General features: G+C 44.2%; 13 protein-coding genes and 3 long non-coding RNA genes across 41 annotated transcripts in view; 9 read left to right on the forward strand and 7 right to left on the reverse strand.

Annotated features, from left to right (window-relative positions):
- The window catches only part of SYNPO2L (synaptopodin 2 like), a 40,912-nt gene extending 2,332 nt beyond the window's left edge, over nucleotides 1-38,580 (forward strand). For both annotated transcript variants that reach the window (XM_081191580.1, XM_081191579.1), the window contains 3 exons: nucleotides 11,314-11,465; nucleotides 15,416-16,083; nucleotides 31,993-38,580. In XM_081191580.1, coding sequence (XP_081047706.1) covers nucleotides 11,314-11,465; nucleotides 15,416-16,083; nucleotides 31,993-34,328 — 3,156 coding nt within the window. In that variant the 3' untranslated portion in view covers nucleotides 34,329-38,580. The remainder of the gene's footprint in view (nucleotides 1-11,313; nucleotides 11,466-15,415; nucleotides 16,084-31,992) is intronic.
- A 10,020-nt stretch (nucleotides 38,581-48,600) lies between these two features.
- On the forward strand, nucleotides 48,601-77,823 carry MYOZ1 (myozenin 1). Its single transcript, XM_081191875.1, has 6 exons — nucleotides 48,601-48,740; nucleotides 56,212-56,294; nucleotides 61,990-62,171; nucleotides 72,197-72,467; nucleotides 73,509-73,674; nucleotides 77,214-77,823. The coding sequence occupies exons 2-6, from the start codon at nucleotides 56,219-56,221 to the stop codon at nucleotides 77,443-77,445; spliced, it is 927 nt and encodes a 308-aa protein (XP_081048001.1). The 5' UTR covers nucleotides 48,601-48,740; nucleotides 56,212-56,218; the 3' UTR covers nucleotides 77,446-77,823.
- Nucleotides 77,824-86,923: 9,100 nt separating this feature from the next.
- Nucleotides 86,924-180,274, forward strand: USP54 (ubiquitin specific peptidase 54). Of its 4 annotated transcripts, none has more exons than XM_081191528.1 (23): nucleotides 86,924-87,069; nucleotides 129,096-129,923; nucleotides 134,702-134,794; nucleotides 141,079-141,213; nucleotides 142,844-142,957; nucleotides 143,076-143,158; nucleotides 145,360-145,465; nucleotides 145,934-146,080; nucleotides 146,341-146,490; nucleotides 148,689-148,857; nucleotides 150,718-150,888; nucleotides 154,877-155,002; nucleotides 155,159-155,533; nucleotides 157,726-157,951; nucleotides 159,276-159,415; nucleotides 160,945-161,118; nucleotides 162,400-162,519; nucleotides 163,653-163,839; nucleotides 166,918-168,356; nucleotides 170,396-170,514; nucleotides 171,682-171,819; nucleotides 177,549-177,738; nucleotides 178,901-180,274. In XM_081191528.1, the coding sequence occupies exons 2-23, from the start codon at nucleotides 129,777-129,779 to the stop codon at nucleotides 179,545-179,547; spliced, it is 5,196 nt and encodes a 1,731-aa protein (XP_081047654.1). In that variant the 5' UTR covers nucleotides 86,924-87,069; nucleotides 129,096-129,776; the 3' UTR covers nucleotides 179,548-180,274. The 4 variants fall into 4 exon arrangements, with proteins under 4 accessions (XP_081047654.1, XP_081047651.1, XP_081047652.1 ...); XM_081191525.1 differs by having other exon boundaries at nucleotides 86,925-87,069; nucleotides 154,877-155,008; nucleotides 155,165-155,533; XM_081191526.1 differs by having other exon boundaries at nucleotides 86,953-87,069; nucleotides 129,100-129,923; nucleotides 154,877-155,008; nucleotides 155,165-155,533.
- A 1,843-nt stretch (nucleotides 180,275-182,117) lies between these two features.
- Nucleotides 182,118-224,098, forward strand: PPP3CB (protein phosphatase 3 catalytic subunit beta). Of its 10 annotated transcripts, none has more exons than XM_081191716.1 (15): nucleotides 182,118-182,248; nucleotides 190,688-190,888; nucleotides 195,868-195,992; nucleotides 198,428-198,539; nucleotides 199,583-199,728; nucleotides 200,148-200,287; nucleotides 200,366-200,443; nucleotides 200,543-200,637; nucleotides 209,106-209,231; nucleotides 210,190-210,267; nucleotides 211,344-211,370; nucleotides 214,899-214,983; nucleotides 216,048-216,145; nucleotides 220,800-220,829; nucleotides 222,545-224,098. In XM_081191716.1, the coding sequence occupies exons 2-15, from the start codon at nucleotides 190,861-190,863 to the stop codon at nucleotides 222,721-222,723; spliced, it is 1,347 nt and encodes a 448-aa protein (XP_081047842.1). In that variant the 5' UTR covers nucleotides 182,118-182,248; nucleotides 190,688-190,860; the 3' UTR covers nucleotides 222,724-224,098. The 10 variants fall into 10 exon arrangements, with proteins under 10 accessions (XP_081047842.1, XP_081047838.1, XP_081047840.1 ...); XM_081191712.1 differs by lacking the exon at nucleotides 182,118-182,248 and adding an exon at nucleotides 184,562-184,833; XM_081191707.1 differs by lacking the exon at nucleotides 182,118-182,248 and adding an exon at nucleotides 185,043-185,062.
- On the reverse strand, nucleotides 188,426-202,140 carry LOC308586126 (uncharacterized protein; the record flags this gene model as incomplete). Its single annotated transcript, XM_081192401.1, has 3 exons — nucleotides 201,994-202,140; nucleotides 189,034-189,596; nucleotides 188,426-188,470 (listed from the first exon to the last, which is right to left on the reverse strand). The coding sequence occupies exons 2-3, from the start codon at nucleotides 189,538-189,540 to the stop codon at nucleotides 188,426-188,428; spliced, it is 552 nt and encodes a 183-aa protein (XP_081048527.1). The 5' UTR covers nucleotides 189,541-189,596; nucleotides 201,994-202,140.
- Nucleotides 224,099-224,554: 456 nt separating the features above from the next.
- LOC308585842 lies at nucleotides 224,555-226,107 on the reverse strand. Its single transcript, XR_014007618.1, has 2 exons — nucleotides 225,795-226,107; nucleotides 224,555-225,760 (listed from the first exon to the last, which is right to left on the reverse strand). It is a non-coding gene; the product is annotated as an uncharacterized lncRNA (long non-coding RNA).
- Nucleotides 226,108-229,271: 3,164 nt separating this feature from the next.
- Nucleotides 229,272-255,781, reverse strand: ANXA7 (annexin A7). The gene is made up of 13 exons (XM_081191779.1): nucleotides 255,623-255,781; nucleotides 249,786-249,840; nucleotides 243,550-243,772; nucleotides 242,244-242,339; nucleotides 240,380-240,417; nucleotides 238,612-238,714; nucleotides 237,701-237,795; nucleotides 236,938-237,051; nucleotides 235,245-235,415; nucleotides 233,482-233,652; nucleotides 233,298-233,373; nucleotides 232,370-232,482; nucleotides 229,272-229,880 (listed from the first exon to the last, which is right to left on the reverse strand). Exons 2-13 carry the CDS (start codon nucleotides 249,837-249,839, stop codon nucleotides 229,758-229,760), a joined length of 1,377 nt encoding a protein of 458 aa, XP_081047905.1. The 5' UTR covers nucleotide 249,840; nucleotides 255,623-255,781; the 3' UTR covers nucleotides 229,272-229,757.
- Nucleotides 255,782-259,986: 4,205 nt separating this feature from the next.
- Nucleotides 259,987-262,845, forward strand: LOC308585941. Its single transcript, XR_014007687.1, has 2 exons — nucleotides 259,987-261,093; nucleotides 261,586-262,845. It is a non-coding gene; the product is annotated as an uncharacterized lncRNA (long non-coding RNA).
- On the reverse strand, nucleotides 262,640-272,496 carry EIF3F (eukaryotic translation initiation factor 3 subunit F). Its single transcript, XM_081192057.1, is given in 9 exon segments — nucleotides 262,640-262,939; nucleotides 264,179-264,292; nucleotides 264,394-264,530; nucleotides 266,471-266,562; nucleotides 267,560-267,697; nucleotides 268,907-268,986; nucleotides 269,367-269,437; nucleotides 271,913-272,402; nucleotides 272,404-272,496. Coding segments are annotated over 9 exon segments (1,278 nt in total). The 5' UTR covers nucleotides 272,482-272,496; the 3' UTR covers nucleotides 262,640-262,861.
- Nucleotides 272,497-276,916: 4,420 nt separating this feature from the next.
- On the reverse strand, nucleotides 276,917-301,661 carry TM9SF3 (transmembrane 9 superfamily member 3). The gene is made up of 15 exons (XM_081191662.1): nucleotides 301,500-301,661; nucleotides 294,361-294,556; nucleotides 293,212-293,334; nucleotides 290,584-290,744; nucleotides 289,807-289,884; nucleotides 289,015-289,146; nucleotides 287,038-287,204; nucleotides 285,165-285,259; nucleotides 283,411-283,541; nucleotides 282,242-282,381; nucleotides 280,817-280,885; nucleotides 280,581-280,727; nucleotides 279,905-279,988; nucleotides 279,432-279,508; nucleotides 276,917-278,816 (listed from the first exon to the last, which is right to left on the reverse strand). Exons 1-15 carry the CDS (start codon nucleotides 301,575-301,577, stop codon nucleotides 278,749-278,751), a joined length of 1,746 nt encoding a protein of 581 aa, XP_081047788.1. The 5' UTR covers nucleotides 301,578-301,661; the 3' UTR covers nucleotides 276,917-278,748.
- Nucleotides 301,662-307,034: 5,373 nt separating this feature from the next.
- Nucleotides 307,035-361,158, reverse strand: PIK3AP1 (phosphoinositide-3-kinase adaptor protein 1). Of its 2 annotated transcripts, none has more exons than XM_081191620.1 (17): nucleotides 360,737-361,158; nucleotides 351,138-351,545; nucleotides 344,575-344,726; nucleotides 339,723-339,867; nucleotides 338,165-338,307; nucleotides 335,899-336,028; nucleotides 334,287-334,483; nucleotides 332,556-332,748; nucleotides 328,165-328,245; nucleotides 327,049-327,231; nucleotides 324,222-324,287; nucleotides 316,631-316,836; nucleotides 314,974-315,046; nucleotides 312,993-313,148; nucleotides 312,191-312,261; nucleotides 310,173-310,276; nucleotides 307,035-307,970 (listed from the first exon to the last, which is right to left on the reverse strand). In XM_081191620.1, the coding sequence occupies exons 1-17, from the start codon at nucleotides 360,828-360,830 to the stop codon at nucleotides 307,901-307,903; spliced, it is 2,472 nt and encodes an 823-aa protein (XP_081047746.1). In that variant the 5' UTR covers nucleotides 360,831-361,158; the 3' UTR covers nucleotides 307,035-307,900. The 2 variants fall into 2 exon arrangements, with proteins under 2 accessions (XP_081047746.1, XP_081047747.1); XM_081191621.1 differs by lacking the exon at nucleotides 360,737-361,158 and adding an exon at nucleotides 357,688-357,860.
- Nucleotides 361,159-361,640: 482 nt separating this feature from the next.
- NOLC1 (nucleolar and coiled-body phosphoprotein 1) lies at nucleotides 361,641-386,126 on the forward strand. 3 transcript variants are annotated; one of them, XM_081191659.1, is made up of 14 exons: nucleotides 361,641-361,796; nucleotides 363,051-363,106; nucleotides 365,978-366,105; nucleotides 367,651-367,763; nucleotides 370,246-370,411; nucleotides 371,730-371,845; nucleotides 374,280-374,415; nucleotides 376,106-376,243; nucleotides 376,884-376,973; nucleotides 378,871-378,978; nucleotides 381,286-381,873; nucleotides 383,139-383,248; nucleotides 384,216-384,296; nucleotides 384,461-386,126. In XM_081191659.1, exons 1-14 carry the CDS (start codon nucleotides 361,686-361,688, stop codon nucleotides 384,617-384,619), a joined length of 2,100 nt encoding a protein of 699 aa, XP_081047785.1. In that variant the 5' UTR covers nucleotides 361,641-361,685; the 3' UTR covers nucleotides 384,620-386,126. The 3 variants fall into 3 exon arrangements, with proteins under 3 accessions (XP_081047785.1, XP_081047783.1, XP_081047784.1); XM_081191657.1 differs by having other exon boundaries at nucleotides 361,642-361,796; nucleotides 371,727-371,845; XM_081191658.1 differs by having other exon boundaries at nucleotides 361,642-361,796; nucleotides 367,654-367,763; nucleotides 371,727-371,845.
- Nucleotides 386,127-392,386: 6,260 nt separating this feature from the next.
- Nucleotides 392,387-418,751, forward strand: LOC308585718 (2-hydroxyacylsphingosine 1-beta-galactosyltransferase-like). The gene is made up of 6 exons (XM_081191736.1): nucleotides 392,387-392,521; nucleotides 407,607-408,451; nucleotides 411,962-412,101; nucleotides 413,878-413,954; nucleotides 416,176-416,395; nucleotides 418,045-418,751. The coding sequence occupies exons 2-6, from the start codon at nucleotides 407,615-407,617 to the stop codon at nucleotides 418,358-418,360; spliced, it is 1,590 nt and encodes a 529-aa protein (XP_081047862.1). The 5' UTR covers nucleotides 392,387-392,521; nucleotides 407,607-407,614; the 3' UTR covers nucleotides 418,361-418,751.
- A 16,160-nt stretch (nucleotides 418,752-434,911) lies between these two features.
- On the reverse strand, nucleotides 434,912-459,754 carry PITX3 (paired like homeodomain 3; the record flags this gene model as incomplete). Of its 3 annotated transcripts, XM_081191823.1 has the most annotated exons (5): nucleotides 434,912-436,507; nucleotides 437,581-437,786; nucleotides 438,422-438,557; nucleotides 439,311-439,387; nucleotides 459,486-459,523. In XM_081191823.1, 4 exons carry the CDS (start codon nucleotides 439,347-439,349, stop codon nucleotides 435,959-435,961), a joined length of 930 nt encoding a protein of 309 aa, XP_081047949.1. In that variant the 3' UTR covers nucleotides 434,912-435,958. The 3 variants fall into 3 exon arrangements, with proteins under 3 accessions (XP_081047949.1, XP_081047948.1, XP_081047950.1); XM_081191822.1 differs by lacking the exon at nucleotides 439,311-439,387 and having other exon boundaries at nucleotides 438,422-438,534; nucleotides 459,486-459,754; XM_081191824.1 differs by lacking the exons at nucleotides 439,311-439,387; nucleotides 459,486-459,523 and adding an exon at nucleotides 459,301-459,392.
- On the forward strand, nucleotides 437,858-440,451 carry LOC308585829. The gene is made up of 4 exons (XR_014007601.1): nucleotides 437,858-438,137; nucleotides 438,445-438,604; nucleotides 439,605-439,719; nucleotides 440,121-440,451. It is a non-coding gene; the product is annotated as an uncharacterized lncRNA (long non-coding RNA).
- A 4,023-nt stretch (nucleotides 459,755-463,777) lies between the features above and the next one.
- Nucleotides 463,778-555,302, forward strand: GBF1 (golgi brefeldin A resistant guanine nucleotide exchange factor 1). Of its 8 annotated transcripts, XM_081191513.1 has the most exons (42): nucleotides 463,778-464,014; nucleotides 470,844-470,949; nucleotides 472,893-472,959; nucleotides 501,142-501,273; nucleotides 501,908-502,026; nucleotides 502,487-502,595; nucleotides 502,997-503,057; nucleotides 507,552-507,606; nucleotides 508,896-508,994; nucleotides 515,290-515,416; nucleotides 516,242-516,459; nucleotides 516,833-517,001; nucleotides 517,200-517,411; nucleotides 517,589-517,687; nucleotides 518,507-518,701; nucleotides 519,525-519,711; nucleotides 520,081-520,206; nucleotides 521,400-521,488; nucleotides 524,622-524,824; nucleotides 526,517-526,640; nucleotides 527,399-527,524; nucleotides 530,237-530,319; nucleotides 531,221-531,457; nucleotides 532,207-532,300; nucleotides 533,471-533,647; nucleotides 534,774-534,838; nucleotides 536,973-537,096; nucleotides 538,057-538,128; nucleotides 539,135-539,229; nucleotides 539,555-539,708; nucleotides 540,145-540,367; nucleotides 540,820-540,974; nucleotides 541,448-541,694; nucleotides 542,202-542,404; nucleotides 544,624-544,774; nucleotides 547,067-547,197; nucleotides 548,582-548,683; nucleotides 550,279-550,392; nucleotides 550,623-550,800; nucleotides 551,755-551,892; nucleotides 553,909-554,069; nucleotides 555,179-555,302. In XM_081191513.1, the coding sequence occupies exons 1-42, from the start codon at nucleotides 463,941-463,943 to the stop codon at nucleotides 555,194-555,196; spliced, it is 5,619 nt and encodes a 1,872-aa protein (XP_081047639.1). In that variant the 5' UTR covers nucleotides 463,778-463,940; the 3' UTR covers nucleotides 555,197-555,302. The 8 variants fall into 8 exon arrangements, with proteins under 8 accessions (XP_081047639.1, XP_081047636.1, XP_081047634.1 ...); XM_081191510.1 differs by having other exon boundaries at nucleotides 521,403-521,488; nucleotides 553,909-555,302; XM_081191508.1 differs by having other exon boundaries at nucleotides 463,779-464,014; nucleotides 553,909-555,302.
- The last annotated feature ends 2,261 nt before the right edge of the window (nucleotides 555,303-557,563 follow it).

Below are 557,563 nucleotides of genomic sequence, written 5' to 3' on the forward strand. Positions count from 1 at the left end.
GCCCAGCAAAGAGGGGAGGGTTCCTAAACGCAGGCTGCTGAAGTAAAGGCTTATAGTCTTTCTTGTGTGCAAGCTATCAATTTCTACCTATCTAATCTGTGTGCATATGCTGCAATACTGCTAAAGGTAGCAGTGATTCATGTTGAAACTAATAGAATATATTAATCTTGTTTTATGTAAGTTGCATAACAATCATGCCTAGTCATGATTGTTAGCTGGACACTGGGTACCTTGCTATCTCCCACTGAGCAGCAAAATGTAATAGCCAATGTAGTAGTAGCAGCAGCAATATTAGCATAGTTTATTTTTTTATATGCTACTGTTCTACCAAATTGAGTTGTTTTAATTTTTTGATATTTGTTGCTCTGGGCTCCTTTGGGAGGAAGATAGGGATAGAAAATTATCAAAATAAACAAATGTACTCATATACAGCATAACCAAAAAAGCCATTCAATAAAATAATTAAAAATACAGTTTACAATATCTAAAAGCAAATACAAACAACACTAAAATAAAAGTAACAAGGCTGAACAGTTTTGCACCTTAAAACTGGCAGTAATAAAACTAGGTGTTGTATTTTAAAAGGCTCTTGAAATAAATGCATTTTCGGTTTCTATCAAAACAGACACACAAAGCAGAAGCCTGTGCAATTTCGATAGGGAGAGCATTCTAGAGTTGCACCCTGCCACAGAAAAAGCCTCATCTATTTTACACACTTGATGAATGTCCCAAGATAGCACCCCTAGAACAGGACCTCTAGAGTTAATATTCAGACCCAGGTGGGCCTATATGGGAGCAAGCAAGAGAGGAACAATAGAACATTAATTCATCTTTGTTGATTGTTCAAAACTTCCTGCCCTGTACAAACTTTAAGAAATTAACAAAGCAAACCAATCCTCATATTATCACAGGACTGGAATTAGGTTACTGCTGTGCTGTTCAGATGGCCACAACATTGAATGGGTGCTAAGCTTGCAGTGCAGGGCAATGGGGGAGGGGGCATACAGCCAGATAGTACAAAAAGCAGTGTAAAAATGACAGACACGCACCAAGCATCCCTGGACAGTTTACCAGTGCTCACAGTTGGGGGCTGTGACAGCACCCATGTGCCACTGACTCATGAAGGAAGCCAGTGAAGTCACGATGAGGGCATTTCCATAGCACGCACCCGTTCATCACTACAAAAAACATGTAAGATGACACCATTCTCCCTCCAGTGACCGCACTGACACAGCCAGTGGTAACTCCCACCCCTGTCAGTTTCCATACAGGGGTCCAAACCCCTTTATGCTCTTTGCAGCCACTGTTTTTGAGGACAGTACACAACTGAAAGGAAGACTTGCAACACAGCACTCACATACCTTAATGGGCACATATCGTCTCTGGAATATGGGTTCAAGAGCTGCTTGGGGATGGGAAAGAACCTTTCCCCAAGCACCCAAGGGAAGGGGGTGACGGGACACGCAAGAAGGGCAGCCACAGCTGCATACTGGCAGCAGCCTCCAGTGGTTCACACTACCAGTGGGCATAGTATTGAGAAGCAGCGGGTGGCAGTTTAAGCTCCATTAGGGAGAAGGGAGGAACATTTTCATCTTTCTCATGCACGGGGAAAAAGTTGAGGGCAAAATAGTAAGAGTCCCCAGGACTCAAGCGCTACAGAGCAGATGCCTAACCACTCAACCACAGCAGCAGATAGTATTCAGATGCCAGGAGCAATGGGAGGGAAAGTCAGTAGTGAAGTCCAGGGAGGGAAAGTGAACTGGTGTAAGGTTGTGCTGTTGATGGCTGTGTGAATTAATGGGAAAAAGAACACAGCAGGGTGCTACTCCCTCATGCTGCCAACGTCTCTACCCTATTTCAGCCAACACATCTTTTGCTAGTGCAGCAGCTCAGCTGGAGAAGGGTTCAGCCAACACTAGCTGCCACTGCATCCAAGATGATCCGCTGCTTTATCCGGAGTTCCACCGGGGTAGTAGGGCTTCTGCCATATGCTACAGCCCTTCATCTGCCAGATCTTCAGGAAAGGGTTGTCACCCCCAAATCAGTAATCAGAAATTCAACATTCTTGGATGAATCGTTTAGCTCCTGCAATCATGCTATTGCAAATGTATCCTCTATGCAGCTTCCAGAAATACCTGTGTCACTGGAAAATGAGATTAGGTTCCAGACCTAAATGCTTTGGTAGAAGTAAGATGTTAAAGGGAATGAGACCTTTGTCAGTCTTTGAAGCTTTGGTGACTAGTGATGGGATACTACATGCAGGCTGAAGAGCATATGTGCACCGCAAACTTAAACAGGTCTTTCTGTATTGCCCTTGGGATTCTCCCTAGACCACATGCTGCACACAAAAACCCCTTGAGTCTTTTTGCCAGGACATAATGTATCCTTGAACACTCTTGCTTGCCTTGGACAAGAGAGAGGAGTGTGTGAGTATGTAGAAACTCATCTGCACTGTATAGTTGTACAACTTTAACAGTCATGGCTTCCCCCAAATAATTGTTGGAACTACAGCTTGAGAAAGCTTGTGAAGTAGCAGCGTCAATTCTTTTTTCTTAATGATCTAGCCAGCTGCAGCATCACAGTTTTATGTGGTTGAGAAAATAGATGTGGGGTTACTTCCTCCCTAGAAGCATAGCCATGTGGGGAGAGGTGCCCATGTCTTCTCAAAGAGTGCAACTCTGTGGAATTGGGGGAAATGGAAAAGTCTGCACACAAGTTGGGCTGCTACTTACATCAAGTCCTTTTGTCAATATCTAATGTTTTGTATTTTATGTTGGGGGTGATGTTGAACCCTGTGTAACTGAAGACTAGGGCTGGTCTCTTGTGTTAGGCCTCAGGCAGTGGATATGGAATGTCACTGAAAGGCAGCAAACATTAGTTATTTAATTTATTGTCTTTTACTCACAGGGAGACTCAGAGGTATTTGCTGTATTGGTGTGCATATTTGGGAGGCAGGGTAGCATATGTTGTTTTGCCCAAGGCAGCAAAATGCTTCAAGCAGTGGAGAAATTGAGCAGTTTATATACTAATACTGAAACCATGCCTGATTGCATTCGGTCCAAATAATCCATATCATCAAAGAGCATATGGAGTCACTGTGGTCTACCCAAATTTGAGCATTATTTAGCTGTTAATCCACTCTGCCCGCCTGCCTTCAAAGTGGACCAAAGCAGTCAACACCCACACATATTTGAATTTGTTTATAAGAAGCAACTTCAGTTTCCCCCATTCATACCAAGAGACTTTCCCTTTTTCTAATTTGTTGGTTCTGTTATGCCAGTTAAGTACCAAACAGGGCATTTATACAGATTTGTGCCACAAACAAATTTATAAGGGCACAATCCACTATGAATTGCTATGTAAGCCCCATTGTGATGTATGTATGTATAAATCATCTTTTATATGTGAACGAGTAGAAATTCTAGTGTTGGTGGGACACAGTTGTTGAATACCATCCTGTGAACTTTGTTCAGTAACAGATTGGCAGCCAGTGTAAATTCTACAAACAAGGTGCTATATGCTGGCAGTAGTTTGTCCCCATAAACAATCGAGTAGTTTTGCACTTCTGCAACTTATTGACCAACATGAAAGGTAGCCCCATATAGACTGCTTTGCACTACTCCAACTTTGAGAATACCAATGCATGGACCACTGCATTGGTCAAGCTATCCCAGCCCAGGAACGGCCACATCTGTTTTACCAGCCCGAGCTGCTAATAGGCACTCCTAGCCACTGAAGACACCTGTGCCTCTAATGACAGAGCAGGATCCACAAGCACTCCCAAACTACGCAGCTGCCTTTTCAAAAAGAGTGTGACCAAAAGCAGGCAACTTGCTGACTTCCTGGTTTGGGGAACCACTCACCCACAGAGCCTCTGCCTTGCCAGGAGTCAGACTCAATTTATTAGTCCTCATTCAGTTCACCACTGCATCCAGACACTGGTCTAGACCCTTCTCAGCCATTCCGAATTCAGACACTACGGAGAAATAATTGGATATCATCAGCATACTGTTGACACCTCGGTCCAAATCTCCAGATAACCACTCCCAGCAGCTTCATATGGATGTTAAATGGCTCTGGGCTTAACCTCAGATAACATGCTAATCAACAGGGCACTTCAACTCTATAAACCAGCAAGCTGCCTTTACATGCTCTCTGTTCAAAAACATATGGCTGTTAACCAGAAGGTTAGACCAAGCTATTAGGAGGGTCCCAGCCTGTGAACACCTATTTCTCCTGGGAGATTTTGATGCCAGAGTTGGGGAACATTGGGATGGCAGGCTCCCCAAGGCTATGGGGAGCTGGCTTCAGGCACCAACTCTGCGTTACAAAGATGCCTGCAAACAGGACATGAAGATTGGCAACATTAACCCCGTCATGGAGGAGTACCTTGCAGACGACCGCAGTGCCTGGAAACAGTCAGGTTGTGTATCCACAGCAGTGATCATAGAAGGAATGACCACTGGGAGGAGCACAGAAAGAAGAAACTATGGTGCATCTACAGCAGCAGAACCAGATGCCTTCATCTTCCCCAGCTGAGGAAAATGTTTCTGCCATAAGAAGTCTTTACAGCCACAGCAGGCACTATAACTCTCCAATGCTTTGACTTGACCTCTGAAGGCACACTCTTCCATTGTCTCCTGAGACAGACGGATGCCAACTAACCAAGTGGTGGTTTGAGCCCACCTAAGGACAGCTGTAGGCAGGATTCCTGCATTGTAGGAACATAATTGTCTCTGTGAATCAGTCCGGTGAGGTAGTATCTATAACTCACATCTTACGTACTGCATGTCTTATCATGATATACATAAGATTTTTATGGATCTCTTTTATCAGAAATTTCTAGGATGATTGGATCGTTAAATAATACTAGATTGCTTTTCTGCTTAAAATTGGACACTTAATGTGATCGTACCTACAAGACTGTGATCTGTTTTGTGAAACTAACAGAAACTCCAGTTGGAAATGGGACATAGGAACTTGCCGTGAGTGAATGGATTTTTAAACTCCACTCATTGTGGCAGCTGCTGGTTCTGCTGAATTAGCCCTTTGGAGGAGTCGGGTTATGATACTTGACATATCCTTTCCATTCCAGTGGAACAGCTGTTGCTTAATACCTTTTCTCCTCATCAGTGCATTACGGACACAAGTATTCATCCTTCCCTGTTTAATTATGTTGCTCCTCTCCGGTCTTCCTGTAGGAAGAATTAGGATGTTTTTATATATCAGGATTTCTGGCAATAAATAGTATTTCTTTCTTATTTGTAATGCCCAGTCCATACACTGGTTGAGCATCTGTTGTGAAGATAGTGGTATCACCCCCATCCCAGACCTTCCATGTGTCCCTATTTTCCAGGGACGTCCCTGATTTAGAGAAGCCATCCCAGTTTCTGATTTGATCCCAGAATGTCCCACTTTTCCTTAGGATGTCCCTATTTTCATTGGAGAAATGTTGGAGGGTATGGAGTTATCTAACCCCCGAGCCAATCCTGTATAGGGAAGTTTTTTTACTGTTTACTGTTTTATTGTGTTTTTATATATGTTGGAAGCTGCCCAGAGTGGCTGGGGCAACCCAGTAAGATGTGTGGGTTATAAATAGTAAAATTGTCATTTTGGAATGGGACGTCCCTACTTTCATTGGAGAAATGTTGGAGGGTATGCCAGCCCTGCAATTTGCATCCCCCCTCCCCTGGGGAAATCCAATTATTCTCTCACATAGTATATTTGTATCTATTAGGATGACTTATTTTCCACTGCTTGTGATGTTTAGGGAAGTTTTTAATGTTTGGTGTTTTTAATATTCTGTTGAGAGCCACCCAGAGTGGCGGAGTGAACCCTGCCAGATGAGCGGGGTATAAATTTATTATTATTATTATTATTATTATTATTATTATTATTATTATTATTATTTAGATGGGACAATGAGAAGAGGCTGGTTCACTCTTCTGAATTACAAACAGCAGCAGCTGAACTTTTCAAACAGCACGCAGCAAATAGTAGAGGGGATAGTAGAAGGCATTTTGGATCAGTTCAGTTTCTTGTGTGTGATTACACAGTATGTGATTACGAAGTCACATACAAAGTCAGCCACAAGGTTTATTGCAGCACACTTTGAAAAGTACTTTATAGTGCTGCACTTAGTGAGTTTAAGTGGGTCCTTACTGTTTGTTTCATGGTTTATATCTAGGAAGATGTTTTTTGCATTACTTGGAATGGCCATGCTGACTGTAATTGATTGGAGTTGTAGCCAAAAACACCTGGCGGTGTAATATGTGCAAAGCCCAGACGTACAGAGTATGGGTTGCTTTGAAAGTTTAAGGTACACATTATACTTTTAAATATAGTGTGCACTTTCGCCCTCTCTTCCCAGATCATCTTTTTCACTGATACCAGCCCAGGCTATAGTTGCAAAGAAACTGAGAACTAGTCAGTCAAGTTGTGTTGGCAATGTTATGTTCCAAGGGATTTATGAGTTTTTGAAAAGCTGCCTCTGGGAACAAGAACAGTTGGGAAGTCTTTCATCCTATTTTTAGAGTTTCTCCCTCTGTGTGGGGAGCTGGCTGTGAAGACCGAGAGTGGACTTTGTTGATTTTAGATGCCCAGGACACACAACGTAGTTGGAGACTGCTTGGTAAATGAAGAGCTTTGCTGCAGAGTTTTTTCCTTGCTCAGTTCCGTACAAACTGGAGTTCCCGAATAACCATAAATCCTGGCATGGACCAAGCTGTGGTTAGGCCAGAGTACTCTGATCTGGCTCCAAGCTCCAGATTTCATAGCCATGGAGGCTGAGAGTTGCTAGGAGTACACTCCAGGAGTGCAAGGTTCTTAAGAGACAAATTGTATGCGATGGTTGCCATTGCCCCTTCAGCAAAATTGGGTTTGCCATTGAATTCCTGTCAAGTGGCGTTAAGGCTTAAAACACAACATGGGTAGGTTAGAGGCAGGAGCTGAATCCACTCGCTTCATTTTTCCTGACCCTCTGAAACAGCCTTTCAATATCATCTTTCCGCTGGTGAGATGCCATGAGTTGAAGAATTTCTAGGAGGAAACATCTTTAAACTATGTTTTTTGGGGTGGAATAATTATTCAGAGAGAAAAGGTTCAGACACTTTCAATGGCTTTGCGATTTTAGGCTGCTTTTACTCTTGGGAGGGCCTTGCAATAGGGTTGTTTAGATCCAATTTGTCAATGTGTGTGATTGGCACATGAGGATCCACACACTTCTATTTTCTCACTCACCATTTCATTGCTTTGCTGCTTGTTGTCATCCATACCACTGGGTGGAGTTTGGTAGAAATATCCTTGGTATGTTTGGGATTTTTCTGTCCTCTCAATCATTCCTCCCCTAGTTATCATACAAAATTTAAAAGCAGTTTGCTTGGTCTATTTTTAAAATTAAAAATATATTTGTTTTTGCAGAATTGTAATTTAACAGAATTGAGGCTAAGAATGGCTTTTGCCCTTTTGCGGTAAGGTTTTTAGAAATGGACTGACAGTGTAATCCTATGCAATGTTTACTCAGAAGTAAGCCCTGCTAGGTTCTTACTCCCAGCTTCCAGAATCCAGACTGTTGCTATTTTGTGAGTCTGATACAGCTGTATACCAACAAATTTAGGTTGCACAATTAAAGTGTATTTGGTGCTTTTGCACACGCACAAAAACCCCACATCCCCCAAAATTCACAGAATGTATGTGGTAAGAAAAGTGATGGGAATGTGCACTGGAAAATGTGGAATAAGGGCAATGATGGGCAATAGCATACAACGTCTGTGCAAACAAATTGGAATGAAAACTCAACAAACAAGAATGTCATATAATCTCCACACAGATTTTGTGCAAACAAAGCAGGATGACTGATTAATAAATAGGTTGTCTGGAGAAGCACTTGGAACTCTACAGCTAGTGAAGGCTGGTCCTTCCCTACCATGATGGGATAGAGAGTTGTTAGCATGATCTTTAGTTCCAAATGAAACCCGCCTCCCATTTATTTTTATTAATTTTCAAATTATTATGGAACCACGAAAACATGTAAACAATAACAAAAAAAATCAATAATATCGCCAACTAAAGGCAGGGTATACAAAACCCAAACATATAAAATGATAACAGTGATCTTTTCTGATAGTGGAGCGAGAGGTCAAGATAAATGATCAATTCCTCTTTCTACTCTATAGCTTAAAAAACTTTATTAGTGTGGTGGAGTACTCCACTTCTCAGGTTCAGGACTGAGTGGGTAGAAAATGATAAAGGTAAAGGGGCCCCTGACCATTAGGTCCAGTCACAGACGACTCTGGGGTTGCGGCGCTCATCTCGCTTTACTGGCCAAGGGAGCCGGCGTACAGCTTCCGGGTCATGTGGCCAGCATGACTAAGCCGCTTCTGATGAACCAGAGCAGCGCACGGAAATGCCGTTTACCTTCCTGCCGGAGCGGTACCTATTTATCTACTTGCACTTTGACGTGCTTTCGAACTGCTAGGTTGGCAGGAGCTGGGACCAAACAACGGGAGCTCACCCCATCGCAGGAATTTGAGCCGCCAAACTTCCAATTGGCAAGCCCTAGGCTCTGCAGTGGAAAACTCATTGCCAAATCCCCAAATCTGACAATTACCAGATTGCATGAGAGTGTTGGGGGGAAACGGGTTTTGGAGAATTTTAATTTTAGCAAGGTGCTAAGAATTCCCCCTTAGAACTCATTGGCATGCTTATGCACACACCTATTAGAATGCTTCCATTTTCAGGGGGTGACATCTAGATGTGTCCATCTACTTGCACAGCAGAATTTCCCCTTCCACCTGCACCCTTAAATTGTGTGGGACCTTCCAGAGTAAATGGGGGTTTGAAGGTTGGAGGGGAGAGAAGAGGAAGGAGAAGTACTATAGTGTAAGTGGAATCCCATTCATGTAACATTGGGTATCATCCAGAGAAGTCTGTTCTCCCCCTTTTTGGGCAGGACATGGGCCTCCCTGGTAAACTGGCCTATCGCGGGCCGGATCGTATTCCTGCCGCCAAATGGGCGGCAGGAGTGTTCCCGTGAGTGTGGGACCAACCAACCAATTGCAGCCCTTGGTGCCACGCCCAGGGGAAGTTTAAATGTCTGGCCGGCAAGGCCTTACTGCCTTTCTCTCACTGCACCCGTTCTCCCACCCACCCACCCACCCTCCCTCGGATTAGGGTTTTTCATGGATGGTTTGACCTTGCTATGGACAATGCCAGCCACCTAAATTTTCAGGGGCGAGGCAGGATTTCCCCCCCACTTGATTAATTGGCACCACCACTTGGGATTTCGCCTACCTCGTAGCAATCGTCACAACTTTGTAAGGCGGACAGGCATTGGGTAAACCTAGTCTTGGTTGGAGGTGAGGTGGTAGCCTCCGCCTGCCCCTCCATGGGTAAGGGTATCCTGTTAAAAGAATCCAGGAGGAGTGGCTCCTGTCTGATACCCAGACGCGGGCTAGGGCCATACTACTCCTCCAACGGGGACCACTTGAAGGATGCCCCGATTTGACGTAGGGTGTCCCCCCCCCCCCGCCGCTGCCATCTTCATCCTTGGAAACACTCCCAGCAGATGGGCAGGAGTGACACGTGCAGTTGCTTACCACACTGCCTATGTCCAAACCTCACATCTGTAACCAATAAAGTTGTGGCCTTATTTGATTCTAAATCAATATCCTGTGTGGTGTCTAGTTATTTGCACCTTAAGGAACAGTGTGGTCATGGGGCCTCAATATGCAAATGAAAAGTCTATGGCTGTGTACATCCTCCATACATTTAAAGGACATCATTTCCCCCCAAATAATCCTTCCGTAGTTCATTAAGAATGCTGGAAATTGTAGCTCTGTGAAGCTGTGGTTCCTAGGATGATTTGGTGTTTGTGCTTTAAATGTATGGTGCATGCAGCATTCTTTGTGGAGAAATGTCTCCATGAAAGAGGTGTTCCTCTCCAAATATTGGGCTTGAGGCACCTTTTCCCCAGCCAATTACATTCTTCAAATACAAGCAGATACCCTCACTCCAGCTTCTCCCAACGATAGCATCTCACATGAGTGTACATAGTTCTTTATTTTGTTATTTGCCTACAAAGTGTACCCCAGAAAACTTGGTGAAATGAGGGAAGGAAGCCAGATGGAAACTGCTCAGTTTGATAGGAGCTGGAGAGCCTGTTTGCTCTGTTGCTCTATTACTAGGTTTCATGTTCTCATTCCAGATTTTTTTTTCTTTTCCAAATGTTAGAGGCAGAGGAAGGGCAAAGTCTCTGGAAGGCCAGGATGATGGCATTTGTGCTGATGAATGTGGCAGATGGAATGAGCAATTTCTATTTTAAGATTGCAGGAAAAGCTTGGAGCTGATCCCCAGAGGCTGATAAAGGTCCAACAAGTGTCTAGACAGCTCATACCTCCCAAAAAAAGATAGGCATTTCTTCCTTTTCCCTGCTCCTCCACTTTGCAGGGGAGACACAGAGAACCAGGATGTTATGCTAGGCTCATCATTAGCAACTGTGCAGTTTTTAAAAAGTAGGGGTACACTGGGGGAAGGGGTTTGTTTTCATTGGGACTACAGCACACTGAGAGGGAAAGGTTAACCCTATCCTCCCCATGTCACCTAGGTCCTGATGAAAGGACACCAGTTGTTGCTATTAACTGCCAGCTGGCAGGAAGTGGAGTGCCTGGTTTCGGCCAATGGGAGATGAGTATTTCCCATGCATTGAGAACACTGCCCCCCACTGTTGTGGTTGGGGAATTGCTGGAGCCATACAGTTCGGCAAAGGAAGACTGTTCTCATGTACGGCAATGTGGGGGGAGAAAAAGACTTGGGGTATTTGCAGCAGGTCCTTTGGATATATCAGCCCCACACTCACTCCAGTTATTTGAGTGGAGGCTGTTGTTACCTATCCCAATTTGACGTACCCATTTAGGGTTGTAAGGAGAGAAGTCTTGGTACTGTGCTCAAGCTTAGGCCGTTCTTTGCAGAGTAGTCCCTTTGTGTGCAACATGTCCTTTCTACGTCGTTTCACGTTACTGAAGTTGCCCCTTGTGAGGGCTAGGTGTGAGTGCCATGGGACGAGAGAGAGGACACACACCAAGCAGCTGTCATCTGAGTTATGGTCTCCCTATGTGGGGTTCGCATCAACAATGGGGTTGTGGCCATGGGCTGAAGGGATATAGGATGTGGCATAAGTGTGCCCCTTTCGTGTGATGACCAAACCCCTTTTTCAGCTTTTCCATGGTGGTAACTGTCATGCTGTTGGTATCCCTGTTGATAGCCCAGGAGGGAACTTTCTCCTTCACACTCTCTTCTCTGCTTTTCCCTTTTTAGATCCGTAAAAGAAGCAAAGCATGCCGTGGGGGCTTATGGGAAAATGATGAACTGGTAACCATCAATGGGAAATCATGTGCTGGCCTCTCACATGCCAGCGCCATGCAGATCATCGACTCCTCAAATGGCATCCTCAACATTGTTGTTAAAAGGTAAATGATAATAGCTGTTGGCTCGTGGTGTCAGCTGAGCACGGTGAAAAATGCAGCACCCTGTTAAGGTAGCACAAACTGATTTTGATTAAATGTTCAATGTAATTATATGTGTGACTTCATATACCTTCCCAGCTATGCCTATTCTGTGCTCCTACTTCAATCCCAGAATGCATGTGAGTGTCATACGAAAATGACTCCCCCCACTAACAGTTACAGGGACTCTCTTTCATTATATGTAGTCTGTTTTTTAAAAAACCTCAGAATGACTCATTTTAGGCTTCTGGACATGTTGGACATTCAGAGTGTGACCAGGCTGGCCCGTTTAAAAGAAGATGTCAGACGTGTAAGAAAAGCTTTCCTGCACCGTATTCCAAGTGCCTGATGTCTCTTTTAAGCCACAGCTGTCTTGCCTTCTAATACAGCATTAGGACACTAGTGATCCTTGTGGCCTGAGCGGGTGTTGCATTGACATGCTATTATTGCACATTCAGTAGCTGAGAGCCTGGTTTAAATTTGAAGCCAGCTACATGGAATGCTGCATGGGTAAATTCTTGCTTGCTCAGCACTTAGTCTAAATAGGATCAGTGTAATAGCATCATGTATCCGAGTTCTCATTCTGAAGGCTTATGGTTACTTTACTTTTATATTTTTTATAATTGCATTGGAGGGTAGATATCAAGAATATGTGAGCCAGGTAGGTAGGTAGGTAGGTAGGTAGATAAATAAATAAATAAATACATTGCTCAACACCACACCAAAGACTTATATGAAAATGTGGGAAAATAAGGTAGAAGCTCTTGTGGAGATTGTTAAGCAGTTAAAAAAACAGAAAGAAAAGGGTTAGGTTAAACAGTTTTCATATTTCAGGAAAGTTAGCAATGCTATACCCATATAACCTGTACCAAGACTGTTGCTATTTAACTTATATATCAGGAGTAAGACGTGGACAGTGAGTGGGGAGAGAACCCCTGTGGGCTTGAGTCTTCTTCTTTTGAATGCAGCTCCTTTGCTGATAAACAGGCCACCATGGCTGCCCTCTGGAAGCATGGAGATAAGCTGTTCAACAAAAAAAAAAGAAAAAATTCCGCTGAGCTAATTCAAACTCTTGAGTGAACCAGAGCAGTCAGCCCCACTGGAAAAACTCATGGCTGTCAACTGAGCCTTAGTTTAAAGTTGTGTTCCTGGCAACAGTGCTTGCATCATCACTAGCAGTGCTAATGGAGCCTGTATGGCCTTTTGGCAGCCTTCTCTGGGCTGGAGTATGCTTGTGGGCCCTCTATTAAGAAAGATGTCCAACGTGTAAATAATTTTATTCTGACAGAAGGTCAACATTAATTAAAGGATAAGTTGGACCCATGGGACACTGCCATGCATGCTCATTTGTATAAAAATTAGTTAACAATTTTCTCATTTATCAATTGTATGCAGTTAGCCGCTTCTTTTAGTGTGCCACAACAACGATAAAGCATAACACTGTAGGCTTAGGCAATTTCGACCATTTTCACATAAGGTGGCACTATTTATTTTTAAAATGCATCGATCTGATCCTAGATCATCTGGTACTTGCCCCTCCTGTTACTTGCATGTCTCTCAGGGGTGAATGTCAGATTTTGCACACACAAGAGGCCACGTTCAGTCCCATGGCTCTCCAGTGAAAAGGACTGTGGATAGCAAGGCTGGGAAAGACCTCTGGTTGTTTGCCAAAACAGATGTGACCCAGGATCAGATTTCCTGATTACCAGTACTTTTTTAAAGCAGCAGTAGGGAAGGAGGGTGCTCTCATTTGGATTGGAATCACAGTGCTCAGAAAGTTGACACATTTTCCTGGGTGCTGTCAGTGCCGCTTCTTAGGTCAAAACTGGAGGCCCTGGTTGCTGCTTTAAAGAAAGAGAAAATGTTGGGAAATCCAATTCTTCTCTCCCACGTCATACGTATTTCAGCCTTGAGACATTGGAGAGTACTGCAAATCAAAGGAAACTATTAGCTAGAGTTACCAGTGGCCTGACTCAGTATTATCTACCAGACCCCAAACTTGCATCCTAATTCCTTGAGAAATTTCTTTTCAAGTTGGACTTCTAACTTTAAAAGAATTTTCTCAAGAAATTAGGATTCACTATACAAACTTGATACTTTATCAAGCTGAGATGCGCTTTTAACCGGTTTTTCTGCCAGAGTATGTATATTGTGTGTTTACTGTTTGTATGGTGTTTCATTAATTGAAGTATTCTATAAATTAGGGATGTCCAACACGTCGATTACGATCTACTGGTTGATCCCTGCAAGGTTTTGGTAGATCGCAGTCAATCGCTGGCCCCCTTCCGGCACCGGCCCCTCTCCCTGCACCGAAGTCTATTGTTGCAGAAGGGAAGCTGGAGTTTAGAAACTGAGGCTGAGCGTAAGATTAGTGGCTGCTTCTGTTGCTCCCTCCCTCAGAAGAGCTGCAAAAAAGTCCCTGCCCCCCTAAAAAACGGGGCATTTCCCCTCCCCCCCAAAAGGTGAACAATTTTGAGCTAAACCCCTAAAAAATGGGGGTAGATCACTGCCAGATTTTAATTTTGAAAGTAGATCGCAGTCTCTCAGGAGTTGGCCACCCCTGCTATAAATGTTGTGTAGCTGTAATTTTTTGTTTTGTTTTGTTTCTTTTTTGTGTGGGAACACTTATTATGCACTGTATCTAACCCAGTATAAGGCAGCTTCGTATTTCTCTTTCATTAAGCACTAGCTATTCTCCCAGCATCCAAGGGCATCGTGCATTTTCTCTGTTTCCCATTCAACACCATTCTTGCCGGGTTTATTTTTCTAAAAAACCATTTTATAGAAGATCGATAAATATCAAAATCAACAAACAAATACATTTATATCTCACTTTTCTGATGACTGAAGCTAACAAATGATGGATGATAGATATGCTGAGACCACACTCTAAATAATATGCGCAGTTGTAATTGCTTAACCTAAAAAAAGAGCTGGAAAAGATTCAGAAGAGGGCAACCAAAATGATCAAGGGGTTAGAGCAACTCCCCTGTGAGGAAAGGTTACATCATTTGGGGTGTTTTAGTTTGGGGAGAAAGTGAGCAAGTGGGGAGATGATAGAGGGGTATAAAATTATGAATGGGGTAGTGAAAGTGGATAGAGAGATTTTCCCCCCACCCACCCTTTCTCACCTTACTAGAACCAAATCCTATGACAAATTAATATGTGTGCATATAAATACACATTTTTTGGTATACTGTTTTGAGGGCTTTTGGGGGGGGGGGCTTTTTGGACAATCAAACTGTCAAAATTTTATGAAATATAGTAAAAATAAGATACAAAAATGCATTATATTATTGAAAAATGCCATGCAAAAATGTGCAATTAGGGAAAATTATTTACATGTGTATATTAAGTGTTGTTCCAGGTGGTGAATTTTTAGGAGGACTTTATTTAGCGTACTTTTCCGTGTATAAGACTAGATTTTTTTCTTTAAAAATTATGCTTAAAAGTGGGGGTCATCTTATACATGGATAGTGCATAGGGTGGGTGTTTGATTGGTTGCTGCCTCGGCTGTCAGCGGCTATTTGGCGTGTTATTGGTTTCTGCGTCAAGGGCTTGTGTTGATTGGCTGATGCTGCAGCAGTTGGGCAGGCGATTGGCAGCTTCTGCCGGTAAGGGGACAGATGAGAGGTGGAGCCATCTCCCCCCATTTTCTAAAAATTGAGTCCCCCCAAATAGGGGGCACCTTATACATGGGAGCGTCTTATACACGGAAAAATACAGTATTTTTATTCTTTTGCAAACCAATGTAGAAAATTGAATTTAAGATTAGAAAAAGGAGAAACAGAGAGAAATGTGAAACTAACAGATTCACCCAATACTATCCACATAACTGCATGAAATATTCATCTGTTGCTTTGTGTGTAACTGACCCAGAATCTCTTATTTTATTTTCTTCTTCTTTCCCACAGGGTGCTTAGTGGGAACCCATCTGTTGAGGGGCTCCTGCGTTCCCCTTCCCCCAGGCAGCTGCAAGTGCCCTCGCCAACTTCACCGCTCAGCCGGACCTCCCAGTTGCGCAGTCCTGAACCGGCCGTTCCCCCTGCTGCCCTGGAACCTGAGCAGCAGCCCCGACGGCAGCAGCCCCTGGAGAACATAACCTCACCCCCTGATAGCGAAGCGTACTATGCCGAGACCGACAGCGACGCTGACAACATTGCCCAGGAAAAGCACCGGAGAGCTCGCAAGAAGAGCCCCCGTTCTCCCCCAGGGGGACCAAACAATAAAGCGGGCGAGCCACAGGACGAAGTGTCCCTTTCCGAGCTGAGCGGGTACGACAGCACCCCCGAGGCAACAGCGCAAGCTGCAGAACGTGGAGAAAACCTCAGCGGCGTGGCCAAGAGGGAGATAGTGTGCCAGCCAGGAAGCCGCACCGACACCCCCTTCTCAGAGAGTGAAGCTATGCTACTGCAGCCACCCTTACCTGAAGACAGAGAGCCTTCCCCAGAAGCTATGCTCCTCCCACATGCAACTAAGAACATTCGGGCAGAGAGGCACCTCATCCCCATGATAGGGCCTGTGGAGCACCCCGTCGATGAAGACCTGACCACCACCTATGCAGAGAAAGCCAAACAAGCCAGTAAGTGTTCCTGGCAGACCTGCTTCCCTTTCCCTTCTCCCCTCTTCCCTCCCCGCCCCTCTCCTTTTTGCAGATTTCAGCTTTTCTTCATGCATAATTTGGATTTCCTTAGTGCAGAATCTTAAGGAGTACACACAGCTCTAGTTATAATTCCACATTGGTCATTATTACCTTAATATTATCTTCTTTTGAAAATTGTATTGGCTCAAGTTACAACTCAGGAAACCCGAGAGCTCCATTAAGGTGCTTCTCCACCTGAAGTGCAACAGACCCAGATCCTTGCTTTACAACATTTCTGTCCACTCGACTTCTTCAGTCTGTGGGACTGGCATTGTTACAGCTGCCACATAATACCGTATTGGCCCAAATATAAGCTGCACCTGAATATAAGCCGCTTCCTTAAAATTCCGCAGGCACTCGCACCCATTCTGTTTTACCATATGTCTGTTTCAGCAGTGATCTCATAAAAGTTGATTTTTGTAAGGTTGCGAATTTAAGCCGCACTTTAACTTTTCACGGTCGGAATTTGGGGGGAAAGTGAGGCTTATATTCAGGCCAGTACGGTACTTGTTCCACACCTGTAAGAAATCCATCTTTTATTGTGGTGGCACCTATACTTGGGAACTCCTTGCTTATTGACATCAGGTTGGTGCTGATGTCAGTTGTCTGGGCTATCCTATCCAGACATGCAGAATTTACATGCCATATTTCATTTTAGCCATTGTTGATCTTAATCATATTTTGACTATTCCAATACTTGTTTATAACTGATTTATAGCAATATTTTTTAATGTTTTACTTGATATTGTTCTAACCACTTAGAGGTGTGTTTTATACATTTTGCTAAATATATAAATGTTTGTTTATTCCTGCACATGGAAAGGGACAACAGTATGAGAACTAGCTTTCAAAACTACCTTTGTCAGGCACAAACAATGGGCAACCACATGTCCAAAAAAGCCTCGCCCAAAATCTAGTTTACTGTTGAAAATTTAGATCTCTGAGTCTTCTTCAGAGTCTTCCTGGGGGCTGCTGCTTTTGCTGCCAAATGATGTTATGACCCTCTTCTGGGATGACCTCCAAGTTGCGAGTGGTGCTCCTCGTGGATTGCAGCTGGCCTGACTCATTTAGCTTGCTGCTCAATGATACAATGCCTTGGACTGGGTAAATGATGTCAGCATAGGGGCTCTGGATCAGTGGTGATTTCTGCTCAGTAAGTGAGCCCAAGCAGTGACTCAGCAAGATGACAGCATTGACTTCTTCTGTTTGGGTGGGGCACAATGAACTTAATGCAGTTCCCCCGATAAAACAATAAAAATCAAAGAAAATGTGACGATATGCATGCTTTACAATACAAATTTATATCAGGTTTAGATCATATCTAGTCCAGAATCCACTTTGCTCAGATATAACACTAAACGATGGCTTGGCATTATGTGAATGATCCTCATGCTCACATGCTCCCCTTTCACTCCTCCTGTGGTGCAGCTGTGAGGTGGTGACCAGAAGCTTTCACTTCCAGTTTTTTAAAATTCTATGTGGTTACCATTGTGTCCAAATCTAGGCAAACTGTGGTTAGTCTTAACTATGGCTTGGTACATGGGTAGGCAAACTACGGCCCGGAGGCCGGATCCAACCCAATCACCTTCTAAATTCAGCCCACGTACGGTCCAGGAATCAGCGTGTTTTTACATGAGTAGAATGTGTGCTTTTATTTAAAATGCATCTCTGGGTTATTTGCGGTGCACAGGAATTCATTCATTCCCCCCCCCCAAAAAAAATATAGTCAGGCCCCCCACAAGGTCTGAGGGACAGTGGACCGGCCCCCTGCTGAAAAAGTTTGCTGACCTCTGGTTTAGTAGAACAATCCACCCCCCCAAAAAACCCCTCAGTGGTTTATGAATTTGACTTGTTTCTCTAAACAAGAGATAACCCTCAGTTATTAAAAAATGGAAGTAAAACCTTCTGATATTTTAATCACTGTGCCAGAGAAGGAGAAAATGAGAAGGAACCCAAGGTTCACCCATGTAACACTAGACCATAGTTTAGTGTTATGTCCGAATCCAGTCAATGAGTTATATCAGTTAAATTGTCATCTGAGTGATCTGTGCACATGCACTGTTGATCATTGGTGCTAGATTTCAGAAATCATACTGTTGTTTACCATATTTTCCCATGTATAAGACTAGGTTTCCCCCCTAAAAAATAGTCCAAAATTAGGGGGCGTCTTGTACATGGATAGTACTGAGTGTGGACTGGTGATTGGTTGTTGCCACAAAAATAGGGGGCGTGTTATAGATGGGGAAACAGTTGGTTTTGAACTGTTACGGTTACATGCAATTCACAGCAGCCTTTCTTGCGTTTTTCAATGTTTGATTTACTGGTATACACAGCCTGCAATTCTAGTGTTGATTTATTCACCTTTCCCCCTTATTTTGTGCACGAACTTTTATACAGCAGTAGCAGTAGCTCCTTCACCTTTTAAGTATTTGCAGCTTGGGAGGGCTCATTGCTAGCCCCTTACCTGCCACCCTTGCTTTACACAGTTGCCACCCCAAGCCTTTAAAAACAGTGTGGAGGCCTACCAAGTCTCCCTATTTGCAAGGCCATTTCTCCTAAACAATGCCCACCAGCCCACACCTGACATCAGGTGTACAGCAGGTAGAGATGTAGCTGCAGGCAGCAGGACTGGACCTCCCCCAAGCACACCAGCTGATTCACAAGCAGTTCAGTTCTGTTTGGTTTGGATGTTTTGGAAGGGAAACTAACCGGTACTACCAAACCTTGTAGAAAGTAGGATTGAACCCTGTGTGCATCAGTTGAGTGGGGCAGCCCAGCTGCCAATCACCTGACTTCACTTAAACGCTTGTCAAAGTGGGGGAGATTTTATTTTATTTTATTAAGAATCAAATTTCAGAGTCAAGAGCTGAGTGATCTACACTGCAATCCTATATATGTTTAGTCAGAAGTAAGTTCTGCGGGACCTACTAATAGGTAAGTCAGGCAAACCTAAATTGCCAGCCCAGGACCTTTAGCCACCTTAGATGGAGGATTTTTCTCTTTTGAATAATGCACAGCCATGAGGCCAATGCTGAGCAAGGCACAGCATGCCCAGCTGTTCTCTGCTATTTGATAGTCCTAGCAGTGGGTGAGCAATGTCTTGCATCATGGCTTATTTTCATAGGCAGAGTCAGAAGGGTCCTAGGAAGGCCAGATTATTTCCTATGGAGCATTTCTTATTTTTTTAAGAATATTTTTTTATTAACCGACCAATCACATCAAATCAAACCAAATTACATAAATTCCAAATTACACAGCCGAATTTTAAATTTCGGAAATTTCAAGTTCCGAAGGGGATCCAATCAACTTCTTGCTTCTTACTGCTGTTTTAATGTCCACAAATCTAACCTTATGATGTTCACAGTACTATCCAGTCCTTTCTTATTATTTTTCCACATCTCTTGTTATTTTCATATATTTTTCCTTTCTCTTTGTGACCTCTGATAATCTCTGCAAGCTGGTTAGAACAGTTTGTAATCCTGCGTGGATATTATTTTTTTTATCCAGCAGCCATATCCAGACTTTTTCCATATAACATCACTTCCATACATCAAAACAGTCTTAGCGTCATTAATCTTCACCAATCTGCCTCCTTTCTCAAAACCTCTGAGGAGATTCACTAGGAATGCAGTCTGAAAACAAATCCGTTCTTCCTCCCGGCTATAAATCCTTTGGCAAGATGGCGACTCCGAATTAATTGCTGTGCCATTCCCAAAAGCTCTTATTGCTTCTCGATCTCCATAAAGCATACTTTTGGTTAAAGTTTATCTCCACACAGACCTTAATCATCCTGCTTGGGTCAGTTCAACCGACGGTTCTAATGAGGAGGGGTTCTTGTAAATCACATAGAAGGAAAGTAAAAAAGGTCCGTCCCCCCATTCAGCCCCGTTGTCAACATACCCCGCCTTTGGTGTATCTTCATCGTAAAATATTCCTGTTTCTCCAGCCCGTCGTCTTCTTTCGCAGAGGTCACTTAAATTAGCAGACTTCACTCCCCTTCTTCACTTGAAATATGTGCATTTGCTTCTTTTGTAATTAATTATTCCAAATTGCTGCAGCTAGTGCACGATCAGAGACAGCGTCCAGGAGAGCCGAGGTCCACACGGGGGCATTCTGCCTAGGGCCCTCACCCCCTTCTTTCGAATTAGGGGGTGATTTATGGGCACAGCAGGCAAGGACAGTGTTCCCCATTTCCTTGGGGCAACAAGGGAGGCTGCCTACTCCCATAACAGCCTCTTAATTACCCCGTGTGGGTCGGAGAGATGGTATTGCCGGCCATCTTCCAATGTGCCCCCTAGTGGCCCCACCTGGAGAAGCATTTCTGAGGGTGCTATAACTAAAGTATTCTGTGCTGTGGGGCAATCCCAAGGCAGGTGGTGCTATGACTTTTAAAAAATTATTTTTGGTTGCCACAGTGAGGGAGGGATGCGGGTGGCGCTGTGGGTTAAACCACAGAGCCTAGGACTTGCCGATCAGAAGGTCGGTGGTTCGAATCCACGTGATGGGGTGAACTCCTATTGCTTGGTCCTTGCTCCTGCCAACCTAGCAGTTCAAAAGCATGTCAAAGTGCAAGTAGATAAATAGGTACCGCTCCGGCGGGAAGGTAAACGGCGTTTCCATGCGCTGCTTTGATTTGCCAGAAGCGGCTTAGTCATGCTGGCCACATGTCCCGGAAGCTGTACGCCGGCTCCCTCGACCAATAAAGCGAGATTAGCGCTGCAACCCCAGAGTCGGTCACGACTGGACCTAATGGTCAGGGATCCCTTTACCTTTACAGTGAGGTCAGCTCCCAATGTGACACACTTCCTCCTCCTAAACAATTAGCATTTGCATATAGGAACAAGAATCTGAAATCAGTTACTTTTTTTCTTAAAAAAAATGTGTACACACACATTTTCACACACACCTTTACTTCCCTATGTGTACAACTCTGAGGAAGCCTCAGCCAATCTAGCCTTCTTAGGCTGTCTGTAAAGAAGAGGACCAGTGAACAGTTGAAGTGTGCCTGCATGGTTTTGGCACATGGGTTACACATATAATACTTATCTGTAGTTATACTTTGAAGAGCGCACCATTCATTCCCTACCCCTCCAATCCTGAGCTGTAATGCAGAAATAATCCCTCAGCAGGAATAGGGAGAAGAACAAACACCCAGCTGCTCTTGATTCATTTCGGACTGAGGTTGAATCCTGAAAAAAAAGAACTGTTTCTGGGGGGGCAGGGTGTGGGCGGGTGTGGGGGACTCCTTGGTTGTGAACAGGGTAACTCTGCCCCTGAAGGACCAGGTATGAAGGCTAGGAGTAATACTGGACTCACAGCTGACCATGGAGGCACAGGTCCAGGGTAGCTGTTGTATCAGCTGCATCTGGTATGCCGGCTGAGACCCTACCTGTCTACACACTGTCTCACCAGAGTGGCACATGCCCTGGTTATCTCCTGTTTAGACTACAGCAACATGCACTAGGTGGGGCTACCTTTGAAGATGGCTCAGAAACTACAACTAATCCAGCTAGACTGGTGACTGGGAGCCTATAACACTGGTCCTAAAACATCTACATTGGCTCCCAGTATGTTTCCAAGCATCAGTCAAAGTGTTGGTGCTGACCTTTAAATCCCTAAACAGCTCAGCCCTGTATACCTGAAGGAGCGTCTCCATCCCCATTTTTCAGCCCAGACATAGAGATCCAGCTCTGAGGGCCTTCTGGTGGCTCCCTCATGGCAATATGGTTACAGGGAACCAGGCAGATTCTTCACGGTAGTGGGACCTTCCCTGTGGAATGCCCTCCTGTCAGATGTCAAGGAGATAAAGAACTACACAACTTTTAGAAGACATCTGAAGGCAGCTCTGTTCAGGGAAGTTTTTAGTGTCTGATCCTGTTTTAGTGTGTGATACTTCTTTGTTGGGAGTATACAATTATTATTATTATTATTATTATTATTATTATTATTATTATTATTATTATTATTTCTTATAGTAGGGACACAACTTAGGTGGGCACACACTGTTTTCGCTGTATTGTTCACACAGTACATTTGTTACTGTGGCTGATACTTCATGCATTTTTTTTCTTTCGTGGCAGTCTGAATCATGAGAGCTATATACAGTGGGAGGGTTGTTTCCCTCTTTGAAACATGAAGTACACTCTGAGTACAGTGGTACCTCAGGTTACATAAGCTTCAGGTTACATGCGCTTCAGGTTACAGATTCCGCTAACCCAGAAATAGTTCTTCGGGTTAAGAACTTTGCTTCAGGATGAGAACAGAAATCGTGCTCCAGCGGCACGGCGGCAGCGGGAAGCCCCATTAGCTAAAGTAGTGCTTCAGGTTAAGAACAGTTTCAGGTTAAGAACGGACCTCCGGAACGAATTAAGTACTTAACCTGAGGTACCACTGTATTTGCTTTTCTTTCATGTTTGATGCCGTTAAATTGAATTGGGGGGTGAAGGTTATAGGGTCATATCTTCAGGGGGTTGGATTAGATGACCTTTGGGGGTCCCTTCCAACTCTACAATTCTATGGCTCTATGATATTTGGGCAGGGGGAGCTAATCTTGATGTTTATTTTGCTCAAGGAGGCTTAGTTTGGTCAGAATCTAGTTTAAGCCTCCAGAGTTAATGAAAAATACATTACTTTTGTTAAATGGGCCACCACAACCACTAGAGGGCCATGAAAATAGGCTTATTAGACTCATCTACCTATGTACTATCTGGAACCAAAGTGGCACATTGGTTGCCAGATATGATTCCCCCCCCCCCCAGCTCTTCCACCCCACTAGAATATCAAGCAACCCCATCCAGCCTTGTGGACAGCAGGATCTAGAAACAATCTAGATTAAAAGCAATATGCTGAGGATGAGCATGAATAATTCTGGATTGGGGAAAACTCAGTTTTTGTTCTACAGACTAGTCAGTGTATACATAGTCTGTGTTTTATATCCAGAGACCTATGGTACTTGTAGCCAGAGGAGACACTAAAGGAGCTTTATTGAAAATCAGCTATTGGCCTGCCCTCCTTCTGCATCTATCTTTTTCTCTCATCATTCTCTTTAAATCTTCTACAGTTCCTTCTTCCCAAGCATGAAACTTTGGAGTCCTATTTCATTGCTCTCTTTCTTTTTAAAAAATTATTGTATACGAGTTACTGCCATTTTTGACTTTTTAAATATTGCTAACATTCTCTTTTTGTTCCCTCTTTTTGAATACTACTTAATGGTTTATTTGCTGGCTTGCCTACATTTCATCTTTGTTTAACTCTTTCTTCATTGACTACTTTTTTCTTTACTGGATTCAATTTAAGCTACAATACTACTTTTTGCTTTTAAATCCCTTCACTCTTCCCCCAGCTTTCTCTTTTGCCCTACATCCTTCTGCCAATATGTTCCTCTTTGCTAAACGTTGAGTACTTCCTCTGCCTCCAAACACTCAGCCATCTCTCCCCCTTGAAACAGGGCTTAGACCACATTCCCAAAGAATCTCACTCTTCTCCCTTCATTCTGCCTTCTGTGCCCCTTCCCCTTTCCTTATAGCGGTATCTTTTTTGATCTGTTCTTTTTCATATACGCACTGAATAGCAGGGGTGGCTAACCATTTTCAGGCAAGGGCCACATGGTAAATTGAGTGTGACCAAAGCAAAAATGTAGGTATGGCTGAAGTAGAAAATTAAAGCCCTTTTAATAACTTCCCCAGAATTCCCATTGCATATTTATTTTATTTCTTTGTTGTTTATTTAACTCCCTGCTTCTGGCCAAATCCTTCCCTTCATTTAATTGTCCCCCCCCCCCAAAAAAAACCATTTATCTCTATCTCTTCTTTCCATCAACAAACTCTTCACTTTATGAAACCTCAAATCATTTTATCTTCTTTCCATCCAAAGTGAATCCATCCCCTTCCTTAACCCCCCTCTCCAGTTAATTCTATTTGTACAACGTGCAGTGACTAGCTATTCAGGCATAATGATAAACAAGTAATAATAAGGAGTCTGTTTACAGGGTTGCCAGCTTTTGATTTCAAAAATTCCGGGACAGGTTTGGGTCCAAGCAGTAGAGCTTAGAAGATTTGCTGGGTCCAAGAGAATAACAATAGCTTCCTATTTATTTATTTTTTGTAACATAGTTTATGTTCATTTTCATCTTTAAACTGTTTAAATGGTTGCATCAAGATAGATCATTGTCTACATTAGACATATGACATGCAACAATTACGTAAAAATAAAACAACAAATAAACACTCAAATAAACATTTCTGAATATATAAACAAAGTTGAATTGCAGTTTATATACCAAAATCATTAGAATTATTACAGATATGAAACGATGTGTAGTAATGTTTATTGGTTAGATTGGTGACCATAAGTAAAAGTATTTTGTATCAATAACAATTTGAATTTGGGGGGGGGGGGAATAAAATAAAATATGTATTTCCTACACTCGACTGTGCTGTAAACTCTGGGTCTTGTTCCACCATATACTTCATTATTTGTGTAATCAATAAAGTCACACCGGTCTGCATTCTTCTGCAGTTTTTAGCATGGCATTGAGGAGCTGATCAGGGAAAGTGGGTGTGAGGGCAGTCTAGACTGCTGCTGTAGCTACTTCCTCTTTCTTCTGATCTTTCTTCAGCTGCCATGCCTTCCTGAGCTCTGCGGAACTTGTGGAGAGCAGCTATGGTGAAGCTGCACACACAGTACATGCATGCGTCAGCAAATTTTTCCAGCAGGGGGCCAGTCCACTGCCCCTCAGACCTTGTGGGAGGCCGGACTGTCTTTTTTAAAAAAGAAAATGAACAAATTCCTATGCCCCACAAATAACCCAGAGATGCATTTTAAATAAAAGCACACATTCTACTCATGTAAAAACACGCTGATTCCCGGACCGTCCGTGGGCTGGATTTAGAAGGCGATTGGGCTGGATCCGGCCCCCGGGCCTTAGTTTGCCTAACCATGCAGTACAGCATGTCTCACGTGTCACAGAGTGTGAAATGGTGTTCTCTGGTTCATCTCCCATTTACTTAGAAGACATCTGAAGGCAGCCCTGTTTAGGGAAGTTTTTAATGTTTGAAGTTTAGTGTTCTGTTGGGAGTTGCCCAGAGTGGCTGGGGAAACCCAGCCAGATGGGTGGGGTATAAATAATAAAATTATTATTATTAGTAGTAGTAGTATACTTGGTGCCTCAGGACTAGAAATGGGCAAATCTGTTGATTTCGGTTTCTCGTCTTTCCCCTCTTAAGTTCAGTTCGCCACATCCATTTGAACCTCTGCTTATTTAAAGGAGCGTGTTCAAGCTGGCTTTTCCCTGAGAAGCTACGTCCTGAAGCAGTTGGGGGCACGGGAGGCCTTCCCCTTGCTGGATGGCACACCTGCGCCTTTTATGGGCAGGACATAGAATGTGCCCCGTAACACATCTGCTGTTTTTGAACAGGCTGGGTGATGCTTTGGGGTCCAAAGGACCTTTGTGGTAGCTTCATGTTGTTGTTTTTAAACACACACACACACACACTCTACCTTGCACATATAAAGGACATGCAGCTGCTCTTATTCTCTAACCTCTTATATTTGGCTCTCTGTGTTCACTGTGACAACTGCCGTGGAAAAATTGTTTTGCCTGCCAAAGTTCACTCAACTTTGGCTATATTGAGAATGTGTTCTTGCTATACTGCATCAGTTACTCTTTATGGATCACATGTAAGGATATGAACAGGGTCAAAATGAATAGGGCATGATCTAGCCAACTTTAAGCACATTTAAATCCAGTAGATTTTGATTGAAATGATGTAAGTGCATGTGATTAACTCTGCAGCTGAAACGCATGAGACAACCAAGTTCTTAGCTTTACTGGATCACGCGCCTAGTGTTTTGTAGGAGTTAAAAATTCAGCAAAGCACAGGACATCATCTGTTCTGTAAAACATTTCAATCTTTTCCACTTCAAATTCAAATATCTCACCAATAGAAATCTACTGACTGGGTTAAAACTTGGTAACGCTCATCATATTCTACAGGCTCAATATGTTTTTCACTCCTGTGTCTATATACACTGATTCACACACTGCTATATATACTTCATGAAAACATACAGATCACTCTCTTTCAGCCTTTATCAGAGAACCTTTGCCTTTATCAAATACCTGTCGATCTGCTGTTGCAGCGAATTTCCATTGGTATGGACAGACTTTCACAATTCGTCCTGTACTATAAATAGTCCAGCCTTTGGAGTTGTTTGCTTTGAGGTTGTACTGCAATGTTGCTTAATCTCTGGCTGATGTAAAAAGTGGTTCATATGACTATGTCATTCTGTAAAGGTTATTTGTTCTTTATTTTCAATGGGGAGTGAGATTGAGCTGCAGAGAACTTAGTTAAATGGTTAAATAAACTGCTGCTTGCATGGACCTCCCCTTCTCAGGCATTGGCATGGTCTAGATCTTATACTAGGACAAGGGGGTTCTGTGAACTCCAGTAACATGCTGGAAAGTATTGGAGATATTAGGCAGTCCAAAACCATCCCACAGTACTGCTCCACTTGCTTTCATATGAAACTGGAAGGGAAATGAGGCCATGATGTGCTCCTGATTCACATTGCAGTAATTTCAGGTGTGCTTTATAAAATCAAAGCTGCTTGTTTAGAGTAGCTGTGTTGAATGGAGGCCCTGATGTATATGACAGCATGTGTCACTTTGACAGTAGTCAGAAATACATAAGAAGAATTTGGTGCTTTTGGGAGGCAGTGTTTGTCCAGCCAATATCACACAGTAATGCATGCAGACATTTTTGTGACAAACAGCGCAGTAGACACCCTTCCACCTTCTCCCCTACAAAGTTCATGATGGGAAATAGTGGAGAAACTACCTGGTCCAGAGAGAGGAAAACACCTATTACACCCTTTCTTTATCCTGATCTCACAATGGATCCTTGCATTGTTCCGGCAGTACATTGAGCAGGAAGAGCTGGGGCTATATATATTTTACCTTTGCTGATAAATTTCAGTCTTATAATTGTCCCATCGGGAGGGTTCTTCCTTGGTGATTCCACGTTACTTTGCCGATTCAAATTTATCCCTCCTTAAAAATCTCATACTCAGCTACAGCTGTTAGAACAGGGAGCATGTTGATAATTGTGTAACATCTGGAAAGTGAGGCACCACTAAGGGCTCATCCATGCTTACTTTTTTGCCACTTATCTAGGCACAGATCCGGGCTTTCCATGTCCAGGTCCAAGCAGGTGTGTGTGTGTGTGGTTTATATTTCTTCTTCCCCTGGCATGCTTTCCCTGGGGAAAGCCATGTTTTACCACTGATCAGAGCAAGTTGCAACTGGGTTTTCCATGGATTGTCATTTGCTCCAATTCAGAAGCAGATTGTGGGTTTTCCTGGGGCAGACTGGGACATTCTTCTTAGCGGTTTAGGAATAGCCTGGGATCCCACATTCCGTTGTGGCCACCTCCTGATGTTTTAAAACAAAGGAAACATAACCCCAAGGTGGGAAACAATCCTCTTTTAACTCCAGTAGGTCAGTTGCCCAGGGTCCAACTAGGATATGAAGGCAGTCATGTTTGTTTGTTTTATTCACGTGTCTGCTCCATTTATGACTAATTATTTAGACATGGTTTCAGGCCAGAGTCAGTCTTGGTTGCTCTGAGGGGATGTTACCTATTGTGAGAGGGGCAAGCAGACTGTGATCTTGCTTCTCCTGCTTGATCTCCTCATGGCTTTTTGTACCATTGACCATGGCATCCTTCTGATCTGTAGAATGGGCATTGGGAAAACTGACTTCAGTTTTCTGTTCCTACCTGGATGGAATTGCATTCTACAGAAAAGAGCAGGTTCACAGCTTGCGGATGCTGCTGGATTCAACAGTGCCAGTGGAGGCTCAGGTGGCCTCAGTGGCTCGGAGTGCCTTTTTCCAGCTCTGGCTGGTTTGCATAGCTACAATTTAGGTCCAAGGTACCCCAGGGATCACCTGAACCCTTATATCCCAGCTCAGTCACTGAGATCAGCATCTCTGGTTGTTCCCCGAGTTGACGAGGCTCATTTGGAAACAACAAGAAACCAAATCTTTAGTGATCAGCCCAGTCTTTTGCCAAAAGAGATTCAACAGGGTTCAGCCGTTTCAACTTTTGAACGCCTGCTGAAAACGTTTCTGTTCTGCTGGGCCTATGCAGGCATCCTTCCACCATTTGGAGAAATCTACACCGAAGTTGGGACGCGGGTGGCGCTGTGGGTAAAACCTCAGCGCCTAGGACTTGCCGATCGCATGGTCGGCGGTTCGAATCCCTGCGGCGGGGTGAGCTCCCGTCGTTCGGTCTCAGCTCCTGCCCACCTAGCAGTTCGAAAGCACCTTTAAGTGCAAGTAGATAAATAGGTACCGCTTTATAGCGGGAAGGTAAACGGCGTTCCGTGTGCTGCTCTGGTGCCGGTTCGCCAGAGCAGCTTCGTCACGCTGGCCACGTGACCCAGAAGTGTCTGCGGACAGCGCTGGCTCCCGGCCTCTAGAGTGAGATGAGCGCACAACCCTAGAGTCTGTCAAGACTGGCCCGTACGGGCAGGGGTACCTTTACCTTTACTTTTACACCGATGTTATCCTTTGTAAATGACTGTATCAGAAAAATGCCATTTGTGAAACATGCCTGAGTATCAGGAAAGATGACAGTGTTTTTGGATTTAGTGCCTTCATGCTCAGTGACTCAAAGAGTCCCCTCTCCTGAGCGCAAGTGTGGAAACATTTGTGGCAAGGGACATGTCCTATTTTAAACCCCATCTATGGGAGGAGGATGGGAAGTGCAGCAAGTGTTTGACAGTTGACAATGTCCATCACACTGTTTAGTGATGATGCCTGGGGGGTAAAAATAGAGAGAGTTACCTCATGGCTTTCAGCAGCAATGTCGAGGAGACAAAAGAGAGGCTTTAAAAGGCTAGTGGAGCCGCAGGCAAAGGGCCTGGGCTCTTTTAAGGTTTTGGTTCTGCTCCAGAAGGGAGCTGTTCCACTTCTCCCTCTGTTTATGGAGAGCTGTGAGTTAAGGGTGTGTGACATGCCCTTCTCTCCGGGACTAGATGTTACTTTCAAGAGCTTGGACCAACCATATGCAGGTACCAGTTTGTTTTGCATGCCAAACTTTTGCAAGCCTCCTCACAGACAGAGGCTCCACTTAGCAGAAGGGGCTTTGCTTTCAGATGGTTTGTACTGCTGTGGAAGGAATCTGTAGATGAAAGGTAGCTGAATTTTTGGACAGTAGGAAGTGGAACGAGGAGAACCAGCTGGAAGGGGCTTTAAACCTCCTGTCAGTTGGGCAGTGACTACTTGCCTGATGTGATCACTAAATTATAATGGCCGTAAAGAAGGTAGAACAGTGCCGATGAAAAGAATTGGGGGTTGATTCAGGACAAGGAAAAGGAAGCATGCCTTCAAAAAAGATGCACAGTGATTTTATGGAATTTGCTCCCACAAAATGTAGGGGTGACCCCTTGGGGAGGCTTGCTCTGGAGGGTGACTAGAGAGGGTGACTCACGAGGGAGAGAGAACTCATTGGCTATTAGTCATGATGGCTACTGGGGATCGCCACATGCAGAGGTGAGGAGGGCAGACAATGCTGCCTCCATCCCTGAGCTTCTTGGAAACAGCTACCTTTGGAAAAAGGATGCTGAACTAGATCGATCCTTGGTCTGATCTTACATGATTATTAAACACAGAAGACTTCAGGTTTATTGGAATTTCAGCTATTGTTTCCATTGTACTTTGTACATTCCGTGATTTTTTTATGAGGTGTATAGAGCCCTGCGGTATCTTCAGCACCTTCTGTTCCCACAGATTTGTCTGTCACTCGTCTTGACCTTCAGTGTGCCCAGCAGTGGCATGGATAACATTCCAGAACAGCCCGTATCTCAGTGGTTGTGCCTCTAGAATGGATGGAGCAGCAAAGGGAGGAGAAGGAGGGGAAAAATGAGAGGAGGCTGAAGCAGGAAGTGCTGCCTTTTCTCTTAGGGCATTTTAAACATGGCATTAAAAATGTGTTTGAGACTCCTTCCTATTTATTTGTTTTAATGTCTCCTATGAACACTGTTCATGCATGATGAGGGAGAGACAAGAAACGGAATGTACACCCCGACTACACTGGAGTTAATTTTCGTTAAGAATCGTTTTACAGTCAATTTAAGTCTCGCATGTGAAAATGTTTCACCATGGTTATCTTGGACCATTGATTAAACGTAAAAAAAAAATCCATCGGAAAAATATTTTCCCCCGTTTTTATTTTAAATGTTTTCCATCAAGTTACCCCCTCAGATTCCAGAAACTCTTCAGCAGAGAAATGGAGATGGATGATAGCCTTGACTGCAATTGACAAGGCATCATTTTCTTCTTTAAGGTGATGAAATGTGTTTGGAATCGTATATCCGCTTGTGGCTCCCATCATGTGCTCTCTCCTTGCAGCACGCCCTTGGGCCCCCCCCCATCCCCACTTAAATTCTCTCTGTTACAAACACACATACTATGCTTCTCTGTGCTGGAGTAGAGGACACTTGGGCTTGAGCAGCACATGCAACAAAACGAGGTGGCAGAAAAATACCATTTCAGATATCTGCAAATGGAAGATCATATTTTTACATGCTGCTTTACATTTATTTATTTATACATATCGCTTGATTGTAGGGGGGAAAAGACTCAAAGTGGTTTACATTCTAATAGAAAACGAACACAGCACAGGAAGGGGGCTACTTGAAGAATAATAGAATTGTAGAGTTGGAAGGAACCTTTCACTTTGGTCTGCCAGGGGAGGAGGTGTTTCCTCTTCCTGGAAGCTATTTGTGGGGGATCATCTCAAAAGTTGCCCAGCTGGAGCCTGACATGGTACACCCTACTCAACTCTGCATGTGTAGACCCAGCCTCAGTCCTATGAAACCTGTCTTGGACTACCACAGGCAGTGGGAAATTGTTACCTTGATTTTTGTCCAAACCTCAGATCCAAACTGGAAGAGCCAATGTCAGAAGTTTTTTATTTTCCCCTATCCAGCCAGCTCTGATATCCCCACATTACCTGAATGCCTGGCACAGTACAGTTGTGCCCCGCAAGACGAATGCCTCGCAAGACGGAAAACTCGCTAGACGAAAGAGTTTGCCGTTTTGGAGGTGCTTCGCAAAACGAATCTCCTATGGGCTTGCTTCGCAAGATGAAAATGTCTTGCGAGTTCCTGCGGGTTTTTTTCCTCCCCCCCTTTTTCTAAGCCGCTAAGCCGCTTATCAGCTAATCCGATAAGCCGCTAAAAGCCGCTAATAGTGCTAATCCGCTAATCTGTCAATGGGCTTGCTTCGCAAGACGAAAAAACCGCTAGACGAAGAGAATCACAGAACGGATTCTTTTTGTCTTGCGAGGCACCACTGTACTGGTAATAGTTAGCAGGAGAGGCAAGAACATTCCTCATGTTGATAGGTAACTCTTAAGAACATAAGAAGAGGTTGCTGAATTAGGCCAGTGGGCCATCTTGGTCTGCATCCCGCTCTCACAGTGGCCAGCTAGATGCCTGTGAGAAGTCCACAAGCAGGACCTGAGTATAAGAGCACTTTCCCCTCCTGCAGTTTCCAGCAACTGATATTCAAAAGGATACGGTCTCCAGCTGCGGAGGCAAAGCACAACCATCATGGTAGTAGCTGCTGATAACCTTCTCTACAAATTTGTCAAATCCTCTTCTAAAGCCACCCAGGTTGGTAGACACCACTGCCTCCTATGGGAGAGAGTTCCATAGTTTACGACGCACAGTGTGAATCAGTACTGTATTTTACACATATGAACATAAGGCAGGCTTGGCTTTCCAGCCAGATTCCCCGCAGTATCCTGACTGTGCCTCTCTTTTTGTCCCTGTTCCTTGCAGAGCTTCATCGCAGTGAGAGTATGCAGGAAAAGAACGTGAAAGAAGCCAAAACCAAATGCCGAACCATTGCATCCCTGCTGACAGATGCGCCCAACCCCCATTCCAAGGGTGTCCTGATGTTCAAAAAGCGCCGCCAGAGGGCAAAGAAGTACACCCTGGTCAGCTTCGGAAGCGTTGATGAAGACCGCTGCTATGACGAAGAGGACGGCGTCTTCCCAACCAGCGAATCCGAGTTTGACGAGGAAGGCTTCTCTGACGCTCGGAGCCTAACCAACCACTCGGACTGGGACAATACTTACCTTGACATGGAGAAGCCCAAGGGGCCTCCTGCCCACGAGCAGGACCAGGCTCAACAAGGCCTCAGCGGGGTCTCAGGCAGGGGGGCGCAGTTGTTTGAGCAGCAGAGGCAGAAGGCTGGTGAACATACTGCGGAGAGAGTCCCTACTCATGAGCCAGAAGAACAGCCCCCACCTCCACCTGTCCTTCAAGTGCATAACGTATTACACAATGAAGCCCCCACTCCACAGAAGGCAGAAAGGGCCCCTCTGAGTGTCCACTTAGAAGCTGTACAGGTCTCTAGCCAGCTGCCGTCACCCAGCCCTGCTCAGCTCCAGTCTCCATCAGGCATCTTCGGAGGAGGCGGCGTGGGCTCCCCGAACTCGCCAAGTGCCACCAGCATCTTCAACAGATCCGCCCGACCTTTCACTCCCGGTTTTCCCGGGCAACGTCCTATGACTTCCTCTGTCGTGTTCAGACCATCTGCGCCAAGGAAAAGCAGTGAGAGTTTTGGTGGACAGAGAACAGCGGCGCCTCCTTTCTCCTCTGTCACTCCCGGGACCACTCAGCTTCCTGCCGCTCCCATGGCAGTGCAGCCTAGTGGCCCAGCAAGTGCCTCTGTGTCTCTGTATATCCCAACCCCTCCATCGTTGGTGCAGCTCTCAGGGGCTGGAAATTCTGCAGAGGCCAAGCCACCTTCCAACACAGCCCGAACCTCCACAGCTTCCATATACCTATCGGCACCTTCTAAGCCAGCTGCAGAGGCTGTCGCTGCCACACCCCTGCCATTGCTGCCTTCTCAAGGCCAAGAAACGGCTTCTTCGACTTTGTACATCAGCCCAGCCCAACAGCAGCCCCTCTCCCAGCCCTTCACTGCTGTAGCGCCAGCCATCTCACGGCCTGCTTCTGAGCCCTTTGCCTCCAGGGAACAGAGAGTTGCAGTTCCGGCTCCCAGAACGGGTATCTTGCAGGAAGCTCGCCGGCGGAGCAGCAAGAAGCCCATGTTCAAGACTGCGGAGGAGAAGAAGAAGAATTCCCCCAACCCCGAGTTGCTGTCTCTAGTGCAGAACCTGGACGAAAAGCCCAAAGGAGACCACCACGGGGCAGGCTTTGAGTCTGGGCCCGAGGAGGACTTCCTCAGCCTGGGGGCCGAAGCCTGCAACTTCATGCAAGCCTCAGGCCGGAAATTCAAGACCCCGCCCCCAGTAGCTCCTAAGCCCCAGCCGTCAAAGGCCTCTGGCGGACTGGTGAACGGCTCCTCCTCTGCCAACGACATATCCCATTTGAAGGGGAAAGGGGCAGAGCTCTTTGCCAAGCGACAGAGCCGCATGGACAAGTTTGTCGTGGAGTCTGCTCTCACACCAGCCCCAAAGGCCAGAACCCCATCCCCGACCCCTTCCCTGCCTTCCTCCTGGAAGTACTCCCCCAACATCCGGGCCCCACCCCCCATCGGTTACAACCCACTTCTCTCTCCGTTTTATCCCCTGGCAGCCAGCAGGTCGCAGGCCAGCAAGGCAGAGAGCAAAGTGAAAAAGGGGCCCAGCCAGAAATCGGGGATCAAGGCCATCGACTTCATGCGGCACCAGCCGTACCAGCTGAAGTCCGCCATGTTCTGCTTCGGGGATGTGCCAGGCTCTGACATCCAGGCCTCCTCCGCAAGCCAAGCAGCCCAGCAGTCCAGCCTGTCTTTCACCCCGGCCAAGCAAGTGCCCGTGAAAACAGCCCGGACCTATGAGATCCGCCGCTTCTCCACACCTGCTCCAGCGCCGGCTTCCAGCAGCCTGGCCCCTACAGTGCTGGCCCCCCGCTCTGCCACCACGTTGGATGAGCCTGTGTGGAGGACAGAAATGACCTCCATCTCTGCCCCCGCTTCCCCAGGGCCCTTCCAGGTGGCTCCCCCACAGTATCTAAGCTCCCCTGACCTCAGCCAGCCAGGCAGGGGGCCTTCCCCAAGCCGACCCTCCTCATCCTCCAGTTTCCAGGTAGCGAGACCCAGGTTCTCAGCTGCGCAAACTGGGATGCAGGCACACATCTGGAGACCAGGTTCTGGTCACCAGTGAAAGAGAAATAGCGCTTCCCCATCCCCATCAGTGGGCTTCTTCACACGTTGTGGTTTTTTAGGTGTACACCTAAGGGTTGGGGGGGCGTACATCTTCAAATTTAAAGTGTAAATGCAGCAGTTTATCCTAAAAGTGCACCCACCAGAGAGCTACGATTGGCTGCAGCTCACTGCTGAGTTCCCACTTTGTGGCAAACCCAGGTTTGCTGCCGTGTAGTAATGTGTTGAGATGGCCCACACACACAAGGCAGGCGTTTGAACAGAATAGTTACCTTCCGCTCCTCCCCTCCCTTTTCTGTTTAAGTAGAGTTCCTGTAAATTAGGACAATGAAGCCAAATGGGAGGCAACCAGCCTCCTTTTCCGAATCACTGAACTATCCACTTTTTGGAGTTGCAACGTTTCCAAGGGATTTAACTGTGTGTGGCCGGAGCAGGAGAAAAGTAGCAACGATAGAAGGGTTTGCCATTCACGTAGCGGCAAGATTCATAACCGCCCTAGGAAAAGCAGTGCTGTGCAGCTGTAAGCAAGTGCATTTTTATCTCTGAGAACAGCTCCTCGCCTCATCATCTGGAAGCCCCGTGTAGCGTGAGCGTGGTGGTAAGGTGGAAAAGAAGCAGTCGCAGAGGCATGGATGGACCCTCCTAATTGTCTCTCAACACCTGCCTGCTAAAGCCCACAAATTCAAAGTTTTCATCACTCTCTTCCAAACAGGATTGTCTTGGAAGCTTGTTGTGTGTTCCTTGGGGAGGCAGCCAGTGATGTATTGCAAGTTTCTGCTCATGCTAGGTGTAAGATACCCGGTCTTTGCCCTGTCTTAACTGAGAGCACAGCCAAAGTTTTCCAAGGAAATGCAAATTGTTGTTATTATTTCTTAAATTTGTATGCGGCCATTCATCTAAAGATCCCAAAGTGGCTCACAACAGAAAATCACTTTCTCTTTTGCATTTACAGGAAAGGCTTGGCAGGCATTTCCTCAGTATCCCTGTGTTATGTCTCTGTCTCCGCATTAGCATTACGAAGCAAATACGGCGACTGCCAGGCATGGCATTTGCCTTGTAACATGCTGTTCTCTCTTGAAATGCCCCAAGACTGTGCCCCAGAATCATCTGCTTCTTCAACAGATAAGTCAGATAGAAAGTTTGAAAGCAACTAGTTGACACAGATGTGTGTGCCATTTCCTACGTAATTAAATGAGACAGGAGACATAAATTCCTCAAAGTTTCCTGGTCCTCTTCTGAACAGCTGAACGAGAGGCTGTGCAGGACTGCAAGGGCTGAAAAGCAGCATGAGATGAGAATTCAAGGTGGAAGAGGCACAGAGGCAGCAAGGCAGTCAAATGACTACTTCTTTATGGCAGTAGTGGGGTGAAGGTGTGTGAAAATGCAGGGAAGATCTTCTCTCCATCTCTCTCTGCTTAGTAGCCAATTTGCGTTGGTCAGAAACCGGACAATGTTGTGTGTCGAAGCACCAGAGAAGGAGAACCCTTTCAGAAAAATGAAAGGAAGACCAAGTGTGGAATTTTGGAGTGCAAGGTTTGACATTAATCTCTTGCTAGAATAGGACACTGTAAGTGGGAGGGAGGAATATGTGAGCAAGTGTGGGAGTGGTTTTCAGAGTCCACAGGACAGAGTTTTAAGGCGTTCCTGTACCTCAGATGCTTGGTCCAATGTCTGACAAGCTAGCAACTGGAAATGCAAGTCCAGGGCCAGTTTTTGTAGACTCTCCCAGGTCAATGAAAGCTAGCAGGGGGGAAAGGGATGGCTAGGAGTCGTATATCTATTCAAAGCCAGAAAGGGATAGAACAGGCAGCTTGCTGGAAGAACTGCCCTGGATGTGCTTGGGGTGTTTTTTGCATCCTCAGAAGCAGGCAGTGGCCATACTAAAACCAAGAAAGTGGCGGGGGGGGGGAGGGAGGAGAGATGGCGTTAATCAATGTAATACCTTTAATTTCTGTCAACACAACTTGAAGCTTCTGAGTTCGGCCTCTTTACCCATTTGCATGAGAAAATAACTATGTAAGGTATGAAGCAAACCCAGCCCCCGCCCCCCAAATATTTAATATGATGGTGGGGAGATCCGTTTTAACAAAATGCTGCACAGTGTATACCTGATTCCCACACAAACTTGACCTTGCCTGGCTTATCTTGGCCACAGTCCTGGCCAGTTCACAATGTATTGTTTGTATGGAGGCCCAGGTAAAACACCAAAGTACAAGGGCAGGCCACTGTTCCTGCAGAAACAGGGGCCTAATTAATTGTTTGTACTCTTGGGGCATTCAGTCTCTACTCAGAGAAAAGCGAGGGCAGGGCTTTTTTCCCAGCTCACTGAAACTCCGTTCCAGCACCTCTCAGATGGGTGCCATGCTCATTATAAGAGAGCAAGGGAGGTGAGTTCCAGCACCTCTTTTTCTAGAAGAATAGCACTGAGCAAGGGTGAATTGACTAGGCCCACGGCCTCCTGTGGTGCATCATTGCTGCACAGTTTAGAGCCATTCGTGAGTTTGGGGGGGTGAAGTTCTGAAGTGGAGAGGCTCCCCATGTGATTTAGAGCCCTATGTGTTTGCACATGAGGAGACTGAGCGGCTGAATAAGGCTTGTAGCATGGAGAAAAGCATGTCTGCCATTTGAAATCAATGCATCACGTATATGTTTTGGCCAGTTATCATGAGGCTCAAAAAGCAGCTGAGATGCTAGTTCCTTACTCCCTGCTGGTTGGAGAAGATACACACACAAAAATACATATATACTGTATATATGAGAATACTCCTGATCCTGTGAGTCAGGTGACCCCAAAGAGCCAATCCCCTGTCACTGCCTGTTACCGTAACCGTTTGCTGCACTCTTGTCTTATTGTAGATGGAGTCTAGATATTGTTGGACTACAAACTCCCACTATTCCCAGCCACCTTAGCCAACTGTAAGAGATGATGGGTGTTGTAGAACAACATCATCTTGAGACGCAATGTTGAAGAACACAGGCCTGAATTCAGCTCTCTGTTGCAAGAAGTTATCCTTTCAGCAGGCGATGGTGGTTGAGGTGGGGCTCCAAGTGCAAGAGGGTGGATAGGTTCAAGGAAGAGTAGATATGAAATGCTGGTTAACATTGTCTGAAGAATACGAAGTCTGAAGAATGCAAACCTGTCATTCAAGAGGGAGACAGATGGAGCACAAGGGTGGTTTGTAATGTGCGGTTTCCACATCCAGATATGTACTTAGGCCCAAGGTCAAATAAGTTTGGGAGGCCTCAGCCTCCGTGTAGTCCTGCTGACCTTATGCAGCCAAGTTTGAGTGTTGAGACCTAGCAAAATCGGGCCTGGGGAGGTAGGGTTGATCACTGGGACATACTTCTCGAAGTTGCTGTGCTGTGAAATGCAGATTGCCAGTTTCTGACTCTTTTGAGCCTCCTGTGTGTTTTACAGCTGCTTGACTGTCTGCGAGAAGCACTGTAGTGATGATAGCAGAACCTCCCTGGCCTGGCTTGCTCTGCAGCAACCAAAGGCGAAAAAGCTCTCTTGGTGCCCTTTCACCAAGAGCCCTCCTGGAAAGGCTTAGGACAGGCAGGAAGTATGGATTAGGGTAGTGATAGGCTTACCTTTGAAAACGGGTGCTGGGCACCATGAGAATGAAGAAGATAGGCTCTTCCCATTCCTTCTTCCTGACACAGGTTTTCATAGTTTAAGAAGAGATGTGAAATGGTGGAGGGAGGCAGCCTCTTTGCATGTAGCACGAGAAGAGAGCGCCCTAGAGGAAGGGATCCAGAGGCTCTGTTCTGCATGACAGCCCCTATGCTCTAGAAAGGTTCCAAGTCCTATCTTACAGCTTAGGAAGTGAAACCAGGAGCTAGAATTCAGAACAGCTTAGGAAGCAATACTGGGAGCTAGAATACAGAACAAGAGTTGGGAGCAAGGCATTTGGAGGAGCTCTTGATGAGGCCTCTGTCATTTTCACGGTCACACACAACCCAGCTGGAAACCACATCAGTGAAATTTTCACGTTACCCTTTGTCAGATACCTTGTCATTGTTTGCTATTTAGACCGGCATCTCTCTTGCTTCTCCGGGAGGGTGTTCAAATTTCACATCCAAGAAACGAACCTGCCAGCAACATCCTGAAATACACAGGGCTGTACATCTCAAAGAGTAAGAAAACTTTGTTCTGTTCTTTCGGAAATATTTTTATTTCATTTTATTTTTGAAGTTAAAAGTCACTTTACAACTGCGTGTGCTGAGGAATAAATTTCTGATACGCACTTTAACCGTTGCCTTCATTTGCCTCTTTCATTTTCAGTTTCTTTCACAGTGTGATCCCAAAACATCTTCACACTTGAACCAATGCTGTTACATTCAGTCAAAGTGACTCTGCATTGCGCTAAGCTGCCGTTCTAAGATAATGAGAGAAGGCGGCATTTAAGTAGCATTGATGCTGCTCATGTAATAAGCTGCTTTATCAGGCATAGGGAACCGCTGGTCGGGGATGATGAGCATTTTAGTCCACCAATGACTGGACAGCTACAGTTTCAGTATATCCGTGTGATGCAAAATCTTCAAGGCAAGTGAATGAAACATAGTGTATCCTGAGATGGGGAGGGAACTCTAATGAAGGACTTCAACCTCTCACCTGTTGGATTCTGAGAAATGTATTGCTCCCCCTCCTCACATCTTGACTGCCTTATATTTCCCACACTCCTGCAATCCTGCCCTTTCTCCTGGTACATATCCTGTTAGTGGCAAACAGATTCAGTGGGAAACAAAAACACAGAAAACACTGGAGAGTCAGAACCAAACCTGAAACTCCCTAACAGCCAAGAAAAAAATCAGGATTCCATACTCTACATCCTTGCTCTCATCTGTGAAAGTTGTGGGATTCTCCAGCACCATTTGCCCCTCCCCCCTTGAAAAAGTGGCTCTCTGTTCCTCTAAACCCATTAAGACTCTTCTATCTTCTTCCCTCACAATCAGAGGAAATGATGGATGCCTCTCAAATCCCCAAATCTCCCCCTGGAGAGTTGTGAGTGGTCTATGCCCTTTTGAGGCTGCCCTTTGTGGTTTCAGCGTGAGTTTTAAGGCAGGGAATGAGGAAAAGCTCTTACAGTCACCTCCATTGTGCTCCTAAACAAGGTCCCTTCTGCAAGTTGTTTACAGTATAGCAGGTTCTTAAAAACCAGTGCAAACATGTGCCTTTTCTGCTATCATGTATTAGGCCCACTGTGCATCTTGCAAATGTCTTCACTGAAAGGTCAAATCCACACAATTCATGGCTTTCCCCAAAGAATCCTGGGAATTGTAGTTTACCCCCACAAAGCTATAATTCCCAGCACCCTCAACAAACTAAAGTCCCCATGATTCTTTGGGAGAAATCATGTGCTTTGAATGTATGGTGTGGATGTGACCAGATTCTAATTCCTTCCTCCTTTACAAAGAGGATATAAGGCAGGCACACATGGCCACTAGATGGTGCTCTTGTGCTTCCATAGCTTAGCAGGGTTCTGCATTCACCTGCTGTAGTGATAAGTTGGGAGGATTTAAAATCTTATGGCAGACTTACAAATCCTCTCCACTTAATCTTTTGCCCTTTGGACTTCACAGAGAATCACATCTGGCAATTACTCTGTGCCACATATTTGCAGGGTTGCAAACCGATCGCACGTTCTTGGCTCTGCAAACGGATGGCTTGCAAAAAAATCTGTTTTGCTCCACCTGCGCTGTTAGGATCACAGGCCGCGTCACAATTCTTCCACTTCGCCCAGCAGGCAGCTGTGGTCTAATGATGCTAACCTTTTGTTGCTTGTGCAGGTTACAACTAGTAAGGGCTTGCTGTTTGCTGCTGCCTTAGGCTCTCTGCAAGGGTGAGATGCGTCACACCACTGAACTACAAGAAAAACAAAGGTCTGCGGAAAACAGAAATATAACAACTCAGCATGGAAGCATCATGTATGAGGTCTTATTTAGTGGTATGATTTTGCATTTAGTGGTAGAAAAATATGGTCACATCATCAACACCATATATTTAATGCACATGGCTTCCCTCAAAGAATCCTGGGAACTAGTTTGCTCCCCACAGAGCCACAAATTCCTACACCCTTCACAGACTTCAGTTCAGGATTATTTGGGGGGAAGTCATGTGCTTTACATGTGTGTTGTGCATGTGGCCACATAGCTGGGTTTGTAAAAGCCTAGAGGTTTTGCATTCCCTACGTCAGATGCAACAACATCATCAGTGGTTTAAAACCAAATACACGGAATAGAAATACAACAGAGCATAATTTTCTAAACCAGTTCACCCAACAACAGAATAAAAGGGTGAATCTAACCCTAGCCCACAATATTCAATCTATAATACTAAATAATAATAATAATAATAATAATAATAATAATAATAATAATAATAATAATAATAATTTATTTATACCCTGCCCATCTGGCTGGGTTTCCCCAACCACTCTGGGCGGTTTTCAACAAAACACTAAAACACAATAACCTATTAAACATTAAAAGCTTCCCTAAACAGGGCTGCCTTCAGATGTCTTTTAAAAGTTTGGTAGTTATTTTTCTCTTTGACATCTGGTGGGAGGGCGTTCCACAGGGCAGGTGCCACTGCCGAGAAGGCCCTCTGCCTGGTTCCCTGTAACTTGGCTTCTCACAGCAAGGGAACCACCAGAAGGCCCTCGGTGCTGGACCTCAGTGTCCGGGTAGAACGGTGGAGGTGGAGATGCTCCTTCAGGTATACTGAAACAAAGAAGATAAACAGAAAGAAAAAATGGGGGGTGTCAATTACTTAGGTTAAAATATGAATAAAGGTAAAAGGTAAAGAACCCTTGGACGGTTAAGTCCAGTCAAAGGCGACTGGGGTTGCGCCGCTCATCTCCCTTTTGGGCCGAGGGAGCTGGCATTTGTCCACAGACAGCTTTCTGGGTCATGTGGCCAGGATGACTAAACCGCTTCTGGCGCACGGAACACCGTGACGAAAGCCAGAGCGCACGGAAACGCCGCTTACCTTTTAGAATATGAATAATATGAGAAGACAAGTGTAATCACAAAGAGGAAGAGGAGGGTTTGTTGTGTGCTTTTGAAGCAAAGCACATGAACCAAAGCTCCGCATTCTGTTTTAAAGACAAAAATCAAAAGTACTTCATAAGACAGCACCTTCCAAAAATGGGACGAAAGGGAACCAACCCTCCAAGCAGAGAACCAGCTCCAGAAAAGAGAGCATCTGCCTTACTTCGGCTCAGTACAGTGACCACTCTAAAGTTATCTTGCCCTTTTTACAATGTTCCAGTTTCTGCTTCGGTATTCCATTGTGCTAAAGTTTAGCACCTGGCTGCAAACAGCAGAAGAGCTATTAGGACTCTGTTGTGAAATTTAAGGACTTGTTGAGGCAGCTTACAATGATTGGATTGGGATAAATGACATACACTACAAAGCACACATTTAAACCAGAAGCATTCGGTATTCAGGCAATTCTACTACAGGGATGCGGGTGGCACTGTGGTCTAAACCACAGAGCCTAGGGCTTGCCGATCAGAAGGTCGGCGGTTCGAATCCCTGCGCTGGGGTGAGCTCCCGTTGCTTGGTCCCTGCTCCTGCCAACCTAGCAGTTCGAAAGCACGTCAAAGTGCAAGTAGATAAATAGGTACCGCTCCGGCGGGAAGGTAAACGGTGTTTCCGTGTGCTGGTTTGCCAGAAGCAGCTTAGTCATGCTGGCCACATGACCCGGAAGCTGTACACCAGCTCCCTTGGTCAATAAAGCGAGATGAGTGCTGCAATCCCAGAGTCGTCAGCGACTGGACCTAATGGTCAGGGGTCCCTTTACCTTTACCTTACTACAGGGTAACAAAGGCCTACTAAGTGACCTCAAGCCTCCTTTCAGCTTAATCTACCTCACAGGGTTGTTGTGAATGAAATGTGGAGTGGGGATCATATACAGTACATTGGACCCCTTGGAGGAAAGCCTGAATATAAAGATAGCAAATGAAATAAAGTTCACCTTGTAGTCACATTTCTTCTGGCTGTGTTCATAGCTTTAACAGCAAGAAGACCCAAACACCTGACCAGGTCCCTGAAGAAAACTGTGTTAATTTGCATGCCAATACGCTGCTTACTTGAGTTTGTTGGCTGCTTTGATAGAATCTCCTTTTTAAACACGTTGAGCCTGTAGCCTTACGAGCTGACCACATGACAACTGGCAACAGCAATGAAATGGACAAGATGCACCAGCAACCGCAGCTTGTTATCCGTGACCTTAATTCAATCTTGCAAGAATGTAAGATGACACAAATGTCTAGGGTTGGGAGTGTCGATAGCTATATGTGTGTACACATGGGGCAGAGCCAAGAATTTTGCCTGCTATACCTTTCAGTAGAGCTGCACATGCCATTGGCTTTGAATATTTAGGGAAGTTCTGTCTTCTGAAGCTCTCTCTCTCACACACACACAATTCTAAGTGCTGTGGACTTACAAGAGGAGTGACACACACTGCCAACAACGTGTGTTCCTTTGACTTTTGTATATATAGACAAGGAGGGTCAAAATAGCTTCTGCTGGACTGGAGAGTACATAGATTTGTATGCAGAGCAACAGAGTTGCCATATCACCTTTCATAATGAGGGGCACTGCAAGCCAAACTCCGAAAATGATGTTCGGGACCTGAATGTGACACTTCTGCAATGTGTGGTGACACAAACCAGGACAGGCTCCCACAGAGAAACTGGGGTGAGAAACATGAGTCTCATGCTCTCCACTGCATTATATCAAATTAGAACTTGGTAGGAATGACACAGGTGGCACTGTGGTCTAAACCACAGAGCCTAGGGCTTGCTGATCAGAAGTTTGGTGGTTCAAATCCCCGTAACGGGGTGAGCTCCCTTTGCTCGGTCCCAGCTCCTACCAACCTAGCAGTTCAAAAGCATGTCAAGTGCAAGTAGATAAATAGGTACCGCTCTGGTGGGAAGGTAAACAGTGTTTCCATGCGCTGCTCTGGTTCATCAGAAGCTTAGTCATGCTGGCCACATGACCCGGATGCTGTCTGCAGACAAACGCCAGCTCCCTCGGCCTATAGAGCGACATGAGCACCGCAACCCCAGAGTTGGCCGCGACTGGACCTAACGGTCAGGGGTACCTTTACCTTTAGGAATGACAAGAGACCCTTTTGCCAAAGCAGTGCCCCTCACTGCTCAGCAGGGATTTGCTTATTCCTGGACCCTAATTTCAGAGCACCAAAGAATCTCAGGTTTCCCCAATTCTTTCTTCAGTTTTGTCAGAGCATCCTTACAATGCTACCACTCTAAGGAAATGAAACAAAACATCAAACATCCTTCCTTTCTTTCTTTCTTTCTTTCTTTCTTTCTTTCTTTCTTTCTTCAGTCAGTAGATTAAAAAAAACATATTTAAATATAATAAACTGCATGTAACCTTTCATGTAGGTTTTATATAATGTGATAGTGAGAAGCATGGACAGAACGTGGTCCGTATGTTTAAAATTATCCCACTGTCACTATTGGCCATGCAAAGCAAAGAACTAAGAGTCAGGATGAAGACCTTTCAGTCAAGCAGGCATAGTGGAAAGTACTTTCACTTAGGCATAGTCCCAGCCTGCCATGATCCTACAACATGAGGACTCCACAGAAGCAGAGTCCACTGGGAATGATGGCTGGTCCATAGACACCCCAGTGGATCAAGGTGAGAGAACCTTGAAGAGAGATCCCCACAGCTGGGAACCTTGATTGCAGCAGGAGAGTCTGGCCCTTTAACTACAGGAGACAGAACTTAGTGGGTGGGGCTTCCAGTCAATAACTACTATGTAGACCTGCTATAAAATTCAGCCAGTTGCTCTAAGCTCTTGCTGGAACAACTTGGATGTGTTGCTTTAGCAGCTTTATCTATGATGCTGAACTCACAACTTGGGTGCTTTTGCCTGTACAGCCAGGAACCTCTGACCTCCAGTTTTGTGGACTATCACCCCTATTTGTGGTGGACATCCCTGCGGATCACAATACAGCCTGACCTGGAACTTCATATAGTTCTTCAACATGGAGGAGAGGCCAATGGACTGCCTGGGTGGGTAAAGTTATCTTAAATATAGAGCCTAAAGGGACACCATAGCTCAGCGAGCCATTCAACCTGGAACCTCAACAGCATACCATCTGGGGGTAAGGTGTGCAATAACATAACTTTTCAATTTGTAGCCCTAACAACTCCTGGCACCCACATGGAGAGGCCCCCATGAGATAGTCCATGTGGGAGAAGGGTGCTCTGCCTGATAGCTGATTGCAAGAGACTCAGCCCCTGCTTGGGAAGGGTTTCTCTTTCAAAAAAGAAAGGGAATCCAGAGAGTGGATGCTCTGCAAGATCAGGCGCTGACGTGAAACGGCTCTTACGTTCTTGCACAAGGCTATGGGAATGAGGTTACTTGCAGGGGAGAATGCTGAATGTATGGACCAAGCCATAGAGAGCCTGCTTACAAGCAGCTGGTAAGAGCCCAGCAGCACAGGATCCAAGGAAACTTTCAAAGAATTGAGATCCATCAATAGCCAGCCAAATCCCAAGTCTTGATGACTCCCAGAGCACGGTCCCACAATTGACAGTAGTTATGTGAAAGAGGAAAATTCAGCAGGTGTAGTTTGCACAACAAGCTGTCATTCCCTCTTCCGCACGATTATTAACAGCGCAAGAGCCCAGCTGTCTTTTGCAACTGACCACAGTGGTTCAGAGTGTGAGTTCAGCATCCTTTTCTTCGGAAAGGCCTGTAGAGAGTTTTCTTTCAAATTCTATTTCTGATGGATTCAGGGACTCTGATATTGTGTTAGGGGGTTTCAATAACTGAGGGGTCAGAGGCTGGGTCACAACAGTGCTGAGTGTAAGCATAAAAGCTCCTGGTGTCACATAACCCAAGCTGGAATTGCAGCAGTTACCAATGCTGAATCTGACAGCACTTGGTGTTTGGGAAGAAACACCTTGAATATGACCACCTTACTTGACTGCATCTTGCTGTCAGCAATTCCTCTACACTGCACCCTACACTGCACCCAGTTCAATAAATAATAATAATAATCATCATCATCATCATCATCATCTAACATTGTGTATGCCATCAAATGCCAACAGTGTCCTTCAGCTCTCTATATTGGACAAACAGGCCAAAGAATAAACGGACATAAATCTGACATCAAGAATCACAAAACAGAGAAACCAGTAGGAGAACACTTCAATCTCCCAGGACATTCTATACAAGATCTCAAAGTAGCTGTTTTACTACAAAGGAATTTCAGAAATAGACTGGAAAGAGAAGCTGCTGAATTGCAACTCATTACCAAACTCAAAACCATGGAGAGACCTGGTCTGAACAAAGACATTGGATTCTTATCTCATTATACATGACTAAGCCATTTCTCACCTTCTCACCCCTTGCCTTTTCCTGTAAGACCTATTACAGTCGTTAAGAGTCGTCAACAGGCTCATCTCAGCTATCTGCCAATCTCCCATTCCCACCACCCTTCTGAGTAATACCCCTCCCCACCTTCTCACTATATAGAAGGATCTGGCAACTTCTGTTTCAGTGTATCTGAAGAAGTGTGCATGCACACGAAAGCTCATACCAAGAAATAACTTAGTTGGTCTTTAAGGTGCTACTGGAAGGAATTTTTTTATTTTGACTATGGCACACCAACACGGCTACCTATCTGTAACTGGAATAATAATAATAATAATAATAATAATAATAATAATAATAATAATAATAATTATTATTATTATTATTATTATTATTAAACACACACCGCCCATCTGGCTGGGTTTCCCCAGCCACTCTGGGTGACTTCCAACAAAACATTAAAAATACAATAAAACATCATTAAAAACTGCCTTCAGATGTCTTCTAAAAGTCAGATAGTTGTTTATTTCCTTGACATCTGGTGGGAGGGCATTCCACAGGGCAGGCACCACTACCAAGAAGGCCCTCTGCCTTGTTCCCTATAACTTCACTCAGGGACGCGGACTTATAAAAAATATTGGGGGGGGGGGGGCCGGGAAAGCTCATGAATAATAAATAAGCTCATGAATATGCAAATAAAGTGGCTCCGGCCCTAAATAGGGCAAGCCACGCCCCCCCAGCCAGCCGATTGGCTGGCTGGGAGGTGTGGCCAGTCGGGATTCCCCTGTTCTCGCGGGATTTCCGGCAGTGCCTTGGCAGTGGCGGTGGTGCTGCGAAGCAGCGAGGCAGGAGCCCCCGCCCCCGGGGATTCCCTAATCTCGCGGGGGACGGCCGGGGCTCTCCGATTAGGGCGCGCGGCTGGCTGGCTGGCGAAGGAGCAGGTGGGGAGGAGGCGGGGGACGGCGACGGCGCTCTGCTGGAAGGGCGCCCGAGATTATTGGGGGGGCTGAGCCCCCCCAAAAAAATTTTTGAGGGGGCTCGAGCCCCCTCAGGCCCCATGGAGTCGGCGCCTATGACTTCACTTCTCGCAGTGAGGGAACTGCCAGAAGGCCCTCGGCGCTGGACCTCAGTGTCCGGGCTGAACGGTGGTGGTGGAGATGCTCCTTAAGGTATACTGGGCCAAGGCTGTTTAGGGCTTTAAAGGTCAGCATCAACACTTTGAATTGTGCTTGGAAATGTACTGGGAGACAATGTAGGTCTTTCAGGACTGGTGTTATGTAGTCCCGGCGGCCACTCCCAGTCACCAGTCTAGCTGCCACATTCTGGATTAGTTGTAGTTTCTGGGTCACCTTCAAGGGTAGCCCCATGTAGAGTGCATTGCAGTAGTCCAAGCGGGAGATAACTAGAGCATGCACCACTCTGGCGAGACAGTCCACAGGCAGGTAGGGTCTCAGCCTGTGTACCAGATGGAGCTGGTAGACAGTTGCCCAGGACACAGAGTTGACCTGCACCTCCATGGATAGCTGTGAGTCCAAAATGACTCCCAGGCTGCGCACCTGGTCCTTCAGGGGCACATTCAAGACCAGGGAGCCTTCCACACCTGCCCGCCCCCTGTCCCCGCCCCCAAACAGTACTTCCATCTTGTCAGGATTCAACCCCAATCTGTTAGCCACCATCCATCCTCCAACCACCTTCAGGCACTCACACAGGACCTTCACCACCTTCACCATGGCTTTGACATTTGCAGCTCTTGCTTGGCATGCCTTGTGCTTCCAGTCCCTTGCTTCCCTGTGTTTCTCTTAGGGCGCCTCCAGACTGCTTAATATTTTGTGAGGCATTTAGGTTGCAAAAATTGAAGCAGTCTACCCTCTAGCACAACAAATCCAATTTGAAAAAGAAATGGACTGTGGAAAGTGATGGGGAAACACTTTGAAAAGAACAAGATAAATGCATGATGAGCAGGACAGGACATAAATGCTCGTTGTTCTTGCATAACCCATGCAAGCAAATCAGAATGAATGCTCAATAAACACCGGATATAAACTAACTTCTGTGTATGCTTTGTGCAAGCAAACCAGGATGCATGTTAAATAAATAGGTCATCCAGGGGGAGCCCTCTATTCCCACAGTCCTGCTTTTCTCCAGATTTCTTGACACACATTCCTCTTAAGGAGTCAGGACTGCTTCATGCCTTACTTCCTTGCTCTGAGGCTTTCTAAATGGAGAGGCAACTTATAAATGTTAAAAGTAAATTTAGAAGGTAAATAATTTCCCCGTCTGCTGCAAGTACTCATACTTCTGTTGGTAAAAGTATGTGAACTGAAATGCAAAGTGTCTATTTTCTTCCTGCTTTGCACACTGGAGAGTTGAAACAAGTACACTGAGTCACCACCATGCCAACAGCAGCAGAAGTGACACGTGGCACGACATAGAGGGGCTGTGATCATATTGCTCGTCTGTGTTCCCCTCCGAGCCCCAGAACCTTTCCACGCCCATTCATCTCACAGAGCTGCCGGCCAAGTTCTGCAGAACTGCATGCCCCAACCGACCCATCTCTTATCAGCTTACAGCCGATTGCCCTTAAATGCGCGATTTCAAGCATATAATCCATATAGCTTTTTATGCAGGTAGCAGCAGTGCTTACAACCCAGAGGAAGGAGAGGGATGTGCAGAGCTGGTCCCCTGCTTGGTATCTGGCCCCAGGTTGAGGTAGCTGTCGTGGGAGTGCTGAGGTGCACTTTTCTCTCTTCCCAGCCTTGCCTGGGCTGGTGCTATCTGAGACTCTTGGACTCCGAGATCCCGTTGACTATTAATAACCCCAGGATGTCTGTGTGAGCAGTGTCTCCAAGAGTCAAATTCGCAGCACTCCACATCAGCACTTTGTGCCGTGCAGATCCTGAGCAGGGAGCGTGTGGGCCCCCGGATACCCAAGGGGGTCAAGAAGAGCTACTAAGCCTCCTGCAAGACCAAGCAAGCGAAGAACGCCAGACACACCAAGGTCTGCTCTTGCTGCTGGAGGCTCTGCGGAGTGGCCTTGCATGCGTGCCTGAGGTGAGTGCCTCCACAAGGTGATGGGGAGCCGGGAAAGGTAGCTAGGAGGGACGGGCAGTGGCGTAGCATGGGGGGTGCAGGGGGGACCGGCCGCACCGGGCGCAACATCTGGGGGTTAGGGTTAGGGGGCGCAAACCCACGGGTTAGGGGGTGCAAATCACTTGCCTTGCCCCGGGTGCTGACAACCCACGCTACACCACTGGGGACGGGACATTAAGAGAGGGGGCAGAACAAATGGTGGAAAGTCTGCATTGCATAGCAGTGCGCTGCCCGGCAGTGGGGAAGGGGGTTAACAGGCAAAGCAGGCAGAAAGAAGTACTTGCACCTGTGAGCCTAAGACCCCTTTCCTCCCTAAACGCTCCCGGAACCACTAAATCCAGCGGACCCTCTTTCCTACACTAGAAAAGCAAAGTCCTGCTGAAGTCCCGCTCTTGGGGACAATGACCATTACAGAGATCCCTTTTTCTTGAAGCCATCCACTCATAATTGTCACCGCCGGCACTGGCAGCTTCAGCAGTCTTAAGTTACCATCCAGGACATTTGGGAAGGCTGCCAACTCTCCCGTTCCTTTCGTGGCCTTACTAAATGTCAAAATAGATCAGCTCTTTCTCTTGGATGTATCTCAGTATACTGCACATAAGGGTGTTTCCTCCCATGTTTCCCCACTTACTAACTTATCTCACTAAGTAATACTACAGCAGAAGTTCTTTCCCCTTCCCCATGAGGTCAGGTAGTAGCACCAATGCCTTGCCAGCTAGTTTCTGCTTGTTTTCTCTATCACCGGAGCAGCTGTCCAGGGTCTTGCCGAAGTATTCATACGGGGCATTTAATTGGCACATCTGCTGCCCTTGATTTGGAGACATATACATTTGGCAACTACATGGCATGGAGTTCACACTTGTTGGATGGATCCCAGTTAGAAAGAAAAGTGTGGAAATCAGTAAATAACTCCATTCCAGAAGACATTTTGTTGACCTGTAGGGTTCTCATTTGCTCTCGCCAAGGTGCTACACAGCAACAATCAGCCTATACCTCTCACCTCAAACTGTTCAAAATGGAATTTAAAAACAGTTTTAAGATGAAGGAGCTCTAGCCCAGCCTGAGCTCTTGGGCTCAAATGAGGAATTACAGGGTGAAATGTGTTTTGTCTTTTGAGACAAGAGTAATGCTGTCCTTTGCCCTTGAAATCTAAGAATAATGAATGAAAAACCTTGCTTGCAATGGATACATTTCACAAATCCTCTCAGTTTAATGCCTGCAATTCTGTACTTTTAATCAGAGACTGGAGAACAGATGGCAGAAACAGCAGAATTTAGATGTCCAGCTAGCTGATTTCTTCTTCTGCTTTAAATAGAAGGTGCAATCAGCTCCCTGGACAGCTAGATTCTACCAGTTATGCCATCTGTCAAAGAAGTCCTACCTATTTTGTCATGGCTGAGAGTTTGGGGTGCAATTGCCAGAACTCTCCCACATAATTGTAGAAGCAAAACTGGAAGTTCAAAGGTGGTCTTGTTTTATTTTTAACCACTTCCACAGCCTTAATTTTAATGATTGATAGCAAATGAACGCAACAAATTCATCTGTTGAATTCCCTGTCTCAGACAGTCTCATCTCGCCAAGGGAAAAACTGGAAGACAAAGGGGTGAACTAGGATTGTGTGGTGAAATAATATCCCTGTGGTTTTGTTCCTACTGGTGTAAATAACTTCTGCATTAGCAAAAACAAAAGTAATGGAAGGTGTTTTCCTATGCAATTGGTTTTTTGAGAAAATAACTTTCTAAGTTTCAAGAGATTGTCCTATATCTATATTCAACCTTCAAAGTGTACAACAAAATACAACAGCAGATTAATTATCATTTTATTGCATTGATTATGACTAGGAATGGGTGAATAATTCCATTTTGGTTTATGTCAGTTTCTCATTTTTCCAATCTGAGCACAGTTCTTGAAATTTCCACATCAGTTTCTATTTTTTTTAAAAATCTCATGAACATTCATCAGCATTTTAGTGCAAATTTCGCCTCGTATACACATTTTTGCATGCAATTTTTGCCTAACGCATTTTTGCAAAGCATTTTATTTTCCCTGATAGTTCTATTTCCCAAAAAATAATGCATTTTTTTAAATGTTATTTTCACTGATATATCCATTTTCATGCATATTTTATCTCAGTATGTGCACTTTTGTACACATTGCTTGGCTGGCGAACTGCTCAGCAAAATCCGGAGAAGTGAGAATTTTGAACAGTTGCATTTCCGTTCACATATTGTTTCGTAAAATGTGAATTAGGCAGATTCGCCTTTGTTTGTGAACTGAATTGAACCTATGCCTACCTTGTAGGAATGTGGCACATAGGTAAATAGATCCATTTCTACACAGTCTTTAAAAAATGTTGAGGTTCTCAAAGGCAAAATGCAGTATACGGAGACCAGAGCGGCTGCTAAGGAAACCAGAGAACACTGATTGGTGAGATTCTGGGAAACATATAAGAAAATTTAAATTTCTAGCGAACGCTTGTGATGCTCATGATTTGGGGGCAATGATTTTGCTTAATGATTTAATGGAGAAACCCCTGCACAAAACCTTTGGCTAATATGGTGGATCCTTGCTTCATGGGAGATGAGACACAATTTCTGAAAGGATGTGAAAAATATAGGAAGGAGTGTGATGGCTGGGAGGATCACAAGAAGAGTTGTTTGCCCAGGTATGAAGTTGGCCAGTCTCTTTAGGCAGCCATATAGGGAGCAGCAGGAATAGGCCTGTAGAAGTGTGGGTACCGTTGGCATAGGGAAATGTCAGAGGGATGACCTGGGTGCTAAATTTAGGCTGTTCGGTAAGAAATTTGGGACCTCCATGGTGGCTTTCTCTAAATAGACCTCCTGTTCCCAAATAGGAGCAGTAGGGCAAGCAGAGGTTCTGATGATCAACGATTAACAAGAAACCAGTAGTTGTAACAAGTACATTTTTTTCTGCTATTAACAAAGGAATATTCTGTGCAGGAAAGAGATTACAAGCCAGCAATGAATTTAGAACTAAAACAGAATGGAACTGGGCATTATGATACAGAAACACTTGAAGAAGTAGTTGCAAATTAGAGAGTGGTATGGACATGAACAAATTTTGCGGGGGGGGGGGGCTCCCGACGAAATTGCTAAAATCTAAGAAGGCCCTGGAGGTCACACAAAAATTCCCACAGTGCCATTTCCTTGAATAAATTGGCAGCCCCCTATAGCTGCCTTGAAGTTGGGGGAGGGGGAGGGGGGTAGATCTAAATTATGGTTCTGCTGAGTCAAACCTAATTTGGCTCTTGGACAAGGAGAGAGAGATTAAAAATGTCTCTTAACAATTAAACTCACTGGGGACTCCTGGTCAAATCACCACCTTCTCTGTCTAATCTATGAGGCCACCACTTTCCTGAAGTTAAGCAGATCTAACCTCCTGGGAACCACATGTATGACACTTCAGGTTCCAATACAGAAGAATGGGTAAAATGCGAGTGTAAGAAAATGGCCGCTTACTCAGTCTCTGGGTAGGCAGCAGTTGCAGAATTCCCCCGGCCAGCTACAAAGGATGGTGGGATAATCCACCACCGCTAGATTTCAAATTGGCCATCAGGTAGCGAGAGGGCCCAGCTATAAAGGTCAGCTGCATCCAAGTTTCGGACCATATTCAGATCCGAGAAGGAATTTCCTGCAAACAAGATTGACTCTGTTTGGAGGTTTTGCCTTCCTGATAACAAATAGTCACAACTTTTGGCAGATAAGGCATTGAGTGGAATCCTTTAGTCTAATATTGGGTCGGTGAGAAGTGGTGCATCACCTCTAATGCAAACTGGAGCGATCGCAGGGTACTCCATTAGAGGGGTCTAGTGAGAACTCTGTCCAGAAGCCAAGCATGGGCCACCTATGTAGACCCATGTTTTGAGGAAGTCCCATAATCTCAGGCATGACCCCACTCAAACATCTGCCACCCACCTGGAGGCTGAAATTGGATTTGCACCCAATGGCTGAGCCAAAGCCTACCTACAACTATAATCAATAAAAGTTGGGGCCAATTTTAAAATCCCAGAATATTTTCTTGTTCGGTTTGTTACACATAAACATTGCCTAGGCCCTTGCTGCCTGGGTTGGGGGTCACTGTGAGTGGGTCCGCTATAGCGATGCAGGCAAAGAGCATTTCAATGGAAAACAAGCAGAATTACATTTGAGTAGAAAATATAGGATTGTGATGCCAACGCAGAAGTTTGAGAACTGTCAAAAACTGAGGCGTAACTAATATAGTCTTAATAGGGTACCCAAATGTGAGTGAGGTGATTATGAGGAATAGGCCTAGCCAAAAGAAGCTCTGTGTGCTGTTGTTTTTTAAATCAATGTAACAGAAAGGAAAGTGGACATATGCTGGACCTTTGCTATTGGGCTACTAAATGTGGAAGTTTATTGGTGCATTTTTTTTCTGGTGGGTGGCTTGTCATGTGTGCGGTGATGTTTCAGTGGGTGGTCCCTTTTGCCAAATCCTTGCTTCCATTTGCTTTCCCCTAAGCACAACCTAATGGGACGTGGGTAGCGCTGTGGTGTAAACTACTGAGCCTAGGGCTTGCTGATCAGAAGGTCGGCAGTTCGAATCCCCACGATGGAGTGAGCTCCTGTTGTTCGGTCCCCGCTCCTGCCAACCTAGCAGTTCGAAAGCATGTCAAAGTGCAAGTAGATAAATAGGTACTGCTCCGGCAGGAAGGTAAACGGCATTTCCGTGAGCTGCTCTGGTTCGCCAGAAGCGGCTTAGTCATGCTGGCCACATGATCCGGAAGCTGTCTGCGGACAAATGCCAGCTCCCTCAGCCTATAGAGCGAGATGAGTGCCGCAACCCCCGAGTCGTCCATAACTGGACCTAACGGTCAGGGGTACTTTACCTTTACCTTTCTAAGCACAACCTAATCATAAATTAACATGTTAGACATATACACACACCCATGCACTTTGCCACCCCAATATATATTTTCCCCTGGTAGCTCCACTTGTAAGGAGCAGATTTCACTCATTTCCCTCTTGTGTAACCTACATATATGGCTACGCATAGGCAGTCCAATGGAAGAATGGAAATCACTTAACTGTTGCAGAAGGGGCTAATCCTGTCCCATGTTCATCTTTATTTGTCTTGGCTAAGGGTATTTTGAGGGTAGGGAGGGCATATGTCTTACCAGCTGCCAACTGTACCTTTGACTGGGTATGTGGACAAAGTCTGCACTTTTTGTAATCGCTTACAAAATGTCACGCAATTCGCTGTTTTGTGCCCCCAAGCACAGTGAGCGAGATTCCTCGAGCGATCGCAGGATTACAGTGCTCTGCGTGGTGGTGGTGCTTTTTAAAATGAAAAATCTTTTTTTCCATAATGAATTCTGCTATTCTAGCTTCCCGTTATACAAGTAATCTCCTGGACATATGGCAAGTAGGGTGATTATTATTATTGTTATTGTTATTATTAAAGAAAACCTGTTAAAATTCCCAGAAAAGCTCCCCCCCTTTTTTGGGGGGGTGTTCCCAAAGAAAGCTAAACAACTTTGACCCCCAACTTTGTCTAGATTTCCACTTTGGGGGATATGGCAGCCCTAAAAATATGGTATGTAAACCAAAACCATGCTAGAATTTGTGGCTGGGATTCATGTTGAGAAACATACAGTCTGTCAAAGTTTTTGAAAACAATTATGAATTTTGTACATTTTTTTTTTACTATTTTTACAACAGACGTATCACATTTATGAAAGAGAACAAGGTGTAAAGTGGGATGGGTTCAATAACTTGAGAAAAATGAATGAAATAAGACAAGATCACAAATCACATCGTTATTGATAACTGAAACCAGAAATAAAAAAATTCCTTCCAGTAGCACCTTAAAGACCAACTAAGTTAGTTCTTGGTATGAGCTTTCGTGTGCATGCACACTTCTTCAGATACACAAAAATGCACGTGTATCTGAAGAAGTGTGCATGCACACGAAAGCTCATACCAAGAACTAACTTAGTTGGTCTTTAAGGTGCTACTGGAAGGAATTTTTTTATTTTGACTATGGCAGACCAACACGGCTACCTATCTGTAACTGAAACCAGAAAGAATAGAACATGGATAACTCAAGCAAGAAACACGCGGGGATACATATTGCAGACTAACCTGCATATCTGGAATACCTGAAACAGGCAGCAATTGTTAGTGGCAGAACTAATTTTTTTGCTCAAGCCAAATCTGCTCATTTACCAACATACATTTTCATGAGCACAATATAGATACTCTGATTGTTAAAAACAAAACAAAACACCTCAGAGAAAAGCACTATCAATAACAAACCTTATTCTGTTGCAACGTAGATGTGACCTTTAAAACAAAAAAGCAGCTATACTTTTAAGTAACAGATTTAAGAAATAAATCTGATAACATGTAAACTAATTATCAGATTATGTTTCTGCCATACAACATGTTGTATCTACATCTATTAAACATTGCTGAACAGAATACTAACAATATATCTGGAACATTTATATGGTCCAGTGTTAGCAGAGAATCTTCCTTAGCTTCTTCAGCCTAGAAATTAATAAGGAGGCTTCCTGGTCCTTTCTGTCCTCCTCAGGGACATGCCACATTATCAAATTATTTGTTTTGGTTTACTTTCCAAATCTGCAGCCTACACAGTTATCTTACTGAATAAAATCTCCTGCATAGCTTATTCATCACTCAATTTCATTTGTTGTTTTGCTACATCCTTCTGTATATTATCATAATTAACAAATATAGTTCTCTGTACTGAGGTGACTCGTCTGTAGACCAGAGATCTCAGGTGAACCTCAACGAACCTCAAACATACCCAGCAGCTGGGTACCAGGTCATGAAATTCCTGTTGGTGCTCATTATTATTATTATTATTATTATTATTATTATTATTATTAGCAGTAGTAGTAGTAGTCACCCATCTGACTGGGTTGTCCCAGCCACTCTGGGTGGCTCCTAACAAAATATTAAAAACACAATAATACACTAACCATTAAAAACTTCCCTGTGCAGAGCTGCCTTCAGATGTCTTCCAAAAGTATAGCTATTTATCTGTTTGATATCTGATGGGCGGGTGTCACTACTGGGAAAGCTCTCTGCCTGGTTCCCTGAAACTTCACTTCTCGCAGTTGGGGAACTGCCAGAAGTGATTGCTGAAATTGGCCAAAACTGCAAAATATGCAGCCAGAATGAAAAACAGGTCATGTGGCATCATTGTTCCTTAGGGTTTGCTGGGGCTAGGAAAGATTCCAGAAGCATCTGTGTGGACTGGCCCCTTTTGTCTTGAGAGAGGAAGTTGGTAGACACCTTTTCTATATATGCCAGAAGGGGGAAGGGATTAGCAAACGAAAGAAAACTCCATCGCGAAAGAGGCAACAGCTCTGTATTTAACCTAACACGAATGAGAAGTTCATTTACACTATTCTATTCTCGTACAGAAACAGCATGCCTCTTGCAGGAACCCCGGCTCCCAATAAGAAGAGAAAACCTACTAAACTCATTTTAGAACTAACCCAAGAAGGTAAGATATATGTGCACCTGAACGCAGACATAAAATCCTCTCTGAGCACTTCCTCCCTAGAGTATCTGTGGAGTGCCAAACAGAGAACAAGCATAGAAGCTTCTATGAAAATGAAGAGTCATGAGTGGTTAAGTTACGGCTTATGTAGAAGGACCACAACAGTCTCCTGCTTTCTAGAATATTTATAGAGCCAAAGGGCTCACCCCAAAGAGCCAAACTGTATGTGATGATGTTTAGTCACATGCAGTTGGTTTCAAGTTTTTTCTTTTTCTTTTACAAGATGGAACCCACAAGCAGAAGAATGGCACAGTGAGGGACACAATGACTACCCATATTTTCCCAGCTGAGGAGAAAATATGGATATTTATTGCGGTCTCTCACTATCACCGGTGTTAAGTCCTTAGATTTCAAGTAGCACTGCAGTGGCAAAGGTTATTTAGATATACACTGACCAGTGCCGGATTTACGTATAAGCTAAGCAAGCTATAGCTTAGGGCCCCACTTTCTTGGGCCCCCCAAAAAAGTTCACTATTAATATACGTCTTCTTAATTGTATTTCAGTTCAACAATAACTTTGATAAAATACATCTTTTGTTATGTGCAAATGGCTTTAGATACCTATTAGGTCCATAAATTACCATATAGCATATATTCAACACAAAAAACAGTGACAATTTGTTGTTGACAAAGGACATCTGGGCATATAAAGGGCCCCATTACCTTCAGTGGTTTAGGGCCTCATTAAACCTAAATCCAGCCCTGACACTGACATATGTGCCTCTCCTGCGCTACACATTGAAAACAGTATTATGCCATTTTAAACAGTCGTGTCTCACCACAAAGAATCCTGGGAACTGTAGTTGGTTAAGGGTTTTGAGAGTTGAAAGGAGACTCCTTATTTACCTCACAGAACCACAATTCCCAGAGTTCACTGGGAAGAGGGATTGAGTGTTAAGCCACTCTCGGGATTGCAACTCAGAGAACTCTAAAAAACTATAGCTCTGTAAGGGGAATAGTGGTCTCCTCACAACTCTCAGCATTGTTAACAAACTACAGTCCCCAGGATCCTTTGATGGCATCCATGACTGTTTAAAGTCATAATAGGTACAGTGGTACCTCGGGTTAAGAACTTAATTCATTTTGGAGATCCGTTCTTAACCTGAAACTGTTCTTAACCTGAAGCATCACTTTAGCTAATGGGGCCTCCCGCTGCCGCCACGCCGCTGCTGCGTGATTTATGTTCTCATCCTGAAGCAAAGTTCTTAACCTGAGGTACTATTTCTGGGTTAGCGGAGTCTGCAACCTGAAGCGTCTGTAACCCGAGGTACTACTGTACTGCGTTAGAGGTACAGTACAGACAGGGTGGTTAAGAGTCGGGAAAGAAGTTAATTGTTTAATTATCTTGCTTTGACTGGAAAACAGGCATGGCTTGATTCTGAATCTCTAGTTCTTTGACTTGTTGATGGGGGGTGCATAAATATACTTGCACAAGCAAGCCACACGAAGCTCTGATTCAGTATAGTAAATGAGTGGCAGCGCCTTGGCCGAAATGCTTCAGTATTGCTTGAAACCTTGTCGCATGGCCTCCAGCATGCTGTGCGCATAGTTTATCAGCACAGCAGCCATAGCAAGTGACTGCTGGGGTTGGGATATGAACAGCTGTGACCTAAGAACCATGAGGGATTGTTATGTACTGAGTTGAATAGGATCCAAACTGCAGCAGTCTGATTGGTCCTAGAACAATAGGATCCAAAATGCAGCCGTCTGATTGGTCCTAGAACAATAGGATTCAGAATGCAGCAGTCTGATTGGTCCTAGAACAATGCAGCAGTATGATTGGTTGGCAGGAACCACCCAATCCTGCTCCAGATAGAAGTGAATCCACAACCTGATTGGCTTACAGTAGAATTCTGGAATTAGTCAATCATGTGCAGCCCATTGTGCAAATAATGTATATAAAGCAGATACTGTGAGGGGACTTTCATTCATTCCTCCTCACCACTATGAGCTGAATAAAGAGCATGAAATCACTTTGCGACTCTGAGTATATTTCAGGGATGTTAACGGTGGCACAAGTTTTAGGACCAGGTGGCCCTCAAGTTTAGGGCCTCAAACATATGCAGAGCTCAGACCCTGCAACGTGAGCAAAATGGTGTTGCTCCGATTGTGTGGCGTATAACTGGGCTCATCCCAGCTCTGTACTGCGGAGACATCAACAAAACCACAGAGGTTCTGTTGTTACAGTTCTCATGGTGGATTCCTGCTGAGGAAGCAACAACTGAATCCATGAGAGGCGACCGGGTTTTCTGCCTTAGAAATGAAATGTTAACAGCCTCTTTTGTTTGTTTATGTTTGTATGTGGTTGGGAAAATTAAATAAAAATATTTCCTTTTAAAAAATGGCGAAGACCAAAAATTGGCTTCTGCTGGCTTCCTTGGTGTCAGGGCTAGTGCACATTCTAATGAGCATAATCTGCCAATTTCTGTTTGGATTAGGATGGAAATCATCAAAAGTAAAAAAAAAAACCCAGAGATACAGAGACTAAGAATTCTGCTGTCAGGTGTGCAAATGCCATGCCCATTTTCACTTGCCTGAGTCAAACATCTGTTCTGACAATGACCCATAGAGATCAGTCCTTTTGCTCTGTCTTTTGACACCCGATATCTGCTGTAAACTGTGGAAGTGGACATGGCGAGAGAGTTCAGATCTCCACTTCATAGAATAAGCAACTGAGGACAACAGGTTGGCATGAAGTAATTTTAGTTTGTAGGCTAGTGTTATTGCTTCTCAAAGGTACCGCCAACCCTGCTTGATGCCACCTGAGTGATATTGCCATTAACTGAGAAAGAACCATTTGTCTGCGGTAGCTAGTAGTGTGTAAAGATGGATAAAGTTGCAGGGTGAATGGAACAAAAAACCAAACGTGTTCAAAACTTAGTGGTGCTTGCTAAGCAGGACAGATAGAAGTAAACATGGTTAAGACTCTAAATGTCACTTCCGGGATAGCCAGAGGAAATGTCACATTGTATAGATACCTTCTTCCATTGTGGGGCCATCTCTGCTCTGCACATAATACCACCCATGACACAGCCCCTTCCCACCACCTCAAACTTATTGCTTAAGCTTGGCTGGTGATGGCTTCTTTGCTGCTGCTATTCCTCCTCCTCTCTAGCTCTCAGGTAAACTCACTCCCTTTCTACTTCTTTCTCCTGCAAAATTTTCTCAGCCTCATCCCCTTTATGACCTCCTTTGTCCCTTCCACACCCATTAATTCTGATAGCCTGGATCCAGAGGTCCCACCCTTGCTCTCTCTCATTCAACTGTTTGGTATTCCTGTCACTCCAGCTGTTCTGTGCCTGCCAGGGTCGCTCATCCCCTTGGCTCTGGGCTTCCCTGCTCTCTCCTGGCTTGGTCTATCCCTCGTCTTGACTCCTTGTGGTCCTCCACTTGCGCCCCAACCCCACTGCTTATGGAACACAGCCATGGTCACCATCCCCTGGTCTTCCACAGGGGGAAAACAACACACAGTTGCTGAGGAAATAGCAAATACAGTGGTGCCCCGCAAGACGAATGCCTCGCAAGACGAAAAACTCGCTAGACGAAAGGGTTTTCCGTTTTTGCGTTGCTTCGCTAGACGAATTTCCCTATGGGCTTGCTTCGCAAGACGAAAACGTCTTGCGCTTTTTTTAAAAAGCCGCTTGAAGAGGCGCAGTTGCGACGGACCGTGCTTCGCAAGATGAAAACATCGCAAGACGAAAAGACTCACGGAACGAATTCTTTTCGTCTTGCGAGGCACCACTGTAACAAAACTTTGACTGTTATTTCTTATTTCCCCCTTTGTTGGAAGATCATAACAACTGATATGATATGGCAACATGTGGCTTTTCTGGTCATACTTCTTACATGAAAGAAACATGACTAGAAAAGGTACCATTGTGTGCATTACATGTACTGTAACAAACTGTTTGCAAGAACACACAATTTGACGTCAATAATGTAGGGATTTTTACAGGGCAAGATTGAGGCTTTTTGTGTGTGTCTGTTTGGTGATTAGTAACAAGATGGTGGCCATTCAAGACCACTATTGGTTTCTCCATTTATTTACTTATTTCACTAATTTCCTTTAGCAATAATACTTGCAAGGTAGTCTACAAACCAAAATAACAATTCTACCAATAAAATAACAACAAAACTATAATTGAAGTCAAATTAATCAAAAGAAACATTCCCGCATAGTAATATATGCTTGAGTCAGGAGAAAACATGCACAAAAGTATTGTAAAATAGATGACATTGGTGTTATTTTTCTAGAAAAAGAGGTGTTGAAACTCACAATGAACACTTCCCTCATTCTCTCAGAATGGCAATGGTGCCCACCTGACAGATGCCAGAACTGAGTTCTGGAGAGTTCCAGCTAAAAAAAGTCATTAATAACGTATTCAGAATCTATTTAAAAGCAACGAGAGTTCCCACAGAAGGGGATTCAACCATAGCAGAGCTGCTCCTGAAAAATCCTTGCCCCTGTGTCCATTCATCTAATCTTTGCTAATAATGGGTCAGAGAGCAAGGCCTCAGCAGCTGATTTTAATGGCTGAAGTAAGTTTGTGTTTGCAGAGGAGACACAAATAATCTTTGAAAGGTTAAAACCAGCACTGAAATGACTCGTTGTTAACCAGCATAGTTGTGGTACAGAGTCAATAACTGCCTTGTTCATCTCAGCAAGTTGGAGGGCCAGAGTTTGAACCAACTGCGCTCTCCGAACTGTCTTTAAAAGCAGCTCCACTTGGAAAGCATAATTGTAGCCCAGTCTAGATGTGACCTGTGCACTGTGGAGACTGGTCCATTTGGGTGAATGGGGGCACTGCTCCATCAGTCTTGCCCTCAGCCAACTGTTACCTGTTTCTTCCAACCACTCCAAGGGATAGCACTGCCTGTCTGCTTCCTGCTCCTCCTCAGTCTCAGTACTACCTTTATGTAACTCAACAAGGAGGAATAAGGTGACTAAATCTTGACTGTCATTGGCTCTGGTTCCACCTACTGCAGATTTATTTAAAAGGCTGTGGGGATCATACCCTGTTAGAAACAACACAGGTTAGGGCAACAACGCAGTTGGTAGGCCGCAAACCTTCAAGCAGTCTCCTCAGGAAGTGAACGCTTGAAACCTAACTGGGCAGTATACCATATACACTCATGATACAGGTGAAATCAAAGTCAGAGTGGACTCGAATGATTTTTATCTGCAAAAAGTATCGAAAACCTGTCACAACAGGCCACTGATAGCTCCATCAGCTGCTCCCTTGGGCTTGGCTGTGATAAAACCTTCACCACTCTGAAAAAGGTCAGCTGTTTGGCACTGTGCAAATGTATGTTCCCAAGCCTACATTTTGCCAATATAATGGGAATGGAATCAATTACACAATATTTACAGAAAGTAAAGAAGGGGGCTTACCCCCCACCAGCACATGTAGATTCTCTCTTACAATCCTACCACCAAGGTCATTTAAGTTCTTCTTACCTATTATTAAATTATCAAGGGCCCATAATTTCCCTTCAGAGAAGGCCAGTTCCACCAGTCATACTTTATAGGCTTTTTGTTTTTTAACTGCTCTGGTTGCACTGGTTTGGAGGAATGAAGAAAGAGGTCAAAATGTAGGTTTCTTGTAGTTGTAACATTGTCCTTGTTGTACACCTTCAGTCATGCCACAAGAAGGGTCCAAGCTGAACCTGGGGAAGAAGATCAGCATCCCCAGGGATGTGATGCTAGAAGAACTCTCTCTCCTCACCAACAAGGGATCCAAGATGTTCAAACTTCGTCAACTAAGGGTAGAGAAATTCATATATGAGAACAACCCAGATGTGTTCACCGACAATTCTGTGGTAAGTATAGAAAAGTATAGAAATGTGTGGTCAATTGCATTTGTCCATGGTGATCATAGACGAAAAAGGATACCTAGATGGTTGCATGCTGTCAAAAGTGCCCAGAGGCAGGACCGGCTGTGGTTCTTGGTGAAATTTGTTTTTGTGCCTATATAAAAGCTGGCCCTAATACAAGTACTGATCTTCAAATTAGGTGTATACCTCCATACAAATGCATGGTAGTTAATAATAACTCTTTTATTTTGGCAGCACTGCTGCTGAATGGTTGGATATATTTGGGAGGGGGCATTTGAAATCAATTGGGAAGCCAGATCAGGCCCACAGCTCACCAGAGTGGTTTTGGGTTAGTAGGTTGGGTTGAGATATAAGACATCCAAATTCAAATTCCTGCCGTCAAGCTCATTTGAACAGACTCAAGCTGGTCAGTCCCTTTCATCCGAGCCTATTGTACCTGATCTTTTGAGGATAAAATGGAACAAGGACCCCTTGTCTAGAGGATGAGGCAGAAAAGCAGGTCACCTTACTATCTCCCTCGTATATTAATGTTCCAATAATATTGTTTCACCTACTTCTACAAATTGTTTGAAGTTCCAGCGGCAGTCGCTACAGGAGCTATTTCCTTGTGAGGAGAAAGTTCTGGAGAGGTGTGGCATTTTTTTGGTGATATATGTTTGTTTATAAATATACAAATTGTGCAGAGAGATCTGACAACTCTGTTCCCACATGGGAGTCTAAAACAGAGCAAGGGACCCAAAAGCAAATATAATCTACCTGCTGTCCTGCCCCTGCTAAGAACAGACCCAGATTGCTGCCTGTAGCTGAACTACAAATGATTCCCCTTGCTCTCAGGCAAGATGCATAGAGCCTAAGGCTAGGCAAGTTATTTTAGCACCTGAGGCAGAAAATCCTTCTCCTTGGGAGTAGAAATACAACAAAAGGATCAACTGACTCTCAAAATTAGTTGCCCCACTCTGCCAAATGTTAGGGCTGGCACTGCAACTGCAGAGGATGATTATCGTCCAGAAGCAAGAAAGCCACATCAGTTAAGAACAACAAGAGGGAAAATTTACATCATACATATATATTTTATTAGACATTGTTAATATACGTGATGCTATAAAATATTGCTTTTATTCTTGAATTTGACTCACTTGTTTGAAGTTGCTTTTCGAAGCGTACAAAGAGAAGCACATAGGTTATAATTAAGCAAATGACCCTTCCTACTATTTTAAATATAGTCGAAATAGTTTAATAGACCAGGGGTCTGTTTTTCAACCCAAAGGGCTGTAATTCCTCGTGGGGAGCCTTCCAGGGGCTGCATGCCAGGGGGAAATCCAAAGCATGTCCTGGATTCACATGTTGCCCTATTCTTCATAGTGTGATATCTCATTATATTTCCGAGACCCTCCCTAAGTTTTGCAGTCAAACTAAGGAAGCAAGAGATAGTGGCAGGCAGAGGCAGAGCTTCGCTGCTGCTTCTCAGGCCACTGAATTCCATGTGGCAAGCAAAGAAGGTCCTAGTCTTTCCTCCATATCTAAGTGCTGGGCCTTGGACAAGGGCAGCTTTTCCAAGCCACGTGCCGACCAATAATTGCTGGCCTGCCCACAAGCCAGTGGTGTAGTGTGCAGGGGCTCAGGGGCAATTGCCTTGTGTGCAACATTGTTAGGGGCGCAAAATGTCAACACGCGGTGCTGCCTCAAAACAGCTGTGCGCTTCCGTTGCTGGACTCTGTTGTAAACAGCTTCTCCATGCGAACCAGGAAGTGGCCTTTCCAGACAACAGAACGACTCTCCTCTGCGGCTGCAATCTCCTGGGTGACACAGATGCTGTTAGGCAGTTGAATGCACATGCAAGCCCTGTCCATTTCCTTCCCTCCCATCCCCCCTCCGCACCTGCAAGGCCCCGGATGCTGGCAACCCACACTATGCTACAGACTGCCCTGGGACTCCCACAGGGCTTATGGGTCCAGGACAGTGCCAGAGGCTGGGGTTCCTAATTCAGGATCCCCAGCACCATGCAGACACCATTAGCGGTGCATGTAGGTCGTAGACATGATCACTGATTGGCTTTATTTTCAATGGCTTTTTTAAAAGCAATATTGGGGTGCATACCCTCCAACATTTCCCCAATAAAAATAGGTACATTCTATTTAATAGTAATAATAGTAATAATAATAATACCCCCGTCCATACAACTGGGTTGCCCCAGCTTCTCTGGGTGGCTTCCAATATATATAAAAACATAATAAAACATCAGACATTAAAAAACTTCACAATACAGGGCTGCCTTCAGATGTCTTCTAAAGGCTGAATAGTTACTTATCTCCTTGGCTCGGGGGTCACATAACTCCATACCCTCCCACATTTCTCCAATGAAAATAGAGATGTCCTACCATAGCTTTCCAATATTTCTCCAATGAAAATAGGAACATTCTAAGGAAAAGCAGGACTTTCTGGGATCAAATCAGAAACCGGGGCAGCTTCTGTAAAGACTGTCCTTGGAAAATAGGGACACTTGGAGGGTGTGGGGAAGGGTTCAGGGTTCAGGGTTCAGAATCTTAGGTGGCCTCTCACTTCTGACATAGGAGATGTAGGTAGCAATTCTGTCCCAATGAGCATAGGGAGATTTACTTCTAAATAAACATGTGCAGAATTGCAACAAAACACCTCACAGGTATTATTTTAACTTTTTATAGAAATATTACCTGCACAGGTAAGCGCAGGGTTGCTTACCATCAGCAGTATCACAGATTCCAGCCGTTAGCGACCCGTGACATGCAAAAAAACCCCAGATCCTTGCAGCATTCAGTGCTTGTCATGGATACATTGGAGTTTTCATTACATTGCCAGCAACTGTGAATAGTGGTTTGAGTACTGGAGAAATGTAGTTCCCAAACAATCTGGCAGGCTATTTGAGGAAAGGCGTTTGACTCCCTTATAACAACTGACTAATTACAGAGGATTTCAGCTTCCACGTACAACACAACATGGATTTGGAGAGGTCTTAACTTCCCCCGTTTCAAACTAAAGGCTCCTTTCTACGCGGGCTGAGGACAGTGACTGAAGGCGAGTGACTGTAACTCCAGACGTGTTGTTAATAACATAGACTGTAAGCATTTTGGGAAGCTCTTCATCAGGGAGGTGGAAATAGAAACACACATGGTGGTCTCAATCATTCCCTTTAGGGCACGCTGAAAAGAGCTTCATGGCATCTCCCCATCTCAGCAGGCCTCCTCCCCCAGTGACGTCAGGACCTTGAGATGCCTAGCAGTTCCATCTCCCTGAGGTGGATCGTTTTTCATTGCCTAGTTCTCCTGAAGCACATATAGAAACGCTGGAACTAAAGACAGCCCAAGTGCCGTGCGGCATCAGGAAAGTTGCCGCTATTGGGACTTCCATGTGAGGCAGCTGAAGGGCACACAAGTGGAGTTCTCTCTCGTTGAAACAGAAGGCTTGGCCTGCACCAAACTTGAAGGTGCCCTCTGGGTAGCCAGGCTATTTGGTGACTAACTCAAGCCACTTTGGGCAAATGTCCAAAGGTCATCATGCCAGTCTTTAGTGTGCAGTAGACATGCAGCTCCAGTGGCTTGGGGTCATTTTGATCCTATATTAAACTGGCATTGAAAGTAACAACAAAAACAAAAGTGAAATGTATGAAAATGCCATTTCCTGATGTCTGAAGCAGCTGCTTTTTACATGAGCTGCACCACACTTGATCCTGTGTCCCACTGCAATGAGCACTGTACTCATGGGGTGATTAATACCTCACAGAACAGGAATGAGCCATACCACATTGTCACTTTGCCAGGACAAACATTTTTCTAATGCCCCCGCCAAACCGTTGCCCTCCCCATCTCTTCTACCTTTGTGTATGTGTGTGTGTGTGTGTGTGTGTAAATAGAATGTGCACACATCTACCTTCTCACTTGTCTTCTTCACTAGCTATCTCATATCTCATCTCTACCATTCCATCATTCACCAGCCTCCCAAGCTTGCAGAAATATAGTTGTTTTGCACATATATTGTTTTGTGTGTGTATTGCATACATTTCTCCCCTTGGTTTCATGTTCTGTGGATGGAAGTACTCATTTGCTCATTTCCATACCATTTGCCTGTATTCAAGATATTATGAAGGGGGGAAACCTTTCAAGATTCATCAGTACCTCTTATTACTATACCCAGATATTTATTAATGGGGTCACCAATTGCACTGCCACTATTAACCCCAAGAACTGACTTTTTGGCTTTCAAAGAAAGAACACTTTAAATGGGGTTTCTGTTCACCTGTCTGTTCAAGAATTAGAACCAGGTATATTGTTGGATTGTTGGGGGAATGAGAACTCTGTGTAAGATGATGAACGGTGTGGAAAGAAGAAATAGGTAACATTTCCCCTTGCTAGAACTCAAGAGCCCCTTTCAGCCACTTCATATTGTTGTTGTTGTTTAGTCGTGTCCGACTCTTCATGACCCCATGGACCAAAGCACGCCAGGCACTCCTGTCTTCCACTGCCTCCCGCAGTTTGGTCAAACTCATGCTAGTAGCTTCGAGAACACTGTCCAACCATCTCATCCTCTGTCGTCCCCTTCTCCTTGTGCCCTCCATCTTTCCCAACATCAGGGTCTTTTCCAGGGAGTCTTCTCTTCTCATGAGGTGGCCAAAGTATTGGAGCCTCAGCTTCAGGATCTGTCCTTCCAGTGAGCACTCAGGGCTGATTTTCTTCAGAATGGAGAGGTTTGATCTTCTTGCAGTCCATGGGACTCTCAAGAGTCTCCTCTAGCTCCATAATTCAAAAGCATCAATTCTTCGCCGACCAGCCTTCTTTATGTTCCAGCTTTCACTTCCGTAGATCACTACTGGGAAAACCATAGCTCTAAGTATACGGACCTTTGTTAGGGTTAAATAAACATGCAAGGGGCAGCCTTGGGGACCAGCACATTGTCTGCACCTGCATCACTCTCCCCTTAACTCTCTTTGAGTGGGAGGGCAAACCTGTGAACTCAGGAACCTAGGGAACTCTAGGTTCCAAAATGTGGTGGGAGCCCTGACACGATGGCTAGGAGTATTAGTCGGCAGGGTGTAAATTCAGGCAAGACAAAAATAAGGACTTATTTGCACAATCAATGTATGCGATCCATTGTCCCAAGATGTAGCGAATAGCCACTAGTTTGGATGACTTTAATTATTATTATATAAATTTGTGCAAGATAGGTCTCGCAACAGCTGTTGTATCCATGATCAATTGGTCCTTCAGTGAATATCTTAGTGAACAGCCCATCAATTTATCCCTTTTCTGTTGCCTCAGAACAAAACATACCTATAGCTATTGCAGACAACACACATCCATATGTCTCACCCCATTATGTCTTCATAATGCCAACATAGGTCATAATCCTGCTGGTGTCCCCAGTCTCTCCCAATCATTTTTCATAATAAATGCATTTTTCTATGTACAAACATCTAAAACAACATGATGCATCAATACCCCTTCTTCCCTTTGGCTATTTTCTGATTGGCATCGTTCGCTCATGATTTTGCAGACTTTGCCTAAAGCACAGAGAAGACTCCTCTTTGGACTTTTGTCTCTCCCTTCCACCAAGCCTGGTGTTTGGTTTTGTTAACCCTTCTTCGCTCGGCCTTCTCGAGTCACCATCCGAAGATTCCCTTCCTAATTGTACTCAGGTGGAGCTCATCTGTCCCCAGAACTCTTGGTTTCTTCCTGAACAGCAGCTCTTGGGTCACAGCCACAATAGCTATTTAAAGCACAACACGTTGCTTAACAAACTACAGTTCCCAGGATTCTTTCTGGGGCATGCTTCAAATGTATGGGTGTGTGTGTGTGTGTGTGTGTGTGTGTGTGTGTGTGCAGCTGTAGAAAGGCCCCAGTGGAAGGGAATGTTCCAGTTTAGTGTACCAGATAAGCGTGTCAGATTTCAAGCAGGAAGACCCACGTTTAAATCCCTGCTCAATTATGAAGCTCTGGGGCAGTAACCAGCTCTCAGACTATCCTACTAACATAGTAGTGGTAGACCCCCCAAGTGTCCCTATTTTCCAGGGGCAGTCCTGGATTTACAGAAGCCAGTTTCTTATATGATCCCGGAATGTCCCGCTTTCCCTTAGGATGTCCCTATTTTAATCAGAGAAATGTTGGAGGGTATGAAGACATCTGAAGGCAACCCTGTATAAGGAAGTGGGGTTTTTAAATGTTTAATTGCTGTATTATGTTTTTATATCTGTTGGAAGTCCCCCAGAGTGGCTGGGGCAGCCCGATGGGCGGCGGGGGTAATAATAATAATAATAATAATAATAATAATAATAATAATAATAATAATAATATACTATTATTGAATCAACCATCCCTATTTTCATTGGAGAAATGCTGGAGGGTGTGCAAGCAAAGAATATGTTCTTTTAAATATCCCCAGGCCAGAAACTAAACAATTGTTTCAAGGACAGGTGAACAGGACTGCATCCGTACAAAGATGCAGAGAACAAAATTAAGGAAGTTGTTTACCAAGCCATATACAGTATATCTCACTGAATGAGACCTCCAACTACCATATGATATCCCCAATGACTTAGGAGCACAATTATGTGGGCATCTCCATTTGTTTGATCACCTCCATCCTTCCCTATATTTTGATCTTCTTGTGACAAGGCTGGTAAACTTGTCACCCTTCAAATAGACTTCACCTTCCATCCTCCTTGACCATTGGCCATGCTGACTGATGCTGCTCTGTGCCCTCTTTTGGTAGGAATATGTGGTCAAAAGAGTTTATTTACTATGTACCTAGGAATTAGGATTGTGGTGTATGGGATGTTTTGTGATTGGGCTAGACAGAGGCTACAGTATTGATGTTATTGTGCAGCTAAGTTAGATCAGTGCCCAGGGATTTCCTCTTCTTCACTCTTATCTACCCACATCCCCTGCTCAGTCTGGCTTTCCATTCTCCTTGTTGAAGGCAACCACCAAACTTTTGAGCTGTCTGTAGAAAATCCAGGTGGTGCATGACTGGATCTCAGTAACTGAAATGCACTGGATGCATCTTGCTGCATGCCCACTTTCTATTTTGTACTGCCAGCACCACTAAATACCACCAGTTTACGTGCATGTGATTGTTTCAAATTGTGGGCCTAGCCATTCTTAGAACAGCTCGGCATTTCAGAGGATCAATTGTGGCTTTGTTAAGAGTGGATGCTTTTTGCTAGCTCCTTTTGCTAGATAATGGGACACGGGTGGCGCTGTGGGTTAAACCACAGAGCCTAGGGCTTGCCGATCAGAAGGTTGGAGATTCGAATCCCCACAACAGGGTGAGCTCCTGTTGCTCGGTCCCTACTCCTGCCAACCTAGCAGTTCAAAAGCACATTAAAGTGCAAGTAGATAAATAGGTACCACTCCTGCAGGAAGGTAAACGGTGTTTCTGTGCGCTGCTCTGGTTCGCCAGAAGCGGCTCAGTCATGCTGGCCACATGACCCAGAAGCTGTACGCCGGCTCCCTCGGCCACTAAAGCGAGATGAGCGCCGCAACCCCAGAGTCGGTAACGACTGAACCTAATGGTCAGGGGTCCCTTTACCTTTATCTTTGCTAGATAAACACAAGGCTGGGGTGCCCCACAATTTTGGTAAGCGCTCACAGGGACTTTAGCCTGGCAGAAGAGGAAGCAGATGCGAGGGAGGGAAGCAGCCCCAGATGGTTGTTGGCGGCTGGAGTTTAGTGAGAAGCTGTGCTGAGGAATTGCCCACCTGCAGACGTAGGCATCATCGTCACATGTTCACCCTTCAAGCAGTCTGGCCTCCTGAACTCAGAAACCAGTTGCGGATTTCAGTTTGCATTTGTGCCGCTCAATGCTTCCCTGTTTAGTACGGGAACAGACAGCCCTACCAGCCACAGCTTCCAGCTCCAGGCAGCATCAGAGATGAAACCTTCCATGACTCAGATTCTCTTCCTCTCTTCCCCTCAACCCCCAATCCCATATTTCCTAACGTTCTGAGGGAATTCATTCTCCTTGTTCTTAAAATGGGAAATTTATATAGGCAAGGGAGGGAGATTCCCCAGAGCTCTGTCAGTTTAGTTTGCTTGATGGCTCTGTGCCCAGACTGCAGATTGGATGACCTGCCGTGAAGCCCTGGCGACTGCAGCTGAATACATGGAGTGGAGTGTTAGATAATTCTACACTCAGCCTTGTGGGGTTTTCACTTCTTCTATCCTATATTTAGCTGACCGAACAGCTGGCCTTGGAAGCCTGTTTACAGCCTGGAAAGCTTCTCATCGCCAAACAGTGCTGCATGTAACAGGCAAGCAAAGTGCTTGACCCTTTAAAAAAAACCAATGTGGGGTTTTGCTAGGATCCCTCAGAGGTGATTTTGCAGGTGGATCCAGCGGGCCTTGCAATTCTGCAATCATGTGCCTTTGCTCAACAGAACCTGAGTAGTTGCTGTTATCTCTCTGTTTCATGACTTTGCAAATCATTCCTAATTTTTTTCCTGCAAAATGTATTTAGTGAAGGCAAATAGCTGGATAATATGAACATCATCTAGTTAGTGCACAGATTGCCTGTTGTTGGCAAAAGTCAAAATGACTTGCTGGGATTAGCTACATGGAGAAGGAAAAAACCTGCAGGAAAAAAACGCCCAACAAATCTGCACACAGATGGCATAGCAGAGGTGTTTGTTTTTAATCATGGGGTGAAAGGGGCACCCTGCTGATCAACGTCTCTCAGTGCTATTTCTACAATTTTCAGAATTGGTGGAGGAGGTTCCCTTAGATATCAGTTAAGCTGCCAACCAATCAATGTCATACACTTGTATGGATTTTCTTCCCACACCCAACTCTAAGTTTGTAGGTAAACTTGACTATGTCAAGTTTAAAATTGCAGGTAGGCTTGGTAATTTTTGTTCCTTTTCTAGCAGGTCTCCTCCTGCTGCTATTATGCATGTTTGTGTCTTAGTTGTGCCTTTTACCGCCCGTTACATCTTGAGTGCTGCCCTAGTATTGCAACAAGGGGCACTTTGTCCTAACAATCTAGTTCTCAGAACCTAAATTATTATTATTTCTTAATTATCATTATTATTATCAATTAAATTTGTATCATCTGAATATCACAGGGCGGTTCACAATGTAAGTAAACCTAGCAAAGATACAGAGACTCTTGCCAGCAGCAATTCTCACTGTCGCTCCTTTCTAATATTTTATTTTATCTAAAGAATTTATATGCTGCTTAACTACAACGCTCTCTAAGCGGTTTACAAAGATAACCTTGAGGCCACCCAACCAGCCCTGCCAATGCATTTACACCTATGGCATAACTGCTCACAGGGTGAATTTGATTTAAATCAAATCAATTTAAATCACGATTTAAATCACTAGCTAGTAAGACTTGATTTAAATATATTTTTACAGAAAGACTCATTCTTTCTGGTATAATCTTGATATTTACAAGCAGATTAAGGTTTGATTTTTGGAATAATAAATTTTCAGAGTAGTTTTTACAGTTATATAAAAATTACTGATTTGGTTATACTATTAGAAATACATAGACTGATAGCTATGAAATTATTGGGAGGGTTAATAAGTTAACTGTATATCATTGAACAATTTTTCTGCTGTACTTCATTGGAAGGAGAAAAACAATCATTTCCTTAATAACAATTTAAACAATTTATTTAACTAAAACAATAACATTATAGCATATGTATCCATATTTGTTAACTGATGTGGTTAAGCAATTTAAAAAAACACACAAAAAACCTGGACTGAGTTTTAGCACATATGAAAAACTTGAACAAATCCTTATTTCCTGATGAATAGTATTTGGACTATAATGTAACTTAAATAGAAAACTTTCTTTAGAAAGATTTTTCCTCCAAAAGCATTTTATTTTGAAAATCCAATTTACATTAAAAAAATTTGGATTGATTTTTGTTAGCTGGAAATAGGTGTAATGAATTGTCACCTTGACATTCACACTTCTCTCTCTCTCTCTCTCTCTCTCTCTCTCTCTCTCTCTCTCCCCCTCCTCCCTTCCAGGATCATTTTCAGAGATTCATCCCACCTGGGGGACACTACGGAGTTGATTCTCACGGTTATTCACACAGCGGTGGGAGGATGGTGGGTGGTGTAACTGTAGGGCAGTATGGATCCAGTAAACTGCAATACCCTCCTGCTCCTCCTCCAAAACCTGGGAGCAAAGGTGGAGCTGGAGGAACAGGAGGAACAGGAGGAGGCCACACCGAGGGATCTGCCGGCACAGGAGGAGGTGTGGATGGTAGCGGAGGAAGTGACACCACTGGCGGGAAAGGCAAGTATCTGTGAGCACATACACACATACAAGTTTAAGCGAGGAAAGATGCCAGGGTTTGGGGGCTATTGCTCCAGAGATCGAAATAACATGTTTCAGTTGCGCAAGAAGCAATCCACATCCTGCCTTTTGCATTATCTTTCCCAAAATCTGGATACCCCTGACAGTCATAAAACATTCAATTGTTTATGCTTCCTGGTCCATTTCAGCACCATGGAAAGATGGGTTGGGTATAAAAAATAAAATTATTATTATTATTATTATTATTATTATTATTATTATTATTATTATTATTATTATTATTTCAGTGGTGCCCCGCAAGACGAATGCCTCGCAAGACGGAAAACTCGCTAGACGAAAGAGTTTTCCGTTTTGGAGGTGCTTCGCAAAACGAATCTCCTATGGGCTTGCTTCGCAAGACGACAATGTCTTGCGAGTTCCTGCTGGTTTCCCCCCCTCTTCCCCCCCTTTTTCTAAGCCACTAAGCCGCTTATCAGCTGATCCGATCAGCAGATAAGCCGCTAAAAGCAGCTAAAAGCCGCTAATAGCGCTAATCCGCTTATCAGCTGATCCGATCAGCAGATAAGCCGCTAAAAGCCTCTAAAAGCCTCTAATAGCGCTAATCCGCTAATCCTTCAAAGGGCTTGCTTCGCAAGACGAAAAAAACCGCTAGACGAAGAGAATTACAGAACGGATTCTTTTCATCTTGCGAGGCACCACTGTATTATTATTACAGTATTATTATTCCTACTACTAACTTATTCCAGCTGCATCCAAATAAATGACAATGTGGCACTCTGGTAAATTCATGCAGAATGGCACAACTTGCGTAATTTATTCTGAATGGAGGCTTCCTGATTCTTTGGTACAGAATTTGGATTTTGTTTGAAGCAACCTACTGTCACCTTTTGACTTTATAATTCATAACATTTATCTGCCCCACTGGCATTCTTTTATGTGTTCCTCTGTTTTGCCTTTAAAAAATGACCTAAATAATCTGTTGTTGTTGTTATTGTTGTTGTTGTTGTTGTTATATTTCAGGTGACAGCAAAGGTGGAAGTGGGAAACATGTCTCCATTTTTAAGACCTACATCTCTCCATGGGAAAGAGCTCTAGGCATGACCCCACAAGAGAAAAGCGAATTCACAATTGACCTCCTTTCTTATGGCTCCAAAGCAGACCTCTGCCATTATAAATCTTTCAACAGGTAAGGGGAAACTTTTGATATATTGGTGGAGGCTGACAGTGGATGGTAAGTAAGATTATTGTGAGTTAAACGGAAAATGGATTTGATCTGGAGCTTCAACAAAAGGAAGTAAGACCCTCGTATTAGGAAAAAGACCCTTTCCCCTTAAATGCAAGGGAGATGAGCTCTTTGGTTATTAGGGAAGCTGTGAGTACAAGACAAAATAGCCAAGGTCTGTCGATACTGGAAGTCCCTGTTTCCTGCTAAGACTGAAACAGGCTCTGGTTCCACCCATTGTGAGAAGCCAAGGGTTAGACCTGAACCCCATGCAAAATGGCATTTTGGTTTCTTCCAAATCGATGATCCTATAAACTGTGAAGGGCTGAGCAGAGAAGATGCAGAGAGTACACACACGAAGAAAGATGGAAACTGACAGATAGTTGTTACGAGGAAAACTGCGTGACAAAGTGGCAGGGGAGGGGAGGGTACGTTGAATGTGGACAGTACAACAGCGGGGAAAGATATTTGATTGTTTGTTTATTCAGTTTCTATACTGCCTTTCATCTGGGGATCACAGGGCTGATTACAGAGGCGTACTTGGGGGGGGGCACACGAAACTGGCCTCCACTGGGGGCGTAGGCCCAGGCCCCCCTCCAAGGAGTCACCTATCAGACTGTGGAGAGTGTGACGCATATGTGTGTGTGCTGTTGTGGCAAGATCAAACACAAGATAAGGTTCCCGTTTGTCTCACACTGTGGCACAAAGGCGTGTGGTAAAGTGATTTTTTTAAGGGAGAGAGTGCCGATACAGCCCCTTGCCAAGGTTGCAAAAGACCCTAGGTACACCTCTGGTGGTTAACAGTATAAAAACACAAAAATACGTAACATAAAGGTAAAGGTAAAGGGACCCCTGACCATTAGGTCCAGTTGTGGCCGACTCTGGGGTTGCAGCGCTCATCTCACTTTATTGGCCGGTGTACAGCTTCCGGGTCATGTGACCAGCATGACAAAGCCGCTTCTGGCGAACCAGAGCAGCGCACGGAAACGCCGTTTACCTTCCTGCCAGAGGAAGGTATTTATCTACTTGCACTTTGATGTGCTTTCAAACTGCTAGGTTGGCAGGAGCAGGGACCGAGCAATGGGAGCTCACCCCTTCGCAGGGATTCAAACCGCTGACCTTCTGATCAGCAAGCCCTAGGCTCTGTGGTTTAACCCACAGCGCCACCTGTGTCCCAACATAAAGGTAAAGGGACCCCTGACCATTAGGTCCAGTCGTGACCGACTCTGGGGTTGCTGCGCTCAACCACCACAGTTTAATTAGACAAAGGGGAAGATGAAGTCCCCCCCCCAAAAAAAAACAAAGGGGCCAAGCGACTTTCCCTTGGGAGAGCATTGTGAGGCGTTGCTTTTCCTCAATTAACCGGAAGCAGAATTAAAACAATGATTCCCCAGGGCACGATACTATGTTATATTATCTGGCAAGGCTTGTCCCCTTGACCAAGATCCTTCTATCATGTGTAAAAAGGTAAACGTACCCCTGCCCGTACGGGCCAGTCGTGTCTGACTCTAGGGTTGCGTGCTCATCTCGCTCAAGAGGCCAGGAGCCAGCGCTGTCCGCAGACACTTCCGGGTCACGTGGCCAGAGTGACGAAGCTGCATCTGGCGAACCAGCGCAGCACACGGAAACGCCGTTTACCTTCCCGCTATAAAGCGGCCCCTATTTGTCTACTTGCACTTAGGGGTGCTTTCGAACTGCTAGGTGGGCAGGAGCTGGGACCGAACGACGGGAGCTCACCCCGCCACGGGGGTTCCAACCGCCGACCTTACGATCAGCAAGTCCTAGGCACTGAGGTTTTAACCACAGCGCCACCCGTGTCCCACTCTATCATGTGTACTCAGAAGTAATTCCCATTCAGAAGAAGTCCTCTGCTTCTCCCTTGCAGTTTCAACCTCTAGTTGCTTTCTGTTCAGCACCATACAACAGTAGTAATTAATTGCCCACAAAGCATTTGTTTCCGTTTTTCATGGGGCAGGGGAGGCTTTCATTTCTATGTAATTAAGGGGAAGCTCATCACTGCACACATCTTGAGCGACCTAGAAAGCAATGAGAGAGAGAGGAACTCAATGAGGACACTTCTAATGAAAGGTACAGTAGCCCTGAAAGGCCTCAACAGCACCTTGCCAATTTCTTTCAAGACCGGTCTTGAAAGACCTACATTGGCTCCCAGTACGTTTCCGAGCACAATTCAAAGTGCTGGTGTTGACCTTTAAAGCCCTAAACGGCCTCGGCCCAGTATACCTGAAGGAGCGTCTCCACCCCCATCGTTCTGCCCGGACGCTGAGGTCCAGCGCCGAGGGCCTTCTGGCAGTTCCCTCACTGCGAGAAGCAAAGCTACAGGGAACCAGGCAGAGGGCCTTCTTGGTAGTGGCACCCACCCTGTGGAACGCCCTCCCATCAGATGTCAAACCAATAAACAACTACCTGACATTCAGAAGACATCTTAAGGCAGCCCTGTTCAGGGAAGTTTTTAATGTGTGATATTTTAGTGTATTTTTGGTTTCTATGGAAGCCGCCCAGAGTGGCTGGGGAAACCCAGCCAGATGGGTGGGGTACAAATAATAAATTTTTATAATATTATTATTATCAGACTAGACCAGCTGGTGCCACAACTGCATTTTAAGTTGGGGGAAGTTTGCCACGAATTGGGTCTGTAAAAAGATAGCAGGACCACACAGAGAGAGAGACACAAAAAGACTGGAATGCTAAGGGTTGACAATAGCATCATCAGACTTCTCTGTAAAAGGTGAGTGAATGAAGGGGCAAATCAGTTTATATTTGTTACAAAGCTCTGGTCTTCTAGGATGCAGTCATGTAGAAGATATGGGGTAAGCCAAACTGGTGTTCTACTGGGCACAACCACCTTCCCTTTTAAATAAAATTCTGATTGTTTGACATTATGATCAAACACAATCTGTATTGTGACGTTATTATTTTCTGATTATTGTTTTCTTCAACACTTTGAGATGAAGCCTGCAAACCTGGTCTCAATACATTTATGAACAAAGATTTTGTCTCCATGTTGATTTGTTCATACTTCCCTGTTTTGGAATGTCTTTTTTGTCTTCTTTTTTTGGTAGTGTGGAACAGAGAAGGGGTTTTTCTGCCCACCGTGTCTCCATTCCAAATCACCCTATTATGCGTAGCTGTTTCTCATTCCCCTGCCCTTCCTTTCCTTTCCAGGGTTCAGACGTGTTTTGCTTTGGATAGCTGGAAAATAAAGCTAAGCATCTTCATTATCAAAGTAGTGGCTGGGTTGGCTTTGTCCCCGGGTCACATATAGCTAGGGCAGGCATAGGCAAACTCCAGCCCTCCAGTTGTTTGGGACTATAATTCCCATCATCCCTGACCACTGGTCCTGTTAGCTAGGGATGATGGGAATTGTAGTCCCAAACATCTGGAGGGCCAGAGTTTACCTATGCCTGAGCTACGGCTTCCCTATGCACTGAACTGTCCCTGGCGCTGAGGCCAAAACCTTGATTGCCAATTCTACTTCTCCCTAGGACTGCAATGCCGTATGGGGGATATGAGAAGGCAGCCAAGCTGATGACCTTCCAAATGCCCGAATTTGATGCTGGCCCTTTGGTACCCGAACCTATCATTGTGTGCAGCCAAGAAGTCACCAATAGACCGTCTTTCAACAGAACCCCGGTACCCTGGCTGGGGTCTGGAGAGCCTACTGAATACACCATTGAAGTGAACGTGCCAGTTGCAGGTGAAACAGAAGAATTATAGAACCTTCCTTTCCCGCCCCATCCTTTCTGCATCTGCCCACATGCAAGTCTGTTACAAGGAGCTGAAAAATGCACTTCCAGTCCCAGAGATTCCTAATCTTTGTCCTTAGAACAGCCAAGTTCCCACTAGGTTCTCAAACGTATCTTTGCTGTGGTATTTATCCATATCAGAGGTAGAAGAAGGAAAGCACTAAAGTAGGAAAGAAGAAAGAGAGATGGTGTGGGGAGGGGGAGATAAATGACTTATATATCTGCCCTCCAAAACAAAACAAAGGGACAGTCTTGGAATGTTTAAGCTGCCTGCCTGCTCTGTACCGGGTTTGATCCTGTTTTGTCATTTGGCAAAAACAAATAAAGCATCTAGAAAGAAAGAAGACAAGACTCTCTAATCTTTGTTTCATGTTCACAGTTTATTTAAAGCATCCACATCCTATTTTACATTGCGGGGGTGGGGGGGAATCTAACAGGGCACAAAGAACTACCATTCAGCTTTGCCATGTTCCAAGGTTGCCAAATATATTTGTGGCTCTGGCATGTAAGGATGCACCAATCGGACTGGCACCAACAACCGGTTCAGTTGCGCATCAACTGCCAATAGGTAGCTTTTGAAGTTGCGCAGCTCTTGTGGAATTATGCTGCTCATCTGCTTAGCAGTCCAAGAAGAAATTTAAACCTTTTACTCATCAACTTCCTGTTTGACCAGCCACAGTCTAAAGGCTCTTCCACGCAATGGCTGGATCCACACTGCAGCCCCTTACAGTTTCAAGGTATTGCTATACTAGGTTGTTGTTGTTGTTGTTGTTGTTGTTGTTGTTGTTGTTGTTGTTGTTTACAAATGCAATCACTGCTCATTTAAAAAAATATATATAGCCATTTGGTTATTGAGAATAAAATGAAGTATAAAACTTTATTCCTAGAACCATCCAGCTAGCTGAGATTAAAGGTTAAAAGTCAATTTCAAGCTGCCTATTTTGCAAAAAGGAAATTGGTTGAATACAGTGGTACCCCGGGTTACATACACTTCAGGTTACAGACTCCACTAACCCAGAAATAATACCTCGGGTTAAGAACTTTGCTTCAGGATGAGAACAGAAATCGCGCGGCAGCGGCGGGAGGCCCCATTAGCTAAAGAGCTAAAGTGGTGCTTCAAGTTAAGAACAGTTTCAGGTTAAGAACGGACCTCCGGAACGAATTAAGTACGTAACCAGAGGTACCACTGCACTGGGGATTTATCCCCCCCCCCAAACTAAAGTAGTTGACACAAGAAATCTACTTTAAATAGCTCCAAACTTTTTGGTGTTAGGAAAGTGATGGATAATACACTAACTACTGATTAATGGGAAGATGTATAACCACTTATGAAAGGAAATCGGGATGAATGTTCATTGTCATATAGTCAACCTGCAAACAAATCAGAAGGAACATGGGGGGGGGGAAATCCTGACATCACCAACTGCCACGTAAGCTGTGTGCAAGCACACCAGGAAGCATGCCCAAGAAACAGGCGCCCAAATATGGTGTGGGGGCAGAAGGTGAGGAAAAAGGGTACTTAGCTGGTTTTCCAGGACTGACACCACTCCTATCAGTAACTGTATTAATGTCATTCAGGTGGTTGACATGACCTGAACTGCAGAAGGAAAAAGCAACAACTCAACAAAGTCACCATAAAAGTAGGCTGCAGAATCCTGAAATAAAGGGTCAGTAGTTGCAGTATTACTTCAAGATGGGGTAATGTACTTGTGTCGTGTACTTCATAAGCAAGCCAGAAACACAATACAGTTCCAAGGCAGAGTGCAAATATGGATCTGACCAAGAGTCATAGTATCCTAGCTGGGATTTCAGACTTTACTCAATACACCTCTCAGTTCCTGTTCAATGGTAATAGCATGCAACCACTTGCCTTGGAGCCTCACTTCCTGTGAATAATAGAAAAGTCACACTGAGATGGGAGACTGGAAATTCCCCAGGTATGCTGGCTGCACTTCAAAACGTTACAAATTAATTGGCCTTTTTCATGGAATCCCCTGCTTAGTGCAGTCAGATTTAAGTGAATATTAAGCAGCATTTGTGTAGCCATCACTACCCCACATTTGGCCAACCCTCACCATGATCAACTCCTGCCCAGAAACCTATATCCCCATTGTGGAAGGATGTGCAGATCCAGAACTGGCCTCCACAGTCACCTACGAACACCTTTACCTTTTTACGTTTTACTTCTTATTAATGTGTAGGAAGGCAAAGGTAGGCAAAAAGAGTGTTTATTTTGGTAGACCTGTGGAGTACGGAACATCCCCAACTCTGGAAGGATTTTAGCAGAACAAGTCGGACTGCTCACAGTTGCCACACAAATTCAGTTACACAGCACCTCAGCCAAATTCCACAGTGCATATTGGATGAGTAATTACTTCCACATTCTACTGGAAGCACACAAGCATCTTCCAGTAGCCCTGAAGCAAGTGCAGACTTGGGGCTTTATTCTATTTCTTCTTGTTAAGTGTTTGCCTTAATTATTTTGGGTCCCGCAGAGAATCTCAAGGCATCGCCTCCACGGCACCTTCAGTTTCTGAACGGGTCAGTACACAGACACGATGACTTAGAGAAATGAGTGACTCTTGTGGTGAAGAGGCAAATCTTTTGAAAAATATGTGCATCTCCTTGTAGTTTTCAGATAAACATATATACTTAAAAAAAAAAAAGAACTTGGTGTTGCAGTTAAAACATATTGCGAATACTAAAAATCCCAGCTCTATCAAAGACAATAAGCAAAAGATAGCTGAATGAGGCTTGGACTGCCCCCTATAGGCTTCACTGATTATTTATTACCCTAACTAATAAACGCAATACAAAACAGAATACATTGCAGCACTACCCATATCAATCCAAACCATGCCCAGCAAGTCAAGCAGCCACAATAGAAATATTCTAGAATTTAGAGAATTTAATTCTCGTTTTCCTGATAGTATTTCATAAACAGCTGAAACAGAAGAAAAATCAATAAAATGTCATTCTTCAGGGTGATCTACATCTGGCCATTCTTGAGATCTGCATATCCTTCTAATTTAAGCATTGCATGCATATGCAGAACTTTTGGCAAATTATCCTTCAATCGAACTTCATCTGCAGCAACGTTCTTGTACATTTGTGTACAGGGGAAGCTCAAAAGCTGAAGTGATCCGCGATTGCACTCTGATCTGGGTTCACCTGCGAGGCAGGCGAGGAATCCTTCCTTGGGGAAGTAACATACCAGTCCTAAGGTGTTGAAAGATCTGCCTAGGCCAGCAGAACAGAGGCAGCTTGTGCTGGAGAAGACTCCTATGGCAATCTCACAAGCGCCACTGAGCCTCTTTAGTCTTGTATGCAAGGTTGAAAGTAGACGGTAGCTACATTTAAATCATCTATTTGAGATTATATATTCTAATTGCGTATGAGGATCAATGCAAAACCCATTTAATCATTACTTCTGAAAACAACCATTGCTGCTCTGCATTGAGAGGCTCTGCCATGGGCAACCTTCCTGAAACTGGTGGCCTTCACATGGACTTCTGTGAATATGTGTCAATCTGAACTTTTTCTATAGTTTATTACTCTAGATCAGTGCTTTTTTCTTAAAAAAATGTTTATCAGTACTCTCATTTTCCCACTCATATTGAAATATTGCCCCTCAATGAGGCCAGACTTAGATTCACAAAATGTTTAGGGGTATGCTTACCCTTGTGTCCCCCCCAGAAAAAAGCACCGCTGTAGGTAATTGCATAAGTAAAAAGGTTGACATAGCTTAGTATGACAGGAGAACCTTCCTGACTCAGGCAACCAGCCTGATCTCAAAAACATGTCCTGGAAGAATAAAAAAATTCCTTCCAGTAGCACCTTAAAGACCAACTAAGTTAGTTCTTGGTATAAGCTTTCGTGTGCATGCACACTTCTTCAGATACACTGAAACAGAAGTTGCCAGATCCTTCTATATAGTGAGAAGGTGGGGAGGGGTATTACTCAGAAGAGTGGTGGGAATGGGAGATTGGCAGATAGCTGAGATGAGCCTGTTGACGACTCTTAACGACTGCAATAGGTCTTACAGGAAAAGGCAAGGGGTGAGAAGGTGAAAAATGGCTTAGTCATGTATAATGAGATAAGAATCCAATGTCTTTGTTCAGACCAGGTCTCTCCATGGTTTTAAGTTTGGTAATGAGTTGCAATGTCCTGGAAGGCATTTAGAAACACCCTGAGCTTCTAATACTTTGCATAAAGGTCAGCACATGTAAATCTAGCTACCATTAAATTTTACTTACCACTTGAATGGATACCTATCAAGATCATAGTGGGATAATTTTGAGACAGGAGGCGGACAGGAATGGCCAGTTTTGTCAATCCATCGCTAGAACCCTGTCCTTTCAACTGTTAATTAAGCAAGATGGGCAAAGTTGGGAAGGAAGCAGGAAACTCTGGGATAAGTTTCAATAGCAATGTAAAGCTGTGGAAATTATAGGACTTGCTAATCTCAAAGCCCACTGCATTCTCTTTTGGAATGCACCAACTAAAAACAGTACAAAAAACGCTAGATTTTGAATGTTTAGTTAGCTCTCCTAGTGTAGCACCCTGCTTGTGGTTAACGCTTAGCTGGAATGAAATATTCAACGCAGCAATAGAGAAATTAAAATAATAATTTATTTGTCAGACAAATAAATGAGAGACACAGTGGTATATGGTTACCAAAGCTCTGCCCACTCCAGCCCTGATGGCCAGCACTTATATTCCCTCAGCCCACCCCCCCTTGCTCCTCCTTTGGCTGCCTCTGTCCAATCAGCCTGGTTGAAATTCCTATTGGCTGTTTGCTAGAACCAATCACAAAAGATACACCCATTTCCTATTACCTTTTATGGGAGACAAAGAGCTATATTTCCTTCTATCCATAAATGGCAGACAAGTAGCCATATATCTTACATTTGCCTCGACCAGGCACCTTAATTACCAGATCACCTTTTGCCCTATTGCCCTATTCACTCCAAAACATGGCTAATTAAATTTTATCTTAAACAGAAATCTTGGGTTCACCTTCTCACACACCATCAATGAAATAAGAATCTAACATAAGAATCTAACATTTCTTACTTTCTAAATCCTATAGCCATCACTTTCACTAGTACTGACCTTGGGCAGAATGTACTGATGGCATGCTAGGCAAAATGGCCTCAGCTGTGAACAGGAGGGGGAACTCTGCATGCTCAAAACTCTGCGGTTTCCCAAAATACAAAAAAAGAAAGTGAGAAAGCCACATGCCCCTAACAGAAACAAACAGCCCACCCAGACTGCACATGAAACGGCCACTAGATGGATCTAAGACAGGCATAGGCAAACTCCGGCCCTCCAGATGTTTGGAACTACAATCCCCATCATCCCTATCTAGCAGGACCAGTGGTCAGGGATGATGGGAATCGTAGACCCAAACATCTGGAGGCAGGAGTTTGCCTATTGTTAAGTTGTGGGCGAGCATATCAGACGACACAGTGATTCTTCCAAAGCAGCTCTTTATTTGTAAGCTGGAACAGAACTGAACTGAGAAGCTCAATCAGCCTGCTTATATAGAGCTCCACTAGAATGCAACAGTAACCATTTTCTGTAACTAGCCAATCACTGAACGTCACTTTCGATCCTTCATTTGCATAACTATCTACAGTATCCCCCTGCTGGCCCAGGGTGAGAACTTCAGTACATAACACCTATGCCTGGTCTAGGACGGTGCATAAAAGGGGAGCTTGGAACAAATGCAGAAGTGAGAGGGGCAGTCAGCTAAGCTGCCCACACATAGCACAAGCCACCTTTTAATCACAGTGGAAGAGAAAGCAATTGTGCTGGATCTTGGAGGTAGGAGAAATTAGGGCAAGGAAGTGGTGGGGTGAGTGAGGATCCAGGAAGAAGGGAGGGAGAGGGAAGGGTAACAAGTGCAGCAGCGGCACCCAAGAGACATGGTGCAACAGCAGAGAGAAATAAAGGGTGCAGGAGAGATAGCTGGTAGAGAAGAATCTGGAGGCAGCATGTCTTCCGCACAAACACACAAGGCCTCACTTGTCATAACTAATAGTCGTTGATAGATCAGTCCTCTAATACAGGGCTCCACTGGGCTCCAGGCTGTATCTGGCTCCTCTCCCAGCTCACATGCTGCTTCCGGTCCATCATCCTGTCTAAACATTGCCTAGGAGAAGGCAGAGGAGGAAGAGATATTAGCTGCCCTTCATTCCCCAGACGATCAAGAGCGAGAACAGGGACCGATGGAGCGACTGCTGCACAGATTCACACATGAAGGACTGATTGTGTGTGTGATTTATTTCTGAGTAAAATATACCCAAGAGGAACAAATTTATTGAAGGGATCTAGGCGAATATATTTGAGGTGGGAAAAATTGACTCGGGGCAATCTCCAGGTAGGAAATTAATTTGGGATGAACTTATTGATTGCCGTCAGGATCTGGTGGCGGTATGTGTGGGAGAGAGGGAGAGAGAATGAATGAATGAATGAATGAATGAATGAATGAGGTGCATGCCGGTATGAATGAATAAGTGAGAGGTTGCTCATGTGTGTGATGGTGATGAAATAAAAATATGATCCACCTAGATAATATCCCACTAGCCAAGTTACACCAGCAGAACAGGTGAAAGCAGGATGGGGATGTGGCAGAGCTACAATTTTATCCTAAGCTCCTTCATTTTTACTGACAACGATGACACAACTTCAGGCCAGATCAAAGGCGGGTGTAAATATTTTCCCTCCCTTTGAAGTCAACAAAGCAAAGAAAAATTAAAATTAAAAAGCTGTCTTCCTGCTTCTTGCCATGCCAATGTGGAAATGAAAGAGAACAGGATAATGTGTGGACCCACACCCAGCCACGTGACACCTCATGCGGTATACAAACTGCACACTGGGAGGCCACAAGTGAGATGAAAGGTGCCATGGCCCTTTCTAGAAGCTATTTAATTTGTTTCTTAACCAGTGTGGTGTAGTGGTTAAGAGCGGTAGTCTCGTAATTTGGGGAACCGGGTTCGCGTCTCCGCTCCTCCACATGCAGCTGCTGGGTGACCTTGGGATAGTCACACTTCTCTGAAGTATCTCAGCCCCACTCACCTCACAGAGTGTTTGTTGTGGGGGAGGAAGGGAAAGGAGAATGTTAGCCGCTATGAGACTCCTGAAGGGGAGTGAAAGGCGGGATATCAAATCCAAACTCTTCTTCTTCTTCTTCTTGTTCTTCTGATACTGTGTGGGCCTAGCTGCCACAGAGATGCATTAAAGTACCCAAGCCAAAGAAAAGCCCACAATCCTGAGGTAACACTACTTGGTGATGAAAGGATGTTAAAACTGCTTCACTCGGTAAAAACATTCGGATAAGTGCTCCTGAAAATTTTTAAAATTGAAATGTATTCAACATAGTGCATTTTGTAAATAAATTATGAGTACCACCAGGTACTTGAAGCTATATGCTTTTTCACCTTCTGGTGCTTTATTTCCTTCCATTTTAAATTTCTCAATCTCAACCTGAGGAATAATCCACAATTCAAAAAATATGGACGGGAAATACATGAAGAACAGGGGAGACTCATCAAGAGAACAAAACAAATCTGCAATATAGACACGTTGCTAAAGACATACCATTTTAGGAGAAAAAGAAAAAGTGAGCAAATGAGATTTTCATCAAATTTCCCACTGTATGTATAACATTTTTGTTTCCTCTCCAGATTTAAGGTTATCAGCCTCATAACTACAGCAATCCTCTTCAGAGGTCGACAAGAGAACACACCTGGCATTCTTCTAGCAAACGTGTCTTTCAGCCTGAGGCATGTTGATGCACTCAGTTGTGGGAAGCATAATGCACCGTTTGTTTGTTTATTTAGATGAGTTATATGCCGCCCTTTGCACACATCACAGGGCAGTTTACAACAAGGCAGGTTATGACTGGGGAGTGGGCCCAATTCTCCTGGCTTATTAGATCAGGGGCAGGAAAGCAGGTTGGGTGGCCTGTCTGTCCATGGTGGCAGTGCTGAGCAGAGCTCCAGCCTACACACCTAAAACCCATGGCTTTTTTTCATCTGGAACTCACCAAAACTCAGTTCCGGCACCTCTCAGGGTGGGCATCATGAAATGGTGAGTTCTGGCACCTTTTTTCCTAGAAAAATAGCACTGTTAAAGCCTCACCCGTCTTAATAATACAGAACTTGCCCCTGATTCATACATTCTGGGAAGAGATGGCATGGTGGATGCTGCCAAGTTCAGATGTGCAAGCCATTACTGTGGCCAGACTGCCCTTCCTAGTCTGAATCATGGTCAGTCTGTGTGTGCTGCTGCTGAATGAAGCTCTATGCCCACGTCTGAATTTCCCAGCCTGACCATCTATCTACTTGTTCTCCCCGACGTACACACATTTGGTGTAGGGGCTGATGCAAGTAAAATGGCAGTGCCAGAGCATTTTGGGTTTGCAGGTGCAAAGTTCTGCTGCAGCATCATCATCCGCGATCCCTGCTGTTTGCCCCTCAGCCCTGGGCACCAGGCCTGCTGGAGACAGATGTTGCCAGTATACATTTCTGAGATAGAATCCTAAGACATACGCAGAATTTAAAAACAATGCAATCTCAAGGACCACCCGCACATTAGAGAGCAAGCTTTTGCCACCAGCCTGAAGAAAGCAGAGGCGGAAATGATGTTTGTTGCAGTTATTCAGTCTTTTATTCATTAATTATACGTATACCTTTAGGCGCCAGGCAAACATGTTCCTTTTTAACCAAGCCTTTGGTTGACCTGATTGACATATTATATACCCTTTTAAAATATGGCTCTTTTGGGGCGGATGCTATTTTGTTATTGTTATTTTGATTTTATATACAGTGTTGTGATCTTTTCTGTGAACCGCCCTGAGACTGCCCCGTATAGGGCGGTATATAAATTCAATAATAAATGAAAACAATAGCTAAGGAGAGAAGCTCTTTGCTGGCTAACTGCATCAGGCGGATGCAATCAGATCGCCCCCCACAAGAAAAGGAAAAGAATATTGTTAGCTTATTCTTTGCTGAGAAAAGACCCCCTTACAATAGAAGGCTAGTATCCTCCCAGGACTACTTAAAAACATCAAGAAAATTACAGGGCGCTCGCGAGCAGCCCAACCAGAAACACCCCGCCCCCAGGGGCGTAATGGGCCGGCGCATCTGGCTATTAACCAGCTGTTTAATAGCCCTTCCAACTCAACAATTCTATATTATTTCTGTACGCTCTGCAGTAGCGGCGGTGGGCCTCGTTCGCTCTCGCGATACTTGGGTTCCTTTATTCCCGCCGCCACATTCCGTCCCCCCCCCCCCACGCCCCGTCCGCGAGCCGAGGCAGCAGTCTCTCTCTCTCTCTCTCTCTCTCTCTCTCTCTCTCTCTCTCTCTCTCTCTCTCTCTCTCTCTCTCTCTCTCGGGCCGCGTCCCCTCGCGCCTGAGCTATCGCGAGAAGCGGTTGCCTTGGCTCCCCGTAGCTATAGCAGTAGTGACACAGCGGCCCGAAGGGCGAGGGGGGCGGGGAAGGAGGCGAAGCCGCCGAGGAGGCGAGGCGAGGCGATGCTCTTCGCGAGAGACGCTCCTGAGGGGGAACGGGCAGGGTTGGCCGGCGGTGAGTAGGCATAAGTTGGTAGACCCCGTTGAAACTCCTCGGAGCGGGTGAGGGCCTCGCTTCAAGCTGCGCCGGGTCCTGAGCCCGCCTCGAAGCTGGGGAGCCCAGAGACCTCGGGGGGGGGCTGGGAGTAAGGCGGCGGGCGACCCTGACTTTGAGGAGGGTTTTTTTTGGGGGGCGGGATAAGCTCCCCCCTCCAATTCCCTCGAAATATGGGCCCCTCCATTTTCATTCACATTTTTGGGGGGCATTGTTCCCACCCCCGTCGTTTCAGGGCACACGCCCCCCGTCTCCCCCCAATATCGTGTAAATGCTCAGCTAGACTCTTAATCCCATCCCCCCCCAATCCCGGTGTGGGCGCCTTTTTGTTGTTGCTTTGTCACGCTACAGGTGTTAAATGGGCACAGCATAGCTGGAGAATGCAGTTGTCACACACAGACACATACCCGCACCCCGAAACTGCAACAAAACACATCCTGTTGAATAATCTTAAGGACTCGGATTCATCAGATGCAGAAAAGTGTTATCCTCATTTTGTCAGGCAGGTTCATATGGGTTCCGGCAAAACATTGGCTCTGTTGGTATGGGCTATTTCGTTATCCTTGTTGGTATAAATTTGGGCTTTAGCAGGCCAGCTACTGCTACTCAACATTTTAAGGCCTCCTGCTGCCTGGACTTAACTTTTTAAAATACCTCCCACAATTGTATATGAGTGTGTGTGTGTGTGTTATCTGGCAAGAAAAGATATTTGTGGCATCTGAAAGCCTACTGCGGTCCACAATGCTTATGCGACAATAAACCTGTTTTTAAGATTCCATAGATCTCTTTTGCTCCATTCTGAAGGATCATGCTTCTTTCATTGTTCCCTGCTTCACGTTATGCATTACTAGAAATTCCTGGTAACCTTTAGGAATCTTATACTTTGAAAACCGTGGATTAAGGCTGAAATTCACTTCACTTTCTGCATCTTTCTAATAACAGAAGGCAGGGGTATTTTGAAATAAAGGCTGTTCATCATACTGTATGGCATTGGCTTTCAAACTATTGTGCAGATTGTTGAGTTATTTACAAGTTTATCAGGGTTTTCTCAATGGGAAAATGAGTAATGGCAACCAGGGTTCCTTAAGTTTCTGCAAAGCAGGCTCCAGTCTTTTCCTGCAAGTAGATCCACTGCCAGTGGGCTACAGAAGGTGGGAAGGTTTTGCTCTTCCATGCAATGAAATCTTACCTCCCTCATGATTTGCAGCTGCAAGAGAGTATCATGTACAGTATTCTCTATTCAGAAAGAGCAATGATGAACACCTTGTTTCTGTGTGTGTGCACTCTGAAATGTGTTGTGCAACTCCAGGATCTTTTGGATGAGTTTGATCTCAGGTCTGATTTAAGTTATAAAATTTCATTCCCCTGACAAGGGGACCCAGTTTATTTCCCCAGACCTCTCAGTGAGTTTTCATACCATCAACTGTGGTATCTTTTTGATTCATTGTCTGGGTTAGGGACACTGTTTTACAGCGGTTCCTTTCACACTTAAAAAACTGTAGTTTAAATACATATATAGCATATATATATATATAGCATATTGCATATAGCATATACATATATAGCATATTGTCTTACAATATGCTATATAAACAGCTCAAAGAAAGCCACCCTAGCATATAAAATAGCTGCATTTCTTGTTACTGTGTAGTCACATCTACATACACGTGCAAAGAAACACGATGCCTCTAGTATCCCTTTTCGAGATTAAACTTGCAGAAATTCTCTCACTGTAGTCCTAGGCACACTTATCTGGAAACAAGTCCAACTGAACATAGTGACATAGTGGGGCTGACTACTGCTTTTTATTAGTACAGTGGTACCTCAGGTTACATATGCTTCAGGTTACAGACTGCTAACCCAGAAATATTACCTTGGGTTAAGAACTTTGCTTCAGGGTGAGAACAGAAATCGTGCAACGGTGGCACAGCGGCAGCAGGAGGCCCCATTAGCCAAAGTGGTGCTTCAGGTTAAGAACAGTTTCAGGTTAAGAACAGACCTCCAGAATGAATTAAGTTCTTAACCCGAAGTACCACTGTACTGGTTTTGTGGTTTTTGAAGGGACGCTGGAGAAACATTTTTTTTGAAGGGTTGTGGGAAATCAGGTACTGTATTTATCAGGGTGTAATTCATTTCAAATCCATCTTAAACTATAACTAGTATTTCAAGTTGAGCATTTTCTGAAGGCATTATTGACAAATTACAGTATCTTGAATTCAGAATTTAAAAATTAAAGAAGTCTACCTGTATTTATTATTACAGTACCAACTAGCTGCCTCTGTCCTCATCTGACATGTTGCTTAGCACACCCATGCAAACTAGCTACAGTATAGGCATGAATGGAATCTCGTATTCAATAATATCCTTGACACATAGGGAAAAAATTCCATAAATCAGTATATCTTCTCTGTAATGTAAGTAATATATAATATCACATCTAAAATACTGTAAATATTTATGCAGTGCAATTTGATGTGGTTCATTACAGGCCCATGAAGAGCAGGGGGCAGCTGGGTGCACTTGTCTTGGGCCTTGGTGGGCTAAGCTGGCCAGGGGTCCTCACCAAGGGCCTACTGGACTTGTGCTATCATGCAAAGAACATCCTGAGCCTCCCATCTGACTGGGGACTCTTGCTTCAGTCAAGCTCTGCATGGGCCTGGTTCATAATGCCTGTCCATGGACTGAAGCATAGTTTGAATGTTTAGAGATCTTTGCCATTGTAATTTAGGAGTAGATTCTATTTTGCCAGTTTCCATCAAACATTATACACCTTGTATAAAAAGTCTTTTTGGTCAGGAGAGGTCCCCATGAAAACTTCAGAAAGTTAGATTCCTTCTATGTATAAAAACAACAGCCATCTTCCATTGAATGCAGCTTCAAATTTCATGAATTTAAACAGGGGAAATGGTACATTAGACAACTTTTGTATTATTTAGCCAAAGTGAAAATGTTCCCCTGAGCTGTATTTTATTCTTAGTTAAAATGTACTGATTGCCTTTATACAATAAAAAGCATGCAGAGGGTGAGCAATTTAGTCTCATCTGTTCCAACTATCTACAGAAACCTATCCTCTTTTTAAAAAAATACTTGCTAGGATAGCAGCTCAATCGTATCTCTTAATATTCAATAAGGACAGGACTTCTGCCAGGCTTGAGAGAGGTCTGGGGTAAAGAGTCCTCTGCTCCCTGGAAAATGAAGATGATGGTAGATGATGAGTTTTGCCAAGTTCTTGGCTTCTCTTAGTGCTGGGCTGAGCACCATCATCCACTGCTGCTGTGAGCCACCACTGTCCAGTGCTGCCTGCCTCACTGTCTGTCTCCCATAGGGTTGCCAGGACTGTGATGGAGCAGACTGTGATGATGGGAAGAGAAACTTCACAGCAACTTCTACCTTGGTTTTCCCAGAATGCCCGTGGGCACATGTGGGAGAGTATCTTTGTAACAGAGTTAAAAGGAAAGAGAAATCTGGGGCACACATAAAATGGCATGTAAGAGACAAGTGACAAATAAGATCAAGATACAGAATTTAGAAGGAAGTTAAATGACTCGCGTGTGAAGAGTTTTGATTTACCAGTGTCAAAACATTTTCATAAAGCTGCTGAATAAACTGTTAGACAGTAAAACGTCATTCTTCAGTACAGTACAGTCCTAGAATGAAAGGAGCTCTGATGTAGGCTGATTCAGCTCTGCCTGAGATTATGTCTGCTCCCTCCCACAGGTTCAACAAAGGAAGAGGTGTTGTGGCACCCTGTTGTATTACAAGTTATGTTGCTTTCACACCAGCTTTTTTCCTGGAATGTTTCCTAATACCAGCTGGAGTTGCTGAATCAGGTTCCTCTTTTGAGTTTGGCTGCAGGAAAGCGAGTTGCTTTTCCTCAGCAATGTTTCCCAAGACCCTGTTTTCTGAGGAAGGACAGCAGAACAGCTTCAACTGCTGTATCACAAAGTGGGCTCCACTCTTCTTGCAAGTCAGACCATTGCCATGGGGCTGGAGAAGGTGGGAGGGTTTTGCTCTTCCTTACAATGAAGCCGCCTCCTTTGTGACAGATTCCCCATCAGCTTGCTGTGAGATGGAGCATGTTAGAACCCTTTCTTATCAGCCCATTTGCTAGTTAATTCCTGTGCTCTGTTTGCAGGTGTGAAATCCGTGCATGCATGCAACCAACAGGACAGGAAGTCATAAGGATAAGCAGGGGCAATCTTGAGAAAGATTGTTGCTTCCCCATCCTTCTTGGAAGTTAACCAGTGGGCACACACAAGTAGGAACAGTGTACTAATGACAGCACTATCATATCATCCAACCCTGTACAGTTTTTCTGGTATACAGGAGAAATCATGTAGGTGAATTATTAATTACTGTGCTCCACTGAACAGCCAACTGCTGTCTTGGAACCTGACTTTGCCATTTACTATGTGTAAGCATGCACCTGACATAAAAAGCTACATCAATCTGTATTGGCACAAAAGTGGCCTAATTCGTGTAATCAGAGGTTATACACATCAGGGATGTAAAGAGCTTTTTAAATGGACAAGAGTAGTTGTTTTTCTTTCAGTCTTCATGGATACTAGGGACTCAAATCCGTTAACACAGTGGGACTTTTTTCTGAACAAATATGCATAGGATTGTGCTGCATGACTGACAATGGATCACAAATAACTAGGTATGGTTGAGCAGGCAGGCTTATTCTTTTTTGAAAGCCTGTTTTATCCGTTTAAAAGGAGGAAAATCAACATGTTCTTACATACTTGAAATCCAGGATGTGATTAATGAGGGAATAAGAAGACTGCTTGTTAGGGGGGGAAACTGTGGCTTCTGTGTTAGCAGCTGAGGATGCTTTCTGCTGGAATATAATTTTGAATAGCTACATTAAAGCTTGTTTCTTAGTTATTTCAGTGCAGCAGGATTAATTACTAAAACTAAAGTCTGAATACTATTTTGGAAGACTTTAGGTTTGCAACTAAAAATGTTATTCAGGAGATGCAGTGATGATAGCTCTGTAGTACTGTATTCTTGCTGGGCTGATAATGAGTTCTTTAACAGGGCTACACATTCTGCCTGCCCAAGACAGTCTGTTTTGCTAGTAGATAAAGTATTCTTCACTGTAGCAGAATTACATGAACATAAAATCTGGATGCTGGTTTTAATTGGCCTAATCATATGGAGTATGTTGTTGTATTAGGGAAGAACATGTGTCTGATGCCCACCTATGCAGCCCTAGTTTTGGGAAGTTTTGAAAATGTCATCAATATTCAAACTATTCAGTAACAGGAAAAATACTCATAAGTACTGTAATATCATACTGATAATGAATACTCTTGGATCACTTATGTAACTGTAATAGAAACTAAACATTATTTCCCCTTTACAGCATAATTCCCTGCAAACGCACAAAAGGGAGGGCACTTTCTCTTTTAGAATACAGCTACATGGTTCTTTTGTTAAAGGTTTTAGTCTCCTGTTCTGAAGAATGATTATGGCTGCTGTTCTGTAACCAAGGATTAGAGTCCTAAAAATAAACCAAAACAAAGCTCTTAAAATTTTGCAGGTACTACACTCCTTTTGTTGGATCAGTAAATCAGTGAAAAGAGAATTGCTATGGGCATCATGGGTATAATAAAGTGATTGCTTTCAGTATTGTTAGTACAGAAAATGTATGCATAATTTAATTTTTAGATTTTAATTTTTTTACTTTATATGTCCTCAAAAGATCAGATAGGCAGGGCTTTTTTTTTAGCAGGAACTCGGGGGGAAACTCAGTTCCGGCACTTCTCAGGTGGATGCCATTCTAAGAGAACGAGGGAGACATTCATGGTGAGTTCCGGCACCACTTTTTATAGAAAAATAGCACTGGAGATAGGTAATAACAGTTTGTCTCCAGAATCTTCTGATTATCCCCTAAAATTAAACGCTCATGCAAATAAGATTTCTCGCCTTGTTTCTGAAACACTATAATATGATCCCTAGCATAAACCCTTGTAGCCAAGTCAAAACTGAATTAGGCAAACATACATTGTAGTATCAGAGTGGGAAGGGAGCTCAGAAGTCATGTGGTCTATTTCCTACCCTGACAATGTAGTAAATGTGCTCCTGCAGCATCCTTGAAAGGTGGCCATCCAGCCTTTGCTTAAAAATGTCTAACAAAGGAAAGTCCACCATATTCCAATACACTACAGCATATTTCCTTTCTGATCAAACAACAAGGGTGCCAACTTGAATAAAAAGTTCAAGGAGGGGCAGGTAAGCCCCACCCTCATAATCGATCACATGATGTGCATGCACACCGTTTGAAGGGCAATGACCATCAACTTTGGGGGCCCCCTCAAATATTTTAGGGGGGCAAAGGGATCTTGGCCCCTAGGAGTTGGCTCCTATGTCAAACGGCTTGTACAATAAGGAAGTTCTTCTTAATGTTTAGTCTAAATAACTTTCTTTCTTGTATCAGGAGCCATTTCTGTTATTCATCAGGAAAGCTTGTGCAGATGAAAGGGATAAAATGAACAAATTGATTTGCTTTTAAACAGATAGATAGATAGATAGATAGATAGATAGATAGATAGTACAGTTAGTTTAAGCAAGAAGTATGCCACTTATTGGTGCCTGAATTATTTAGTTTAGATGGAAAACAGTTTGACAGAAACAGTAATTCAATAAGCCGATTCATGAAGCCAGTGTGTAACCCCCCCTTCATTACTTCCATCAAAGTTCAAGTAAGGCAGAGGTCAGACCAGTTAATACAGTTGAAACCGAGAATTCTAATGCTCACTCAGAAACAAGATCAGCACACTCAAATGAGAGTGAAAAGTGTAGAGTTGTTCAGGTACATACTTCAGGTTCTCCTTTTAGCTGTTGGTACAATCTTATCCATTAAGATAAGCTCTTCGGACTGTCAAGCAATGCTTCATAGAAAGCCAGGAATCTGAGTCAATATTGTTGTGCTGTGCTTCCTTTTGTGATGTCCTAAGTGCATGTGCTGATAACCATGCTTGGTGTGATTGCTGAGATGCTACCATAGCTAAGATTGAGGTTTTTGTCTAGGAAAACTAGGAAACTCCTCCTTCTGTGAGTACCTTGTTAAGGAGCTATGGTGTTACTTAGACCTGCGTATGGTTGGTGAAGACAACCAAAAGAGCATACTTCTCCCTCTGCATTCGCCATGTCCTCAAGTCAGTTTCTGAACACCTCTATTGTCCTTACTCTAGAAGTGAAGTGGTGTACATCTTTTCAGTTGTGGCACTGCAACTCTGAGAGAGGTCCAACTGGTCTCCTCTAGGTGAGCAGTGAAATCTTGATTATTTAGCAAGGCTTGTGTGATGAGTTGATACTGCTTGACTGGTCGATTTAGATGTAGTTTTAAGCGTAGATTTCTGTGTAGCGATCTCTCTCTTGCTTCTCCCTGACTTTGTAGATTATTATGGCTTATTGTTGTTTTAATCTTGTATAAACCTTGTTGGTAGTGGAGGTCCTTGAATCCTAAATTTGTTGTATTAAATGGTCAAATAACTAAATAATGAACTGCTGTTGGTTGTGTTAGGATATTTCCGTTCCACCTTAAAAGGGAGCAGGATGTTTGTGTCACAGCCTGCGTATTTCCTGTTCACAGGATGTTTATGTTTGCTATTGCTTTCGTTTCTCTCTCTCTGTCGGAGACACTGACGCAGACAGTCATGTCTTTCTCTGTTATGATCAACGCTGAATAAAGCTTGTAAATAATGCTCTCCTGAGTGCGACTTCTGCTGTCAATTATCTGCTGATAAGAGTGTGCATGAGCTCTGGAATGTGGCAAGATATTTTCTAGAAACTCATGTCGCTAATCGATGATACTGCGTGCCTACGAGAGGTCGATGGATCGTCCGGCACACGGCTTGTGCCATGATGGACTTTATCTCCCTGGCAGTATCCCAACAGGTTGATCATGTATGTGGGGCTGTCTCATCTTGGTTATGGCCTGGGTGACCAAAGTATATATAAGGAAATAGTCTCAATGCATATGGTGCATTAATTTTGCTAAAACTAACATTGCTAGGTTTCATCATGTGGACGGTAGCCTCAAATGTTCTATGTGCTGCTTTTAATTTCCATGAAAGAAATATGGGAAATAAATGTAATAGTTATGAAAACAAATTCCCATTCCTTCCTCTGTTCCCATTACATTTTTGTATTACTTGAGAATGATAGCATACCTCACACAATCCATTGGATCTTTGATTATATTTTGTCGGGGGGGGGGGAGAGTTCTGTCGAACTTGAAAGTACCCAATTTCCCCAGCAAAAGTAATGGCTATGATGACACCATTAGCAATGAAAATCTTGATAGTCTCCATAGCTTCTGTTGAGACTACCAATTAATTTCTCACAGCTGTTGAACAATCTTTTTTTTGAACTATGAGCTATCTTAAGTTAAACCAGTGCCTTGCCGTTGAAAAGTAGTGTATCCTGTTACCAATCCCTTGAGCCACCCAGATGCCTCTTTATCCCAAATCTTACTTGATCTCTGCTCCAGACTCTACCATGTCCATTTAACAACACATTAAGACTGCCTGCTCTGGATGTGAGTAAACGGTTGGTTAAATATAGAAACAGTTTCTTATTTAGTGAAGATTTCCATGACAAATCCTTGTGGATCACCATATAAACACAACCATATGGCCAAGTCCAGTATTATCTTAAAACGATTAGCTTGGAGCTTAATACTGTCATTAACTGAAAAATACACACATCATTTTATTTGTATTCCACCTTTCCATAGTTCTAACCCTGCTCAAGGCAGCTTACAACATGAAGACAATTGCATAATTACAAACATAACCAAAAGGAGCCTTAAATAATAAATAAAACATCAAAAAGTACATAACGAAATGGAACAATTTCGACATAAATCATAAGAACTAAAATAAAGATACAAATGATTAATATCAATACCAGCATCAACCCTCAAGCGAGCCCCCTAAACAGTATTCCAGGCCAAGATTGAATTCACAGCTTTTGCGACTGGCTTGTGTAAAGCTATTGATAATTATATGTAAAAAAAAGTTGCCGTAAGCATAAATAAAAGAACATTATCACACATTCATTAATTTCTTGATCTCATGAGATCTTATTGATTGTTGTTTTATTTAGTGTTCATTGATGATGTTTAATGGAACCTAACTGGAGCTTTTTTGTTTTTGTTTTTTTTAAAAAAGCGCTATGAAATGCTCCATGTTTCTGTTGCTGTCAGCTGACTAGAGCCAAGGCCCTTTGTTTTTCCATTGTTTTTTCTACCAAGTGGGATGTTGATGGAATTGATTGAAATGTATTGAAGTGTTTAGTGCTGATTGTGGTTGGGAAGTCAGCTCTGAAAGGAAACTCATTGTTCTGAATGATGTGTCCTGCGGTTTAATACTTAGCTGTCAAAATAAAGATTTCTCTCCAGGGCCAAGCTAAAAAAAAATAAAAAGTAGAATGGCTAATTTAGCCTATGCTTACAGGGCATATTAATAAAGAGGAACAACAATGATTTATTTTGTCCTCTTTCGATGTATTTTAGAATAAATATTTGATTTTGTAAAATTGCCCGGGGGGGGGGGAAGGAAAGCCCCCAACAATGCTACAATTCTCTCACAAATTAATTTCCACCCTTCGCAGAGGCGCTAGCCACAATACCAGTATTTGGTACTGGTGGTGAGGTCTGAAAGTATCCCAGATACATGGTTTCCCTTGTACCAAAACCATTATTTGTGTTTTTACCTCATTGCCTTGATATTATTTCCCCATCCATGTTTAGAGAGAGCTTATAAAAATAATGGACGTGGGTGGCGCTGTGGGTTAAACCACAGAGCCTAGGACTTGCCGATCAGAAGGCCAGAGGTTCGAATCCCCGCGACGGGGTGAGCTCCCGTTGCTCGGTCCCAGCTCCTGCCAACCTAGCAGTTCAAAAGCACGTCAAAGTGCAAGTAGATAAATAGGTACTGCTCCGGCGGGAAGGTAAACGGTGTTTCCGTGCACTGCTCTGGTTTGCCAGAAGCGGCTTAGTCATGCTGGCCACATGACCCAGAAGCTGTACGCCGGCTCCCTCAGCCAATAAAGCGAGATGAGTGCTGCAACCCCACAGTCGGTCACGACTGGACCTAACAGTCAGGGGTCCCCCTATAAAAATAAATCTGATGACATTCAGATAGAAGCAGCCTTACAATTGTGTGTGTCTGGTTTTGGGATGTCAAACTGGAAGCTATTGCTGAGAGGTAGGTTGTAGAATTTTCCTTATCATGGAAATGTTTGTGAAGGTCAGATTACACAAGGTTCTTGCGTGTGGGTGCTTTGGGGAGGTGGGTACCTAGATCAGTATTACCTCAGTTTTGTCTGCTCACAAGTTCTTACAGGTTCCTTATCTTGAAGCAGCAGGTCAGCACCTGCTGGGAGATCTTTTGTTGAATAGTCTTGACTGTCTTTTTCCCTCCCAAAGAGCTAAAGTCTTTTACTATTATTGGGAAATTTATTTCTAGGTAAGTGTCAGTCAAGAAATTCTGCTGGAAGGGTGGGGGGACTCCTTTGCTTAGTGTAAGATTGGGTTTAGCAAAACTTGATGGATTTGGCTGCCAAGAAATCGGCAGCTATTTAACTGAGTCTTGCTATGCAACTTTAAAGATTTGCTGTGGCTGTGCTGAATCAAGTTCAATAGCTCAATGTGCAAAATAATGGCAATATTGTTCCATTCATATCAGTAAAACAAGAGCTGAGAACTTGTGTACTACCAAATTGCTGTTTATTTCAACACCTGACTTGTGTAGTCAAAACAAAATTTCAGAATAGAACATTATGCTGGTAAAGAAAGTCAATTGATAGATGAAGTTTTAAGGATTAAGATGAAAGTCTGTGTTCAGAATCAAAGTTATGACAAAATAGTTTTGCTTAACTGGTTTAGTGATCTCAGCCCAAAGCATCCAGTCAGTTCAGAATTTAATGTCTGCATATCTGTCAGCATATGGATAACTTGCTCCAATAACAAATTGGCTCAATTCTCCTAATCTAACATCTGCAATGCTCTGACTTACTAAATTCATTTTGACATGGGGGGGGGGCAGGGAAGACTATTGGAAAACTGTGACAAGGACCTCAAGTGTATTTGAGAGAATGGAACTAATCAAATTTTCTTTTTCATGTTTGTTTTTCACTTGCTTTATTATTGTGCTCAAGAGAAAATGGCATAACATTAAACTGTTGTACGTTATGAGTGTTTGAGAAAAAGTTGGCCATGTCTAAGTGTATTGCTCCTTATATTATGTAGATGTCCATTGTGTACATCCTGGAGGCCTAAGTGGGAGGAGATACAAATTAGGAAAATACAGTGGTACCTCGGGTTAAGTACTTAATTCGTTCCGGAGGTCCGTACTTAACCTGAAACTGTTCTTAACGTGAAGCACCACTTTAGATAATGGGGCCTCCTGCTGCCGCATTGCCGCCACACAATTTCTGTTCTCATCCTGAAGCAAAGTTCTTAACCCGAGGTACTATTTCTGGGTTAGCGGAGTCTGTAACCTGAAGTATATGTAACCTGAAGCGTATGTAACCCAAGGTAACACTGTACGTGGATCGAAGAGGCTTCCTACCCTTGCAGAAAACAAACAAACAGAAGGTTGGCATAACAGAAGAAACAGAAGAAAACCCTATACAGTGGTGCCCCGCAAGACGAATGCCTCGCAAGACGGAAAACTCGCTAGACGAAAGAGTTTTCCGTTTTGGAGGTGCTTCGCAAAACGAATTTCCTATGGGCTTGCTTCGCAAGATGACAATGTCTTGCGAGTTCCTGCTGGTTTTTTTTCCTCCCCCCCTTTTTCTAAGCCGCTTATCAGCTGATCCGATCAGCAGATAAGCCGCTAATAGCGCTAATCCGCTAATCCTTCAATGGGCTTGCTTCGCAAGACGAAAAAACCGCTAGACGAAGAGAATCACAGAACGGATTCTTTTCGTCTTGCGAGGCACCACTGTAAATGTCCCAGCTGAGTGGGAATTTGAACTTGGGTTTCCCTCCTCTTAGTCTAGCCCTCTAACCACAAGTTTCCATTGCCTCCTTTTAAATGATTTTATGTAGGAATGTGTGTGTTAGAGTTGAACAATAAAGCAGATAGTGTATAGGAGAACTACCAACTACCCAGGGCAAATGTTTTCTTTCATCTGGAGAAAGCTCACTGCCATCATCCAATAACTTTTTTATCCAAAACTTTCATCCAAATCTTTACAAAAAATCCTGTGTGTATTCTTCAGTGGCAAAAATTGAAGTGAAATCACTGGGACCTGCTTTTTAAGAGATGCATTTTGATGACAATCATGAAAATACAGCCACCTTCTAATTTTGTGTGTGTCATGATGTGACAGAGAATTCTTGTCACTTCTCAGTAGTGCATATTTGTAGAGTCAAATCTTATGATTAGCTACTGTTTGAAGAGATACAAAAGAAGCAAAACTTGTAACATTTTAGATGTAAAAGGAATTAGCCTGTTATTGCTGTGTTGTGTTTGGAGTATTTAACATGCAGGTTGAAGATACCTGCTTCCTTCCTGCTGCCATAGAGTATATCAGCAGCAGAGCACGTGGGTAACCTTTGCTATCTGGGTAAGGGAAGCCATGTGCATTCCCTCAGCTTAACAAGGCCCCCAGTGAATGTTTTAAAGGACAATGTTTGCTCTGTCATTTTGGTGAAAAGAGTGGGGCTTTACCTTCACTGCCAAAAGTAATCTGGTGGGGAGGGGTGGAATTGTGATTTAAAAAGAAAAAGGGCCTCTTTCTGCCTGAGACCAGTTCATCTCTCTGCTCAGCAACAATTGTTCCTAGGACAAAAGGGTACTAAGATCACTCTTGGCTACTGAAATGGAGCCAGCCTCTAAGGGTGGATACATTGCAGAGGGGAAGGAAAGGAGGGATACCACAATTTTTAAAAAAATCAATTTACAATGACCCCATAGTTTGGACAATAAATACTATGAGAACCAAAACTCCCTTTTTCTTTCCTTCTCCTGACAATTCCTTGCTGGTGTGTGTATAGTATGCTTGCCACTTTTTTATGCAAAACCTGTTGGGATATTGTCTGTAACAGTTTAACTTGGACAGCAGATCTTCCCACAGATTTCCTTAGCATATTCTAAAACTTTTAATGAGGAAGACTAGGCCTTCAGGCACAGAGGAACAAGCATGGTTTGGATTTCAAATTGCTTTGTCAACTAAATAGTAGAGCAAGGATAACTAACACGAGGAGCCATTGTTAGGGATAATGGGGTTTCAGTCCTGCCCTCTTTTCTTCCCAACCCTATACTGCATATAACACCAGTGTCTCACAACAAATTTAACTGAAGAACCTGAAGAAAGAGACAATGGATGTGTTTTTGAAAATGAGGGGAAATTATTGTTTTATTTTAAACAAGAAAAGGAGTGTGCAGCAGCCCCCAGTATTAAAGAGCCCCAACCCCATTACATCATTAAAACCAGAACATAAACTGGAAAAGAGGAAAAATTTCAATGTTTGGTCCAGATCCTAGGTGCTGCACCCTCACTAAAGGAGACTGTATGGATGATTCACGAAATGATTGTAGGATGACGTGTGTACCTGAGCTTATGACCTCAAATTCACTTTATCTTATATGCTGCCTTATTGCAAAAATGACGACTGGACTACTAATCCTAAACGGAATAGTTGCCCAACCACCCCCTCCAGAACCCACCGCTCTCAACTGACTGTCAACTGCCTCGCATTCAAACTTCCTTTCAAATCCTCATCTAATTGTCACTCACCACCAGAATTCCACAATCTCTCTCTCCCTCTCCCTCCTTAACATTGCCATAATAATTCTGATACAATTACCTTAATAACCTTATCACATTCAATATTTTATACACGCTGCTCCCTATAACCATACTGTTCGAAGCACTTGAGCTTCCCATTCCTGATTCCTAGGAAATGGGTGGTGAGCAAACTGCAGGTTCTCCATCCCTGTTCTAAAAACCAGATGCCTCCCCCCAAATGATCCTGGGAATTGTAGTTTGTTAGGGGTTTGGGGGATTGTAGGTCTGTGAGAGGGAAGCCACAATGGCACGAATCATTTCGGGGGAAGTTATGTGCTTTAAAGGCGCATTGGATGCAATGAAGGAATCTCAGCTAGGTGATCCATGGCTGATCGCCATCCAAGCACTGCTTAAAAACCTCCAAGGAAGGAGAGTCACTGCTTCAGGCCCTAAACGCCTCTGGAGCAGGAGAAAGCAAGCTTGCTCCATCCTCCATGTGACAGCCCTTTATATTTAGTTATTGAAAAGGCTGCATGGTGTGGATCTCATATCAATGTTATGAGAGTGTAAGCAACACATTTCTCTCTCCCCTTTCTCCACACCATGCAGAATTGCAATGGTAACCAGAAGGCTGGAGTTTGGAGCCCAGCCAGGGCTGGCTGTGGGCAGGATCCTTGTTTTGCCGGGGGTTTGACTAGATGACCCTTGAGATCCCTTCCACCTCTGCCATGCTATGATTATATCAAGCAGCTAAAGGAACAAAAAGATGCTTCTGAAACATTTGGGAATCATAGGCACATTCTCCCCACCAGTGGCTTCCAGCAAGAGCTTGCATCTTCCTTAGGAGAGAGGCAGTCCAGAACAAGGAGGGAAAGGCTCAGAGTTCAGGTAGGTGGAAATGCCAATTGAATGCTCTATACTATAGGAATGCTTCCTTCCCATGTCCCCCACCCTCATGTGCCAGACTGGTGCTAGCATGGCTGGGAGCCAGGCACCTGCTGATTCCTCCATTTTCTTTGCAGGGGGGAGTCTTCCCCAACATATACTTTGTTCTGACCAAATCCCTGAAGAGACGTGATGACCCTCAGGCATTGGGGCAGAGGGAAGGAAGGGGTCCTTATGAAACACATTTGGGGAGTCTGTGGCTTCCAGCAAGTCCTTTTCAGAAGGATTGCACCCTCCAACAGGGGAGTCTGAGCATAGCCATCACAGCTAGTTGCCTTTGATAGGCCTCTCCTCCATGCAATTGTATAGTGCTCTTTGAAAGCCATCCCATCCAAGATGCTCTTGTGGTGCATCTGATTCTCCTGTGGTTCCTTGCTCCTGCAAGGAGATGACTATGGTGAGATCCTTTGGTTAACATCTGTCTGGGCTGGAAAATATTAAAGAATCAGAGGACTGGTGAGCTTCCCTTGAAGCACAACTGATCAAAGGCAGGCAGATCTGTTAGCATCTTGATAAAGATGCTCAAACAGCAAAGGATGCTATCATACCCCGCAAGCACCTCAGAAAAAGCTCCCAGGATGATGGAGAAGAGAGCAGTTAAGTGGTTAGTGGGGATCCAGGTTGCCATTTCCGGATCCCACCACAGCCCTTCCAAGTTGCCCAAGAAATCAATGTCACAACAGTTTTTTCCTCGCACCTCCTCTCCATGATCCCTCGTGGGGCCTTCTCAGACATATGCTGTGTCTGAACCAGCAGATCCCACCAAGTAATTTGAGGACCCAGTCAGAAAAGGAGTGTGCACAGTCATACCAGAAATAAGCAAAATAACTAAAACAGGTACTAGAAGTCACCCCAGAACTGGCCCTACTGAACATCTTCCAAGATAACAATGCCCACTCGCACTAGAAAGAGCTCATAACCCACCAACAGCATATGATTCAATATGGCTAACTTAACCCAACAACCTTCCTCACCCTCGCACAAACAAATCCCACTGCAGCCAGCCAAAGACAATCAGCCACACCCTAGACCACCCCAACCCCTCTCACCACCAAGGAAACATAACAAGCGAATAGAAAGAGAACTTCCCCAAGTGACACTGGCAGAAAAACCCCAAGCATACACTAAATAAAAGAACTTAAGCTTTGCCACCCCAGCCCCTCTCTCCTGTCCCCACATCTGGAGGGCCACAAGTTAACTAACCCTGGATCAGAAGAATACTCCATTTCCCCCCTCCATTTTGCCACCTCCGGTTTTTTTGGGGTGGGGGAAGGGTAGAAACGTGTCCAATCCCATATATATTAAAATCTTACTCTGGGTGCCTGCACATCTGCACAGCCATAGTTGCTAAGCCATAGTGTGGCAAACCAGCCCAATGAATACTGTGTTTTATTAAGCAAAAGTTCTGGTGGATATTATTAGTGAGCATTTAGGAGTATTAAACAGGGATGCAGGTGGCGCTGTGGTCTAAACCACTGAGCCTCTTGGGCTTGCTGATCAGAAGGTTGGCGGTTTGAATCCCTGTGGCGGGGTGAGCTCCCATTGCTCGAAAGTTCGAAAGCACGTCAAAAAGTGCAAGTAGATAAATAGGTACCGCTCTGGCAGGAAGGTAAACGGCGTTTCTGTGTGCTGCTCTGGTTTTGGTGTTCCGTTGCGCCAGAAATGGCTCAGTCATGCTGGCCACATGGCCTGGAAAAACTGCAGATGAACGCCGGCTCCCTCGGCCTGTAAAGCCAGATGAGCACTGCAACCCCAAAGTTGTCTGCGACTGGATTTAACTGTCAAGGGTCCTTTACCTTTACTTTTTTAGGAGTATTAAACACCTGTGTATGGTAGCTAGCATCTTTGAATGAAAGTAGCTTGTGTTCCTTATTACTAATCCATACCCTGCAACATTTCACAGATAAAGATTTGACACATGCATGTAACACCTCCCATATTGTTAAATATGGTGGTTTAATATATTTAATATTACCCCTCTTTTCTCTGCAATAGCTTGTCCTGCACTGGTTTAAAATCTGATAAGAGTCTGTTTGGTTTTTGGGCTAAAATTATACTTGAAAAACAGTGAGTTTTCTCTTGGGTTATTAAGAATCAAAAGGAGCTTCACCAACATATGCAGTTGCTGTCTGTGCACTGCATGGTGTTTTAGTGTTTCTACGCACATGTCTACATGCGTATAAAGAGACAAGATGCATCCGCCACCCCACTTCTTGTGAGCCTGGGAAGAGAGCTAAATATGGAAAACTGACAGCAGCTCTGGCAACTCCCACCAATTTTTTTTTATCAAGACTTCCCCCAAAGGCAAATATACAGTGATTGTACAGGAAATATAGATAATCAGAGCATATGCTGAATAAGCATGTGCTGTGCAAGAACAACACTCTTAGGCATTTATGGTGGGAACATAATTTCAAAAGTTACAGAATACAGAGCATCTTTAGGCATGGGGTCGAAATTAGGGATGTACCAAGCATGTCGATGGAATGTCTTTATACAATATAGTCACTTTTTTCAGATTCCTTCTCTTTAAAACAGGGATTAAAAATTCCTAACTCAATTACATGAACCCAGCCTTAGACCAACGAGTGTATTGATGGAGGTAACTCAAAACTCGTTTATAGTAGATTATTCTAAAACAGGCTTCCCCAACATGATGATTTCCAGATGTTGGACTACATCACTGCAATACCTCAAGAATGGCCTCTCTGCATATAAACCAACCTAGACTGTGTTCATAATCTGAGGCCCTTCTTTGTGTGCCTCCTCCATGTGAGGTCCAGAGAGTGGCAACATGAGAATGGGCCTTTGCTGCAGTGGCTCCCCGTTTGTGGAATTTTCTCCCCAGAAGGTTCATCTGGTGCCTTATATATCTTTAGGCACCAGGCAGAAATATTCCTCTTCAACCAGGCCTTTGGCTGATTAATATTCTAAAGCTTTTTCAATGTATTTGTAGGAGGGGGGGTTATTGTATTGTTGTTTCTGTTTCAGCTATTTATTTGTGCTTTTATCTCATGTTTTTATCTTATGAAATGCCCTGAGACCTTTTGATGAAGGGTGGTATATAAATCTAATAAAGAATATATCATCCCTAACCACTGCTGGCTGTGGCAGATGGGAGCTGAAATGGAACATTATCTGGAGGGCACTAGGGACTTGGTAGATTGGTAAAGAATAATAATAATAATAATAATAATAATAATAATAATAATAATAATTTATTATTTATACCCCGCCCATCTGGCTGGGTTTCCCCAGCCACTCTGGGCGGCTTCCAAACGAATATTAAAATACTATGATACATCAAACATTAAAAGCTTCCCTAAACAGGGCTGCCTTCAGATGTCTTCTAAAAGTCTGGTAGTTGTTGTTCTCTTTGACATCTGGTGGGAGGGCGTTCCACAGGGAGGGCGCCACTACCGAGAAGTGTTTTATATGTGTTGTATAGATGCTATAACACTGTGACACTAGATGGCACTGTGGAGTCCTGTCTTTCCAAAGCGGATATCCCGGTATGTGTTTAACTGAATTGCTTCTTTGACATGTCTAGATCCAGCCCAGCTTAGAGAAGACTGCTTTAGGAAGTGAGCAAACAGATTCTTCTTACTCATAAACTCATGCACACACACAATCCAACAATCTTTCTTTCTCGTGTTCTATTCACCTAAGCAGGTGGGCAGGGCTAAGGTTGCTGGTTTGACCACAACACAAGCCTTAAGCCTCATATACTAGGAAAAGATAGCCTAACATGAAGTGTAATGTGGATACGTTGCTGCTACTGTACCACACTACTCTGTATCTATGTCTCCCCTTGCAGGCCAATTGCCACCACTGTGTTCCTCCACCTCTTCTCTATCCAGGTCAGTTGTGTACACACAATTTAAAGAAGAAATAGGAGGGGTTGGAATGGTGTTAAAATCTGGCCTGGCAAGCTTACACTTATTCATCCTTTGTTGCCTGTGGAAAGCAAAAAACTGAGTGCTAGTCAGTCAATTCACAGCAGACAGGAAGAAAAAATCCTGGGTGTGTTTGTATTATTTGTTTGCTGAATTGTGACCATAGATCATATTTATATTATATATTGCAGTAGAGATAGTAGGATTAGGAAAAGGGACATTTTTGTAGTGACTAGAGGAGGAAATGGAGGTGAAATATTCAGAGCTAAAATGTTTTTGAAATCTTAGTCTCTGATATGAAAGAGAGATTTCTCTCGTCTACCTTTACGCATTTGGGGCAGAATTATGGGACTAAACTGCATTGTCTTTGGTTTATTGCTTGTTATAGAGGAATTGGAATTGTTACCTGCATTTCAGCTAAAAATGACATTTCTTTGCTGTGGGTTCCCTCCCCCCAAAAGGAGCAATTTACATCCAGGCTGAGCAGAGCAGAGCAGGAAAAATGCAGAAATTGAATGATTACGGGAGTATGTTCTGCAGTGCCGAGAACACACTGGCAAGGGCGGTCTCTGGCTGTCACTTTAAAAAAAAAATGACCTGCTTGTTGGAGGAGGGGCAGTTTCCTGAGAATCAGGTGCATGTCTGTAGAGATGATGTCATCTTTCTAAGTAGACCTGCTTGAGAAAGACGGATGCAGAGGAGGGAATGATTTCCTAATTGCAGATCTCCAGCTGGGAGGAGTAAGAAATGGATAGAGCACAGGCAGTTTGTAAGTATTAAAAATATTGCTGAAGTCATCCGCAGTCTTCAGGAATTAATTGCTGTGTGAAGGTGATACAAAGAGCATGCTTCTTAATTGAGGACTGTGGAAAGACACTGGTTTGAAAAGGTGTTTTTTAAAAATTACTAGTTGTCCCATGTTTAGAGGTAACATTTCTTAGGTTTCTTCCTAATGACAATAAGTGTTATATGCTTTCTTCCTAGGGAAAAAAGCATGCTGCATGGCTTATTGAGTAATTTTATCTGCCTTTCCATACTGCCTTCTTTATACTAAGAGGCAGTGCACTCACTTGTGGTAAAATGTAGTCCTGTATTGATGAGAAATGTCCTTGGTCCCCAGGCACTGCTTGCTTGTACCTTGGCTTTTAATTTTTGGCTTGCAAATGTAATTAACACATGCAAGATGGGCAAGAATAACAAAAGTTAGCTGCTCTCTTGTCTTTGCTATCAGCTGTCAGCCTGCTTCATGGTCTGTGATGTGATTGTTGGACTGCGCTGAAATAGTTCTGGCATTGCACCACATTATCTAGGTGAACAGAGGGTCTCTAAATAGTGGCTTCATGGTGACTTGTTAGCCATTCTTCTCAGTATTCTCTTTCAGAAATAACCAGGCCTCTACAGACTCCTTAGGTACCCACATACACAAGGAGAAGCAGTTAGTGCTAGTGGATAGGTATGGTAGGTATTGAACTGTAATAGTGGACCTAAATTAAGCTAGCACAGAACCTAGAAAGACTGCAGTTACAGCATGTGGCTGTAGTGGATTGTTGTTTGCTCTGACACGTGTAAATTTCAGGAGGAAGTGAAATGTTTACTTTTGATGAAAGCAGTACTTTAAGGGAAGGGAATCTGTAATTGGATTGAAGGACTAGCAGAACTTACTGGCTATTTCAGAAAAGGTTCTTTGTGTACACTATTTGCATCTTTAGTGTTTATAGTATCTACCAGGTATGAAGCAGTGGACATAAGTAAAATGTACCTGCTGTTGTGTCTTGTGAAGATGAAAGTTGAATTATGGTTTGGTGGAGAAAGTTGCTATAGGCAGTGGGGTACTGGCATGTAGATAGAAACAGGCAGTGTGGAATGGCACCCCTAGATGAGCTGAGTTTCGGTGTGAAGAGGCCCAGAGTTTATATACAAGGAAGGTAATTGGTTCATCCTGTTCACATGACTCCTTTGCCAGAAGAATTCTGCTTGAGGTTTCCATCTGATGACTTGAAAGGCCTGCAAGCTCCTATTCTGATGAACTCTCCTGCTAGCACAGCATGTTAAGGGAACAGGAACCTGACTCTCAGTGTTCTGATGTGAATGCTCCAGTCCCTGACAAGAATGCTGCACTTATGAGTTGGTGCTGCCTCAGTTTTTTCCTCCCATGGTCCCCTTGGATGCTTATCAGCACATGGCTTTCAGTAGGTTCTAGGGCGCACACATGCCCTGTTGTGGCTGTCTTACTGCCTGAGATTATTCCATCAGCTTCATAGGGTCACAGGAGAAGAAAGTACCTGATCTTTGGGTAGGCCCATTTCTACAGAGCTAACTATCCCTTACTGATTAGGTGTGTATTTATTATAGGTTGAAGATGTACATTTGGAAGTTGGATTCATGAATGGAGGGGAGCCATGGATTCAGAACTACTAGAGGCAAATGGGCTTGCTTTAGCCCAACATAAAACATGTTCTGAAAATGTACACTGTTCATTAGAAAGGGAGTTCATTAGCTGTGTTCTTAAAAGCTTTAATAATTACATGGTAACTGTTAGAGCTGCAAGTTTAGTCAAGAGCTAGGAATCCACCTCTTGTAGACCCCTAGGTGTACCATATGTGCCACTTAGAGCTGTGGAGGTGGGGTCACTGCTGTGGGATTTTACAGACCTGCAAATGCTGCTCTACCCCTTTCTTTCATGCTGAAGGTAAAGGACTGTTCTGTTCCAGGTAGTGGTCTCAGCCAGATGAGGTTATAGCTCAAGGTGTGTTTGTGACTTAATGTTAGGCACAAATTTGTGTTCCAGCAAGGAAACCAAGGCAAAGTCAAGGATAGCCAGGTTCTGGTCTAGCAAGGCAAGGTTCAGCTTCTACTAAAGCAAAGACCAGCAAAGTGGAAGCCAGGTTCCAAGGAGGTTGGGGTAGGGAACTTTTTCAACCTGGAGACCGCATGCTAGTGGTGGGTAGAGCCATAAGCAAAAATGAACAGAACGGTGAATATTAATGTTACCTATGTATAGTAGGCTTACTGTACTTACCCACACTCTTCTCCGTCCAGGCAAGCAATAAAGCATTATCAACGACATGCTCTAGCCAGGCAAAGTACTCAAGTCGAGTACACAACAGGGATGGTGAGAAGATGTGCCTGGGGAGAATTCTAAGAACCAGACAGAGAGGCACCAAGAGCTGCATTTGGTCCCTGGACCTGAGATTTCCCATTCCTCCAGTATGACAAAGTCTAACAAAGCAGAGATCAAATTCTGCTAAGGCAAGGCAAGCAAAGCAAGTAGCACTGTGGATAGCTCCATTTGCCACTCAGGCTGGAGAGTCAAATGTTGCTTCAGCAACAAGCAAGCCCAGACTGAGCCAGCAGTTAAAGGGTCTTAGTCTGCTTCAGTAGTAGTAGTAATTGTTGTTGTTGTTTGTACTCTGCCCATCTGACTAAGTTGCACCAGCCACTCTGGGCAGTTTCCAACAGAATATACAAAAATACAACAGAACATCACACATTAAAAGCTTTCTGATGCAGGGCTGCCTTAAGATGTCTACAGAAGGTCGTATAATTATTTTTCTCTTTGACATCTGCTGGGAGGGTGTTCCATACCATGGGCATCACTACCGAGAAGGCCCTCTGCCTGGTTCTCTGTAACCTGAGTTTTCATCATGAGGGAACTACCTGGACCTCAGTTTCCGGGCTGAACAATGGGGGGTGGAGACACTCCTTCAGGCATGCAGGGCCAAAGCCGTTTAGGGCATTAAAGGTCACCACCAACACTTGGAATTGTGCTTAGAAACGTACTGGGAGCCAATGTAGATATTTTAGGACCAGTGTTATATGGCCCTGGCGACCATTCCTAGACACTGGTCTAGCAGCCGCATTCTGGATTAATTGTAGTTTCTGAGTCACCTTCAAAGGTACCTGCCTGTAGGGGGCAATACAGTAGTCTAAGCAGGAGATAACCAGAGCATGTACCACTCTGGCAAGACAGTGGGCAGACAGGCAGGGTCTCACCTAGCATACCAGAAGGAGTCGCTAAACAGTCGCCCAGGACAGAGTTGACCTGCGCCTTTATGGACAGCTGTGGATCCAAAATAACCCCAAGGCTGCACAGCTGGTTCTTTAGGGGCACAGTTACCCCATTCAGGACCAGCAAGTCTCCCACACATGCCCGTCCCCTGTTCCCCAGAAACAGTACTTCTGTCTTGTTGGGATTCAGCCTCAATCCGTGGACTGCCATCTCTCCCAGCCACCTCTAGCCACTCACACAGAACATTCACCACCTTCACTGGTTCTGATTTAAGTGAGAGGTTAAAGGTAAAGGGACCCCTGACCATTAAGTCCAGTTGTGGCCGACTCTGGGGTTGCGGCGCTCATCTCACTTTATTGGCCGAGGGAGCCAGCGTACAGCTTCCAGGTCTAAGCCACTTCTGGCGAACCAGAGCAGTGCACGGAAACATGGTTTACCTTCCCGCCAGAGTGGTACCTATTTATCTACTTGCACTTTGACATGCTTTCGAACTGCTAGGTTGGCAGGAGCAGGGACCAAGCAACGGGAGCTTCACCCCGTTGCAGGGATTCGAACCGCCGACCTTCTGATCGGCAACTCCTAGGCTCTGTGGTTTAACCCACAGTGCCACCCGCGTCCCGCCAGTGAGAGGTTAGAGATGGCTATTATCTGCATACTAGTGGACACTCAGCCCAAACCCCCAGCCATTTTATATAGATGTGAAAAAGCATGGGGGAGTGGATGAAGCCCTGAGGCACCCCACAAGTGAACGCCAGGGGTCTTAACACTCACGCCCCAACACCACTTTCTGGACACAGCCCAGGAGGAAGGAGTAACCACTGACTGATGGCACAGAAGTGACTGTAGTTTTCTGGAGTCCTCAGAATTTGAGGATGTCAGTGTAACTTTCTCAGGCTGGAGTGATGGTGATAAAACAGTCCGCTCCTGTGCTACAGCTTTCTGGACAGTAAAGTTTGACTTATTCCAGGGGCAAATCCCTCTCTTACTTTGATACTTCCTCTGAATCTCTGGCCCCATACCCCAAAGATAGGGAGTCTGTCCATGGGTCTTGAAAAGGGGACAAGGTGCTTGTGCTAGTGTGTGTGTGTATACATACATGTGCACACACATATACACGAGGAATGAAGTACTGCATATGTGAGAAAGTAGGGTGTTGCTGCATATTTGAGGGTTGATGCAGCATTTATATTTCAAAAGATACCATGGGTTTTCAAGAAGAGATGCCTGTGGCAGCATATTAGCTCATGGACCAAATTGTAGTTCTGTCTGTGTGGTGGTAGGATTTTGCCGTCACCTCTGCTCACATCTTTTCCAGTGTGCTATCTTGCAAAGCCATTGCATACATTCCGCTTCAGTGCACTGAACCCTTGGAGCTAAATGATGCTGCGGAACTTGGATTTGTGGGTCATGCAGTTTGAGTTGGTGCTCCTCAACTGTAGGTTAATAGTTTCAATGTCCATGCCTATTCAGGGCTTTAGTGTTGTATGAATTTTTCATAGCAAAATGCCAGGTATGCTAGTAAATTCAAACTGTTCAGAGTAGTAAACTCCTGTGCAGGTACATTCTCTACCTGTTGGTGGAAGTGACTAGTAGATGTCTTCTTCAGACACTGTCTTTGCAATTAATTTCCTCCACTTAGCTTCCCAGTGTAAATTGAGTAAAAGTGTCATATTTGTATTGGAGCAGCTGCACTGAAGTATAGCACAGAAATATTTCCTATGCTTTGTTGTTATTAATGATAGTTCTTTGTGGTTTCTGTTCAGTCCAGCCTTTGCGATTAAATATGTGCAGGCCATAGTACTTGGGAATCCCAGAAAGTTCTGATAGTTGAAAAGGCCTTTGGCTCATGTTTTTCAGGGAAAGTGTGTGATCTTATACTTGTGTTTTTATAATATCTTTAAACAGGCATAATTACATCTGGGCAGTATTGTTTCACGCCATGCTGTTAATCGAATAAGTGGTAGCGTCTCACGATCTGTTTGAACTGAACAAATCTCAGTGCTGTTTGTTATGAAAATGCCCTCTATTAATAATTTTATGAGCTATAGATCCCAGAACAAATAGCAGAATTAAAGGATAATGCTGAAACTAGGGCTGTGCTAATATTTTGGCCAAGAGTTTTTTTTCAGCCGCTCACTGAGGTTGGGGAAGAAATTGCCCTCAAAGCCTGGGGCAAGATGGTGAAAATTAGGAGAAATTAGCAGGTGTGCTGTTGGAAACTCTGGGGGCGGGGCGGCAATGCAAAGCCCCCGCACTGACATATACTGACATGTACTAGGACACTTACCTTTTATTTAAATTACAAGATAACTGAGTATGTGTGCATGAATGTTTCTATGCTTGTGTCCATGCTTCCTTTAATTAATTTTTTTAAAAAACCACAATCCTTGTGCAGTTCTGCAGCTGGAGCACTTGAAAGCGATGCAAAAATATTTTGCCATTCCCAGTCTCTCCACAGGTAGCATCACCAGCTGCTCACAGGTCCTTCTGTTTCGAAACACCTTCCAGGAAGCACAGACAATAGTGAGACTGCAGAGCTGCAAAAGCATTGTTGGGGATTTTTGGTGATTGAAGGAAGTGCACACGTACACCCTCAGTCATCTCGTGATGTAAATAAAAAGTAAGTGTAATAGCATACCCTTGCTAATTTCTAGGGATTTCCCCAACAGTTGTTCTGCAGGTCAACAATGCTCAGTATGGTAGAGCTGCCAGGGAATGAGGTGGACAGATGGAATCAATTGCCTCTCCCCCATCCCCATGCTTGTACTGCCTGGTTTGACAGTCAATCAGTATCCTTTCCATCTTGTACTGTCAGTGCTTCATGTTTCAGCTGCTTGCTCTTGGCTGAGAGCTGTAGGATTAAAACCCTTGCTAGGCACAAGCCTTAAATATTACTGGGAGGGGAAATGTTATTGCACCTATTGCTGTGACAGATCTATGGTGTTTAAGGTTTCCTTTGGTTAAACTTCTCAAATATTGTTTATGGAAATATTTAAAACATTTTTATTTATTTTTTTGCAATAACAGACCATCTTGCTCCCTTCTTCCCAGTGATGTACTGTATTTGATTATACAGGACATATAAGATTGAGCTTCATTTTCCCATGTTGTTCACTTCTGTGTCCTAACAATGTATACTTAGAAATAAGTTCTACTGAATTCAGTGGGATTACTCCCAGGTAAGTGGGGTTAGGAATATACCCCTGCATATTAAACAATTTACCACTTTCATTTCTTCCAATTATTTATCTCATCTCTCTTTTTCTAATTCTCCCCTTTCCAATGAAGAAAAAATTAATATGTTGCTGGCACAGAAGGTAGGAGTGTAAAGGGGAAATTCTAAGAAATTCTGCCAAATACCTTGAAATTTATCTTACATCCATCTTTTTTATATAAAGTATTTGAGCTGCAAGATTTAAGAGCTCTTTCACCCATTAATCTACATCAGGAGAGCTTGTGGCTTTCCGTTTTTGAAGCATGATATGTTCGGTCCTGTAATAATCACATGCATTCAGTTCTGCAGTCCAGACAGCTGCAACAATAATCTATTTCTATGATTTTTCCAACTATGGTCCAAGATAAAGACCAATACTTTTAAGTTTAACAGGGCAGTGGGTCTGTGATCAAAGAACCACTGGCAGTCTATACTTCCAAGTGGTCTTGAAAGAAAAGAAATGCTGAATTGACAGTAATAAATGCCACAACTCCTTCTATACTCAGTGTAGCTGTACTGAGTATGTGGGGTGGAGAGAGAGATTGTCCTCCACGCCATAGAACTTTTTGTCAATTAACATCACAATCCTAACCATATCTTAAAAATCCTATTGAATTTGGACCCCGCTTATACAGAATTTTCAGGAGGTATACAAAGATTAAATATCTGTGGAGATTATTTGACTTAAGATAGAGAGGTTAAAAGAGAATCAGTTTTAAGAAGAAATCTTAATGCATCTAAATCTAAATAATCCCTACTTCTTCCTTCAGGGCAGTTTGACTTTGACTTGGTGAAATTCTGCACTTCCAGGACTACATCAGTCTAGTACTGGGTGTAGTACTAGATTATTTGATGTTTAGAAAACAAAACTTGCCATTGTAGCTGTAGAGATAGTGTTTGGAAACATAGGTAGTGACTGCAGAAGTTAATCATTTAGCTAATTGGTTTAAAACTTTTTTTCTACTCTGCCTGCCAATAAAATAGGGACGCAGGTGGCACTGTGGGTAAAATCTCAGCACCTAGGACTTGCTGATTGCATGGTTGGCGGTTCGAATCCCCGCGGCGGGGTGCGCTCCCGCTGCTCGGTCCCAGCGCCTGCCAACCTAGCAGTTCGAAAGCACCCCCAGGTGCAAGTAGATAAATAGGGACCGCTTACCAGCGGGAAGGTAAACGGCATTCCGTGTGCTGCGCTGGCTCGCCAGATGCAGCTTGTCACGCTGGCCACGTGACCCGGAAGTGTCTGCAGACAGCACTGGCTCCCGGCCTATAGAGTGAGATGAGCGCACAACCCTAGAGTCTGGCAAGACTGGCCCGTATGGGCAGGGGTACCTTTACCTTTTTTGCCAATAAAATGTTTTCAATGTGGTTTGCAATAAACATGCAAAACAGTGATTAAAAACAGTTAAATAAAAGATCAGCAAATTCCTTAATAGTCAACCATAGGCCAATCTGGAAAGAATTAAAAGACTAGGAAAACACAGTACTTTTAATCTTGTGCCAAAATGAATTGATATGGAGAAGGAGTTCACTCCATTGATAAAGCCTAATCCTGATAGCCAACCTCCTCATTTCTGGGTACTATGAGTCAGGCTTCTAAGAAATACTTCTCAACTCCGCTTTTAAAAGGCCTAACACTTCCTTCCTCATTAGCTAGATCAGACGGTCACATCCTCTCCAAGCAGTTTCATGTAATATTGAATGGCATGGGAGTTTTTGAATAGCACGGGAAACTTGCAGAACCTTACCACATAAATGTCATGGTCCAAAGCACCTGTGTCTCAGTTTTACCTTCTGGAACGATTCAGCCAAATTATCAAAACGTTATGCCTTCCATTCCCACCCCGACAAAACCAAGCATGATATGCACAGTTGTTGTCTCTTTCCTGATATGTGTCACCCAGTGGGGTGGTTTTATTTCTCAGAGCTTGCTGGAAGCAAGACTGAAGTGGGTCTAGATCAGGATGTGAAACCCTGTGGCCCTACAGATATATTCAGTTTCCAACTCCACCCAGTCATCAGTTGGATAGCTCAGTTGGTTAGAGCATGGTGCTGATAAGGTTGCAAGTTCGATCCCTGTTGAATTTTATTGTTTTATTTAACTTAAATATCAGATTTCCTGGCTTTGGAAGTTAGGCATTGTGAAACAATAATATCCTTTCTTTCACTAGCGTTTAGATTTGTAGCAAACCAAACTTGCTTTTTGCTTAGGGGCAGGTTGTGGGGGAAGGCTTGACTTCAGATATGTTTGAACACTGTCTCTTTTTCTATCAAGATAAAGAAGATAACTTTTGCTAGTATTATTCTGTTCACTGTAAACAGCTTCACTGTTAGCTGCCAGCATTGAAAGCAATTGAGGTTATATGTTTTATTGGATCAGGTACTATTGGTGTACATTATTAAGGAAGATTACAATGTGTTTGATGTAACTTAAAAACAAACAAACAAACCTAAATTTTGCTGTGGTGATCTTTCTGTGTGTCCCCCGCTTCTTTTTTCTGTTGAACATTTTGTTTCTGAAACAACTGTTATGGAATCCCTTTCCCCCTAAGCTATGACTTGGCAGAGAGAGCAAGCTGTGAAAACATTGTGCTCTGTTACTTTATTGGGAAGTTTGTATCATAAAAAGCTAAAGGTCGTGAAATGTTAGTGGATTTTCCCACGTTTAGGAAACAAAGATTTAGCAGGTGTCTGGGATTTGACTAAATCACAGTGGTTCTCAAAGGATAGGGCATGCTGCACTGGTATGGCAGGAGAGAATGGCAAGTGTGGCAGGCAGAGTCGAGGACAATCAAAGAAACATTTAAATGTTTCAGTGTAATATAGGCTAGGATAGTATCATTTATTAAATATATATATATGCAACCAGAAACAGTATTCATGCCTCTCTTCAAGAGCATTGGCTATTCCTCTACGGTTTTCTTTGTCAACAAAGAATTTTATCTCTGACAAATATGAAAGATCAGAAAAGAGAGAGGCTTATTCCATGAAAAGAGTGGTATCAGTAGGTTTCCAGAAATACAAAAAAAAAAAAAAAAAAATGAAGGGGAAAAACCTGAATGAGAAAAGTGCATTAAGAACTGAGCATGTGCAGTGGACATGGAATGCTGACTTCCTGTTCAGGGGAAGAGATGGAAAACTTGGGGAGAGAGTGATACTTCCAGGAATCCAGGATATTTTCCATATCCTGGGAAATGTTATGGTTAGCTAACTGGAACCCCGAACAGGAGCACTCCAAACAGCAGCATTTTGTTGCAGCTCCCACTTGTATCTATTTAATGCACATTACTTTGAGGCTGCTAATTTATATGATTGCTAAGTCATTTGATCATCCCCTGCAACCTTGGAAAAAACATTATGGCAACGGGAAGACCAGCTTGGTCCATCCATCACCCCAAGAATGAGCAGCTGAAGGGGATTTCTTTCCCTTCTCCCTGCCAGAGAGAACACTTGGCTGCAACTGTGGGTTGACCTCAGCAGCATCTACCTTAGGGCCAAATAACAGGGCGCAAGGCCAGGATCCTGCAGCTTAGCAGGGAGCCAAATAAATTACAGGGGCAGCTGCACCAATATATTTGTTCACCTTTAAAAGTCTTTTTTTGCAGAGGTGGGTGTATTGCAAAGTGAAGCTCCAACTGCACCTACCATCTTCATTTCCCCAGTGTGCCTGTGGTCCCACATGGAGCCCAGGCACTCTAGGGAAATGAAGTTGGTGGGCGTGACTGATTCTTTACCCTTGGTCATTGTAAGAGAGGAAGAAACTAAAGGGATCTCTTGGTGTGCAGCTGCAATGAACCCCTTCTGTCATGGCCACTATATTACATTTCTCTAGGGAAATGGGTGCAATTTGGAGCTTTGCTGCCCAATGCACATTACAAAAACCTCTGTCAAAAGACAAAGGGGTTAATTTTTCTGTGCCCCTGCCCCCAACTGGCACAGGTAGAAGGGATAAATGGATCAACCAGGCTGCATAGTGGGTGGTGGTAGGAAATGAGTCCCTTTTACTTTTAAGAACACTTTTTACAGAGTTTGTTGTTGGGCATGATGGACAGCAAACTTCCGGTTGTGCCCACCAGCAACCTCTGTATAAAGTTTAAAAGGGGGGGACAAGCAATTAAGGTTGCTTTGCTGGTGGGCGGAGAGAGGAAACAGGACACCAGAGTGACTTGGGGGGGCAGCAGTCATCTTGCACAGGGACCCTTCAAAGATTGAGAACAGAAGAGAAGTGTACCCTGGCACCGTCTGTCAGGCACGGGCGAAAAGGCTTCATGTGTGTACGTGTGCGCATGCTCATGTGCATGGAATTTTTCTCTTCCTGTTATCACAGCCTGTTGCTTGTAAGCCACTGTGAGAATAATTTGATTGAAAGTTGGGGCATAAATCTTCTAAATAAATAAATAAATGGAAAGTATTCAGCAACACTTCTGCCTCTTCAGTTCCTGCTGCACTATTAAATATTTATCCATTCTTATTTAGCTTTTTATAAAAAGCTTTGCAGTGTCAATAGTTGTGCTGCTTTTTTCCAGTCTTTCTCAATATTTACTCTAGTAAAAACACATCACGTTGCAAGCATTAGTGGATATGTGCCAGTAGACTACCTCTCCCTTCTGGTGTGTAAGGGACATACTCACATTTCTTTACAGTTTGTACATCGTATGGCGAGGTAGGGACTATTACAAGACCCTGCAGTGTGTGGCCTTTTCTTTCTTTGGGTTGTATTCAGCCATTAGCACAAAGACTTCCTTTTGTGCAATAGAACCTCCCCTCTCTCCCCCCTCCAATCTGTTATGGGGCTTTCCTCAACTCAGAACAGGTCTGTAGGTAGAAGAGAGAAGTTTCATTGCTCAAGAAGTCATCCTTCTGCTAACCGTAACCTCATTATTCTATATTTATATCCTGCCCTTTCCATAACAGGCAGCTTGCAGATAAAATAAGAACAACTAAAAGCAGGGATGATGGTGATGATGGTGATGATAAATTAATAGAAATCTATCTATCTGTCTGTCTGTCTGTCTGTCTGTCTGTCTGTCTGTCTATTTATCATCTATCATCTCTATTAAAATTATACAAATAATTACAATAAAACCAGCTAGGCACCCTTTCATTAAAAGCAGATTTCCCAAAAGCCTGTTGGAATAAGAAAGTTCTCACCTGCCAGCAGAAAAATGAGAAGGAGGGAGTCAGTCAAACTTCTCCAGAAAGGGAATGCCAAAGTCTGAAAGCAGCCTCTGAGAAGGCCCTCTGTTGCATCCCTACCAAGCATGCCTGGGAGAGTGGCAGGACCAAGAGAATGGCCTCCCCAGAAGAACCTTGATAGGTTTGGATGAGGTCCTTGCATGCTGCGGCATTACATGAAATACAGACATGTACCCGATACTTTCAAAACTTATGAACTGTCCCTAGATAATAAGGGATAGTTGGTCAGTTATGGAACTGTTTTAAGTAGCAGTTTCAAGAGAGAACCTTTGGTGCTTGATGCTTTGGGGTTTTCTATAGAATATTCGTCATACTTTTCTGACCTCTCCCCCTCTCCTTTTCTTCTTCCTTTCTTCCTTTCTCATAGCAGGGAAGAGGTAAAGTGGATAGCTTGTGTGAGAATGCTCCATGTTCTTGTAGTATTTCCAGGGCTTAAGCATAACTTGAGCTTCTGTTTGAATTAAAGAGACCATTCTCTTTTGCCTGGTTATTCAGTAGCAAATACGGTGCTTAACTTCTATACCAGGGGTGACCAACTCCCAAGAGACTGCGATCTACTCACAGAATTAAAAACTGGCAGTGATCTACCCCCTTTTGGGGGGTTTAGGTCAAATAGTTGTTAAGCTTTTATTAGGGAGGGGGAAAGCCTAACCTCAAGGGAGAAAGTGGAACAGCCACTCATCAACAGGTTGCTGAGTAAACTCCATCTTCTGTTCTGCAGATCGTGGAACAATGGAGGGTGGAGCGACAGGACAGGGTCGGATTCTATTTTACCTATGCTAAGGAAAGGGATCCAGCGATCTACCAAAACCTCCTAGGGATCTACCAGTACATCGCAATTGACCAGTTGGACATTCGAGTGCTCCTCGTGTATTAGAACAGATTCCCTATCAGGAGAATCAGATGTGTTCAGTGTAGTAATTTGAGGCTGTCCCAGAGTTTTCCTCAGATCTCTTTCCTAGGGAGGAAGTAGTCAGTCAGTCACTGCACTCTCCATGGCATCAGAGGAACAAATATTTTACAAGTAGGAGTAATTAGAGAAGAATTCATAGCTGCTTGTCAGGAAAACTGAAGCATGTTGAGGGCTTGTGATGCCCCTGCAGCTGCTTATGTGAGCTAAAGTGCCTTTTAAGCCCGTACTGTCTCTTCAAAATTGCCTGACTTTTGTTAGATGTTTGATTAAACTTCTACAAAGCAGAAAATTGCTCAAAAGGATTCACAGGAGTTCTGTGGTCTCTGTTGCCTTTATCCTACTTTGTCCATTTTGCCTGTATTAACCTGAATTTGAGTGTTATTTCTCACTGTATGACCATTTCACAGGTAGTGCCCATTTGCAATAGTGTGTTTCATGCCTTCCACATCTCCCAGTGTTGCATTAGACAAGATATAAAACAAACACCAACCCACAGACATTTACTAGATTTCAAGATGATGCAGCCTTTGAATTACTCTTAACAGCACACTCCCATTTTTATAAGCCTGCTTCTCATATATTCTAGGGGTGTGTGCACATACTCTTTTTACTGAGATTGGTGTGAAAAAAATAAGTTGACTGTCCCATGGGAAAGTGAGTACTGTTGACAGCTCTTGACATAAAACATTATGGCACCTGGATGGGGCCTTAGGGTTGAAACTTCTCATGCCTAGGGGCAGGGCTTGCAGAAAATGCTCTGCTCATCTGAGCAGTACACCTGTTGCATGTACATACAAGTTCTGTGCAACAAGCAGTGCTGTGAATGCAAGTTCCCCTAGATCACTGTGCAATCCAGACTACAACTTTTCAAGAAAGCAGGGAAGAATTTCTCTGCAGAACAGATAACACAACAAAATGAGCCAAGCTACTTGGTGTGCGTCAAGTCACATATATGGATTATAAGGCAAAGGGATTTGTTGGAAATCTATAAAACTCACTTAGCATAGTCCTTAACTGGCACAGTTCATTTTGGGTGGGTGAGCAAACTGTGGATGTAGCTCCTGGCCAGAGGACTGAGGGGGCATGACGGGGACTGCAGCCACAACTGGCTGTGCTAGGGGTGTGGGACCTATCACATGATTGATTGATTGATTGATTGATTGATTGATTGATTCATTCATTCATTCATTCATTCATTCAAATGAATCTCAAAGTGGCTTACAACCAATAAATAACCATAACAAAATAAAACATAATAGCATATTGCAAATACAGCATACATCATATAAAATAATTAACAAATTATCAATAAAACAGTTTCAATTTTTTAAAAAATTAACAAAACAGCAACTAAAAAATAAACTTCACAATTACGGCAAGTCGTGTAATTAACAAATCAATGCGGCATTTAGAATCTATAAAATGATATTAAAAACATTAACATAATAGCAACTAAAAATATAAGCTAAGCAGTAAGTTCATTCACACAATCTCTGCACCTCCATGACTCATACCCTTTCCCCTTTAAACAAAATAAAACTGTACAGCAAACCAACAAGACAATACTAATTGAAATAATGAGAGTTACATTTATACTAAAACTAAACTAATCCCCAGCCCCGACAAATGTCCATCCCACCCACAAAGCGCAAAAAACAACATTTAAAACACCATAAATTAACAAGTATTTTAAACATTTAAAAACTTTTAAAAACATTTTTGACATACTCAGAGTAAGTGTGGGTCCTGCACCCTAGGCCATGTGAAAATGGGCCTTGCAAGCAGGGAGCAGTCTTCCTTCCACACTCACAGCAGCAGCAATGTCCCGGTGGCCTCATAGGAGCCATTTAGCTGATCAGGGAGGGTAGGCTAACCAGCTAGAGAATAAGATCTAGCCAAATAGCATCTGTCCCTGCTTTTGGTCTTCCTTCTAGACCATGGAATCCTTGGTTCCTTGTTATCTACCCACTCTCTGTATGATTCATTCAATTCATTCAAGTTAATGTTGTGTCCTTTCTCTCCCATAAAACAGACATCTTGCAGGATTAGATCCTAAAGAAAGAAGCTAACCAGTCATATGATACTGAGACTTGGCTTGTATAGTGGCCGGAGTATCCAACTAGGACCCAGAGGACCCAGGTTCAAATTCCCATTCATCTATATTGCTCAAAATGTGACCTTGGGCCAGTCACCATCTCACAGCCTTACCTACCTCCCAAGGTTGTTGCAAGGATAAATTGGGCAGGGAAACCACACACTGAGCTCTCTGAAGGAAAAACAGTAATCTAGCGAAATAATGTACAGTATCAACATATGGAGGTTGGGCAGGGAGCTGGAACAGACATGGTCCACAAGGGTATCATCTCACTCATCAGACACTTAGTCTAGCAGAGCAGCTTTATTGTGTCTATGTATCTAGTGTTCTTGGGACAGAATAGAGATTTCTGTTTGTCTGTAATTGAGCTCACAGAAATGGTCCTGGACCCAGTGTTGGAAATGCCCTGAGTGTTAGTCCTGGATGCTTGTGGCTACTGTGACAACCATGGGATGTCCCACTGTGTTTCTGGCCCTATGCAAGTTGCTGGTAATATATCAATATGGAATTCTGTAGCAGTCAAGAAAAGGGACAGTTTGTGAGTGGAAGACACCAATCACAAACCTTTTGTGATGGATAGTTGTAACAGTGGGTTGGAATGGAACTCTTAGGAATGGAAAAAAACCTTTGCAAAGATAAGGGGCCAGCTAAAATTTCTCTCCCCCAGAGGCTTGCTGCATTCAGGAGGATTCCAAACTCCCACTGGAGTTTCCAGCTGACCTGGCAAGCTCTCTTGCTCAAGAAGTTTAAAGATGCTGAATTGACCTAGTCAAGTGGCACAAGTATTCTCTCTGGGACTGTGGTTTACTGCACAGCTGCTAGAAATTAAGCAAGCGAAACAATAGCTAGAGCACAGGAGGTAGAGAACCCAGAATGAACCTGGCAGTTTTAAAGCAATCTGGACAGAAAAGTGGTCCTGTTGCTGCATTGTGTCTAAAGCAGGCTTCCTCAACCTCGGCCCTCCAGATGTTTTGAGACTACAATTCCCATCATCCCTGACCAATGGCCCTGCTAGCTAGGGATCATGGGAGTTGTAGGCAAAAAACATCTGGAGGGCCAAGGTTGAGGAAGCCTGGTCTAAAGTATGCCGTGCAACATAACTTTTCATACTGGTTCATAGCCCCGGATGATTCCCTGCAGTCATCAATTAGTCCTCTGTGACTTATTTGCAAGGCATTTTGAGGATAAAGTTCCTTATCCCCCTCCAATAAGGGTTCCATATTAGCTGCATAACCTTTTGCTTTATTTTAATAAATTGTGCTCCCAATTTTATAATCACTTTTGTCTATATCAGTTACCTTAAAAACAAAGTTCATTTTTAATTGAAAGCCCTCACACTTCTTCTTTTATGACTGGATATTATCAGAAATCCTCATGCTTGGTAATTTATTATTACTGTTCTACCTTTCAGGATACAAATCCTTCCAGGGCGGTGTAAAAGTAACGTTAAAATACGTTAACAGCAGCAATATACAGTGGTGCCCCGCAAGACGAATGCCTCGCAAGACGGAAAACCCGCTAGACGAAAGGGTTTTCCGTTTCTGAGCTGCTTCGCAAGACGATTTTCCCTATGGGCTTGCTTTGCAAGACGAAAACGTCTTGCGAGTGTTCCGATTTTCCCCCGCTCCCCCCCTTTTTCTAAGCCGCTAATAGCCTTTTAGCTGCTAATCCGCTAAGCCTTTAATAGCCGCTAAGCCTTTAATAGCCACTAAACCACTAATAGCGCTAATCCGCTAAGCCGCTAATAGGGTTGCTTCGCAAGACGAAAAAACCGCTAGACGAAGAGACTCGCGGAACGGATTAATTTCGTCTTGCGAGGCACCACTGTATAAAAAATCATTGGGATTGTTACCACAGGGCAGTTGGTGGTACAGTGGTGCCTCGCAAGACGAAAAGAATCTGTTTTGTGATTCTCTTCGTCTAGCGGTTTTTTCGTCTTGCGAAGCAAGCCCATTGAAGGATTAGCGGATTAGTGCTATTAGCGCTATTTGCGGCTTTTAGCGGCTTATCTGCTGATCTGATCAGCTGATAAGCGGCTTAGCAGCTTAGAAAAGGGGGGGGGGGAACCAGCAGGAACTTGCAAGACATTGTCGTCTTGCGAAGCAAGCCCATAGGAAATTCATTTTGCGAAGCACCTCCAAAACGGAAAACTCTTTCGTCTAGCGAGTTTTCCGTCTTGCGAGGCATTCGTCTTGCGGGGCACCACTGTACATGGGTCCAATGGGGAGAGATCAGCTGGAACAGGCTCAGGTCTTCCTCCTTCTCTTGGGATCTTTCACATGGTGGCAAATGGCCCTGACTTCTGAATCTAAAGGGGGATGGATGGTGCTAAAGGGTCTATTGATAGCTTCTTGCCCAAGGGCCCAATAGATAGAAGACTTACAGATTTCTCAGAGAATGAATTTTAATGCAGTTGAATGAAAGACTAGCCCTTTCCTTAATGTCATTAAATATTAAGACCTCCTTAAGAGCTTTCAGCAAGGAAACAAATGGAACCTTAAAATTTAACTGATTGTTACTTTAATTTATATTATAGGTTTTAATCACATTGAGTCTTATTTTTTAAATTAACTGAAACTAGATGTTTTTTATTGATTGTCTACAAAAATTAAAATGAAGTGCTACATTTGTAGCTTCATCTAGCCTGAGAATACAAAACTGCACAGATTTGTTTATGTCATTATGTTGTTTGACATACATCTGTTCTGCTTCTTAACACACAAAATATTTTTCAAAACATGTTTTGTTTACTAGATAATTAACATTTTCCACATGATGCTGTGTCATGCTGGGGCATTAGATTCATTTATAATATTGCAAGAGAGAGAATTTGGGAAACATTAGTTCAAATTGTAAGTTGTGTGGGCACATTATTACAACCCCCCCAATTGCTTTTAGCAACATAGCAAGCATTTATTTCTTATACCAGTACATTGGATAATGCGACACCTGTTCATTGTAAGTATATGAAACTTTGGAACAATAGTTAAGTGTGTCCAATTTTCCACCTAAACTTCTGGGATGAATTGTCAATATCTTTGAGGACATAGATTCCATGGACATGATATTGACATGATAGATCTCCACAACGCACCCTGCAGTAAGAACAAGAACTGACTTTATTCTTTTTCATTATTTTTATGTCTATACAGTACTCGTACTTCTGTTGTATATTGTTATAATAATAAAAATGCACTTACTGGCATGAACTGGTGGGACCATTTGGAGACCCCTTGACTTGATGATGGTTGGGGAGCCTGTAACCTCCCGATGCTGAGTTCTTCTCCCATTATCCCTCACCATTTGCACTGTTGGCAGGGGCTGATGGAAGCTAGAGTCGAACAACCTCTAAAGGGAAACAGGTTCCTCATCTGTGTCTTAATATGCTTTCCAAAGGCTATAGTCCTAAAATTCTGCCTTCAAGCGCTCTCCCCAATTTTCCTCTTCCTTGTCATACCACTTGTCTATTGCTGTTCCAAACACAGCAGAAAATGGTTTGTTGTAGCAGCTGTCCAGTTAGGGTTGCTTTCTTTCACAGCAAACAGCTCTGCTTTGGCTGCCATGCCTCTGATCTTGAGTCTTGCCATATTCTCATCATTTTTTTTGGACAGGGTTCGCTATTGTTTCCCATAAGAGTGTGAATGAACCCTAATCAAGAGTGATTTTATCAAATTCAAATGTGGCTTTTAAAATACATTTATATTTGCAAGGGAAAATCTAACAGAAACAAGCCATAAGACAAATGCTCATCTGAGTTAGTCCATATCAGGCTTCCAAGCAATAAGGAATACTTTACTACATGACATAAAAATGGGCATTTGTACCCACATATATAACATTTAAATGAAAGGAGAGCTAGATTGCTTTGGAGTATCACATAGTTTCTTGGTGTGAGTTCCTACTTGTTTCTTTAGCCCCATTGAATTTAATAGGACTTCCTTTTGAGTTGTTAGTAATTAGGATTGCACTGTTAAGTATTGTCCCCCCCCCCACTATGTGCTATTGCTTGGTAGGTGCCCTTTTAAAGTACTCTTGCACCATGTTCTTGATTGAAAAGTACCGTATTTTTCGCTCTATAACACGCACCCAACCATAACACACACGTAGTTTTTAGAGGAGGAAAATCCGCAGGCATGCCACCCGTAGGCATTCCCTCCATAACACGCACAGACATTTCCCCTTACTTTCTAGGAGGAAAAAAGTGAGTGTTATGGTGCAAAAAATACGGTAATTCACTCTGGTTATGCACCACAACAGCAAAAGTGGCATCCTGTTATCATGTTACAAGCAAGTAGAATGCCAAACAAGCACATTATGAGAGATGGAGAACAAAACTGTCTAGCTTTTTCCATTTGCTATGTTGTCTCTAGGCAGCAGCACATAGTAGATGGGGTTTTAAAGGAGCATTAATGTTAATTTTCACAGTGAAAGATTAAATGCTTACATGCATCATCTGATAATTGGCTGGCTAAATCCTACCCTTGTTTCATAGACTTAACCTAGTACATATTAACTGGGTCACTTTGTTGTTTATGAAATAATTGTTAAATTATCTAACCCGGTTAGAAATATCCAAGAAAGCTTGGAGCACCTCAGCAACCTCTAGCTTCCCAGCCTGACTGCAGGTTTAGAAAAAGGGGGTAGGGTTTATCCCTCAATTGCACTGGGCTTTGAACAGGAGCTTGTTTGTGTTGTGCTAATAGGACAGAACAAGATATTTTAATTTCTGTTTCAATGGGTCTTCTGTACCACATAAGAAAGGAACTACTTGTTTATTATACCAGATAGGACAAGTTTAGAAACTTTAGGAGTTTGAAACAATTGTTTGCTGGTTGTTTTTTTCAGAAGACCTGTAACATTATATTCTTTGTGCTCTGATTAAGAAACATCCTTTTTTGTTGAAGTAATCTGATCTGGATAGAGTCTAAACCGTTATAGCTTGCCCCACATATTTCCTTGGCCTCTCTCAGCCATGCTATTGCAGAGGTGTGTAACTTCTAGGAAACTGAGTGGGAAGAGATTTGAGAAGCTGGCAGAAAGGTGACTCAGTACCCTTGTCAGAAGCTTGCTCCTCAAAATATTTTGAATCTTACTGCTCTGTTAATTCAGTAAGTGGCAGCAGTTAGCAATTCATTATTGTCCCAGTGGTAAATCTTGGATGCTTAAGGCACCATTTAATTTTTTTTTAAATTGACTTGCCTAGTGACCCTAGGGTACTAGGATAAGTACTCGCATATGCCCCAGATACAGACATCTTCCTTCCGAGAGATGTTATTTAAGAAACTTGTTTACTCTCATCTCTCATTTGTGGCTTCAGTTTAGATCAGTGTTGTTTAATTGGACTTTTAGTTGGCTGATTGACACTGTATTCAAGAGTCCTTTTTTACTAATGCCCCCAAACTTTGATTTACATGTGGAGTAGCTTCATATAGGTGAAGGTGAGAATGGATTTCTGTACACATACACCTTCAAAAAGATGTTCTTAAAGATTGAGAAGACCCTCTGAAATAGAATTGGATATGGCAGTAGACATTTTTGGGGGGTTGGGGTTGGGTGTTTTTATTTTTGCAAATTTAGGTACTCTGACTTGGCGTAAATATAAATATTTACCTGTAAGGCAAAGTCACCATTGGATATAATCTCTTTCATATTCTGCTGCTCTTATATATACTTTGCAATAAAGGAATTTGTTTTGCTTCTGTCAAACTGAAATAATGAGTTTGGAATCCACAGTGTAATCCTATTTTTCTTTTCTTTTGCCACAATAGAATTAATTCATATAGTTATAGATAATGTGGCTATATTTTAAGGCTATATAAATGAGTAGTTGTCACTGAATTCATTGCATTAAGTGCTTCTGGATTGGCTTTTGAGTTTGAGCAAAGCCTGGGACTGGCATTATTGGAATAGGTCTTGGATATTATTCAGTGTTTAGGAATGTTGGAGAACTGGTTTGTTCTTATTCTTTGCACTTGCATCCCCTAAAGGAGCATAGATGAATAGTTAGGGCACTAAAGGAATAATTCTTCTGGAAAATCTGAATTATGCTTTCTTACTTCATAGGGATGTGGAGACTTAATTAATATTTTGTAGAATCTGATCTTCAGATAGTGAAATGAAAGAGCAAAATACCCATTAGGATGACTGAAGCTTGCATTGGAACACACATTTGTATTTTTTTCTGGACTGTGTTCATTATATTCTAATAAGAAACATGGTATATAATTGGAAGACTCAAGATTTACCCACACTGGAAGAGTGGCAGACGCAATTGATGGATTATATGGAATTGGCCGAGATGACTGCCAGGATCCGAGATTTGGGAGAAGAAGCAATGGAGGAGGACTGGAAAAAATTTAAGGACTATTTGCAAAAATTTTATAAGTTATATGAATCATAAGAACTCGCATGATTTGGAGAAGTCAGCTCCAGCAATGAGAGTGGATGATATATGAAACTAAGTTACATTAATGAAAGGACTAATGTTTAAATGTTTAAATTAATATCATATTTGTTTTTAGAGTAAATTAATATTAAGTAATTTAAACTTAAAATGCAATTATCTGAAAGTACAAAAGAAACGCATGAAACAAGGTTATAATTTGCTGATATTTTTATTGTTAAGAATGCACGGTGAGGGAGATGTGGGGAAGTCCGGTAGAAAACTGAAAAAAGCTCTGAAATGATGTATTTTTCTTTCTTTCTTTTCTTTTCTTACTATTCTTGTTTCTTTGTATATCTGACTGTATATCTTTATCTGGAAAAAATACAATAAAAAATATTATTTAAAAAAAATATATATAATGGAGGTCCGGGAAGGTAAGTCAGTCTCCAAATGCTTTTCATTTGGTCTCCAACAATAGCCCCCATCTGAAAAACTAATGGACTACCAACACTCTTATCCTGTATCAACAGAAAGTAAGACACTGGGCAAAAGGCTTTTTAACATACACACACCCATGTGAACAGCAAGAGACTCTATAGTAGAACTCTCCTCTTAGTGTGTAGTTCAGGTGCTCACTCCCATGTGTAAGCCAAGACACGAGACAGTAGTGGTAAACAGCTGTAGGTTGTCCATAGCCTGTCCTCTCTGCTGCGGTATAACCCTATGCAAGCTGATATCCCAAGTGTTCTGACTGTTTATCCTGCTTGAATTAAGAATTCCCTAACAGGGAGGAAGTTTTCTCTCCTCTCTCTACCTCCACCGTTTAGTTCCGCAAACAGATTATTTTCTTCATGGGTTTTTCGCTTTTATTCGCTGATTTTTTGCACATCTGGAAGAATGTGCTGCCTGAATTAAAAACACCTAGGTAACAAGCGACACTGGGAAATAAAAAAACAAACCTTTGAAAGAATCTTAATCTTCATCATAATGAACTGAATTTTCTGTCTGCCATCTCTTCCATGTTCAACAGTGATTTAGGAACCATATCTAAAATACTGAATAGAAAACTGTCATTTGTAATTATTTATCCAGAATAGAGCTAGGTAAATAACTGGCTACTTTGAGATTTCTCTGCGCATGTGTGTAGCAAGAGATACTAAAGCCCAGCCATAGGCAAACTCCGGCCTTCCAGATGTTTTGGAACTACAATTCCCATCATCCCTAGCTAACAGGACCAGTGGTCAGGAATGATAGGAATTGTAGTCTCAAAACATCTGGAGGGCCGGAGTTTGCCTATGCCTGCTATAGTCTCATCGTAAAAAGCTATGTGTAATGTCTTAAAATATGCAAGTTTTCTGTTCTAGGAGTATCTCTAAACCTGACCATGGTAATGCTTCTTAGCTGCAATGGTTAGATTCTGGTTGGGATTTTGTTTTGCTTTGTTTTGACTCTGGTCCCGAGTTTCTGGTAGGAGGTGAGGCAATGCTAATCTTGGCAGAAGAGAACAAAACCAAGTGAGTAATTAAGTGATGCAAGCCTTTGATTATTTTTCTCTCTCTCCCCTCTCTCTCTCTCTCTGGCACAGCTAGGCATTCCATTTGCAAGAGAAGGAACACTAGAAGAAACTGCTCAAGTTCTACGCAGGACGTTAAAAGAACTTCAGGAAGACCTTTTTCTGCTCGGATTAAAGAACATTATTCTTGAATCTCTCCTTTGCTCAGCTTCTAAAGAGCCAGTTTGCCTGAATCAGTATTCCAGCAAGAAACTACTGACAAGAAGCAGTGAGGTGGTTGGCTTTTCTTTACTGGAACCTTTCTCTGTTGGATTTGGCTCATCAGTCTGAGAAGATTTCATAAGAAAGGGAAGTTGTTTTTGTTTTTGCTTGGTTTTGTATCCATTTTGAACACTTGCAATTTTATTATTTGCAAAGTGTTACCTGAATTGTTATTATTTTTATACTAAAGGATGGCACATAATCACAACGCTCCTTGAAAGACTATGACTTCTTTTAGTTTGCCTTCCATCTTTTCAGCTGTTATGACAGGTGTTTCTCTACATGGACTGTAGTTTTATATAGCAAAATTAGCAGCATTTGAAGAAAATTATGGTTTATTATACCTTGATGCAATACAAATGAGAAATCTGGAGACAGAATTTTGTTTTGGTGTTATGCAAGCTACTTCTGATTTTGAATCAAGGAAAGGACTTTGCGTACATAACATGCAGGTATAAAACCTTCCATATGATAAAGACTGAAGTGTGAAAGATGTCTTGGAAGAGGAATTATTTTTCAGTGGGACGGGGCACTGTGCAAGGAATGTTCACGCCACGTAATACAACATCTATAGCACCTAGTAAAGGTCTCAGCAATGAGCCTGGACAGAACAGCTGTTTCTTGAATAGTGCATTGCAGGTAAGAAATCTAAAAGAATGTGTGCCTATCTTTTATACGTAGTTTTTCTCTTATTTTTTTGTGCTATGTTGCTTCTGTGAGAACACCTAAACAGCAAAGCAACAACGTAAAAACTATCAAACCCTTCTATGAATTTATTTCCTCTTAATTCAGGTACCAGTCACTGGTACAATTATTGTTTCTTGTCTCGGATTTGTATAAATTCATTTAATTATTTTATGAGGTTAAAATGTATTTCAGAGTGGTAACAAATGTTACTTCGAAATCATATACAATTGCAAGGCTGTTAGCAGTGGTTTGGATTTGACACTGGGTTGAGGTGAGACTCTGTTGCACAATCTTTATGTAGGCTTTTCAAATTGGCTCCCATGTGAAAGTTGTGCTTGGGAATAAATGGCGTGGGCACACCCTGTTCTTGTAAATGTTGTATGTTTTCACTGCTTTTAATTCTGAATTTTGAAATTGTTGTAACCCACCGTAGGGCCTGCTGGTGTAGGGTGCATAATATATAAATTGTGTAATAGTAATAATATTTTTTTTTTTTTAGCAAGCATTAGTTGGAATGTAATAATGCCAGGAAATGCCCCATTAGCTTGTGACAATTATTTATAATAGTCCTTTGGATTAATTACACAGTATGTTTAGAATAAGTTTAAGTGGTACCTATTATTCTAATTTTATGAAAAGATTTGCTAAAGCATTTGATCTAATTGCTCAGGACTATGAAACTTTGGTAATAAAGCCAGGATCTGATTTTGTTCACACCAGAGATGGTTGGTACTAGTACACCAATAGAATTACTAAGTTTTATGAGAGCAAGACATATTCTTTTTGATTAGAGACAAAAATATGCAGAAATATTTTTGTGCAGGTGTGATTATTGTTATTGGCTGCTTTAGTTCTATGGATAGTGGCATATCACTTTTGATTTTCCCTTACTAAGAGAGGCATGGAAAACTGTTGAGCAAGTAGTTCCAGGCAGTGTTATAGATACACATGATTGTTCACTAAATGACGTGGATAGCAAAACCGCAGGGTTTTGGAGTATATCTGTGTCTAAGCTCTGTGTTAAATGGAGTTGCTCTGAAGCGGGACACGTATCTGCTTATTTTTATTGAGGCAGCCCATTCCTATTTTTTTTGCATGGTTGCCACTTTGAAACCGATGAAACTTTATTTAGTAGTGGACCTGAAATGGTTTCACCTGGAAAATATGATCACCCCTATTTAAAACTAGGTCCTTGACATGGGCATAGCCAGGATTTATGTTGGGGGTGGGGGGAGAACTGATCTATCTGCGACAGAAATGGTCAGTTGAGTATTTTTATTTATTTACTTGATGGGAGGGGGCAAGTGCCCCCCAGCCCACTGGCTATGCTCATGGTCCTTGATCAGTAGACCAGAGGAAAAGCTAGAAGAGGAAGTGTTGGTTTACTGTCTCATATTAAGAGGCACTCATTGTACTTCTGTTGCTTTATCTGCAAACATCCAGGACAACAAGCTACATTTTTAAATAGTTATATTTAGGTTTCCTATCTTTTAAATATGAAAATTACTTCTAACAGTAAGCTGGCTGTGAAGAGGAGATAAACTACACTTTAGTAGTTAGAACTTATACCAGACCTAGAATTTGGTCATATCCAAAATATAATATAATATAATATAATATAATATAATATAATATAATATAATATAATATAATATAATATAATAATGTTATAAACTGCAGAGAGAACTTTAATCTTTGGCTTAGTCAGTGAAATGATAAAAGCCTTTAATTCAGGGGTCAGTAAACTTTTTCAGCAGGGGGCCGGTCCACTGTCCCTCAGACCTTATGGGGGGCCGGATGTTTTTTTCGGGGGGGGGGGATGAACAAATTCCTATGCCCCACAAACAACCCAGAAATGCATTTTAAATAAAAGCACCCATTCTACCCATGTAAAAACACCAGGCAGGCCTCGCAAATAACCCAGAGATGCATTTTAAATAAAAGGACACATTCTACTCATGTAAAAATGCGCTGATTCCCGGAGCATCTGCGGGTCGGATTTAGAAGGTGATTGGGCCGGATCCAGCCCTCGGTTTGCCTACCTATGCCTTTATTGGTTAGATGCTATGAAGAGCTGTAGCTCAATGTTAGAGCATAACTGCCTTGCGTGATGAAGGTCCCATTTTTTTAACCTTATTTATCTCTATCCCAATGTTTGAGTTAGTATCACAGAATCGCAGAGGTGGAAGGGACCATGCGGGTCATCTAGTCCAACCCCTGCAATGCAGGGATATTTTGCCCAACATGGGCGTCTTTACTAGTCCTATCTAGAGATTCCAATCAGAAACCGTGGAGATCCATTGCCAAGCAGTGTAGACAATACCGAGCTAAATGGACCAGTATTGTGACTTGTTATAATGGAGCATCTTGTGCATGTTCATAAAATTAGTTTATTAAAGTTATTATTTTAAGAGCCATATTTTATTTTTTTAGGATTATCCCTTACTGCAGATAATGCAATATGACCACCCTAATTTGAACTGCTCCCCAGATCCAATATTATGGGATGCTTTAATATAAAAAATAATTTATTGAGCCATTAAACATTTGACTATCTTGGTAAAGAAATTCAGATCCAGACAATAACTAAAGCTTTTTAATTAAAAGAAGATGAAGAAGACATTGTCCAGGCTTTAATACCTTGCATTGTTATTAAACTTTCACACAATCAAATTAGCATTTAAATATATTAAAAATAAGATCATTTTGATAGTGAACATTCTATCAATTTTGAAACAAAACGGGGCCACTTTGGGACTCCCAGCAAGCAGAAGTATAAGTTGGTACACTAAAAGAAAAAAGAAAGAAAGAAAGAAACCTGAGCTTCCATGACCTATGGAATGTTGTGAGCATGAATATAAGAATATTCTACATAATCCATATAATTGTTTGGAGAAATGCTTCTGGGATTAACTTCTGCCTTTGCTGCTACTTTGTTCTGGGCTGGAGGTGGAGAAAGAACATGCCGCTGGCAATTACATCTCCTCTAAAATCCTGGATTTTTAATTATTTTCTATAGGCAACTCTCATTTCCATCTGGGGAGAGAAAAAAGCGGTAAAGGAAAAAAGTCAGGCAGACTAAGACTATGAGTCTAGCAATTAAGTTTGTGTTTTAGGACAGTTGAGCCATGGAAGTTGAAGGCATCAGTTAAAAACAGAGAATGAAGGAAGAGAGGGAAAGTTGACATACTTTAGCATTGGCGCTGTGGGGGTTATAAGCCAGAGTTAAACACACACACAAATAAATAATTAAATAAATATATACCCACACTGATAGCCGATATACAGGGAACTCCCCACTTGTGTGTGACCATGCATGCATGCATGTAGTGCTGGGAACCCAGAATTGGTTCGTGGGGAGACCCTCCCCAGAGCCTGAAGAGGACATCCTTTTCAGGCTTTGGAGAGCATCTCCACACAAGCCAGAGGCGCAGTGGGGTTTTGTTGAGGCTGTTCAGCCTCCCTACCTAACACCTGACATTCACTTTTCCCACGTGTCAGCTGAAGAGCCTTAACAAAGGCCCACTGTGTGTCCAGCTCACGAGAAGACCCGCCCCAAAGCTCAAAGAGGGCATCCTCTTTGGTCTCCAGGGGTGGTCTCCTTGTGAGCCACAAGGACTCAACAGAGTGCTGCCCACTTACATACATTTCACTTACGCACTCAGGGCCTGGAACGTAACCCTGTGTAAATGGGGAGCCACCTTTGTAGCACTGGGTGGAGGAAGAAGGTTTTAAGAGGGTGATGGGGGCGGGGGGAAGGTGCCAACTTTAAAAAGCTCTACAAGCTTCCTGTTGCATGCTGGCTGGAACCATGAAGAGGAACACTCCTAATAGTGGCTGGATATATAGTGTAGTATTTTGCTGCTGCTCCATTGCTGCCAAAACTAGTAGCCAGTGGTAGATCCATACTCTCTGAACTGGTCTAATTGCTTTTCCCACATCATGCATAATTTTATACAACTCTATTGTATCACACCTTAGTTTTCTTTACTAAAAAGAAACTAAAAGGCACTGATTCCTTCTCCTTTCCAAACTGGGAAACTGTGGTTACTAGGTTTGGAAGAAACCAGGATTTTACAGCAAATTCAAGCCGTGGTTTATGATCCTAGCTTGTTATGAATTTCATAACCATAGTTTCCTCGTTCTTATGAAATGGGAAACTATGGTTAATTAAAAACTCTGTAACTTACTGTGACCTGCTTAAAAGAGATTAGAAAAGGCTTGAGGACAGAACAAGTGGGCAAAAGGCTCATATAAATAAAGTGGCTGAATAATGTGAGGTATGTGTTTGAAATATATTAGGAATATTCATATCACCTAGTTTATTCTGATAAAGCATACCTCTTTCAATCCTGGATCTTAACCCCTTTTATCTTTTACTCTTTTAATTTTTATTCTCTGGGATAAATTGACTGGTAGAGCATGAGGCTCTCAATCTCAGGATTGTGGGTTTGAGCCCTATGTTGGGCAAAAGATTCCTGCATTCCAAGAGGGTTGGACTCGATGACTTTCCAACTCTACAATTCTATGATTCTATGATACTAACTCAAACATTGGGATAGAAATAGATAAGGTTAAAAAAAATGCTAATCTCCAGATTAGATTTATCCCAAAGGTACTTAGATGCTGTTGATGAATTTATTATCTGTCTAATTTTAGCAAGAGATTCTTATCTAAGACATTCTGAAATGGATAATTTAAAAATCACATTCTTCTTCTTTGCTTTACAGGTTCTCTGGCATCTGGATATATTTCGACGTAGTTTTCGACAACTTACAACACACAAGTGTATGGGAGATTCCTGTATATTTTGTGCTCTCAAAGTGAGTAATTTGTCAGTTCAGTTCAGTTCAGATTTAGATGATAAAGTAAGTGTACATTAGCTGCATCTTCATTCATTGAAGATTCTTATCCTGCCCTTCTTCCAGGCAGGAGCTCAGAGAAGCTCATGACTGATAGATAAACAAACAAACAAACAAACAAACAAACATACAAAATGAGATTTAAACAACAAAAGTCATAATAATGTTGTAGCAGTATTCCAAGGTATGTGCCTCGCTTTACTTTCAAGCTATACTGTGGTCACACTGAAGTGAGGCCATGAGATAGAACTTTGTGAAGTGCTTCAGTTTATGGACTATAACTCAGGTTTCTCCAGCAAGAAATTCCTCACTGTGATTTTTCCATTCATGTGAATATAAATTCACATTCTGCAAGAGTTAATTTGTGTCTTACTGCTCATATGCTTTATATGTAGACAATGTAGTTCGTCTACATTGAGTGTCGTCGTTCAGAACCTGTCATACCTGCTCATATCAAAATAAGACGTGCTCCTATTGTAGCTTTCATAATCTGAGCTGCAATCTTAAACCTCTGCCTTGGGAAAACAACTGTGAGTGGTAGTGATGCATGGATCAAGGCTCCTACTTGCTTTCAGGCCAGCTGTCTTAGTGACTGTAGGATGCAGAAGTGCTGCCTTGACACTAGAACAATTTTCTGATCTATTATTCATTTTGATGTCTGTTGTGCACAGTCCTTGCTTTCTTTATTCATCTAATGTATGACTTTGGTTTGGAGTTTGTTTATCTCTGCTCAGGGAAAGGGGGGGGGGATTGGTCTGTTGGTACTAAGCAAGCCACAAAGAGTTTGTTTGCCTTCCAGGGATTGTAGTGCCAGGATGTAGGACAGAGGGTGTTTTGTTGTTGGTGGAGAAGAATGCAGCATTGATTTGTACATTCTGCTAGAGCTTCTGTATTAGAAGTTTTTCATATGTAACAAAAGCAGGAAGAATTAACTTTCTGGGCAGAACGGGTGTTTTCTGAGGTGAAAGCTGAGACACACAGTGTTTGGACTGACATTAGGGACAAGAAATGTACTGTTCTAATTTTAGTAGGTAAGTCCATATTGAGCAAGCAAAATAAATTATGTACATCTGTACAGATCTACTTACATTGCTAAAGCTGTGTTCTGGTTTCTGAGACTCCTGGCGCCACTGGCAACTTGTTCTTTCAAAATGTCCTCTTGTTAGGCTAGACACTCCCTCTGGGTTCCAGGATTGGGGAACCTGTGGCCTTTCAGATGTTGTTAGACTCCCAACTCCCATCCAGAATGACCAGTGGCTAAAGATGGTTGGAGTTTTCATAGAATCATAGAGTTGGAAGGGACCACGGGGATGTGGGACTCTTTTGCCCCGTATGGGGCTCAAACCCACAGCCCTGAGAAGTTGTAGCCCAGGAGCGTCTGGAGAGCCACAAGTTTCCTGTTCTGTGTGTAATCATACATTCTTTCACTAAGATACATACACGGAAACACACATGTCATTAAGGCAGACTTACACACATTCTTCTCATTTATGGAGCAGGATAAACGCACACATTATTTTAAGGAACGAGATACATACCTGAATGTATGACTGGATTAGTAGGCATTCTCTCCTTCAGTCAAAGGGTGAATTGTTACAGGCCACCCAAATCTGTGTCAAGCGGTGCACATGATTCCAAGGGTCTTGGCGCTTAGCCAGGGTTTGTGGTTTGCAAAATTAGGCACAATAGAGGCTTTGGTGTCTTTATGATATATGGTTTAGTTGCACATATATGCAACCTGAAGCTTTCATTGGAGGGATTCACAGCGGCAGCACCCCAAAGCGTGCCAGCTTACTCCATAGTCGCAGCATCAGGATCTTTTCTCTGCAGCCTCTCTTGTTCTGCATGACACATCCCAGCTTAACTGTTCCTCTCTGCTTCCTGGTTACATCCTTTCCCTGAATTAAGCCCTCTTTGTCTATAGAGGGAGGGAAGACTCCATTCATTTGCACTCTAACACCTATTTCTTTTGAGGCTTTGAACTCCTAATGGTTAATTCCCCCCCCCCCTGACTATTTTTGCTTTACTTCATTAACACTTGTTGATTGACTAGTATTACAATGTCCTATACACAACCCAGGAAGTGTGCCTAGAATACACACTATGCTTCCTTAGGTTTCAACCCCTAGATAGTATGACTCAGTTTTTAACACAAGCTTAATTAAACACCTCAAGTCACCTCCTCACTTAATTGGCTTTTGATACTTAGCTTAATTGCACACTTAAATGCATGAGTCTAGCTATCACTTCACACCGGGAGACTACCATGTGCAAGACCATCTTTTTTTCTGAAATTGGGGGGTCGTCTTATACACAGGTTAATAAGTTAAGTAATTGAGGGCTGTAGCTGCTTGCAAAAAGCTGCTCAACAACTTCCTTAATTTTTAAATTTCTTAATTTTGGCCTCCCAAAATAGGGGTCATCTTATACACAGGGTCAGGTTATACCTGGAAAAATATGGTAGCTTTTGCCACCCCAAACTTAATTAAATCATTAGCACCCCTAAATTCTTAACATTATTAAGGCTTAACATTTCCCCCCCTCTGTCTCTCATTCACACCCCAGTTGCTATCATCTGCAGCAGTGTTAGTAGAAACATTTGTCTTGAGAAAAGGCAAGGAAAATGATTGTTGTGTATCATTACCTTTCTTATTTTTTATCATTAGCCATTAGTTATTAAGTAGTCTACTGTCACTCTGGGGCAATGTTGCTGGGTCCAAGAAAAAATTATTTCCTCCTATTTTGGTAGCAGATTTTTGTTGACAGCAGTTTAAATAGTTGTTAATCTATTGATTAAATTTGCACAAAGGTAAAAACAATATTTCTTTTAAGATGACGAATACCGTATTTTTCGCCCTATAGGACGCACTTTTTCTGCTCCAAAAATGAAGGGAAAATGTATGTGCGTCCTATGGGGCGAATGCAGGCTTTCGCTGAAGCCTGGAGAGTGAGAGGGGTCAGTGCGCACCGACCCCTCTTGCTCTCCAGGCTTCGTGCAGCTCTCCGCAAGCCATGGGAGCCCGGTGATGGGCTCCCATGGCTTGCGGAGAGTTGCTTGCATGCCGAAGCCTGGGCGCACTGAGCTCAGCATGCCCAGGCTTCGAGCTTCCCGCAGCTCTCAGCAAGCCGTGGGAGCCCGGCACTGGGCTCCCATGGCTTGCGGAGAGCTGCCTGTTCTGGGGTCGGGGGAAGCTCGGGCTGGGGGAAAAATAATTTTCCCCCTTTATTTCCCCCCCAAAAAACTAGGTGCGCCCTATAGGCCGGTGCGTCCTATGGGGCGAAAAATACGGTATGTCTTTTAAGATGATACTCTATGCTTTCCTTTAGTCTCTTGCCAAGGCTCCTTTTTCCTAATCTACACTTTAAGTATTTATTATTTATTATATTTCTTGTTGGAAAATGCCCTGGGGTGCCCCTGCAGCCCCCGAACTCACTGTTCTTCCTAAAGGAGCCCAGAGGTCATCTAGTGTGCAAATTCCCTGCCCTTCTAGAAGCTAGGCTTGCTCCATATTAGTAAACAGGCAGCCCTAAAGGTTAATAGGGAAATTTCATTGGACTGCAAATACAATGATCGTAGTATTGCTTTACTGTAGAATTTGATTTTTTAAATGAATGTTGAAAAGTGCCTTTTTAAGCTCCCTCCTCACCCATGAAAATTCTTTATTAAAAAAGACTGACTAAAGGTGGCATGACTCATGATTTGTATTCAGAAAAACTCTCATTACACATAAAAATGGAAATTAAAGGTCCTAACGGATTGTGCTTAATTTTGAAAATAGAATTAGGATTAGGAAAATGGAACCAGAAAATAACTCTTAGGATGTCTAATTCTAATAATGCTTACTGGTGGTTTTATTTCCGTTTGAAAAAAAATTAAAGATCGCTGGATGGAAGTTAATATTTTATTCAAGGAGCTTGAACAAAACGTTGGAGCCTTCTCCCTCGTATTGAATATATATATATAAATCTAAACAATATTGTATATATAAATCTACACGATATTGATTTGATGCGATCTGAGGAGAAGCCAGAGTATATTGTTTTGATAAGCACATGCTGATAGATTTTCACCCTTCACCCAAAAACTAAAGTTTTTACTCTTGAAGGCATAAAGCCTACTCCATTGTTTTAAAATGATTTAAAGGAAACCATGAAAATGAACCATTTCAATCAGTGCTAAACAATTTACAAAACTTAAATCAGGATCCAGGATTCTTACAAATAAACAATCTATTAATAAGCATCTTCCTTACAGATTCCAAGTTACCTTTTACTCCCAAATGAAAAGCTTCCCACTGAGCTTATTGCTTAGAATCCTGGCTTACGAAGCACCTTTCAGTTTCTTCCTGCCCTTTCCCTCGCCATTAAGAGCTTCTAATCCTGGTCCTTCTTGCAAAGGACTTCTAGCTGAGCCCTGTACCTTTTGTTCCAGTTTGCTCCCAGTCTCTCCTCATGCAGGCTCTCAGTCCCGTGTCTCACGTACTTCCTCCTCTCTCAAATTCTTGACCTTTCTTGCATTCAGGTGCCTGATTCCTCCGCTCTTGACACCACACCATCTGGAGCGTTCAAAGCTAACCCGGGCCCCATGGCTCTTCTCCTGCTAGCTTTAAGCCCCGGAGGGGTGTTGCAAGGGCCTTCTCCGCAGGTGAACTGCATCCCTCCAGCCCCCAGGCAGTAATGAGGCAAATTCAGGAGCTGCTGGGCTCCCACCTGCCTATCCATCAAAACTTTCTCCGCAACCACATTGGCTCATACTTTATGACTGAGATTTTAAGTTGAAATACTGATTGGGAATTTGAAATCTTATGGCAAAAATAGATCAAAGGAAGGTATGTGATTACATGATTTTTTTATTAATGCATTTTATTGTTTTTGTTCCCTGTCCTTTCTCCAAAGAGCTCAAAATACTCGGTTGCATGTTTTGGAATAGGTAAACAAAATGTTGAAACTGATTTTTGCCAGCTAGGAAGATTTTGTGATGCTTAGGAGACGGTCCTCCACAAGATTTCATTAGCGTTACGGTTAGAAGCCCGTTAGCATCATAGGAAGTTAATTGCTCATTTAGAAAGGTAGAAATTATTGCAGACTGGAAGAAGACAGTGTCCCTAAGGTCACTAACACTAAGAAGCTTTGAGTTAGTTGTAATGGAAAGTGGATTGGAATATTTCTAGCTGTAGATGAAAGCAAATGGGGTTGCTTTTAGTAGTAAAACGTTTTTAAAAGGACTATACCAGGGCTAAAATGGATAGAATAATTTAAACCATTTGAGACAAAAAATGTATCAAAGTACCAGCAATCAGCAAACAAGTGGGTCTAAGACTGTAAGTCATACATGTCTGGGGTGTAGTAGTTATAGTGCCAAACTAGGATTGGAGAAGCTCAGTCTCAAATCACTCCACCATGAAGCTTGTTCAACTAGACACAATCTGTCAGCCTAACTTGCCTCACAGGATTGTTTTTAGAATAAAAATGGATTTTCTACATATTTATTCTTAAGTCCAATTTTGCTAAAGCTATAATTGCAGATGTTTTCCCCATGACAATTTATTGATAATATGAATGTTTAGAATAGTTGCCATTGGGTACTAACTAAGGACTGCAATTTGCATTTTGACATTGGGGCTTTTTAAGTGCCTTTCCTGTTGCATCCCCTTGCACACCTGAAAATTTTCTCCTGGTTGTTGGAACCCTTTGCAGCAGAATGGAGTCTAGTGCAAGGAGGTGCAGTCAAACTAAAATAGTCAAATCCCCTACATGTGTTTCAGATGCTGATGTCTTTTGTTATGCCAGTCAGATGCCTACTATTACAGGCAAGTCAGGAACCTATAAACGACCACCTGTTTGCCGTATCTTAAGAACATTGAAGCCTGGTTGTTTATAGGGTTGTTAACAAAAATACATGCAAAATGTTTTCTGCAGTAACATCCCTGGCAGTTATCTCTGATGTCTGGATTTGGGGATGGTATGCTGGTGCACTCTAGTAAACACTAATTTAGCACGAGCATGTGAACCAAAAATAGGATAAAAGTAAAACATGTAGCTAAGATGCCAAAAGCAGGAAAAGAGTGAAAGTGTGAGTCTGCAGTTAGTATCAAGGTTTTCATATATGACATGATAACATGACAGATACTGGTAACCTGGATTCACTTTGTGTAAATGTACACTCATTTAAGACGTTGTGTCTGTCCCGAAGAAATAATGTGAGCTCATGTAAAAGTTGACCTTTAACTTTCCTCCTATCCTAGGGTATCTTTAACCAGTTTCAGTGCAGCAGTGAGAAAGTGTTGCCATCTGATGCACTTCGTAGTGCTCTTGCAAAGACTTTTCAAGATGAACAGCGTTTCCAGTTGGGCATCATGGATGATGCTGCCGAATGCTTTGTGAGTATGACTTCTGTGGAATAGCTGAAAATTCTTGTAGGAAAGAATGCCTTGCTAAGCACAAACTAGCAGATAAAATCCCCATATTCTCAAATGGGAAGTGGTTTTTTCATATTAATAATAAGTATTTTACAGCAGAGGTAGTAGTGAGGAACACTGAGCTGCTTCTAGTGAGACACTTAGGTAGGCTATACAGTGTAATAGTGAAGATAATACTGTTGCAAAAGCAGGCAAATTTAACAACTATTTTAACCCATCTAAACAGCTGCGTGTTTGTGAATAAGACTGTGAGAAAAGCCACAGTTTGGGGCTTAAATAACGATAGCATTAAATTCTACTAAGGATATAGTTTAGCCTTCACTCTCTTGCTCTCTCGCTGCTTAAGTAGAAGCATAATTTTAAAATTTCAGATCTTTGAATCTCTTACATAAATCCTTCAAACATCCATTGTTCTAGAAACAATCATGGCAGCTGTTAAGAGAGTGATCTTTCTTGAATTCAGAGACAGTACTGGCCAAGTCATTGTGTTAATTTTACCAGGAAGAGAAAGTGTTATATCTGGCATAATCTGATGTCTCTGCTTGGTGCCTAGTGGGTTGCATCTGCTCCCTTATTTTGTTATTTTAAATGATTATTGCCACTAACACCTGTCATATATTTACCCTTTTCTTTTAAAAAAAACCTATAATTAGTTAAGGTTTTGAAGTACAGTATTTGTTCTGTTTGGAATGCCAGTGTTTTGCGTATCCGTGTTTCCTCTGACTTTTGGTGCATAGTATCCAGACTTAATTGAACTTGGAAATCTTAGTTGATATGGCTCCTGTTTCCCTGTGATTTTGGCTAGGTTTGTGAAGCTGCCTTTCTATATCTGCTGGTTCAAAGGGGGAAGTAATATTAATTGGCAGTCACTTCCATATTGCGTACCCATACTCACAATAGTAAAAGGATATGTCATAACTGGTTATATAAAACCCACTTGTAATGTTTTGTAGCTAAAACTGGAAAAGGATAGGAACTCAAGACTTGCCAAGCCAGCTTATAAATGCTAACAAATACAGTATACAGTTTGTGTCATCACAAAATGTGATCTTTGCTAGCATTGCAAGCTGGTAGGCTGGCATAAAGGTTGTGGATGGCTAATGCAAATAGGTTCCCAATTAAACCTTATAACAACTTCATTACTTCACTTTCTTTCCTAAAAAGGTATGTCAATAGTACTTAAGCCAATACAGTATTATATGTACTTGAGAAATCACTGAACAAAAGATAATAACGTTATACCAGGTCAGTAAGCAGATAGCTAGGCTCTGCCTGTCACCCTTTGTCAACCCACTATTTAGATGCTGCTTTGTACTTCAGCCAAACCACTGACATTTGAATATTTGTCAAAATTAATAATGGCAAAACCTGAAGATTTGGTGTAACATCCAATATGGATGGAATACAGGATAGCTTTCTGAGTTACATTAACTCATTCTTGACATTAGCTGTCAAGCTCCTAAATTCTTAAATAAATTTAGAATACTTAGAAGGTACATCCCACCTGACCCTAAAATGTCACCATTCATTATTTCTCTTTCTGAAATTGTTTAATAATTCTTATTTTTATTTCCTCTCTCCCTGGCTGCAGGAAAACCTCTTAATGCGGATTCACTTTCACATTGCAGATGAATCTAAAGAAGACATCTGTACTGCCCCACACTGCATTTCACATCAAAAGTTTGCAATGACCCTATTTGAGCAGGTATGGAACAACATATCTATCCCAAACCAATTCAGTCCTGTGATATAGAAATGTGGAAATGTGCATGAGAAACTGTTTTCAGTTTTGACTACTGACGGTTTTTATTTCTCTGATTTAGTGTGTTTGTACCAGTTGTGGTGCCACCTCTGACCCACTGCCCTTTATCCAGATGGTACATTATATCTCGACCACTTCACTCTGGTGAGTCTCAGTTCTTTGCAATGGAAAAGAAAAGAAAAAAATTCCCTTTGTGTCAGGAGTCTTATCTACGTAACATACCATATATGTTATGTATATTATTGATAATTGGCCCCAGTTCATGATATAATAATACTTTTCAGATATTTTTATTTATATTATATTATATTATATTATTCTATTCTATTCTATTATATTATATTCTATTCTATTATATTATATTATATTATATTATATTATATTATATTATATTATATTAGCATTTGTATACAGTCATACCTCGGGTTGAAGTAGCTTCGGGATGAATATTTTCGGGTTGCGCTCCGCAGCAACCCGGAAGTAACGGAGCGTGTTACTTCCGGGTTTCGCCGCTCATGCATGTGCAGATGCTCAAAATGGCGTCACGCGCATGCGTGGAAGCAGCGAAACGCGACCCATGCATGCGCAGGCGCACAGTCGCGTGTTACGTTTACTTCCGGAAGCGAACGGGGCTCTGGAACAGATTCCGTTCGTATCCAGAGGTACCACTGTACCTCCTTTTGGCTCTCAAGAGGACGCCCCTCCCTGTGTTTTACAGCACTAAAATTATAAGAGGTGCTTGCTGGATCAGGCCCATCTCATCCAGCATCCTGTTCTCACAGTGACTGACTTGCAAGGAAACTTGCAAGCAGGATTTAAGCACTCTCCCCTCTTGTGGTTTCCAGCAGCTGGTATTCAGAAGCATTGCTGCCTTAAACTGTGGAGGCAGAGCTAATAGCCATAGATAGCTCTCTCCTCCCAGGAATTTGTCTAATCCTTTTTAAAAGCCACCTTGGTTGGTGGCCATCACTGCCTCCTGTGCATAGCTGACAACGTTTCCCTTTTTTAAAGGGGAAATTCCCTTATTCCGAATAGGATTCCTCGCAAGAAAAGGGAAAAGGTGACAGCTATGCTCCTGTGGGAGGGAGTTCCATAGTTTAACTGTGCATTGCGTGAAGAAGTGCTTTAGCCAATTAGAATTAAAATTTTAAGATATGAAAACCAGAGGGAAAATGAGATAATTTTTACACTGCATGGTGTGACTTGATTAAATATACAAATTAAACAACATGTGGACAAGAAATACCTACAACTTATATTGCAATATGGTGTAGACAAGCGGGCACTGCTCATTAGCTCACTGCTATTATTCTGTGTTTTCCAAGTTGATTCGTTGAACAATTCATTGGACTGGTTTATTGTAATCGCTTCATTATTATGTTCCGTAAAATAATATGTTTAGTATTTTACACCCCCCCCCGTGGCCCTTTTTTTGTCAGTCGTCTCATGTTTTATGATTTATGTGTGTGCAATTTTGTAACAGTAAAATGATAAATAAAATATAACAAACAGAGAGCATTAAATCAAGCAACAAAAACAAAGCTGCAAGCAGGTAGGAATTAAAATAAATCAAAGGCATGGCAAATTAAGAAGACTAATCACTTGCCTAAAAATCATTATTGAGGAGGCTTGTCTCTTGGGAGGGAGTTCCATAGCTGAGGGGCTGCAGTAGAGAATCTGATCTTTTTTGCATTTTAATTGGCATGGCACAAATGTGGCTTTGAGTATTTTAGAAAAGGCAGCATAATATAGGAAAGAAAATGATTAAAACAATGTGTTATAAGTATTCACCCTTGAGGAACTTGTTACTGTATGTTTACATGACTAACAAGTTCCTTTCTGATCAAATTAGTAACTAATCTCTTCCCTTTCTCTGTTACTGTAGTCTTCCTCCCAATCGACATTAAATGTAAGCTCTTTGGGGGAAAGGATCTGTCCTCCTTGCTTAACTTGTTTTCTAAAGCAGTGTGTATTCTGAAGCTTTTATCCAAATATTATATTGCAAGAAATGCACACAAAAATTGGCTATAAAATCTTAAGCGATTTCAATTAGTTTTCAACATTTGTAGGATGTGGAGGAGCAGGATAGTGTGTCCAATACAGGGCAGTGAGCCGGCCATTAAATCCTTCATTGCTAAAAGCATCGCTCAGCTGCACATTAGATTCTGAATCATATGTTGCCCATGCACATGTTTCTGTTCAGCTTGTGAGTTTGATTTTTAAGCTGAGACTCTGTACTTCTACACCAGATCTTAGGATAAATACGCTTTATTAAAGTATTGATCACAGACCAAAGTCTAATGTTTTTAATTCTTGCTCTATACATTTTCCCCCTCAACTTAAAGCAATCAGGCAATTTGCATGCTGGAAAGACGGGAGAAACCCACTCCAGATATGTTTGGAGAGCTGCTACAAAATGCCAGCACCATGGGGGACTTGAGAAACTGTCCGGTGTGTATATGCTGTTTTCCTTTAATAGAAGCAGTAGACTGAATGGTATCTACTGAAATCTGTGTCTACCTGTATCTAATTGTAGAATCCGCCATGTCTTAATTCATCAGCCTACTAGAAATAGTAGAAAATATTGCTGGTTTCATAATGGAAATTGTACAAGTTTGTGTATGACTGTCAATTGTCAATATTGTCAATGTTCTAACTGGGTGAGGTTTTCTGACTCCCTCCTTGTTTCATATTGTTAGTTTACTTAAACTCACAGTGGGTGCTTTCAGCCAAGGAAACCTGCACCACGTGCACTCGTATTTACTTTGTGAATCAGTTACATTTCAAGCCCTTTCTGTCTTAGAGCAATATATTTAGGGTGGAAAGAGGTCAGGATTTGAGAGGATACTAAACAACAGGAAGCCACGTTAGTTCCAGTTTTAGTTAACCTGGGACTTTATTGGTTACTCTTTTTTTCAGAGCAACTGTGGGGAAAAGATTCGCATTCGTCGTGTACTGATGAACTCTCCCCAGATCATCACTATTGGGCTGGTGTGGGACTCGGATCACTCTGATCTGGCTGAGGATGTAATTCACAGCCTGGGCACCTGTCTTAAACTGGGAGATGTAAGTCCATTGCATTCTATGGCAATACTGTATGCCTCTTCTCCTTTTTTGTTTTAGTTTATGCCAGTGCTGTTAAATTTTTGTTCCTTTTTACTATCAAATGGACTGCATGGGCTAGATTTAAGGTTGAGCTAAATAGTTAACTTCCTTTCTTTTCTTTTTAAAGGAAAAAAATAATAATGACCTCTCAGTAGTTTTTAGATGTAATTTCCATACAAAAGACAATACAGTTTTTGCTTTTTCCTCTCCTTTTTTAAAAGCTTTTCTTCAGAGTAACTGATGACAGAGCAAAACAGTGTGAACTGTATTTGGTTGGAATGATCTGTTACTATGGGAAACATTACTCTACCTTCTTCTTCCAAACAAAGATCCGCAAGTGGATGTACTTTGATGATGCTCATGTCAAAGAGGTAAGAAAATTAGATTTGTTTATTTGAAAGTTCAGTAAAGACGTTTGGGTGTTTGTGAGAATGTGGGTCTATTTTGTGTTTCCTAAAGATTTTTAGATCATTTTAGGATGGGTTTTCACGTTTCAGCTCATACTTGCTTCACCTCATGCAACTTGTTCTTGCACAGCTTTCATTTATTTCCAGGGATCTCGTGCTGGAAACGTGCAAAGTAAGCTGTGCTCATTGCTTCTAAAACTTTCTGATATATGTTCCCTCCGCAGCATGTGTAATATTTGGTTGTGTGATATATGAGTGGTATTTCTTTCTAAGTTTGCATTGTCCATTGTTCCTGGCTGGCAGTGCTGCTTGTGTCTACATTTCAAATACCTGTGGACTTGTATACAACACAGCCACCAATGCCTGATATCATGACACTTGGTGCATTGCTCAGAGTGCAACATTTGGGTTACTTGTTTGCCTTCCTGCATCAGGTTGGAACCCTTCAATTTATAAGCTTTAGTCTTACTCCCTTCTTCTCAGGTGTTTCTGTACAGCTGGCTTTTGCAAAGCTTGTAGCTGAATGAATCATAAATAGCTTATGTAGTTCACCCATCAGTGGCCTGTCCCAGCTGGTTCCCCATTCTTGTTCTTTCTGCAAAATGAAATACAACAGACTGTAGCAGATGTTGGCTAGTGCAAACATGCCATCATTTAAGCATGCTGTTTCCTAATTAGAAGTTCTTCTCTCTTGCTGCTCTGGATGAAGTACTTGCCATGAAATCTATCATTTTGAGCATACAGTTCACTTTGATATTCTCTATGGTTCTCATCTTCTGTTCCTACTTGTCAAAAGCCAAAAAGTAACAAAAGGAACCATCCTATTGCAATGTGAATATTCACAACCCCTAAAAGAGGAACTTTACCTCTTTAATTTATTTTTGGTTGTCTTTCTCTGCCGTAAAATATCTGTATTTAAAAAACATCCCTGTGTAAGGATAAAATGCATTTTAAGGTGTTTGCTTCAGTGCATGTCTGTGAAGTACAGGTGGTGACCATTTTGCATGGGGGTTCCGTTCTTGGCCCCCATGTGCATTAACGGAGTGTACATAAGCGTGCCCCACCCTGTTCTGCCACCCATTCTGCTCTCTTCTGGGTCCAAAAGGACCTGCAGATCAATTGGACATGTGCGTAATGGTCACCACCTGTACGAAACAGAGTAGTGGTTATTGGAACGCTCAGAATGCTACTTGTATTTTGCATGCTGTACAAATCCTTTTCTGTATATTCATTCTGATGGACATCAACCCTTTGATGTTGAAAGTATGTGCAACTCAGATTTAAACAATTAAGAGGTTTTGTCAACAGTAAATACTCCATTGGCATATCATTTTCATTTTTAAGGCTTTTCGACTCATTTTATATCTCGGAACGTTACTCCATTGCTACATTAAATCTTTTGTATGTAAGTTCATAATGGTCAATCAACGTTTGATTCCTGCCTGCCTCTCTGCCAAGACCAATGTCTTTTTCATATTATGGTGGCAAAGGAGGGAGGCTGAGCAATTCTGGCAAGGGACCAGGAGATTTAGAGTAGTAGGTCCACAAGCACATCCAAAATCCTATTGGCTCATGCCAGCCACATGTGGAGGGTAAGGTGGTGCTTTAAGCTGGTGAAATTGGAGGACTGGGCCTTTTAGCAGATCCATGTAGCTACCCCCACCCCTACCCAGAAATGGTCCATTTCAGAATTTCCCACTGGCTACTGCTGGTGAAAAGGCTACTGCATGCTGTCCTTGTCCTCAACTACCAGCTTTTTGTCTGCATGAAGAAATGTGCTCATGAGAATACAAATTATCACTAAAATCTTTAAATCACATAGCCTTTAAGAATATCCAGTGAGGGCAATTCCAAAAGCCTAAAAGTTCTTGCTCAGGTTTGTCTTAGGACATGCGTCCAGAAAAACCAAACCCCTCTCCAGTGAGTACTACATTTGCTCATAGAGCATGCTGGGGGGGGGGGGGGAGAATAAGATTTTGTGACTTTCTCCAACTGTAAGCATTAATACTCATTCAAAAGAAATAAAAGAGAATTATTTTTAATGTAACCTAAGTTCAATGTGAATCTCCGTTGACTAATGATGTGTTAATTTTTATCATAATTCCAACTAAATGCAGGTAACCTCTACTAAGATGTGTTTTGAACTTTTCCAAAAATTTCAGATAGGTCCAAAATGGAAAGATGTTGTGACCAAGTGCATTAAGGGTCATTATCAGCCCTTGCTACTACTATATGCAGACCCGAGAGGAACTCCAGTGTCAACGCAGGACCTTCCCACACAGGTGGACCTACAACAGTATAGCAGGACCTACTATGATAGTGAAGACTCAGGTAATCTTTGAGCACTCAGAGTTTTGTGTGTATTTTTGCCCGTCACCAAGATTTATGGTGCGTTTGCCTGGTGAAATAACAGAAAGCAGAGGAGTGGCAAAGAATCCTGCTGGGTAAGAGATGGTGTCAAAGTGTTCTCCAAAACTCGGTATGCAAATAAAATACCATTTTTAATATCCAGAATTTCCAATGTGACTTGGAATCATTTGTTAATGTTAGGCTGCCGCAGTGCAGGTTGTGGCCTTCTGGTGAATCCTTAGGTGCTTAGATTTCATACTGAAAAACACAAGAGGGAACTAACAAGGACTTGCAGAGGAGCAAGGCAGAAGTCAGGGGCAAGTGATTCTCTAAATTCTTCTGCTTACTTGTTCTTTTCCCCACAAGGAATTGTCCATTGCACAGGGTTAGATTGGGTTTAGATGACATTTCACCTGAGCCCAGTTCCTGTCTTGCAGCAGTGTCTGTTCACACAGTTGCCAATCACTGTAGGTTTGATGCTTTTGCCGACACTTGGTGAAGCTTTTGCAACCTACTTGTATCCTCGCCCTTTTGTCATTTTGCTGCTGAGCTACATCTTGAAGTCTACTGAATTCCTGATTTGGAAACAGGAAGTCTTCCCCTAAATTCCTGTTCTTGAGGAACAAAGGAGGGACTATTTTCTCACTTGTTTTTATGGGTTTGACTCATCATTTTTATGGGTTGGGCTCATCATTCTGAACAACAACAGCTCCACAAGGAAGGGCAAATCACGACTAGCTCTTCCTCCTGCCTTGAAGACTGGAGGGCATAACTCAGCAGCAATTAATTCCTTCATTTCATCTTTGAGAAGAGGAATGTATGAACTAAAAATTCATTCCCACCCCCCAAATGCTTTCCATGTATAATGTGAGGTAGCAAAGGCCCAGGGAGATATATTCATTGTTCTCTTGAATACTTGCCACCGCTAGAGCATCTTTCAGAAGCACCGTAAGAGCTTTCCATTTAATGAACTGTTTGGTGTGGCAGGGAGCTAGGTTAAAATGCTACGTCTGTCCCAGTGCTATAGGATCATTTTCAGTTGATTTCGACTTACTTGCAGTAATGCATCCAGCCATGTGCCCTCTGGTCCCCTTCCCTTCCTGACTGGTTGAAGCTAGTTGGAGGAGGATGATCAGGTGGACCAAGGGTGTTGTGAACACATCATTGTGTGATGGGGTGCTGCCTGCAGACCTTAAGGAGGTGGTGGTGTTCCCTCCAACCCAATGGTGTGTAATAAGTACTGTCCAGTCACCAATACCCCATCTTGAACAACTTGTGTGCAGGATACTTTAAGTGCCACCTGAGTCCTTATATCCTAGTTTGATCACTTAGTTCATCCAGAGTACTGCTGTTATTTATCCCCGTGTTTCAGGAGCCGACTGGCTTCAACTAGCAGTCCAGCAGTTAGTGTTGCCAGACCCATGCTGTGGAATAGTCTTCCAGCAGAGATTCGGACATCTCTTGAAGACCTTTTAAGGTCAACAGGCTATTCAGTAGTTTAAACTTTTGCAAGATGAGATGCTTATTTTGTATTGGTTTATGCTATTTTATGTTGTATTGTACTTACATATTTTGCTGTACACCACCTTAACATTTTAGATGAGTGGGTTTTTTAAAAATATCTTGTATAATAAGAGTTTTTTGTAAGGTAATTAAAACATTTCCTGTGCTTTTGAGGAAATTTATCAATTGCAAAAAAAGGTTGTTCTTGGCTGCACTGAGATATGTTATTATGCACAGTGGTTGTTGTACGTCATTGTATAGCACTTCTCAGTTACTGTTTTCCATCTTAGCCCTTTTCAGATTTGCCCTTCTAATTCTCCTATCATTTCTTTTTATCAGGGCGTGAGCCTTCTATCGCAAGTGACACTAGGACAGACTCTTCTACAGACAGCTATCCCTATAAACATTCCCACCACGAATCTGTGGTCAGTCACTTCTCTTCTGATTCTCAGGGAACTGTCATTTACAACATGGAAAATGATGTAGCTTCACAAAGCAGCAGGGACACAGGTAATCATTTTCTTCATTTAAGGCAAACACAAAGTTGGCCCTGTTATGAGCTACACTGAGCCACATGGCTTAAGGCAGCAGATCCGGGGTGGGGGTGTTAATAATAATAATAATTTATACCCCGCCCATCTGGCTGGGCTTTCCCAGCCACTCTGGGCAGCTTCCAACAAAATATTAAAATACCATAATACATCAGCTCAGTTTGTGCTGACTGAGCTCCCATATGCCTCCTGCAGGGTCACCCACCCAAGTTCAGGCGATCAAGTGTCTTATCAGAGTAGGGATTTTTCAAAGGTCTGCTGGGCTGCCAGCCTGCCTGTCAGATCCTTAGAGCTGTGCTTCCCTCTCCTTATTTCTTGGGTTGGGTCTATGAAAACAAAGCCATTGAAAGATATGAGCTGGGTTTTCTGCAGCTGTAGGAAAAATCAGCAGTATCTGTCAATGGGTGGGCATTTACTGTCACCCAATCTAGCTCAATTAAGGAAGGAAAATGAATGGTAGAAGGTAGGTGAGCTGAGGGGGAGCAGGTGAACACTAAGCAATGGGCCAAAAGCAATGGGAATAGTTGAAGACAAGAAACAATTTACTTTCCTTTCTTCTCTCTGTGATTCTTTGATCCACTTGCTGCTGCTTGCCTTTTGCTACCTGTTTTGTCATTCTGATGTGCGTTCCCATGCTTTGGATTATGGTCAAAGTTTTGCAACCCGCCAAGCATTGGATATGGATGTTGTGAAAAGAAACTGTTCAGAGCCAAAATAGTGCAGTGTGGCTAGTGGATCTGAACATGAAAACCCAGGTTCAAATTCCCACTCAGACATGAAGCGCTTGTGGCATGACCTTGGGCCACTCCCCCTTTCTCAGCCCAATCTAAATCACAAGAATGTTTTGAGGATAGAGCATGGAGGAGACAACTGCTACCTTGATCTTTGTTGAAGAAATGTAAAATATAATTGCAACACATGAATGTGCTGGTGTGAAATGAATAAGGAGCTCTTTTGGATGTGGCCCAGTCTGCTCCCACACCCGCAAGAGGGAGTTGCTGAATAATTAAAACACCAGCAACACAGCATTACACAAAATATATTCAAAACAATGTGTTGTTTCCCCCACACCAGGCTTTATTTCCATTGGTTCTGTTTTCATGGTTTGCAAATGTTTGAAGTTTTAAATATGCTACAGTAATAGGCTCCCAGCCCTAATAAGAGAGGAAGGTGAGCCAGAAAAGGGAGCTGAAGCAGGTATCACTTCTATGTAAACATGTAATTAGTTGCAATTAACTAATTCACCCTGTGCATCCTTACCTGCTGAGTTACCTGGTGCCCTGTGTAGTTCCCATGGTGATCAGAAGAGTTCATGCTGGGTCCAGTATATGTAATCTTTGTATCTATAAGTTCTTTTGGTTGCCATGGGAACCATAAGGCTGGTGAAGAGCGAACATGAAATCTTTTTCTTTCAAAATATTAATGTTTAAGGACTTTCTCAAAGCTTGCCCTTGTCAAAATTTTGTATTGTTTCATCTCTAAATTTCAGGTTCACTTATTACTTTCCCTTGAAGTAGTGGGAGGGGCGGTTATCTCCTCCTATTGGCTATGGGCAAATCTAGTTGCTGGGGCTCCGTTAGAAAGAGAGTTGTAGGCAGATAGTGATGCAAAGATATGTTCCAGACCTTATGGGCAATTTTAAAAAGTAACATCATCGTTGTTGTTGTTGTTTCAATGCCACTTTTATAGAAACAAATCTAAAGGCATTTTACAAAACCTTAAAACATCAAATAAAACCGTGCAGAATAAAACAAATCACTGCATCCAGATGACATCTACTCTCAGAGAGGACTTAAATAGCTCAGATAGGAAGCTGTTGATCTGACAAAAATATGTAACTTTCCCCTAAGATTGGTCTTCATAACGATGGACTAGAAAATGGCCATTGCAGTGTTCTCTCTTTCTTTTTTTAAAGTAATGGGGTGGGTGGCGGTGGCGAGGAATGCAGAAAACTGCAAGCCAGTTAGCTTAGCATCTATTCTAGGTAAATTGTTGAAGCACACATTGCTAAAGAAAAATTTATCAAGCATATGGAATAGAGTGATGGACAAATCTTGCTGAAGAAGGATCAATATGATTTTTCTAAGACAAATTTTATCTCACTAACTTTTTAGATTTTTGTTAAGAGTTCCAGTGAGCCTGCTGATCTTCTTTTAATTGGGGAAGGGAGGGAATCTGGAATGGCACAGCCATTGCCGAGAGCAGAAATGCTCCAAGGAGGTTTTCCTGATCAGTTTGTACAGCTGGCTGATGACACAGAGAGTCAATGCCAGTACTAGGGCACAGCAGAGGCATTTGGGATATTATGTTGGGAATGCTAAGAAGGTAGTCAGGAGAGAAACCAAGCTATAATGTAGCAAGCTTGATCATCTGTGGTAAGACTGGAAGTATAACCATAGTTTGTTAACCAAAGCATGACTTAGCGTCACATGCAAACCAGACCATTGTTGGGTGGGGGGTAAGTAAGGGACAGATGATGGGAGCTGTATGAAATTATGCATGGTATAGAGAAAGTGGATAGAAACCCCTTGGGGTTATATCCAGGGTCATCTGGAGAAGATGCATGGTGGGAGATTCAGGACAGGCAAAAGGAAGTACTTCACAAAACACAGTTATACTTCAGAATTCCCTTCATAAAATATTACCATTTTGACGGCCACTAATTTAGACAGCTTTAAAAGGTCATTGAACAAATTGATTGAGGATAAGGCTAGCCACGTCTCCTAATCATGACATCTGTACCATGCCTCTGAATAGGAGATGTTGGAGAACAACTGTGGCAGAGGACTGTTGTGTTCAGGCTCTGCTGACACTTGACTGACCACATAGACACTTGACTGACCACAAACAGGATGGTGGACTATATAGGCTTTTGGTCTCATCCAGCAAGGCTCTTCCTACATTCTTTGCATACCATGTTGTTATAGAAGAGCTCAGTTATGGAAAGGGAATATATATGTATTTGAGAAGATGAAAGGAAGTTCTTCTGAGCTGTAAGGCAGAACTACAAGGAAACAAAACTAGAAAATGATCCCTTCCCCTTCTTGTTTGAGAGCCAGTGTGGTGTAGTGGTTAAGAGCGGTAGTCACGTAATCTGGGAAACCGGGTTCGTGTCTCCGCTCCTCCACATGCAGCTGCTGGGTGACCTTGGGCCAGTCACACTTCTGTGAAGTCTCTCAGCCCCACTCACCTCACAGAGTGTTTGTTGTGGGGGAGGAAGGGAAAGGAGAATGTTAGCCGCTTTGAGACTCCTTAAATGGAGTGAAAGGCGGGATATCAAATCCAAACTCTTCTTCTTCTTCTTCTTCTTGTTACATACATTATTAAATGTATTTTCAACCTTTTCAGACTTGATTTCCCCTCCCCCCATTATTATCTTACACAATATGCTGAATTTCTGAACTGGGGTGGCCAACCTCTGACTTTCCTAGATGTAGCTGGACTCTAGTTCCCATCAGCTCTAGTAGTCAGGAAAGATGGCAGTTGTAGTCTAGGAACATCTGGACCAAACAGAGGTTCTCCACCCCTGTTCTCAGCTGGGCTGATAGGTGTGGTATGATACCAAGAAAAGACCGTAACTGCAGCAGGAGGAAGAGTGAAACATAGGTATTCACATTCGCTTGGAGAGATGCATGAATTTTGTCTGTTAGTATGGTAGTACTGAAAGGTGCTAGTGGCCCCGGAGGATTTTGAGCCAAAGCTCAATGCGTTGCCTCCTGTCCCTCTGTATTAGCTGTTTAACTTACCACATCTAGATGGATAGTTGCTTTTATTATACTGTTAACTCTTCACTTACTGAACTGATACACTTACTGAAAGCTATTCATTTTACTCAGTTCTAGCATTAACCGGCAGTTTGTGGGGAGTGAAAAAGGTCTGCTATTCTTAGAATGCAACACAGCCAATTGGAATGCTCTTTCCATCTGAAGTATATTCTTTTCTTTCAGGACACCTGACTGACAGTGAATGTAATCAGAGGCATATTTCCAAAAAGGGCTCGCTGACAGACCGCAAGAGGAGTTCCAGCAGGTCTCGGAAAAAGGGAGATGAATCACAGCCGTCAGGATATCACAGTGAAGGCAAGAAGAATGGTTTAATTCTTCTGTGTGTCTGTCCAGCATAGATTGAATCTCTTCTTTTGCCTCTGCCAGTTTAGAAAGATGATAAAAGTACGGTTAATTTAAAAGAAAGTTATGTAGCTCATACTGTCTTCTGCTTCTATTCTTGAGCTGCAGGGGAAACATTGAAGGAGAAACAAGCCCCCAGAACTGCCCCTAAGACATCCAGCAGTACCAGCAGGCTAAGGGAATTTAAAGAGACTGTCAGCAACATGATCCACAACAGACCATCACAGACAAGCCAGGGCTCTCCACGAACAGGGAAGGATCAGGCTGAGATACAGTCACTGCCCAGAGCTCTGCCTGCTCTGTCTCGCGACTGGGAAATGGAGAGCACAAGCAGCGAATCCAAATCAAGTTCTTCTAGCAAGTACCGTCCAACTTGGAGACCCAAAAGGGAGTCACTGAACATAGACAGCATCTTCAATAAAGAAAAGAGGAGACAATGTGGTTACACACAACTCAGCCCCTTCTCTGAGGATTCAGGTAAGAATTTGGGAGAGGTGTGGGTTGCGAGAGTATGAAAAATGCATTCTTTTTTTTATTAGTCACTGTGTAGAAACAACTGATAACATTCTTAACTAGCATGCATAGCCAGTACATTTTCTTACACTGTATCAGATGAATCTGTGAGGGAAGCCTGAATTATCCTTTGTGCCATTTTGACCCTGTGAACAACGTGTTTGCTGAAATATTTCAAACACACTCAAAGGTCTATATTTTCATTGTGAGAGGTCCTTTTGTCATTCCCTTTCACTTGTCTATGCCAAACACAGCAGTCATATTTTGCTTTTTCCTGCTGTACAGTAATTTAGGACGCTAGATTCGAAAAGCAATTGAGGACAGCTACTCACTACTGTTTCTGTTGAATCTCTCTGACAGTGAAATTGACTGATACAGAATCAGCGAGTGCCTAACCCTGGTTTGCCTCGAATACCTTTAATTGTCAAACCAAAACCCAGTCTTCAGTAAGGAAACATCAGAAACTATATTCTCCGTGTGAAAATGGAAGATGGGCGTACTCGCTAATCCTGCTCCTGCTTATCCATAATGGTTAGGGATGCAAACTTTTTTTTTTAAGCAAGAAACCTGCACAAGGAATGGTGAAGACATTTTGAAGTGGTCTCCACTTCAGAGGTTTCAGAATTAGGGTTGCTTGGATTTTGGATGAAAAAATTTGAGGCTGTTTAATGTTGTAGCAATTGGATGGGAAGGAGGTAGTGGAAACTATTGAGACACTCTATAAGAATTGGAAAATGCTGAGAATTCAATAGAAATAGGAAGACAGGCATCTTTCTAGGTGAATTAAAGAAATCGAGACAGGAAGGATTGATTTACATAACCAATTTCTATCACCAAGTAGAAACAACTCTTTTAAAGCATTTGTTTTAATTAAAACTAATTTATTTAGATGCTTCTTTAACATGAATATAACCTTTATGCAAACTCAGGTGGCACCCTCCAAGATTCTGAAATACTTAACTTTAATAAAACGTTATACAGTGCACTGCTTATTTTTAGATAATAAACCAATTGCAGGGATCAGGTAGTTGCAAAGCATAAAGTAGGTGCAAAAAGGTCACTCAGATAAATCAGTGGAATAACAATTCTGACCTGACCTGGCCCCAATTTCAAGCCATAATCTAGGTATAGGATGACAGATTGTGATGATTTTCCTCACAGGACTTCCTTTGCCAAAGCAAGCAGCTTTTCATCATTGTTTATGGTTGTGTTTATTGTACATCAAGAGCCACTTTCAAACATAGTGGCCACACTTGGAGCGCACAGTCCACTAACTCATAATCTTAATTTACTAGGTATTGATCTGCACAAAAAAGATAATAAGCAGAGCACAATTAACAAGTTCTTTGCAAAGCAATGCAGGAGGTTTTGTGGCTTGAAAATACTGCTTTGGTAATTGATGAGAGCTCATTCACAACTGAGCACACCCAGTGGGTTTTTATTTACTTGCTTGCTTCATTCTGTTTGCTTAGGGTTATTTCCAGTCTCTATAGCAACTGACAATCTGTTAAGGGCAAGCTTATTTATCATGTTGATTTGTATTAAAGCCAGATTTCATTTAAACCATTTTTTAAAAATATACTTTCAATATAACTTATTAAAAACCCCAATTTAAATCTGATTTCCAAAAAATCGTCTTTTATCTATCATCATAGTTATGTCTTAGGGGACCTCTATAGAGTTGGGAAGAGGAGCCTGTGGTCCTGCAGACATTGTTGGATTCCCATTAGCCCCAGTCACTTCGGTCACTTATCTGGGACAATAACATCTGGAAAGCCACAAAGAAGAGAGACTGGTTGCTTACCTGCAGTTGATGTTCTTCAAGTGGTCATCTGTGCAGTCACACAGCCCTGTTGGTCCTTCCCCTCTCCCCCCCCCCCAAAAAAAAATCTGCTGGCAGTTAGAAAGAACTGAATGGGAAAGTCCTTGGCTCACCTCTTTAACCAAAGGTTCCTCGTATTTCTGGGAAGGAAGGGTAGTTGTTGGTTCTCTGGTGAAGGTTCTAGAAGGCGCTGGTCCCAGCAGTGTTGAGTGCACTGATAACAACTGAAAGAACATCAATTACAGATAAGCAATCTTTCTAGGATGCTGAATTGTATAGAGAGTGTGACAGAATAAAATTTGATTCTTCACTCGTGTTCTTTGTATCTTATCAGCTAAAGAATTTATGGAGGAGGAGCCAAAGGAGCCAATCTCCCAAACAAGATCAAACCAACCCAACAAGTATAAGCAATGGACTCTAGGTCGGGGTGCGCACTATATGATGGATCAACAACCTCGTCTGATCCAAAGGATGGAATCTGGCTATGAAAGCAGCGAACGCAACAGCAACAGCCCAGTCAGCCTGGACATGCCTTTATCAGAGAGCTCCAGCACCTCCAGGTAAGTTTCATAAAAATATAACCTGGTTCCAGTTCCAGTGCTCTAAAGCTCAGTTCACACATTACCCTTGTAATATATCATCACAAGATTTCTCTGTTAACCACATTGGGAGCTTACATGGAGAGATGGTCAGTAAATTAGAATAAATTAAAAATCTGCACAGGCCTCCCAAGGGCTTTCATGGCTGCTAAATTGACAACTGAAGAAGGGTTTGGATATGATATCCCGCTTTATCACTACCCTAAGGAGTCTCAAAGCGGCTAACAATCTCCTTTCCCTTCCTCCCCCACAACAAACACTCTGTGAGGTGAGTGAGGCTGAGAGACTTCAGAGAAGTGTGACTAGCCCATGGTCACCCAGCAGCTGCATGTGGAGGAGCAGGGAATTGAACCTGGTTCACCAGATTACGAGTCCACCGCTCTTAACCACTACACCACACTGGCTACAGGTGCATGTGTTGAAGGGATGCTTTTCATCTCTCACTTTGCCCCATTCCCCAAGCGGGCAGGGCAGCCAACACTATACTTTCCTTTGCCAACAGTGCACCACTATCTCTTGCAAAGGAGGAACAAGGAAGTCCCAAATTGTTTACTTTCTTGTTCTATTTGACTTTAGTTATTCCCACCCACTCTTTATGTTCTGTTCTAAACTGCAGACAAGAGGAGCTGAGCAGCTAATATTAGAGATAACAAGGAATGATAATTGTTGGGGAGTGATTTCCTTGTTTCTCTGTGCAGGAAAACAGTGTTGCTGGGGGACAGAATTGCCCACAGTGGCCAGATAAAGAAGCTTCTGTACCTGTTAAGAGGCTAATGTATAAACTAAGCCTAGGATCTTGGAGTTTGAGATAAAATATAAATTCACTACAGTGTTGGAAGTAAACAAAACACCAGTGATTTCAGCCCCTTATTCTTAACTTTAGACCATTCTATGGGAGTGCATTTTGGGGTTCTAAGGATCCAGAATGCCATATGTGAAATACAGGCTCTACTTTGAGGATCTGTATACTTCCAACTGAAAAGGTAAAAATGTTAACTAATGTTGAGGAAGGTATGGAAATCACCTTTTGAAGATCTGGCAGGTCTAAATCCATGGCTTCTAGGGCAAAGGCTATACAATAATACTGCACCTAAAGTGTAAAAAATACTGGGAGGGCAGGGGAGGAACAAAATGGGGAGGGGTGAGGTGGAAAGGGTTTGGACAGGTGTGGAAAGTGGGTTGGCAAAGGCCTTTGTGAGTAGGCAGGGTTGGTGTGTTGGGCAAGCAAGGACAGCAGACTCTAGTAGTTCATATTAGAATAACCTTGCTTTTCTTCGGGTTAAAGAGATTCTCATATGAAGCGACCTGGAGCTTTTGTTCCTGCCTGGCGTAATATTCCCAAATCACATAGCAGCAGTATCTTGGAGGTAGAATCTGCACCAACTGCTGGTTGCTGGTCAAAGAACAAGCACACCATCGGTAATGGTAAGGTTTTATTTTCCCTCCTAAAGTACTTGCAGTCCTTGGAGCATGTTATTTCTATTACTCCCTCCGCCTGCTGGGTTCCCCCCCCCCCATCTCACACAAGTAGAAGGCATCAGAGCTGTGGGTATTCCTCACTGTGTCACACTAGCACAAGCTCTTAGTATTGGCGGCAGAGTATCATTGGCCTTCAACACCAAAAGAAAGGTTCCAAAAGAAAGCAGCAAGGTGGCAGCTCAAGTGACTGGGATAGGCTGTGAGGGCTCAGAGCACCTGCAGTGCGAACAGAACACACTACATACACAATTCGCGGAATAATCAGGCATATTGAGAAAGGAATGAATCTTTTCTCTTATACTTTCAGTTCCGTTTAATAGAAATGCTACTTGACACGTTTTCAGTTGTATTATTTTTGCTTGGTGCTGTGGTAGTGGGGAAAATGAAAAGCAACCACAATTAGAAGTAGGCTGTAGTCATCCCAAAAAATACATGTTTTTTTTGTAAACAACAAAGAGCCTTGTGGTACCTTAGAGACTAACATTTGTTATGGCATAAGCTTTTGTGAACTGCAGTCCATACCATCAGAAGTATGAAGCGTTATCCTAAATTGCTGGCATGGGTGGGTATCTGTCTGTACACACACACACACACACACACACACACACACACACACACACACACACAAATATATTTACCAGGTAAATCACTGTTTAGATGCCTGCTTTCATTTTCAGTCTATTCTGCACTACTACATCTAGGTGCAAGAGCCTTCAATGGTGGAGCAGTGGTCATAACTATGGTTTGTAAAAGCATACTAAACAATAGCACAAAACATTGTTTGCAAACCCGCTTCAAACTGGTTTCTAATTTGGGTTTATTGGCTAATTACAAGCTATGGTTGGTCACTTCATTGCAGCAACCACCCAGAAGTTGTAGGACTGCAACCCCCATCATTCCTTACCATCGGCCAAACTCTATGGAAGTTGTGAGAGTTGGAGTCCAACAGCCACAGAGTCCATAGGTTCCCAAGCCCTGCACTAAACATAGTTAAGCTTTATTGGTTGTGATTTATTATGATGTCTGAACTCTGAGAGAGCTAGAGAGAGAGAGAGAGAGAGAGAGAGAGAGAGAGAGAGAGAGATTTAATGTAGATTGATCTGAATTAGCAAAAGGAAATGGGGTGGATGAGAAGCCCAAGGAACAGCCTATGTTTTCCAGACTAATTTGGGGAACAAGAAATTGTACAGCGGTTTGGGTTTTGTGGTGAAAGAATAGAAGGTATAGGAGAGGATGCTAAAATTGCATTCCCAGCAATCAGAGAGGTATTAGTGTGGGCAGAAATAGCAGGTTTTCACCTCCTTGATAAGTCTCAAATTGGAAGTAATTGCTTGGTACAAACTTTGTATGAGCTATAGTAGATTTAAGAAAACTGACCAAGTTTTTTTTTTGGGGGGGGGAGTGGAATCCTGGAAAGAAAACGCCATGTTTATTAACAAAATGTGGTGTTCTTGATGTTTTTTTTCCTTTTCAAGGCGGGGAGGTGCTTGTCTCTTCTAAGAGTGAACTGGATGAATTACAGGAAGAAGTGGCAAGGAGGGCCCAGGAGCAGGAACTTCGAAGGAAGCGGGAAAAGGAACTGGAGGCAGCAATGGGCTTTAATCCCCGCCCAAGCAGGTTCATGGACCTGGATGAACTGCAAAACCAGGGTAACATGTATGGGCAGGCTATCCATCTTGCACAGAAGTGATAGGAATGGGGTTGGCTGATCTGTGCCTAGGATGATAAACGGGGAGAGAATGGTTTACTACAAAGATCATTTCACACCCTTTGGGGGTTGCAGTGTAACTTCTGTAGCAGTTTCATACATACCTGCATAGTTTGTTAGATGTGTTTCAGTAGAAAAAGGAGGTCCTTAGCTTTATTGATTTCTTTTCCTTTCTGTCCTATCATTGGATCCCAAAGGGCTCCAAAGGCAACTGACATTAAAATAAGTCAAATATTTTTTTACATTGGAGCTGCTATCAAAAGTGAACTAGATGAATTACTCCCAGAAGTTGTAAAACACCCAAGAATTTAAGATATATCTGGGCCATATGAAAAACAAATATACAAATTTCCACTAGAGATAATATGTTTTGTGATACCTCTTATTCTGAAGTTTTTTTTCTGTCTATGTTATATCCACTTTTAAACAAAGTTCCTCAAAGTAGTTTACAGAAATGGAGTTAATAAACCAACCGCTCTAACCAGTAGTTTGAACTGAGCTTGAAAATGAACAGAGAGCTAGGGAAGCTGTTTTTAAAACCGCAAGGTATGTTCCAAACAATCAGTTCTGGTTAGTAGCCTTTTCACTGCATTGTACACAGGCTGTCATTTCTGAATAGTCTTCAAAGGGAGTCCAACATATAATATGTTGCAGTCGTTAATTTGGACGTTGCCAGGGCATAGATGACAGGTGGTTAAGCCATCTCAGTCCGGGAGGAGTCTCAGCTGGTGCAGTAGCTTTAGATAATGAAAGGGACATCTGAAGTTGGTGCTGAAATTAACAACAGTTTCAGACTGTGAATCTGACCCTTTAGGGGAAGAAGAAACTCTCCAGAGCAGGCTGAACAAATATTCTACCTTTTCTGGACTGAGCTTCAGTTTATTAGCCCTTATCCAGTTCATTACTGCTCCTGGGTTCCATATTTAGCCCACCCACCTCCTCCCTGTATTAGAGGAAAATGAAGGATAAAACTGGGTATCCTCAACATACTAATGATACTTGCTTCTTAATCCCTGGATAGCTTAGCTGCATTTGACCCACAGTTTTCCCTCTCTTTCTCTCTGCTGTGCTTGTGATTCTGAGAAGGGTCTGCTATTCAAAATGTTGCAGAGCTAAGGTTGCTCTGCGTTAGGGAGGGGATGTTGTCTTTTGCTGAGGTGAAGCGGGGAAAGGAAACTTGAAAAGAATGTCAATGAAAACGAAGAGTGCTGCCCCCTTGCAGGGAGGACTGATGGCTTTGAGAGGTCTGTGCAGGAGGCAGATTCAGTCTTTGAAGAGTCACTGCATCAAGAGCAGAAGGGAGACTGTGCTGCAGCTTTGGCTCTCTGTAATGAAGCTATATGTAAGTAATTCTTAATTGCTTCAGCTTACCCCGCTTTTTGCAGTTTACTAATATCTAATATCATCACTTAGGAAAGTAAAACTGGACAGGTCAAACTCACAGTTGGAAAAAGCTTGTGTGTGTCTTAAAAGTGTATGGAAGCATCTTCTTTGTGAGCACCATCATCCCTGGAATTCAGTCCTAGCATTTCCCCATCCCCTTTTCCTACTGGGGCTCCTTTTGAACTAAGGCAATAGAAAGAGGAACAAAAATGTTCCACTTGATGCCAACAGTTCTGACTGCTGTGTTATTCTACCTCCTGCTTTCCAGCCGCCCGTCTCCGCCACGGCATACTTCCCCCCCCCCCCAGTTCAGAGACTGGTTTCTCAAAAAGTTTAAATTCCCAAAGTACAGCATATAGCCTGATTCCCCCCAGAAAGGAGAGAGTGTATGCTGTACCAGTTGAAATTTTGTGATGGAAGAAGAGGCATCAGTGTTTCAATAAGTTTAAGACATGTGCTGTGACTTTTGGGAACATGTGCTGCTGCATTTCTTTATTTTGATACGTTATATTTTTGATTGGCTGACTCTTTCCCCACCCTCCATTCCCTTCTTGCTGGTTAGCAAGGTTGCAGACAAACTGATTTCTAATGTCATGGCTTTGGAAGGTTGAAAGTATTTCTTTTTGGAAGTCTGTTCTCATGGATTAAAGGAAACAAGAAGGCAAAATACAGACTTCATAAAGGCTCTGGTAGCAAGTGTCCCAACTGGCTATATCTTGGATTTCATATCCTGACCAGATTCATTTGTATATAGAGTATTATTACAGTATTTGGAGCTAAACACGGCCATTTGAAATGAAACAATAGTTGCTTCAATGCATCAGGGAGTGACCCATGTCACAGAGAAGAGGGGGTTTCCTAAAAAAAAAGAAAAATAACAAAACTCAGCTTCGTATCTTTTCAGTTTTGATTAACCTGTTTGGACACATAGCTAACCTGAATGTGCATTAATGGGAACGGATGCATCCTTGTGGACTCTTCTGTGGCAGTATTTGCATGTTTCTTTTTTATGTTTTTGTTGCATCTTTTGTTTTTCTCTCCCTCCCCCCCAGTTTTGTTTTTGTTTCTGCTATGTTTTCTTTTGCTTTTTAGCTAAACTAAGACTTGCCATGCATGATGCCAGCTCTAGCACTCACAGCAGAGCTCTAGTCGATAAGAAGCTGCAAATCTGTATCCGAAAATCACGGAGCCTCCAGGATCGCATGCAGCAACAGCAGCCAGCACAGCCGCCGCCCACCCGCCACCCGCCACTGGGGGGCAACATGACCCAATCTTCAAGGTAGACTAAGAATATTGCAGTACTCCAGATCTGAATTGGGCCTGATCTGGAAAGAAGAAGTGAGCTTATATGTTCCCCGGTTTGTGTGAAACCCCTTCTTTAACTCATGCCCCCAAGCAACTTAGAATATCGTGGACCTCTCCAGGTGGTGAGAATAATTGGATTTTGTTTTTTGGTGTTGGACAGTGCAAACCCTGATCCAGAACTAGGACCACAATCCATTGAAAGGTTAATGCCTCTGTAACAGATGTGGGAAAGGTGTCTTGTTTTAATGGAAATGTTCAATTTGGCAGGGTTAGGGGGTGGAATATGCATTCTAGTGCTGAAGATGGAAGTATACATCTCATTTTTTAAAAGTCTGCAAAGTATGCACAGTGGTTGAGGAATGCTGCTGAAAAGGCAATAAGCTTGCTGGTTTTGGGGAGTTTGCTGTGCTCATTTCTAAAGGCCACTCTTCTTCCATTCTTCCAACAGGGAATAATAGTACCTCTCCTTTTTTAAAGGCTGAGAATGGTGTGGGCATAGGAGCTGAGTGAATGTTCCTTATCACTAGTGATACTGTGGATGTTGGCCAACAAGGAACCAGCAGGGGCACACAAGGAATTTTACTGCATGTGCCTAGCTAAGGGGGAATCACAACAACAAAATGGCAGTTTAGATGCTGAGAAAACAAAACAGAACCACCTATAAGGAGCAAGACAGAGAGAGAGATCCACTGCAACAGCCAAGTGAAACAACTTTGCATTAATTGTACAATAAAACAATTGCCTAGTAAGGTATTTAAAGAAAGTGATAGTAGTTTGCTAACCCAGGCAGGTTTTCTTCACCACAAAGAAAAAAATAATAGATAGATGACAGTACCATTTAAAAAAGGAGCCGTGTGAAGGCAAAAATAAGATGTGAATGAGAGTAAAAAAGAAGAAGAAATGCTTCACAATACCAAAGTTGAATACGCCATGTAGATAAAAGAAAGCCCTTCTATTAATGAGTTTTGATGAGACATCTTCGGAAATCACAATGATGACGCTGCAATAGCTGTCCACAGGGTGTGTGCACCCCAGCAACCCAACACTGACTGCCATACAATCAGTTCTTGTCTGATTTCTGCAAATCCTGAATTATTATTTTTTAACAAGTTTGTGTGTATGGAGGCTTCCTAGTCTGCAAAGTAGTTTTAGAATGTGGCACAAAGTGTTTGAGTATGTTCTTCAGTACCAATCAAAATTGTCAACGCCAAGTTACAGGTACTGAACCAGGATCAATACTTATGTGGTAGCAAGCTGATTTTTAAAATTGTATCTAACGTCCCAAAATGCACACAAACTAGCAAATAAAATGTGGAAGCATGCCTTTTTCCAAACTAGTATTCAGTGAAGTCTTTAGTAGAGAGATAGTCAGTAAGTCTTTGGAAGTATCCTGACTTCTGCTCAGTTCTGGGGCATGCCGTTTCTTTTTCCATGCACTGGAGGGTTGCTTCCTGTGTTCTGAAATTTGGGGACTTGGAAGCAGGAAAACTCTCTTAGTATCAAGGGGGATGAGAACCTCCCTACTCTAGTACTTCAGAGATGCATGCATCTGAAAAGAGACACATGTTCAAATTTTCCTCAGCTTCAACAATAGCTGTATCATATGGCCAAATTGCTTTATAGTAAAGGGCAAATAGCAATTGGGGTGGGTGTGAAGAGAGTGAGTGGCGGGCAGGAAATTGGTATGATCCACAAATCCAAACCAAGAACACATTTCAGACTTGGGATGCACAGCTGCTTTTTCTTCAGAATGAAAGTGGCCAGTTTGAGTATGCTTTTTAAAAAGCACAAATAACACAATGCAGATTTATGCTAAGCCTTGCTTGTTACAGCTTTCTTCTAGTCCTTTTGAGATTTAGCTGGAAACTGGCCTGAAAGCCAAAATCCTTTGGGTTGGGGGCAGGCAGAAAGGGCTGGAGAAAAGAGACTCTGCCCTTAGGTATTTCTTCCAAAATCCAGGCTAGTTTTGCATCAGATTTAATAGTTATCAATTTACCCACCTTCTGGTGGTCGTTGGAGAGATGTTACATTGAAACCAGACCATATCGCCCCGTTTCCTCTCATTCAGACTGTTGTGGTTGTGACAATCTCTTGTGGCAAAAAACTTAGAAGACATCAAAACTTAGAACATGTCACGTTATTAGACTAGAGTTCTTGTTATTTCCTCCATTTCAGTGTGCTGTGGTGTACTGTATACTAATTTAGATCCCTACGGTGTGTATTATACAGACATGAGTGAAAATAAGATCTCTGGAAAATAAAGTTCCATCACAGTTTTAAAATTTGACATCACCATACGCACAAAAAGTATTCTTTTATGTATTATATTTTGTAGATATGTATCTGTTACAGAAATGCTCATGTTAAAACAACATTACTTCAAAGGTAATTTTTAATGTGGAGAGTAAATCAACTTGCAACACTATTATAGTCACTGGTTCTCAGGGTGAAGAGTCAACTCCATCTAAAGCGCTTACTGGTTGAATCTTCTGCATGATACCTTCAAACTTCCTTTTACACTTGCTTTTGGAAAACTTCAGCTTAAAAAAAAATGTGGAGAAAATAAGTTCTAAGAAGAGTTCTACCATAACACAGCAGATGATGCACATAAGCTAGGAATTGCATCTTCTTGGTTTTATGAGGATCTCCTCTGCCCTACTCAGATTAAAAAAACATACTCCGTGTTTGGGTTTCCCTCTAGATATCTTCCAAGCTGCAACTGCATTTCACATGCACTTTAACTAGGAGTATTTTGACAGAATGCACACTAAAGCTCTTTGTTATGGATACTGCTTTGTGAATGATGATGATAAGTACCAATGGGACACATGCCTGTAAGAAGACTAAATGTTATCCTGAAATCAGTAGCCTTTCTTCTCCCACCCCACCAATTTATTATTTTTTAAAATGCTAGAAGAATTAACATTGTGCCTTTGTTGAAGGTGAATTAGAGTGGGTGTTGGTGGAGCACAAGGGGTTTCAAATTCATCCTAAGATTTGTTTTCCAGTTAAGAAGCACTAAAAACTGACTGTGATTTTATGTGTGTTTCAGTGAACAGACTGGCCCGCTCCAAGTACTGCTGAGCCAGAAGATTGTACTGGAACCCAGCAGAGAAGCAGAACTTGGGTCCAGTTCTTACTTCCATCCACCTGCTTCCCATCATGAAATGCAGTCATCCTATCCCAAGTCCTTTCTCCCACCTCCTCCTGAAAGCAACCCCTCTTGCAAGCCTTCTCTGAATTTTCAAACTGCTTCTGCTGGTTTCAGTGATCGAGCTCCCTCTTTTCCAAGTAGACATGGGGTGGGTGACAGATCCACTGGAACGGAGAATGAAGTCTGCCATGATACAGTGCGAGAGGGAGTCTCTCCCACTAGTCTAAAAGACAATAAGGATTGCAGCAGTAGCAGTAAGCTCGAAGAAGTGCATAACATAGTGGCTTCTCTCACACCATATTGCAAATTGAAAAGTAACATGGTAAACTCTGGATCTTTGCCTACGCTATTCCCCTCTTCACATCCAGCGCAAGCACCATCGGATAAAAACAGCATTCATAATCCATGCTTCAAACCATCAGGTTTTTCAGAGAGGCCTCTTGTTGAGCAGCAGTGGGCCAATCACGTCATAACCCTGACTTCTCTTTCCCCTTTGCCCCACTGTCCTCCAGATCCATTGCCGACTGCAAATAGGTACCCAAGAGCAAACAGCCATGAGAGTTTACATCACTCACAGGAAGAATTTGTCAGTGGGGGTTCTCTGAAACCTGAGATGATCAGTGCTAAGGGGCATGTTCGCTCCCTTGCAGAGCAATTTCAGCGGTTGCAGGGTGTCCCCCAGAAGGAGGGCACTCATGAGAAAGAAAGGGAAGTGTCTGTCTGTCATGATCAGTATGCTCCAATGTTACAGCAGGAGCCCTTCAGCAACCCTCAATTCCTAGGGCATAGGCAGCCAGTAGTTGGAAGGCAAGAGAATGGAATATGGCTTGCTGAAAAGTTGAACTCGTGCCTGAGTTCTAGAGACAAGTTCAGCTCCGGAAATTATTTTAGTGCTCACAGTAAAATGTCCGAGAGTTCTGGATCACACAAGGAAGAACTGTGTAACAAAGGGGAACAATGTTCCGTAGATCCTGACTTATCCCCAGGGAAGTTCAACCACGAGGGAGAAGTGAGAGAGGTGAATGACGGCAATCTTGCTGGCTTGGTTACATCTATGCCTGTGGACTGTTGGGTAGACAATGTTAAAAGGTATTATAGTTCTCAGCTGGATTGCAAGAGTGCCACCTGTCTTCCGGTGCCTAGGAACAAGTCGCCTGTGTCTCATCAAGTAGCCTTTGGGGAGGACCCAATACAGAAGCACCCACAGTGGAATGAAGACACAGAACAGGAGATTTCTGAGCTGGAGTCACTGTATCAGGCTAGCTTACAGGCATCTCAGACAAGTCAGTCTGTATCGGGAAGGCTGGACAATCCCTGGCATCCATTGGGCAAGACAGGTAATGTAAATGCTATGAATTGCCATATATATATATATATATATATATATATATATATATATATATAGGCCTAGACTGGCAAAATCTTGCATTTACTCAGTGCCTTGGAGTGTATAAAAGGCATTTTGATTTAAATTAAATGCCAGTGGCATTGCATGTTTTGACATATATTGCACCAGTTGGTAACATTGGGAGTTTGCAGTATAATAATAATAATAATAATAATAATAATAATAATAATAATAATAATATCTTTATTGTCATTGCCCCCTCTCGGGGACAACGAAATTACTTGGCTGCTCCATCCACCCAGGTAGGGCACTCCACACAAAATCAAAACAACTATAAAAACTATATCAAAACAACTATAAAAACACTAATTAAAACAATACAGTATAATACAGCAAGGAAGATTAGATGACTTTCAAAGTCCAGGCTTCCCATTCAGGGCCGAGATCGCTCTGGGGAGTATAATTTCTGTTGCTCAAAAAGGCACAACATGAAATTTTTGGAAACAAATGTGTAAAACGAACATGTCATGAAATAAATGCTTAAAGCACACAAGTTATGCAGAGAAATCTATATCGCCAGGAAAATGCTGCCAACATTTTCCTCTGAACTGGTATGCTTTGATGTTCAGTTACTTTCTTCATTCGATCTGTGCACGTTCCTTGTAAAGGTTTCCCTTGGTGCGCAAGTCTATCAAGCTCCATGCAAAAGCTCAAACCTCTGCCATCAACTGGAGTGTTCTTGTACTATTTCCTACAAGTCATACCTACTTTACTTCTATGCCAGAACCTCAGATTTGATGGGTTATTATTCCTCAGAAGAATTCAGTTTTTATGAACACGATAATCAACAGTTTTGCAGCAATTCTCATTAATCATGACCTATCTTCAGTCAAGATAACCCTCTTAGCTTGGCATCTGGAACTGCATTTTTTACAAACTTTTAGCAAGCTGTGGCTTTCCCTAAGTTTAAAAAATAGAAATGTGCATTTCATGAGGAAGAAGCCACGGTTATGCAATATTCTGACATTGTAGGGTGAGTCTTTTACTCAGCAGATCATGCCTGCCTTTTCCCTAAATTGATGGTAATAGCCAAAATTGGACTGGTAGAATAGAAGGGGTTAGGGTAAGGCCCTTGTAGTAATAATAATAATAATAATAATAATAATAATAATAATAATAATAATAATTACAAGATTAAAATACAACAATTAAAATATTGAAACATTAAAATATTAAAATGCAGCCTCATCACAGGTGGAGAAAGGAAAAAGAAAAAAGAAAGAGGGGGAGGGAATAAAATTGGTTCCAAGCCAAAGGCCAGGCAGAACAACTCTGTCTTACAGGCCCTGCGGAAAGAAATTTGTAGTCTTAAGGTTCTAGTCTTCCCCTCCCCTGCCATATCCTTCCTTCAATCTTTCCACTTTTCCTGGTTTTGCTCCCTGTATATGCTGAGCTTTCAATGCTCCTAGGCCAGCATGGGTTGTAATTGGGAGGCAACAGGATGAGTAAATTTAATTCCATGTGTTGAATGGCCTTGCCCTACCATTCTTCCTGTGTTCTGCCATCAGTGGCCTTTGAGTGCTCCAAGCAAAGTTCAGTTGTGCAGCTTAGCGAAAAACAGTCACTGGTGCAGACAGTGCAGCTCCTCTGCCAAACACACATATAGTTTTTCACCTTGGTTAATATGAAGAAAACTAAGGCAATAGCTGTGAGAGGTATAAGAATATGAAACTAAGTTATGAGTAATTTAGCTAATTTTTTTACTACTGATAATCTGTGTAATAAAAATGAAATGGAACTGTATAATTTTAAATTGTGACTTAATTGTTTCTGAACCTTAAATATGGTGTCCTGTAAAATAATAGGTTATGGGATAGATTATAAAGATCTCTGTTCTTTTTGCTAGCTCTCATAGTTTATACTACTGTACTGGTCACTGATGGTTGGCAGGAAAAACCTGAATGTTTTACAGATGTATACTTAAAAGTTCAGCTTACCACTACTTTTCCCCCTCCCCTTTCCCCACAGCATCTGCAAACTTACCTACCAGAAAGATGCGCGGTGTAGCTTGCATGGGTCTTTCAAAAACACCAACAGCAGAGATCGAACGTAACCTCTATGGAACCATTGCATCTCCAGTCTCCAAGGTAGCAACACATTGTACATGTGTGCTGAAAAGAGGGTTGTGTTATATAAAGGAATGCTAAAAAGATGTGAGGAAATGAAGAGGTAGAAGCCGGGCAGTTATAAATACGTATTTTAGATTAAACCTTTCATCGTATCCAGCATTAGAAGTAAGGTAAAGGGACCCCTGACCATTAGGTCCAGTCGTGGACGACTCTGGGGTTGCGGTGCTCATCTCGCTTTATTGGCCGAGGGAGCCGGCGTGCGGCTTCCGGGTCATGTGGCCAGCATGACTAAGCCGCTTCTGGTGAACCAGAGCAGCACATGGAAACACCGTTTACCTTCCCGCTGGAGCTGTACCTATTTATCTACTTGCACTTGACGTGTTTTCGAACTGCTAGGTTGGCAGGAGCAGGGACCGAGCAACGGGAGCTCACCCCGTCGCGGGGATTCGAACCGCTGACCTTCTGATCAGCAAGTCCTGGGCTCTGTGGTTTAACCCACAGCACCACCCGCGTCCCTAGCATTAGAAGTAGGGGCAACTAAATAAGTTTACCTGGTCATGATCCTAATAACTTTTTAGTATGGTTTACTGAACCATAAGATGAAAGAAATAATGTTCTAAACCCAAGCACACATATGCCAGTCCTTTCCCAGTGGACTTAAATCAATACAGAGCAAACTGTTCAATTTCCACGTTCTGCTGGAACAGTTCTTGAGCTGGGCTAACCTGATGCTGAACATAGTTGCTGCATTTTAAGATGGCTTCTCCACATCCAGCATAATACCATTATTTTCTAAATCTGATGCAAACTGATTTCTATTGCTTTGCAGCCTTGGGTGGAACCTAACATAGTGCTAAGACAGTTGTTCCATCAATGCAAGTATTTCTGCTTGTGCAATGGAACATTCTCCCTCTCTCCTCCCACTGTGCTAGGGGTTCCAACAACCCTCTGAAGCAGATTTGGGGATGGCATGTAGCATGTGTAGGGGGAGAAGTCCTGGGGCACAAGTGGAAATCCATTCGTAGAATGCCCCCCTTTGCTTCCTTATTTTTGCCATTTCTGAAATGGAAATGTTAATGATGGATGTAATTTCAGTGTCCATTTCTGAAACTGCGTGTCATATTGCTGTGGTCTCCTTTAGCTAACAGTGTTGTATGCCCGTTTTCAACGGCAACATCTCTTCAGGTACCATACCCAAGAAACCACGGCAGAGAGCCAGAAGAGGAAATGTACAGTGCAGAGAACTTCCGCCGCATTGCACGTAGTCTCAGTGGGACCGTCCTCACAAACAAGGAGGAGACACTTGTTTCTTCCCACAGTTTTGTAAGTACAAGATTCAAATATGAGTGTGATTGAGTCACCCCCCACCCCAAATAATTTCTTTAGATTTATTGCCAAGTTCTAAACAGGGGGGACATTTTAATAAGCTTGTTCTATGAGCCGTTCTTACATCTCTTCTCATTTAACAGAACGTGCCTTCCTGCTTATGCCATTGGCACATGGGTCAGTTAAGTTTCACCTCTCTTTTAGGTTGTTTTGCTATTTTTAGTACCAATACCTTCTAAACCAAGGGTAGCCAGTCTGGTGCCTTGCGGATGTTTTGGATTACAACCCCTACCATCCAGGACTAGTGGCCATGCTGGCTGGAGGTGGTGGAGAGTGTTATAGTCCAAGCCTTCTTGGGGGCATCCTACTCTGTATCTAAAACCTTTCAACTGCTTTTCCAACACTTTCCCCTCAGAACCCCACATCCAAAGCCTTTGCATTAAAAGATTGTGAACAGCCATGCAGTCAGTAGGGTGCTATGGCCAAATTTCAAAGATTCTAGGGCTGTGTTTGGTGCAACATACACTCATTTCTGCTAATCATAAAGTGCTTCAGAGTGCAATCCTGTATTCAGAAGGGAATTCCACGGTGATCAGTGGACTTATTTACAGGTACAACCTGCCTGCTTAAGCAATCCACCCAATAGTGCTTCCCTTCCTCATCATCTCCAAAACAGAATACAAGTCCTTGGAAATGAAATACACTTATAGAGACCCTATAAGAGACCCTTACAGGAGTGTTCCTTTGGGGCAGGAATGCCTCAAATCTTTCTTCAGAGGGCATATGGTATTCAGCTCCCACCTTGAGTTTTAGAATCACTGGAGATGGTGAATATGTTTTGGAAGGATAAATCTGAGTTTGTGTCTGAGGAATCTGCAGGGAAGATGGAAGAATTGGAACTGGAGACCTGAAGATACAGACTGATAGAAAGATCAGGATATCTGGGAAGGGCAGAGAAGATCTTGATTTTCAAACCACATGCAATGGGAAGACTGGTGTAAGGCATTTATTCTTTGTGTTCCCTGTTCAGGGACAAATAAATCATGCATTTATGCAGCATGATGTCTGGAATTTTCTAAAGCTAAATTCAACCCCTTTTTGCTTTTAAGCGTGGAGTCCACTTCTCCCAAGAGGAAGCTACATGCCCAAATAGGTGGAGCAAGAGCCCTCCTGCTCCATTCTCTTGACAGCATCAACACCAATAGTTTTCTCTGTGGCTTTCTTCCACAGTGAGCCCGCTATACCTTTTCTTCCTTTAGCCATCTTTTTTAGTCTTCCTCATTCTCATTTTGCATTTTTGTTCTCCCTCCCTCAGTGTACTTTCCCCAACAATCATGTGCTTTGGGTGCAATGACCTTCTTTAAGTAAGTGTTGGAAGGATCGTGGCAAACCCCTGAACCCCTCAGATGTGACTGTTCTGCCTCAGTGCAGTGCACATGATGGCACTAGCTAGCAGTCAAAAACAGGCTGAAACAAGCATGCCACAATGTATTTTTTCCTTTCGATGCCATTCTGTGGGAGCACACCCTTTCAGCTTTGGATGCCTCAGGCTCCACCTTCTCCCTCATCACAAACCTGCTCTCCCCCACCCCATGCTTTCGGCTGATCCCAGTGCCATAGCAACTTTTCCACATTGGTACTGACCTCAGGTTCTAAACAAGCGGGGAGAAAAGAAAGCTGCTGCTGACTCTTTTCCACTGGGAGATCCTATGGGAAAGGGGAAGGAAGGAAGAAGAAGCAGTGCCGTTCACCAACTTCCAGCACCAGTTGCAGCCCTTCTTGGACAGGAATAATCCTGCTTCAGTATTCATGTGCTGGTGACTTCCCATTTGGATTACTGCAATGCTCTGCGCCTGGGGCTGCCTCTGAAGACAGTCTACAAACTTCACTTAGTTCAGAATATGGCCATGAGTGTACTAAGTGGGCCTGGGTGAAATGAGCACATAGGCTTCAACCCTACTCTCCAGCCCAGTTGCAATACCAGGCTTAAAGCAGTAGAATTTGAGGAAGTAAAAGAGAGCAAAGGGAGAGAAAAGGCTGCTCCCATTTCCTGCCTTCTCCTTTTAAAAGTTGGATCTGCCACTGCTGCTTTGTAGCTAAAGCTGTTGATTGCATGTTAAGTATGAATGCATTTGGTCTTGCCCTGAATTGTTACTTCAGCAGATATTAGGACAAACTCCAGCAAATGTTGTTGTGCTCTCCTGATATTCATGGCCTTGGCTCTGAAGGTGAGATCAATGAAACATCAATGAAACAATTTTGGATTCATTCTCTATACCTGAATCACTCTCCTGCTAGCTCAACCAGGCATTATTCACCTCATTCTTATCTCCCCTTGTCCTGTTCTCCAGTAGGACAATTGCTTCAGGTATAATAATCACATGCAGGCTTCGGACTATGACTGCTTAGAGCATATACACTCCATCCGTGCTGCCAGTATTGAACCCAGCACCCACTGAAAATCTTGCACATAAAATCAGTTTGTCTAAAGGATTAATGAAACCAGTCACTATTGGGGGGGTATCCTTTTATTGCTTATGTTGGTGCTGATGCTCTTTGCCCTGGAATGATGCAGACAACCTTCTGGAAATACTTAATTGGTTGGTCTCAACTTCTTTACTCTGTTATGCAGTGACAAGTGAGACTTGCAACAAAATGTTGCAGTTCAGAGTGCTCCTGTTCAGTGTTGGTCATGTCTTCTGTCAAGATAATTCCATTCCATTTCCACCTCCTCCTTTTCCATTCCTGCCCCAGCATTCCTTGTCCACTCAATAAGCTCGAACCTCATTGGACTGTTTAGGGCTTTTGCTTCCCCTTAGGGTTTTTATCCACAAGTTTTATTTAATACTTCTTCAAACCTTGATGTTCCTCAAGGTTACTAATAACTTCCTTCTGTTTGTGAATGGTACTGTTTTTACTACCTAAGGGTTGGCACTCTGAAAACTGAGTTTGCTATTGGTGTATACAATGTTTGCCAAGTAATGTTGGCGTACAGAAACTCTGTTTTATTAAGTTACTAGTATATGAAGCATTTTTCTTATACTTATTTCCCAATGCTGTATATATCTGGCATTTCAATAAAATTTTGCAGGTTTTTTTTTTAAGAAATCAGGAACAAAAAGGTGATTCTTCAAGCATTTCTGGTCATAGTCACCCATTGGTTGGTGAAATAACCAGTCTGTTTGTCTGTACCTTGACTTTCTCATCTATGAACATGTGGGTTGATGGGAATGGTATGTGTCTGATATCGAGGGGAACTGTGGAGCTGAGCAACAGGCAGCAGTGAGCAAATTCACTGAGCCCACAAGTAGATCCTTGGTTTCTGAAACCTTCAGGAAATCACTGGAAAGTATAGACATGGGGGGAAGAATAAGAATAAGAATTTATTATTTATACCCCGCCTATCTGGCTGGGTTTCCCCAGCCACTCTGGGCGGCTCCCAACCGAATATTAAAAACACAAGACAGCATTAAACATTAAAAACTTCCCTAAACAGGGCTGCCTTCGGATGTCTTTTAAAAGTAAGATAGTTGCTTATTTCCTTGGCGTTCCACAGGGCAGATACCACTACCGCAAAGGCCCTTTGCCTGGTTCCCTGTAACCTCACTTCTCGCAGTGAGGGAACCACCAAAGACCCTCAGCACTGGACCTCAGTATCCGGGCTGAACGGTGGGGGTGGAGACGCTCCTTCAGGTATACAGGACTGAGGCTTTAAAGGTCAGCACCAACACTTTGAATTGTGCTCGAAAATGTACTGGGAGCCAATATAGGTCTCTCAGGACCGATGTTATATGGTCTTGGCGGCCACTCCCAGTCACCAGTCTGGCTGCCGCATTCTGGATTAATTGCAGTTTCCAAGTCGCCTTCAAAGGTAGCCCCATGTAGAGCGCATTGCAGTAGTCCAAGCAGGAGATAACTAGAGCATGCACCACTCTGACGAGACAGTCCACGGGCAAGTAGGGTCTCAGCCTGCATGCCAGATGGAGCTGGTAGACAGCTTCCCTGGACACAGAATTGACCTGTGCCTCCATGGACAGCTGTGAGTCCAAAATGACTCCCAGGCTGTGGACCTAGTCCTTCAGGGGCACAGTTGCCCCAATCAGGACCAGGGAGTCCTCCACACCCACCCGACCCCTGTCCCCCAAGAACAGTACTTCTGTCTTGTCAGGGTTCAACCTCAATCTGTTAGCTGCTATCTATCCTCCAACATATGTTAACACTCAGATGTTTGTTGCACCTGAGATTGGGATGAAGGCAGGTTACAGATAGGTTGTGAGTTGGAAGGGAAACTTCAGTGGTCATGAGGGTACCTCAACTGAGAACTGCTTACAAAATTTCTGTTTAAGAACCGAGCAGCATAGCTCTTCACTAGCAGAAATTTACAGACTATCTTCAAGGGCAGCTTCATGTAGAGTGCTTTACAGCAGCAAATAGAAAGGTAACCAGAGCTTGGGTGATTGTGAACAGAGGTACATTGTCAAGCCAGGTGATCAGTTTTCATTGATAAAAGCCATTCCTGTAATTTGCTATTATTATTAGACACATGAGCTGGGATTTATCTTGCCCAACTTCATTATGATTTTCCTGACTTTGTGAAATTGCTTGGATTTGTGTAAATGGACATGTCTCCTTGCAGTTTAACTGTTTCATTTGACTGCTTCACAGGTCTGCGATATCAGGGGGGAAAACGTTGTAGGGGCTATGGTAAAATTAGCATGTATGGGTTAGCAAATGAGAACTATTTTATGTCTGAAATCTTACGATTCTAATCTTGGTCTATCATTGGTCATTTTAAAGATAATATGTATTCATTTGAATACTTTCCTCCCCAACATTTAAAAATGGGGGTTGGATATTTAAAAAGTGGGGCGTGATATGTCCAAGTCACGACCTGCCCTTTTTTTCTTACTGACTGCTGAGAGTTGATTACAATGCAGAATTCCTTCCATCCTCTCGCTGCTCTTCAATGGCTTTGCACAGTGTGGGATTGCTGAAAAGCAGACACATCAAATTCAGATTATGAATAGAACTAAACCTGGCCTTGCTTACCTGGTATCTATGCATTGCATATGCCAGAGATCTTGATGCATCGCAACCTGGAAAAAAACCCAAAAAACTGAATGTCCCTGTTAATGCTTCATGTTATCTCCACCCTCAGCTTACTTTGAGGATAGTTTGTGCTGTCCACATACTTAACATGCTGGGGATGTTAAGAAATATGTCCAAGGACAGCCAGTATTGTGCCCTTTAGATGTTGCTGGAGCACAGCTTCCATCCTTGACCATGGGCATCTATATTTATGCTCTGTCTCTAATCCACTTAATTTACAATGTTGACGTGTTGTTTTTGATGAAGACCGTGGTTCTTTATTTATTTTAACAGTTGATCTTAGTCATTTTGTTCATGTCTGTGTCTTCAAATTACGTTGCACTAGATTTTGCAATAGTAATAATAATAAAATAACTATACAATAAACAAGTTTTTAAATAAATAAATAAATCTTGGCAATTCTTTTACAAGTTCTAAAAACTGTGATGGCCACACCTACAACATTTCTATTTCTCTTCACAAGCAGTTGCATGCCCTTTTTGGAGTGACCATATCACTCAGTTGTCCCTGCACTCTCCCCACCTGTTATCCCAGTTCTTTACTTGCCTGGTTTTCCCCCAGTTCTGTGTTTAATCATTATTTTCAATTCTATTTCCCTTTTTCCCTTTTGTCAAAAGGAAGTGTCCAATGAGAGGAAAATGCCAGTGGAAGCCAGACACCGTTCCTTCAGCACCACTTCCCTCACTTTCCCTCACGATTCTCCTCCTGTGTTACCCTTTGATCCCCAGCACTATTCAACCCAACTGCAGCACCTCTCCCATGATGCACCAGTGCCTAGCATGGTGGGCAAGACACATAGGCCATCAGGTAATCACGGGGCTCTTCCTCCTCCTCCTCCTGTGTCATGGGAGAGTAAGTACGCCGCTCTTTCATCAGCTGTAGCACAAGGCTCTGGGCTGGGCTCTTCTGCAATAGTCATGCTTTTGATCCCTCCAGCTGCCTGGAATGATGCATGACCTTTCCACAGTACGTGGTCTTAACACACCGCACTGCTCAATCCATACTGTAGCGAGTGGGCATCTAAAATAAACGGTTCATCTTTAGCCTATGTTAAGTAGCAGTATTTCTTCATCCTGTCATGGCGGTATATCTGCCGTATGACTCTATCCTCCCCACAAAGAAAAGGGTGTGAGAAGAGTTGGCATTGTTTGTTTGCGTTGTTGTTTTTACATGCTAGTTATAGGCTTACAGTGGTGCCCCGCAAGACGAATGCCTCGCAAGACGGAAAACTCGCTAGACGAAAGAGTTTTCCGTTTTGGAGGTGCTTCGCAAAACGAATCTCCTATGGGCTTGCTTCGCAAGACGAAAATGTCTTGTGAGTTCCTGCGGGGTTTTTTTCCTCCCCCCCTTTTCTAAGCCGCTAAGCCGCTTATCAGCTGATCCGATAAGGCGCTAAAAGCCGCTAATAGCGCTAATCCGCTAATCCGTCAATGGGCTTGCTTCGCAAGACGAAAAAACCGCTAGATGAAGAGAATCACAGAACGGATTCTTTTCGTCTTGCGAGGCACCACTGTATCAAGTTTGGTGGAGGTATGGGATGAAGAATACCAGTCATTTCATTCAATCTTTCAACACCCTACCATCCTACCGACCATTGAAGCCTTTACTCTTGGAAAGCGAGGGGCAGTACTGTGTTGTTGTTTTCTTTCCCCAAACCTGAACCTATTGCCTCTTCCTTCTAACCCTGGAGTCACCTTTAGGAGAAGGAGGATGTATGTTATTTCATATCTGTCGTAATCACCCTAGTGACCCTGTGTGAGGGGGCCGTAGTCAGGTTTTGCCTATAGTTCAGTATTGTCCCCAAGGAATGAATAGCAGCTATTTATGAATTTTACTAGTGTTTTGTTTTAAAGCACTCAAACTCCTTTGTTAGTAGTTTTTGAGGTACATTGTTGATATATCATTACTTAAAAAACAAACAAAAAACATCTGCTCGGGACAAATAATTTTGCATTTTTCCTTTTCTCAGGAAATCAGAAGAACATCCAAAAAATTTTGGTTGTGCCTGACAGGGGTGAAACTTTCCAAGGTGAAGACAACCCAGCTGTGGCACTGAACTATGGGAGCCTCACGTACAAACAGCAGGGCCTGCCTTCTCAACTTGGGCAGAGACCTCTTCTTAATCAGCATTTAGGAAGCAAAGAAGCATCTGGCCCCGCTGGCCACTGGCTGCAGATGAGTCACACTGCCAGACAAACAGCAACACTGCCAGATAGACAAACAGTACACTGGGGATATGCTGCTCCAACAAGCAAGGGATCACAAAAACATTTACTCCAGCAGCCACTGCAGCAAGGAAATGCTTGTACCGCTGACTGTAGGTCGCCGCTTGGCATGAGTTACAGTACCTTAAGCATACCTCAGCGGGCTTCAAGAGACACAGGTGGCTTTCAAGGTTGTCCAGTGCCACCCACACAGGCCAAGGCTCCAGGTCCCAGAAGGGTAGATATGCCCCCAGATGAAGACTGGCGGCAGAATAGCTATACCTCTCAGCCTGGAGCAAGGAGAGTGTTGCCAGTGCACATGATAGATGGAACTTGTTCATCTGCTTCTGAAGCTCACCGTAAGATGCTGGCCCGTGCAGCTGCTGCTTCCATGCACAACAGCAACTGGTGAGGTCTCTTTAACTTCAGAAGGGATCGCCCCCTTATGAAACAGGTTGTCCGAGCTATAGTTGATAAGACAGCAAGATTTTTTTTCAGTCCGTGTCTGTGCCAGTCTTGTCTTTAAAAGTAGCTATACAATAAGTGGAAGCTAATTGCACTGTGTTTCTGTACTGCCGAACCGCTGTCCATGGGGAACTATTTGGAGACTCCGTTCTCAGCCTCTCTCTCCGCAGAAAATGGTTTCAGGCCCACTAGCAATTGGAAGAAGAGCAAGAGCTGCAAATGAAATCGGTTGTTGACAACAGGCTGTGTTTAAAAGGACTTAAGTCATGAAAAGCATTGCTACTAATCCCATATGCCAACCCATTATTCAGTTTTGAGTTCTTCTTCTCTGTTAGGTGGGGCCTGATAAACTTCCCATGTTCTCTGAAGTTAGAGATTTGGCAGTGCTTATGGGTTAATGAGGCAAATGTATCCTTCTTTGTGTTGAGATGTTAGGCACAGAAGACTGCTGTAGGTGCTAGTTCGGAGCTGGAAAGAAGGCATAGCTCATGTGTAAATCAGGCCTTCTCCCACTTCCTCAAAGCAGACTAACAGTGCTTCAGAAAGCAAAGACTGTTAAGGCTGCACACTTAATTATAACATTGTAAACACAGAATCACTTTAACTATTTTAGGGTCAAACATACTTGCCTTTGTAAGTATTTTTCAAATAAATTTATGAAATAGTTATATTTATTGGGTGGTGTATGAATTGCTCTTTTTGTCTTTCAACCAGGCAATTTTAAAAACCTAACAAACTGGTATTCTACGGTTCTTGCACATTCATTAGCTCTTACTTTTGCTTTGCACATGAGCTGCATATTATGGAAATATGGCATCTGATACAGGTTCGCTCATGATCCTGTATTTGGAGCAAACCTCTGGAAACAGGTAGGACTTCCCACTCTATAGGCAGAGGTGTAAGAGTACCGTGCTGCTATGTTTTTGGCATCCGTCTGTCTGGAGAGACAAGGGAGTGTGCCTCCAGGGGTGAAGACAAACGGCTGCATTAGCAGCACCGAAGTGACCTCAGGGCGCAAGCCTGGGCAGTCTGTCTGGAGGTTTTGGACTGCCCAGATGACAGGACTCCCCCTCCCCTCTCACCCTCACTGATGTGGTCCAAAGAGAAGCAGAGCTATATGTTTGACACCAGCTTGGCTGCAGGCGTTCCTAGAAGGGGGCGTACCAAGGCACCATCCAGCCACCTTCCAGATTTATGTAGGATTTACTGCTTAGCCTTTTCTTCTGAAGGTGTCCCAAACTCACCAAGGATTTGAGACCCATCGGCTACCCTCACCTGGTTTTGCCAGCCAGTCAAAGCCATTTCCAGGGTGTGGCTGCTGTCACATGCTGGCAGCTTCTAGTAGCCACAGGTGAAAGCTGAGTGCAGGGTATGGACCAAAGGTGGACAAATTACCCCAGAAGCAGCACAATATGCCCCCCAACAGAGATACTACCTCTCCCCTAACACCCTATACTAGTGTGGTTATTCTATAAACATATGTAGAAGTTCACCAGTGTGGTTGGATGAAGGCCAAGAAGTTCAAATCCCAGCTCAGTCATCAAGCTTGCCAGGCAACTTTTGGCCAATTGGTCTCATACCCTACCTCATAGGGTCGTTGTGAATATTAAATTGAACGGTAAGGCACATGTATGCTGACCTGAGCTCTTTGGGGGATAGGGGGGAAGTAAAAATTAAAAGATAAAACAATTTGTTAACAGGTAAGGAATCTCCATACAATCTGCTGCCTGTCAGAGTTAGTCTGAGACTTTATTTGAAGAAAAACTGCTCTCTGCCTGTTAAAGGGGCTGGGCTGGCTACTGACTTCCATATGATCTCCGTTCCTTTTGGGATTTTTTTACATTGCCTGTAGCTCCTGCTAAGAGGTAGATGTGTTGAATGAGTAATTAATTGCTTTTTAAAAATTAGGTATTTTGAACTTAGGAGCTAGCTCTACCAGGAGTGTTGGTGTGTGAAAAAGCTGAGCTTTGTGAATTGTTCTTCTTTGTCTCATTGCTTGAGCCCTGCAAGAGCATGGCACATTGTTACATTATCCTTTTAGGGAATATTGTCAAAGACTTGCAGTGTTACAATGAACACCATTGTTTGCTCCCACACAGAAACTATTAGACTGAAAAGTGGATTGTTAAGTTCTTGACCTCCATATAAAACCTAGACTGCTGCCTAGTGTTCCTTCTAAATACATATGCCAAATTGTCATCCTGCTTGAAAATTATACTCCCCCCCCTTTTTTTTTTGCAGTGCAACTTACTAAATGTACAGCTCATTTAACATGATGCTGTGGTTTCGGGGGGGGGGGGGGGTTGTATGCAGTCTGAGCACTGAGCTGCAGATAATATTTTTACACCTGACCTAAATGTGATACGGTTGCCCATTCAGTATTTTCAGTATTCCTCTGTAGCACTGTCATATGATGTCTCTAGTAACAACCATGCTCAGAGCAACCTTTTAAAAGCTCTCGTCACCTGTTAGTGGTGATGCAGGAGCAATCAGCTGGAGTGAATTGCCTTGTTACAAAGCTGAATAGAGCACAGCTGTGCCAAAAACAGTCTTACTGGGCTGCAAATCAAGGCCAAAGGCTCCTATCAGAGATGTGCGAGCATCATTGTGAACACTGACTTCTGATGCTGCCCCGATTCTGGTGAAAAGTAAGTACATTGAGTATAAGGTGAAACACAGGCTGCTATTTCACTTTTGATTTTATTTTTTGCTTTGTAGATGAGGATTTGTGAAGACGCTGGTTTTCTTACATTTTAATACTTTTAAGGTGGTAGAATAAGGTAACAAAAGACAACACACAAATTAGGTTACAAGGTGGTGATCTATATGCCCTTATCGCTTGGCTGGAACACAGGCTAATGAAGAAGGTGCTAGTGAGGGGAGCAAGGGTTAGCTGGAAAATAAATGCAAATTTGATCACGTTTGAATTCCTACATATTGTAAGTATTTTGTTGCAATCAGCTTGGCCTACGGTCAGGGATGTTGCTACAGGCACTATTAAGATAGGTGGGCTATAATTTTAAATAAATGGGAGTGGAGAGAGAAGTATGTGTGTAAAGGAGTTAAGGGGTGTTTGAAAATGTGGCTTGGGTTAAGGATTCAGCATGTCCTGCGTCGGGTGTAGCGATGTGTATAGATGTTAGGAGACTATATATTTATTAGATGTTATGCTTCCTCACATTTATGAGTTCAGCAGAGTACATCCTTTTGCAGCTTATAAAGAAGCTTAAATACGGTAGTTTTAGCCTTTCAGTTTAAGTAATGCAGGATGCTTTAAGGCAGACTGGATTCTCCTGATATCCTCCCCACTTCTCCCCCTTAAAACAATAATCACACAAGCAACATTGTAAAAAGGTAAAAATAACCTTTACTCAGTTTATGTTGCAGAATAGCAGATACAGTAGCTTTGTTCAGGTAGGCTTAAAATGACAATTCAATTAGACATGCTTCAGTTTAGCTTCAGATGATGTCTGAACTACGAAGCTCAGCCATGCAGATTGTTCTCAGCTTTCTGGCTTGTGGTGGGCAAAAAGCTTTTTGGCCTGGATTTTCACATTTTGAAATATGGCAACCCTAGGTTCTCTCTACCAAACTGGTCCAGGAGCTTCGACTTCTAACACTACACAGGTAAAACATTCCCTCAAAGGTCACACCTGCTGCTTAAAAATTCTTTGTCAATAGCAAATAAAAGCTAGGAAGGAGAAATATGTGTAGCATGGAAGTCTAAGCAAGCTAAAAAGAGATCAGTGTCGTTTCATAAAAATCTCATTGTTACGATCCTGAGCTCACATAGATATACAAGGTGAATATATTCCCCTAGATGTAGAAACTGATGCAGAATAATCTTGTCTTAATATGGATGGTCCAAGGTGCCCACCAGTTTATTGTCCAGTTTAATAACCTCTCTAGACAGAGAAGGCTTTAATATGGTCCTAGATCAGGGACGAGGAACCTCTGCCCCTTCAGATGTTTATGGACTCCAGTGCTTATCAGTCCCCGCAGCCAACGCAGCTAATCGCTGGTTGGTGATATAGTTTAAAATACTCTGTAGCGCCATAGATTCCCCACCTCTATTTTAGGTCCTCTCTGATAAGCATCCTGTCTCCCATAGTCTTAACCAGGACCACCTTCTAGTTTTTAAAAAAGCCTGGGTTTGCCAGTTATAAGTCCAGCATAAAAGCCTCTAGGCAGAGTAATTTAATATCAATGGTGATTTAATATGAAGCTACCAAAAGGGCCTTTTCTTTGGACAATCCACGAATTGTCACATGAAATAATTTATGCAGCATGATGACACTGGGGAAGTGAGCTTCCTAAATGTTTCGGACCGCTTGAAGGCTTTTAAAGGGAACTTTATTACAGCTTCTGCCTCTGCAAAAAAATAAAGTTGTAATTGCAGTTTCGTTCACCTTTTCTTTCTTTTATTATTATTGGTCGCCGTGCAGCGCTGGATTTAGGGAAGCCTCAGCAGTTCCCCTCCACAGGGTACTGAGCTGAGAGGGTGCAAAGCCCATTTAAAAAGCAGTTGTGCCTGTGTGGAAAATAAGAGATATGGGAGGGCCCTTGGGACTGTAGCTCTCGCCTTTGTTTTACTGCTTGGCGGAATTTCGACACGCTTCACGCTTTTTTTTTTTACACTTTTGTGAGCCGCCTTGCCACAGACCAATATCAATACCGCTTTTGGGGGGGGGGGAGTTAATATGCCACAAACTAATATTCCTACTGAGAGGAATAGACGCTTTAAAAAAAGAAAGGGGGAAAGAAAAGCATTTCGGAAGCAGCCTCATTTATTTGCATGAGGAGCCTTTAATTATGGCGCCTCAGCCGAGCAGTTCTGAAGCGCTCCCTTAAAGCCTCCTCGTGGCGGGGGCGGCGGGGAATTGCGGGCGCGGTGCATGCCGGTCCCGAGGCGGGCTGCACCCGCCGCCTCGTCACTCGCGCTCGCGCGCTCTTTTTCCCTCAGCGGCTAGTCCGCCGCCATGTTGCTTTGGGCCCTGGCTGCTCCCGCCCGCCCCTAGTCTCTCGCCGCCCGCCCCTCGCCCTCGCGCTGGCCGGGCCCCGGCAGGAGGCGGATAAAGAGAACCGCAGCCGGGGCGGGGGGCGGCCGGGGCGGGTAGAGACGCTGAGGGAGCCGCCGCCGTTGCTCCTCTCGCCGCCCGCGCCATGTCCGGCAAGGAGGGGACTCGGGTTGCGCTGGCGACGCCTCACGGTACCTGTGAGCGGGCCGTCAAGGGTGAGTGACAGGCCCGGCCAGGCCCGGCCGCCTCGCTAGGCCCGCCTCCTGGGGCTGGGCTGGGCGATCCCGCGCCTCGCCCGTCAGTTCCCCTCGCTCCGCGTGTGTATGTGGGGAGTTCATACGTGCTGTGGGTGCGGGCCTGAGAGGCGGTTGCAGGCGCCACTCGCGTCCTCTTCGTGCCCGCTTCCTCACCCGAGGGAGGGAAGAGCGCATTGGCTGCTTGTTTGTATGGCGCCTGCCGGCGAGCGTGGTTGTGTGGTGAATGTCCATCGGGATTGCCGGGGGGGGGGATTTTTCTGTGGTGTTGTAGTTGTTTCCTTTATGCAGCGAAGGTGCGGGCTGGGTTTTGTTTGATAGCCCTTCGAACAACCCTCTGGAGTTGGGCTGAGAGAGTTTGTGGGGTTGCCTCCCCCCACCTGAAATTTCGGAGGGGATTGCTTATTTTAATCCTGGGTTTTCGGGTTTGTTCCCCCCCCCCCCGCAGGAAAACAAAAAGGGATGAGATGGAAGGGAAATACATTGAGGGTTCCAGCTGGTATAGCACAGCTGTTCTCTGTCGAGGGCAATGTATGTAAAATGTATTACCATCATTGTGTATTTTATTTATACCCTGTCTTTTCCCCCTGATGAGCACTCAAGGCAGCTTGCAGATAAAAAGAACTGCTAGGAACATGATTAATATTATTATTGAAAAGCTTTTCTTTGTCAAGGGCAGTATAGTAAAATGAAATATTGTTATCTGTATATTTATACGCCAACTCTCCCCCTGACTGGGACTCATGGTAGCTTACAGATAAAAACACAAACTGCTAAAAACATCATCATCATACAGAGTGATTTACAATATAAAAACACACAAAAAAATACATAACTTAGTAACAAACAACACTGTTCCCTCCCAGACTTTTTAATTAGCCAAAGGCCTGGGAGAAGATCATTTTTTGCCTCCCACAGGGGCCACAACCGAAAAGACCATTTCTTTTGTTGTCACCCTCCCAACCTCTCATGGAAGGGGGCACACGAAGAAGGAGTTCAGGTGCTGATCACAGGGTCCAGGTTGGTTCATATGGGGAGAGATGGTAGTGTAGAAAAACATCATTAACATACAGTTAAACATTAACAGAATTAAAACTATATATATCTGTTTAAAACATACTGATAATTAGAATAAAAACAGTGCAGCACCAGTCCTTTCATTAAATGCCGTAAGGTCACCAAATGAATGAGTTGGATTATGTAGAAGGAGACACTTAGTATTCATTGCCATATAAATCAGCAACAACCCGTTAAACTTGGCTTGGTAGTTCAGTTGAGTACCTGTGTGTTATGTGCACAGTAGAATGTACCACTGAGCATCCTAACCACTGTGTTTTGCACTAGCTGCAGATTCTGAATAAACTGTAAGGACAGCCCTACATATAATGCAGCTTGGTGATTCAGCAATATAAAAATAGCAGAAGTACTGTAAATAATAAAATAAAATAAATAATTCACTCTGGAGGCTACTGTATCTAAACTGTCTCTGTTCAGGAAAGGGTTCACCAGCCGAAAATTGGGTGTTTTTTTGTGGTAGAGAGTCGAGACACATGACATTCATTCTACACCAAGTGGACTGGTTGACACTGTGCTTCCAGATCCAGTTTCCTGTCCTGATTTTTTAAACTTTTATGTATTGCCTTTATGCCTATGAATCTATCTGTGGCTTAAAACTGGATTTGCAGCCTTGCTCCTTTCATACCATCAGCTCCCATCAACAACTTGGCCGCCAAATTTTGCATGAGCTGCAGATTTTGAACTGCCTTTAAAGGCAGCCAATGCACTGCAGTAGTCCAAACTTGGGTTACCAGTTCACAGGCAGCAGAATCAGGCTGCCCCTGTCCAGATATGGCTGCAGCTGGGCCACCAATTGAAGGCTCATGCAACATAATGGATCCAGAAGTACCCCCAAGCTATGCACTCACTCCTTCCAAGAAAGTGTATAGCATTCAGCCTTGATTATTGTAAATCTTAGATCTATTTCAACATCATCATATTGAAATCAGAAATACTATGTCTGATCTTGCTCTAAATGTAGTTTTGTCATCCTAAAATCAATTGATGAGAAATCTAGCATAACGTAATTTGTTTACAATTCCCGAAACATGAGTTTTTTGCATGGTTTAGGAGTGGCTCTGGGAGAGAGCAGAGCTCTTTGCCTTGAATGGCTGTTTAGCAGGTGGAAATCTAACAATCTGACAGACATTTTATGTGTAATCTCTTATTTGTTTTTTTTCTGTGAGTCAGTGGCCCTTAAAAAAAAATTAAAAGATTTCCCACCTCTGCCTTATACTTATCATAGCAAAAAGACCCAGACATGGATTAGTCTCCTAACCTGGTTACCATCTTCCCCACTATGGGGAGAGCTAATTTACCTACAAATTAGTATGTGCAAATTTGTATCCTCTTTTGGGAGTGGCAATACATATATAGTGTACTGGGCCCAAATAACTCTGTTGGCACACTGATCCCTCTTGTGTGCCAGAAACCTGCCCCCTCAGACAACCTCTCAGGCGTGGGCAGGGCAGCAGGACCAGACCTTTGTACGGCTTGTTCACATTGCTGAGGTAACAGCTCTCCATGTGGAAGGATTCTCTAGCCACCACCTTCAGGAGTGTGCTATCCAAGGTCCTGATAGCCCCTACCTTACCTGTTGTGACCCTGCCTTGCTTTGCCTGCTGTGACTCAGACTAACTGGTAAGTGCCTCTGCAGCCGTATGCTTTGCCTGAGCTTCAAGCTGGGTCAGGGCAGGACACATGCTTTTCATTAGACAAAGTGGTCCAGGCAGCTGCTACTGATGGGCTACTTTTCTTGGCTGCTTACAGCAACTTTCTGCCTTTACTGAACCCATTCCCAACTTAACATTTTTTTTTTTATGTTAACAGTGCCATCCTACAAATTTGTATTCAAAAGTCTTGGTATGTTCAGTGGTGCATCTTCCAGTGTCATAGGAGGTATATAATAAAGCAAAACATAAAATAAAAATGACCCCTCACCGCATCTAAACCTATTATAAAGTAATCCTTGTAAATGCAAACAAATTCATTATTGCTTTGTTACAGTAAAGCTAAACTTGATTGAGTGGGAGCTTCTTTTCTATTATTTTGGTATTTGCATTTGATGAAGTAAAGTGTAGTTCACAAAAGGTTATGTCTTTAAGATGCCACAAGACTTTGTTGTGCTGCAAAAACCTAGCATAGATATCCCTCTGGAAATAACAGATAATGAATCATATAATGTATAAATTATCATTGAATAAAATCTGTGTGGTCTTCTGTAAGCTGAGTCAATATTTTGAACCAGATACCATTTTTAAAATAAAATAATTAAATTTGGGTTCAAACCCCGTGTAATGAAGGAATCTCAGCTAGATAATAGATTACAGATAGCCATCCACCCTCTGCTTTAAAGCCTACACAGAATCATAGAATTATAAAGTTGGATAGATATTGGCATTGATTCTTTTTCCATAACACCCAGCAGGATTTAATTGGGAACAAAGGGGACTGAATAAATTCCCGGTAACAGGGCAATCTGAGCCTTCAGTCTGCTTTACTGGATGGGGTTTGGTGTCCCTCTGCTGAGCCCTGCTTGGATCTACCAACAAAGAGCAAATACCCAAATGGGGAAAAGTTGCTACCAGCACCACTGGCATTAATTCCCACCCCATGTCTTCCCTTTTCACCTAGGGAGATTAAGCCCTTCCTCACTTAGTGTTGAGTGCGGCAGCCAGCACACCTGCCATTTACCACTTGACAGGGACTATCCTAGTCAGTTGGACAAATATAAGTTAAAACAATCTCCTTTAATAATAATAATAATAATAATAATTTATTATTTGTACCCCGCCCATCTGGCTGGGTTTCCCCAGCCACTCTGGGCGGCTTCCACAGAAACTAAAAAACACTAAAATATCATACATTAAAAGCTTCCCTGAATAGGGCCGCCTTAAGATGTCTTCTGAATGTCAGGTAGTTGTCCATCACCTTGACATCCAATGGGAGGGCATTCCACAGGGCGGGCGCCACCACCGAAAAGGCCCTCTGCCTGGTTCCCTGTAGCTTCGCTTCTCGTAATGAGGGAACCGCCAGAAGGCCCTCGGCGCTGGACCTCAGTGTCCGGGCAGAACGATGGGGGTGGAGACGCTCCTTCAGGTATACTGGGCCGAAGCCGTTTAGGGCTTTAAAGGTCAACACCAGCACTTTGAATTGTGCTCGGAAACGTACTGGGAGCCAATGTAGGTCTTTCAAGACCGGTGTTATGTGGTCTCGGCGGCCGCCCCCAGTCACCAGTCTAGCTGCCGCATTCTGGATTAGCTGTAGTTTCCGAGTCACCTTCAAAGGTAGCCCCACGTAGAGCGCATTGCAGTAGTCCAAGCGGGAGATAACTAGAGCATGCACCACTCTGGCCAGACAGTCCGCGGGCAGGTAGGGTCTCAGCCTGCGTACCAGGTGGAGTTGGTAGACAGCTGCCCTGGATACAGAATTGACCTGCGCCTCCATGGACAGCTGTGAGTCCAAAATGACTCCCAGGCTACGCACCTGGTCCTTCAGGGGCACAGTTACCCTATTCAGGACCAGGGAGTCCTCCACACCAGCCCGCCCCCTGTCCCCCAAAAACAGTACTTCTGTCTTGTCAGGATTCAACTTCAATCCATTAGCCGCCATCCATCCTCCAACCGCCTCCAGGCACTCACACAGGACCTTCACCGCCTTCACTGGTTCTTTAAGGAACAAAACAAGTCCAAAAGAGGGTGGCTGCCCTTGTGGCATTCTCCTTTGGTGTCATCCCTTTGGAATTAGCCCACTGGCACTGGCCTGTCACATTGCATCATGTTGCTTTTAAGCCCTATGGGCAGGAAATTATGCCAGAGTTAATTTTTACCATCATATCTCCATTTGGTACTGCCATAACCATGGAGCTTCGCAGATGGATAAGGACTTTTAGGAGTTGAGAGCTGATGATAATACGAGTCCCTTGCCCCTTTCCTCCGCACTGTCCAGCATAAACACAGGAAAAAAAACAGTTTGTGACTTTCTACACCAAACCATAGCTTGCTCTAACCACAGCTTAGAACTCAAACAGTGTCCTGAGCTTCCCAAAGTAGCTGGTTTATAATTGCTTTTCTGTTTACAGTTTCATTGTCAGATTTTTTTGTTTACTCCAGTCCTTTTGGTGAATCAGCCTGTGGAGGTAGATTATAATTATGGCTTTGTTTAACTGAATTCAGACATCACACCAGTTCACATTTAGCACAAACTATGGTTTGTTGTTTCAGACAGCTCCTCAAACTGCTTAATGAACTTTAGTTTGGCATTATGTCTGAACTGAACCATACTCTTGTGCTCTAGACCAAAAAGGGAACTGGAAAAGGAATGTACAAATAGGCCCAAGCTTGGTTTTCTAAGTTGCTGCAGTCACAAGACGTAGGGAATATGTTTATTTCAAACCTCAATGGTATCCTAAAGCACACCCTTTTATTTCTCTAATAATATTGCCTGCCACTTTTCCTGTGTGGAATACTAAATCAATGCGCATGCATTTCTGAAACTGAATGGCCTTGCCCTCACTGCCAAGGAAACTATGTTTTTGTGTGCTTTGTGCCGTATAATGTATAGGAATACTCTATAATGTATTCCATCCTCACACATTCAGCCCCCTCATTTTCCTAGTATACATACATAAATAACCAAGCCAACTGTGTTTCTTCCTTCCTTTTAAAAGTCACTTTTTTGTCTATCTTAGATCAAAATGGTGCTCAGAGCTTTTTCAAGTCATTGATTGTAAGTAATATTTGCGGTATTTCATTTTCAGCTGTCCCTTTTCCGCCAACACACCGATTAACATCAGAAGAAGTGTTTGATGCAGCTGGAAAACCTCGGGTTGATATTTTGAAAAACCACCTAATAAAAGAAGGTCGGGTAGATGAAGAAATTGCACTAAGAATCATCAATGATGGTGCTGCAATTTTAAGAAGAGAGAAAACCATGATAGAAGTTGAAGCTCCTATTACAGGTGCAAGCTCTGGCTAACTGTTGCCACTTTTAATGTCATAAATGCATGGAATGAGGTTTCAGTACCTTTGGAAGTAAAATAATTTAGGTAGAAAGAAGGTGTAGAATTTTCGCGTGAATGGTAAAGAAAAGAAAGGGATTATTTGAGCATTGAAATATACTGGGGTAGTGATGTCACTGATAAGCCTTGAGCACCTGTCCTCCCACTTTTTCTTCCTCACGTGGTACAATTGCAAGGAGGTGATTTTTTGCTTTCAGTTGACTACAGTTTAACATTACATCAGAACATAAACCATCTAGTACTGGCTATGATTTGTGGCCAGGTGGGGGGAATATTCATAATCTCTGGTTGGAAGTTGACTTGTTTCAAACAAATCATAGTTAATATTAACCACAGTTTGTTGGGTTCAGATGCAATGAAAAGCTGCAGTTAAAATGGCATTGTATCTAATCTCCTTGCTTGGTGTGCCAAAGGAGAGAGCAGAGGGTGAGTGTGCAAGTCTCAGACTTGTCTCATATCATTCTTGTCATTATACAAATCATGATTTATTGTGATGTTTGAATCAGCTCACTGTACCTTGGATGAAGCTTTGCTTTTCAGCTTGCTAAAAAAAATACAATTTAATGGTCCAGTGGAAACTAGAACAAGTCTTTCTGAAATTTTTTATTTGCTTAATAATTTTAGTAGTGATATAATGTACACTTTTGAAATTGAAGACATTTAAATTTTATCTAAGGCTTGATTTGGTTGTTTATAAGTTTGGCTATGTGTCAAGTTTTGCTTTTTATAGCTTATATTTTTGGGGAGGCAGGATTAAATACTTTAAATTATGACATAAAGGTTATATTTCCTAATTTTAGAGTTTTAGTATTTCCTAAAACACATTGGACTTCATAGAATAAATAACATATTTATTCACCCTTATATTGTCATGCTTTTAGACTTCTGCATCATTTGCTTTTGCTACACATAAAATACCCATCACTTTATGTGCAAAGATGATGGTACCTTGTGACTAGGAATGCACAAGTATTGCTGCTTCTTATCTGAAAGAGACCAAGCCTTTGTGAACCTTCCAAATGAATGCTTCCCTTCCTTTGTGAATGTTCACTAAGTCTTGAATTTTTGTTTAGTGTTTCATTAGTGAGTGACTACAAAGCATCCTCTGCTGCTGTCTTTCCCATTTCTGCTCTAAGGTTCAGTAACTTACCTTGGAGCAGGATGGGGAAAAGTGGCAGAGATGTCTTGTAATCCCCTAAGGTAAAGGGAAAAAAGGTAAAGGGACCCCTGACCATTAGGTCCGGTTGTGGCCAACTCTGGGCTTGCAGCGCTCATCTCATTTTACTGGCCGAGGGAGACTGCGTACAGCTTCTGGGTCATGTGGCCAGCATGACTAAGCCGCTTCTGGTGAACCAGAGCAGCGCACGAAAACGCCGTTTACCTTCCTGGTGGAGCGGTACCTATTTATCTACTAGCACTTTGATGTGCTTTCGAACTGCTAGGTTGGCAGGAGCAGGGACTGAGCAACGGGAGCTCACCCCGTCGTGGGGATTCGAACCACCAACCTTCTGATTGGCAAGTCCTAGGCTCTGTGGTTTAACCAACAACGCCACCTGCATGCCTTGTACTCCCCTAGCCCCAGAGAAATGACTTTTCATGATGAGGATTGAGATTACTAGTGGGAAACTGATGGATGTGCATCATTTCTGCCTGGGAAGAAGGCCCTCGGACACTGCTGGGACATGGACACTGCCTACCACCTCTCCAACCTTACTTTGGGTTCTGGACAGAACAGAGAGATCTTGGGGCAGGGAAGGGGAGACGGTACTCGCAGGATAAATGTGATCATGCACCCTGCATGCAGCAAACCTTCTCCCAGGCAGAAACGATGTGCATAGCATCACTTTCCTTATGGGGATTTTGGAACTGATAGTTAAGAGTTTGTGCCAGGAAAAGCTACTCTACTAGGACTTTCATCATCCCCCCCCCCAATCCTTCCCCCCAAGATTAGTTACTGGGCTTTGGGGCAAGGAAAGGGGGAACACTTGCTGGTGCTCACTGACTCAAAGCAAGGACAGATTGCGCTTTTAGCAGGCTGTGAACACGGCTGTGCACACAAGCATTCAGGCTGGGATGCTGCTCACTGTTGCAAGTGCTCCTAGCATCTTGAAGATTCAATGGGCATGATTTTTCATAGACCAGAGGTTAATTAATTAATTAGATGGTAGATTAATTTGGAAAGCTGGTAGATACATAGACAGTGGAGGTTGAATCCTAAATAATAGAGTTCATTAGCAAATTTGACAGTGTTTATTTCCTTTTAAATTAAGACTATGTTTGTATATTTCAGAATATAGCTTTATTCTTGAACACCTAGAACTGGTAGGTATTAGTAATCTACTGATTACTGCAAGATGATAATAATAATAAAAATTTAAATTGAAGAATTGGCAGGAGTAAAATAAATCATGTCAAATGACTACAGAAAGTTGATATGATTAATGCTTAGCAGGAAATAAAGGCTACCTTTTAATATTTTAGAACTGGACAAAACACTGGAAAATCTTGCATAAGAAATTTTGGTTCTGAAATGAGATAGGTTATTGTGCTTTATTTTTAATATAAGAATTACTTTAAAGTTGTAGACATGGATATTTGAATAGTATGACATCAAAAGTGTGAAGGTTAATTTCTTCCGCAGTTCTCTTCTGCATTTTTAAAATATTGTATTATATATTTATTACTGTTCAATTCAAGTTACAGTGGTGCCTCGCAAGACGAACGCCTCGCAAAACGAAAAACTCGCAAGACGAAAGAGTTTTCCGTTTTTGAGTCGTTCGGCAAGACGAATTTCCCTATGGGCTTGCTTCGCAAGAAGAAAGCCCATAGGGAAATCTCCGGGGACCTCTTTTAAAATGCTGGCGGTCGGGAGCAAAGACTTTCGCCCACCGCCAGCCTTCAGAAGAGGTCCTGGACCTCTTCTGAAGGCTGGCGGGGGGCAAAAGTCTTTGCTCCCCCCCGCCTGCCTTCCCGGGACAGCGTAGACTTCTCCGCTGTCCCGGGCGATCTTAAAATGTTGGCGGGCGGCAGCGAAGCTTTCGCTGCCGCCAGGCAGCATTTTAAAATCGCCCCGGGACAGCGGAGGCTTCGCTGCCGCCCGGCAGCATTTTAAAATCGCCCCGGGACAGCGGAGGCTTCGCTGCCGCCCGCCAGCATTTTAAAATCGCCCCGGGACAGCGGGGGCTTTTAAAATGCTGGCGGTCGGCAGCAAAGCGCTCCTGTCCCCGGAGCTTGCAGGGCGGGAGGTGGGGAGAAGGGCTTTTCTTCCCACCGCCAGCCTTCAGAACAGCCCTTGTCCCCCCCCCCAGCCTTCAGAAGAGGTCGGGGGACAGACTGTCCCCGGACCTGGTCTGAAGGCGGTTTCCATAGGAACGCATTGATTGATTTTCAATGCATTCCTATGGGAAACCGTGCTTCGCAAGACGAAAAACTCGCAAGAAGAAAAAACTTGCGGAATGAATTAATTTCATCTTGCGAGGCACCACTGTAAATACTATTGGCTTAACTGATGTTCTGACTGACCTTATTCATGATTCATTTCTTGGAAATTAACTTTGCCCCCTGATGCATGTGCTACTCAGTTGACAACAGGTAGGTCTTTCCTCAGTTAGCAGCCTAATGTTCAACTTCCCAGACAGATATTAAGAGTTCCTTTCTTTGATAAAGCGGATGGTTCTTTGCTTGCTACACAGATGCTAGGCTTTTTAAGAGCGGTTTTAAATCAGTTTTTACTTTGAAGTTTTTCTGTCCCTTTATCTTTATGAAAAAATTTCCCTATCCCTCAGGAGATTGTGCTCTTTTTACTTTCAGGCTGGGACCTTTTCAGTTAAAGAGAATCCGCTTTCTGAATGCATTGCAGCTGGAATATCATACTTTTGACTGGTTTCCATATATAGTGTGTCTGCCTCCATTTGTGTGTATGTGTTTCTCTCCTCATCCCCCAAAAAAGTATCTATCTATATGGGATCGTAGCCCCAGAGAACTCTGCAGCAGCATTAGGAAAAAACTGGGAGCCAAATACACAATGCTTTCTATTAAGTCAAGTATGTTTTCCTATCTACCACCATTGATGGTGGAGCTGCATAGTGAACACCACAGGGAACATTAAGTCAGACTTGGTTGTGGAATGGGATGAATTCTGTGGTCACTCAGAAAACAAGTCCGTATGGGAAACTCTATTTCACGATACCTTCTTAAACAGAGTAAATGCATGAAATGTCATGTGCCAGAGTTGGTTGCCTCCAGGACTATATGCCATTGGTGTGTGAACACTTCCACCCAGTACCACGTGGTCACGGGAGAGGTGGAAATTACATGCAGGAATAGTTAACAGGAAGAAGAGGGGATGTAAGGACAAAGACTGAAAGGAAAATTAGGAAAAAGAAGAAAGGTCAACAAGAGGAAGAGATTGGAGCATAAGTTATGGTAAAAAATGAATGGATCAATAGCAAGTGATAAAGTAATGAGGAAAAAGAGGACAAGTTTGCTTGAATACAATTTAAGATCCTAGTTCTGCCATAATCTAGATTTGAGAAAGTTCAAATAACTTTAGTCTTCCTTTAGGGAAGTTGGCAATAAAAATGTTTGATATCTCCTAGGGTATGCATACAACCTACTGAATAGCCCTGAACAGTTTATATGTTCCTAACACTTGAACATTCTTGGTGGCACCTGACACTGCAAATATTTTTTTCCAGTCCTATTAATCTGAGTGTGAACAATAGCTGAAAAACAGATGGTGCAAGATTGGTGCTGGGGTGGGAAGTCATTGCTACTTAAAATTAATTCTAATTGCTACTTAAAATTAAGATGCAATGACTAGATTCTTGACCTGAAATTCTGATTGAATCTAGTTTGGGTGGTTTTCCCACCAGTAGAACTTCATCATGGTTTTTTAATCAGCAGCATTTTTATTGCAGTGTGTGGTGACATTCATGGCCAATTCTTTGACCTAATGAAGCTATTTGAAGTGGGAGGATCACCTGCTAACACAAGATACCTGTTCCTTGGTGACTATGTAGACAGAGGATATTTTAGCATAGAGGTAATTGAATGTGTGTGTCCTGATGTTAATATCAACAATGGTTTTCCCATTTATTTGCTATAGTAACTGTTTCACCATGGTAAGATGTATGTTTATTCTCTCTGAAGGAGGTGATGATAAAACTGCTATTAAAGAAGCGGAGTCTAGATTCCTCAGCTTTGGAAAATTACTGTCCCATTTCAGGCTTACTGTTGCTCAGCAAGGTCCTAGAGTGAGTGAAGTCTTGCCAGCATCAGGCAGTTTGGAGGATACTAATTATTTAGAACTGCTCCAATTTTTTTTTTCTTTTTCCTTTGCCTGGATTCAGGATGGAAACTGCCTTGTTTGCCCTGGTGGGTGACTTATCCTGAGAACATTGAAAATATGACCCCACTGGTTCTTCTGGGCCTCATGGCGGCTTCCAATAACATCAACCATTATATTATGTGCCACAATCACAATCTTTCACATATTACTACACCATAGGCAGTGTTTCGGTCCGCTAGAGGTTTCCATGTGCTAAAGGACTTCTGTTCCTCCTCTTGACCACTAACCTTTGGAGTTCCGCAGGGCTCTGTTTTGCTCCCATGCTTTTCATCATCTACATGGAATTGTTGGGAGAACTATGTGTAGAGATTTGGGCCGCAGTGTCATCAGTATGCAGATGAGACACAGCTGTAATCTAATCTCAAGGAGGAGGTGGAAATTCTGAACAGGTGTCTAGAGGCAGTTCTGGGATGGATGAGGGCAAACCAGATTAAGCTTAATCCTGACAAGATGGAAATTTGGCAGGTTGGGAAACTGCTGATCTGGATGGATGTATGCAGTCTGTTTTAGAGAGGATTGCACTCCCCCTGGCAAATGAGGTAGGCACTCTGGGTTTGCTTCTGGGCTTGGCACTCTTGATGAAGGCACTAGTGGCCAGAACTGCTTTTCATCAGCATTGGCTAATTTTCCAGCTATCACCCTATCTGGAGAAAGTAGCTTGCCTTAGTGGCATGTGCACTGCTTATGTCCAGGCTGGATTACTGATGTGTTCTATGTGAGGCTACCTTTAAAGATGGTTTGGAAACCATAGCTGGTGCAGAATGCAGCAGCAAGAATGCTTATATGGGCCCAAGCAGCTGGAACACATTGCACCAATTCTGTACCAGTGGTTGCCTGTTGGTTTCATGGCCCAACTTAAATTTGAAGCCGCTAGGTTCCAGATTTGATTTGAAACCTATAATAGCCTCAGAACGTTTATGTACAGCAGCCTGTTCTCTGACTTGTCAATAAGAGATGTTGGGTTGATGGGTCCCTAGTACAGGGACTTTCTGGGAGTGGCACTGTCCCTCTGGAATTTCCTATCCCCACCCAAGAAATAATTGTGGCACACATCACTGTCAGTTTTTAAGAGAAATGTTAAAACATGTTTATTTCAATCCACTTTTTATTAATTTTATTAATTGTGATAAAAATTTGCTCAGATTTCCTTTTAGAATGACCACCCTTGCCACCTGATAGGCTTGAAAAATAAGTTGTACCCCTCTTAGCTGTACGTTGCCTGCTCCTACATTACATCAGTAAACAATTAGGAAACTGACTGATAGGAAGCAAGCATTCTAGAGTTCTGTGAAACTAGATTCAAAGATTCACTAGATTAATTGTGAACAGCTTTTTATCTTTTTTTTTTTAAGGAACTTTCTTTTCTGTGTGCTTAATATGCCATACCATACAGAATAGTGTGCTCTAGTGGAGCAGAGCCATCTAGGTTGACAACTGTGTGTGCAAGGGCATCTTAAGACATTTGGATGCATTTTTTGGAAACACTGGGCCTTTCAAAACTGATGTGGCTGGTTTTATAATACTAATGCAAGGACATTCCACTGTGCTGCTGTACACCGGGCATTTTGCACAGAATTTGATACTATGTTCTTGCACCAACAGGAAATATTCATTAGAACGCCTCTGAAGTGTCAGGCAGTTATTGCCAAGTAGTAATGGATTTTAGGTTACCACCATGTTTGAACTCAGCTTCAGCCACAGAGTAGAATTACATACAAGTGTGGATGGAAGGATCCATTGGGCAGTATGTTTAACCCTTCTGCTTGTCAATTCTCATCTCATCACTTCCCCAGTAGGAATGTTTCTTGATGGGGAGGAGGTAAAGGGGTATCAGGGGAAAGATGGGCTCAGTATGCTATTCCCACCTGCCAATTATTGCCTTCCAGTTCCCTTGCCTCTCAGCAGTAACAGAATGCAAGTTGGGAATTCTGTCTTATTCTGTGTCATTCCTTTCCAAATTGCCATGGTAATTTTCTAATACACTGTTCTGAGTTCCCTGAAGGAAGGGTGGTATACAAATGTGATAAATGAAGTTTAAGTGAGCATTATTCTATATGCCAGCTGGATATTGTGCTGTAATACTTGAAATGGGGCTATCACATATGACTAGTATTCTTGTTTTTCAACAGTGTGTGCTATATTTGTGGGTTCTGAAGATTCTGTATCCAAGCACATTATTTCTTTTGAGAGGCAACCATGAATGCAGGCACCTCACAGAATATTTTACTTTTAAGCAGGAATGTAAGTATTAATAACAGTGGTAATTGTTGGTTTCCTGATTACTTAGTTATCAGTCCCCCCCTTTTTTTACACATTTTTGTCTTGCTTCATATGTATTTGAGCGTTTTCCGGGATCTGCTGCAACATTGTAGTCTTGAGATATCTATAACAGTACTGTGTATGTGTTTCTTTTGTGCACTTTCCCATGAAAATGTTAGAATAGGACATATCAGTATGGTTATTTCTCTAATAAATCTTTGTCCTTTCAGCCCAAGTGGCTGCCAGGATAGGATGGCAGCATACCTTGCTATTAGACTCACATGGATTTCATTAAGTGACTTACCCCTATATACAAATTGAAATTGATGGCTATCCTACAGCTCTTACCACTGTGCCAAACAGCAACAAACCCTTTGAGCTTAAGATAACAACCAGCCAATCAATTTTAAAAAATGAAGACAACATGTAAATACATTTACCAAGAAATGAAGCTAGATCCATATATCACAGGTCAGTTAGCTAACTTTATAGAAAAGTTGCTTTACTATAAGAGGAAGGCTGCAGAGCCTACATACAGATTGGGGCTTCCAGCAGATCAGGTACGTGTGGACCACATATCCACTTTTTAACTGAGCCAGGACAACTTCCTGCCTGCAGTTCTTGGAGGATGCACCTGACCATGATCAGAGTATTTGGAATTTAAGATGACAGGCAGATTGGAATTTTGTATGGACAACCAGGCTACTAATTATTTTTAATGGAAAGGTGATTTTAATGTACTTATTTGAAAAGCTGTTATTACATGAGCAGTATCCTTCTTTCCCCTTCTAGTATATCATATTGTTAAAACACATGGCAGCTTATATTCATCTAGTTAAATGTGCTTTGCCAGAGAGGTCTCCCTTTTATTTTATTTTTTGTTTAAATTATGATACCCATTCATCAATTTTTCAAGGAACAATCTTGATAACTTATTTTTAAATGCTCCTAAGATGTAAGCCTGCCATCATAAACAAATGTATGTCATAGACGATGTCTCTCTCTCCCCACCCCCACCTTTATAGGTAAAATAAAATATTCTGAAAGAGTCTATGATGCTTGTATGGAAGCTTTTGATTGCCTTCCTCTTGCTGCACTTCTAAACCAGCAGTTTCTTTGTGTCCATGGTGGACTCTCTCCAGAAATAAATACAATAGATGACATTAGGAGGGTGAGTGTTACTGTGCTAAAGGCATGGGGATATTGGGGTCTTTTGTAATGGTCTTGACGTGCCACTCTTAAATGTTAAGCTAATTCTTTTCTTGTCCTTTGTTAGACATCAAATGAAAATTAACTGCAACCCTATACGTGCCTGCTAAGAAATAAGCCGCATTGAGGCTTAGTCCCCACTGTGACTTAGTTCCTGGTAAGTGTGTATAGGATTGCAGCCTAATTCTCTGATTTATGGAGTTTTTCAGTCTGAGAAGGTAAGTGATAGATGAAAAAAACATAAAGTAATGAATATCCTTTTATTTCTTTGGTATGATTAGATGTTTGTGATCTATATAGCTTAACAAGAAGAGTGAGAATAATAAAAGAAAATGGACATACTGAAAATGAAGATCACTGTGGTATTTTTCATTGAAACAGCTAGATAGATTCAAAGAGCCCCCAGCATTTGGACCAATGTGCGACTTGTTGTGGTCAGATCCCTCTGAAGACTTTGGAAATGAAAAATCACAGGAGCATTTCAGTCACAATACAGTCAGAGGATGTTCCTATTTTTATAGGTAAAAAAAAACCTGATCAAGTTGATAAATGATTGCATGAAAGCATTACTTTATACTCATAGTTGTTTCATTTCACAGCTATCCTGCAGTTTGCGAATTTTTGCAGAGTAATAATTTGTTGTCTATTATCAGAGCTCATGAAGCACAAGATGCAGGGTAAGTCTCTTGCCCTCCCATGATACAAATATTCAGTACTCAAATATTCAGCTTCACCACTTCCTTTGTGACACAAAGTCAACTGTTCTTATTTTACAGTTATAGAATGTACAGGAAAAGTCAAACGACAGGGTTCCCATCATTAATAACAATTTTTTCTGCACCTAATTACTTGGATGTCTACAATAATAAAGGTAAGAGCATATTGCTAAGAAAGGTAAATATGTATGAAACATAATCTGTCTTTGTTTAAAAACATTTCTAAACTGCTTAATATTTTTTTTTAAATCTCTCGTGGTGTATAATAATAATAATAATAATAATTTATTATTTATACCCCGCCCATCTGGCTGGGCCTCCCCAGCCACTCTGGGCGGCTTCCATAAAAACCAAAGATACAATAAAATATCACACGTTAAAAACTTCCCTGAACAGGGCTGCCTTAAGATGTCTCCTGAATGTCAGATAGTTGTTTATCACTTTGACATCTGCTGGAAGGGCGTTCCACAGGGCGGGCGCCACTACCGAGAAGGCCCTCTGCCTGGTTCCCTGTAGCTTTGCTTCTCGTAATGAGGGAACCGCCAGAAGGCCCTCGGCGCTGGACCTCAGCGTCCGGGCAGAATGATGGGGGTGGAGACGCTCCTTCAGGTATACTGGACCGAGGCCGTTTAGGGCTTTAAAGGTCAGCACCAACACTTTGAATTGTGCTCGGAAACGTACTGGGAGCCAATGCAGGTCTTTCAAGACCGGTGTTATATGGTCTCGGCGGCCGCTCCCAGTCACCAGTCTGGCTGCCGCATTCTGGATTAGTTGTAGTTTCCGAGTCACCTTCAAAGGTAGCCCCACGTAGAGTGCATTGCAGTAGTCCAAGCGGGAGATAACCAGAGCATGCACCACTCTGGCGAGACAGTCCGCAGGCAGATAGGGTCTCAGCCTACGTACCAGATGGAGCTGGTAAACAGCTGCCCTGGACACAGATTTGACCTGCGCCTCCATGGACAGCTGTGAGTCCAAAATGACTCCCAGGCTGCGCACCTGGTCCTTCAGGGGCACAGTTACCCCATTCAGGACCAGGGAATCCTCCACACCTGCCCGCCTCCTGTCCCCCAAAAACAGTACTTCTGTCTTGTCAGGATTCAACCTCAATCTGTTAGCCGCCATCCATCCTCCAACCGCCTCCAGACACTCCCACAGGACCTTCACCGCCTTCACTGGTTCTGATTTAAAAGAGAGGTAGAGCTGGGTATCATCCGCATACTGATGAACACCCAGCCCAAACCTCCTGATGATCTCTCCCAGCGGCCGCATGTAGATGTTGAAAAGCATGGGGGAGAGGACAGAACCCTGAGGCACCCCACAAGTGAGAGCCCAGGGGTCTGAACACTCATCCCCCACCACCACTTTCTGAACACGGCCCAGGAGGAAGGAGCGGAACCACTGTATGACAGTGCCCCCAGCTCCCAGCCCCTCAAGACGGTCCAGAAGGATGCTATGGTCGATGGTATCGAACGCCGCTGAGAGATCCAGCAGAACTAGGAAACAGCTCTCACCTTTGTCCCTAGCCCGCCGGAGATCATCAACCAGTGCGACCAAGGCAGTTTCAGTCCCATGATGAGGCCTGAATCCCGACTGGAAGGGATCCAAATGGTCCGCTTCTTCCAGGCGTGCCTGGAGTTGTTCGGCAACCGCTCGCTCAATCACCTTGCCCAGGAATGGAAGATTTGAGACTGGGCGATAGTTGGCCATCGTGGCCGCATCTAAAGATGGTTTTTTAAGAAGCGGTTTAATAACCGCCTCTTTCAGCGGGTCTGGGAAGGCTCCCTCACGGAGGGAAGCATTCACCACCCCACGAAGCCCATCGCCCAGTCCTTCCCGGCTAGCTTTTATAAGCCAGGATGGGCAAGGATCCAGGAGACAGGTGGTTGGTTTCACTCGTCCAAGCAGCCTGTCCACATCCTCGGAGGTAACAGATTGGAATTGATCCCACTCAACTTGACAAGACAGAACTCTAGCACTCTCCCGCCCCGGCCCTGCTCCCACGGTGGAGTCTACTTCTTCCCGAATCTGAGCGATTTTATCTGCAAAAAACTTTGCAAAATCATTGCAGGAGAACATGTGGCCCGTACTGGGCCCCGATGTTGCAGGTGGTTCCGCTAAATTGTGAACCACCTGAAAAAGTCTCCTGCTGCTGTTTTCTGCAGATGCAATAGAGGCGGTGAAGAAATTCTTCTTCGCCGTCGCTATCGCCACTTGGTAGGCTCGACGTTGAGCTCTAACCTGTGTCCGGTCAGATTCGGAATGAGTTATCCGCCACCGGCGCTCTAGCCGTCTCAACGATTGTTTCATTGCCCTCAGATCCGTGGAAAACCACGGGGCTGTCCGGGCTCCATGCAATCGGAGAGGGCGCTTCGGAGCCAAACAGTCAATAGCCCTGGTTAACTCCACATTCCAGCGGGCCACCAGGGAATCAGCTGAAAGGCCATCAACATGGGATAAAGTATCCCCTACCACTCTCTGGAAACCATTTGGATCCATTAAGTGGCGGGGGCGGACCATCCGAATTGGTCCCACCTCCCTGCAGAGGGGAAGGGTTGCGGAGAAGTCCAGTTGCACCAGGAAGTGATCTGACCATGGCACTTCTTTCGTTTCGCTTTTACTTAGTGTCAGATCACCAACATCCATAGAGGTAAACACCAGGTCCAAGGCATGTCCACGGCTGTGGGTTGGGCCAGACTTATTCAGGGACAGCCCCATGGAGGCCATGCTTTCCACGAAGTCCCGAGCGGCCCCTTGTAAGGTCGTGTCGGCATGGATGTTAAAATCCCCTAGGACAACCAAGCTAGGTGTCTCCAGGAGAACATCCGCCACGACCTGAAGCAGCTCGGGCAGGGAATCCTTGGTGCAGCGGGGAGGTCGGTACACCAAAAGGAATCCTGTACTGCCCCTATTGCCCAACTTCCAGAACATGCACTCAGAAAACTGGGTCTTCCCAATAGGACGCCTGGTGCAAACTAATGACTTCCTAAAAATCACTGCAACCCCCCCTCCCCGCCCATGTGACCTGGGTTGCTGTGCGTAAGAGAAACCTGGTGGACAAGCAGCGGCAAGGACAGGCCCATCTGCTTCATCCAACCAAGTCTCTGTTACACATGCTATTTACAAAAAAGATTAGACAGTAAAACCAAATACAAGATAAAAGAAATACAGTGGTAGCTTGGTTTAAGAACAGCTTAGTTTATGAACAGCTTGGATTAAGAATGCTGCAAACCCGGAAGTAAGTGCTTTGGTTTGTAAACTTTGCCTTGGAATAAGAACATGTTTTGCTTCCTGTCGAGTGTATTCCATTTGTAAATTGAGTCCCCCACTGCTATGGGAAAGCACGCCTTGGTTTAAGGGTGCTTTGGTTTAAGAACGGACTTCTGTAACAGATTAAGTTAATAAATGAAGGTACCACTGTAAAACAATATAAAAACATAAAAGCAAGTGATACAGAAATTCAGGGGATTAATGCACATTAATCATGGTCCGGTCTTACAGGTCAGGAAAGCCTAGGCAAAAAGATGTCCTTACAAGACATCTGAAGCAACTGGTGGTTGCCTCTTCGTCTATAGCAGAGTGGAGGGTATTCCACAAAAAAGGGGGGCAACAGCAGAAAACGTCCATGTCCACTCATCCCCCTATGATATTATGCTGGTTATGGTTTCACAAGTAGAATGTTTGAGTAGTTGAAGGGATGAATGAATTGTACAATATGTATGCAATTGAACACAAACGTTCACAGTAACTTGTATAAAAGAATCCAGGAAGTTCCTTAAAATGCTACGGTCTGGTTCTGCTTCATAGATTCTATGCCCAGGCATAGGCAAACTTGGCCCTCCAGACGTTTTGGGACTAGAACTCCCATCATCCCTAGCTAAAAGGACCAGAGATGATGGGAGCTGTAGTCCCAAAACATCTGGAGGGCCGAGTTTGCCTATGACTGTTCTATGCAGTGCTCCACACGGTCTGCAGAGGCACATTCCCATATGCAGAACCATCTGGAAACCTCTGGAAGATTAGAAGAACTGAAGTGCAGATACAGTTATATTTCATTACATTTCCACTCAGGGTAATTTCTCTCACACACATGGCCACAGCAGAAATGGTCCTCTCTTTATAGAGCTGCTTAAACGTTTGCCATAAGTTTGTTCGATAGCTCTCCAATATTCAGTTGTTTCTCTTTAATCAAAATTTTGCACCATGGAGAGAGAGAGCTTTATTTTTTAAATGCCATAAGTGCAGCGTCTACATTCCAAAATCAGGCGTTCATGGCTTCCTTACATGGTTGAGTGAGAGCCTGGTCATGGAAATCTGCAAGTACTTTCAGAAACCCAGTGAAAGAATTTGCAAATTAAAGGCTCAGTACCTCCCAAGTCACTATGTGAAAGAAGCCCTTCAAGACATACTTCATCATACCAGTTCTCCTGTATTCCCAGGTGGAACTTCTCTGTAGGCTTCTGCCTCCCACACTTCATTATGTTCTGGCCCCTTTCCTGCTGTTTCTTCAATATCTGACCTGAGTCACCTATATCTGGCTCCTTGTCACCTGCTGATCCAGAGTGCAACCCTTAATGCCAGTAAAGCCTTCTGGTTCCAAATCTTCACCTAAGAATTAGAACTTTGGATATTGAACTACCAATGCATTGTCTTCAGTGCTTAGATTCTGAAGTGGGGGGTTATTGGGTTGTTGTTTTGATTTTGATTATATATTTTGTGGTTTTATATTGTGATTTTGTGCTGTGAACCACCCTGAGACCTCCAGTTATAGGGCAGTATATAAATTCAATAAATAAATTAACAAAATTATAAATCCTCAGCTCCTGAGCATTTCAAAATTGATTGCAATATTTAATCCTTCAGTGGTTATTAAGGTTAGTTCTACCTTCTAGTCAGGACTCAGGGGGTGGCAATCAAACTCATAGCCCTCATGTAACTGATAATGAGTGTGGCACAGATCTGATACCTACACTCTCCAACTCAGTTCCAACAGATGAGAACGAGTGGGGAGAATGAGGACATTATGCTCACATTGCAGGTTAGACAAAGCCAGAGCTGTTTCCTTCTGTTACAGCGTAGGACACACAGAGACAGACAGACAGAGTGATGGAGGGCAGCGGGTTGACAATAACTTGTAATGTAATTCACTATTGTCCCTATATTGCAGGTTATGGTGGGGGTTACCACAAATTGTGTTGTGTTCTCCAGATTTCAGATGAGGGCGCAAGCTGCTTAATAGTAGCTTACAACAAGTCTCTTTAATGGAAATTGTGTATCACAGATACAAGCCCCCATTGCAGTACTACAGAGTGTACATGTGTTATCAAGATGCAGGTAGTTACACAGGATATGCATTTCAAGTCTAAATCACCCGAAGCGCATCCACATTGAAAACAAGACAGCACAGGAAGAAATAACTCCTACAAAAAATACCTCAGGTAAATCTCTAACCATCTCCTTTGCACCACCAGCAGCGCACTGGAAGCCAGCCCTCAGTTAAAAGTAGACTCATTGTGCTTCACTTACATGCAGACACTTGCTTTTACCCCATCCTACAATGTAGAATAGAGATCCCGAATAGGAAAGCAGAGTGTGACTAGCCCTCTGGAAACAACCGGCTTCACCAACCTCACCCAATGCATAGAATTCTATAATATGTGGGATGAGGGGCCAGTGTTCCTAATCTTCTACACCTTTCTAAAAGGTCACTACTGTATATGTGTGACTTCACAGAAAACTGACTTATAAGAACAGGTTACAGGTAAGCAACTCTGTATTCACTCTCTATTGCCTTTGGAAAGTGGGACTAACACTGTCTGAAAGTGAGATCAAGCTTGCACTGGAGGGAGCAATTGTGTGAGCCAGTGCCTCTATGAGTGGAGCTCAGTTGTGGCGCAGCATTGACCCTGTGCATTCCTGAGGTGATGGTGAGATGTGAGAAACATTTTTTAAAAGGAGGAAAGGGAAACTAAGGAAATAAATAACACCCCCCCCCAAAAAAAAAATGATGGGGCGAAAAGAAGGTTCCCCCAGAATGGATCCAAAGAAACATTAGTGGGAAGAAATAGGAATAATATGAGGGTTTCAAAAGCAAGGAAATAGCTAATATGAAAACAGTACTGTATATTTTTGAAATAATTCTCAAAAGGACTCAAAACTGATGGAGATGCTGTATTTCATATAGATGGAAATGGAGAGCAAGTGTCTGGGGCACTGAAGAAACAATAATAGGGCCTGGCTTTAGAGAATGCTCACGTGAGAGTTTTGCTGTGACAATGGAAATACAAGGATGGAGCCTCAGTGTTGAGAGAGAGAAAAGGCAGCAGGTTTAATTCTTCTTTGAGCAAATGTCACACAGCATCATGTATGTGTGTGGCTTTCTGGGAAACACTTTCCAGGCAGTGTCAGGAGTTTACAGGAGAGACATCCCCACATCTACTAGCACCCAAGACAACCAGGTTATATACTGGGAGTGGGGAACAAGAACTTTCTATTTTCTGTCTTTCTAAGGGGAGCAGAAGTGCACAGATATCAGTGTACCTGGCATCTGCTTATACATCTCTTCACTAGTGGTGTGATCCCTTCCCTGTTGGATGGAGGGGAATGTTCCCTCCTGCTTGCCATCACTTCAGACTTCTGCATTTATACTCTTCCTCTAGGGAGGTGGCTTGGTTTTTATGCTCTTCAGCACACTAATTCCTTGAGTAACTAAGGGTGATCTTGGTAGGAGTGGGAAGTAAAGTAGGGTAGCCTTAAAGTGCTCTGGTATAAATCTCCACACATCTAGGGCAGATGACCACTTTCTACTGAGCTTTGGAGCATTGCACATGGCTGCTCTCGGGATAAAAGTTATTTTGTTTATTAAAATATTTCTGTCTTGCCTTTCAGCCCCAAGTTAGTTCAGTCTCAGATTAAAGCAAAATACAGTACAAACCACAAAGGGAAAACAGAGCTAGAAGACTTGTTCTTGTTTATATTTTGATTATGTGTTCTGTGTTTTTATATCATGATTTTATCCTGTGAACCGCCCTGAGACCTGGGGTATAGGGCAGTATGTAAATTTCTTAAATAATAATAAAAGACCGAGCTTACTACTAAAATATATGTGCAGCAGGAGGGGAAGGGGGGAAATCAAAACCTCAGCAAAACAAGATATATCTACAGAATGTTGGAAAGTGTTTTGAGATTGGCCTCCCAAAGTAACAATTCCCACAGCCTTGGTGCTGAAACAGAAACCGCTGATGATAAAGAGATGCAGGGCGAGTCCTCAGATGAGAATCACAGTGGGTAGACAGGCTTATGTGGAAGAAGGCGATCCTTCTAACAGCTTGTTCCCAAAATGTTATACGTAATAATAAGCACTTGAATTCTTTCTGCCGGAACAAAATTAACAGTACAGTGGTACCTCTGGATGTGAACGGGATCTGTTCCGGAGCCCCATTCGCATCCTAAAGTGAACGCAACCCGCGTGTGAGCGGGTCACGATTCGCCGCTTCTGCGCATGCACGTGACGTCATTTTGAGCGCATGCACAGAGCGCAACCCGAAAACGCTCAACCGGAAGCTACTTCAACCCAAGATATGACTGTTATCAGAATGAATATGCTCTGAAAAGCCACCATATTTTGCACCACCTAAAGTCTCCAAACACATTTAAGAGACTGTGTCCCATAGGGTGCATTTCATTACTCTCATCTGAATGTGACCAAGATAGTGCAATTTGCATTCCTGGATTATATTTGAGTCAGATATATAGACACGTGTCACATAGACACGATGTAGTAGCAGCAGCAACGGCAATGGCACTATTTTGTGAGAGTCCTAAAGGACAACTGCAGCTAGTCATTCCAACGTACCTACCTCTTCAGGGCAGAAGGAGTGTTTCATTACTCAGGAAGAGACATCTATGTTAGTGAATCTGATGCCATCACTCAGTTTCCTTATCTTTCCCCCCTTCACGTCAGCTAAAACCAGTTGGCAAGGCCACAGTTGTTCCGGATGAGAAAGAAGCACAAAGGTCTCTCAGTATACCCTGATACAGTGGTGGTAAAACCTCAAGTCTGATCATCTTGTGCAGAATGAGAATTTGACTCATCTAAAGCTTTAACTGGCTTTCCTTCCAGCATCTGCAACTTTCAGGGAGAGCACTCATCTATCTTTGGAAATTCCTGCTATGTCCAAGATGACACTAGCTTGATATTCTGTGTTGCTGCTGCTTGTTAGAGGCCATATTGGATTACATCCTGCAAGTTCCACTGTGTGCCTACTATGGTTGTGGTTGAATAGTTACAGGGGCTGTTTAAGCATAATGCCAAATGCTCTCCTCTTGTGCTCTGAAATTAGTAACTCCTAGTCCTTGTTTGTGACAATTGTATATTATTTTGTTCAAACAAACCAATTCATGGTTTGTGTTTCTTGCTAGCCAGGCTCACAAACTAAGGGGCTTGTGCCTGCTTAAACTCGCATATGAATAGCCCGATAGAATCTACAATTCACACAACTGTTGGCTGTTTAAAAAATGTCAAACAACCCTCAGGTGTTGGAATGAATGTGCTAGCTGAAAGGTTTGCAATTATTATTGATTGCTTGATACATAATTTCAGCTAATCACTAAAACTTTTTTACAGCTGCTGTATTGAAATATGAAAATAATGTTATGAATATTCGGCAGTTCAACTGTTCACCGCATCCTTATTGGTTGCCAAATTTTATGGATGTCTTCACATGGTCTTTGCCATTTGTTGGAGAAAAAGGTACGTCATATCATGAAACAAGGCATAAAAACAGGTTGTCACTCAAACATTTGCCACTTATCTAGTGCTACATTTATGCAAGTAGATTTAAATGCATGCTTTCAATTGATAGCTTGTGTGTATCTGTGTGGCCAGATAAAACCTGCCTGTAGCCCACCAATTCAGACACCGCCTACAAACTGTATTTTTGCCCATTGTTTGATATTCGCTTTTGTTTTTGTTTATTTTTGTTTTTTGTTTTGTTTGTTTTGTTTGTTTTGGTTTTTGTTTCAGGCAGGTAGCTAAATTACAATGCTTGTTGTTCCAGGCAGGTAGCTGAATGCGATGCTTTTTGAGCCCCGCTGAGTTGCCATGTTTGACTGTTAGGTGGGTTCAGCATAGTACGTTACACACAGTACTATAGTTGTGCTTTACATTGTTGGGCTGCAGATTTTTATTTATGTATGTAAAACAGACATTTCTGTTAAGAGTCAGCAGCCATCAATATACTGCACAAGAACTTCCCGTTTTAGGCGCAACTGATATGCATGCAATCATGCACAGCACCAAACCCAGAAGTAACTCGGAAATGTCATAAAAAGTGTCATTAGAAGGGCAGGATGGGGTGGAGCAGGGTGGAATGAGGCCGAACGGGGTGCTTGCAGGCTGTTTAAATTGCATGTGATTTCACACAATCTGGAACGCAGCCCCTGCTGGGAGCAAGGACTGATGCCTTCATGCCCTGTTTGTGAGCTCTCTAATGGCACCAATTGTTCTTAATTTCTAAGAACAGCAGTGCTGTTCTTTTATTAAATGACTTACAGTGAAGGACTGGAAGTTGACCTATTTAGCTTTTCATATAATTTTGTTGTTTCCCTCCAGTGTATTTTGCATTTTAATAGTATTGTAGAATTTTAAACTATTCAGCTTATAATAAGTATTATGATGTGTTGGATTTATTTTTTTTTATTTTATTTAGTGACAGAAATGCTGGTGAATGTTCTGAGTATTTGTTCTGATGATGAACTGATGACTGAGGGTGAAGATCAATTTGACGGTAAGGCTACTTTTATGACTTACGGCTCTGTACTGTGAATTCCTGAAAGATTTTATTCTGTGCATAATTTGTGAACTTCTGAGGAATGCTATTAGATTTTTAAAAGAGAGTCTTCAAATGATTCTGGTATATTAAGAATTGAAAACTTGGTGTGCCTATATTTTCTGTATTAAAATTCTTCATGTAAAATATTTATTCCATTGCATAGAATAAAAAGACACGAGACCTGCTCCTTCATTGTCTCCCCCTGCAACACACGCACGCACGCACGCACACACACACACACACACACACACACACGATTGCCATCATGCAAGGGGCAGAGTAGGGATGAACTACTTGACCCCAACACTTCCTACACACCCCCAACATATTGAGGGCTAAATCTCTTCAGTAGGGAACTTGACTAGGCTCCCTTGGGCAATCTAGAACCCTGACTTAGGGGCTAAATCATAAGTGGAGCCTGTGCAAGTAGAAAAGACTCCTTGCTGCCCAAGTTCAGCCCCAAAACTGTGAGGAGAAAGATGGGATTGGTAGCAAGGAAAGCTTGTCCAGAGGGGAGAATGACTGAATAGGGCTGTAGATTATCAATTATTTAGCCCATATTTCACATTTCTGCTTCCTGATACATGTACTTTATTATTACTCATTGCAAGGAAAGCTATGAAGTCTGTTTTGTTTATAGCACTATAAGTGAATTTGGTCGATCTACGGTTCAGTAGCAACAACTTTGACTTATTTTGACTTCGGGGTGCTTTTTATACTATATTTAACAGTGTTTGTTTGTATATTTGTGTTACTTGAAATTTATGTCTTTCCTACACTTTATATCATCCTGTCAACACTCACTGAATACTGAACAGACATTACAAATGCTACCAATATATTTTAAAAATGCACTCAGCAGTATGCAGTGTTCTATGAGAGTAGCAGTTTTCCATTTTTCCTCCTCATTTTTCTTTTCAACTTCCATTCTTTATTATCACTGCCAATGTAAAAGCTCTTCCTTTTAGTTTTCCTCACTCACCTTTTTCTCCATCGTTCACTTTCTTTTTTTCTGGACTCTCCATCTGAAGAACGAATCATATATGGCAATAAAAAAGGTACAGAAAAGACGGAGTAATATTGTTTTGAAATATGGCTTATCAAAGTTATCAAAGTAGAGAACACATTTATATATTTTCCTTATATAAATGTGTAGTATTTGTTTTATTGCCAGTCTTTCTGTGCATGAAGGGTTTCTCCTCTTTTCCATTCCCCTTTTGTAGTAGCTTTCATATTTTCCCTACTTTTAATATCTCTTTTTCTGATCCTGCATGTGTAGGAAAGTTTTCAGTTGTCTGCCTTGTTTATGATTTTAGTGTAAGCATTCTACATTACAAATGGTGCATGAAATGTGATCTCTGTAATGTTTCAGTTGCTGTTTGTGCAGTAATTTTGTTCTCTTCCAGCTAATATTTGTATGAGAAACTTTACATCACTATTGTGCTAGTTTCAAGTTGATGTGTATAATAAGTTAGAATAATTTATATTACTAGAGTAGCTTCTTCCACAAAGGGAAGAACTAACCAGGCCTACAGGGACGCGGGTGGCGCTGTGGGTTAAATCACAGAGCCTAGGGATTGCCGATCAGAAGGTCGGCAGTTCAAATCCCCGCGACGGAGTGAGCTCCTGTTGCTCAGTCCCTGCTCCTGCCAACCTATCAGTTCGAAAGCACGTCAAAGTGCAAGTAGATAAATAGGTACTGCTCCGGCGGGAAGGTAAATGGCGTTTCCGTGCACTGCTCTGGTTCGTCAGAAGCGGCTTAGTCATGCTGGCCACATGACCTGGAAGCTGTACACCGGCTCCCTTGGCCAGTAAAGCGAGATGAGCGCCGCAACCCCAGAGTCGTCCACGACTAGACCTAATGGTCAGGGGTCCCTTTTAACCAGGCCTGCAAGCAGAAGTTTGCGCAAAGACTTTCGCTAGCACAACAGGGCTTTCCCTGCACCGTCCTCTCCCCACAAGTCCCCTGTTTTTACCCCTCCCCATTTGCATGGAGGAGGTTAGGAGAACTCCCAGAAAGGCACATGGGAGGAAGGTGAGCAGAGATTGCTCCATCAGCATAAGCATAAGTGTTTGTACTGATAGAGCAATCTGCTTGGTGCTGTGTGGAATTCCTCGCAGAACTTTCATTATGAGCCGAAGTATATTTTAATAGCTTTGAAAGAGCCTGTTACTAAATATTGCTGCAGTGTTATTGCCGCAGATCCAAAGAACTGTGCAACTTGCTCTACACACGTGAGGGAGCTTTCGACTTGTGTTTCATTAATGGCCCTCTCCCAGCCTCCCCGTTGCATGGAAAACCTTTGGGGGGGGGGCTTTTTAAAGCTGTGGTATCACATAGTGGGGATGGTTCTATTGTTTAAAAGTAAAAATTAAACATTCCATGGGGCTTGCCCAAATCCTTGGGTGCACCAAATATAACCCAGACATGACCTTTATTGACCAGGCTTTGGGGACAGATATTAAACACAATTATGATAAGAATGTAAATTATGCAACCAGTATGCTGGTAGTGGCATGCTAGATTGCCTACTAAGTGTGCATCTTAAATAAAGAAGAAATGTCCCAGTAATTCTCTAGTCTTCCTTTGAAAACTATATTGGAAACTGCCTTTTGTTCCTTATATGTCTCCCAGTTGCACACTGTATTAAGTACAGTCTTACAGTTCATTGGTTGAGGAGACAACTTCCATTCTAGTCTCCTCCCCCCCCACCTTCCTGCTTTCTTGTGTTGTTGGTGGGATTTTTGTTCCTATCCATGCCCAGAGCTTAGTATTTTTTTAAAGGGGGAATCATGCAACTGAGTTTCATATGTAGTTAAAGCAGGTAGCCTGCAGTACAAAGGTAAGGTATACATGCTCTTTGCATCTGACGCTGCCCACCCCTGGCAGGCTGCCCAGAAGGGAATGTGGCCCTTGAGCTGAAAGGTCCCGCACCCCTGTCCTACAATCTTTGTAGACCACATCCCTGAAGGAAAACCATGTTCATGTGTGTGTATGGGAGTCTAATCTAATTTTTCAAACAAAGAAGAGATACCGTGTTTTTCCGTGTATAAGAGGAGCTTTTTTGACCCAAAAATGAGGTTCAAAATTTAGGATCATATTATACACGGGTAGTGCTGAGGGAGGTTGGGCGAATGGTTTTTTGGCACGAGCCTGAGATGGTAAGTGGTGATTGGCCGCTTGATTGGGGGGCGGGGATGCTGAAAATCGCTCACCCCCCAGAACGCAGCACACAACTGCTCGTGTCGCTTACAATCGGCGCTTACAAAATCAGGCTCGCGTTTCTTTCCGGTGGGTGAGCAATTTTCAACATTCCCCTCTCCACACACAATCAAGCGACCAATTGCCGCTTACAATCTCGGGCTCGCGCTTCGTTCCAGCAGGTGAGCAATTTTCAGCATTGGCCGCCGGAACGCAGCACACAACCGCTCGCGTCACAGCTGCCCGATCACCACCATTAGCCCTCCTGATTGCCGCTGCAGCAGCCAATAGGCAGCTGCCTTTGTTGCAGCAAGCAGGAGCATGATTGGCGGCTGCTGGTGGCGATCGGGAAGCTGATAGGTGGTTTCTGCTATCAGCTATCAGCTTCCTGAAAGGAGCAGGTGGTCCGTTTACTGCATGTGTAGGGAGGAGCGATGGCAGAGGTGGCCTCCTCCTCGCAAGCCTTGTTGCCTGGCTGCGCGCAATCGTGTCCTGCCTGTTCCCTAGCCTCCAGCAAAGCAGAGCAGCTCAACAACTCTGCCCCCCCCAAGAAAGCGAAGTGTGTGTGTGTGTGTGTGTTTCTGCCACGAGGGAACAGCTGATAGGCAGCTTGTTGGATGCGTGCGGCTGTCAGCGTTTGTCAACTATTTCCCCCCCAAAAAAGCTCTACAAGTCAGGGCAATCTCCCCCCACTTTCTAAATTTGGAGTCCCCAAAAATAGGGGTTGTCCTATACATTGGGGTGTCCAATACACGGGAAAATACGGTATCTGCCTGGAAGAAACTTACAAGTGAAACAGCACTTAGGTTGGAATGAAGTATACATGCTAGGAGAGGGGATGTTAGCTAGCTAATTGAATTCATGAATCACTTCCCACAACAGAAAGTCCTGAACTGATTTACATGAATAAAATATAGTGATTGTGGGAGATAGAGGGAGAGATGGATGAATAGACATGCTGTTCAGTGTTCTAGAACACTGTCAATTTGGAGCACATTTAGGTTGCCAGTTAGTAATTTGAATGCCAGCTATGGTATAAGTCCCATTTATTCCTTGAATTTTCTATTTGTGCTCAGTCAGGTTCATAACTGTTTAAGAGATCAGCAGTCAAAAGCCTAAGAATGAAATGCCATCAGTAAACAATTGGCAGCAATTAATAGTCTTGATATTTGTCACTTAGTGTTTAGAACTGTTTAATCTTTTCAGGATGTTTGGTGATCTGTGGACTGAAGAGATTTGTCTGTGATGAGGCCTCATTATTCAATCACCTTAAGTTCCAGGCTGAAGGAGAACCATATGTTATCACAGTTTTATTGATGGTCACATTGTATGCAATTTTTGTTGTGTGCTCCATTAGCTTGAGACTTTCTTCTTCCATTGGAAGTAGGTACAGCTGCAGCACGAAAAGAAATAATCAGAAACAAAATCCGTGCAATTGGCAAGATGGCAAGAGTCTTCTCTGTTCTCAGGTAATTACTATTCTCAACTTGTCTGATCTGTTTATATGGAAAGACTACGCGTTAGCCGCTCCCTACCCACTCTTACAATTAAGTGCGGCTGTAACTTTTTAAATAGATGAGTTATCTATTGCTAATACTGTACTTCTGCTAAACATTTATTTAGCACCAATACTTGTTTTTCAGAATGTGGAGCTATCCTAACCCTTTCTCATGCAGCTGAATAATGAGAGCAGAGCAAAGGTGATGGCAGGATCAAAAGAGTAAAAAATAATGGCAAGAAAAGCTGTGCCAAAGAAATGGGCTCTGAAAGACAGGTGCAAAGGAGGGAAGGGAAATGATGTCATGGGCGCAGTGAATGGACAACACAAGAAACAGAATTTAAAGGCAGCAGGAGTAAGAGACAAGAACAAAGGGATCTGGTATTTGGTTTCGCTTAAAAATAATAATCCTGCCACATCCAAGCTCAGAGTAGCTCCTGACATATAATATTTTTGAAAGGCAAGAAGATGCCAAAGATGTACAGTCGTACCTTGAAAGTTGAATGGAATCCATTCTGGAAGTCCGTTCGACTTCCAAAATGTTTGGAAACCAAAGCGCGGTTTCTGATTGGCTGCAGGAAGGTGCTGCAGCCAATCGGAAGCCACGGAAGCCCTGTCAGACATTTGGGTTCCAGTGAATGTTTGCAAACCAGAACATTCACTTCCGGGTTTTCAGCGTTCAGGAGCCAAAACGTCCAAGTACCAAGGTGTTCAGGATCCAAGGTACGACTGTACGTATAATGGGAGGAGGAAGTGCCTTTCTTTCCTTCCAGGGAGCAGGGCTGGCAGACCTCTCCTGAGATTGTGTTCCCCAGCCTTCACCTTCCTCTCACTATTCTAAATCACACCCTCCCTGCTATTTTCACTTGCAGTATTACATTTCCCGGTTCTTCAGTGTTAGATAGGAGACAGTGGATTTGGGGGATAAGAAGAGCTCAGGCATGGACCTGCATGCAAGTCTGAAGTATATTGGGTATGAAGACCTCTTTGGGTAAAACAGTTTCCCCCCTCCCCTTTTTTGTCTCCTAAATTCAGGGAAGAGAGTGAAAGTGTACTGACACTCAAGGGTTTGACTCCCACTGGAATGTTACCTAGTGGAGTATTGGCTGGAGGACGCCAGACCTTGCAAAGTGGTAATGATGTTATGCAACTTGCTGTGCCTCAGATGGAATGGGGCACATCTCACTCTTTCGCTAACACCACACACAGTGCATGCAGGGAATTCCTTATGCTTTTCAGTTCTTGTCTTAGCGGCTGATGATAAAGCATAACTTTATGTATTAATCAGGCAATGTAAAATCAGTATTTAACCAGGGTATTAAACAAAAAGCAAACAGTATTAGTCACGCTGTGCTAATCTTTGTCTGTCGTTGAGCTTTCCTTGATAGAGCATTTCAGATAGCAAGATTATTTATGAACTGGGAAAAGGTTGGCAGGGTAGGTCAGAAAATTAAAGAGACACCATTATTTCATCAGATATCACATATGGCCTTATTCTTTATTCCTACAGTTTTATTACAGACGTTAATCTGTTTAGTAAATGCCAGTTGCCTTTTAGTATTGATAGCTACAAGTTTCCAAGCTCAATTTTGCATTCCACGGATGGAAAATGTGCTTTGTTTCGTACCCTGGTGATTGATGCCAAAGTTTGTTCCTTCATGTTGTTTGTCAAATGTTCTGTGTAATACTACTTGACTTCCCTGAATTGTCCTTGTAAGTTGCTATTTCCTTCCTCTGCAGATGTAGCTGCTTTTTTTAGATCTGTCTTGTCTTTCTCTAGGTATCGCTGTATGTCTGTATAAGTGTGTAAAAAAATTAAATCACTATCTCAGACACTTGTCTGTCTCTTGATGTACAAGCAACTTTGTAGCACCTTATTTTTGAGGTTGGCTGCATTTGACGCTGCACCCGATGCATTCTGATGGCTAATGTAACTGAAAAATAACCAATAGCTGTTATAAAATCCAATTGAGAATAAAGGGGCTAAATGAAAACCTTGTAAATAAGTCAGACTCAAAGGGTGTTTAAGTGTGCTTATATTTTTTGCATGAAAATAAAAAGAAAATACACCTGTATTCTGGCTCATTGAATACTTTATAAAAGTTGATGGATTAGTTGTTGCCAGAAGAATATTGTGAGATTCTTTTTTCTTTTTTAATTTCTTCTGACTATATAGTTCATTTTTTTGTAATGGATGTCAAGAAAGAAAGTGGGCGTTCCTGAGCTTTATTAACAGAAAACACTTTAGTTTTCTGTGTCAATATTTCTGTAACATCTGAGTTCAATTTTACAGCACATGTTTTTTCTTGTCTGTCAAAAGAAATTTTTTTTCCACCTAATGTAATCAAAATTCAACATTTTAATGTAAATTTGTGAAACTTTTCTGGTACTGTGTCAGTCTAAAATAATTTTTGTTTGAGTTAACACCTTTTAATATTATTTAAACTGTTTTATTTACTATCATTATCCTCTTGGAGCATGTAATGTCTCCAAGTTCACTTTTCATAAGTCCTTATATATGTATGTATGTGATCTGTGAATGTCTGTAATAGCAAATGGTGTGTATGTTCCTTGTATCATCAGATTTCCCCCTCTAAATGTTACTTTCAGTGTGTATATTCACTACCCAGCTTGCATATTGTAGTTTTCTCAGCACTATGTAAGCTGTAGAGATTTGGAACATACGCATTTGATCAGACTTGATAATGTTGTCTCATGTTTGTTTTAAAACAAGACAAGTGGACCTGACATATAACATCAATCAAAAATTTTAATTTCAGCATGACCACAACTTAGAATTTTAACTAACTTTACTCCTTTAGGAGCCTCAAATGGCAACAGTTTAACAGAAATGTTGTGAATACAGTAGATTTTTAAGGTGCTCACACAATTTCTACTGTTGTTGATAGGGTAAACCAGTTGATTCCTGTTGCAAGTTAGACGTTTCTAATGTTTAATGGAAAGTTGTAACACAAATCTTTCATCACTTACAACAATGAAATGTTATAGTAAATTGGACAAATAGAAAACTGGCATTCAGGAGTCATTTTGTTTTCCAAAGGAGTAATGCCATAGTGTTGTCTACATTAAAATTAATATAGTAGCAATATAAATCAAATGGCTTCTTGTGATGAAAGATTTGATTGAGCACCATTGCTTTTATCCTATATTTTATTTTATTTTTTTGTAAGAGCAGCTGCATCTTATGGGTGAAGCTGTTGGGAGTGGGCATCCAGCCCTTAATAGCCTGACATTTCCATTCTTTAATTCAGGTAATCTTTCAGAACTATGAGGTACAAATGAAATACTACATCGAGATATTTGAGTTTTGGTATCTTTTTTGCTAGAGGGGGAAAAACCCTGCCAGAAATGGGATTAGCATTTCAGAGAAGCTAATTCAGCTCACTAGTTTAGTTTGTGCCAGACCTGATGCAAGTTAAGTAATTTCATCATGTTTGGTTGGAATTACATGCTTAAAACGGTATCTCTGATTGTGCTGGTATGTGTGTGTTCTTGCATCCCACAATCACCTCCCTTTGCACTGTTGTTGTAGTCTAGGATTTAACCATCTTACACACTTGTAGATGGACTGGTCTCGTAGTAAGTAGTAAGATGGTTGAAGGTGAACTCTGTGAGGTAGTAACTGCATTTCCAAACCAGCACCCTGATAAGTGCACTGTTGCTGCTGCTGTATTGCTTGTCATAGGAGGAAAAATTACATGAAGAAAAAGGCAAATGTTTCCCTGTCTTCCTTGACTAGACTGAATTATTTTTAAAAGACAGCAACCTTTATGTCACTGGTTTTCAGTGACCTGGGTTGTGGTGCAATGGGATTCAGAAAAAATAAGATATTGTCTCTTGAGTTTGAAGGGTGCCCAGTAGGAACAATCCAGGCTTTGCCTACAAACTAATGCTATGGCCCTCTTGCTATGTTCACACAGAACGATAAACTGTTTTACCATTACAAGAAGGAGCCTAGTCAACCTTGTGCTCTTCTCTGCCACGTTTACAACAGCCACAAGGAGGAGATTGGAATCTTCAGCTTCAGTTGTCAATTAACCACAGTTTAGGGATAACATTTCACCTGAACTGTTCATAAACTACAGTTTGAAATGGGCTTGTTTCAGTAAACCACAGTTAACACCAACTGCAGTTTATCCAGTTTCAAATGTAGTATGAAACTGGAGCTAGTCAAAAACAGAAGCAGAAGCTTCTGATGTTTCTTCACAGCCAATCCTATAGCAGAAGAGAGGAACAAAGAAGCCCACTGCCAGCCTAGGTTTATTCCTACAATAATAAACTGTAGTCTGTTGTTGCATCCAAACTCAGAAGGGCTTTTTCAGTCCCATTTCCAGATCCAGGAGCATGGCAAGCTCCTTTTGAAACTCAAGCGGGTTTCTTAAGAAATTTGAAGTGGGCTTTTGTGTTAAAGGAGAGTTTAACACTTGGGACTTCAGTTTGGTTATTCCTGAAAGAGGTGAAATTAGTTTCTACAATGTTTTTTATTAGTCCTCATCTGTTCCCGCGGTATCTTGGGAGATTTCTACCCCCCCCCAAAAGAAACCCTGATTAAAAAATACAACAGTGTTTGGGTTGTTTTTTTTAATGCACATAAAACACATTTTGAAGCAAAGCTTTATCACTGTAACTTCTAACAATATATGCCAAAACAAATGTTTCATCGTATTTCAAAGAATACAGTTCTGCACTTAAATGACAAACTGACAATCTAAAACTTGAGAATTATAGGTTGGCTTCATCGTCTATATCAATGGTTTCATTGTGGGTGAGTTTGTAGGTAATTCTGTAAACACAATATTGATCTGAAAGACCTTGTTGTCCATAACTCCTCCAGTTTCCACTCCTCTACATTCATTTGTAAATTTTGTTCCCACCTATTTCTTAATCCTATCCTACTGATGGTAAACGCAGAAGAGGAACTTTTTTGATGGTAATAAGAGATCATTGCTTTATAGAACAGGTATTTGTCCTCTAAGAGCTTACTGAGCTAATGGCATGGGTCACTGCTTTTTCAGTTGTCATGGTGGGTACACAGATGTTTGAATATTTCATCTCTTCAAAGGAAATTACAAAGAAAAACAGTTAATTCTTGATGATGTGATCATCAGTTTGTTTTACCTTGGCTATCAGTGAAGGGTCTTTACGTTCCTTCTCATGTGAAATAGTGTTAGTCTGTTCATAAGCATATTAGAAAATGTGCAGAAGAATATCCAAGGTTTTATTTTTTTCATAGCTACTTTAAACAGTAGGGGGGGGGTCACATCCATTTTTAAAATCTGGGGATGCCCGTTATTAACTGCAGCTCACCTACAAACATGCAGACTTTCGTCTTCTTAGTTTGCATGGCAACTGGTTACATTTTTTAAAAATATCATCATTGTATGTAAAGCAGCAGTTACTCATGATGATGATAAGAAACGTTCCTTTCTTAAATTCTTGTGTTTGGCTCAGGAATAAAATACTTGATATTTTATTGCATGTTGGTATTGTGGACTAATGAAGAAAGTCCTCCCGAAACATTACAAACTGTCCCTTTCAGCCCTTTCCATGTTGTTGGGAACTCATATTAACCTGTGGTTTCTTTAAAAATAAATAAATAAATGGTAGTATCAAAGCCAAAAGAGCAAGGAATTTTTTATTTTCAAAAAGGACTTATTAAATCAACCTTCAGCTAGTATAATAATAATCATATTTTTTTCTGCTATGTGATATTACACTCTTCATCTTTCTCATTCATTTTGCATGCATCTACTCACTTCTGTACAGCCACAGTAGAGGCAATTGAGGCTGAAAAAGGTATGGTCTCAGTGTCTTTGCTACTGGCTGGGATTGGGGTCTGGGAGGGATTTAAAAGTCTGTTCTGCTCTTTCAACTTGCACAACCAGAGATGAATCAATACACTGATTCATTTGCTGTTATCTGTAGCATTTTGTCTTGCCTTGTCTTGATGATGACTTGCCTTTCGCTTTTGGGGTGATTTGCTTTTTCTGACTGTGGAATAGGGATGTGTTTTCTTTCGTTAGCGTAATAGCATGCTATGTTTATGTCCCCTCTTTTAGTTGACATACTTCCTCTGGTGATAATGGATTTTAAATGTCTCCAATCCAGCAGGCCACTTTTAAGTATATGCATGGCTTGAACACTCAAATTGAGCGTTTCATATTTCCTAGCTCCCCCCCCCCTTCACCCAATATTTTGAATGTGACTTCTCAACAATACATCATAGCCATGAGTTTCAAATGTAGTTTCTGGTGCCATACAATAAATGCAGCCCTCCTCTCTTCCACTGTGCGCAGATAGCTTCCCATATGGTTTTCTGGATTGAAGTCTGTGTCTTTTCGTTTCTTTCTCATAACCCATCTGGTAGTGCAAGGTTTAGTTTTATAAAGGTGTTTTTATAATGTGTAGTATTCATTTGTGAACACTGAGTGCCAGGAAGCTGGCAAAGTATAAAATGTTAACTTTGGATGAGAGCCGAATAATAATTTAGACATGGCCAAGGGCTTACCTTATTTCCAGAGATGCATCTTTTTTGGAACGGCAACCTTTCATGCCATGTCACTGCTTTGGCAACTCTGTTCAGTTGCTTGGGTGGTGTGGATAAAGTTTCCTGAAGTCTTCTTTGGGTCCTAGCCTTAATAGCCACTATCTCCATGATGACTTTTATATCCCGTCTTTGTCAGGCCATTGCTTTACTATAAGCCACAAAGTATGTATATGTGCACAAATGAGCTACCAGTACCAAGCAAATCTGTGGTCTAATCACGTTTGTAGACTAATCTGTAAGCCTGATGCTTTTTAAATGTGTGCCAAGTCTGAAGACTTGGACTATACTTATTAGTGGCTCAGCATCTCCTTAAAAACCTTCAGAGGAACTTGCCGGGCCAGCAAGCTCCCTAATGGTTCAAGCACCATATTTATACATCACTGTTGATGATTAGTTACAATTGCAGGATGGGATTGTCTTGGTGGTGGAAAATGGAGTAAGATGCTTGGCACCATTTTACAGAACTCTAGTTTCTATAGCCGTGTGTGCACATGTCATTGTTCTTCAAAACTGAAAAATGGTCTTATTATCAGTGTTCAAAATAAAATGGGATCCTGCCTGATGTGTAAGGTGATCTGTTGAAGTCTAGGTATTGTCCTTATTTTAAGGTGGCTTCCAAGGCTGTTGTGGTTATTCTCACATGTTTAGCCTAGGTATTCACAGTCATATCTTGCATTGCTGCCAACTTTAGTTTTTGTGTTCTCATAAGTGATGTTTGGAATGCCTAGCGGCCTTAAGCAAAAATTGGTATGCTATAGTGAAGAAAAGTCAGAGAGGCTGTACAACTCTGCTCACTTTTTACAAGAGAAGTGTAAATACATAAAATCATATTTAATCTAACTTACTGCTTTTGTGGGTGTCTTCCCCCCCTTTTTTTTACATTTTGATATTATTTATTAGAAGTTACTAAGAATACGCAGAGCTTTTTCCCATTACTGACATGTCTAATTTGCCTTTTGTTAAGCAATACGAGGATTCTCTCCACAACATAAAATCTGCAGTTTTGAAGAGGCAAAAGGACTGGATAGGATCAATGAGCGAATGCCGCCGAGGAAAGATGCTCTTCTTCAGGGTGGCATTAATTCTGTGAACGCAACAAATGCCAACGGAAACAATGGTGCTGGCAACAACAAGGCACAGTGACCATCGCATCTGCTTACTTACGTAATAATTCGTTGAGGACTGCTTCTTGAAAAGACAGTAGCCAAAACATCCCAGGGAGATGCAGTCCCCACGCTTTACCCGGAGCGAAATCACAACTTGATCTTACAGAAGAGAAGCCATGATGCTTTGGAGATGACAGCCACTCTTCTAAAAGTGACAACATGAATATTAACAGTGCATATTTGGAACTCACTTGTGGAGAGAGATCCAGGGACAAGCTTCTGCTGTTATCACTATAGACTTAGCATGTTACTTTTTTATCATTGTCAACACTTTTTATGTTTACAGAATGGGATTGTAGAGCTAGGTGGTGGGTTTGTGAGGTGGTTTTCTTTTGTTTTTAAATCGGACGTTCTAATGCATCCGTATTTATTTAATGGTCTTATGAACTGTCTTTAAATGATAGTTTTACAGTGGTCTTAAAATATAAATCTGAGGCTGCAGACATGTCTGTGTTTTAAATAAGTGAGGAAGAAATGCCAAAAATCTTAGTAATTATGTAAATTTCTGGTCTTGGGTATACTCCTGTTGCTAATTCTGTATAATGTTCAACATATTATTTTTAGTTAAAACTTATCAGAAGATTTCTATATAAAAATGTTTATTACTTGAACCATAGCTTTTGAAAAATATTTTAATTTAGAAACTTTTTTGCCCAACTTTTTGAGACTTTCCTCACACTTGAATGTTAAAAGAACTATTAACAGTATAAAAAAAAAGTTTAAAATTAAGGTACTTTGTACATTACGTTTCAAGTAAATTTGATTCATATCAGATCTGTAAAGCTTGGCTTTGTATTTTCTGTATGCATGTTTTAATTTTGCAGATATTTAATATATAGACCTAGGGTGTACAGGAGAAAACATCCTATAGGTTATGCAGCACAGCTGTTATGGGTATTTTTAGTTTATTGTATTAAAGTTGCTTAAATAGTTAATAATTGTTGGGCTGAGTGGCTGCAAGTGTGTCCTTTTAATTCTGTTTGGTTGTTTTTGTTTTGAACTTTTGGCCATACAATGCATAATTACTCTGGACATTATGATGTTAGTGAAGATATAAAATCAAGATGCATGTTATGTTTTTGATAGCTGAACTGTTCGGTTAAAATAAAATCAAACCATGTGTTGATCTAACGAATGAGGAACTGTAGTTAAATTCTCCCCACATTTTGTTACTTACCTTTCTTATTCTGTGGGAAGCTGTTGGAATCTTACGGCAATGGATTTCACCTGCAGTGTATTTGCCACAAAGTGGAACTTGTGTGTGACCCTAAGTTGGCTCTTTGATGCATGTTTTAAACCATTCAAGTATTTTATAATAAGAAGCGCACAATAAAGTTTGTGCATGGGCCTCATCTCGGATTGGTTTGCTTCTGTTTTTGTTTGCGTAATGAGGAACACAACACAATCAACCATTTTAGTTGACCTCCTGGGGGCAAATATCTGGAATGGGGAGGTTCCCAGCACATTTTAGAATCTTTGAAGTCCCCGAGTTAAGGAAGCCTCCCTATGTCAGAAGTTTGCTCCAACTTGAGGAAGGTGACAGGGGCAGAGCTGGTGTGCTCATTCCTACAATCCTTCCTCATATAGTTACTTGGATGTAGAGCAGTGCTGTACTTAATGAGACTATTATATGGTGGGTGATTAGATCTCAAGCACAGCTAACTAAAATGGCAAAGGAACATTTCATTTGTAAGTCAGTGATGGTTTTGCATGTATGGGCAATGTAGAGTTAGCAGCTCTTTATTAATGATGTGTGTAATTTGGGGTGGGGTGTTGTTTGTTTTTATTGATTTTTTTTTTAAAAAATAAAATTGAAAAGTAACAGCCATATTTGTGCCCAGCGTTCCCAGGCTCCTCCATCCCTATCACAGGTGACCTCCCATGACCTATGTCACAAGGTGGTTGTGAGGTTAAATGGGGAGAGGGAGAATCATGTACACCACCCCGAGGACCTTAGTGGAAAAGTGGAATATAAATGAAAGAAAGAAAGAAAGAAAGAAAGGTAAGCCCGCAGGTACAATACAAAAGCAGCAAAGAACGTCCACTTTCCAGTGTCTCATGTATACAATTATAAATGTGTATGAAATACAGTGGAACCTCTGTTGTCAAATGTAATCCGTTCTGGAAGACCGTTCGACTTCCGAAATGTTCGACAACCGAGGCTCAATCCCATTGAGGAAACCGAGAAATGTGCCCCAGAAGCCATTCAGCTTCTGATGCGCTCAAAAACCGAGGTTCCACTGTATATTGGGGGGGGGGGTGTCATCGCCTCCTACATCAATTAGAAGGTGCAACAAGTATATGCTATTTAACACCAATGCTGCTCCACAATAAAGGGTGGGGGGGTGAAGTGGGTGAGTCCACGGAATGTATGTACATAATGTGGGACAATACTGACTTTCCCCCCCTTTTCCCACAGGTTTATCTGAAGCTTCCACCTGTCCCAATCTGCTATGCCATTCACTAAAGAGGTGAGAAACAGCAATGTCTCTTAACTTGTGAGGTGGTTGGGTGGTTGGAGAGATTAAATGGTTAAATATCTGAAATATTTAACTGCAAGAAAATGCAGTTCCACTCAGCTGCATTTGTTGTGAATTGGCTGAGTGACTTGGCCACAGACTTATTCCATATTAATTTTATACCTTGAGATGTCCATCAAATGACTTATTTACGTGCATTACTTGAGGCACAGCAGCTGTCCCAGAAGTAAGATAAAAAACTGCACACAGTGCAGTTTTGTTTTCTTGGCGTAAAATACTGGTTCCTTTTAATGTTTGTGTCCTGGTGTCTTGAGGATGCCAGAGCAGTATAAACTAACAAGGGGCAGCCCTGCCACATTCTTTTAGCATCTTCACGTCCTTCTACAGTCCTGAACACAGACATAATTATTTCCAAATGCTTGTTAAGCATCTTCTCAATTTAGAACTCATTCCAACTGCTGGGAAGTACTATTAGTGGTATAAGCCTGATGGATCTGTCCAGATTTCACCCTCCCGGCATGGAAGGGCTCCTGTCTGTGAAGCTTTTGATATAGCAGAGGGATCTCACTGGTAGAAGGGAGGTGACTTGCCTGTTTCCAGTTCCCTCTGCAGCCTTCACACACTAATCCAGAAGGTGTCTCCGTCTTTCAGAGTAGGTTTTTGGAGGCTGCAGGGGAAGGGGAAACTGGCAAATGCCACCACTGTACTACATTGTGTTCTGGGTAGTTCCCACCAGCAGGAGCAAAGTCTGGAACCAAGCCTACTCTTAAAACCTCACATATTATTAAACTTGAAGCAGGCAAAGTTTTGACCTCCTTACTCTCTGCCCCTGCTAATGCAACTATTTCTGTCTGCTTACTCTTGTCTTGCTTTTTTCATCTCGTTCAAACGTACAGTGGTACCCCGCAAGACGAACGCCTCGCAAGACGGAAAACCTGCTAGACGAAAGGGTTTTCCGTTTTGGAGGCGCTTCGCAAAACGAATTTCCCTATGGGCTTGCTTCACAAGACGACAGCCCATAGGGAAATCTCCGGGACAGCGGGGAAGCGCAGCGCGTCTTCCCCACTGTCCTCGGACCTCCTCCCGCCGCCGGACATCGGAACGAAGCTCCGATGTCCGGCGGGGGGGGAACGTCTCCTCCCGCCGCCGGACATCGGAACGAAGCTCCGATGTCCGGCGGGGGGGGGAACGTCTCCTCCCGCCGCCGGACATCGGAACGAAGCTCCGATGTCCGGCCGGGGGGGGAACGTCTCCTCCCGCCGCCAGACATCGGAACGAAGCTCCAATGCCGGGCGGGGGGGGGGAACGTCTCCTCCCTCCAACGGACATCGGAACGAAGCTCCGATGTCCGGCGGGGGGGGGGGAACGTCTCCTCCCGCCGCCGGACATCGGAACGAAGCTCCGATGTCCGGCGGGGGGGGGAAACGTCTCCTCCCGCCGCCGGACATCGGAACGAAGCTCCAATGCCGGGCGGGGGGGGAACGTCTCCTCCCTCCAACGGACATCGGAACGAAGCTCCGATGTCCGGCGGGGGGGGGGAACGTCTCCTCCCTCCAACGGACATCGGAACGAAGCTCCGATGTCCGGCGGGGGGGGGGGAACGTCTCCTCCCGCCCCCGGACATCGGAACGAAGCTCCAATGCTGGGCGGGGGGGGGACGCCTCCTCCCGCAGCCCGGCATCGGATGGCTGTCCTGAAGACTTGGGGCGGGAGGAGGGTTTTCCTTCCCACCGCCAACATTCAGAATGCTGTTCTGAATGTTGGCGGTGGGGAGGAAAAACCCTCCTCCCACGCAAGCCCCGGTAACAGAGGGAAAGCGCTGCGCGCCTTCCCCTCTGTTCCCGTACCTGTCCTGAAGGCTTGCGGTGCGGAGAAAAGCCCTTCTCCGCACCGCCAGCCTGGCAAGCGGTTTCCCTAGGAACGCATTAATTGATTTTCAATGCATTCCTATGGGAAACCGTGCTTCGCAAGACGAAAAACTCGCAAGAAGAAAGAACTTGCGGAACGAATTAATTTCGTCTTGCGAGGCACCACTGTACATGGAGTTAAATATTACTAGCCCCTTAACTGTGAAGAACACTGGGTCAACATGGCCTGGGCTGCTGCTCCACAAGCATCTCCTTCACTGAGGTCCTCTCTCAGCGAAGACAACTGGTTTAGTTTTGGGTTATAAAGTTCTACTGTTAAAAGTTATATGAGAGTCTGTGCTCGGGTTCCTCACTGCCATAACTGGACTGAGTCCTAGATGTACTGGAAGAATGCAAACAGTTGTTGGATAGTCTAAATGTTCGAGTTTTAAAGCTGTCATTAGCACTGTGTGTTAGTTAAATAGGTGTTTGTTAATTCAGTGCTCATTAACACATTGTGTTAAGGGCTTTCCATGTTCACTCAAGCAACAAAATCCTGGGAAATGACCCAGCTTTGTGATTAGTTTCAACTTCCTTTGAGCTGAATGGCTGTCAGAGGCAGAATGTTAGATCCAAGTCCCAGATTTGTCTGTTCACGTTACAGGGGTACGCTAGTAGTACAGCTTAAAAATGTATGAGAATAGGAATTGGAAGGTAGGTTGAGGCTTCAACCCTGAGATGTCATCAGTCTGCCAGACAAAATCACTATTGTCTGTTTCAGCTCAGATTAGGAAACGCTTACTACATATTATACAGGTGAGTCTTTTTTGTATTTAATCACATTGTTAGTACATGTGTGATCTTCACTGTTTTGTTGTTTCTTCAGCTTGCAAGCCTCCTTGTGTATAGTAATATAGAGAGGCAGTATACAAATGAACAGTGAAATGAAATGAAATATCTCATGGCACTGAACTTTCCTCATATAATCAGGATGCGTAAACCTGAGTGCTGGAGAGGTCAAAAGTTTTGTAATAAAATTCCTAAATTTGGGCATACAGGGATCTTCCTCTGTAGATAGTGGTGGTGTATATTACTTCACTTCAATATGTGCTAAACTAGAGCTTTTCTGCTTGGGGCAGAATAACTAAGAGGACTCCCAAAGTCTGTCCTGCTGGCACCACTGTGCTTGAATAGTGAAAATGTTTCTATGACTAGCAAGTAACAGGGACTTTTGACAGCCCAGTTAGATGCCTCACTCAAACACACAGTAGCAATATGGGATCAGATTCTGGAGAAATGGTTCTTGAGTAACATTACTACCATATGAACAGGGTTTTGGTCACTCCATACAGTGGCTGAAGATCTAATTAAATCATAATCCTTTTAATCGATTGCTGTTCCATTTTATCAGTAGCTAGTATTTGCATACTTTGAAAACTGGAAGGGTGAAGTATAAAGCCCTGGCTTATGCACTTCAGGTTTCTAAATGAGACTGCAACAATGTGCTGCAGTGCAAAGAGCTGCAGGTTTCAGCTCTTAGTTGTTTTTTTAAATTGTTTTTATTAAAGATTTTCTTGGGTTACAAAAGTACATACATCTCTGTTTTGCATCATACAGTCCTTTCAACATATCAGTTCTATTCGATGTTGTATACAGTATAAGGTTGTGGGAAGAGAGGTGGGGCGTAGTAAACTTGCATTTTTACAGTGTATGTGCAAGGTTTTTGTGTCAGAATCACATGCATAGGTTCCCTTTCTATTCATTCATTCGTGTTCATGGGGGCTACAGTAAATTGCTACAGTAAGTTTTGTTTGTGCATGAAGGGTTGTTGGCTCAAGTTAGCCATGTCAATTCGCATGCTGCCGCTGGGTTCTTGTTGGGCTGTGTGTCTAATAAAGGGGAACCACACTGGGGTGAAGGCATCCTTGTTTATTTGTCCCTGTGCTAGTTTTGGTTTGTTGGTTAGCTTTTCTAGTAAGGCTGTTTCCCATACAGTTTGGTACCAGTGCTCCACGTTCACTCCTAACAGCTCCCTCCAGTGTTGATGTTCTTGACTGCTGAGAGTAGGTAGGTTATAAGCTCTTTGTAGTGTGAGTGATTGTCTTGCAAAATGTTCCAACGGGGATAATTCTGGCATGGCTTCTAGTACTGTTTTGTTATTTTGCATATTTATTGAAGGTTTCAGCAAGACAGCCATGCATTATTCCAAGATACTTTATTATAGCCTTTTCTCCCCACCCCGGCATGTTCTGAACTGCTACAAACTTTGTACATATAGGAAAAATTTCCTAAGTAGAAAGGACTCTTTCTTGTATGTGTGAAATGCTCACAAGAGTAAGGGGTGGTTGTATTCTACTACTGTGGTTCATTAAGTCTACTCTGAGTAATTTAGCTACAATCCAAGGTTATTTAATATTTGTAAATAAGAGATACTGATTTATATTAATGTATTGAGTATAACCACAGTAACAAGAAAAAGACACTTCACTACAACTCAGACAGACAGCAGGTGTCTTATTTTATAAAGTACATGATGTGCGAAATTAAGGCAATTATATGTGCAAAATAAACCATCCATTAGAAGCATACTTGTTTACATTGTCTAGGATAACTTATGCTCTTATATGCAATGATAGTCATTTGCCCAAGCAGCTCATTTTCCATTTTCTTTGTTTCAGCGTGGTCTATTGACCAACAAGGGCCACGAGCAGACGCCTGTAATCTCCACTTGTGTCACTTTGTATCATTGTGCCCAAAGTCTTCTGATACATCTGGGTGAACATCTGTTTGATTTGTACAAGATCAATCTGTGCCAAAAGAAACAAAGCAGACAACTTGAGAGAAGACACAACTTAATTCATGAATCCCATTAAACTCAACAGGCAGGTCTAGTGCCACTGAAATTCCAGATGGATTGTGCCCCATTCAGCCGCACCGGGCATTAAAACTTCAGTGCCAGTTTGATGATGAGGAAGAATTAATTTGACACCAGAAACACAGTCTGCAACATGTTACAAAGCTACTCAAGACATAGGTTTGCCTAGCGATCCAACCTCTATTACTGCTCTCTGTGAACAAGTAAGTAATGCATATATGCTACTCTCTGGTACAGTGGATGATGTGTAATGCAACCTTCCACATCAGGGGAGAAGTTCATCATGTTATTTGTATGCCACCTTTCCTGAAGGCATAGTTTTCACTATGGAAAGATAGCATGCAAATAATAACTAGAGCAGTGTTACCATATTTTTCGCTCTATAGGACGCACCAGAGGATAAGACGCACCTAGTTGGGGGGGGGGGGAGGGAGGAAAAAAGAGAAAAAAATATTTTGAATCCCAGAAGCCAGAACAGCAAGAGGGATCTGGCTTCTGGGATAACCGCGCCAAGCCTCTTCAGGGCAGTGGGATGAAGGCTCCCCCTGCCCAAAGAGGCTGTGCGCGGCTAAGGCAGAAGCCAGGGCACTGGGCAGTTCTCCCTCTCTGCGCATGAGGGAGAACTGCGCAGCGCCCCTTCAAGCGAAGCTCCGGCTTCCAGGCAGGTGCGTGGCTGAAGCCTTTGGAGCGCAGCGGGAACTCGCGCTGCGCTCCAAAGGCTTCGGGCGGCTATCCCTTAATCCAGGAGAGTCTTGCTCTCCAGGCTTCAGCGAAAGCAACGCGAAGCCTCCCTCTGCACTTCGGAGCCTTCACGTTGCTATCGCTGAAGCCAAGGAGCCTGCATTCGCTCCATAGGACGCACACACATTTCCCCTTGATTTTTGGAGGGGGGAAAGTGCGTCCTATAGAGCGAAAAATACGGTACATTTTCAACATTGTGGTGTCTCACCAGCAAGGGGTGAAACCAACCTCAGCTCTCACTGTGGAAGCTAAGGTGCTTTCACCCCAGCGCCTGGTGGATGGGAAGGCTCCTACCCCCCAACTGAGAGCCCTGGTGTGCCAGCAGCAGGGGCCTCCTTTTGGAGGCACTCTCTGCTGGTGTGGTACCTCTTTCCCCTGGGAGGAAGATGCAGCCAGCTTACCCCCCCCCAAAAAAAGATGGACCAGGCAGCAGTAGCCAAGTTCACAGAGCCTGTCAGGCTCTGTGCGTTGACTGCCCTTGCCTATGCAAGCCTCTTCCCTTGTGGGGTGGTAACAGACAGCTCACCCTCCCAGACAAAGGCAGCCAAGTGCACACAGCCTGGTCCTCAAGCCATGGGGTGCAAAACCACTGTATCCACGCAGCCTCTGCACCCCCTGGCTGAGCCCATCCAACCCCCTAAGCGGCAGCAGTTGAGGCAAGTGCACACATGCTTGCCTCCGCAGGTGAAGTCTAACAGAGCCAGAGGAGAGGTGGGTGTTCCTTTAAACGTCTCTGTTGAGGGGTGCACACCTCGATGGAGAAGTGTGACAGAGCCTGCACTTCTCCAGCCACAATCCTGCCCACGTGCAAGCGGGAGTGGGGCTGGGAAGCACTTTAACAGAGCCCCCCCCCCCCACCGCTGGCTTGTGCGGTGTCAGGGGATCTGCAAAACTGCTTGGCGAGGGCAGCGGCGTGCTCAGCCAAGCAGTTTAAAGAAGCACAGGGAGGAACAAGCTGTATGGTGCCTTGCACAGTAGGATGGCGGCTTCGCTCAGGAGGTGGCAGTTTCACCCATACCACTGAGTGAAGCTGTCATCATGGTCTGCCCCTCCTAGCAGTCCTGGGCAAGATATTGATGTATTGCCAGCCCTAATAACACGACAAAAGCAATCACACACAATAAATACATGAAACAGTACGCTGCTTTCATTCTTAAAGTGCATGGCTCCAACCTGTCTTGGCAACTGCAGCTGCCCCCACCTCATGTTCATAGCCAGTCTTTCTACCTGGAAAGCCTCTAAAGCAATGACTCAACAATGAAGTCTGAGGTTGGGGCAACTATCACTGCCAGGAACAATGTGGCACTGAGTCTGCTACCTAAAAGAAGAGTGCTTTATCATCTAGATCTGTGCCAGCTCAGGTAACTGGCATCACCACTAATGGCCTTGAATCTATACAATGTGCCACTTGGGTTGTACAAGTTTAATAAAGAAAGCTGCTTATAATACCAGAAAAGTTTCAACTATCAATTTGTCAAAAGTGTTTACAGCTTCTGTTACCTTTCCATTGTGCCTGAACTTCATACAGTAAAAGACTGTGATGGATTTGCGTTTTAATAAAGGAGCCACTTGACCTCTTTGGAAATATGGCCAGATTGTGTATATAATGAACACAAACAAGATTAAACAACCGGCCTTTAATTACATATTAGGTAAAAGTTACACATAATAAATTCTTACCTCGCTGCGAGTGACTACAATTCGAACCAAGGTAGAGTCATCTGTGCCGGCTCCTTTCATGGAATGATAAAGCCTCTCTGCAAAAAAGGCTGGGCGATTCAGAGCACATTGCACTGCAATAAAACAGTATTAAGATCAACTCACAGTTGACACTGACAGCTCAAAGCCACAAGATTCTAACAGCATCAACCTGCCAGAATCTTTAATCCAAACTGCATTTTTTGTCATTGCATTCCCCCCCCCCAAGTATATCATAACATAAAGATTATACAAAGACCAAGAGTTCAAAAGCATAAAATTATCCAACCCGATAGTAATTAAAAATAACAATCATGTCCTTACTAGGCAAATTAGAGTTAAATGTTAGATCAGCCCTAACTGGTTCTAGGGAGGAAATGGGTAGTGCATTTCCTAGTGAGGGCTTGCTTTAGGGAGTGTGCCTCCTAGTGGAGGGAATGGATTACTGCACCACCAGCAATCTGAAGCAGTCTTGGTTCTTGAACAGCTTAGTTGTTGAACAAATTGGCTCCTGAACACCACTAACCCAGAAGTACATTTTCCAGTTTGCAACTGTCTTTTGGAAGCCAAACATCCGAAACGGCTTCCACTTGAAAGCAGGAACCTCCTGCAGCCAATCGGAAGCCATGCCTTGGTTTTCGAACGGTTTCGGGAGTCGGACGGACTCCCGGAACAGATTAAGTTTGACAACCAAGATACCACTGTACGTTATATGCGCAAATTAAGCAACTGACGCCAGTCCTCTTATTTTGCATAAATTATTTTACAGGTCTGGGAAGGGCACTGAAGCCCCAGCTGATGCTCATTAATCAGTGAAGTTTCCAGCACCTAATAGTTGTAGGTGCTTGGTAAATAAATTGCCCATAAAAATGACCTCATTGAACAGTGAAATGCAGGAAAAGTCCCTTACCGATAGCCTTCAAACCACGTTCTACATTTCCTGAAAACTCCCGGCCAATGCTGCTTAATAAATCTCGGTTAGCAACCTGCAAAAATATAAGTAGGAAATGTGAATTTTTTAGCCAAAGAACTGATGAAAGCCAAATCCAGTCCTGTCTAGTCCACACAAATGCCCTCCCCCCCTTCTTGTCTACCTGAGAGTAGGCTTCAATTGTGGCTTTCAGCTGGGGAAAGCTTCTAGTTGCCAGGACCATATTGAAGGCAGACTCATCGGTCCCCAGCTTCCCTTCACCAGCTTGGAAAAGGCGCTGAGCATCTTGTTGAGCCTTTTGGTAATCTACAGTTTGATTCTCATCCCGATTACCCTGTAAGGGAGAAAAATATTGATTACTACTATTATATACAGTAAGCCCACAACTTATGCAGGGGTTGCGTTCCAGGGATCACAGCAGAAATTGTGCATAGTCAGAACTCATTGGATTCAATGGCAGGTAGGATTGCCAAGTCTTTTTCCCTGGATGCCCACCCTCTCTTAATTTACTTTTTTGCCAAGTACACACATTTAGACATAGCAAATCAAATGATTAAACATCTGGCCTCCATTTATGCTTTATAGTATCCTTGTCTGAACACAGCTATGGCTCCACAAATATGCAAAACGAAATGAGCAAAACTAAGATCAACTGTTCAGTCATCTCATGATTTCAACCGTCTAGAGGACAAGGCAAGATTCATTTACATTTAAAGCCACTGTAACTGTGACCAGGGAGAAATTAGAAATTTATACTTGCACGTTACAGTGGTAGCTAAATTAAGCAGAGCCACAGTATAAGATAAATACTACTAACATGACCAAACTATTTATCTTTCTATCAGTTAACAACAGACTAGTCCAGTACTTTTATTACTTTTATTGTCAACAATGACAATTACTTAGGGGAGAAATTTAAACTGAGCTGGATAGACAGACTAGTTTCAAACTTTCTTGGCACTGTAAGATTGTGAGCATTGAAATGAACCAATTTTGTTCCGAGAAAGAGGATGGGGGAACCTGCAGCTCTCTAAATGTTGCCGGACTAAACCTCCCATCGTCAGTGGCCCATGCAGACTAGAGCTGGAGTCCATCATCTGGAGAACCAAAGGACCATAGAGCAAGATATGACAGAGTGGCAGCACATTAATAAAAGTGCCTATTTTTGGGGGGGGGGATTCAATACAATGTGCAAAAAGAGGAGGCCTGGTCCATGATCTGTGCCTGTATCAACACATTAACAGGTTGAACTGGTTAGGAGAGATGTATTCCAAATCAGAGTTTTGGTTTGGGCAAGATGGAACAAGTCTATTTAACACAGTATTTTGGTTGCATCTAAGAGGGGGGAAAATTGTCAAATACATCCCGTTTTTGGGCACCATGTTTGTGTGTGGGCCAAATGACTCGTGCAGGAGCGCAGCCCAGAAGACACACATCCTTGGTTTTTGTGCTGGGTCATGTTGAAGTGTATGGTGGCACCATTTACATAACAAAAACGACCACATTTTGAAAAGTAGGTCTATGGCTTGGATTTTGAAAAAGGGGGGTCCACAGTACTAAGCTAATTGGGAGCTACTGATCTACTGTGTCTGTTTTATTCAATAATATTCAGTAATAGGTCTCCTTCAGAGCTGAATGTCACATTGATCGGGTCCTAGAGGGTCATGTTAAGTCAAAACCATTTACTTCAAGAGATATGTATTTGAAATCTCCATCTGATAGAAAAAGCCTAGTCTTATCATCAAATCCTATTTCATACAAGCAATGGTACCTAACTCAGGATACATTTCAAAAGGGGTGGAAAACTTACAGCTGGAACTCTACTTGGTGCAAACTAGATACTTATATGGTGGCCTTGTTATCGAGAACAAGGTAAACGTGTGCTTGGTAAACATAAATGCGGCGGAAGGTGGTTGTTCACCCTACCTGGCACATAGATACAAGTAATCGTTCAAAGTGTCCTGACGTATCAGACCGAATATCATGCTCGATATCTCTTCCAAATTCACTGTTGTAACATCTGACAATTTCTCGAATCTCCTGGTTTGTCCTTGTGCACAGAATCTCAATCAGCACATTCTCCTGTGTGCCTGCACCCTGCAGGCAGAGAAACAAAGCACTACAGACATTACCTCAATGCAGGCTGCTCAGAAAGCTGACCAGAACATCTAATTGTTTTATTACATTAGAAAGAAGATTGATCACTTTTTTGTACTGTAGGAACATCTGAGCCATATTGCTTCATTCAACTAGATCATGTTGCAAGCCATTGTGCGTCTTTCAGCTCATGCAAAAAACCTACCCAACAAACTTGCTTCATTTAGCCACCAGCTACCAATACTTCCCAAGGTTTGTTACAGAAGAAAAGTATTATAATCTAAGAGCATAATCCAGTGATGGTCTCACTGGAAATGAACAGAATGCAGGCACAAGCACGGGCGAACATGACTTCGGTCTACTAATTTTAATGGGTCTATGCATTAGTAAAACCCAGCTGGCTACAACCAGGGAACTGTGTCTATAGGGCATTTGTCAATTGTATCTCTAACACATACATATTTCCATATCTGGGTATATATAGAAGTCATGCAGCCAGAAATGTAAGGAGCTTGAGCAAGGACACCAATCAATCCTTCAGTTTTTCAGAACACAGAAGGCCTTGTCCATTTCTTAAAATAACTAAGGGATGTGTGGGGAGGTTCATGTTAGGAATTTGTACCATGTACATATAAATTACACTTGGGCACTGCTATGCTCTTTGCACAGGTTTCATTCATTGTCAGTGGAGCAATATTTTCAACTAGACTGTAGCTTAAATTCACAGAATGAGCATCCCTGCCTCCCTCCTGAAGTACTCCCACAGTTGTCTTACAGGTATTTCTGCATTCAGATCAATCATAGTCACCCAGCCCTGCTACTGGAGACAAGCTAGCGCTGCATATCTGACTTGTTGGCTGAGGATGACAGAAGCGTTGTCACTCTTCTTCTGTATGCCTGACATTAAAAGTTTCTCTCACCCGCCTCCCCACCCCAGCTCTTGCCACTCCCAACCTGCCTTTCTGGAAAATTGAAGGGGGCTGAGGAGAAAACCAGGAGTGGATTCCAATGGATTTGGGGGTGGGGGTGCAGGGCAGGGTGTTAATTTGGTGGTTTGTTTCTGCCATGCACAAGGCGTTCCTGGATTGCACATGTGCCCCGTTCCCCAACTCTAACAGGGTGGGGGGGTGGAATAAAGAACTGGGAGAGGGAAGAATAATCATCTCTGACTCTCTGACTGAAAGCCAAGTGAATAAGAAAACAAGAAGTGGGGTTCTGTGAGTAGAACAAAAGAATATGCAAAACAAAGGACCATGGTTAATTTTGCAAGACAGGCATTGGGGCCTATCTTTATGAGAGATTTGCCATAATTTTGAGAGAGTGGGAGCAGGTTGCATTTGTCTGTGAATATTCTGGAAATGTACACTGCATATATTCCTTAATTTTAAAATCTATTAACACAATTTTCACCTTTATTACTGAAAATAAATTTTGAAATGACTTTGAGCTAGTTGAGCATTTACAGTCCTTTACAGTTAATGTGCTCATTTTACATGAAAATAAATGCCAGTGAAAATCATACCTTCATGGCATGCCGCAAACTCCAAGCATCATAGTAAGTACTTGGCATGAACAATGCAAGGATCAGCTCTTCCATATTTCCACTTAGCTCCGACTTCAGGTCTTTAATTAAATCCTGTCCAATTACAAAGTGGTATCAGAAAGACATACATTCATAAAATATGCATGCGCACACAGATTGAAAATGTACAGTTCAGCTGCTGGCAAATCAATGTTTACTGAAGTTTAGTGAGACATATTTTCAAGACAGAAAATGAAGGCAGTAATCACAATAAATCAATTTAAAACTTCTTTTAAACTAGGGGATCGTAACACAGGCAGCCATTTTAGAAGAAATTACTATTTTATACAGCAGAATGCAAAAGAGTTGGTGTGTTGTAGACATGTGCCTTGTATGTCAATACTAGTACCTCAACAAGGCCCATACTGACTTTTTATGTCAAAGAGCTATTTGGAATCTTCTATGACAGGAGAGAGCCTCTGTCTGAAATAGGTTGCATCACTCAGCACATACTGAACATGAAGCTACTGTCAACATTTCACTGTTACACATTATACTAGTAAAGCACAGCCATGTCCGCTCCTAGCTTTCTTGAAAACCACTACAGGGGAGGGTCCAGTATTTGACAAAATAAAGAAATGAAGTTAAATTACAGACCTCACTCTGCTCACGACAGTTAAGCACACAAGCTGTCCATATGCTGTACCAGCTGCTGATTTGCTTTCCATTATTATGACTAAAACAAAATCACCAGCAATCATACCTTGCCATACATGGTCTTGAAAGCAGCCTTAATTTGCTGTCTCTGACTATTGGAGCGGTTGGACACAACATCAATGATTGCCTGTTCATCCGTTCCTAGGGAGAAAGAAGGCAACTCAGTGTAGTCTCGTATCAAGCCATTTCATCCCTTTTATTGTACACCCCAAGGTGTACAATATCGGGCAAAAACACTGCTTTAGTACAGAGACTTTGCAAACTGCTCACATTCATAGATTTCCTGTACAAAATGAAACTACTTCACTGCAGAGTTTGAATGCAGAGAGATCTCATAGGCTTGCTTAAAGCAGGTATTTAGCAATGTACACTGTAGGGAAAAGATTTCAAACACGGGGACATCTGACAAAAAGTTCTGGGGTAGAATCCAACTGTGCAAGTGGACTTCTCTCATACAATGGAACTTCACCTCCTCTCCTCCCACCTGCAGCCACCAAATCAGGCACCACCAAAATCTGCCCTGGACAGTGTTGGATACACTTTAGACAAGGGAGTTCCCTGCCAAGGACAGTATCAAGGAGCATCTAGTGCCCTGCGCGTTGTGCAATCCTCTCTCATGGTTACGATTCTTCATGCCCCGCTCTACAGACCCATCTACCCCAAGTCTTGCTGCTCTTTTTCACTGTTGCCCAGTATTTCTATTTTTAAAAATCCAAAATGGAAACCAAGCCATGGAAAGAGGAAGCCATGCTGAAAAAATATTCCATATAAACAGTTCAGGTTGTAGAGTCAAAGGCTGATTTGCACCCCAAGTTATGTTAAAGACTATGGTTAAAATATATGTGAGTGTTGGAAGGATCTAGTGAGAGACGTACAGGATTAAGGTAGAGAAGTTTGGTTTCTGGGCCTACACAAGTTTAAACACAAACACTGTATGAAACACAAAACCGCTCTTACCAAACCCTTTCATAGCCTTGCGCAGGATTTCTGCATCCCGCCCTGCGTCAAAGTTCGGAGCTGGTTGAATTGTGCCTTGCATATGTTGAGTCATTGCTGCAGGCTGAGATTGAGAAATCTGTTTTACCATGTTATTGATCCATGTGAAATGCTTATTCAATCTCAACAATGACTTTAGTACTTTAGAGGGAAAGGAGAGACATCCTAAGCAGTCGGGAGGCCAATATATTCCAGATGAACAGAATTGGTTTACTAATATGATGGGGCGCCTGTCATCGGCTCAAGCCTTTATAAGTATTTGCAGGAAATTTCCCCAGCAATCTATTTCAGGCTGGAGGACACATCTCCTCCCTTAGCATTCAGAGCTAAAACAGAAACACAGAGAGGGAGAGGTAGGCTTGAGGCAAAGAGAGGGAGAAGGAGAGAATAACTGTGGGAAGCTTGCAAGCACAACAGCCTTCTCCCCTCCTGCGGTTTCTAACAACTGGTATTCTGAAGCATACAGCCTCTGACTGTGGAGACAGAACACATGCATCATGGCTAATGTTGATATCCTTTATGAATTTGTCTAACCCTCTTTTAAAGCAGCTGACTCAACGATAAGTAGGAGGGTGGCAATCCCTCACTCCCTTGGGAGTCAAAGGAAAGTTTATTGGGTGAGGCAAGAGGCAACAGCATTGCCTGTGTCAACTGTGTACAGTCTAAGAGAAGGAAGGAGGAGGAATCTGAGCACAAGGAGGTGGTAGAAGAAGCCCCTAGGAGGGTCCTGTGATGAACTGGGATCCTGAATTCTGAGAACAAGGGCTCACTATGTCTACTCCAAAGCAACAGTGGCCTGAACCTCAAGGGGGACGGCTTAGAGGGGGGGGAACCCTGTTGTGAAGTGTAACTGTTGCCAAAATCTATTATGTTCCAAGTTACCACACTGGAATCATCAAGGCTGCAAATCTCAAAACATGACAGGCCTTTACAAATGGCTACTGCAGAAGGGTTTTATTAGCATTTAATTTAAAAGCAGGTTTTAAAAAACTAATATCAAACTTCTCCCTCTATTTAAATTTTACTATTTTGACTATTATTATTATTATTATTTGCCCCCAGCTCTTTCTTTTACATGGAAGGCTACAGCTCAAGCTTGCCCAAGCGATCTTCTCCTTGTGTACTCCAATTCATCTACTGTCCTTCCCAATACATGATAACAATAGTTTATTCAAAATCAGGCAAGTAAGTTCCTCTCCCATTTCAAATCATGGTTTCTAATTCAGGACTGGAGGCAAAATATGCAGCAACTATGGTTTGCCACATATGGATGACAAACTATGGTTGTCACAAGGAAGTGAGGTAGGGAATTTGACACACACCGGAAGTACAGCTGGTGTATGCCTGAGCTGAGATTCCACAACCTCCCTTAGAATGTTTTTCTTATACTTTCATTAAGCATACCTTTTTGTAGTTTAAACTGGTTCTACTTGTCCACCCAGAGCCCTTGCAACAACCTAACCAATAGTTTGCTTAGCTTGATTTCCCTCAAAAGGAAAGCTTGCCCCCTAAGACTGAATGACTCAGTTATATTTACAGCATCCTCTGGCTTCTCAAGCCAAACTCTAAGAGGTGTATTCAAATATGCTGCATACACAAGTGAGTAGTTTTCTATACTGATCTGCAGAACTGGACCACAACATTTTTTCTTCGTCAAAACAATTTGCATTCCCACCATGATCAAATAAAACCAACAACATTGTCCCATTTTATAATAAAAATGACATACCTGAGGTGGTGTTGGAGTTGGTCCACCTGGATACCCAGCTTAAGAAAAACAGAAAATTGAAATAAGATTTTACTGTTGCCATGCTGTGTGCATAAAATATCATGATAGCAAAATGTGAAGTCTGCTTCTGATTCATGCACTGGTTTTCAGCTAATATTTCCTCATGCAGATCAGGGAGAACTTCAGGACTTGCAAAGAAGCCTGCAGGCTTCAGAGTGACATGAACACCCACCAAACTGTGTCACTTTCAATCACACTTCAGATTTCTGTCTCTTTCCTTGCATCTCCTGCTCCCTTCAGGGAGCTGTGCATGGAACAAATACTTGCTGGATGCAAAGCTGACCATTAAAACACTATCACTTGCAGCCTGGAACTCCCTATCTTTATTTCCAAGGTCCTTTCCGACACAAGGTTAGGAAGTGGGACTACGGTAAGGCCCAGTGCAGATGTGGCATGAACAGCAGCATAACCAAGATGAGGAGGAATGCCACAAATTCACAGGTTCCCTCTCTTTTTTGCACCAATTTCCCCCCTCTTTTCGTGGCTAGTACTTACATTGGTACCTCAGGTTACATACGCTTCAGGTTACATACGCTTCAGGTTACACACTCCGCTAACCCAGAAATAGTGATTCAGGTTAAGAACTTTGATTCAGAATGAGAATAGAAGCAGGGGGCGCCGCGGGGGCGGCGGCAGCAGAAGGCCCCATTAGCTAAAGTGGTGCTTCAGGTTAAGAACAGTTTCAGGTTAAGTACGGACCTCAGGAACGAATTAAGTACTTAACCCGAGGTACCACTGTACTAGGGTGTCGTGTTATATCTGCATTGCCACTGAACAGATTAACATTAACGACAGGAGCCAACTACAGCAGCACCCATGCAATCCAGGATCATGCAGGACCACTAGTGGACTCACAAGCCAGCTGGGGCTGTGCATAGATGCTGGTTCTGTGGTGCCAGAGCCAGTGTGGTGTAGTGGTTAAGAGCGGTAGTCACGTAATCTGGGAAACCGGGTTCGCGTCCCCGCTCCTCCACATGCAGCTGCTGGGTGACCTTGGGCCAGTCACACTTCTGTGAAGTCTCTCAGCCCCACTCACCTCACAGAGTGTTTGTTGTGGGGGAGGAAGGGAAAGGAGAATGTTAGCCGCTTTGAGACTCCTGAAGGGGAGTGAAAGGCGGGATATCAAATCCAAACTCTTCTTCTTCTTCTTCTAGATGCTGGTTCTGTGAATCACTGTCCCCACATGGGATTATACATGAGGCCGGTGCAAGAGCTGCAGGCATTTGTCTGTCTCGAGAGACCATGAAGTGCACTTCTGAGGTTGAAGTCAAACTGCTGGAGAATCACAGCACCTGCTGTGGCTGCCGAGACTGGTAGTTCATAGCTGTTGCCTCTCACATTGTTTCTGCTATGTTAGCAACATCGAAGTGACCTCTCTGAGGCAGAGGCCTGGGCGGTGTGTATGGAGCTTCCTAGATGACAAGACCTGCCACCCCACCCCGCCCCACGGCGTCAAGGATGTGGCCCCAAGGAAAGCAGAGCAATACATTTGGCACTGGCTTGGCTGCAGAGTTGCCAGAAGGAGGTGTACAAAGCCCCATCCAACCATCTTAGGGACTTCATTTCAAATTTGCGTAGGGTTTGCTCCTTGGCCTTTTCTTCTCCTGAAGATGTCCGGCAAGGCAGTGGGTAACAGTACTTAACTACTATTTTGTGTTTCAGCAGTGGAATACAGACTTAGAGTAAGACTTACAAATACAAGTTTGCTTCACTAGTCTCATATTTTACAGGTGCATTCCACCTCTAAACCCATAAACAGAATGATTTATCCTTTCCATATCCAATCACAATAGTCGTTAAGTACCTGGCATTTGTGCTGGTCCACCTCCCATATAATTTTGGGTTGGAGGTTGCGGATAGCCATAGCCAGAACCATTTGAAGGTACTCCAAACCCAGCGCCTGGAATAAATACATTTTAAAAAATAAAAAATCTGATACCATGCAAGCGCAACCAAAATATTTTGATCACAAAGTACAAAATATATAATTAATACATCAAATTAAAGAGCTAGAAAATACTCAGTTGGTTTAATGTCTGTTTGAAAACCTGTATTACTTGTGCTCACTACCAGAATCCTAATATTTTTTTTCCTTTATATTGAGTAAGGAACTTTCCCAAATGAATCAGGCAGCTCACTGTATGCTGTGGGCAGAGGGGGGGGGGCAAGTTAAAGAATCATTCAGCAAACACTGCAGAGTTAAGGCTAGCTGTTTCAAGGGCCAGCCTTATCCACACTTTCCAGGCACGGTCCATGCGCTTTAGAGCTCAGTGTCTGAGCACCTTTCTTTCTTTTTGCTCCAGAGCTTTTACCACGAAAAGCTGGTCTTTAAAGCTGAATCAGAGCAAATGGCAATCCTCAGAAAACCCAAATTGCCATTTGCTCAAATTCAACTTTAAAGAGTGGATTGTTGCAGGGAAAGCTCTGGGGAGAGTGGGGTGGCACACTCAGACACAGAGCTTTAAATCATGGACTGTGCCTGGAGAGAGCAAAGGAAAGGTATGTCTGGATAAGCCAGCCTTTGTCTGAAGCTTACCTATTCCTTAACATGGTTCTGGTTTTATAGTAGGTTTTTTAAAAGTCACTCATGTGGGGCCAATGGTGGCAAGTATGCAGTAAGCTCACACTATGTGGGATTGGGACTGGTGTGTGGCCTTGAATAGTCACTTTCAGTTACACAGTGTCCTTCCCTAGCCTGTTCAGTGCCTGACTGGAAGACAAATGGGAGCTGAGCATTTACCTTTGCCCTTTTCATCTAAGCTTCTCTGACCTTTCTGAAACACAGAGAACATAACCACCACCTCACTGAGAGCATTGATTCATTTCTTTCTTGCTTAGGGTTTTGTATGAAGTTGTCCTGTTAGTCAAGGACTTCCTCTTCCTCATGCCTACCCCCCGCAAACCCATTCTGGGGGGTTTCCACAACCTTTCAGAGCAGATCTGGAGAGTGTGGGGATAGATGGGTAGAAAAAGAAGCCCTGCTGCACAGGTTGAGGATCCTGCACTAACAGGATGGTTTTGCTGGATACAACCTTATATTTCCTAAGCCACCAAACACAGGCGTTCAACTACAGCAGAGATAAGCAGCCAACAGTGTTTCAGCACATTACCTCCAGGATAAGTTGGCATTCCACCAGGCTGAGGAGCCCCAGGGTATCCAGCAGGCGCAGGGGGGTACCCACCAGGTGCGGGTGGGTATCCTGTAGCCCCTGGGAAGCCACCAGCCGGTGGAGCAGCAGGATATGCACCACCTCCCATAGGTGGGAAGCCTCCAGGAGCAGCAGGGTAAGCATATTGACCAGCAGGTGGGTAAGTAGACTCTTGCCCTGTAGGCTAAACACAAGCAGTAGATCAAGAGTTAACACAGTTGAGAAAGAAAGACCTAGAGAAAGTCACAGAAAATTGAAAATCTATACTGAGGCTCTCACTTCAGCTCCACCACTTGCTGGATTAAAGAAAACAACTCTGGTGTACTTTAAAAAAAAATCACACATGGAACAAATATGCTTGCCTAATACATACAGTGCAAACCTGACCATTAAAACAGTTAATGCAATAAATTTTGGGGGGACAGGGGTGGGGGGGATTCCCTGGTCCTGAATGGGGTAACTGTGCCCCTGAAGCACCAGGTGCGCAGCCTGGGAGTCATTTTGGACTCACAGTTGTCCATTGAGGCACAGGTTAATTCTGTGTCCAGGGAAGCTGTCTACCAGCTCCATCTGGTACGCAGGCTAAGACCCTACCTGCCCGCGGACTGTCTCACCAGAGTGGTGCATGCTCTGGTTATCTCCCGCTTGGACTACTGCAATGCGCTCTACGTGGGGCTACCTTTGAAGGTGACCCAGAAACTGTAATTAATTCAGAATGCGGCATCTAGACTGGTGACTGGGAGCAGCCACCGAGACCACATAACACCGGTTCTGAGAGATCTGCATTGGCTCCCAGTACGTTTCCGAGCACAATTCAAAGTGTTGGTGCTGACCTTTAAAGCCCTAAACGGCCTTGATCCTGTATACCTGAAGGAGCGTCTCCACCCCCATTGTTCAACCCAGACACAGATCCAGCGCCGAGGGCCTTCTGGCAGTTCCCTCATTGCGAGAAGTAAGGTTACAGGGAACCAGGCAGAGGGCCTTCTCGGTAGTGACACCTGCCCTGTGGAACGCCCTCCCAGCAGATGTCAAGGCAAGAAACAACTATTTTACTTTTAAAAGACAACTGAAGGCAGTCCTCTTTAGGGAAGTTTTTAATGTCTAATGCTGTATTGTTTTTAATATTCAGTTGGAAGCCATCCAGAGTGGCTGGGGTATAAATAATAAATTATTATTATTAATGTAAAATAAAATGTAAATGTAAAATTCAAAATGCATTTGCCAGGACCAGAGACAGTATAATAAAGTTCCAATCTTGGAGTCCTCTTATGTACTCAAAGCATGCATTTCAGAATAACTTCTGCAATATGTATGCATGCATGTAACTAAGACAAGTTTTCATCAAGAAGATGGAACAGTATCTATTCTACAGAAAGCAACATCAGTAGTGACATCCTCTCAACTGCAGTTGTTTAATCCACTTCTTGAAGAGGTTTGAAAGTGGGGCGTATTTGATTTATATGGTCTATTTAGTTCCATTTATGGCCTATAAGTAAGCCAATATCTCCCTTGTTAATTTGTAGTGTCCTCAATAGATGTTTATAAAACTATTTGTTCCACATTTGGTGCATTTATGCCAACTGTTGCTAGTTTTGCTCTGTGCATGGTTTCATTTAAGGAAGATAGACCAGTGATTTGCTTAGGACTATAGTTATTGGATCTCTGTTTCTAAAGTTTCTCAGTATACTGCAACTCCCTTAGATCTTTTATCCTGTTTTGGAGTGAGCTCTTAAACTTACAGTTTCCCACTTAAGATTTCATGGAAAGCATGGTTAAGAAACCAAAGCTAGACAATGTAGTGATGATCAGTAATTTAGATGGTTTTTGAAAGGGATTATGAATTCATGATGAGCATTCCATGTTGGTATTCTGCTATCTTTGGAAGATGCACCTGTTTACGCAGTCATTTTTAAAAACAAACCATAAAACAATTGCATTAAAACAACACAGTAGTTAAAACAGGAGACTCAGGTCGATAGGTCAAGGGAATGACTGCGTAAACAGGTGCATCTTCCAAAGATAGCAGAATACTAACATGGAATGCTCATCGTCCATGAAGTGGGAAACCTCTTCAAGAAGTGGATATATATATATATATATATATATATATATATATATATATATAAAAATATAAAAGTGGATTAAACAACTGCAATTGAGAGGATGTCACTACTACATACCATCAAGTGCCAGATATGGAGAATACCTCTGCCTCTTCCACCTGAACAGCTTCTGACAACATTTGATGTCAGAAGCTAGACTGAAGATCTCTAAGCTCAGAGGAGAGAAAGACAGAAAACTCCCTGCTTATCACCCGGGCTACAAGCGTCTTGCAAAGAAAGAAACAGATACCCAGCTCTGCAAGGTTGCCAGAAGTTGGGCTCCCCTGTGAGTGTTTCTCCCTTCCTCTCTGAGCTAGGCAGAGAAAGCTCCATCGCATGCACCCAGTTTCCAAGCACTTTGCAAATTATCCTGTCCTGCAAAGCTGTTGGAGTCTACCACTGAAGTAGAAAAAATACAGATCTATACAGAAACTGCCTCCGAGGTTGTGGCTGAGTAAACACTGGCCCTTATTCACCCAACCCACAACAATGGACTTCGGACTAAAGTAACAGAAGCAAGGTCAACCATAATGCCTACTGTTATCAATACAGAAAGAGAAACTTCATTGATCAGAAATCCCAAAGGAGCAATGAAACAGACAATTAATTATTATGGACAACAGGGATCTTGGATCTTTCCTAGAGGGATTCAAATTTCTCTTTGAAAGGAGGAAGTCTACACCACGATCAAGCATAAGCAGACTGTGGGCAAAGACACACACACACACACACACACACACACACACACACCCCACAACTCATGCTGGAAAGAGTGGATTGCACATTCCAGTTCACATCACATATAATTTATACTCTAAGATGGTTCGAATATTCCTCCTACAATTCCTGTTGGTTAAGAAACTGCAGTTTACAGGCTTCCCGATCCGCCTACATCATGTTTGCTCCTAAACATGTACCCTCAACAATAGCATATATCCCATGTCCATTCAAATTAGCAGTTTTTACAATAGGGGTGTGTTTTATAATATTCATGCAGCATTTAAGCCTGCGTACTAGCGTGTGGTGCTGTGGGTTAAACCACAGAGCCTAAGGCTTGCCAAACAGAAGGTCGGCGATTCGAATCCCCGCAACGGGGTGAGCTCCCGTTGCTCAGTCCCTGCTCCTGCCAACCTAGAAGTTCAAAAACACGCAGTTCAAGTAGATAAATAAATACAACTCTAGCGGGAAGGTAAACGGTGTTTCCGTACACTGCTTTGGTTCGCCAGAAGTGGCTTAGTCATGCTAGCCACATGACCCGGAAGCTGTACGCCAGCTCCCTTGGCCAGTAAAGCGAGATGAGCGCCGCAACCCCAGAGTCATCCGCAACTGGACCTAATGGTCAGGGGTCCCTTTACCTTTTTTTTTACTAGTACTTAAACTATCACCTGCTATTTCTCCTTGTTATCTCGGGTCACCTCTAAACTATAAATCTATCCCTCTTTCAAGGCTAACAATCTAACACATTCTTTACTTAATTTTAACATCAGCCAGGAAATGAGCCTCTTAGGGAGTCAAGCTTCTGAGTCCAACATTTGCTTTGTCTCAGCAACTCAGGATGTAAGACATTTACAACTCAGGTAGTAAAACATGCTAATAAACAGTTCTGCAAAGGGGCCCTCCTTGGGGCTTCTTTGAACCTCTTTGTTCACAGAATTGTTCTTAAGGCAGGCATGCTCCTCTTCACCATACCATCCCTAAGAATAAAAGTCATTTTCATTCATTTATTCCACACCTATTCCAAAAATACAGTATCAACATCAAGACAAAGGGAAGTGAGGGCAAGTGAGGGCAATAAGCACATCATACAGTAGAGACTGTTCAGTCTCAGGGTAGATTAAGACCTACAAACATTTACAATATACGGTTCTGGGATTGATTAATATTTCGTTGCCCAGAAAGAGTGTGGCGGTGCATCTCCCTCCTTAAAGAGGACCTGCTTGGATGCAGAAGTACAAACAATTTTGCCACACACGCACACAAACAAATCTAGTAATACACTACGCTACCTGAATAAAAAAGTAAAAACTCTTTACACAATAGCAACCATATCACTCATGGGAAAGATAAAAACAAACAGTTAAAATAGTGAATTGCAGAACAAATAAATGTAGACATGGAACAAACAAACAAAAAGCAGCCAAAAGGGGGGGGGGGGACACCACAATGAATAAAAAAGGGAGGAGGGAGAGAATGAGAAAAACACTGGTAAAAATAATACACATTATAGTAGACAAAATTAAAGGTTATAAATAAAAAGCAACATTATAACAAACAAACAAACAAAAGCCAAAACCAAACATGAACAAAAGACCAAACAAGAATTTAAAGCATAAACACTGAAACAAGAAAAAATTATGAACAGAAGTAAAATATACTATTATGAAGAAGTGGATGAACACAAGAGCGAAACAATGTGTGTCCATTGAGTAAACATGAAACAGGAGAAAAATAGAGAAGTAAAAGTGTCATTGAGAGCATTTGCTGGAGAAGCACAAACTGTGCTTTTATGTGGTGAAACCTCAGAGCACTTCGGAGGACAGAAGATGCCATTATGCATGACAGAAGCAAACTGATGTGTGTGAGTCAATATCCTTCAGCACAATTCAAAACACTCAACATTTTCTTTTCCTCTGCAACTTCAAAACCCAATACCAACACAATGCAATAATGCTTGCAACAATAAAATAATTTCTAGACCAGTTGAACCTTACAAATTACATCTGTGTCAATAACAGGGAAAATTCAATTTAATTTTTATTAAGCAATAATATGCGCTTGTTATTATATATAGTAACAACACAAGCCTCAGTGTTCTTACAGTAGTCCTGGTCTTGGACGAGAAGGACTGGCAATATCTCTGGGAGCTGTCTGAAACCCAAATAAAATTGATCCAGAAAGCTACCCTGGGACTGCTTCAACCACTGGTGGCTAACCTGCAACTCTCCAGGTGTTGCTGAGCTCCAGCTCACATCGTCCCTGACTACTGGCCATGTTCAACAACATCTGGAGGGCCACAGATTAGCTATACCTGGTTTAAAGGCACCATCTGATTGAAGGTTTATGCCTACTAAATACATAGCAAAACAATGCAAATCATCTGCTGCTGCCAATAATCATTACTGCTCATAGAATTAGGCCAGGATCAAGCTGCTCTGAATCTTAGTTGCAGTATAAAAGTTTATTTGCTGATGGCAAGTACATCTGTAGAAGTTCATTGTTCCTAACTAAGGATCACATCACACCTTTATCATTACCTGCACAGAGACAATATTTGTGATGTGGAGCAGGGGGAGGGAGGTAAACATACTTCAAAAATCATGCAACATAGTACATCACACATGAAACCAATTTTTGTAACTGAACATGTCATACACTACAAACTTGTAAGAAAACGTATTGAAAAATATAAAGGAAATTCAGAGGATCAAAAAGGAGGTTGCTTTCTAAGGCGACATACTTTTATAAAAATACAGTATGATCTCCTTATATTATAAATTTTAAAAATAGCAGTTTAAAATATAATCCCTGCTTTTTACTTACTGCTGCCTATACACAAACCCGAACTCTAAACACCAAGACAGCTTTCTGTATAATATTTCTTGTGAGAAACCTGTAACTATCACAGCATATCTCGTCCATGATACATGAGGGTTATTCATATTCTAGACTGAAGCCTTTTTAATTTATCCCATAGACTCAAACAGGAGAACCAAGCCAATCACCACCTACATACTGTAATCCCATTCTAATTACCATTTTTCAACCATGCTAGAGCACAGGTAGCAAGTCAGTGCCCTCCAGAAGTGCAGAGGTGGAGCTTCATGCTTCAGCACTGGGGGGGCAGAGAGCAGGCGGGGCAGCCAAGATGGCACCCCACCGGGATCGCACTGCTGGGGGCAGTGCGCTCCCCCCCACTCCTCTTCCTCCGCCAGTGCAGAAGTGACTGGACTACAAATCCCATAATCTTTGGCCACTGGCCATGTAGGCTTATGCTAATGAGACCTGATGACCAGCAATGTCTGGAGGGCATAATATTGTCTATTGCTGTGCTAAAGTGTGACAAAGAGATAGAACTGAAATATAGTAAATACTTACAGGATAGCCAGGGAAAGCAGGGTAACCTGAAGGGGGATATCCTGGGTACGACATTCTGTAAGACAAAAGAAAAGTACTTGAGAGCTTTTACTTAAGAGTTAAGTGATTTCCTCATGTGAGCACTTCACCACCAGAAGGATATAACAATCTGTTGGTTGGTGCTGCTCGCTGTAGGGTTCTGGTTCACTTGTGGCAGAATATGCCAGCAAAACAGACCTTTGGCAGGTCTACTTGACAGTTAGGTGATCCGACCCACCTATCAGCCACCATGATGCTGGGCAAATGACAGGTGGTAGCCCCTCCTACATGTCAAAGTTGACCCGCAAGGGCTGGAGGGAGATAACGATCTAGTCCATGGGCCAAAAAGGTTTCCCACTCCTGTTTTAATGCATGTGCCATCCATATAATGGCCTTGATAGTCTTTCATCAGAATACAGAAGGGCAGGTTTCTTTTTTTCCTTGCTGAGCAACTGGGTAGAATATGCACCTTGCCTCCATATAAAAGGGAGAAAGACTTAAAAGCTTAGAAATCAGAGGTGGTGAATTGAAGTCAAGCCTCTACAAGCTCCACAGTGCCTTATAGGCCTCTCAGGCATTTTCTGTTGTTCCAGAGAACTGAAGTCACATAATATGAGCTTACTAAAGGCCAGCCAGCTATGTTTCCATCTCACAATGAGTCACTAATCCATGTTTCAGTGTATCCTCCTGAAGTAAAAAATGAGGACCACACCCTCCACAAAGGCAGTTATGTAACGCCAAGCAGGAAACAGAGCATTCATCTGACTGTGGAAAACTGTGTGTGTGTTTTAGGAAAAACAGTCTAAAGTTTAAAAGCTTTCAAGATAATTTAAAAGGATCTGCCTTTTTTATATTAAGGCTATCTGGGTAGCATTCAGTTACAACAGACTCTCTTCTGCCAAGCTTCATAGCAATGCAAATTAAATTAAGACATTCCTCCTAATTCAGAATCTTGGAAGAGAAGCACTGATGAGGCATGGCTGTGCACTTTATCACTGGATCAGTAAATCAAGTCTCCACAAATCTACTCCCCAAGGAGTAGAATCTCTCCTCCTTTTACCATGGGAATGGGGAGGAGAGGTTTAATGTCACAAACAGCTCCAAGTGTTTCTCAGTGCAAAGCTTGGAAGGAAGCTCAGGGTAACAAAAGCCCCAGCCTGTTTGTCACTTGGCCAGATATGAACTGTTTATTCATTAACAGGTTCACTCAGCACTTTCTTCCCCTTCCATACTGTTTCCTAGAAAGCCATGCAAGAGTAAAACAAAATCCAAAGTTGACTGTTAAAACTGTGATGACCTTCAGCAATGTTTGAGAAATCCTTTTAAAGAGATCTTGACAGGGGAGCAGACACGCAGAGATATGTCTATACATATCCACAGTCCAGGACTAGGTAACCTTGCATTTACAGTTTCTGCTAGACTGATTTTCAAAGGGAAAACCTTTACCTCTTTTTCCAAACCTTGTCTTCTCTATGAACGATAGCAAAGCACATTTCTGGTCAGAGATTGTTTTGGGAAGCTTTAGGGCATTTTTGCTATGCTATCGTTCTTGCATTAATTTCCAAAGCCATTTCAAAATGGGTAGTGGTGTAAATAAAACTGACTAATCAAGGAAAAAGCATGAAGGAACACAAGAACAAGGAAACTTGGTTAAAGAGTTTGAGAAGGGTGAGGCACCAAAGCAGCATCTTATCAAGTAACTGCAGGAATGGGAAATGGAACGAAACCCAAACATGAGATAAAGGTACCCACTACTTCAAATTAAGCTACAAATATAGAGGGAAGGTTTTTGCAGTTTTAAAAAGTGCAATAAATGCATCCTTGTTACTAAATTGTTTTTTGGAATCCAGATATCCTCTACTTAAGGTAATGTTTTAGTGACAGGAGACACCAAGATTTTTTTAAAGCATTCAAACCATCATATTTTTGTTGCTGGGAAAGTTACATTCTTCCCACACACCAGTGAATCCAGTGCTCTTGCATAAGCATCACAGGCGTCTACTAGATAGCACTGCAATACAACTGGAGAAGAAAAAAATAGGGGAATTCCGTAAGTAAGATTTCACAACAGAAATGGACAGAGCCACAGGGAATAAGAGGGCCAAATCATTATGTGGGAGATCGACTATGGGAAATAAATACTGACAAAATCTCTCTTTTTTTTGTAAAAACCTCAATGGGGCAAATATTAGGTTACAATATCCAAACACTATGTTTATTAACTTACTCTAAAGACAAGAGAGTAATGATGCCAAAGGCAGCATTAGCGGCATATATGATAACAGCAGCTAGAACTATACCCAATCCTGAGGACAATGAGAAATCAGTCTGAGAAGATAAAGCACTACGTGCTAATGGCAAAACTGATAAGCTAAATGAGGGTGAAGAAAAGAGAGGAAAGACACACCTTCATTAAAAAGGGAAGCCTGTTTGCTGAATGCTGCAACAGAAATCAGCTGTATTTAAATACAAATACAGTTATATTATCCTAATGAAGCGTTTGTTTTTTTAAAAAAAATAAAATAAAAAATAAAGCAACCATAAGAGGAACTGAATGAAATGAGTAGCACTGAGAGAGCAGGTGGTTAAAGGCGCTTTAACCCTTTTCGTCCCCACCCTGTTTCTTCACACCTGTCAAGCACAATCTGCTATTAGCCCTTTCCGGGTGGAGACAGATACGATGAAGGCAATTGTCCCATTCCACAGCAGGGCTAACACCAGCAGAGGGTAATGCCTTGTCCTAGCTTCTCTACTCCAAGTCTGTTTGGGGCCCCTTAAAAAAACCCTGCTTTTTTATAAAAAAAAAGCTTTGAAAATACATATAAATATATGCAATAGTCCGCCCAGTAATAACACAGAGCTTAACAGGAAAATTGAATGAAGGTAGCAAAAAGGAATGTAGAAAGACAAGAGTTGAAGGAAGGAAGACCGGAGGAGATGTGCAAGGGGGCATACATGAATACTCTATGGGTAGGAATCTGGGGGGCCCTTTATGGATTGTCTGCACTAAAGAACATACAACTATATCATATATGACAATCTGCAGATTGTCACATGTAATGGCCCTACATGAATGTATTTCAGCATGTATGCTTCAGTGCACAAGCATTTATAGTGTTATTTGTCATATCTGATTATATACTCACTGGTTTCTAGCCTACACTAATTCCTATAAGATAGTGTCTAAGAAACCCATATATATAGTGTGTAAAATTGCTTTCAAGATTATATGACTGATTTATTTTATTTTGTTGTTGTTTTTAAAATGAGACTACTCAACAGCAGCCACTTTTTTCCCCTTGTAATTGCATTTGTTTTCAGCTTGGGCTGTTTTGAATTAACAGAAAATAATGATGTACTATGAAGCTGTACTACGGGTGCTCAGAGAGATTGTTCTCAAAAACAGAGTCTCCTAAAAAGCAAGTCAAAATTCGTAACAGCCTGCTTAGGAGTTCAAACACAAGCTATTAACATCAATATGGAAGGTTCACTTTGGGAGAGAACATAAAATCACTTTATGTATGATAATCATTTTAATCCCACCCCTGGTCTACCCTTTCAATTAATGTTTTTGCATGAAATAGTAGCAAGAAATCTACAGGGGTAATTGCTCACTCATGTATGATCAAGGGTGATCATTAAGAGTGCACACAAGAACATAGGAAACTTGTTCGTTTGTAGGGGTAGTCTGTTAGGGCTAGTTTTTCAGGGTAGTTTTAATATGAGGTAAGTGCTAAAGAATCATGTAATGGTCATTATCTGGTTATTTAAATTTCAGTCTTATGGACTTAAAATCTTACCTATCTTTGAGATGGGGCAGTTTATATGAATAAAAAAATTGCAAGTACAGGACCACATAGCATTGTTTGGTTAAGGAGAAAGTGCAGTCTCATTCTGTCTGAAGTCCCGATTTCAGGATTACTTCATAATCTCCACCCCATATATAAATAAATGCCACACCTTTTAACTACTCAGCCTGCTTGTTTGCAAAGAAACTCAACAGCAGTTAACAGATCTTTAATATTAACTCAAAGTTCTGCAGGCAGAACCTGTTGAATGAAGGCCACTGTGAGCACAGAAGGCAGGATGGCAAATCCAGGGTTACAGCTACCTTGTATGACTCATGCACTTGCCCACTGTCACGCTTTCCGTTTTGGACATACTGTACAACTAAAAGCAAATGTGTCAAGAATCATTGCATCGCAAAAGGCACACAGTCACAGAATCACAGAATTGTAAAGTTTGAATGTGCCCCCAAGGGTCATCTTAATCCAAGCCCCTGCAATGCTTCACTTCAGCGTAATCCAGAAAAACTCCAGTACTTTCACAGTGTGTTAAACAAGAGGCGGCAGCTACTAGTCACTGTTAACATTGAAAACGCATCGGCAAACAAATTTCCTCCAAAGAGCATGCATGCAGTTCAGTAGCCACTTTTAAAAAAAAAGAGCAAAAGCACCTATTTATTTATTTATTGAATTTATATACTGCCCTATACCCGGAGGTCAAACCTAGACAGCATCTTAAAAAACAGAGACATCACCTTGCCAACAAAGGTCCGTATAGTTAAAGCTATGGTTTTCCCAGTAGTGATGTATGGAAGTGAGAGCTGGACCATAAAGAAGGCTGATCGCCGAAGAATTGATGCTTTTGAATTATGGTGTTGGAGGAAACTCTTGAGAGTCCCATGGACTGCAAGATCAAACCTATCCATTCTTAAGGAAATCAGCCCTGAGTGCTGACTGGAAGGACAAATCCTGAAGCTCCAATACTTTGGCCACCTCGTGAGAATAGAAGACTCCCTGGAAAAGATGGAGGGCACAAGGAGAAGGGGACGACAGGGGACGAGATGGTTGGACAGTGTTCTCAAAGCTACCAGCATGAGTTTGACCAAACTGCAGGAGGCAGTGGAAGACAGGAGTGCCTGGCGTGCTCTGGTCCAGGGGTCACAAAGAGTTGGACACGACTGAACAACTAAATAACAACACCCGGAGGTCTCAGGGCGGTTCACAGTGTGTGTGTGTGTGTGTGTGTGTGTGTGTATATTCTGTGTATATATCTCTTGCCACAACCATCATAAAAAAGACTCAGGGCCTGCCTAGCAGCAGAGGCAAACCAACCCCACGAAGGGGCAATTCCTGGGGCTTCCTCTGCCGCTTTAGTCGAGGCAGCACCTCTGCCCGTACTTTCTTGAGCAAGCAGCCGGATTTATAGAATGCTAGCAGCTGAAGAAATCACGCGCTGATCTCCGCGGCTGCCGCCTGGGGCGCAAGGTTGAGGGGAGGGAAATGTGGAAAAAATAATGCGCATTTATCCCTTAACGTTACCCTTAGTTACTCTCAGCCTCGGTCGCCTGATTTCCAAGGGAAGCTTCTCATTCCTAACCTTGCCCTGAGTTGAAAAGAGTCGTGGTTGCCCTGCGGCTGTTAATCCGAATTTGATCCACCACCGAGGGAGGAGAGAGAGAGAGAGAGAGAAAAGGCAATGTCCGCAGCATTAAGAGTTTGCAGTTCAACTCTCGAGAAAGGGTCTGGAGGGGAGGAGGGGGCTTGTTTGTTTGCTCGAGCCCCTGAACTTCAAAAACTTGGCACGCTCAGAAGCGGGGAGAGAGACCGTTGTCCAAAAAAAGGGGGGGCGAGGGCTGAGGAGACGTCCACGTCGTCAAGAAGGAAAACAAACACAAACACGGGTTTGGTTTAAAACACACACACACACAACACGGGAAACGTCGCTAGAACTTAATACCCCTATTACCCCTATTACTACTGCTACTATTACTACGGTATTTGGCCCCCCGCGGGTTCCCGCCTTCCCGCTCTCACCTGAGGCGCGGCCGACAATCCCCGCTAACGCAGCTCAGCGAAGCAAAATGGAGACGTCGCCCGGGCGAGGTGAGGCCGGCGGAACCCGGCCCGCCCCTTCCCTGGGGCCGGGATTGACTTTCGCCCCGCCCGCCTTGAGAAAGCGAAGACCCGCCGCGTTGCCCCAGCGGCTGTGAGGAGAAGCGGCGTCGTTGTTCAGGGCGGCTCTTTCCCCGGCCTCGCGGGGAGGGCCCCGCCGTCACGTTCGCACGTTCAGGGCGGCTCCGCAACGCGGCGGCGCGTTCCCACCACCACCACCCAGGAACCTGGGACGTTTGAACTGCTCGCAGCTGCTCGCGAATGTCGCGCTTGCTGTCGGGCAAGGTGGTGGCTATACCACTCCAAGCTCTCTTAGCCGAGAGGTGGATTAGCTAGACCAGCCGTGGGTGGGCAAATTGGACTCGCAATATTTTTTACCGGATTGCATTCCCACCATGCACAACCACGGGTTGATGGGAGGTTTGCAAGGTTCAGGACCAGTGTTAGAAACTGGGGTGGGAGCTAAAGCTAGCTAGGAGCTAAATTGGAGCTAAACTGTGTATCTGAAGAAGTGTGCATGCACACGAAAGCTCATACCAAGAACTAACTTAGTTGGTCTTTAAGGTGCTACTGGAAGGAATTTTTTTTTATTAGGAGCTAAATGGCACCTTAAGCCTAGGTTATGGGCGCCACAACGGAATGTCCAGGCAGGCTTTTGAATGCAAGGCTGAAAATGAACGAACTGCAGCTAAAATATTATGTTCTTTTTTCACATGGTCTAGTCCTTCCTCTGCCCACCCCCCTAACATTCTCTTCTTCAGGCTTCAGGGAGTAGCTGGAAATGGGGAGGCAGAAAAAAGTTTTTCTTTCCTTCCACTCTGGAAGTTTTAATCTGAAATATTAGGCGCAGTACTAATAAACAGCTCACGCTAATGAAATTCCCTGTCACAAAATGCGCCTAGAGCAATGGGGGTTTCGAATGCTGTTCAGAACCACTAATCTACACCATTTCAATCCAGCCTTGAAACTGCTTTGGTCGCTCTAATAGCAGGAGACAGAATGCAAGGGTAACAAATTTCTTGGACCTTCCAGTGGCTTTTGATACCACTAACCACAGTATTATTCTGTGGGTAGGAGCATAGAGATAGGAGATTCATTCATGACATCTTGGCTGTGGCTCCCCACCAGGCTTCCACCTTATCCCCAGTGGTTTCTAACATGCATATGAAGCTGCTGGGGCAGCTCATCCAGAGCTTTAGAGTGAAATGTTACTAATAACGCTGATGACCTCTATTTCTCCTTGTCATGGGAGTCATGTGAGGCACTTAAAGTTCTGAACCAGTTCCTGGAATCAGTAATGAGCTGGATGAGGGCCAATAAACTAAAGCTAAATCCCAACACACTGAGGTTCTGTGAGTGGAAAACTTCTCTGGGTGGCGTTTAACCTGTTTTGAATGGGGTTGCAGGACTCCCACAGAAAGATCATGTTCAGTCTGGGGGTGCTCCCTGGAGGACCACATGTCTTTAGTTGTATAGATTGCTTTAAAGAAGTGCATATATATATATATATATATATATATATATATATATATATAACAACAAACAGGCAGTAACTCACGTTTTTAAAGTTCCAAGTTACGTGCCGCATCTTAAAATCCCCAATGAGCAAAGATTGCAATTGCCATGAGGGTCCTTCGTTTGTTCCTTCTCTCTACCTTGTTTAACATTCTATGGTGCTGGTGTGATGCATACCTATGCTATTACTCATAACCCACATAGCTAAAGGAACACCTACCCCTGTATCAACCTGACCACACATTGGACTCATCTGTTGACTCCTCAGGGTGCCCTCACCCTCAGCTGAGGCAGGTGATGTCTAGGGAGGGGGATATTTTCAGAAGTAGAGCTCCACTGAATTCCAGTTCCTAGGAATCCATTATTGGCACCTGATTTGCTATCCATTCGTTGCCTGGCAAAAACTTCATTCTCATGAGTCTTAGTTGTGGTTGGTAGTTCAACCATTTGAAATATTTTGAGGGCTAACCTGCAGCCCTCTAGGTGTTGTGGGCTACAACTCCCATCTTCCATGACAACTGAATGTGCTGGCTAGAGCTGAGGAGAGTTGGGAGTCCAACAACATAAGTAATCCTTCATAATAGATTCAGGCAGGTAGCCGTGTTGGTCTGACGCAGCTGAAATAAATTAAAAAATAGTCCAGCAGCTTATAGCCAGAACAAGCTTCATAATAGGTTTGATTCACACAGGAACTGCTGCTAGAGATGGTCTCTATATATTTTTGTTGCCTCTCAGTCTTATACGTTGTTCAAATATCATGTTTCATTATATTGTGTTCTCTATTGTATGCCAACCTGCAGTTTGCTGAAGGCCAGTTTAGACATTAAAAATAAATAAATTAGAGGTGAGCTAGGGAAATGCAAGCCTCTTCACCCACCACCCCAAGCGGTGGCGTAATTTGTTGCCTGGCTCTGAACTAGCCATCAAGGAATGTTGAAAGAACACTAATGTCTGCTTTCCTTTAAACTAAATGCAACAATTGTATAACCACACTCTATCCAACTTAAGCTAAGCAGCTGAAGGTTGACCTTTCCCTATGAAAATTACTGGTCAATAGTCCAGAATGGCTAATTGATGTCTCATCAGTGGGAGGCAATTGTTAGGTAGGAGATCAGAGTTCGAAGGAAGATACACCAAGCACTGCTTGACACAGCTGAGAGGAGGTGATAAATATTGGCTGAAAACACTGCAAAATGGAGAGGAAGAGGGTCCGAGACCTCTGCTTGTCTATTATATATTTTGAAAAATGATTTGTCCATCTGGTCTCCAAAGTTTGGAAGTCTGTTGAGATATCACAACCAAACAGCGCAAGAGTTCACAAGCTGGGGGTGGCAGACATTGCTGACTTTTGGACACCATTTTGAATCAAGATGGTGGACTGAAATGTGACTTTGGTGTGATTTTTTAGGCTTAGGTTCTGCCACCTTTCAAGATATCATCACCAAACTTGGGATGAGGGTTCCTGGGGTGGGTGCAGCAGTCTCTGTCAATGTTTGGAGTCTGGGTATCATTTTAAATAAAGATAGCAGACCGAAATGTGACTTTGACATGACATCACCTTCTTTTGGTATGACACACATACTATCCATTTAACTCACAGTATTTTTCAGTTTCTGAAATTTTCTGGGCAGCACCGAGCACTCCCCACTAGTATATTTACAAATAGTGAAAATATTACAAGGACACCCTCTATCTCTAGTGCACTCTCATCCAAAAGGAAACCAAAGCTGCATAGGGCTACCTTGAAACTTTTCACTGCTCATCATCACTAAGATGCCGAAGTGCAAAAGAGCATGCAGGAATAAAAAAAGATGTCTGAAAGCAAAACACACATAGGTGCCACTATAGCTCACAACTCTAATGTGCTACATAAACAGTAATATTGCCAAAACCACAACATAGGTGCATTTTGTGATAAGGAAACGAAGAGGTAACAACCAACCATATGTGAGAAAGGTCCCTTTCTTTCTCTCTCCTTTCCCCTATACCACCTATCAAAACTGGTGGAAATTTATAATCTCCTCCATGTTTTTGTTCAACAATAGGTTTCCATTTGTAACACTGATGAAAGTCGGGAGTAAGCTTGCAGTGTCTTGAGAATATGAAGGGGCTCTGTAGTCTTGCTAACAGGTAGAAGGCAAAAGGCTGCTGATTGAGAAGACAACTGTTAAGGCAAGCTTTTAGTATTAATGAGTCGAGTGGGGCAGGTGATAGGCAGAAACTGCAGTTCTTTCATTCATTAAAGCAGTGTTTCCCAACCGGTGTTCCGCGGCACACTACTGTGCCGTGAGACATCGGCTGGTGTGCCGTGGGAGGGAGGCGGGCGAGTCGGGCGGCGAGAGGCGGCGGCGGCGAGGATCCGCGTCGAGCCGGGGGCGGCTCCGCGGTGGTGGTGCCGAGCGGCGGGGCAGCGCGCGCAAAAGGGAGGAGCGCGAGACAGCGGAGGAGGAGGAGGCCGGCATGTCCGGGCAGCAGCAGCAACAGCAGCAGCAGCAACTCCCGCCGCCGCCCCCTCCTCCGCCCGCTATCGCCGCCACCACCACAACAGCCGCCGCCGCCTCAGCTGCCGCCGTCCCTCAGTCCCTCGCTCTGCTGCCTCCTCCCACCCCGGCAAGGGGGAGGGAAAAAACTTTCACTTTTGTGCGTCCCTCCCGGCGTGACGCTGCGCGCTGACGTCACGGGGCGGGGCTTTAATGGTGGTGTGCCGCGAGATTTTTTTCCGGTAAACAGGTGTGCCGTTGCCCAAAAACGTTTGGGAAACACTGCATTAAAGGACATGCTTGTGAACAACATCAGAAGCGAGATATACCTTTGCCTCCCCCCTTTTGTTTTTTTCTGCCAAGCATACAATATATGCTGATAGGGGACAGACTAGTAACAATGGTGTGTTTTTACAAGCATCACAAAAGAGACCACAGATGCTGCCATCTCAGGTTTCTCAAGGGCCATTGTGCCACTACCATTAGCACAAATCATGGGTTGCCTCCCCACCATTTGACAGTCCAAGTAAAAAATAAATACGGTAAATCCCAGTACAGACAAGGGCAGTAGAACTCCCAGAGATATGTCCAAGTTTAAAGGTCTGCTCAAGCAAAGTGACCACTGGTGGGGCCCCTCTGTCAACAGGTTCTCTCCAACTAACCTGGCTTTGTTGGCAGCACTCAAAGCTGTGTTGGGTATAGCCATCCTTTTAATTTCCCGTAATTCCTTTACATGGCACTAGATCAGGGGCATTGTTGGTACTGTAATTAAAAGGTTGGCTAAATCCAACCAGGTGGCACTTCTTGGAGTATCAGACTGAAAATAGAATTTACAGTGGACCAGGGCAGGAATAGTTAAAGCTGCTGGGATCCTGGCACCTGCCCAAGGAAATCAGGTCCCAACAGTGGCACCGAGACCATCACAGGCAATGGAAAGTGCTATTCACATCCTCAGTTTATAGAGTTTGCTACCCTGACTTAACTTTGCAAACGGAATACACAATTTGGGCAGGCTTGCATGCATTTATTTGTCTGTTTTTCGGGGTTGCAGTTAATAATAAGTGCTACTGTTGAGCGCAAGTCTGCAATGTACATAGTGGCTAACCAAGTCAGGATCTTTGAAAATGCTGTTGCTTCCCTTTTATGTGCATTAAAAGGTTCAAATCCCTCTCTGATGAGTCCTCACAAAGACATCACAGAGGGGATATTTTCCGCAAATGTGGAGATGAAGTGTGGTTGCTCTTGTATTTGGGGTTTAAAATCACAAAGGATATTATTTTTCCACTACATCCTTAGGATAGCAATAGAATCTTGTTGCCCAAAAGGTTCTCAAAATGAAGAACCACTTTCCAATCAATATGTTGGCTATTGCCCATCACAGATTAAGCTAGCAACTGTGTACCGTATTTTTGCGCCCTATAGGACGCACTTTTCCCCCTCCAAAAATGAAGGGGAAATGTGTGTGCGTCCTATGGGGCGAATGCAGGCTTTCGCTGAAGCCTGGAGAGCGAGGGGGGTCGGTGCGCACCGACCCCTCTTGCTCTCCAGGCTTCAGGAAGCTATCCGCTAGCCGTGGGAGACGCAGCTCTCCCATGGCTAGCGGAGAGCTTGCCTGCACCCAGAAGCTTGGGGCGCGCTGAGCTCAGCACGCCCCAAGGTTCGGGTTTCGCGCAGCTCTACGCTAGCCATGGGAGAACTGCGCGACTTCGCGCAGCTCTCCCACGGCTTGCGGATAGCAGCCTGTTCTGGGGGCTGGGGTCGGGGGAAGCTCGGGCTTCCCCCGCCCCAGCCCCGCACCTGGGGGGGGGATATTTTTTTTTTCTTTATTTCCCCCCCAAAAAACTATGTGCGTCCTGTGGGCCGGTGCATCCTAGGGGGCGAAAAATACAGTAAGTGTTTTTAAAGCATAATCTAGGAAGGTCAAATTGATCTAGAAAGCCCTAAATGCTTATGTTCCAACAGATTGTGCCCTTCCGTGATAAATTATCAGTATAGGCATACAGAGAGGCTTTCAGAGGTTGCTTTGTGTAGTCCCAAGGTGAGGAACTCTGGTGCACTCCATATGGGATTCCAACAACTATCAACCCAGCAACCCTGGGAAGAGTGGATGGGAACTGTAGTGCAGCAACATTTGGAGGGCCAAAGGTTGTAATATTATTTTTTCATATTACGTATGAGTAATAGCACAGCTGTAGAGACCTGATGAAAGTGAAGGCTTCAACAAGCTTGGCAACAGTGAGTGTCAGAGAAACAAGAGTTTGGAATGCATTTTAGAGAGATTATAGTTAATCATGAGATACACAACTAAGTATCATATGCCTCTTGGCAGGATAGCTCCCTGTAACAGGAGACACTGTTATGTGTTTAGCCAGAAAACATGCTTAGGAGCCATACCCCCTTGCTGACACATGTGCTTTATATAGAAAAAATGGGACTTTAAACAATGGCTCCTTGCCATGGTTTAGCATCAATTCAACACTGTTCTGAACAAGTCCACTTCCAATAAACTCTTGTTGCCACTTGGCTGGAATCTAATCTGTACTCCTGATACAGGAGTACATTGAATATTGAACTCTTAGAGAGTCTTGGGGCAGAAGCCTCTAGGCCAAGGAAAAGTCAGCCAATATCTCCCGCTCCATTAGATTCTCACAATTCTTCACTATATTTTATGGTTTCTTCCCCCACCCCAAGTACTTTTGAAGATCAAGCAGAGTTTGGGTAGTGCTGAAAGAACTTCGGCCATTTAGAAGAAAGGTTTCAAAGATCAGCAATATTTTATGTAGCTTGTTTTTGAAATGTTTGTGGTATGTATTATTAGGTTGTTCTTCCTCTTCCCTCAGGTGCTGAGGTTAAGAATAGATTTGTCAAAAAATGAATTAAAAAGGATGGGATTTTACTTGGTTGGTTATTAAGATCTAAACATGAATGGGCAAGACTCAGCAGCTTGGGAGTTGCTAGCTTATTTTTAATTATTGTCTTCCTCTTTGTGATCCTGTTTTTTGGGGGGCGCGGTTCTTCAAGGGTTGGAAAGAGGGGCCAGGATAAAGTTGACAGTTTAATTATCAGTCATTTCAAAAGTTATAGTCCAATTATAAGAACTGAATGACAATGTTACAACTCCATAGTTTTCTTCACCTTCTCCTCTAATAAGATGGTTAGGAGTTAGTTACAGGTTTAGGATTTTTTCATTGAGTGCGATCTGTGACTGTGTGAGATTTGCCAAGTAAGTCACCATCAGCAGGTCCTGGAAAGAAGAAAGGAGCATGCATAAGATTAGGCAGAAAACAGTTGTATAAAATAACAATCTGTTAATGTGCAGGAGCGTATTGATACTTGGGTCCACCTAGTTGTGCCAAGAGACTGCAAAGCCTTTTAAGCTCCCAGTTCCAGATTGTTTAATACAGCTTGAAAGCCTTGCCAAACAGTTACATTATCGTGAAGCTTCGTACCAACGGGATTTAGTCCAGTAAGAGAGGTGCTCTACTTATTTTGATCTCATTCTCTGCAGTATGGTACAGGAAGGGAAACCTTATTCCGCCTGAGGGCCACATTCCCTTATAAGCAACCTTCTAGGGGCCACTTGCCAATGGTTGGTGTGGCCAGAAGCAAAAGCGGGCAGAGCAATAAATGAAACTCTTCTCTCTGTATGGTGGACTAATTCCAACCATACAAAAGCCAGAGGTTTTGACATCTCTTCACACACAAGCACCCCCATCCAAACAAGCAAGATGAATTATCGAAGTCTAAGGACACATTCCAACCGGGCAAAAGGACTTGAAGAGAGCATGGAGCAGTGTCAATGTGGTGTGTGGCCTAGGTAGCCAGGCCCCAATGTTCCAGACCCGTTGTCCACAAAGGCTGCACAGTTGTTGTGCCTCCATTTTCCAGACAGGAAACCTGAACCAGAGGTAACCACCACTATCTTGAGTTATGCAGTCTGAACTGCTTGGCCACTGCCAATAATTTTACATGTCCAAGACCGCAGTGTGCAGTTGGGTAAACCAAGGCTCTGGTCAAGACCTAGGCTGTGACTGCAAAACTACACAGGAGCATTCAAGGGAGCTTGTGGTTAGGAGCTTATACATAGAATATACTGACTTGGCTACCATCCTTTTATAAGCAACATGTGTATGCACCCCCCCCCCCAACGCTAACTTTGGAACTGGTCAGAGTCCATATTTTTATCCAAATGGGCACCTTTTCAGGATATGGTCCAATATAACGCAATTTCTTGATTTGCAGGGAAATAAGCCTTCATAAAAGGCAGCCAATTCAAAGTCCCCTCTGGTTGTTCAGGAAGGTTGCTGCACCAGAGCTAAGGCAGCCTTGCAAGTCAGTACACACAGGAGGTGCTACTAAACCAAACAGGAATCACCAGCTTACCCACCTATACATCTATATCTTAGCCAATTGTGGCACATTGCTTGCATGGAGGAAGCTTCCAAGCAAGCGGTGCTTTTACAAGCCAGCCCTATGGACTTACGTTGATATTGCTGTTCAACATTGTCTCAAAGTCCTCTGGCGAAATCTTCGGAACCTGGGTGATGAGGTCCATGAGGAAGCGGCCAACAGTGTTGTCAGCAGTCACCTTACCAGACTAGATATGAAGACAGGCAATGTTAACAAGTCATTCAAAATAAAGGTGCTCACAAACAAGGGTGCATTTATTTCCTGGCCAGACGACAATACTATCCTCACCAGCACATCTTCAGCATACTGCAGCACTGTGCTCAGGGTATCCTGAATCCGAGCAGAAGCGGCTCCCACTTGCTGAAGGTCACTGGATAAACTGATCACTCGATTTGGACTGAAGCAAGTCTTCATGATGAGATCAACTGAGAACACAGGGTGTGGGAATGACTGTTAGAACAGCATTTGTCGTCACTGACAATTCCAGAAATTGAACCTAAAGCAATGTACCATAGCAATAATGATGCTTCACTGCAGCCTTCTGAATTAATTGCCACACCCTTTCTAGTGGGAATTCAACAACTACTATTTGATGCTACTGCCTCATCTCTTCCCCCTGGCCACTGCATGGTTATTTAGCTGAAAGCATTGTTGGCAAAGCCTTTCACTCATTAGAAACTGAAATCCAATTGTTAAAAATCCAGATTGCTGAAGGTTGATATTGCCAAATAGTGTGCATCTTCCAATTTAGAGAAAGCATTTAAAAGCTGAACATGTTTCGATGCAGAACAGTGTCTCTGGGCACACAAGCATGTTGCTACTGTCACTGCTGTTAGTGCTTAATTTCCTTCCTGTCAGCCAAGTTCCCCTGCAAGTCCCTCCTCCCACCTGCTTTCCCTCACAATGTGGCAAACATATTATCTAGGACCTGAGCTGAAGGAAGGGAATTGCAGGGGCAAAAAGCAATCAATTGGAGATTAAGGCCTCTCACTCTACCCACTCAATTCAAGCTATGCACCCACTGCCTTTTTGCAGCTGTTGTCAGCCACCGAAAACCCAGCTGGACCTAAATATTTATAAACACAGTGGTATCTAAGTACTGAGCAGCGGACAGCTATCATTGTGCTCTCACTGCTGCTAGGAAAAGCCAGCACCATCCTACTGCCCAAGAACAGGTTCTCCAACCCCTGGAACAAAGTCATGTGGTGGTGGTAGGCTGTTTTCCCACATGGCCATGGCCGAACTTTGAAAGAGCAGCAACTGGAAAACAATACCTTTCCCACAGCCCTTATTTCTGAAAAAGAATCTTACATTTATTTTAGGTTCATTTTTATTTTTTACTGTGAGCTGCCAGTAGGAGGCCTACTGACAGGCAGAAAGACAGGATATATATGGTTAAAACTTAATTTTTATTATGAGCTAAATAAATGTCAGTTCATTCAAGAAAATGCATTAGTTGATCAGCTGGTTATTATAGCCTTAACTATTACTACTCTACATCATTCAGCTCCAGCCTTACAAAAGAATGTTGGGTAACTGAATCCTCCGTCTTTTGTTCTAAATCACCCACAGCAAACCACCCCCACCCCCACTACATGGAAGTAGAGAGAGCATACACAGAGACAGCAGCCATAATATGCGAAGGCAACACAAAGGAGTGCTATGAATGCTCTAGACTGGAACACACAACTATGGTCAAGTTGGCGGTGGAATAAACAGATATGTGCATTTGATAACTACTCGCCCCAGGCAAACCAGATGGCTGCTGTGGATTAATTAAATAAAATCCCAGTCTTCTAACCTAAGGGTCAGCATCACCCATAGGAATGAGTGGCAACTATTTCACTTATACGGGGAGCAGCAAAGGGGTGATCACACAAGCCCCACTCCTTATCCCTAGGAAAATCAGCATCAGGCATAAGTGGCAGGTTAGGCCACTCTCAACTGCATCCTAGATTACAGCCCTATTACTTTATCCTACAGAACACTGTCAAGCCAACCTCTACTTGTCTCAGCCCCAAATAATGAGAGAAACTAGGGAGGACAGGCACACACTACAGTCATACCTCGGGTTACAGACGCTTCAGGTTGCATTTTTTCAGGTTACGGACCACCGAAACCCGGAAGTACCAGAACAGGTTACTTCCGGGTTTTGGCGGTTGCGCATGCGCAGAAGTGCTAAATCGTGCTTTGCGCATGCGCAGAAGCACAGAATAGCAACCTTCACGTGCGCAGACGCAGGTTGCGAACGCTGCGGGTTCCGAATGTGCATCCCGCAGGGATCACGTTTGCAACCTGAGTGTCCACTGTACTTTAATCACTCAAAGACATTTATAAAGTATCAAAACAGGACAAGAATACTTACCACCTATCCGTTCTGTGTCGTAGTAAGTATATTTCACTGTGAGCGGAGTGAACATTACTCCCATAGTCTTACCAGGGACTCCCATTGCAGTACTAGAGGAAAAATAGATTTTCTTAGCACAACCAAGGGCTCAGAGGAAGCTTTATAGCACCCAAGAAGGTGGTTACACTGGCTTGATTCATATGGCATGGTAGGACAAACTATGGCTTACCGAGATGGTGCCAATGTGTGGGGTTTTGGAGGAGCTCACAACCACTTGGCTCTTCCCAGGTCATTTTTGTTGCCACACTACACCAGACTATGCCTAAGTTTGCCTTAGGGTGTCATCTGAACCCAGGATCATGGTTAAGCTCCCTCTTCACTAACCATCAGCTAACACCAAGAACAAACCTTGGTTAGTACAGCTCACGGTTAGTGAAAGGAGAGTTTAACTATGAATCCTGCTTCGGGCAACACAATAAGCCAAACTTTGGCAAGAACTGCAAATATACAAATAGTACTTCTGAATGTTCCAGTGGACAAATACCTGATTAAAAAGCAAGGAAATTGCAGAATGGTAGGAAACAAAAAAAAAAAAGCACAAGTGAGAACATTAACACCTGTTCTCATCCCATCCCTTCTCCATACATAGTACGTGGAGGACCATCCACACAATTGGGATCCTTAAAAGCAGGATGACAATTTTTTTCCTCTCTCCTTCCTCTGTAATGCCCACTGAAACATTCTCCAAATCCTTTGTTAATTTGAAAATTACAGTCAGGAGCCCTGGAATGTTCTCATAAATTAAATGTCCTTGGGTATATGAGACAGACAGAGCCTTCTCCGTGGTAGCAACTAAATAAGAGACATTCTCCCAAGCAAGTTCCACTGGGCTCAGTCTTTCTGTTTATAGATATGCTTTGAAAACTTTATTTTAAACAGTCATACTTATTTGATGGTCTACTCTATTGCATTTAGATTTTCGTTTTTGATATGTTATTGTCTTACTTGTTTTTGAAAGGCCATTTTTGTGAACACCAGATTTCTAGTTAAAAGGAACAAAGATGGAAGTAGAACAAGTGCAGTACACGAAGGTTGTTTTCTAAATACCTGATATAGGCCTTAATGCTCATGCGCCCGTTTTGTAGACTGGTGTCCACCGTGAGGTGAATTGGATTGTGTGCTTCTCGACTGTAATATTCGTGAATCAAGACAGAGTGTTCTGTGATGTCGTGCCCTGTTGCATACCTTCAAAAACGTAATTAAGACTAATTAATACCTGCACACAATGAAGCCCATTCATTTAACACAGACCTTTTAGACGCAGATGTGATATGCCAGTGAGATATATTAAACAACGCTAATTGAGATGTAGATACATCCATAAATCATTCTTGTGCTGCCCTCTGAATTACATTAAAGATATATATCATAACTTGGTTTGGAGGCAAAAGATTCCTGCATTGCAGGGGGTTGGACTAGATTACCACTGTGATCTCTTCCAACTTTACAATTCTAGGATTTGTTGATAAACTAGTTGCATCACAAAATAAATACAAGGAAAAAAGATAGCAAGAGACTTGCCAGTACCTCTGCGGAGAAAGCATAAGCCCAGTGCAATTAGAAACTGCACTTAGTTAAAATAAACCAGAATCAAATGTTTGTCATTTGTTTAAACTAACTACAGTTAGAACTAGCCACAGTTCTCCGAGTCTGGATAAAACAGAGAACTGTGGTTAATCTAAAAGTGAAAGCAGATAAGCTTATAATATCCTCTTGGTTGTGCGGAGACAAAAAGTAGCAGGTAGGTATATGCTTCAGAGGCTCACAAAACACTTGTTCCTTTAATCACAGCCCACAGTTTGTCATTATGTCTGAACCAGGCCCTTACACAGTGAACATATGTTATAGGTATGGGGAGACTGGCACATCCAATGTTCATAAGTAATGTAGCCGCATGATACTCCAGCCATTTAACCAACTGGTCTATACGGAACAAGATGTTCCTCTCCTCCAACTAAATGGGCAGTCAGTTATTTACTGCAGTCACTGAAGTCTCTTGCTGGGTACAAAAAAAGACTTTTGAAATGTTTTTGTGCGGAGTGTAAGCCATCATGGGGGGGGACTTTGGATTTTGTAAGATGGCATAAAAATATTAACAAATATGTATTTATTTAACGTGTTTATATCCCACCTTTCTCCCAAGTTGGGACTTGGCAGCAGTGCTTTAAAAAAAAATCAGATAAGACACTCTAACATAGAACTAACAGAAGTCAGGAAATTGCTGTAGTTCTGCCATTTTTAGATAAGTCACAATTAATTTTACCTTCTCTGGAATGAGTTATGCAACACAGGAGTAAACACACTTTTGCCCAGCATAACTTGCACTGTACATCAACAATTTTAAAAGCCCATTAATGCTGTTCTGTTTTTGTAACAAGAAGAATAGCAACCCACCATCCCAGAATAATCTCACTGGGAGAAACTTTCTTGTGCAGTTCATACATATTCTTGGCAAATTCCATGTCAACTGCCACCTAGAAGTAAAGAAAGGAAGTTAGAGAATCTGTAGCAGTGAGTCTCATCTATTGCAATGGTAGCAACTCTCCAAGCTCTGAAGCAGTCTTACCTGCCTTGATAACTAAGTTCTTGTGACTGTAGATGCTGGGGATTGAACCTGGAACTCTGCATGCACAAAACCTGCTCTCTGCAAATGGTCTTATAGCTTCCCTGCCTTCATTTCAAACAATCACCAGGTTATCAAATTTCCAAGAAATAATGCTGCACCAGAGTCACAGGGATTTTGAAACCCAGAATTCTCTAATCTAGCTATCAACTATTTCAACACCACACTGGGCTTAGCTCTGAGTGGCCAGTACATGACATAATACAGCATGGGGAGGAAGCAGGTACTCACCTCATCTTCTGACTCATTGTGAGGCACTGAGAAGCAGTTGGTGACTTCTACAGAATGCTTGTCAATGGTGCCTGCAAAATTAAGGACAACATGTTTCTGGAAGAGAAAGCCTTTCTAACAAAGGCCCCAGGATCATGCAAGGATAAATTTTGTAATTAAGGTGTAAGACAAGGATGAGCGATTGTCAGCTGCTGGGCTGGTCTCGGCTCATGAAGCCTTGAAATTCCAGAATGTTTGTCAACTGTGCCTGTGAAATTAATAGAGATGTTTCCATGAGAAAGCATCAGCCAGATCCCTGCCATGGCCCTCTCCACAGTTTTGTTGGGAGCTAGAGGGAGAAGCAAAAGTGCTAGAGGGTAGAGGGAGGAAACCAAGATTAATAGGCAAAATGCCTTCTTTATGCTGGAGAGTGTCTGATGTAATTTGAATTGCAAAGTGTTGTGGGTCTGTGGGGAGAAAGAAACCAAAATTTAGGATGCTGGAGGGAGAAGCAAGGGACTTGTTTTTTTAGGGGTGCTGCTGCTGTAGAGTATCAAAGCATCTGATGTACTCAAAATGCAAAGTGCTTTCCCTTTTATTGCTTCCTCTCGGAGGAAGAAAGGGAAGGAAGGATGAAGTCAACTGAGTCTCCAACATAATGTAACCCCTGACATCTTACAGCTTGTGGATTGCAGCCCTTGACAGAAGGTTTCCCACCCTTGGCACACCTGACCAAAAGAAGATGATGATTCAGGTTTGCTAAGAAAGTATACTGGAATTAGAAACATCACCCAGCTTTCTTCTCCAACTTCAGTTTCTTTCCGTATCTATTGAAGAATGCTTTTTATTGTGGTGTACAACAATGTGGCCATAATTTACACTAGCCCATGGGATCACGTTTCAGTATAAGGCCTGAGTATTTTGACCTGGTGCAAAAAAGAGCTCCCTGTTCCTTCAATAAACTATTTAGAAAAGTACAATAAAACAGATGCACTTTTCCTTGCCTTTTATGACAAGTTATCCTCTTCCAAAATCCCCTCTTCCACGTAAATTCACAGAATTGTAGAGTTGGAAGGGATCCTGGGGATCATCTAGTCCAACCCCCTGCGGTGCAGGAATATGCAGCTGACTTATAAGGGGATCAAACTTGCAACCTTGATGCTATTTAAAGCACATTTAGTTCTCCACTACATTAGGGCATTCTAGGGCTGAGACATGTGACCATGCAAAAGGTACCACAGCCTAGCGGCTTGACCTACAAATCAGTACGTTCCTGGTTTGCCTTGTCTCTTTGCCATAAAGTCATAAATTCAACACCCATCCGCAATATGGGAATAATCATACTCACTTGCCTGACAAACTGGTTGAGATACCATAGTGAGTGAAGTGTTCTGAGAGCCACTACAGTTGACATGAATAGAACAGGGAGATCTGGCTTCCTCACTCAGCCAATTCCTTGCTCAGCCACTGCAGTATACACAGGTGGGCTGCTTTTTAGGCTACTTCACAGGAATGATTCTGCGCACCAGCCAAGCAATGACAGAGGAAGCAGGAACAAAATGCAATCAATAATGCACCATTACAAAACGGGAGCGTCGAAGCAGCAAAGCTGCCATGTGACCTCAGCTACAAGGCATGAAGCCCAGATTCAAATTTCACCTCTGCCTGTCAAATACACTTGGGAAACTTTAAGAGGAGGAATGGGACCCTATGACCCTCCACTTACTGTTAGGCAAGAGATGATGGGAGCTGGAGCCCACCAATGTCTGGAGAGGCCAAAACCTCCCCCATCCCTGTCTTTAAACTGCAATCCATGCAGTTTCATCCCCTGGCCTGTGGGTAACCCTGCAAAGCAGTCTAAACTAAGCACCAAATAAATGCTGCCAAGCAGCTGCTTTTAGCATTTTAGCTTCTTGTACATTTTCAACACATGGTAGCTTTTCACCGGTTTATCTTTTTGTAACATGCTTTGAGGGTTTGGGTTGTTGTTGTTTACAAATGACGTATAAACTTCATGAAATAAAAAAAGCATGAAAATATTAACTAGCATAGCTACATTTTAATTAGTATGTGATGACTAGCTGGTTTTACATCTTATTTTATTCTGTGAGCCGCCCTGAGACCCCTGGATATAGAGCAGTATATAAATTTAATAAATAACAATAATTTTGAGTTTGATTGACGACCAAGCGGTGTATATATTTTATGGGATAAAAACACAGGAAGCATAAAGTTATTACCTGGCAAAGCTACATTTAAATGAGTACACAGATGACTGACTTCCGAGTTTCACGTTTGTGTTTTAACACCCAAGCGGCGTATATACATTTTACGAAGTAACTACGAACTAAAACTATGCCAGTTAATTAATTTATCGCTTCCGCTTCATAAAACCTATACACCAGTCGATTAAAAAACAAAAGCAAGCCAGCGAAACTCCAAGCCGATTATTACCAGCCTAGGAATGAGTACAAGGTAGGTAAAGAAAGGCGGGCTTCTGAGCATGTGCAGAGTTCCGGCCACGAGGAAAAGCGGCGGTTGGGACGGAAGGGTGTCGTTGGCCTTACCGAGCAGCGTCCCGATGACCCGGGCGGCCCCCTCGTTCCGCCGCTCGAAGCTGTCCACGATGGAGGCGAGCACCACCGGGTGGATCCGGACCGCGCGGCCGCCGGGGAAAGGCGCCGCCAGAGCCGGCGGTGGGGCAGGAGCCGGAGTCGGGGCCGGCGCCGGGGCGGCCTGAAGGGGAACCGGAGCGGGGGCCGCGGGAGACGCCGACGAAACGGCGGCGGCGGCGGTGGAGGCAGCTGCGGGCGGGGAAGCAGCCGCGGGAGCAGGAGGCGGCGGCGGCGAGGGCGTCGCGGCGCTCTGAGGGGAACTGGATGCTACGGCCGCCATCTTGTCGGCGAAAGGGACCCGTGGAAGCGGCTCCTCGGCGCTGATAGGCTGAGCCGAGGCCACTGGAGAGTCACGTGCTTCGCCCTCTTCCCGAGGAGGCGCGTCGCGCCTCCCATCCCCCGCGACGCTTTGGTTGCCGTCACCATAGACGTATAAAGAAGCAGAGTGACGCGTTCAACACGAGTGCTGTGGAGCTTCCTAGCTCCCTTTTCACTTTCTCCTTCCTTCTCAAGGCGCCCATAGAGGAGCAATGGAGAAACTCAGGGTTTTCAGCTTGCTTGTTATTGCATAAGAATTGTAGAGTTGGAAGGGGCTAATCCAACCCTCCCCCTGTAATTCTGGAAGCCTTTGACCAATGTGGGGCTCGAACCTATTATCCTGAGATTTAAAATCTCATGCTCTAGCGATTGAGCTACCCCATGTTAAATAGGTACTGGTTCTTCCCTGCCAAATTGGACTTGTTGTAGATATTTGATTTCTTGCAGGATGGGGTAAAGGTAAAGGGACCCCTGACCATTAGCTCCAGTTGTGACCGACTCTGAGGTTGCAGCGCTCATCTCGCTTTATTGGCCAAGGGAGCCGGCGTACAGCTTCCGGGTCATGTGGCCAGCATGACTAAGCTGCTTCTGGCGAACCAGAGCAGCGCACGGAAACGCTGTTTACCTTCCCGCCGGAGTGGTACCTATTTATCTACTTGCACTTTGACGTGCTTTCAAACTGATAGGTTGGCAGGAGCAGGGACCAAGCAACGGAAGCTCACTCTGTCGCGGGGATTCGAACCGCCGACCTTCTGATCCGCAAGTCCTAGGCTCTGTGGTTTAACCCACAGCGCCACCCGCATCCCTTCTGGGATGGGGAGAGAGCTTTAAAAGGTTGTGTTGTGTTGTTTTGTTTGGAATACCAATACAGTCCAGTTACAGTGCTGGTGGGTGGACTGCACTTCAAGCAGTTTACAACAATCTGTAACATGGACTTATTGATATTGCAGGTATAAGTGGCACTGAAGGCATATAGATTCTTACATCAGTGCCCTACAACTTATTATACCCATCACACATGGGCATGATGACAATTATGTTGATGCATGACAACCCTGCAGTGTAGTCCAATATTATCTGGTCATCTACTACAGGGTATTTTTACGGAAACTCTCTTGGGGCAGAAAGGAGGATACGTTTTCCTTACGCTGGGAAAATATACAAGCCTGTTTTGGTTCTAAAGGATTTTCCAGGTGATGCCTCACATTTTCTGAGTGTTGCTGCTAGAAAAGCCTTGGTATCTTGGATGGTAGTCTTATAATTTGTGTATCATTTTTCTGTTTTAAGGAGGGTGTGTGTGTGTTGTTTTTTTCGTTACTTTCAATATGTCCATATACAACAGCAAGTATTTTTTAATCAGAAACACAGAATTGTAGAGTTGGAAGGGATCCCAAGGGTCATCTAATCTAACCTCCTGCAATGCTGGAATCTCAACGAAAGCATCCCTAACGGATGGCTATCCAATCTCTGTTTTACAACCTCCAAGGAAGGAGAGTCCACCTCCATCTGAGGGAGTCTGTTCCACTGTCAAAGAGGTCTTATCGTCTTATCCTCCTGAAAAGTTCTTCCTGATGTTTAGTCGGAATCTCCTTCCTTGTAACTTGAAGCCATTGGGTTCAGGTCCTAACCTCTGGAGTAGGAGAAAACAAGCTTGCTCCATCCTCCATCTCACCCAACTGCATAATTACATTCATAGGTAACATATGCTGAAAATGGGTTGCACCCTTATTGGAACAGAAATGAGAAAGACCTTGAGGAACACACGGACATCTAAATCAGAAAATCAAAGTCTTTTCTGCAGGAGGATCTCTTAGTATTCTGTAGGTACTGCTCTTCCACACAATCATGTGAAGACAGCAACAGAATCAGACCTTTAGCTCTACTATAGACATGATGAATGTCTGCTCAGTTGAGTCCTGAGGCTAGGCAATCACACTGTTGCAGGCCACCCCAATCTCTGCCGAGCCGTGTGAGATTCCAGGGGTCTTGAAACTTAACCAGGGTTTGTGTTGCCTTTGGAAAAATCAGGCACAGTGGAGACTGTAGTGTCTTTAAGATATACGATTTTATTTACACATATATATGCCGGAGTCTACAGTGGAGATTGTTCAAAGCAGTGGTTCCCAAATAGCTAATTACAGAGGACCCCTTATTTTTCAAAAGTCAAGTCATGGACCACTGACTTTTGAAAATTTTGATAACTCTATGGTAGTTACCTCTGCAAAGCAATTTTTTGAACAAAATGTGGGGTAGTCTCTAATAAGAAAAAGACTTTAGGTATACAGTGGTACCTCTGGTTACGAACTTAATTCGTTCTGGAGGTCCGTTCTTAACCTAAGGTACCACATTAGCTAATGGGGCCTCCTGCTGCCGCCGTGCCGCCAATGTGCGACTTTTGTTCTCATCCTGAGGTAAAGTTCTTAACCCGAGGTACTACTTCTGGGTTAGTGGAGTTTGTAACCCGAAGTGTTTGTAACCCGATGTGTTTATAACCTGAGGTAAAACTGTACTAAAAAACAGACTAGGGCTGAGCGATATCTGGTTTTGAACATTGTGATGTATCAGCAGCTAAACATCACAATATTCCAATTTATCATGTCTGAAATTGGAGACTGGGTGTGGGGATGAGGGAAGGAGCAACTTTGGCGATCGGATGGGTGGGGGGAAGCAGTAGAAGTGAAGTCATCTCCACCGCATGGTTTTAGTGGGAGGGGATGGGGGATGCATCAAGGCACTGTCAGTGGGGCAGCCAGCCGTGGCAGCCAGTGAAGATGCACGTCCACTGTGGCTTCTGCTGCTTTCCTGCTGAGAAAAGCTGCTCCCCCCCCCCCCAGTGCCAGGGGAAGGTAGTGCCACGGTGCCTTGAAGTGAGGGCGATCAGTTGCCCTGTTTTCCCTCAGCACGAGGGAAGGCAGCTCAGATCAGCAGCATTATTGGCCGAGATCTTCATGTGATATAAACGGTGCCTTGAAATCGGCTGCCCTGCTCTCCCTTGCACAAGGAGCAATATATTGCTGTGTATTGCTGGCTCAAAATCATCATTGTGGTGTAATTTCAAAGCCAATTTTGGCCAATAAACTGAAAAACTGCACAGCCCTAAAACAGACATAAAATTTGAGATATTGTCATGCAAGAATGACAACAATTCAGTTGGGAGGGAAGCAAGAGATAGGTGCATTTCCCAGACCCCTAATTGGGAACCACTGGTTCAGAGCATTCACATCTCAAATGGGGCTTGCTTCCTGCAGGAGCACAGCCCTAGATTCCAGGGCAGGGGAAATAATTTTCTTGTTCCTTTAACAGCTGTTTGGCAGTCAGAAATCCAAAAGGCTTACCTTTCTTCTTATGGAAATACAATTATAGGAAAAGCGTCATCCTGACTACTCTGATTTTGTGATGTCTCAAGCCCCCTCTTCTGGGTGGCAGTCTTTTGTGTTAGTCACACCATGGCTGCTGTGGAGTTTGTCCTGAGTCTCAGCACTCACTCAAATCCAAGATTTGCCCACAGGTCCAAAAAGCTTGGCAACCCCTGGTGCAGGACCTGGGTACCTCGATGACTGCTTACTCCAGTATAAACCTGACATACGTTGAGGTAAGCTGGTGCCCCATCTATGGAACACTCCCCCCACCCCCTGGCTGGCTCACCTGGTGCCTAAACATTGCAAGCTGCACTAAAGGGCTGAATATAAACAAATATTATGCAAAATAACCACATCACTTAATTTGCTTATTTCATTAAGTTGGCAGTGACATAATCCTTGTGACATAATCTAGAATGTTTTTTGGAACAGGAAACAAACCAAAAATTGGCGAGAAGTATAAAATGATTTCTCACTAGTGGCATCCATATTGAAATTCTGGTCACTGTTCTAATTAGTTTAAGTAATATTTCCTGACAATGACAAACCTAGACAGCATCTTAAAAAGCAGAGACATCACCTTGCCAACAAAGGTCCGTATAGTTAAAGCTATGGGTTTCTCAGTAGTGATGTATGGAAGTGAGAGCTGGACCATAAAGAAGGCTGATTGCCAAAGAATGGATGCTTTTGAATTATGGTGCTGGAGGAGACTCTTGAGAGTCCCATGGACCGCAAGAAGATCAAACCTTTCCATTCTTAAGGAAATCAGCCCTGAGTGCTCACTGGAAGGACAGATCCTGACGCTGAGGCTCCAATACTTTGGCCACCTCATGAGAAGAGAAGACTCCCTGGAAAAGACCCTGATGTTGGGAAAGATGGAGGGCACAAGGAGAAGGGGATGACAGAGGAAGAGATGGTTGGACAGTGTTCTCGAAGCTACCAGCATGAGTTTGACTAAACTGCGGGAGGCCATGGAAGACAGAAGTGCCTGGCGTGCTCTGGTCCATGGGGTCACGAAGAGTCGGACACGACTAAACAACAACAACAGTATTTCCAGTTTCCAAACAGAGGCAAACATCTAATCTACTGTGGATCATAATGTGCTATGCATCCCACTACTGTGCAATCTGCAAGGATTTCCATGAAGTTTGTGCAGAACCCCTATGCACTGCTACCTGAAAAGAGATTGTCCAGTAACTGTATGGAGGATTTAATCTGCTCTATTAGAATTTTTGAATAAAACCAGTGTTTATAAAATGAACTGCAAACACTACCGAAATAAGAGGGCCAAAATCATTTAATATCTGTCTGCCATTTAGATATGAAAAGAACTGCAGACCCACCATGGAATTTAACTACACATATAAAACATTTTCAGATAGCCAGCCACAATTCACTTACAGTAAATTGTATTTATTTCTCCTCTTCCACAATTTTCCAAGGTGAAAATAAGTATCCAAGTGAACTTACCTCGGGAAAACTGTTTTCTTTTTATACATACATACACCATACACACAGTTTAGGGCTAACCAACTCCCCTCGCAGTAATTTGTCTTTTGGGAACACCTGCATTATTTGGAATCTGCCTTGCCTTGGCGATACATGTTAAAATTAACCTCCAGTCATCTTTGAAAACAAGGAACCCCGAAGGCCTTGCTGCAACAAACCTCCAGAAATAATTGTCATTTGTCCACTATCTATTTCACCATCATAGCCTGTACACTTAATAGGTGCCTCTTCTCATGAGCCAGAAAGCTTCTTTCTAAATTAACAAAGCACACTGGAATTGGAATGTGACCTATCCTCTGGCGTTTGATATATGGAGAATATGTAGCACTTTATTAAAGAATTGGTATTCTGCAGTACTGCTTGAAAAAAATTTCCAAGTGCGAAATTTATCTATTTTTTACAATCAGAACATTTGTCTGAAAAGTTTATTTTAAATTTTCTGAACACTTAAAGCAGCACTGCTTTAGGTGTTACACAAGTGTCCAGAGATAACTAAACAAAATTAAACTTATAAATTACAAGTTTTTGCTTCTGAAAGAGCTTCAGTCAACAGAAAACATGACACACGCACACACACACATTGCGAGGAAACCCCCCAAAATTTCATGCAACAGCAGGCAGGATGTAAAAAGCCACCTAAATTCACACGTTTGTACATTGAATCATCAGAAAAAGTATTCTTTAGTAAATCTGTACATCCAAATACATTTGGGAGCTACATCTAAGTTACATCATTTAATGTTTTATACACTTGTTACCCCTTTTAATCATCAAGTAAACACGCCAAACCGGGGATGGGCGGCTGAGTTAGGAAAAAAGAAAAAAAATCATTGTAGACATTCAATTATTTTTGTTACCTAGACCACCAAGTGTTGAATAAAAACCGATGGCATCATCTTTATTTACCATTTTTTCTTGCTAACTGTACAAAAATTGCAGTGCAGAGAATTCCACCTTTGTACTTAAGATTCTTTGGATGGATCTCAGATATAGCTGGATATTCCTTTAATGACGAACCAATGGAAAGTCGGTCCTATTAGACTGATACTGCATGCAAATATTTGTCTTTTTAAAACAAATGCATGTAAATGTTAGAATAGGTGATACTGCAAATTATCCTGGTAGCATCCAGTGTCCCCTTACCCTGTAAAATAGCACTAACAACTGGATGGAGGAAATCTTTCCAGAACAGTATTTTAAAGTACCAGAAACTAATCAGCAAAGTTTTAGGATCCACAAGTTTCCTTTTCCTTTTTTAATTAAATGGAACAAATGTGTAAATACAGTTTTGTCCTCTTCACTGAAGAGAGCTAGTCTGTTTCATCTTTGTGAGCTAGTTTTTGGGAAGATTAGCATGTACTGGGGAGTGATGCCTACCGAATACAATCCAAGCTTTTGCTGAGAACAGTTGAAGAAAGTCAGTAAGAACCTAGGATCAATGAAAACAGATGTTGCTTTAAATGATCCACAAAAGAGAGACCCACAGAGTGCCCAGTGTTAAATACACAATTTTCTCCTTGCGCTTTCTGGTGTGCAAGTTTATATACTCTGTCCCCCACCCCACCCCACCCCAAGGGTTAACCGTTCCAGAGTTCACTTTCCTTAGTCAATTTTCACATTAGTGTAGATTTTTCGAACAAAGGCACTTGTTCCCATATAGCCAATAGCTCCTGCAAAAACAAGGCAAATATTTTTGGTTAGATTTGCTTAAGTTCTACAAGACAATGGCGTGCAATCCTCAGCATATCTGCTATTATTATCAAATTCATTAGGACTTCCTCCCTAGTAAAAGCACATCAGATAAGCTTCAATAATTATGTTTATGTCATACAACCATATAGCCTGCAAAAAGCTCCTTCCTTACAAAGCTTAAGATATGCACCATTGTCATTTTGGGTATATCATTTTTTTTTAAATTACATTTTGTTCACCCTGGAGTGCAAGCTTCTTTTCATCTCAAACAACACATGCATTTCAGCTTAGTGTCTGTACATGTGCTGCCAAGAGCCATACATATGGCAAAAACCTTAAAGACTAAAAATCTGATAAGCTAGCAAACTCATGTTCCCCACCAGAATGAATCAGATCCAGAAAACCAATTTATGAAATGCTTCCCCCCATTTAGGAGTCTTCCTAGCTTGTATTTTCTGTTTTCTCAATAGACTACGAACTCAGAGACAGGAGAGATACAGTACATGCTAATTTAAGGCTGAAACCGAATATAACAGAATGGGCCTGGCAGAAAAGAGAGATGACAGCATTTCAGTATGCTGCAGAAAACTTACCGCACATTATTCCCAGCGCTGTGCTAAATACTGCCATATAACCAAAGTAAAATGATGTCTGAAACAAGCCATACATCCTGGGGGGCAAAAAGAGGAAGAGGAATATTTTTTGTATCTCCCATATTACCAATAATTAAACATTGTTTTTAAATGTGAAGTATTAGCTTTCTTAATTTAAAAGGGAAGGAAAATATAAAATGTCAGAACTGGAATACAGAAGAGGGGGTGTGAGGAGGTCAGGAAATAAGTAAATGAAATATAAGATATGAAAATATTGATTATTTTTTTAAAAAACTTTCTTCTCTACTTTTTATGTATTTTGTCTTTGTATTTTATTTTTTTGTATTGTTCTTGTCTTTTATTATTGATATGCTTTTTATTTTTTATCTATAATTTTGTAACTTTCTATTGTCTGAAAAAGTCTAATAAATATCATTTAAAAAAAACAAAACAAAATGTCAAAGGCTACGTACTTTGTCTTGAAAAAGTAGTAATAAAAGGAATACATGTAAACATAGATTGCAGTTGAAGCAGCAGACAGAAAACTTGTCCATTGCCTGAAAAACAGACACAAATATTTCAAACAACTGGGAATAAAAGCCTGGCAAACAGTACAAGAAAGATCTAGACAAGAACTGTAGCAGGAAGTCATAAAATTTATTCAACTATTTTCCACCTTGCATGAAAAAACAAGGTAGCTTTCTTCATACTGTTGCACAAATTGTCCACAATCCTTGTGCACTTTTGTGGAACCACCATTTTCCAGTTCTGTTTTTTACACTTCAGAGGGAGAGATTTCTTTTTCTGGGCATAACTTTTAAACAATGCATTTAACATTGGAGACTCATCACTTAAATAAAAAAGAAGTCAAACATAAGTAGACCTAAACAATTCAAAATATAATTGAATCACCAGTTTTAAGTTTACATTATTTAAAGAGTACACATAAAAATGCATGATGTTATGTATCTGGTTAGGCTTGCTTAAAACACACACACAAACACACAGACCCCTGCCTGCCTCAAAGGCTACGTGTTACCCCACTGAAAGACAGATTTCTTGCAAGTGCAGAATAGACTTTCTGTGGCACTAATTTCTAGGTTTTTTGCTGCTTAAGACTGACTTGTAAGTGGGAAAAACAATACTTACCACCTATAGTCCTCTGCATTCAGTAGAAAGTATGTACACACGATTGTCACACATACGGTCACAATGCAGAGAATAACCAGAACTAACATCATGAAGCCATAGACATAATAGATTTTGTAAGCCCAGAAGGAAGTGAATATAAAATACCTGCAGAATAAAGAAGCATTGTTTATTGTACAGACATGAATGTTTAATTAATTAAAGCGCTTGCAAAGTTCTCTAGGCAGAAGACTCACATTTCAATGAAAATGGATCCAAACGGGAGAATCCCACCTAGGCAAACAATAACAGCTGGTTCCATAAACCTGAAAAGAAATTAGAATTAACTTTCTCATTTGACCATAACTAATGGAATAGCTCACTTAAGAGAGGGGCTCCTGCAGAATCACTGAAATCAAACAGATAGCTGATTTAAGGATGCACTGGTGGCAAGATCTAAAAGGACTGTGATCACTTCAGTAAAGTTCAGACCATGTGAGTCCTGATTCTCCAGAACTGTTGCTGGCTTAGTTGCATTCTGCATGCAGTTACTGCTCTGGATTAGAGCGCTAGCCCCCTGAATTCCACCTGCGCAAGGAGTTCATCACTGCTAGACCAAAAACATGATAGCAGTTCTAAATCAGGAATAAGGAACGCCTGTTCTTCAGGCCAAATTAGGCACAAATTCGGTCTTCTCCCCTCAGCCACACCCACCTATCCCCACATCGACAACATGTGTGGGGCAAGTAAGGCTATGACTGCAAAAGGAAAAACTGGAAGCTTTAATGTGCATCCCCAATTGTTCCTTGGCAGGCAGGGGTTGCGTTTGGCACCAAATGCAAGCCCTACTGGGACTGGTTCCCCTTGGGATCTCTGCCAAAAGCGGAGTTTGCAGCAGTGCCAAATCTTTGCAGCCCCAGCCTGAAGGGCAGAATTGGGAACACACTTAAGAGTGAGCTCCCAGTTCTTCCTTTGACGTTTGGATCACCTGATTGACAGCTGGTGACTGCCCACCTGTCAAAAGCAGCCCACAGAGGGTAGCCCAGTTCCCTAATCCTGCTCTTCAAATTATCCACAATGCTCATCATTGGCGCTGTGGTCTAAACCACTGAGCCTCTTGGGCCTGCCAATTGGAAGGTCCGTGGTTTGAATCCGTGTGACGGAGTGAGCTCCTGCTGCTCTGTCCCAGCTTCTGCCAACCTAGCAGTTCAAAAGCACACCAGCACGAGTAGATAGATAGGTACTGCTGCGGTGGGAAGGTAAACAGTGTTTCCTTGTGCACTGGCACTCGTCATGGTGTCCCATTATACCAGAAGTGATTTAGTAATGCTGGCCACATGACCCGGAAAGCTGTCTGTGGACAAACACTGGCTCCCTTGGCCTGAAGCAGCACAACCCATAGTTACCTTTGGCTGGATTTAACCATCTAGGAGTCCTTTACCTTTACCTTTTATTACAGGCAACAGACCAGAAATAAGACCGTACATTGCCTCAACCACTGATAAAAAGATGTGGCAACTACCAATGACACCCATAGGATTTTTATCTCTCAGCAAGTATTTAACCTAAAACTGAACTGACCTTCTTGGTAGTTTGGCTAGTAAAGGGGCAAACCTACTTTCAAGGTCAACCACCTACTTCACCAGATGCATGAATGCCAAGAGAAGCCATTTATACTTTACCATTTTTTCTCTGGGATTGGACGAGGAACAGCATTGACTCGGCAAGGAAAGTTGGGCTGACCGGAAAGGTTCCGTCCCAGTATTGTGCCAACTAGGTTCAAAGGAAGGATAACAAAGAAGCAGATGCAGCACACAGCCACCTGTAAACTCATAATCACACAAGAAGAGAGGATATAAAATGCATCAAAGCACATGCACCCATTATAACAATTTCTGCTTTCTAGCAACATTAACCTTAACATGCCTATTCAGAATAGCGACACTAAGATTCATTCCACGAAAGGATAAGTATCTGAAGGGGTGGTGGTGCACTGCACCAGGCATGAATTTGTCTTCTCCTCTCCTGGTGGAGGGAACTTTGGGAGCCCACTGCATCAGCTGACCTGGAGCTCAGGGTTGGAGAACTCACACTCTGCTTGGCTTCTCCCCCAATAAAGACAGGTTGCTGTCTGGGGGTCAGGAAGAGAAGTCCCATTTCCAAACGTGGACAGCATTCTCGGGGCCTTCCTAATCCAGCTGCTCTCCTTCTCTCAAGAGAGCAGCGGATGACTTCTTTCTTCTTCTTTTTAAATGGGGGAAGTAGGGATTTTTTTGCGAACATTTTAGCCGCTGAAGTCCCTTTGTTTGTTTGTTTTCAACTGGAGTGAAAACTGAACTTAATATAAATTATGTCAAAGGAATACGCAGGATGATTCCTATCTCTGCTGAGGGACCAGCTGCCTTTGGTTTTCCACAATGGTCATCTAGCAGCAGTCATTATATCAGGCTAGTTTGCATCCTGAACTGCTTCCATGTAGCTGGCTGTTTTTAAAAATTAACTAAGATTTGTGGTGGAGCTTACCTTCCTTCTCCCCCCCCCCCAAAAAAAATCCCTGTTTCTTGGCATGTTGTGCATTTTATGTTATAAGGTTTGGGGCAGGGACTATCTTACTACAGATCTTGCAAGTCATTGACATGCAGACCCCCAAAAGGGCCCTCCATCCTTGCTTTAAATAAACTAATTATCAGGATGCATCAGTAAACCTAAGCTTTTGGCTTTCTTGTTGATGTGATGCAATTCCAAGTTTTGCATGCAAGTTCCCGCCTACTTTAAACTTTTAATTGCCCAAGGCAATGTATAGCAGCCTTCTTGATTTAATAGATCAAACCTACAGCGCTAATGTACTCACCATTGTTCCAAAGGGAATAGCCCTCGATGCATGATAATAGATGGCAATGAAATTAATGAAGAATGCTGTGCCACACACCATTGCAGGAATAAGGAATGCCCCAATGAACATCTGCTTTATCCACCGCCTTCCTGCAAGGAGAAATATCCCAATGAAATTAAGATTCGGGACTCAAGTGGCATGTGAACATGTTCCTATCTGTAGCCAAAAACACTGTGTTGTGATATAGGAATGATTAGGTAAAAGGAAACCATAATGCATATTCAGTATAGCCCTGAAAAAACAAATTTTGGTTCAGGGAAAAGATTAATATATTAAGATCAAAGTCTGATAATTTTTAGGCTGGAAATGTCTGGATACTAGTATTATGTTTCTTGCGTAGATCTAAAACAGACTCACATCTCAAATGATTCTATCACCAACCTAACTTGTACAGTGGTACCTCGGTTTAAGAACAGCCCTGTTTACGAACTATTCGGTTTAAGAACTCCGCAAAACCGGAAGTTGTGTCCCGGTTTGCAAACTTTACCTTGGTCTAAGAACGGAAGCCGAACGATGGAAGGGCACTGGCGGCAGGAGGCCTCACTTGGGAAAGTGTGCCTTGGTTTAAGAACAGTTTCAGTTTAAGAACAGACTTCCGGAACGGATTAAGTTCATAAACCAAGGTACCACTGTATATGCTATAGTCAAATAAGTATTTTGAAAGGTAAAAAACAAAACAAAAAAACATCATGAGTCATTAATACCAGGAATAGCTTCTGTATCTTTTTAGAAAAGGCTCAAAGTAAACTCCAGGGCAAATGGAGGACATTCACCATCTGGTGGCCAAACATAGTTCGACGCTCTCATTTGATAGTTACTAGTATGGTGGATCATGGGAATGCCATGGACGCAGTATATCTTGATTTCAGCAAAGCACATGATAGAGACTCCCTACACTAACAAGGTGGTAAAATAGGGGCTGGACAATACTATGAGATAGAGCCACAGCTGGTTGAGCAACCGTAGCTAACAAGCGCTCATAAAATATATCTGCATCGACCTGGAAGAGGGCATTGTCGTAAGCACTATACTGTTCAACGTCTTGGCACAATTCTGTCTTTCACTTCTGGGATTTTTCAAGACAAGGAATAGATACAATTGATATGGTATCTTCAGGAGAATGGCCCTCTTGTTATTTGTGGTGTCTGCTGTCACCTAGGAAACGCCTGCAGCCTCCCATTCCTCTCCAAAGCCTTAGGTTGGGGTGTATATTTTCCCCAAAATGAGAACAGAGTCTGGCCTTCAGTAGATTCCAAAGGGTTTCTTCAGATGGCAACATATGCTCAAAGGGACATGAGAAGATACCGCAGCACCTGTTCAGCTATTCCGATTATCATGCTGCTGAGGTACTGTGAACAAGAGCCTTTCTCTACCTCTGCCACAGGACACAAACTTGCTTACCCTTCACTGACTTAACTACTGAGCCCTTCTTGACTCCTTTCTGATCAGGTGGGAGCAATCTATCCCAAAGACAACAGCATACTACTACTGTACTTGCAACATCTAACTGCGGCCACAGTGTTAATTTACTCAAGGTATTCTCGCCACAAAGAAATTTGCTAGGCACAACGCTGTCTGCAGAACCCAGAAAATTCACAACTGTATAATGGGGCAGGTAATCCCAAAAAGTCAAAAGCAAACCAGGATGGTGATAAGATATTAGATTCCTTCCAAAATTATATTTAATACAAAAGTAATTTTAAAAGTCTCACCTCCTTGCCTGGCATAAAGGCTTCCTCCAAAGTAGCCATTCACTGGGGATGTTGCAGCATAAACAAAAATAGCGGTACTTAGCATTGATCCTCTCCTAAAATGAAAGACATGTAGTTTTGGCTACACAAATGACTGCCTGAAGTCTACCAATGTAAAAAGTGACAAGGAGCAAATTGTGGAAGGCATGCTGAATGTTTAGCTTCAGCTAGTGCAAAACACCAACAATTTTAATGTGCAGCAAGAACAAAATCCCAAAGTGCTTTGAACATCTGGATTAAGTATTCCATTATAGCCACAGTTACATGTCACCATAAGCTGCCGCATGCTGCTCAATCACGCTTCCCCTAACCAGGATGATAAACCTTGGCTTATTAGAAAAACCACTCATGTTCCCAGACCACATGGTAAGCCAGTTTGTAGCTTGTTCCGCCCCTAGCGTGAGCAGGAGCAATAATCAATAATCAAGCAGTGTGACTCATTTGTGATATGCTATGGTTTGTAGCTTACCATGACATGCAAACTGTGTCACCTTGCAAAATAAGTAACAACTAGAACAGTTTAACATTTTTGGGAATAAGCAACATTAAATTATGTTCAAATATATTTTTAAAAACTTTACCTAAAAATCTTTTGGCCAAATTCTATTACAAGATCTAAATTATTTAACAATTATGCCCTTATAATTAAACACAATTCCTTGCAGATCAGAAGTGCTGGTATCACTGTTGTAGCCTAGCAGTACAAGAATCAAAAGCATAGGAGATACTGCTAATTCCGATGTTGGTTTTTCAATTCACAAGGCAAATCGTCATAGGAGCCCTCCAGTGAAATTTCAGAAATGGCAATATTTTTCAGATTACAGCAGTCTGGAAACGATACTCATAAGTTTTCGTTTCTGCTAAGTTCTACAACAGGGGTAGGCAACCTAAGGCCCAGGGGACGGATGCGGCCCAATCGCCTTCTAAATCCAGCCCGCGGACAGTCCAAGAATCAGTGTGTTTTTACGAGAGTAGAATGTGTGCTTTTATTTCAGTTTTTTCTTCCCAAAATATGGTCTGAGGGACGGTGAACCAAACCCAGCTAAAAAAGGTTGCTGACCCCTGTTCTACAAGGATCACTTGGAAGCTTCTGGCTTGTACATACAGTTCCAGAGGGTTTCCACTAAAACAAAGTGTCTCTCCAGAAGAGAGACTGGGAGAACTCCAAGAGGCTGTTTTTCACCACTGGCCCGATGCTCTCTCTTGCTATTCTATGCATTTTTTTAAAAAAGCAGACACCCTTTACACCTTTTGAATGAATGTCAGTCACTGGAAAAACAGTTTTGGAATCCAGCAGGTTTTGGGTTCTTATCTAGTTCATGGCCAAGTCAACTCTTTTGAAGTCTGGGACATAATTCATCATTTTTCCTCATCTGACAGGATGCACCTTTCCAGGTTGCCTGAGCCTCTACAATGCTCCCCCAATTAATCAGTTTGTGTTACTAATTATGCTTTTAATCTGCACATAGAAAGTACAAAATCAGGAGGTTTCTGCCAACTCCTCCCTCTTTCCATTTGCACCACACTATTTCCAAAGGGTTCCCCAGCCCTCAAGGGGCACAGGGAACAGGAAAACCTTGATAGGAACTCTTGTTTTGTTTATAGCAAGAAAGCCAGGATCCAAGATGTTGTTTTAAACTTTTCATTTCTGAAATTACGCTCAAGAGTTCTGCACCATGATAGCCGTTGAGAATGATTTATGCACACAGTGGTGGTTCTCATCTCCTGGGCATAGAAAAATTGCCCCAATGTGATCCACTTTGAAACTGTAAGGAGTTCCTGAATCTCAGCTAATACCTTTTAAGATATGATGAAGGCACGAAGCAATACTCACTCTGTGTATAAATCCTCCAGCATTGCAACAATGATCACTATGAAAGAAACTGCAAAGATCTGGCAGCCAGAACCAATCAAAGATGAAAATATTAAAGGGTGACTGGATGGTCTGAAGACATCGCCATGAACCTGTTTCCAGCCATATTCATCACCTAGATCTCTGTCCTGCACACAAAAAAGTTTGAAAACAATCACCAGGAAGGAAATGGCTAGTAGTCAATCCCATTTAAGCAAAAATACCCATTTAAGGAGGAGAAAAAGAGACAATGGCCAAACTGTTATAGGAAGGAAGCACTTTGTGAGACGCTACGTATCATGAGATGTAATAAATATTCCAAAGCACTGTACAGTGGTGCCTCGCAAGACAAAAATAATCCGTTCCGCGATTCTCTTCGTCTAGCAGTTTTTTCGTCTTGCGAAGCAACCCTATTAGCGGCTTAGCGGATTAGCTCTATTAGCGGCTATTAAAGGCTTAGCGGATTAGCGGCTAAAAGGCTATTAGCGGCTTAGAAAAAGGGGGGGAAGCGAAAAAAATCACAAGCCTCGCAAGACGTTTTCGTCTTGCAAAGCAAGCCCATAGGGAAATTCGTCTTGCGAAGCGCATTGAAAAACGGAAAACCCTTTCGTCTAGCGGGTTTTTCGTCTTGCGAGGCATTTGTCTTGTGGGGCACCACTGTACATGAGGGTACTAAAGCTCATTAAATGGCAAGTGCTTGATACAGTGAGGCATTTTGCAGAAGGTTCAGCCAGGCATCTGGCTACTTGTGGTTAGAGTGAGTTGCCATGGTTGGCTGTGATCCATTCTCTTTGACTAGGGTGATACAACAGATTTGTATTTCAGCTGTACCCATTTCCTTAGTAAGAATTCCTGGAAAAACAACAATACCAAATCCTGGGGGTCTGTCACTCAAATGCTAGATCCCAGAGAGATGCTCTCCGTAGACAATCAGCTTAGGCGGCGGGGGGGGGGGGGAGGGGCATTCTGTGCACAGCACCAGAAACCTTGCTAAGGGCTCTCAAGGACTGCCCCAAGGAGAAAAATCTTTTCTTTCAGAGGAGCTCAAGCTTAGAACCTCCGATGTAAGGAGAACATCTGAGTACTGTGGTTCTTGGTCATTCATTTCCAGTGCTCTAAATGTTGGGAGTTTCAGAGGATCTCTCTGCAACCGTTTTAGCACCACCAAGAGTGGATTGCTTGGACATAATTCCTGACTTATGTGTTGATTGGCTCCGGAGTCATAAAAGCTCTTTCGCTAATGAGCTCATGCTTTTGAGTGTCAATACTCTGCTATACTACCAGTGGGGATTAAATGGCTTGGGCCCTTGCCTCCATCTGTATTCAATTGTGCCAGGTCAGCAAGCTTTTGAGAAAGTTCTTTGCCATAATCCACTTGCATTCCTTTCTTTGGAACAAGGGTCGAAAGAGTAAAGGAATGTTGCTCCAAGCAGCTTTTCTTTTATGAGGCCTTGCATATTTGAATGCTCCGAGACTTTCCAACACCACAGTTGCACTTGTTTGAAGTCTACTCCTTGCACTCCTAAATAATTCCCTATAGTGGTAGGGAGTTCTCTTGACTTCCTGTCCAGGCATGTTGGGGTTGGGGGTTGGAAATGCCATCCAAAGAAGGAAGGAAGGAAGGAAGGAGGATGCAAGCAATTAAGCTGAATATATGGGGGAAAGTGACAGAATAGGATAGGCTTCTTAGTCACCAAAAGGACTAGCTGCACCTCTGGCAGTTGAACATAAACTGAGCAGCAAGACACCCCCATACCCATATCAAGGAACTTCAACCTTCCTGCATTTAAGCCCTCACATAAATTACACAGAAACACCCAGAGGAACTGAAATCTGACCGAAAACTTGTTCTAGAGATCCTTTCCTTTTACCAAAAAATTACTGTCATTTGGACAAGTTTTCTAGAAATGAAAATGCAATTTTAAAAAAGAAATAGTAGCAGATAAACAAGACTTTTACCATGTCATCCATTTCTTCTTCTTTACTGTATCGTGCATAATCTTTTCTCAGTGTCCTCATTAAAATCATAGAAACCAAGCCCACCAGGAAAATAACCATCATGAAGGAATTGAAGATTGAAAACCAGTGAATCTAAAATAAAAAAGTGGAAATGTGTTAGCTTGTTTATTATTTAAGCAAGATACTCAAAAGACAAAATAAATACTGTAGCCCAGCGATGGGGATCCTCAAGTAGAAGGGTCAAATGCTGCCCAGAAGGCCTCCCAACTTGGCCCTTGGGACTGTTCCCAAGCCACGCCCCTCACTGTCCTGCTCCACACCATCAAATGCTCCCCCCACCTGGTTAAAATGTGACTTTGAAATATAATAATGCTTCTTGTTTGACTGGATGGAGAACGGTGGTGGGTGTTCATTGCATAGCTGAAATGTAGCCTACTGTACTAAGGTTTAAGAGTCACATCTAATAATAATAATAATAATAATAATAATGATGATGTTGGAGGGGCAAGGTGAAATTAAAAGATTGAAGGAACATATCCTAGAAGCAGAGGTCATATGTAAGGCTAATGGAAGTTAGGGACACTAAAAAAGAAGAAATTCTTGTTGCATGCTGCTGTTTAAATGACACAGGTGTTAAGTGACCTCTCCAACCTTAGCCCTGGTTAAAGATCTGAAGGAGAGTTCACTGTCCGATCTGGACACTACCCATTCAAGATTTAACCAGGACAGGAGTTTTCTGGGTTACTAATTATTATAATGTGTATATACATAAACTGAATAAAGGAAACATACCCTGTGTTGAAAGAAAGATGGGTCGAGGTACTTGTCAAATCTGTCTTCAAACTTCACGTCTGACCTTTTCCATTTCACCTAGAAAGAAATTAACACTTGGAAAGCTGACAATATTTGGTTATAGGTCTACTGAATTCCAGTTCAGCAAATCACCTATAGTTAGGAAAAGATAAAACAGGTTGTGAACTGGCAATCTGAGTTGCCACCTTTCTTCGTGACCCTACTCCTGTGCCTAACATGCAAGAGAACCTTTTCCTAGTAGGGAGACAGAGATAAAGAATCACTTGTTTATTTCAGTCATTATTTTCTCCATGCCAACTGCTGTTGAAGACACAGGGAAAGGGCCATCAAAAAAATAACGGCAAGCTGCCAACCATACAGGAAGAAGGCTGTTGAAGCAGAAGACCATGTGTCAGAGCACCGTTAATATGCAAGAGCCAAACTCAAGAAAAACTCTGCTTCTATAAAACCCTTTAAAGCACAAAGGTGCTTTTCAGAGTCTGGACTTGGAAATCCTAAGCATGCAGAGAGGCCCAACATACAGCAATCCAGAGCATGAGGTGAGAGAGTAAGTTTTTGAAGATGACCTGCAGTTATATTCAACTGCCAGCTCTATTTTTATATATTGCTGGGAATAGGGTAGAACGTGACGAGCACACCAGTTAGCTCTCGACGCAAGGCTAAAACGAAGAGATTAGCTCAGCTCGCTGAATGGCCTAGTCACTACTAATGTAAGAGTAATAATAATAATGTTACCCATGAATTTGAATTACTTACAGAGTAAGACATTTGGATTTTGGTGTTGGGAACTAGTTTAACTTTTCCTTCACTTGTCAGATTCACATCTACGATTCTATTTCCATTATAGCCTATTTCAAGTTTTTTGTACGTCCAGAGATAGTAATCTTCACCATTTTCGTCAGCTTCACCAACGATACCTACAAAGAGAGGGGAACGGATATAAGTAATATTATTAATTCATGCACCAAAGCAGGTTTTGTTTTGCAGCAAGCCTGCCATCTACAAGTGCAGCCCCCTGAGGGGAATAAAGATGGGCTTCAAGAGTTAGATACTTCCCTGCTGTTACAGAGATAGAGAGAGCTGCAGCCTGCAGGCAAACTCTGCATTCCACGCACACAAAACGATCCCACAGGAATCCAAATTTTGGGTAAGAAAGCTAAATTACACAACATAAAACAAATGTGCATAGTTTATTTTGCTTCCGCTAGTCATGGACAGGGACAAGGAGCAATATAGGCACTGACGCACTCTTCTGAGCACTGTTGATTCAATTCAGCTACACCTTCTCTGACTTCCCTTCCGAGATTTCACCAAATTTGCTGCCCATTAACTGATCAATTAAAAGTAAATTTGGATATAAACATTAAACCTGGAAGTTTAAAATCAACTTACAATGTAATAAAAAAGAGCTATCACCCACTGGGAAGGGATGGCTTCCATTTTAACAATCTCATTGCAGTACCCCAGTGGCCTTAAACAGATGCCTGCAAGTTTATCATTATAGATTAAAACTAAATCAACTAAATCTGTAGTAGATAAATCTATCAACCAGACAAATTAAAGCTTGCACCCCTACTCAAATCAATGGTCTTAAGAACATTACCATATCCTTGGAAAACTTGCACGGCTTAAAAAACCCCTTAAAAAATCATAGACCGCTTCACAGCACACAGCCATCAAAGTGTTGTACACAGTAAAAACAGAGTAAAACTCAGAAACACAAACTTGAAGAACAATCGAATCAATTCAGCAAACTCTAAAACAACAAAATCATTTTATCAAATATAAAATTTCACCTCAGCCTTCATTCATATATATATATATATATATATATATATATATATATATATATATATATATATATATATATATATATTCAGTAGGTGCCTAAACACCATCAGCAGGGAACCAATTCCAGAAAGATAGAGCTGCCACACTGAAATCCCAGTTTCCAAGTGCACTTCTGGGGCATATGATAGTCTTAGTATGCAGTGCCCCATTTGAGGAGCACAGTTGCCAAGAGGGGATATTGGGGGTAAGGTGGTTCCTAAGATATCCTGGTCCCAAGTTATTTAGGGCTTCAAATGTTTAAAGCAAGACCCTGAATTGTGCCCAGTAACGTATTGGCTGGCTACCCCAGTCAACAAGCTGTTGCATTCTGCATCCCCTGCAGCTTCCAAGTTAAACCCAAGGGAACCCCATGTAGAGCATGTTGCGGTAATCCGGTCTCAAGGTTAGCCATAAAACAGTAAAAAACTGTAATCATGTGTGTCACTCCAGCTGAGTAACACATACCCATTCCTTCCAGCATGACGCAGAGCTACAAACACAGAAGCAAGCCTTGTAGCTTGTGCCAATTCCCACTGCCAGTTATTCAAGGTTCATGTGGAAGAGGCAATGCTTGATCAAATAGGAAAGAAAGTACCGTATTTTACGCCCTATAGGACACACTTTTTCCCCTCCAAAAATGAAGGGGAAATGTGTGTGCGTCCTATGGGGCGAATGCAGGCTTTCGCTGAAGCCTGGAGAGTGAGAGGGGTCAGTGCGCACCGACCCCTCTCGCTCTCCAGGCTTCAGGAAGCTATCCGCAAGTCTTGCAAGCCCGGCGGGATGTCCCGCGGGCTCGCAAGGCTTGCGGGCAGCAGCCTGCAGCCCAAAAGCTGGGGGACAGCGGGGAGGCGCAGCGCCGCCACCCCGCTATTCCCCGACCTGATCTGGAGGCTGGCGGGGGGTGGGGAGAAGCAAGCTTGCTTCTCCCCCCGCCAGCCCCACAAGTTCGGGGGATAGCGGGGTGGCGGAGCGCCGCCACCCCGCTATTCCCCAACCTGATCTGGAGGCTGGCGGGGGGAGAAGCAAGCCTGTTTCTCCCCCCGCCAGCCAGCCCCACAAGCTCGCGGGATAGCGGGGAGGCGGAGCGCCGCCATCCCGCTATTCCCGACCTGATCTGGAGGCTGGGGGGGGGGAGAAGCAAGCTTGCTTCTCCCCCCGCCAGCCCCACAAACTCGGGGGACAGCGGGGCAAGCTGTCCCTGAAGGCAGAAGAGGGAGACAGAGCACTCCGTCTCCCTCTTCTAGCTTGTGGATGGTTGTGCAAAGCCTCTGCAGGGCAGCGCAGTGCGCTGCCCCACAGAGGCTAGGGAGGCTGTCCCTGAAGGCAGAAGAGGGAGACGGAGCGCTCCGTCTCCCTCTTCTAGCTTGGGGATGGCTGCGCAAACCTGGGGGGGAAATAAATTTTTTCCCCTTGATTTCCCCCCCAAAAAAACTAGGTGCGTCCTATAGGGCGAAAAATACGGTAGGATAAAGCAGGACAGAAAGGCGTTAGATAAGATCAAGGGTATAATACTTATTTAAATGTTTTCTGGTTCTGCAGGCAAACATTTCTTACCCCATATTGGCAAGTCATCTATGTACATCTGATACCAATAATGATTTTTGATAGCATAAACAAATGCATCTCTTGTTTGCTTATCCAAGTCTATTTCACAGTAAGTTGTCTGCATCACATCATCTGTGGAAATTATTGGAAAAAAATGCATTAATAGTGCATTAACTGAAAGTTAATTGAGCCTTGGATATTACACTAAACACTATTTTACTAAAAAGATCAGTCACTCAAATATCATTTCCCCACTTTCAACCCCGCTGAGCTCCTTTAATGCTGCACTGTTGCTAACCCTTACTGCTGAACTATAAATAAAATTAAACCCACCCACAAGTCCCCAAAAGTCTATTGATGGGCATCAAATGCTCAAGGACTTAAGAGCAACCCAAATCCAGCTTTTTGGCTTTGAGTATATACAGCTCTCTGTCCCTCAAAGCACACAGACTGCATAGACCATCACTCCTGCCATGCTTTTCTCCAAACCAATAACCAAATCACCAGATCAATCACACACACACACACACACAAGACTCCCACAAGAAAGTGTGTGTGTGTATACCTATGCTTAGGAGATAGGCTTCTGCCTGTGCAAATTTTCCAGCCATCCTTCATCGTGGTTAAATGGTAACCAAATTAAAACCCTGGTTTCAAATACAGTGGTACCTCTGGTTATGTACTTAATTCGTTCCGGAGGTCCGTTCTTAACCTGAAACTGTTCTTAACCTGAAGCACCACTTGCTGCGCCGCCGCATGATTTCTGTTCTCATCCTGAAGCAAAGTTCTTAACCCGAGGTACTATTTCTGGGTTAGTAGAATCTGTAACCTGAAGTGTATGTAACCTCAGGTACCACTGTACTGGTTAATAGCAATTCTCACTAAACCTTTTTCCTAATCTTAAGGTCAACACCAGCATTAGCCTTTATGACGCTGAAGACAGGTGTGGGAAAGGCCCATGGAAGGGAACAGGAGTGTGGCCTGCTTCTGAACCCTTAACAATACTGTGAACAAAAGTAGTATCAATGATGGTGTTGGAGGGTTAATGACGAAGTTAATGAGCTGCAGTAAACAAATTTCTGAACATAATTCCAAGTGTGTGTTTAAGACTGGAACAGTCGTGTGCAAATTTAGAAAACATTAACAAAAGCAGTTTACCTTTAAATTTAATGTCCAGACCACTGAACTCCAATTCAACTCCTTGCAGTGCTTCTCCAAGCGTTTCATGGTAGTGACCAATGCTTTTTTTGGATCCACCACAGAAAGGGAGAGAAAAGTATTTGTATGTCTCCTGGCGATTGTGGTATGGTCCTACTGTATTCATCCATAAAACAACTTCTTCTTTATCTTGGTACTGAAAAGAAAGCATATTGAAAAATAAAAGGATTGTAAATAAATGTGTTATTTAGAATGGAGCAAATATTCACAGGAAAATCTGTGAAGAATGTGCAAAACACAGTGAGGAACATTTTTGCTTTCAAGGGCCACATTCCCGCAGAAGTAAACTGTTGAGGGCCAACTGAGCTGGAGCTAATTATAGGCTCCCTCCTTGCCACCCACATGGAATTAGGCCAAGCTTGTACAGCCTTACTTTAAAATTAGGACTGCACTACATATTCAAATACTTTTCTCTCTGGCATCCATCTTCTGCAAACAACAACAACAAAAACAATTTATTTATACCCCGCCTATCTGGCTGGGTTTCCCCAGCCACTTTGGGAGGCTCCCAACAGAATTAAAAGCACAATAGAACATCAAACATTAAAAACGTCCCTAAACAGGGCTGCCTTCTGAAAGCCAGATAGTTGCTTATTTCCTTGACATCTGATGGGAGGGTGTTCCACAGGCCAGGCGCCACTACTGAGAAGGCCCTCTGCATGGTTCTCTGTAACCTCACAGGGAGGGAACTGCCAGAGGGCCCTTGGCACTCGACCTCAGTGCCCGGGCTGAACGATGGAGGTGGAGACGCTCCTTCAGGTATACTGAGCCGAGGCCGTTTAGGGCTTTAAAAGCCAGGACCAACAGCACCAGGTAGCACGCTGTTGGCTGAATTGTGTAAGTTTAGCAGGATAATGAAGTGTTTGTCATTTGTTATGTATGGGCGTTAAACTGTCCAAGAATCCCATCTTACTTCTGATGGCTGCTCACATTCAGCAGACAATAGTAAGGTGTTGAGTTTTCTCAAAAAAGGGTACTGGTACATTCTGCTTATCATCTCTTGACTTCCTTTGACAAACAATTATTGGTGGTTTGCCACCAAAACACACAGCTCCCTACTGGTGGCACAGAAGTTGCAGATCACAGCACTAATAGAAGCTGGCCTCAGCTTTGCCAAGCACAGTGCCCTGGCAGTTGTCCATGCACCCTCGCACAAGGCAAAGAAAATCTTGGAGCATAGGGCTACTGCAGTGTCAAAAAGCAGAGGCAGGGCTGCAGCAAGTGGGTAGATAGTTAGGAGAAAAGCAACAGAACAAGGCACAGGGAAGCTTATGAGATAGTTTTTGCTGCCTACCTGAAAGTGACCAAAGTGCACTAGGTTTCAACCTAATATGGGCTGCTAAGTGTAAAAAAAAAGTGCAGTTAAATATATATTTTCCTATGCAAAAAGCAAGTAGTATCTGTACTCCTTTTTAAATAAGAGTACACGGGTCAAGTAATCGTCAAGGAAGATGTTAAAGAGGCATGGGTTAGAAATCTAGCTGGAATATGGCATTTTAAGATGGGAACAAACGTCGAAGGCTTCAGAGGAGAGAAGCAATTAAAAGAAGCTAGCAGGGTAAATAAGAATAAAGAGTCCTGCGGCACTTTAAAAAACGAACAAATTCATTGTGGCATAAGCTTTTGTGGACTACATTCCCCCCCCCATCAGATGCATAAAATATTATCCCAAATTACAGGTACATATACATTGCTTTTGGGGTGTGTGTGTTATGAACAGTAAGGTCAGAGAGAAACCTTGTCTCTTAGTTGGTTCGTGCCAGGGTAACAACCAATGGGCTGAGTTTGTTAATTGGCTTCACAAGAGGATCAAACTGTTTTAACTAGGAGCATTCTAAAATAAGTTGTTTATCATCATCATATTTATACCCCAGGGGACGCGGGTGGCGCTGTGGGTTAAACCACAGAGCCTAGGACTTGCCCATCAGAAGGTCGGCGGTTTGAATCCCCGCAACGGGGTGAGCTCCCGTTTCTCGGTCCCTGCTCCTGCCAACCTAGCAGTTCGAAAGCATGTCAAAGTGCAAGTAGATTAATAGGGACCGCTCCGGCGGGAAGGTAAACGGCGTTTCCATGTGCGCTGCTCTGGTTTGCCAGAAGTGGCTTAGTCATGCTGGCCACATGACCCAGAAGCTGTACGCTGGCTCCCTCGGCCAATAAAGCGAGATGAGCGCCGCAACCCCAGAGTCAGTCACGACTGGACCTAATAGTCAGGGGTCCCTTTACTTTTATTTATACCCCACCTTCTTATCCTGATAGGGACTCGGTGTCTGTGTCGTTAACAAAAGCGCACACATCTGTTTGTGTATTAAATTTCATTTAATAAATATATTAAATCTATACATTGTGTATTTAATTATATATTTAATTAAATATATATTAATTGTGTATATTTAAAATATTAACTATATTGCAAAAACTTTAATTTATGATATGGTAATTTAATTCAGCGTATGGCCCACGGGTTCTGTGTCAAAGTACTCTTGTGGCCCACTTAAACTGAGAGGTTGGACCGCCCTGGTCTAGGACATAAGGAAGGTGGCTGCTAGTGAGGTGGGAGGAGAATTCAGTGAAGACAACATCTCTGAGCCACAAAAATGATTTCTGGCATGTAGGTTTGCGAAGTTAATGAAATCTGTTTGATACATAACTCAGAAGCTTTCTTTTTACCATGTTATTTCTCTTTCGGCGTATCTTATTTTTTAAGCACTTGTTCCATGCCACCTATGCTAACCATGGGAAAAAGAGCTTAAAACATTGCAGATAACTGTATAATAGGATACAGTATCATCCACATGGACTCTGTGGCTTTTCCTGCTGATACAAGCTACGCTGCAATGACCAGCTAGTCCCTCTGTCCTGTAGGAAGCCCACAATATAGTAATTTATATGAAATGCAAATTTCATGATATGATATTTTTAAATGGGAGAAAAGACTAGTTTGGATTATTTCTGAGGCTTCCAATGGGCACTAGGGCCAAACACTTCTCTTGCCCTTCCCGCTGTGCATTGACCGGCACAAAGATCCTGGCTTGTATTAAGCCAGTTCCTCATTTTGCCCAGAACAGGCAATTCTGGCTTAATGTCTGTTAACCAACCAAGAAATAAGCCTGATCCTGGCTTCTTTTCCTGATTTAACTACCGTATTTTTCGTCCCATAGGACGCTCCGTCCCATAGAACGCACCTAGTTTTTCCCTTTATTTCCCCCCCAAAACTAGGTCGGGGAAACCGAACCAGGTCGAGGAACAGCAGGATGGCGGCGCTGCGCCTCCCTGCTGTCCCCCGAGCTTGTGGGGCTGGCCGATGTCTGCGCGGCGCGCGGGGCGCTCTGCTTCAGCACGCCCCCCCGCCGGGCGGCAGGCTGCTATCCGCAGCGTGGGGAGCCCTGCGGGGAACTCCTGCAGGGCTCCCCACGCTGCGGATGTCTGCCCGGCGCGAGGGGCGCTCTGCTTCAGGGCATTCTTCGCGCCGGGCGGCAGCCTGCTATCTGCAGCGTGGGGAGCCCTGCGGGGAACTCCCGCAGGGCTGCCTAGGCTGCGGATGTCTTCCTGAAGCCTGGCGAGCGAGAGGGGTTGGTGCGCACCGACCCCTCTCGCTCTCCAAGCTTCAGCGAAAGCCTGCATTCGCCCCATAGGACACACCCAAATTTCCCCTTCATTTTTGTAGGGGAAAAAGTGTGTCCTATAGGGTGAAAAATACGGTATACAGTTGTACCTCTGCTTACATATCCCTCTGGATACGTAAACTTCGGGTTGCGAACGCAGCAAACCCAGAAGTGTATACTTCCGGGTTTCGCCATGTGCGTGTGCAGAAGCACGCGTACACAGAAGGGCGCTTCCAGTTACAAAGTTTTCAGGATGCAGCCAGGCCTCCGGAACAGATCCCATTCGTAACCGGAGGTACCGTCTGACAAAACACAGAACTCTTGGTTAATATACAAACCAAGATGTTTGCACTGAAACCAGTGTTTTCTTCTGTGTTTACCCATTCATCACACCCAAGAGGAGTTGTGGCTTCCTTCCAAGAAGCTACACACTTTTTGATTCTATGGAAGTGAAATCAGCTACACAAAACCAAACTATGCCTTAGCAGAAATAAGCAGGTTCCCGAAAAAGCTTGCAGTCACTTTACTCCACCACAGGCCCTTTTGTTGCTGTGCTGTGCTCCGGTTTGGCTTAGCGGACCATCCAAACCAGGGCTTCCGGTTCAGCGAGGTGAATCCAAGGTTGTTCTGGTTTAAAGTTCATGGTTAGTCTGGGAAAGCTAAACCATTAACTCTGATTCAGACAACATGGTAAGGCAAATCTTGGCTTCACTTATTGCAGCACAGCTCCAGAAACAATGGCAGAAAGAAAATGAGCTACTAGCTACTCCATGGGAGCCCACGCATTCATGTTAAGCTAATGTTTGGCTTAGCATAACGTGCGAACCAGGACGGTCTGTGGTAGAATATTGCCTAAAAATCAACACAAGAGCATTAAGAATACCATTGTTCCCCAGACTTTCAGTTATATCACACTGATAAGAGAATCTGTTTTTCCAAGCATGGAATAGCTCCCACAAATTATATATCCTCATAGGATACCTATAATGTTATTGAATATTCATCCCCAATAGCCAATGTTTAACCAAGGTTCATAGAGAAACTTGATTCACAATTTTAAAAAATCAGCTTTCATCAGTGTGACAATTCCTGCCCAAACAATTTAGGTTTTCCTATTTGCCTTAGACAACCCCTTGTTTCTATGTACATGTTACAAGCATTCCTGCCATTTATCAAGAACTGTTAACAGCTGCCCTACCTATAAAGTCAAGCATTCAATATTCTGCCAGGGAAAACTTTGTTGGTTTAGTAGCCCTGTTATACCAGGGATTAAGGCATATGCTATGTGCCAGAACACACTCATCCCTCCTTGTCTTTGACAGAGGGTAGCCTTTGAACAGCACTACGTAGGCTAAGGCTGCAGTCCTAGCTCCACTGAATTCAATGTGACTTATCTCTGAGTAGGCATAGGACTGCAGCCTTAGTCTAAGATCTGGCTATTTTCTGGCACCAAGACTGTACAACTCTTTGTTGAAGAAAATCTGCTTGCTGCTATCACTGCTTCTGCTTGCCTTCCAATAAACCAGGATATCCCTGATAAAGGGTCAGGAAACCAATGGTTGTGGGAGTTGGGTATGTTTAGGGGAGATTGAGAGGAGCCATCTTCAAATATCTAAAGGACTGTCACATGAAAGATGGAACAAGCTTGTTTTCTCCCATTCTGAAGGGTAGGGCCTGAACCAATGGATTCAACTTACTAGAAATGAGATTCTGACTAAACAACAGGAATAACTTTCTGAGAGCAAGAGCAGTTCGACAGTGAAACACACTCCCTCAAAAGGTAGTCCTCTCCTTTACTAGAGGTTTTTAAGCAGAGGTTGGGTGGCCATCCATCATGGATAGGTTTCTTCAGAGTCCTGCATTGCAGGTGAATGGACTAGATGGCCGTCAGGGTCCTTTCCAATTCTACAATTCCTCTTCCAATAGTTTTCAACAGGTATTGCTTTTAAAAAGGAATTCTGGTTGTTGGTCTGAAGACCAATGACCATCACCCACCTCCAGGAAGACTGCTTTGGCCCCATTCGCTATGGATGGAAAGGCTGCAGGATGTTTGCTTCCCCACTTGCTGCCAGAAAGAACATTCAGCTCCACTTTAATGAAGGATAACAAACTCTGGAACCATCCACCAGTTAGAAAACCAAGGCCTGCCAGGTGATGTGTATGTGAGAGTTGTGCATTACAGTTGGTTGCTTGAAAGGGAGAGCACAAATCTTTAAAATAAATAAATATACTGTTCGTGGGGTTGTTTTTTGTTGTTGTTTTACAAATTTTCTTTGTAAATATGTACTGTGGGTTTTTATGTTGTTTTAATTTTCTATTACACTTTGCCACTTTGAATATTCTTTTTATAGAAAGGCATAGAGGGGAAAAGAAAGCACACATGAACAGGAAGTCCCAGAATCAAACAATTCCATGGCTTTGCAGGTTCACCCGTAATGCTAAGCCAGCCTCTGGTTTCCTTCTTCCCCACCACAGCAAAGGGTTAGCAGGGGGAAGAGCGAACTGGAAACTTGAACAGTGTGCACCAGCACACTGCTTGCTTGTATGAGACCATAGATAAAAATAAACAATGGCTTAACTTTACACGCGAACCAGGTCAGTATTTTATGTCCTATGTGTTGTTATAGGCTACGCGCACCCCACAGCGCTGCAGGTCGGCCACGGCTTATGGCAGCATATCCAAGATTGCACATGCAAGTCCCTTGCTTAACAGCTCTCTAATGGGGCAATAACCTGCCACAGGAACGTAGGTATCCCCCACCACCTTTTGCCATGCTCGAAGCCAAGACACGCGGAGAGGCAAGCTGCTGCCTCTCCCAACCTTCACGTGAAGGGACGACTATCACTAGTGCATCCACGCCGCTGTTCTCAAAACTTGCCAAGCCCGTTATGCGATGTGAGACGAACGGTTTTTTGTTTTTTTAAAGCGGATGTGGCTGGCGTTTCCCCACCATCACCACACCCCAAACTCTCGCAGCGCAACGTTCCCTCAAGGAAGCGAAAGGGGTGGCGATATCCAGCGAATCTCTCCTCCTCCAACGTGACACAGGGCTACGAAAGTCTCACTCGCAATCCTATGCTCGGTGAACTTAACGGGGCCGGGCGACGCAGGATGGAGCTGCACGGCATCCTGAGCGCGGTCGGCCGCTTCGCCTCCCCCCTCCACTGCAGAAAAGGCGGCTCCTGACGAGGTCCCCTCACCCCCCAGCCCCGGTTCTGAAGTCCCAACAGGGCAAGAAGCCTTCCTCGCTGGGAGAGACGCGCGACGGGCCCTCACCGCCACCAAGCGAAGCCCCACTGGGCCCTCTCCCTTCTCGCGGCCCTCAGGACAGGCCTGGAGGAGGGAGAGGGGCCGCCGCGAACCAGGCCCTCTCAGGCAGGGCGGGCAAGCGAGCGACTGACTGACGGCAGGGCGGAAGGAAGAGGGGAGGCCGCTCGACCCCGCCGCCTCAGGCCCTCCGCGGCGCGCCGGCTCACCGTGTGCTCGTGCTCGTCGGCGCGGCCCCGCAGCACCAGCAAGGCCGCCACGCACCACAGGAGCCCGGCCGGCGCCATCCCCGTCTCCACCAGCCGCCGCCGAAGAAAAGGAGGCGCCGCCGCTTCCGCCGTTCCCGCCACGTCATCCGGGCGCACACCGGAACAGCCGGCGCTTACGGCGGCCGGCGCCGCCCAAAAAGGCTCAGAAGGCGCAGGCGGGAGAGTGGGGGGGGGAGTTGTCGGCGGAGGGGCCAGGCACCACCCCGCGCGATCTTGTGACGCGAGAACGAGAGATAGAAGAGAGAAGGCGGGAGGCGCCTGACGTGAGTCGGGTTTCCAATGAGTGGGCGGGGCGAGGCGAGTCGTCAATTCCGCGTGCGGGGAGGAGCCGCGTAGGAACGGCATGCGCGGCTGCTGAATTAAGCGAGAATTTCCCTGAGGTTTTTTTTTCTTCGCGGGGGACCAATGCAGTGTCGCATCGCCACACAGTCTGTGCCTAACGATTATTTATTAATTTTTGCATCCCGATTCATCATCATCATCATCATTATTCTATAATTCTCCTTGAGCCCCTGTCAGATAAAAAGGCGGGGTATAAATAAATACAAGAATGAATATAAGAATCACAGACAGAAACAAACCGCTAAAAACGTAGAAGGGGGAAAAAAGCAACCGATAAAGATCATAGGTTTGGAACAGGAGCAGGAAACCTGATTTTCAGAAATTGTAGTAAATTAATTTAATTTGGTTCGATTTGTAATAATTTGGAAAATTAATTAAAATAATTTGGGCAGAATGAAAACTCTGGTCATGAGTGTATACATATATAAAAACTAGCTCGGTTAGAGTATGGTTCTGATAATGCCAAGGTTGCAAGTTCGATCCCTGTATTGCACAGCTGCGTATTCCTGAATTGCAGGGGGTTGGATTAGATGATCCTCACGGTCCCTTCCAACTCTACAATTCTATGGAGATAGTGTGTGGAATGGCATAATAAGAGTTATGCCCATGGATCTTATTCCCAACCTCTACACCTTGACCAGATACTCTGCACAGAAGCTGCGTGCAAGAGAGAAGTGAGATGCCTACAATTCCCTTACAGTTCTGCTGTCTGCTCTTCTCCTGCCACTGGAGACCTGCTTGCCATAGCAGGTGAGGGAGCAGACCAGACAAGCACACTGCAGGCACAGGGTCCAGGGGAACCTCAGTTGCCCTTGCTCCCACTACAGCATGTCAGGAAGAGTAAAAGGTGCTGACCCTAGACACCAGATGAAGAAAGCTCAGGAAACACTTCCACACAGGGGTACCTCCAGGCAATACAGTACAGTATTGTGACCTTTTTCCAGGAGAATGCAAGCTCCTTTTTCCACTATGCACTGGAAGCAGTTACTGCAGTGTAGCTCTTCAAGCTACTAGCTCTGCTTCCTTACTGGAGCTAACATTGTATGGCTCTCCCTCCTGGCTTTACTCTTCACATTCCTGCGCTTCTGGGAAAACCCCAGTCAGCCACAGAACATTTCCTTGTTGACTCAACAGACACCACACTCACACTGCTGATCATTCTCCCTCCTCCCCCTTACATTACTATAGCAAGTCAATTCATCAGTGCCTGGAGCAGTAACATAGATAGCAAACACTGCGGGAAAGGCATGCAGAAGCAGAGAGGACAATCTACCTAAGTCATACCCAGGAATGACCACTGGGAGGAGCGCAGAGAGAAGAAATGCCATGGTGTATCTGCATCAGCACAACTGGACGCCTCCACCTGCCCCAGCTGCAACAAAACATGTCTCTCCTGTTTTGGTCTCTACAGCCACAGCAGGCGCTGTAATTCTCCCACGGTTTGACTTCACCTCCAAAGGCATACTCCTCCGTTGTCTCCTGAGACAGACGGGTGCCAAGAACGTACTCAGGGCAAGCCCGGCGAAATCAGTGGACTTAATTGATTTAAATGGTTCTACATTGAGTGTGATTGGATCTCACCCATAGACTTACCTTCACATACACCTGACTGTAAAATATCCAAGATTTGCAAGATGGGAAGTGGTGACATAACATCCTGCCTGGGCATGTGTCTTTGCTGAGTTCAGGCATAGGCAAACTCATCCCTCCGGATGTTTTGGGACTACAATTCCCATCATCCCTTACCACTGGTCCTGTTAGCTAGGGATCATGGGAGTTGTAGGCCAAAAAATCTGGAGGGCTGAGTATGCTTATGCCTGGCTTAGTTGCTACCTTTGTGAATGGGCAGTAAAGGTGGGGGAATGATTCACCCTCTTATTTCATAAAATTTATATACTGCTGGATTGTTTTAAAAAAGAAAGCCCTCAAAGTGGTTTTGTCCTCCACCTGGACAGGGGGAGGGGACAACCTAAGGTTGCAGTTTTGAAGGTTGAACTACTCTCTGGAAGAATCCTGTTTTACTGGTGGCCCCCTAGGAACCGAATGGAAAGTCAGCTGAGTGATTGGGTGAAATTATGGAAGGAAGGTTTAAAATTTACTGCATGCAATGCCCTAAAAGAGAATGTGATGAAAATGATGTATAGATAGTATATTGCACCTGTCAAGTTAGCGAAAATGTATAAAGTCAGTAATAAATGTTGGAAATGTAAAGAAAAAGAGGGAACATTTTGTCACATGTGGTGAGAATGTAAAAAGGTGAAATGCTTCTGGGAGATGATATATAATGAGTTGAAAAAAAATGTTGAAATATACATTTATAAAGAAACCAGAAGCATTTCTATTGGGCATTGTGGGGAGTGACATAAATAGAAAGGAATGTAAGCTCTTTTTATATGCAATAACAGCAGCAAGAATATTATTGGCCCAAAAATGGAAGCAAGAAGAGTTACCAACGACTGAAGAATGGAGGATGAAATTAATGGACTATGCAGAATTAGATAAACTAACAGGAAGGATTCGAAACCGGCAAGACCAGAAATTCACGAAAGACTGGAGTAAATTTACGGACTATTTGAAAAGTAATTGTGAAGAACAGACGACGTTTGTAGGGTTGCAAGAAGTTTTGTGAGGAGTATTATTAGAAGTATTGTAAAAATGGAGAAGGGGGAGGATGATTTGTTAAGAGATGTAAAGGCAATATAAAGTTAATAAATGCATAAGAAGTGGTTAAAACGGTGGCTCATCAGAGGTGCTGACGAAAGTCTAAAAAGATTGTATAAGTGATAAGTTTTGCGGTACATTTTATAATTTATATGTTTAAATTAATAAAAAATATTATAAAAAAAGGAACCGAATGGAAAGTCATATCTGCTGGACTGTTAATGTTGTGAGCTGTCTCTCTTATGCTCAACTTGTGTATATGTGTAAACAAAACATTATATTACAGAAGAACCATCAGTCTCCAATGACCCGCATTCCAAGGAAACAGAACCCTGGGTGAACACAGCATTCCTAAAACTTCACACTGCTCAGCACGTGCTTAACAATACATTTGAAAACATATTGATTTGTGCAAAAATATCTTAACCTGAAAAGGGCATTGCTTTTGTACCCTGGGTTTGATACCAATGCCTCTCTTAGGATTCCAGGCATTGTACCCCCAACCTTAAACAGGAAATCCTCAAACCTTTTCAAGTCAGCTCTCCATCCAAAACTCACTTTCACCAACAACCACGCTAATGAGCAAACAGAGAGTAAAGGTAAAGGGACCCCTGACCATTAGGTCCAGTCGTGACTGACTCTGGGGTTGCGGCGCTCATCTCGCTTTATTGGCTGAGGGAGCCGGCGTACAGCTTCCAGGTCGTGGCCAGCATGACTAAGCCGCTTCTGGTGAACCAGAGCAGCGCACGGAAACACAGTTTACCTTCTAGCCGGAGTGGTACCTATTTATCTACTTGCACTTTGACATGCTTTTGAACTGCTAGGTGGGCAGGAGCTGGGACCGAGCAACGGGAGCTCACCCCGTCACGGGGATTCAAACTGCCGACCTTATGATCGGCAAGTCCTAGGCTCTGTGGTTTAACCCACAGCGCCACCCGTGTCCCTAAACAGAGAGTAGGGATAGGCAAATCAGTCAGTTTGGTTTCTCTCAAGTTCTGATTTTCCCACTCATAAGTTCAATTCATCACATTTTCACATCAGTTTGCACTTTTATTTTTTAAAAAAGGTTCTTGTAGAAATTCAGCAGTATTTTAGTGCAAATTTGTCCCATGAAACACACCTTTGTAATTTTGCCTTATACACATTTCTGCAAGGCTTTTTTTCCTAAATATAATGCATGTTTGTATGCTTCTTTCACAAATATATGCAATTTTGTTCACGTGACTTGGCTGGAGAACTACCTTGCAAAATTCGGAGAATGCAAATTTTGAAGAATGTTTGTGTTTTGATTCGCATATCTTTCCAAAGTGTGAATTAGGTAGGTTTGTCTTTAATGCAAATAGAATCAAATTTATCCCCCATCTTTAGTGGAGAGTAATGTTCACACACAATCATGTGTGAGATGCCCCACTGCAAAGGAGGATTTTCACAGGTTGGGAGGAACTGGGCCAATAACACAAAATTAGCAGGGCCGGCCCACCCATGAGGCAAAGTGAGGAGACTGCCTCAGGCAGCAGGATCCACAGGGCAGGAATGCATCGCCCTCTGGTGGTATGGTGGCAGTGACAGCTGTGGTGCACTGCTTGAAGGCCGCATCTTCTGCCTTCTCAGCTTCCCTGCAACATGTCGCCTCTACAACAGCCTTTTGGCAAACAGGAGGCACTGCTGCCTCCCACTCTTGTTCCCAATGTAGAAACCCACAGCAAAGCCTTCCCAGTGTTCCCTCCCTTGATCCTGATGTAGCTCTTCATTTAACCCTTCTTCCCCAAAAAGTCTTAGGCTGGCCCTGAGGATTGGAATAGAGATGGAGTAGGCTATCTCTGGCTGTCTCCTAAAATCAAACCTAGAAGTTAAAATCAAACCTAGAAGTTACCAGCATGAGTTTGACTAAACTGCAGGAGGCAGTGGAAGACAGAAGTGCCTGGCGTGCTCTGGTCCATGGGGTCACGAAGAGTCGGACATGACTAAACAACAACAACAACAACAACAGAAGTTAGAAGAAAGGACCTCTTCATAGTGTTCCTTTCTAGGCTCGCCTGGGATGATGGGGGCACACACTTTCTTTACAAAAGCACTGGGGGTCCTTAGCTAAGGCACATTAAGCTCGCACCACTCTAAGCAGCCATACTTCATTTCTTCTTCCATATGCATTTTCCTCCAGGAAATTTGCTATGAGAGATATTCTGCACAGTGGTGTTTTTTGTTTTGTTAAACCTGATCTGAGGAGTTTGCTGCTGGAACAGACCCTGGAAAATAGTATCAGCTGAGATGGTCAGGTCAAAGGGTTGGGAAAATAAAGATCTTACTGCTGCAAGATCTTAGTCTTCTCTCACTTCTGCAGATGTGTTGTGCCTTCCCAGGGGTTTCTACCCGACCGTTGAGAATGCACATCTTAAACCTTTTAACTCTGATCTGCTGCTTGCCTTTACAGGCTGCCTCTGAAAAAAAGAATTCAGACTCTGTAAAAAGAACTATGTTAAACATCTGTGCATAAACTTTATTGATATTCATAAATTATACAGAGCCCAGGTTCCTTAACACCCACAGTTTGCTGGGTGGCTTTTGATAACATCACCACAGAATTAATACACACCAAGGCATGGACGAAGATTCCACAGAGGTCCTGTGTTCTAAGGCACAGGACTTAAAGTGCAAAACAATGCTCAATGTTTCCCTGTTATCTGAAAAAGCTACTTTAGGCACCAATTTGGTAGACTGAAATATAAAATTATCATAAAACCAGTAATCTGCCTGCGCAGATTCCGAAGGAGTTACTCCATTGTGTACTGTGTCTGAGCTTCCACTGCACTGTGAGTGGGATTCAACAAAGCTTTACTCGAAGTACGCCCATTGAAATTTATGAAAATCGCTGAGTTAGGTCCATTAATTACAGTGGGTAATTAGAGTAAAGTAATACTTAGTTGAATACAGCCCTATGCCATCTCCAGTCTGCCTACCTGAAAGCGTCATTTGTTACCTCGTTTGTAGATAAACAGAGAAAAAGGTCCACTTGTAGGTATTCCATTTTCACGTTGAGGGATTGCCACCTTTGATCTGGTGCTATTAAGAAGGATGAATCGCATAATCCTGAAGAAGCTCAGTGTGTACTTTCCTCTGCCGTAACCAGTTTGTTCTGAAAAGCCACGACTGCCAAGAGGACAGTCAAATTCTTGTTCTTTCCCCGACCCCCTCGGTTTGGTTTTTCAAAGAAACCTGTGCCAAAATTATTCATTTGACGGGGCGGAGTGAGGAGAAAACCTTTGCTGGATATTCAATATTATTAAAAGTCAACCTTAAGAATAAACACCATGCATTTTCGTATTCAGCATCCTGAAGATTTAGCGCGGCATTTCACGACCTCTCGGCGGCACAGGGGGAGGAGGACAGAAGTTGTCACTGCTAAAAAGCCTACAGAAAAACATTTGAAAAGCAGAGCATAAGAATAGCTTTGGAATATTACACATGCCGAACTTCAAAGGCAAGGAAACAACAGAATGTCTTTGCGGTTTTTATGTGAATCACCAACTCAAAATTGAAACAGAAAAGCTATTATTAATATTCTTACTAATGATGTCAGTCTACATTTATTAATAAAAATATTTATATTCTACTAGTCATATAAACTATCAGACCAGCTTACAACTGTTTTACATAAAGCCATGCAATTAAAACCATATAAATGTTTGTTTTTAATTGCCAGAAAAAAAGCTTGGCAACAGGGGCTTAAAGGTTAAAACAAAAGGAGGCTGGATCAGTTTCTTGTTGCTGTCAAATGAGTCTTGCCAACTTAGGAGACAACCAATGGCACTCTTGCAGATGATCTCAGTGATTCAGCTGGGATGTAAGGGGTTAGGCAGTCCCCAAGGACCTAAGTTGTTCAGGGCATTGTAAATTAATACAAGGACCTTGAACCTGGGTCCATATTATCTGGGTAGCCTGTTCAGATGTCTTAACCATGGGGTTGCATGTTCTCAACCAGAAGCTCTCATCAGGAGTCAGGCTGCCGCATCCTGCACCAGCTGGAGCTTCCAAACGAAGCCCAAGGCAAGTCCACATATTGCTGTAACGCAGCCTCAAAGATACCAACGCATGGGCCACAGTGGTCAGGCTCTCTCTGTCCAAGAACAGATGAAGCTGGCTCACCAGACAGAGCTGGTAAAAGGCACTCTTAGCTTCTGGGCCTCTAATAACAGAGATGAATCCAGGACCAGGAGTAACCCCAAGCTATACACTTTCTCCTTCAGAGGGAATGCGACCCCATTCAGAATGGGTAACTTGTCAATCTCCCAGACACGGGAACTACCCACCCAAAGAGCCTCTGTCTTCCCAGGATTCAAACAGTTTATTGGTCTTCATCCAATACACCACTGCATTCAGACACTGATCCGGAGCTTTCACCACCTCTCCCGTTTCAGACATTAGAGATAAATAGAGCTGTGTGTCATCAGTATACCGGTAATAATTTTATTCTTTATACCCTGCCCATCTGGCTATTTAACATATAAATGTTAAGTAGTGCTAGGGAGAGGATAGTACCCTTTGAAACTACATAGCATATGACACTCTATAGAGTAACACAAGCAAAAGAAACAGGCCCCTGCCCTGAGGTGCTTACAGTGCTGACAGTGGGGGGGGGGTGACAGAGAAAGGGGGAAAAATGAGGGAGGCAAAGCATGGAAATGAAATGAGCAAATCCACTTATGCATACATGCAACTTCATTTCAAATTCCGATAAAACTAGAGGACTAGGTCAAAAGCTTTACAAAAAGAAGTGGTTCAAATATAAAGCTGGCTTTTACCTCACCGTGCAATTGGAATAAAAGTGAAAGAAATACTGAGAGAGATCACCTTACAGCAACTATTTATGACTTCCAACTCTTTTTATATCTGCACGCTATTTATATCAGCACGCTAAATATTTTTACTGACGATACGGAAATGGCAAAACAACTGACCTCCCTGAGCCTTTTACATAAGTCGAATGGTTGCTTTATTTCCCCGAAGTTTCGATAGGCTCTAAATTGGCAAAATAAAAAGCGGGGGGGGGGCTGTGTTTTGTGTAAACATCCCTCCAATAGCTTCCTGTCTGCTCCTGGATCCAGCAGGACTTCATTGTCCTCCTTACCATCAAAACCCTCTATGACCTTGCCCCACTAACTTCTCCACATGCCTTCCTGTGATCTTTGCTTGGCCAGCTATACCACCTCAGACATCTGGTGGTTTCCTGCTGCTTGAAAGAAACTCTGCCCCTGCTGTCACTTATGCCTAGAACTCCCTCCCATAACACCTTTGTATGATTATCTCTCCTACTTCCTTCAAATCTTTCCTCAAAAACCATATTTCCCACAAAGCCTCTAGCAGGACCCCCTAGTTCCTATGCCTTACCATACCTCTGTCTGTATTAAGCCTAAGCAGCTGTAACTGGAACAAAATAATAATTGCATAGTCTCTTGTTTATATCTGCCACCATCGCACTTCATCTCTCCCCCCCCCCCCGTTTCTATTTTAGATTGTAAGCCCCTTGGGGCAGAGACCTGTCAAACCTGCTCTTGAGGTAGATGACAGTAGAAAGGTAACAATCATGATGATATTAATAACAGCAACAACAACCTGCTAGTAACTCGAGGGGGTATCCTTGGAGGTCTTGCAGATGGTCTGTCTGGCGGCTGGGGCCCAGGGTTGAAATTTCTCTTCACATCTGGTATTTCATTATCCTATATAAAGATGTGAAAGTAAGCTTTCCCTGCAGCATTTCCTTGGAAAATACACAGCCACATTTGTGTGGTTTTTGTGTGTGTGTGTGTGTGTGTGTGTGTGTGTGTGTGTGTGTTTTCCCAAGCACAATTCAAAGTGTTGGTTCGGACCTAAAAGGCTTAGGCCCTGTATACCTGAAAGAGCGTCTCCACCCTCATCGTTCAGCCGGACACTGAGATCCAGCTCCAAGGGCCTTCCGGTGGTTCCCACACTGCAAGAAGTGAGGTTACAGGGAACCAGGCAGAGGGCCTTGGTAGTTGCACCTGCCCTGTGGAACGCCCTCCCATCAGATGTCAAGAAGATAAATAACTACAGTGGTACCTCAGGTTAATTACTTAATGCGTTCCGGAGGTCTGTTCTTAACCTGAAACTGTTCTTAACCTGAAGCACCACTTTAGCTAATGGGGCCTCCGGCTGCTGCTGCGCCGCCGGAGCCCGATTTCTGTTCTTATCCTGAAGCAAAGTTCTTAACCTGAAGCACTATTTCTGGGTTAGCAGAGTGTGTAACCTGAAGCGTATGTAACCCAAGGTACCACTGTATCTGACTTTTAGAAGACATCTGAAGGCAACCCTGTTTAGGGAAGCTTTAAATGTTTGATGTCTTACTGTGTTTTAATTTGTTGGAAGCTGCCCAGAGTGGCTGGGAAAACCCAGTCAGATGGGTGGTATAATAATAATAATAATAATAATAATAATAATAATAATAATAATAATAATAATAATAATAATACACACACATATTTGCATTGCCTAGGACTATGCTAGATCTGCCTTCAGGCCTTTTTCTATGAATGAATCAGTGTGCTACACAACACAGAACGCTGCCTTAAACCAAGCCAGACTACGGCTCTATAATTAAGTACTTTGGAACTACCTCGTCATCTAACTAGTTCATTGATTTTTAAGTTTTATATACTGCCTATGGATATGCAAAGCATTAGCACAGTAATCTGAAACAGAACAAACGGGGGCAATGGGCACCCTGTGGTCCTTAGTCCTCTGGTTGATGGCAAAGGCCAGGGTGGGTTTCTCTTCAACTTTGCAGCCCCTAATGCTCCTGGCATTAGGAACAGTGTACAGTGGTGCCCCGCAAGACGAATGCCTTGCAAGACGGAAAACTCGCTAGACGAAAGAGTTTTCCGTTTTGGAGGTGCTTCGCAAAACAAATCTCCTATGGGCTTGCTTCGCAAGACGACAATGTCTTGCGAGTTCCTGCGGGTTTTTTCCCTCCCCCCCCCTTTTCTAAGCCGCTAAGCCGCTTATCAGCTGATCCGATCAGCAGATAAGCCGCTAAAAGCCGCTAATAGCACTAATCCGCTAATCCGTCAATGGGCTTGCTTCGCAAGACGAAAAAACCGCTAGACGAAGAGAATCACAGAACGGATTCTTTTCGTCTTGCGAGGCACCACTGTATTATTTCAGGCACGGTAGGGCATATCATGGCCCCACACCCTGGTCCTTCTCATGTGGATCCTGGGAGACAAGAGTGCAATTCTGCCAAAGCAGTCTTTTTCGTTCCAGTGTTACCACAGCAGCAACAGGCCCGGCTTGGTGCCTCAAATTAACTCTTCCCGCTACTCCTTTATCAAGTTCTGTGCCAGGGTTGGGGGACCTGTGGCCTTGCAGGTACGGTTGTTGGGCTCCAACTCCTATCAGCCCCAGCCAGAATGCCCAATGGGCAAGGATGATGGGAGTTGTAGTCCCAATGCCTCATCACTGCTCTATGCGGCCTTTTTGTCATGTATTCTAAGCCCGCAGTCAAGAGGCTACTGTTTGTGCACTGAAACATGCATTTCTGTAGCTTTAGTGAGGGATCAGGCCAGAGCAGTTGTGCAAGTTTGTTAAGAGAGAAAATTTCCAGTGAGAGGTGTTACCTCGTTGTCTCCATCCATCCCACTGCTGGCACTCAGTATACTTCGTGTACTGGATCGGTTGCTTGAACTACCTGGTTAGATGAGGAAACAAGCCCAGTTAGGGATTTTCAAGCATTTCATAAAGTGTCCACACATTCATGTTTTCTTGTGAGGAACCACCTTCCAATCCTTTCCCCTGGCCCTGAAACCACCATTCCGCTTATTCCTATAATTTCTGAATTAGGGAAGAGCTCTGTATCAAGTTATTTCTTCTTACCTCTAGGTTTCTTTTTCATTTTGTGTCATGTGTCTGTTAGACTGTGAACCTTTAGGCAGGGACTGAATTATCTTTCAATATGTGTACAGTGCTTAGAGAATTGCATGTACTGAGAAACAGGCTTTATACATGTTTATCAAAGAGGGAAGGTTTTTCCCACTCCCCTTGGAACAGCGTCAAGGAGGTGTGGAATTCTGCACCAGAAAATTAAATTATTGCTATTGGATAAAACTGCAGCATGATGACACTCAAACTTTTGCCGATCAGCAAAAGGAAAACAAGGAAGTAATACATGTTTTATGTTTGGTTATCTGAATCTGTGGTATGTATAGTGAGGTTTGGGTACTAATTCCTCATGTTTGGATAAGTGAATTTTTGCATAGGAAACATTCATAAAGCGCATAAACAGACTGAGCAGTAAGTTCAGTGAGGGTAATATAGAGCATTGGCTGGGAAAGCAACAATTGCTAAGTGTTCCATCCTTAATGACTAGAAATCCAAAGCATCCTCACCTCTCCCTAGATGGCTTCCTGGCTGCTTACTTACTAGTAGTACTTGAGGCGCTTTCTGTTTTCCAGTCCCCTCGCCTGATTTCTTTAATTGGTTGGTATAGGTTTTTCCGAGGATGAGCTTCATAAATGCTACACTCTGGTTTCTTGGGGATGTTTTGGGAATGGCCAACAGGGACAGTGATTTCCAAATCTGGGAAGAAAAAGTCAGGAGTCAAGGCAAGGCAACTTATTATTAAGGTAAAGGTAAAGGGACCCCTGACCATTAGGTCCAGTCGTGGCCGACTCTGGGGTTGCGGCGCTCATCTCGATTTATTGGCCGAGGGAGCCAGCGTACAGCTTCCGGGTCAGGTGGCCAGCGTGACTAAGATGCTTCTGGCGAACCAGAGCAGCACACGGAAACGCCGTTTACCTTCCCGCTGGAACTACTTGCACTTTGACGTGCTTTCAAACTGCTAGGTGGGCAGGAGCAGGGGCCGAGCAACGGGAGCTCATTATTAAAACACATTTATTCAAAAATTACACTTCAGCTTTGTCCCTTTGGCAGTGGGCAAAACTTTTTCAAACTGGAAGTTAAGCCTCGTTGCTCATCTAGTACCTTCCTTGGCATCGGCAGCTAAAATTCTGATTCTGCCCCAAACAAGGTAATCCCTCCTGCACTTTGGAAATCCGTGAATAGGACTGCTTGGATTTTCCACTGATGTCTCTTCTCCGCCCTCACCGATTCTGTGCAAGTAAAGGATCCCTGGATGGTTTAAGTCCAGTCAAAGGCAACTATGGGGTTGCGGTGCTCATCTTGCTTCAGGCCGAAGGAGCCGGCGTTTGTCAGCAGTTTTCCGGGTGATGTGGCCAGCATGTCTTAAACCGCTTCTGGCACAACAGAACACTGTGACGGAAGCCAGAGTGCATGAAAATGCCATTTACCTTCCCACTGCAGTGGTACCTATTTATCTACTTGCACTGGAGTGCTTTTGAACTGCTAGGTTGGCAGAAGCTGGGACAGAGCAACGGGAGCTCACCCCATTGCACAGATTCGAACCGTGGACCTTCTGATCAGCAGGCCTAAGAGGCTCAGTGGTTTAGACCACAGCGTCACCCACATCCCCTTCAGTAATACAACAGGCAAAATTGGCATCTAGTAGGCACATCCCTGTAGTTACAATAGCCACCGCTGCAGCAGTCCAAACCATACATTTTCCACCAGTGTCTTGCTATCATAAATGATGGCATTTGATGAGCTACAACGCCAGTGAAAAGAACATAATGTTAACCAGTTGCTATTTGGGCAGTCTTGGTATGCTTCTGCACATACAGCCTGAGATATTCCTGCCCTCTGTGTGTCAAATGACAGTAACCACAGAAGAAACGTTGTTTTGCCTCGAGTCTTTATCATACTCTTTTTATCCACAATCTTGTTTGCGTCCCAGGACTTTCACAAAAATGTATACATCAACTTTGAATTTATGGGAGTTGTTTAGCCTTCTGAAATGTAAAGACTGCAGTAAAGTAACAAAAAATGAGTTATTGAGAGAACATCCGTTTACCAGTGATGGTTTCAGGTTTGCTCCCACATTTGAGGCTCTTCAGATTGCTGGGGCCTGTTTTGTTTTTGCCTCAAAAGCCTCACAATCAGACCGAAGTCAAAAGAGGTTAGAAAACCAACTAGAAAACCATTACAACAGAGTGTACCATGGACTAACTAAATAAATGCACAAGTGGAACTGCTTCTGCTTTTGCATTGCGACTTCCCCCTGCCTTTGTGCATGCTCCATAATGTCCCCAAATCTGCTGTGGAGGGTTGGGAAAAACCCCTAAGAGATTTAGGCAGAGCACAGGGGAAGGAGGGGGGGGGAATGCCCTGCTGTGCAAGAGGAAGTTGTTTCGCTCATGCAAAGTAGTACTTAGCAAAAAGTGGCGTACAACCCCTTAGCTCCACCACACTTGGCTACAGACCAGGAGTGGGAGACGTCCAACTGCTGCAGTTTTCAGCATGGTCACCAATTAGTCAAGCCCTTTACCTGCATGTTTGCCAGCCTTTTGCTTCTCAATTTGCCGCCGAGTGATGCTGTCGCGTAATCTTTTCAGGTTTTCCTGGAAACGCAAAATGTTATTTTCAAGGATCTGAACAAACATAGACAACTATTCATAATGGTTTGCAAAACTGGCAGGATCTAACTGAATCCAAGGTAGATAATCCCATTTCTTCTACAAATACGTGGGAAAGAGATTCTAGTGATCATGAAGCAAGATTTAACTAATTATCAGCAATTCTCCATAGCTTCCAGTCCATGTTGTTCTGATCTTATAAACTGATTGCCCTGTCCATGCACTTTTTTGTGAGTCCTCCTAGCTATGACTCCACAGGGGCTGAAGGTATTTCAGGAGGGAACGCAGGAAATACTTGTGTAGCTGATGAAGTTTGACCCACGTTCAACACGCAATCAATAGCAAAATGAGTTTTGCAGCAATTTGGTGTGGTTAACCAAGATTGTGTTACATACTCCAAATATTCCCTCTTTTCAACCATTTCTGATTATTAGCAAAGACTCCAGTATGGGCACAACATCTGGCTTCTCTCTTATGTAAAGGTAAAGGGGCCCCTGTCCATTAGGTCCAGTCGTGGCCGACTCTGGGGTTGCGGCGCTCATCTCGCTTTATTGGCCGAGGGAGCCGGCGTACAGCTTCTGGGTCATGTGGCCAGCATGACTAAGCCGCTTCTGGCGAACCAGAGCAGCGCACGGAAACGCCGTTTACCTTCCCGCCGGAGCAGTACCTATTTATCTACTTGCACTTTGACGTGCTTTCGAACTGCTAGGTTGGTAGGGGCAGGGACCGAGCAACAGGAGCTCACCCCGTCACGGGGATTTGAACCGCCGACCTTCTGATCGGCAAGTCCTAGGCTCTGTGGTTTAACCCACAGCGCCACCCGCGTCCCATGGCTTCTCTCTTAGCCTATACCAATTTGCATATTTTTAAAAACAAGACCACCCATCAGAGTGGCTTCAAAGACAAGGCTACAGTACAGCTGGGTACTATGGGCTTGTTTGTACAAGGGAGATGTTTGGGATGGTTAGGGATGATGACATTTTCAAGGGCTTGAAATGCAGGCTCCCTCCTCGCAGACTGGTCAGCTCTAATGCAAGTTGGACAATGTCCTCTTTGAGCTTGCCGTGAGTTTAATTGGGGCTCCTGCCCCACATACCACATTTGCAACTGCAGCAGCAGAGCAGAAGCCCTCAGCTGTGAAGAGCTGTCATCCATTTGACAGGGGAGGGACAGGGAGGGGAAATCTACTAACTGGACTCTGTCAGGATTCCTTGCAAATCCCCTCAGGTTCTTGTGAGGAACGCTTGCAAAGCTCAAGATCGTTTTTGAGGTGGAGAGGGTCCGTCCATCCCTAGAGATTGTCCTCATTGTCCTTTTTGTTAAAGACACTGAGATGTTTTAGTTTCCAGCTCCTACAAGTTGAAACCACTGCCCACTTGCCCTGCATTCTGAATTCCACTATGCCAACTTAGGGAAAGGCACAGAAGAGAAAACAGCAGCTTTTTACCTTTCCCAGCAATGACAACAGAAAGACAAAGAATGAATAAAGTGTGGTATGTGGTAGGGTAGACTCAGTAATGCTGTTGCTTTTTATATTTCCCAATGAAAAGCACTTTTTGGCTTACACACCTGCTGAAAGCGGAATGATTCCGACCGCTTTTTCTGATTCAGCTGCCACTCCTTGAAACAAAGGACAGCTTCATCTACAGTGAGCATCCCCAGTTTCACTTGCTCCTGTAAAGTGATGAGCTGCCTTTGGCCTGGGGTTTTCATCCCAGCAAATGGGTCATATATACTGGTTTGAGGCTGCGCCTTTGGATCTCTGTCTGCTTGCTCTGGAATGGAAGCAAAGGAAACGCTTGGAAAATATCATCAGAACCCCTGTTAGAATAAACAAGTTCCGTTTTAAATACTGAAATACTAAATAAGGTAGGTAAAAATGTGTAATAGAAAAAGAAGCATGAAATTAGGTTAAAGGTGTGTGAAAGAAATTAATAGAAGTGGAAAGAAATTGCAACTGAGTAGATTGGAAGTCTAACACAAAGGTGGGGTGAGGGGTGGTGGATGGTGATGGGAAAAGGAATTATCTGTGGGACTGAGTGTAGGTATGTGTGAATATTTTTAAGGATTGTATGAAACGTATGTGTCAGGGATTTAGGAGCAGAGGCAAGGCCAAGGGAGGAAACAGAGAGTGAAGGGGAGGAGGCAGAAGAAAAGATGAGTGATGACGACGACCCAAGATCTCCTAGTCTTTCCAGTGAATCAGAGGATTCACAGAAAGGAGCACCAGTGGCCAGGGCAAGGGGGGAGTCTAGGGGGGCACCCCAGGAAGATAGAGCCAGAGGGGACTCAGGGGAGAGCAGTTGGAAATCGGGACCAGCGTCACCGCCAGGGAGCAGGGAAGAAGAAGGGAGCCAGGGGGCAAGCGCTGGCAGCTCACCACAGGAGGGAGGGCATGAGTCAGGAGTGGCCACACCTCCATCGGGGAGCGAAGAAACGGTTAAGAGGAAAGTGGAAGGTTGGGCGCGCGCGCCAAGTTCAAATGCAGAGGAAGGCGGCGCAGTAAGCAGCCCGGAAAGGGAACCAGGTCCTAAAGCCCGGCGCAAGGAGGCAGGAGGGTCCGGGTCAGCGTCAGAAGAATCCAGGAAGGAAGAAACCCCGGGGGGTAGAGGGACCCAGAGGAGGACAGTCAGGCGGAAAAGGTGGAGCAGGGCTAGGATATTAAGTTGGTGCACAAGGGGCGGAGACTCAGACGGAGCTTCGCCGATCTAGCTACTAGACGTAGAGTTGCGCGCAGCAGCGTGAGAATGGAAACTGCAATTCAATAAAGACTTTTACTTAATGATCGCTGGCTAGCGTGATCCTCTGTGAGCTAGGATCTTCAAGCAGCTCTGACAGTAAGCTCCGTCTCACTCAATTGTGGGCATCTACAACCTCGAGGAGGGGAGAGAAGCAGGTGCCCACTAGCGAGCTCACGAACGGCAGACGACATGACGGCGGAGCAGCAGATAGAGGAACTCAGAAAAGCAGTGGCACAACTGAATGCCGAGGCTCTCGCATCCAGGAAGAGAGAGGAGGAGGCAGCTGCCGCCTGCAGGGATCTCCAGGTCAGGTTAGATGTGCTGACAAAGCAGACACCCCGGCAGGAGGGAATTGGGTTGGCGAGACGCACAGGCGAGCTGGTCTCTCACTTCGATGGGAACCTGCAACAGTATCCCAACTTTAGAGCAGACGTACTGTGCGCACTGCAACTGCTGCATAAAGACTTTAGAGATGAGCAAGAGAGAGTGGGATTCATCATGTCTCATTTGCATGGGGATGCTAAAGCATGGCTACGCAATTTATGGAGAGATAAGGATCCGGCGCTCCAGAATGCAGATGCCTTTATTAAAGCGATGGATGGGTGTTTTTTATCAAGCATTGACGTGGATCTTGCCCGGAAGGAGGTGCATGGGCTAAGACAAGGGAGGGCCAGCGTCAGGCAGTACCATGCCCGCTTTTTCGCCTTGGTCAGTGCCCTGGAATGGGACAGAGATTCGGCCCCTGTAAGAGACCTCTTTTGGGAGGGGTTGCACAGCTCGATTAAAGATGAGATCGCGAGGGGGGAGAGACCCCGTACCACCCAGGAGGTCGTTCAGAGGGCACTGGCAGTGGGGGTGAGGCTGGAAGAACACCCGTGGAGCAGGGACGAAGGGCGTGGAGGGCGCGAACCAGCCAGGGGCCCCTCCTTCCTTCCCAGAGAAGCAGCGCGGGCGCAATCCACGCCTCCGCCAGGAGGAGGAGCCGAACCTATGGAGGTTGGAGGTGCAAGGGCTCAGTCAGCAACCAGAGCCCTAGCACCGGCAGCAGTGAAAGCGAAGCCTCCTAGAGGGAACAGGAAGTGTTACGTCTGTGAGGAGCCAGGGCATATGGCGAAAGAGTGTCCCCAGAGGCTCCACAAGCTCACTGCAGCCTCGGCAATGGTGACTGCAGCAACGCAGCAAGGAGGAACACAGCAGGGAAACGAAGCAGTCTGGCTGGAGGAAGAGGCCCTGGGGCCCAGCCAGACGTGTTAGTGCCGCAGTCCCCAGAGATTTTACAGCCCGTGAACCCCCTCCCGCCCAAACCAGTGGTGAGGCTCACCGCATCTCTCCAGCTGCCCAATGGAATCACCATGGACGTGCCCATCACAGTGGACTCGGGCAGCAACGCGGACTTTATAGGGCAGGACTTTGTCGACAAGCACGCTATACAGTTGCTGCCGGCCACACTGCCCCTGCAGGTTGTCACGGTGGATGGCAGGGAGTTGCTAGGGGGGCAAGTGGTGAAGCAGACGCCGCCAATGGCGATGCGACTTGGGAATCACAAAGAAATCATCAGCTTCAATGTCACTCAACTATCGGATACGCCCATTGTATTGGGAATGAGTTGGCTGGACAAGCACAGCCCAACGCTGGCTTGGTACCAGAGGCAGCTGGTCTTCGGCTCTTCCTTTTGTGCTGAACACTGCATCATGCACCGGCAGGAAGGAGAGGAAGAGGAGTCACAGCTGCTGCTAGGCACGCTGCAAGCGATTCCCCACAAGTACGCAGAATTTTTGGAAGTTTTCTGCGAGAAGGAGGCGGACAGGCTACCCCCTCACAGACCATATGACTGCAAAATTGACCTGCTGCCGGGGGCGGCGCTGCCTAAAGGGAAACTGTATTCCATGTCGGAGGACGAGCTGCAGGAACTCAAAGAGTTCATCGATCATAATTTGGAGCGCGGTTTCATCCGAGAGTCCAAGGCAGCGGGGGGCAGTCCTGTATTCTTTGTTAAAAAGCGAGACACGCCCCAAAAAAGACTGGTCGTGGACTATCGCATTTTAAACAGTGTGACCAAGCCGTCGGACTTCCCCATGCCCCGAATCGACGACCTCCTGGCGAAGGTGCGGAAGGGAAAAGTGTTCACCAAATTAGACCTGCGAGGGGCGTACAACCTCATTCGCATGCGGGAGGGGGATGAGTGGAAGACGGCCATGTTCACGCCACTGGGTACCTACGAATACAGAGTTATGCCTTTTGGACTGCAAAATGGCTCCCACGTTTTTCAAGCTTTCATGCATCACGTGTTGGCGGGACTTCTCTACAAGACGTGCGTCTGTTTCTTAGATGACATCCTGATCTTTTCAGAATCGCAGCAGGAGCATGACAGGCACGTCAAGGAAGTGCTGACCAGACTAAAGCAACATAGGCTCTACGCCAAGCTGGAGAAGTGCCAATTCGACGTGACGGAGGTGGATTTTCTGGGCTACAAGTTGTCTGACAAGGGGCTCGCCATGGACAGCGCCAAGGTTCGAGCGGTATTGGACTGGAAGAGCCCACGCAACCGGAAAGAGGTCCAAAGGTTTGTCGGCTTTGCGAACTTCTATCGCAAGTTTATCAAGGGCTTCGCTATGCAGACAGCGGCCATCACAGACACGCTTAGCTCCAAGAAAAAGAAGTTCGTTTGGACGGAGGAGGCGGAGCAGTCCTTTCAGGCACTCAAGCGTCTCTTCGCGTCGGAAGAGCAGCTGCTTCACGTCAACCCCAGCAGGCCGATGAGGGTGGAGACAGACGCCTCGGACAGAGCCGTGGGGGCGGTCCTGCTGCAAAAGGACCAGCAGGGGGTGTGGCGACCGGGAGCGTTTTACTCCAGGAAGCTCAGCAAGTCCGAGCAGAACTACACCATCTGGGACAGGGAGTTGCTGGCCATTCATGCAGCGTTCAAAGCGTGGCGGCACTTCCTGATCGGCGCCAAGCACACGGTGCAGGTTTGCACGGACCACAAGAATCTGGAGCACTGGCGCACGGCACAGTTCCTAAACCAGAGGCAGATACGCTGGGCTGAGTTTTTTGCGAACTTCGACTTCCGCATAGAGTATGTCCCGGGGGACACTAACATCATGGCGGACGCCCTCTCCCGTAAGCCACAGTATCTGGAGGACGCAACGCCAGCGGCAGCCATGCACATCTTCGCACCAACAGTATGGGCGTGCGCCGCGGCCACCGTGGACCTGGAGGCGGTGCGACGAGCGTTGCAGGATGACTCCTTCGCGCAAGCAAAGATGGCAGAGGTGCAAAGGGGCAAGGCTGTGGCCGACGGTTTCCAGCTACGAGATGGATTGCTCATCCGTAAAGGGGCCATCTACGTGCCGGGAGACGACCTTCGCGCCAAGGTGCTGCAGCAGCTGCACGACGCGCCCACGGCCGGGCACTTTGGCAAGGAGAAGACGGTGGAATTAGTAGCCAGGGATTTCTAGTGGCCTGGAATGAGAGGGGAGGTCGCAGACTACGTGGCGAGGTGTGACACCTGCCAGAGGGCCAAACCAGTGCACAGACCGCCGGCCGGACTGTTGGAACCGCTGCAAACTCCGGTCGAACCTTGGGAAAGGGTGGCTCTGGACTTTGTCACAGATCTGCCCAGCTCGAGGGGCAAGACGGCAGTGCTGGTGGTGGTGGACCTGTTTTCCAAGATGGCCCATTTCATTCCGTGTGCTAAGGTGGCCACGGCGGAGCAAACCGCCAAACTGTTCATAGACCACGTGTTCAAGGTTCACGGTCTGCCACGGTCTATTCTGTCCGACCGCGGGCGGCAGTTCATCTCGAATTTCTGGCAGAAGCTGATGGGCTTCCTGAACGTCAAGATCAACCTGGCGTCGGCGAGACACCCGCAGACCAACGGGCAAGCGGAGCGGGTCAATGCCATCATGCAGCAGTACCTGAGATGCTATGCGAATCAACAGCCTGCGACGTGGGTGGATTACCTGCCGCTTGCCGAGTTCGCCTACAACAACACGAAGCACGTGTCCACGGGGGTCACGCCGTTCTTCGCCAACAACGGGAGGCACCCCAGAACCTTCCCGGGACTGGAAAGAATGGGGGAGGGGGAGCCGCAGACGGCAGATGCGTTCGCGTCGGAGCTGCAGGAAGTCCACGATCAGCTGAGGCGCCACCTGGAGCTGGCCAAACACGCATACAAGGTACAAGCGGACAGACACAGAAGGGTTGGCGAAGAGCTCCACGTGGGAGACTGGGTCTGGTTAGCAGCCCACGCAGTGCCGGCCAGGTCGTTGGCCAAGAAGAAACTAGGGCATAAACAACTGGGGCCCTACCAAGTCGAAGAGCAGGTCAACCCGGTAGCTTTCAGACTGGCACTTCCGGAGGGTTCCAGAATGCATCCGGTGTTCCACAGATCGGTGCTCACTCCCTACAAGGCACCGCACAGGTTCCAGGAACCCGGAACGGCGCCGAGTCCGGTCAGAGACAGAACAGGGCACGCGGGAGTGGCACAGAAGGAGCGCATCAACGAAGTCACGGAGATTTTGGACTCCAGATGGGGGGAAGAGGGGGTAGAATACTTTCTCGCCAAGGAGGGCACCCCGGCCAGTGCGAACAGCTGGGTGCCGGGCTACGCCTTGGACGAACCTCTACTCAAAGACGAGTTTCATGCCCTCTTCCCACATAGACCTATGCCAGCAGACTTTTTCGACGACTGGCTTTTCACGCCCACGCTTTCGGCCAGCACTTTCCGGGGGTTCGACTCGGAAGAGGACCCGACACAAGACGTCCGTTCCCCGGAGGGGTCACCCTCGGGATCTGCATCAGAACCCTCGTATTGGTGGGACGATAGACCAGAGGAGCAGTTCCGCAGAAGGTGGCTGGAAGGCCCAGGACGAGCAACGCCGCCAGGAGGAAGTGAGGGAGAAACGGACATGGACGTTTTCGGGGACGACCCTGGTTTCGAGCACAGCGGCACAGAGATGGAAGCGGAGGTGACCGTCGTCGACGAGAGCAGGGAGGGAGACCCGCGAGACTTCAGATGGAGGCCCGCCACGGGAAGCGAACGATATCCGACGTTCGTCCCTTTGCAACAGCAGCACCCAGCTCCAGCACCGGAAGGAGGGGAGGGGGGAATGGGGGGCTTCGAGGGGGGGATGGATGTCAGGGATTTAGGAGCAGAGGCAAGGCCAAGGGAGGAAACAGAGAGTGAAGGGGAGGAGGCAGAAGAAAAGATGAGTGATGACGACGACCCGAGATCTCCTAGTCTTTCCAGTGAATCAGAGGATTCACAGAAAGGAGCACCAGTGGCCAGGGCAAGGGGGGAGTCTAGGGGGGCACCCCAGGAAGATAGAGCCAGAGGGGACTCAGGGGAGAGCAGTTGGAAATCGGGACCAGCGTCACCGCCAGGGAGCAGGGAAGAAGAAGGGAGCCAGGGGGCAAGCGCTGGCAGCTCACCACAGGAGGGAGGGCATGAGTCAGGAGTGGCCACACCTCCATCGGGGAGCGAAGAAACGGTTAAGAGGAAAGTGGAAGGTTGGGCGCGCGCGCCAAGTTCAAATGCAGAGGAAGGCGGCGCAGTAAGCAGCCCGGAAAGGGAACCAGGTCCTAAAGCCCGGCGCAAGGAGGCAGGAGGGTCCGGGTCAGCGTCAGAAGAATCCAGGAAGGAAGAAACCCCGGGGGGTAGAGGGACCCAGAGGAGGACAGTCAGGCGGAAAAGGTGGAGCAGGGCTAGGATATTAAGTTGGTGCACAAGGGGCGGAGACTCAGACGGAGCTTTGCCGATCTAGCTACTAGACGTAGAGTTGCGCGCAGCAGCGTGAGAATGGAAACTGCAATTCAATAAAGACTTTTACTTAATGATCGCTGGCTAGCGTGATCCTCTGTGAGCTAGGATCTTCAAGCAGCTCTGACAGTATGTTTGTATGCTTGTATATTCACAATATGTGTGTATTAATGCTGAATTATTTTAACAATAAAAACTTTTCAAAAAAGAAGAGGAAAATATCATTTTTTAAAAAAACAAAACTCTGCTAGATGTGTCATGTGGTTCAGTTCAGGGACGGTGTTTGAAAAGGGCTGAGGGGCTGCCAGCTCTGCAGGCAAGGGGTGACATAACTGGGCCTGTGAGGCTCAGGGTGTGTTCCCCCACAGGGGAGCCGCACAAAGAAGGTTGTTGGTCAAGGGAGCCGTGGACTCAAAAAGGCTGAAAACTTCTGCTTCCAAAAGTATACTTTAAGGGAACACCTAGAGCACATCATTGCTTTTCTAATCCAAATGCTTTTGCTACTGCCAGCCCACTCACTTCTCTTACTTATTCCACTACAGCAATTTGCACAGCTCATCTATACTTAATATGGTAAGTGATATTGACCATGAATGAAAGTCATACCCAAGAATTAGCCTGTCAGGCAATGGGAAGAGTCGCTACAACTCCGACTTACCTTTCCTAATATTGCCTGTAGACACGTAGAGGTTCCCAGGTTTCTCCTGGTGCTTTCCTGCAAAAACTAAACAGTGGCAAGCTATTTAAGGCATGAGACAATTCGGCAGATCCAGAACAAAGTCCAGTCAATGCAACTATTAGGAGAAATCCCATTCTAAGCAAAAACAACAACAACAAACCCTAAACTCTTGAGTTAGCTGATCTGCAGATCAGTGTGAGAATCAGCCTGCCAACTTCTATTGGTCTATAGACAACACAGTAAGACAGATGCTATACTCATCAACGTTGCCATGTGTTGCCAACACTGACTTAATAAAGAATACTATTGCAGTCTATGAAAATCTGAATGACAGAACATACTGAAGACTGCTATGTTTAAAGGAAAAGGAATGGGATGGGATGTACCAGCATAGTGATTTGCAATTTGAAAATTCTAGAAGCTGATTTAAAAATAATAATCAAAGGTTTCACATGAAAGAAGGCCATATTAGAAAGAAACATACCGTATTTTTCATCCCATAGGACGCTCCGTCCCATAGGACGCACCTAGTTTTTTGGGGGGGAAATAAAGGAAAAAAATTTCCCTTTATTTCCCCCCCCCAAAACCAGGTCGGGGAAACCGAAACAGGTTGAGGAACAGCGGGATGGCGGCGCTGCGCCTCCCTGCTGTCCCCAAAGCTTGTGGGGCTGGCCGATGTCTGCCCGGCGTGGCAGGCTGCTATCTGCACCGTGGGGAGCCCTGCGAGGAACTCCTGCAGGGCTCCCCACGCTGCGGATGTCTGCCCGGCGCGAGGGGCGCTCTGCTTCAGGGTGCCCCTCGCGCCAGGCGGCAGGCTGCTATCCGCAGCGTGGGGAGCCCTGCGGGGAACTCCTGCAGTGCTCCCCACGCTGCGGATGTCTGCCCGGCGCGAGGGGCGCTCTGCTTCAGGGTGCCACTCGCGCCGGGCGGCAGGCTGCTATCCGCAACCTAGACAGCCCTGCGGGACCTCCCACAGGGTTGCCTAGGCTGCGGATGTGTTCCCGAAGCCTGGAGAGCAAGAGGGGTCGGTGCGCACAGACCCCTCTCGCTCTCCAAGCTTCAGCGAAAGCCTGCATTCGCCCCATAGGACGCACCCAGATTTCCCCTTCATTTTTGGAGGGGGAAAAGTGCGTCCTATAGGGCGAAAAATACGGTAACTCCTGCCATTGCTGCTTGCTTCTCATTTTAGGGTGGCGCCCAAACGCTGCTATGGTGGCATCTTGCATTTCTATGGGGAATTCTGATTTTTGCCCAGGGAACACTTCAAAATTTAGTGTTTGATTTTCATTTACTTTTTAGAATTAAAAAAATAAATCTGTAAACTGGACTATAAAACAGGATTTACATATTCTGAATAACTGAATGAATGAATGGCTTCTCCAATGAGAACACAGAAATCACCTAGCGAGACAATGAGAAGATGGTTCTAGAGTAGGGTTGCCATATTTCAAGTGGCGAAAGTCCAGACACAAAAGGTTTTTGAGCATTCTTTTTAGGGCAATTGTCCGATAGCCCTTCCTCCACCGCCACCAAGCCTGGGCTGCCCCCACCAGAACCAAAGTCTGAACCAGAGATACCTACACACAATTTGTTTTATACAAAAAACCCCTAAATCCAGGACATTTGCTTTAGATTGCAAAATTCCCTCCGGATGGGCATGTAGGACCCCCAAAAGAGCTGAAATTGCTGGAATATTCTAGAGGAGAGCCTAGATCAGCACTTCAAATGCTGCTTTTGCTGCTCCAACACTACTTCTACTGGCTCTGGCAAATCTCACAAGACAAAATCTGGAAATCTCAAATAGATAAAAAGGAACTAGGTTCGCATAACCGGGTTCGCCTCATTTCTTTTCAGTCCGCAAGAATGGGCATGTTGCAGACTGGGTCACCCTCTCAGGCCCCAGCAAAGTGTCCTCATTCCTCCCACGCTTGGGCCCTGACACATGGAGGTTCTGGATCATATAAACAGGTTTGTTCTCTCCACGAGTTCCTCCCAGGAATGAACCTAACTGTGGCCTTGAACGTTCCTGGAGGCGGTCGTATGTTGGCTGTTAGTTGCCTGGACACGCCGAAATAATGGGAGCTCACTTCTGTTTCCCTTTTATTTTTATTCCTTTGGTATTTGGCAAATATGTTGTTGGGACCCGGAAGACTAGACAAAACCTCTTTTAAAAAATGAGAAGCATAATTCTTTGAACAAAACTATAAGCATACAAGCTGTGAGTTTTCCTATCCTAGGCTGTATAAAAGGTAAAGGTACCCCTGACCATTAGGTCCAGTCGCAGACGACTCTGGGGTTGCGGTGCTCATCTCGCTTTATTGGCCGAGGGAGCCGGCATTTGTCCGCAGACAGCTTCCGGGTCATGTGGCCAGCATGACTAAGCTGCTTCTGGTGAATCAGAGCAGTGCACGGAAACACCGTTTACCTTCCTGCCAGAGCGGTACCTATTTATCTACTTGCACTTTGATGTGCTTTCCAACTGCTAAGTGGCAGGAGCTGGGACTGAGCAACGGGAGCTCACTCTGTCGTGGGGATTCGATCCGCCGGCCTTCTGATCGGCAAGCCCTAGGCTCTGTGGTTTAGACCACAGCGCCACCTGTGTCCCTTCCTAGGCTGTACAGCCTACAGCAAAGATGGAGAATCTGTGGTCCTCTTGACATTGCTCTGCAACTCCCATCATGGATGACCACTGACTTGGGATGATGGAAGCTGACGTCCAACAACATATGGGGGACCAGAGGTCCCTCATTCCCTCACTACAGACTTTTGCAAAACAATGTTGAGATAATTCTGCTTCCTCAGTCACCTTTATAGATGTATGACTCTTTGTCCTGTGGTTTAGTGGAGGGATCAGGTCTCGGAACAGGGACAGGTGGCCTATTGACCAATTCCTGAGGAAAACTGTCCTGTTCCACCGTGTGATAGAGTTCTTCATCTTCACAATCATGGTATATATCCTCTTTCGGTTCTGGTACATCCATGCTCACACCTAGAAAACAAACTCATAATTAGAAAGGGGGAAACTCATGCAGAGTGAAGCAACTGTGTGCATTTAAGTTTTACATAACTTGTAGAGTGTGGGGTGGAGAGAGCTTTTATATATCTTATGTTAGTCTGAATATTTTTGTTTTGTCGGCTATAGAGTCACTGAGGGAATCTCTAATATTGGACCCGCTATATTTGAACATATTTACCCCTGCATCACTCTGAACAAAAGCCAAGGATTGCCTTGGCGTGTCATTTGAACCCAGGTTCATGGGTAAGCTGTCTCCACGCTGATGATGAGCTTTGACCAAGAAGAAGCCTTGGCTACAGCTCGCAGTTAGTGATAAGATTTGTTGTTGTTAATAAAATTTGTATCTCCTCCTTCATCTGAAAATCCCAGGGCGGGTCACAACATAAAAATACAAAATATGAATACAAAATACATAATAAAATGAAAACAAAACAAAACAATAACCCCCTCCCACAAACATATTTAAAAGGCCACAGAATGCTAATCAGCAAAAGGCCTGGTTGAAGAGAATTGTTCTCACCTGGCACCTAAAGACATGCAGAAGAAGAAGAGTTTGGATTTGATATCCCGCTTTATCACTACCCTAAGGAGTCTCAAAGCGGCTAACATCCTCCTTTCCCCTCCTCCCCCACAACAAACACTCTGTGAGGTGAGTGGGGCTGAGAGACTTCAAAGAAGTGTGACTGGCCCAAGGTCACCCAGCAGCTGCATGTGGAGGAGCGGAGACGCGAAGCTGGTTCACCAGATTACAAGACTAGTGCTCTTAACCACTACACCAGCCTTCCTGGGGAGAGCCTTCCACAAACTGGGAGCTACTGCAGAAAAGGCTCTCTCTCATATTGCTACCCTCCAGATCTCTTCATATGGGGATCTTAACTCTGAGCCTTCCTCTCTGCATATGCTCACCTTCTAAGAACTTGCGCATCATATAGGCCTTTGTTGTCCGTGCGGAGGAGCTGCTAGTCTCCGACTGAAGCATTTCTACGTCTGAAAACAACAATGGACAAACATAATCCACTGGGTTCTTTGAAAAGCTTCTCCTGTCAGATCTAAGAACAACTGAGATATGACTCCCATTGACAGCTGCTGAAAGGGGAAAGCTGCTCAAAAGGCTCCACGGCACTGCAAATTAAGGCTGAAATGGGTGAAACTGACTCCACCACCCCCCATGTGAACGAACCCACTTGCATGGGGAATTCCTGTAGTGGCACCGTAGCTCTTGATTTAGTTTTGGATGGGGTAGTACTTCCATTTGAGGGAAAGCCAGGTTTGCAGTATGAGGGTTTTCCTGCATTCAGTGTTGCATCAGGATGCTGAGATAGTGGCTGTGCACATGCACTGCTGAGCTGTGCGTGTTGCTGAAAAGTCAGGTCTGGCTATGATAGCACATGCCCTAGTGACACCCAGATCCAGATTGGATTATTATTGCAATGTGCTCTACATTGGGCTACTTGTGAAGAGTCTTTTGACACTCCCACTGGTCCAGGATGTGGTAGCAAGAGTCTTAGTCAGCACTGTCCACCATCGAGGGATATAAATTTAATTAATATAGGCCTAGGACCCTCGTACCTACGGGACTGCCTCTCCCGGTATGCCCCATGGAGGACCTTAAGGTCCATAAATAGCAACACCTTAGTGGTCCCGGGCCCTAAGGAAGTTAGATTAGCTTCAACCAGAGCCAGGGCCTTTTCAACACTGGCTCCGGCCTGGTGGAACGCTCTGCCTCATGAGACCAGGGCCCGGCATGATCTGATTTCTTTCCACAGGGCCTGTAAGACAGAGTTGTTCCACCTGGCCCTTGGCTTGGAGCCAATTTGATTCCCTCCCCCTCTTTCTTTTTTCTTTTTCCTTTCTCCTCCTGAGATGAGGCTGCATTTTAATATTTTAATGTTTCAATATTTTATTGTTGTACAGTGGTGCCTCGCAAGACGAAATTAATCTGTTCCGCAAGTCTCTTCGTCTTGCGGTTTTTTCGTCTTGCGAAGCACGGCTATTAGCGGCTTAGCGGCTATTAACAACTTAGCGGCTATTAACGACTTAGCGGCTTAGCGGCTATTAACGACTTAGCGGCTTTAAGAAAAAGGAAACAAACTCGCAAGAACTCACAGGACGTTTCGTCTTGCGAAGCAAGCCCATAGGGAAATTTGTCTTGCGGAACGACTCAAAAAACGGAAAACTCTTTCGTCTAGCGAGTTTTTCGTCTTGCGAGGCATTCGTCTTGTGGGGCACCACTGTATTTTAATCTTGTTTTTAAGTTGTATTCATTCAACTTGTTTTTATTATTGCTTGTTAGCCGCCCTGGCGGGGAGGGCGGGGTATAAATATTATTATTATTATTAAATAGGTAAAAAAAATGCCCATGGGACCACCATATTACACTCATCCTGCAACGGCTGCATTGATTACCAGTCTGTTTCCAAGCACAGTTAAAAGTGTTGGTGATAACCTCTGAAGCCCTAAATGGCCTTGGTCCAGGGTATTTCACCCTGTTTCAGCTTGCCCATTCCCTAAGAGCTGGTAGCAAAGCCCTTCTCTGTGTCCCACCAATGATGGAGGTGCAGTTGGCTGGGATGATAGGAAGGACTTCCTTGATGGCTGCACCCAGACTGTAGAAAACCTTGCCCTGCTAGGTTTATCTGGCCCACTCCCTTGCCATTTCTGGTGCAAATGTGCTGAGCCTGTCTTGATATTGCTGTTTTATCCTGGAATGTAGTACTTGGACTGCTGCAAGCCACTCTGAGTAATGCAAATAAATAAATAACCCAGTGGTAAGGTGAGTCATTTCCTCATACCTACCAAACAAATTCATCCAGAGGCCACGATCTGAAAATTCTTTGTTCTAATTTCCAATGTTGTGTGCATTTGGACTTGAAACAAGGTTAGAACATTCTGTGTTTGAGCTCCTCTGTGTGATACCTGCCATGTTAGGTACAGCCAGACCCAGTTTATTTACTGATCTTTGCAACGCACTTCCTTTTAATCTGAGTAATTTACCAGTCCAAAAGAAGCTGTTAATTGACACTGGCTTTGTTCAGATCTTTTTTGTTTCTTTGCTTTTTTGGATAATGCTTTCAAGGTATTTTTCATGGTACAGAAGATACATTTTGAGAAAACAATTGTTACAACAGTAAACAACTATTAACTTGTTCTGATAAAATGCTTTGTCTAGATCTTGATCAGGCATAGAGCTAGGAGGAAGGAGACGTTTTATTCTACTTACAGCAATACACGGTGGCAGCCATGACAGACTCTTTAGTCTGCCCTTTAATTTAGCTTAGTGGATATGGAGTCCAAGTTCGATTTATTAAGCTCATGTAAACTGAAGGAATTCTGAATCTCCATAGGAATGGCTTGTTAAACCATAGAAATGTATATGAATTCTGTAGGTGATTCTGAACCATTTGTGGAATAGATACATTGATTATTACAGATATGTTGATACTAACTCTAAAGCCAGACGCACTTCCAACATTCTATAATTCAGGAGTGGCCAATGTGGTGCTGTAAGACTATAGCTGTTCTGAAAGCATCCCAAACAAATAAAAAACTGCCAGTGTCTGCTTTTAGTTAAAATAATACATAAAGGTCCGTATTGTTAAAGCTATGCTTTTTCCAGTAGTGATGTATGGAAGTGAGACCTGGGCCATAAAGAAGACTGATCGCCGAAGAATGGATGCTTTTGAATTCTGGTGTTGGAGGAGACTCTTGAGAGTCCCATGGACTGCAAGAAGAACAAACCTATCCATTCTTAAGGAAATCAGCCCTGAGTGCTCACTGGAAGGACAGATCGTGAAGCTGAGGCTCCAATACTTTGGCCACCTCATGAGAAGAGAAGACTCCCTGGAAAAGACCCTGATGTTGGGAAAGATGGAGGGCACAAGGAGAAGGGGACGACAGAGGACAAGATGGTTGGACAGTGTTCTCGAAGCTACCAACATGAGTTTGACCAAAGTGCGGGAGGCAGTGGAAGATAGGAGTGCCTGGCATGATCTGGTTCATGGGGTCACGAAGAGTCGGACACGACTAAACCACTAAACAACAACAAAATATATAATGCCCTCACTGGTCCATGGCATTACAGCTGTATCTTTTAAAAGAATGCTGTTCAATTTCCAACATTCATATTAGGATTCCAGTCATGCCCTCAGCATCACCCATGAGCAGTCAGATCATATCTCTGGGACAATAATAGAACCTTGAGTTTATGAGATCAGGGAAACGGATTCCAGAATTAGATCAATCCTTTTGGAAATTAGAATAAGACGCACACTTACTTATCTTTCCACATACATGCAACTTAAGGCTCTCCAAGTGTCATTTAAGTTGATCTTTGGCTACACCTATTTAGCAACCTGCCTCAGTAACATCAGGGCTGGCCCAAGACATTTTGCTGCCTGAGGCAAAGGACAAGAAGGCACCTTGTCCCCTTTGGAGGAGGCAGTTAAGAGAAATAAAGAAGAGAACCAAGAGATTAAAAGGGATCAAGAAAGAATGAAAACACAGAAACTCAAGAGAATATACTTGATAATATTACACTTCTGAAATTAAAACAAAAACGCTATGTCTGAGAGGCATTCCAGAGCATCAGAATGAACAAATCAGGGTCTTAATCATAGAACATCAATCTAAACGCTTGGAGATGGAGGAGGAAGAGCTGAATAAAGAGATAGATAAAGTTTTCAGAGTAAAGTCTCCATATGCCAAAGCTAAAAAACTGCCAGGGGACTGTTTGGTGATATTTAATACAAGAAGCATCAGAGACTACATTCTCCAAGCCTATTTCCAAAAATCACTACAAATAGAGGAACAAAGAATTATTATCTTAAAGGAGATCCCCAGAAGGTTATTGAAAAAGGGACCAACTACAGATTCTTGATGGAAGCACTGAATAAGTGTTCCATTCCACTGGGAATACCATTCCCCTATAAGGGTAAAGAAACACAAAGATGTGTCGAGTCTATGTCTCAATTGCCAAACGGTAGGGTCGCAAGCTTATTTCTAACTTTCTTTTGTAGTATGTAATTTAGAACTATGAAGCCCCCTGTTAAGATTACTCCCCCGATCAAAAGGCTCTGAGGTCTTGGAAGTTTGAATTTGTTGCTAAGATTATAGTCACTTCTCTGTCAGAGATGAGCTATGGGCAACAGCCTGAGATGAGCCAAGAAAACAGAAAGCTGTCAGACCAGAGGGCAAACCGGGGGGGGGCATTTTGACTCAGCGCTACTTCACGGATGCTGTTCTCTCCTACGGCGTCATATAAACGTGGAGCTTAAGAGCAAGAGGAAGACTATACATACACAAGTCCTCTGTAGTAGCACCAGGAACCAAGCCAGCCATGGATTCGTAGAGCTCCTCATCACAGCCAGGGTTCAGAGAGCATTTCATCAGCAGGTCACTGGAAAGGTGAGCCATGGACTCATAAACAGAATCATCTTCCTCGCCCTGCATCAGCTGTTCCTTTATGTGGCTTTTCAGCAAGTCTGCTGTCTCCTAGAAGGTGAAGAAAGAAAATCAACAGACCCACCGAGGCAGTGGTGGTGGTGAATGCCATTGAATCAATCTAAGAGCATGCCCATGTAACCAATCCGAAACATGACCCCTCCTACCACACTTCAGTCTTTATATGCAGTGGAGCGTTCATAGCAGGGCAGAACTTTGGGGTGGAAGTCAGCAGAATGAGCAGAAAGACCACCATACAGGGGGGCAGTCTAATCTTACTGCATTTTGTTCACTAGCTGACGCCAAAAACATTCCGCTAACTCTTTTAAACGTTTAGAGGCAGAGCCCCTACACAATCATCAGCTAGCCACTTTCAAGCAAATCTACCCTTTTCCTTTGCAGTCACGCACCTCTAAACTTCATGAAACGGCAGGGTGAGTGGGCTGGTATTAAATCATTATTTTACTGCATTTCACTTTCTGCACTTTCTACCCTCTAGGGCTGGTGTACACATCTGCCCCGATTCCGTAAAAACGGCAACCCCTCGATGGCTGTCTTTCCCACATTAAGGTACCTCACTGCCCATTATATGTGGAAAAGGAAAATGCCACAAGTGATGCTAAATCAGGCACTATCATGTCTATGCAGAGAATGACATTCAGAGAAGAGGGTGAATCTCATGCAAAGGCCTAAGCCATACATTAAATCTTTAAAGCATTCCTGTCTCAGAAATTCCAGAAAATTCCAGAAAAGCAGAGCAAAAAGGTGCTGTTACCTTTCACCTCTGCCACTGATCCACAGAGACACCAACCTGCCTGTCTCCCACTGACAAATCCACACTGCTTCTGCATGTGCTTTCTCTATCTACTTGAAGATCTGTTCAACATTGTTCACAGGTGTTATTTTTCCTCCTACAAACACTGAAGTTTGCCAATATCTCCAGGCCCTAATTTCACAAGTATCACCTACCCTATCAATTACTCTGGATCAGGCATAGGCAAACTCGGCCCTCCAGATGTTTTGGGACTACAACTCCCATGATCCCTAGCTAACAGGATCAGTGGTCAGGGATGATGGGAGTTGTAGTCCCAAAACATCTGGAGGGCCGAGTTTGCCTATGCCTGCTCTAGATTCTAAAGCAGTGTTTCCCAAACTTGGGTCTCCAGCTGCTTTTGGACTACAACTCCCATCATCCCTGACCATTGGTCTTGCTAGCTAGAGATGATGGGAGTTGTAGCCCAAAGAAACAGCTCGAGACCCATGTTTGGGAAACACTGTTCTAGAGTAATTCGTAGAAGGGGGTGTTGGGAGTTTTCTCCTTCAGGTTATTATTTTTGCTGTCAGAAAGGAATCATACATGTGAGCTAGAGAACTTTAAGGAAAATGCATCTTAAACTTCTGGAGAATTGGGGAAGGGGACCCACATTCAAATACTAGTATCACTTTCTGAAGGAATAAAACGGCAGCAATCGAATTCTTGCCCCTGCAGTGCAGTTTCTACGTGAGACACCACCCTAAGCAGTGTGAAGATTCAGGAGTCCTCGCACCATCCTGACAACAGGGAATGGAAGGGCAACAGCCCCTCTTACCACATATTCATCAATGAACTGCCGGAGATCTTTGAAGCCCTCATTCTCTGCAATGTTGTTGGGATAGTGACCATATTTGTTGGCAACACTGTAAGCCTGTAGGGCTCCTGGGCATGAAAGCAGGAGGGCAGTGAGGTTCTTCAGACCATATTTAGCAGAAAAGTGCAGCAGAGTTGGCAACTCTTCATCCCTCTGGCCTGAAAAGAAAGAAGAAAACAGGCATGCAAGGCAGGTTACTTTTTTTCAGTTTTACTCACGGACGATAAATTCAGCAGTTCTCAGTCGTTATACTGTCTCGGAGCTAGTGTCGTGCCCAAACCTCCGATTTCTCAGAAGTTTCCTTCCCAGGTGAAATCAGCTTTTATTTTTTCTACCCTAATTGCAAGGTGCATTAGAACCTTGGACCTTTTGGACCAGCAGCCCAGGTCATTATATACAATCACCCCATGGACCAACTTTCACAGATGAGTGGGGCACCCACCTGTTCATCATCTAACATCAAGGTGACATCAGGTGATGGACAGGAGGGTGGTCCTGTTCTCCTCAGCTGACCTGTAGGGGTGGAGGTGGGGATCTGCCTCCTCATTGGCTGCTCCCAGACTTTGGAACTCCCTTCCTAGAGAAATAAGATTGGTCCCCTCCTTGTTGCCCATCCACCCTGGTGAAAGCTTTCTACAGTGGCACCTCGGGTTACATACGCTTCAGGTTACATATGCTTCAGGTTAAGAACAGTTTCAGGTTAAGAAGGGACCTCCGGAATGAATTAAGTACTTAACCCGAGGTACCACTGTAGTTCCAACAGGCCACTGGGAACTGACTGTTTTTAAGGAAAGAGCTGGCGCTATGATATTTTTATTGAATTGGGGTGTTGGGTGTGGGTGTAAACAGTCGCACCTTGGTTCTCGAACACCTTGAGACTCAAACGTTTTGGCTCCCCTCCCGAACACCACAAACCCGGAAGTGAATGTTCCAGTTTGCGGACGTTTTTTGGAAGCTGAACTTCCGACGCGGCTTTTGTGGCTTCCAACTGAGTGCAGGAAGCTCCTGCAGCCAATCAGAAGCCGTGCCTTGGTTTTAGAATGTTTTCAGAAGTTGAACAGACTTCTGGAACGGATTACGTTCAAGAACCAAGATACGACTCTATACTATTAGTGTTTAATTGTTTTTTCATTATTGCTTTCTTTTCTCTGTTTTTAGCTGTTTTTATTTTAGTTGCAAGCTGATCTAAGTTCATGTCAGGGGTAAAGGCAAGATTTAAATAAATATAATACAACAACATCATCATCATCAACAACATCCAGAACATTCCCTGCAGAGAAGGCACTAATGAGCAGGATTTAAAACACACCCAGCAGCTGATGAGCCAGGGGGCTAAATTCTGATGTTTAACCCTTCCAGAGCACACTTGCCTCTAGAAGCAGATGTGTTACTCTCAAATGTTTGTGTTGGGCTGAGAACAAGACAGCTTGACCAAACCATCCATCCTATACTACCTTGTATTGTGTCGGATGGTCAAACACGTCAAACTGCATTTCCTCTCTTTTTTTATTCCTACTATTGTACTGTGCCTTTTCACAGAACACAATAACTTTCAAACCACCACCACACTTACATACAACGTCTTCTTCCTCTAGCTGGTTGATCCCTAATAGGTGCAAACCGCTTGCAGGAAGGCTCTTTTTCATTGACTCTGTCAGGATTTTGTCTAGTGCTTCTGTGTTGTAAGGGATTATTTTAAATGCCTGAATGCAAGGAAGGAACCCATTCATATCAGATTATTTCAGCCAGACAGTATGTTTTAATAGATCAAGAGTTCATCCATCACCTGTAAATCTCAAGAACAGAAGTCATCCCCTTCTGGGGAACTGTTTACCCACATTCAAAGGCACACCTGATATTTAAGCAAAGGTGCCACAATACTGATTGCACCATTGTCCATCTAGAGCAGCCTTTGCCAAACTGATGCTTTCCAGATGTATCGGGCTACAGCTCTTACCACGACTGTGCTGGATGAGGTTGATCAGAATTGTACTCTGATACTTCTGGGAGGCGAAAGCTGCTCTAGAGTCTCCCCGTAGGAATCAACCCCGCGCTTATCATGTGAGGCCTTTCTCTGTGTCCCCATTCCTTGAGAGGTTTGGAGAGTGACTACACGAGAACAGGCCTTTTCTGTGGTAGTTCCCCATCTGCGGAATGCTCTCCCCAGAGAGGCTCACCTGGCCCCATGTCTTCAGACCCTGGGCAAAAAACATTTTACCCAGGCCAATGAACAGTGTATGGCCTTTTAAAAGTGGGGGGATGGTTATGACTTTTTCATGTGGTTTTATTGTCTTTTATTTTTACGCTATGTAAATGTTGTTTCTAATGTTGTTCACTGACCTGGGATGGTCGGATAAAGGGCAATATATAAATTGAATCAATAATAATAATATGCACACTCTCACATACTTACATTTAATGAGATTATAAAGGTAAAGGGACCCCTGACCGTGAGGTCCAGTCGCGGACGACTCTGGGGCTGCAGTGTTCATCTCGCTTTACTGGCTGAGGGAGCCAGCGTACAGCTTCCAGGTCATGTGGCCAGCATGACTAAGCCACTTCTGGAGAACCAAGCAGCGCACGGAAACGCTGTTTACCTTCCCGCTGGAGCGGTACCTATTTATCTACTTGCACTGTGTGCTTTCGAACTGCTAGGTTGGCAGGAGCAGGGACCAAGCAACGGGAGCTCACCCCGTTGCGGGGATTTGAACCGCCGACCTTCTGAGGTTACTCTTTTTATATCCCAAGGTCTCTTATCCAATTTCACACTGGAACTGAGAAGTAACAGGGTTTATGGGTGCTCCATTCTTTCTTTGAACTTAGAAACTTGAGCTACTAACCTTGCGTAATATGTAGAATAACATCCATTCAGCAGCAGCTGATATCAGAGTCACTCAGCCTTTCAACAGTGTTCAGGTAACCCCATCACCAACCCCATAGACCAGGGGTCAGCAAAGTTTTTGTGGCTTGCGACGGTTCACAGTCCCGCAGACGCCACGGTGGGCCGGAGTGCAGGCATACACGAATGCTATTTCCGGCACTCCTTCCAGTGAGGAGGAGGCGTGCGCAGCTTCCCATTGGCTGAAGGAACTTCCTGCAACCAATGGGAAGCTGACCAGCATCACGGATAGCGGTCCCTGCTCTGCCCCACGCCAGTTTAGCGCCAAGCACGGGAGCCAACCGAGCAGGCAGGGAGGTCATGGGCCGGTTAAGCAACCCCCATGGGCCTCTTGGGGCCCATGGGCTTTAAGTTGCCGACCCCTGCCATAGACACCTGCTGAGGAACTAGACCTCATAATTGATTTTGTTGGTTTCTGGACTCCAACGTTCCCACTATTACAGAGACTATCTAAGCACCTAGCCTCTTTTTTGCTTCACTGCAGCAATGAGCAAGCCCTTCCTTTCATCACTGCTATTGCAAGCACCTTCCTCCACTGCTGTTCCAAAACAGAAAAAGTGAATGCTTAACTTATGGTGCCATGGAGCAAATTCTTTCTAGCTACTGCTGCATCTAAAATATGTTTCCACATCACACGGTAGTAAACATGCTCCTTGACCCTTCTTGAAATAGGAAATAAAATAGGAACCTAAATTCATAAATACCTCCATGGCTGAATTTTACATGGAAGGTATATTGCAGCTGTTTGACAGATCTTTTTCAAACTAATTGTTTCTGTTGCCACCCTGGATTTTAAAACAAAACAAAGCAGCATGCCCATCAGGCATAGCTTGTGTCTCTCAGGACTATAAGAATTAGGTATGCTGATATGCAGTTAGCTATTTTTCAAGGTTCCTCGCTGATTCAAGTTATCTCCTTTGCCCCTTCTTTTAACATTTACCTGACACATAAATTCCACTGGATTTGCTGCAGTAGACAGCAAGTTGCTAATTTCTTCCATGTCAGTGTAATAGCAAATGCTTGCTTCAGCTATCATCAAATCCCCAGAAAACAATCGCAGGCATACAGCTCCAGGCGACAGGTCTGTGGGAGAAGGCAAAGATTAATCAGTAACAGACAAGGTACAAAAGAAAACCCACTATGCTAGAAGAATCAATAAAGAACAATGCTCTGTGTGGCCTTCCTTTGAACACAGTTGGTACAGTTTGGCTTTCGAGGAATACTACAGAGGCTCACCTGTTGACAGGTAGTGCTTGGTTTCTTGGTGGATCTCTAAAAGCAACATTGGCTACTACTTCATTCCCTAACAGCCAATGTTGCTGTTAGGGATGCGCCAAGAAACTAAGTACTACCTGTCAACAGGTGAGCCTCCGTAGTACCCCTCGAAAGCTGAACTGTACCAACCATGCCACCCAAAACCAATGGTGGAGCTGCTATTGCTATGCCTCTTTCACATGTATCTGAATGTGTGGAAGAACTTAACATGCCAAGAGAAACCTACAGGCTTCAGCAGTGGAAGCGATGACGTAAACCTAAAGTTATCGAAGAGAACAAAACTGGAAGGTCAAGAATCACCCAGCAGCACAATCAGTGCTTTCAACTTGCTTTAGCCATGATCATGTGATGAAACCAGAGAATGCAGGAAGTATTTACTCAGAACTCCTGGCCTAAACAAAGCCCAAAAAGCAGTCCTGAGTCCTTGCTATTTATTTATTTATTGGCGCTGGCCGGAGGGGGAAGCACAAGAAGGATAACAGCACTGCCACAGTCCTCTCTGGTGAGCAGTTTCAACGAAACCTGTTGCAGTTTACAGCCACCAACTCCCTTAAAAGAATCATGCGTGAAAACTAAACAGGGTCCATGCCAGAGCCCTAAGCACAATCAACCGCACTGCTCAGCCCTTAGGAAAGTGAGAAAAAATTCCTACATATAGGAAGAAACCTGTTCCCATGAAGGATTTTCATACTCTCCAGGCTGTCATTTGAATAAAAATTAACTTAGCTTCCACAACATAACCCTTCCTATTTTGAATGACAAATTTAAGTTCCGTTATGCTTCTAAAATTACCACACAGCAAAAATTAAGTGCAGCTCTGGCCATTTGGCAGAATGTGGGGGAAAGAGGAAGCGCAAGACAGCTTCTGCTTCCTGTGGAGGCAGCCCTCTACACATCTGGAGCTCAGTCGTCAACCAACCCATGATGATGAGGCTTGCAAGCCCCCACTTCGGACGCAATGCAGCACGCTAACAGGAAGCATGGTCTAATCTGGCTGTTTTAGCTCTACTACGCTCTAGCAACTATCTATTTGCGGCTTCGTGTATACAGTTTTAGCTTCCAGGGCTCACTTTTTTGGAGCCTTCATAAGAGGATATTGTTTGTTTCACTTTCTGCTTACTTAGCTGATGCTAAATTTGCCTCTGAGATAAGGTGCAATTCTGTTTAATATTTTCTGCCGCAGAGAAGCGTTTTAGCAAAGCAATGCCAATTTTGGCACCTACCAGGTGCGGAAACCGAAACGGTGTACTCATTCTCTATCCTGGCCAGAACTCGCTGTGACTGGCAGCTCTCGGAGGAAAATTCCACTTCCATTTTTACATGGCTATCCAGCTTACATTTTAGGATGATGTAAACTATTGTCTTCGCCTAGAAGTAGAGCATAACATTTTAGAAACACAGTAATATCTGCAGGCTCTTGAATGCTGTACAATCCCTTTCTCCACAAAATGTGCCCAAAGTGACTTGGAATAGTTTAAAGTGTTAAAATGTAGACATTATATATACATATACACACCCACCCACACATATATATTCAACAACTTCTAGTTTTTTGGCTGTAAAATCAATCCTTCTGCAGAGAAAGTAGCACGGGATCTTGAGCAGAATCTTCAGTATTTTCTGTTTCATGCTGCACAGAGAGAAAGATGGGAGATAATGACGGTTTTCACAGAACTGCAATTGAGAAGGACTGTGTGGAGATTCTCCAATAGGTCTACAAGGTGGGATTGAAAATCTCGGCCCTTCGTCTCCGTCCCTTCATTCCCTACCAACGGTGGCTGATGGGAGTTGTGGTCCAAAATACTGTGGGAGGGGAGGCAGCTGGTTGGCAAAGGCTGGTTTAAACCAGAGTTAAGCTTAACTGTGTTTCGAGGAAAATGAGGTGTGATGGTGCACAGGGCAAAAAATCACACCCACCTTGATCCTCTCCTGCTCCTCCCCTGCATGCTGGGAGCTAAGCCATGGTTTGGCTTAGTGCTATGCCAAAGCAGGGTTCATGGTTTGTCTGTATCTGAACAAACCACAAGTTGTTGCCAATATCAGTTCTTGGCTTGCCACTTGTGTTTTATTAAGGGGGAAACAAGCCATAAGCTCAGGTCTGGAAGTAAAGCGAAACCAATTCATGGCTCCCAGCCTCTAGAGTGAGATGAGCGCACAACCCTAGAGTCTGACAAGACTGGCCCGTACGGACAGAGGTACCTTTACCTTTACCTTTTAAGGATCAGCTATGGTCTAAAATGATGTGTGAACACTTCCGCAGAGGGCCATTCTCTGTGGCTGCCCCACAGTTGTGGAACTCTCTTCCCGTATCCTAAAGGGTCATGAAAATCTAAGGCTAAAAACAAGGCTTGAACCAGAAATCAGCCAGGCTGAGGACTGGCCAAAGACCCATGGAGCTCAAAAGGACCCCTCACTAGCCTGAGGTCTGCCCCCTTACTACCCTCCTTGCAGGGCCCCTGGGTAGCCATTCTAGTGGGCAACAGTGCCACCTGCAGTGCCCGTGTACCATTTTGGATTTCCCAAAATGAAATTCAAGTTGAAAAGAAGCACTGAAAGCCACTGACAGTAATCTAGTCTCGAGGTTACCGCTGCACGGACTACAGTGGTCAGGAATGGCTGTAGTTGGCAAACAAGACAAATATGGAAAAAGGCATTCCTGACCACAAAGGACACTTAGGTCTCCAGGGACAGAGATCTATCCAAGAGTACCCCCAAGCTACATATTTGCTCTTTCAGAGAGTGTGCAACCCCATCCAGAACAGGTAGCTTGCCAATTTCCCACACATGGAACCACCCACCCAAAGAACCTCCATCTCCCTTACAGTGGTGCCTCGCAAGACGAAATTAATTCGTTCTGCAAGTTTTTTCTTCTTGCGAGTTTTTCGTCTTGCGAAGCACGGTTTCCCATAGGAATGCATTGAAAATCAATTAATGCGTTCCTAGGGAAACCGCTTGCCAGGCTGGCGGTGCGGAGAAGGGCTTTTCTCCGCACCGCAAGCCTTCAGGACAGGTACGGGAACAGAGGGGAAGGCGCGCAGCGCTTTCCCTCTGTTCCCGGGGCTTGCGTGGGAGGAGGGTTTTTCCTCCCCACCGCCAACATTCAGAACAGCATTCTGAATGTTGGCGGTGGGAAGGAAAACCCTCCTCCCACCCCAAGTCTTCAGGAAAGCCATCCGATGCCCGGCGGCGGGAGGAGACGTTCCCCCCCCCCCGCCGCCGCCCAGCATCGGAGCTTCGTTCTGATGCCCGGCGGCGGGAGGAGGCGTCCCCCCCCGCCCGGCATCGGAGCTTCGTTCCGATGCCCGGCGGCGGGAGGAGACGTTCCCCCCCGCCCGGCATCGGAGCTTCGTTCCGATGCCCGGCGGCGGGAGGAGACGTCCCCCCCCGCCGGGCATCGGAGCTTCCTTCCGATGCCCGGCGGCGGGAGGAGACTCCCCCCCCCTGCCGGGCATCGGAGCTTCCTTCCGATGCCCGGCGGCGGGAGGAGTCACCCCCCCCCGCCGAGCATCGGAGCTTCGTTCCGATGCCCGGCGGCGGGAGGAGACGTTCCCCCCCCGCCCGGCATCGGAGCTTCGTTCCGATGCCCGGCGGCGGGAGGAGACGTTCCCCCCCCCGCCATCAGAGCTTCGTTCCGATGCCCGGCGGCGGGAGGAGACGTCCCCCCCCCCCGCCGTGCATCGGAGCTTCCTTCTGATGCCCGGCGGCGGGAGGAGGCGTTCCCCCCCCGGGCATCGGAGCTTCCTTCCGATGCCCGGCGGCGGGAGGAGGTCCGAGGACAGTGGGGAAGACGCGCTGCGCTTCCCCGCTGTCCCGGAAATTTCCCTATGGGCTGTCGTCTTGCAAAGCAAGCCCATAGGGAAATTCGTTTTGCGAAGCGCCTCCAAAACGGAAAACCCTTTCGTCTAGCGGGTTTTCCGTCTTGCGAGGCGTTCGTATTGCGGGGTACCACTGTATTTATATATGCCACTACTGCACCCCGTGTTTTGGTAGCCCAAAAATGGAAAATGAGCGGGGTCTCAACCAAAAAGGAGTGGTAACTTAAGTTGACAGAATATGTGCAGCTTGCAGACTTAACATGTAAAATAAGAGAACAAGAAGAACATATGTTTAGAGAAGACTGGAAAATGTTTATTGAATATATGGGAAATAATTGTATACAGCTGAAAATGCTGGCAGCATTAAGATAAATTCAACCCCGTGTAAATAAGTTATGATGGATGCAATAATGGAATACTGAATAGTATAGTTTCTGTAAAAAATGCAGGGATTTATGATATGTAAAATGAACCATGGAAAGAGAAGAAGGGAAGTCATTGATATTTTAAGGATGTAAAAATGAGCACTTTAAATTGTAAAAGAGAAAAATTAATAAAAATTATATACCAAAAAAGAAAAGAAAAAAGAACCTCCATCTCTCCAGGATTGAAACACAATTTATTGGCCCTCATCCTGTCCACCACTGCATCCAGACTCCGATTCAAAGCTTTCACAGCCTTTCCTGATTCGGATGTTATGGAGGAGTAGAGCTGAGTGTCATCAGCATACTGATGGCACCTTGCTCCAAAACTCCTAATGATCGTTCCCAATGGCTTCATACAGGTATTAAATACCATTAGGGAGAGAATGGTACCCTGCGGGATCCCACACCACAAATGCCAGGGGGTGCAAGGAAAACTCACTCAGTTCTACTCTCTGGAAATGACCCTGAAGAGCACTGGGAGAGCAAGCAGAGGTAACAGGATTGCACTCCCTTTGTCCCTCTCATGATAAAGGTCAGCAAGGCTGATTCAGTTCCAAAACCAGATCTGAACCCAAATTGTAGTGGATCTAGATAATCAGACATACCCAGGAATAACCACAGTTGCTCCGCAACCACCCTCTCCACCACCTTTGCCAAGAAACAGGTGTTGGTGTTTTTAATGTTCTGAGAAGTTTTTAATGTTTGATGTTTTGTCGAGTTTTCAATATTCTGTTGGGAGCCGCCCAGAGTGGCTAGGAAAACGCAGCCAGATGGGTGGGGTATAAATAATAAATTATTACTATTATTATTATTATTACTACCCGTTTATATATGTCATACTTTGCTGGGTCTAGGGTAGGATTTTTAAGAAGTGAATGTTTTATTTAGCTTTCATTGTCTTTTTGCTTTGTTTGGTTTTTTAAAACTGTAACTGTAACATACCATGAGATTTTAACTACAGTGGTACCTCGGGTTACATATGCTTCAGGTTACATACGCTTCAGGTTACAGACTCCACTAACCCAGAAATAGTGCTTCAGATTAAGAACTTTGCTTCAGGATGAGAACAGAAATCGTGCTCTGGCGGCACGGCAGCAGCGGGAGGCCCCATTAGCTAAAGTGGTGCTTCAGGTTAAGAACAGTTTCAGGTTAAGAACGGACCTCCGGAACGAATTAGGTACTTAACCCAAGGTACCACTGTATAAGGTTTAAAGCAATATACAGTAAAAAAAATTGCTTCACTGCAGAAAGACAAGGAAGCTGCCCCAGAAATCAAGGGTACCAAAGTGTAAATGCAGGTATGCAGCTAAATTCTGCAGCACTCAAAACTCCAAAGCTATTCGAGGTTCAGAGCAAAACCAGCCTGGGTAGCTGTGGCAATACTGAAGATGAAGTCCCGAACATGAGTGCGCTACTTCAGTTGTTCCACAAGCAGGTAAAAGCAGGAACACCTGTGCCTTAGGCTTGCCTCAAAGCCAACAGAACTATTTGCAGGTGTGTTATAGCACAACTGCGACGCCAAACACCCGCCAAATTCCTCATGTCCTCCCCATAACACAGAGAGAAATGCAATGCAATGTCCTCAGGTTGTATTCCAGGCAGGCAAACACATGCAAACAACGCTGCAAATAATAATATTTGGGAAAGGAAAATGCCCAAGAGGATGGTGTTGCTTCACATATTTCTCTCCTCATAGGATTGCTTATTTAGCCTAGTTATTTAGCAAGGCTTGGTTCTAGAGAATCATAGCTCAGCCAAGCTGCGTTCACAGCACAGCATCACACACACATTTTGCCCTCTCACAGCAACTTTGAAAGAATGGAGACATACCGTACCCCACAGCGAATGCGATCAGGCTGCACTGTAACTAGGCTTCCTAGTCTGGTCACCAAGTTCCCGTGCTCTCGGCTCATTGCAATATTGCACGAATGGTGTGCATCTCTGTCGTCTTCCGCTTCTGCATCAGTCACTGAATCACAGCCAGAATCTAAGTGCAGGGCAAAGGTTAATGTTACTTCTCAATGCAGTCCAGCCAGAAGTTCGCTAATTAACTAAGAAAGACCCTTAAAAAGAAGTCGAATGGTTTAATGAAAGCTAGTGCTAGCAAGCATGCACATTCTGCACACAGGGATTATCTTACATTGGCCTCAAGCATAAATTAGTTGGAATTAACTAATTAGTGGGCTCTTTAGGCCACTGGACTCATTTTAAGCTGCAGGTGCTAAGGCAGAATTAAGTGGGGCCTGGATGAGTTTGTGACCCACTGGCTTCACTCAGATTCAGTTGGGAAAATGACACTTTGGGTTTTCAAAATGCCTGATATGGATGTGACGGAATCAATCTCTGATGCTTCCACTGTGCCTACCATGTCACTCCCTCCACCTCAGGAGTGGTCAAGGCACTGTGCCTGAATTTGTCTCTCCAGAGGGTGGTACACCACCCATTCCACCCACCTATCAAGAGACAGAAACACCTCCCCTGTCATCTAGGTCCTGGAGATGCCAGCAAGGGGCATAAAAAAGTGGTTCAGGCCTCCAGGCAGAGTTCCTCCCAAGTTCCTTAAGTGTTTGCCCATATACAGTCCAGGAAGAACAGTTTCCCCAACTTGATTCTGTATTCAGTTACAGATAGGTAGCCGTGTTGGTCTGCCATAGTCAAAATAAAAAAAATCCTTCCAGTAGCACCTTAAAGACCAACTAAGTTAGTTCTTGGTATGAGCTTTCGTGTGCATGCACACTTCTTCAGATACACTGAAACAGAAGTTGCCAGATCCTTCTATATAGTGAGAAGGTGGGGAGGGGTATTACTCAGAAGGGTGGTGGGAATGGGAGATTGGCAGATGGCTGAATAAATGGACATAAATCTGACATCAAGAATCACAAAACAGAGAAACCAGTAGGAGAACATTTCAATCTCCCAGGACATTCTATACAAGATCTCAAAGTAGCTGTTTTATTACAAAGGAATTTCAGAAATAGACTGGAAAGAGAAGCTGCTGAATTGCAACTCATTACCAAACTCAAAACCATGGAGAGACCTGGTCTGAACAAAGACATTGGATTCTTATCTCATTATACATGACTAAGCCATTTTTCACCTTCTCACCCCTTGCCTTTTCCTGTAAGACCTATTGCAGTCGTTAAGAGTCGTCAACAGGCTCATCTCAGCTATCTGCCAATCTCCCATTCCCACCACCCTTCTGAGTAATACCCCTCCCCACCTTCTCAATATATAGAAGGATCTGGCAACTTCTGTTTCAGTGTATCTGAAGAAGTGTGCATGCACACGAAAGCTCATACCAAGAACTAACTTAGTTGGTCTTTAAGGTGCTACTGGAAGGAATTTTTTTATTTTGATTCTGTATTGTTTGCACTAAGGATTAAGCGTTTCACACAAGGGCCGAGCTACACATTCTCCACAGAAGACTTTTGATTTGAGATGTGAATAGTGGGGATGGAGAACAGCAACCCCTGGCAAATTTTGAGCTGATGGTAAGTGAAACTTTGGGGTGGCTGAAACACTTCCCCGCCACTGCCAGGTCCTCCTGCCTGGCAGCAGCTGCCACCCCCTCCAAAAAAAGCCCCCTGAAGAGACATTAAATAGCAGCACTCTGACAGGGACTTCTGGAGGAAATGGTGGGCGTTAATATTTTTAAAGACATCTTCGTCAAACGATGCAGTAACATCACATAGTATTGCTTCAGGGAGTTTTGGCGGTGGGGGTAATAGCTAATAAAAGCTCCAGTGGCAACAGCGAGTTTCAGCTACTGCATCTACCATTCCACATCTTGAAAAATCACCTCTCCCCACCCCCTCAAATTTTGTAGCCCACGAATGAGAGTGAAATGGAAGATTGCATTCTGACACTACATGAACCCTATAGAACAGTGTTTGAGATTTGCTCCTTAAGGCAATAAAATCTGTGAAGTTCATGATCATCAAGTGTCACTGCTTGTGCAGGTATATTTGGACCAAATATGGAGTGTTCACAAACACAGTGTTTTTTCCTTAGTTTCTCTCCCCCCCTTTAAAGAAGATGTCTCTTTAAATATCAAGAGTACCAGTTCAAAATAACAACTTTCCATTCATCCCAGGTCTTTGTGAGAGTGAAGTTGTTTGAGATTGTGTTTATCTCATCAAAATCACGAGAGATCTTGCAGAGTGCAAGAGGTCTCATCCGAAATCGGCACTGATGCCTATGCCATGTGGGCAATGCAGGTGTCATCGTCAGAGTGACGCTTTCCATTTCACCTCAAGTGCTGAAACAGGACGCCCTGCCCCTAACAGGGGTGTCCAAACTTTTTACAAAGAGGGCCAGATTTGATGAAGTGGACATGTTTGAGGGCTGACCAAAGTTGTTGAGGTTTTTTTAGGATAGCTGAGCTTTTTGCTTTTTTTTTTTAGGATTTTGCCCCAGGACATATACAGTGGTACCTCTGGTTACGTACTTAATTCGTTCTGGAGGTCTGTTCTTAGCCTGAAACTGTTCTTAACCTGAAGCACCACTTTAGCTAATGGGGCCTCCTGCTGCTGCCGCGCCACCGGAGCACGATTTCTGTTCTCATCCTGAAGCAAAGTTCTTAACTTGAGGTATTATTTCTGGGTTAGTGGAGTCTGTAACCTGAAGCGTCTGTAACCTGAAGCGTCTGTAACCCGAGGTACCACCGTACTGCCACGGGGACTAGATTAAATCAAACGGTGGGCCAAATTAGGCCCCCGAAATGGACTTTGGATATGTCTGCCCTAGGAAGTCCAGATTGGCATTCGCTGTGTCTGTGAAAACAAAGCCCTCAGTGAGGGCATCTGTTTAGTTCCTGTATCAAAGGTCCTTCGGAAACATATATTTAGATTCCTCTTTTTTATGTGCCTTCTACCGTGAAGATGTAACTATGGAAATGTGCACATGAACAGCACCAGTGACCTCAGTAGAACTTTACTGCTCCATCTGGGCTGTTTGAAAATGTGCTCTCCTGAGTGCGTTGCAAACCTCCACAGGCATATAACCTCCAACTGCAATAAGCAGGTACTAACAAGCTAGCAAGTTGCGAACCTTTGCGCTAAACTACTGAACAACTGAACCAGACTACTGTGACTTTCAGACATTTTCAAACTCATGCAGCTCTTTTAATGAGCCAAGCAATGTGATAAGAATCACCCACATGGTTGAACACTATGTAGTTTTCACTTCTGAAGTATCATTTTGGTTAAGTTTTTGCCTTTTTAAATCTCTGCCACAAAAGCCACAAATTCTTATAGCGGGATATTTTTAGCATCGCTCTGCTTGTGGTTAAGATTCATTTTTAACTTCGCTATGATGGTGGTTTGTATGATACCTTTAGCTCTTAGGCTTACAGACGCAGCCTAAACATATTTGCTCGGAAATGGGTACCGCAAATTTCATTTTCTACTCAGGAAGCTTGGGGTTTGTAAACTCTTAAGGTGCATGTGCTCAGAAGCAACACAATATGCTGAACTTGCAATTTACTTGGTTCTCTGGGCATTCCCACTGACAAGGATCCTGTCACTTAAACTTTGGTTTGTAACAAAGCTTTCCCGCTAAATATTTTGGCAAATCGTTTGGATCAAATTTGCAGCCTTAGGAATCAACAGGAACGAGGCCTCTCTTTGCAGATTTTATAGCCTGGCTCTCTGGGCACAAGGGGCTGGGATGAATGCTAAGGTCAGTAGAATATAAACAGGAAGTAAGCATGCTTAGGCTTGAAGCCTCTGAAATGCATATGCTGAACATTCCTGCAGGCACACCTTAGCAACAATTCCTCAGCATCTTAACAACTGGAGCACAATGGCGAGTGGTGGAAATCTCACTCTGAATACAACCGAATATGTGTTAAGTCATATTTCTTCTTGTTGCTGCTGCTGTTAATTCAATTTATATACAGCCCACAGGTCTCAGGGCGGTTCACAAGATCAAATCACAAAATAAAATCGCAAAATACATAATCAAAACAAAAGTAACACAATAACCCCCCTGTGGCATTTGCCCTCCTAGGTGGGTCATAAGGAAAGGGTTAAATGAGTGTGAAGCGATTGGCCAGTGGGAACCCAAGGGGAGGAGTTAGAGTTAAGAGTTGTTGGAAAGTTAATTGGGAGTTGGAGAAGGAAGAGGGAGGATAAGTCTGTGGGTTGGTCGAGTTGTGTTGTGAGAGTGAGAGAAACTGATAGGAGGAGTCAGATAGACAGTTGGGATAATCAGTTAGCAGTTATTAGGAAAGGTATAGGCCGGTATAGAAACTAAGATTAAGAAACTGACAAGAAAAATTATCTGAAACCATAAACTTGTTCATGCTTATAAAATAAACTTGATTATTTGTTTTAATGTTAACAACTGTCTGGACTCAGTGTGTACCCGCGAGAAATGGGTTGGCGGCAGCGGGAAAGTGATCATAGTGGTGGCACAGGGATCAATAGACCGTCAAACGTCCGGGGACCCTGCATGATTGCCCCCCGCCCCCCCACAACACTTTTTAAAAGGCTATTGGATGTCAATCAGTCAAAGGCATGGTTAAAGAGGAACCTATTTGCCAGGTGCCTAAAGGTGCATAATGAAGCCGCCAGGCAAACTTGCCTGGGGAGAGCATTCCACAGATGGGGAGCCACTGCAGAGAAGGCCCCGTTCTCATGTTGCCACCCTCCGGACCTCTCGAGGAGGAGGCACACGAAGAAGGGCCTCAGAAGTTGATCTCAGGGTCCGGGTAGGTTCATATGGAAAGAGGCGGTCCTTGAGGTATACTTCTCTGCTGGTATCCTCAAGGAGTTGCCTGGTCGAGTTGTTCCATGTGGTCCAGAGATTAGTTAACCCAGATTTGGGCATGTTGAACTTTGTAGCACATGGTGACTATCTCTGAGCTGCTCTGACAAAGTCTCTTGACTTCGTAACAACTCATCAAATCTGGCTGCAGTGCCCAATGCTACATCTGGCCCAGTTTCAAGGGATCGTTTCCTGTTGGTGTGGCCCAGTGACGTGGACAGGATACTTGCAGCAGTGCATCTGACCACATGCCCTCTGGGGCTCCTGCTCTCCCTGGCTGCTTAAAGCTAGCCAGAGTGGGGTGACCAGGTGGGCCGAGGATGTTGTGATTGATGCATGCTCAGAAAGAGTCCGCTCCTTAAACAGCCCACACTGGACCCAATGGTGTGTAGTAACGACCAGCCAACACTACTTTTGGGGGAAAGATGGTGAAGAGGGTTGTGGTGGAGCAAATGCAAGTGTTCCTGGATGAAATGTCATTCTGGGCTCAGGCCTGGAATCAGTTTTGGTCATCCTGTTGGATGATTTTTTTACTGAGAGACAGAGGACCCTGTTACTGTTACACAATCTCTCACTGGCTTTTGATACCATTCAAAATGGTACCCACTTTGACCGAAGGTTCAGGATGGGCATCGGAGGCATTATATTACAGTGCTTTCGTTCCCACCTGCATGGTCGAGTCCAAAGAGCAGCACTGGGCAAGTGCTCTTCAACTCCCTGGCACTTGGGCTATGGAGTACTGCAGGGAACACTGAGTTTGATTTCTGGGAAGGTGGAGGCTCCGTGGGTAGGCAGTTCTCATGTAGAGAAGACATGCCAATTGCCTGTTATGGCAATGCAATGTCCCAGCAGCACTAAAGGGCTCTACCCTCAAGGCATGCAGATGTTTTAGCAGTTTAGCTTTGAAGTTTGGCTTTACCAAGACTTGACATTACTTTCACTAGCCCTCGTTTCTATGGTTACCAAATACTGGTATATAATAAGGTCACATAGTATTTTATTTTCCATCCATGCTCGCTTACTAAGGCTGGCATCACCTGTTTTCTGGCTCTTATTCTCTTGGACTTAGATGGCAGCAATACCATGTATGAGAGAGTCTTCTCTGCAGTGGCTCCCAGGTTTTGGGTAATGACCTCCCCTTCAAGTTGCATTTCACACCATCGTTGCGTGCTTTGCAACGATTGGTCATGGCACACCTTTGGTTGAACAGATGTCTTCTCTCCTCCTACACAGCTGTTTTGCACAGCTGTTTCATTAACTTAATTAGTGGTTAGTTTTGTAGTTTTATTTTATGTTATCAATGATGATTTGTACTTGCTTTTAATTGAGTTGCTTTTGTAGCCAACCCTAGGACTATTCAGTGAAGGATGAGTTATATGTGCAAATAATAATTAAGAGTTTGGATTTGGATTTGATTTAATTAAATAAACTGGAAGAAACACCATCCATATATGATATGGTAATAGAGCTTCCCATAAACATTCTGAATTTATAATATTGGCAGCAATTTTCATAAGGTTTGTAAGGTACTGATGAGGTACCCATGACTGAGACGATGGAACAGGAGGCGGATGAGCCACTTAAAGCCACAGTCAAAATCCAAACATTTCAACAGGTATTACCAGGTTACCTCCTTCTGAAATAGCCTTCATGACAGCTTCGACATAGACATCTGGGTCATCATCGTAGGTAAGCTGTTTCCACTGGGACCAGTCCTTGAAGAATTCTTGATAATTCCCACATTCTGATATTCCGCAGAACAGCTTCACCACTTTATGGGGGGGCTGGAGAACCTTCTGCAGGCTCTGAAGGACACCAGGGACATAGAAACTCTCCACTAGCTCAGAGGACAGCAGAATAATGATGCACTTGCTGCTCTTGAAGAGGTCCAGCTCCTCGGTGGAAATAGTAGTTCCGCTCTCCACTTGATAGCTCCAGACTTCTTGGCACGAGCGAAAGATGCTCTCAAGGTAGTTGCACCATTCGCTGGCGTCGTTCCCATATAGAATCAGCACACTGTGTGCACTGGAGTGTCCTTCTGTGAGGGAATAAATAATGTAAACATATTATACAAACGGAATCTTGTTTACAGTGGTGCCTCGCAAGACGAAAAGAATCCGTTCCGTGATTCTCTTCGTCTAGCGGTCTTTTCGTCTTGCGAAGCAAGCCCATTGACGGATTAGAGGATTAGCGCTATTAGCGGCTTTTAGCGGTTTATCAGCTTATTGGATCAGCTGATAAGTGGCTTAGCGGCTTAGAAAAAGGGGGGGGGGAGAGGAAAAAAACCCTGCAGGAACTCGCAAGACATTTTCGTCTTGCGAAGCAAGCCCATAGGAGATTCGTTTTGCGAAGCACCTCCAAAACGGAAAACTCTTTCGTCTAGCGAGTTTTCCGTCTTGCGAGGCATTCGTCTTGCGGGGCACCACTGTATTTGTACATTGCTCAGTTGATAGAGCATAATCCCAAGGTTGTGAGTTTGAGCCCCATGTCAGATAAGATTATTCCTGCAAGGCAGGAGGTTGAGAAGGGACTTGAACCCTGGTCTCCCAGGTCCTAGCCTAACACTCGAACCACTACACCTGTGGCTCATCTTAACCTGCCCTAGTTAAATCACCAAGCTTCACAGCAGCGGGCAAGGTAAACAGGATTAGGACAGAAGTGTGTCAATAACGACTACGAACAAACCAGTGTTTGGTAACCATAGAAATGAGGTCTGGTGAAACAAAACTTTTTAGCAATTTGTGCGCAACCTACCTACCAATGCAATTGAGGTACAATCCCGCAAACCATTTAGGCTGCTTAAATATCTTAAAATTAAAATGACACATCTTCTGTATAATTTAGCATTCATCTCAGAAGAAGTATATATCTTGATCTAGCAGTAGTTATATCCTCTGTCTTTACATTGTGCTGGAAATCGGTCAGTTACATGTGATAAATAGTTGTGAATCATCTGCCTCTAAGTAGTAAATGTAGCAATTCTTTTGGTTCCGTAGACATGTGCAGAGCATGCTCATGCATGACACATGAACTGATATTATTCTGCTCAAATCGCTGCTGTGTTACATGTAATCTACATTTCTTTAGAGCACAGAAAGCACTCTTCATAGAATTATTACTCCAAGAAGCTTTACACAAAAGCATCCATCAGTTTATGATGCAGAAAAAATATATGAGCCTCTCCTTTTGAACATAATATAGCAGGGATTCTCTTACCAGGCAACTGTTGGTTGAAGGAGCTATTTGATCAACAGTAGTGAGATCAACCACAGGAAGTGGTTTTCATTTCCCCATTTTTTGTTAAACTGAATTGTTCTTTTATACCTTTATGCATAGAATCATGGGATTAACATATAATGTTGATACATGGCAAGAAAACTCAATGAAGCTCCCAGTGAGTTCTGGAGCTAACAGCTCAAGCTCCTTCCTCCTGATTGCTTGATTTGGCATTAAAGATGTGCCAATTACTCATAAAATTTAACAAAAGCTTAGCCATGTGAACTTTAGCACAGCTGAAGTAAAAGAAAGACTACCATTTGTTCAGCTGGCAATGCATAACAAAACATCTTGTAGTGCTAATAATTCACTGCAATTGTTGACAAAAGCTATCAAAGCTTCACGGCTTCTTCAGGAAACTGCACCTTGGAAGAGATCTTTGTGCAAACTGGGAGAAAACAACTTACCGAGCTTGGAAATCCTGGAACAAACAGCAAGCTGTATAGGATTATACAACACAACAGTCCAACTATAAAACCTTGTTACCTGGTGGCCCTGGCACATCTAGACAAGAGGGAATAGGGTTGGGGTGACAGTCCTCACTTGCTAAAATGGTAAATCCTAGCACAAGTCAATTATGCCGGAAGCCTGCTGTGTGAAAAGCATGGCAGCTTAGATCAATATATTGAATTAACCTCCCAAGGCTTACTGTTTGGAGCTCTTTGTACCCCTTACAATTGCCAGGTCCTAACATGGCAGTGACAACATTCCTGACAAAATTCCTCATGCGACCGTCCTCTACACTTCTCAGAGCGTCCAGTCCTCCAACCCTTCCTTCTCTGCCAACTTCATTCCTTCCAATAATGGCATCCTGTCTTGAGACCTTGTGGGAGATTTTGCCGAGGTTCGACATGCTCAATGACTCGTCCTTCTTTTCTTTCATTCAGTTTCTTCAGCAAGCATTGCTCCCTCAAGTCTCTGCTTTGCGGACAAATCCATAATTCGTTCCCCATCTGCTATCCACTCCGAATTGTGGCTCTGGACTTCTCCCCTCAATCTACTCCTATACCCTCCAAGTGTCCCTATTTTCCAGGGACAGTCCCGGAATTACACAAGCCGTCCCGGTTTCTGATTTGATCTTAGAATGTCCCGGTTTTCCTTTTTCCTCCCTTCCACATCCCAGAGAACAATTAAAAGTGGTGTGTGTATGTAGGTGCAAAAATTGAGTCTTGTTTATACTGAAAATAAAAATCCTGCACCAAATGAAGGAAATGGTGAAGTGGCCGACGAAACCCTTCCTATCATTTTTAAGGAAAAGGTCACCAATCCTCTTTAAATTATTTAATTGCAGGCAACCATTTAAAAGAAAAAGAAAAAAGAAAATGCATTTAGTGCTTATTCCTTTATTATTAATGGAACCTTGCACTGTCTACTGAGAAGTTAAGTCCCACTGAATTCAACAGAGCTTACTCACAGGTAACTGGGTAAAGACTGGGCAGCCTTACACTGCAATCCTAAGCATTTTTACTCAGAACTAAGTCCCACTGAGTTCAACAGGATTTACTCTCTGGTATGTGCCTGATCATTCTCAAGGTTTCTGTTGTTGTTGTTGTTGTCACCTGCCTTTCCACCTGACAGGGACTCAAGGCAGCTTGCAGCTAAAATTTTATTTCATTCCATATCTGTTGAAGGTGTTGTCCATAATCCCTTCCCTCACACATTTCTTTACAACAATCCTGCGAAGTAGGCTAGGCTGAGAGGTTGTCATTGGCTCAAGGCGGCAGATGAATATGTGTATATGATGTATATGTTTGCGGCAAGGTCAAACGCGGGAGAAGCTTCCTGATGCAGAATGTCTCTATTTCTATCAGAGAAATGTTGGAGGGAATGCACTCCCAGCCACGCCATAGCACCAGTGGCGTAGCATGGGTTGTCAGCACCCGGGGCAAGGCAAGTAATTTGCGCCCCCTAACCCGTGGATTTGCGCCCCCTAACCCTAACCCCCAGGTGTTGCGCCCGGTGCGGCCGGCCCCCCCTGCACCCCCCATGCTACGCCACTGCATAGCACACACCCTCTCTTGGCCTTATCAGGGGCCCTCTCGCATCAGCCCATTTCTACCTCACACCAACTTCCTTTCTCTCCAGCTCTTCCCTCAGCTATGCTGGCCCTGCACTCCTGTGACCTCAGCCTGCTCTATAAGTCAACTTCTGTACCTAAGGCCTATGAGAGGTTCATAACCCCACCAAAGGGGGCATTTCCCCATTTTGAAAGATGCCAAACAGAAAGCTATGGGATAAGTTCCCCACGAGCAGAGCAGCCCCCGCAGGGAGCAAAAAGGCTTTAAAAAGAACTTTCAGGAAGAAAAGTACACGTGGGGAAAGTTAATCTGCTCCCAGGAACCTGGTCCCATGGCGCTTTCAATCGCCCTTCACTCCTTTCTCATTTTGTAGGGGTGTGGCACAGGGCTGGCCCAAAACCTTTTGCTCCCTGAGGTGAAAAACAAGATGGCGGCTCTCTTTAGTCAACATACAGAAGCTGACTAGACTGGGAAGTGATTCTTAGTTCACTGCTGGAAGTGGGGTAGTATCCTTCACAACGAATGCAGTAGGTTAGCTTGCAGGGGCCAGAATATGTCACATAGGGTACATAGCTCTCTTCCCCGAGGGGAAATAAGAGGAACAGCAAGGCAGCTGCCACCACTGGCACCCAGCATCTGCTGCCTGAGGTGGTTGGTTCACTTTGCCTAATGGTAGGGCTAGCCCCAATGAAGCATGACTTGAGCTGGGCTATGGGTGCATTGTGTTCAGCCTTCAAAGAGGCTGTCATGCAATTCATTACACCTTTATTTCCCAAGGCAGTAGCCTAATGGGTGGACCGGGCACTCCCACAAGGTATTACAAGACTTTTAGCTGTCTATATTTTGCCATGGTTGCCTGTGTCCAGCTAATACTTCATATTGTCTTGGAAGTATAGGGTGAATAAGAATCTGACTGCATTTGATGTTGAAGATTTGTAATCAGATCTCCCAATATTTTTTATTGGCTTCAAAGCAGCAACAAGGGTCTCCTAAGTTGATCTGAGAAGTGAGTGCTGACATAGGCTTGACACTGCACTAAGTTAGCAGCCTTCTCCCTGCTGTTTTGATACAGCATCAGTCATTCCAGCCATGACTCTTCCCATAGTATAGTAGTTTGGTCCTATGTTGCTAGAACACAGCCGTGATAGCTTGGGAAAGCAGGCAAGGTCTTCTCGTTGCATAAAATTATTTGAAATGTGAGCCGCCTTGAGGAATTTGATGCACTGAATGCCAAGATATGCATACAATAAACAGGAATTAAAATAGCTATAATTTCACATACAGTTGCATTGTACTTCCTTTGTATGCGCTTCTGGGTAATGTGGGTGTGATCCTCATGTGAGAATAGCTCATGCAGCTCGCCATAAGGGACATGCATGAGTTCCCCCTTTGTAAATTACTCTCACGGAAGCACACAGACAAAAAAGGAAGAGAAACTCCCTTGTGCTTTCTGCCTCAGACTGCAGTCTTTAGCAGACTTGGGGATGCAGAGAAGACAATTGATTTAAATAAAGCTAGTTGTGGCTGGCTTTGCACAGGGCACACATCCTATCCTGCTAATATGTGAAGCCACCCTTGGAATGATGCTCGGTCTGATGCAAACTACCATTCTGCTGCTTACATCGGACTACAACAACAAGCTCAGCAAGCCTGTCTAATGCCTTTTTTAAATTGGCAGTGCTCAGTCCCCAATTCAGCAGTGGAACTCGAGTGAACACAAGTGAAGCAAGCTGAGAAGTGCTGCCAAGCTCGATCACTTCCAAAAACAATCCCTAACTATTAGTGTTACCCAATCTGCATATCCAAACAAGAAAGGACCTTGAACTGCTGATTCATAACTGTCAAGATTGTTCTGAGTGAGAGTTTTAGAGGCCAGCATGGGAGGGAGGGGGGTAATTTCAACAGCCCAAACTTTTAACACCCTGACTACATATGACAGTCCAGGTAAAATTATACAAGAAATCTAACAATAAGAGATTAAGGCTGCAGTCCTCTAAACCCTACTGGAGTCAGTGGGATTTGCTTCTGAACAGACATGTATAGAGCAGATTGCGCTGTAAGACTGCAGTTCTTACTTGACAGCAAGCTTAATTTAGATGAGCGAAATTTATGAGCCAATTCCCCGCCCGAATAAATATGCACAGGATCAGGGTGCTAAGTAGCAATCGTATGCACTGACAGTCATTTTTAACGTCACTGAGCACAGGTGCGCCTAACTATGCATGGAACACGACTGTGTGCGGCACAGTTAGCTGGGAGGAAGCCCCACTGGATATACAGGGCTTGCTCTTGAGTAAACATGCATAGGATTGGGATGCAATACAGTACTACAATCCTAAGCATCTGGTAGGACCTGAAGTCTGTGGGGCATTTCCTTCCGACTAAACATACTGCAACACTGGATCAGCAGGATGTATGAACCAACACACACATCTATATAATAGTTGGGATCAAGTAGGATCACCTTTTCCACCCGTGAAACAGACGGGGGTCTAATTGTCCCACCTGATCTGCATCGATTTGGTGAGCTTGGGCAAAGCGCACTTTTAGGGCTTCTATTGCCGAGGTCAAACTGACCAAGCAGCCGGGTCTGGGCTGGAGAAAGGAAACATGGGGCCCGTCCAAGCCACCAAGGGCTTCCGAGGTCCTCGGGGTGGCCACCAGTTTTTTTCGGTTAAGGAAGGCACCTCAAAGTTAAGATCGCAGAACCCGACTTCTGCTTCTCTCCCCCTCTACAAGGCGGTCTGTAGGGCGGCGAAGGGAGCTTGTGAACCCCCAGGCGGCTCTGCGTAAGCCCCCTTCGCCGGGATAGGGAGGCGTCCGGAGAGGCGCCTCCGGCTCCGGCTTTGCGCGCCACGGAAAGCGCTCCTCAGAAAGCGCACTTACCTGGAGCTGCCGCCGCCATGCCGAACTTCTTGGCCTCGGGGAAGCCGAGCTCCGGCCGGCAGCCAGAGGAGGAAAACCGACGGGGCGCTCCCGCTAATCGCGCGGGGCGCCTGGCCCCGTGGGCGCTGCGGGACAGAGAGAGGGAGAGAGAGAAGCGGAAGGGCTGGCTCCCTGCGCGCCTCTGCAAGAGCCTGGCTGAGGGCGGAGACCACTTCCTCCCTTTCCACTCTCCCCTGCACGAAAGTAAATGGGGGGTGGGAGCCAACCGCTTCTCGGAGGTGGGGGGGGGGAGATACCCCGTGGTGGTATATCACCCTGACGTCCTCTGAGAAGGATGGGTTTTTAATTTAATTTAATTTTTAAAACATATCCCGGGGAAATAGACCCGACCTCTGCCTTGCGTTACCAGATAGTAGTAATATGCAAAACAAAACTAGTACATTCCCCCCCCCCCCGTGTGGAAAAGTCTGGGCTATGCTATTCTTGATGCGTGGGGGTTTCATACCTGACTTTATGAAGGAGGTGTTACAACACCCCTAATAAGAAGGACAGGTCATCCTATCAGGCTGAACACACACTTTTACCTGTGGTTGATTTTGGTCTTGGAACGGCAGTGCAGTGCCCATCGTTGGCCATCTCTGAGCAATGCACTCCAAAGGGTGTTGATTTATTTGATTTATGTACCATCTTTTATCCAAAGATGCCAGGGCAGAGTACAACATTATTATAATTTATGGAGCCTAATAATAATAAAATAATGCAGAGCATGAGAATAACAGGCCATAGATTATTTAATGGCCAAATGCCTGGGTAAAGAGGAGCGTTTTCACTTGGCACCTAAAGATATGTAATGAAGGTGCCAGGAGAGCCTCCTTGGGGGGAGCATTCCACAATCGGAGCCACCACTAAAAAGGCCATACTTGTGTTGCCCCCCCCCCCGAACCTCTCAGGGAGGAAGGACATAGAGAAAGGCCTTGGATGACAAACACAGGGTCTGGGTTGATTTGTGTGGTGAGCCATGTAAGGCTTTATAGGACGGCACCAGCAGTTTTAATTGGGCCCGCTAAATAACTGGCAGGCAGTGCTGTTTTTTGTTACAATTATATTCACTAAGCATTTAGAGGCAAACTGCTTTGATATTTTTTCTACAAACAAGAGATAAATAAATTTTATGCAACAAATAAATTATTGAATTTGAACTTTCTGAAACAATATGAGAAATAAGCCATCCTTTGAAATTTACACTTATCCATATTTTGCATTGCGTTTCTCCAACCAACCAAAGTTTTAAAATGGGATATAAAGTGAAAATAACATACAAAAAATGCACTATACAGGGGGAAATTGCTTGTAAAAATGTGCACATTAATCAAAACTTATGAATATTTAATCACAAATTGCAACAGAAATGTGAACTGAATTTTAGATCAGAAAAATGAGAACCCAAGAGCACCAAGATTGAAAAATCCTTCAATCCCCAGATCATTTGTGCTATGCTCCAGATCTCATGCCCCCATGACATGAATTTTTTTCTGTGCTTATTACACTTTTGGGCACAGTGCCAGGGAGACAGACCCCCTTCAAACTACCACCTTAATTTGCTCAGATACCTAGATTTGCATATATAGTGCATATACAAATTTGTTTCATGAGGCTGTGCTCCCAAGTCTTAAGTGCCTAGCAATGTCCTTGATGTGAAACAGCCCGTTGCATTCCTTGATGGGTGAGGAATACCTGTTTCTTCTATAAGTCTGATACTACTTTTCTTCTTTCCTTCCATGCTGGTCTGGTGCCCTACACTAACCCATAGGATAATAAGAAGAGCTTGTGTTAGTGGCTGCCAGCCTAACCTAACAATTGGGCCAGTCTTTTACAATGCAATGGTATACATGCTTACTTAGGAGTAAGTTCCCTGTGATCCACCTACTTCTGTAAACATGCACACAGGGTTATGCTATGAGTCTTTTGCAGCCCAAGCATTACACAAATGAATTTCGCAGGACTTACTATTATTATGCATTGTTAGATACGAAAATTTTGTTAGTTGCTTTATCTTGCCCAGGGCAACCCAAAGCAACTTACAATAAACAGACAGACAATATACCCCATACTGATATGTTAAAAACAAGAGGAAAGAGAAATACAATAAAAACATCCCACCCACTTTCTCTCATATAAGTGTGTATAGGAATGCAGCCTCAGTTGTTGTGAACAAAATTTCTAAGTCATATTAAGCGAAGAATTGTCAGACTAGAATCTGGGAGCTCTGGATTCAAATTCCAACTCAGTAACAAAGCACACTGGGTGGCCTTGGGCCAGTCACTGTCTCTCAGCCTAACCTACTTCCCGGGGTTATTGTGAGAATAGTAAGGAGACAGGGAGACATTACCCTGGGTCACTTGGTAGATTATAAATACAATTGGCTTTTTTTCAGTCAGAACTCAGCAGAACTCAGTTCTGGCATCTCTTAGGTGGGTGCCATTGCCACTACAAGAGAACAAGGAAGGCATTCATGGTGAGTTCCGGCACCTATTTTTCTAGAAAAATAGTGCTGAATACAATATAAATAAGTAAATAATCTGGCATATGCACTTCTCAACATGGGTGTATCCAGGGGGGTGCAGTGAGGGGCAGCTGCGCCCCCCAATCAAGTAAATAAATAGAAATACTTAACTAACTGACCAATTGTATTACAGATAACTCGGTTCTCCCTCCCCCCCCACACACACATAATGCCTACCCCCTGTAAAATAAATCGTGGCTAGACCCATGCTTCTCAACACATATACGTGTTTAGTTCTGCCGTCTCCCAACCTGTCTGAACCTAATTTTGAGAATGATAAAGGCGCTTAGCATTATCTGCAGCCAATATTCCTTGGAATGTCTGTCGCTTTAAACCAGTGTAACTCCGGTTTTTGCTCTGGTTCGTGCATCAGTGTAAGAAAGAGCATTGCTAGCCACATCAGAAACCCTTCGAGTTAAGGACTCCCGCGGCACAGATTTTCCCTTTGGGCTACCATTGAAACCCTAACGGGAGCTCGCCACCTACCGCCTTTTCCAAGGTAAAGAAAGAAGTAGTCAACGTGTCGGCCGTCAGGTGTTCCTGGACTACATTTCCCATCATCCCTGGCGATATGAACCATGCTGGCTGAACATGCGATATCCCTCTATCCGCAAACAATTCAACGGTCGTCTTATATTCTCGTGTAGCAAACAAATAAACTAAATATCCACCGTGGGCTCGACAACCGAAACATTCCTACTTGCATTCACTTCTGAAATCAAGACGCTTTGAGCTTCACAAGCGTTTACGCGCTGCGTAAAATCGCACCGCGTCAGCGCAAAAACGCCAAAGGTTGCCACAAGCCGCTGGCGGAGCTGCTTTTTTAATAAGTAATAATAATAAAAATAGTCAGATAGTGCCCAATTAAAACCCCAAGATCCCAGACATCTCTCTTTTTAAAATAATCCCAAAATAAGGGGAGGCCAGCAGTAGCGGGGAGGGAGAGAGCGAGAGCGAAAAGTCGATTGAATTTTGCGCGGTGTCCCTTGACACTTTTCCCTATCTGTATGTTTTGGGGTGGTGGGTTTTGTTGTTGTTGACGGGAGCCACTGCTTTTCAAATACAGTGGTACCTCGGGTTACATACGCTTCAGGTTACAGACGCTTCAAGTTACAGACTCCGCTAACCCAGAAATAGTACCTCGGGTTAAGAACTTTGCTTCAGGATGAGTACAGAAAGCGTGCAGCGGCGGCGCAGCAGAAGCAGGAGGCCCCATTAGCTAAAGTGGTGCTTCAGGTTAAGAACAGTTTCAGGTTAAGAACGGACCTCCGGAACGAATTAAGTACTTAACCCGAGGTACCACTGTATATAAATAAATAAATAAATAGATAGATAGAATGTGTAGTCTTGTGCGCGCGCGCGCGCTCGCATCCACGCGCGGCGTTTTTTGTTAAATATCCGGTGCCGGGCTCCAGCTTCCTTTTCCGGCGGCGACATGGCGAAGGCGCGCGTGGTGCCGAGCGACTTGTTCCCGCTGGTCTTCGCTTTCCTGCAAGAAAACCATTTCGAGGGGGCGGCGCAGGCTTTCGGGAAAGCGGCCGGCGTGGTGAGGCTGTCGCTGTTGCTTTTTGGGGGGTCGGGGGTCGGCGCGTGCGTGTCTGTGCGCGAGTGGAGGCGACAGGGATGCATGAAATCCCTGGAGAAGGGAGAGGGAGAGGGGTCTCGGGGTCAGGCCTTTCCCCGCCAGCGGTGTGCCATATCCTCCCAACATTTATCCGGTGAAAATATGGACGACCCAAGGGGAGGTCTCGCCAGGTGAGGTGCGGGGGGGTACGACGACTCCATATTTGGAGGTCAGGGTTCAGATCCTGAACTGAAGGGGCTGGTTGGGGGCGTGATGGCAGTTGCAAAGGGAAAACAGTTGGAGGGGAGCCTCCTCCCGTGGAGAGGCGACGTGCTGCGCTTGTCTCAAGGCAGCAGATGTTTCTCCTCTCTGCGCACGTGGGGGCTAGGGGACGTTTGAGTTTTTGCAACTTCCGCCTTTCCAAAATGAGGGGCGCGAAACGTTGTCACGTGGCTGGGGAAGCCAAAGGTGTGTTGGGGTTAAATTAATAGAATTTAGTTGGCTTGGTAAGTAGAACGTGTGCAAAATGGCGTAGAGTCGTTTAAAAAACCTGTTGCCAAGTACTTGAGGTTCTATTCCATATTCATATTACTTTTATCATTCACCTGGCATTTTCAGAAGGCGAAATTAAAATTGTTTTTACAAAAGCAGTTATGTGCTTGGTAGACTTCCCTAGCTAGATGTGTCCAGTCACAAAAGCAATAGCAGATTTGAATTCCTCACAACCAGAAAGATACTTTTAAGGCCCCCTCATTGAATAAATTCACAGAAATTAAGTTTCACCCCCTAAAATGACGCACCCTAATGTGGGACGGAGGTGATCTATGGGCTTCTGTGGAAGTTAGATAATCTTTTTTATTTATACATTAAATTTCTATACCACCCTTCATCTGAGTACCACAAAGTTTTACAAAGCAATCTTTAAGTGTATACGAGTGAGTGGTAAGTAATTGATAAAGGAGGAAGGAAATGTGCTGATGGACTGAGGCAAAGTGCATTTACTATGAGGGGCTGTTTCGTTTGGGGGTGGGGAGAGTGGATTATTGCGGATGGGCAAAAGCACCTGAAGAGTCCAGGGTGTTGGCAGCAGGAGGCTCCAGAATTCGTAGCACATGGTGCTTGCTTGTTGCAAGGAGGGCAGACTGGTCCATCCGTCCGTCCCCCAAGCATCATAACGTACTGTCAAAAAGTTTTTTTTCCATATTTTATCATTTTTGCGTTGTGTTTGCATTTTAGACAAAACAAGACCCCAATGCCGCTTCTCTCCTTGATGTCTTCAACTACTGGCTAAAGTAAGTAATGTAGTTTTTCAGAGAGAATCACTGCCTGTTGGTTCCAAGCAATTTTTCATTGGTTACCTGTTTGTTTGTTTGTTTGTTTGTTTGTTTGTTTTAGTAAAGCTGTTCATTGTCAGTCTCTCTCTCTCTTCCTGGATGCCAAACTAGGAATATGAGTGTGGGTAGTTCTGGTGAATCAGACTCAGGACTTGCCTATAAAAAATGCTTCACAAATTGGAAAAACACAAGGAGTATGAATTCTTTGATATCAGTGCCTTAAAGGAAGTCCTAACATAGGTCTAGCCTATGTTTGATTGGTTGCATCATGTGTTTTTTTAAAGCTGTTCTAACTTGTCTCCGTTGCTCCTAATGCATCGCTAAGCTTAAGCAGCCACACAGGCCCTACTATAAAGCAGGAATTCAGGGGAGGGGGGCGGAATTGCATATTTGTAGCAATGCCAGTATGCAGATGGAAATTTGCAGACTGGCTGTGGGTGATCCACAAAGCACACATGGTGAGGTACTACGGGACTACTTACGAATAAATGTGCACAACTGGATGTTTATGGTAAAATATCATACGTGAAATATTTATCAAACGTATTATTTTCCCCCAAAATGCTTGCTACACTAGTTGATTCACTGGTGGCATTAATCTCATAGGACACGCTTTTCAAAGGCACATTATTCTTTGGCGTCTTTATCCGCATGAAGACAGGGGATGAATATGTATTTATTTATTTATTGCATTTGTATGCCTATATCATGGATCATCAGGAGGTCTCTTATTCAGACACTGACCAGATCCAGCTGCTGCACATGTTTTCAGATCCTGCCCTGGGATCAGAGGAGAACCACATGTTCTTCTTTTAAACTGGTTCTGTTGACCTTGACAAATCTAAATCCAACTGCGGAGGGATGAGAACCACCAAAGAAAATCTAGCGCGTACATCATCTCTCAATATTGGTACAAATATATATGTCCATGCATTCTCCTTATTTGTCCTGGGTTGCTTTGTGAGTAAACTTAGTTGTAAAAGTAAGCTAAGTGTACCAATTCACAAGCTTTGGGGTGGGGTGAGGTTTTCACATTGCGCTTGTGCAAATGGATGTAGTTCTGCGCATCCTGTTATTTGTGGGTGCCTGATGCATGTGTTTTTATCACGCAGCAGTGTAGCAGGGAGTGTTCAATTTTAATCATCGTTAGCATGAGGACCAGTTTAAAATGCAGTTCCCCCTCCCCCCCAAAAAAACCCCCAAAACGTGCAGTTCCTGTTTGTGCATACAGTGGTGCCTCGCAAGACGAAAATAATCCGTTCTGTGATTCTCTTCGTCTAGCGGTTTTTTCGTCTTGCGAAGCAAGCCCATTGAAGGATTAGCGCTATTAGCGGCTTTTAGCGGCTTATCTGCTGATCGAATCAGCTGATAAGCGGCTTAGCGGCTTAGAAAAAAGGGGGGAGGGAAAAAACCAGCAGGAACTCGCAAGACATTGTCGTCTTGCGAAGCAAGCCCATAGGAAATTTGTTTTGCGAAGCACCTCCAAAACGGAAAACTCTTTCGTCTAGCGAGTTTTCCGTCTTGCGAGGCATTCGTCTTGCGGGGCACCACTGTACTTGAGAAATCAGGAGTAACGCCCACCCACCCATGTGGATATGGAGCTACCACTACAGTGGTACCTTGGGTTACATACGCTTCAGGTTACAGACTCCGCTAACCCAGAAATATTACCTCGGGTTAAGAACTTTGCTTCAGGATGAGAACAGAAAGCGTGCAGCGGCGGCGCAGCAGAAGCAGGAGGCCCCATTAGCTAAAGTGGTGCTTCAGGTTAAGAACAGTTTCAGGTTAAGAACAGACCTCCGGAACGAATTAAGTTCTTAACCTGAGGTACCACTGTATTTGCGAGGGGAGGGAAGTCTGTTCAGCACTGATGCGAAGACACCCCACCCTGAAATCCAGGGAGTTCTGTGGTGCTCAGAAGGAGCTAACAGGACCTTCCTGGTTATTCCAGATGTTGAACCAAAGCCAAGAACGAAAGGATTCCGCTCTCTCAAAGTTGGTGCACTGTGGTGGCCAACAATGCAGTCCTACCCATGTCTACAAGAAAGGAAACCAAATTCAGTTCAATAGATCTTGCTGGACCCTAAAACGACAATAGTTATACCTCTGTTTCCTGTTTTCGTTCAGCCAGTCCTGCATTCTTTTTTGGCTGCTGTTTCTTCTTGCCTATCTTTTCCCCCCACAAGATGGAGCTTTTGATTTGTTAGTGAAGGAGCTGGGAGAGAGGATTTAAAAACTGAATACCGGTTGTGAGAAACCACAGGAGGGGACAGTGCTGTTGTGCTTGAATCCTGCTTGCAGGTTTCCCCACAGACACTTGGTCGGACATTGTCAGAAGTGGGGACTAGACGGGCCATTGGCCTAAGTAATCCAGCAGCTTCTTCTTGTGTTCTTAGCAACAGAAAACTTAATACTGTTGCCTTTCCACCAGCACTTGGGGTCACGGACGAGCCTCACACGTAGCTCAGTTACACAGTACAGTGGTGCCTCGCAAGACGAAAAGAATCCGTTTTGTGATTCTCTTCGTCTAGCGGTTTTTTCGTCTTGCGAAGCAAGCCCATTGACGGATTAGCGCTATTAGTGGCTTTTAGCGGCTTATCTGCTTATCGGATCAGCTGATAAGCGGCTTAGCGGCTTAGAAAAGGGGGGGGAGGGGAAAAACCCCGCAGGAACTCGCAAGACATTTTCGTCTTGCGAAGCAAGCCCATAGGAGATTCGTTTTGCGAAGCACCTCCAAAACGGAAAACTCTTTCGTCTAGCGAGTTTTCCATCTTGCGAGGCATTCGTCTTGCGGGGCACCACTGTAGTGACTGTGATGTTTTCCTTTAGGTCGCCTGAAGCCAAAAAAAGACAAGCTGTTCCCAATGGCCCACCGGCGAAGAAGGCAAAGAAAGAATCTTCATCCAGTTCTTCTGACAGCTCCAGTGAAGATGAGAAGCCCCCAGCTAAAAAACTAGGTAAATTATGCTAGTTTGCTCCAGTATGCAGATAAGTTGGTTCATACTTAGGTGTTGATTTTGCTTCCGTAAGGAGTAGCCCAGTGGAAACGCCTTTCTCCTCCCGTTGTTTCTGTCCACATTTGGATACGGATCACGTGCTCCTTGAACAATCCAGAGCAAATAAGTTATTTAGTGCCCTTGAGTAAAGGCTCCGTCAGCCACTATACCGTAATGTTTATCATAAACATAACTCAATGCAGTTGGAAGTCCATGGCCAAAGAATATTAGGTAAGGGGGGCTGTAGATTCTTTAAGGAGTCCTACTCAGCAAGTAGGGACGCGGGTGGCGCTGTGGGTTAAACCACAGAGCCTAGGACTTGCCGATCAGAAGGTCGGCGGTTCGAATCCCCGCGACGGGGTGAGCACCCATTGCTCGGTCCCTGCCCCAGCCAAGCTAGCAGTTTGAAAGCACGTCAAAGTGCAAGTAGATAAATAGGTACCGCTCCGGCAGGAAGGTAAACAGTGATTCCGTGCACTGCTCTGATTCACCAGAAGCAGCTTAGTCATGCTGGCCACATGACCCGGAAGCTGTCTGCGGACAAACGCCGGCTCCCTCGGCCTATAGACCTAAGGGTGTTTGAATTGAGGTGGCCGGAATTTGCTTTATTAAGTCCCTAATGCACTGGCATTTAACAGGGCAGCTTTTCAGCCCCAGTTGGGAATGGTAGAGCTGTGCTCATTCCATATATACAAAGAGTTGTTTGATGGGGGGTGGGCAAGATAGGGGGAGGGAACCTGATTTGTCAAGAGGCAGTTCTGGGTGACTAAATGCTTCTGCCTAACACGGGTGGCACTGTGGGTTAAACCACAGAGCCTAGGACTTGCAGATCAGAAGGTTGGCAGTTTGAATCCCTGCGATGGGGTGAGCTCCCGTTGCTCAGTCCCTGCTCCTGCCAACCTAGCAGTTCAAAAGCACATCAAAGTGCAAGTAGATAAATAGGTACTGCTCCGGCGGGAAGGTAAACAGCATTTCCGTGTGCTGCTCTGGTTCGCCAGAAGCGGCTTAATCATGCTGGCCACCTGACCCAGAAGCTGTACGCCGGCTCCCTTGGCCAATAAAGCGAGATGAGCGCCACAACCCCAGAGTCGGCCACAACTGGACCTAATGGTCAGAGGTCCCTTTACCTTTACCTTTACTCAGCAAGTAGGGGAAATATGGAAATAACGTAAATCCACTTGAAGGTTTTTTGGGGGAAGAAAACAAAATCCAACCCAAACTGAGGGGTATGTTTTACACGACTGATATTAAAACCAACACATGCAGATGTTTTGCAAATGTAGCTTTATTTTAGGGTTAAAATAATCTGTTCCTAGGGTGGGAAGAAGTGTTGTTTTTGTTTGTTTGTGTGTGTGTGTGTGTGTGTGTGTGTGTGTGTGTTTTGGGGGGTGCTCTTTGCAATAGCAACTTTTGCTGACTGCTGTCTGCCATTAAGATAAAGAAGATGGGGCTAGATTCCTTTCTAAATAACTCAGTATTTTCTTTTTCTCCCCACCCCAAATCTAGCAGCCAAGCCTGCTGCTGTAACCAAAGTGCCGGCAAAGGCAGCTCCTGAGAGCAGCAGTGATGATTCCAGCGACTCTTCTGATTCAGAGCAAGAGAAGAAGTCATCAGCAAAGGTGAGATTCTTGCCATTGCTCCTCTAAGTCTTGAAAAGTCCTAAAGATGCCCTGAAAGCTACAAAACATGGAAACTCATATGGCTCTGTAAACTGGCCAGCCCTGTTTTTTATTATTATTAGTATTCTTAATAACAATGACATTCTTGTTTATGATAGAAAATAATGTGAAGGCGAAAAACGGTTACCATGCCCCTAAGATTTATGCTTGGTCGCTTACAAAGAACTCTGAACCTTTATCCGGACTGCCTCGCCAGAGTGGTGCATGCTCTGGTTATCTCCCGCTTGGATTACTGCAATGCGCTCTACGTGGGGCTACCTTTGAAGGTGACCCGGAAACTACAACTAATCCAGAATGCAGCAGCCAGACTGGTGACTGGGAGCGGCCGCCGAGACCATATAACACCGGTCTTGAAAGACCTACATTGGCTCCCAGTACGTTTCCGAGCACAATTCCAAGTGTTGGTGCTGACCTTTAAAGCCCTAAACGGCCTCGGTCCAGTATACCTGAAGGAGCGTCTCCACCCCCATCATTCTACCCAGACACTGAGGTCCAGCACCGAGGGCCTTCTGGCGGTTCCCTCACTGCGAGAAGCCAAGTTACAGGGAACCAGGCAGAGGGCCTTCTCGGTAGTGGCGTCCTCCCTGTGGAACGCCCTCCCACCAGATGTCAAAGAGAACAACAACTACCAGACTTTTAGAAGACATCTGAAGGCAGCCCTGTTTAGGGAAGCTTTTAATGTTTGATGTATCACAGTATTTTAATATTCTTTTGGAAGCTGCCCAGAGTGGCTGGGGTATAAATAATAAATTATTATTATTATTATTATTATTATTATTATTATTATCCAAAACTTTTAAAACATGGTGGCAGATAATCTTGGATATTGGGTGGACGTAAAGGCCAGGACACGACGTCAGTGGAAATGAGGGTCGTTCTGGAAAGGGTTTGCTGGGGGGGGGGAATTGGGCAGTAAGGGATGGGTTTTAAAGGAAGCAAGGGGAACCAGCTGAAGTTGTGATGCCCTGTTCTCCTCCAGGGAAGCTTTACTGCACAGAGAATTTCCAAAGGTATTCTAGGGAACCCTGTGATTCCTCTGTTAAATCCGTAATGTTGGCAATCTTCTCCGAAAGACAGTGAGGCCACCATTGTTCATCTTAATCTGCAATGCATAGGGGCAGAAATACGTGCTGTATATTCTAAACTGCCCTCTTGGTTCATATGGAACAATGGTGGGGTCCAGTAGTGGCCAGAGCCCTACGTAAAATAAGCATGCACACTAGAACATTTCCTGGAATCCTCTGCTATGGGTCTCCTGGTTGTTCCAAGTGTCTAGGGAATTCCTTAGTGGGCATGGATTTATTGAAGCTATAATTCTGAAAGTGCTGGTTTTGAATATACTCTGTGTACACAGTTTGAGGGTGGAATGTCTTAAAATATGAACATGGAATAATAGAGGCGTTAAATCAGGGTTTCCCAAAGTTGGGTCTCCAACAGTTTTTGGACTACAATTCCCATCATCCATGACAACTGGTCCCACTAGCGAGGGATGATGGGAGTTGTAGTCCAGAAACAGCTGGAGACCCAGCTTTGGTAAACTGTGTTAAATGGTGACCATGGGCTCTTATGAAAGCGTATTGGACCCCATCCTCCAGGCTTCTGACATGTATTTGTAACTTATTCGTGAAGTTGCCAGCAACTGTACCATAGTGAGAGCAGAGAAGGGTGGAGCGCTCCTCTGCTATGACTCTGGACTGGTAAACATACACATGCTTTACTTCCCTGGGAAAACATAGAATGGGTTGATGTTGTGTGAAAAGCAGAATGGGCATTTGAGCATTTAGGCCAAGCAAGGCTGCACTCCAGGATATGTTGTTAAGGCCAGCATAAAAGCTGAAGCTGGGAGCAGGGCAGGGAGTCAGGTGAGGTCAGGAGCTCTGGCAGAAAAGCAGGACAGGGTACAGGCAGGAACTGACAACCAACAATGTTGCTCCCGCAACCTGGGACTGGGGCTGACTGGCTTTTATCTGCCCCAGGGCATAGGGCGGACCCAGTCCACAGGTGACTCGCCTCTCTTGGCCTGGAGGCGAGCACTCTTCCTGCGGGAACTTAGTTCCCTCCGCCTCTCTGCCCTGAGCCTCTGCAGCTCAGGAGAGGCTGGAGGGTTACCGGACCCAGAGGCAACCTCAGCTTCCCCTGACGGGGCTGAGAGTGGAGCACCTGCAGACAATGGGTCCCCCATCACCTCAGGGGCCAGAGCAGACACAGCTGGTGCCTGCACCTGAGGATCCAGCCCTGGCTCAGCCGGCCCTGGAGGTGGGGACTCCTGTGCAGGCTGGGATTCCTCAGGTTCAGCCTCCGAGTCCGAATCCCAGGCCGTCACACCAACTTTTGCTGAAGACAGGGTTACAGTCAACTAAATATTATGTAAAATATTACTAAAGTAATGTGGCTTGTGGTGTTTACTGACTTCTCTCGTTAGAAGGGAACAGCTCTCCCGGTTAAGAAAGCTATCGTGAAAACAAAACCGCAGAAGAAACCCAGCAGTTCTAGTTCAGATTCAAGTAGCTCGGAAGATGAAGCTCCAAAGAAGCAGCAGCCAAAGCCAGAGGGAGGCAAAAAGGGAGCAAAGCCAGCTTCTAAACAAGGTAACTCACCTGCATTAGTGCAGAAAACCAAAATGCAGTTAACAAGTTCTCACAGGGGAGCTCTGAAAGGATTTTGTGGCTATTGAGTTCATTGAATACGTATATAACCAGAGTTTTGTTCTGTAGACGCAGCTGACTTTTTTCTGTTACTTCTAAGTTTGGATCATTTCACAGACGATAGATACATAGGGCTGCCTTTGAAATGGTTTAGAAGTTCCACCTGGTCCAAGGGAGAGCTGCAAGATTAACTGGGAGGGTGAATCAATCACGTTATGCCAGGATCATACCAATTCAGCTGCCCCGGCTCCCATTGCGTTTCTGGGCCCAATCCAGAGTGCTAGTTTTAACCTTTAGAGCCCTTAATGGCTTGGAATCTGGATACCTGAAATACCACGTTCTATGTCACACATACTGGCTGAAACAGTGAGATCTTCACAGGCCCTACCACAGGTGCCTCAGCCAGGTGATGGGCGAACATTGGGAACAGTGCCTACTAAGTGGTGGCACCATAGTTGTGGAATGCCTTGCCCACAGAGGCTTGTCTGGTGCCAACTTTATGGTAATTTTTGCATCAGGCGAAGACTTAACTCTTTTTTGTTCTCCCGGGCTTTTAAAAAAATCTGATTTTAACAAAGAGCTTGTGTTCCGAACCACGGTTTATGTGCTGCGTATTTTTGAGACTGGCTTTGATTTTTCTCTGCTGGAAATGTTTCTGCTGCACCTGTTCTAGGTTACTGTGTTGTCGTAGAAAAGTAAAAGTTACAAAAGTAAAAAAAAAAAGTCATTCATATCCAAATCACTGAAAACGGGAATAAAACCTGGACAATATGAATTTCCTTTTCTAGACCTCAGGCCTGATGCAATACTGAAGACCCTCCCTCCTTTATGATAGCTCAGTTGGTAGAGAATGAGACTCTTAATCTCAGGGTCATGGGTTTCAGCAAAAGATTTCTGCATTGCAGGGGGGTTGGACTAGAGGGTTCCTGTGGTGCCTTCTAAGTCTCTGATTCTATTAATATATCATTCTTAATGTGCTCAGAACAACAGTGGGTTTTTTTGACGGCATGATACCAACTCGTTAAGCCAAGTACAAAGAAATATGAATCCTGTTTAAAGTAAACCAAACTAATCTTGCTGAAAATAGAAAATGATGTTCACTGTTTTGGATCGTTAACCGTATCATACCGTACAGCCCAGCAAATTGAACTTGGGAAAGGGGCGGTAAAAATTATTGTAGCGCTATGCATATGCAATAGCTGGATTCGAGCTTTCTAATTTCCTCTGTGCATCAAATATTATTTGCTTTCGCAATCAGCAGCAAAAGTCACCAAGGTGACGCCCAAAATTAAAATTACCAATGGCAAAGCGGAAAGTAGCAGTGACAGCAGCAGCAGCAGTGAGGATTCTGATGCAGAAAAGCGTCCACCTGCGAAGGTAAGCAATAGATCTTTGTATAGTGGCTAGAATTGCTAGCGCTTGTCTTTCCTGTACAGTGGTGCCTCGCAAGACGAAAAACACGCTAGACGAAAGAGTTTTCCGTTTTTTGAGTCGTTCCGCAAGACGAATTTCCCTATGGGCTTGCTTTGCAAGACGAAACGTCTTGCGAGTTCTTGCGAGTTTGTTTCCTTTTTCTTAAAGCCGCTAAGCCGTTAATAGCCGTCCATTGCAAGACAAAAAAACTGCAAGACGAAGAGACTCGCGGAACGGATGAATTTCGTCTTGCGAGGCACCACTGTATTTATTTATTTCTTGTTTTGAGGGAACTCAGTTACACTAAAGCATGGGAACTAGGCAAGCATACTTTGTGTGGAGCCTTCGTATTAGTTCTGCGGCCTATTTACACTCGGAGCACTCAAGACTTTATATGCTCTCTTCACGATCCTCTACTCAAGTCTGTCTTAGACTTGTGGCGCACATGTCCGCTCCTAAAATCAACTTAGGAACTCCTCTGAGTTCAGACAAACTTACTCTCAGATTAAGCGTGCAAAGGATTGCAGACGTAATCTTCTAGCTGTTCCCTGTGAACATGGAGAAAGTCAAAAATTTCTCTTGGCTTTTATATTTTCTCCTTGTGAGATTATGCACCCCAGAATTTCTCAGCTGATACTGTGCCTCTACTATATTTGTATTGTGACTCCCCCCAAAAATATTTTTTTGAATAAATTTTATTAGGATTAATAAAAAGAAATACAAAGCTTAACATCAAATGTCTCTTTTTAATCCAAAACTAAGACATTGATTTAAATGCAATAAAAACATAGGGGGGAAAGAGAGAAGAAGGAAAACAGGAAAAGTAGAAAGAGAAAGGAAGAAAGAAGAAGAAAATAGTTCAGATGTGGCTGCCCTTATTTTTATACATTCCTCAATGCTTGCTCTGTTCTATATAATAATTCCCGTAGATAGGAGTGTTGCAGTAGACCATAGCTTTGACTTTCAAAAATAGGGGTTTGATGAAGTTCCTCACAGAAGGCTTTTAAGAGAACCTAGTTGTTATGTGGCAAAAAGATTGGTGCTATTTAGCAAACCAGGCGAACAACAAGGTAGCAGTGTTTTCAGATTACGCCAAATGATTACGTTTTTGTATACGCTGGAAGCTGCCCAGAGTGGCTGGGGCAACCCATTCAGATGGGCAGGGTAGAAATAATAAAATAATTGTTGCTGGTGCCGTTGTTATTGCCGAATCTCAAGCAGAGTTTGATGAGCTCCAAAGGCATCAAAAGTGAAAACAGGATGACAGTTGAGAGTGCAAAGTAAAGTACTCTTGGACAAAAAATAACTAACTTGTGATACTGATTGGTTAGCTGCGTCGATCCAGGGAAGTTCTCGTGCTCTATTGGCAAGTTAAAGAGTAATGAGTAAGTTCACTGGGAGAGGAGAGAGATTCAGTATTCCATTCGCAGCAGAAAGGGCAAGTTCCATGTTGGGAAATGGATTAGAAATAACAGGGCAAGCTTCCTAAATTAATATAGAAATCAGATGCAGTCAGATTTAGATTACTATGTCAAGACCATTTTTTTAAAAAAGTTATGGATATAAAGGGCAGCCAGTGGTCCAGTTCTGTGTGTTTTCACTAGGAATGACCTGCTGAGATCAGCGAGGCTTCCTTCCAAGTATCTGGAGGACAGTAACCTCAAACTTGGCATTTGTAGCGCTTATTCCTTTTTGCATGAGAACTAAGGATGCAGCTCTTAAGCACAGTCCTCGCTATAATCAAAATGATTGCTCCGCAGGGTGGGAAAGGGTTTCACAGGGTTATCTCCTCATCTGTAACATAGGAAATTGTCTATAACGCACATTTATGCATTAATATAGTTCAGGAAGTATTTCTGGTGTGATTCAGTAATGTTAGCCTGGTGTAAACAGTAAGCAGGTGGTGCTGTTAAGGAGAACATACATGTAGAAGCAGCTGGAGTGATTCAAGGCTTGTGGCAGCTTAAAAGTATTAGCGGTAAGATAATGCCACATTATTCTGCCTCTTGCATTGCTGTGTCATTTTACTTTGTTTACAAAAAAAGAGAGAAAAGGAATGAGCTGGTTTTCATTTTTCATCCTCTTTCGACTCCTGGTATGTAGTCCGGTCCTCCTAGACAGCTACTTTATTCATCTGACAAACTAGACTCTAGCCCCACAAAACTTATGAAACAATACGTTTGTTGGTCTTTAAAGAATCCGTATGACTTCTTCCTGCAAGAGTCTTTAACTATCCCTCTGGAAGAAATTCTCTTTTAATAGCCTTTCATGTCTCCGGCTTGTATTTGAGTTGTGTGCCTGGTAGGGTAGCAAATGATTAGCTTTGGATGGCAATTGCTCTTCAAACTTCACCCTTAATGAATGGGCAACGGTGGGTCATCTTCTCCCCTGTAATAAGAGCGAGCCAAAGAAAACTCCACAGTCCAAACCTGAAGGTGCTCGTCAACCCACAAAGAAGCAAAGCAGCAGCAGCAGCAGTGATGATTCTTCTGATAGTTCAGCAAGTGGGAAGCCAGTGTCAAAGCCCAAGGCAGGTGAGTTGCTGGCGGATGCTTAAAATCCATCCTGAAGCTCCAGTTGATTCCAGAACAGTGCCACAAGATTATTAAATGGGACGGGGCAATTTGACCAGGTTATTATTCCAATGCCGAATAACGTACCCATCAGGGGGAGAGGACCCTGGTTACAGAATAGCATTTCCAGGGAGGTTTACCCTCCTTGTGTTCTTTTGAAGACCTTTCTCAATAGTTTTTGTAATTTTAAATCGTGTGTTTTAACCCAGAGGGAGTGCAGCGCCTTTTGTGAGTGCTGTGTCGCTGTTGGTGTTTTGCCTTAATGGCTTTATATCTCATTTCGTATTTTATAATTCTTTTTTGGGGGGAATAAATATTATTAGGATTTCTAAAGAGAAATATAAAGCTTAATATCAAATAGCCCCTTTTTAGCGGCCAACGCTAAAACATTGATCTAAATACAATACGAACATAGAAAAAGAGTGAAAAAGAAAAACAGGAAAAATTATTATTGTCCATGCTGGGTCAGTCAATCTTTGCTACTGTGTCCTTCTTTTAGCAGATCAAGATGATCAGGTGACAGCAAAAACTGTGAGGTTTTTAGCGGGGGCAATTAGAATATGATCTATTGTTTGATTATTGATGCAAACCCCCCAAAATGTATTTTCTACAGTTAAGCTTTTACCTCTATCTTCAGTATATATGTATATATATATATATATTTGCTATGGCTAGTGGCTAATGCAAATAAAGATTCTTCTTCTCTTCTCTAGGAAGAGAAATAGAGAAGTAATAGACAAGAGATTTTTTAAAAATAGAGAAAGAATAAAGTTCCGAAATTAATTATTTTCCGTGCTTGTTATTGTAAGGTGCCCAATCTGCGTTAGATGTAACATGTAACATACGGGGTTTACTAACCTGGAGATGGGGTGAATTCTAGCCCCAGCCCTCTTTCCTTCCCCAGAGTTTGCCTGAAGCCCGGGCTTCCTTTTGGCCTTGCGCTTGCTGTACACAAACCACAACTGTCCCCTGCCTGCTGTCTCTTAAAGCTTGAGTAGAACATAGGCTTGCTTTCCCACCTGACAGAGCCAGAGAAAACACATGTCCTTCAAGCTCAGAGCTAGAGGGACGATGCGGAGACATGCGGCTTTCGCTGTAGCAGCTGGTGGAAGGTCCAAGACTTCCATAGGCTGTGTGTCGAAGCAGAGCAGTTACAAATCTTTGTAAAAGAGGAAATGGAGAGGCATGTGGGCCTAGTCTGTGCCTGATAGGCACTGAGACAGACTGCATGCCTGTCCCCACTCCAGCTCTGAGCTGTTGGCAGACAGGGGCTTGTTTTCCGGCCCAAATCCAAGCTTAGAGCTGAAGAGCGGAGCAGGATATTCTCCCCCCCCCAAAAAAAACAACCCACAACTTTATGCTGTGTTTCAGAGACATAGCACAAGGTTAGAGACAAGACTCTGCCACTTGGGTCTGAGAGAACTACCAGCAAGATTGGCCATAAATGGTTGACTTCTTGCGGTATCACTTTGAGAAGCATATGCTCCACAGATCCTCTTGGCTAGATAAATCATAGATTTATAGACACACACACACACACACACACACACACACACACACACACTGTAATGTGACTAGCTTCATATTTGTGTCTCGTGTTTTGGTTGTTGGCAGACCTCATTCCACCAGATTCGCTTTTGTCCCTTCGCAGGCCAGTACAGCGCTGTGCCACCTCCTTCGTCCATAGAATCAAGGAAGGGCAAAGCACAATCTCTGCCTGTAAAGACTTCTAAGAAAAAGGTGGAAAACCGTGATGAAAAGGAGCAGGTGCCCAAGAAGAAAACAGCAAGTATGTATTTGTGGAGAGGAATTAAACATTAAGGTGACGGCATCCATATCTGATGGAGGGGACTCAAGAGACAGTCCTTGTTTTGTTGCATTTTGGGCAGGGAGTTTATGCACATGTGTAAAATATGTTCTCTGTTGGATACTGACTAATGACTTGTTAAAACTTCTAGAAAACCAAGGAAGCTTCCAAGGTTGGCCTTGGCTCTGTATATTCCAGAATTCCTGGCTTCTCTGGTTGGCAAAAGGCTTTGTACCAACAAAGAGATACGCCTCTACCAGTTGAACAAAGCCTTTCTCTGTCATGAAACATGTAAGCTTACAAGTCCCCGCAATCAGTGGCTGAACACACGTTAACAAACACCTTTTGCGCATCAGTTTAAAGTGCTTGCATGTCAGACTTTGATTGCAAAAGGCTAGGTGCCTTTTTCGGTTGCCTGAGATCAGGATACCAATAAGTACCCCAACTCCAGAAACCTTTGTAGTTAAAGGGAGTATGTCAGGACTGTTCTGATTTGTGCTGAGCTGGCTGCTTTTAAAAAGCCTTCTTGTACATACATCTGGGTATGAGGTTTGTTAGACTGGAATTGTTTGGGTCCCCTTGAAGAGAAAGTTCAGTGAAAGCAGCCTGTTTTTCTTTGTAGCTAAAGGACCTGCGGCTAAGCCATCGCCTGCCCTTAAATCTGCTGCTGTTTCCAACCAAAAAGAAGAGACTAGTTCAGACAGTGACTCAGGTGAGTACCACAAACAAGCAAGTTCTCTGGATTCTTTATCACTGTGTCTTCTACTGAGGAAATGTTTGGATTTACATACTATGGAGGCAGTGAGCGAGACAGAAGTACCTTCTGTTTCAGGCTACCTGTTGGTTGCTTTTGATGTATACAACTGGTGCAGAATTACTTTGCACAGGGGATATCTCACACATGGGCAAATGTAATCGCTTGATGAAGAATCGTGCTTAGGAGTGGATTGGGGGATTCTCTTGGACGTTTTATGTCCAGAGGCTTGAGGCAGAATAGCAGAATGAACGGGCCTTTTCTGTAGTAACTCCCCGTTTGCGGAATGCCGTCCCCAGGGAGGTTCGCTTGGCGTCTTCATTATATATATTTTAGGTGCCAGGCAAATACGTTCCTCTTCAACCATGCCTTTAGTTGATTAATATTCTACAGCCTTTTAAATGTATGTGGGAAGACAGGGGTTACTGTTTTGCTGTTTGGTTTTACCTATTTACTTGTTTTTATCCTGTATTTTATTCTGTGAACCATGCCGAGATCTTACGATGAAGGGTGGTATATAAATCTTAATACATAAATAAAGTCGTACCTTGGATCTCAAATGCCTTGGCTCCCGAACAAATCGGCTCCTGAACGACTGAAACCCGGAAGTGAGTGTTCCGGTTTTTGAACAATTTTCAGAAGCCAAACATCCAGGGCAGCTTCCAGTTGACTGCAGGACGCTCTTGCAGCCACTTGGAAGTTGCGCCTTGGATTTCAAGAACCAAGGTACGAATGTAAATAAAATACCTGACATTAATGATGCTGATTTATTCCATCTGACTGGGTCGCCCCAGCTACTTGGGGCAGCTTCCAACAGAATATTTTAAAACCCCATAATGAAACATCAGACATTAAAAACAATCATGCCCCATAAGTCTTACAAGCTGCTCTTGTATATTCCTGAGGCTGGACTGTTGGTGGAAAGTTACAGTTCCATCACCAAAGTTCACTTTTGTATACTCTTGCGCATGTCCCGGGGCAACAGAGAGCGATATCGTATGCCTCCCTGTTAGAGGCTTCATATACTGCTGGTAGGATGCGGGTGGTGCTGTGGTCTAAACCACTGAGCCTCTTGGGCTTGTCGATCAGAAGGTCGGCGGTTTGAATCCATGCAACGGGGTGAGCTCCTATTGTTCTGTCCCAGCTCCTGCCAGCCTAGCAGTTCAGAAGCACGCCAGTGCAAGTAGATGAATAGGTCCCGCTGCAGCTGGAAGGCAAAGGGCGTTTCCGTGTGCTCTGGTTTCCGTTACGGTGTTCCCTTGCACCAGAAGCGGTTTAGTCCTGCTGGCCACATGACCCAGAAAGCTGTCTCTGGACAACCGCTGGCTCCCTTGGCCTGAAAGTGAGCTGAGCGCTGCAACCCCATAGTCAACCTTTGACTGGACTTAACTGTCCAGGGGTCCTGGTGGAGTGGGATAGGTTGCTTGTTTAGCCTCCATTGATTCAGTGGGTGTTTTTTGACCTGTACCACTCCTGAGGTCAGCGTAATAATTTATCAACGTTCTGCTGTAAGGTAGCATAGGGTTTGGTGTATGTCCACTCCTTGCCTATCATACTCTAGCCTCTACCCAGTGTTAGACTTCCTGCTGGTCATTGTTACATCAGCATATCTGTGATGTTGCACCACTTGATCTCCACTGACAGAGGCCTATCTTGAGAGATGCTGGCACAACAGGGCTTTTTGCAACGCTTTGAAAACCCCACCTGGCATATCTTGAGCACAGGACTGTAAAGCTATCATTAGCACTTCTGTTTGTTTTTGTTTAAAGCACACACCTCACTTTGAATCTCTGTGGTGCGAGGTTAAAATGTGCTGGGACTTAAAACCACTGTCTTGTTTGGATTTTGTGCATAGATAGTAGCTCTGAAGAAGACAAGAAGCTTCCTGCCAAATCGTCTGCAACAAAGGTTGCTGCTAAACCCGCTCCATCAAAGGCAGCGACCAGCTCTTCTGATAGCTCAGGTACCTGGGGTTACAAGCAGACGAGCTCCATGTTGATCATTACTGCTCCCATATTACAAAAACTTCAAGATCTGGCCATAGTTTCACAGATCCCTGGACGTGTTCCTCGCCATTTCTAAAACAAGTAAAAGCCACAATGCTGCAAGTACAGTGGTATCTCGGGTTATAGACGCTTCAGGTTACCGTCTCCACTCAGCCAGAAATAGTACCTCAGGTTAAGAACTTTGCTTCAGGATGAGAACAGAAATTGCGCAGTGGTGGTGGGAGGCCCCATTAGCTAAAGTGGTGTCTCGGGTTAAGAACAGTTTCATGTTAAGAACGGACTTCCAGAACGAATTAAGTTCTCAACCTGGGGTACCACGGTACTTTGTTTGATTTTCTTCTACCACTCCTTGTGCCCATTAGGCTTTAAGTGTGGCCCTGCCGATGAGCTTTAGGATATACCGTATTTTTCGCACCATAGGACGCACTTTTTCCCTCCTAAAATGCAAGGGAAAATGTGTGTGCGTCCTATGGAGCGAATGCAGGGGGGAGGCAGGCGGGAAAAGCCCCCAAGAGCCGCACACAAGCTCCGTGCGCTCTTGCGGGCTTTTCCACAGGAGGGAGAAGGGATTGACTGGCCGCATCAGTCCCTTCTCCCACCTCCCAGAAAAGCCAGGAGAAGCCGTGATCTCTTTAAAGGGGTTGTGCGGCTTCTGCGGACTTTTGCAAGAGGTGAGGGAATTCCCCCACTTCCCAGGAAAACCAGGAGAAGCCGCAATCTCTTTAAAGGGGTTGCGCGGCTTCTGCGGGCTTTTGGGAGAGGTGAGGGAATCCCCCCACCTGCCAGTAAAGCCAGGAAAGCCCTGCGCAGCGTCTCCCGGCAAGGAGAGGCTGCACGGGGCTAAAGGGGAAGCCAAAACAGCAAGCGGGATCCATCCCGCTGGCTGCCTTGGCTTCCTCCATAGCTGCGCGCAACCCCTCCGGCAAGGAGAGGCTGCACGGGGCTAAAGAGGAAGCCAAAACAGCGAGCGGGATCCATCCTGCTCGCTGCCTTGGCTTGTGCCATAGCCGCGCGCAACCCCTCCGGCAGGGAGAGGTTGTGCGCAGCCTGTACGCTGCTCTTTGGGGCTGGGGGGGGGGGATATTTTTTTTCTTGATTTCCCCACCTAAAAACTGGGTGCGCCCTATGGTCCGGTGCGCCCTATGGTGCTAAAAATACGGTACCATGTTTTTCGCTCTATAGGACGCACTTTTTCCCTTCTAAAAAGTAAGGGTAAATGTGTGTGCGTCTTATGGAGCGAATGCAGGCTGCCCGGCTAAGGCCAAAGCCAGAACAGCGAGATGGAGCACTGTGCAGCACTCCGTCTCTCTGTTCTAGCTTGGGGATGGCTGCACAAAGCCTCCGCAGGGCAGCGGTGTGCCTTCACTCGGCTGCCCTGCGGAGGCTTCACAGGCTGTCCCCGAAGCCAGAACAGCAAGAGGCTATCCCAGAAGCCAGATCCCTCTTGCTGTTCTGGGGTTCAGAATTTTTTTCTTCTTGTTTCCTCCTCTTCACCCCCCCCCAAAAAAAACTAGGTGCGTCTTATTGTCCGGTGCATCCTATAGAGCGAAAAATACGCTAAATCAGGGTTGGGTCCACAGCAGTGTCCAAGGGCTGCATGTGACCCTTGAGGCCTTTTTGGGCGGCCCTCAGCAACATTTTACGTCCCCACTTCCCCAGCCCTCACACTGCCTTCCCAAATCCCAAATTTCGGGCTTGTCCCCACCCCATGCGGCAAGGCAAAGTGTGACCTGCGGGTTCTCTTGCAAATCACAGGAGACTGCCCTGATGTAGATGTTCCATAGAAAAGATAACCTTCCACCATTTAAGTAGCCATTGTTTTTTATTAGGACTTATAATCACATAACCAAGCCTATTCCCTATGTTCATTTATGCTCCAGTTAGTCACAGAAGAGGTGCCTGTCTGTTTAAAAACCGGCAAGTATCCTTGCTTCGTTTAAATTGTCTCAGTTGATCAATGAGTAAATATTCCAATCACTGCACATGAAATGTGTACATATAAATATATATCTCGTGTGCCAATCTGATAATTAGTATGGGCAGGGACCCTATAATTAATCTCGCACCCTCCTAAGTCAGCTTTCCTAACAAAATCCTTTCCCCTCCTACTCTTCCTTGAATAGTGAAAACACTGGTATTTGGATTCGTCCTGTGGGTGTACAACTCGCCCCATCTGAAACCGAACTGTGAAAATACTATGTGCAGAACTACACTGCTTTTGTCGCTGAAATTTCTCCTTTAAAATTTGCAATGCCCTTCCCTAGATTCTGACAGCTCTGAGGATGAAACTCCTGCAAATGCTGCAGTTAAACCAGCTGCAAAGGCGGCAAAGAAGATTCCTGTGATGGTTGGAAAGAAGGCGGATGCTGCCTCTGGGGATAAGAGAGTTGCTCCCCCAAAAACTGGTGCAAAGAGTCCCAAGTCAGGATCCAAACCTAGCCTCTCTGCCTCCCAAGCAAGCAGTTCTTCAGACTCCAGCAGCAGCTCAAGTAGTGAAGAGGAGCAGGGCAAGCCTGCCCAGAAGTCGGCTAAGAAGTCGCAGGCCAAGCCCGTTCAGAAGCCGGCTAGCAAATTGGCCGGCGGCAAGAGCACAGTGGCTTCGAAGCAAGCGGAGTCCGAAAGCAGCAGCTCGTCCGACAGCTCCAGCGACGACGAGCCCAAAGCGGCAGGGGAGGGGCTAAAGAATAAAGCCAAGAAAAACAGCAAGCCGTCGAAGAAAAAGGCATCAAAAGCTTCATCCGCGCCTGCAGGCAAAACGCCGTCTTCCAAGACTCTTACATCTGAAGCAGCTAGCGATGGGGAGAGCAGCAGTTCTGATGATGACGATGACGACGATGGGGCTGTAAATGGAGGTACGTCACTGCTAGCCAAGAAGGAAGTAGGGAATGCTGAATATGAAAGTTAATACTGTATGCAGGGTGAATTTGATTTAAATCACGATTTAAATCACCAGTCAGCAAGGCTTGATTAAAATCATGTTTTTTTGCAGAAAGACTCATTCTTGCTGTGCTGGCATAATCTTAATATTTACAAACAAAGGAATGTTTCATTTTTGGAATAATAAATGTTCAGAGTGGTTTTTACAGTTATATTACTGATTTGGTTATACTGTTCGAAATACATAATTATGAAATTATTGTGAGGTTTAATAAGTTAACTTTATTTTTGGACAACTTTTCTGCTGTACTTTGTTGGAAGGGAAAAAACCCAATAATTTCCTTAATGACAATTTATTAACTACAATAACATTATAGCATATGTATCCATGTTTGTTAACCGATGTGGTTAAACAATACAAAAACCCCTTAGACTATGTTTTAGCACACATGAAAAACTTAAATCCTTATTTCCTGATGAATAGCCTTTGGACTATAATGTAACTTAAACAGGAAACTATCTTTAGAAATATTTTTCCTCCAGAAACATTTTATTTCAAAAATCCAATTTAAATTTTAAAAAATTCCAATTTAAATTTTTTAAAAATTGATTTTTTAATTTTTTAAAATAAAAAACATTGATTTTTATCCACCCTAACCGCATACATGAATGCCACATGTGCAATCTTTTCCCAGTAACTGTAGTGCATCTTATGTTCAGTGGGCAGTTAAAAACAATATGGGTCATTAAAGTAGCACTGGATATGGGTCACAACAAAATATTTCTTACTTTTACTCCCACCCCACCTGACTGCTTATTCTATGGGCTGTTCTCTTATATTGAGCAAGATATCATTGAGTTAGGGACGCATGTGGCACTGTGGTCTAAACCACTGAGCCTAGAGCTTGGCGATCGGAAGGTCGGCGGTTCAAATCCCCTTGACGGGGTGAACTCCTGTTGTTCGGTCCCTGCTCCTACCCACCTAGCAGTTCAAAAGCACGTTAAAGTGCAAGTAGATAAATAGGTACCACTCCAGCGGGAAGGTAAATGGCGTTTCCGTGCGCTGCTCTGGTTCGCCAAGAAGCGGCTTAGTCATGCTGGCCACATGACCCGGAAGCTGTCTGTGGACAAACGCCAGCTCCCTCGGCCTATAGAGCGAGATGAGCGTGCAACCCCAGAGTCGTCCGCAACTGGACCTACATTTACCTTTTACCTTTATGATTGTGTTGAAACACGGCAGGCCAATCCAAGAAGAAACGAAAAAGGGAAGACAGCCAGGGGCAGGAGACACCAAATGCGGGGAAGAACAAGAAACCCAAAACGCCACATACGTTCCCCAAGATGAAGCGGGTAAGAATCATGGAGCTGTAGAGTCGGGAGGGACCTGAGGGTCATCTAGTCCAACCCCCTGCAGTGCAGGAATCTCAGCTAAAGCATTCCTAGCAGATGGCCACCCAACCTTTGCTTAAAAACCTCCAAGGAAGGAGAGGCCTACAACCTCCTGAGGGAGGCTCTTACTGTCGGAAAGTCCTTCCTGGTGTTTAGTCAGAATCTCCTTTCTTGTAACTCGAAGCCATTGGTTCGAGTCCTACCCTCCAGAGCAGGAGAAAACAAGCTTGTTCCCTCCTCCATGTGGCAGCCCTTGAGATATTTGAAGATGGCCACCATATCTCTTCTCAGTCTCCTGAAGAAGACTGAGAGGATCTCGGGAGAAGGAGTGGAATTGCCTTCTTGACAAGAGCTGCGAAAAGCTTGCGTCTGTCTTGGTTGTCTCCTTTTACCCTGAGAAACCTTGTTGAGGTGCTACAAATTTGCCAGGAGCAGCCTGGCATCTGTGGTTCTAGTCCAGGGGTTGGCAAAGTTTTTGTGGCTTGGGCCGGTTCACGATCCAGAAGACGCCACGGTGGGCCGGGCCAGAGTGCGCACGCATGCGCAAACACTCTTTCCAGCGTGGAGGAGGTGTGCGCAGCTTCCCATTGGTTGCAGGAGCTTCCTGCAGCCAATGGGAAGCTGGCCAGCGTCGCAGAAGGTGGTCCCTGCTCTGCTCCGTGCTGGTTTAGCGCGGCGCACGGAAACCGAGCGGGTAGTGGGGGTCCATGGGCCGGTTAAACGACTCGCATGGACCGCTTGTGGCCCATGGGCCTTAGTATGCCGGCCCCTGTTCTAGTCACTGGGGCATCATGAAGCATTTCTGTCCCAGGAAGATGCTTAACTTTACAGTTTTGGTGCATATGGCCTTAAATCCATTGCTCATTGCTTTAAATTAGCACAACGGCTACTGCAGGAAAATACCAAAATACCAATTTTCTTTCGACAGCAGTCCAGTCCTTTCCGCAGAGTAAAAGCAGAAGAGATTGAGGTGGATGCACGAGTAGCAAACAATTCATTTGATGCCAAGGTAAGAGGAAGATAAGAGTTGCATTCCTCCAGACTGTAGTTTGTGCAAAACTGTGGGGTTTTTGCACTGTCTAGGACCTGTTTGCTTAAGGGAGCATTCCCTCTTGAGTAACTACTCGGTGTTCTTTTGCTGACTGGTGATCACTGACTCGCTATCTCTTCCAGAAAGGAGCTGCGGGTGACTGGGGCGAAAAGGCCAACGAAGTCCTGAAATTTACGAAAGGGAAATCCTTCCGACACGAGAAGACAAAGAAGAAAAGGGGAAGTTACTGCGGCGGCGCGATCTCCACGCAGATAAACTCCATCAAATTTGAAAGCGACTAAACTTCAGTTGCCGCTGCAGAATCCAATGCCTGAGCATGTGAAAAGATGCGAAGTGTAGTGGGATATCTCTTCCACAAAGCATCAACTCTTGTATTGGTAACATGGGAAGATGGTTGCTCTTTTGCGTAATGACAAAACTTAGCCGTGTCTGTGACTGTCTCTTGAGGACTTCCCAGACTTTCTTAATTAAGTACAAACTTATTTTTAGATGACACAAGCTCAGTTCTAGCAGACCTCATGCAGCAATATGTATGTTGTTCTTGTTTTGCTAAACACCCTTTTTTTAATCTTCCAACAAATCTAACATTAAGGATGCACCGAAAGCGACATGCATCTCTATGGCTCTGCTCCTTGGTAAGGAATCTGGTCTTGCCTGCTGTCAAATGGGTGATCCCACCTTTGCAATCTCGCTTATCATTTCCCCCCTCTTCATTTGGGGCAGTCATAAAACATTTCCATAATCTCTAAGAGCTGGGCAACTTGGTTAAATTCAGGCAAATCTCCCTTTTCCTATAAATGGATTGGCCAAAAACTACTTGAAAATCACTGAGTTAATTTTTTGGGCCATTGTTTTTGTAGTTGAGGCAACAAAAATGTCTGCCTGTTTCCTTTCGGTTTCTCCAAAAGCCAGGAAAATACCCAAGGGTTGAAATAGCTCCAGAGTGCAGGGCCACTCATTGTTATCTATGTTTTGGCAATCATGTAATACCTTTGAGGGGAGATGAGAGTTTTTGCATGGTGGCTCTGCCAACTAATATGTCGCTCGCAATGGCTGTTCTTATTTGGATAGTGTGCAGTTGGGCCCGTTGAAACCTTCGTCCATCTGCTTTGTTTTGTTTTGGGGGAATGTGATGACTTTTTATTTCCCAGAGATGGCCAGGTCCAGTTAAGGCTCTTACGTGAGAAGCTTGCAACCTCAGGCATGTTAATCCTTGCTGATGTGCTTCAATGTGGCCAGAGAAGCCACAATGCCTCTTTAGGGTGCAGCCTAGACGCCTGACCTAGAACCCAGCTGCTAAAAGAAACCGGAGCTGTTCAAGAAGTACCATCTGATAATGGAAAGATGGGAGAAGTGGTTGTTGGGAGATCTCACCCCACCCCACCCCCAAAGACAAAACCTTCAACCATGTGTTTCCTCCACTTGGAGCATAAAAGTAATAAGACCCAGCAGATTAACTGCGTGGGAAGCTGGCTGTCAAGAGAGAGCATTTTAGATGTTTCCCTGTTGTGGATATCGCTGTACTTCAGAATCCGTCCACAGTAAATGCTATGCCAGCAATGTCTGCGGGTTAAAGACAAAACAGCCAAGGTTATAATGTGTCTTAATGCCCCAAAGGGCTATTCTTTTCACAGCCTTGGCCCCTTGCCCTTTGATGTCTTCAGATTCCATTGGCATGGTACAAGAAACTGGCAAGACTCAACTCCTTAATGGTGTTGGGACGGTTGGATATTTTATTTGAATAGACAAACATTTAGTATAATAAAAATGTTTTTAAAATGTCGATAAGGGTGGTTGTTGTTGTTTAATCCAGACCTAAGGGTGTTTGAATTGAGGTGGCCGGAATTTGCTTTATTAAGTCCCTAATGCACTGGCATTTAACAGGGCAGCTTTTCAGCCCCAGTTGGGAATGGTAGAGCTGTGCTCATTCCATATATACAAAGAGTTGTTTGATGGGGGGTGGGCAAGATAGGGGGAGGGGACCTGATTTGTCAAGAGGCAGTTCTGGGTGACTAAATGCTTCTGCCTAACACGGATGGCGCTGTGGGTTAAACCACAGAGCCTAGGACTTGCAGATCAGAAGGTTGGCGGTTTGAATCCCAGCGATGGGGTGAGCTCCCGTTGCTCGGTCCCTGCTCCTGCCAACCTAGCAGTTGGAAAGCACGTCAAAGTGCAAGTAGATAAATAGGTACCACTCCGGTGGGAAGGTAAACGGCGTTTCTGTGCGCTGCTCTGGTTCACCAGAAGTGGCTTAGTCATGCTGGCCACATGACCTGGAAGCTGTACGCCGGCTCCCTCGGCCAATAAAGCGAGATGAGCACCGCAACCCCAGAGTCGGTCACGACTGGACCTAATGGTCAGGGGTCCCTTTACCTTTACTAAGGTCTAGGAGTTCCCCTGGATCTGTCAAGGTGGCAGCTAGCACACAGCCTTATATCTGGCTCTGACTGATTTGGGAACTCCACACTGTGCTGGGCAAGGAAGTATCTTTCACCACTCTCAGACGCACCATTGTTCTGTCCAGATTTCATGAAAAGGGGTGTTTGGCAGCGGTGAGAGCTCTTTCCTGCCCAGGAGAGCACGCAGTTTCTGCGTTTTGTGCCAGCTCCCACCTAGGCAGCCAGGAGCAGGGCAAGATCTGGAACAATCCTCAGATAGCCTTAAAAGCCACCCTGATCTTTAAGGCAGAGGGTGAGGCACAGGGGACCAGAAGATCTTCTCCATCTACCCTATAGTGCCTTCTCCCACCAGTTAGGTTTTTAAAACCTGGAGCCAGTAAGTGTTCTTCTCCAACCAGAAATATAGCATAGGCACAAGCTTGTTTTGTTGTTGGGGTTCCCTGCCACTCACCCTTCTCCTGCATCTTGAAAAGGCCAGCAACTGGTTTCCAAACCAAGCATTTTCCAAAGTATAATTGCCCTGTGTCTGTAATTGCAGGAGTATCTTGACTCTTCCCACTGTCTGGCTCACACCCCACTCACTTTTGGAATGTGGCTTGCAACAGGAGGTGAGAGTGACTCTCGACCCAAATAAAATGTCCAGGCTCCACTTTTAAAGAACAACCTACCTCGCAGTTAATTGGGTCTCTTCCCCCCCGCCCCAATACAAATCTTATCTGGAGTGCTAACTAGTTTTACTAGCTCTCATCTAGTCAAATTAAGGACACCTGCTGCTCTAGCTGACACAGATGAAAGGGGAAAGTAGAACATTAAAAAAAACATTGAACACTTTCTTCATATGGTTGGTTTCCAATGCAACAGCACCCAGCCTACGAAATGGAAAGTTGTGGGAACTTCACGCCAGAGGAATTGCAGTCGTCTTATCGCTAGTTGAAGCCTGCTGAGGTCTGCATTGGATCCGCTATAAAGCCATCCGTCTATTTCCTACCCAACACATGTGATCCAGGATCAGGCCTGTGTAGCGTGTCAATTACATAGGTGCAAAAGGAGCGACTTGAAGGGTGCTAGTTAAATGTTATGCTATCTAGTATCCTCCAGCAAATGTTTAGTTGCGGACGGCTCCTTGAGCAAGAAGGCTCACTTTGAGCCCATTTATTTTCTGATATCCTTCATTAGTCTGCCCAATCCTTTATTATTATTATTTTTTAAAGTCATCTCTGTTAATGGCCAGTACCATAACTAGAGGCAGGCACATTTCCTGCCCTGATACAGATGGGCTTATAGGTGCAATTGAGACTGGGGGTGTGTGTGTGCATAGTATCATTTTAAAGTTGCAGGTTCTCTGAGCACTGGAAAGACTGCCTTTATTACTGGAAGCAGCGTTTCCCAAATCTCCATTGTCCTGGAGCAATGTGGCAAACTCAAAAGTCAGCCGGTCTTAGGCAACATCTGACAGGCAACTGCACATGTTCACTTAGGAGCAAGTTGGATTGGATTCAGAGGGATTTGGTTCTCTGGAAATGTGAATAGCCTCATTCTGCAGCCCTAAGTATTTCCGGTTCTGCTACTATCCAAAAAAGTCACGGGCATCAGAGCATCTGAATTGTGTTTGCTACTCGCCTTCACTTTATTCCTATTCATTTTCTCCTTCTGTGCTATTATGATGTTTGTTTGGGATCTGCATTACAGTGGTACCTCGGGTTAAGTACTCAATTCGTTCTGGAGGTCCGTTCTTAACCTGAAACTGTTCTTAACCTGAAGCACCACTTTAGCTAATGGGGCCTCCTGCTGCCGCTGCACCGCCAGAGCACGGTCTCTTGTTCTCATCCTGAAGCAAAGTTCTTAACTTGAAGCACTATTTCTGGGTTAGCGGAGTCTGTAACCTGAAGCGTACTGTAACCTCAGGTCTGTAACCTGAGGTACCACTGTATTTAGATGAGATACCTCTTTTATAATGCTCCTGCTACCAAATCTTCAACCTGAATATCTCGGGAGTCAGTAAGACCTGGCACACCAGAGAGCAGCATACAAACAGGCCAGAAAGGAGTTGGTTTTTTTGAGAGGGGCTGTAGCATCAACCTACCACATGTCCAAAGTGGACATAACTAGAAGTCTAGTGCATTGCAATTGCTACAACAGGCAGAAAAACAATTGGGTGGTCTGCCTGTTTTCAAGCAGTCCATGTGGCCGTGGGCTGTTTGGAAACAGCTGGTCTGCATTTTGGCTGGAAGTGGCTTTCCTTAAGCTCAGAGAGGGCTCTCTCTCTCAGCCCTACCTGGAAATGGCAGGACTTGAACCTGGGACTTGCTGCGTGCAAAACATGACCTGCCACTGAGCCTTTCCTCTATTTTACGGTAACCACTCATAACAAAAATGACAACCCACGCTTGGTTCCAAGAGGGACTTAGAGCGGATCAGTCTGCTAGGGTTAGGAACCTAGGATTCTGGAATAAAAGAAGCACCTTGCTATGTAAGAGTAGGGAAACAAAAATTCTGGCTGGTAAATACACCATTCTCCTTAATTATTATTATTTTTAAATCATTGTGTTGTCACACCTAATGTTGAGCTGCATCTTTGTGGGGTGTCCCCAAGGGCGAAGCGTGCTCTGTCCCCAGTATCAAATCTGGTACTCTTTCTCTCGCCTCTGTTCCCGAGGCTGTTAGGCAACAGAGTGAGCACACAAATTAAAGGGGAATGAACCTGTTCCTAGGGCGCAGCTTTAGTTACAGGCATACAATGCAGTTTTAATAGGGTGGGACACTGGAGGAGAAGAATGGAATCATTGTTGACAAGAGAGCATCACACACATGCGTCAGGGTGGAGTGTGCATCTGTTTGCTCTTCCACTCAGCCATGGCTTTCCATTCAGGTCAGTCTCCCATCTGGCTTTCTATTTCTCTCTAACAGCATTTCGCAGCCACTGCGCCCGACAGTCCCCCATTGGCCTGGTTTGGTGGGCTTCTTCAGAATTGTTTTTCTTCTTCGGCAAGCTTTGGGGTTTCTCCAGATCTACTGCTAGCTCTTGCAGGGGTGGGGCTATTTGAACACCAGAAACCATTAATGAAGATTGTTTATTTTGCTGCTTGAAGTTGACCCAATATTGTGCCTCATCCAGCCTATTATTAATAAGACTGCCTCAAGGCAAATCTTTAAAAATGTAGTATAAACACCGACAAATGGGAAACACTTGAGTGTTCCAGTTGGAGAACAGCCTTTACCAAGGCTGTCATGGGCTTTGAAGACACTCGAACTCAGGACGCAAGGGAGAAACATGCCAAGAGGAAGGCACACTTGGCAAACCCTCACCGTGGTCAACTCCCGCCCAGAAACCAATGTCCCCACTGTGGAAGGACGTGTGAATCCAGAATTGGCCTCCACAGTCACTTACGGACTCATTGTTAAAGCCGTGTTTATGGAAGACAATCTTACTCTGCTATGAGTGATTGTCAAAGAAAAAGAAGATGGTTAATAATAAAAATAAATAAATAATGAATAATAATGTTCAATGGCAGCTTAGCCTCACAGAGTGGTTGCAATCCATAGCTTGTTTTTAGAGTCTGCTAGCCTGGTTTCAGTAACTCGTAATAATATGTTTTTAATAAATAATAAATCACAGTTAATAAGTTACAGATTGCAACAGCCCTGTGAGAGGCTATGTCACTGAGCAGTAGTAGGTGTGGGATTGTTAATAATTTATTTCTATGCTGCCCACCCGACTAGGTTGCCCCAGCCATTCTGGGCAGCCTCTAACAATTAAAACATTAAGCACAGTAAAACATCAAACGTTAAAAACTTCCCTGTGGGCTGTTCCTTCCAACCCTATAATTATATGCTTCTATGAATAAGGGAGGCAGGGAGAGAAGGGGTTCAGTCCTTTGCCCAATGCCACTCTGCAAGCAGCAGAGAAGGGGCCAGGTTTTTTTCCCCAACCTGCAGGAGGACATCCACTTTGATGCTGATCCCAATTGTGAAACTTACTGGAGCAGCAGATGCAGTGGCGTAGCGTGGGGGGTGCAGGGGGGCCCGGGCGCAACATCTGGGGGGGGGCGCTCGCACCCTAATCTAGTGGAAGAGACTTGAGTGCTAAAATCCACGGGTTAGGGGGCGCAAATTACTTGCCTTGCCCCGGGTGCTGACAACCCACGCTACGCCACTGAGCAGACGTCACCCTGCCCGCCCTCCTCGTAAAATTGAAACTGGGTGTTATGGCAAATTGGTACCTTGGTTGCCACAGTTGATGAGAGGGAAACAAAGGCCTCCCCCTTCTCCCTCTGGCGAGGCTTTTCCTTCCGTGAATTTGGCAACAGGCAGCGAAAGATCCGGCTGAGCCTTGATGGCGTGGGTTTCGAAGAAGGTGCTCCAGCTTCTTCCTCGCAATGAGAAACAGGTGCCTGCCCATCTTGTGTAGGCTGAATGGCAGCTTGCTGGCATGTCTGTTCCTGTCTAGTTGTACCCAGTGGCGTAGCGTGGGGGGTGCAGGGGGGGCGGCCGCACCGGGCGCAACATCTGGGGGTTAGGGGGCGCAAATCCACGGGTTAGGGGGCGCAAATCCACGGGTTAGGGGGCGCAAATTACTTGCCTTGCCCCGGGTGCTGACAACCCACGCTACGCCACTGGTTGTACCTGCCGAGCAGCTGACTCTCCTTAAAAAGAGAGAGAGAGAGAGAGAGAGAGAGAGAGAAGAGGGTTGGTGGTGAAACGAGACAGGCACACACCAGACGGGTTGCTTGCTTGCTTGAAGCATCCCCATGTTGCCTTTTGGGTCAGATTGCGCGGGGGGGGGGGTGCCTTTTCAAACCGCTCTTCCTTTGCGTGCACGGGGGCGCGCGCCGGAGGTGCGGGGTCTCTGCGTTGTAACATTTACCTCCCAGCTCTCCTGCAAGGAGCTACAGGTGGCCCGTGGTTCCCCCATTTTATCCTCGCAGCAGCTCTGCCGGTTGGTTAACGGGCAAGCACCCAGCGAGATGCGCGGGGATGCTAGCTTTGCTCTCCCCCAGGCCCGACAGTCCAACACCTTCAGCCGCTATTACGCCACCCTGGGCCACAGCTTCCATCTCCTTCTCCTAGAAATTGAACCAACCAGCCGAGCCCAGGACTTACTGGCTTAAAAAATGTGGGGGGGGGGGGCGGGACGGGAGAAATCCCACCACGTTCTTCTGTTAGATGGCGAGGGTCCAACCACGCGCGGAGCTGTGCGTCTTGCGCACCCCTTGGAGACTGGAGAGGTACCCAAAGCGGTGCAATTTTACGCGCTTACCCGGAAGCAAGCCCCACGGGACCCTGTCCCGTCAATTCCCTCAGAGGGCCGCAGAGGGGCCAACTCTTAGGGGCCCAAGGTCCAAGCCCCTCAATAAAATATTCGAGGGGGCTGGGCCTCCCCGAAATTGATGGGTATTGCCATTCAAAAATAATGTGTGCGTCCGGGTCTTGCGATCCATTATGTAGGGCAGGGCGTACCTGGACACCCCCCGCATATGTTATTCAATTGGCACTCCTGGAGAGGGCCCTCTCCCCCCTGCTGGGCCACAGGGGACCCCATCTTGGCTTCTGGGCTTAGGCGGAGAGCAGGCAGGGCCGCCTCTGAAAGGCGGCGAGGCCTGGCCTCCCGCTGCCGGTAGGAGTGCCTCGCGTGGGGCGAGCCCCGCCCCGCCTGTTCTCCCCGCCGCCCGGGGCGGGAAGCGCAAGGCAAGAGATGGGACAGGAGCAGAGCCAGCCCAGCCACCAGACGAGGCACCGGGGAGCACCAGACGGACGCCAGGGACCCCGCTTCCGCGGGCGGGCAAGGTGGGCAAAGAGAGTCCCGGGAGGATGGGGGCTTTTCTCCTTGGGGTTTTCCCTGCTGCGTTGTCCTCCCCCCATCCCACCCCGCCACCTCCATCCCCCGTCTCTAAGGGACGCGTTTGCGCATTAGCACCCTCTTCCCCCTTCGCTTCAATGTTAACTCATCTCCCAGGGGCGCTTCCAAGCCGGGAAAGTGAGGGGGGTCTGGGCTCAATGTTTGTTGTTGTTTAGTCGTGTCTGACTCTTCGTGACCCCCTGGACCAGAGCATGCCAGGCACTTCCACTGCCTCCCGCAGTTTGGTCAAACTCATGCTGGTAGCTTCGAGAACACTGTCCAACCATCTTGTCCTCTGTCGTCCCCTTCTCCTTGTGCCCTCCATCTTTCCCAACATCAGGGTCTTTTCCAGGGAGTCTTCTCTTCTCATGAGGTGGCCAAAGTATTGGAGCCTAAGCTTCACGATCTGTCCTTCCAGTGAGCACTCAGGGCTGATTTCCTTCAGGATGGAGAGGTTTGATCTTCTTGCAGTCCATGGGACTCTCAAGAGTCTCCTCCAGCACCATAATTCAAAAGCGTACTTTGAAATATTTCAGCGATCGCAAACAGGACCTTGGCGGCAGGTTTGGCTTTTTCTAGTTCGCGCGACCGGTGTGCGTGGAGGTTGTACGACGACGCCGTCGAGCGATGGTCCTTTCTGGCTTGCTTGCGCCCCGGAAGGCTCTGTGACCTCGCCTCCAGCAGTTGACACCCCATCTTTCCCTTTCCCCTTGCTTCCCACCAAGGGCGCTTCCTGGGTAGGATCTAATCACTGCCTGGCAAATGTAGCTACGAGTCTTTTAATCGTAGCCCTGCGTTGGGTGAAAGGTCTTTGCGTTGCGGGGGGTTGGACTAGATGACTCTTGGGGTCCCTGGAGACTCCGCAGTGCTATGATTCTAAATTCTGGTTGTGCAACTGCCCTTGATGAGGAGGCCTTGTGCAATAAATAAACCAGTTGCCCTGAAAGATTTGGTGATTACAACAGGGATGTGGAAATGCGCTGGTTAATGCAATGGAGGTGACTGCTGCTTGGCTCAGCTTCTTTCCCTAATCTCCTGGCAAACAAAGCAAGGATGGATGCTCTACCACCCAGTCTTTCGGAAGCTGAAAAATTGTGCAACCCTGCTCTTGTGCTACCCAGGAGAAGGAGATGAACATGGAGGCAGCAGACACTGCTCCTGCAGCAGCCACCTCTGCTCCTTGCTTGCACAGGCAGGGCTACAGAGGCAGTGTGGCGCAGTGGCTAAAATGTTGGAACCAGGACCTGGGAGGCAAAAGTCCAAATTCCTATTCAGCCGTGAAATCCACTGGGTGACCTTGGGCTGTCTCTCGGTCCAAACTACCTTAAAGGGTTGTTTTGAGCATAAAACTGGGGAGGGGAAGAAGAGTTTGGATTTGATATCCCGCTTTATCACTACCTGAAGGAGTCTCAAAGCGGCTAACAGTCTCCTTTCCCTTCCCTCCCCCACAACAAACACTCTGTGAGGTGAGTGGGGCTGAGAGACTTCAGAGAAGTGTGACTGGCCCAAGGTCACCCAGCAGCTGCATGTGGAGGAGCGGGGAATCGAACCTGGTTCACCAGATTACGAGTCTACCGCTCTTAACCACTACACCACACTGTCTCTCCAGAAGATCTGTGTAAGGTGCCCTGAGCTCTTTGGAGGAAAGGCAGGATAAAAATTTGAGGATAATTATAAGAAAGGCCCAGCTGGGAGCTGGAACAGCAGCAGCAGCTGTGCTCACCTGTCAGCTCCCTCTGGGCAGGAACGCTGGGTCCATCTCATTCTGAGAGTCTGTGGCGAAGTGAGGGGAGGCAGCTGCTTCTTTGAACAGCCACTTACCTGCTTAGGGTAGGAGATGGCGCTGCTGGTTTGCTGGGAGGGAGGGCGCAGTAACCCAGCGGCAACTAGACAAGATTTGGTGCCAGCAGTTGCCAGTCTGACAGGGACAACTGCTAATCCTGTCCCTGCCCCATAGGGCAGCCTCAGGTAAAGGAGGCTACCTGAGCCTGTAATGACTGTATGGAAGAAGGAATATCGTGCAAGGCAGGGGTGGGCAGCCTGTAGCCTTCAGCCTGAGTTTGGGGTCTTCAGCCTGGCTTTGGCCGTTCAGACCTCTGGCACGAGAAACCTGCTTTTCCTCTTGTGGCCTGCTAGACAGGAAGGTGACGGGTAACGAGACAGAGGAGGTGGCAGATTGATGGGTGTCTTTCCCTGCCCCCACAACAGATGATCCCTGAGGGAACGTGGCCCCTAACAGATGGAGATTGCCCATCCCTGGCCCTAGAGTGGTTGGACCAATTTAAAAATCACAAGGAAGCAAATTAGCTCAGTTGGTTAGAGCACGGTGCTGATAATGTCAAGGTTGCAGGTTTGATCCCTGCATGGGACAGCTGAATATTCCCGCATTGCGTGGGGTTGGACTAGATGATCCTCAGGGTCCCTTCCAACTCTACAAACCTATGATTCTAAATTTAATATAGGAGTGACTGCCCTTTGCTTTTGTTTTAGAAGGCATTGTAGGAAAATGTGCCACTGGTACAGGACAGGGTAGGAGACCCGTCTTCAATACAGCTGCAGCCTTAAGATGGGGCCGGCCCTGTCATGAGGCAGAGGGAGGTAGCTGCCTCAGGAGGCAAATGCTGACAGGTGGGGAGAAGGCAGAGCTCTGTGTGTGTGACCTGGTCTGCCTTGAACCCCCTGAGATAGCCGGCTGCCTTCAGAGGCAGTGGTGGATGCTGTTGTGCTGCCAGCAAAGTAAGATTCATCAGCTAGTCTGCTTGGCTCTTGTCCACAGAATGGGAGGGACTGCCATCTTGTCCTTTGCCTCAGGCGGCGAAAGTTCTTGGATTAGGCCCGCGGCAGCCCTGCATGCACTTATCAGGCAGTCAGCCCTTTTGAACGCAATGGGACTGTTAAAGAAACCCAGACTAGAAAGAGAAGCTGCTGAATTGCAACTCATTACCAAACTTAAAACCATGGAGAGACCTGGTCTGAACAAAGACATTGGATTCTTATCTCATTATACGTGACTAAGCCATTTCTCACCTTCTCACCCATTGCCTTTTCCTGTAAGACCTATTACAGTCGTTAAGAGTCGTCAACAGGCTCATCTCTGCTATCTGCCAATCTCCCATTCCCACCACCCTTCTGAGTAATACCCCTCCCCACCTTCTCACTATATAGAAGGGTCTGGCAACTTCTGTTTCAGTGTATCTGAAGAAGTGTGCATGCACACGAAAGCTCATACCAAGAAATAACTTAGTTGGTCTTTAAGGTGCTACTGGAAGGGATTTTTTTTATTTTGATTATAGAAACCCAGAGTTACTTGTTGTGAGGGGGGTATTGTGAGTGGATGCAAGGTCTTTTCAACAATGGTACCACTTTATGAAATCCTTTCCCCAAGTTTTTCTGATACTTTCTTCTTCTTCTTTTCGGTGCCAGGTGAAAACCATTTAATTTGCCAAAGGTGTGTTTTTTTTTAAAAAAAAGATCTGTCTAAGAGCAGTGGACTCTTAATCTGGTGAACCGGGTTCGCTTCCCCGCTCCTCCACATGCAGCTGCTGGGTGACCTTGGGCCAGTCACACTTCTCTGAAGTCTCTCAGCCCCACTCACCTCACAGAGTGTTTGTTGTGGGGGAGGAAGGGAAAGGAGAATGTTAGCCGCTTTGAGACTCCTTAAAGGGAATGAAAGGTGGGATATCAAATCCAAACTCTTCTTCTTCAGCTTAAAAAAAAATTCTGTGCTGTGTTCCTCCGCACCATGTTCCGCTGTTTTCATTATTGTAAACCTCCCTAAAATCCCTAGAGCTGTAGAGTTGGAAGGGACACCAAGAGTCATCTAGTCCAACCCTCCAGCAAGGCGTAGCTCCCTGAGAGCTTTGGGGAGAAGAGCAGCCAGTACTCTTTTTAAGCTAACCTTAAAAAAGAAGAAGAAAGAAATAGATAAAAACACGCAATAGCATTGGGGACGCATAAACTGTTGAGTGATGTTGCATGTGCTTCCCATGTGCGCCACATCCCACTCAGCCTGAAGTTTGAGTGTGTCTAGTAGAAAAGACTGGAAGTTGCCCAAAACCTTGTTGGAACAAAGCCTCAGCAGTCCCTTCTGGCTCCAGCACCAACTCAGGGATAGGGAAATTCATGCCATTCCATACCCTCCAACATTTCGCCAATGAAAATAGGGGCATCCTAAGGAAAAGCAGGACATTACTGGATGAAATCAGAAACCGGGACGGTTTCTCTAAATCAGGGATGTCCCTGGAAAACAGGGAGACTTGGAGGGTCTTCTATCCCAGTATTGTTGGACTCCAGTTCCCATCAGTTTCAGCTAGCAAGGCCAATCGATGGTAAGGGAAGATGGTGAGCAACACCTGCGGAAGGGACACAGGCTCCCTATCTGTGCACTAATTGGACAGACGAATCTTTGGGTGCCCCTAGACTGCTATTCTGGGGTGGGATTCAGTCACATAGCCATAAGTGCAGGTTGTTCATTTACAGTTCATTGGGATCAAAAGACCAGACTCATGGGCATAGACAGGATTTACCTTGTGGAACACTCTCCCATCAAATGTCAAACAGATAAAACATCTATTTGACTTTGAGAAGACATCTGAAGGCAGGCTTCTTACAAGAAGTTGTTAACAGTTGATGTTTTATTGTGTTTTTAATGTTTTGTTGGGAGCTGCCAAGAGTGGCTGGGGCAACCCAGTCAGATGGGCGGCTAATATTGTTATGATTATGATTATTTTATTTAGAGGGTGTGCCCCGCCCGCGACTGGGAAAGCAAGGTAATGCAGTACCTGACTTCTGTTAGCTTGGCTGTCAAAACCTGTGGCTGCCAGTATTAATCAAGATAGTAGAAAACACTGGAGGAATATTGCTTCATCAGCGTATGTGGTCATATTCCACTATCTCTTGGGAGTGGGATTATTATATTCTCAGGAGTATTCTGAAAAAGTGACGCCTTTCTTGCTCTGACTAAATAATCTTGGTGTGGAAGTCTGTCAAAAGCCTGTTTAAACGATGAAATGTCCTAATCAGCTTTCTCACTGCTGGCTATAATTACCTAAGTAGGTGTCACAACTCGGCATTGGATTGGGTGTGCCTAATGGAGTTCTTATACCTTTCGTCTGCTTGGCTCAAAACGTGCCAAAGTCTGAGCTGGCATTGTCTCTGCTCATTGCATAATAGGCCGGAGAGAAAGTAATTCAAAAGAAAGTCAAGTGAAACCTTGTGTTTGCTACTCTTCGCCTGGAGTCTGCTAGCCTGCACCTTCTGAATTTTTGAACTGGGCAAAACCCTATTCTTACTCTGGAACCTCAGGCTGGTGAGGCAAATGTGCCACTCTGTACCTCTCTCAGCTTGGCCCCCACAACCAGTGGCGTAGCGTGGGGGGTGCCAGGGGTGCCGGCCGCACCGGGCGCAACATTTGGGGGGGCGCGTTTGGCCGGCCCCCCTGGAGGAAGCGGGAACCTCTCCAAGTCGCTGCGGGAGGAGGTCTCTCCGCCCCACCGCCAGCCTTCGGAAGGCTGCTCTGAAGCCTGGCGGCGGGAGGAGGGCTCTCCGCCCCACCGCCAGCCTTCGGAAGGCTGCTCCGAAGCCTGGCGGCGGGAGGAGGGCTCTCCGCCCCACCGCCAGCCTTCGGAAGGCTCCTCCGAAGCCTGGCAGTGGGGCGGAGAGACCTTCTCCCCGCGCCAGCCTTCGGATGGCTGTCCTGAAGACTTGTGGTGGGAGCAGTGGCGTAGCATGGGGGGTGCAGGGGGACCTGCCGCACGGGTGCAACATCTGGGGGGGGGGCACGGAAGAGACTCAAGTGCTAAAATCCACGGGTTAGGGGGCGCAAATTACTTGCCTTGCCCCGGGTGCTGAGAACCCACGCTACGCCACTGCTCACAACACTACACAACTCACAATTCCTTCACCAGCTGCTCCCACTCTCCCCAGGACACATTCCTTGCCAGCCCTGCTTTGCACCCTCCTGGCTGAAATGTGCCTTTGAACTCTGATAATGCCTGCCTGCAAGTTTCTGTAGAAACTAGCCTGCCATACAAAATTAACATTGATGTTTGCTGTTCCACCCACTTTTGCCTGTGGCCCCCGGAAAGTTGCCCAGAAGCAAAGGTGGCCCTTGAGATTCCAAAGGGTTCCTCACGCAACTTCTGGAGAGATATCCAGATGCTTTTCCTTAGCATTTTTCTCATGTCAAACTCTGCCCACTGTGGCTTTTGTCATCAGTTAAAAACTGCCATCTTGATCGGGAACAGTTGGAAAGCAATTAGTGCTCCCCTTTTGGTTTCAGATAGTACAGGGTTTCTCAGACTTGGGGCTCCAGCTGTTTTTGGACTACAGTTGCCTCATCCCTGACCACTGGTCTTGATAGCTAGGGATGGTGGGAGTTGTAGTCCATCGACAGTTGGAGACCCAAGTTTGGGAAATTCTGACATAGCACATGGGTAGATAAGTCTGAAAAAGCCCCAGACACAAATTTCCACAGCCCTCTAGCAGGTATGGTGCCTTTCATTTGCCAGAAGTAATGTATTTAGCGTTAACTCCGGAAATGTATACTCAATTCTGACCAAATTAAGCCTCCTGATGTATATTTTTCTCTCAGCAGTTTAGTTTGGTCTCTGCCACCTTGGATCTGGACTGTTTTAACACACTAGCAACACATCCTGTGGAATTCTATCTGTGATATTTTATCTACACAATCAGAATGGATTTCAGGAACCAAAAGGTCATATTGGCCCCAAAATGGACACTAGGCGTTCTGTTTTGGCAACTGTAACCGTGGTTTAAGGAGCCATTTGGCCCCTAGCTTATATATCTGAGTTTCTAACATTGCTGGAGGGCAATACTGCTTAAAAATCTCTGCCTACCACCTAGGCAACACAGTATTGTTCATTCTAAGAAAAGACAGGTGGAATTCCTATATAGAAAGGAAAATCTGCGCCTCTCCCAAAGTTGGCGGACTACAACTCCCATCATCTCTGACCACTGGCTATGCTGACTGGGACTGATGGGAGTTGGTGTCCCGCAACGCTGGGAGGACCACAGATTCTGTTATACAGCATATTAGGGAAGCGTTGCATCAACAGAGCAATTCAACTACCAGGTTACCCAACTTCCAACTACAGGTTTCAACTCGGAGATGATTCTTCTCCACTGTTTTCTTCTTTTAGACAAGGGTTCTTTTTTCAAGTCCCTCTGACCCAGGGAAACTTTTCTGGCCAGATTTGTTCCAGGGCCTTCTTGGAGAGATCTCAGAAGCTCACCCACAACACAAGGCAAAGTGGCATAGGCAGTTTCTGGGCACCGTGCTGCAGGGGCCACCACAACAGTGCTTTGAAAGGGGGTGCGAGAGGCAGCTGGCACTGAATTTTAGCATTACACAGGGTGTCGCTGAAATTTGAGAGCCCAAAGTCCACTGCTGAATATTACACCTTCTTTCTCTTCCAGGGGAGCCTCCGTATCTGTTGAGCATCTTTATGTTATTATTTAGACAGTTTCTATACCAGCTGCTGTAGAACTTTGCTCCAAAGCAAACCTGAAAGAACTGCCACAAAAAAAATACACAATCATCTTCTTCTCCTCTTCTTTGGCGATCACTTGTAGCTGAGTAAGATTGTCTTCCATGAACACGGTTTTAACAGTGAGTCCGTAAGTGACTGTGGAGGCCAATTCTGGATCCACACATCCTTCCACAGTGGGGACATTGGTTTCTGGGCGGGAGTTGATCATGGTGTGGATTTGCCAAGCATGCCTTCCTCTTAGCACGTTTCTTCCTTGCGTCCTGAGTTTGAGTGTCTTCAAAGCCATTTATAAGTGGTCCATGTTTCACAAGCATACAGTAAGGTTGGTAGTACAATAGCTTTGTAAACAAGCATTTTAGTTTCCCTGCGAATGTCCCGGTCCTCAAACACTCTGCACTTCAATCAGAAGAAAGCTGCAATCACAGAGCTCAGGCGATGCTGGATTTCGGCATCAGTGTTGGCCCTTGTGGAAAGATAACTGCCTAGGTAGGAGAAGTGATCGACATTTTCCAACGTTACACTATTGAGTTGGATGTATGGCACTGCAGAGGGGTTATTTTGTACTTGTTGGTGCAGCACTTTGTTTTTTTGGATGTTGAGTGATAGGCCATGCTTTTCGTAAGCTTCTGCAAAGATATTAGGATGGTTTGGAGGTCATCCTCTGAGCATGCGCACACTACGTTGTCATCAGCATACTGAAGCTCTATGATGGAAGTTATAGTAACCTTACTCTTCACTTTCAGCCTCCTCAGATTGAAGAGCTTTCCATCTATTTGATACATGATTTCTACTCCGGTGGGGAGTTTCCCTTCGACAAAGTGTAGGATCATGGCAATGAAAATAATGAATAGAGTTGGGGCAATAACACAACCCTGTTTAACACCTGATCCCACTGTGAATGGTTCACTTTGAGAGCCATTGTTATCTGCAATTGTTGCTGTCATATTATCATGGAGGAGTCGAATGATGTTTACAAATTTATCTGGGCAGCCAATTTTCAGAAGGACAGTCCACAGGGCATTACGATTTACAGTGTCGAAAGCCTTAGTCAGGTGAATAAAACCATATACAGGGGTTGGTTTTGCTCTCTGCATTTTTCTTGAAGCTGTCGAGCGGTGAAAATCATGTCCACTGTCCCCCTAGAAGACCGAAAACCATTTTGGGATTCAGGAAGGGTCACCTTGGATATTGTTAAGAGATGGTTAGCGAAGATCCTTGCAAGAATTTTGCTGGCTGCAGCTAACATAGAGATGCCTCAATAGTTTCCACAAACAGTTCTGTCACCTTTTTAAAAGAGATTGATAATTTTGGCATTACTAAAGTCTGCTGGGATCTCTTCTCTTTCCCATATTTTTTGGATGAGCTTACTAAGTTGTTGTGTAAGTTCAATTCCGCCCACTTTGAAGATTTCAGCAGGTATCCCATCAGGTCCACTGGCTTTGCTGTTTTTCATTTGGTTAATAGCTGTACACAACTCTCCCAGATTTGGAGATACTGCAAGCTCATCTCTAACTTGTTTTTGCGGAATTTGAGAGAGGATCTCAGAGGCTACGGGGGAGTTGTGGTTAAGGAGATGTTGGTAATGTTCATTCCAGCGCAGTGCAATAGCTTCTTTATATTTTAGAAGTGTGATACCATCTGCTGAGCATAGAGGGCATATGCCATGATTTATTGGCCCATCGATGGTCTTTGTGGCTTTAAAGAAACTTTGTGCATCATGAGTGTCGGCTAAATGCTGGATCTCTTGAGCTTTTTTTATCCTCCAGGCGTTTTTTAGTTCTCTGGTTTTTCTTTGAACCTCAGCCTTAGCATTGGCATAGGTTTTTTTCTTAGTGGCACAGTTTCTATCTCTTTGCCAAATCTGAATGGCCTTCCTTTTCTTGTCAATCATGCGTTCAATCTCACTGTCATTCTCATCAAACCAGCCCTGGTGTTTCTTGGTTTGGTATCCAATAGTTTGTTCATAGGCTGCAATAATGGATATTTTTAGCTTGGTTCAGTGTTCCTCAATGTTATCAGGGAATTCTGAAAGCAGATGGTCCTTAAGAGTCGTTTGGAAGCAATCCCGCTTAAGGGGATCTTGAAGGGCTTGAGTGTTCATTTTGTGTCTTGGTTCACTAAGTACTGATACGCATATAGTTGAGGAGATTTCACCCCTCCCATACCCAAGAATCTCCTGATGATCTCCTGATGGTCTCTGCTGACTCTCCAGAGAGGAGGAGGCGTGTCCTGCCTATCTACTTATTCTGCCCAGCAACATGTCTGTGTGTGTGAGTGAGAGTCAGTCAGCCAGTGTATCGGAGAAAGTGAGAGTGTTAGAGATTCTAGAGATAAGATTGCTGCTAAGTGCAGCTGCAGACTCTCAGTATAGCATTGATTTATGCTTAGAATATTCAGCTCTGTATATAGTTTTGTATCGTAGTTGTAGTTACAGAATAAAAGGAAGATATTCTACAGAGCTGCTCTCCGAGTGGTTTATACTCTGCAAGACTCTGCAAAACTCTGCTGCGCAACGACTGTATTATTGAGACAGTGAATCCGGTGCTCTCAGCTCTGAGCTGTGAGTCCACAGCACTGTGACCGTTTCCTGTGAGAAGGAGGTCTCTGGCGGTGCTTCCCAGCTCGCCTAGCCCAGTCGGGGTTGAGGTACATGAGTCCAGTTGGCGCACTGGCTGTAGGGAGATGCTGACAATAGTAATATCAGTTATGTCACCTTCTGATGTGCACATGCACTCAGTAACCCCTTGCTTCCTAGCTAATGCCCAGGATCCCACCCAAGCACCCTAGAGGAGGAGGAGGAGGAGGAGGAGTTTGGATTTAATATCCCCCTTTATCACTACCCTAAGGAGTCTCAAAGCGGCTAACATTCTCCTTTCCCTTCCTCCCCCACAACACACACTCTGTGAGGTGAGTGAGGCTGAGAGACTTCAGAGAAGTGTGACTAGCCCAAGGTCACCCAGCAGCTACAGGTGTAGGAGCGGGGAAGCGAACCCGGTTCACCAGATTACGAGTCCACCGCTCTTAACCACTACTCCACACTGGCTCTCACCTACAGCCTCAACAAACTCACTGATCATCCCGCTGCCCCCCCAAAAAATTGCATTGAGGAAGGTGCACTCTAGGCTTCCCTTTACAACAGGCACCGAGGTTCATGGAGTTTCTGCAAACTGCCCATTCAGCACTGAACCAGCGGCACACCCAGTTGTTCCAGGCTGCAGCAGGCAGGGTTGGGTGACTTTCCCAGGGAGTCCAGAAGATGGCAAATAGGACACCCCTCCACTCACAGCTCTTTCTCTGCACACAGCTCCTCTTCCAGCCCCCTTCCTCTGTTTCTCTTATCGCTCTTCTCTTCTGCAACAACTAAACGATTGCCTGTATGTGCTCCAGAGACCGCAGCAGAGAAGGACTCCTTATTCAGGCTAATGATACACAAATGCCTGTGCTTTGTCATCTTCTCTGGAGTCATGTTTCTCACCTACCTTTCCAGGTAGATGCTGCTGGAACGAACACCAGAACAGCAAGTGGGTGGGAGCAAAAAGAGGCTGGTATAATTCAGTGGCTTGTCTTGAAATCTGGAGGAGAACTCAGGGTGGAAACGCCTCATATTGAGAGCAAGCTTGGTGATTTCAAGCCTGATGTCTGTTGACAACAACAACAACAACAACAACAACAACAACAACAACAACAACAACAAATTTTATTTATATCCCGCCCTCCCCAGCCGAAGCCGGGCTCAGGGCGGCTAACAACACTAAAATAGTGCAACATTATAAAAACATTATAAAAATTAATTCAAATCAAAATTGATGGCAACCATTAGGCTAAAGTTCTGTGAAGATTGCCAAAGGAGAGAGTCAGGCTGCGCCCTGACCAAAGGCCTGGTGGAACAGCTCTGTCTTGCAGGCCCTGCGGAAAGATGTCAAGTCCCACAGGGCCCTGGTCTCTTGTGACGTAGCGTTCCACCAGATCGGAGCCACAGCCGAAAAAGCCCTGGCTCTAGTTGAGGCCAGCCTAACCTCTCTGTGGCCTGGGACCTTCAAGATGTTTTTATTTGAAGACCGTAAGTTCCTCTGTGGGGCATACCAGGAGAGGCAGTCCTGTAGGTACGAGGGTGCTAGGCCGTATAGGGCTTTGAAGGTTAAAACCAGCACCTTAAACCTGATCCTGTACTCCACCGGGAGCCAGTGCAGCTGGTATAGCACCGGGTGAATGTGATCTCGCAGCGAAGACCCCCGTAATGGCATCTCTTGTTCGGTCTGGGACTTGCAGTGTTTGAATTAATGATAAGATACAGTGGTACCTCGCAAGACGAATGCCTCGCAAGACAAAAAACTCGCTAGACGAAAGGTTTTTTCGTCCGCGATTTGCCTCGCAAGACGAATTTCCCTATGGGCTTGCTTCGCAAGACGAAAACGTCTTGCGACTTTGTTAAGCCGTTTAAACCGTGCTTCGCAAGACGGAAAATTCGCTAGACGGCAAAAATTGCGGAACGAATTAATTTCGTCTTGCGGGGCACCACTGTATTGGAAATGTGGGACTGGAGGAAGAGGAGAGGACCTCTGCAAGTGTATGTTTACATATTTAGTAGAGTTGGCGCCGATTGCACTAAAAGCAGTTGCATAGCTTCCTTAAATATGTAGATTACCTTGTGCTGAATGCATTCCAAACAGGTTTCTGTTTTAAAATAACTGCTTACTATGGAATCAGGTTAGACTTGGTTAGACCTTATTTTGCATGTTAACAAAATGCATAATGATGTTCCACCACCATCGCAATATGCTGATCTTTGGAACTGATAGTGCTTCTGAACTGTTGCAGTAGCTTTGTATATTTAATATATGTGCTCTTATACGAAACAAATAATTGAAAAAGAAAAGAGTGAATGAAGGTGACACAAAGTGGGCATAAACATGGGGGCATCTCCACCAAATCCTGGGGAGGACCAACTGCCATAATTTCCCAAGTCCTTTATAAAAGGCTGTTGAAATATACTCGGAGTTGAGTGTGGATTTCATGCTCTTTACTCAGCTCATAGTAGTGAGGAATGAAAGTTTCCCCAAAATATCTGCTTTATATACATTATTTACACAATGGGTCGCACGTGATTGGCTAATTCTGGGATTCTCCTGTAGGCCAATCCAGTTGCGGATTCACTTCCACCTGGAGCTGGATTGGGTGGCTCCTGCGGACCAATCATACCGCTGCATTGTTCTAGGACCAATCAGACTGCTGCGTTCTGGACCCTATTGTTCTAGAACCAATCAGACTGCTGCACTCTGAATCCTATTGTTCTAGGACCAATCAGACTGCTGCTTTTTGGATCCTATTCAATTCAGTACATAACACCCGTATAACTTTACTATGGGAAAATGTATTTCTGATCTTCCCAAGCTGAGGAACATTTAGTTTTCTTTAGTTGATATATCTTTCCTGGTCAAACAGGAAGGTTTCTTCAGGCTTTCCTGTGGAGGCATCGCCTCAGAGCTACTCTGCAAAGGTGCACAAGCAAATGCTCCAGTACTTGTAGTTTGCACCGAACCTTCTCAGACCTGAAATTATGCCTGTAACCAAGCCTAAGCCTATCATAACTTTGGTAACTCACACCTGACTCCAGGGCTGGGATCCAGGCTGGCTGGGGGTTGATGGGAGATGCAGTTGACAACCTGAGGGAGGGCGCCATGTTGGCTGTCCCCACCTCCTCTTCATTCTTGTCCCCCTTTTTTCCTTGTCTCAACTTTTACATGGAAAGCCCATTAGGGTTTGAAATTCACCAGGCGCATTTTGCACCTGGCTATCGTTGGATCTGGACTGTTTCCATGCACTAATACCCCATCCTGTAGAATTAATAATAATACAGTGGTACCTCAGGTTAAGTACTTTATTCGTTCCGGAGGTCCGTACTTAACCTGAAACTGTTCTTAACCTGAAGCACCACTTTAGCTAATGGGGCCTCATGCTGCTGCGCCGCCACCACTGCACAATTTCTGTTCTCATCCTGAAGCAAAGTTCTTAACCTGAAGCACTATTTCTGGGTTAGCAGAGTCTGTAACCTGAAGCGTATATCTGTAACTGAAGCGTATGTAACCTGAAGCGTATGTAACCCAAGGTACCACTGTAATAATAAATTTTATTTATATCCCGCCCTCCCCAGCCAAGACCGGGCTCAGGGCGGCTAACACCAGATATAAAACAATTGATTAAAATACAACTTAAAAACAAGATTAAAATACAACACTAAAATGCAGCCTCATTTCAGTAGAAGCTCAAATCAAAAACTTTTGGGGAATAAAAACATCAAATCTTCACCAAGGCCAACTATCCAGACTGGTCCTATGTGGGCCAGAAAAAAAAGCCAGGGAAGTCCCCACAGAAGGGGAAAGGAAAGAGGGGGAGGGGATCAAGTTGATTCCAAGCCAAAGGCCAGGTGGAACAACTCTGTCTTACAGGCCCTGTGGAAAGAAATCAGATCCTGCAGGGCCCTGGTCTCATGAGACAGAGCGTTCCACCAGGCCGGAACCAGTGTTGAAAATTCTATCAGTTATATTTTACCTGCCCAATCAGAAGCAATTTCAGGAACTAAAATGCTTTTTCTGTGCAGCCTGAGCAGGAGCAGTGAACGACGTTACAGTTCATTGTTGTCGCTTGTCCTTCTTTACCCTGCCGTGGTGCCCTGCTCAAAGTTGTGGAGAATATTCTTACGTTATGAATGGTCCATGTTGTCATTAGGAAAAAGAGGTTGGAATAGGCTCCTATGACCCTGGTTCAAGTGACTTTTCTTCTTTAAGTTCTCAGAGCTATTAACCTCGCTCAAGGTGGTCCTCTGAACTAGCCAGGTGTTTAACTGAGAATCAATCACAGTCAGTCCATCATTTGAAAAATAAGGCATGGGGGCCATCTTGCCCCAAAATGGCAACTAGACTTTCTGTTTTGGCAGCTGAAACTCTGGTAAAATGCTAGGCACACTGTTGGTTCTGCACATCTGTATGCATATATATAAAAAATGCACAGAACTGCAGTTTCTGCGATCAAACACTTTGATTTGCATTACACTAAGTAAGGTAAGGTAAAGGTAAAGGGACCCCTGACCATTAGGTCCAGTCGTGACCGACTCTGGGGTTGTGGCGCTCATCTCACTTTATTGGCTGAGGAAGCCGGCGTACAGCTTCCAGGTTATGTGGCCAGCATGACTAAGCCGCTTCTGGCGAACCAGAACAGTGCACGGAAACGCCGTTTACCTTCCCGCTAGAGCGGTACCTATTTATCTAATTGCATTTTGACCTGCTTTCGAACTGCTAGGTTGGCAGGAGCAGGGACCGAGCAACGGGAGCTCACCCCATCGCAGGGATTCGAACCGCCAACCTTCTGATCAGCAAGTCCTAGGCTCTGTGGTTTAACCCACAGCGCCACCCGCGTAGAAATGCATTTAATTTGCTCTGCTTCCTCCACACCTGGCCCGCACTGTGATCCCTTCCCGACTTGCACTACTAAAGGATGAGGACTAACTCTTACTCTTTCTCTGCAGCAATTGACATGAAGCATTGCCTACACCTTGTGGCCGCCCTCTTTGCTGCAGTAGCCATTTGCATACTTCCTTGCCACAGTGCCAAAGTCCTGCTGGTGCCCACCATCGTCTTTGACAGCCACCTGCATAACTTTGTACGGGTAGCAGAAGCGTTAAGCAGCCGGGGTCACGATGCCGTCCTCCTCCTTCACAAAGGTCGAGTCGTGGAGCCTTTTCCCCGGGGCTACAGAGTGCAAGATTACCAAGGGGTCTTCAGCACGGAAAGCGCCGATGACTGGCTGCAGGAGTTGCTGAAGCGAGTGTTTGAGGGGAAGATGACCTCCATGCAGCTCTTTTCCATCCTGGAGAAATACCTGGAGAACTGTGACTTGATACTGGGAAACAAAATCCTCATGCAGCAACTTCAGAGTGAGGACTTTGACTTGGTCTTGATCGATCCCAACGAAATGTGTGGCTTCATTGTCGCCCACGTCCTAGGTGTAAAATATGTGGCGCTCTCTACTGGCTTTTGGTTTCCTGCTGAGATTGGAGCCACTTCACCTGTGGCCTACGTCCCCGAATTTAACTCCCTGATGACTGATCAGATGGGCTTTTTCGGCCGGACTTGGAACATCGTGGTTTTCATCATCTCTCGTGTAGGCACCAGGCTGTTCATCATGCCCAAATTTGACCACCTAATGGCAAAACATGGGGTGGCGCCACAGAAATCCATGCTGGAGCTTATCCAGGGCTCGAGCCTCTTTTTCCTGTGCAACGAAGTGGTGCTTGACTTCCCACGACCTTTGCTTCCCCATGTGATTTTCACCGGGGGGATTCTCACAGAGCCTGCCAAGCCTCTCCCAGAAGTAAGTAAATGGAACGCGATACACCCAGTGGCAGATTTATGGTATGTGGGTGGGTGGATGTGGGGCATTCGTTCACCTAAATCAATGTGAATTCCTGCAAGAAGAAGGGTGTATGCAGAAAAGGTGATAACATTTCCTCCTTTGTGCTACCCACTCCCCAAAATGGCCTGGAACAGTCCCTGCGGTGGGTCATACAGAGGGAAAAGGTGATGGTGATAATCATGCCTGCAATGGGTGTCCCCCCCCAAAAAAAGTGATAATAATTATGATGGTGATAAGGACTCTGCACTCTGCAAACAATTGGGGAGCAATCTGGGAAAAGCTGATAATATCGACAACGCCTTTGCACTGGCATCTTCCCCCACCCCCCAAAAAGAACCCAACAAATTGAGAACAATCAGGAAATAAATGATGGTGCGACCTCAGCACTGAGTTCCCCCCCGCCTCCCAAAAAACAAAACCTGGGAACAATCAGAGGAAATGTGATGCTGCTAATGATGCCTTTGCCCTGGGCTGCATGCACACATACAGATATGCGCCAACAACTTAGGAATAACTGCTGCTGTGTGGCAGGCATCCAAAACAAGAGGATGCCACATCCTCCCATCACCCTCATATTCAGCTGTGTGTGTTGGGATGTGGAGGGAATTGCGGGAATCGCCCATCACTCATTTTGCTGCCTGCCACATGGCTGGCAGGCAGCAAAATGAGTGATGGGTGATTTCCGCAATTCCCTTCACATCCCAACATACACATTTTTTTAAAAAAAGTAGCTGCCTGCCGACAGCTTCCTGTGGATGGATGGTAGCAAAACAAAACAAGTGGAGCAGATCCTAAGCATCTTCCTCCACTGCTCCGCACACACATTCCCCCAAAACACTTCCATGACCAGAGCAGCTGCTCCCTGTCTGCTCCACGAAGCCACTGAGCAGCAAAGCAAAGAGAAGGCAAACAGGCCCCAGCATTCCACCTCCAGTGTAGACAGCTCCCTGCACATTAAACTTTGAAATTCTCTTTCTAGAAGGGCTAAAGACTTCCTTTTAAAAAAAGAAAAAGCTCAGAGTCTGAAGCCCCTGCTGGCATGTGTCCTGGTGCAAGGTGCTCTACATGGGGCTACCTTTGAAGGTGACTCGGAAACTACAACTAATCCAGAATGCAGCATCTAGACTGGTGACTGGGAGTGACCGCCGAGACCACATAACACATAACCTGGGCTGCATGCAGACATGCACACTAAAGGATCTTCACTGGCTCCCAGTACGTTTCCAGGCACAATTCAAAGTGTCGGTGCTGATCTTAAAAACCCTAAACGACCTTGGCCCAGTATTCCTGAAGGAGCATCTCCACCCCCATCATTCAGCCCAGACACTAAGGTCCTCCTAAGGGTCTTCTGCTGGTTCCCTGACTGTGAGAAGCGAAGTTACAGAGAACCAGGCAGAGGGCCTTTTCAGTAGTGGCGCCCTCCCTGTGGACCACCCTCCCTTCAGATATCAAGGAGATAAAGAACTACACAACTTTTAGAAGACACCTGAAGGCAGCCCTGTATTGGGAAGTTTTAAATGTTTGATGTCTTATTATGTTTTCATATACCGTATTTTTTGCTCTATATTTTTTGCTCTTTTTCCCTCCTAAAAAGTAAAGGGAAATGTGTGTGCATCTTATGGAGTGAATGCAGGCTGCACAGCTATCCCAGAAGCCAGAACAGCAAGAGGGACTGCTGCTTTCACTGCACAGCGATCCCTCTTGCTGTTCTGGCTTCTCAGATTCTGAGATTCAGAATATTTTTTTTCTTGTTTTCCTCCTCTAAAAACTAGGTGCGTCTTGTGGTCTGGTGCGTCTTATAGAGCGAAAAATACGGTACAGTGGTGCCTTGCAAGATGAAAAGAATCCGTTCTGTGATTCTCTTCGTCTAGCGTTTTTTTGTCTTGCAAAGCAAGCCCATTGACGGATTAGCGGATTAGCGCTATTAGCGGCTTTTAGTGGCTTTTAGCGGCTTATCGGCTTATCGGATCAGCTGATAAGTGGCTTAGCGGCTTAGAAAAAGGGGGGGAAAGGGAAAAAAACCCGCAGGAACTCGCAAGACATTTTCGTCTTGCGAAGCAAGCCCATAGGAGATTCGTTTTGCGAAGCACCTCCAAAATGGAAAACTCTTTCGTCTAGCGAGTTTCCCGTCTTGTGAGGCATTTGTCTTGCAGGGCACCACTGTATGCTGTAAGCTGCCCAGAGTGGATGAGGAAACCCAGGCAGTTGGGCAGGGTATAATTAATAAATTACTATTACTCCAATTGCACCATTGCAAATATAGACCTGTTAGGGTTAGGGTTACTTATCCCTCACAGCTCTGACTTCATTCATTGCTTAAATTGCTGGCAGGTGACTCATTTAACAAAGAATTGCTTAGACATTGTAGAGTTGGAAGGGACCTCGAGGGTCTCTGAGTCCCAACCCACTGCAGTGCAGGAATCAGCGGTGTGCAGTGAAATTTTTCTTAGAGGAACAGTTAGGGCCAGAGGCGCCAGCTTGCGAGGGCGATTGGGGAGGAGGAATGTCCCAATGTTGCACAGGTGAGCATCGCACCTCCCTAAGCTTGGGAGAAGCTTCCCGGGCTTTGGGAAGGAGGCACCAGGCTTTAATTGAAACGTAAAGCAGTGCACAGGGATGAGTAATAAAACCATAGAATTGTAGAGTTGGAAAGGAGCCCTGAGGATCTTCTGTTCCAACCCCTTGCAGGAATATGCAGCTGTCCCGTTTGGGGATCGAACCTGCAACCTTGGCATTATCAACACCATGCTCTAACCAATGAGTGCAGTAGTTGAATTTTCTGTCACTGTTCAGGTCACTTTCCAGTTTATGGAAGGTGACTTTCTGCAGCAAGGGAACCACCTCCTGTCCCCTGCAAGTGCCTCTGAGTCTTTGAGGAACCTGATTTTCCAGAGTTACGTAATGTGTCGGAGCATCAGACACCCAACTTCAGGCCTGCCTAGAGTTGCGACGTGACCTGAATTGCAGCAGGAATGGAGCCAGCACATTCATCCCCACAACCCTCCCCCCCCCCACACCATCAAATATTAAGTAAACATTATTTTGCCACGACATGGATGCTTTGTGTGAGCAAGGGAGACCCGGGTAACAAGTGGTTTTAAATAAGAATTGTCCCGCGATTCCTTTCCTCTGATATTCTTTCAGTGCAGAGAGGTTTCTGAGTTTGGTGCTTTTCAGAGCCCTGGCGAAGAGGAAGCTAGTTTTGCGGCGTCTGCTGTCTGCAAGGATGGGGATCCCAACTGCTTTGCCAGAATTCCTGGCAGGCCACCATGTATGGTCTTACCTGGGCTTCTATTCTCAGCTGAATGGTTTGAAGTCTCCCATCCAAATACTAACCAGGCCTGACCCTGCTTAGCTTCCGAGACCAGGCACATTCAGGGTAGTGCAGCCATAGACCTGAAGGGCTTGAAGCGAGAAAGCTTGATATTGCTCTGATGTGAAAAGCTGGGGGTGCTTTTATACGTGCAGGGCCTGCGTCTCTGGATGGAAGCCGCAGATGCTGGTGTCGTCGTGGTCTCCTTTGGAATCGGTATACGAGTGCTGCCAAAAGACCTGGTGGAAAAGATGGCCGGGGCGTTTGCTCGCCTTCCCCAGAAGGTTGTGTGGAGGTAACACCCGTTATTTCGTGATCCGTAACTGCACTGTGCTTGTGGACAGCCACAAAGCAGAGGGATGGCTCTGCACTGCCGTGGATTCGTGGAATCTGCCCCAGATCCCAGATAAATGGGGGCCATGTTCTAGAGGGGCAGAACCGATCTGGACACCCCATCAGGCTGCCTTTCCCCCCTTTTCTCTGCCTTCGGCATTTTGCTGCCTCGGGGAAAGGCCAAGATGGTGCTGCGCATACAGAAGGCAATTGGACTGTCAGTTGGACCTTAACACCAAAGCTATTAATGGGAAGCCAATTGCACCTGAATAGGGTGGCAGAATAGTTATGGGGGTACAGGGTGGGCTCACACAGCTCCATCTGCCACCAGCAGGGGCCTCAGGAGGAACAGTTGTGGGGGGCTGTCACAACTGCTTCCTAGTATCTCCCCCCCCCTTTGAGGAGGTCATCTCACTCTCCCAAAGGTCCAGCCCTTCAGATGAGAGTCGTCATAGACATCAAGGACCAGGCTGTTTGAGAATGCACCCAGACACAGTAACTGCCCCTTCCACCTGCCAAAGAGCACCCTCGCGTGATTCTGTGCGCGTTTACTCAGAAACAAGTCCCTCTGGGTTCAGGCAGATTTGCTCTAAAGGAAGTGTTTATCTTCCTTCCTATACAGTGGTACCTCGGAAGTCGAACGGAACCCGTTCCGGAAGTCCGTTCAACTTCCAGAACATTCAGAAACCAAGACGCAGCTTCTGATTGGCTGCAGGAAGCTCCTGCAGCCAATCAGAAGCTGTGCCGGACGTTCAGGCTCCAAAGAACGTTCACAAACCGGAACACTCACTTTGCGGTGTTCGGGAACCAAAACGTTTGACTCGCAAGGCGTTTGTCAACCAAAGTATGACTGTACCTGTTTGGCACACTCCTGCCACCACCGGTGTTCCCAGGAAAGCTGCTCTAAGTGGGATTCTCCTCCCAACATTTAACACAGCTGGGTTGCTTTCTCAAGCAGCTGGAGGGATGGTGTTCTTTGCCGTTGGAGTGGAGCAAACAAGAGAAAGTGTTTGTGTGTGCACTCTGGCCAGAGAGACCAAGAGGTAGCATATAAAGGTAAAGGTAAAGGGACCCCTGACCATTAGGTCCAGTCGTGGCCGACTCTGGGGTTGCGGTGCTCATCTTACTTTATTGGCCGAGGGAGCCAGCGTACAGCTTCCAGGTCATATGGCCAGCATGACTAAGCCGCTTCTGGCAAACCAGAGCAGCAACCAGAGCAGCACACGGAAACACCGTTTACCTTCCTGCCAGAGCGGTACCTACTTATCTACTTGCACTTTGACGTGCTTACGAACTGTTAGGTTGGCAGGAGCAGGGACCGAGCAATGGGAGCTCACCCCGTCATGGGGATTTCAATCGCAAATTGAGACCAAGAGGTAGCATACAGCTGGTTGCAATTTACCCCTAAATCTTTAGTTGCAGTCAACTGGTATTTACTTATCTTGTCGGTACCCACGTTTGAGATATCTTATTTCTGCCAACCGTAAAAGCGGCTAGGGTAAGGTCTTGGTACGGGACATGGGAGAAGGGTTAAGTGGTTATTATATTTTAGACAGCATTTTTTTTTAATACAGAACCTGCACGTAATTGGCACTTTCACCCTATGTATTATTACATCACACACTATGTATTGTTAAACGTTTATCGTTTCCTCTCATTCTCCCCTGAGTTCAGGTGGGAAGGAACTTATTTTAAGTGACGGATCTTTTGCTGTCCCCCTCCCACTGTCCTTTGGCAGATACTCTGGTCAGAAGCCATATAACTTGGGTGAAAACACACTGATGATGGATTGGCTGCCTCAAAACGATCTGCTCGGTAAGTGAAAAGGGATCAGCCAAACGAGGGGGTTGGACTAGATGGCCCTTGGGAGTCCCTTTCAACTCTACCATTCTATGATTCAATGAGAGCAAGTTACTTTTCCTTGCCCGGAAGGAGAAAGCAAACCGTGCCCTTCTCCCTCCATACCCTATGTGAATAAATGAACTGCTTCAATGTCTTTTCCAGTCTTGGATAACTGGCAAAGCTAATGGGTTTTTGTTTTTGTTTTCTCCCATAACATTGCTGGTCCAGGATACCTGAATTGATTTAAGACCATAGTTGAGCATAAATCTCCCCTCCTTTCAGCCAAATGCCAGTGATTTGTGCTTTAAAAAAAGCTATGTGCTTAAGGGGGCAGATAGCAGAGCAGCTGATGTTTATTTAGTTTGGCCTTTGGGTGTTACAGTGCCCTCTTCAGATTTTGGAAACCTCCTCCTCCTCCTCCTCCTCCTCCTCCTTCTTCTTCTTCTTCCTCCTCCTCCTCCTCTTCTTCTTCTCCTTCTCCTCCTTCTGCTTGGCCCTGTATAGTGGGTTTTCTTTGTAACCCAAATAGATCTATTTATTTTTTCATAAAAGTATTTTTAGACTTCCTTTTTGACCCTAACAAGGATCACATGAAAGCTCACCAGTTTGCTGCTCAAACATTCAGGTATTGCCGTACAGTGGTACCTTGGGTTAAGTACTTAATTCATTCTGGAGGTCCGTTCTTAACCAGAAACTGTTCTTAACCTGAAGCACCCCTTTAGCTAATGGGGCCTCCTCCTGCTGCTGCGCCGCCGGAGCACGATTTCTGTTCTCATCCTGAAGCAAAGTTCTTAACCTGAAGCACCATTTCTGGGTTAGCAGAGTGTGTAACTTGAAGCGTATGTAACCTGAAGCGTATGTAACCTGAAGTGTATGTAACCCGAGGTACCACTGTATGGCTATAGCAGTCACCAGCCTGTATCATCAGATATTAGGAGAGCTTTCATAAATAATAATCTGATTAAAGAGCCTTTTAATAAGGATGTGCCAGTGATTTTAGGACCTCCCTATAATGGGATGGATTCAGCTTCCGATCAGCCATGCATAGATATCAATACCGTTTTTAAAAGTATCTAGTTAGACAGTGTAAATCAGATGTGTCCACACCATCATTTGCCAACTCGGGGCTCTCTAGATAGTTTGGACTACAACTTCCATCAGCCCCAGCCAACATGGTTAATGGCCAGGGATGATGGGAATTGTAGTATAGCAACATCCAGCAGGCGCCAGGTTTCAAAGACTGTTCTACACTTACAGCAGTGGAATGGCTTGATTGGGGCTGGAATTCAAGGCAACTGCTAGTAAGGTAAAATAAGGACACAAAACCAGCCGTGCAAACTTTTGTTAATCTTCACAGGGAGCACAATACCTTAATCAGGAGTGAAAAGCACTGGTCGTGGTTGAGTTTAAGTGCTGGAATTAACAAGAGAACTTTGCGGTGATTGCATTGTGGCCAATGCTTTTTGGGGAAAGAGGGAGAGCTGTGGGGGGAGGGTGTCAACCCTTGTGTGGAAAAACTTCAACTTGCATAACTTGGGATGCAACGAAATGTTGCCTGTAAACATATTGATAGGATAAGTTCAACTGTCAGTAACGCAAGTGGTTAAGATTTAAGCGTTATATTTCCAATCAGTACAAAGGGCAATAGCAATCTTCCTTCAAATTACAAATTAGTCTGTGGGATGTTGTAACGCAGCCATATGACAGAGAACCATAGAATATGATGTCAGTCCTTTGTAAAATTGAGGCCCGTGCAATAGATTTTTCAGAGGAATGTCCTAGTTTTGGAATTGACTGATCTAACTTAGACAAATGTTTGGCTCCCTTTCATCTAATTACGGTAATTATAAAACTAGACTGCATCTGTCAATCCAATTTCAGCACAATTTGCAGAAAACATTTAATGACAAATTTCTACAGTCCTAATCTCGGTGGACCTAATGGTCAGGGGTCCCTTTACCTTTTTTAAATCTCAGTGGATGGTTGTCAGCTAAGCTTTCCTCAGAGAAAACCATTGAAATTAATAGTATTAAGTTAGTTGTGCCTCTTAATTTCAATGGGTCTACTACTCTGAATAGCTTGAGTACCTCATACCGAGTCAGAAAACTACATAATAGATGGTGTTTAGCAGATTTGGTAATTCAAGTAGATATTATGGAAGCGAGCTTTTAACATTGCTCAATTTCTGTTGCAGGCCACCCCAGTGTGAAAGTCCTTGTGAGTCACTGTGGCATGAACAGTATATTTGAAGCCATTTACCACGGGATTCCAGTTGTGGGCTTCCCTTTCTACGGCGACCAGTTTGATATTATGACGCGAATTCAGGCGAAAGGGATGGGTATCCTCGTGGACTGGGGCCGGGTGACGGAAGACAGCCTCTACCAAACTCTGTCCGCAGTAACGACTAACCCAAGGTAAGTCAGACTATTAGTAGCCTTATTCAGAGAAGAGCAAAGGAGTGAATCTTTGGTTACTGCATTAAAGAACTGCAAGAGCGGCTCTATAGATAAGTTACTTTCTGTTTTAGCCCCGCCCCCTTTACCTTCTCTCAAAGAACCCTGGGAACTGTGGTCTGTTAAGGGCGCAGAGTTGTAAGGAGACCCCTATTCCCTTCACAGAACTACAGTTCCCAGGGTGGTCTAACAGTCAATCCCTCCCCAAAGGGTACTCTAGAAATTATAGCTGTGAGGTGACTTGGGGCCTCTGACTAACAACTCTGACTTTTAGGAGACTACATTTCCCATGGTTGTTGGGTTTTTGCGGGGTTGGGGAGGGGGTAGCCATGGCTGTTCAAAATGGTATGATATTGTTTTTACATACCAGTAGTGGTGATGAGGCCTATGGTTCTGTGACAGTGAATGAACCACGCACTTTATTTCTGCAGTTATATGGAGCACTACTCAAAGACACACCCACACACCCTGCGACTCAATTAACTGTTTTTGAGAGAGGCACTCAATTTGCATGTTTGCTTCTCTGTCTCATGGATTCAGTTGATATAGATGTTGGGATACTGCCAGGACGATAAAGTCCATCATGGCCCCAAGCCGTCTGCCGGACGATCCATCGATCTCTCGTAGGCACGCAGTATCAACGATTAGTGACATGAGTCTCTAGAAAATAGCCCAACATCTAGAGCTCATGCACACTCTGTCAGCAGATAATGCACAGCCAAAAGTTGCACTCAGGAGAGCATTATTTACAAGCTTTATTCAGCGTTGATCAGAACAGAGAAAGACATGACTGCCTGCGTCAGTGTCTCCAGCACAGAGAGAGAAACGAAAGCAATAGCAAACATAAACATCCTGTGAACAGGACATGCGCAGACTCTGACTCACAAAGCCTGCTCCCTTTTAAGGTGGAACGGAAATACCCTAACAATAGACAGATTATTCTGTGGGTGGGTGCAGGCACCAGGAGAGCCTGTAGCGCTGTAGTGAATTGGCCAGGTACCAGTAGATGCCTCTGCTGAAGAGATACAAGTTTGTCATGGAGGAATCTGGGAAATATGCAGATGAATTCTATGGTGTCCTGTCCCGGTCCTCAGGAGGAGCCCGTGGGATGCAGCAAACCAGGCCACTTGCTGCAGCCACAGCACTGTGGAGATCTCCGAGTGAGCCACATGCTTGAAGGAGGGCCTAAGGTGAGCTGAGGCCATTTGAGCCTCTGCTTCCAGTCCACCTCTCCTGGGCTTTGCCTCCTTTGTTGGACAACATTGCTAATACTCTGGCTTGAAGATGGACACTTGACCTTCGCCCTCGGGCCTCCTGCCTGGTGTGCTTCTTGCACCACTGGACTGCAAAGCTCTTCACACCCAGGGGAAGGTCTCTGTGAAAGTCCAGGCCACAGTTCTATGGGTGCCGGGGCTGTGGAACCAAATTCCTGCCTCGGTTTCAGTGGTGGTCCTCTAGCTTCTGATTTAGTGTCCTGGTCCTTGTTGGACTCCAGGATAATGACTGATGGATCCTTTGTGCCGTTGAGTCCTGGCAAGATTTGGTAACGTAGCAATCAGTGGGGGACACATCATTCTCCTAGCATTATTGTTGACGTTCCTCTTTTGCAGTTTCTCCAAGGTTGCCAAGAAGATCTCAGAAATCCACCTGGACAAGCCCATTCCTCCCCTCAACCGGACAGTCTACTGGCTGGAGTACGTCCTTCGCCATGATGGAGCTCCATTCCTCCGCCCGGCCCTCTACAAACTTTCCTTTTACGAGTATTACTGCTTGGATATTTTGGCGGTGCTGCTGCTGTTTGTGGGAGCCATCATCTATGTTGTCTTCAGGCTGAGCTTGCGGTACAGAAGGTCCGACGTCAACCCAGCACACCTGAATGGCCACGTTTTGAATGGGCACGTCTTGGAAGGGAAGAAAGTGCAGTAGGACTTGGCCCTGATCTGAGTAGACTGTGCCTCTCTGAATAGAATAGATAAGGGCGGTGATAAGGCCAAAAATGGATAGGGCTGGACTTTGTGGGAGCTTTGAGATGGGATCTAAGTCTGTGAAATGCTGGAGAGGAGAACATCCTCTTTGCCATTCTCCCATGCTATGTAAGATGGTGAGGAGAGAGCAGAGATTACGCTTTTTAGAGTGAGCGAGTAGCTGTGGAATGCCACTGCCCCATATTGTGTAAGGATAAAGGGAGCTCCTTTATTATTCTTGCAAGGAACCTGAAAAGTGATGCTTTAAAAGTTTGTTTCAGACGGCTGCTACTCCTCAGCTTTCCTTGGCACACCGCACTCTTGCCTTTGTGTGATACTGCATCGTTGTTGTTTTTTTTAAAAAAATAAACCGCAAATTGCTTCCCTCTTTTTTAAAAAAAAATATTTATTGAATTTTCACAAATTATAAAAACACACACAATACACAATACAAACATACACACACAAAAACAAACATGTATAATTTCGAATCCTTTTTTTCTTAAAACTTACTTCACCGACTTCCCCATACCTCCCCTTTCTGCATTCCAATTCCCAAATTTATCTCAGCAAATCCTCCCCCTTAATTTTATCTAATTTTTTCCTTTCCTTTCCTTTTACTTAAACTTTTACAGCTATAATCCCTTACTTTCTATAACCACAACATTTTAACACTCATTAATTTTGCAATATTTCTTAAGATAAATTTTAAATTTCTTCCAATCTTCTTCCGCCGTCTCTTTCCCCTGATCTCGGATTCTGCCAGTCATTTCAGCCAGTCCCATGTAGTCTATCACCTTCATCTGCCATTCTTCCAGAGTGGGTAGATCTTGTGTCTTCCAATACTTTGCGATAAGTATTCTTGCTGCTGTTGTAGCATACATAAAAAATGTTCTATCTTTCTTTGACAGCAATTGGCCGACAATGCCCAAGAGAAAGGCCTCTGGTTTCTTAGGGAAAGTACATTTAAGTACCCTTTTCATTTCATTATATATCATTTCCCAGAAGGCCTTAATCCTCGGGCACGTCCACCAAAGGTGAAAAAAAGTACCTTCCGTTTCTTTACACTTCCAACACTTATTATCAGGCAAATGGTAGATTTTTGCGAGCTTGACTGGGGTCATGTACCACCTGTAGATCATTTTCATAATATTTTCCTTTAAGGCATTACATGCCGTAAATTTCATACCGGTGGTCCACAACTGTTCCCAGTCAGCAAACATAATGTTATGACCAATGTCTTGTGCCCACTTTATCATAGCTGATTTCACTGTTTCATCTTGTGTATTCCATTTCAGCAACAAGTCGCAAATTGCTTCCCTCCAACCAGAGTGTGAATGTGAATTTGAAGGCAGAAGCAGATATTTCAGGTTTGAGGTTCTTGTTGGGATCGAGGTGCAACCCATCTGCCCCACCCTTCGCTTCAAGGGAGGATCCCTCATTCCTCAACGAGAATGATCTAAATGATTGGGAGAAGTTGAGCAAGCAAGGTTCTGCGTCACTAGAGCCTTTCAAATAACTGAGGGAACACTGCCCTTTCCTCCTACATATTATACCTGCCTCTGATTTCACCCCTGAAACAACACCTTTGTTGTTGCTTCCCCAAGAACTGCTCTCCTAGGTCTTTCCTGTCCCCACTTGGAATGCCCCTGCGTTGCAAACTTGAAGGGGAAAGGACGAAAACAGGGAATGGTCAAGGAAGGAGAGAGAGAGGGACAGGATGGGTGCATCTGACCATGTGGGCTCCTTTCTCCCTCCCTAGTCCTCCTCTTTCTCCCTGCAGGGAGTTGCAAGAATAGCGAAGAGTCTTGCAGTAACTCGCAAGACCTGAAGGTGCCACAAGTCTGCTTGTTGGTTTTGCACAGCGTGCTAATGCAGCAGTTGTGGTTGTGTTTTGCGACATCCTCCTGCTTCCCTCTCAAGTTTTAGAAGCCTCCCATCTGCAGGGTTATGGTTTCATAACCTGCGACGTCAAAAAGATAGCAATCACTGTTTTTCCTGCCTCCATCTCCATTGCAAACCCACACACTGTTTTGTGCTCTGCTCTCCAAGGCTGTCTTTTGAAGATTCCCCCCCCCCCAAATCTCCTACAGATGCTTACTAGGCTACAAAAGGAGAAAATACACATTAATATTGCCATCTCTGTTGGAAGGGACCCCAAGGGTTATCTAGTCCAACCCCCGGCATTGCAGGGATCTCAGCTAAAGCATCCATGACAGATGACCATCTAACCTCTGCTTTAAAACCTCCAAGGAAGGAGAGTCCACCACCTTCTGAGGGAGACTGTTCCACTGTTGAAGGTCTCTTACTGTCAGAAAGTTCTTCCTGATGTTTAGTCGAAATCTCCTTTCTTGTAACTTGAAACCATTGGTTCGAGTCCTGCCCTCCAGAGCAGGAGAAAACAAGCTTGCTCCCTTTTCCATGGGACAGCCCTTGAGATATATGAAGATGGCGGTCGTATCTCATTCTCCTCTTTTCCAGGCTAAAGATACCCATTTCCTTCAACCGCTCCTCATAAGGCTTGGTTTCCAGACTCGTGGTCTTCTTGGTCACCCTCCTCTGCACACGTTCCAGCTTGTCAACACCCTTCCTAAATTGTGGCGCCCAGAATTGGACACAGTATTCCAGGTGTCGTCTGACCAGGCAGAACAGAGTGTGACTATTATTTCCCTTGATCTGGACGCTATACTTCTGTTGATGCAGCCTAGAATAGCATTAGCTTTTTTTGCTGCTGCTGCATCACACTGTTGACTCATGTTAAGTTTGTGGTCCACTAAGACGCCTAGATCCTTTTCACATGTACTACTAGTAAGCCAGGTGTCCCCAATCATCTTATATTTGTGCATCTGGTTCTTCCTGCCTAAGTGACATTTGTCCCTGTTGAAATCCATTTTGTTAGCTTGGGCCCAGTTCTCCAATCTGTTCAGGTCATTTTGAATTACGATTCTGTCTTCTGCGGCATTCGTTACCCCTCCCAGTTTGGTGTCATCTACACATTCGATGGGACACGGGTGGTGCTGTGGGTTAAACCACAGAGCTGAGAACTTGCTGATCAGAAGGTCGGCGGTTCGAATCCCTGCGACGGGGTGAGCTCCCGTTGCTCGGTCCCTGCTCCTGCCAACCTAGCAATTCAAAAGCATGTCAAAGTGTAAGTAGATAAATAGGTACCGCTCCAGTGGGGAGGTAAACGGTGTTTCCGTGCGCTGCTCTGGTTCGCTAGAAGTGGCTTAGTCATGCTGGCCACATGACCCAGAAGCTGTACGCCGGCTCCCTTGGCCAATAAAGCGAGATGAGCGCCGCAACCCCAGAGTTGGCCACGACTGGACCTAATGGTCAGGGGTCCCTTTACCTTTACCTTACACATTTGATAAGCATCCCCTCAATTCCTTCCATGAGATCTTGCTTGAAGCTGGCACCACGTTACTCCAGGAAGTGTTGAAACAGGACTGGCCGCCCTTGATTACAATCTCATCATTTTAATCATGAGTGTAGTGGACAGTGATGAATGGGGAGGAGCATAGCAGCAGTGTAATGGGTGACCACCACAAATGCGGTGATAACAGGGCTTTCAAGTTTCACCGTTCCTTGTGACAGATTAGCACAGTGAAAATCATATTCTGTGACTGTCAGTCCATCCCAATAAATTGGACATCATGTTACATGCTGATGCTGTGTGTGTGTGCAGGATATATCAGAATCAATACAACCCTCGGCATTTGGGGCTTCCCTCGAGAGTGTGTCTATGGGTGCTATCACAAAAGTGTGAAAGTTTGAAAGAGATGGTAACATGACCACTCTCTTGAGCTTTCTGAAATGAAATTTCAGAAATCTGCCTGATAAAAAGGTAAAGGGTCCCCAGACCATTAGGTCCAATCATGACCCACTCTGGGGTTGCGGCGCTCATCTCGCTTTACTGGCTGAGGGAGCAGGCATACAGCTTTCGGGTCATGTGGCCAGCATGACTAAGCCGCTTCTGGCAAACCAGAGCAGCGCACGGAAACGCCATTTACCTTCCCGTTGGAGCAGTACCTATTTATCTACTTGCACTTTGATGTGCTTTCGAACTGCTAGGTGGGCAGGAGCAGGGACCGAGCAACGGGAGCTCACCCCGTTGCGGGGATTCGAACTGCCAACCTTCTGATTGGCAAGCCCTAGGCTCTGTGGTTTAACCCACAGCGCCACCCGTGTCTGAAATGAAATTTCAGAAATCTGCCTAATAGCTAGTGTTAAATTCGAACTTCAGCTTAGTCCCTGTGCCTCTGGTGGGGTGGGAGGACAAAAATGCAAAAAACCAAAAAGCTCCAGTGCCTTTTTTTTTAAGCGTTTTGCCTTACTAATGAAATGTATGTTGAAGCTGCTCCCACTTTGACCCTTTTGTTTTTACTGTTTTCGTAGAATCATAGAATTGTAGAGTTGGAAGGGACTGTGAGGGTCATCTAGCTGCCCAACCCCTTGCAATGCAGGAATCTTCTTTGCCCAGCGTGGGACTCTAACCCACAACCTTGACTTTAAGAGTCGTATGCTGTACGGACTGAGCTATCCACTATCTGCTATTGCCCTGTGAGTTTTCCCTTCCTAGGCATTGGGTGGGGTGGGGGGAGGAAGAAATAAACTTGCATGTCTGAAAAGTTTGTCCCATTTAACCTCTTTTTCTTTTCCTTTATTTCTTTATTTATACACCCCCCCCTTTTCTCTTCATGCTTATATTGTATTTAGGACAAAGTTTTAGTTGTACAAAAAAAAGAGGAAAATATATTTAATATTAACTTTTGTAATTCTCTCTATAAACCCTAATAAAATGTATTCAATTTGTGTGTGTGTGTGTGAAAAGTTTGCCACAGGGCCCACAGCACTGAGACTAACCCCATTGGTTTGTAAATATTTATTTACAGTGGTATTTCGGGTTAAGTATACTTAATTCGTTCCTGAGGTCCGTTCTTAACCTGAAACTGTTCTTAACCTGAAGCACCACTTTAGCTAATGGGGCCTCCTGCTGCCGCTGCGCCCTCAGAGCCCGATTTCTGTTCTTATCCTGAAGCAAAGTTCTTAACCTGAAGCACTATTTCTGGGTTACCGGAGTCTGAAACCTGAAGCGTATGTAACCTGAAGCGTTTGTAACCCGAGGTACCACTGTACTTGCCTTTGGTGCCCAAGATGAAGGGCAAGTTGTACGGAAGCCAAGCAGACCAGCAGTTGACAGAATAGAATCCTCAACCGTGCCTGAAAGCAAGGAAAGTCATAAGGCCAGTGGCGTAGCGTGGGTTGTCAGCACCCGGGGCAAGGCAAGTAATTTGCACCCCCTAACCCCCAGATGTTGCACCCGGTGCGGCCGCCCCCCCCTGCACCCCCCACGCTACGCCACTGCATAAGGCACACACTATTCTGTCTCCTGACATTTTCCACCGCTGCCTACTTTGCAGTATCCGCTGCCTGAGGCGTCTGTCTCCCTCCAAGCAGAGGCAGCTGGGGGCCAGTCTTGTTCACAGCCCTCCTTCCTTTCACCAGGGCACCCAACCCCAAGCACCAACCAGACCCAGGCCTGCTTAGCTAACACTGCAAGGGACAGGACACAGATAGCTTTATGAATTGTGGCTTCTACGAGGTATAAATGAACTTGCTCTTCCTGTTTGCCTCCCCCTCCCAATCAGGTTATTAAGAACCTCACCTAGTCATGAGGAAAAACTGCTTGCGGTGGCAGATGGCACCCGAGATAATTGTGGTTACAGCAGTGGCGTAGCGTGGGTTGCCAGCACCCGGGGCAAGGCAAGTAATTTGCGCCCCCTAACCCGTGGACTTGCGCCCCTTAACCCTAACCCCCAGATGTTGCGCCCAGTGTGGCCGGCCCCCCCTGCACCCCCCACGCTACGCCACTGGGTTACAGGAATGAAGAAACAAATGTGTGTGCATTTGGGTGGATAGTGGAACCTAAATATTAGTAGAATTGTGTGCCAGTTCTGGAAGTGTGTGTACCTATAAAGAGGAGTCTCTGTTGTATTGTGGCCAGAATGTGATTTATGGGCTTCCTCCTTTCTGCTTTCCATTAGATGCTTTTGAAAATAAACACCTGAGGTTTCTCCATAGAAATAAGTTGGGCTTTTTGGAGTTTGTTTGTTTTTTAATTTAGATTTTCAGATTTACAAACAATCATCAAGCAAACAAATAAAACCATTTCCACAAGTTCCCTTGGACTTCCCTCCTCCCCGTCTGTGGGTAATTTTGTTAACTTTTTCTCCCACATCTTCTCTGTCAATCCAATTCTATTAAATCTCCAATAAAACCGCAGTCCAACTTTTAACTACAAGCGTCATTCCAATCCTACTAATAACCTTAATTGTGTGTGTGTGTGTGTGTGTGTGTGTGTGTGTGTGTGTATTTCTTTCCCATTCCTTATTAAAATTTTGGTCTTCCTGATTCCTAATCCCTCCAATCAGTTTTGCCATTCCCACATAGTCCACCAGTTTAATCTGCCATTCTTCTCTGGTAGGTGTGGTGACTCACAACATAGGGAATGTGCCATAGTTGTGGCTTTGGAAAGAAAGGCAAGGTGTAACTATTTTAAAGAAATGAGGTTCATGGGAAACTTGGGATGAAGCGGGCAAGGCTTAGAAATTTGCATAATTTACCATCTTGCTGAAACTATTACTTGTCAATGTCTGATAGCGTGTGCAGAAATCTGGGAATATTTTCGAGGAAGCACTTTACAGCGCTGATGAAAGCATTTTTAATGTTTCAATTGGGAAGCACTAAATGCATGTTCAGAGGCTATTGTGAAATAAGCAAAAGTGAGACTTGCATAGATTTCAAACTGTGTATGTAAATGTAATATAGCACCTTACCAAATTGCACCATGTCAAACTTCTCAGATTTATACTTGCAAGCCATCCTGCATTGGTTCATCAGGACTACTTTTGCTGGTGCAGCAGATAATATTCTGTAATGTCTCTGGTGCATATCACTCGCAATTTTCCAGTCTCTCTTTCTCTCTTTTTTTTAATAAATAATTTTTATTATTTTTCCTACACAAATATACAATTTTATCGAAATTTCACAAATTGGCTTCTTTTTGTACTTCCTTCAGCTTCTCTGGCAATCATCCATATTTACCTCTCAGTTACGCATTTCTCTGATTATATTGCCATTAAACTTCCCTCCCCCTTCTTATTTCTTTTTAACAATATATCTCAACTTTCACAGTGCTTCTTGGAACCCCACCAGCGTTGTTTGCACATCACATATTCTTTTCAGATATTCAACAAATTTCCCCCAGTCCTCAATGAACTTTTGGTCTCGAAGATATCTAATTTTCCCGGTTAGTCTGTCCAGTTCTGAATAGTCTGTCAGCTTCAGTCTCCATTCTTCTATCATCGGTATTTCCTCTTGTTTCCATTTCTGGGTCAGTAGAATTCTTGCTGCTTCCAGTCTCTCTTTCTCATTCCTGCTGGAAGATCAGGAACTTTGCAATTGAGTCTTCCTCCATGTAAGGCACTCTCAACTGTACATGAAGCAGGTTGCTGCATCCAGGTGTTTTTCTGATACAAGCAGCCATGCAGTGAATTCATTGCAGTGATAATTTCTGTTCGTGTAGAGATCAAATTGCAATGTATTCAAGTTCTGTACCTTCAGATTTCCCTCATATAGGCATATCGGTGTTTTCAGGGCCAGATTTAGGTTCGATGAGGCCCTAAGCTACTGAAGGTAATGGGGCCCTTTATATGTCCAGCTGTCCTTTGTCAACAACACTGTCGCTGTTTTTTGTGTTTAATATAAGCTATATTGTAATTTTGAGGGGTGCAGGTGGCGCTGTGGGTTAAACCACAGAGCCTAGGGCTTGCTGATCAGAGGGTCGGCGGTTCAAATCCCCGCGACGGGGTGAGCTCCCGTTGCACGGTCCCTGCTCCTGCCAACCTAGCAGTTCGAAAGCACATCAAAGTGCAAGTAGATAAATAGGTACCGCTCCAGCGGGAAGGTAAACGGTGTTTCCGTGCACTGCTCTGGTTCGCCAGAAGCGTCTTTGTCATGCTGGCCACATGACCCGGAAGCTGTACGCCGGCTCCCTCAGCCAATAAAGCGAGATGAGCGCCGCAATCCCAGAGTCGGTCACGACTGGACCTAATGGTCAGGGGTCCCTTTACCTTTACTTATGTGGTAATTTATGGACCTAATAGGTATCTAAAGCCATTTGCACATAACAAAAATGTATTTTATCAAAGTAATTGTTGAACTGAAATACAATTAAGAAAAAGTATATTACTAGTGAAATACAATTAAGAAGAAGTATATCAACAGTGAAATAATTATTAAGTTCTAACTTAAAATGGTTGGGGGCCCATTACTTACATCATAGGAGCCTACACAACACAAAACACTGTTGCTGTATGTAGGTTTTATTTTATTTGTTTTTTATCTTATATTTTAGAAATGTACATTCAGTTTGTTTTTTTCCTTTAATTTTTTGGGGGTCCCCCCAAGAGAGTGGGGCCCTAAGCTATAGCTTGTTTAGCTTATACGTAAATCCGGCACTGGGTGTTTTGCATCCCAAGACTATCATTCTTTCAGGACTCACATTTTCTTGAGATTCATGCTGAGATGCCCAAATTAGTAATATTTCAGTTTCCAGAAGTGTCAAGATGCTGTCAATTGTCGTTGCCAAACAAAGCATTACTGGTGCAATACCCAGTAACTGTGCGTGCAAATATTGTAATCTTGTACCTTTCTTTTCCTATTGATTCTTGCCAGGAATCATAGTCAGGAAGACTGCTGTCACCCAGGCATATAGTCCCAGCCTACAAAAGGAGTAGCCCCAGGGGCTAAGCTTCTCAGGACAGGAGCTGGGAAAGTCATGGATTTCACTAGGGCATGGAATCTCCTGCCAAAATTCCAGGAATAAATTTTCAGGCCCATAGACCTCTCAGTCTATGAGAAAGTACAGATCGTCACGGATCTTTCTAGAATCTTAGAGGTGCTGTACATTATATTCTTAATGGCCTGGAACTTGTACTATCTGTCTGTGGCAGAAAGGTCTTTCGAAGATCACCCTAGGAAGTGTGATATGATCTGCTTAGAGCATTGCTCAGTGTAGTAATAATTTTTGTGCTATGTGATTCTTTGTGAGCCTTGGTGGAATATATGTGTTGCGATTGTAATCACATTTTGTCTAGTCTGTTGTAATAATACTTTGTCTATTGCCTTGTAACTTCTTATCGGATGAGGTTGTTACGGTTGTGACCTTCTGCATTTTTGGGGGTTGTTATATAGAGACATCCCCTTGCCAACAAAAGTAGAGACATCACCTTGCCAACAAAGGTCCGTATAGTAAAAGCTATGGTTTTCCCAGTAGTGATGTACGGAAGTGAGAGCTGGACCATAAAGAAGGCTGATTGCCGAAGAATTGATGCTTTTGAATTATGGTGCTGGAGGAGACTCTTGAGAGTCCCATGGACTGCAAGAAGATCAAACCTATCCATTCTGAAGGAAATCAGCCCTGAGTGCTCACTGGAAGGACAGATCCTGACGCTGAGGCTCCAATACTTTGGCCACCTCATGAGAAGAGAAGACTCCCTGGAAAAGACCCTGATGTTGGGAACGATGGAGGGCACAAGGAGAAGGGAACAACAGAGGACGAGATGGTTGGACAGTGTTCTCGAGGCTACCAGCGTGGGTTTGACCAAACTGCGGGAGGCAGTGGAAGACAGGAGTGCCTGGCGTGCTCTGGTCCAGGGGGTCACAAAGAGTCGGACATGACTAAACGACTAAACAACAACAACATATAGCACTGTGCCTGTAATTTTGTACCTGACTGTATGCAGACATAGATGAAAACCTCGTCCTTGATCTCAGGAACAATAATGCAGAATTTGGCTATGATAGCCAAAGCAAACAAATGACTTGGTCCCAGCATCGATTCTTAATTCTAAGAAACTAAAAAATCTGTGCATTTTTAAAAGGTTCAGTTCACCATCTTGATTCAAAATGGCATCCACTTGTATCCAAGCGTAGATGAAAACCCACTCCTTGATCCCAGGAATCATAATGCAAAATTTGGTTATGATAGCTTAACAGGTGTTCAAATGTATAGTGATCAGACAAACGACCTCCCATTGACTACTGTTGGCATGGGGTGGTATTAAGTGTCACAATGTCATGTGCTCAAATAAATTACTGGGACAGATGCAACGCTATGGTGTTTTGTAGAGGATACACACCTGATTGTGTTGGTGCATGATTTTTGGTGACTCGAAGCTTTTTGTGCAGTACACTGAATAGCCCCACTTCCTTATTTGTAAGTATTGCCTGAGGTCGTTGCAAGTTAAAGGGAATTGTACAAAAACAAGTGTTTTGATTGGAGATCTTGTGGGTCTTCAAGGGCATGGTTTCTCAATCACATTAGCAGTTGGCACAAAGGATATGAACTACAGCTCATTCCGCAGTGTGTTCATTCAGCTTTGTTGCAAATTTCTGCTGGAAGTACAGTGGTACCTCTGGTTACGAACTTAATTCATTCTTAACCTGAAACCGCTCTTAACCCAAAGTATCACTTTAGCTCAGGGGTCTGCAACCCGCGGCTCCGGAGCCGCATGTGGCTCTTTTACACCTTTGCCGCGGCTCTGGGGCGGATACTAGCAAGGGGAGGAGGCGCATTGTGCGCCCCGACACTCCCCACTGTGGCAGGCGCTGTACTGGCTGTGACGTCGCATGGGGGCGGTGCGTGCGTTAGTCACGCACTGTCCCAACGTCACCTTCCCGCCCGCTGTCAGATCGGAAGGCAGCGGCGCGCATGCTTTAAATGTCGCAATGGTTTTGCGGCTCCCAGTTGTTGTTTTTTCTTCGGAAACGGGTCCAAGTGGCTCCTTTTGTCTTAAAGGTTGCAGACCCCTGCTTTAGCTAATGGGGCCTCCCGTGCCGCCGCTGCACAATTTCTGTTCTCATCCTGAGGTAAAGTTCTTAACCCGAGGTACTACTTCCGAGTTAGCGGAGTCTGTAACCCAAAGTGTTTGTTACCGAAGGTGTTTGTAACCGGAGGTACCACTGCTGTAATAAAGAAATGGGGAACCCCCCCCAAGCTGAAACACAACAGCTAATTTTGAGGTTGATGAAATCGCTTGAGAAAGAGTCGCTGTCAACTTCAGCCCCATAAAACATTAAGAAATCGCTGTAAAACTGAGAGAAACAGAAATTCTCTATTCCTGGGAGTTTCCTTTCCATTTCCATTTTACACAAATATAGCAATGCAGAGAAACTCCTTTGTCAAAGGAGGTTGTCAGCACTTATGAGATTTTCATCTGTGCATCCTTGACAAAATAGTCAAACTAGCCAAGACCAGAATTGGCTAGTCAGAAGAATTGATGCTTTTGAATTATGGTGCTGGAGGAGACTCTTGAGAGTCCCATGGACTGCAAGAAGATCAAACCTCTCCATTCTGAAGGAAATCAGCCCTGAGTGCTCACTGGAAGGACAGATCCTGAAGCTGAGGCTCCAATACTTTGGCCACCTCATGAGAAGAGAAGACTCCCAGGAAAAGACCCTGATGTTGGAAAAGATGGAGGGCACAAGGAGAAGGGGATGACAGAGGACGAGATGGTTGGATAGTGTTCTCGAAGCTACCAGCATGAGTTTGACCAAACTGCAGGAGGCAGTGGAAGACAGGAGTGCCTGGCGTGCCCTGGTCCATGGGGTCACGAAGAGTCGGACATGACTAAACGACTAAACAACAACAGCCAAGACCAAGATAACACCGCCCGCCCCCGCCCCCCGCATTGGATGGAACTTAAGAGCAAACATAGACTTGAACCCGCCACAGTTAAAAGGGGGAGGGTGGACCACATTGTTTTATTAATCTGTTCCAATATTTCTTTGTCGGTGGCTTTTGAGATGCAATTCACTCCATTCGTGTGAATTCAGCGGCCACTTGTAATGCTCTGCTGCCACCTTCTGGCCAAATATATATTGCATGGCCACCCTCTGAGCAGATGCACCCCTCACTGGGTTGTTGTTCATGGGCGTAGCCTGGACGTTTTGTTGGGAGGGGCAGGCTTTTGTTAGGGAGCAGCAGAACCTTGGATTTGCATTGATCTGTATTGATCTGTATTGACTGAAAGGATAGCTGCCCCCCCCTTTCCCCCTTGGCTATGCCCATGGTGTTGTTGGCATCCGTCTGCCTCAAGAGACAATGGAGTGCGCCTCTAGGGGTGAAGTAAAACTGTTGTGTTGCCAGCACTGAAGCAACCTCCCCAAGGCACAAGCCAGGGCAGTGTGTCTGGAGATTCTGGGCTGCCTGGATAGCAAGACCCCACCGCCTTGGCCTCACTGATGTGGACCAAAGGAAAGCAGAGCAATATGTTTGGCTCCTCTGCCTTCGAGGAGCTAGGAGCCTTGGAGCGGGGGGAGATCCCCACTGATATCAATAGGGACTACCCCGCCCTGCACAAAGTCTCCTAGCTGTGGGGAATAGTAGTGGGAGGGTCTCCCTTGCCAACATGGCCTTCTCAGTAAGAGAGATGTGGGTGGCGCTGTGGTCTAAACAACTGAGATTCTTGGGCTTGCCGATCGGAAGGTCAGCGGTTTGAATCCCCGTGACGGGGCGAGCTCCCGTTGCTCTGTCCCAGCTTCTGCCAACCTAGCATTTGAAAGCGCACCAGTGCAAGTAGATAAATAGGTACCACTGCGGCGGGAAGGTAAACGGCGCTGCCGTGTGCTCTGGCACTTGTCACAGTCATCTGTGCGCCAGCAGCAATTTAGTCATACTGGTCACATGACCCGGAAAACTGTCTTTTTTACCTTCTCAGTAAGAACTGGGTTTGTGCCTTGTGCACACATCAAGTTCCTTGTTCCAGAGCCACACTGCTCTGCCACACACCGATATGAACCTGGAGGTACACCCCCCCTCCCTGGAACAAAAATGGAAAAGAGGAAAGTTTCGGGATTCAGGCCCAAGGACAGGAAAATAGGTTAGGGAAGACAGCCAAGTGGCAGGCAGAAGTCCATCAGGCAGGAGGCGGGTAATTCGAGTAAGCAAAGGAAAAATGCGGCAATATCCCCTAAAATGCCAACTTTGCCCAGAAAGAGGGGGTGCAGCAGACTGGAAACTTTATGGCAGAGAGCGACTTTCTGGTACGCCAGCTGACTCTAAGCCAAGAACATTTTGGGGCCGTGTTGAGAATATCCCGATTTGACACACGTCACTGTTCACTTCTCCAGTCGGAGCTGGATATGCTGGACTCCCGATTTGAATTCATAGTGGCAGGTGGGGAGCCTTAGCGAAGGGACACTTGCACAAAAGTGAGCACTTTGCACAGGTAATAAAAACAGACAACGGGATCCTCTAGAGAAGAATGGAAGGCAGTTTCCTAAGCACTTAGACGGCAACCGGGAACCTCAGATCTGCACCCGCGGCAGGAGTGAAGGGTACAAGAACAAAACAACCCATACAGGTGAGCAAAGGAGAAGGGATACCCGGTGCCTGATGCCTCTAATCTTCCTTCCTCCATCCATGACACATTCCCAAAGCAGGAACGCTGAAACACCAATGGCCACAAACCATTGAATAAACACATTGGATCAACTTCTCTCTCTCTCTCTCTCTCTCTCTCTCTCTCTCTCTCTCTCTCTCTCTCTCTCTCTCTCATATGGGTTTATTCATCCAATACTGGTGAGATGCTCAGCTCTGTCCTGTCCTCCTTTGCAGGAGGACAAGCAGAGGGCAGAAAAGAGATCCATTAGCTTTCCATGCAATGCACTCTATTGTAAAGCTGCAGCAGGGCTCCATCAGCAAACAAAAATTCAGCCCACGGTCACAACCTCCAAATCCAGATCCAGAGGTAAGGAGCGTTGAATTCCACCTACATTATGTAAGGGGGGTGCAGGGAGGAAATAGCCTAATTTCCCTTGTTCTACATTTTGCTAGGGACGCGGGTGGCGCTGTGGGTTAAACCACAGAGCCTAGGACTTGCCGATCAGAAGGTTGGCGGTTCGAATCCCTGTGACGGGGTGAGCTCCCGTTGCTCAGTCCCAGCTCCTGCCAACCTAGCAGTTCGAAAGCACGTCAAAGTGCAAGTTGATAACTAGGTACCGCTCCGGCGGGAAGGTAAACGGCGTTTCCGTGCGCTGCTCTGGTTCGGCAGAAGCGGCTTAGTCATGCTGGCCACATGACCCGGAAGCTGTACGCCGGCTCCCTTGGCCACTAAAGCGAGATGAGTGCTGCAACCCCAGAGTCGGTCACGACTGGCCCTAATGGTCAGGGGTTCCTTTACCTTTACCTACATTTTGCTAGTTATGGGACACAGGGCTCGTCCTTCAACCACTTACAAGATTGATTCTGTTCATTCTCTGGGTTGAGCAAAACCAATCTGTGGTCTATGGCAGCTTTTGCCAAAAAAAAAAAAAAGGTGTGCTCTGTGCTGGTGCTGATGTAGCCCCAGAGAGCATCAGATTGGAGAAGGCTGGTGAGAATTCACTTAATGTTCTTGTCCTGGGTGACATCGCTGACCTTTTCAGTCTATTGTCAGGCCACAAAGGGACCGAACCCTTCGCAAAAGTCGTGCTCTGTTGCTGGAATTTGCTGCCATCTGTACGCTGTGAAATCCCTGAACAGCTGTCTGAAGTAAACAGTAATGGGCTGGATGAGGGCCAATAAGCTGGTCAGAGAGATCCTGTTACAAAAGTCCTCAGGCAACCAGTTAGTTTCAAGGCCTGATTCAAAATGCTAGTATTGTATGTGAAGCCTCAAATAACGAGGCTATTCCCATCCGCTGGGATTGTTAAAGGAGACACCGCTGAGAGTGCGAGAGATACAGGTGGCCCCAGGCCTCTGCCCAGCCATCTCTTGTACAGTAAAGTGGTAAAAAGGCAAGATTTGGAGATTAGGATGAACTTCATGTTAAAGAAATTAAAGTTTTATGTGCATAAAATGTTGTGTTTGCATGCACCGTGTTTGAAAAGTTATGAGGTTTTCATTTGGTGTCTGCTAATCGATGACTCATCCCAGGGAACCGGAAGCCAGCTATCTCTCTCAGCAGGAGCAAGTTGCTTAGACGGAGCTCTCTCTGGGACCAGAGAGAATAGTTCTTGGACAATATTAAATAGTAAGATCTTAAAAAGAAGACTGGCCTGTATTGCTGGTTGTTTAAGAGCAATGTGTTCATTTGTATTTGCAATGTTTATTTTGTAACTAGTTTAAGACAGTTTGCAGTAGAACTTTGGGAAGTCTTTATTGTGGTGAGAGCTTATTGATTTATACTCTTCACAAGGTCCACATCAGGGAACTCCACTCACAGCAACTAACACTTCACCCCTGGATGAGGGAGTATTTATCGTGTTTCTCTGCTTCTGCATTGTCTTGTTTTGTTGTGTCGATTTAACGATGCATTGTTTTAATGTGCAAAATATTTTACATGCTGTTTTGGGTTGGTTAGCAGGGTGCATATAAAGAATGGAGCGATTAGCTAGCTTGGTTTTCCTATAGGGCAAAGGGGCTGCATCTGTAAAGGAATAGCTGTGGGAAAAGGTTTTGCCAGCTTGAAGGTCCAAAATATTATTTCAGAATTGGCTGCTACACCCAGGGAACCTACAAACTACCAGCATAACCGGGACGTTTAGGCTTGTGCAATTAAAGTGGATTAAGTCACTCGTGTCACGCCAGCACAATAAATAAACTTTTAGAAAGAAATTGATTTTTTTGTGTGTGGTTTGGAAAATTGCCTGGGAAATGCATTTAAAAGTGTGGGGTGAATGGAAGATTTAATAGGAAGACATGTAAACAGCCCAAAAACAAATCTCGATAAACCCAGGAGGAAAGCTCACTATTATATAACATCCCTGTAAGCAAACCTGAACAAATGCTCAATAAAGACCAGATACAATGTAGCCTCTGTGAAAGCTTTGTGGAAAGCAAATCATATCCAATAAATAGGTTTTCTGGAGCAGTGATTGGGTTCATGCTACACTTTTGAAGACAGTTTTTTAAAAAAGGGTTCCCCGCGTCAAGGCTGCAGTGAGAACATAATGGATAGACAAAATATACCAGATAAAAATAGGCATACTTGTGTCAGTTTACATTTTAAACTTTAGCAGGACCAAGAATAGCCTGGGAATGAGACAAATTTCTGGTTTTGAAGTGTTCTCAGTCCACGTCCCCCTGGAACAGTGTTCCACATTAATTCAAGCTTCTAAACTTTTGGAGGCTCAAATACGACTCTCCAAAAACATTATAACTAAAAGCTGATGTAAACGAACACGAGTAAAACGTCCAGAGTACCAATATCTTGGCCTTTCAGTAGAAAACGTGCAATCTACCCAAATATGAAAATGTAAGACCTAGCGATTGGCTGCATGGTGCTATTTTTGACAAACTTGAGGCTAACACCTAATTTTTAGACACCGAGTTCTAGGATTAAAAAAAGGTCTGCTTTAACTGCAGAGCCCAGTTTCTTCACCTTCAGGGGGGGGGGGAGCAACGGAACGCTTTCATTCTAGGTGTTGGCTCCACGTTGCTCTTGCAATAAACAGACACCCATAAAGATTGCGAGGATTTCTTCCGCTTTATTTTGTAATGGAATTTATTGTTGGGAGAACGAAAGAGCCATTGACTGTAAAAGGAAAGCAATGGGGTTCTGTATGTGGATATACTGATATTTAACTCCCGCCTGGTCGAAAATGAAATCCAACAGGGAATGTTTTATTTGCTCATATTTCTCTATATCTTTTCATTCTTCCCTTCCCCGACTTCCACAGGTAGGCATGGGAGGGACTATGAAGCTTTCGGTTGTCGCTGTTGTTTTTTTGCTAAAGTCAAAGTTCTGTATCCCTTTTGGCGACCTGCTAGCAGCTTCTGCTGTAGTCTTAGAAACCAGTGTACATCGGGGGAGCGGCAGGATCTTATCATCGTGCCCGAGTGGATCTCTCCATTCAGCTGGGTCCCAGACCCTCCCCACGGCTCATAATCCCTCTCTCGCCCCTGCCTTCACGAACTCTGAACCTTTCCATGAGACCACATCTTCCTTTGCCGACTCTCAACTACAAAAGGCCGAAATCTGCAAAGGAAAAGAAGAAGAAGCGACAGGACGTTGTGCAAACATTCGTGAAAGAAGTCTAATCCTCAGTGCACCGATCTGTGGTCTTTCCAGCACAGCGTTTAGACCTCGGAGGGTTTCGTGTCGGCAGGCATGCAAATCGCCGCGGCGCACAGACATACGTTGGTGAGTGGAATCGGCAGCTGCACTGCTGTCCCCCCCCCTTTCCTGGGTCTCCCTCTCTCCGTATTGTTGCACGAACGGGTTGCCTGTTCTCGGACGGGAGCAGGAGCAAGCCGAGAGCTATCGCATTACAGCGCCGGATTGACAATGACCTCAGAGCCTGGCAGAAAAGTCCTCTTTCCCAAATGGGCTTTCGATGAGCGGTTGTGTTTACTTTCGCCAAAAACAAAAGAGAAGAGTCGGAAAGTTTATAACAGCATGGTTGTCACGAAGCACATCGTCCTGGAATTTGGTCGGTCTGGGTGTGGCTGTCGGGCTAATGGCCAAGTTCCTGATTATCGGGGTTGGGTGGGTGGGGAAGGGGCCCTAGGCCTTCATACTGGCCTGTCCACAGCGTACTGGCAAGGGCTGAGGCTGGAGGCTGCTGTCTGCACTGCCGGATAGGTGAAGTTGGCGTGCTGTTTGGCTTTCAACCTCAGGCTAGCCAGGCTGGAGTTGCACGTGTCCCGGTACGTGTATGGGCTGGCTGGGGAAGCGTATGGGCAGGTACTGGATGAAACGGCCGAGTTAAGGCCGGGGCTGTTGAGGTTGTTGAGGCTGGGGCCTGGCACGCCAGTCACTGTGGAGGGAGCTACCATGGATGAAGGCATGGGCATGGAGCCGATGGAGCTGGGCGTGGAGAACATGGGCTGCGACGAGAGAGGGCTGACGTTCATCGAGTTGAAGAAGGGGAAGCTCTTTGCCGACAGGGTGCTGGTGGCAAGGCCTTTGGTGGCCCAGCTGTTGTATGAGTAGCCGCTGTACATGTCATCGTAAGGCTGAATCAGTCCATTGAACTGGGCTCCAAAGCTGTTCTTGCAGAGTTCAGCCTGTTGGTTCCTTTCTCGCTTCCTCCACTTGGCCCTGCGGTTCTTAAACCACACCTGTGAGAGAAAGGGAGCGTTTTCTTAAGTTAGCATTCTGCGTGTGTTAGCTTGGTAATAATAATAATAATAATAATAATAATAATAATAATAATAATAATAATAATAATAATAATAATAATAATAAGTTATTATTTATACCCCGCCCATCTGGTTGGGCTTCCCCAGCCACTCTGGGCAGCTTCCAAAAAAATATTAAAATACTGTAATACATCAAACATTGAAAGCTTCCCTAAACAGGGCTGCCTTCAGATGTCTTCTAAAAGTCTGGTAGTTGTTGTTCTCTTTGACGTCTGATGGGAGGGCATTCCACAGGACGGGTGCCACTACCGAGAAGGCCCTCTGCCTGGTTCCCTGTAACTTGGCTTCGCGCAGGGAGGGACCCGCCAGAAGGCCCTCGGTGCTGGACCTCAGTGTCCGGGTATACACCAGGCGGGGCTGAACTACAACTCCCATCGGCCTCAGTGAACATCGCAAAGGATAATGGGAGCTGCAGTTACAACGGGTCCTCAGCAATAGAAGAGGTGGAACTTGCGACAAAATGTGGCAGGCATCCTCACTTCTAAAATGAGTACAGGATCCCAGCCAACCAACATCTCCCACCACCCAGTGTTCCAACTTTCTTTCTCCTTCTGTTACGCCTCATTCCACGTCTACTGAGCATGCTCAGTCCACAATGGGCTTTTGTTGGTGTTCCTCCTCCCCTGTGTCCCCCCATCCTTTCAGCTTGTTCATGTTTGGGGTAGAAATGTACTTCTGCAAACCTCAGGCTTTCCTCAAGCATGCGAGTATCTCCCCCTTGTTTGTTAGTGGTCCTACTTTGGTGGCACTCACCGCTTGAGTTCACTATTAGGAGTGATTGTGAGAGGAGTGCCTCGCTTTTTAAAATGCAAGATTTTGAGAGCAATCTGTTCCTCAGAAAGTACTTGCACTGTATAATAGCTCACACAAAAAGATAAAAGCCACATGCAGAGGCCTCTTCCATTCTGCTTGGTCTGCTATGTGGTTTGCTATTGAATCCTCAAATTCTGACCACATTAAGAGAAAGCAGAGCGGGTGTGAATGAGGCCTACCCGGACTCTGGCTTCAGTCAAGTTGGTCCAGACAGCAATTTCCTCCCTGGTGCTCATGTCCGGATAGCGGTTCCTCTGGAAAGTGGCTTCCAGCTCCTGGAGTTGTTGGCTGGTGAAGTGAGTTCTCTGCCTGCGCTGCTTCTTTTTCAAGGAGCCGTCCTCAGGATTGGAGTCATCGGTCTGGTTCTGCTGTGACTTTTCTGTGTCTGTGAAAGCAAAAGCAAGAGCACCGATTTGTTGTAATATATTACTGACTCACAATTGCCTGCAAGAAAGGGTTAACCTGAGCTCAGGTTGCCATTGGGGGCGGAGCTTAGCAAGCTCTGAGTCTTTTCTCTTCCTGCTTCCTGGAACAAGCAAGAAGTCATGTGGTCATGGCTCCCGGCGAGTGAACTGAATCTCTCAAAAAATGAGATTTCAAAGCCTAACCCAAAGATTGCATGATCCTTTTTGTAAAGAAACAAAATACTTTTCTTTTTAAGTCATTTGGAACCTTTTTCATCTCTGTTTTACTGCCAGTGGTTGGAGACATATTTGCTGTAACTTCTGGAAACTTTGCGAGTAAAATATTCACTTATCTGCAAAGTCAAGTGTCTGTGATTTATTCTAGCCTAGGGGGTGGATTGGGGAGAGGGCACGGCCTGGGAAATCCCTGAGGGCCAGCTAGAGGCCTGGATTTTGGCCTTCAGGCATGAGGTTCTGCAGCTCTGCTCCACCAGTTATGATAGGCTCATGTCTAAGAAACAAATAGAGCATCTCCCTTTCTAATCAGGCCAGAGCTGGAGGCTATGCAATGAGAAGCACCATTTGCTGTTCAGAGCAAAGCCAATTTCGTACTTACCGCTGTGCTCTTGCCCCTTGCAGCTGTGCTCATGTTGTGGTGTCCCCGACTCTGAGAGGGAGAGATTGGGACTGTGGGCCTCTGAGTCAGTGAGCAAGTTGAACTCCATCGGCCTGGAATAGGAACCGGAGAAGAGCTGGAAAAGAGCCCAAGTGATGTCTGAGTGCCATATACGATTAGGAGGTCAGTTGACTTGGTGGGAATAAGTTCGGTTAAGTGGGGTTAACATCCAATAAGTGTGCTTGTTGCAGCCACAGGCTAACACTGTGAAGAATTAGTGTCTTTACTCCAAAACAGGTCCCATTGTGCACAGTGGGATTTAATTCTGGCAGTGCAGCTACCTTTCAAAGCTAACAAATAAACCTTCATGTTTGTGGACTGGTAGGTTCATGCCAAATGTTTGTGATCTGGTTACTTTCAGAAGCTAAAGACAAGCTGACCTTTGGCCTCTGCTGCAAAATTTATACCTATTTCCTCAACGCAGGCAGTGTCAAAGCTGGGAGGCAATGCCTGCTTGTGAATTGGTGGGCATCTTCTTCCTTCCTTACCTCACATTTCCCTCCAATTTCAGCCTGCACTTTTATTACAGGGAACAACATATATACAGTAAGAAATATTTATGTCCCGTCCCCCCCATCCCCTGCCGACTCCTTTTCTAAGATAAAAAAAGTCAGCGTTTTTAAGAGAAAAAACCTCTGGAGGGTTTTTCCCCTCTGCAGTAGACGTGAAGGCAAGCACAGTGGTTTGGCACATGTGCGCACGCATGCATAGACAAGCACATATGCGCGCGCCACGCACATGAAAGCGCACGAGTCACCCTGGCACTTTGAGATGGTGCACCTGTACGTGAAACGCTGTGAAGGCGGGAGCCACGTTTGCCTCAATATACCTTTTTCATGCAGCATTTTGTGCAAGGAGGCGAGTCCATCTGCGGCTCTGGCTATTGTCATAGCTTTTGCGTGATTCCTGGAATTATGCAGAAACGCACAGCACATTAATTCCTTGGATTAAGACTTGATTAAGATGTGTGTAACTTTGCAGTCTCAGAATTTATTAAGGCCCCCTTCTCAAGGAAGCAGCAGATGGAATTTCTTCCCAGTGTTTGTAGATGATAATTCCAACCCACCCACCCCCAGCTATTTGCATACGACTGCATCTGCCATCACAATTTCCTTTCTTCCAGGGACTGATGCTGCAAGGACCTGATTCAAATTTCTCCTTTTCACCTGCTAAAGACCTGAAGCGAGACAGTCGCCCCCTCCAGCAAGAGGTGACAAGTTTAGCCAACTTGCAGAAAGGTAAGCGGCATAAAAGAAGAGATCTGTAGGAACCCCAGAAACAGGTTTTATTCTGTCTGAAGCAAAAGGTATTTTCTGAACAATTTTGCTTCTGTACAAGAAGCTACATCTATTTTTGCAGCCCTGGCCCTATGCGTTTCCATTGACTGAACTGGGACACAAACTCAAAAGGGTATGTTTCAGAACACAGCCTCAAATATTTGTTGCTGAGTGAGCAGTAACAGGCAGGGAATTTCTCGTTGTTCTATGCCCTGGCCCCAAATCAGCTTGTCTGCTTGTCATTGTTTCGAAAATAATATTTTTTTGGTGCTGTTTGCTGGTATGAACTAAGTAGGAATTCATCTCTGGCTATTTCCAAGCACAAGACCTACATTTCACTCTTCTCCCTCATCACTGAATAGAAGTAGATGTTCTGAAGGAAGCCATCTTCCACTTGATGATGTGAATCAACACGCAAACGTATCAGCCGAAGGACCAGAACTACCCAAAGCACAAGACTTGACAGGACATTTTTAACTCAACAACAGAGATAGGCCAAACCACAACAGAAAAAAAAAACTACAGCTAATTTGAATTAAAACTAGTGTTGGTTTTTTTCCTGGTGGTACGTGCCGGTACACAGGACTGGCACCCCCCCCCCCCAATCAAAGCCTCCTTCCGAAAGCCCAGGAAGCTTGTGCCTGGCTTACGGAGGGAGGTAAAAAAACAACAACCGGTCATAACATTTCCAACATCCCCTTCTTCTTTTTCCCATGGTTCCTCATGCTATCTGAGTTGACTTTTGCCAATGTCAGTTCAGCCCATTCCCCAACTCTCAGTTCCCGGGGAAAGCATTGACCCTAGCTATGTGCGAAAGGAGGTGGGTCAATTTGGGGCCCGAGTCACTTGGGGCTCCAAACCCCAACATAAACAGCTTGAACTGGGCCTGGAAAGTGTGGGATGTAAACACAGGAGCAGTCAATGACAACATTCCTAGAGTGTACATGTTAAAACATGGGGAGGGATGTCTGTCCAGTAAGCAGGTAAACTTCCTGGGGACGGACTTCCTCCGCATGTGACCAGAGGTGGGTGTGGCCTCACCTGTGCAGGTAATGACAAAAGCACAGGGCAGGCAGCCATCTCTCTCTCTCTGCCATTTTCTTTCGATGAGGAAGCATCTAAAGATGCCCTCTTGGCTCTCAGCCAAGAGAGGAGATAAGGTCTATCTTGCAACAAAATAGATTCTAAGTGTATGTAACCTTTTTAAGCCTGTCTACTTTCTGGGATCGTATTGTGAACAGATCATGAGTAAACTCTTTTATACAGTGGTATCTCGCAAGACGAACGCCTCGCAAGACGGAAAACCCGCTAGACAAAAGGGTTTTCCGTTTTGGAGGCGCTTCGCAAGACGAATTTCCCTATGGGCTTGCTTCGCAAGACGACAGCCCATAGGGAAATATCCGGGACAGCGGGGAAGCGCAGCGCGTCTTCCCCACTGTCCTCGGACCTCCTCCGAAGCCGGGCGGTGGGGCGGGAATGCCTCCTCCCGCCGCCGGGCTTTGGAACGATGCTCCGAAGCCGGGCGGCGGGGCGGGAACACCTGCCTCCGAAGCCGGGCGGCGGGGCGGGAACACCTGCCTCCGAAGCCGGGCGGCGGGGCGGGAACACCTGCCTCCGAAGCCGGGCGGCGGGGCGGGAACACCTGCCTCCGAAGCCGGGCGGCGGGGCGGGAACACCTGCCCCCGCCGCCCGGCTGCGGAACGATGCTCCGAAGCCGGGCGGCGGGGAGGGAACACCTGCCCCCGCCGCCCGGCTGCGGAACGATGCTCCGAAGCCGGGCGGCGGGGAGGGAACACCTTCTGAAGGCGGGCAGGGGGCGAAAGTCTTTGTTCCCCCCTGCCTGCCTTCCCGGGAGAGCGGAGAAACACAGCGCGTTTCTCCGCTGTCCCGGAGGGCTTTTGAAGGCAGGCGGGGGGGTGCAAAGACTTTCGCCCCCCGCCCGCCTTCAGAAGAGGTCCTGGACCTCTTCTGAAGGCGGGCGGGGGGCGAAAGTCTTTGCTCCCCCCTGCCTGCCTGTCCCGGAGGGCTTTTGAAGGCAGGCGGGGGGAGCAAAGACTTTCGCCCCCCGCCCGCCTTCAGAAGAGGTCCAGGACCTCTTCTGAAGGCTGTCGGGGGGGCGAAAGTCTTTGTCCCCCCTGCCTGCCTTCCCAGGGGCTTTTAAATCGCCCCGGACAGCGGAGAAGTCCTCCGCTGTCCCGGGGCGATTTTAAAATGCCGCCCGCCAGCATTTTAAGATCGCCCGGACAGGGGAGAAGTCCTCCGCTGTCCCGGGGTTTTTTAAAATGCTGGGGGTGGGAAGAAAAGCCCTTGTCCCCCCCCCAGCCTTCAGAAGAGGTCCGGGGACAGACTGTCCCCAGACCTGGTCTGAAGGCGGTTTCCCTAGGAACGCATTAATTGATTTTCAATGCATTCCTATGGGAAACCGTGCATCGCAAGACGAAAAACTCGCAAGACGAAGAGACTTGCGGAACAAATTAATTTCGTCTTGCGAGGCACCACTGTACTTTTATAAAGACTTCCCTCTTGTATTTTAAGAGGGAATAAAGGGGAAATTACCAGAGTAATTATTATAGAGGTTCTAGCGAACCTGTGCACACGTTACCGTTGCGAACTTGAAGGGGAATGTTTATAAACTCTGCTGATATTTTGGGAACTTGTTAGCACAAGTTGGATAAGGATAGAATTAGTCAATATAGCCTCTCCTGCACCCCAGAACATTCCCACAGAAAGGAACCAGCAGCCAAGGCAGCTGTTTTAAAGCAGAAGGGCGTATGAGATCGAAACGAAACTAGAATCTGCATGCTGGCATTTTGGGCCCATTGATGTTTCTTTGTTGTCTTCAAGGGCAACCCCACACAGAGAGCATTGCAGTCATTCAGTCTGGAAGTTGCCAGAGCACAGGGAACAGTGGCCAAGTCATCTATATCCAAAAGAGGTTGTAGCTGGCAGAGGCGGAGGAAGCCACTCAGGCACCTGGGGTGGCACACCCAGGGGCAGGGCGAGCCGCCCACAGAGGCAGGGTGAGCCCATCCATAGGGGCAGGGCACACCATGGGGCCTCTGGGGTCTGCCTGCCTCCTCCCGCTCAAGACGTAACCATCTGTACTTTTGAATAAATAAGGTACTGCAACCACTACCATACCTGTAATATTACATATGGTATGTACAATTGTTTATGTTTTTTATATTAATTTTGATGTAAAAATGTGTGAGATTACGATATTGTATTTATTTGCGTTACCTAGAGCCTAGAATCATAGAATCATAGAGTTGGAAGAGACCACAAGGGCCATCTAGTCCAACCCCCTGCCAAGCAGGAAACACCATCAGAGCACTCCTGACATATGGTTGTCAAGCCTCTGCTTAAAGACCTCCAAAGAAGGAGACTCCACCACACTCCTTGGCAGCAAATTCCACTGTCGAACAGCTCTTACTGTCAGGAAGTTCTTCCTAATGTTTAGGTGGAATCTTCTTTCTTTCTTCTTGTTCTACTGATGAAGCCTAGGATGGCGAAACAAGGCTAATATTCCGGAAATCCTTGTCTCAGACTCTGTGAAAGGATTCTGTGGAACTGTAACAACCCTTAATGTGGATTATTGGACTCTGTGAACAGACAGGTGGAAAAGATACTTATACATGTATGGACCTTATGCATGAACTGACTAGAGAATGAACTGATCCACTGGGTCTTCTGCTTTTTCCGTTGAACTTTATGAGACTTCCGTTGAAATCTACAATTTGATACAATGAATATTATACCTTATTTATTCAAAAGTACAGCTGGTTAAGTCTTGTGTGTTTATTGAGTATGTTTCCCATAACCATAGATTTGTTGTTTTGCCTCCTCCCACTCAGCTGCCCTACAGCTGGGTGGGAGGCAGAGGGCAGACCATTTGGGCAGCGCAAAGCCTGCGCGTGCCCAAGCCGCTGCGTCTCTCCCAGAAGAGACGCGTGGCTCGGGTGTGCTGCAAGCCCCACGGTGAGTGCCACCCAGCATTTTGTAACCCCCTCAGTGGTGACACCTGGGGCGGATCGTACCCACCGCACCCCCTTCCTCCGCCTCTAGTAGCTGGCGAACCACCAAGAGCTGAACAAAGCCACTGCTAGCATTTAACGGTAGCTATTCAGAGGGACGCGGGTGGCGCTGTGGGTTAAACCACAGAACCTAGGACTTGCCGATCAGAAGGTCGGCGGTTCGAATCCCCACGACGGGGTGAGCTCCCGTTGCTCGGTCCCTGCTCCTGCCAACCTAGCAGTTCAAAAGCACGTCAAAGTGCAAGTAGATAAATAGGTACCACTCCGGTGGGAAGGTAAATGGCATTTCCGTGCACTGCTCTGGTCCGCCAGAAGCGGCTTAGCCATGCTGACCACATGACCCAGAAGCTGTACGCCGGCTTCCTTCGGCCAATAAAGCGAGATGAGTGCCGCAACCCCAGAGTCGGCCACGACTGGACCTAATGGTCAGGGGTCCCTTTACCTTTTATTCAGAGTACTGAAGCTGTACATTCTGAGGCACCACGAATGGGTCTCTCTAGTCCTCATTACTGCTTTAAACACACACCCTGAGCCACCAGGGGAAATGGTTTGTCATTTGGGCCATGTGTGGTGTCATCAGCATAAATATGCACTTCTCTGTCCAACCATGCTCCGGGGACCAGGGCAGCAAATTCAGATGATTTCTGATTTCGAACGTACAGCCCAGAAACGCACAAAGGGGGAAAAGCAATCTAAGTTCAAGGAAAGGTCATGAATTTCTTGTATATAAGAATTTGGGGGTGGGGGGAGAGTATAAAGCATCAGGGCAATTTTCCTACACTTGTGATCTTAATGGAATTGAAATGGGAACCATGGGAAACCATTAATCACTGGAAGATAAACAGCCACGATTAGCCTGCTACTCAGAAGTAGCCGAGCGCCTGTCGGTAAGGCAAGGCAAGCTGTAAGGTTTCTGCATTATCCAATCCTCTGTTTCCATCACGTTTATTTGAACCAGCTACCAGTTCAAGGTACAGTGGTACCTCAGGTTACATACGCTTCAGGTTACAGAATCCGCTAACTTCAGATTAAGAACTTTGCTTCAGGATGAGAACAGAAATCGGGCTCCGGGAGTGCGGCGGCAACAGGAGGCCCCATTAGCTAACGTGGTGCTTCAGGTTAAGAACAGTTTCAGGTTAAGAACGGACCTCCGGAACAAATTAAGTTCTTAACCCGAGGTACCACTGCACCAGTTTTTTAAAGCCCAGTCCCAGTGTAGCCTTAGACAGCACTCTCTCCTGTTTCTTGCCTCCATCTTTTGTGATCAGTAAGTAAGACCAGCAACTAAGGCCAAAGGACCTTTCGTTGTAAGAAAGGGATCATTCACACCACTTATTCACAGTCAGCTTTCTAACAACTATATGTATTTTAAATTTTCTGTTGTAAACCTCTGAGCACCTTTTAGATGGAAAGTAGCTATGCATTTACAATTCAATATAAAAGAAATACACTATGGCTTATTTTTAAAAGTTGTGTAAGTAAAGGGGTAAATGGCCTGTGAAAGACTTGCAGTTCCTTCCTTCCTTTTATAGACCATTAAAACTACAGAGAGTAGAAAGTTAGAGAGAACCAATGTCATTGTCTACATATGCTGTTTCATGCTGAATGTTTAAATGGTTTTCCCTGCCTGTGGAAATCAAATGAGAAGCCCAAGGTTTTAATTTACCTGAGACAGGGCGACAGAATGTCCACTCTCAGGCAAATTTTCTTTCTGACATATTTCTCTTATGTAAAACATTAGTTTAAGGTTTGCCAACACTTTAAAATAATCCTCCCAATGCAAATGAAGTCCGTGGACCCGAAATTTGAGGGTCAGTGCAGCTGGGGCTGAGAGAGAGTGGCTTGTGAGAGTAAACTTCACTCTGAAAACTTCAGAGGGTTAGGCTGAGGCCAAGGGAGTTGCTCGCAGCATCACTGCAATGTGATCTACTGCTGTTGTACTCTTTTTGAAGAATGAGGAACTCTGCTCAAAAGAGCAGCTTACGATAGTCTTGCAATGTAAAGGTAAAGGGACCCCTGACCATTAGGTCCAGTCGCAGACGACTCTGGGGTTGCGGCGCTCATCTCGCTTTACTGGCCGAGGGAGCTGGTGTACGGCTTCTGGGTCATGGGGCCAGCATGACTAAGCCGCTTCTGCCGAACCAGAGCAGCACACGGAAACACCATTTACCTTCCCGCTGGAGGGTACCTATTGATCTACTTGCACTTTGACGTGCTTTCGAACTGCTTGGTTGGCAGGAGCAGGGACCGAGCAATGGGAGCTCACCCCGTCGCGGGGATTCGAACCACCAGCCTTCTGATCGGCAAGCCCTAGGCTCTGTGGTTTAACCCACAGCGCCACCCACGTCCCTAGTCTTGCAATGTAGTCCAGTGTTAATATCATGGATCAAATGGGACATAGGCTGGTATGGATTTCTAGCCAAATTCTGCCGCCAACCGCCCAAAATAGATTACACTTCAAACTTCTTCGCAAGCCAAATTACTGCTTGTTCAGTTACTTTAAATATTTTATACCACCTTTCAATCATATTCGGGGGGGGGGGCTTACAAATCCAGAGCTCTGCTGAATTCAAAAGCCATGTTGGCATGTCACATTAAGTCAAGCCATGCAAACCCTCCAACATTTCTCCAATGAAAATAGGAACATCGGGACATTCTGGGATCAAATCAGAAACTGGCTTCTGTAAATCCAGGACTGTCCCTGGAAAATAGAGACATTGGGGTGCAAATGTACTGGCAGGGGCAAACTTTAGTAATAGGCGCCCCGAGAGAGGACAAAATTTCCGCCTCCCAATTCTTATGATGGCAATAATTCTTTTTCCAATCCCAGTTGCTCTTTCTATGCATCTTCTCAGTAGGTACCTGTAAAGGTAAAGGACCCCTTGACGGTTAAGTCCAGTCAAACTTGACAATGGGGTGTGGCTCTCATCTCCACTTTCAGGCTGAGGGAGCCGGCGTTCGTCCACAGAAAGCTTTCTGGGTCATGTGGCCAGTATGACTAAACTGCTTCTGGCGCAACGGAACACCCTGACAGAAGCCAGAGTGCACGGAAGCACATTTACCTTCCCACCACAGTGATACCTATTTATCTACTTGCACTGGTGCGCTTTCGAACTGCTAGTTTGGCAGAAGCTGGGACAGAGCAATGGGAGCTCAACCCGTCGTGCGGAATCGAACCTCTGACCTTCTGATCAGCAAGCCCAAGAGGCTCAGTGGGTAAATATTTCTTCTTGTTGTTATGCACACACCCCTTGGCTCAGCGTCCTGTGCGGGGGGAACTGCCGGCACCGCCTTAAATCCAGCACTGCTGCTGGATCCCAAGGAGATGGTAGCTGCTTTATTCCTCCCTGGCCAAAGTTTGGCTCAACATGTCATCCCAACCCAGGTCTGTGACTAAGGTCTCCCCTCTAGCCTTTTATTCAAACCTGGAATCATGGTTAATGCAAGCCTTGGCTTAGCTGCTGCCCTGCGCTAATCTGGGGTGAGACTATGCTCTGAGAAGCTGCAGCCATCAGGGTAAAATGTGTCCCCACATATCACATGTTGTTGTTTTCGTTCTTAACCAGCTCTGCATTGCTTTCAGGTTGCTGTTTCCTGCACAACTGTGTCACACATACAACCTAGAATGATCTAACTATGGAAGGGAGTGACAAAGGACTAAAACAAACTTCCACGTTAAGAGATGCTGTCTGGAAGCTTTCTAGACAATCATTTTCTCTGGTGTTTTGATGCCACTGCAAAGCCAAAGAGATCCATGAGCAGTAATGGGGAAACCTTTGATACCACATCCTAAGGTTCATGGGCAAATTAAACAGCAAAATAATGTACTGTATTATAAAAGTAATTTATGGATTTACAGTGCCTTATTGAAAGACCGATCCATGTAGCAAGCTTGGAACGTTTGCCAAAGAGCACAGGCTTCCCTACTAGCTTATCAAGTGGAAAACGCTTATCAAATATCACACACTTTATAGTCTAAAGATAGGGGGTGATGTATAGGTTGGCAAAAAAGAAGATGATTTTGCATACCCTTCAACATTTCACTCTTGTAAATGAGTGTGTAGTCCTAGGGGCAGAGTCCAAGGCTCGGATTCGCCACAACTAGAAAACAAGAGGTAAAAGTGTGCGCATGCACTCATTCAAACTAGGCGATAAAAGCTGTGAGCAGTGGCGTAGCGTGGGGGGTGCAGGGGGGGCCGGCCGCACCGGGCGCAACATCTGGGGGTTAGGGTTAGGGGGCGCAAATCCACGGGTTAGGGGGCGCAAATTACTTGCCTTGCCCCGGGTGCTGACAACCCACGCTACGCCACTGGCTGTGAGGCAAGCCATATACCCCACAGCAGTCCAAATACACATGAAACACATGTCTATGCACATAGCTTCCTTTATGCAATTTACAACAGGAATTGGAGATCTGTGGCTCTTCAGCACTTAGCTTCCCAACTCCCATCAACCCTAGCCAGCATAGATAATGGTTAGGGATTATGGGAGTTGTAGTCCAACAACATGTGGAGAGTAACCTAGATTTAAGGTGCCTAGCTCATATATCTGAGTTTCTAATGCTGGGTAAGTGACTATGAGTTTAATTCAGTGGCTAAGGCACAGCATTCTGAAGTAGATATAAAGAGAGCACTTCTGAACACATGCAGACAGTTTTCCCCTCGCCACTGAGCAACTGCAGGTTTCCCCCTTCCCACACACTTAAAAGTAAGAAGTGGTGCTTACAGAAGGATGGCATATCACTCACACTTCTCACTTTAGAAATTAAGTACTGATCTAACATCAGTTGCAAGCAAATGATGACCAGAGCACATATACATGTTCTCCTTTCCGCAAAACAATCCTGTTCTTGTTTTCCTTTCCCCAATTAAAGGTAAAGGGACCCCTGACCATTAGGTCCAGTCGTGACTGACTCTGGGGTTGCGGCGCTCATCTCGCTTTATTGGCCGAGGGAGCCGGTGTACAGCTTCCGGGTCATGTGGCCAGCATGACTAAGCCGCTTTTGGCGAACCAGAGCAGCGCACAGAAACGCTGTTTACCTTCCCACCGGAGTGGTACCTATTTATCTACTTGCACTTTGACGTGCTTTCGAACTGCTAGGTGGGCAGGAGCTGGGACTGAGCAATGGGAGCTCACCCCGTCGCAGGGATTCGAACCACTGACCTTCTGATCGGCAAGTCTTAGGCTCTGTGATTCAACCCACAGCGCCACCCGCATCCCTAACGTTGCGTGTACTTGGATTCAAAACCAGAGGCAGGGGCACAACAGATTAAGGTAAACACAGCCTTAGAATGGCAACAACCAAATAAAGAAAGTGTCCCATTAGGATTACATTAACACTTCCCCCTAGGGGGGGTCATCCTGCAAATGTTATAGCACAGGGCTGTCCAACTTCCAAGAGGCTATGATCTACTCCCACTATAAAGAAATCAGGCAGTGATCTACTCATTGGATTGACCAGAGTTGTTGAGCTTTTTGGGGACAAGGGGGGGGGCGTCAGGGGCCCGTGATCGACCAACATCGACCAGGGACATCCCGTGATTGACTGGTAGATCTCAAGATCGACCTGTTGGACAGGCCTGTTATATCAGAACCAATCCTTTGAAACAAACTCCGAGAAGGTATTTTGTTCGGATGCTACACCTATAACAAATTACACCCCTGGACCTGGAAAGACGCATGAAAATTTGGGTCACTGATTCTCATTCTGCTCCTACTTTCTCTCAAGTGTGACAAGGAACCACATTTTCGAAGGACTAAAGAGAGTGCTTGCTTGCAGATACAGGTAATTATTAAAGTAACAACAACAACAACAGAAATCCTGTTTGCTTTATGTGGGCTGCAACATTCCCATGCATATTAATGGACGATGAGTTGGGTTCCCTGGTGCAATATTCAGAGATGAAAGAAGAGAAGCCGGGAAAGTTGTTTTTAAAAATTATTTAAAGTCAGAAAGATTCCGATTCACTTCATTTCCTAATGCAAGGTACCATTAAGGCAGATTTCTTAGCAGCGAAGCAAAGAAACAACATTTGGGATAATGACAAGCTGGAGAGGCCTTGCCTTTTAGGTAAAGGGTTACCTGCTGCAGACAGCGAGCTGAACTTTGCGTCTATGAAACAGGGATGACAAAAGAAAAACGAAACACTCTGTGCTGTTGTTGTGATAGTTCATCTGTTCTGTAGGCTAGGGGGAATTTGCTGACTCATCCTTCAGGAACCTCTCCGATGGGCTGCTGCAAGAGCTACTAACACCATGTTAGGTGAGGAGAAAAAGGGACCCAACCACAATTGCCCCAATGGTGAGGTGTGGAGTTTCTCTGGTCTTACAGCTTTTGAGATCACGTTCTTCTTCAGGGATGGAGGCTGTGACCCTGTGCTGCTGCTGCTGCTGATGATTTCGTTGCATTTATTATGATTGTTTAAATTTGTCCTGATGTTATTAGAACTGTATTACCTTGGAAGCTTTGGAAACGTGAATTTATAATTTTTTAAAGCAATGGCAAGACTTCACAAAACTGCCAATTTTCATTCTTGCCCACCATTCAAGGGAAGAGTCCAGCTAAGGAGCTAAGGGTGGCTGATTTATCATTGCTGTTAAACATCCTTTACTCTAAAAGGTCTAAGAGATTAAATACTGAGCATTCAGAGGAGAGATTGCTAATGTCACTTGTGCACTGGAACAATTCAGTGAATATTATTTATCCCACCTGTCCCTGTTCAGGAAGACGTACAGTGGTACCTCTGGTTAAGTACTTAATTCGTTCCAGAGGTCCGTTCTTAACCTGAAACTGTATTTAACCTGAAGACCACTTTAGCTAATGGGGCCTCCTGCTGCTGCCGCGCCGCCGGAGCATAATTTCTGTTCTCATCCTGAAGCGAAGTTCTTAACCTGAAGCACTATTTCTGGGTTAGTGGCGTCTGTAACCTGAAGTGTATGTAACCTGAGGTACCACTGTACACTACTTTATTTTATCTCCTTAGGAATAGTTTGGAAGAGACATCAGGGCTGTTCATCTGTTACATTCGGTGCACATACAGTTTTTGTACAGTGTACACAAGATTGCTGATTTTTACACATATGAATTTATGGGCATTCTATACGTATTTGGTGGCATATGATCCTGTGCAGCACTTTTTGATAAAAGCTTTTTCAAATTCTTGCAGAGCCTATTCCAAAGACACAACTATAATACATATTTTGAAATTAGATTTTTTTCCCTAATTGGTTGGGGCTAGAATGCTGCTTCTTAAATATTGTGGGGTGGTATCAAACATTCTGTCAGCTTGAATGGCTACAGTGGGATTTATTGAAGCAATTTTTAAGAATTGCTAAGAAATAGTCATTATGGCTGCAATCCTACACACATTATAAAGTTTTTAACATCGTTAGGGTTATTGGCATCTTTGGTCTTAATTAAAAATTAAAAAAAGTTACATTTTTCTATTACGCTTGCTCTTTTTATAGCTTTGTATGGTTCTTTTTGTTTCAGATTCTTGTCTAATGTACAAAGATTTGGACATTACTTTCTCCCATTTTTTTCCTCTGCTTTCCCTCATTTTCAATTTTCTAATAAATGGATTTTTTAAAAGGAAGTGGGTGATAAGAGTTTTCAGCCCGTTTATTTCAGTGGGTCTAGTGAGTCAAACTGGACGCGGGTAGCGCTGTGGTCAAAACCAGAGACCCTAGGGCTTGCCGATCAGAAGGTCGGCGGTTCGAATCCCCGCGACGGGGTGAGCTCCCGTTGCTCGGTCCCTGCTCCTGCCAACCTAGCAGTTCGAAAGCACGTCAAAGTGCAAGTAGATAAATAGGTACCACTCCGGCGGGAAGGTAAACGGCGTTTCTGTTTGCTGCTCTGGTTCACCAGAAGCGCCACATGACCCGGAAGTGAGATCAGCGCCACAACCCCAGAGTCGTCCGTGACTGGACCTAATGGTCAGGGGTCCCTTTACCTTTAGTGAGTCTAACTTCCCGCTGCTACAGTCCTGGACTGGGAAGCAGCTGTGGAATTCATCCTGCCATTCCCTGGCAGGAGGCAGCAGTTCTCTGCTCCACTGTCTTATCTGCATGTTGCTTTTTGCTCTCTGTCTCTCTCTCTGTCTTTCTCTGTGGTTTCACATGATCTTCCCTCTCCCAAATCTCCCACTCTCCCATCAAAACAACAACAACATGTCCTCTTAATCTCCTGCCAGCAGGCTCCTTAGTGACAAAACACTTGTGTTCCAGGTATCCCACAGGAAGCCACACTTTACACAGCGTCATGTAAGGTTATAATGTGCGTCCCCATCGGTTCACATGAGGCAGAAACATTTCAGGAGGGTGGAGAGGAGGAATGTGCCTTGTGGGGAGGGTCTTTGACCCAAGGAGGGGCACAGCCTGGGGAGAGTCCCAAGGACTGGACAGAGAAGTTTTGGGTGCTGCAGTCCCCCATCCAAACCAAGTAAACAAATAAAAATACTTAACTAAAAGTAGAAACAATCAGAATCATCTTTGAAACTGAAATACTTGCTGAGGTCACTTGAATTTTCAGCAAATCCAAGAAAACTTGTTTTAGTTTAGATTTTTTTAAAAAACAAGACCCCTCAAAAAATTGTTCTTTGTAATTTTGCAATATATACTCGTTAACCACATGAAAGGTACTCCCTGATGTCAATATTTTATTTAGCTTCCTAGTTTTCAAACGACTGACGATTTTGACAGGTCCGTCTGAGCACTTGGGGTCAAAAGAAAGTAATTTGAAACAACTGTTGTTGAGACACTTCATTCTGAATCTGCTAGACCGAGGATGGTGACAGGTGGGTGTCCTGCTCCACCCCCCAACATTATTTATTTATTTATTTATTTATTTATTTATTTATTTATACCACGCCCATCTGGCTGGGCTTCCCCAGCCACTCTGGGCGGCTTCCAAAAGAATATTAAAATACTGTGATACATCAAACATTAAAAGGATGTCACATAGAGGAGGGGGAAAGGTTGTTTTCTGCTGCTCCAGAGAAGCGGACACGGAGCAATGGATCCAAACTACAAGAAAGAAGATTCCACCTAAACATTAGGAAGAACTTCCTGACAGTAAGAGCTGTTCGACAGTGGAATTTGCTGCCAAGGAGTGTGGTGGAGTCTCCTACTTTGGAGGTCTTTAAGCAGAGGCTTGACAACCATATGTCAGGAGTGCTCTGATGGTGTTTCCTGCTTGGCAGGGGGTTGGACTTGATGGCCCTTGTGGTCTCTTCCAACGCTATGATTCTATGATTCTATGAAAAGCTTCCCTAAACAGGGCTGCCTTCAGATGTCTTCTAAAAGTCTGGTAGTTGTTGTTCTCTTTGACATCTGGTGGGAGGGCGTTCCACAGGGAGGGCGCCACTACCGAGAAGGCCCTCTGCCTGGTTCCCTATAACTTGCCTTCTTGAAGTGAGGGAACCACCAGAAGGCCCTCGGTGCTGGACCTCAGTGTCCGGGTAGAACAATGGGGGTGGAGACACTCCTTCAGGTATACTGGACCGAGGCCGTAAATCCTGGCTACGCCCATGATCCCCACATTACCTGTATTTATACATATGCACAGGTGTGGATGTATACAATAGATTCCACAATACACTGAGATGGGCTAGGGAGACCGGGCTTACATTCCTGACCAGCCATATAAAAAGGTAAAGGTAAAGGGACCCCTGGCCTTTAGGTCCAGTTGCGGACGACTCTGGGGTTGCGGCGCTCATCTCGCTTTATTGGCCGAGGGAGCCGGCGTACAGCTTCCAGGTCATATGGCCAGCATGACTAAGCCGCTTCTGGCAAACCAGAGCAGCGCACAGAAACGCCGTTTACCTTTCCACCGGAGTGGTACCTATTTATCTACTTGCACTTTGAAGTGCTTTCGAACTGCTAGGTTTGCAGGAGCTGGGACCGAGCAACGGGAGCTCACCCCGTCGCAGGGATTCAAACTGCCGACCTTCTGATCAGCAAGTCCTAGGCTCTGTGGTTTAACCCACAGCGCCACCGGCGTCACGTAGCATGGCTGAAAACCTATGCAAGTTGCCTGGCTGGTCAGTAAGCTGCGTCAAACTCCCTGGTCCTGTCTTCTGACTGGTTTTGCAAAACAGAAAGAGCTTGAGTCAGCAGAAATACATTCTTTGTTTAGAATCAGCAATGCAAGCAAAAAAGTGTTACCATTGAGACTGCTTGCATGAGATGGGAACCCGGACAAAGGAAAAGAAAGAAGTATCTAGTCTGATTATTTCCCCACATCTTCTGACATCCTCTACGCTGGTTTGTCTCAAACAACAGCAAAACTTGAATGCCTCGTTGTCACCTTGTTTACTTGTTGGAGAAAGGAGAATCACACCCCTGGAGTGGGACTGGGGGGAAGGGGCCAACCTGATGAAGGAAAATGGAAACTATTACCGGATGGAACCCTCCAGAGACCCACTCCCCAAGAAACCAACAATTGATAAAGAAGTGCGCAAGCACAAACAAGAACAAAAAAATTTGCAGAAGGGGCCTAGAAGAGATTTAAGGGCCTCGGACATTAGAACACCAGATTGATGGACTGGATGTAATGGACAGAAAGGACTGACATGACCCGAAACCAGGAAGAAGGGACGTTGGATAAAAATTAGAGATATCAAGGGAAATTCTTTTGCTAATTTTGGAATTAGTGCAACATCAATGAAATTTGAGGGAATATGTTGGAAAGGAACTAAATTGGCTTTAGTAGAAATGATGTTAAGGAGATATGTATGACTATGATGTAAACTTTGAAATTTTAAGATTTTTAAGATGAGATAAGGATGAAGAGATTAAGGTAAATTGAATAACAGATTATACTAAAAGATGGAAAGGTTATCTTGATTAATAAATAAGAGGGATTGTGAAGATTAATCATTTAAATTGAAATTGAGAAACATGGGAAGAATTTGCTGAAATAACGAATTAAACTAGAATACAAAAAGGGAGGTGCGAGGAGGTTCAAGAATTAAGCAAATGAAAAGTTGCAACTTGAGATTTGTATTTTTCTTCTTTCTTTTTTGGGGTTTTTTCTTTTTGTTTTATTTCTTGCTGTGTGTATGTATATATATATATATATATATATATAGGTTTTGGTGTCTTCGGGTGTCTTCCCGTGTAAGAGTTGGGGTGTCTAGGCAACGTTTCGACGAGGTCTCACTCGTCATCTTCAGGCTGGTGCTTTCGGCTTCTTGTTACTGGAACAGAGCAGGATCTCAGTGTTTGAGTTCCTATAAATACTGTTGAGGGGGTGTGGTGTATAGCCTCCAACGTTCTGGGCAGAGAGGAAGTTCCCAGGTTAGTGTGTCTTTTCTTCTTTTGTTCATTAATTACTTGAGGGATATCTTGAGTGATTTCTTGAGTGATATTCTGAGTACCACTTAGGAGGGTCATTAGGTGTGGATTAGTTGCTAAAGCTTTCGTGTCTTGACCTCTTGACCTTGTGAAGAGTTTTTTCTGAGAAGATGGCTGTACTGCACTTAGTACAGCCATCTTCTCAGAAAAAACTCTTCACAAGGTCAAGAGGTCAAGACACGAAAGCTTTAGCAACTAATCCACACCTAATGACCCTCCTAAGTGGTACTCAGAATATCACTCAAGAAATCACTCAAGATATCCCTCAAGTAATTAATGAACAAAAGAAGAAAAGACACACTAACCTGGGAACTTCCTCTCTGCCCAGAACGTTGGAGGCTATACACCACACCCCCTCAACAGTATTTATAGGAACTCAAACACTGAGATCCTGCTCTGTTCCAGTAACAAGAAGCCGAAAGCACCAGCCTGAAGATGACGAGTGAGACCTCGTCGAAACGTTGCCTAGACACCCCAACTCTTACACGGGAAGACACCCGAAGACACCAAAACCTGCATTCCTGTACCCGTGAAAATCTACGAAAGCATATATATATATATATATATATATATATATATATATATATATTTCTGTGTGTCTTGTTTTGATGAAATTTTGAATAAATATCATTTTTAAAAAAGAGAGAGAATCACACCCCTGCCCCACTAGGCCTGAAAATACCCAGCATGGCCTCAAGTTTTCATACCAGAGAGAATTCAAGGCAACCCTGGTATTTTAGCAGACACAGCAATCCAGGGAACATCTCAGGGCTGCCAACTCACAGCCCTGTCTGTGGCAGGAATCCCATCTTCCCGCCATGGATGCAGAAAGGGAAGAATAGAATAGAGATTTGGTTCCCATTTCCGGTAAAGTCCTACTGAAATGACCTCCCATCACTCCCCACCCCCAAAACAAGCCCACTGAACTTTACACCACCTTCCCACTTAGCAAAGCTGCCTGCACGTTAGTCAAAATCTACACACAAAATATGGGATGGGTCGCGATTTGCTGTTCAAGCCAGGGGTTCTCAAAGAATGTGGCCGAAAAAGATAGAAAGTGTGGCAGGAAGATTCAAGGGCAATCAAAGAAACGCTTAAACATTTCAGTGTAGTATAGCATAGCATAGCCCAAAACAATTACCATATTTTTGGCTCTTTAAGATGCACCAGACCGCAAGACGGTTTTTGGAAGAGGAAAACAAGAAAAAAAATATTCTGAATCTCAGAAGCCAGAACAGCAAGAGGGATGGCTGTGCAGTGAAAGCAGCGATCCCTCTTGCTGTTCCGGCTTTTGGGATAGCTGCGCAGCCTGCATTCGGAAAAAGTGAGTCTTATAGAGCAAAAAATACAGTATTTTTCTTGCAGAATATGCACAGATGTCTTTTTAAAATGAGAGCAATCCTACTTGTGATTTTATTTCCCAATACATTTCTTCTCATAGAATCATTGAATTGGAAGGGACCAAGAGGCAGTGGCGTAGCGTGGGTTGTCAGCACCCGGGGCAAGGCAAGTAATTTGCGCCCCGTAACCCGTGGATTTGCGCCCCCTAACCCTAACCCCCAGATGTTGCGTCCGGTGCGTCCGGCCCCCCCTGCACCCCCCACGCTACGCCACTGCCAAGAGGGTCATATTGTCCAAACAACCTGCAATGCAAGAATATTTTGTCTCCAAAGTGGGGCTCAAACCCTGAGATTAAGAGCCTCACACTCTACCAACTGAGCTATTTCACCTGTCAATTAAAAAAACAAAATCTTACAGCAATTTTTTATTATGAAAAAAGTTGCCAGAGGGGGAAAAATTTGAGAACCACTGTCCAAACCCATCGGGGCCATCTCATGCCCCTTTGAAAGCCAAACCGGCCCCAGTGGAGCCACTCAGTCAGCCCCCTTCGAACCCGCAGCGCTGAGCTCCCGGGGAGCAAGGGACCAGCCTGCCGTCGAGGCTCGAGGGGGCGCCCCACCACCGCTCCGAGAGGGGGCTGGGAAGGGGCGTCTCTTGCTCCGCCCGCCCTCAGCAAAGGGATCAGGCTGCCAGGATACGTAGGAGCCGCCTCGCCAATCGCCCACGAGGCGGGCTCTCTCCTGCCAAGCCGAAAGCGGCCACGTCGGGGCGGTCGGCAGCTGCAAGCCAGCTGCGCCTTTTCTCCGCCGCGCTGTCCCGGCAAAACCAGGGGGAGCTGGTGGGGAGGTGCCACCACCGAACTGTGGATCGGGACCACGAAGTGCTCCTCCAGCTCCCTCCGCCGGGGAAAAAGTGTTGCAAAGCGTTAGCCGCGAATCGCGCCAGATCAACCCGGTAGCGCGCGGGGAATCATGAAATTGGAGAGTTTAGAAGGGATGGGGGGGGGGGGTTGTCATCCAATCTAACCCGCTGCAACGAATGAGAGCGGGGGTGGGTCGGTGGGTGGGTGGGGGTCGGAGTGGTATGTCAAAGGGGCTGCCTCTTTTTCCTGCCACCATTCCGCCGCTGTCGCTGAACTTGCGCGGAGTGCAAAGTGCGTAACTGACTCCTTTCTCTCTTTATGCAGATCCACTCTTGGGAGAAGCGATTGCGGCCCAAACGGCTCCCCGCACCCCCACCCCCTGATCCGAAGCGAGGCAGCGGGGCTGCTCCCTGGTTTGTCCTGAGCTGGGCGGCCAGAAGGCGTCCGAGCACCGCCGCCACTGCGCACACGCGCTTCTGTGGTTGCGCCCCGATGGCAACTACTAAGACAGAGAGCAGGCGACGGCTTTCCGCCTGATCATATGGGATGGGGGAGTCGTTTGTAAAGAGCACAGTGTCCCCGCACTGGTGATCAAATGCCAATTAAGCCCTGATAAACTAAAACCGCACAGTAACTTCTGCACAATATTCGTGGGGTGGGGGGGAAACGGTTATTATGGACATATTTTTAATTATGGTTTCACTATGGACATACAGTTTTGCATACCGTTGCATTCCGAGTACGAAAACACGCAAAAACTGAAAAGGTACTTTAGTGTCACGAATGTGCAAATTACCGCATTCTATCTTGTTGAATTATAATTGCGATTATTTTAAATTAACGGACAAACGTATTGATATTGTGGTTTATTTAGAAGTATTTACATCTTCCTAGTCGCCGTGGTTTTCATTCCGAAGAAAGCCAGGATACAATATGTTTTTTGAACAATTTTACTGATAAATTATTTTTGATTTGGTCTTTGAAAAATATTGTCTTCTGTAAGTAATGTTAAATTATAAATAGAAACTTGAGTAGAGAAAATAGTCTCAAAACTATTAATCAATAACTATTAATAAAGTAACTGAATTAATAAGGTGACATGAACATGCATTTGGGTTTTGTTTTGTTTTTCGTTTGAGACTTTGCTTTTTGCAGCGGTTTGTCGATTTAATCATCATTCTTCTCTGAAAGGTCTCTTTCCTAGGCAAAATCCAAATTTTATTTTCGTTCACTGAGGGCAGATTTTAACCAAAATTAAAAGTCCTGCTGATAAGGAGCCGTATTTGCCAGCAAAAAGCGGGGAAAAATTAAACAAGGGTTCCCAAGGGGGAGACTGAATATCTCCTCTTCTGGGAACCTGCAAGATCCCTCCGGTTGTAAACAGCAGCCCGGTCCTTACATAAATATCATTTGTCTATCTGTCCAAAAGCCGACGGACTTTCCCCGCGCCATTTCGCTTCCTCTCTCTTCCCCCTCTCTCGTACACCCGCAAGCTTTTTTTTTAGCAAACCGTTACCTTACAAAGGAAACCCCGGCTCATAATTTCGTGCGTCTACAAGCACTGCTTTTTCGACTCTGCGCGGAAACTAAACCGGCGTCTGCGTTGCAGTTCAGAAAGCAGAGTTTATCTGAGTCGGAGGGATCGCCTCGGCTCTCCTGCCCAGGCGCCTCGACTGTGCCCTAGCCACCGGATCAACTCACCCTCGGGTTCCCGAGCCCCGCGCCCCGTCCGTCTCACTGCCTAGGAGCACTTCGCGAAGCCTCGACGGCGACGAGAGCCAGTGCGCTGCCGGGGAACCGTGGAGTGGGAGACTTTCCACAACTGCAGAAAACCACGCCCGGCCCACCGGCTGCGGCAGGGGGAGGCTGAGCAGAAGAAAGACCGGCCGACCTCCACCACAGGCTCGACGGGAAGGCCGGGACCAAACAAAGGACAAGATGCGCCCTCACCTTTCCAAGAGCAGCTGGCAGAATAGGCATCACCACACGCGGCGGCGACAGCAAGGCAAGGGGCGCGCAATGCAAGCCGTCGGGCACACCCAGCCTTGTCCCGGCACCCCGCCCCGTCCCGCCCCGCTCTCGGCTGTCTCCGTTGCCTCGCGCCGCGGGGAGAAGCCGGCGCAGCGACCACTTACAGCGCGCGGCGTCCGTGCGCCCGGAAAGAGCCGTCGGCTGTCCTCGCCTCGCCTCCGCGCCAGCCTTCGGGGCTGCCCAGCTCCGGCTCCGCTCGTCGTAAGTCCCTGCGGAGTAGCGCTGCCGAGCTGCGTGCGCTTGGCCGCAGCCTGCTGGAGGAGGGTCCCGCCGTCGAGTGCGTCCCCTTCGCGGGGGCCATCGGCTTTAAGGATGAGGCCATCGGCGCCCCCAGGCAGCTGCCATCGGGCAGCGCGCGCCTAGCCCGCCCCATTCGCAGCCGCGCGGCTGGCCAAGCGCCCCCCGCCCCCTTCCCGCGGCGAGGCGAGGCGTCGTCGGGCCCCGCCCTTGCCAGACTCTGGCGCTTCCCCGGCCCGCCCCCTCGGAGGCCCGCTAGTGGGCAGGGTCGGCCAGCTCCCTCGGGCGAGGAAGGAGGGGTCGCGGTGGCAGCGGCTTGCCAAAGCCTCCAGGTGACAAGGAAGGTCCCGGCAGGAAGGTTGTCCGTCCCCTCGGGGCTTCTCTGGAGCACCCAAAGACCAGAGAGTTAGGGAACCGGGGGTAAATGCAGGCGTGACTGGCAACCTTTTAGAATCATAGAATCATAGAGTTGGAAGAGACCACAAGGGCCATCGAGTCCAACCCCCTGCCAAGCAGGAAACACCATCAGAGCACTCCTGACATATGGTTGTCAAGCCTCTGCTTAAAGACCTCCAAAGTAGGAGACTCCACCACACTCCTTGGCAGCAAATTCCACTGTCGAACAGCTCTTACTGTCAGGAAGTTCTTCCTAATGTTTAGGTGGAATCTTCTTTCTTGTAGTTTGGATCCATTGCTCCGTGTCCGCTTCTCTGGAGCAGCAGAAAACAACCTTTCTCCCTCCTCTATGTGACATCCTTTTATATATTTGAACATGGCTATCATATCACCCCTTAACCTCCTCTTCTCCAGGCTAAACATGCCCAGCTCCCTTAGCCGTTCCTCATAAGGCATCGTTTCCAGGCCTTTGACCATTTTGGTTGCCCTCCTCTGGACACATTCCAGTTTGTCAGTGTCCTTCTTGAACTGTGGTGCCCAGAACTGGACACAGTACTCCAGGTGAGGTCTGACCAGAGCAGAATACAGTGGCACTATTACTTCCCTTGATCTAGATGCTATACTCCTATTGATGCAGCCCAGAATTGCATTGGCTTTTTTAGCTGCCGTGTCACACTGTTGGCTCATGTCAAGTTTGTGGTCAAACGGTGAACATGATGATCAGTGCCGGATTTATGTACTGTATAGGCTAAGTAGGCTGAAACCTAGGGCCTCTAAGTCTAGGGGGCCTCACCAGCCCTCCCACTCCCCAGCGGGCAGTCTCCCCTCTCCCAAAATTGCAAACCCAAGACTTCATGCTAGGGCAGGGCAACTCAGGACTCTAAATCTAGGGGGCCTCACCAGCCTGCCTTCTCCCCAGTGCCGAAGTCTCCCCTCTCCCAAAATTGTAAACCCAAGACTTCATGCTAGGGCAGGGCAACTCAGACCCAGCAACTATTAGACTCAGGGCTAGCCAGTGGGTCCAATTTGAAACAGTGGGGTGTAACTTTAATTTTTTTTTTTTTTGGTAGGGCCCCAGTTCACAGCCAAAGTCTACAAAACTTTATATCTTATAGCCACAAATAAAATCCATCTAGATTGCCCTGGTGCGGGGGGCCCCTTAGGAGCGGCCCAGGGGCCCAATTTGGCCCTATTGCTCTAATTGCCTTAAGGTCAGCCCTGATGAGACTTTGCAGGGGTTGGACTGACAAGCCCTGCACCTTCTAAGTCCCTGGTGTCACCATTCAGAGTACAAGACTCAAGGACTCGTTATGGAAATAAGGGGGGGGGCACTTACTGGAAATCAGTTTTGTCACCTCCCCCCCAAAACCCCAAGATAATGAGCCCAGCCACCTTTTATTCACAGTTGCATAAGCAATACACTACAGCATGGCCATAAACTTGTACATTCAACTGCTGAAATATATACCCAATATGTAGCAATGGAGATTTGTGTTACTGCTTTATGAATTAACACTGTGTGTTATGAATGGACTCTGTATTTTGTGAATTACCTAAGAGCCACCAATAGAGAACTCTAGAATCTGACAGCTAACCAATTAGGTACTACCAAATAGCAACCCCTATTGCTGAAAGCTCAGCCTTTGCATTGTTGACTTAACACCCCCTGCTGCGCAGATAATGGAGAAAACTCGTAAACTGTATCCCTTCTGGTATCCTGGCCAACTCTATTACGCTGGTGTAAACTCTGGTGCACCGGAAGCCCAGAACAGCAGCAAATAAAATCCACTCATACGTCAGCAACTGATAAGACTTGTCAACCAGTTCTTCCAAAGTCTTCCTAAATCATAAAGCTCCAAAATACAGGCCAAAAGAGAGCAGGTCTGGGAAGAGCGAGGCATACAATGGGCACCACCAGTGAAAAGGCCCTGCTCCGTGTATCTCCTGCCCTGTCATTTGATAGGGTGCCCACTGACATGGAATGCTCTCTATTGGAGTCTCCAGGTCCAGTACAAAGACCATAAGAAGTGAGCAGGGACCTTGAAGTTCCCAACAGCTGTTAAGCAAGCAAGCACACAGGTCACCTTTGTCACAGTCAGGATGCCTATGTCCTGGCCAGGATGCCTATGTCCTGGCAAGATTGTTTTTGTACAATCTTGTTTGTTCTCAGTAACCAAAATGATATTATCAACGTATACAATCAGAAAGTTGTTTTCCTTCATTTGCAAGGAATTGTACAAAACAAAGTGGCACTAATAAAGAAAAGTTCCAGGGTGGCAACAGAAAGCAAACTACAAATGCTTTTGCAGTTCATCAAAACTATCCAGCAATATCAGGTTATAGGAAAACTGGTGCTATTAACAGTAATCCTTCTAGCTGGTTAATTGGTTCGGCAACTTCTATGCACATGACGTGTGATGCTAATTATTTCCCCCAAGAGTTAAATGATAACTAATCAGAGGCAGCTACAGGAGAGCTATGAGATTCAGGTGAGGGTCAGATGCCTTGGCAATCCCAGCAGGTATATAACAGGATGACCCAGCCTGCGGCCTGCCCAGGCCGGGTCGTCCTCTTATATACCTGCTGGGATTGCCAAGGCATCTGACTGACCCTCAGCCTGCCCAGGCTGGAGCCCAATCAAAAATGCTTCATCTAAAGATTTTAGCCTAGAAGCAGGCCTATGCAGAATAAGAAATTCCATCAGATATGTAGATCCCAACATATCTAGGTGGTTAAAGTCTTGCTTTTGTGTGTGGTCTGCTTCCATTTTGTCCTCTGCACATATGCACTGTCGTGATACTCCCCCCGCCTCAGTTCATAGTTTTATTGTTCTATCCAAAGGTCATGACAAGGTTGTAGCAATAGCATTACTATTACTAATACAGAACACATTTCCATAATAAGTCAACATGACACCAACCATCTTATATGTAGCTTGATTTCAGATTAAAAACCTCCGACTACCACAAGTATTTTAAAAGGTTTCTGTTGCACCATTGCCTCCCTAGAAGGCTTCAGTGCAGGTAGGAGCAATTCTTTATTCCACTAATGTTCATCTGTTTTATCATTTTAACTTTTTCATGTTTTTGAGTAAGGTTGTGCATATTTCTGTGTTGCAGGGGGTTGGACTAGATGACCCTTGGATATCTTCCAAGTCTACAATTCTATGAATTATCTTGATTTTATTGTTTTAGGTTTTTATTAATCCGATTTTAGTTTGTATTTTTTCACAAATCAAGTGGCGCATAAATTTTATGTAATAAAGAATAAAATCCAGTGCAACTAACACCTGACAAGGTAAAAATGTAGTAGTGAGCGATGCATTTTATTTTTTGGGTGGTAATTTTTGGGAGAGATCAAAACACACACACACAAAAACACCACACCAATGAGTTGCGCGTTTGACCATTCACACGCTCCCGCAGCCCAGAAATGACAAGCTGCACCCCACAATGCACAGCAAATCTTCGCTCTGCAGTGCAATCACACTTGATTCTCTCTCCCGGGAGGCTGCTCACCTATCCGGAGGGTTGGCTTTTCCTTTCCTTTCTCTTTCCCACACAGCTATTGGCAACTAGCGATGCCAATATCGCCAAGCCTTTCTTCTGATTGGCTTCCTCGCTAGGGGGCGGCGGCGGAAGGGTTTCTCCTCCCCGCCCCCCCCCGCAAACCTCCCTCGGAACGAGCCGATCCCATTGGGCGGCGGGTGTCCTGTCACCTCAGGTGCTGGTTTCGATTGGCCGAGGTCCCTCCCCGTCCCCGGCAGTAAAGCTCGCAGCAAGCTAGGCTGCGCCCTTGTTTCCACGTCAGTGAGAGAGAAGCGAAGAGGGGAGAGGAGCCGGTTCCAGCCGTTCCTCAGGGCGGCTGCCTTTCTCGGAACTAGCGGGCTTTCCGGAGCGGGCCGCCGCCGGTCCGGCTCCCCGGCAATGCCGAGAGGCCCTCCGACGCCTCAGCAACTGCCCTCAGGCGCCGCCATTTTGGATGCCGGTTGGATGGAGGGGTGAGTGAGCCCGCTAGACATTCCCAGCTGCCCGGCCTGCAGTCGGGCTTTGCCTGCTGAGGGAGCCGAGGGAGTTTGGGCCGCGGGGCCTGTCCTGCGTGTGTGGGGGCCGGCAAGGGCCCGAAGGTGGTGTCCGGCCCAGGCGGGTCGCGAAGGCCGCGGTTTCCCTGTCTCGGCAGGCAGGGCCGAGGCAAAGTGCAGCAAGGGACCGCTTGACCTTCCGGCCGAGATTATCACTGTGGTTGTTATGGTTCTGTATTTACTTATACCCCGCCTGACGGGACTCGAGGCGGCTTGCAGATAAAAACAAGAACCGCTATAAAAGAAGGAAAAAATAAGCAGCGTCCAATCGAAAGTGGGCCCTGAGCTCCCGTTGGACTGCAACTCCCATCACCCCCTGACCTGCTAGCTAGGGACTTTGGGAGTTGTAGTCCAACAGCTGCTGGAGACAGGAGTGCCAACTTGAATAAAATATTGGGGTAGGGGGTAAGTCCCGTCCCACATAATAGATCACATGCCACGGTGCACACACGTTATTTGAATGGCAATGCACATCAACTTTGTGGGGACCCGGCCCCCTCAAATATTTTATTTTTTTAGGGCGGCGGGTGGGGAGTTGGTTCCTATGGCTGGAGACCCAATGGAATTGAAAACTGCATGCCTATCTAAGATCTGTTTTGAAACATAACCAATAATCTCCATAAGAACAGCACGGCACCAGTCATTACAACAAGAGCAGCACCGACACCTTTAATTAAAAGCAGGCGTTCCCAAAGGCCTGTTGGAGTAAGAAAGGTCTCCTTCACCTGCTGGTTGGGAGGACAGCAAGGCAGAAGATGGTCCGGAGGAAGGGAGTTCTGAAGTTTCCTGGGAGCCGCCACTGCCAATAAGGCCCTCTCTATTGACCCCACCAAGTGTTACTGTTGAGGGTGGCGGGACTGAGAGAAGGGCCTTCCCCCAAAGATCTCAGAGTCCTGTGCAGGTTCCCATGAGGGAATAAGATCCTCCCGCACTCTTGGGGCACCTGAGCTGAGGTGTTTGGTGACTCTTTGTGAGCCAGCCCAGTTTTGGCAGTCCGGCTGCTGTTGCTGGGGTGCCCGAAAAAGCATCAAGGAAGGCCTTTGCTGGTGAAGGCAGTGTGCATTTTGCAAAGCAGAATGCCTGAGACTGTACCCTCAGCTTCTCTGGTTAAAAGATCTGTGACAGGAGGGCTATAAAAACATCGCTTGCCTAAGGATCTGGCCATTGGCTTGGTTTTGGGACAAGCTTCAGGGTTGGGGAGGGATAGGCAAAACCCTGCCTTGCTAGAGTCTAGGCACACACTACATTTCATTGGGTGCTGTGAATAGTTTTGAAGGAAGTGAACATATTTTAATTTGTGCTAGGTGCCTGGGAAGACCCAACAGCCTGGGGCATGCAGTTTAATGTGAGAGGAATGAGGCTTGTCAAGTACAGAGGATTTGGGGGTGAGGGACAGTATCTCAGGTAGTCTGATTTGCACTTTTGGATGGGAGGCAGCATTAGGGTTTAGAGCTATCTCTGGTCTTCTTAGCCCTTTGCATGAATGCAGAGATCTTACCATCACCCCGGAGTATTCCAGAGGAGTCTAGCACAATTTTGCATTTAGGTGGATGGAATATCTCTCAATGACAGGGAGCACACTGCATCTCATCCTTGCCATTGACACTCCAAGTGACTTAGGTGTTGAGGGTATGGATGTTGACTCAGTGACCTTCCCAGCTTGCCCAGGTGGGCCTAGGTGGGCCTGGGCTGGTTCTCATAAGGCAATGCTTTATATATTTACACACTTTCAAATATGGCTGTAAGTGCTATTGGAACATAGGGGAAGAACAGATCTGTAAAGTGTCTGCTGGAAGTCAAAGAACTGGGTGTCATTATGAATGTGGAAGTACCCAGAACTGGCATTTGGGGCCTGTATACAGTGGTGCCCCGCAAGACGAATGCCTCGCAAGACGGAAAACTCGCAAAACGAAAGGGTTTTTGGTTTTTTGAGTTGCTTCACAAGACGATTTTCCCTATGGGCTTGCTTCGTAAGACGGAAACGTCTTGCAAGTTTGTTTCCTTTTTCTTAAAACCGTTAATACAGTTGCGACTTGACTTCGAGGAGCAACTCATAGCACGTGGTGTGGTAGCCTTTTTTGAGGTTTTTGAAGACTTTGGTGATTTTTGAAGCTTTTCCAAAACTTTTTCGACACTGTGCTTCGCAAGACGAAAAAAACCGCAAGACAAAAAACTCGCGGAACGAATTCATTTCGTCTTGTGAGGCACCACTGTACATGCCTCGTGTCCACATAGTGTTCTTCGTTTTTGAGTTGGTGGTGATAGATTCAATGTAACACACAAACATGCCAGCTCTGCCATCTTTCCAAAGACTAGTAGATACAACTTGTCCTCATTACTTTTTGATACATTACCGTGTGGCTATCTAACTTGAACAGAGCTCCTCAAACCTGATTTGTTGGAGGTTGCGTAGTTGTAATTTTTGATTTTTGGAGTTGGGTAGAGTCGCAGCTTAGAGGAAGTTGCAACTACTTATGACTGTTGAATACATGCAATATGGGGTAGACGCTGGATTACCTGAACACATGGACTGCACTACCCAAATGTGTATTTCTGTCTGACAAGCAGACGGGTTAGCTGTCTTAAAGGTGGCTTTGACAGAAAGGGTTGAGCCCTTGAGCTACAAAAGTAGTGACCAATCTTTTTTGCAAGTGTGCCACAAGAAAGCTGAAAGTATGAGAGAATGCCAGTCTTAACAAACACTGGTTTTGGCTCAAGCAGATACAGTGGTGCCCCGCAAGACGAATGCCTCGGAAGACGAAAAACTCGCTAGACGAAGGAGTTTTTCGTTTTCTTAGCCGCTTCGCAAGACGCATTTCCCTATGGGCTTGCTTCGCAAAACTAAGCTTGCCCCGCAAGCTCCGGGGATAGCGGGGAAGCGCAGCGCGTCTTCCCCTCTCTCCCCGGACCCCTTTTGAACCAAGGGGCAGCAACGGGGAGAAGCGATCTTCTCCCCTCTGCCCCTTGCTTCAAAAGAGGGGACAGAGGGGAAGGCGCGCGTGCCTTCCCCTCTCTCCCCGGACCACTTTTCAACCAACCCGCTGCCCCTTCCCTTGCTTTAAAACAGGTCCGGGGACAGAGGGGAAGGCACGCAGCGCTTCCCCTCTGCCCCTGGACGGTCTCCATAGGAACGCATTGATTGATTATCAATGCATTCCTATGGGAAACCGTGCTTCGCAAGATGAAAAACTCGCAAGAAAAAAGAACTTGCGGAACAAATTAATTTCGTCTTGCGAGGCACCACTGTACTAGTGCACTTCAGCAGAGTTTGCTGTACAGTATGCTTAATCCCACAGTACCTCCAACTTACATTCAGGTATGTAAACTCCTGCTGCCCATGCCACTTGTGGATTCACCACAAATGCAGTATTTTATTTTTTCCAGAAGATTTGTATCCTGCACTTTTGCAGTGCATTCACATTGCTTATTTTACAATGCCATCTTACAACGGTAGTATCATACTATCAACAATATAAGAATAAAACAATGTGAAAATGGAAAACAGTGTAGTAGATAAAAACCCTAAACGAGGTCCACAATGTGTCATCTGCCCAGCAAGATGAAAACTTGCCAGGGGAGAAAGGTTTTCACTAATTGGCAGAAATGGCAAGGGAGGGGACCAACTAGACCTCATGTGTTCCATAATCCAGAAGGCCCTTTCTCGTGCCACAAACAATTGTGCCTCCATGATTAGTGCAGCCCAGATATAGGCCTCTCCATATAGTCCAGATATAGGGACGCGGGTGGCGCTGTGGGTTAAACCACAGAGCCTAGGACTTGCCGATCAGAAGGTCGGCAGTTCGAATCCCCGCGACGGGGTGAGCGCCTGTTGTTCGGTCCCTGCTCCTGCCAACCTATAAGTTTGAAACCATGTCAAAGTGCAAGTAGATAAATAGGTACCACTCCGGCGGGAAGGTAAACGGTGTTTCCGTGCGCTGCTCTGGTTTGCCAGAAGCGGCTTAGTCATGCTGGCCACATGACCCGGAAGCTGTCTGCGGACAAACGCTGGCTCCCTCGGCCAATAAAGTGAGATGAACGCTGCAACCCCAGAGTTGGTCACGACTGGACCTAATGGTCAGGGGGCCCTTTACCTTTACCTTACCAGATCTTAGGAATAGTAAATATCCAAAAACTTGCCAGTTCCTTGATTTTAATTTTGTTTTAGGTTGGTTTTAATTGTGTTTTAACTACATTTTATGCAAGCTGCATTGAGGACATATACATAAAAATACTATTGGATTTGACTGGAATAAGGAACAAAACAATGAAATTATTTTAATTTCATCCTCTGTCCTAAGATTTCTCTCATGGTATAACACTCAAGGGCCTATTTTCACGCTGGAATAAGGATGTCAAAATTTATATAATGAGTAGATAACTCAGATCTCTCTTGTTTGTTTCCTTATACAGTGGTATCTCGGGTTGCATACGCTTCAGGTTACATATGCTTCAGTTTACAGACTCCGCTAACCCAGAAATAGTGCTTCAGGTTAAGAACTTTGCTTCAGGATGAGAACAGAAATTGTGCTCCGGCAGCGCGGCAGCAGCAGGAGGCCCCATTAGCTAAAGTGGTCTTCAGGTTAAGAACAGTTTCAGGTTAAGTGTGGACCTCTGGAACGAATTAAGTACTTAACCCGAGGTACCACTGTAGAATGTAGTAGATAAAGAAATATCAAATGCTGCTGATTCATTTTCAGTTTATTGCCTTTACACAGCTCATTACTCCATCCCGACACTGGTTCAAAACCAAAGCTGTGTCTTATTTAGATATAACAGAGAAGCAGTGCTTGGGATTGCTGACACTGTGTCCCAAAGATCATGATGACTGCTCTCAACAGTTTATTTAGATGTTAAATAGTGTTGGGGACAGAATACAATAGGAATATTGTAAAATTAATGTGTGTTAGAATGAGGCAGCTTTAAAAATCAAATGTAATCAGCTGTAAAGATTAAGTTAAAAGAAAAGAAAGGTTGACAATTAGATAAAATTAAGGGTGAGGATTTGCTGAACTAAACATTTAAAATGGGAATGCAGAAAGGGGAGGTATGAGGAGGTCGGTGAAGTAAGCTTTAAGAAAATAAGGTTCTGAAATTATACTTTTTTGTGTTTGTGTATTGTGTTGTTTGATATAATTTGTAAAACTTCAATAAATATCTTTTTTTAAAAAAAAGAATAGTTCCTAGAGAGTGCAGGTGTCTGGACAGTGAGGTATGCTTACCCAGTGTTATTCCCTGAATCTTGTCCCGCAGATAGGAATCTAAGCATTGCAACATATCACCCACAAGTCCGCTCTCATAGAGTTGGCCCAGGAGAATACCATCTTCAACGCTGTCAAAATCTGCAGAAATATCCAGCTAGAGTAACAGGGTTACTCTCCCTTTGTCTGTTTCCTAGTAAAGGACATCCATCAGAACAACTAAGCTGATTCAGTCTGAAAGCTTGGTCCAGAACCCTGTCTAAAATGGGTCTAGATAATTGGTTTCCTCCAAGTGTTTCTGAAGCTACGCCATTACCTCACCCCACTCCTGCACAAGCACCTTGTCCCTGAAGGGAGCATTTGTGATCAGCAGCAGTAATCAGGAATCTCAGGGTCCAGATTGGGCTTTTAAAGTAGGGGCTGTACCACTGCCTCTTTCAAGGTGGTTGGCACTACACCACGCATGCAGCGATCCATTCATCACATTCTGCTTATCTCAGTCTTCTGCCTTCTACCCCTTTTTCCTTTAGTCCTCTTCCATGGTAGCCCATCTCTGTGACTTTATCAGTGAGATGCCCACCAAATGGTATGGAAATGTACCCTAGAAATTGGGGAGGGAGGCCTAGTCTAAAGGGCAGGGTGTGCTTTTGGCTGCTTCCCAGATTGGTAGATATATCTGTGCTTTTCCAAATACTACACTGCTGCACAGATGTACTACAGTGGTACCTTGGGTTACAGGCGCTTCAGGTTACAGACTCCACTAATGGAGGCCCCCATTAGCTAAAGTGGTGCTTCAGGTTAAGAACAGTTTCAGGTTAAAAACGGACCTCCGGAATGAATTAAATACTTAATTCAAGGTACCACTGTATTTGGAATGTTCCTCACTTCTGTGTGCATTTCTGATACTTTGCTTCCGGGCTGTTAACCACTGGCAGGCTTTACTTACTCTTTTTTTTTTTACAGTGCTCAATTGATTGCCAGATTAGTTGTATGCCAAGTACTAACCCATATCTTTCCTGTAGTGGTTTACTTAGCACAATCTGTGGTTTGCTGGGTCTAGACTGTGAAGTCATGAGTCCTTTCCCCCCAGGTTTATAGTGGCTTTTTAGGGTTTCTTGCTTTTGAAGTGCTAAAAGTTGTACAGCATCTTAAAAGAAATAGTGAAACTCTAGATTTATTGTTCATGCTGACCCTTATTTTCCCAAAGCACGTGAAAGAAGGAAGGAAGACTTGACTCTGATTAAACCTTTTGGTTTGATGGGTTCAGTGGCTTGAGAAACTAACATAAAAATGTTGTGTCCTGATTTGTGAGCTGCCTTGGGGTCTCTCTGTGAGCTAAAAGATAGGTTGGAATAGCTATTAATAAAAACATATAAAACAGACTGCACCAAGATAATTTAACTATTTCTCATTTCATGAAATATTTCTATCATTTTTGGCATCCAAAGAGTAGATTCTGGGACATACTTTCAAATTTCTTTTCCTGGTATGGAATAATAATGTTATTTTTTTGTATTTGAATGGGTACTAATTTAGTTTCTCATTCCTAGGTCTGTCAGGATTGTGGATAAGAACATTTATATTATTCAAGGCGAAATCAATACAGTAGTAGGAGCCATAAAACGCAGTGCAAGATGGAGTACCCATACACATTTGGTAAGCTGCTGAGTGTTGCATGAAGTGAATCTTGAATCTGTCTAATATCAAACATATATGAGAAACTGAAATAGTTATTTGCTGTATGTTGCTGTAGGCAGCTTTGATATTCCATTTGTATAGGCACTTGTCTAATTCTAGTTAACAAAATAATTTGGAGTGTGGCATCTATTGTATAAGAGACTGAAAAGTGCTGAACTCTGGGACGGGGTACCAACAGGGTATTGTGAGCCCACTCTAGTGCACCCACATATTGGGATAATAATACTGGTCTAAATTGCAGGGTTGCTAGGATCACAAAGATGCTCTCTGAACACTAGAATTGTGTAAAGCAGTATTATGGGTGCTACATTTTTATACATCCATTCATATAATACCTACTATTTGCATAGTTCATGCATCTGATAAAACAAGATCCTGCTTACAAAAAGTTTATGTAGAAACAAATGTGTTAGTCTTTAAGGATCCGCAGACTCCTTAGGTCTTTTTTTATTTCGTGTAGACTCTTGTAGCATTAAATACCCTCCTGGCAGTATCGCTACCCCCTTCGGGATTGATTGTTAAATTCTGTGCTGTTGGTGGGGTTGGTACAGTCTTTCCACACCTTTGAACTGGAATAAAGGGTTGTCACTTTCTGTTCTCAAATCCTGGTGCCTTGAACATTGTCTTTCAGAGCCTGCCTAAAATGCTTTCTCTCAAAAGCTTTAAAAATGCACACACCCATGTGATGTAATACTTCTGATCAAAGCTTTAAACTTCTGATTGGAGCAGTTTAAGAACTGAGAGACAACAATTTAAAGACAAAGTGCCTTTGAGTATGAAGTAAAGTTCAGAGAATATTGTAAAGAAATAATAAAAGTATACAAATTCCTCCCCAGCTTTATAACCTTCTGCTGTGGCAATTGGCAATTCCAGTACATTTTGCTGCCCAATGTGAAACTCAAATGAACATCCCATTTGAGATAGTCTAGGGATAGGGAGTATGTTGTTAGACTACAGATCCCATCTGCCCCAGCCAGCATGGGCAGTGGTCAGGTATGATGGGCATTGTAGTCAAGCAACATCCAGAGGACAACAGGGAGGGAAACCTATGACAGTCCATCATCTGGAGGTGGGCCACAGGTTACTCACAACTGTGTTTAGCCATTCATGCTACTTATTCCATTCATTTCTTAAGGCTGCTGTGAATCTATGCATACTTACCAAGGAGTAAGTCTCATTGAACCCAATGGGACTTCTGAGCAGGCCTACATAGGATTGTTCTGCATACCCACCTACACCCCTGCTGACCTGGATATAGATGCATTGTGTATAGCAGCTGAAATCCTTTTGGCAAAGGGCCTGCGTGCTACCTCTGTGACCTTCCTCCTAACACCCATTTTGCACAATGCAGTTGAGCTGGATTAGCAGCTTGGTGGGAATGGGATGGCATGCCGATGCTGCTACTGTTGAACTGGCACAACAGGTGGTGGGCTAGCAAGCTGGCCGGAGCACGAGGCAACATGCTGAAACACTCATTCCCAGCAGTCAATGACCATGTACTACTAGTAGGGCTGGGTGATGTCAGGCTTTCAACATTGTGATGCATCACCAGCCAAACATCGCAATCTGGCGATACACCATGAGGTTGAAATAACTAGCTGCATTGGCCTCAGCCAACTGTTGCAGCTCTCACTGTGGGAGCTGAGACACTTTCACCCCAGTGCCTGGCGGACTGGGCACAACGCAGCTTGTTTGTATGTCTCAGCTGGGAAGCAGGAAGGCTGCTGCCCCCCAGCTGAATGAGCCCCTGTTTTTCCCCTCTTGCACATGACCGGGAGAGACCTTGGGGCTTCTTTGAAAAATGATCTGTTTAAGTGCTTATTGAAAGATTTCTCCCTCTTACTGAGGAAGTTTTAACTTAGTCCAGTTCCTACTTAGTAACAACCTTTTCATATGTTTAGGATGAAGACCGTGATCCTCTTTTGCACAGCTTCAGTGTTTTGAAAGAAGTGCTGAATAACATAACTGGTAAGCTGTTGATGTTTTTTAAGTTAATATTGGGTATGTAGAGGATCAACGCACATACCTAAATTCTGCAGGGAAAGATTTATTGTTTTTTTAAATAGGGATATGGATTATGTATCAGTACAGAACAGCATTGCATTCACAGCTGGCACCAAGACTGTGGAATCTAGGTTGACTTTCAAACCATGCCTTCACAGTGCAGTGTACATAAATGGGTCAATACATAAATGAAGGGAGACATATTAGGTGGTATTATAATGAAAGAGTATCTAGGCTTTGTAGGTCTGTCAAAGTTTTATGATTTAAAAGTGCAAAACAGCTCATAATCACATAGCCAAAAATAATGAAATGTAGCTTGGAAGATGTATGTTTTTTTAAGATCCTGCACTGATGGGCTCAAATGCACTTTATTGAATAGGGAGCTTTATAGCTGTGGTGCCATCATTGAGAAGACCCTGTCTCTTGTGCTTCCAACCTAACCTAGCAAGGTTGTTCTACAGTCTGGGTACCATCTGTATATGTGTCCTTTCAGAAAGTATCTAACTTTGTGCCTCTTGAGATCTGCTTTTGTTTGATTCACTTTGTTGTGTTTCTTTGTAATAGTATTGTTTAATCTATTGTGAGCCACCGTGACTATTTTGTATACGGAAAAGTGGGGTATAAATTACTAAACCAAACTAATTAGACGCTATCCTTTATGCTATTTTGTTGGGAATGGCATGTGAGTTTTTGCCTCAATAATGTACCGAGTTTAAATCTTAACTCATGCATAAATGCATCAATGGCATTGGACAGGCAATAAATGCTTCATTCTCTCCTCCTGGTATGCCATTGGGAGACCTACCTTATGAGGTGGCTGTTAGGATTGCACGTGCTTTTAAGCTGAAAAGGGCTACATCCTCCCAGGAATACCTTTCCACATTTGCTGAATAAGCATAGTGCTCCCCACAACCCTACACCCTAGATACCTAAAATTTAGCTGTGCAAATTCATTTGAATTCGTAAAATAAAATTGGAGTAGAATGTTTTGGCACTTGAATTTCATTGGTTAGAAACAGAGTGTCTTGCCCTCCATTTCCCTGACCGTGCTTTCTTCCGTCTTCAGTTGTGGGTGTGACAATAGCCAAACTAATGACATACAAGCACACAGGAGGAAAGTGATGCAAGAAGATTGGAGGGGGCTGGTTGTTGTGTGTGCGTGCCAGCTGTATGGTTTGGGGCTGAGGGTTGATAAAATATTTTCTTCACAAATCTCCTGACTAAAATCTAGATGACTCTTTCATACTTTGTGCTAGGAAAATACTCAGAATTTTGGTTTAGAATTTCTGCCATGATGCATACATTGGACTAATGTGCATTTGTGGAATCAGTAGGTAAGTTTCCTGATATTCATATCACTTGTGAAAAGACCATGCCAGCCTTCATGTCTCCTGTGTGTAGGTTAATTCTGTCATGTAGCACTGACTGGAAATCCTTCTTAGGTGTTCTTGGGAACAGACTTGATCCTAGGCAGGGTATTGGTGGGCCCTGATGGCATGTTGTACTATTGTCAGAGACCTCCACTTTCAAGAGGCAACACAGGGGCAGAGTTCAGCTCTTACTTGAATTCGGTTTGAACATTTCTTCATTAAGTTACAGAAGCAATGACTTTCATATTCAAATTTATTCAAGCAGTAATCTTTGACATTTGAGTTAGCTTTTAGAACAGTTTTGCATTTATAGTAATATATATTCTGTATTTCCTCAGTCCCTACTGAGTTTGTTTTAATCTGTGCTGGATGCAAATTTCCAACTGCCTTGTCTCATTTCTTCTCGTGTTCCTCTTTCCTTCTCCCCTCTGTGGACTATGTTTGATCAGGTGTGGCAGGAATATCCTTTCTCAAGCTGCGCCCTTTATATTAGTCAATATTGCTCTTCTCTCCCTCCCGTTCTCTTCCATCTCCTCTGAGCTTTATCAGTTGACTTATAATTTTGGAATTCTCATTGGAGTCTGTAATACAGTTTGTTCATTATTTAAACAAAATCTGTTTAATGAGCAGAGAGGGGCAATGTAAATGTTAGGCATGTTGCAGTAGAGTACCTTTGTTCTCCTTGGAGTCTTTGCTTATTTAACTGTTTAGGAATGATGTATGGGGTGCCCTGATTTGGGAAAGAAGGTATACCATAGAGTCAACCTAGCCTAGGAATACAGTGTGAGTATCCTAACTCGCCCATAGATTCAATACCTTGTGGCTTTGGATTTTTGTTTTTATCTTGGCTTTAGTTTCTTACCTGTACAAAGTGAAGGTGCAAGCAGAGAACATCTTTTAGCCCTATCCTTGCTTTTTCTTAAACCATGTCTATATAAGACTGTTTCCTTTAATTTTTGGTGCAGGATGATGTGGTGGCCAATAAAACAATAGTTGAGTGATATCTCACATTGGCAACTTGCAGATTGGTTTAGAAACATAAGTAACCTTCCTATTGATACATAATACAAATTTTGAAAAAAGAAGAAAACTTTCTTTAAATCGAAGAACTTACCTAGCTTAAAAACTTTCCTTTTTTAATTATTTTTAAAAAATTAAATTAAAATTAAATTAAATTAAAAAGTCTATGTGGGGAAATATTTGGGATTATGAAGGACATAAAAGAACATAAAGTAAGATCATGATCGCACTTACATAGGAGCTTGTCATGGCTAGTGCCCTTTCACAGATTTTAATTGTCCAAAGAAAGACATAATTCTTCTTGTCCAAACTGGCACCTATTTACTGTTTGTCTTTGGTCAATTTACTTGCAATTGACCAGTCTTTGGGGCAACACTTCTTAACCCTTTACCCTCCACATGTCGCTGTACTGTAGTTCCCATCATCGCTGACCATTGGCCATCCTGGCTGGGAATGATGAGAGTTGTGAGTCGAACAACACCTGCAGGTCCACAGGTTCCCTAGGTAAAAAGAGCAGTCCGTCTTCCTTCCCATAAAACCTGTGTGTGTGTGTGTGTGTGTGTGTGTGTGTGAGAGAGAGAGAGAGAGAGAGAGAGAGAACTATCCTACCAGACTCATTTGGACTCAGCTGCATATCTCTTTTCCAATGACAAGGCTGAGCTGCAGAATGCTTGAAATAATGGACAGTCGCTGAGTAGCCAGCCTATGCAATCTAAGGAAAGACTGGGAATGAAAATGTATACAAAAGCATTTCTTTTTTAAGCTGGCATACCTGTAACTTCTTCAAACCCAAATGGTTAAAGATTTAGTGACCTTTGCATTTCATTTTACACCAATCCTTAATTGTTTAGCCTTTGGGCAGGAGAAAGTAAACAGAGGAAGATAATATTAATGTTGACTCTGAATCACTGTGGCAATTAGTGAGCCTCAATTAGGTGAGAATGACCTTACAAATCTTGTAGTGGACTAGGGGTGAATGGTGGTGTATTAGTAATATTTTAATAAAATAGTGAATAAAAAGTGTGCTGTTATCTCAAAGTACTCACCATTGTCCGGAGCATGGGCAGCAAATATTTTTTAAAGGCAAGACATACTAGGTATGCCATGCAGATCAGGTGCTTTGGTGTCTACTCCTGTGCTGGACCAAGTACCAAGGTGGGCATAGCTGGGAGAAACTAACCCCCTAGCCCCTCACCCAGGTCTTTATTGTATATGCCAGGTCGGCATCCTTAACCCTGATTAAATTGTGGGTGAGGGAGATCTTAATATGGACTGACCTGGCATTTACAAGCAGCATATTGAGACCCAAATACATTGTTGGCACAGCCACAAGCAAGACTTTGGCTGGGAAAAGGGGCAGGACACAGGCTGATACAGTCTGTGCCAGAGTCCAGACTTCAATCATATACTGTATTTTTTGCTCTATAAGACTCACTTTTCCCCTCCTAAAAAGTAAGGGGGAATGTGTGTGCGTCTTATAGAGTGAATGCAGGCTGCGCAGCTATCCCAGAAGCCAGAACAGCAAGAGGGTTCGTTGCTTTCACTGTGCAGTGATCCCTCTTGTTGTTCTGACTTCTGAGATTCAGAATATCCCCCCCCCCCCCGTTTTCCTCTTCCAAAAACTAGGTGCGTCTTATGGTCTGGTGTGTCTTATAGAGCGAAAAATACGGTAAGTGAACATGAGAGAGGCAGACTTCAGATTTGGAACAAAAATCTTCATCTTTCCATTTCCAATGTATCATATTTCCATTTTAATTTTAACTGCAAGGCCACAGAGGACCAACAAGTGGGATACAAATTAAAAACATAAATTTTAAAAAGTGAATCTTTAGATCACAACTACTGAAATTGCCATGTGCTTGTGTGAGGGAATGAAGAAGGAATGAAGAGAAATTATTGGAAGGCACTGTTCACCCCCTCAGAGTGCCTGCCTGCAATGTGTGTTTGAAGGCTTTGCGTCCAAGTGTTCTGCTAAAACCGTTAGTATGCATGGCTGTGCTTGGACAAGGCAAGCATGTTGGTTTGCCAGGCCTGTTCACTTCAGAAGTGAAGTAGTTTTTGCTGGAACAGAAATGCTTGCTGCTGCCTTGTAATATAAACTTTCCAGGGCATTTGTTCCTTGGACCCCGTTCCACCCAGAAGTCATTTTTGTGCAGCATTTCTGCAGCACAATCACATTAGCAACAGACTTTCTCTTTTATGTGTGAAAAGGAAGAGCAAATAACTTTGGTTTCAATCTCTTATTTTTCTGAATATAAAAACTGGTCCTGTGGTCCAAAAAACTGAAACTTAAAAAATAAGGCAAGAGGTGTTAAGCATGGTCAAAATCCAGACAGGTTATAAATTATCTAGATTCTGTTTATAGGTTTTATAAATACAAAAACATTTGGGGTTTAGTTCAGAAGAAATATTATGTGGTAATGTTACATCTCTCTGTTACTAGAGCCAATTAAGTGCATTTTCTGCAATGGGTAATGCTCTGTCTTGACCAGTAGGAAGCAGACTATTCCAAATATCTTTCTGAAGGCTCTCTTTCAGCAGTCTCAGTCCTCAGATGTTTCACTGCCTCAGCAGTAGATGCTTTATTGTTGTTTAGAGGCAGTTAAAAAAACCAGTGGAAGAGCAGAAAGCCTGGTTTTCTTTTCCTGCCCTTTGGCTTGTCTCTGCCAATCTTTTAGGAACTAAGCAGAGAGTGCTGAGTAAGTGCTTTGAGGTGATCTTTGATCATTTTTGTTCAGCTCTTATTTTTAAGTGAGCTGACCTAATATGTGGATTGCAATGCTGTTTTCCTTTGGTTTTTCCACTTTTCCAAATGTTAGATATAGTTAATCAGCTCAAAAGAATGTATTAAAATGCATATTTAAATGTGGACAAACATTTATTTTATATTAAAATGCATTCAAAATGCATATTTTAGGTTAAATGTGTATTAAAATATGATTTTTTTGTGGGTGAAAGTTTGCAGAATGATGCAGAAATGGGAAAGAATGGGCTTATGGCTGAACACGGACACAGACTAGAAATAGACTAATCTGTCCATCTCTACTTTTTGATTTGCCCCACAATTGCCATTTCTACCTGATAAGGCCTCAGAAGAGTGTGGCCACTTTTTGCTGTTGTTGAGCTCTGGTAGTGACAAGGTAGTAACAGCATGGAGTTTGGTACTGTCAGGTGGTAAAATAGCTTGGAATTGGTGCTAGAGGCCCAGAAAGATGTGTGGTTCCTGTGATTATTGTGTGTTCCTTCTACCTTTTGGTCTTTGCATCGGTCTGATTTGTCTCGTCCTGGTATTGATTTGAATGCCCACTTAAAAAAAATAAATCTTTATTTATTGAGCTTAAGAATCACCCTCCTCAGACGATGTACAAGAAAAGGTTAAGCAACAAAATTATATCAGTAATTAAAACAAAAGCAAAACTAAAACATAACTTGACAGTAATTAAAAACACAACCCATGCACTGCTGTTCAAGGCAAACATTAACTTAACAGATTATAAAGACTTGGGTAAACATATGTATTTAGTTGATGTCTAAATCCCAATAACGAAGGGGACAGACACATTTCCAGTGGGAAATTTGCGGAAGAGTTTTCTATGAGTCTGGTCACCATGAATCCTTGGGGCTATGAGGAGTGCCCTACCCAATTTTAAGGATCCAGTTGGCTGGTATTGGAGGTGGCACTCCTGCAGATGCTTGGGCCCTGAAACAGAGGAAGCTGCCCTATATGATGGTCCATCTAGTTCAGCAATTTTTACTCCGATTGGCAGCAGCTCTCCAGGGTTTCTGACAAGGAATCTCTCCCAGGATCTAACTGGAGATGCCTGGGGTTGAACCCAGGATCTTCTGCATACAAAGTTAGGTGATCTTCTGAGTTATGGCCCTTCCCTGAGTTGTTTAGGGCTTGATAGACCAGCACCTTGAATTGGGCATGGTGGAGTCCTGGGTGTCCCATTCTTGTCCCTACAGGTTTTCAGGCCATCCCAAGTCCTCCAGGCACAGGCCAAGTGGTGTTTTAACCTCTTGGTTGATCTCTCTGATTCAGATCAATCTGATTCAGGGGAATCCTCTCATATAGGAAGGGAGCATTTCCATAGAAAGTTCCATTTTGGGCCCTTCTTCCCCAGCTTTAGTCCACATCTGAAAAGATAACAGTGCTTGACTTTGAGCCTCTTGAAACCCAAAAGCTGTAAGGGATTAGTATTTGCAAGAGCAGCTAGTTTGTTTTCTAATGGCCCATTTAATGTGTTTTGTTCTTCAGGTCTTGGTATTAGGCCACTATTAGATGAAATGCTTCTGAAATCACACAACTGCTTCCCAAATAAATTTTATTTATTTATTTAATTCCATTTATGGGTTGCTTCCCATAAATTACAGTGGTACCTCGGATTACATACGCTTCAGGTTACATACGCTTCAGGTTACTCTGCTAACCCAGAAATAGTGCTTCAGGTTAAGAACTTTGCTTCAGGATGAGAACAGAAATCGTGCAGCGGCGCGGCAGCAAAAGGAGGCCCCATTAGCTAAAGTGGTGCTTCCGGTTCAGAACAGTTTCAGGTTAAGTACGGACTTCTGGAATGAATTAAGTACTTAACCTGAGGTACCACTGTATCTTGAAGCAATGTTACAATAAAACATCAGCAACAGAAACAATTTCACATATAAAAAACAATTATTACAATTTTTAAAAAATTCATAACACTTTATATGTGGAAACAATTTGAAATCCAATCCAATACAGACAACGATAAAAAGGAAGGCTTTTCTCTCTCTTTCCTGCTAAAGGTGAACAGCAAAGGAAGCCTGAATGAAAAGCACAACTATTTTTCTCTCCCTGCCCCCCTGTCCTCCTGGGCATTCTCTTGATTTTCCCTGTGTCCAGGATGATTGGCAGGAACATGTGCCTTAAGTACAGCTGGAAATATGCAACTGACCAAGTTGGGTTGGGTCAATAGCAGGAGTGGGTGGCTGTCAGTTCAAGAGACAAATTGTTCTGGGAAAGGAAGCTTTGTCTTTTAACTGAGAAACAATTTCTTACCCTCCTGGGACTTCCAATATAGAAGTTGGCAAGAGGCTGTTGCATTTGCTACAGTCTATCTTTTAATCATTGTTTATGGCGACTATAAACAATAGGACCTCTATCCATATAATGGAAATGTTTCCTGAGGATGATAACGCTGCTAGTTCCCTCCACTCAGACTATTTCGATCGAAAGTGATTCTGAATGGCAAACAACTTTTTAGAAAACCTAAGGACAAGTAGGGCATAGTTTTGTTTCTGCCTGTGAGAACTGTAATGTAGTCACATGGGTGGGTCTGAGCAAAAATGAAAGGCTTAAGGAATAAAAAGCGATGTGAGAGATTCCTGTATCTGGGGTCCAGAGACTTCAAGGTGAAGTAATATGGGTTGCAGAGATACCTGGGAGTGGGGGAACCAGTGCAGAGAGGTCTGTGAGAGTAAGGAAAGAAGTAGCTGAGAGACAGAGATACAGAGATTGGTGGCGTGGAGGAAGAAAAAGGGGGATAAGAAATTGGGGGTGCAGGAAAAACCTGTGGAGGTGCGTGGAGAACAAAAAACGATAGAGAAGATTGCTGAGAAATGAGGCTGGGTGTAGATGTAACAGAGATGGGGGTTAAATAACGTGATAGTGCAGAGGGAACATGCAATGGAGTCCTGGAAAAGAAAACAGAGTGTTATAGGGTGGAGAGAGAATGTTGGACAGCAGAGAGCGGTCCAGAGATCTGCAGTGATGAAGAAAACGAGAGGAGGATATCATGCTGTGTGGAATGTGCATGCATGTACAGAAGAAGATTGATAGAAAATGGGTGGAAAACATTGACTTGAGATTGTAACAAAATGTTTTTTCACTGCAAGGCAGGGCTGGCACCAAACTTCAGGGGGCCCTCAACCTGGTCTATGGTCCCTCTATTCTTATTCCCATCTTCCTCTTTGCAAAGGTCCTCCCTCTCCTCCACCCTGCCATACTTTTTTAAAAAGGCCCTTTTTTCTACCTAAATGGAATGTTCATATTTTGCTTGGACCTGGAATCTACATTTTTGTGTGTGAAAGATGACTTGTACATAAGGCACCTGCTTCTTCTTCTTTAAAGCTTTAAATCCACCTCTTCTTCCCTTCCTTTTCTGTTGCAAAGGTCACTTTTTAACATCTGTGTGCATTAACAAGATTTAGATAAATCCTTTCATTTTTATTTATACACGTATTGGTGTTTAGTGAGTGGAAATCACCTTGGTATTCAGAGGCGGGCAGAGCTCATTACAGGTTAGGTACAGCAAAACACTCAGTTTCACATTGAATGCACCTCTGAATTTTAATTCTGAATCAGATAGCCAAGGAATGTTCTAGTGAGGACTAACTTGTTCATATCAGTTCTTCTAAAATCAGAATATCACTTAAAGAAGGCTTCAGATGCTCTCACTCTTGTGCTTCTCACCAGCATGGTTTTTACCTGTGGAGTAGTCTCACCAGAGGCAGATCTCAGTTCATGAGCTGGGCTATCTTTAGTGTGTGTGTGTAAACATTTTAACCTGCCCTCCCTCAAAACAACAAATATAAAATAATAAATAAATTGTAGGGATGTTTTCAGTTGTTTAACACTAAAAGGGACTCTAGCCATCTCTTTAAGTATCTTCCCACACTCATTCCTTTTGCAAAGCCTCTGACTATCACCAGCTCCAGGAATGGAGGCTGAACATAGAGCAGGAACAGGTGAACTCTGAAGAAGGCTGCCAACCCAGCAGAAGTTCAGAGGAAACTTGCCTCTGTTTGATCCTCAGCTGGGTGATGGCTTGAAGCTTGGTCTCTTTCCTCCTGAACAAATCTTATCTGGGATTTGGATAAAAATAGACTTATTTCTTTAAACATTCTGAGTTGGAGAATAACTTCTTAGTTACAGGTTTGATTTGTAATGCATCTGAGCATTGTAAGATAGACAGATACTGTATTCCTAGATAATGTATTATAAATCATATAGTACTGGAAAAGAACTCTGTTTTCTGTACCTATGTTAATCACTCCAGACTCTAGATTGCTTAGTGAGATATTTAGCTTTATGCCTAGTACAATAGTGTTTAAAGATTTGGCTGAATATTAGTTAATGAGTCAAGTTCAATGATTTCTGGTTGCCATTGAACACCCTAATAATTTGGTATCAGGATACATTGCAGACTGTGCCACCTATATAAACCATTCTTTACAATCTTCTGAGGAGACTCTATTGGTCATTTCATGACCAGAAGATTTTTAATTAGTGACACTATAGAATCTGGCCTTCCTGGAGATGGAACCCACCCTCTGGAATGCCTTCCATTGGGTAATTCATGAGGCGGTAATTCATGAGGCAGAGACAGTAATGACTTTTAAATGCTTCTTAAAAACATGTATTCCTTACTCCCCGTAAGCTTTCCTACAAATATTTTTAATATTTGTATTGTACACATCTAAGTTTTATTTGTGATATACTGTACAGTTATGTTTCTATCTTTTAAAAAGTGATTATATTGAATGTTGTTTGCATTTTCATTGTTATATTATTCTTTTTGTAAACTGTTTAGAGATTTAAGTGGTATATATATTTTTATAAATAATGAAATAGTCACCCTGGAATGGCGTGGAATCACCTTGAGCAATCTTTCCATGAGAATATTAATATGCTCATATTTCTTTGGATAATATGTTGTGTCATTTAATTTCTATTATTTGTATTCTATCTTTCAAAAATATATTCAAGGTACTTTACCATTAAATACAGTTAACTGTTATATCAAATCAATTATATAAAGATGAAACTATTACGAATATTAGAAGCAGCAGTAGAATTTTGGTTGTTGGCATCCGTCTATCTTGGGAGACAATGGAAGAGTGCATCTTCAGGGATGAAGACAAACTGTTGGTGAGTTACAGCACCTACTGTGACTGTAGAGACCTATATGGGAGAGATGTGTTTAGTTGCTGCTGGGGCAGATGAAGGTGTCCAGTTCTGTTGATGCAGGTGTACCACGGCATTTCTTCTTTTTGTGCTCCTCCCAATGATCATTCCTTCTCTGGTCACTGCTGTGGATAAAGTACCTGATTGATTGTCTCCAGGGATTCTGACATAGTGGGTTAATGTTGCTAGCCTAAGCACATTTCAGAGGCAATATCATGGAAAAAGTGTACTGGACAAGAATAGTAATCAAAGCCTGCTTAGTGGTAGGCATTTGTATACTTATGTCTTTTGGGAGGCAATTCCACACCCCAAGTTCCCAAACCTATCCCTTGTACACCTGTAGCAGAAGGGGAAAAGAAAGAAGGACCTCAGAAATTGAACTTTTTCTTAAGAAAGTCCATATGGGAGGAAGTGAAGTCTGAAATACCTTGGTCCCAGGCCATTTTAAACCTCTAAAGGTCAAAACCAACATCCTGAATTGTGCCTGGAAACAGTTTGGCAACCAGCACAGCTGGTGAAGAATTGTCAACACGTGATTTGATATGCTAATTCCAGATAAATCCCTGTTGACTGTATTCTAGATCTGTTGAAGTTCCTGGACTTTCTTCAAGGGGAGTGCCATGTAAAGTACGTTACAGTAGTCTAACTTGGTAGTGACTAATAGGTGAATGACTGGGCATGCCTGTTTCAGGAACGAACACAGCTGGCATGCTGGAATAAGCTGGTATAAGGCAGTCCTTGTTGCTGGTTGGTAAAAGGTGTTGCCTGAGCCATCTAGTCATGTAGCTGCATCCAGAGGTACCCCAAGCTGTGAACCTACTCCTTCTGAGGAAGTGTGAGCCCATCAGTATACCTCTGTCAGATGATCGTGTTCCTCCCAGAATAGTGCTTCCCTGTTGTCTTGCTTCATAATTTCCCCCAGGCAATTTGAACTGTTATTTCCCCCCAAGATACTAAGCTCTCTCTCATTGCCATCTGATTATTTTTCACATTCTGATTACTCCCAGTGCTAATATCCATATGACCTTGCCCAACAATTTCATGAGGAAAGTGAAGGTGGGCTAGCATGTTACTAGCAGTATTTTGTTTATTAAGGTATTTATATACCACTTAATTAACAAAGCTTTGAGAGTTTCTCAGATAATAATAAAATCACAGAAACAGAAATGGCCTGTGGGCCTGTAATGCCATATTATGACTAAGTAAAATTATATATTTTCTCCATTTCACTCTCTATGAGTGGGAACAAAAATTATTTGAGTTAAGAAAAGTTGTCATCCCTACAAGTTTAATGAAAATATTTAGCTTTTTGCAAGAATCAAGTAGGATCTCCATAACAGTATATTTGCAAGTCAGCAGTGGTTTAATAGTTGTCATTCGTACATTTAATTTAAACTTTTTTTTGCCCAGAAAATGGCTGTAGTATATAACTGCTGATTAAACTAACCTTCAGGAACTGTTAGTAATCCAGTCATGTGATATGTTGAATGGAATGTGGCAAATAACTAAATGGGTTTCTGTGAGGAGTCCTGAGCCTCACAAAGTTAAACAAGCACACAGTACCAGGCCTCTTTGTGTTTCTTTATTCTGATCAGGTGTCGGAAATGATTAGGATCAACTATTTTCTTTTTTTGTTTTGTTTCATTGGCTGATATCCCATGGTGTACTCGAGGAGAGAGAAAAGGGGACTAGGCTCAGCAGTTCTGCAGTGGTGTGGAGTGCATTAACTTCTGTCTGACTGCAGATGGACAAAACTGCAGCAGAATACCGATAGAAAACTTTTCTGAGTTTGGTGCCACTGTGTTGGCATCCACCGTTTGAAGTTACTAGAAGTGTTCTGCAAAAACTAGCAGCGTACTTGTTAGCCTACCATATGTGGTTGCAGATATATATATATTTTTAGAGAGGAATTCTTCCCTAAATGCTGTGTGTGACATTGCCACAACTTCTGACACGCTGGCTCTCCACCCCTGGCATTTAACATCTTCATGCATCACCATTGCAGGAGATGAGGATGACCTCTGGAAGAAGCATGCCATTCTCAGTAACTGGTCATGAAATAGCAACCCAGGAGAAGATGCACATCTTTTCAGGTGTTCAGCAAAGGCTGTAAGGCCACCTTTTCAGGAGGACTTCAATGTAGTACTGTTGCTAAATAGAGCTGTATCTGATTGCTTTTAATCTGTTTTTATGTTCTTTTGCTAATCTCGTGTGTGGGTTTTTATTAGGGCTGGCACTCAATTAAATATACTTAAGTTGTCGAATTGTATTATTTTTAATTGATTAAATATGCAGAGGAAAAAGCCTGCTTGCATTTAGATGATGTGCATACACATGCACACGAAAGCTCATACCAATAACAAACTTAGTTGGTCTCTAAGGTGCTAGTGGAAGGAATTCTTTTATTTTGTTTCAACTATGGCAGACCAACACGGCTACCTACCTGTAACTAGAAATATTGCAGCAAGCATCAGTTTAGGAGAGACATTCACACAGGTGGGGCTACCTCTTCTAAGATGGTGGTGGTGGCGGTGATTATAATTATTAATAAATTATACAATACGCTTTGTCAAATATAAAAATATGCAATATAAAAATCAAAACAGTTACATCAATCTACTTATAATAATAATAAATAATAATAATGGAACACAGATGATAAGAAAATACAGATTTTATTTGCTATGGGAAGTTTCTATAAGTACATCAATTGGAAATAATTTTAATCATTAATTTTTTTTTGATTAATTGGGGACACTTTTAATTGGATTAAAATGTTTTGATAGATTAAAATAACTAGTCAACCAAATGTTGCAGCTCTAATTTTTCCGGATTTTTGTTTTGTAACAATATTAGAGTTTCTGCAAGAGGTACAAATAGATTAAAATATCAAAAATTGTGGTCAAACCTTTTGCTTTACAATGGAATCTTTGGCACCTTTTAGTTTAGCAGCCAATACTGGTTTGCAGTACTTTTAATATATTGCATCAGTTGAGTTTGACTCAAATAATATCATACCACCCTTGGGAAAATTGATCTGTTCAAGATGGCACTCATCAAAGCCAGAAAATAAGCAAATATATTATTGCAAGACACAGGAATATCCCTACTCTCCAGGCTCTAATTGTAGGATTTGGGGTATATGGAGGATGTGCTTGTAGCCTTCTAACGTATGTGAGAGAAAATAAACCACACCTAAATGGATTAATTACCTTAATATTGATTGTGCAGCACAAATATTAGAATTGCTATCATTTTCTGTTCCCTATATCTTGCAAAAATATATTACTTAGTAGAATTGGTGTGCTTCAGCATTCACACTCCTCATAACTAGGGACTGTGTGGTGATTCCATTTTTTCAGGGTCCACCCTGAAATGTTCCAGAACTTTTATTTCATGCAAGCACACTCCCAACATTAGTGCTTTTCGCTGCTCTGTACTTTTCTATTTGAGGGAAGAGGAGGTGCTGGCCAGCAACTGATACATATGGTGGGGGACGAACTAAATTATTGGGGTACAATAGGGTCGAGGGACACATGTGGATTAGCTTTTTTGATGTAAGTTGCACTTGGTAGAATACACCTCATGTTTGGCAAGAAGATTTCTCAGAACATAAAAGTTTTGAGAATGGTGTTGAAATTTTGTAAGACACATTATAATTATAAAGTTGGAAGGAATCTCAAATGTAATCTAGTCTAACTCTGCTGATTGCAGGAAACTCACTGTAACAGCATTCTTGATAGATGTTGAGTGCTATGAAAGTCTGGCAGCTGCGCTATCATATCAGAAACTTGAATTGGCAAATCACATCAAGCTTATTTATGTTTTGTGAGAGAATAAATGAAAGGAGAATTTCCATTGCTGATCTCTTGTTTTTTGTGGCATTATGCTCCATATACACTGTATTACTTGAGGGGGGAAAGGAGTGACCATCACCATTGAAGACAAGGCAAGAGAAATATATTGTGCCACCATCCAGATGTATGGAATGATGTTTGATCAGACAAGTTTATAGAAATGACATTTATGTGATGTGGACTCAACAAGAATGTCACAACATACACACATTGGTGGGAACCACATACTTGTTTTTAGTCTGATCAGCCAATAGAGAGTGGATATACTCGTGAATCCATGACCCCATGAATCCTGATTATTGTCCACCTGGTGCTATGCTAAGCATCATCTTTAGTAAAAATCTGCCAAGAAAAAGTAAACATAGATGATGCACTGGTTAGTAGGTTTTGGGGGAACAAAAGCAGTTTGCCTGAAGGCTTCACTGAACCATTAAGTAGAAATGCCGTAACAATGACTACAATGTGTTCGTTTGGATTGCTATGTGTTTTAACAGCAACCTCATTTATTCCAGGGTTATGTGCTTTATGATGATGTAAGATATGGACCTCAGAAACAGTTTTACATATGAGTTGTTATCACTACTATCATTATTGTCTTTGCAATTCTCATACCACTTTTGTCACTAAAGTCAGTATTAAGAAAAGAGTTTGCAGCTGAAAATTCCGTTCAAGCATCACAGTTACCATTACAGATAGAGATGTGGTCTTTTGGATTATCCATTTGCAATACAAGATTATGTTGACAGATTTGTAATTTACATTATAAGAATATTGGTTGAATTTCCACGTATTAGACACTACAAATAGTCACAGCAAATAGAGCATTAAGAGTACTCCCAAAACAAACCGCTCAGGAGATCAAGAGGGCATATGGTTGGGCATATAGCCGCAAGGACCTTGTTCACATTAGCTGATTGCATTAGGTACTTAATCTGGACTGCTATAACTGTAGATTCAAAGTAACTCCAAAGTTGAGCAGTTTTATCCTCAAAATGTTTAACCAGTTGGTCACAGTGGGTCCTTGAATACTTCAGTATCCCCTTCCCCAGGATGGTCAAGGGTGCCATTGGGTGGTCGATAGACATGCAGCATCCCCAGTCTCTCTCTCCAGTCCAACCCTCTAAACCCACCCCAAGATCAAAAGCTTTTGTGGTAAAGGAGATGGTGCTTCCTTGGACAAGAGCAACACCTGTTTGCTGTTGCTGTACTGAGTACCTACAGAGCTGAATTAGGTGAGGCCCACCCAGCTTACCCATCCATGTCTTGGTAATGCATGCTTTATCAGTCCCTTCATCCACAATCAAGTTTTAGGTGAGCGTGGTCTTATTATGGACTGACCTGGTGTTCAGTAACAGCACCACCAAACTAGAGGACTCAACAAATAAGTTACCAGAAACTTTTAGAGGATCAAGAGGGCTGAAACAATGAAGCTCTGAAGATCATGAGCTGTAATTGTAACAGCAAGTGAACAGTCATGTTCGGTCGGAAGGTGTCACTGTGGTGCATTTTGAATTTGCCTGCTCTGATTTTTGCAGCTGTTACAGGACAAACAACTGCAGAAATAAAATGGAACAATTGTATTGGTAGCAGTGAGGAGAATGAAGACAACTACAAATACAGAGCCTAGATTTGATTAGCAATGTTGTGCAATTTCTTCATGTCAACCAATACTTGTATTGCTCCTTTGTACTACTAATTGTGGTCACTTGCAAATACTGATACTCTTTTCAGTGTATGTTTATTAAATATGTTTGATTTCTTTTAAATTCAAATATATTTACAGAGGTAATATTAACAAGTCACAATGCATATCCAACTTGCCCAATTACTTATGAATTCCTAGTATTACAGTTCAGTATCCAGTTAAAATTGATTCTCTATTTCTGTGAGGGAGTTAAATAATGGCTAACTCAAAAATAAACATTGAAAGGGATGTGAAAGTCCTCTCTCCAAAAGCCCAATATGAGTGGAAAATTGCTTATAGACCACTTCTGTTTCAGATTGATAACTCAACTAATTTTTAATGTAGTGTGTTTTAAACATTAAAAGGTAAAGGAACCCAGGATGGTTAAGTCCAGTCAAAGGTGATTATGGGGTGCAGTGCTCATCTTGCTTCAGGCCCAGGAAGCCAATGTTGTGCACATGGCCAGCACATGATTTTAAAAATTATTGCTGCTCTTCACTCTTATGCTGATGTACTAGTTTATATTGCCATCTCCAGGACTGGGATATATTTGTAATCACTGTTTCAGGAAAACTGAAATAACTTGTATACCACACATATGAAGCTAGGGAAATAATTGGCTCATCTAGTCTGGTACATTGTTGGCAGCTTTCCAGGGTCTCATGCAGAGAGGTCTTTCCCAGTACTCCTACCTGAGATCCTTTAACAGAAGCTGCCAGGCATTGAATCTAGGATGTTCTGCACATTAAGCAAGTACCCTCGCTGCTGTTACGTTCCTTGTCTTACAGAGTACTTTTTCTGTGTAAATTGCTAAAAAAGTTAGCAAATGACCACAGATTGATGTGTAATAAATGAAATGTTTTGAATTTAAGTACTTTACATTTAGCCTAGTGCTACATTTTTGCAATATAGTTATATGAGTCATTTAAAAAAAGGGGGGACCCAATTCCAGTATTTTAAGGATTTTTAACAAATAAAAGTTCTTTAACTTGATATTTTGCTTTACCCTATGAAATGTTCTTTTCCTTGTAATCTTGGACTGACTCATGTATTGCATGTTCCAGTAGCATTAACATTATTTGTTCCTAGGCATTGAAATATAGTTCAGAGGGTCTCGTATCTGTGTTACCACCTTATGAGGAAATGTTATAACTTGCAAGAAATATTGTCTCTTTGGTGGTGTCCCCAGATCTGTACCATTGACTCCTTTAGGGAGATAGTGAAAAACTTGCTGCTTTACCTGGCCTTTGAGCCTTGAGTTCTATGCAATTGATTTTGATGAACTATGTTGTACTCTGTTGTTGTTGTTGCTATAATTGATTTATCATTGAATTGTATTATTTTGTGTTCAATTACTGTTAGTCATATCTATTAGTGGTTAGTCACCTTGAGGACTGTTGGTCAAAAAGTGGGAGATTAATGATATAATTCGAATAAGAGATCACATTTCTGGAAATGCCAATTAACTGCTATTTCCTACAGCTTAGATTCATGAATCCTGAACTCAAGATAGTTATAACACTCTGAAATAATGATAATAAAAATATCACTCACATGTACAAAACTAAAATACAATTGAACAACAAAGCAGATATTAGAAATAAGACTATTAGATTATGTGGCAGGATTTAGTTATAACACTTTTTACTATGGAAATATTATTAAATATTGTCTCCCCATATTTCAGACTATTCTGTCCCCAAGCCTCCATTTGAAGGAGAAAAAATTGAATATTTGTTCTTCCATCTTCCTGCATTCATCTTTCTTGGGTGGCCAGTTAAACTTGCACTGGAAATTCTGCCATTTCTAGTAGGCTGAGCCACAATATCATTTGGGTGTACAGTATGTCCAAATCAGTTTATTATTTTCAGATCTGGAACACTTTTCCCAACAGTAGTTCCCATGTCATACAGTAATAAATGACCTTCAGAAACATTTCTGAGCGACATATTTGTAACCCTGTGTAGAATTGATACTACATGGGAGGCTGTTTTTAACATGTCATTGCAAGTAACTCATTTTCTGAAGTGTTTTCTGGATTTTGTCTGGGGCACTATTCTAAGTTTCTAAATTTGATTTTCCATTACAACTGCTTTAGTACCTTCCTTGACAATATATGCAGAAGAGAAAACTGTTATCATGATTTCAGTTTGGCATTTTTCCCCTGTCTGTCATTCTGTAACTCCTGAATCCTGGGAAATGAACTGGTCTTCTTTGTTATGGCAGAGTACCTGCAGTGAAGGCAGGTATTCTGTGGAACATCTGTTTAATCTCTGAATGGAAACAAGGGTTGGGAACTGGTTTTTAGAAGTGGAGAGGAATTATTTCTCAGCTTGTGGACATGGGAAGTGCATGAGGCCTGAAGGTTTTCCTTCTTGTTCTTGTGGATTACAGAGTACAAAATAGAGCATTGGACATACTCTTCTTCAATGGCCTTGAAGTATCTGCTGTAAACAACTGTCAGAAATCAAGTGTATTTTGTTGGGTAGGTTATGTGTTTCTGTTTATTGGAGGTGACATTAGCAGTGGAGCAATGGCAAAAAGGCCATGTTGCCATTGCTAAATATACATCCCTGGCAGTCTGATAATAGGTTCCAGGAAGTTCAGTGGAAAATTAAAACAAAGCAACATTTATAGCTGATTGAACTTGAAAAGCAGTTTTCATGCTGAATGGCAAATATGTGGACTTCAGCATTCCAGGAGTCTGATGCAATCCCCGCTGGATGTGACTGACCTTGTGTGTACAGAATGGACTGTGGATACAGCAGCATGCAAAACTGCTTCATCTCTAAAGTGCTGTATGGGAAGGCAAATTTTGCTCCATACACAGAAACAATTCTTCTATACACATGCCTATATTTATATAGTACACAGAAGACTAAAAAACTTTTCTTATTACTTGAAATTAACACTTCTTAGTCCCCCAGTGAATCATAAACTTGATTTCCCCCATAATACTTGCATGTTATGATAATGCAGTGACTTAGCCGATTGAGAGTGTGTTGGGATGTTAAAGTGAAACTATTCAAATTGTTTCGATAACCTAATAATTTGGAAACTAACAGTACAGTAAGTTCCACTGAGCTCAGTTCCACTGCATAGGTGGAGAGACTTCTGTGTTTAAACACAGACAATGTTCTGAGGAATCAACGTTTTTTGTGGCTTCCTGTAATGTTGTTTTGAACCAATCCACACATTCTGCTCATAGACCATTTGGTGTATAGACTGATAAAATATATAAAAAGCAGAATTTGTGTATTAGCTATGAGTTACGTTTGGAGAAGTTCATAGTGACAAAGTTGGAGAACAACATCATGGAAAATCTGGGGGTATGTTCCCATAGGGACATGATGGATTAGAAAAAATAGAGATAGGGGAGACTACAAAGGTGTAGGAAGGGCGATATGTTAGTCCAAAGCATTTCAATCTTTCTGACTCTCTCTCTAGCAACTATAAATGCAAAATGTATTGCAGTCCATTATTCCGTGAGACTACTCAGATGTCAAGGAAATAAGCAACTATCCTACTTTTAAAAGGCATCTGAAGGCAGCCCTGTTTAGGGAAGTTTTTAATGTTTAATGCTGTATTGTGTTTTTAATATTTGATTGGGAGCTGCCCAGAGTGGCTGGGGAAACCTAGCCAGATGGGCAGGGTATAAATAACAATAAATTATTACTATACTGCAACTGCAGTGAAAGTCCCATATATGAGAACATTGCCTATGCCACCTTTTTTATCTGGCAAAATACAACTACTGAGCCTTTTTGTGGTTTTTTATCCAGGACTTTTACTCTAAGCTTTATCAAATATAGCTCAGTCGGTAGACCATAATACTCTTAATCTAGGGGTTGTGGGTTCAAGCTCCACCTTGGGCAAAAGATTCCTGCATTGCAGCTGATTGGACTAGATGACCCCCATGGTCCATTCCAACTCTACTATTCTATGATTCTATGAACAATCCTATGCACACATACCTGGGAATAAGTCCTGTTGAACACTATGTAGCTTGCAGGTTAAAGGATTGCTTTATTGTTCTTCAAGAAAAATAGGATTAAGTTAAATAAATGTTGAAAAAAATAAGTTTCTTAGTTTTCCCCATTATTCAGGCTACATTTTATACTTAAATGTTCATTTTATGATACTCTGCTTAGGTCTTAAGATTATAAATTGTTTCGCTAATGGATTTCATATAGAGCCCTAAGATTTTAAATTAATAAACAGTGGTCCCAGGACAGAACCCTGTGGCATCCCACTTGTCACTTTTTTCCAGAATGAAGAAGAACCGTTAGTGAGCACTCAGTCAACCAGCTACAAAGCCACCTAACAGTTACCTTGTCCTTCCCACATTTTACCAGCTTCTCTGCAAGAATATCATTAGGGACTTTGTCAAAAGCCTTACTGAAATCAATATACACTACGTCCATAGCATTCCCCTGAGCTACCAATCTTGTAACTCTCTCAAAAAATAAATGAGATTAGTTTGGCATGACTTGTTTTTGAGAAACCCATGCTGGGTGTTAGTAATCACAGCATCCTTTTGTAAGTGCTTACAGACCCTCTTTATTTTTCTGTTTGGTGCCTACCTATCATGCCTTTTATCTGATGGTTAATAAGGAACATCTACACTAAGGCTTAATGTAGTAAACAGAATACTTCTGTTAGTGAATAATGCCAAATTAAGACCTAGTAACAGATTTTCTAGTGTACTAGGAAAGAAGCCTGAAGTAGTCTGAGTCAGGAAAGTTGGTGTGAAGGCTACTTATGAGTAAGAGAGGTGAAATTAATTTTAATATCTTACTCTGGGTTTTAAACTTTGCATTCTTCTGTTTCTCCTATGAGAAGGAGTTTTACTCTCTGATTTGACTGAAACATTCTGATGCAGTTATTTTATGAATGAGTTGGAGTGGATGCTGAGATCTGCATGGAATGGTTCAAGGAGATTGCAAGAGCCTAGTGGAATTTTACTGTATTACACAATATTTTTGAAACTCCTCTTAGTTTGGAATTTGGTGTGTGCTGTTCAGGTTGTGTGTGTGAGGAAAGCAAATATCAAGTCCCCTTGCATACAGATCTAGAATCACAGTTCTTTTTATCTAGGCTGCAATGAAACACTGGGAAAGGGCTTGTGTAGTGGGATATAAATAGTAAAGTAAGGTGTTTCTCATGGAAATGAGAAAAGAGGAGCAGAGGGATGCTTTTAATTAATGGTCAATGGGTAGGCAGTTGTAGTGACATCTGGTAGAATTTACAAATGTGGATTTCCTCACTTTGGCTCTGGAATGATCTGGTAGTACTCTTTTGTACTTTAACCAAAATAGATGTCAGCTTAACATCAGAGATGGCATTACTAGAGTGTATTGAATTCATAGATTCAAAGTAATTTAACTGAGTAGCTGCCAAGTAGAGCATTTAATCAGGGCACTTCTTACCATGGTCATAGTACATAAGACTATTGACTGTCTTGACGATTGACTGCTAGTTGAACTTGGTAGAGGAGGAGTTGTTTTTTACCAAAATAAGCAAAGCAAAAGACAAACACTTGCTTGGTGGTGTTTAATATAAATGGAGCTACTTTGTGTTGCAAACATAATGTTAAATTTCTGGCATTCTACAGAACTTTAAAAACTTTACAAAATGAATGATAACAGCAAATGTTTCTTTTAACATTTTTTCCACCTTTGACACAAGAAACGGTAGCTTTCTATGAGTAGAAAATTTATTCTAACAGTTATTTGTGCAAGCAAGTCCATTGAAATGGCCATAATTTATGAGTTTTGTTCTGTGCTGGGAAATTGAGCAAACCAGCTGCTCTGTGGCCCTTGCCTATTCTTCAGGGTTCTCAGTACTACTGGTTATCAGCAAAAACAATAGTGAATAAGCATTAGCTATGCTAGCTTCAGCTGCCCAAAAGATTTGCAGTGGAGTGGTGGTATGACTGAGTCTGCTGGGGATTCAACGCCCCATGTACCGGGGGGGGGGGAATATTTACAGGGTTCATTAATCTTCTTACTCTTGTTTAGGCTTTCCCATGCTGCCCTCTGGCTCTTGTTGGATGGAACAGTTACTATTTTTTGAATAACCTGAAACAGCCAAGATTAATATTAATCCCCTTAATACTGTCGTCAGTACTTAGATGACTTTGATATCCTCCCCAACTAACTGATGTGTTTTATTAAATGAACGTGTAAGATTTAGACTGAATACAACTCATTAGAACATACATCAAATGAATGTTTCTGCCACATTGTTTTGTTTTATTTACTACTCCTTGTCCATAGTTACCCACTTTTGGATTATCAACTGAATCAGCAATTTCACGTGTGTGTAGGGAAGGGAGGCAAAACTTATATACCTTTTGTATACAGAATTAAAAAATAAAATTAAAAGACAGATTACAAATGATATATAACTGAAATAATTCACAATGTATTCAATTTATTTGCTTTAATATTTAGTAATAATGGACACAGCATCTGTGATATTTCTTCCCGAACAAAATCCAGATTTATATTAGTGCTTTATAATCAAGAATTAATCAAAGTGGATCTTTGCCAGTTAGGTGGCAAACAATATGATCATGTGAATGTGTGATTTTTCTGTAAAGTCACTGTAGAAAATCATGAATTAATAGTTATTGTGCATATATTGTCTGTTACTTCAGTTTGCAACATGACAACATGTGTTTGTTGTCACTTTTGTCATTATTTGTGATCCATTTTATTTATATACCAGTATTTTGCACATTTGCAGTTATGGTTTTTTTGTTTCCTTTACTGTTTTTAACCGACAAACTCTTTAACTTGAATTAAAGTATAAATTGTGAACAAAAATAGAATGTAGCCCATACAGTGGTACCTCGCAAGACGAATGCCTCGCAAGACAAAAAACTCGCTAGACGAAAGGTTTTTTTGTCCGCGATTTGCCTCGCAAGACGAATTTCCCTACGGGCTTGCTTCGCAAGACGAAAACGTCTTGCGACTTTGTTAAGCCGTTTAAACCGTGCTTCGCAAGACGAAAAATTCGCTAGACGGCAAAAATTGCGGAACGAATTAATTTCGTCTTGCGAGGCACCACTGTATTTTTATTTTCACGTCTGCATGCATGATTCTGATTGCCCCCTGGCCTGGTTTCCCTCATCACCTCTGCCACTTTGGGGCCTGTGCAATTCCATGTATTTGTAGATGAAGGCATGTTATGCCATTGCTGCCACTGATGCTTCACACAACTGCAACTGTCTTGTTTTCAGAAATGAAAACGTTACTTTTGCTGCTGCCGGAACACATCACAAAAATAGAAAGCGTTTCCCAAAACATTGCCACAGAAAAGATACAGTGAGCATTTCATGATACAATTGAGCCAATTTAACCATTGTCTTTTGAGCAATATTCTGCCACTCTGCATAGCACAATAACAAGCTGGAAAGAGTATGTAGATGATTGGCATCCAGCAGTTTATCAGTTCTTTAAATAAATAAAATGAAATTGTGTAATGAGAAATAGATGCACATGTTGTGCACCCATTAAAATGCCTTCCCTATGTTTTGCATTGGACATTATGGTGGAAGTGGGAGGTGCTAACACATCTGCTTATCTGCACTTGGACAAAAACTACTCAAGTTTTTGCAAGAAGATCAAATTACCTTAGATTTTTGTGATATGTGGTGCTTTACTTTATGAGCTTGAAAACCTCAATTAAGTTGGATGTTTCAGTAAAAAACTGAGGTGGGGATTGTGTCATGGTTCTCTGACATGTCCATGCTGGGTCCTCTTGCCCAGTAAATCCATGGAGTCACCAGGCAGCAGGAGAATCTGCCAGGTGACAGCTGCATTTCAAGTTTCTAGGCTGCAGCTGCTGCCTGTGTTGTTATACACACCCAGCTTCAGGGGGAAGCTGTCTGGAGAGACCTGTTGCAGCCTCTCTGCTCAAGCTGTGTGCTTCCTAGCTGCCCTGATCCAGGAAGTGGAGTGGGAAGAGCAGGAAGCCTCCTTTTGCAAGGCCCATCTTCTCATTCCATTAATCCCCCCACACACACCTTGATGCTTATAGAGGAAAAATCTGGATACTGTCAGTGAATTATATTTACCTTGATCATAAGCAAGCCCTAAATCTTTAGACAGCATATTCAGAAGACAGGAAGGAGTTAATCCTTTATTAGAGGTGCATTTTCCTAAAAGTTTAAACATGTGCTGCAGCCATGACTTAATTTCACACTAGTTCATTTCAGCAGAAAACACAACTGACTGTGTTGCAGAGAAAAGGCAGCCGCCTTACACAGTTGTTTCACCTGCTGGGTTCTATCAGCGAAGTTAGTGACACATTCCAAGGAATGGCAAAGCCCTTCAACAGCACTCCACATGTGAAACAAAATGAGATATAGCCATGCAAGTGGCATGGGAGAAAGTAGCCTTACTTTGCATCCTGTTTTAAAGAACCATGCTAAGGAGACAGTCACAAAAGGTACCCATTTGTAACAATTTGGAAACTGTAATATCCGTGTTTACCACTTCTTAAACAAGTTCTCTTGCTTGTTTTTTTTTAAAATAAAAGGTTACCTGTCCAGCTCCTCTTGTGTGTTTAAACATTTCTGTCCTTAGAGGTCCAGACATTTCAGCTACAGTGTGGTCCTATCAACTCTCTTCTCTTTTTCCTCCTGCACGTTCTCTTCATTGTTTTCCCACTATTTACATTTACATAACCAATCCTTAGACATGATAGTCTGGTTTAAAAGCAACAACAATAGAAGGTGTGTCTGATTTTAACTAGTGCAACAAGGGGAAGCTTAATCAGCTGTAATCCCAATGAACATCCCTCAGCCTTAGAAAACAAGATCTCAATGACAACTTTTATGAAAGGATACTATTCATGCCTGTGTGTGTTTCTTCACAATTGCAGCTTAGGAAGAAAGGGTTAAACTTTCCCTCTCCATGTGCTATGTAGTCCTGATGAAAAGCACTCCCCTTGTTTTCTTTAAAACCCTGGTATAGTTTCTAATGATCTTTTTAGCACTACATGTCTTGTCCTAAGATTTGCTGTTCTATTCATGTATTCATTCTTTCTCAGTTCCAGCTCTCTACCTGTGGAATTTGCTGCCTCCCAGCAGATTATCATTTTTATTTTTTTAAAAAGAACCATTTTACAGCAGAATCTGCAACCCTATCAGTTTAAAATTGTTTTCTTAAAGTAAGAAAGAGACTTTGGCCTCCAGTTTCCATGTACCTTATTTCTGCCATGAGAAGTGTTTGGTTTCTCGTTTAACTTTTGTACAACATTTTGTTTTACAATGCTATGGAAATGATATCAATAAATCTTATCCACAACCTTACATCATTAATGTACAAGTAATATATTTTAATGCATATAAAGATCGGAATAGTTGACCCAAGAATGGTTGTCCACTTTTTCACATGTTATTTTACATGTCTGACCCCTAAGTGAGTCTTTCAGTGATTCATATACAAAGACCGTAATGTTTTTGGTACAATTATTAATCCTTGTTTTGGAAGAAATGAGAACTGTAAAGTGTCCCTGCAGCTTTCTTTTTTGGCTGTGTTAACCTCTGACATTGGAAAACCTATGATATTGTACTCCTTTAAGGGTTGTTTCAGCATCTCCAAGGCCTTGAAGGCCAAAGATACCGTAGATGAAGCGGCATTATTCTGAGTCAGATCATTGGCCTATATTGACCATTATTGTCCACTGTACTCTGACTGGGAGTGCGGTCCCGAGGTCTCTGGTAGAAGTATGTTAATCAAGATTTTTTTTTTCTTGGTAGATACGAGTTGAAACTGTGGTAATTACAGTATTGTGTAGCACCTTTTCATTTCAAAGAAGTATCAAGGCGGTTTACAGAAAAGCTTTGAAGAAAAGCTAAGTAGACAGACGCAACAGCCAAGATAGTTAACTGAGAACAAAGCTGAAATTCTTGTTTTCAGGCTCTCCAGAACAATAGAATGGGACGCGGGTGGCGCTGTAGGTTAAACCACAGAGCCTAGGGCTTGCCTATCAGAAGGTTGGCGGTTCGAATCCCCGCGATGGGGTGAGCTCCCGTTGCTCGGTCCCTGCTCCTGCCAACCTAGCAGTTCGAAAGCACATCAAAGTGCAAGTAGATAAATAGGTACCGCTCCGGCGGGAAGGTAAACGGTGTTTCTGTGCACTGCTCTGGTTCGCCAGAAGCTGCTTAGTCATGCTGGCCGCATGATCCAGAAGCTGTATGCCGGCTCCCTTGGCCAGTAAAGAGAGATGAGCGCCGCAACCCTAGAGTCGTCCGCGACTGGACCTAATGGTCACGGGTCCCTTTACCCTTTGGCTAGAACAATAGAGCATTTTCTTTGACAACAGAGTGAATTGGGAATGAAGAAGTTATTCATATTGTGCAAGCCATGAAGAGCTATGGATAGTTACTGAATTTAAAGTATTGCTGTAGAAGTTTTTAATTTCTCCTGGGCTTTTCAATTGCCTGCTTCCTTAGTTTTGGCCAGTTATCTTGAAAGAAAAATTTGGTATGAAATCCCACATTGGAGTAGTGACTGAAGAATTCCATAGTGTGTTACAATGTAATTGGTCTTTTTGACATGTGTCAATTTCTATTTGAAAGGTAATATGAGTGCTTAAATTGACACACTTCAAAACTTGATTCAGAGCATTCTGTCTGTGCAGTTCAAAGGAATTCCTTTGGGTTTCATTTAGCTTTACTGGGGTGCTGGAGCAGTTGCTTTCTCATGTTAAGAGAATTTTGGAAACTTTGCTTTAATTCTTAGTAAATCCAGGATCAATAACTATCAATGTTTGGTCATGGGGCAGACACATTTGTCATGGGGGGATTGCTTGCATTTTGTCTTAGTAATTTCATTTGGAGTTAAAATCCATTGCCATAGACAGTCTACAAGCACTGAGCCTTGAAGTTGCTGAGAATTCATTCATGTCAGGGTCATGCAACTCTCAGATCAATTACTTTATCATGAACCTGTCTTTGAAAACAATTTGGAAGCTACAACTGGTACAGATGGCAAAGACTTCCTATGAACAATCCTATAAAGTCTGCTTAAGGTGCACAAGTATTGCAAATATACTCCGTACTTAATTTGTTTCTAAATAGCAGGTTGTTTTTTTTAATAAAAAAAATAATCATCAGAGTTAAGCTGGGAAAGGACAACTGTCAGATTCACATGAGTGATTTCTCAGCACCTCCACTGTTTGCCAAGGATTTACTAGATTGATTCTATGCAGTTGAGTGGATGTCATTACAAAAAGAGGGACTCTCTATGATGCTGGCAAATATGGTTTCAGATGTATGTGTGTGGAAGAATCCTGGTTGTACACAAATTGAGAATATTTTATGCATTATATACTCTTCAGCTCTATTACTTATATGTATTTCTTCTTTTATAGGATTGTGCATGTGATGGGAAAATGATTGGGTTCTGTTGCTTTTTATATTTCTTATGTTTCAGTTGTACAATGCTTTGCCTTGCTAAAATAGTCATGAAACCATAGTCATGAAAGGCCATAACCCCCAAATGATGCCCTTCTGCCCATCAGAAGGCAGCCCAGTCAGATGGGCGGCATACAAATAATAAAATTATTATTATTATTTATTATTATTATTCTGGTAGGCAGCTCATCTGATGGTTTCCTAATAAACATGAGTGATTACAGAAGTCTAGGAAGAGACTGACTGAACTTTGGTGTTGCAAGTATTTATGGTCCTTCTACACTTTGAGAATCGTGTGTCTAAGGTTATTTTCATTATGTGCTATAAAGGAAAGTAAACTGGTCTTCAACACATTCTTTTATATGTATTTGAGGTATCCAAGGCAAATTATTAATGACTGTTGTAGCTGGTGGGTGCTGAGTGGACCTGGATTCTTGTCTGTGTGGCTAATATGATTGCTGGCATTCAATCAAAATACTACCATTTCTCTTAGTGAATTGGCCCCAGTATGCCCAGTATGCCACATGTTTGTATTTAAGCAGTGCTCTTGCAATTGAAACTCACTCAGGAGTTTACCAAAATATTAAGTTTTATAATCTCTCTGTGCTTGTGTTCCATCCTTCTATTCCATCTTCTGGGCCTTGTCTTTTTAAATTTTTATTTTTTCCCATGCAGTGTTTAACTTATTCGAAACTTTACATTACATAAATGAAATTGCTCGGTGTGTTGAACCATGAGTTTGCAAGACTTGAGTCTGAGAAGGAGAGACATTGCTCTTCCTGCACTGGAGGTGATGTTACATGTTTTTTTTTTATAATGTTGTGATTTGTCTTTTGCTTTAGAGCTTTCAGCCATTGAGCCTATTGTCTTCCTTCGACCTTTTCTGGAAGTTATTCGTTCGGAAGATACTACAGGCCCCATCACTGGATTGGCCTTGACATCTGTAAATAAGTTCCTCTCGTATGCACTAATAGGTAATGATTTGGAATAATTGTTTTGCCTTCTCATGTCAGCTACATAATTTCACGCAGCTGAGTGAATGTCCCAGAAGAAGGACCGCATTTCAATTCTGGGCATGGAGGAAGATACTTTATCTCCTCCCTGCCCTCAGCAGATATACCATATGCTTCTGGGGGAGGGAAACTGAGCCATTTGGAAAATACTGGAAACTGATTACAACTGAAGAATGGAAAGTATATAGAGTAATATGCAGTGGTACTTCAAAACCAATATCTTTGGGGATCCTTTTACATAAGGGTGGCATAAAAATGCAGCAAATAAGGACTGATCTTTTGTACAACAAGTTTTGATGCAGATTGCAAAAGGATTGGTATAGTGTGAAAACCAAGCTACCAAAGTTGGAACTAAAGATAATAAATAGCACAATCTAATTACTGGAATATTAAATGCATGAAATCAATCCATTGCCAAATAAGAATTTATCTTTTGTTGAACCATAACTTGAACTGTGATTCTAATCTGAGTAAAGAGAGCTTTGGATGAAACGCAGGGAAGGGAAAGGAAAGCCATGGAAATAAGAATGGAGAATTTTGCTGTGGTGCAAAATTCCCCTGGTTCGATAATGTCAAAAAATTCTCTGTTATACAGATTCTAACCATGAGGGCACAGCTGAGGGAATGGAGAACATGGCAGATGCTGTCACACATGCCCGGTTTGTGGGCACAGACCCTGCGAGTGATGAAGTTGTCCTGATGAAGATCTTGCAGGTATGTGGAACAAAGGGGCTATTAGTGTAATGTCTTGTGCCTGATGCCCTGTTAATCTTGTTCCATGGAGACCGGATTGGGGAAGAAAAATGGTGTTGGGACTTCTACTTTAGTTTTCATCAATATTTTTAAACTTAGGACTCTTGTACTTGCACTAAAAGCTTTCCAGTGCAAAATAATCCTCAACTGGACTTAGAGAGGAGTTTTTTGATCTTTTGTAGTGAAAATTAGGCTTCCTTGGTGTGGTAGATTGAGGGGTGAGAGCCCAATCACAGTACATGGCAAAGCATTGTTTGCTTTCATTCATTAAAGTGAGAGTAATGGCAGTTATGGCATGCAAGAGATGTAGTCCCCCATTCCCTTCCTTCAGTTGAAGTTTTCAGACATTCTCTTTTGTTGTACATGAGTTCTCTTCCTGACACTGCTGTTGGAATGTCATCTTTATTTGTACTTCTTTCAGGTCCTGAGGACTCTTCTCCTGACACCAGTTGGAGCTCATCTCACCAATGAGTCAGTCTGTGAAATCATGCAGTCTTGCTTCCGTATATGCTTTGAGATGAGACTTAGTGGTAGGTTTTCAATGCAAGAAAGCAAACCCCAAACTTTGGTTTCTAGTAAATGACCTGGTTTCTATTAAATGACCAGAGTTCTGTCTGCAATATGAGTATGCAGTGGAACATAAACAAGCATAAAATATGCGCAGTTGAACTTAATAATAATAAAAAAGGTGTTTGCAGACCACTTTTTGCTCAGTTGCTTGTGTGTTTCTTTCACTCACCCGCTGTTTCAGCTCTGTAGCGCCACTTAGTGTACCTTTGCACATTCTGCTGCACAGCTGAGGCTGAAGCTGGTTTTAATAAATTTTCAGTAATCCTTTGTAAACAACACTTGGAGGGGAGTCTACTTGGAGAAGCCTCTAGATAATATCACACCAAGTAATGACACCTGTGTTATTTGTTTTTGTCTTCAGAGTTATTGAGAAAATCTGCAGAGCACACTCTGGTCGACATGGTGCAGCTGCTCTTCACAAGGTAAACCTCCTTGTGTTTGTCTCAGCACAGCTCAGGTGGCCCTTCAAGGACAGGAAGAATCCACACTTCAGTCGGGGGTGGGTAGGCAGGCAGGCGTGCTCCTGAATATCACCCAGTCCAAGCATTATCTGGTCCATGCAAATGCTTGGTCCTTGCTGAGGCTCATTCTTAGCATGCTAATTCTGGTTTAATGTGACATCACATGGCAATAGTGTTGGAAATGGTGCAGAGCAATGAGAACATGAATGGTTTGCCACTATTAGTTTTATGTGCTGTGCTGGTTTAGCAAAAGGGTTTATGTTTCAAACAGCATGCATCGTGAGACGCTTTTTTAAATGCAGGATCCAGTTGGCTTTGCTACTCAATGTATTTCCAGTTAAGATTGTTTGTTCCTGCTTACTGAAGTACTTTTTCACCTTGGTTCACTGTGAATCTGGGAAAACTAATTTGGATAATTTGTCTATGACAAGGAGTCTGTTCCTGAGTTATAAGCTTTCCAACATATCCCGATACACTTTCCAGTTACTGTACCACAGCATTTATTCTATTACGACCAAGGATTTTCAAGAGTATTTCATATTAATCTAGATCAGATTGAGTATTTCGTATATTTGCTGTAGGAAATTGGGACACATAATGCTTAGGTTTTAGAATGTAAAATGACATTGCTTACCTTTTTTACTGTTGTAGTTCTGATATTTTAAAAATGGGTTATTAATAGTTTTTTATCTATATTTCACTCTTAACTATTCAGTTGGATGTTTCCAGAAGATATAGTTAGCTTCTGAAAAGGACAGAAAGGCAAGCTATAGGTTTCCAGCATCTTTGAAAGCCTGCTATCTCACTCAGTAAGGATGCAAAATGATAAATGATATATGAAAGAAAGCCCATTTGTGTGTGGTACTTTGTAACCTCAGACATCATTAGCATCCTGTGCTCACTATGCATTTCCTAGCTGCTACTTGCAGATTTTGGTTTAGACTTTTCAGGTAGGCCCTCAGATATTAAGCTGCCTTGATCAAAGGACTGTGATAGAAAGTGAACATTGAACACCATGCATTTTGCATACTAGAGACTGATATTGCAATAGAAATGACGCTAGTTGTTCATTGAGGGTAAGTCCTAGCAGGAGATGCCAAGTACTGCTTTACTCTGTGGTCTTTGACTAAAAGGGCCAAACCTTAGTAGGTGAAAATTTCACTGAATAGCCTGGCAGATCACATGAATATCAAAAGCATTTCTCCGCTTTTTGCCTCAGTTCTTATCTGAGCTGTACAACCCACTTACCCACCAGCTGATTTTAAAAGCCCCAGGTAACTGTGTGCCCTTAAGCCAGCCCAGGACACAGCTTAAGGACCATTTTGAGTTTTAGGAGCCAAGAAACTCTAAACTGAGCCAACTGAGCTAAAAATTGTGCAGATATATCTATCTTTCTATTTCTTGTTGTTTGTCATGAAGCGAGTATGGCGATGGACTCGTGACGGAGCCTCAAGAACATCTTATAGGACGCTTATGAAAGCCTATGAGATGGCTATGAAAGCTGCTAAGAAATCTTACTTTGCAGCTTCCATTGCATCCGCTAGCTCTCGCCCGGCACAACTTTTTAGAATAATTAGGTCAATAACGTCCTTAGGAGGACAACCAAATTTAAGCACAAATTCGACCCACAGCTGTGAGGCATTCGCGAGCTTTTTTGCGGAGAAAGTCCTGTTGCTCCGCCGTGACCTCCCTGCCAATTTAGATACAGTGACTGAACTGGAGGCCCCTCGACTGACTTCAGGTCCAGTGTTGGACCATTTCGATCGGATACTCCCTACTGATGTGGATAGATTCCTCCAAGTTGGTAGGCCCACCACCTGCCTCCTTGATCCGTGCCCGTCTTGGCTGATTAGGGAGTGTCCAGATGTTGCGCGGACCCCCCTGGTTGAAATTATCAATTTGTCCCTTGACACGGGGACATTCCCAGGGGAACTGAAGGAAGCAGTGGTGCGTCCACTCTTAAAGAAAACTTCATTAGATCCCTTAGACCTATCCAATTACCGCCCAGTTTCAAATCTTCCATACCTGGGTAAGGTAATTGAGAGAGCGGTTGCTGAACAGCTTGGTAGGTTTCTGGAGGAAACATCAGCATTAGATCCATTTCAGTCCGGTTTCCGTCCTGGTTTTGGGACGGAGACGGCTCTGGTTGCCCTAACAGATGATATCCGTAGACAACTGGATCGAGGCGGGTCAGGACTGCTGATCCTTTTAGATTTGTCAGCAGCCTTTGACATGGTCGATCATGATCTTCTGGACCATCGCCTTGCAGACGTGGGGATACAGGGCATAGCCCGTAACTGGTTGTGCTCTTTTATCTCTGGTCGGGGACAGAGGGTGGCACTAGGGAAGGAAATGTCATCACGCCACTCCTTAGTGTGTGGAGTGCCGCAGGGCGCAATTCTCTCCCCAATGCTTTTTAACATCTTTATGCGCCCTCTTGCCCAGATTATCCGGAGCTTTGGGCTGGGCTGTCATCAATATGCTGATGACACTCAGCTCTATCTACTGATGGATGGCCACACCAACTCAGCCCCTTACACACTGACCAGATGCTTGGAAGCTGTGGCTGGATGGTTTCGTGGGAGCCGATTGAAACTAAATCCTTCGAAGACAGAGGTCCTATGGCTAGGTCGGGATAGCATGGGGATGAGGGACCAACTCCCTTCTCTTGCGGGGGCCCAATTAGTGCCATTGCCTTCCGTTAAGAGTTTGGGTGTAATCCTTGACGCCTCCCTTTCCATGGAGGCGCAAGTCACAGCAACAGCCAAGGCGACATTTTTCCACCTTCGCCGCATCAAGCAGTTGGTCCCTTACCTTTCCCGCCCCGACCTGGCCACAGTGATCCATGCGACAGTCATCTCCAGGCTTGACTACTGTAACTCGCTCTACGCGGGGCTGCCCTTGAAGCTGTCCCAGAAACTCCAGCGGGTACAGAATGCTGCAGCGAGGCTCCTCACAGGGTCTCTGCCATGGGAGCATATTCATCCAGTGCTTTTCAAGCTGCACTGGCTCCCGGTGGAGTACAGGGTCAGATTTAAGGTGCTGCTTTTGACCTTTAAAGCCCTTCACGGCCTAGGACCCTCGTACCTACGGGACCGCCTCGCCTGGTATGCCCCACGGAGAGCCTCAAGGTCCATATATAACAACACCCTAGTGGTCCCAGGCCCTAAGGAAGTTAGATTGGCTTCAACCAGAGCCAGGGCCTTTTCAGCACTGGCCCCAACTTGGTGGAACGCTCTGTCTCATGAGACCAGGGCCCTGCAGGATCTGATCTCTTTCCGCAGGGCCTGTAAGACAGAGTTGTTCCGCCTGGCCTTTGGATTGGAGCCAATTTGATTCCCTCTGCCCCCTTTTTCTTTTTTCTTTTCCTTCTCCTGCAATGAGGCTCCATTTTAATATTTTAATGTTCCATTATTTTAATGTTGTATTTTATTTTTGTTTTTAAGTTGTAATCACTCATCTTGTTTTTATTATTGCTTGTAAGCCGCTCTGAGCCCGGCCTTGGCTGGGGAGGGCGGGGTATAAATAAAAAATTATTATTATTATTATTATTATTTATGGGTATAAATAATAACAATGCAGATTTATTAGATCTTATGTCTACATTGTTAGCAATATATATACTCCAGTGCTTTATTGTATTTTTCAGTTAAAAGATTTGAATTAAAATATATCTTCAGTCTTCTGCAGACCTCAAAAGTACATTTGAAACAATTCATTAAGTTCTAATGAGTTGAGCTGGGGGACTTATCTGCAGAGACTAAAGAAAGATAGCTCATTCACAGTGGTTCCATGCTGAGGGAGGCAGTCTACCCTCCCCCCCCAAAAAACACCCCCCCCCAAATAAATCCATTCCATCTGCATCCAGCAAGGCAGTTCTTAATTAGTTTTTACTATGTCGCCAATATCCATGTTAGTTTGACGTTTTTAAAGAGGAATAAGACTCTTAGCTATAATGTAAAATGTGAATATTGGTGAAAATGCACAGACATCTAGACATTCAACTTTGCTTTTCTCATTCATGCCAAAATAAGTGCTCTACTGAATTAATGGGTCCATATAGAGAAGGATTTTTTTCTTCTTCTTCTGGACTGTTAATGTGTTTTAGATACTTCACTTTCTACTATGCTAGGGCTGGCAACACTCAAATGTTTCTTTAGGTGTGTCTGTGTTAGGAGTCAAAAGATTAGACTTGACCCAGTCATTTTCTGAAAATGTGAATTCAAGTCAAAGCTCTGACCTTTAGTCATTACCCATGAACTGATAAGACTGATTATTCCTTTTTCTGATTATTACACTGTAATGTAACTTTTGATCAGAAGAGGGCAGATAAACCATATTCCAAGGGGAAGCCTTCAGGGAACTGCAATTCTACTCTGTTTGCTGCCAGGCAGGAAGAAGGCCTTCCTTTATTCCTTGTCCTTAATATATATATATATATTCTTGTTGTTCCAGATTACCTCACTTTAAAGAAGAGCCTAAGAGCTACGTAGGGACTAACTTAAAGAAGGTAAGACCCAAACTGTTGATGGAGTCTTTGCTTCTGAGTGTTTGTAGTTACACTATTCTGGGGGCAGGTGGGACAAATGTACATATGTATCAGTGGCACAGCTCTGAATCTTGTGCAGGCTTATCTAAGAAATGAGTTTGGGTTATGGCTCTTTATGCCAGTGTGAATCAGTCAGTCATCAACTGTATCGCTTAACGCAGGCATTGTAAGGAAGTGACTTCTGTGAGCCAGATCTGTTGCCTCCTTCCATTAACTGGCACCTCTTTTTTGTAATCTCTGTGCACCTGAACAGAGTCAACATCAGGAAATTTTTAGAGTGTTAGCTAAGGAACTGACCTCATGTCTCCCTCCCAGAACAGAGAAGTGCTCATACCTCAAAGGGTGGGCTGAATAGCTTCCCACTCAGTTCTTTTCTTGCTGACATGTGGGCAGCAGCTTGTGTGTTTTAGTAAGCATTTGATTATTTCTTTACTTGGGTCTATTTCTCCTCTTTTTCTTCCCCCTTGTTCTCCCTGCTTTCTTATTGGGCTCCAAACTCATGCTCTGTCTCTCTCCTTTTTAAGGAGATACGAATCCCTTTTCTTGTGACCACACATCAATAATTCAGCAGACATCCTTCAAAAAGTGTTATTCTTGTGGGAGTAAATGTCCCAACCATCACCAAGGTCCCTGTCACCTGGGAGGGTGTGGGGCTGAACAGTAAAAAGAAGCAATCTGTAGCTTAGCCTGTACTGTAATAACAGGGGTATTTTCTTCCCTGTCAAGTTATACAGGGAACTTTATCAGACTCATAAGGAATATTCAGGACAACAATTTTCCTATTCATAAATCTGATTTGTACAAGAGAGAAAATTCAGTTAACCTTCTGCAACTTCGATATATTCAAGAGCAAAGTGCTATAGGGTGCATGCATAGATCTCTTCCTAGATTGATGCATTAGGAAACATTTTGAGCTCAGGATTTGCACCAACAGGCTCAGTAGTACTTCTGATGTTTTATGCTTGCAAATACAGGTATATGCTGTGTTCAGATTAAGAGTGTGTCACATAAAGCAAGCCTTAGATGTAAAAGGTGGAATGCTTTTCTGTAAGCATATCCTGTGTGAGAGCTTTTCATTAATCAGTGGGTGGCTCCTTCATCTCATAGAGGCCTTGGTTTTCACTCTTACTGTCCTGCTTTGCTTTTCATTATGTGCTTTACATCATTCCTTGCATTGTTACATGGATTCTGTCTTTGGGTTTAGTTTTCTTTTTTCTTTTTCAAACGGTACATGTGACTGTCTTTCACAGATTTCTCCATATCTCCTCAACAGACTGGAACTATGTAATGGGGAACAGTCCAAAGCCCTGAACCAGTTAGAGAGAGTACTACTCTTTAAGAAACTGAAGGTCTCTCTTTCTCTCCTTCCCTTCTGCAAGCATCTGTGGGTGGTAGTTATGTGTTGTGTAGCAAAAGCTTTCATTCATGTTTCTTATGCAGCATGGCTTTGGGGAAGAATGCATGTAGCAAAATGCTTCTGTTTGTGATAGTGTTGGGAGGAAGGCTTTAAATATAGAGGAAGTGACATTGCAGACATCAGAAATGCTGTTGTCAAAATATTCTGAGAATTTATAGAGGACATAAGCTAGAGATGGTGCTATCGATGGCCAGTTACCATCTCCTATCTTGAAAGCTATAGTTTAGTGCAGTTTATGAATTTCTGGAGATATTGGCACAAATGAATGAGGGTGGTCATAACTATTTGCGGCAGGGAAGCCGGCTGCAACTGCAAATATTGCTAGGTTTTATGCATTGTCTAAGGTAGGGTACAAGGCTTAGTATATGGAATCATAGAATTGCAGAGTTGGAAGGGACCCCCTCCAAGGGTCATCTAGGCCAACCCCCTGCATTGCAGGAATCTCAGCTAGAGCATGCATAATAGAAGGCCATCCAATTTCTGCTTAAAAACCTCCAATGACGGAAAGTCCACCACCTCTCATGAGAATCTGTTCCACTGTCGAACAGCTCTTACCATCAGAATGTTCTTCCTGATGTTTAGTTGCAATCTCCATTCTTGTAACTTGAACCCATTGGCTTGAGTCCTCTCCTCCAGAGCAGGACAAAACAAGCTAGTTGCATTCATGTGATAGTCATTAGTAATTCAGGAAAGGAAAAGCTATATGCAGAACAGTATCACAAATATGCAGGATCCACACTTTCCCTTACCAGGTAGCCATTATTCTACAAAGTTGTTTAGCCAGAGCTAGAGTTATGTTTCCAAACTGATTATTACTCATAATAATCTAACATAAAATTCCTTCCCTTCTAATGTAGCTGGATTCAGAGAGCTTAAGGCACTTCTTCAAACTTCATATTTTAACCATTGTGGTTTAAAGAGTTCCATTTAGAGCTGCATGATGAACACTTTTCTTTTCCACATAGGATTTATGTCAGATTAGATTGTTCTTTGTGGATAAGGCAACTAACAAGTGGCATAAATTGCAATGCAAATTGTGAGATTTCATTTTATGTCCGTGATGAAGGAGGATTACATTTAAATTTCATATTTCACGCTCCAGGTCTGCCCCTAGAAGCTTTGGATGGATTCCTTAGTGCAACGTGTGTGTATATGTTTCTAGTTCATGTGGCTGCTACATCTGTTGAAGCCCTGCTCACATTGTGGGATATGTAGATGATTGAGGATATAAAGATGACCATTTCTAAGTGCCCTTCCACTGAATACAGCCCATTTGGCGTCCTGTTACACAAGGGTGCAGGAGGCAGCAAAGCAGATGTGATAACAACTTGAACACAAGGCACATAAAACTTGGGCCATAACTGCTCTAACACTGTGTGAGCCTACTTGGTGTCAGAGATGGTGCCAAATAAGCAATACCTTTTTTTTGTCACTATTGCATCTGCATGGTTGCAGCCCAGTGAAGCTTTTCCCAGTCTACATTCTCCAGTCTACATTTGATTCAAAGGAACCCTCAATAGCACCATGATTTGTTTGCTAAGTGCGTCAGGAATAAAACTTGTGTCTACCTCAACTTGGATGGCACCATGTCAGCAGTCCAGTCAGTGAATGTGTTTAGAACATCATCCATTTAGAAATTGTATTAATTTCAGTTTTTGAGGCCTGATGATGTGGACAAGTTTCTTGGAGGTGTGTGATATATTATCTGTTTGCTCAAACCTTGCACTTCCTGGCTAGCATCTCATGATGACTGACTGGTTCCATGAGTTAGTTATTGCTTCATGTACACAGAAGGTGGTCCTGGTTGTATTGAAGGGGGACAGTCATGAGACCACTCCTGAAGAAGGTGTCCTTTAATTCTTAAAAGTTTTCTTAGTGTTGGCTTGTCACAAATGTTCCCTTTTAAGAGAAGGGCTGTATATCTGTTTCTAGATTATCAGTATTGGAAGAAGGACAGGAGGAATGTGACCCTGTTAATTCTCCTAGACCTCTTAGTGGTTTTTGAGTTCATCCACCATGTCCCTTTCTGGATTGGAGGTTGGGTGAGGATTGACTGCAAAATGCTCCAGTGGTTGTATTCTTATCTGTATGGCTAGTTTCAGTAGGTGATACTTTGATCCTGTTACTCTGTTCTGAGCTACTTGTGCCGTGGGTTCTGCCTCCCATACTGTCATCTGCATGAAACCAATAAGTGAGATCATAAAGTGCTGATACTTGACTCTAATTAATGTGCTGATGATGACCACCTCTGCTCCCCCACCCCCCATTTTCATCAAATTCAAGTGAGGCAGCAGATGTGCTGAATTGGTGTCTGAGATCAGTAGTGGACAGTATAAGTCCTATACGGCCGAGGACCCTCGTACCTACGGGACCGCCTCTCCTGGTATGCCCCACAGAGAAACCTACGGTCTGCAAATAATAACACCCTCAAGGTCCCAGGCCTCAGAGAGGTTAGGCTGGCCTCAACTAGAGCCAGGGCCTTCTTGGCTGCGGCTCCAACCTGGTGGAATGCTCTGTCACAAGAGACTAGGGCCCTGCGGGACCTGACATCTTTCCGCAGGGCCTGCAAGACAGAGTTGTTCCGCCAGGCCTTTGGTCAGGGCGCAGCCTGACTCCCTCCTCTGGCAACCTGCACAGAATTTTGTTTAATCGGTTGCCATCAATTTGATTTTAACTAATTTTTATAATGAAATATTTTTAGAATGTGTTATTATTTGATTGTTTATTTGATTGTTGTTAGCCGCCCTGAGCCCGGCTCAGCTGGGGAGGGCGGGATATAAATAAAATTTATTGTTATTATTATTATTATTAAGTGCCAATAAATTGAAGCTCAATCCAGATAAGATGGATGTACTGTCTGGATGGTATTGTATTCCCCCTAAAGAATTGGGTTCACATCTTAAGGTTGTTGTTAGACACCCAGAGACAGGACCAGATCTAAGTGTCATCAGTGGCACTTAGTGCTTTCCACTAGCTAAGAACTCCTCTTGGCCATAATTATACAGTGGTGCCTCGCAAGACGAAAATAATCCATTCTGTGATTCTCTTCGTCTAGCGGTTTTTTCGTCTTGCGAAGCAAGCCCATTGACGGATTAGCGGATTAGCGCTATTAGCGGCTTTTAGCGGCTTATCTGCGGATCGGATCAGCTGATAAGCGGCTTAGCGGCTTAGAAAAGGGGGGGGGGAGGAAAAAACCCAGCAGGAACTTGCAAGACATTGTCGTCTTGTGAAGCAAGCCCATAGGAAATTCGTTTTGCGAAGCACCTCCAAAACGGAAAACACTTTCGTCTAGCGAGTTTTCCGTCTTGCGAGGCATTCGTCTTGCGGGGCACGACTGTACATGCTCTAGTAGCATCCAAATAAGACTACTGCAGTGTATTATGTGCTGCCCTTGAAGAGTACGTGAAAATGCCATTTGGTCCAAATACAGCTGCTGGACTGTGGAATGGGGGCAGCTGGGCAGCACATACCTCACAAATTCTAAAGCAATTTCACTGATCCTTAAGTCCATCTCCAAATACAATTCATTTTGTTGGTTTTAACCTTTAGAAGTCCAGTACAACTTGGGCCCTTTTTTTAAAAGCAACTGCCTGCTCACCTATCCAGCTATTAAAATAATCAGCTAAGGTCCTCCTCTGGGTGTGTTTGCTGTAAGCGGAGGGGGTGGTGGTGATCAGGGAAGGGGCCTGTTAGTTGAAGTCCTCTGCCCTGGGAAATATCTTCTAGTGAAGCTCACCTGGTGCCAAGTTTAATGAGTTTTAGGTGCTGGCTGAAGTTCCTTTTATTTTCCACATACCTTTTCTTTTAAAATCATCATCATCATGCTGCCAGTTGCTGAATTTATAGTTTTTGCTGATGTTCTTCAGTTTTAGTGTTTGTGTGCTTAGGTATTTTCAAGTTTATTTTAGTTTTTGTTCTGTTATAAGTCATCATGGAAGATCATAGAATTGAAAGGCAGGGTAATAATTTAAAATGAGTGGTATTTCCCCTGCAAAGCAATGTTCTTGCCGTCTTGGCTGTGAGTCCTGGAATACCTTCTTCCGGCCTTGTGGGTCTTTTCCCACCTGACCTGTGAGGGCGGGCCGTGACTAACTCCAGCTGCAAAAACTGAGGCTGCTGACTCATGGGCTGGGGTGTTGTTGTGGGTTGGATGTTGTTGCTGATGGTTTTTTTGTATCTTTGCTATAGATCTTGTTGCAGAAATTGTTCAGTTTGGTTGTGTATTTTTTAATGTTTTATTGATTGTTTATGACTACTTTTGTTGTGTTGCAGATACAGTGGTGCCTCGCAAGACGAAAAGAATCCGTTCTGTGATTCTCTTCGTCTAGCGGTTTTTTCGTCTTGCGAAGCAAGCCCATTGACGGATTAGAGGATTAGCGCTATTAGCGGCTTTTAGCGGCTTTTAGCGGTTTATCGGCTTATCGGATCAGCTGATAAGCAGCTTAGCGGCTTAGAAAAAGGGGGGGGAAGGAAAAAACCCCCGCAGGAACTCGCAAGACATTTTCGTCTTGCGAAGCAAGCCCATAGGAGATTCGTTTTGCGAAGCACCTCCAAAACGGAAAACTCTTTCGTCTAGCGAGTTTTCCGTCTTGCGAGGCATTCGTCTTGCGGAGCACCACTGTATGTATCTTTTCGTGTTGTAAGCCCCCTTGAGCATAGTTATTGTGGAAAGGCGGCATACAAATAAAATTATGTATGTATGTATGTATGTATGTATGCCTTGCCTACACGCCCCTTAAAAGAAATAGATCAAATATACTGAGTATAGCTGAGATCATGCCACTTCAAGATTAGGAGTTAGAACTTGTGTTTTGGTGCTAAGTGACCTGCTCGTATCTCAGGTGGTATGCTTCTATTTCCCACTTTCTTTTCTCCAACAGAGGTTGATATGAGTGTTTTTGCATCTCTAGAGCAGGCATGGGGAACCTGATCTGGCTGCTGGGCCTAATCCTTTCCCCCCTACCATCCACAGGCCAAATTTGGTAGGTGGCAGGGCCACTCACCTGTCCATTGCTTGCTGCCAGGTGATGACCACCAGGACTTTAAAGCACCACACAGGGCTTCTGATGAGCAGTATCTTCAAGCCTAGTTTATGTAGGGACTGGCTGGGCTTCTGCCTGCCCCACACCTGATGTCACAGGGGGGCCTAATATGGTGAGAACAGCCTTGTGAACTAAATTGGGACCTGCGGCAGGCCAAATATGACTCACAGGCCAGAGGGTCCCCCACCCCAGTTCCAGAGGCAGAGCAAAATTGCAGTGCTTATTTAAATAAATGATTTATTATGTGATTAAATGCACTTAAATCTATTAAGTTTCCTTTTGTTTACAACAAAGATGTTCAAGGTGGATTAGAAAGCTGTTTTTATTTAGACATAGCTATCATTACATTCAAGAGTAATGCTGCCTTTGTAGCTTTTTAATTTGCAAAAGAGATTTTCAGCTTTAAAATCAAAATTATATTTGGGTAGGCCTTCTGGAAGCATGCTAAGAAATAGTAGGGGAATGTAACTAGTCAAAAGGCCTATGATTTATTTTTTCACAACAGTTTCGTGGGATTCTAAAATCCATGTAATAAAGAAAAGCTGGCAGCCCATAATGTAATGCTGCACATATATCCAGGCAATGTCACACAGCCACTAGACAACTTACGCTCTTCTTTGTGTGTGGGAGGATGATGATCGGAGCCTGCCAACAAAAGAATAAAGAAATATTTGTGAGCAGAGAAGAAAGATGTCTCCACTACAGAAACATTTTTACCTGTTTTTAAAAACTTTGTAACGCCATCCTCTTCAACTGTATCCCAGTTTGCAACTTGTTTAATTGGTCCCAGAGAACTCAACAAGAGCAACTGAGAGCAAACTTGAGGCTCTCCTCACCTGCATAACTTGGCTTTTGATTCCGTTTCTTGGTTATGCGAGAATGTGGGAGAATGTCGAAGGAGTGGTTTGTTTGTTTGCATTTACATACGTAGGCACACAACAATGAGATTCAGGCTCAGCCCTAGACATATCTGTGCTAACAATTTTTAATATATTTTATAAACTGAAGTAATACACAGATAATGAATTTCCAACTAAAGTTGGGCTAGATCATGAGTCATGCGATAGGAAGCATGGGTAAGCTGGCATGATTGTAGGGTTCTAGGTCTGATCAAATGCTGTTGCCAATTCTCTTGTGACGGTGAATAGGCTATAAGAGATATTCTATGTGTTTTGCTGTTCACAGTTGAAAATGCGAGCAGGGGGAATGAGTGACTCATCAAAGTGGAAAAAGCAGAAGAGATCGCCACGGAACTCTTGCCATGTAGCCAAAGTATCCCAAGGAACAGAGCAGCTTGCTGCCAATGGGACAGGTACGGCAACTGTTATAACATATAAATGGAAACCCAACTTTAATGATAACCTTAACCATGTTCTTGATCCAAAGATTCTGCAACCATAGAATACACAATAGTATGGATGTTGGTGAACGAACAGAGCTGTGACTGTTGGGAGCCCCACACCAGTTGGCTTCCTTGTTAGTCTTTGGGACATTATAGCTGGACAGAGTGGCCCACTGCTGTGGAGCCTGTGTTGCAACCACCTAAATCTGCCCCACCTCTCTGGATCTTTGTTCCATGATTGTAGAGGAGACGAATAAAGTCTTCCCGCTTGGTTGTAACTGAATAGGGAAAAAATTATAAGTGGCAATATAAAGGGCACCTTAATGCTGCTATCTTTGAAAGATCTACTACTTAATATACGACACTTACAAAATACATTGTTAGCTTGACATAAGATATTTGAGAGTAGTACAACCATTAGCAAGTAAAGTATGAACAATTAGCAAATAAACTTTCAGTTCATCAAGAAAATAGCTAAGAAACTTGGGATTATATTACAAAACATTACATACATTTTTAAAAGGTGTTTCAAGGATAATAACTTTAAATTAGCAATTCCTGAACTCATAGAATTGCACCTTGAATTGTGCCTAGAAGCCAACAGGAAGCCAATGCAGCCCAGTGGAGTACACTCTGTGCAACCCATTCCAGTGAGGCAGGCCACTGTGTTCTGTGTCAGGCGAAGTAATTAGTGGCAACCCAATGTACTGTGCATACACAAGTGGGAATGTGGTCCTGAGGTGCTTCATAATGGGTCCATAGCTACTACTTAATGCTGCTGTTTCTTATCAACAGGTGGAGTTAATTTCATTGATGTACCTTCTCCTGTCTCATCTGGAAGTTCAGAAAACGCATCTACTACAGTCAGCCCTTCCACTGACAGTGGCTTAGAGAGCTCCTCTCAGATCAGCTCTAAGGAAGATCTTACGGACTTGCAGTTGGTCAACCCTTTAGGAATCAGTACATCAGTGCCTTTAACTGAGTCTAGAGCTAGAGAGCAGCTAGAGCCCCAGGTATGAACTTAAGCTAGTTTGTGATAAACTGCTCATCTGGAATATAGTTTGTACAATCAGCTGACCTAAAGGAAAGTTCAGGCTACTCTGGTCTTCAACTAGTTGGATAGGTTTGGGTTAAGAATAACACACACATTCTGAAGTAGCAGAGCAATTCCACAACAGTATAAGTAGCCTAGCCTTCAAATATAGACCAGCCTTTGCTGCTAATTTAGATGTCTGATGTCTAGCCACTCAGCCAAACATTGAGGTACGTAGTCTGATTATGAAAATTGATATCTGAATGAATAGGGTTGCTTGTGTCAATGAACTGTTCATGCAGCAATGATAGCTTATACTAATTTTCCTGTATTGTTAATTTGTGTGACTAAAGAATGAATGTCCCCGGGAAGAAAAGACGCCATCTGCCTCAGTGGAGTCTATCCCTGAAGTTCTGGAGGAGTGTACATCTGTAGCTGAACACTCAGACTCTGCGTCGGTTCATGACATGGACTATGTCAATCCCCGGGGAGTGAGGTTTACCCAGTGCTCTCAGAAAGAAGGTGAGTGCTTTGAAATAAAAGCAAGTTTTGTTTGCTTCTATCCATCCCACTCATTGATGGGGAGCGGGGGGAAGTACCTAGCATTTGTCTTTATCAGTAATATTTTTATTTAAAAAATCTCTTTGGCTTATTGGAAAGAGGTTGGCCCAGAAGTGCTATAATTGTGACCTTTCTACTTATACTCCCTCCCCATTCCAGGCACAGCGTTAGTACCCTATGGGTTGCCCTGTATCCGAGAACTACTCCGCTTCCTCATCTCTCTCACTAACCCACACGATCGCCACAACTCAGAAGTGATGATCCACATGGGGTTGCAGCTGCTCACTGTTGCCCTGGAGTTGACCTCTGTTGCAAACTGTCCATCTCTCCTAGGATTGGTGAAAGAAGAATTATGTCGATATCTCTTTCAAGTGAGTTTTGGAATTATCGTAGTCTTATGTCTATTAGGCAATATCTGTAGGGATATAGGCCTTGTGTTAGTGTGGTCTGGAATAAACACTTACATTGCAGTTTTGGTTTGCTTTTCAAATAGAGGGAAAATGAATATCTCTCCACTAACAATCTTTCAACTTCTAATTCTTTCCTAGTTACTGAATGTGGAGCGACTCAATCTGTATTCAGCTTCACTTAGACTTTGCTTCCTCCTCTTTGAGAGTATGAGAGAACACCTGAAATTCCAACTGGAGGTGAGTCTTGTATTTGGAGGAGGTAATTTAAACAGCTTTGTGGCTTTGTTCATGGATGTGTATGAAATCCTGTCTAAGAATTTAGGAAAGTGTGTGGGAACTGGAGGTGACCTTGTGACTTTCTGAAGATTGGAAGGTGCTGTGCCTGGGAAGACTAGGCCCAGTGACAGAAGTGGTGGCTGCTTGGTCTCTCTCCCTGTCATCTCCCATAGAAGCAGCACTCAGATCTATAGTTGCCTTGATTGGAATGTTGGAATCTGAGCAGCAGTCATGGCCAGATTTGCATGCTTCCCTACTGACACTAGTTTTAGTTTCAAAGAATCTCAACATAGCGTTGCATGTGAACCAGAAATCCTGGTTCTTTGAATTAAAGTTCTTTGAAATGGGAATAAATGGAAGGAGGAGCACACAAGCCTGGCTCTTTGCCTGGACTCCCTGAGGATTGGCCACATAGCAATAAACTAGGAGTCAGTAGTCAGTGACCCATGAGCTGCATGCCACCTTTGGCCTCTTTTCATGTGGTCCTTGGCATAATCTCATCCTGACGGTATGGAGAGGGAAAATAGGGAAAGTGGGTGGCAGAAAGAAAGAAAGAGAAGGGGTGTTGTTCCATCACTCATTCTAGCCCTGCCATTGCTGGCATGTGACCCCAACAAGTTGCCTTCAAAGGAATCCAGCTCTCATCAGAAATATAGTTTCTCACCTTTGTGCTTATGGATGGTTTAGTTGTGCTATGTGTAAACTGGTGTCCCAAATGAAATTAAATACTCTGCCTTGTTTTGCATCCTATATACTGAACTCGTCTCTCTTGTCTACCAGATGTACATAAAGAAGCTGATGGAAATTATCACAGTGGAAAACCCCAAGATGCCCTATGAGATGAAGGAGATGGCCCTGGAGGCCATAGTTCAACTCTGGAGGATTCCTAGCTTTGTCACTGAGCTGTACATAAATTATGACTGTGACTATTATTGTGCTAACCTCTTTGAAGACCTCACCAAACTGCTATCCAAGGTCCTGAAAACGAGCTATTTTGCTCTTGTCTTTCCATTAGGATTGCTCAGCAAAAAAATAATAATACAGATGTAACTAGATCTGAGTGTGTTTGAAGAATGAAATATCAGCCATGGGCTGATGTGTTGGAGGATAGTCTGATCAGAACCATGGCAGGTGGGGAGGTGTGGGTAACCCTCATTCAGTAAGGTATCTCTAGTCTTGCCGTCACAGGATGTAATCACCTTTGGTAGAGGGCATGAAAAATAATTGCACAGTATCTCAGCTGGATCTCACCCCCAAGCTGTGTTTAAATCATGAAAAACAGCAGGAGAATCGATCATAAGTCTTCTGTCACATGTACTTTTACCATAGGGATTCTTTCTTTAGAACAACAGACATATTTGATTGGAGCATTGTGAGGAACACAAAGTTTTTAGGGCTTATATCGCCAAACACGTGAGGCTCCACAGCTGATGCATTACAAAGAGCTGCAATTGACTGACTCTCTTGATATGTGTCTTACTGAAGGTTTGGTGATGGGCATTGTTCCTTCATCCTTCAAATGTTACCTGTAGGAAACATAGGTGTAAATGCAGCGAACTTGCCTTCCACCACAAAGTATAAATCCATTTCAGAGTCTTAGTGAAGTTTTACCTTTAATGGGCAACCTGAGAGAGAACATGTTATTTGCAGGGGAAGGGTTTTTTGAGGAATGGGACAATGTTAGGGAGGTTTGCGTGGAGGTGTAGAGCTTTGGGGCTGAACAGCTTCTATGTGAGTAGTTTTCCTTGCTCAAATGATTAAACCTAATTTAATGCTTAGCTATGCTTGATTTTCCCAGAATGCCTTTCCTGTTTCTGGACAACTGTACACTACTCACCTGCTGTCCCTTGAAGCATTACTGACAGTGATAGATAGTACAGAAGCACAATGCCAAGCCAAAGTGCTCAGCAGCATCTACCAGCAGGAGAAGGAAGCACTAAAACCAAGTACAGAAACTCCCTGTAATATCAAAGAAACAACCCATAGTGAGAACCTTTTATTTGGTACCTTCATCTTAATTTTATAGTAACGTCTGTTGTTCCCGACTGTGTTCTAGACAATACTGCTACCTTTTCCCCTAAATCCTCCTTCCTAACCTTGACCTGATTGCTTCAAAACATCTTAAATGATGCCTTCTTGCTTTCTATCGGATTTTTTTCAACAAGGAATTAATTCATCATTTCCATTTTTTAATTTTGTGCATGAATTTGAGCTGGTCTGTCGAATCATATTTCCTCTCTTTGAAGGTGAATGGTTAGGTTTCTTCAGAGTGAGTAATAACTGTATCTGCTTAATAACACGGTGACTTTAAAACTTCGTCCTGGATAACTCTGGTTCTCTTCTTTCCCCTCTAGTTGTCGAGGGGCTGCTGACAGATGGCAAATCACCCGGTGCAGAATTGCCAGACACTAATGGCTCCTTGACAGCCAGCCACATGAAGCAGCAAGACAGTCTGAATTTGGAGTTGGGAAATAACGCAGGTAAATGATGAACATTTGTGTGCAATGGACACTTCAAATGTTGACTTCTTTTTGCCGTTCTGTAGCTGTACTACAGCTTGAGGTCTCTGGCACCAGTGAAGCAATTACTGTATTTTTTGACCTATAGGACGCACTTTTCCCCCTCCAAAAATGAAGGGGAAATGTGTGTGCGTCCTATGGGGCGAATGCAGGCTTTCGCTGAAGCCTGGAGAGCGAGGGGGGTCGGTGCGCACCGATCCCTCTCGCTCTCCAGGCTTCAGGAAGCTATCCGCTAGCCGTGGGAGACGCAACTCTCCCATGGCTAGTGGAGAGCTTGCTGGCACCAAGAAGCTTGGGGCACGCTGAGCTCAGCACGCCGCAAGCTTCAGGCTTCGCGCAGCGCTCCGCTAGCCGTGGGAGAGCTGCGCAACTTTGCACAGCTCTCCCACGGCTAGCGGAGAGCTTGCCGGCACCCAGAAGCTTGGGGCACGCTGAGCTCAGCATGCCCCAAGCTTTGGGCTTCGCGCAGCTCTACGCTAGCCATGGGAGAGCTGCGCGACTTCGCGCAGCTCTCCCACGGCTTGCGGATAGCAGCCTGTTCTGGGGGCTGGGGTCGGGGGAAGCTCAGGCTTCCCCCGCCCCAGCCCTGCACCTGGGAGGGGGGAAATAATTTTTTTTCTTTATTTCCCCCCAAAAACACTAGGTGCGTCCTATGGGGCGAAAAATACAGTAAATGATGCACGTTTCCTTTCATGTTCTATATATTGAGTTAGGCATTTGTAGATTAGGGCTGAGGGTGGTTAAATGTCACTGGATCATGTCATATGTTACAGTAGAAGTAAGTACATGATTTAAAATATATTCTATACCTTATTCTATCCCATAATGTGTGAGGCATCTACATGTTTACTTGCCCTTTCCCCCATTACTTGTGGTTGCCTACATTGTGTTTCCACTGTACAAACAAAGTGACAGGGGAAGATAGTTACTTTCTCAAATTACATGGGAGAATATGTTTTGCTTTGTACCTCCATCTACTGTGACGTGTGAAGTAGTCCCTTGCAAGACTTGGGCTTATAGAGAAAAGCATTGATGCTGGGCTGGGGTTGTGGGCTGGGGTCATGTGGAAAGAGAGTTGTTTTTATCTGTATATTGTAAATCATGGGAAATGTGGGAAAGGATCCACTGTGAAAACATTCTGCTTTTGTTTTTAGCAGAAAAGACCATTCCAAAGAAGCCTACTCGCTTTTCCTGCGTCCTACCCACAACACATGAATTGATAATGATTAAGAGCAAAAAGAAGGTAAGGTATGCTGTTGATCTGAAAGATATGTGAGTAGGCATGACACATACAATTAAGAACAGACTTTACCCTCAGACTTACAATTTTAAAACATAAGATATATTAGAGGAGCATGATGAGTGTTTTGACTGTATTTTAAATACATACATACATTTATTATTTGTACCCCACCCACCTGACTGGGTTGCCAGCAAAGTACCATATTTTTCGCTCTATTGGACGCACCGGACCACAGGACGCACCTAGTTTTTAGAGGGGGAAATCAAGGAAAAAAATATTATCCTCCCCCCAGCCCCAAAGAGCAACGGACAGGCTGCATGCAGCCTGTCCACTTCTCCCAGAGCTTCTCGGGGCTGCGGGGGAAGCCCGGGTTCCCCCCCCCCCAGCCCCAAAGAGCAAAGAAGCCAAGACAGCGCGCGGGATCCATAGCCGCGCAACCTCTCCAGCCAGGAGCTAAACCTCTCCAGTGCAGCTAAAGAAGACAAGGCAGCAAGCGCGATCCATTCCGCTCACTGCTTTGGCTTCTTCTTTAGCCTTGCGCAGCATCTTTAGTCTTGCGCAACGGGATGGATTGCGCCCGCTGTCCACCGGGGCTGGACTAGATGACTCCTGGGGTTCCCTTCCAACCCTGCAATTCTATGACCTCGGAAGGTGTTTGGGGTCTCCACCACTGGAGGCTTTTAAGCAGCGGTTGGGGGACCATCTGCCTGGCGTTCTTTAGCTGTGATTCCTACATTGTGAGGGGGCTGGGCTAGATGACCCTTGGGTGGCCCTCCCAACTCTATACAGTCCTACAGTTCTGCGGCAGGAGATCCACAGCCACTTCACACAATGCCCACTCCCAATTTTCATCTGAGAGACATGTGTCTCTCAGTGCCCCCCTACCTGCCACACTTCCCCCACCCCACTTAAGCTGAGGGAATTCCTGCCCAGAGAAACTCCCAGCAATCAAGGAGGAGGAATCCGCTGCAGCCGTGAGCAGCGGTGGATCCATGGTCCCCTTCCTTCTCTTCTCCGTAGTTGCTTTGAAGCAGGAAAGTGGGAGAGGAGCTGCTTACACGAGTGTAAGCTGCTCCCCTCCCACTTTGCTGCTTCAAAGCAATCACGGGGGAGGGAATCCGCTGAAGCCTCGAGCAGCGGAGGATCCATGGTCCCCTTCCTTCCCTCCTCCGTAGTTGCTTTGAAGGAGGAAAGTGGGAGAGGAGCTGCTTACACGAGTGTAAGCTGCTCCCCTCCCACTTTGCTGCTTCAAAGGGAGCCCGGGAGGAGGGAATCTGCTGCAGCCTCGAGCAGCGAAGAGGATCCATGGTCCCCTTCCTTCCCTCCTCCGTAGTTGCTTTGAAGGAGGAAAGTGGGAGAGGAACTGCTTACATAAGTGTAAGCTGCCCCCCTCCCACTTTCCTGCTTCAAAGGGAGCCCGGGAGGAGGGAAGGAAGGGGACCATGGATCCTCTTCGCTGCTCGAGCCCGGGAGGAGGGAATCCGCTGAAGCCTAGAAAGGGGAGGATCCATGGTCCCCTTCCTTCCCTCCTCCGTGGTTGCTTTGAAGGAGGAAAGTGGGAGAGGAGCTGCTTACACGAGTGCAAGCTGCTCCCCTCCCACATTGCCGCTTCAAAGGGAGCCCGGGAGGAGGGAATCTGCTGCAGCTTCCCCCACCTCCCGCAGAAGCCGTGCGCTCTTTAAAGGGGCTCTGCGGCTTCTCCTGGCTTTTCTGGGAGGTGGGGGGATTCCCCCACCTCGTAGAAAAGCCCGCAGGAGCCGCGCAGCCTTTAAAGAGGGTGCCGCTCTTGGGGGCTTTTCCCCCAGGAGGGAGAAGGGACTGATGCGGCCAGTCAGTCCCTTCTCCCTCCTGGAGAAAAGCCCGCAAGAGCGCACGAAGCTTGTGTGCGGCTCTTGAGGGCTTTTCCCGCCTGCCTCCCCCCTGCATTCGCTCCATAGGACGCACACACATTTTCCCTTGCTTTTTAGGAGGGAAAAAGTGCGTCCTATGGTGCGAAAAATACGGTATTAAACGAACAATAAAACATCAACCAGTAAAAACTTCCCTGAGCAGGGCTGCCTTCGGATGTCTTCAAAAAGTCAAATAGTTGTTCATCTGTTTGACATCTGATAGGAGGGCATTCCACAGGGTGGAACCTTTTTCTTTCTGAACCTGCTTTCAAATGAGGTGTTCTTGCATGAAGCTGCTATGTTTTGAATCTTGAATGCCAATAACCAGTAATTGAAAATTGTGTTGCGGTGACTGCTGTACCTGGTGAGATATTGTGGGAAGCAGGACTTTGCCAGAGGAACAAAGAAGGATGCTGTTTTGTACGTATCCATAGGAATTGGTCTTACAGTCATCAAAGTGTTGTTTCCTGTTAGTGATGGGCAGTAACCGAGGACTGACATTTATTCTGGTGCTTTAGTAAAGTTCACATAGATGTTTGTGTTTGATCTCTAGTCACACACAACCTTTTAGTTAACCCTCTCTTGGGTAGCTGCTTATGACATTATCTACTTGTATTACGTATTCCTGAGCTTCAGAAACCCAGTTTTGACAAATGTGAATAATGGTTAACATGTACGCTCTGTGTTTATTCAACAAGTGGCCATATCCCTTTAGAAGATGAACCTTAAAAGATGAACTTGTTAAATTTTATTTATATGTTGACAATATTGAATTGCTGTGACAGCAGAGACCTAGTTGTCTTAAATTGTTTTCAGATCATCTCTTACTACTTTAGGTTTTGAAAGACTTGGGCACACCTTGTTCTGAATTATTCCTAGAGCAAAACAAAGTTATCATCCTGCTGCAACATTTTATGTGGATAGTGTCAGATGAAAACAATTAGACTCTTGTTTTCAACATTTTCAACATTCGACCTTACCGCCAAAAAGAAAAGAGAAATACTTTCTATTCTATTTGAAAATACTGAAACAGGCTTTTATGACAAAGAGCACATTTTAAAAGTTGCTTATTATGAATGTGTTGCATCACAGAGGACTTTAGTCAGAAGGTAAAATGCAAATCTAAAAACCTAAAGGAAATAGGTTATTGAAGATATGACACAAATTGGCTATTAGGATAATATTAACTATGGAGGACTATGTAGGATGTCTTCTGTTAATTATATTGTTTCGACTTTTTCTAGCTCTTGATAAGTGGTTCAGAGCTGTTCAATCAGAAGCCAAAGAAAGGGATACAGTTTCTTCAGGAGAAAAACCTCTTGGCTACCCCCATGGATAATAATGAAGTAGCAAAGTGGCTGAGGGAGAATCCTCGACTGGACAAGAAAATGATTGGAGAATTTGTGAGCGACCGGAAGAACGTAGACTTGCTGGAAAGTTTTGTGGGGTGAGTAGAAATGTTTCGATTGGTCATAAACAGGAAACCGGTTAGAAAGTCCTGGCATGGGAAAATTCACCTTCCCTGGTGTTCTGGATCTTCTGCATTCTGCGCTAACCACCATAGAGGTAGCCTGTTTTTAAAGGACCTTGATTTTAATAAACTTAATTACAATACATTCTGTGGTGCTGTGTTGTTGTTGTTTTAACTTCATAATTAGTGATTTTTATTTCATGATTTTTATTTTGCATTGTAATTTACAGTATTTTTCGTCCTATAGGACGCACCGGCCCATAGGATGCACCTAATTTTTTTGGGGGGGGGGGAATAAAGGGGAAAAAATTATTTCCCCCCCCCCCAGGCACGGGGCTGGGGCGGGGGAAGCCCGAGCCCCCAGAACACGCAGCTCTCTGCAAGCCGTGGGAGCCGGGCCTGCGCGAAGCTAAGCCGCTTTTCCCCACCGCCAGCCTCCAAACCAGGTCAGGAGACAGCGGGACAGGCGCGTTGCGCCTCCCCGCTGTCCCCCGAGCTTTTGGGGCTGGCAGTGGAGCTCTCCTGAAGCATGGAGAGCGAGAGGGGTCGGTGCGCACCGACCCCTCTCGCTCTCCAGGCTTCAGCAAAAGCCTGCATTCGCCCCATAGGACGCACACACATTTCCCCTTCATTTTTGGAGGGGGGAAAGTGCGTCCTATAGAACGAAAAATACGGTAATTTAATGATTATGGCCTGGATTAAGCTAACCCAACACACTAGCAGAAATCAGTGCAAGGGCTCCTGCTAGTGCAATGCTGCTTCCCCCCTTCCTCTTGTGCATCCTCTGCAACCCCCCCCCCCCAAATCCTCTCTGGAGGGTCAGGAGAATCCCCAGAACAGTGTACAGGGGGAGGATGAGGGGGCTCATTCTGTCTGACAAACAGAAATGCTTCTGCTGACATGCAGAGCACAACATTGGATTCTACCCTGTATTTTCGTAACCCATCCTGGAATCATTTGATAAATAAATACAAATGAAAAAGAAAAAATGCTGACTCTTAGACAAAAGTGAGAGAAAATAGCTTTCAGCAAGAGCATCCGAGGTTGGCTGAGCCTTATGGCATGGGTGAGCTCCTCTGCCATGCAAAGCAATGCTATCCTCATCTCCTTTCCTTTGCCAGGATGTTTAGCATCATTATAGGTAAAGGGACCCCTGACCATTAGGTCCAGTCGTGACCGACTCTGGGGTTGCGGCGCTCCTCTCGCTTTATTGGCCAAGGGAGCCGGCGTACAGCTTCCGGGTCATGTGGCCAGCATGACTAAGCCGCTTCTGGCGAACCAGAGCAGCGCACGGAAACACCGTTTACCTTCCCGCTGGAGCGGTACCTATTTATCTACTTGCACTTTGACGTGCTTTCGAACTGCTAGGTTGGCAGGAGCAGGGACCGAGCAACGGGAGGTCACCTCGTTGCGGGGATTCGAACCGCCAACCTTCTGACCGGCAAGTCCTAGGCTCTGTGGTTTAACCCACAGCGCCACCCGTGTCCCATAGCATCATTGTAGACTGTACATTAAAACAGAAAAAAACCAAAGCCTAGAGAAATTGAACTCCTTACTGTCAAGTCATAGTTTGGAAATCTTTTCTGTATTTTGACCCTTAAAGATTTTGGGGTATGTGACTGCTTGCAAGCTACTTTCTTCAAGCCACTTTTGCTGCTTGTGTTTCAGGACTTTCGGTTTTCAAGGCTTGCGATTAGACGAAGCCCTGCGACTCTATTTAGAAGCTTTCAGGTTGCCAGGAGAGGCTCCCGTAATCCATAGGCTGTTGGAAGTCTTTACAGAACATTGGCGCGTAAGTTCTGAAATTGTCGAGAAGCAACACTTCTCTAGTCTTCTCTGCGGCAGTTGGTCAGCATGGGAAGAAATTACTGATTTCAGTCAGGATGTGTTCGTTCTACCTCATAGCGCAGTGAGCTTGAATATTACGCCTGAGAGATGTTGTTGTTGTCACTAGTTCAATTTATTCTTTGCTTTTTGCAACAAAGGCGCCTCAAAGCAACTTAACAACAAAAATAAAAAACTGGCAGCAAGTGACAAGCTGAAACAAAAGTGAATGTATGTAACAAGAACGTCTGAGGTGATGGACTATAGTGAAATGGTGAAGTTAACTGCCAAATTAAGAGGGCATAATGACAAAGTGTTTAAGGAGGAATGGAGACCACTGATGGTTTTTCTATCAAATTATCACCCATATGTGAAGTCACGGGCAGGATTTGAAATATAAGCAGTGGATTACTGGAAGATTTAATGGTAGCGGGGTTTAGATAATAAAAATATATGCGTTATAAAATAGCTAATAAAAAGAAGTAAAAAACAAGCATCAGGAAAGGAGAGGTGAGACGTCAAGAAGAAACTTCGGATGTTAAAAGAAATGTATCTAATGATAAATGCTTTGAAATATTTTTGGATACTTAATAAAAATAATATGAACAAGACAGTCTGGGGCAACATAACACTTGCCATCCAGATGCTAGAAACGACATAAATAGGAATTAAGTGTTGCATTTAGATTGTAATGTGTCCAATTTGTATTGTCATTTTACATTTCAGAAAGCGAATGGGTCTCCGTTTGCCAATAGTGATGCTTGCTTTGCCCTTGCCTATGCTGTTATCATGCTGAATACTGACCAACACAATCATAATGTTCGCAAGCAGAGTGTACCTATGACTCTAGAGGTGAGCTCTGACGTCTTCACACACCCTGCATATCTAGATGTTTTTGCTGGCTATCACATCACTGAGGTCTCCTCTTTCTCCACCACCATGCTTGCTCTTCTTTCTTCCTCTTTGACTTGTAGTATTTTAAAGCATAATAGTAAAATAGCCCTCCAGCGGCCTTTCAGAAGGCACGTTGTTGCTGTACATCATACTAAAACTTTCCTGCAAATTGCCAACAGTTGAATATATTGATAAGTGATAATTCAAGTGTACCTAAAAGATGTTTTCACCCCCTATATACCCACAAGGTGCTGTGTTTTGCAGGAAAGATTTTGCAGATACCATCCTGTCAAGAGAAAGCTGGCTTGGGATTTTAGTGTAGTAGCAGCTACCTTCTAAAATTCCCTCTCATTGTATAAGGGACAGGCACCTTCCCTGTTGTATATTGGTGCCTGTTAATGACATTCCTCTTACAATAAGCTTTCTAAGTGGAGATCTTTGTTCCAATTTGTTTATGCATTGGATTTGAATGGATTTCATGTATGTGATGATGTTGTTTTTCCAAACAGTTTTTGCAGATACATACAGTGGTACCCCGCAAGACGAATGCCTCGCAAGACGGAAAACCCGCAAGACGAAAGGGTTTTCTGTTTTGGAGGCGCTTCGCAAGACGAATTTCCCTATGGGCTTGCATCGCAAGACGAAAGCCCATAGGGAAATGCTGGCGGTCGGGAGCAAAGACTTTCGCCCACAGCCGGCCTTCAGAAGAGGACCTCTTCTGAAGGCCGGCGGGGGGCAAAAGTCTTTGCTCCCCCCCCGCCTGCCTTTCCCCCGCCTGCCCCGGGCGATCTTAAAATGCTGGGGGTCGGGAGCGAAGCGTTCGCTGCCGACCCCCAGCATTTTAAAATCTCCAAGGGACAGCAGAGAAGTCTCTGTCCCGGGGAGATTTTAAAATGCTGGGGGTCGGGAGCGAAGCGTTAGCTGCCGACCCCCAGCATTTTAAAATCTCCCCCTGTCCCGGGAATGTTTTAAAATGCTGGGGTTCGGGAGCGAAGCGCTGGCTGCCGACCCCCAGCATTTTAAAATCTCCCCCTGTCCCGGGAAGGTTTTAAAATGCTGGGGGTCGGGAGCGAAGCGCTGCCGACCCCCAGCATTTTAAAATCTCCCCGTGTCCCGGGAAGGTTTTAAAATGCTGGGGGTCGGGAGCGAAGCGCTGCCGACCCCCAGCATTTTAAAATCTCCCCGTGTCCCGGGAAGGTTTTAAAATGCTGGGGGTCGGCAGCCCGACCCCCAGCATTTTAAAATCTTCCCGGGACACGGGGAGATTTTAAAATGCTGTTCCGAAGGGGGGGGGGTGGGGACACCTGCCCCAGCCGCCCCACTTCGGAAAGCTGTTCCGAAGTGGGGCGGGGGGGCGGGGACACCCGCCCCAGCCGCCCCACTTCGGAAAGCTGTTCCGAAGTGGGGCGGGGGGGCGGGGACACCTGCCGCCGCCGCCCCACTTCGGAAAGCTGTTCCGAAGTGGGGCGGGGGGGCGGGGACACCTGCCGCCGCCGCCCCACTTCGGAAAGCTGTTCCGAAGTGGGGCGGGGGGGCGGGGACACCTGCCGCCGCCGCCCCACTTCGGAAAGCTGTTCCGAAGTGGGGCGGGGGGGGGGTGGGACACCAGCCCCATCCGCCCCACTTCGGAACGCTGTTCCGAAGGGGGGAGGGGGGGGCGGGAACAGCTGCCCCATCCGCCCCACTTCGGAACGCTGTTCCGAAGTGGGGAGGGGGGGCGGGAACAGCTGCCCCATCCGCCCCACTTCGGAACGCTGTTCCGAAGGGGGGAGGGGGGGCGGGAACAGCTGCCCCATCTGCCCCACTTCGGAACGCTGTTCCGAAGTGGGGCGGGGGGGTGGGGACACCAGCCCCAGCCGCCCCACTTCGGAAAGCTGTTCCGAAGTGGGGCGGGGGGCGGGAACACCTTCTGAAGGCGGGCAGGGGGCGAAAGTCTTTGTCCCCCCTGCCTGCCTTCCCAGGGGCTTTTACATCGCCCCGGACAGCGGAGAAGTCCTCCGCTGTCCCGGGGCGATTTTAAAATGCCGCCCGCCAGCATTTTAAGATCGCCCTGGACAGCGGAGAAGTCCTCCGCTGTCCCGGGGTTTTTTAAAATGCTGGGGGTGGGAAGAAAAGCCCTTGTCCCCCCCCCCAGCCTTCAGAAGAGGTCCGGGGACAGACTGTCCCTGGACCTGGTCTGAAGGCGGTTTCCCTAGGAACGCATTAATTGATTTTCAATGCATTCCTATGGGAAACCGTGCATCGCAAGACGAAAAAACCGCAAGACGAAGAGACTTGCGGAACGAATTAATTTCGTCTTGCGAGACACCACTGTAATTGCTTTTCTTTAGATCAGGCATAGACAAACTCGGCCCTCCAGATGTTTTGGGACTACAATTCCCATCACCCATGACCACTGGTCCTGTTAGCTAGGGATCATGGGAGTTGTAGTCCCAAAACATCTGGAGGGCCGAGTTTGCCTATGCCTGCTTTAGATTGTTTTTCTTTCTGCAGCTTGTTTTATATATACTTTATTACGTTGTAAATTGATTTGGGATACACCATAGGAATCAATTTGTTAGTGACATTTTGTGCGCCAGTACCTAGCAACATGTTAAAGTAGTTGTGATGTGTGTTTCGAGGCGGCGATCACAACATAATATTCTGCTTTCTGTTGCTACTGCTTAACAGGAATTCCGAAAAAATCTGAAAGGGGTAAATGGAGGCAAAGACTTTGAGCAGGACATGCTGGAGGACATGTACCATGCCATCAAGTAAGTGTTTTGGCGTTTCCCCTTGGAGAGGGAGGGAGTTCTCAGTTCCACACACACTCACTTCTGGTGTGGGGAACCTTTGGATCTTCAGATGTTGCTGAACTACCACTCCCATCATGTATTTGCTTGAGGCTAATGGGAGTTGTTGCTGAGGCTAATGGGAGTTGGCAATGCAAACCTAGACAGCATCTTAAAAAGCAGAGACATCACCTTGCCAACAAAGGTCCGTATAGTCAAAGCTATGGATTTCCCAGTAGTGGTGTATGGAAGTGAGAGCTGGACCATAAAGAAGGCTGATCGCCGAAGAATTGATGCTTTTGAATTGTGGTGCTGGAGGAGACTCTTGAGAGTCCCATGGACGGCAAGAAGATCAAACGTATCCATTCTTAAGGAAACCAGCCCTGAGTGCTCACTGGAAGGACAGATCCTGAAGCTGAAGCTCCAATACTTTGGCCACCTCATGAGAAGAGAAGACTCCCTGGAAAAGACTCTGATGTTGGGAAAGATGGAGGGCACAAGGAGAAGGGGACGACAGAGGACGAGATGGTTGGATAGTGTTCTCGAAGCTACCAGCATGAGTTTGACCAAACTGTGGGAGGCAGTGGAAGACAGGAGTGCCTGGCGTGCTCTGGTCCATGGGGTCACGGAGAGTCGGACATGACTAAACGACTAAACAGCAACAACAATGGGAGTTGTAGTTCAGCCACATCTGGAGGGCCACAGGTTCCCCACACCTGCCCCTGGTTGATGTTAGGCCAGCCTTTTCTACCCTTCTTTCCCCAGCTCATTCATCTTTTTGTAAATAAGACACACACAGTGCATCATGTTGGGTACCACCAATTGTGCATTGATGCAGAATGTTAATATGTAAGCACAATATTTCTGTCCTCATCTTGGGTAGAAATGAAGAGATTGTGATGCCAGAGGAGCAGACAGGCCTAGTAAAGGAAAACTACGTGTGGAGTGTGCTGCTGCATCGTGGAGTCACCGATGAAGGAATCTTTCTGCATGTCCCACGTGGAAGCTATGATCATGACCTCTTTGCCATGACCTGGGGCCCCACTGTGGCAGCTCTGTCCTATGTTTTTGACAAGAGCCTGGATGAAACGATCATTCAGAAGGCCATCTCTGGTTTCAGGTAATGCTCCTTCACAATATCCAGCAGAGACTCGTTTTGTATATATATAAATTGTTTTTACTTGAGAGCCAGTGTGGTGTAGTGGTTAAGAACGGTAGTAATCTGGGGAACCGGGTTCGTGTCTTCGCTCCTCCACATGCAGCTGCTGGGTGACCTTGGGCTAGTCACACTTCTTTGAAGTCTCTCAGCCCCACTCACGTCACAGAGTGTTTGTTGTGGGCGAGGAAGGGAAAGGAGAATGTTAGCAGCTTTGAGACTCCTTAAAGGGAGTGAAAGGCGGGATATCAAATCCAAACTCTTCTTCTTCTACTTAGATTAAAGCTTTTTGCATCCAGGGAAAATTAGCTGGCACTGTCTAGTAAACGAGTGAAGCATATATTGCTTAAGCCTACTGAATATCTATTCATGGGTAGGCAAGACTGGAATATGAATTTCTGCACAGCCATTTTTAAAAGTGTCTACTGGCAGACAGAAACGCTTATCCTACTTGCCACTGAGCTGTATTACCACTGTGGTTTCTGCCTCATTTAATTCACAATTAAGTTCCGTCATATCCTGACCTTTTGAAATTTGAGTGCCATCATTAAAACACACAAGCACAAAATTTGTCATTTGAATGTTGCCAGCTAGAATGGAATTACCAAATTTGATGCAAGTTTTCCACTGAAGGGTGGTGTGAGGACCCTAGAGCTCCTACAGAAAATGCACTGTGTGTTTCCTCTTACATTGCTGTGGTTTGTCTTTTTCAGAAAATGTGCCATGATTTCTGCCCATTATGGCCTCAGTGATGTTTTTGACAACCTCATAATTTCTCTCTGCAAGTTCACAGCTCTTAGCAGTGAGGTGAGTCTGCAAATGAAAGGAGATGGTGTGAGACTGATTCTAAACGGAACCATGGTTAATACTCATCAGCTGATGGTGTGTTTAGGGGAGTTAACACCTGCTTTCTGCAGGGTTGAGCTGTGTGTGGGAGTTCCCTACAGCAGCCCCCATCCCACATATCAGCTGATGAGTGGGGGAATGGAGGATTAAATCCTGCTTTCTGCAGGGAACAACTGTATATGCCTGTTCCCCACAGCTGAACCCCTCCCCATCGGCTGACATTACTTGCCCTTAGGGTGATGTCAGCTGTTTGTTGGGCCTTTTTTTAAATAGCTTGGTGAACCAAATTGGAACCCCTGGAGGTTCCCCATTCTGGGAGTGACTTAAAAGAAATAAAGAAGGTGTTTGCATGGAAGGCCATTTCAAGCATGAAGGGCAGATAGGGGGGAAAGCCAAAATCCCTGATGCCTTCTGAGCCATTCCATAGAGAAAGTTTCTTACTTCTAGTACAGTGGTACCTCGGGTTATATACGCTTCAGGTTACATACACTTCAGGTTACAGACTCTGCTAACCTAGAAATAGTACCTTGGGTTAAGAACTTTGCTTCAGGATGAGAACAGAAATCATTCTCCAGCGGCACAGCAGCAGCAGGAGGCCCCATTAGCTAAAGTGGTGCTTCAGGTTAAGAACAGTTTCAGGTTAAGAATGGACCTCCGGAATGAATTAAGTACTTAACCCGAGGTACCACTGTACAGCCATTGGGAACATCCTGCTTCACATATCTTAACATTCATCCTGGTATGATCATAGAGAATTGATAGTCCAATAAAGGTAAAGGCTCTGCTCAAGTTCCAGTGGAATCAGATCACCCTGATTTACATAGGTGATAGACCATCTGTGAAATTGACAATTGTAAAGGAAGCCATCCTGGAGCAGGTTGTTTGCTTATGGAGGCGAATTCCTGAGCTGAAGATTTCAGTTTGTTTTAAAGAGCTGTTCCACATAAAGCACATTCCAGTAGGCAATCTGTGAAATTACAGAAGCATGAATTATGGTGCAAAGTCCTCCAGGAAGGGTCTCAGCTAGCGTTGTGATCAGCCTGTTGATGACGTTCCACTGAATGGCCTGACTGGTTTGTGGTGAGCTTCTCCCCACTCACCCCTGACTTCTCTTTACCATTTCTCCTGCAGTCCATTGAGAATCTGCCTACAGTTTTTGGAAGCAATCCCAAAGCTCATATTGCGGCAAAGACTGTGTTCCACTTGGCTCATCGCCATGGTGACATTTTGCGAGAGGGCTGGAAAAACATCATGGAGGCCATGCTACAACTTTTCAGAGCAGAGCTGTTGCCAAAGACCATGGTGGAGGTAAATTGATGGCAGATGCCGGGCTAATTGGGTTGAGAGCGTATGGGACGTATATGGGTTGTTGAAACAATAATAGGATGAAATAAAGGATAGAAATATCTTTAAAACTTTATTATCAGTAATAGATTGATGAGGGGTTATAGTTCAGTAGTGGCGCATTCCTTGCAGAAGATCCCAGAGTTAAAACCTGGCACCTCCAGATGAATAAAGAATGCTTGCTAGCAGGGCTTAGGAAAGACTAAATGGTCCTACTTGGGATAAGCAGTTCCATGTGTTCACGAATCTCTGTTCTTAGGTGCTGCACTATTGGCATGTAGCACATGTATAGAACCAAAATAACTTATTGTTAATGCTAGAGATGTAACAGAGATGATGTGGATGTTATATGCTTGTGGATTTGATTACTGGAGAGATAACTGCACTTAATTATGATTTTTTCATTTGGATGGTAGAAGTGGTCTAGAGCAGAATCCTGTCGGGCCAGAACTTCTAAATTGAGAAGAATATATTTTAAAAATCGGACTATGTGAGATGGGGAAAAGCACAAAATAGGACATATTATTTGAAAATATGTGACTAAAAATCCTTAAAACATGTGACTAATAAATCCTTATACTTGTAACCGGTTTATGCTACTAAAATTGCCTAACATTATGGAACTCTCATTCCTGTTAAAGAAACTGCGATGTGACCCTTCTCCTTCCTCTTTGTTTACTCTATAGACAGTGTAATAGCCATTAAAACCCATAAACAGGCAAATAGTGCCTTCCCTAGAACCAGTGATGATTCATGGTAGGGTAGACATTTCTTGTAGGAGACCAGAAATAGAAAGGTTCTTTAATTCAAAGTACCCAAAGTTAATCAAGCAGCATGGGAGTTAATTAACATCACCTAAAGTGTGCAGTATCTCTGAATAGTAATCAGACTTGATTTAGCTCAGTTCCAAGAGGCACTGCTTTCCAAGGGGCAATCCTTTTACCTACAGCGGCCCATGGTTTGTTGTGCTAAACAGGGATGCTCCAATGAGAGCGTCAATTTGAGAAGGGAAGAGGGAGTTGTGAACCCAAAGGACCAAATTAAACCCTTGGTTTGGGTAATACACATGACGTATTGGCTTAATTTCCAGGTTGAAGACTTTGTAGATCCCAATGGCAAGATCTCTCTGCAACGCGAAGAGACACCTTCCAACCGGTGAGTAGTCTGGAGAGTGTTTACACATTGGCAGGCAAATATGCTCTTCTGTTGCCAGGTATAAGCTATCAGGTGCTAGAGAACCCAAGTAGGTGGGGGGCCACTAGGGGGTGCATCGGAAGATGGCTGACAATAACATCTCTCCGACCCACACGAGGTAATTTGGAGGCTATGATGGGGGTAATTAGCCTCCTTACCCCCCAGGATGGTGGGGGGGGGCTGCCCTTGCCTGCTGTGCCCTACACCACCCCCGAATTTGTGGGGGTGGGGGAACTAGGCACAAAGCCCTCCTGTGGGATTCCGGCACTCCTGGACGCCGTCCCTGATCCGCGCCACTAGCTGCAAGAACTTCAAAAGAAACAATTTGAATGAAGCTAATTGCACATATTTCAAGGAAGGAGGGGGGAGTAAATACTGCTAACAGAAGAGATCTCTGATAAAACAAGACAAGAATAAATCATGAGAAGATACGCCAAGATACGGTATGGCAAATGACTGATGGGGGAGGGGGAAAAAACTTTCCTTTCTTATGTGAATTAACAAGAATCCCCTCCCCTCACGAGTCAGAAATGTCGTTTTAAGGACTTAAGCTGTGGATTTAAGACTGTGTGGAGATAAACTTTCGAACCAAGACATGTTTTGAGAAGAGTGTGGAATGTACAAGAGCTCTGGAATGACGCAGTTAAAAATGCCGTCGCCATATTGGGAAGTTCTGTCGGAGGTCTTGAGTCTGGGAGGAGAAATAGAGAAATAGAGCTGCTTTTATATTGTGGGTGAAACTCCTCAGAGGGACTTAAGAGCGACAGTTTTACAAGATAATGATGGAAAGAGCGATGTTATCTATGAAGGTGATGATATAAGGAAACCATCTCGATTTGAGGATTGGAAGAACAGAAAAATTCACACAGGATTAATATTGGTGTTTATTGGCTTAAGGAGACTATCAGAAGAGATCATAAAGAAAAAAGAGAAAATATATGAACAAGATGTGATGTGGAAACAGCAAGATAAGACTGGATAGAATTATGAACTCTGTTTGGACTGATTTGGTCTGATTTGGACATTAATGCAGTAGCAAGAAGATTTAAAATTCGGCTTTGTAATTCGGAACTTATGTGATGTGATTTACCCGTATTTTTCGCTCTATAACACGCACCAGACCATAACACGCACGTAGTTTTTAGAGGAGGAAAACAAGAAAAAAATATTCTAAACGAAATACTGGATATATGATTTTTGTGGTTCATGCTGTGGCCACACACATGTGATCTGACAGTGAGTTTGGAGTAGCCCAATGCAAAAATCCTGAGGATCCATGTGGATCCATGCTTTGTAACCACAGAGGAGGGAAGGAAGGGGAACCATGGATCCTCTGCTTACGACTGCAGCAGATCCCCCCGCCACCCGCAGGCATTCGCTCCATAACACGCACAGACATTTCCCCTTACTTTCTAGGAGGAAAAAAGTGAGTGTTATGGTGCAAAAAATACGGTAATTTGATTTGATTGGCCGGTTAATAATTTTTTTTTTTAAAAAAAGAGAACACAAGTAGGATCTGTAACAAAATATTGTAATGTGACACGCCCCTGTTCCACCAGCCAGCCTGCACAGTCATGCCCTATTTCGGGATACTCTATTCTATCCTCCCCGCCCCCCCCCCATCTTTAGATTTTCCCTTAATAGTCTAGTCATTATTTCCCCTAAGTCTTCTGGTACCTCTGTGTTGAGTGCGGATGGTGCTGTTTGACTACTGTCAGTTAGCATTTGGTGCCCTCTGAGCATGCACAGACCTCATTGGGCTGTTTCTTTTGTTGGGGATGTGTTCCACCACTTGGTTCCCCTGCATGAAGATATATTTTTTCCCCACTTCTGCAAACTTTTGGGGTTACCAGGAATCTTGTGTGTGTTGGTGTTGTCGTATTGGCTACATAAGCACAGGCACTTTCCCCCGAAGAACAGAAGTGGAGTAGAACAGGTGTGATCCCACAACAAAATGGAGTGCTTCTGCACAGATGGTGCAGTTTTGGCGACCTAAGCATAGGCAATCAAAATCTTGAATTGTTATGTAGATATAAGATATGATACCGTATATCAGTATGCCCTTGATATGACCGAATGTACTTTTTTCTTCTAGTGGCGAGTCCACAATGCTGAGTTTCGTTAGTTGGCTGACACTCAGTGGCACAGAACAATCTGGTATGAGGGGGCCATCTACGGAGAACCAGGAGGCAAAGAGAATGGCCCTGGAGTGTATAAAGGTAATTCATGGTCAGAAAGCTGGGAGGGCACATATACAGGAGGGCAGTGGGCTCTGCCTGCCCACCTGCCAGAACTGCACTTAGACAGCTCTTGTTTGAACAGGCCCTCTTCTTATAGCACATGATGAGAATTAAATGCAACTTCTGTGTGCCCACATAGTTAGCATAATGTAAGTTTATCTGGGGTAGTGCATTCTCTCCAAGGAACCATTTATTCATTATAGCAGCTGGAGCTGTATCCTGGTCTCCCTCCGAAGAGCCGAAAGTTGTAGTTAGGCTGAGAGAGAATAACTTGCTCAAAGTTACTTGGCTGAGTTTTGTTCCCATGCCTTGCCCTGGTTTCAAACTGATGGGTGTAATTCTATAGGAACAAATGCCTCGTTTTTCTCCCCAATCACAGTGGGTACAGTCCCTCTGGCTGCCACCTGCCCTTCAGGGTCCTCTGGGGAGGCTTTTTAATGTTTATGCCCTTCATGACAAAAGTCATTCTGCCATTTAGACATACAGTAAAATGAGCTCCCTGCTGCCCTTTGTGAGCTGTGGGTGTTTCCCCCTCTCCTCTTGTCAGTATTGTGATTCACGGCAGATAGAAAAACCCAAAGAGCTTGCTTAAAGTTCTGGTGCCTCAACACTGAACTAGGGCACTGTTGGTCAGTATGATGGTTTTTAAATATATAAATATTGAAGCTTTATTGAGCCATTAAAAAAAAAGTTTGGTGCACCTCAACCTGAGTGTCCTTTTATATCTTAATTTCCATAAAAAATGGTGCTGGGTTCAAATCAAAGGCCCTTCCCCTTAACTGGTGTGGGGGACTTGGTGGCAGGGCAGTTAATTCTGGATCTGCTCAAGGACACTTCCTCCTCCTTTTTGAACTTTGTAAGTTCCAAGAGAGATCGCTGGCACCGTTAGGCCTTGTTTTCTCCCTAAAGCACATCCTTTTTTCACTTTCTCCTCTATAGCAATGTGACCCAGAGAAGTTGATAACTGAAAGCAAGTTTCTGCAACTGGAGTCCCTGCAGGAGCTAATGAAGGTGAGGGTGAATAAGCGTCCCATATAGGTTTGGTGTATATGAACTGCATGGATATGATCTTGAACTGTGTGCTCAAGTCAACAGGGAGCCATCTTGCCCAAACACCATGGAAGTATTGCATGCTGTCTTGGCACACGTTGCCCACAGGAGACTTGGCCAGTTCCGTTCCTGAGTTGGAGGTTTCCATGTGAGACTAATGAGCCAGAGGTTCATCCGTTGCAGAGGCCTCTGAACCCTTCTCTAGGTCGTTTTACAGTGTTACTCCAAACAATTGGGTTTCATTCCACTGCTTAGCCTGATAGACAGACATATCAAAGTTTGAAAAAATGTGCACCTCCTAGGAGCTCCTTTTCATAGTCTCGTAGTGGTTTGTTTGATTTTGTAACTTGGATAATTTGAATAATTCGTTGTGAACCTGGATTATTTTTAATCTATTTCCCCGCCTCCTTTTTTCCTATTACATTTGTTCAGCATAATTCTTTTCCCTGGACTTTTCTGGCATTTTTGCAGCTCTACTATTAAAAGTTATTTTTTTTAGTGCCTGCTGCTTTGGAAATTCTGAGGTGGGGGACTGCAAAAGAGGGTGGGATTCCAAAGACGCAACCAGATTTTCTTCCTTTGATACAAGTCTAGCGTATCATGCTGAATAGTGAAGTCCAGTTGTTTGGATTGGCACCATAAGTAAAACTAAGAGCAGCTGACAGATAAAAAAAACCCAGTTGGGCGTTCTCCTTAGATCTGTAGCCATTGCTTTGGCTTTTCATCCCCAGAGATATAAATCCATCAGAACAGGAACTGGTGGTTCTGCTACTTCATAGCAGCAGTGCCTCAAAGGATGTACCGTATGCACAGTGTTATGCCTACATGAGCTTCCTTGCTTTTCCATTTCCATTGCTGCTGCAAGAAGTCCATGAGGAGAGATTGAGCATATGTAGACTTCTGTTGTGGGGAATTGTCATTCCATATCATTCTCTAAATGTGTCTGGGTATGATTTCCTTGCCTTAGGCTCTCATCTCTGTGACTCCTGATGAGGAAACATATGATGAGGAAGATTGTGCTTTCTGCTTGGAGATGCTTCTGAGGATTGTACTGGAGAACAGGTGAGTCATACAGATGCACCATCAGAGGCATTCCAGCTTGGAACTGTTCTTTTTATGATCTTCCATATAGTTGCTTTATGTATAGATTCATATTGAACTCATACACTACCTTAGCTTTCTTTGTATTCATACAGTACTGGTTAGGGAACATATTCTCTTATTCTTGCCACACCTATTTAGTTGTGGACTCGAGGGACCTGACTTCCCTCTTGGTGTGAATCTGAATATAAAAGTATTTGCACATGCCCAACTGGGTTGCAGGTCTTCTGAAGCTGTGCTTGCATGTGTCTTGTTGTCATAATGTCCTCTCTCCCTCTTTCTCTAGGGACCGTGTAGCCTTTGTATGGCAGGCAGTGCGAGACCACCTCTACCACTTGTGTGTTAATGCTGTGGAGTATTGCTTCTTAGTTGAGAGGGCAGTGGTGGGGCTGTTGCGGCTGGCAATCCGTCTTTTGCGCAGAGAGGAGATCAGTGCCCAGGTAAAGGGGGGCTTTATGGAGTGGTCTGCTCTTATTGTTGGACCTCTTGTTCATAGTATCTGTGGAATGATGGCTTTCTTCCTTGAGTTTTGTGGCTGAAGCACAGAATACCCATCATTCCCTCTATTTCTGAAGTTTAGAGGTGAATACTAGTCCTTATATAACCAAAACAATGACAGCCTTGTGCAAGAGGGAGGAAGCAGCCCACGAAAGCCCTAGGTATGCATAAGGACTTTTTTTTCTAATGAAAATGTCAGGAGCACACACACAGACAGCTCCAATACCTAGAAGTCCTCCGGTTTATCCTCCTGTGTTGATAAAGGACCTTTCACATAACACAGACTGTGGTCGGGGATTAAAAGCAAAATGCAAGAGTGAAGCTGGTGTAGAGATAGCTTGACACTCCTAGTACTCAACCTTGCTTCTCTCTGAGCAGGTGCTGCTCTCCTTGCGTATCTTGCTCATGATGAAGCCCAGTATGCTGAACAGGGCCAGTCATCAGATTGCGTATGGTCTTCATGAACTTCTCAAGACCAATGCTGCCAACATCCATTCTGGAGATGACTGGTACACGCTCTTTAGCCTCCTGGAATGCATTGGATCAGGAGTGAAACCACCCCCAGCGCTGCAGGCAACAGCAAGGGCAGAGAATGACACAGGTAAGATTTGTCCTTGGCAGTGGCCCCATCTGTTGGTCCTAGGTTAGGAGTGAGCAGAGAGGTGGCCAAGTTTGCTGATGATACTAAATTGTTCAGCATCGTTAAAACAAAAAATAGATTTTGAGGAGCTCCAAAAGGAGTGAGCAGAGAGGTGGCCAAATTTGCTGATGATACTAAATTGTTCAGCATCGTTAAAACAAAAAATAGATTTTGAGGAGCTCCAAAAGGACCTCTCCAAACTGAGTGAATGGGTGGTAAAATGGCAAATGCAACTGGATGTAAACAGGTGTAAAATGATGCATGTTAGGGCCAAAAAATATTGATTTCACATATATGCTGATGGGATCTGAACTGGCAGTGACATACACAGTTGCCACTAGCACAGCTCTTTGCTGCCATGAAATTGGTATTCCCTTGCATCTTTTGTCTCACTCCATTTTGCTTATTTAAAGGGGCTCAGTCAGACAGTGAGATCTATCACCCAAATGAAGCCAGCCTAGATCGTGGCTACACTTCTGATTCAGAGGTGTATGCAGATCACAGCAAGCAAGGCAAAATGCATCGTTCTGTGACTGATGTGGATGTGATGAACAGTGGCTGGCTTGTGGTAAGTAGTACCAGGGGTTTCCACCTGCTTTATGCATGTCTTCGTTGAGGCAACAGGCTGTAGAGAAAGCCCAAACCCAAGTCACATTTGAGGTTAGCACTGCATCAAGGCTCCTATTTCTAAGTCTGGAAACAGTCTTGTTTGCATTGCTAGTCTCTGGCAACCCTTTCACCCAGATTCCAGGAGAAGGCAAGTACAACCGTATAGTTCTGTCCGAAGACTGCAAAAACAGGCCTTCCAACACAGACTTTTCTGCCAAGTGAATTGAGTGAACTGGCCCAAATCCAACTGTCTCCATAGGGATCTGGCTATTTATGAAAAGGCAACATTCTAAGGAAGCAGGAGCCCAGAGACTTGGAACAGCATATTAGGTGGTTATTGGAAGTTAGTACAGGCAATGCAGCCTATTCTCTTGGCTGTAGAGATGCTTGACAGTTGCCCTATTGGACTCAAACATACTTTTCATTTCACAGGTTGGGAAGGATGACCTTGACAGCCCAAAGGCCATAGCTGGACTCTCCAAACTGGGCAGTTCACCCTTGGTGAATCAGTACAGCCTGACTGTGGGGATGGACCTAGGCCCACACAATACCAAGTCGCTCATGAAGTGTGTTGAGTCCTTGTCTTTCATTGTGCGAGATGCTGCCCATGTCACACCTGAAAACTTTGAGCTCTGCGTCAAAACTATCCGCATCTTTGTAGAGGCCAGTCTAAATGGAGGTGAGGCCATAACTTTTCTGTAACCTGAGTATTTGGCTGTGGAGCTCCAGGTTATATCAAATTAAGGGAGCAATCTACACCCATTAGGCGAGGGTTGGTTTTTTGTTTTTATAAAAAAGATCAACTAGACCTGCTGTCATGGGCTGGCTGAACACAGAGGAATGATGGGAGGCACCAGCTAGGGAACCCACAAGGGATGAAGGCTCAGAGCTCAGGGATTGGTGGTGGAACGGCAGTGAGTGGTCAGAGGGAGAAACCTGGGGGGAGGAGGAGGTGTTAGAAGCTGCAGAGGTAACATATCCTGTTAGTGTTGCCAAGGACAGGTATGTTCTTTTAAGAATGACGTAGAACTTAGTATCCCACCAGAAATGCTGGAGCTTTCCTCCTTTAATGTTTCACGCCTGGGGATCCCTGAGCTGAGAGTTTCAGGTTGTTTATTTAGCATTAGAATTAGGCACGAGGTGTTCCCGGAGAACCACAACCTAGAGAAATTCTTCTTGTTCTTAGGGTGCAAGTCCCAGGAAAAGCGAGGGAAGAGCCACAAGTATGACCCCAAATCAACCCGTTTCAAGAAGAAAGCAAAGGAGAGTTCTCTGAGGCACTTGAGGGCATCTAGCCAGCATCAGCACCGCTCGGCCAGTGATGAGGATGATGAGGATGAGAGCATCCCTGCCAGTTACCACACTGTGTCTTTACAGGTTAGTCAGGACGTAAGTATAGCCTGGATTTCTTCCTTGTCTTTCCCTGCGGTTATCCTGGTTGCAGTAGCTTCGGGTCAACCTAGGTGTGGCATTATTCATTTTCTTTGGCCTTGCATGACTGGGTTTTATTTTCAGAGTAGTGTGGGGAATAGCTGAGGTGGCAGCGGTTGGCAAGGAGAGAGTGAGTTGGATCAGGACCATGGCTCAAGGGATGAAGGACTTTAATCCAATACCCCCACTGTGGTCCTGATGCAAATCAAGGAAGACCCATGCCTGTTACAATGGAAGGAAAACATCCATTGGTGTCAATAGAAACTTTCCTCCCATTGCAAATAGCAGGAGCAGTGGAAGGGGCTAATTCTATTTGGGAACACAGTGGGAGCAAAGGTTAAAGCCCCACTTCACCACAGTTCCTGTACAATTTGCCCGCCACCAGCCAGCTATTGTAAAGCACACAGCAGCCAGCCACACAAGGCCAAACAGCATGAATAACATCACATCTAGTTTGATCCTTAGTGATGCAGCATCTGCAGGGAGTTTCCCTATATTTTGTTTGATACTATAAAATATATGGATACTATAGTACAGTCTAGAGTACTTTATTGGAAATGTATCTTCAGCAGAAAAAAAAAGAACCATCTTGAATAGAAAGATTTCTTTCCAGGAATATGCAGAAGCCTGCAGACAGTTAGTTCGCTTGATAACAGTGCAAATGAGCACGGAATGACTTCTATGATGATGATACAGCTGTAGGAATAGGATGGTGTTAGTCTGTGCTTCAAGTGACTGAGAAGTTACAGTACTTCTGTCCCTGAAAGGAAACTGAAGCCAAGATGTGGGATTGTGTCTAATGAAGCACACAAAAAGTTTTGAAAGCAAGCTGTATTTGCTTGGAGGGTGAAGTTGGCAAGGGTTATGTAGGATTAGAGTTTCATTAGTGAAGAATTCTTAGGTGGGTGGGCACAATGTACTGAAGGTCATTGTTGATTGGTGACCTATTGGCCAAGTTCTAGTGGGAAGTCTTGGTGCCTCTTAGGAGCTGGGATTCTTGTTAAGGTAGACCTTGGTCTATCCTAGCAAGGCACATTTTTTGCTTGAGTGTCTACTCAGGCTGTTTTAATACAGATCTCTTTTATTTTAACTTTTAAAGTGGAACAGTGGTACCTTGGTTTGCAAACAGCTTAGTTATCGAACAAATTGGCTCCCAAACGCCGCAAACTTGGAAGTAAGTGTTCTGGTTTGCAAACGTTTTTCAGAAGCCGAACATCCAATGTAGTTTCTGTGGCTTTCACAGCTTCTACTTGAGTGCAGGAAGCTCCTGCAGCCAATCAGAAGCCGCACCTTGCTTTTCGAATGGTTTCGGGAGTCGGGCGGACTTCTGGAATGGATTAAGTTTGAGAACCAAGGTACCAGTGTATTGAGTTTGCACTCATACTTTATAGATTTAGTCCAGCCATGGGGATCCTAGGGAGAAAATCATGACCATACAAAACTGAAGTTTCTACACCCTGTGGTTAGAGGGATGCAGGTAGTTGGGTGGGCGGTGGGGGGTACCTCTGGAAAGTGTCCAGAAGGTTGGTGTGGGTGCAATGTTCCTTTCTAGGGGAATTATAAAGTGCCTTAGTTCTTGCCTGCATGGTTCTGTCTCTTTTTGGGGTTATGGGAGCATTTTGCTATGAATCTGTATTTTAATACAGAGTAATGCACCCAACCAGATATTCTAGAAGAGTGAGAAATTAAAAATAGGAATTCCCTTCCTATAGATTAGGTAAAGGGGACCCTTGACCATTAGGTCCAGTTGTGACCGACTCTGGGGTTGCGGCGCTCATCTCGCTTTATTGGCCGAGGGAGCCAGCGTGCAGCTTCTGAGTCATGTGACCAGCATGACTAAGCCACTTCTGGCGAACCAGAGCAGCACATGGAAACGCCGTTTACATTCCCGCCGGAGTGGTACCTATTTATCTACTTGCACTTTGACATGCTTTGGAACTTCCTTAATCAAACCGAGAATCAGTTGGAACTTCTGAACACGTTCATATACTTGTAGGCTTATCCCCTCAAGCCTGGGTGATTGCCCTGTTTCTTCCCCTTCTGATAATCAGATTTGTTTTGACACAACCATGATAACAGGACATTGCTTTTCCTCCATTCTGAGCATTGACGGCTTGTTTTCATGTTGTTCATAGATAGGCAGGTTGTTTGTTGCCAACTGACCTCTTCTATTGCAGCTGCTGGACCTGATGCACACCCTTCACACACGAGCTGCCACCATCTATAGCTCTTGGGCTGAAGAGCAGCACCATCTGGAGGCTGCAGGAAAGAAAATTGAAGCAGACTCTCAGACGTTATGGGCCAATTGCTGGTGCCCATTACTGCAAGGTAAGCCTAGCCCATCCTAGCATACAAGAACAGGGTGGTCCAACTTTTTACAGTGGTGCCTCGCAAGACGAAATTAATCCATTCCGCGAGCCTCTTCGTCTAGCGGTTTTTTCGTCTTGCGAAGCAACCCCATTAGCGGATTAGCGCTATTAGCGGTTTAGCGGCTATTAAAGGCTTAGCGGCTATTAAAGGCTTAGCGGATTAGCGGCTAAAAGGCTATTAGCGGCTATTAAAGGCTTAGCGGATTAGCAGTTAAAAGGCTATTAGCGGCTTAGCGGCTTAGAAAAAGGGGGGGAGCGAAAAAAAATCAGAACACTTGCAAGACGTTTTCGTCTTGCAAAGCAAGCCCATAGGGAAAATCGTCTTGCGAAGCAGCTCAAAAACGGAAAACCCTTTCGTCTAGCGGGTTTTCCGTCTTGCGAGGCATTCGTCTTGCGGGGCACCACTGTATATCGAGTGGGCTGCAAGAGAACTTTGATATGGAAGCTGCAGGGGGAGGGGAGCGAGGGCAAAATTTGTCACCCCACCCCACCCTGTGCTCACACTGCCCTCCTCAAGCTGGCTAAGCAAAGTGCCGGGCTTTGTGAAGAAGGTATGAGGCTCTGGCAGGGTCCTAGAGCCCTCACACCTCCTTCCCCAAGCTGGTAAAGTGCTAACAAGGCTTTGGGAAGGAGATAGGAGGACTTTAGGACCCTGTCAGAGGCCTCAAGCTTCCTTCCCAAAGCCCAGCGTCTTGCTTACATGGCTTTGGAAAGGCAGTGTGAGGGCCAGGGAGGGGTGTCAAATGTTGCCAAAAAAGGCCTTGAGCATTAGGTTGCGTATTGGATCGCCCTGGAGTAGAAGATAGCAGCCACATGCATCAGAATTGGACATGAGGCAGTTGAAGTAATACACTTTAAGGGAAGAGTGATATTAAACAAAACAAAAAAAATGTTGCTAAGCGGCCCTGTGTTTAACCATCATCATCACTTTATTATTCATACCACATCCATCTGGCTGGGTTTCCCCAGCCACTCTGGGCAGCTCCCAACAGAATATTAAAAATGTGATAAAACATCAAACATTAAAAACTTCCCTAAACAGGGCTGCCTTCAGAACACATATTCAGAACACGTTAAGAGCAGCTTCGGATGTGTGTTCACCAAAGCAGAGACTGGGCTTGTTATATGTGCTTGATATTCTATGCCAGTCTCACACATGCATTTTTTGAAGGGAGTTTCCATTCAAATCTAGTAGCATGATTAAGCTGCTTGTTGCTAGTAAGCATCTTGCTACCGACCCTGTTATTTACTTTCACAGCACTTTGAGAAGTTCAAATAGTATTCCCCCTTTGCTTTTAAGAAAGATGTTTATGCCAAAATATGATAAACTTTTCCTTACTGGACCTAGTGGACTCCCTACTGTGATTCTTCTGATTCGTTACACATCGGAACATCTTTTTTTTTTAAAAAAAAAATATTCAAAATTAAAATAAGACATATTATCCAAAAACATATCATCCTTGTTTTCTCCCCATTTCCCCCCCTCCCACACAACCCCACCCACCCCCCGATTTCCCTCAGTTTCAGTCTTTGGTTTCTCTGAGACTGCTGTTTTCTGCATGTTACAAAGTTTTATAGATCCTCAAACTATTTAGCTGATTATTATAGATAAAAAGTTTGTGAATGTTTATTCAAAACCTGCCGAGGAGTCCAGTTCACTTTGTTGCATCTTCAAATACTTTGTAAAGGGTTCCCATTCATCCTTAAAAGTCACAGTTATCCTTGTCCCGTAGCTTATATGTCAGTTTTGCCAGTTCTGCATAGTCCGTCAATTTTTCTTGCCATGATTCTTTAGTTGGGGTTTCTTCAGTCTTCCATCCTTGTGCTACCAGAACTCTCGCGGCCGTTGTCGCGTACATGAAGATGTTTTCAGCTTTTTTGGTAGGTCTTTCCCTACAATCCCCAACAAAAATGCCTCGGGGTTTTTTAACAAATGTTACACACCGGAACATCTGATTTGAATGGCTCACACAAACAGTTCTCTAGATTACAGCCCTCCAGAAACTTGACAGCAACTCAAGATTGCAATGGAGTAAATTATATTTCTATGTGACAGGTTGCTGTGACAGATTCATTTTTCAACTGTGCTGTTGTGGAAACCCAGGGCTCTATGCTAGTCCAGGACTACATTTAATAAGCATCCAACGGTTCTGTGCTTTTGGGGAGTTGCGTGAAGGATGTAAGCAAGGGCTGGAGTTGCTTGGTGCAGAATGAAGACTCTCCCTCTCATTTTAACTTGCACTCTTTGCAGGTATTGCCTGCCTGTGTTGTGATGCAAGGCGACAGGTGCGGATGCAGGCACTGACCTACCTGCAGCGGGCTCTCCTTGTGCATGACCTGCAGGCTCTGGATGCCTTGGAGTGGGAATCCTGTTTCAATAAGGTATTGTTATATGCCTACATTGGCAAGGGAATGCGGGCGAATGGGCTCATCTTTCCAAAGGAGGCAATGGAAGCTTGTGGAGGAAGATAGGACTTCTCCTGACCCAAGACCTTGCTGAGTTCTGGTGCAATTTAAACCGTGTAACTTGCTTCCACCTCCTAGTCTTTTTCCTCCCCTGGCAGAATATACTTCTTGAGGCAGGGAGGACATCTGAGAGATTTGTTGAAGGTGAGGCAGTAGATCTACCTGGTCATCACTGGGCAAGGCTCAGCCACACACTCTTTATCTGCTATCCTGATAAGTGGCAATGCAGAACAACGGTCAGGCATGAGGGAGAGTTTTCTGGGCTGCAAACTGACCAATTTATTTATTAAGGTCCCAATTTAGTAATTTATTAAGGTACACAGATGAAAGGCTAAATGTTCAAGGCAAATAGAATAAATGCTCTGTTTTCCTTTATCTAAAAGGTATCTCACCTGTACATTTGAAAATCTAGGCAGGTTCAAAGCATTTATTACCCATCTGATAGAAGGGACTGCCCCTATTTCAAGTAGAAACAGCAAAAAATCCTATTTTTTTCCAGTTCTGAAGGCTTGGGAGAGGAGGGGGCTTTCATCTCCTTTGAGGGCGAGCTGAGTTTTCCCACTTCAAATTTGAAAAATCCAATGGGAAGCAGGACATGTAGACCCTTTACAGGGTCAGCAACCTTTTTCAGCGATGGGCTGCTCCACCATCCCTCAGACCATGTGGTGGGCCAGACTATTTTGAAAAAAAATATGAACAAATTCCTATGCCCCACAAATAACCCAGAAATGCATTTTAAATAAAAGGACACATTCTACTCATGTAAAAACACACTGATTCCCGGATCGTGTGTGGGCCGGATTGAGAAGGCGATTGGGCCGCATCCGGCCCACGGGCCTTAGGTTGCCTACCCCTGCTTTACAGCATAGTTGTAAGTAGGCAGCAAATTCCTACTTGCATAGCATTTGCCAACCTGGTGCTTTCCTGATGCTCTGGACTACAGTTCCCATCAGCTGTGGTCAGCACAGACCTTTAGTGAGCCTCTGCATCTTGCCCCCCTCAGTTGCAACCAATTCACTGGAAGATGTGCGTCCATATAAGTCAACAGAAAACTAGCTAGGGTGAAGAGCAGTCGAAGGAGAATTGATAAAGTTGCATCATCATTGGAGGAGGTGATTTCTCTTAGGGCAACCTTATTTTTCTTTGTCCCCCTGGACCACTTCTCAATAATCTTTATGTTGTTGTGATCATCTGCTGCCCCCTAGAAAAAGACTGCAGGAAAGCTTCTTGCTCTCAACCCATACTTTATATTTTGCCTCCTGTCCTTATTTACCAGTGTGCTGCTTATCTTGGATAATAGGTGCTGTTTCCTTTGCTGACCAAACTCCTAGAAAATATCAGCCCTGCGGACGTCGGTGGAATGGAGGAGACCAGAATGAGAGCCTCTACTCTCCTCTCCAAGGTGCGAGGCCTCTTACTTTTCAGAGAGCAAAGCTTTCTAATGTTAAGTAAGGTAAAGGTAAAGGGACCCCTGACCATTAGGTCCAGTCATGACCGACTCTGGGGTTGCGGCGCTCATCTCGCTTTACTGGCCGAGGGAGCCAGCGTACAGCTTCCGGGTCATGTGGCCAGCATGACTAAGCTGCTTCTGGCGAACCAGAACAGCGCACGGAAACGCCGTTTACCTTCCCACCGGAGTAGTAACTATTTATCTACTTGCACTTTGATGTGCTTTCGAACTGCTAGGTTGGCAGGAGCAGGGACCGAGCAACGGGAGCTTACCCCGTTGCGGGGATTCGAACCGCCGACCTTCTGATCGGCAAGTCCTAGGCTCTGTGGTTTAACCCACAGCGCCACCCGCATCCAGTACATCACTTTAAAGCTCCCTCTGACTATGCCTATTAGGCAGTGGGGATGAGCAGACTTGAACTGGGGCTTTCAGGAGACACCCAGTGTCTCCACTTTGAATTGCTACCTTCCTTTGAACTGGTGTCCCCATTCCCAGTGGGAAGTGGTGTAGTAGCCTCCTGCCCTGAATTCACTGTCACTAAACAAAAACAAAGTCTATTCTCCTAGTAACTTTTTCTGTTTATATGTACTTCACCTGCAATCTCTGTAGCAGGGTGAAGACTTTGTTTTAGCTCCCTGTGATTGGCTAACAAGCTTTAAGGAGCCAGAGAGGATTTATTTTAAGTTACTACATTTTCACCTTTACAGTTGAAATGAAAGGATAACTTGCAAAAAGACAACCCTGCTTGTGCAGGTCACCCCCCCCCCCCCGCCAATATATATACACAGAATTTAAAGCTTAATAACATTTCGAAGTAATATCACCCTGCCTGTCTTAATTCTGGCCATCTGTGTTAAGACTGTAGTGTGTGTACAACCTTGTTTATTTCATTAAATTGATTACTCTCTCAGGATTTAAGCATTGTGGCCACATGGTCTGGTGATTTTTTACAAGAGGCCCTAAACAAGCTTTTGGGCCCAAGTGTGGCACAGCATTCCCAGGGTTTGGAATCCTTTAACAGGGCAGAGCTGTCTAGGAATAATAATAATAATAATAATAATAATAATAATAATAATAATAATAATAAATAATAATTTTATTATTTATACCCTGCCCATCTGGCTGGGCTTCCCCAGCCACTCTGGGCGGCTTCCAACCGAATATTAAAATACAGTAGTCTATTAAACATTAAAAGCTTCCCTAAAGAGAGCTGCCTTCAGATGTCTTCTAAAAGTCTGGTCGCTGTTTATCTCTTTGACATCTGGTGGGAGGGCGTTCCACGAGTGCCACTACCGAGAAGGCCCTCTGCCTGGTTCCCTGTAACTTGGCTTCTTGCAGTGAGGGAACCGCCAGAAGGCCCTCGGTGCTGGACCTCAGCGTCTGGGCAGAACGATGGGGGTGGAGATGCTCCTTCAGGTATACTGGACAGAGGTCGTTTAGAGCTTTAAAATAACCTTAAACATACCTTGTGGTGTCAGAGCAGTCACCTTAGGTCCCTCTTCCTCTCATGCTATATGCTTACTGTGTGATCTTCTGTTCTATCCTAGGTCTTTCTGCAGCACTTGTCTCCACTGCTCTCCCTCCCAACCTTTGCTGCACTATGGCTGACAATTCTGGATTTCATGGACAAATATATGCATTCTGGGTCCAGTGACTTGTTGGTATGTATTTGCTGCCCCTTCATGTTTCTAGGATCTCTCCTTGCTAGGCCCATGTCTGAAATGCATCTTAAAACACCCCTCTGTGCCTTTCCACCCTTCTTGGTCTTCCAGTGATCCACTGGCCAGCCCCATGATAACCTCTGATAGTGATCTAAAAGAGGACTTGATTCCGAAGGAAGAAAGTGTACAGGATCTCAAATTTTAGGTCTTAGATATGTCTTGCCTTGCAGCCAGAGGCCATCCCTGAATCACTGAAAAATATGCTGCTAGTAATGGACACGGCTGGAATATTCCACAGTGCTGACTCACGAACAGGCTACTCTGATCTCTGGGAGATCACCTGGGAACGCATAGACTGCTTTCTGCCAAAACTGAGGGATGAGCTCTTCAAACAGACAGTCATCCAAGGTATGTAAGCCAACCACTTTGTGTTACGTTTAGAATCTGTGAGCAAGCTCCATGTTCTGAGAGAGGCACTTGGGGGTATGTCGAACTGGCCATGCAAGGTTCCTTGCAGAAAGAAATGAAACAAACCAAACAGGAAAGCATCCTTAGTTACTCACTGATGCAAAGCTCTTTATTTTATCTCAGCATGTTTGGTAGTAAAACTCCTGCAGGACCTTAAAAAATGTGCGAGTTCTTAAAATTCCAAGCCACTTTATTCTTCAAATCTAATCAACTTGTAAACCTAGTTCAGTATAGATGGCGAGGATTGCATTCCTACTTTTTCAAGCTGGTTCTTGAGTTGGTTAGAGTTTGAGTACAAGGTGTTTTTGAACATTAATAACACAAGTTTTTCAAGCTCCCGAAGGGGCAGTGTTTTACTCTGAAATGTGTTGAGCTGCAATAAAGAGTTTTTCATCAATGAGCCCCAGAGCCTGTTCTCCTTTTCATTTTGTTCTCTTAAGGCATTTCTTTCCCCCTTTTCTTGTGCTCCTTGCAGACAGGAGCCAGTGCTTGGGGCTTGAGATGGACCCTAGAAAGCAGTAGATCTGAGGCTTTACTAGATAGCAACAGAAATGGAGCTCCTAGCCAATCCCAAAACCAGTGCTGTGCATCTCTTGCTTTCTTTGCCTGAAAAGATGCCTGGGCCTGAGCACAAACAGTCCTGATGGCTAAGTTAAGATTCACACCACAGTTCATGCCTTGGTTCCCTTGATGATGCGTGCTAGAATAGACTTCTGATGTCTTGTCATAGCAGAGAATACTTGTGTGTGGGTTGGTGTGTATAGTCATGTCCCATGTTGCCAGAGCAGCCTGATCTGACATGAGTGGGAGCACGCAGTCTTGATTTAAGGGAAAGCCTTTTTCCTCGAGAGGTATAATCCTTTTTTTTTTCTTTTGCTTGCTGTTTTTATTTAGACCCAGTTCCTACCTTACCAACAGAGATGCATCCTCCCAAACCAACAGTATCTTCCCTGCCACATTCCCCCGGAGGGGATACAAGGACTGCCACCCATTCAGCTCCCTCTGAGAAGTCTCCTGAGCTGGCAGCCATCGGTAAGTCCTACAGTTACTGCAAGAATGAGCTGCTTCTATATCACCACCACCACAATCTAATAGACATGATATAAAAGGAATGGGAAGAGGAAGCAAGCATTGGAGAGGTGTCGTTTCACTGGCTGATGAATGGGATCATGTTTGTCTCCTTCTTGCCATATTCTCCCTGAGAAGCAAGTGGCCTACGTCACCTAGCTGATGGCAGAAACGAGAGTTTGCCACTTTTTCAGGCAGGCAGCGAGGAAACAAACCCCCTGCAGCTGATCCTTTTCTGTCTTAGGGGTGGGACCAGATCTCTTCATTGCTGCAAACTGGTGGCAGTAGTAACAGCAGCAGCAGCAGTATTGCATGACTAATTTTTCAAATCTTCTCATCACTGAGCATGATGCTTTACAAACTAATGCAAGTTAAACAAACAACAAACCAGCAACAAACATATCCCTGTTCCAGGTTACTTACAGTCTAAAGTCTTACAATGTGGGAAGTACAGCAAACAGAGGATAGGAATCCGTATTTGTTAATTTTATATTCTTCCTTTCCACCAAATGGTGCTCAGGGCGATTAACAGCAGTAAAATACAAAGTAAAAATAAAAACAAGTAGGTAAAAACATCAGTAAAATGCATCAATTTGTATATTTACAGATGCCTTAGCAAGGTGGGTAATGAGGCCACAGGCTTGTCTGACTAAAAGTGCTTTTGACTGCCGGCTGAAGGGTTAAAGATGGGGCTAGACCAAGAAGAGGTAGCGCTGGATAAAAGAGAGAAAATTCAGTTGCACTGCTTAAGCTTCAGTTAGAGGTTAAACCAAAGCATTCTCATAAAAGATGAGTTTCAGGGTGAGGTTTGAAGGCGAGAAAGAGTTGGCGTCACATGTGTTTGTGTTCTGGGAGTTGCAGCCTAAGGAGCAGCAAGGAAGAATGGGTAAAACCATTTAAGAGGACAGGAATCTGTTGAGCTGCTAAAGGTGTAGAGTTAAAGAAACAAATATATGCAGAATGGGAAACTAGTATAGGAATTTGAGGAGGCACGTCACATGGGGTGACTGAAGAGGCAGTGCGATGACGATGACGATTTATTAATTTATTGAATTTATATACTGCCCTATACCCGGGGGTCTCAGGGCAGTTCACAGAATAAAATCAAGATATAAAACCACAAAATACCTAATAAAAATAAAAACAACAACCCAATAGCCCCCCCCCCAAAAAAACACATTTTAAAAGGGTATAGGATGTAAACAGGATCAACCAAAGGCCTGGTTGAAATTTTGCCTGACTTCTAAAGATGTATAATGAAGGTGCCAGACGAACTTCCCTGGGGAGAGCATTCCACAGGTGGGGAGCCACTGTAGAGGAGGCCCGTTCTTGTGTTGCTACTCTCCGAACCTCTCGAGGAAGGGGGCACACAAAGGAGAGCCTCAGAATATAATCTCAGGGTCTGGGTAGGTTCATCTGGAAAGAGGCGGTCCTTGAGATATTGTGGTCCCTGGAACAGGGAGTGAAAAGAAACCAAGAGAAAAAGGAATGATTTGTGTGTACTTATACACACCAAGAGTGAGCTAGGTGAAGCTTGGGGAGGTCATGGAACATATTAGGTAAAGGTAAAGGGACCCCTGACCATTAGGTCCAGTCGTGGCCGACTCTGGGATTGCAGCGCTCATCAAGCTTTACTGGCCGAGGAAGCCAGCGTACAGCTTCCGGGTCATGTGGCCAGCATGACTAAGCTGCTTCTGGCGAACCAGAGCAGGGCATGGAAACGCCGTTTACCTTCCCACCGGAGCAGTACCTATTTATCTACTTGCACTTTGATGTGCTTTCAAACTGCTAGGTTGGCAGGAGCAGGGACTGAGCAACGGGAGCTCACCCTGTCACAGGGATTTGAACCACCGACCTTCTGATCGGCCAGTCCTAGGCTCTGTGGTTTAACCCACAGTGCCACCTGCGTCCCCATGGAACATATTATCTGGTGACTAATTTTCCTCTTGAACAAGTGAAAAATCTATTCTCCTCTCTCAGCAGACCCCGAGACGGCTTCAGTTCCAGGCAGTTCCAGTCTCTCTGGACCACAGTTCCACCCTCCAGCAGCAGCACCTGTGAAAGTGAGCTCGGCGAAAGATGCACCTCAAGCAGTGGCACAGCAACCTCTTATTCTTCAGCCTCTGGCCTCCCCCTTGCAGGTGGGAGTGCCACCTATGACTCTACCTATTATTCTGAACCCAGCCCTCATAGAGGCCACCTCTCCTGTGCCTCTTCTGGCCTCCCAGCGGCCGACTGACCCCATGACAGCTTCTGAAGTCAACTGAGGAGAGGAGTAAAGAGGACAGTTGGCTGCAGGGGTGATGGCGGTACAGGATGCTCTGTCTGGTAGAAGCCATGATTGCTGTAGGGAAGACCCTAGCAGAAGTGTGGAAGGCCACTTTGCAATGTAGCTGTCCTCCCCAGTGGACCTAAGGCCAAAATTTCCATCCCAGCTCGTCTGTTCCACGGCCCTTGGCTCCTTTTGTGCAGAGGCAATCTCTGTGTGGGTGATGGCCGGCTTCTCTTCTCTTCTCTTTAGAGTTAGGGGGCAGCAGTCAGTTTTTCAGCACACACCTTCTGCTGCCTGTGATCTAAAAGAAAAGAAAGAAGGTAGGCGTTTCCTGCAGAGTGGAGCAGGGGAGCTATATTCCCTAGGAAATTAAGCAGAGACGCTCCTATTACGGATATTTGCTTGCCTATATTCTTTGACGTTGACTTGAGAATATGACTTTTCCTATCGCCACTCTTTGGCTTGACTCTTCGGGGTCCTCTTCAGCTACTCTGCTGGGTAGCGAGAGCTGGGGAAAAAATATCTACCCAGTGGACAAGACCAGAGAATGTGGGACAGGAAGCAGAGGCCTGGGCCCAGGACAGGGAGGGGGAACCTCTGCAGTGCTGAGCGAGCTGTACCATCTTGACTAAGTCTTGTACTGGAAGCTCTCCTCCTTTCAGTTAAATCTCACTGGGTGCCCCCCAGGCATTCTTTGCTTGCACTCACAATCTCCTCACAAGATAACTAGACTCGGGCGATTAGTGCCCGATAAAGTGAGAGGCTTCTGGGAGCGGGCAGGAATTGGCCGTACATGATGCTCTAACTCATTTGGGAACAGGCTGCTAAATTTTCCTTCTGGTCGCTTTCACTTTAGGAGGATGCCGTTAACCCCTCCTGCACCTCTGGCCTCTTAGCACAAAAGCAGAGTGAAATGTGTCTCATCTAGTGCTTCCTTCCTCTTATGCATTAGGCTAAAATTCTCCACATTTATTGCAGAATCCCATTGGGAACTGAAGCCAGTGTCTACTGTGTGGAACGGCAGGTGATTGTGTGTGTGTGTATATATATATAAGGAGTCTATTGACTTTTTACAGTGGAATAAATATGACCTGTAAATGAATTATTTTGGCTTAGCAGTTCTTCTCCCCTGCCCCATCCCTCCCCCACCAGGGGTGCCAACTTGAATAAAATATTGGGGATCCCAGGTAAGCCGCCCCCCATATAATCAGTCACATGATGTGCCACACCCACCATTTGAATGCCTATCAACTTGGGGGGGCGACCCCCTCAAATATTTTATATTCTCCTACCACATTCATATTTTGATGCCGTTTGAGGGCGTGCATGTTTTATCACCCTTAACAATTGATGATAGCTTCCTCACGGACATGAGCTTCTTGTTCCTACCTTGGGGACTCAGCCAATCCAGCCTTTTCAGGTCTTCCTTCAGGGTGGTGGAGGCGCTGCAGATGGCCAATTGTCTATTGTTGCCATTAGGTAAGCCCACATGGTGGCGCATACAGTCCGTTGACACCACCCTGCTCCTCACTCACCAATCTGCTTGATGCCCACTCAGGCATGTTGCGGTGGAGCATGTGCATCCCATGAGCACATGGAGTGCACAGCCTGGAGTGCCTTCCTCTCTACCGCCTCAGTCTATTCTGCCTTTCCCGACAGTACTGCCTGCGATGCACTGAAAAGGAGATTAGGCAAGACAGCCACTTACTCCAAGCCAGTAATAAGCAAGGGGTGGGGGTGGTGTCAGGATGAATGGCCAGGGGGCTGTTTCCCCTCAACATCCCCCTCTCCCCTTTCTCACACTTGAGACTTGGCAGAGCACTCCTAGGTTGCAGTTAGGAAGGAATACAGATTTGTGTGTGTGTGTGTGCGTGCACCACAAAATTGTTGCCTTCAATCGCAGTGTGGCTAGAATCCAACTTCTGTCACTGTAAAGTAGGGATTAGCAATTATGAAGGCTTCGGGGTCAAGTCTGCCCCTCTGTGTGATACCAGCTGGTCTCCCAATTGCCCATATTAGTGCACATATTACAAAGATGTGCGTGCAAACATGTCTGTCTATATAAGTGGGAAAGAACATTAGCAATGGCATTCTGCTAAGACAGATTGCTTGCAAAAATTTGTACGTTAGGCAAAATGGCATAGAGAAATGGATGCGTGGGTATAAATGCACCAAAGTGTTATGAATTTTCACAAATATTCTTTTTGTTAAAAAATTCAAGCATATGTGAAGATTGAACAAACTGAACTTAAGATTGTAAAGATGACAAACTCGGAGAAACCGAGAATGAGAAGGTTTGTCAATCCCTCATAGGGAAGCCATACATACAGCATCCTTCACGCTGTTCTATTCTACTAAATATGTAGACCACCATTAAGCCTGTTACTGAATTTTTCCCACCTTAAAACTGCTGAAATTCCTGATACACTTTTGAACTCGAGTAGCATTAAAAGGCCACTTTCACAAAATGTGTCCACGTAGTTCTAACATCCCAGCTGGAGAAAACATTTTTTAGTGCAATCCATTGCTATGAAACTGTTTATCACAGGTTTGTGTTCAGCCTCTACCTGATAAGAACATCCAGAGTTTGCTGAAGTAAGCATAGGGGTCCTCTCTGCTTATACAAATGACCCAAAGAGTGCAGTTTCTTTCCAGCTCAGTGCGTGTGTTTGACAAGACGCTTGTGATCAGATCCAATCACCCTATTAATGTATTTTAATCGTTATGTGCATTGAAAGTAATTGCAGTTTGAAAATGCAACAACTGGTGCAGGCAGAATGAGGTACAGTTGCTCAGGGTAAAGACAAATGTGAACAAGAGGATTGTCTCCGAAACATTTGTTTGCTTTTAAGAGTCAGCATTTATTTGCAGAATATTTACCTATGAATACAAGAGCTGTCTTGCAGGATCAGAGCAAGGTCCATGTAGTTCAGCATTCCACTTATCACAGCAGAAACTTGGATGCTGATGGAAGATCACCAGCAGGGAATGAAGATGCATAGAGCATTCTGGAATATTCTGCTTGCAAACTGAACTGTCATTCAGCTATTGCAGCTGATAGCAGAGACTTTTTAAAGCAGCCATCTCTGCTTGTGGTCATTACTACATCTTGTGGCAATTAATTCTATGTTACAAGAGTTCCACTGAATCAGACGAAGGGTGGATCTAATAGTTACTAACACTGCCCAGAGATTTATCCAGGAATCTGACATGTAGGGCAAGAAAACAACACCTCTCTCTCCTTTTGTTCGTTGCCCCTTCCCAAGCAAGTGGTTGTTCTGAGGCATGCTTTCTCTGAAAATGGAGATTGTGGTCGTGGCTTAATAACAGCTGATAGGCTTGGATCAGTTTGCCTGATCCTCT

The sequence above is a fragment of the Podarcis bocagei genome (assembly GCF_964188305.1).
Source record: "Podarcis bocagei genome assembly, chromosome: 4".
NCBI lineage: Eukaryota > Metazoa > Chordata > Lepidosauria > Squamata > Lacertidae > Podarcis > Podarcis bocagei.

Coding starts and splice junctions, on each gene's coding strand:
- MYOZ1 (XM_081191875.1), top strand. CDS start 56,219: ATGCCTCTTGCAGGAACCCCGGCTCCCAATAAGAAGAGAAAACCTACT. Junction 56,295..61,989: donor TTTAGAACTAACCCAAGAAG/GTAAGATATATG, acceptor GTACACCTTCAG/TCATGCCACAAGAAGGGTCC. Junction 72,468..73,508: donor TGACACCACTGGCGGGAAAG/GCAAGTATCTGT, acceptor GTTATATTTCAG/GTGACAGCAAAGGTGGAAGT.
- USP54 (XM_081191528.1), top strand. CDS start 129,777: ATGTCTTGGAAGAGGAATTATTTTTCAGTGGGACGGGGCACTGTGCAA. Junction 134,795..141,078: donor GTATATTTTGTGCTCTCAAA/GTGAGTAATTTG, acceptor CTCCTATCCTAG/GGTATCTTTAACCAGTTTCA. Junction 171,820..177,548: donor TTGTTTCTTCCCACAGTTTT/GTAAGTACAAGA, acceptor TTTTGTCAAAAG/GAAGTGTCCAATGAGAGGAA.
- PPP3CB (XM_081191712.1), top strand. CDS start 184,764: ATGTCCGGCAAGGAGGGGACTCGGGTTGCGCTGGCGACGCCTCACGGT. Junction 198,540..199,582: donor TTTTACTTTTAAGCAGGAAT/GTAAGTATTAAT, acceptor CCACCTTTATAG/GTAAAATAAAATATTCTGAA. Junction 216,146..220,799: donor ACGCCAGACCTTGCAAAGTG/GTAATGATGTTA, acceptor ACTTCTGTACAG/CCACAGTAGAGGCAATTGAG.
- ANXA7 (XM_081191779.1), bottom strand. CDS start 249,839: ATGTCGTACCCAGGATATCCCCCTTCAGGTTACCCTGCTTTCCCTGGC. Junction 242,340..243,549: donor AATGCCAACTTATCCTGGAG/GTAATGTGCTGA, acceptor TATTTATTCCAG/GCGCTGGGTTTGGAGTACCT. Junction 240,418..242,243: donor TGGACCAGCACAAATGCCAG/GTACTTAACGAC, acceptor GTTTTTCTTAAG/CTGGGTATCCAGGTGGACCA.
- TM9SF3 (XM_081191662.1), bottom strand. CDS start 301,577: ATGGCGCCGGCCGGGCTCCTGTGGTGCGTGGCGGCCTTGCTGGTGCTG. Junction 287,205..289,014: donor AAGAAGAAATGGATGACATG/GTAAAAGTCTTG, acceptor TTTTGTGTGCAG/GACAGAGATCTAGGTGATGA. Junction 280,886..282,241: donor CCAATCCCAGAGAAAAAATG/GTAAAGTATAAA, acceptor ATTTCTTTTCAG/GTTTATGGAACCAGCTGTTA.
- PIK3AP1 (XM_081191620.1), bottom strand. CDS start 360,830: ATGGTTCATATCGCCAGGGATGATGGGAAATGTAGTCCAGGAACACCT. Junction 338,308..339,722: donor CGTTTCGGTTTCCGCACCTG/GTAGGTGCCAAA, acceptor CTTCTCCCACAG/ACCTGTCGCCTGGAGCTGTA. Junction 316,837..324,221: donor TACAGGCAATATTAGGAAAG/GTAAGTCGGAGT, acceptor CTTCCATTCCAG/AGCAAGCAGACAGAGATCCA.
- NOLC1 (XM_081191657.1), top strand. CDS start 361,686: ATGGCGAAGGCGCGCGTGGTGCCGAGCGACTTGTTCCCGCTGGTCTTC. Junction 363,107..365,977: donor GTCTTCAACTACTGGCTAAA/GTAAGTAATGTA, acceptor GTTTTCCTTTAG/GTCGCCTGAAGCCAAAAAAA. Junction 384,297..384,460: donor ACAATTCATTTGATGCCAAG/GTAAGAGGAAGA, acceptor TATCTCTTCCAG/AAAGGAGCTGCGGGTGACTG.
- LOC308585718 (XM_081191736.1), top strand. CDS start 407,615: ATGAAGCATTGCCTACACCTTGTGGCCGCCCTCTTTGCTGCAGTAGCC. Junction 408,452..411,961: donor CTGCCAAGCCTCTCCCAGAA/GTAAGTAAATGG, acceptor TTATACGTGCAG/GGCCTGCGTCTCTGGATGGA. Junction 413,955..416,175: donor GCCTCAAAACGATCTGCTCG/GTAAGTGAAAAG, acceptor TTTCTGTTGCAG/GCCACCCCAGTGTGAAAGTC.
- GBF1 (XM_081191508.1), top strand. CDS start 463,941: ATGCCGAGAGGCCCTCCGACGCCTCAGCAACTGCCCTCAGGCGCCGCC. Junction 470,950..472,892: donor GGAGTACCCATACACATTTG/GTAAGCTGCTGA, acceptor TCATATGTTTAG/GATGAAGACCGTGATCCTCT. Junction 501,274..501,907: donor CCTCTCGTATGCACTAATAG/GTAATGATTTGG, acceptor TCTGTTATACAG/ATTCTAACCATGAGGGCACA.